The sequence below is a fragment of the Natator depressus genome, chromosome 10, assembly GCF_965152275.1.
Source record: "Natator depressus isolate rNatDep1 chromosome 10, rNatDep2.hap1, whole genome shotgun sequence".
In the NCBI taxonomy this organism is placed as follows: Eukaryota; Metazoa; Chordata; order Testudines; family Cheloniidae; genus Natator; species Natator depressus.
This window is the reverse complement of record NC_134243.1, coordinates 64,037,830-64,499,959: the sequence shown is the minus strand read 5'-3', so window position 1 is coordinate 64,499,959 and position 462,130 is coordinate 64,037,830. Positions and strand designations below refer to the sequence as shown.

Genomic DNA, 462,130 nt, shown 5'->3' with positions numbered 1-462,130 from the left:
TCACAATGCACAGAGAGAGGGGCATTCTCTCAGGTTGGACCCAAACCCACTATTAGAAATTATTTGACTCATTTTTCCATCTGCCCTCCCTGAAGTCTATTAAAGTCATTGAAAAAAATAACAAACTTTCACCTGAGTCAATTTTGTCTTTAAAAAAAGTTTGCTGAAGTGGGACCCTAATCCATCTAAGTTACTTTTTTGAAGCATGTAGGCAGTTGATATTGGGTCCACTATTGTCTGAGGAGATAGATCAGTCTGCTGGAAAAGGCCAAACCAATCTCTCCTAAGACCTCGTGTAGGGTAGAGAGTAGCAAAGGAGCTTGAAGAGAAGGAAAGGATGTTGTCTCCCACACACCACAGTTCTCAATCCTGGAGCTGACTCTCTACCCTCCTGGGACTAGGTATCCCCTCTGAATCCTTCCCACACCATCAAACATTGCTTACAGCACAAACAAGCCTCTGCCATCCCTGACTGTAATGCTGTTTGCCGGAATAGCTACCTTGTTATGTTTCTGTAACTTAACTTTTTTATAAGGATAGATTGTTGGCCTATCACTCAACCCCCAATCTGGAGGACCAGTGGACTGCCTTTCATCTGGTACCTACCCTTTGACCTGTTCAGTTCAGATGGCCCGACTGGTAGTTAAAACTCCTGCTGCAATAGTGCTTGGCGTCATTGGAACACCCAAGCCTTCCCATTGTGTCAAGGTGCAGTCTCCAGGGATGTATCCCATAGTCTGGAAGAACTCATTTCCCCAGCCTTGTGAGACTGTCTGCTTGAAGAAGCAGAAGAACATATTTTCCTCTATACCCCATGGTATCCCTAGTCATCAGAGACAGATGCGGGGGGAGGGGGGGAAGGGACCTCTTGCCCCTACTTGTTAAAAGGAATAGGAAAAATTCTTTCTCTTGGTTGCATTTTTGTGTTTGCGGTTAGTGGAGGAAGAGAATCACATCTCTGACATTGGAGACTTTTAAGAGCAGGTTAGACAAAGACCTGTCAGGGATGAGCTAAATAATACTTAGTCCTGCCTTGAGTGCAGGGGACTTGACTAGATGACCTCTCGAGGTCCCTTCCAGTGCTACAATTCTAGGAGTCTATGATTAAATCACCTCTTCCTCTCCCTTAAGGGTCTCTGGAATAGACTTCATGGAGAAGGATGTGTCAGTGAACTGGGGAATAATCTATTTCCCTACTCATGGTCAGATGTTGAAATTAACTTTCATGTAATCTCACTTGTCTTGTACGTGCTTTTAAGAACATTATCTTGCCATCATCCCAGTCAGAAAGCATATATTGTAGTTGTGTTTTATAGTAAGATACAGTACAAAAGCCAAATTATATAAATATTTTATCTAAATGGTGTTTTATGTTCCTCATGTAGCATGGAAAGTGTGGTGTTAATGTGGAATTAGAGAGGGGCCCAAATGGAACGCTTTCCAACCATAGGTAAGTTCTTATCCAGATCTGAATGTTGCAGTTCTGGTTCATTTCTGCAGGAAACTGTAGTTAGATTGTTGAGTACTGCTGTGTGAATGTCATGAATAATGGCCCTAGATAGCATGCTAAGCCAGATGGTATACCACATTAATGAAGCCTAGAAGAGACCTAGATGCCATAATGTTGCTCTGATACGTCAACATGTACAGTATACGTCAATATATATACTGGGGTCAGGATTTCCCCCACATCCTACAGCAGCATTCCTTAAGTGGATGATCAAGATTCCACTAACTGCACCACTATAACATATAATTATAATGGGTATGTAGAGAGCTGAAGAGTGTTGTGGTTTTTAAACAATATTGACTTTGGAAGGAATGAAAATATTTCAAGAAAGAGAGATCCTGTAGAGAATAAAATCTCAGAAATAATTGCATATATTAGATGAGATGATAAAAGTGTACAAGAGACTGATTATAATACCAATGTGTTAATTTCTTATTAAATACTTTTTGTTATTCTTGGAATTACCTGCATAGTAATTTTAAAGTTAAAATCCAACTGTTTATTAATGGTTCCACCAGGCTGTTACTAATTAAATTAGGCATTAATAACATAATACAAATAGCCTGATATAATTAAATATGCCTACTAATTACAATTTTTGAGATTATTCTGTCATTCAGTAATTCTCATTTTTTTAAAAATTGCTACTCAGTCCTGAGAGTGATGGGAGGGAAAGTAGGAGTAAACATTTTACATATAACAGGTCTAACGAAATGCCTGTAGAGAATTCTGCATTTCCATCTTGTGGGATGGTTCCAAATCAAATATCTGAATGACATTTTCTTTCCAACAAAGAATATTTCTCAGTATCCATCCATTCTTTTGGTATATTAAATCCTGTATTTTGTCATAATTAGGTAAGATATATTATTTTCATTCAAGGGAGACCAAAAGATGCACTGGATAAAATGCAGCGATGCGCTAATGAACAATCCTTGCCCTTCAGTCTCTCATAAATATAGTACAGTATTCGTACCTTTACAATCTGCTTGCTCACAGCCATCAGGAAGAATATGCCTCGTGTTCCCTTCCTTTATATGGCAGAGGTTTTGTTTTCTAATTCACTGCCTTAAATGTCATATGGTCTAGAATGGAGGTGCTAAACGTCAGCATGTCGGACATATTATTTCAGATAAATTATATTTATCAATCTGTTTTGGATTTGGGGCCTGCACTGCAATGCTATAGTCCTTATCGATATGAAATAAATACCCTAAAGGAGCTCTAAAACTCATAAAAACTCTAAAACTCTAAAACCTCATAACAGTAAAAAGAGTTAATCTTTACACCTTACTGCCTGCCTGAAAGACTGTAACTCTACAATTTTCAGCTTCTCAACATGTTTTCAAGAGTTTAAAACCTTTTACAACACCACAATCGGCATTTCCAACATAATCGCTCTACTGCCAACAAGATTTATTTTTGTATCCAGCAACTGCAGTGTAGTGACTGTATTCTTCATCCAAAGCTCCGTATTGGGAGTCAGACTCCCTTATTAGTCCATCTCCTGCTCAAGATGTCTAATAAAAGCACTGTTCTGTTTTTAACTTCCAGAGATTAAATGCTGGTCAATAATCTCTCCATAATAATAATCTCTTTTGCCAATCTCTAGTAACTGGTGCTAATCCCGTCTCAAAGTTCAGACACAAAGAAGATGGGGATATGTTATTTATCTGCCAGTAAGGGAGTCAAAGATAGTGAAGTATGTATGGCCTAATCCCATACAGATCATAATCTAAATTTCTTCTGGGGTTTTTGAAGTCTGGTTAAACTTCATGCTCTAGTGCTTCTGTTGTCCACATTTCAGAAGACATAAATAACGACCCAGATAAGTAACTTGGAGGAAATACATGCTTGTAAATTGCATTAACTCAAAAATGAAAGTCAAGTCCTGGCGCTGAGACTCGAGCTCTCAGTTAAAGTGCTGGGTCATGTTGTTTTGAATATTAGACTATATATTTAATTGATCAGGTTGTGTACATCTGTTATGGTATTTAATCAGATTCCAACTATTGGGGCTGTGTATGGACTTTCAGTAGAAAGTCACGGCCGTAGAATGTGACACATACTGACAAGGGGCTTATATATTTGTTACTGTTTTCATTCAGTGATAGGTTTCCTTATTTATTTATTATTTTCAATTTTAAAACAGCTTTTTTTACCCTAGCTGCTGTATGAAAACTTAAAATTGCATTCATAAAAAAAGACCTCAGTAACAAATGTCCCTTGCCACCCAAAGCAGCTAGGTAGGATTGATGAAAGGCCAGCAATGTTTCTGACTCCAGAAAGAGAAATACATCTACTGCACCTCAATCCACCACCAAAGCCATCAATCTCAAAATACTCACAAAGGAGGTGTTTTACTGCGTTCCCTGACCGAGTCTGGTCTCTGTCAGGCTAAGGTGAGGTAGTGACTTCTAGATGATTAAGAACCCTGTGGAACATGCTTTGCTAGAAGCCCCCTCTTTGTTTTCTTAATGCGACAGTGTGATGGTTAGGAAGAGCTTGCCACTGAATTCCAAGATGGCCTCCAAAAGCAGTAGCAAGAACTGGCTAATTAACAAATCTCAGTTTGAGAAACAGATTCTCAGTTAGCAGAATCTACCTCTCTTCCTTCGGATTTTACAATGCCACCCATCACCATAGGATCCAAGTGTCTTCTATGAAAAATCAATAGCAATAGCAAAGTGTCTAGTGGATTTAATGGAGTTTCTAGCACTTCTCCCTTTTGGGGATAAAAAGTTTGCCTGGGGTAGGAATTTGGGGTTTTATATATTTAAAAAAAAATTAAGTTCCTCTTTTTTCATCTCCTCAGGGGGTTTACTGGGTACCAGGGGGTGTCAGTGAATGTGAATGTCATTCTTGGGTGGAGAGGCTCTGTCAAAAAGGAAGGTTTTGCAGTTTTCTAAGGACCTCAGGGTGAGAGGCACCTCAGGAAGTGATGGTTCATAAACAACCCATCTGTCAGCTTACCAACCTTAGCAAAAAAAGCTGGGAGGCCACATTTAAGTCAGAGAGTGCAATACGCAGATAGTTGTATGGGACATTATTATTTATGCAGAAGGCCTGAGTTAATCACTAGTATTCTGTAAAACCAAACTACATTCTGCTGCTTGATACATCTATAATAAAATTACTATCCTATGAGCAGAGCACATAACAATGATTTGTGTTCTGCCCTTTGATCTGTTACATTGTTTGAATCTAGCAGTCTAAAAATTAGGCAGAGAAAGTTTTACGGCTTTCAGATTCATGTTGCTTAGTTTGTACTGTTTACAGCAATGCAATAATGTTTACTGTTTTATTAACGCAGTCACATAAAACATATACATTTAGATTAATGCAATATGGTACCTTAAATAATTGTGAAGAAAAAATTATACTTAGTATTTGTAAAGTGATACATGTAAAATACTAATAAAATGAGCCTTCCAATACCTCTCCATTTAACAGATGGGGAAGCTGAGATGTAGAAATTTTAGGGTCAACATTTTCTAAAGTATCCACTGATTTGATGTCTCAATTTATGATACCTTGGACCTGATTTTCAGAAGTGCTGGTTATCCAATTCCAGATTAAATCAATGGGAGCTGCAGGTGCCCATCAGCCCTCACTGATTGCTAACTTGTGTCTTGTTTCCAATCTTCCATTTTGGGAAAGTTGCTGAGGAAGGTTGTAGCATGCATATGGGGCAGAAACTCCAGTGGTGGCCTCCAGGCAACAGATGAGGATAAAATGTCCATGCTGATTCTTTTAGCTCTATGAGCAGCTTTGGTACCACTGACCATGAGGTGATTTTGACATGTGTGTGGTCCTTTGACAGGCTGTATAGACCCCCACACCGTGAAAACCAAGAGGAAGTTAATTGATGGACCAATTGTCCCTCCAGCTGCAACTAAGGGACCAATTAACAACAGATGGCATAAACAGCTGCCACTCAGACAGAGAAGGGCTGCTGCCAGAGGGGCTGAAAGTGGCCTTGGGGAAGTTCCAAGGTAGCTGGCTGTGAAGAAGATGCACCAGGAGACAGAACTCCAGAGCAGAAATAGTGGCGTCCACAGCTGGGTGAGAGATGTGTACAAGTGACGGGAAGGTAGGAGAAGCACAGGGAAACAGTGAAGGATTGTAAGGAGCAGTGCTTACCTGCCTAACATGGAGTCAATGGGCTGGAACCCAGAGGAGAGGATGGGCATGGCCTGGCTTCCCCTATTCCCCCAGCAAGAGGGGAAACACAAGCCTCAACACTAGAAGAGGCAGAGAGACTGATGAGCCGAAGGCCTGGCATAAAGGCCATTAGATGTTACCTTTTTCTGTTTTGACTTTTCTGTTATCTAGGGAAGGGGCTGAACTGAAAAGTGACCTGGCTGGAGGTCCAGCCCATGGAAACTGCAAACAGCTACAGCACTTGATGACAGACAACAGGGTGGTGAAGAACCCCTGCTACACCCTGACCTAGCAGGAGGGGATGCTCTGGTGGTGGGTTCACCTTGGGACAGGTCCCTAACAAGGATGGATTAAATAGCTATTCTCTTTCTATTGTGAGGCATCCAGAAGGCACTTCAGGGCAATTTTTAATCTCTCTCAAGGGTGCTGTTTTGTGGGTGTAGTGGGGTGGTTACCTGCTCCTGCCCTGTGGGGCTTAAAAGCCAGCCCTGGGCGAGAGCCAGGGCTGAGGGCAAGAAAGGCTAGGCTGAATGGGGAAATGGCCACAGCTGGGCCTATAAAGGGGCTGCTAGGCTGAAGCTTAGCCAGTCTCCCTCTGCGTTCAGAGAGGGAAGGGCGTGGCTGCAGGGACCTGAGGGAATACCTAGATTGGAGCAGAGCTGACGGGGAAAGGCCATGGGAGCCGGGGAGCTCCACCGTGGAAGCCCCCAGGCTGTGAGGCCTAGGAGGGCCTATTAGAGTTGCAAGGGGGCAGCCCACTGGTAGACAGAGGCAGCAGGTCTAAACCCCTTCGCCTGTGATGAGTGGCTGATACACTGCAGTCTGCCCTGGGAAGCGGGGCTAAGCGATGACTGGCAGTAGCCAAGACTGAGGCGAGGTGGAGGTAGTGGGTGGGGGTTTCCCGGGGAGGGGAGACCCTCAGGGATTGTTGGGGTTTACTGCCGGGGGCAGCACCCCAGTGGGAAGAGGCACCGGGTCCTGGGAGCGACTGGGGCTGGCAGTAAGGCGGATCACCAGACGGCAGAGGGCGCTCCAGAGGCTGACAAGCTAATTCCCAAGGACAACCAGCAGCCTAGCTCTATTACAGTGGGGTATTACAGGGCTTGTGGGGTATTGCAGGGTCCTCTTTCCCTGTTAAATGTGTATATATGAGACCTAGCTTGTTAAAGCTCAGTCACAGGAAGATACTGGTAATGCTGATAGATTGAGGGAAGCAACCAAAGAATGGGTGAAGAATGACCCCCTTGGTTGAAGGAGCGAAGCTGCCATTTGTGATACAGTTCCCAGTCTAGGCCTCTTGTTAGACTCTAAGCTGTTCTGGATGCCCAAATAAGAGATGTGACCAATACCCCTTTAGAAATACTCATAAAAACAGCCAAGACATGAGCATTTTAATATACATCTAAATGCACAAGTACTGCACAGGCAGATTAATCTTCACTTGCATTATTACATTTCAATACATTATTTGATACAACATGGAAAAGGAATGCATGACTTCATGACTGTTTTAGAAATGGACGTGTAAAGCACCCAGTTATTGCTTCTCTGTTCTTTAACAGAACTGTATCATCACCATAACCACAAGAGAGACAAACTGCTTGTAGCAATTTAGGATGTTCTGACATTATCATTGGCTATCGGGAGAGCAGACTCTGTACATTAATAACATCTAGAAAGGGTACCCTAACTGTGGAATAGTGTGTCCTTTAGCATCTGACTGCTGTCATGCTCAGACTCTAATTAAACTTAAATTTACTGGTTTATTTCCATTGTGTACATCAGATCAGATTCCAGAAATGTGATTGTATAGTTTTATGCAGGATGTGGTTACACTTGTAGTAATGTATTATTCATTTGTTCTTGGCAAAGTTTGAGAAGAATCTTTGACCAAATGTTATAAAAGAAAAAAAAATCTGAAGTTTTAGCCCATGGACCAAGATTTCCATTTCCACTATGAACCAGACCGGATTTTGCCATTTCTCTTCCATGAAGGGCTATGTTCCCATCTTCTGTAAAGGTCAATGCCTTCAAGAATTTTTTTTTTATATTTTAGAATCATGCTGTCCATGCACAGGCAGTAACCCTAATGCAGACATAATGTTGTCTAATGCAGCTGTTTCCCCATCATGTCAATATTCTGTTTTCTCCTGGTTGTTTAAAATATAGCCCCAGGCCCACTTCCACCCCCCTTACTGTAACCCCAGGTCTGATTGTGTCTTACAGTGTGACTCTCTGTTGAACAAAAGGAGACAGACAAAGCGAAACAACAGCTACAAGCCAACATCATGGTGGCAGAGCAGAGAGCTCACAAAACAATGTCTTTATTTTCCCAAGGAGTTAGGTCCTGGGGCAGAGGGACCATTACATGTAAGTACCTGCGGCTACTGCCCCCCTACTGGACTCACAGGGACAATGCTATGGGGCTGGCTGTTAGGTTAGTTATTGCAGGTTGCAGTCTCCAACTGTTGCAGGGAGGTTTGCAAATGTCAGGGCTATAGGCAGGCTGCTAGGAACCCCCTGTGTGTTTTACTGAGAGAGTCTTCATGTTGTCAGTGCCAAATTTAACATGCCTTCAGATCACATGGTGCCTATTTATAGACCACACAAATGTACTTGTGCCCACAGCCAGTGAGCTGCTGGTGTGAAGGTCGCTGACTGTTAACTTCCCTCCTGGCCTGTCCTTTGTATCTCATGGGGGGCAGAGCTCACTCCTAAGGACACCAATCTCAGGTTAGTCTTACCTTAGTCTTCCTCTTCTTTCTTCAACATGCCCCACTTGCCTTTCCAGGCTCGGTTATTATCCCTGTCAGTGTTATCACTGTCAACTTTTTTTCATGGTCGCGGGGGGAAGGTCTCACTCCTGCTGCTGCCCTTCTTCAAAGGCCAGGACTGCTGTGTCAGTGCGAATGAGATTTTAGATGTCTCCTTCAAACACACAGCAAAATCCTTCAGCCCAAGAGCAGGGTGTGTCTGTCTGTCTTTAAAACTTCTCCCTAAATGAAGGAATGTCCTTCCCAGTGAGTGAGATATGGCAAGGCTGTCCTACCTTTCAAAATCAGGGGTCACAGTACAATCTACTAGGGCATGAATATAAGGTTTCTACACACCGGGCCTGTGTCTGATCCAAGTTATGCTGGTGCAAATCAGCAGAACCATCACTGAAATGAGTGGTGCAAACCTGGAGTAAAGGAAATCACAATCAGGCCTTGTAAACTAATCCGAGATAGGCTTATAAATCTCCCGCAGATATTAAGGCGGCAACAGAAGAGTTGTGGGAGACCTTTCGGGAGGTTTTCCTGTAATATCCAGGAACTGGATGTTAATACCCAGGAACTGCAGATTTCAGCATTAGGCTGAAAATGTAAACATAAAATAGGTAACTAACTCTGCCGCATCAAGCAGCTTGGTGTTAAACAGATAAAGTTTGGAAAAGCTTTGCCCAAACTTCCAGAAGAATCAGGCTGTATTTCCTTCAGCCATATGAATCAGTGTTGTCTGGTTATCATGCTATTGTAGGGGAGGGTAAATTTCAAATCTATAGTTGAATTTGGCTGAACATTAATATTTTTCTTTTTGTCATGTAGAGCTGCGTGTAGGTAATATGTGGGTACCAAATGTGGTGCGTGCCAAATCTGAGTTTTTTGCAGATTCTCACGAGATCAGTAGTTCCCTATCCCTACAGGAGTGAAGCATGAAGAGGCCTGTCAGTGCAGGATTTGTCCCTTATCTATAAGTAGTTGAATTTTTTTTTTGTGGTGGTGGTTGTTGTTATTATTATTATTATTATTTTATTAACAATAATTATTTGTATCTGGAAAAGGAGAAATAGGTCTTTGTTCTGATTGTCTGAGGAACTTTATTTCCAGGATAAATAAGTAGGAAATAGAAATTCTGTTAGTTTGGTAGATGGATTTAGTCAGAGATTCAACATGGGTCAAGAGGTCTGATGTAAAGGGATGGGAGCCAGGAAACCCAGTTTTCTAATCCATGCTTTAGTACTGTCTCTCTTTGTGGCCTTATACAAGTATCTGAAAATCTCTGCCTCAGTGAGCCCACATGTGAAATGGACACAATGCTTACTGCAGGAGTGTTGTGAGAACTAACCAGTTAATGTTTTTCTTTATAGTGATTTGAAAATGTAGAGCTCTGTATAAGCCCTAAGCAGAAATGGGCCCAAGATATAAGATTGAGATGCCAATTTATATTGCCAGTGTGTTCAGCTCCAAGATTTTGGTCTGTAGATCTTGAAATAAGTAATGTATTATGCTGGTTTATGGAATCAGTGTTATAGCTGCTAATTGTAATGTATTTTTGCTTGTTTAGTGACCTCAGAAGAAGGATATTGTGAAAAATTAAGCTTTAATACATGATTTATGTATAATTTAACAAAAACCAAATTTTGGAACCATATATTTTGATGATGAACTACAGTTAGTCTATGACATGTATATAGCTCTCCACACAGTTAAGCCACCTTGGCAAAATCCATTTGCCTAATGATATTTCACATTGCCTGGTGTGTGTGTATGAACAAATGGTTCATCATAATGCAGTTATCATTTAAGGAGTTGCTAAGTTTTTAACTCTGAATTTTCAGGGTGGTGGGTGTGGGTTATGTGATTAATTAATCTTAACAATATAAATAATTTTTCATGTAACTGCATACAGAATGTGTTAGTGGTATGAGAAGTAGTAATTACTGTACAGTAACCACTTATTTCAATATTTTTTTCATTACTGAAAGCTGCTGGCCTGCATTATGGACTAATGTCCTGTACAATTTAATTTAATTTCAGCCTGACTGAACTCTGTAAACCACTGGAGAAATAGAAGTGTATAATGGAAACACATCCATATCCCAATCTTAGCAGCATTAAAGATCAGTGCTGAAAGACACAGGGCCCTTCACTTCCCGCACCCGGTTGAAGTGGAATGAAAAAGGTCCTGGGGGGGAATGTTTCCCTAACAAAGGGACTGAAATTCTTTAGAACCTAGCGCTGTGCATTGGGATGCATTAACTAGATTGCTTGCTGGTTGAGAATGAATGATTACTCTGGAGTTGGAGTGAGAAAGGTAAAGCTTGGTGCATTTACTCACATGTCAATCTAGTGTAGATGTCTAAAGTAAAGCCACTATTCAGATGGGGGAGCTGTGATGGAATGGTGTTCTTCCCTTTTTTTTCCCCATCCCCAGAGAATTCAGTGTTGCTAACTCTAGCAATTTTATCATAAGTTGCACAATATTTGTTCTTTTCCTTAAAGCCTCATTTCCAGGAGTCATGTAAATACATGAGTCTCCGCTTTTATTTAAAAAGAGGTTCTAACCCTCATAGCTGCAGAGAAAAACTTTAAAATGTGACATGCATGGACCCCCAAACCAGTAGGCAAATAAAAAGAACCCAAAATGTATTATTGTGGCAGGGGGAAATCTTGTGTGTGCGTGTTTTGTTTGTGGTTGGGTTTTTTTTAGGTAAATCTCATGATTTTGGGGGCTGACTCATGATTTTTGATTGCTTAGGGTTGGCCAGCAATGCTCTCTCATACCATCAATGAAGGAAAGCATCCTCCCCCTAATCTCTCATCCAGAGACCTGGGGTCAGGTTCAAGGGTGAGACTAGGATGTAGCATTTGGGACAGAGAATATTGAATGTTATGTTGTGGTGATTAGGAATTCTGGGATTGCAGGTATGTGCTCTGAGTTTCTAGCAACGTACCACCAACTGCACTTCCCATTTTGAACCTGACTCACTCTCCCGCTCTAAGTCTGCCCAGCACTGAATTCTAATGACTCCTACACATCTTACTGTTTGCAATAACTGTGTACCTGGGGTTTGTTTTCCTGTCTGACAGCTACCAAATGAAGTAAAACAAAGCCAAGATATTTGCTTTTAAACTGATTAAAATGGCCCAGATAAAAATGTCAGTGTAAGGCTGATGAACCTGTGTGAGTGTAATATATGACGTGTACCATTTGCAGCCATGATGTCAGTAGACTGGTATTTGGGGGTGGGGGAATGAGTTTTAAAGAGACAGCAGTGATCTATGGACTGTGCAGAAAGGACCCTTTGCCAGTTATGTTCTAACTTCTATTATTGAGATTTTATGTCCATGTAGTGCTATGTGGTGTGAGTATGGAACTCCATTGTTTCACTTCACTATTATGTCTCTCAGAAATTCAATCAGTAAGCAGTCCTTCATGAAAAGCAGAAACTTCTTCAGTATGAACAGGTTGTTCCTTTGCACATACCAGTCTGGTGGTGTAAGATTTTTTTTGAGTAGTCTGAGTAAACTGTGGTTGAAAATAAAGTAATTATGCTGGTCTGCGGAATTAAAAGTCAGGACAATCTAGTGCAAGCTTTTGCCCAATTTGTTTGTAATTTTGAATGTAGCTCAAGTCTGGCTGGTTCAGTGACCTGGCAGAGTGCCTAGGCAAGTCATCAGCTTTCAATTCCACAGGCATCACCTGATGTAAAGACCTTTGGCTCAGTCATTCTACAGTAATATTAAAGGAATATTGCTGAGTTTTTTCTTCTTGCCCCTAACATGGAGTGACCTTTTAAACATAAAATTATACAGATTTGAGGCGGGTTAATCAAGCAACTTGGTTTCAATAAGGCTTTTATATCTACAGGGCAACTGGACCAACATCAAGGGCACAGAGGAGCGTTCTGTCCCCTGGATTTGCTGGGATGGCTGGTCTAGTGCGATGCATCACCAGTTGCTCGGTGCCCTGGCTTCACAGTATAAATTCTAGGACACTGCAGCCAGCAACCGGACAACGTTCTCTTAGAACTTTCCAAATCTTATGGAATCAACAGGCAGCAAAAGGTACAATATGTATTTGATTTGACTGTATGTAGATGCTGTTGTCATAATGCTGTAGTTTTATTTTCAAATGGATCATATGTTGTGGAGGCTTATTTTCTGTTAGAGGTCATCTGGAGGTCAGTGTCAGGTATAACAAAAATCTCTACTCGCATTAAACTTTCAGAGTCAATGTCCACATACTCCACATGGTTAATTAGATAATTTAATTTCTTTGAGGTTTTTGTAAAAGCAATGATTTGCATTTGTAAAAATACACTATATTTCATTCACTCAGATGTTGAACTGGCCCTTAATTTGAAAAGCGGTTGTTCTATTTATTTTTTTTATTAATAGAAATATACAGGGTCAATCTCTGAACTCAACTACATTGACATACACCAGAACGAAAGGGAGAAGAATTTGATCTATTATGAGGCAGAAGTTAAGTTTAGGCGCAAGAGCGCACTGAGCTTTAGAACGTTTTAAAAAATTGTGGAAATTCATCCATCTACTGCCAATAGTTAAGGGCTGGAGAAGGAGCTATGTTTGAAGTGTCCCTCCCTATGCCTGTCTGATGCTTTAGGGTAGCTGCTATCTGGTGCAAGTTAGAGCAGCCTTCTAGTTATGTCTTGGAACCAGCCTAATGCATAGTCAGCCCAGGATTGGGAGTCCACACAGGTGCATAAAGCAATCTTTATGCCTCTCTCTCATGCATTGCACTTCATGCTCTTTGGTTGTAGCTAAGAACCTCGGCCAAAATTGTCTAAATCTCCCAATATGTTTTCTTTGTGAATCATTTGGATGGTACTGTGATATTCCAGTTATCTTTTCTTCAAGTACAACAGACAGTTGGGTTATACACTGAATTGTCAAGTATTTCTCAACTGCCAATCCACCGGTATGTATTTCCAAACAATGCTTTTTGTAATTAAGCTCTTCTTCAAGTTTACTTTACTTTGCTTATATTATCTTGTTAGGCAATTATTCTTTGGAACATCATAAAATAAATCTAAACTACTGTTCTTGTAAGGGAAAACTAAACAATATTTAATATGGCATTGTTGTCTTATGGTCATACTTACATAATTTCAATAAGTAAATTGAGAAAACACGAATGTATCCAAATCAAAAGAAACATGGAAAGCATGTAGTCCTGAGTGAGTGTTGCGACAGTATCTTGTATTCGGAATGCTCTGAGTATGCAGAAAACTAAATAAACCATAAATACTGAAAGACCTCATACTGAAGGAAGCATCTTAGCCCATTCATATGAAGAGTCCCACACAGGTCAACAGGACGATTCATATTCATAAAGATAAGCATATCTGTAGGTATTAGCAGGATCTTGGCCTCAGTTTGTGCAATGATCAGGACATTGGGGTCCTGATCAGGACCTCCCAGGAGCTACTGCAATAAAACTACGAATAAGAGTGACAGATGAAAGCTTTCTAAAATAGGTGAAACATGCTGCCGATTATGTTTACCGTTATACTTCTGTGTCCAGCCACCTAAGAGGTTAGATCTGAGTTGGAGAGACAGAGCTTTCCCTTGCTTACTCTGCGTGTATAGGAATGAGTAATATATATAAACTACTGTAGACTTTGTTTAATTTTTCCCCTTGAACATATACATCTCAAGTCTGCTCCTGCTCCCACTGAAGGCAGTGGCAAAACTCCCAAAGGATTTCAGTAGACATTCTGGTATTTAACTTGGTGGATTGTTGGATATCCAGGTTCAGCTAGAATGAAGTGATGCATAAACCACCCCTGCATTTGTTGTTGCCCTTCCCCTAACCTCTGTTTGTCTTTCTGTCCTCTTGACACTGAACTTCTCAGGGCAGGGATTATCCTTTCTTGGATGTCTGAAAAGCAGGTAGCACAGTGAAGGTGCTGCCACGAACAACTAGCAAAGAATAAATACTAATGGAGCTAAACCAAAAATTGCACTTCAGCATTTTACACATGAGAAAAAACTGACAGAGTCCCCATATTTACCTCTTTAGCTACACGTGTGATTCTTGACAACTCTTTCCAGGGCACAAGAAGCTATGGCAACAATTTCTTTCCAAGAAAAGTAATAAATAACATCCCAATCCATTGACTGCAATAGGGCTAGGATTTTACCCAATGTTTTTAAACATCCACCTGTCTATTACTACTACATCTTTATTGCAGCTGAAAGAATGTGAACAACCTTCCCCCCGTGTATGCTATTTGATTGCTTTTTGCAGTTCAGTCTAGGTAATGAAATTGCTCTGGGTACTTTTAAGTCATTTTCACTTACTTGATTGCATGCACTAGCTCAAGGATCTTGAGTTTGGATTCACAAACCCTAGAAAAGAATCTTTAAATAATGAGTCTGTTTTTTTAAATGGATTTTAAAGGAAATTATGAAAAATACTCCTTATTTCCAGTCAGCTTTGGAAAAAAAAATGTGTGTATGTGCTTTTACAAAACCCAAATGTTGGTCCTAAACTAAGTTGACAGGGTCACTTTAAAATATGTGACATAAGGATATGGTTTAAAATGTTGCTAATTACATCCAGACTGAGTGGGGCTGTGGAAAATTTAAATTTTCTGGAGAAGGGTTTGATTTGGATGGCCCAAATGCTAGTTGCAAAGAACTGTAACCCTGTTAAGCAGCTGAGAGAAGAATTTATATTGGAAAGAAAAGACTTTTATATGTATTTAGAATGAAGCCATGATCTAAATAACAAGTTCTGTAGGGAATAAAATAATAAAGCCTGTGTGACGTCGTTAGCAGAGAATGAATGGAAGTATGGAAGAAAATATCTACTCAAAAACAAATGTCCAAGCTTAACAGTGTGCATAGCAGATCAAATACAGATGGGGGAGAGAGCTTAGAGGAGGTTTAATGATGAAGGATTGGCAAGGGTGATTTTTCAGTGATTTACAGTTATCTGTCCTCTCCATCCTGAGAGAAGAATTTTCTGTACACCAAATACACCATAATAATAAGCTAAATACTCCCGTCACCCATATCCCTACCCTGCAGAAGGGAATGTAATCTGATAGCTAATCACACACAGATATTCTCATCCATGGTCTTATGAGATTGTAAACATGCTTTGGCCCAAGATGTATGGGTATACAAAGATATTTCTAGTGTGAAGATCTATTCTACTCCTCATCCCCATGGAACTGAAAGAAAAGATTACAACTTTCTTAATAGCCCCTAAGAAATATGTAACTATTAAGTGTGTAACTAATGCCCACAGTGTGCATCCTGGTTAATTACTGTAAAGGAGATTCTTAGCCAGGTGATTTTCTGCATACAAGTGGAGCTGTACTGAGAAAGTTAGGTTCCTGTAGAGAACCTTTATGCAGGAAAAGTAGCAAGTGAAAAATGAACCTGGTTACCCCATCAGTCCTAATGGAATACTGTGTGTATTTTATGAAATTACTGGGGAAGATTATGTAGCAGCCACAGTATGTGCTGTATCTGAGCAAGGGCTGTACAGTGTACGGTGAACAAATTCTCTTCTTTTGCCCCATTCTCAGTACTGGATATATTTTAACAATTCAAAAAAGTTAAAACTAATGAAGGATTTCAGGAATACTATTAAATAGCTCCATGAGCTGGGTATGTCTGCAGTTCTGCAGAGCAGATTAGATTGTGGCAGTTGCTTTTGCATTCATAAATCTCCAAAAGAAACTACCACTTCCAGGAAGACTTGGCGGATGTCTGATACAGGCTGTCTTCTTCTACTGCTGTGAAAGATGGCTGATTTACTGAACCAAACGCACTCCTTATAGGATTTCTATTTTTATCTCCCCAAAATTATCTTGTCATCTATTATAATCAGTGCACTATGTATGTTGCTGCTCTGATCTGAGTTTCCATATATGACGATATATGCAGCACAGCATAACATGTTAATGAAAAAGCATGCATGATGTGGCATAACACATTAGAATATACATGTTATCATAAAACGGCCATTTTAGCTTACTGTATTTCATATTACAGTTGGATACCTTGGTGTATATTATATTACATAGAGGCTTTAGGGCCTTGGTATGGGCTATTAGTTGTAGGTTCAGCACCTTGGAAGAATATTTCCATGGTATTTGTAGGAGGAAGTTTGCCCACCCTAACCTATGATTTCCCTACTGAAGCAATTGTTAGTCCTGTTAAATAGATTAGAGGTGGACCTATGTTTCTTCCCTAATTCTTTAGTCTGTGATAGGGTTGTTTGTTTCAGTGCATAAAGCTCTTATATAAATTCACATGACCAGTCGTGGCTAATGGTCAGAGTAGGAAGCAGGCCTGGCACTTAGGGCAGGAGTTGGTAGCCAGGAATTGAAGTCCAGTGTCAGAACCAGAGTCAGAGACCGGATGTCAGAGCCCAGGGTCACAGCTGAAGTCAGAGGTCAGGAATCAGAACCCAGGGTCAGAACGAGGTTACCAGGAGTGGGACAAGGCAGGAGTGGGGTGGAACAGGGAAGAAACAGAACTAGGACAAGTCTTGGGAACAAGCAGGCACAGGAGCTATCACATCCATGTAGGGTTGCCAGGCATCTGGTTTTTGACCAGAATGCCCGGTCGAAAAGAGACCCTGGCAGCTCTGGTCAGCACGACTGACCGGGCCATTAAAAGTCCAGTTGCAATGCAGGCATGTCACTGCTTCCGGGAACCGCCTGAGATGAGCACCGCCCGGACCCCACACCCCAAGTCCCTGACCCAGCCCTGAGCCCCCTCCTACACCCCAACCTCCTACCTCACCCCCTGCTCGCACCCCGCATCCCAAAACCCTGCCCCAGCCCTGAGCCCCCTCCTACACCCCAACCTCCTACCTCACCCCCTGCTGACACCCCCCATCCCAACACCCTGACCCAGCCCAGAGCTCCCTTCTGCGCCCCAAGCCCCTCATCCCTGCCCCCCCCCAGAGCCCTCACCCTCCTGCACCCCTGCCCTAGACCAGTGAAAATGAGCAAGTGAGCGAGGGTGCGGGAAAGCAAGTGATGAAGGGGGATGGAGTGAACAGGGGTGGGGCCTCAGAAGGGGCAGGGCAGGGGCGTGGTCTCATGGAAGGGGCGGGGCAGGGCAGGGCAAGGGTGTTCGGTTTTCTGCAAATAGGAAGTTAGCAAATAGTTTTCTGCAAATAGGAAGTTTCTATATCCATGAGCAAGTGCTTTGAGTGGCTGCTGGGCTTAAGAACCAGTCTGCTGACTCTTTCAGTCAATCAGGCAGTGTAGCCAATCAGGTAGCCTACTACAGGTCAGCTTTGCTCATTAGGCTTTGCTGCAGGCCCTGATTCCTGACACATTCAGTCTCTCCTCCCTAAAGCCTGGGATGTCTGCGTAAACTCTTCCAATTTCTGCCTACACACTTTTCCAGTACTAAGAGCTGCACATGCACGCAATGAAATTTTCATATACCAAGAATCTTTGTTCAAATGTATTTCATGTATAAATATTCTTTCACAGTAGTGGACTCCACCACCTATGTGTGGCAGGGGGAGTGCTGGAAAAGTATTCTTGCAGATACACGTGAGCCACTTTGGGTATGTACTAGTGAACTTGAGATGAAACTGAAAAATAACCCCAAAATCTAAAATCAAGTAATCTGAGTTGGACAGAAATCACTTTATTCTACTGCTAAATGATTGTTCCTTTTAGAAATATAGTATGCCACTATTTTAGTATAATACCACATTTCTGTAAGCTCATTCTCTGACCCACTGTCTCTACATATATGTCATCTTTCATGGAGGGCTCTCTGAGGCACAGTGCCTCCTGCAGTGGGGCAATTTATACACCACCCCAGCTCAAATTTGTGCCTAAGGGCACCATCTAACCTCACTGGGCGTACTCACTTGAGTCAGGTGAGCAGGATGGAGTCCTTAGATGATTATCTTCTGTGCCATATTGGTTTCCTATGTCATGCTAATTTAAACCATGCCTGTGTCGGATTTTTGGTTTAGCTGTAATGATTCTCTCCTCTTCGTACACTTACAAACACTTTCATTGTGTTCTTTATTTATATCGTCCCGTAATGACTTTTTGTGTGTGACTCAAATATGAAAGCTCTTTTTTTTTTTTAATTAAAAAGTAAAAGGGTATTTTCTGTTGCAGTTTCAGGGCCTGGTCCTGCAACATGTGCCACTGAGCAAAGCTACACACTGCTGTTTTCTTTTGTTTGGAGTTTTTTATAGTCATTCCCTGCTTGTGTACAGTTTTGCATTAATATCACACCTTTTAAGCAAAATATCATCTCAGCACTGAAGAGATTTGTTTAGAATGTTCTTACAAGAAATATCCTAGCCGCATGTGTCAGCTCTGTCTGGGTAACCTCACAAAGTGCTGTCTGCCACTGAACTGTCAGTGTACATTTAGGCAAACACATGTTTAAGTTTGTGCATCTACATTAGTTATTAATGTACAGCTTGCATGTTCCCAGTTAAATTGTGGGGTCACAAAGTTTCAGTGACTTGCATCATATTAACCCCATGTGAACCAACAGGCATGTATGATCTGCTTTGAGGAGTAAGGAAGAGTTCTAGGCTACAGAAACACAACTCATGTAAGACAGTGGAGGAATGGGGAAAGGATTTTACTCTAGTCTATTAGCTTAGGGCCAGAGTGTGGTTCCACTGATGTCATTGGGAATTTTGTCATTGTCTTCAGTGGGATCAAGGTTTGGCTCATAGTGCTCAGCCCTGCAAGGTGCTGGGCTTCCTGTGAAGTGATCAGTGCACTCAACTCCCAGTGGGACTTGGTGTTCAGGACTTTACAGGATTGAGCCATCAAGAATTAAATTCACCCCCGTGCATAGGACCAGCACCACGTCCATGCACCACTGAAATTCTGTCTTGAGGCTTTAAGTGGGACTTAAGTGATACATATTCCTTGTGTTGCTCCCCCACCCCACTGCCACACGGAGTGAATTTGAGCCTTAAAAGGTCCAGTCTAGCTCCATTGAAGTCAATGGAAAAACTCCAATTGACTTAGTGGCAATAGGATTGGGCACTATATAGATGATAGTTTAGGGCTGGATCCTGAAAACATTTATTTATTGAGCACTGTAACTAGAACTGTGAATGCTGGCTGGATCAGACCCTTAAAAATCTACAGTGATAGCTCTTAGACTGTTTCACAATATGTCCTTGCCTCTTTGTCAACAAGCACAGTTCTCTCACATATGAAGCCAGGAAAAACAAAACTTCCTCTCCTCATGCTGCTGTCTTATTTTTGGTTTTTCCACCTCATGTGTGAGTGGAGTTGAGGTTGTCACTTCATTTGTTGTGGTCAAGTCCACACCTTTTTCAGGGTAAACAGCATGAAAACTTGTGTAAGCAGTATCCCAGCCAAGGGTTTTATAAACCAAACTTTAATTTGTTATCCTTTTAGCATCCGTGAATGTGTTTGTGGAAAAATGCACTATAAAAAAGTTAACAGCAGAATGTTTCATCTGGTAGCATTCTGTGTCAGTTACAAAAAACACAGACCCAGTCCTGTCACCCTTCCTCACGCAACTACTCCTACTGAGTACTACTCGTGGGAGTAAAGGTGTACAGGATTGGGTCCTTCGGCTGGGATTTCTAAAGTGCCTAATGGAGTTGGGCACGCCAGTTCTATTGACTTCCATTGGGAGTTGGATGCTGAAATACCCTTTGTGCCGTTGAAACTCTTCCCCCTTACGCCACAAACAACAATCCAATGAACATGAATTGGGAAAAATAACAATTTTCCTTTATTTTTACTTAGGAATTCGCTACAAGGATCTAGTTGTGGGTATCCCCAAAGAAACATGCAAAAATGAGAAGCGAGTGGCACTCTCTCCTGCCGGTGTCCAGGCCTTAGTTCAACAAGGCTTTAATGTGCAAGTGGAACATGGAGCTGGCGAAGAAGCAAAGTTTTCTGATGAGCAATACAAAGAGGCTGGAGCAGAAATCAATGACTTGAAAACTGTATTTGGCTCAGATATTGTTTTAAAGGCAAGTTTAGCATCTGACATGAATCATATATATTTATTCCAATGACAGTATGCAAAAGTCAGGAGAGACTCTTGATTTTAAGAAAATCAGAATTTCAGCATGAAATCAAATCAGTAGAACAACTTATCTATGGCATTAAATCATATGATAAACATAATCGTATATGTGTCCAGTAATATAATTGGTACAGTATTTTGTATCAACAGCTTTTGCAGCAATAGCTGCTTCACACCTATTAGGCATGCATTGTATTTCTGTTTTTTGATGGGAGGGTTAAGTTTCCGATATTGCTCAATATATACTCCAGTTCACACCAGTTGTGGTATGATTGTTGGTATTCTGTTCCATCCCAGATAATGTAAATCACTTACTTGCTCAATGGGATGAAGGGCATTTGACAGAAATGCATTTAACCCATTTTTGTCTACTACCATTGATCTAAAGCCCTGGTTCTTCATCAGGACCTGCTACCTCTAGACCAATGTTTCTCTGCCTTTTTGATACCGGGGACTTCCTTGCTACCTTCCTAAACTGTGTCAGGGAGATCTCAGGGACTGGCACCGGTCCATGGACTGGTTGTTGAGAAACACTGCTCTAGAAAATAGGACTCCACAAGGGCACAGGGATCTGCGTTAGGAACATGGGAGCCGAAGACACAAGATTCCATGTGTTTTATTAATACTAAATTCAGTTTCCAAAAGTTTAATTTAAATCATCAGACTGAACTTCTTTTTAATTAAAAAAGTAAAATGTATGGTATGTTTTGTGTCTAAGGTCAGAGCCCCAGGTTTTAATGAAGTGCTGGGAGTGCACGAGGCTTCTTTGCTCAAGGAGAATGCAACACTTGTCAGCTTTATCTACCCTGCTCAGAACCCAGATCTCCTAGGCAAACTTGCTCAGCGCAAAGCCACAGTCTTGGCAATGGACCAAGTTCCTCGAGTCACTATTGCTCAAGGATATGATGCCTTAAGCTCGATGGCCAACATTGCAGGGTGAGGATATGGAATATGAATTTTATTCATGAATGTTATCTTTGAATTGAAGGCATCCGGTGTAGCCTTGTGTCTGTTTGTTCCTGTGAGCACCATTCTACACATGTGATTTTACATAACCCTGCTCTCTATTGCATGCCAGGGGAGATAGAGTAGTGCTGGCTACTCCATTGTCTGCTTCTCTGCTGGGCTATAGGAGCCCCAAAAGAACAGGACAGGGGCTTGGCTAGCTCTGTCTTATGGCGTCGCTATCCTCCACAGGCACCCAGGGCAGCCCAGAAGAGGAGAAAAGGAAGAGAAGCTGGCAACCAGTTACGGTTCTCTGATTCTCTGTCCCAGACCAATCATAGATTAGAGCAGCAAACCCCCAGGCTGCTGTAACTGGTGCCAGCTGAATATGGTCCTCAAGGGACCATGCACCAGCTAGGAGGAAGTGGAGCACAATGTGCTCCAGATACTCCCTTCCCATCCCTTGCATGCCCTTTCACCAGGGACTGTAGGGAGCAAGGTGCAAAGGGTATAGAATCTGCCCCAAAGTATTGATTATGGCCCCTTTATATTCTGGCACTCAGGCCAACAAGGTTGGACACTACTGATTTAGGGCCTTGAGGACTGCAGGTTGGACACCACTGGCTTTTAGAATGGTGTGTTTCCCTTGTTATGTAAATGCCAGTGCCTTAAAACTGGTGCTGTTTTCTTTCTCAGATCGACAATACATAAATTGTCTTAGAATGATACTTATTGCAGGTGGGCAAGAAAACTTATTTCAGTCAATCCACTGTAACACATATGGTTCTAAATACCATTAACTCTGTGATAAATGTGCTCTTATATTTGGCATAGGTTTAACATACTAGTTTTTATTATTTTTCCATGATTCTCTTTCACACAAATAAAGCTGAACCGCAAGCTCCTTTGCAAGGAAAGTGTATTGATAGGAACATGCAAACTCCACTTTCCTTAGTTTTTTATCTGCCACTTCAAATTATCTTTGAAGTTGCTGTGCTACTCTGAGGACTGACACTAGGGGCTGCATGAACTGGGCATTCCACATGAACATATCACCTTTACAAGGCTTTTAACCTCTGACAACCTGAGTCACAAGCATCTCACTGCTGGTCTTGGACCCTTCCCTCCTACATGGCATCATGCTGTGCTACTAGCCAAGCCATCAACACCAATTGCCATTCAGCAATAGACACATTTGGAATCAATTCAGATTTGGAACTGATTTCAAAGCCATTTAGATTCAGGTAAGGAACTCGTTTAAAAAAAAAAAAGCACAACAAACTAGTTTAAACATTGGACCAATTATTTACATACATAAGCTACATATTGAAATGGTTTAAAATCTGAACCAATTCATCTCAAACAGAATTGGTAAAGATATCAAACACATTTAAGTGCATCACTGAATGAGGAATTTTCCTCACCATTTGCTGGCTTCCTCACCACTGAAATTTAATTCAGAAGATATTTGATAAAGCTTTCTCACTGCCTATTAGCCATGACATCATTGCAGTCCCCTGTAAAAGTATTGAGTGAATATAGTCCTTTCATTTTAGTGTCTTCCGCAACTTTGAGTAGGGAAATATTATGCATTTGTTCTTCCCTCTTTGTGTCTCTAGGAGCTTTGAAAATGCTCTTCTGTTGGGAATAGAGCAAACTCTAAAGAGTCGTCATCGCTATGTCAGACATTTGGGCCCACTTAAACTCACACTTAGCTACCAATATGTCTGAATGGGTCATCCCATACCAAAAAGAGACAAAACAAAATAACTCTTTTTTTCTCTTCCCTTGGGTGAATATTCCTTCAAAACACTTCCAAGGACTCAGCTGTTCAAATACCTTGTTGATGAGTCAACAGTGAGCTAAACTTCAATGGGAAATTGTGCCAAACCTGTACCTGACCCGGGATAGAATTTTTCTTTTTAAATCCTAAAGAATTTTAAAGAACATTTAGTGCTAATGATGTGCCAAACTGACATCATTATTATTCTAGGGACAAGAAGAGAGTGACATCTTTGTGCCATTCCATTCCTTTCCTCTTTTCCTGTCAGTGCCAGCAATGTTGTTCTCTGTGACACTTGTTTATTTGTAAATGGATGGAGATCATGATTCAGGTTCCTTCATGTAGACCACAGACTAGCAATCGGGTGCTGATAATTTTTGCTAGTCTGGGTCAGACTAAAAGCAATGATTAAAAAGAGAGAGAGCCCATTTCTCGTTACCAGACCCCAGATCTGATTACTTTCCACCTATGACAGGTTTCAGAGTAACAGCCGTGTTAGTCTGTATTTGCAAAAAGAAAAGGAGTACCTGTGGCACCTTAGAGCCTAACCAATTTATTTGAGCATAAGCTTTCGTGAGCTACAGCTCACTTCATTGGATGAAAGCTTATGCTCAAATAAATTGGTTAGTCTCTAAGGTGCCACAAGTACTCCTTTTCTTTGTCCACCTATGGTGTTGGTTACAAAAAAGGTTGGTTTACCTCCACCCCAACCCTCTGTGCCCCAGTAGTGGAACAGGAAAATATACACTCCAGAGAACTAGTTGAGGATGCCTAACTGATGCATTTGCCAGGAACAGTGGCTTCAATGGAACATGATTTGCCAACCCCTATGTGGGGAAATGCATACTAATCCCTTTAAAATGGCATAGGAATGAGTTCCTGGCCCTCTTGAATCATCCTGCCTTGCACCAGAATTGCATCTAGAACTGATTTTATGTTTGTGAACACTGAGACAAACTGATAAAAGTGTCAGTTTTTGAATGAAAACAGAACAAGCTGTCAAGTTAATCAAACACAATTCAGACCCGAGTCATGCAGCCACGTAAGGTTTTTTGTCATGTCCAGCATGGTATGAGTTGGACACTTTTACTTACTCCCTGGACTTTCTGTCTTTTATTGTAACAGGAAATACTTTGTAATTATTCATTTCCAGGACTGGTTCATCCCACGTGCACTATTTTTCTCCTTATGCCGTCAGAGGGAAGTGCGGTTATATGAATCACGTCTCATGTATTCAGCTCCATTGCTGCTAAGGAGGAAAAAATTACAAGCAATGATAATGTCAGCACAGTCAATATTGTTTGTCTTTGCAGAGCCATAAACAACATCATGAGGATATTTTTTAAAAGGTCTTGCTGACAGCTCTGGTAAATTTAAGCAATCAGGGTACAAAGATGAATAGTATTTTCCTGTTACATACACTCTATCTCTGTCTTTTAGCCTGTAAAACTGTTTAATTAACCTAGTGTCAAATCCTCTGATTTCCCTCCAATAGACTAACACAGGGCTCAAAACATGTCTTCATTTTTATACAGGCTGCTCTTAAAATATTTGTATTTAACATTCATCCACCCCTTTATTTACCCTAAGCCCAAAATATATTTAGACTCACAAGAAGCACACAACCACAAAAAGGAAACAGAGAGCATTCCACACTGGAGGATCAATTTTTGCTCTAATACAGAAAGTATGCACAGAAAAAGTTATTCTTTGGGAAATTTCTAGAAAAGGCTGGGTTGTACGTGATGGTTCTTTTAGAACAGCTTGAGTTTAAACATTGAACAGTTTAATGGGACCAAACACAGTTCTCAATAGGTGTAAGTCAAAGCAGAATTTGGCTCATGGGTATCATACATTCATGCAGCATTTAGCAGGGACCATCTATTAGAATCCAGTGGGCATATCTCATATCATCAATTTTCCTGCCCTTGCTTACCTTGGGCATTAGCATGTCTCAGTCTCCCCGATCTTTCATGTCTATTTACTGGGTGAAAGCCTGACTCTATTCAAGTCAATGGGGCCAAGATTTCATCCATTCTGTTACTCAGTTCTCGAGATGCTCTCCTCCAGAATAACTCCTTTGCAGTATCACATGGTACGGACAATGGGCCATCTTCTGTGCCATCTTACACATCATTGGAGTCAAGAGGGTTACACTTAATGCACATTTGGATTGCTGACTTTGAGATGGTCACATGTATTCAGTAATCTTTTAGGCTAATTGGGTGTTTCCTCCAGTTCCATGCTTAGTTTTCTAATGTAACTTATTTATGCCTAATCACGGAGGTTTTCTTTAGGTTTTGCTGTTTGCTGTTGAATCTGTCACATAATCAGCCACTCCAAGAGCCTCCGTGAAACCATATGAACCTTTAAAAAGAAAAGGAGTACTTGTGACACCTTAGAGACTAACAAATTTATTTGAGCATAAGCTTTCATGAGCTACCGCTCACTTCATTGGATGCATGCAGTGGAAAATACAGTGGGGAGATTTTATATACAGAGAACATGAAACAATGGGTGTTACCATACATACTGTAATGAGAGTGATCAGGTAAGGTGAGCTATTACCAGCAGGAGAGAAAAAAAACCCAAAACCTTTTGTAGTGATAATCAAGGTGGGCCATTTCCAGCAGTTGACAAGACTGTCTGAGGAACAGCGGAGGGGGGGAAATAAACATGGGGAAATAGTTTTACTTTGTGTAATGACACATCCACTCCCAGTCTTTATTCAAGCCTAATGTAATGGTGTCCAGTCTGCAAATTAATTCCAATTCAGCAGTCTCTCCTTGGAGTCTGTTTTTGAAGTTTTTTTTTGTTGAAGAATTGCGACTTTTAGGTCTGTAATCGAGTGACCAGAGAGATTGAAGTGTTATCACTACAAAGGTTTTTTTTTCTCTCCTGCTGGTAATAGCTCACCTTACCTGATCACTCTCGTTACACTGTGTATGGTATCACCCATTGTGTCATGTTCTCTGTGTATATAAAATCTCCCCACTGTATTTTCCACTGCATGCATCCGATGAAGTGAGGCTTATGCTGAAATAAATTTGTTAGTCTCTAAGGTGCCACAAGTCCTCCTTTTCTTTTTGCGGATACAGACTAACACAGCTGCTACTCTGAAACCTGTCACATGACCCTTTATGTAGTTTGGCCTTTTTCATATTCACCCCCAAACACCAAAGAGTAGTAACTAGTCCAAAGTGGTCCGAAAATCTTTAGTTTACAAAAAGCCGTTTTTGAGTTACTGGAAAGCTGCATCACTTCTAAAACTGCCACCTGCTCTTTCTTTTGTCTCCCAATAGCCATTAAGAGAAACAGTTTCAAAGTTAAAGCAAAAATTCCATCGTAGACTGCTATTTGTAGGTTTCATTCTGAGGTGCATTCTCCCAGTTTCGTCATCTAAAGATTAAAGTGGGTCTGAGCCACAAACTTTTTGTATCTGAAACTGGATCCAAACTTCCTTAAATCTGGGCATATCTGGCTCCTAGGATTGAGGTCACACACTACAGGCCCAACCCTGTAAGATGCTGAAGGTTTTCTGAGAAGAACTGAGCTCCTTCTGTGAGAGCTGAGGGAGTTGGCGCCTCTTAGGAAGCATTCAGCATCATGCAAGCCCTGCTAGTGGTGGGATGAGTCTCCACATTTGAATCCTGATCTTCATCACAACTTTCCTGAAGCTAATAATGGGTATCCAGATCTGGGGAGTTGCTTTGGTGCCATCTTTGCTGAAAGTAATGGCTGATGTAGCAAAGATACACTAGGCACTTTCAGGCTGGTTAGTACTGCTAGGCAACAAAAATTTGAAGCCACGGACAGCATTTTAATGAATGTTTGCTGGGTCACCTCCTGTTCTCTGAAAAAAGAACAATTCATTTGAGAGGTTTTCTGAACAGCAGTTAATTAGGAAGGATACGTTATGAAGGAATGTTAAGGAAACCCATAACTATGGGTGCCGCACACACGCTTCCTTTGGAAAGGAAATGCGCTGTTTGCCTCATTTTCCATTTCATGCAGTGTTTAAATGATTGCCGATTAATTCGTTTAATGAGGGAACCCCTGTGCTGTGCATTCTAGATGTAACAATAGCCTGGCCGGCATTCCACCTGCAAGGTCGTACGCATGGAAGCCCCAGGCCCATTAAAGCACAGACACTACCGCTTCACTCAGAGGTGGTTTTTTTTTGTTTTGCTTTGTTTTTTCAAAAAAAAGTAAAAATATTGTAACCATAATAAGCATTTTATTTATGCCATGAGTCCACGCCCTTGGTACACATTCCTTTCCCAGCAATAGTCCTCCATCAGGCATTCACTTTAAAAGAGTGTTACAAACCACTGGTATAAATTGTTATGACATCTGCATGTATTTTTTCAGTTAGCAGATGTATTGGTTTAAGATGTTCAATAACTGTTGTTTGTTTTATGGGGTTTCTATTAATTATCTCATTGATTTGGTCTGTGTATTTGTCTGAAGGGTTTTGGCCCAGCTATCTGCGGTACCCAGGAAGGTACAGTACCTAATGATACCTTTGGCATAGTCAGGGCCGGCTCTAGGTTTTTTGCTGCCCGAAGCAAGCAAAAAAAAAAAAAAAGGGGGGGGGGTGCGATCCAAGTGCTGGAATGCCGCCCCTTGAAAAGTGCCGTCCGAAGCACGTGCTTGGTTTGCTGGTGCCTAGAGCCGGCCCTGGGCATAGTTATCCTCATGCTCTGTCTGCAGAGGCTTTACTGCATTGCCGCAATGTTTTTTTTGTTTTCATTTTCTAGGTACAAGGCTGTAATCCTGGCAGCTAATCATTTTGGTAGATTTTTTACTGGTCAGATAACAGCAGCTGGAAAGGTGCCTCCTGCAAAGGTATGGATTGTACAGATGAGATGTGTGGAGTAAAATTCTGTCCTGACTGACAGTATAGTCAGGGAGTACAGCTCCACTATATGACCTTTCTAGGAAATCTAGGATATAGCCGTTACAGTTCCATTTGTTGCAACCTTATTTGTACTAGGGCCAGATTGTACCTGTTCCTTACACAGGTGGGTGGGGCATAAGGAGCCTTCCCCCCATGTTCCCCCTTTCCCCGCCGCCCCAGAGACCAGGTATAATTGCAGTACCTGAGCTCTCCAGAGTGCAGAGACTGCGCTCCACTAGAACTTCCTACGGCACTAGCCTTCCCAAAGGTGGTTGGGTGGAACCGGGCACTTCCAGAGCTGGATGGCTGCCGTGTGGATTGTTCACAGCAATCCCATGTGGGGTTGGTGCACTGGGTCCACTTTTTCTGTGCGGGTAGGAGCTCTCAGAGCTCCTTCTGGAGAGCTGCAGCTCCACGCTGCCCCAAGCACAGGTCTATGCCTAATATGGCTGATAGCAGGCCAGATTCTGCTCTCCTCTACACAAATGCAATGCCTCTGAGGTGAAAGGGAGTTGTCTACACTGCACTTTCATTGGTAAAACTTTTGTCGGTCATGGGTGTGAAAAAAATACCCCCCGACCAACAAAAGTTTTACCGACGAAAAGCACCAGTGTGGACAGCACTTTGTTGGTGGGGGAAGCTCCTCATTGAGGGTGGTTTTATTTTGTCAGCAGGAGAGCTGTCTTCTGCTGACAAAGAGAGACTACACTGCGTACCTTACAGCGGCACTGTTGTAGTGACACAGCTATGTTGCTGTAATGTGCGCAGTGTAAATATAGCCTTAGAAGAGAACTTGGCCCCAGATCTGTTCTAACTTGGCTTTTCGAAGTATTTTGGCAAATGTTTGATCGGATGAAATCATTTAAGTGCCACAAATGCATTTAATCACATCATGCCTAGAGACAGATATTCATCAGAGGTTTGTGTGTGTGTGTGTGTTTGTTTGTTCGGTTGTTTGTTGAAAATAATCTTCCAACAGAATGTTACTCACCAAGGGACTGATACCCATTTCAGTGGGAGTTGAAGTTTACATTACATTCTGAGGTCAGAATTTTGTCTATAACATCCATCCGAGGAAAAGCCAGACTATAACAGAGCAAAGCATTTAAATAGCTGATTAAATCAGGCCTATTTTCTCCACCAATGTTCCAGAGTGAATGTTTGAAGTCCTGCTGGTGTAGGAAGATTAGCCCTATTCATGTTTTGTTTCACTTAAGGGTTTAAATAGCTAATCATTTTCTACCTGATCTTATTTTGTAAATATCACACCTTGTGCAGGTGGTTATTTAAGTACTTACATAGTTGTGATAAGGTTTGAAACTTCCTTGAAGTACTTACATTTAGTGGCATCAGATGCTCTTGTAACTTCACGTGCTTTTGAAGATAAGTGACATAATACACTCAGCATGGAGTGGGAGTAGGACACAGAATACACTTAGCTCACTCTCCATGTGTGTGTTCTCTCTAGATGTTGATAATTGGTGGTGGCGTGGCTGGGCTTGCTGCTGCAGGAGCTGCCAGAGCAATGGGAGCCGTCGTCAGAGGATTTGACACCAGGTAGGGTAAGAAAATATCAGCTTAGATTCTAAAATACTGTACTTAGGTTTGTATAAAACATCCTGGGCAAAATCCTGCTCTCAGTTACATCAGTGAAATTCCCGTTGAAACAAATGTCCCAAATTTATCTCTGGTGTAAGACCGTGACGTGAGCATGCACAGCAGCCAATGAACACATGCGGTATGGGTATACTGGTACACAAATTCCCGCCTTGCACATGTGCCCCAGGCTTACACATATTCAAGTTGGCTGCATTCAAGTCCAAGGTCTAGTTTTGATCAAAATCCCACTTGCAAGATAATACAAAATATTATCATTTAGGCATGGAAAAAGCCTAATAGTACAGCTGCATATGATATATAACTGATTTTTTTTCAGTTCACTGGTAGTTTATTAAGTTCTTGAAGTCTTGGTTCAATTAGAAAGTTTAGAAGAAGCTAAGATACCGCTTAGTAATTATGTCAAGCATCCTGAGAGAAGAACTAGAAACCCTGAATTCAGTGTGGCTCTGCTTTGGTGCAGAGCTTCGCACATGCAAAATTAGAGTCTATGTTGTGTTTCTTTGCTGTAAATTAATGTAACAGAGTTTGTGAACTGCTGTCATCTTGCAACTGGTAATGTAATCATGCAATGGCTGCCATGATGAAATAGCAAACTGCAATAATCCAATATCTGTTATCTCTGTACTTTGCATGCAGGCTGCCAGCACTGGAGCAATTTAAATCCCTTGGAGCAGAACCTCTCGAAGTGAATATTGCTGAAACTGGAGAAGGTGTTGGAGGCTATGCAAAAGAAATGTCCAAAGAATTTATTGAAGCAGAAATGGCATTATTTGCCAAACAGTGTAAAGAAGTGGATATTCTTATTAGTACTGCGCTTATACCAGGTAAGGTGTAGCTTTTTGATTATTGCAGACTTAAATATATGTTCCTATTAACGTTTCCGGATTAGTGATATGAATACAGTTAGACAATCAATAGCAATTATGGATGAATAAGGGCTTCAGGTTTGGGCTCCAGTTAATATTTATTTCATGGATTAGAACAGCTTCTTTTGAATAGTATGATTAGTATTTTATTATTTATTTCCAGTAGCACCCACAATATACTAGATGTTTTCCTTGCACATCTTCAGTTTCTGTGGAAGAATCTTACTGTATGCAATGATAACAGTTAGCAGATTTTTACTTTTATTTTTTAATTTGCAATAGGGAAAAAAGCCCCAATCCTAATCACTAAGGATATGGTAGAGTCAATGAAGGATGGATCGGTAATTGTGGATCTTGCATCTGAGGCTGGTGGCAATGTGGAAACGACTCATCCTGGAGAGCTTTATATTCACAGGGTCTGTAGAATAAAAGTCAATGCTTATTAGAAATGGTTGAAGTGTATATAAAATTGAAACAATATTACAATTGTCTGAAGAAACTAAAAAGTAATAACCATTCTAGTAACAAAGAGCTGGCCATGTTTCCTTGAAGCCATTGTATGTCTGTCATGAATACTTACTATTGTGTGGCAGGATAATAAAGCAGAGTCTTTCACTTCACAAGTAATGAAACCACAAATTGGAATACTGTCCAGACACCATTCCATCTTTGAAGATTTTATGCTTTGTGATTTTTATAAGCATGGTTACAGTGTTTTTAATAACCGTATTCATAAATGCCCTTAAATTCATCCCCAGAGCTTTACTAACAAAACGGTGGAGCTGTCCAAAGTCCAAGTATAGTAAAAGCAAAGGAAATTTGACTTAGAGGTTCATTTTATTTAATCACTTATAAAACTAACAATGGTCAATTTCACTATTTTAAATATTGAACCATCAATTTTAACATAGAAAATTGCCATTCTTAGATGAAGTTTGATTTCATCTGTACAATGTAGAACTGTAAGATAATATAAAGGTGTAATTATTTATCTGTTGCTAAAACATATATTTAATCTGAATTGTTACAAAGGACCAGACTAAGGCACTTTTCCATAACTATCTTCCCCTTCCCAGTATGGCCAGCCCCAAAACTACAAAATCATGGAGTTAGGCTCCAAAAATAATGCTGTGTAAAAATATTAAATATTGAGAGTTTTTTATTTGCCTCCTGGTGTTGGAACATCTAGGGTTCACGTTTTCAAGTTTCTCTGCAGCCATGAGACCAGCCTGCATCTTTACAAAGATATAAGGGCACCTGTGTGAAAAGATAAAAATGTAAAGTAGGGGCAGCTTTCTGCTCATTGTAACGAGAACCTGAAATAGGGAATGAAGATCCAGCAGGCAAACATGCAGAGCTGAGGGCTTTAGCCAATATCTTTCTGTTGATTAAAAGGAAGCTTTCCCTGGGAGCAGGATACCCCATAACTGCTTACTGTAGGGTTTCAGATAGCGGGGACTGTACGGACACTCTGAATGTTCCATGCAGTGTTACAGCTGTTTATTTAATTTTCCACCCTAACTAGTTCCAAAATCATTAACTCCAGCAGGAGCTTTAGAGTCCTGAACTACAACAACAAATATTTTTGAAGAAGATAACATTCCTGATGTGTAATTGTTCTCTGAACAGAGAGCAATGATAGACCACTATTCCCTGCCTACCTCCCATCAGAGATGAGGTCTCTCTGTAATCCTTTCTAATTTTTTCCAAACGTCAGAATTTTGTACTTTTATCTTTGCAAGGAACTGATGTTTGAAGCCACTAGGGGTCACTGTGGCTTCACTGCAGGGGAGGCACACAAAGCCCCCTGTAGGAGCCAATGGCTGTGCAAGCTGTTAGGATGGAATATACTAAATGAACAATTGAAATGGGGCATAGAGCCTTAATAGCATCATTAGAGCCCCCACAATATTCTAGACAGGGGCTAGTAGGCTGTGGCTGTGTTCTGAAAAGTCAGCTGCAAAGAGCAGTCCCATCTATGGTGTTTCAGTGTCGACTTGCACTGATATTGTCTGTGGTTGTCATACTTGAATATTATAACCTTTCCCTTACTCCTGAACGTATGTTGGAGCCAGCACCTGTGGCTACATATGGGATAAGTTGGCAGCTGCACAATCCAGATGGCTAATAATGGAATGTGTTATAATGAGGATAAAATAAAAGGAAAAAACCCCAAGAATTTATGGCACAGCATCCAAGATAGAGCATATGCAGTTGTTTTGAGACGATAGGGTTAGAATTATTTTATTTTCAATAGTCCACATACTTAAGCTTTAATACTGTGAGATGTTGGTAAGGAAACTTTATCCTCTTCTGTGTGTTTGCAAAGAATAGAAATGAAGGTATCTAAAACCATATCTTCCTTTTGGAACTAATTGGAGTCCAGTTAACCTGGGAAACATATTTTGCAATGTAATCTTTATCAGACAAACAAAAGGTGTTCTCAAACTTTAAAAAGCGCTTGACTTTTTATTCTCAAAATAAGCACCATATGGTTCCCCAACTGGCCTCCCAGCTTGTTCGGTTTCTGGCTTGCTGACAAAATTGCTGATTTTTTTTTTTTAATGTTCAGACATCAGAGTAAGCTATTAGTTTTAAAAGAAAACCCTTAACTTGTAAAACAAAGCGTTGGAAAGAAGTGTCTGCAGTAATATGCAAATTTGATTTACTAGCATTTGTAAAATATGCATCAGGTCTGTGGAGAACACCTGAAAAGTTTTCAAGATAATACATGAAAAGATTTGACATAAATTTATTTTTCTTTCTCATCAGGGTGTGGTTCACATTGGTTATACAGATTTGCCAAGTAGAATGGCAACTCAGGCCAGTAGCCTGTATTCCAACAACATCTTGAAATTATTAAAAGCTATTTCTCCTGACAAAGAATATTTTCATTTTGAGCCAAAAGATAATTTTGATTATGGGACTATTGATCATGTAATTAGAGGAACCATGGTAATGAAGGTGAGTTTTAAGCTCATTTTTAAATTGCTGAGAAATGGGAATAAAAATGTATTATGAAGGACATAAATGTTCCTGTTAGCCAATCCAGGAAATCATCTCAATGGCTAGCTCTTATAATATTCATAAAGGTGCAATGCAGGCAGTTTATATTTTAAATGTTGCCAGCACTAAGATAGTTAGGGGCAAAATATAGGTTAATAAAAGTCTCAGATGAAAGCTGTGCCATTGATTTGGGATTCATAATGAAGAATTCGAGACTGAGGATTGATCCATTAGCTCAGTGATTGTGGGAGATATGAATTCAAGTGTCAGATGGGGTTTCTTTCTCTGGGATCAATATGTGCTGCGAACGTGAGAGGATGTATTTAGCCAAGGAGTGAGATGGGTGGGTGGGAGTGTGAGCTATGCATGATTCTTGAAATAATGTTCGTTAGTGTTAACATTGGAAGGCTTTATTGACTGGAGGATGTTTCTGTGATGCAGTCACATCAGTGTGGGAGGAACAAGGGCACTGTTGCTTAAGACAATATTCTTCTGAAGCAGTAGTGTTCAAGCCTCAGTGTATGGGAAGGAAAATGGGATAGACTGCAACCCCTTACGACTGCCCCTCACCATCCTCCAGAGTCCCCGTCTTAGTAGCAGAAATCACCATCCTTTCTGCTGCCCCTGTCACTGTGGGAGAAGGGGCAAGGGAACCTGAACTGGCAAATAAATGACAATTAAGATCACCTCTGTGTTGACTGAAATTTTTCCAAACAGGAGAAATTTCTTTGGATAGACTGATTTTTTGCAGGGATGTTTATTTTGGATGGAATGTAGAGTAAGGAGTATTTCTGTTGGTAGGGTGAATTCACAGGGATCCATATCTGCCTTCAGGTATCATTAGACCAAAGCATAGTTATGCACAATAATTAAATATTGACAGGCTGAAATTAATCTTTGGCAGAGGAGTTGTTAGAGAGAAATGTAATAGACCTAAAAGATACCAGGCCAGATGCTATGCTGCAACTCACAGGGTGCTGGAGAGGCCAAAGGTGGCTTTTCACCACTGAACGCATCAATCAGTGCTAATTTGCAGCCCTAAAAGTTATTTAATTGAAACATAGATTAAAAAATTCTAATTTATTAAAACCAGGATCTTTACAATAAAGTTATCTGTGCTCTTTCATCAGTGTAATAAAAAATAAAGGCCAAATCCTGAGTCTTTACTCATCTCAGTAATCCCAGCGCCTTCCCTGAGCCAAATCCTCTGAGTATATGTCATAGGATCAGACCCTAATATAATGGAGGGCAAGATGCCACATGAATCCATCATAGTCATTGTCTTGTTCTGTCACAGGAAGGTAAGAATTTATTTCCAGCACCTTTACCAAGAACAATGCCTCCTTCTGTCCCTGCTAAACAAAAAACTGTGCAAGAACTAGAATCTGAGAGAAAAGCCTCCATCTCACCATTCAGAAAAACCATGACATCAGCTGGAGTTTACACAGCAGGTAAAAATGATTCACCAAGAAATATTTGGCTGCACAATCAATTTTGTTTGCATTTCCTTCAGCCTGCATGACATTTACACCTAAGTCTTGCTAAGTTGTATTTATTGAAAATCAAATAAAAACCAACTCCTGAACTGGAGCTATGCACAGTGTCTTAATATTGAGAAGTAGCGGAAACGGTAAAATGATCTGCTAACTTAAGTTACTTTCCATGTGAATGAGAGACTGGAAAGTGGTGGTAGAGTACAGGTTAGTTCTCTGATGTTCTGTGTTAAATCATTGCATACTTAGCATAACCAAGAAACTAGCCCTGCTAGTAACTGCATATATAATAAAGAGCCAATATGATATTGTGTAAGGGCCAGATCCAAAGCCCATTGATATTAATGACTCTAACTTCAAAGAGTTTGGGATCAGGCTTTTAATGCACTATCTATTCCCAAATGTCATTGCCAGTGCTTTGGTTATTATACTTCGAAAAATACTGTGTTAAAATGGAAAATAAACCAAATAACAAGGTTTTGATTTTAGCTAGTAATGTTTTCACTCATAAACAGCATTGCATTATTCTGTCTTTATTAAGTTTCTTTAAAAAGAACAAGGGTAGAATGAATATAAAAATAATCGTTAATGTAAGTGATGACAGGACATTTTAACACACCTTTGTGAGGGCTATTCACCTTCTGAAATCTTGTGCCAGATAAATGAGCAACAAAAGGAGTAGCCATTAGTCCAAAGAACGGGATTTTCTGGCAGTGGAGAAAATGGATTTTAAAGGGAGTGTGGGGTGGAGGAAGATCTAAGAACTTGCTTTCATTTAGCAAATCTTCCCTAATTCCATCCTTGTGTGGGACCCAAAAACCTCCCACATGGCCTCATCACGATGGTTTTGTCATCGCTGGGTAATAAGCTTGTAGATAAGTTCATTACTGAATACTGTCCTTGGAGTATAATCACTTTATTATCCCACTCTGGAGATCTGTTTTCTTTGATTAATGCTGCCAAATGCAAGTTTAAATACTTCAAAAAAGCCTTCTCAGGCTGGTTAGCACTTCAAAAATTGACACCTCCCCACTAAGAGCCAGATTCTGTCACCCTTGCTCACCGGTACTACTCTGCTCAGAGGGTGGTCCAATTGATTGTACTAGGACTGTGTAAGTAGTAAAGTGCTACAGAATGGGGCAGAAACTGGCCATTCGTAAATAAATATATATAATTTCAGCCATGTATCTGTCACAATGGTGCATTCTTTTCTTAGAGGAAAAACAATTTTTGAAATTTGAGTTTGTATGGCCAAGAAGACAAGTACTGTACTGAAGGAGATAATAGAGTTTCTACCAGTGGAATATTATTGAAATGTTTGTGTGGTCTGCCTGTTTCAATAATATACAGCTGCCACAATGTGGTCTGTTTTCCTACTAGAGCATTGAAGATTGTGAGACGTCATTGGAGAATCGATGCCATTTTTCATTTTGCTTTTATTGATTAACTATTCTGCTATGCTTTGCGCAAGCTAAGTATTTTGCATTTCAGAGATTTTTATTGTTGGCATCTCCAGCTCTGGATCCTAAGACTGGAACAGATAAATTGGTGAACTGAATTCTACACTATGCAACGTTTAGTTCTGGCAGAAACAAGGAATAAAAGTTAGGTATATAAAAGCATGTCTAGGAGCCTTCTCCTGCTCCCATTGATGTCAAAGCTTCATTGGAACAGGGTTGGGTTCTTGCTCTGTTTTTATTTTATGACTAATAAAAGAAAAATGCTTTTTTTATTCTTCTGAGCACGTGCTTTTCTTTTTAGGCTTGACAGGTGTTTTAGGATTGGGGCTTATTTCTCCTAATGCTGCTTTTACTCAAATGGTGACTACATTTGGTCTCGCTGGAATCGTTGGCTATCATACTGTCTGGGGTGTCACACCAGCCCTGCATTCACCCCTCATGTCAGTAACAAATGCAATTTCTGGTAAGTGCACTCCTTTCTTCTCTTGTGTGTTTTGTTATGAGAGATTTAGGGTCAAAGTCTCTGCTGGGACACTTATACAGATGGGGAAACTGAGACATAAAGGGGGTAAGTGATTTACCCAAGGCCAGAGAGTGGGTTACTGTTATAACTGGGATTAGAAGTCAGGAGTTCCTGCCTCTCAAATCCTTGCTCAGTGCTCTAGACAGTGCTGCCTTTAGTTTTTACTTCTATCCCCAGGGAAGTTCCCCACAGAGAACTCACTAGAATCACGCAGCCCAAGGGCTGAATGAGAAGCATCCCTTTTAAAGATAAAGCCAATATATTGGCTATTAAAGTTATATAACAGATACAAATATCTGTATGAGGAATGATAGGATGGGGAAGACTGTCACACACATCATGGCAATCACAAGAAATGGGTATGCCTAGCGTCACTGTACAAGGCACATTGTAGGCTCTATTCCTTTCCACATCCTTTGTCTGGTTTTGATCTGTGTAGGGGCCAGCTTGTACCTGGCTCTTTTATAGCTGGCGGGGGTGGGGGCGGGGGCAGAGGCAAGAATGCAAGGAGTCTGGCACAACTGTAATCCCTACACTTGGCGGGGAGGAAGTGTAGAGACTCTTCTCTTACAGGGTAGGTCTACACTGCATTCTCCTTACATCAAAGTGTAGAGTACCTATTGCACGCCACACACACACACCCCACAGCACAGTACAAATAACCATGTAGATGGTGAGGCACTGTTTAGGTGAGTAAAGACATGCCCGAGCCCTAGGGTATATACCCGACATGGCTCTCTATACACCCAAGCCATGACTGCATCTTCTACACTGTAGTTTTTAGCAGTGTAGTGACCTACTGCTGAAGCCTCTCCCTGCTACGGCAGGGAAAGACTCTGGCAGGGTGCTGAGAGGGGAGCATGCTGCCTCATCCAACCGGGACCCTCCTCCTGCATGCCTGGGAGCTCTGGGGAGGAAGGCACAATCCTTAGTTTCCATTGGCCACTCTCTGTTTCCCCCGAAATGGCCCTGTGGATTCAAGGCACAGTCTAGCTCCTTGAGGATAGAGAGATTGTGTATTCCTACATGCCTGCAAAGCACCTAGCACACACACTGCACTGTGTGAATCATAGAATCATAGAATATCAGGGTTGGAAGGGACCTCAGGAGGTCATCTAGTCCAACCTCCTTCTGAAAGCAGGACCGATCCCCGACTAAATCATCCCAGCCAGGGCTTTGTCATGCCTGACCTTAAAAACTTCTAGGGAAGGAGATTTCACCACCTCCCTAGGTAACGCATTCCAGTGTTTCACCACCCTCCTAGTGAAAAAGTTTTTCCTAATATACAACCTATATCTCTGCCACTGCAACTTGAGACCATTACTCCTTGTTCTGTCATCTGCTACCACTGAGAACAGTCTAGAGCCATCCTCTTTGGAACCCCCTTTCAGGTAGTTGAAAGCAGCTATCAAATCCCCCCTCATTCTTCTCTTCTGAAGACTAAACATCCCCAGTTCCCTCAGCCTCTCCTCATAAGTCATGTGTTCCAGTCCCCTAATCATTTTTGTTGCCCTCCGCTGGACTCTTTCCAATTTTTCCACATCCTTCTTGTAGTGTGGGGCCCAAAACTGGACACAGTACTCCAGATGAGGCCTCACCAATGTCGAATAGAGGGGAACGATCATGTCCCTCGATCTGCTGGCAATGCCCCTACTTATACATCCCAAAATGCCATTGGCCTTCTTGGCAACAAGGGCACACTGTTGACTCATATCCAACTTCTCGTCCACTGTAACCCCTAGGTCCTTTTCTGCAGAACTGCTGCCGAGCCATTCGGTCCCTAGTCTGTAGCGGTGCATGGGATTCTTCCATCCTAAGTGCAGGACTCTGCACTTGTCCTTGTTGAACCTCATCAGATTTCTTTTGGCCCAATCCTCCAATTTGTCTAGGTCCCTCTGTATCCTATCCCTACCCTCCAGTGTATCTACCACTCCTCCCAGTTTAGTGTCATCTGCAAACTTGCTGAGGGTGCAATCCACACCATCCTCCAGATCATTTATGAAGATATTGAACAAAACCGGCCCCAGGACCGACCCCTGGGGCACTCCACTTGATACCGGCTGCCAACTAGACATGGAGCCATTGATCACTACCCGTTGAGCCCGACAATCTAGCCAGCTTTCTATCCACCTTATAGTCAATTCATCCAGCCCATACTTCTTTAACTTGCTGGCAAGAATACTGTGGGAGACCGTGTCAAAAGCTTTGCTAAAGTCAAGGAACAACACGTCCACTGCTTTCCCTTCATCCACAGAGCCAGTTGTCTCGTCATAGAAGGCAATTAGATTAGTCAGGCATGACTTGCCCTTGGTGAATCCATGCTGACTGTTCCTGATCACTTTCCTCTCCCCTAAGTTCTTCAGAATTGATTCCTTGAGGACCTGCTCCATGATTTTTCCAGGGACTGAGGTCAGGCTGAGTGGCCTGTAGTTCCCAGGATCCCCCTTCTTCCCTTTTTTAAAGATGGGCACTACATTAGCCTTTTTCCAGTCGTCCAGGACTTCCCCCGATCGCCATGAGTTTTCAAAGATAATGGCCAATGGCTCTGCAACCAAATCCACCAGCTCCTTTAGCACTCTCGGATGCAACGCATCCAGCCCCATGGACTTGTGCTCGTCCAGCTTTTCTAAATAGTCCCGAACCACTTCTTTCTCCACAGAGGGCTGGTCACCTCCTCCCCATGCTGTGCTGCCCAGTGCAGTAGTCTGGGAGCTGAACTTGTTTGTGAAGACAGAGGCAAAAAAAGCATTGAGTACATTAGCTTTTTCCACATCCTCTGTCACGAGGTTGCCTCCCTCATTCAGTAAGGGGCCCACACTTTCCTTGACTTTCTTCTTGTTGTTAACATACCTGAAGAAACCCTTCTTGTTACTCTTAACATCTCTTGCTAGCTGCAACTCCAGGTGGGATTTGGCCTTCCTGATTACACTCCTTCATCCCCGAGCAATATTTTTATACTCATCCCTGGTCATTTGTCCAATCTTCCACTTCTTGTAAGCTTTTTTTTTGCATTTAAGAGCAGCAAGGATTTCACTGTTAAGCCAAGCTGGTCGCCTGCCATATTTACTATTCTTTCTACACATTGGGATGGTTTGTCCCTATAACCTCAATAAGGATTCTTTAAAATACAGCCAGCTCTCCTGGACTCCTTCCCCCTCATGTTATTCTCCCAGGGGATCTTGCCCATCAGTTCCCTGAGGGAGTCAAAGTCTGCTTTTCTGAAGTCCAGGGTCTGTATTCTGCTGCTCTCCTTTCTTCCTTGTGTTAGGATCCTGAACTCGACCATTTCATGGTCACTGCCTCCCAGGTTCCCATCCACTTTTGCTTCCCCTACTAATTCTTCCCGGTTTGTGAGCAGCAGGTCAAGAAGAGCTCTGCCCCTAGTTGGTTCCTCCAGCACTTGCACCAGGAAATTGTCCCCTACATTTTCCAAAAACTTCCTGGATTGCCTGTGCACCGCTGTATTGCTCTCCCAGCAGATATCAGGGTGATTGAAGTCTCCCATGAGAACCAGGGCCTGCGATCTAGTAACTTCTGCGAGTTGCCGGAAGAAAGCCTCATCCACCTCGTCCATATGATGAATAATAACATAGTAGTGATCTTACAAGTAGTGTGCTTCAGAGGTGGGCAAAAACTGAATTTCTTGGAACCTAGACCACAGCTAAGATTATCAAAATGTGTCTTCACTCAGCTTCCTGAAGAAGTGAGACGCAATACTATCTAAATGTGATGGATTTCATGTGGTAATAACCTCAGCGATGCTCTGCTGATACTATTTATTAATCATGTTTGTTAGGTTATTCCCTAAGGACCCACCAAGATTGGGGCCCCACTGTGCTGGGCACTGTTCAAACACAGAGTAGCAGACAGTCCCTGCCCCCAAGAGTCTACAATCTCAATAGACCAGACAGGCACTGTGTGGGGAAAGGGCTAGAACACACAAACAGAGTGAACGGCGTGATGGCAGCAAACATAATCATTTGGGGGGTGGTAGTTAGGAGGTGATAAGTTAAATGGAAAGAAAGCTGAGGGGAGAGAGGATGAGGGGAACAGGGCAGGGGAGAAGAGAGCAAGAGGCAGGTGTGGAGAGAAATTGAGGTGAAGAGACTGTGAGGGAGAACTGGGAGAAGGTGTGAGCAAACAGCCAACTAGCACCGGGCACAGAAAGTCCAGTCAAAACCATAGAAAGTTCTGTGGATTGCAGAAGGTCCCTGCTTTGGCTCCTTCTTCCCCTACTGGCTCCAGTGTCTCACTGTTTCCTTCCTTGCTGCAGCTGATCAATTATTTATTTATTCTTTGTATGTATTTTGTCATCAAGTATTGATTTATTCTGTTTTCTTTAGGTCTTACTGCTGTTGGAGGTTTGGTTTTAATGGGTGGATCTTACCTTCCTTCTAGCTTGCCTCAAACACTAGCCTTACTAGCTGCATTTGTTTCTTCTGTCAATATTGCAGGTGAGCAATGTTTTCTTCTATATCTTATGAATGAATACCTATGTATGCTGACTTTATAGGACATATATGTTTCTGTACATTGGTGCATGACATTTCTATGCTGTGTGAAATGCCATCCGCTAACCACTTGTGGAAAACTTGTGCAGATTCTGGATTGTAACCATAAGCTACGACAAACATACATTCAAAATCCTTCAGCAAATCCCACTAGACACTCCTGAATCTTGCATCTGTAGTGTAGAGGTCATTTTTCTGTTTGATGAAATTCTCTGGGCCATTAAAATGGCTTCTAAATTTGTACTTGCAAGTTTTCGCACACTAAAAACCTTCATTTACACTCAGAAACTTGATTGTGAGATATTTAGCCACCCCATGTGCATGCACACATGCTGTTTACATTTCTCAAAATGTGCATGCCCAACACTGCATGTGCAGATTTAGAATCTGGACTGAGTCCTTGTTGAATTAAATTATAATTTGTTGAAGCTGAACATTTTACAGGCCAGAGATTTTGTCTGTTGGCATTTTTGTATCTGAATTTTAATAGACAAGGAAATAGACAAACTGATAAATTGGATTCTACCGTAAGCAAAGCTGGAGGCCAGGAGAAGGTCCCTTTGAAAATTTGGCTCTAGTGGGTATTTTAATTTCCACAGATTTGTTGCACATAACCTTAAATAGATTAACTTGGTTTTCTAATAGTAAATGCCTGTGTGGAAGCTTATGTTAGGAGTAACAGTTTCTGTAGCAGAAATAAGTAGCTAACCTGTAAAGCGTCCGCTCTAAGAGAACACAGTAAAGGGTAAACACTATCACATTTTACTCATTTCCCTCCTCAACCCCAACACTGTAGATATTTCTAGTATTCAATGTGACTAAAGTTATGCACCTAAGACAATAATAAGGTACCTAAATAAGTGGCCTGATTTTCAGAGGTGATAAGCCTCTGGTGCTCCACTGAGGTCAAAAGGACCTCAGCATCTCTGAAAATCAGGTGAAAAGACGGGTACCTAATTATGGACATGGATGTCTAGCTTTTCAGGCACCCAGGTTTGGAAAGCTTCAGCCTACAAAGACATCTGTGCCAGCAGCCCAGCATGCACGAGCAACCTGATAACAACAAACCATTGTAGAAGCACGCCACAGTGGAGAGGGGAAATGGTTAAGAAAACAAGATTCCAAGGGCTCATTATAAACAATTGCAAGCCAAAACTCATTTTCAAATTTAACTGAAATACCTGTGTGCCAATTTAACTTGGATCAGATTCCATGTTGTAAAGAATTAGAGTTCTGTTTTCAGATGGAAAGCTATATTTTTTCTTCTAGAATGTTGCAGTTCCAGTGGGAAGCTAAAATATCAGCAAGGGAATAGCTATAAAGGCTTTCAATACTCTCTTAATCAAATATCAACCTAATACTTGAAATTGGAGAGTATGTACCATAGTGTATAGTGCTTATATGGCTCCCATGTCTGTAGTATTTGAGCACCTTACAATCTTGTTTTAATGCTTTTATCCTCTCAAAATCCCTATGAGGTTGGGACATGCTATTGTCTCCATTTTACAGATGGGGAACTGAGGCATGAAGAGGCTAAAGCCCAGACTTTTAAAGGTTTTTATGCATTGCTTCACTCAGTGTTTCAATGCTTAACTGATTAAAGGAGCCTAAATCTCATTTTCAAAGGTAATTTAGGTATGTAAGAACCACACAGATTGGAAGTGGGATTTTGGCTCCTCAGTGCCTAAATCCTATTGAAAATGATATTTAGGATCCTATATTTGTTAGGAGTTGCAATGCTGAGCCAATCCAGTCCAGGTTCAGGGGCATATGGTTGGGGGAAGGCTCCTTGCAGTTTCCCCCCTCACTTACACACCAACAGAAGGGCTGGCCACAATCTGACCCCTAATATTATATTAGCTGTATGGGACTTCTCCAGCCTCTCGATATCATTGTGCACAAATCAGTCCTGATTCATTGAAAATTATTTTTGACCTTTTCTGAAAAGTTGAAGAATGAATGAAGAATTCTGCTGACCTTTTAATTATGGCACTTTAGAGAGAGGAATGTTGTGGGGATAAAGTGCCCAAGGAGTGAATTCATAACACAGAGGATTACTTTCTCTAGGACACTGAATCAAATTCCATAGTTGTCTGTCTCTCTTTCTCTCTCTCTTGCTTTCTCTGTGTCAGATAGTTCTTCCTCCAGTGAATAAGGTTCGTTCCTACCTTGCCATGCTGTCTGTCCTCTGTGTAAAGAGCTTTCTCTGCCCAATAATTGCCTTTAAATGCCCTGTCCTCCTTCTGACCACTAAGAGGCAAATCTTGTACCAGCTGTACAGCCTGTGTAAGAGGGTTGGTCATTCATGCCAAAGCAGCAGGGGAAAGAATTTCCCTTCCCTGAAAGCCATGGGGCCAGGGCCATCCCACAACATTTTGCCACCTGAGGCAGGGAGCTCAAATGACGCCCCTGTGTCCCCTCGCTTGGGCCAAAACTTTGAAAGGTCTCAATTCTGTCTTCTTCCTGTTCTACTCCTCTCATGGTACTACTCTGCTACCTACCCCAATAGAGGAGAACTAACAACTTAAAATGCCTTGTTCAAAAATTTTAAGTAATACTTAACTTTCAAATGCCTGAACAGCAAATGTAACTTTTCTTGTCTGCATAATAAACCCTGGCATTTTTATCTGTTTGAATAATCAGAGTGGTGCTTTCCGTGCCTTCTTGGTTGCAAAGATTTGAACTGCTTCCTGAAGGTCCACAGTCTGGGCCAGCTCACGCTCTATTGAGATGGTTGCAAGGCCGACCAGCCTCTCCTGTGTCATTGTGGAGCGTAGATGTGTTTTTTATTAACTTCAGCTTGGAGAAGCTGCGTTCTCTACTGGCAACTGTTACAGGAAGTGTTAGAAGTATGCGCAGAATGACAAAAGCATTTGCAAAGAGCGTGTTCATCTTATTTGTGCACATATATTCCAGAACAGCCTTTGGAGTTGATCCTGCTGAAATGTATCTTGAAAGGGCTTGCAGTTCATCACCTAAATCACTTGCATCATGCATGTCATCATGTGTCAACACTGTCTCTAGTGTCCTGCATTGCTGGTGTAGGTCTTCTTCAGGTATAGTGAGGAGTTTTAGAATATCATACAACATCCCAAATATACTGCTGTGTTCCTTGAGCTGCATGAAATGTTCTTTAACTGACTGCATTGCACAATCTAGCACCTGGTTAAAGAATTCAACTTTGAATTGTTGTTTGGGGTCTCTTATGGGATTATCACATGCCTCATAATCAAAATGTCATCTTCTTCGGTGACTCTTGTATTCTTGAGTGGGTGGGAAAATAGCTTCAGTGTGAAGTTCCTCTGTCACGTCTGTGCACTCTTCAAAATGTTTTGAAATCCCTCATCTGACTGGTAAGACTGTAGGTATGACTTTGCTTTGTCCAGTTGTTCCATTGTTCCAGATATATCAAGGTCAACACCTTGGAGTCTCTTGCTTCCAACATTTTATTTCAAACAGTATGTCATGCCACAACACTAAGCCACACAGAAATTTGAAGTTATGTATGTTTCTGGTGATTCCATTTCCCTTTGCCACTGTTCTCCCACAAACAGTTCCTGTCATAGCATTCAAGTAGCAGCCATGTTAGTCTGTATGCGCAAAAAGGAGTACTTGTGGCACCTTAGAAAGTAACAAATTTATTTGAGCATAAGCTTTCGTGAGCTACAGCTCACTTCATCGGATGCATTCAGTGGAAAATACAGTGGGGAGATTTTATATATAGAGAGAACATGAAACAATGGGTGTTACCATACACACTGTAATGAGAGTGATCAGGTAAGGTGAGCTATTACCAGCAGGAGAGGAAAAAAAACCCAAAACCTTTTGTAGTGATAATCAAGGTGGGTCATTTCCAGCAGTTGACAAGAATGTGTGAGGAACAATGTGTGTGTGGGGGGGAAATAAGCATGGGGAAATAGTTTTACTTTGTGTAATGACCCATCCACTCCCAGTCTTTATTCAAGCCTAATGTAATGGTGTCCAGTTTGCAAATTAATTCCAATTCAGCAGTCTCTCCTTGGAGTCTGGTTTTGAAGTTTTGTTGTTGAAGAATTGCCACTTTTAGGTCTGTAATCAAATGACCAGAGAGGTTGAAGTGTTCTCTGACTGGTTTTTGAATGTTATAATTCTTGACGTCTGATTTGTGTCCATTTATTCTTTTACGTAGAGACTGTCCAGTTTGGCCAATGTACATGGCAGAGGGGCATTGCTGGCATATGATGGCATAGATCACATTGGTAGATGTGCAAGTGAACGAGCCTCTGATAGTGTGGCTGATGTGATTAGGCCCTATGATGGTGTCCCCTGAATAGATATGTGGACACAGTTGGCAACGGGCTTTGTTGCAAGGATAGGTTCCTGGGTTAGTTGTACGGTGTGTGGTTGCTGGTGAGTATTTGCCGTTGGGGGGCTGTCTGTAAGCAAGGACTGGCCTGTCTCCCAAGATCTGTGAGAATGATGGGTTATCCTTCAGGATAGGTTGTAGATCCTTGATGATGCGCTGAAGAGGTTTTAGTTGGGGGCTGAAGGTGATGGCTAGTGGTGTTCTGTTATTTTCTTTGTTGGGCCTGTCCTGTAGTAGGTGACTTCTGGGTACTCTTCTGGCTCTGTCAATCTGTTTCTTCACTTCAGCAGGTGGGTATTGTAGTTGTAAGAACGCTTGATAGAGATCTTGTAAGTGTTTGTGTCTGTCTGAGGGGTTGGAGCAAATGCGGTTGTATCATAGAACTTGGCTGTAGACAATGGATCGTGTGGTGTGGTCTGGAGGCATGTAGGTAGGAATAGCGGTCAGTAGGTTTCCAGAATAGGGTGATGTTTATGTAACCATCGCTTATTAGCACTGTAGTGTCCAGGAAGTGGATCCCTTGTGTGGACTGGTCTAGGCTGAGGTTGATGGTGGGATGGAAATTGTTGAAATCATGGTGGAATTCCTCAAGGGCTTCTTTTCCATGGGTCCAGATGATGAAGATGTCATCAATGTAGCACAAATAGAGTAGGGGCATTAGGGGACGAGAGCTGAGGAAGCTTTGTTCTAAGTCAGCCATAAAAATGTTGGCATACTGTGGGGCCATGCGGGTACCCATAGCAGTGCCGCTGATATGCATCCGATGAAGTGAGCTGTAGCTCACGAAAGCTCATGCTCAAATAAACTGGTTAGTCTCTAAGGTGCCACAAGTACTCCTTTTCTTTTTTCTTTTTGCTGATTTGAAGGTACACATTGTCCCCAAATGTGAAATAGTTGTGGGTGAGGACAAAGTCACAAAGTTCAGCGACCAGGTTTGCCGTGACTTTATCGGGGATACTGTTCCTGACGGCTTGTAGTCCATCTTTGTGTGGCTAGGATGGTGTTTTCAGGAAGATCACCGATGGATTGTAGTTTCCTCAGGAAGTCAGTTGTCTCGAAGATTGCTAGGAGTGCTGGTAGCGTAGGGCCTGAGGAGAGAGTCTACACAGCCAGACAATCCTGCTGTCAGGATGCCAATGCCTGAGATGATGGGGTGTCCAGGATTCCCAGGTTTATGGATCTTGGGTAGCAGATAGAATACCCCTGCTCGGGGTTCCAGGGGTGTGTCTATGCGGATTTGTTCATGTGCTTTTTCAGGGAGTTTCTTGAGCAGATGGTGTAGTTTTTTTTGGTAACCCTCAGTGGGATCAGAGGGTAACGGCTTGTAGAAAGTGGTGTTGGAGAGCTGCCTACCAGCCTCTTGTTCATATTCCGACCTATTCATGATGACGACCGCACCTCCTTTGTCAGCCTTTTTGATTATGATGTCAGAGTTGTTTCTGAGGCTGTGGATGGCATTGTATTCTGCACGGCTGAGGTTATGGGGCAAGTGATGCTGCTTTTCCACAATTTCAGCCCGTGCACGTCAGCAGAAGCACTCTATGTAGAAGTCCAATCTGTTGTTTTGACCTTCAGGAGGAGTCCACCCAGAATCCTTCTTTTTTGTAGTGTTGGTAGGAAGGTCTTTGTGGGTTAGTATGCTGTTCAGAGGTGTGTTGGAAATATTCCTTGAGTCGGAGACATCGAAAATAGGATTCTAGGTCCCCCACACTCTTCTCTGATCTACACTTTTCTTCAGGAATGTGCATGGTTACATCCATTTGAGATGGAGATTTGGATGCTGCAGTAGCTGCCAGGTCACCTGCACTCTGACTAACTGGAAGATCAGGCATCTCCTCACCACTCACATCCTCGCTGGGGCCGGAAGGCTCACCGTGAACATTTGTGTCTATGTATCTCAGGAGAGCTCCTTCCTGCTTAGATAGAAAAGCTTCCTTTCCTTTCTTTCTTTTTCTGAATGCTGCCCCAGAGTGGGGTTTTCTTCTTTCACTCATGACTGCTGTTCTGTGCCAGCAGTAGTGGCTCTCAACACTCAGTTGAAGGGGACAAATAAGCAGGCTGATAGCAGGGCCTGAGTGAGGGAAGATATCAGCGTCTTAAGGGCCTAACTGGCTCCTGCTACTTCAGTTGACTGCCTGTTCTCCTCAAGTGGGTTCATGGAAGCAGCAGGAAACAGGAAGCTCCCTGAGAAGTTGGTGTTAATCAGTCCAGGCTTCTGGGGGTGCTAGAGAGGTACATAAGAGGCTCCTCCTCCTCTCTCTCCCTGCAGCTCCTGCTGCTTTTGTTATTCCCTCTCCCCTTTTGTCCTGCCTGCCTGTTTCTTGCACCCTCCTTCCTCCAGCACAGCACTCCACCATCTCTGTGCATCTAGAGCAGAGAGAATACATATGCACCAGCAGCAGACACAATTTGCTACACTCTGGGTCCTTGTGGCACACCCCCCCACAGTCTGGCACCTGAGGTGGCCACCTCAGTTCACCTCATGGTAAGGCCAGCCCTGCATGGGGCAGCAGAAGAGCTGGTTCATGACTTCTGTTGCAGTCTTAAGATTGCAGTAGTCTCTGCTGCTTGTTTTATCTAACTCTGCAGGTCTGTGGAATAGCCAATAGATCCACATACTCCCAGACCCACCAGTCCCTTCCATGGACTACCCCTGCCAAAGTCTCCAAACTTCTACTACATTGTGGAGTTCAGCTTTGTAGTGTGCAGGGTGTGTAGGCCCCATGCAAGGCCTCCCAGAATCCTCTCCACTTCCCTTTGCCCTGTAGGATTACAGTAGTCCTGCTGCCTCCTATGTACCCTCAGAGGAAGGAGGGAGGTGCGATGATTTGGCCTTCAGAGCAGTAAGTTTAATGCTGAAAAATCTTATTAAAAAAACACAGCAGTTGGGTAACAGAACTGAATATGCTAGTTCTGCAAGGGACAGAAGAGAAGGCAGTTTGCTAACCACATTTGAGAAAAATTTGCAATCAAAATAGTTTGCAGAATGCAAACATAATACAGAGGTAACCCTCACCAACTGTAAAGGAGTGTTTTTTATTCATAGGAATGTACATGCAAGGATTCCTGTCTTCTTATTCTTACAGTTCAAATGTATATTTCCCAACAGGCGGTTTCTTAATTACACAACGAATGCTGGATATGTTCAAACGACCTACAGACCCACCAGAATATAATTATCTCTACCTCCTTCCTGGAGCAGTGTTTGTTGGAGGATATGGTGCCTCTCTTGCCAGTGGATATAACATTGAACAGGTCAGACAACATTCAGATTTATTTTGCTCAGTTACCAGGTTAGCAATCTAAGCAGCTAGGCTCAGTTGTGCTAGCAAAGCTAAATAAATGAAGGACCTGATTCTGCAAATACTTACTGCTGGCCTTAATAGTTACCAGTATATATAGTAAGGAACTATTCACAGTAATAGGTACTTGGCTCAGTATTTGCAGAATTGAGCCCCTAATTTTTAGTATTGGCCAAACTATTGAGTTACATGTGCAAATATTCTCCATCCCTTTTCACTGGATCATGGAATCTCTAGTTTCCTAGTAATCTGTCCATCACTAAGAGTGAGGAAAAAACAGTTTTATAGCGTTTCTGTATCCCACAGTCCTTATTTGAGCAAAACTCATTTCATTCAATAAAAGACTGCAGAATTTGGCTCTGCATTTCCATTCCATGATGGTCTGTTTGTCCTTTCATGGGTTTCTTAAGGAAGGTGAGATACAGTCAAGTTACTGTGTCACCTTACAGGGAAAAATTTTTGCATGTGTGAGTTTTAAAAAAAAAAAGTTTGTTGAAATACAGCATGGAATTTCTGAAGTAGATGGTGGTAGATGTAATATTGTTCAATACTGGCTTTTCTGAATCACTTTTAAATAGTCACAAAGATCACAGGCTGCACTTTACATCACTTCCCAGCATCCTAGCAACACAAAACATATCTACCCCCTCTATAACAAACCTCAGAATGTGCTCTTGTTGTGTAGAACAGAATCTTTAGATGTAGCTCTTTGCAAGAAGAAATTCTTCAATCAACTATCAACTGGATTGAGCAAAATTGGTGACTTAAAGAATATATGTACTTGCAGAGACCCCACAGAATCAGTTACTTGCCTTGGCATGACAGTAATGTTTCTGCATCGGTTGAGAGGTTCATCATGGTGTCCTGTCAATATTTGGAAGGCAGAGTTTCTGTAAACTCTTTGAACAAGTTCTTTTTGCTTTAGTAAGAAATCCTCCTGCTCTTACTATTTTTAAAAATGATTATTATTTATTATTTGTTGAGCACCTTGAGAGTGCATGGCAGTTTACAGGCGTAAAGGTATATAAGGTCCCTATCCCAAGGAGTTTACATTTTAAACTGGATAGACAATGCAGTTCTGCTTTTGCGGTTGAACTAAGCTTCTTAAAAGATTTACTATTTCAACAAACTTTCTTTTAAAACTCTCACACACACATTTTTTCCCAACATCTTTATTAATGACCTGAATGTAGGTATAGAGAGCATACTGATCAGGTTTGTAGATGACACAAAGCTGGGGGAGTTGCCAATACTTTGGAGGATAGAACTAAAATTCAGAGGGATCTTGATAAATTGGAGAACTGGGCTATAGACAACAAAATGAAACTCAACAAAGACAAATGTAAGGTGCTACATTTAGGGAGGAAAAACCAAATGCACAAATACAGAATGGGAGATAACTGGCTTGGCACTAGCACTGCTGAGACGTATTGGGAGTTGTGGTGGATCACAACGTCAACATGAGTCAGCAATTGGGTGCTGTTGCAAAAAAAAAAGCAAATGCAATTTTAGGTTGCATTAACAGAGGCATAGCATGCAAGTCACATGAGGTGGTGGTACCACTCTACTCAGCACTGGTTAGGCCTCAGCTGGAGTACTGTGTCCAATTTTGGTCACCAGTGTATAGAAAGGATGTAGAGAAACTGGAAAGGATCCAGAGGCGAGTGACAAAGATGAATCAAGGGGGTGGAATGCAAACCATATGAGCAAAGGCTGAAGTAATTGGGTATGTTCAGATTAAGGGGGGATATGATAGCGGTCTTCAAATATTTGAAAGGCTGCCATAAAAAAGATGGAGAAAAGTTGTTCTCTTTTGCCATAGAGGGCAGGACAAGAAGCAATGGGTTCAAACTACAGCATAATAGATTTAGATTGAACCTCAGGAAAAGCTTCCTAACTGTAATAACAGTAGGATAATGAAACAGAATGCCTGGGGAGGTTCTTGAAGCTCCTTCACTGGAGGTTTTCAAAAGGAGGCTGGATAACCAGCTGTCTTGGATGGTTTAAACACAACAAATCCTGCATCTTGACAGTGGGTTAGACTAGATGACCCTTGTGGTCCTGTCTAACGCTATGATTCTAATTCACTTCCAAATTCTTAGCTATTATTCTAAATACAGACACCAGAAGCTGAGTCGTCATTTCGTTTCTGAGATAGTCTAAGCAGCAAGCTATGGTTGCTGAAGACACTGAAAGAAAGTATTCTGTGAAGCAAATGGCCTGATAGTAATCAGAACCCCCAACAGAATTGAACTGGTCCTCTCCTACTAACCCTTAGGACTTCCCTCCACCCACAAAGGTGATCATCACCAAAAATCTGGAAAAAATGAGGTGTCAATTTTCATTAATTCTTTAAAGTACTTTAAATAAAACCGTTTCAGGAAAGGAAGCTGATAAGTATCCTGGAATTTATCAGAAGGTCAGTTAGCAGTCACTAGGCAAAGTAATAGAGCTTATTTCCCAAACAGCTGTATCAGGGATAGTTTTTCATTGGGACCCTGTTCTTTGAAGCTATACTAAACCACTAGTCTGGGATACCTGATACTTCAGTTAAAGGCATTAAACAATACAATTGGCTCCAGGAAATAATACACCAAAGAGTGGTGATAGTAAAAATGTAATATCTAATAAATACCTTGCTGAGCTACAGAGCAGAAGAAGAACTGGAAACAGTAGTGGAGGTTTATAGCTTATTTTCTAGATACAAATAAATCAATAGCTCAGTGTATCCTTCCTGAATCAATAGCTCAGTGTATCCTTCCTGAATGTGCAGCCCAAATTGACACCATTAAAATTATTTTAGTGCTAGTCCTTCTAGCCTGTTGCCTGGATCCTAATTATGATACAGTAACTCCTCGCTTAACGTTGTAGTTATGTTCCTGAAAAATGCGACTTTAAGCGAAACGATTTTAAGCAAATCCAATTTCCCCATAAGAATTAATGTAAATAGGGGGGTTAGATTCTAGGAAATTTTTTTTCACCAGACAAAAAACTATATTACACAGTAAAAGTTTTAAACAAACAATTTAATACTGTACACAGCAATGATGATTGTGAAGCTTGGTTGAGGTGGTGAATTCAGAGGGTGGAAGAGGGTGGGATATTTCCCAGGGAATGCCTTACTGCTAAATGATGAACTAGCGCTCGGCTGAGCCCTCAAGGGTTAACACATTGTTAATGTAGCCTCACACTCTATAAGGCAGCACGAATGGAGGGAGGGGAGACAGCATGGCAGACAGAGACAGAGACACACACCCTGTGTGGGAGAGAGAGAGAGAGATATGCATTGCCCCTTTAAGTACACTGACTCCACTCTAAGTACATTGCCTTTGGATCAGGAACTTGAGAGCAAGCTCTCTCCGTCCTGAGTCCTGTCCTGTCCTGTCCCCACCCTGCTCTAGATGGAGAAGGGGTAAGCAGAGGGCAGGACGGGGGGGAGGGGGACACCCTAACATTAGCCCCCCTCTTCTCCCTTGTGTCTCCCCCCCTGCACACACACACACACATCAAGCAGGAGGCTCCCAGGAGCAGCTCCAAGGCAGAAGGCAGGAGCAGCACATGGCAGTGGGGGGAGGGACACCTGAACTGTCGGCAATTGATAACCTGCTGGGCGGCTGCCCCAAAGGGAACTTAGGGGAGCCAGGAGCTGATAGGGGGGCTGCCAGTCCACCCTGGTTCCAAACCCTGCCCCCCCCCAGCTAGATGCAATGGGCTGCTTTTCCTGCAAGGAGTGGACAAAGCAGGCGGCTGCCAAAGACTTATAAGGGAACATTGCGCAACTTTAAACGAGCATGTTCCTTAATTGATCAGCAACTTAACAACGAAACAACATTAACCAGGATGACTTTAAGTGAGGAGTTACTGTATTATGTAGTCACATTTTTAGTAACAAAAAATAATCTCTGACAGGTGGTTGTCAGCCTCAGCTATTGATTTAGATGAATGGCAAACAAATCCATTTGCAATGCTTCAGCAGTTGTTTGGTGGAAAAGGTTTCTTTGAAACTAATCATTCCTGAATCCCAGAAAAGCATTTTGTGCAAAGCAAGCATTGTTTAGTCGATATATTTCCCCACTCTTCTTTGACATGCTTGCAAGCGCCCCTGTTGGCGAGGCTTACTAGGGTAAATGGCCTTTAGAAATATTTACTCTCAGCATTTTCTCCAGTTTCAGAGTAACAACCATGTTCGTCTGTATTCGCAAAAAGAAAAGGAGTATTTGTGGCACCTTAGAGACTAACCAATTTATTTGAGCATAAGCTTTCGTGAGCTACAGCTCATCCGATGAAGTGAGCTGTAGCTCACGAAAGCTTATGCTCAAATAAATTGTTTAGCATTTTCTCCCTGCCTCTTCCTCTCCCTTGTATAGATATCTGGGCACTATGCTGACAAATCAGAATGGCTTGCAGCAACTCTTAATAGTGCAGAAAGCAACCAACCACAGTATTGCATATAACCACCCTCCCATTTATGAGAATCTCATTTTTGATTGCTCTTTTGTTTCTCCCAACTTGGAAAGAGCATTTTGGATATGTGTCTTTTGTAGAGGATCTCAGTGTCGTCATTACTGGGCGAAGTGACCCCTCCTGGTCTCTCCAAGCACACCTTCTCTATGCCTCAGGCCATCGCCTGTCTCTTGGAGAGGAATCACACGATTGTCCCATCTCAGATTGGGCCCTGGGTTGCAGTCCCATGGTATTAACTGTGATTTACCTGAGCAGGTCTGACTTATGCCAGACCCTGCAATTCTGTTCCTGCCAGGACAATAATGGTGGTATTCAGTTATCAAGCAGCCTACTTAAAGCAAAGTATCATTTATTTAGAACAAAAGCATTTCAGGAAAAACATGTCTAAAAATAACAATGATAATAATAAAACAGACTGCACAGACTTTTCCTCCTAAGGCTTACCATTCCCTGGATCTGGGGAAGGTCCAATTTCTTTAGATTCCCTCCACAGTCTCTCTCTCTGTCATACTGTCTACTTAGCATGTGTCAAGCCTCCCCCTCCCGCCACCATCCCCTCTACCCCCCAAAGGCTTTTGACTGTTCGATCTTCATGTTCCAAGCCTGGCACAACAAGCTTGCATCTTCTTTGGAGACAGGATGCCTGGTCCTTGAACCTGATAATTTTGCCGTTGTCTTTCAAGTGTATGCATGGGTTTTCTTATCTGGGAAGCCATTGTGTTCCTTTCCTGCTGGTTCTTCCCACACCACAATATAACTTAGATCAACACTTTCTAACTAAATAGAGGAAAATCTTACAGCCATATACAGTAACTTGCCCTCACTGACCCAGTCACATACAATGTTCATAAAATTGTTACACTTCAGTATTAATAACACTGTTACATGTCAGCTCTACTTCTCCCACATTTAGCCCCTTTGAACAGTTCTTGAAAAGTACAGCAAGCAAAGGGTCTTGTGCTGGCCTTTCTGGACTTTTATGAGGGGGGTATGGAATGTCTTAGCTTCATTTGTTACTAGGTGATTAGAGAATGGTGGGTATGCAGCCTATATTCTTTTTGTCATTGTCACGTTGTTTTAGATTCATGATTTTCAATGGATTCAGTAACACAGGTGGGGGAAAGGTAACATGAGATTTCATGCTGTGAAATAAAATCACCATGTGCTTTTCAAACACGAGAAAGAACACCACATGTTATTTATAAATGCATCATCATGTAGGGATTTCAGAACATTTTGTGAATCAAAACACTTAAGAATCAAAGTAACAGAAAATCAATGGGAATGATCTCATAGCATTACAATCTTTAAAATGCAATTTAAATGACTGATTCGATAAAATGCGTTTCTTCCACACACAAAGAAACTGCTGATTAAAACCATTTAAAAACACACCCAATGTAAAAGAGATGGTAAATCTAGCAAAGATAATTGTACTAAATTACTTTAAGCTTGAACTAATGTGTTATTAGTTTGTTACTCTAGGGAGAGAATAGTAAGAACCCACACACATACACACTTGAAGATGAGTCACAATGGCAGGGCAATGAAGACTAATGCAAGAAAATACTAGTGCAATGGTTATGGAAATGACCAAAAATATGTACTCAAATATATGTCACTGGGGATTGAGGCTGTGTATTTGAGAAGTTTAGTCAGTGTCACTGCTGCAATGTTGGCAGAGTGGTGTGTCTGAGAAATACAGGAATAGAGAATGGGAAGGAGACAACTTAGGGAAGTTTCAGCACATGGGGCTGAATAAACTGGACTCTCCACTAATATGCAAAGAAGAAGTCTTTCATATCTTAAACCATAAACTCTTGGCATTGAAACTTCCCCTCCCCCTACTCTAGCTGGGGATCCTGGAGGTTTTCCAACACCCTAATCCTCTACCAGGAGAGATGACTGATGTGCAGCAATGCTGTGCACTATATATTAACTTTTGCATTGTTTTACAGATGATATATTTGGGCTCAGGTCTTTGCTGTGTTGGTGCACTGGCAGGATTGTCTAGTCAGAACACTTCTAGACTTGGTAATGCCCTAGGTATGATTGGGGTGGCTAGTGGTGTAGCAGCTACGGTAGGAGCACTGAACCCATCACCAGAAGTACTCGCTCAGATGTCTGCTGCCATGGCAATGGGTGGCACAATAGGTATGTACAACACATTGTACAATTCATGTAGCTTGACTTCATCCCACTAACCACATTCATTAATGGTTTATTAACCAATTAATAATTCTTTATTTATAATAGGATGAGAAAATACATTTGGAAAATGCATTAATGCCTAAAGGTGGCACTCTTGCCTAAGAGAACTTAAGATGGTGAAGCAGATATGTACAAAGCTTATAAATTGTTTTAAAATTTGGTCATATGGCTTAAGCTTAAAACATTTTATTTCTAGGAAGTATTTTACCTGAATATGCACTTGCTGGCAAGTTACAATCAAAGGAAATAGTGACCATAGCTCAAAATTGTGGCTGTTGTTATAGAGTTTATGATAACAGTATTTCCCAGAGGCTCCTTTCCCCATTTTCCAGAGCCTCATAGATGACCTTTCGTGGCCTTGCTTTGGAATCCTGAAAGTCTCACTACAGACAACCTTACAGTGAATGTTTTTCTGTTGAAATTTCCCTCCATGTAATGGAGAGCACAATCTGGAAAATTTAAAATCCTTCTATTCATTACTTATGCCTCTCCCAAATGTTTTTACTGCTAATAGTTTTGATGATGATGATGATAATAATAATATAATAATATAATTAATAGGGTGAGGGGAGAAGTTATTAGCAAGTAAGTTCCTGGATCACAATACTTTTGAACGATTGGTCTGTAGTCAGGATCTTTGGTCTGGCAGAGGATTTACTCATCTTCAGTGGTGGCCATTCATGTGTAGCCACATAGGGTCCTTATAACAGGGTATGCTGACGCTTTTGGCAGGGTAGAAATCCAGCCGTGCTCTGTTCCACATTTCAGCCCAGGAGGAACTTTGGGAGTTGTAATCTCCAAGGAACATGGGAGTTGGAGGCCTGACAGCAAGGAATGCTGGGAAACAGCTTTCCCAGTTTGTGACTGAGAATGCAGTGTGCTCTCCCAGTGCCTCCAGGAGCATTTTGCTTGCCTGCTCCCTGTGGAAAGAATATATCTGGGAGATATGACTGATGTGCCCACAGCACCCCCTCCCCAAGGAAGAGGTTGTAGCTTTAAAGCCCCAGTCTGGCTCTGATTCTTATACTCTGTTGTCTCAGAATGTTCTTGCAAATATACTTTTGGAGGAGATTTAAATTGGGTTATAATTTCCTACAACTATTATGTTTCTATTGTATTACACAAAAAGAAAAACAACATAAGAAAGAAAACAATACTCTGTTGCGTAACTGCCTGTTTATACTTCAAGAGAGGATGAAATACAATACAATTCTTTAATCTTGGATCTAAATCATTTCATTTTACAGGTCTCACAGTTGCGAAACGGATTGAAATCTCTGACCTTCCACAGCTTGTAGCTGCATTTCACAGTCTGGTTGGTTTGGCAGCAGTTCTTACATGTATTGCTGAGTATATGATTGAATATCCACACCTCGATGTTCACCCTTCTGCCAGTGTTCTCAAAACTGTGGCATATTTGGGCACCTACATTGGGGGTGTAACCTTCAGTGGTTCATTAGTGGCTTATGGAAAACTGCAAGGTACTTTATTCTTTGGTCTATGTCATGTTAAATAATTTAGGATGGGATTTCCAAAGGTTTCGATGGGAGTAAGGTGCTACTTCCAGTGGGAATTGGGTAGCTGACTTTTAGGTCCTTTTCAAAATCACTTCCTTTTACAACAGAGTTATTTTGACAAGTTTTGTGGGATTAGGTGGCCAAAAGATATTAGATTATTATTGGTGACAGCTTCCAACGAATCCTCTTGTAACTTTTCAGAGGGAGAATGAGTGCTTGTTTACACTCCCTCAGACAAAGGACTCAGGGCCTGAGGAGGACAAATAGGGGCCATAGAAAATGTGATAAGAGCCCCTGTAGACTATATCTGGACCCATTATTTTCTTAGTTCCAATATGGCAATGAAAAGCTACTCCAGTGTGAAGTGCGAGGATTATGTCCATAAAAATTAATCAGATTGCTCAGGAACTGAACACTTGTGAAAAATAGACAAACCATTTCATGGTGCATGGCATACTAAAGACAGACAAGATATACAAGTAAAAATACGAGTTTGGATAAAAGTGTTGATGTACAATTCAAGTCAAAAAAAAGGGTGCATCTGCAGTGGTAGCATGACCAGTCACTATTGAAATAATGACTTAAAGGCCAAATGCTGTGGGTCCTGTTCAGTCCAAAATTGTTTTCAAGGATAAATAGTCACTGAGGCTTCTTGTTCCAGACAAGTATTTGGTCCCCGTTAGCAGTGGCAGAGTGATCCTGCTACAGGGGAAGCTGCTCTGGTGCTGTGTGCTGCATCCCATTTCATATACTGATAGGAATGACCTCAAGGGAGTATGAAAAATCCTGATGTCATTGTTTGGGGAAGCAGTCTGATGGCAGGATCTCTCTTGGCTGACATTTAGGGACAAACAGGCTTCCTTGGCTCACAGCTGAAATGAGAAACTGTGTTGCCAGCCAGGGAGCTGAAGAGGCTTGGGTAAAACCAGGTATTGGTGCAAGTGAACTGCTCTCCCAGAAAACTGATAATTGAGAGGAACCCCCATCCTCAAAGACTGTTGACCAGGCAGACCCCTCAATGGCAGAGACAGGATAGCCAATAGGGCTGGAGGGTTGCCCAAAGGCTGTACACTAGTATGTGGGAAAAGACCAGCTCCTGGGAGCTGAGAGTTGAAGAGGAGCTGCTGGGAGGTAGGGAGCTCCAAACAACTGTTCCTCTGCCTTGTGTCTCCAATGGGCCAAATTTTCCTTCAGATAAATTGAGCCACTGTGGAACCAGCATCTTTGGGCTTCTGATTCTGTCCCTGCTCTTATACCTTCTTTGGGGTTCCTATACTTTAACATTAAAAATGTTTATATAATAAAATGGCTGAAGTGTTAACACCTTAGTGTTTCATTCCAGGTTTATTGAACTCAGCGCCGCTCCTTCTACCTGGTCGCCATTACTTGAATGGTGGGTTGCTGGCAGCGTCAGTGGGTGGTATGGGGCTGTTTATGCTGGACCCAAGCTACACTACCGGCATGGCCTGTCTTCTTGGTGTTTCAGGACTTTCCTCAATCATGGTAAGAACACAAGAAAGCACTCTCTGAATCCTTTCAATGCAAACAAAGGAAATATAAAGTTCTTGCATTTCACTGCAGCTCCTGCTGAATGCCAGAAAATCAGCTGAAAAATTTGGTGTAATTGCAAGGACTCCTCAAAGCACTATGCAAAATGTTTATGGTGCCCTATAGAAATTCCATAACAAATCACTGCAGGATCCCACAAACTATAGTGCAGGGATCCAAAACATTTTAGCTAAGAGCAGTTCAGTAAAACAAGCTATTGTTTGTCTAGTCAGATGTATATGTAATCCTATACTATAAACCACTGCTATAGATATGACCTGGTTTTGGAAAGAAGTTTTGGAAAGAGAGTAAGTGTCCAATCCTGTGAGATGCTGAGTGGGTTCAACTCCTATTGTGTAAATGAGAATTCTGAGTGCTCAGCTTCTCAGAGAATCAGACCCATTATGTATAACAGATAATCATGAAATAGCCAAGTTCTTGTACTCAGGTATTTGATGGTTTGTTTGTTCTGTTTTTTAATTAACATGTTAGTAATAATGTCATTCTTTAAAAGTGAGTTTCCTTTAGTTTTTCTTTCCATGGTGTATATTAAATTGCAGGGAGTCACACTTACTGCAGCTATCGGTGGTGCAGATATGCCTGTGGTCATCACTGTATTGAACAGCTATTCTGGATGGGCTTTGTGTGCAGAAGGATTCCTTCTTGATAACAACCTGATGACAATTGTTGGTGCCTTGATTGGGTCCTCTGGAGCGATTCTCTCTTACATCATGTGTGTGGTAAGATGGCAACATATGTACTTGGGCTAACATGCTGACTTTGGTGAAACAAGTCTGGAGCTTCTACTGTGGGAACTTTTTAAAAAGAGAAACTGTAGAAGACTGGATGGCCCAAGGGATCGATTGCCAGTTTAAATCCAGTCCAAACTGGTCATAAATAATCAAAAGTTATTGCGGGTCTGATGACTATTTGGTGGGCTTTTAGAATTAGGATGTGATGCAAAGAGCAATTGGTGATCTCACTCCAGTTCCTAGAGGTCTCAGAAACCACTACCACGACTGGCACTCGTATTGGCCTGGATACTAAATTACTCTTGCTGTTAGATGTGACCCTTCCAGGTCAGATTGGTGGGGTTGTAGTGTGGGGAAGCTTGCACTTCAGTTGCCTACACTGTACATATTCTCTGAATAAACAGTCTCTAGCATTGTCAATCCATCATCTAACCTTACTTTCAAAAATGGAATAAGAAGTAGCATGGTTTGCTTTGTCAGTCAGCATTTTGATAAGGACCAAAGAATCTGCAATGAAAAATTTCACCCAGTGACTGGTTTTGAGGAAACATGCTGTTTTATAATGAGCAAGAGGAGAGAAGTTCCTTAAACAAATCAATGCCTTTGTTTCCCTAGAGAAAAATGTTAGAGTGGCTTTGTGAAAAGAAAAATGGTTAGAACATGACTGAAAAACATGAGAATTTCTCAAAGGCACATCTGAAAACCTTTGTTCAAAATGTATGGGTTATATGCCAAGTGGGATACTGTAGCTTTCCAAATAGAATATTGAACTATTGAACCATTGCTGCATCGTCTTCAGAGTCTTGTTAAATTACACTTTAATGAGCTGAACAATAATGCAGCTTGCCTTTCCAATCAAACGACATGAGGATTCCCATCAAATGCACTGTTTATTTTGAGGTTCTCTGAATGTAATCAGAACTATTGCTTCTGACCAATGCACTCACTTCATGTCTTCCCATTCAGGCCATGAATAGGTCTTTGCCAAATGTGATTTTGGGTGGATTTGGTACATCTTCTACGGGTGGAGGGAAACCTATGGAAATTGTTGGAACACATACCGAAGTCGGAATTGACCAAGCCATTGAAATGATAAAGGAAGCTAACTCTGTCATCATTACCCCTGGTAAGAGTTCAGATATTTTCATACGCTTATTGAGAAATGCGCTTGTCAGGATAACTCAGTTACTGCACAACATTCTGCTTAGTTAGTTAAAGGAATGAGCAGAAATTATGACTGATAAAATATCTATGAAAGAATAAGGGAGTCTAGCTAGGAAAGTTAAAGATTCATGTGGGGATTTAAAATTCGATATTCTACACATTGAAAAAGCTTGCTAAACTAGAAGAACTAGAATGAAACAAGAAGATAGTGTAACCTACCTCTCATTGGTATTAAAAAGTCCCAAAGCTGATTGGTTATAAAGCACCAAATACATTACAAGAGCCGTTTAGGAAAAAAGATCCATCTCATCCTCAGGTCTGCATGGACAGAGGGCCTGATTTCACCAGTTTTACACCATTTTCATGACACTGAATTCTCATAGACTCATAGACTTTAAGGTCAGAAGGGACCATCATGATTATCAAGTCTGACCTCCAGCACACTGCAGAACACAGAATCTCACCCACCCACCCCTGAATTCAGTGGATTTACTTCTGATTTACCCTATTGGAAGTGAGATCAGAAGCAGCCCAACCTGTGATGGTTAGACCCTCAAGAATGAATGCCTCACTTTACAGAATAGTAGCTTCTATGGCAGGAGCAGATTTATCATGAACCAAACAGTGTGGTGGTATGGAGCCCCCAACAACCAGAGGGTGCCCAAAATGCAAGACAAATATCCGAGAACCTGCCCCCAAGTCCCGCCTGGCGGCGCAGCAGGGCTCATACAGGCAAGGATGCCTGCATGCCAGGGCCGGTGGCCCCACACCGCTCCCGAAAGCAGCCGGCTGCTGGCACATCTCTGCATGCCTCTGGCGGGGGGGGGGGGGGGGGTGGCAGCTCCATGCACTGCCCCCGCCCCGGGCAGTGCACAGAGACCTGCTGCCCCCCTCTCCCCAAGGGGTGCGCAGAGACATGCCAGCAGCAGGGCTAAGGCGGCTCCCTGCCCACTCTGCCTCTCTCCCTCCATGCCGCTTCGCTCCTGGAAGCGGCCAGCATGTCCCTGCAGCCCGGAGGGGCTAGAGGGTGTCTCTGCAGGCTGTCCATTCCCCAAGTGCCAACTCCACAGCTCCCATTGGCCAGGAACTGCATGGGCGGCACCTGCAGGCAGTGGCGCACGGAGACCCCCTGGTTCCCCCCACCCCGGCCTAGGAGCCTCTGCCGGAGGGGTGTGTGTGCTGGTCGCTTTGGGAGCCAGGCTCCCTGAGGTCTGCGCCAGTCCCCCTGCCCCGGCCCAGAGCCTGCACCCAGCACCGAAACTTCCTCCCAGAACCCACCCCCCGCCCTTCTCCTGCACCCCAATTCCCTGCCCCAATCAAGGTACCTCACTTTATTTTCATTTACTTCCCATTACTTATAGGAGGAAGATGACGAAAAAAAGAATGAAAAACGAGGGGAGGGGGGAGGAGATAAGAGAGAATGTTCTTTTTCTTGGCTGGGTCCCGAGGGGGGCCCCCCCGAAAATGAAGCAGTGCACAGGACCCCACTAACTCTAAATCCGCCACTGTCCTGTGGGCTCTGAAGGGAGTTCTGTCTGTCCTCCTCAGATGAAAAAATAGTGACATGGCAGAGTGCCTCAAAGGTAGAGAGAACTGGGGATACAAACCCCAAGTGTAAAAGCAGACTTGTCCTGAATTGGACTTTGCACTCTCTGGATGGTGCTATTATTATGGGACTAATATTGTGGGATTTTTAGTTACTTGTTACTTCAAGGATTTTACTTTTCCCCAAATACTTATAAAAGAAAAGTAATTTCTAGCTACTAAATTCCTTAAAATTAATAAGCCAGTTCCTGCAGACTTTACTCAGGGTAATCGCCCATTGAATTCAATGGGAGTTTCTGCTAAGAATGGCAACACCTGGCCCATTATGTGGCCAGATGTTAAATCATTTCAAATTTGCTGCAACAACAAAAACCAACCAAACAAAAAAAATAAGTTATACAAAGTTTTAGGCAATTTTTAACTCTGCCAGTGTAATGAACAATAAGTGGCAAACATGTCTTGATATCAGGATGCATTCTTCACTTATCTCATAGCTGCAGGACATCATGTCCAGTGGATTTAAATATGCCATATCAAATTCTTCTTTCATTGCAGTGAACTACAAAAAGTTAGTGTGTTTTATGAATGTGTATTAACAAAAAAAGGCCTCAGTCCCAAGTGTGTAGGGGAAAAAATCCTTGACTAAAATGGCTAATGTGAGTTGGGTTGCCTGCAGGGATTGAATGTTTGTTAGTGCGCCAACCCTCTATTTGGCAGCTCAGCTGGAATCTGAGTTTGGGTGTTGGGCTCAGTCCCTCGCTCTCAGGGCTGCAGAGGTTAGAAATGTTGCACACACCTAGCATTGCACGCAAGCAGCCCCTCTAACTGACCCAGGAGTACAGTTGGCTGGCTCCAGATGCAGCTGCAAGCAGCCCTTCTTAGCCAGATGGATGGCTCATCCTGATGAGGGGCCTCTGTAATGAGAAGGGATAAAGTTGAGGGGAAAGGAAGGGGACTGCCTGAGTGTCCCCCATCCAAATAGGTTGTTTTTAAGAAAAAAATAATTATTCAAAGAATAACAGTAAAGTGATTTTGTAAAATTGGCACTAGAGGTCCCATACATATTGTTTCTCAGGCTCCATATCAAAAATGCTCAGTTTACAAGTTAGAAAATATTTTTTGCCTGAATGACAATCCTGCAAACTCAGCTTGGAAAACCAAAAAGCCGTCTTTCCCACACATCCCCACCAGTAGTATGTCTGGCTGCACAAATGCAACTGTGGCTAATGCAGTTGCATAGACATAGCTGAGGGCTACACTTATATACATTTTAGCAGTATGAACTCTTTGAAAATACTTTCCATTTATAGCCACAATAAGGAAGGCCAGATCCTGCCATGTATTAGGGCACTTCTGCATTGCTCCCTTGGCACAAAGCTAACCTAAACCCAGATGATCTGGTACCTGAAGGATTTCCCCTGCATAGAGAGATGCTTAGGGGATGCAGACCTATTGCTGCAGGTCCTACATCTCTCCTCTACCTGTGACTGTAGCAAAGGGCATGGATGGGGCAAAGAGGTGTGGCTAGGACTTTCCTTCACCATGGCATTCTCCAGCTGCCACTATAGCTCCTTAGAACCCGCAAACCATGCAGGGAGACCAAGCTCGAGCAGATTGCCCCAGGACTGGGCAAGCACAAAGGGAACTTTAAGCCATCTTTTAAACACGTCCCCAAAAGCTGGACCGAAGCCCCCTTATCCAACTGTGCAGGACTGCAGGATAGATGCTGACCATGTTTGTCAATGTTACTGCACAGATACATTTGCTTTCTTATCCTCCAGGAATAAGTGACTTTTATTCAACTCATAAAATTTACTCCTGTAATTGCATTTGTACTGAAATGCCTCTTTCTCCTCCTTTATATTCACACAGAAATAGAATATGGTGGTAGAGTGAGTTAGCTGTAGCCAGGACTCTTAGTTTTTCAATATAATTTACAGTGAAACCTGCACTAAGTGCTACCATTGAATTAAACGACCATATGAAAGTATCCCTTTGCAGTTCAGTTTGACCTTTAACTCTGTGTCATATCCACCAGGCAAATGAGTTTTGTTGGCCCCGTGTGCAGTAACTGTGGTTTCTAATATTCATTAATGCTGAAGACATGCTGGTTAATGGAGTACTATGGGGTGCTTTTTGAGGGATGCTAAGCTTCCTTTGTAGAACACTGACATGTTTTTCATGGTTTAGGTTGGGGTCTTTGTGCAGCCAAGGCCCAGTATCCCATTGCTGACATGGTGAAAATGCTTAATGAACAAGGAAAGAAAGTCAGGTAAGTTGCATATAGTGGGCCAGATCCTCAGCTGGTATAAACTGATATAGCTCCATTGATTTCCAGGGAGCTCAGCTCTGATTTCAGTGGAGCTACGCTGATTTACACCAGCTGAGGATCTGGCTCACAATGTTGTCATTGAAATAGGCCAGGACAAATACTGTACTTACTGTACATCAAACATTAAAAGCAATGATAGAACTTCAATAGGAAATCTTTAATATGTTTAGTATGACGTGGTAATACACCATATACCATGCCATTCAATACTACAGGCTCAATTTTCAAACTTGAGTGCCTTGGTTAGGAGCTCCAATAAACACCTAAGTCCCCAAATAAGCTAACTGATATTTCTAAAAATGAGTTGCTCTCTGACATAGCAAATATGGGTGGGATTTTCAAAAACATGAAAGCAAATTAGAAACACAAATTCCCTGTGGGGGGAAAAAAAATCTCTGCCCACATTAATCAGGAAAACATCTGTGCTGGAAGTCTGCTAGCAGCAAACAGAGCATGAATATGATCTCAGCATTGACAGAGCTCAGGTCTGCCATAGCATTCAGTTGGGAAGTCCAGGCCTATGAATATTTGAGTAGCCTCTGGAATTCAGACGTTCATTTTCTTAATATTTGACAAGAATATTAGGTGTTTTAATTCTTGCATCAAATTCTTGGAAAAGTCTTTTTTTTTCCCCAGCAGTGGGGGTTTTTTTGTTTGTTTTTTTGTTTTTTGCAAGTGCATATTAAGAGTATGTATCAATAAGCCACCTCTGCATTAGAAAATGGACTGAATCCTTATCCACATATCTGTTCAAAGTGTTATTTCATTTGTCCTAGGCTCTAATCCCACTCTTGTGTGGCATATACACACACTGTATGTGACATACAGTCTTCACGAGTGATTTAGATTCTGGGGTATGGCTTAAGTGTTAAATGAAATCACCAAATAACATGCCATGACTACATAGTTAATTTTTAACCAGCAGGGTGCCCGATGTGAAAGGAGTTCTGTAAGTGTTTCAATTTTCCCTTTCTGGTAGTGATTACAAACATATACATTAATTGCTCTTTCCCAAGTAGCAGTTTCATGACCAGTATTTTATAGCTCGCTCTCTCTGCATCTGGTTCAGGTATATGAAGCACTGGAACTGGACTGCTTCCACATGTGTAGGATTGCTGACATTTATCAGTCAGCATTTATTAGTTCAGCATGACTTGGTTTCTTTGCTTTCTTGGTTTCCAGGTTTGGCATCCATCCTGTAGCAGGCCGTATGCCAGGACAACTGAATGTACTATTGGCAGAAGCCGGTGTACCTTATGATGTTGTATTAGAAATGGATGAGATAAATGAAGATTTCCCAGGTAAGGGATGAAAAATGATGTCTTAGATTCAAACCATTCTAAATATTTTAAATTTATTTTCTGCTTTTAGTTAGGCCAAATAACTATAATTTTATTGCCAGGCAGTATTTTGGTAGGTGGAAGGGTTGACAGTAATGCTTTTTAAAGACCAGAATCAAGACTAGATAAGACCAAAGGTTTGTCTGACTCATATAAAAGCCAAGCTATGTCTGACATTACTTAATGGATAATCATAATAGCCACTAGGGTTTTGCTGTAGAGTGAGCAAAATATATGACTTTTTAAATCAAATATGTGTCTGTATTGTGTCAGTGATAAGGGTATCAGGAAAGGCAACCATGTGATATTCTGAATACTGGACAAACAGATGTATGGTGGGAGTTTAAAGTTAGTTTCTCTGATCCCAGTTCAGTCAATGGGAGTTGTAGCAGTGACTTTTATGGGAGAAGAGTTATGGCAAAAATGAGTCCTTTTTGAAAATCCACCCTCATGTCAGGTGGGTGGAGCTCTGTGGAATTACAGGTTATCGGGTCCCCTCTCACTTTTTGCTCTTGTTGTTTGTGGTTTTATGAGGGTATTTGAGTAGTTTAATGTTTTGTTACTATTTGATACCGTAGTGATTATGAAAGATCATCACTCGGAGTGCCCTGGGAAGAGACTGCTTATATATAGGATCATTTGTATTATTTAATAGTGGTGTATTATTAATTTGTATCACTGCTACCGTTATTGTGAGTGGAGTATAAGTGAGCAGGCAGCTGCTCTGCAAGATTCAATTTCCTTGTAGGACACTCATGCTTCTCAAATATCTGGTAGAATCTTCCTTTGGATTCGCTGAAGTTTGGGGTGAGGAGGTGGAAATTACTGCCCCTTGCATATACCAGGCCCCCTAAATCCCAGGGGAGGGAATATTCACCAGGAGGGAGGGCTGCTGCCAGTTTTGGTACCACTTCCCTTCTTCGGGAAGGGGAGGGGACAGACAAAGCAGAAAAATGAAGCAATGAGGCACTGAAAGGTACAGAAAGTCCATAATTCATGGAGAGCTTGGTTTTCTAGACAGGGCATGTAGCCGAATGACACACATTGCTCAGATGGAAGAGCAGACTACCTCCGGGGGGCAGAAGCTTTGCACAAGTACTTTGGTGACCTGGCAGCTAAAGAGTGGATAATGTTTCAGAGACGAGGGATTTCAGACAAACTTGAAAAGATTTGGTCCAACTTTTTTGAGAGCTTTGATTAATTCCTAGTGGATGGAAACTGAAATGTCACTCTCCTTTCTCCTTCCTGCCCTCCTTCCTTCCTTTCCCTCCCTTTCCATGTTCTTTTTGCCTTTTTGTTTTTTGTTCTGCCCTATTTTGGCTGGGGCATGTGGGGAAGGATCAGTAAAATAAAGTGCCTATTCCCCATCACAGACAAGAAATGATGCCTCTGAAAAGAAAACTAAGGCATCCAGAAGTAGCAAGAGTGTTAGCGAGGCAAAAGTCCCTTAACTTAAGGTAGGAAAGTAAAAGGGAAGGGAGCTATAGTCTCTTTTGCGTGGCAGTGTAGTGTTTCTAGTTTAGACTGCATCTATCTTTCATGGTTTTCCAGGGCTACCTCCCTCCCACTTCTGTTACAGAATTAAAAGCCTCTGGCACATTAGGGTCAGATTGTGGCTGCTCTTGCTTAGGGTTGCCAGTTGTCCGGTTTTTGACCGGAACACCCGGTCGTAAAGGGACCCTGGCGGCGCTGGTCAGCACTGCTGACCAGGCCATTAAAAGTCCAGTCGGTGGCGCAGCAGGGCTAAGGCCTTGGCTCTGCACAGCTCCTGGAAGCAGTGGCACGTTCCCCCTCTGGCTCCTATGCATAGAGCAGCCAGAGGACTTCGTGCGCTGCCCCAAGCACCAGCTTTGTGGCTCCCAGGGGTGTCGCCTGCAAATGGCACAGCACACAGAACGGCCTGGCCGTGTTTCCGTGTAGGAGCTGGAGGGGGGACATGCCACTGCTTCTGGGAGCAGCTTGAGGTAAGCACTGCCCGGAACCCACCTGACCCCCTCCCATGACCCAACCCCCTGCCCCAACCCTGATCCCCCTCCTGCCCTCCAAACTCCTTGGTCCCAGCCCAAAGAACCCTCCTACACCCCAAATCCCTCATCCCCAGCCCCACCCCAGAGCCCAAACCACCAGCCGGAGCCCCCCCCTGCAGTCCAACCCCCTGCCCCCGCCCTGATCCCCCTCCTGCCCTCCAACCCCTCGGTCCTAGCCCAGAGCACCCTCCTGTACCCCAAAGCCCTCATCCCCAGCACCACCCCAGAGCCCACACCCCCAGCCGGAGCTCCCAACCCCCTTCCCCAGCTTGATCTCTCTCCCACCCTCTGAACTCCTCAGTCCCAGCCTGGAGCACCCTCCTACACCCCAAACCCCTCAGCCCCACCCCAGAGCCTTCACCCCCAGCCAGAGCCGTCAACCCCCCCCACTCCCCTGCACTCCAGCCCCCTTCCCCAGCCTGGAGTCCCCTCAGTCCCAGCCCAGAGCACCCTCCTGCATCCCAAATCCCTCATCCCCAGCCCCACCCCAGCGCCTGCACCCCCTCCCACGCCCCAACCCCCAAGCCAGCCTAGTGAAAATGAGCGTGTGAGGGTGGGGAGAGCGAGTGACAGAGGCAGGGAGGATGGAGTGAGCGGGGGTGGGGCCTCGGAGAAGGGGCAGGGCAGGGGGACGGGGCAAGGGTGTTCGGTTTTGTGCGAGTATAAAGTTGGCAATGCTAGCACGGATATGTAAAACAGGAAAGATGCAGGTAGCTCCTCCCCCTTGCATACGCATGTGACAGGCAGACTGAGTACAAATGCCCACTTGGCCTGATTGTAAGCGGCTTTAAAGCCCTGAGCACACAACATCAGCATCCCCCACAAGCATTCTACTTGCTTCATCAGCATTAGAGGGTAAGAGGAGATCCCACTGCCAGCTACTCAAAGTGGTTTTTGATGCTCTGACATCACCATCAGGTAACGTTTTATGACTGTGCAATTCATGGATCACAGCGTTGGACACACTGCTACCTCTGGGTGTGTTGAAAAGAAAGCGAACTGACGTCACTTCCATGAATTAGCAGCTTATCCCTGTCAAACTGCTGCTCCAGCAATGCTTCAAGGTAAAACAACTCCAGGCGGTTTAGAAAAAAGCTGTGACAGGAGGCAATAGTGAAGTTATGCATGGAGAGATGAAAGGAAGGGAAAGAATATTTTCAAAATTAGATCCTTACATTGTACAGAAGTGAATAAAGAGTTTGAGCTACAACTCCATCTTGGAATTCTGGTGGTCACATAAATCACTTGACATGCAACGGGAACACTCCCCTAATTTCAACCTCTCCATGCCCTGATAATAACAATAAAAAAAGCCTAGATGCAAAAAGAATAGGTGTCATAAAAATAATGGTAGTATCTGATAGTCTGTACCACAATTGATTGATCTTGAAATATGACAACTGCCATTGGTGCTGTAGTCAACAGCCCATGTGTACCAAGGTAATCTATGAGTATGACACTTGGGGACTATTTTATTGATGGTTTTGTACAACAGACATGCTGTCTCCCCACCGGCTATCAGTAAACTACACCACGGACAATCAGAGAGGTAGACATCTAAATCCTATTGACCGCGCCAGTCAACAATGGATTGTGGAAGCAATTTTAGCAGCACAAAATTAAAGGCTGTTTTTAAACATTTATTCAAATGCTGCTTTTAAATAATTATTTGAATCCCAATTATAGTCCAGTACAACTAGGGTTAATTACAGAGCAATTATTGCCTTCAGAATTATCCCTCCATTGATTAGCCCTCCATTGAACAAGCAATTGTAACTATAGAAGCAATAGAAAAGGAGTACTTGTGGCACCTTAGAGACTAACAAATTTATTTGAGCATAAGCTTCCGTGAGCTACAGGCTCACTTCATCGGATGCATTCAGTGGAAAATACAGTGGGGAGATTTATATACATAGAGAACATGAAACAATGGGTGTTACCATACACACTGTAACGAGAGTGATCACTTAAGGTGAGCTATTACCAGCAGGAGAGCCGGGGGGGGGGGAGGGGGGAGGAACCTTTTGTAGTGATAATCAAGGTGGGCCATTTCGAGCAGTTGACAAGAACGTCTGAGGAACGGCGGGGGGGGGAGGGAATAGTTTTACTTTGTGTAGTGACTCATCCACTCCCAGTCTCTATTCAAGCCTAAGTTAATTGTATCCAGTTTGCAAATTAATTCCAATTCAGCAGTCTCTCGTTGGAGTCTGGTTTTGAAGTTTTTTTGTTGAAGAATTGCAACTTTTAGGTCTGTAATTGAGTGACAAAAGAGATTGAAGTGTTCTCCATCTGGTTTTTGAATGTTATAATTCTTGACGTCTGATTTGTGTCCATTTATTCTTTTACGTAGAGACTGTCCAGTTTGACCAATGTACATGGCAGAGGGGCATTGCTGGCACATGATGGCATAGATCACATTGGTAGATGTGCAGGTGAACGAGCCTCTGATAGTGTGGCTGATGTGATTAGGCCCTATGATGGTGTCCCCTGAATAGATATGTGGACACAGTTGGCAACGGGCTTTGTTGCAAGGATAGGTTCCTGGGTTAGTGGTTCTGTTGTGTGGTGTGTGGTTGCTGGTGAGTATTTGCCTCAGGTTGGGGGGCTGTCTGTAGGCAAGGACTGGCCTGTCTCCCAAGATCTGTGAGAGTGATGGGTTGACCTTCAGGATAGGTTGTAGATCCTTGATGATGCGTTGGAGAGGTTTTAGTTGGGGGCTGAAGGTGATGGTTAGTGGCGTTTTGTTATTTTCTTTGTTGGGCCTGTCCTGTAGTAGGTGACTTCTGGGAACTCTTCTGGCTCTGTCAATCTGTTTCTTCACTTCCGCAGGTGGGTATTGTAGTTGTAAGAGTGCTTGATAGAGATCTTGTAGGTGTTTGTCTCTGTCTGAGGAGTTGGAGCAAATGCGGTTGTATCGCAGAGCTTGGCTGTAGACAATGGATCGTGTGGTGTGGTCTGGATGAAAGCAATGTGTCTCCTCAGTGGCTTTTGGTGAAAGTATGTTAAAGGCCCACTTAAGCAAAAGTCCATCTGGCTTCTATGTCACACAACCCCCAAAATCCACTTGTCACAAAAGCCAGATGAACTATTTTTCCCTGAATCAAGACTTTAGTAAATATATAACAGGGGAACTAAACGTCAGAAGGCCAAATTCTGAGCTCACTTACACAGGTACAAATTGAGAATAATTTATTTGCCATTAGTGCAGTTACCCTGGATTTGCACCATGTAACTGACCAGACTGGCCCAGAGCTTTTCAGAAATGATTTACTAATCAAGGGACCAGCTTTGCCATCTTAACTCAAATGGAATCAATTGGACTATTTGCAGTGTTAGGCCCTGATCCTACAATGGACTGTGTATCAGCAGAGGACTGCTCGCATGCAGAGATGTGGGCCTGATTACGATTCAGAATAGAGTTTTTGTAGAATTCAGCTTCAGGTGAATGATGTTGAAATAAAATATGCCATAATACAATGAAGATATTTCTTAGGGTCTACATGTGTACTCTATTTGGTGACCTCACACGAGCCTTGCAGAAGACTCTGTACATTAAGATTTAGGCATATTGTCTCTCATGGTATCTCGTAGGGTTGGAAGAGACCTCAGGAGGTCTGGTCTAGTCCAATCCCCTGCTCAAAGCAGGACCTACACCAATTAAAATCATCCCAGCCAGGGCTTTGTCAAACCGGGCCTTAAAAACCTCTAAGGACGGAGATTCCACCTCCTCCATAGGTAACCCATTCCAGTGCTTCACCACCTTCCTAGTGAAATAGTGTTTCCTAATATCCAACCTAGACCTCCCCTACTGGAACTTGAGACCATTGCTTCTTGTTCTGTCATCTGCCACCACTGAGAACAGCCTAGCTCCATCCTCTTTGGAACCCCCCCTTCAGGTAGTTGAAGGCTGCTATCAAATCCTCCCTCCCTTTTCTCTTCTTCAGACTAAATAAGCCCAGTTCCCTCAGCCTCTCCTCATAAGTCATGTGCCCCAGCACCCTAATCATTTTTGTTGCCCTCCGCTGGACTCTCCAATTTGTCCACATCCCTTCTGTAGTGGGGGGGGGACCAAAGCTGGATGCACCAGTGCCAAATAAAGGGGAATAATCACTTTCCACAATCTGCTGGCAATGCTCCTACTAATACAGCCCAATATGCCGTTGGCCTTCTTAGCAACAAAGGCACACTGCTGACTCATATCCAGCTTCTCATCCACTGTAATCCCCAGGTCCTTTTCTGCAGAACTGCTGCTTAGCTAATCGGTCCCCAGCCTGTAGCGGTGCATGGTTATAATAGTTTTCATTAGCCCATGTATCTGCCAAGATTCAGTTCTGGGTTTGACACAAATGGATGGGCCTAACTTATTTTCATTTAGAATAAACAGTGAACTATGAACATTTAATGAATGTTTGATTTGTGTGTTTTGGTGTCGCTGTGATAAAGGAAAGGCAGCTGCAACTTCCAAAACATTTGTAACATATTTCTATTCTGTCTCAGAAACGGACTTGGCTCTGGTCATTGGTGCAAATGACACAGTAAACTCTGCAGCACAGGAAGATCCCAATTCTATTATTGCTGGCATGCCTGTATTGGAGGTCTGGAAAGCTAAGCAGGTACTTAAAAACAATCAAAGTTGACTGGAGTCTGCACAGTATATGTTTATGGAATGTATCTCTGTTTCTCAGGAGACATGCCGACTTGCACTAAAGACAAAGAAAGATTGTTTGTTTTTAATACACATGCAAGGAGTATGCACATAGGTGCATCTGTCTAACAGTATGCGGCAGATACACAAGAAGGGACCCCAACTCTGCAGTCAATTTGGTATGGAATTCCCAGTCATTTCAACAGGAGGGTCCCCATGACAAGCAGTTATAGGGTTAAGCTTACAGTGAAATGCTTGATTCGACAAGTTATGCCCTGTCCTGCTCTCACTGATGCCAATGGGAGTTTTGTCATTGACTTTAAAAAGAGCAGGATTGGTTCCTGGATTATATAGCATTTAAAAGGCATTTCTTTTTAATGGATTTTGCTTTTAAAATTTAGAATGAGGCAAAGTACACTTTATTAGTGTTCCAAATCTTCTTACAAAGAGCTGTGTTTCACTGTACTCCCCAAAAGCTAAAAATCTATTGTTGAATAAATTACTCACAAAATAAGTTTTTATATTATTTGACCAGGCCTAGGTATAAGGGGCTGCAGAACTTTGACTCAGTGTATCAGAAGCTTGTGTACATTTGCAAACCCATAGCTTTTCTCTTTCAATTTTCCTCTCTCTGGTCTGCTGTATTCACATACAATGGTGTCGGGTATGTACTTTATATCTACAGTGTCTCTGTTCCCAGTGAACTGTGTGCAGTTTCAGCAAATTCTGTATGGGAGGGAATTTCGGATCGAAAGGTGAAATTCAGGGCAGGTAAAAATGGCAGCACATATCTGACAGATACATCCACAAAGGAAAAGAGCCAGTTTTGAAATTCTACTTTTAATTCATTGCCTTAAATATAACCAATTCTATCTATAAGACAGGTTAACTAACTCATTTTAATTCAAACCTCATGTTCTCAAAAGTGCTATGGTATTGAAAGCCATCAAACTTGTGCAAGTATAGACATTAGCATGAAACACAATCGAAGATGATATAAAAACTGTGTTATGGGGTGTATGGTGAAGATGACGATGGCACTAAATGACAGGCATACAGATGTTAGAATTAAAAGCAACCTCTTAAAACACAGAAACATGTAGACAAGTATATGGGGAAAATTGGGATCTCCATGTTATTCAGCACATGCCAAGCTTGTTTTGTTATGTTTCAGTTAGACAGTATTCCAGCATGTTGTGTTCTCATACAGTAAAGGTTTAGTTCCAGATCTCAGATTGGAATGTTAGAACATTTATGCAGGTAACATTAAGATGCAGTAAATAACTGCATGAAACAAGCAATTTTTAATTGTTGAAATATGCACCTAAAAAGCAAAATGTTAATAACATCTCTGGGTATGAAAGCATCATTTTGATAGGTTTAATGAGATAAATTATAGAAAATATATGTTTGACTTTACTCTGCATCTGTCACATACAGAGTAGTACACACTACATATCTGGCAACAGATTTTGGCCCTTACCCAGAAAATTAACAGTGTTTCAGGTATCACATTACATCATATCCAACATGGATTAATTGTTTAATGAAGTACTATTGCAGTCAAACTGGCTTGTGCTGTGATCATGTTAGATCTCATAAGCAAAGTTGGTCTGGTCAGTACTTGGATAAGATAACTCAAGGGGGCGAAACCCAGCTGCTGTGGAAAAGGAATTCAGTATAGCACTTTTCCCAGTCTCTTGAATCCAGTGCCTAGTGTCTGGGAGCACTGTCATGCTGGAGGTACTGCTTGAGATTTTGCACATCTGATTAGGGGATTTAGCTACCCTCTTCCAATTAATGTTAATGGGAATTTTATGGCTAAATCTTTTAGTCAGCTTTGTGAATCTCAATCAGTGTGCTTTGGCAGTTACATGAAACTGAGGCCCTAACCATTACAGTCATTAAAATACCCAATGGCAATTAGCATAAAGTAGGCAGATTAACATGTCTTGGTCAAGTGCTGATTTGGGTAGTTACATTTTGCCTACCTAATTTCCCCTTGTGCTTTCAGTTGTTTTGAATGCTCTTCATTTGCTTTTCTTAACCGTTCTTTAGTATTTCAGCGTACTACTAAGCAGCTACCGCCTTCCACCCACAGGTGGCTGCAGAGCTGGAGGAGGAGATCCTTGTTCAGTTTCTGTATCAGTTTACTTTTTTAAAACCACAATACAGTCTTTCAGGGTGGAAGGTGGCACACAAATGTGAGGTCTGAGAATAGTTAGATATGGACATGCAAAAGTCAATATAAAATGTATGCCAGTATTGCTGGTATGCAATTTTGATTGAGCCCATGCATTTAATACATGTCAAAATTTTATAATATAGTAACATGTTATTTTAAAAACTGTTACTTTAACTACATCCTCCATGAGCACATGCTGAAAGTTTTTATTTCATTTAATTCTTTCATGCTGCTATTTTTTTCCCCAGGTCATCGTCATGAAGCGTACACTGGGAGTTGGGTATGCTGCAGTTGACAATCCCATTTTTTACAAACCTAACACTTCAATGCTGCTTGGGGATGCAAAGAAAACATGTGATGCTTTACAAGGCAAGATTAGGGAAATGTATTATACTCATTAACACTGATATTCAGAATTGTAAAAGGGTACTAGATATAATTTATATATTTCAGTAAATAGTTTGGAGGCATATCCAGCACCTTATTTATATACAACCATTTCAAAAATAAAAGAGCATCCAAACATAACAAATTAGCTCTTAGACTGATTGGTGATTTATGTGCCTTAGTCCTTACAAATGTAAGTCCCTGTATTTAATAATAATAATAAAAACACTTTTGCGCTATTGGTGTTGCAGATTAATTATTTCTCTAATCTTGCAGCCTCATTTATAGCACTTTTATTTTCTCTCTGTCTTCTCTTTATGCTCAGTGAGATGGAGAAATTATTGCAGAAAAGTTTTGGTTTATCCTCCTACTAATGAATAGATCCTTGGTGCAAAACAATGCTTTGTAATAGAATAAATGTGAACCTCAGTATAGCACCAGGAAGATTAACATATTTGCTTTATTTTTTAAATGACATTATTGTGTAGAGGAAGTATTTACTGCTCCTTTACACATCCTGGTAAGAACCAGGATGAGTACTGGCATATAGCATCATAGGCTGAGATTCACTTCACACATACACAGCCAGAGTAATCTGCCATTGTTTGGGGCAAGGGTTCCTGGAGTTAGCGATGTAGCCTTCCATGCCTGCTACTCCAGTCTACAGTTCATCCATTGCTCTTTCGTGGGTCATTCCATTCCTGGATGTGCAGATCCTGAAGATTCTCACTTTGCCCGCTCTCACTGCCCTCTTCCATGCTGGGCTATTACAAAGACCACCTCAGTGATGTAAGGACGTGCTGAGATACCCTACCCAACTATTCTGCTGGCAGACTCCCCCCCCCTTACATGGATACCTAAATTAGTCAGAGGGACTTACGTCTTCTGAATCCGGGTGAACATCATCCATGCTCTCTTCATTCTACAAATGATTCCAGTCCTAACTGGAATGAAGGCAGGCCGGATGCCCAAGCTAATAGCAGCAGCAGCAGCACAAAGCGGGATTCATACTATTAACGTGGCAACCAAACTACAGATTTCTAGGCGAAGTGAATTAACAGCTGTCTATGCAGGTGAAATCATTGAGGTCAAGGCAAGCATGGGTGCATAATTATACCGCTGGACGTGCAGTGTGTATGGCAGTCAGATTTAGATGGGCTCCAAAATGTGCATAAGATGCATATTGATTTTCTTAGGAAATATCTATCAAACCTACATGCTGCCAGCTGCTATTCTGTAAAGTAAAAAAGCAGATGAACTGGAAATGTAGATCAGAAGCCTCTTGCCAGAGCTATTTATGTGACTATCCCAACACAAAAATGCTTTTCCTCATGTGCTTCTCTAAACTGGTGACAAATCCAGTTCTAAAACTGATTTAAGGTTTTAGTGCTAACTTTTAAAGCCTTATTTGTGCTGAGTATGGCTAGCTTGGAGAGCACCACTTTCTTCAATAGCCACCGTGGTGTGATCAGCAGGAGGCTATGACTGAACCCAGCATGAAGCTTTTGGTGGCTGGGCATTCTCGGTCACAGTCCTCTGACGGTGCAATTCCTTCTTAATCAAAGAGTACGGTGGGGACAGAGGCTCAGAGGATCCATAAAGTAGTAGGTACCTATTTTATAAGTGGGGAAAGTGAGGCACAGAGTCATATAGCATCAGGGATAGAGCTGGTACTAGAACCCAGATAAATTGGTGTGACACTTTCTGTTCTGGCCACTATGCTATGGGGCCTCTCTGGGCACTCCACAGTGACAGTGGCAAGCTGAAGTGTCAGTAAGAAAACTATAGTTGGGATAAGCTAATTATAGCGGGCTGGTAGCAACACTATTATTGAGTTTGAATCAGGGTTTCCATTTTAAAACAGTCTACACAATGCCTGTGCTTTCAGATCCAAATGCTGATTGTATTTTATGAACTGCTTGAATTTTCTATGGCAGTTTATGGTGAAAAAAAGGTTAGTTGCGAGTGGTTTTTTCTAAAGAAAGTACCATGTGACTAATTTTTCTTTAGATTCCTTTTTAAAATGCTCTAGAACAGTCTGAGATATGAAAATAAATGGATCATTCTTTGCAATGAGTAGCCTGGATGAACGGGTGCTAAAAATTGCAATCTACTTTATGTGAACAGTTACTGAAGTTTAAAACATGACTTCCTGAATGTCAATGATGATACAGTGTTATCAATCAAAGGCAACATTGTTACTAATGACAAAGGAGCATAGAAGTTACATTAAACAATGCAATGTCACTGAAGACAAACAATTATAATAAATAATAACAATAATTTAGGGGTTATGTCAACACATTGCCAGAGACTGTCACACACAGCCTTAATGGTGACCTCATCCTCTCTTGTAACAGCAGAACACCCCATCTCATGGTCACATAGGCCATTCAATGGAAAAGTTGTTATGCTTTAATATTGCTAAGATCACCATTAAGGTTCTTTGTAACAAAACAAGTCGAGTGAATTTGGGGCTGGTATTGCTTTTTGGTAGGTGCTGACATGGAAGTTAGTGCCTCAAAATATATATACAGCATTGTAGGTGATGTGAAGCTGGCAAGGAATGGTATTCTCTTTACTCCTTTGTTCTATGCTTTCAAAGCTCTGGGTGGGGTGTGTCTTGAGGTAACCTTGCCTTTCATTAAACAACAATTTTGTGTGTTAACATACTTAGTTTTGATACAAACTAATTATGATTAAGGCTATGAGTATGTCACAGATGTCCTAGAATCCATGATTTCCAGGGACCTCAGTTACATTGGGGCCCCACAGCAGCCCAGCCACCGGTGGCAGCGCGGGACCTCCCCCAGCCCTGCAGGTGTCAAGGGATCCCTGGCAGCTCCCCAGCTCCCACGGGGGAATCCCCTGGAACACCCCAGTCGCTGCCGGTGGGCGATCCCCCAGAGAACCCCATCTCCCACAGGTGGCAGGTGATGCCCCAGAGCTCCCCACCTGCTGGGAAATCCCCCGGAGCGCCCCAGCCCCTGCCAGCGGTGGAGGACCTCACAGATCCCAGCCCAGGTTGGGGTCCCTCCCAGCCACTGGGCAGGGGTGGGGGCCACAGGTCCTTGCTGCTGCATGCAGGGGGGCAGGGTGCTGGACCCTCCTCCCTCTCCCTTCCCCATTTTTTCAGGGCTGTTTTTTGTAAAAGTCAGGGACAGGTCATGGCTTCCGTGAATTTTTATTCATTGCCCGTGACCTGTCCCTGACTTTTACTAAAAATATCCATAACAAAATCGTAGCCTTAATTATGCTTTTAATGTGTTCAAACAAAAACCACAGAATAAGGTGTATTTTGGGAAGACGGTTTGATTAGAGCAACACACTACATTGCACTTGATACTGTAGGGGCATGTGAAACAGAGTACTAATAAGAGTTTATAATAAGGACTCAAAATGCTAAATAGGATCTGAAACAGGTGGTAGACAAAAGGTTTGGATCAGATAAGTATACAAATGTTTGGGGGAGGGGGCAAGAGTTTGCCTTCATCCCTCTCTTTTCAACCCCATAGGTCATCTCCCATCTGCTAACCATATCTTTTTTAAATGTATATATATTTTGTGTTCTTTAGCTATCACTAGTTCTTTCAGCAGCTGAAGAGAAATGAAAGAAAAAACGTGAGAAAACAGAAATCTGGAGCAAGAACCAAAGAGCTTGAAGAGAATATACTTTCCCTTAGAAGGGAACTGGAGATAAAGAAAGAAGGAGTCCTTGGAACTGTTAAAGCACAGATGGCAAAGGCCTGTGCTCAGTGGAACACACAAAAGCAAGAAGAAATCCTCTGACTACAGGAACAAAATGAGTGAGACTTCCGTGCATTTAGATGATTACAGAAATAAAATGGAGGTGCTTGCAACAGCCAAGGAAGATCTTGTGAATCAGAAAAATAAATTGCTGATTCAGAAAGAGGCACAACTAAATGAGAATTGGCTGCTCAGGAAACTAAGAGACTCTAAGAGGAAATTCACCAATCCGAGGAAGAGATTCTGATTGAACTTGAGAAGAAATCCATGACGAATTAGTCAAGAGCACAAATAATAAGCACACTTGGCAGTACAAATGGTTGAGTAGTGCGTTCAATTGAACTCCCAATACAAGGAAAAGCTGAAGGCTCCATTACAGAAGGTTTATAGGGGCACAATGCACACAATTCCAGAAAAAGCCAGGCAAGAATGGAGAGAGGTAATGATTCTGTAAATTAAAAATAGCTATGCCAATCATGAGAAGGGACTGCTCTGCTGTCAGTCATAAGACTGATAGTTACTTTGCTCATCCCCCAAGAAATAATTTATGGTGTTGAGGATCAGAAAAGTCTCTCTATTGACTTTCTTACTAATCTATTCCTAATTTTTTAGGAACAGACACAGAACTATAAAATGAATGAATGAAAAAAAGAGGACTACAGGTATAGCTTTGGTGACATTTTAAATATTTAAGCCAGACAAATTCAAATTAGAAATAAGCACACATTTTTAACAGAGTGTGATTAGCTATTGGAACAAACTGCCAAGGGAAGTGGTGGATTCTCCACCTCTTGATGCCTTGATATCAAGACTGGACACCTTTCTGGAAGAGTATCAGAGGGGTAGCTGTGTTAGTCTGGATCTGTAAAAGCGGCAAAAAAAACTAACAAAAAAAAAGCTATAAGGTGCCACAGGACTCTTTGCCACTTTCTGGAAGAGATACTTTAGCAGAGGGGTAATTGGGTGAAATTCTATGAACTGTGTTACCCAGGAGGTCATACTAGATGATCAAATGGTCCCTTCTAGCATTCAAATCTAAGAATAAAATGATGAATGCACATCTTCAACCTGAGACTGGTGACTCCTGTACTTCTCTTCAGGAAAAGGAATAGCCTTTCACAACTTTCTGCAGCCACACTCAGGAGTGGATCTAGTGCCCCCATTAACCAAACACGGAAAAGAAACCACTTTCCTCTCCACTTCTGGCAAACAAAACAAAACACCTTTTAAGGACACAGGCAAAAGCAGGATGCCAGCACTGCAGGAGATGAATGGACCAGACTGCAGGTAAGATGGCTCTTTCCACTTTTATCACCACAGTTGTACTTGCTACTCGTGACAGGCTCTCTATTCCCTTCAGGTACTAGAGGTGCTTCAACTTAACCTTTCCAAAGGCGGTCAGATATCCTTGTGTTCAGAAAACAGGGTTGCTCCTGCTTTTTCTCCTGTATCTTGAAACCTTTTAGCTTGCTGCTAGCTAGACCAAGTTTAAACCGGTCTTTTCCCCTCACTCCACATGCTGTCTCCTAGTACCTCCCTGACCTGATGTCTTAGGTGGATGGGAGGTTCTCTTTGGGTTCAGTCAGATGAGATAGGGGCCATTCCAGTTTTAAGAAATAGGTCCGGAATTAGCCCTTAACTAATTATCCCTTAGCCCCTGACCCTTATTTTAGTTAAGAGGGAGGTTAGTGCTGCTAACTCTACTTGAAAGGATTAAATACTTGCTGTCTTTCATTTCGCAATGCAAAGCTATTCTTTTGGCTAGAAGCTGGAAAATCTATTGGAGACCATGATACGTTTTCAGTGGGTTGAGGAGCCTCTTTTTTTGCCAGTCTCCAACTTAAATAATGGATTTAAATCTTTTTTGGAGGAAGCCAAGTTTCAGCCAGAACAGGTCTGAAACAGTGGTTACACTAACCTTCTGCCTGCCCCCCCACAAGGTTATCAGAGGAATGCCAATAGACCCTAAATAATGTGGACCCTAGATGTGTCCCATATTTGTAAGAGTGATTCTTTTGGTTTAATAATTAGTGTACCCCTCTAGCAAAGTTAATTTTGAAAAAAAAAAATCTGAACCCAACTTTCTGGAGTCAATGTTCCAGATTTTAAATATTGCCTGTACATTGATTTCATCTGAGAACTAAAATTAATTTACTTTTGGAATAGCTTCTTAACTCCCATTGTTAAAATAAAGTGAGGTACCCAGATTTACATTTGGAAAATGTTTTTAACCTTATGAAAGTACTTTTCCAAAAGTAACGAAGACCAGCTTATATAAGCTTTTATCTGACCTCTACCGTTTAAATAAAAAAAACATGTTTTCAGGGAAATGTCTTGGAAGAAAAAAAAAAAAAAGATTTTCTCCTTTGATTGATTCTTGTAAAACATTAGGTCACTGAGTTCACTTTTTGTATGGGTTTAAAATGGGTGAAAGTTTTTTCTTCTCAAACTATTATACACTGTTAAAGTGTTTCTTTGACTTTAAGGTAATCTTTGTTTTAGAAACACAAGTACGGATGAAAATGTCAAAAAGACCATCAAAATTCATACCAGAGGAAATAGCATTAATCATTGTGAAAAGCCAAATAACCTCTCTCAATAACAATAAAAACAAATGACTAAGAAATCTGTTGTTCTAATAGCTGACAGAGATGGCTGCTGGAGATTTTTCTTTCTGTAAGAGAAATACACACAAACTTGCTTTTCACTTTAGTAGCTGCACCATCACATTTGAAATGCTGTTTATCATTCTGAACCTGAATCTGTGCCTTTTATGAACAGTGTTATTTTAATTCATGCATACTAACTAACAATCTTTCTATTCCTAGGGCCAAATGGTCAGTCCTGACCTTCACTTTTGTGTATGTACACAGAGTGACTTCCATGTGCAAAAAAAATAAATAAATACCTGTTTCATGCCTACCTGAAGAAGTGAAATTGGGTGGACATGTAAAACTGGAGACTAGCTAGAAGCTGTCTGAAAAAGTGGCTCTTTAGTTTGTATTTCAATGCTCTGTTTATTGTGATTAATTCAATACCTTGGTACACTTCAGACAAAAGTAAAACAACAATTAATTGGTGTGATAGCCCCAAACAAAATTCTATACAAGTTTAAAAACAAAAATTCTTAATGCCTTTTTCACAGTGCTGTTTACTTGCCCTCGGATACTGAGGCTCCCCCCTTTGGAAGGGGAGAGAAGGACCAATGCAGATGGAAAATTGGCCAGGTTTACTGAGGAAAAAAAAGATACAGCTAAAATAAACTCACAGATTTCTGAAAAAGGTTAATTATTATGATTTCTCTTGTCTCTTTTGCAAGACTTGTGACTCCCTCACCAACATAGGAAAAAGACAGAAATATCTAGCCAGCTTAGGTCTGGTCTACACTTAAAAATTTTACCAGGATCTGCTCAGCATCACCCCACCTAAGTACCTTTATGAATCTAGGCCTATATTTTTATCTGTATAACTAAATCATTTTTCCAGCTTTAAAACTAACAAAGTTTATCATTTGTTTTCCATTCAGTCAACTAACTTGGGTCTTTTAATTTTTTTCCCCCGATGAAATATTGTCCTAATCATTTCAGTAAGCAATTGTAATATCAACAGCATAAAGTCAACCTGATTGGTTACAGCACATTCCTGCACAGTATAATCACCTAAACTACATTGTACGTTTTAGAAAGAGATTCCATGTTGACATATTCACTCCTCTTTAAAATCCTGAGATCTTACTATTTCCAGTCTGAGGTCTTAATCCTCCATTCCTTGCCTCCGACACATTGTGTTTTACCCAAGGTGTGTACTGCAGGGTCAGACTCACAAAGTAGGCCCTAACTGGCCAACCCTTAGGGACATGCATAATGTCATTGAAATAAGTAGTGATTAAAATTACGCATCAAGTGTGTGCACAACCAGATCCTGCTCTTGCATTTGGAGCAGCATTACAGACAACTCCAGACTGTAATACGCTGTGTTTTATTATTGAACTCAAATGTCATTCAGACAAAAAATTGTATTACTACACTTTATCATAATTAAAGAAAGACAAACATGGTGCTATTCACAGACAAATGGAGAGCTTGGCTTATTCTTTTCCTGCAGAATTCTTGGCGTTTTTTATCAACGTGTACATAAATGAAAAGAAAAAAAGCAGGTTGTCATATTGTCCTTTGGAGCTCTCTCTTAAAACCTCCTGATGATAATCCACAAGAAAATAATAAATGGCTTCAATTGTAGAAAGATATGTATCTGGCTTTCCTTTCTGGTGACGCCAAAAGCAAGTTTTCCTTGTTTTCAACTCAATTTGTAGTAACCCTGCCAAGAAAAAGGAGACAAATGTTAGGCAGGGTGGCTTAACAAACAGAGCTCCAGACTGGGAATTGAGAGACTTGGGTTCTGTTAACATCTTGGCCATTGGCCTGCTGGGTGACATTGGGTAAGTCACTTTGCCTCTCTGTGCCTCAGTTTCTCCATTTCTACAATGAGGGTAATGGTGAAAAGTGCTAGATAAAAGCTAGGTATTTATTATATATTTAGGCTTGGCAGAATTCAATTTTTTTATAATTTTGATGGATGATATTGGTTTGTTTTTAAGCATTCTTTCCATTTTTATCAATTAAAATTTTTACAGTTGCATAAAATTCTGGGTTTTAAATATTTTTTTTTTACATTTTTATTGATTTAAATTTTCACAATTACAGGAAATCATGTGTGGAGTCTGACAATTATTTACTCACAAGCAGACATTAAGATTCAAAAAGTTAAAACTTTAACAGTTAAACACAAATCATCAACCTCACACATGAAAATATACAGAGCAAATAGCCTTAAATCAAACTCCAGGTTCTCAAGCACCTTTTTTCTTACTCCGCTTATTTGGAAGTTTCAATTATTTTTAAGGATATGATTCAGTCATGGAGGTCCTGGATTCCATGACTTTCTGGAACCTCCATGACTTCTTCTGGAGCAGGGCTGGAGCAGCGGCCGCTGGAACAGCTGACCGGCGGCCAAACCTGAGCCCGCTGGCGCAATGGCAGGGGTTGGGTCAGCCCCCCGGGGCTGAAGCAGCAGTGATCAGCCCAGGCCACAGGAGCAGCAGCAGGACCAGGGCAGCTGCAAGCCCCAGCAGTGCTCTGTTTGTCCTCGCGTCCTAGGGTATTTTTAGTAAAAGTCAGGGACAGGTGAATTTTTGTTTATTGCCCAGGACCTGTCCCTGACTTTTACTGAAAATATCTATGACAGAATCTTAACCTTAATCATCATCATTGATGGACATTTTTCCCTAGGTTTGTGTGGGTACTGTGAAATCAACATTTACCAATAAAAATCGAATCCCGCCAATCTTATATGTAACATCACAAAGATACACACAATTGTCAGCTGTTGAGGGGTTTTGTTGTTGTTTTTGCTTTTTAATGTTGGCAATAATTCCCCCATCCTCACTGGGGTCAAAAAAGGTAAGTTTTATAAATATTTCTACTTGAGGCCCAGACCCTACAATTTGATCTTCATGATAGATCTTTTATCTACACAATACCATTGACTCAATGAGTCTCTATCTAGGCTTAAGGCCTGCCCACATAGATCAAGTTGCAGCAACACGACCTTAAGCCCCAATCCTGCAAAGACTCAAGACCAGACATAACTGTATGATGGGGCTAAGGGCCTTAGAGTGGAAGGTATAGTTCTGCAGGGATTTGATTTTGAGATGTCTGGAATGGCTATAACAGGTCACTTATGAAAGAAAATTGTTGAAGGCAGGGCATGCAAGGGCTTGGTGACAAATGTAAGTTTACTATCTGCTTTTTTCTTTTACTTTTTTTTATTTTATTGAAATTAATGTGTCTAGAGAAGGCGGAGTAGTGCTTAATATATATTCAATGCATCATCTATTTCTAAGCAGAACTCATTCAGTGGAACGGAAATCAGTGGAGTTTTGCTTAAAACCTAATGGCCTGATATGACCCATATTACATGAATATCTTACAATGTTCGTTATATTTAGAAAACTGAATAAAAGTAAATAAATGATGCTGATTTCAATCATGCAATGATTCAAAAGCCACTGAAGGCCCTGATGCTGCAACCTCCTCACTACTGAGCCCTAAATAATCTTATTGAAGTGCAATCCCATATTACCCTAAAATAACCCCATTGAAGTCATGTCAGCTACTCTGAAAATTCTTTAAAAATGCATACTAAGTCAATGGGATCAATTAGGTTAGCAAGCACTACAGTGTGTAATAAATGTTTGCAAAATCAGGCTCTGAACTATCTTCTTAAATGTTAACATTAAGTTGCAAAATCTGTATCTTGAGATAGTTCAACATCAGTAATTACAACATGGTCTGAGAATTGCTTGGAAATTACAGACAGAGAAGTTTGGTCCATCTCCAAATGGCCCTATTTCAGGAGCCCAAGCTGGCCTGGAGCCCAGCACTTACAATTTTGTACTTTTTATATAGCTTCAAACTACATTTAACTGTTTATGGTGCAATCACAAGGTGAGTCTAGCTATTTATTTCACAGCTAACAACATGTATATTAATAGAATTTTCTTTTCAAAGTACACTATGTCATAACAGGCATTAAACAGTATGTAAACTGGTAATGAAAAATGTGTCTAAACTGAGGATAATAAAAATGATACAGGCTAATCATTTCCTTTAATTTTTACACTAAAGGCAGTTTTCATGACACTAGTTTATCTCCTATATAAAGTTTCAATGACCTCTTTTAACAGAGGAGTACACAATAAACCAAAAGAATAAGGGTGAAATTCTGGCTCAACTGAAGTCAATAGCAAAACTCCCACTGACTTCAGTAGAATCAGGGTTTCACCTTACAAGTGGTGAACTAAAATGTAGGGAAGATTCCTCCAATACAAAGTTCCCATCGCTTAACATTTGGGGGCAGGGAAAGGGAAGTAAGATGTTAAACAACAGTCAGATCATGGACTCCAATGAGAATACAGGCACAGGATCAATTAATTTCAGCACAGAGTATTTAAGAGTTTCAGAACAAAAAATTTAGAAGAGGTTAAGTGTTACTGTTTACTGAGCATATTTCCATCATCTCTGTACTGTATCTATATAGCCAAAGGCAATATTTTGTTACAAACACTAGTTGTTCTTATGAGTGTAACTCAGACTATCCAGGAAGTCAACATTTTGACTTGTTTTCATGTTTAGTATCCACATATTTTGAGCTCAAATAATAAAATAAATGTTTGTGCCAATCTGGGATTTAGGCAGGATGGAAGTATAGACATTTAGAACACACACATATGGAGAACAAACAAATTTTGTCCATACAGAAGCTATTTTCTCTCACATGCACTTCATTTGGCTGACGGTCACCTTTCAGAGTTTAGTTCTTATGCTCCCATTCTTCTTCTATGTGCTTTTATCATCACCACAAGCAACCATACTTCTTCACAATTACATCCAGATCTGTGATGATAGATACGAAAACCTGCAAGCTCCCATTCTAATCTACTTTAATGACTGTATTGGGAATGAAGGCACATTTAGGCTTGAAAGAGGCCTGCTGTGAATTTTAAGAGTCTGTTCCAGGGGTCGGCAACCTTTGGTTCGCCATTCCCGGCCAATGGGAGCTGTGGGGGAGTGACGTGCCTGCAGTCGGTCAATGTAAACAAAATGTCTTGCGACCTACCAATGGATTACCCTGATGGGCGTGTGCCGAACGTTGCTGACCCCTGGTCTGTTCTAACCACATTTAACAGAATAAGCAAAAGTAGAACTGCGCATGTGTAAGAAATTGCAAAGTAATTATGTTTTTGACCCAAAAAAACCTCGCTAAAAAACTAGAAAATACAATTTTAAAGTAACACAAGTTGTAGTGTTGGGGAGGAGAGTTAACATGAAAATGAGAGACTAATATATAATGTATAAGAAAAGATAAATTATAAATAAGTTTGTGCAACAAAGGGAGGTGCTGGAGAGGACTGTGATGAAATCATGCTGATGAGCTTCTCAGTTACAAGTAACTGATCACCACCTGCTGAGTGTTGTGTCTTGATAAAGATTTGCGAGACCGCTGAGTATGTGAATCTTAATCCAACACACTGTAGTTTTATTTAACAACTAAAGCTTTACTCCCTGATTCTGCGAAGCACTTGAACATGCTTGACTCTAAGCACATGCTGAAGGGTTCTGCTGAATCCCCATGTTCGATATTATTGTGCAGGGGATTCAGAGCTCCACTAGTTTCAGCTCACTGGAATTTCCTTATAGTTCTTGAATTGGTTGCTATTGTTTGTCCCTTATGTGGAAGTGGAAAGGGGTTCAGCCCCCTTCTCTAAATCTGCAGATTCTCAACATCTCTGTGGATCTTGGGGAATTTAGCCCAAGAAAAGGGAAGCCACATATTGGTCCCTTACCTCTGTGTTGCTAGGGCTCTCCTACCAACTGTTGTCCCTTGAATCACCCTTGGTGTCCAAATCATAAAGAAAAAGGATTTGTACATTATTTATAGGTGGAGCCTACAGGAGTTTATGAAGTTGTTCCCCCATCTCCTGTTTTTTTTTGGGTGGGGAACAGGGGCAGGAAATCTTTGCAGACCTGCACCTTCCTCACAAAATGCCTTCAGAGCAGCGGAGACCTGCAGCCCATCAGGGTAATCCTCTGGCAGGCCACGGGACAGTGTTTACATTGACTGTCCGGGCATGGCCACCTGCAGCTCCCAGTGGCCACAGTTCGCCATTCCCGGCCAATGGGAGCTGTGGGAAGTGGCGGCCAGCACGTCCCTCAGCATGCGCGGCTTCCTGCAGCTCCCATTGGCCGGGAACGCGAACTGTGACCACTGGGAGCTGCAGGTGGCTGTGCCTGCGGACAGTCACTGTAAACACTGTCTCACAGCCCGCCAGCGGATTACCCTGATGGGCCGCGTGTGGCCTGCAGGTTGCCCACCGCTGCTCCAGAGGATGGGATAAAGGGGCAACATGCCACAGAGACAGTTCCTGCCACATTCCAGTAGCTTCCATGTACAGTTACAGGCTATCATTTACTTGCAGAAGTAGAAGGGAGCATAGATGCTTTAAAAATTGAAGCAGATGCATGGCATATATTTGCACAAGAGAATATGTAAACTAATAAAAGAGATTTGACTAAGCCTACAGAAAAATTACCTAAGCAATCTTCTATTTTAACAGCCATACTTACGCTGCATTACCTCTGGGAAAGTAATCATTAATACTGAATATAACAGTTTACTTTTTAGATCCAGTGATCATTGATTTCTAATGAAGTAATCTATCAATCCTAACCAAGCATTAGCAACTTTCAAATATTTCCTGTCTGTAATGCAATTGGGTTTGGTTTGGTTTTCTAAAGATATATTACACCACTTTCCAAATAAGATTTAGAAATACTTAATTATGTCCAAGTCTCCTAGGTTGTCTATTTCCAAGGCTAATTGATATCCCATATTGCTTTCACTTGTAAGTGCAATTAGCTAGATTTACTGAAATATATAAACGCAGGCTTACAAAACAGACTTTATTTTACATTTTCTTGGCACACTTCATTAATGGTTCTCTCCAGTATTTCTTTTAAGTTTATCTATTTGAACAAATACTGTAGTAACTTATTTTTTGGCAACAGAAGAATTATAGTGATTGTGTAACTCTGATGGGTGCAGTTGAGGTGCATACAGACCGATGTGAATGCCATCAATTTTCCTGTGAGAAAAATAATACAACCAACCCACAAAAGAATTTCTAACAAGTCCATAGTGTAAGAGGTAGGGGTGAAATTCATGTCTTTAAGGCAGTACACAAGCTCAGCTAGTCCTATTTGAGGTATAATAGGGGGAATTGAGGGAGACATGAGTGGCATGGACACAAAAGGAGTCTCTGCATCCTCTGCTAATAAAGGCATTTGGTTCCATGCTAGCTCTGCATAAAGTACAATTCAGGTTTTGGTCCTTTTAGTCATCTCTATGTAGCTACTAGATGAACTGGTAAGATGACATGGACTCACATGCCAACAATATGGGGATGATACACAGCTCTACTTATCCCTCACCATGTACAACTGTACCACCACCACAACCAAGATGGAAGAAGAGTTAGTTGAAACTGAACCTGAACAAAATGGAGGTTATCAAATCTGTCTGTCATTCTCTACATTAGCTTCCCACAGAATGTCAATTCAAATTCATGGTCTCCGCCCTTAATTTCAAGGTGCCATTCCAGAATGAAAACTGCGGTCAAACACTCATCAGACACCATGGAATTTTCTATCACAACAGCAAAGCTCATCTGTGTAGGAGACAAAGCTTTGTCAAGAACCACCCCAGACTATGGAAGGAACTTCCACAGGAACTAAGGACCAGAACAAATCTCACCACCTTCTGCTTCAAGTGCAAGGTGCACTTTTTTGACTTACTTTCTCTAATATAAACACATAGTGTGTACATATTAAAAAAACAAAAACACTAACCTACTCATAGGGAGAGGAGAAGAGAGAATGAACCACACGTAACACATATTAGTCACATTACTTAATGGACTACTGGAAGGCACTCAGGTACGTTGGTGACAAGGACTGCATAAGATTCTGACTAGACTAGAATTAGAAGGGTGGTGTGGAGTAGAGAATTTGGGATTATATAACCTGGGGAAGGGTCCACTGGGTCAACTCTTAAGTAGACGAAATCCCTACATTATTATTATTTGTATTACTATAGTGCCTAGGAGCTCTAGTCATGGACCAGGAGCCCATTATGGTGGTCACTGTACAAACAGAACAAGATTGTCTCTGCCCTAAGGGGCTTATGGTGTAAGTATAACACAAGACAACGGACACAGACAGATGGGGGAGTTCAAGTAAATAAAAACAAGAGTATTGGTCAGCAAGCTAGGCAGTGATCTCTGCCCACCAGCAGCCTAACAGTTTTTGAGCTGTTTGTCGGCATCACAGAAAAGGAGTTTTGAAGATGGAAACGAGGTAAGTGTGTGGACATTTACAAGGAGCTTCTCCCAAGCATGTAGGGCAGCATGGGAGAAAGTACAAAAGCGTTTATTTGAAAATGTAACAATTGGGTGATGGAGGCTGGCATCATGGGCTGACTGGAGGCACGCATCGACAGCTCACTGGCAAATGAGAGGTGATAGGTAGGTGGCGATTTACTGTGAAGTGCCTGGAAGCTAAATACAAGCATCTTATGTTTGATGCAATAGAGAATGGGGAGTCAGTGGAAGGATTCAAAGAGAGGGGTAACGTGGTCAAAATGATGGGCTAGGAAAGTGATCATTGCAGCAGCATTCCGAAATGATCTAAGTGTGGTAAGATTGCATTTGTCCAGGCCAGAGAAAAGAATGTTACAGTAATCAAGATGACGAGAGCTTGGAGGAGAATTTTAGCTGTGTGGATGGATAAGAATAGTCATATCTTAGAGATGTTATGCCAAAAGATTCTGTGAGATTTAAGTTTAGCCTGGATTTGAGGACCTAGAAAAAGGTGTAAGTCAAAGATGTGCATGAAGGTTATAGGCACGAGCAACAGATGGACTGGTGGTGACCACAATGATTAGATGATTAGAAGGCAGAAGCTACCATTCTGTCTCATAGGCTGAATTAGGTACAGGGATGGGCTGTGGTGCAGTCCGATGACTTGGCCCTGAAGGAGGGGGAGGATTTTCTCTCCTTAGTCACAAACAAGACACCCATATAAATCTCAAGTTTCTTAGCTGCATGTTGGTTTCCTGAATTTCATCCTTTGTGAATAGGATTATTAAGTGCCTTAAATCAGTTCACATTTACACCATGCGATAAAGCAATACATCACTGTAGTGTATATCAATTTATTTGATAACAGAATTTTTATGTTAAATATATTTAGTAATAGGATTTTTATTGGATAATAAATTATGCTCATATGTAGTATTTTTAATGAGCTAACTGGGCAGCAAAGCAGCATTCATCTTCCATGCAGGAAACCTCTGATGCCCACTCCATATGCTGGTAGAAATTAAGTTGAGAAATACATACTTGCTAATACACCTGCCAGCTAATACACAGAGTAGAGATGAAGGAAATGTGCCTTCCACCCTAAGGGCTTGCTCTCGCTCTCGTGAAGTCAGTTTTCAAACTGCCATTGATTTCAATGGGAGCAGGATTGAGCCCTACATAGCACAAGTATAAAACTGCCAAATTGTTGTTACGCATTTTAATTCTCTGTGGAATGCTTAAATATGTCATCCTTCTAATCAATATAACACAATGAAGGCTGTGCAGAACTACAAGAACATTGTGCTAATTCATAATAAAAGCAGCAATACTCGTATGATGTTTTCCACTGATGGCATTATTGATACTGTCAGGGAGAACTAGGTTCTGTGTAACACAACATGTTCAGATATTTGACAAAAGCGGGGGTGGGCGGGGGAACGACACCAAACAAAAAAACGGCCACACCTTTAGATTTCTCCATTTTAAGTCATATAATTGAACCCCTGATGTGAAGTATGTTCAGATCTACTTTCATGTATGTATTTCGACCCTGCTCATCACTATGGTATCCAATCAGGTCTTTTGCATTTAGGAAAGAAATACGTATATTTCATTTAGCCACTTTACTATAGCTGTAACATCCCATTTTATTTATTTACTTATTTACCTTGGAGTCGCTCATCAGTGATTATTTTGTTGGTTTGATTCCAAGTACTGTCAATAAATATTACTTTCTTCAGTACAGTGTCTTCACTCCTGCTGTTTGATTTGTATTCGCTTAGGTTTCTATCTTCTTTTGTTTCTATTTTTGCTTTCTTGAGAAATGGCTCTGCTGAAGAATCATCATCATTGCCACAACTAACATTTTTCTGAACATTTTTTTGCAGATGGAGAATAATATCTTTTACCGAAATTGAGTTAGGACCAGGAAAGATAAGTGCAATCTAAAATGAAAACAAATAGAGAGATCTGAGTGCCATTTTGATAGAAAATGTTAAAAGTTCTTGAAACTTTACCAGAAACTTTCTATTAAAAAAGAAAATATCTATTCTGTACAGTAATCCACACACACAAATAAAACCATTTAAATCCATACAAGATGAAAGTGAACTTCTCTTTGAAAATGTATTTCAAATGCCCCAAAGGGTAAGAAGAGAGACAGGGTAAAAGAAAAACTAAATTAAGGTAAGGGATTTGTTTAAATTAATTATTTGCAAGGGTTTCATTAAATATGTACAGGCTTGGCAGAATTAGCTTTTTAAACAGTAAATGTCAGTAAATATCAATTTCACCATACATATCCAAACAGACTAAAAATGTTTCCACCACCAATAACTGAAAATTTACAGATAGGCAAAGATAGAAAAACGCTGCTTGACAACTTACTACAGGCTGTCATTAAATAATTATTGTCTGATGTACCCATAGTTTCCTGCAACTGAAAATGTTAAAAAAAAACAAACAAAAAAAACCCAATAAAAACTGACAAATTGCTTAAAACCCAAAATTTCATGCAACGTGAAAACGTAAATCAATAAAAATAAAATGTTTAAAGATATCCAACAAAATTATATATATGTGTATATATATATATATATATATATATATAAATCAAAATCTGCCAAGCCTACATGTGTATTACTTCCATACATGTTAAACAAAGTTATCCTACCAGCCAATATTTTCTGTGCAAGGTACTATGCGGATGTTTACACTAATCTATTTCTCTATGCCAGGGTGCAATCTTATATTGTGAAGATGGCCAAATTCCACTTTTAATTATGGTCTATGGGCCAGAGTATAAATGTAGGACTACTTGTTAGCCTAAATTAATTCATAAATTTTAAGGCCAGAAGTGTCGATTAGATCATCTAGTCTGACCTCTAATCACAGCAGAACTCCCACTGATGTCAATGGTATGTCACACAAAACAACAGTATAATATGGCCTATATGCAATAATTAAACCTCCTTATTACATTCAGCATCTTAATGGGAATTTATGACCTCCTTTAGGATCAGCAGTATTTTCTTTTTTTTCCCCAGTCTTCCCTATCCTCCTTCCTCTGTTTCTCTCCCTCTTCCCTGTTCTTTGCTTGACATTTCCATCCCTGCAGCAAATACCAATTCCCACATCCATGAATCATTCACTCTTTCCTTCCCATTTGTTAATGCTGACATTACATATTTGTTAGGTTTCAGAATTCTCACTGCAGTGAAATTGAGGACCGGGTGCTCATTCTTCACAGTCATTATTTCAGGCTCTGTTCTGACTCAAGACGACAACATGTATCAATTACATTTGGTAGGTTTTCCCTGCACCAGGAAATACTAGAAAATTACTTTTTACAAAATAAAAGCTTAGATTCTGCAGAAGTTGAATATGCCAAGCAGGCCACATAACTCCATCAAGCAGGGCAATGCGGCCAGTAGGCTTGGTGTTTGACACTTCTGCTCTATGCAGTAAGTAAAATACTCGCTACAAAGCGCAATGAACCAAATCCTCTCTCTTCTCTGTGGGTGCAGAGGATCGTGGACACAACAGAATCAGTGCATTTAGGCTGCACATGGAGGCAAATTTCCATGAGCCCGGCAGGATGTCCATATCCCTATGCACTGCAGAGACGTGCTCTGGGTGGGGTGGAATGGATTCATGGAGGAATAGTGGCAGAGTAGTTGGATCTGCACTCCCCCTGCAAAGGGGGAGTGCAATATCAGCAAGAGTTGGGAGATGAAAGGCACATGAACACTTCCCCAGCGCACAGCCCTGTTACAGAATTTCTTACTTCATGTCTTTTTTCTTCATATTCCGGAATGCAAGGATATGTATAAATGGTAACATCTTCAGGTGCCAGGAGTTTAGCATGTACAGCAGTGCTTTTGCCATCAGTTTCATTTGGGTGTTTAATTATGTCAATCTTCAAAGGAAGCTACAACAAAAATGGCAGACATATAAACAAATTTGGACATATGTCTAGGAAATCCCCAGACAGAAACTTTTTAAAATATATAGTAAATTCATATAGTTTCCTAAAAATGTTTTGATTTAGATATATAAGAATATGGAAGTTCCTAATTTCAACAGAAGTTCCTTAAAAACTATACTGTTTAATTCAAAATAGGGGGGGAAAATCAGATTAAAATACACAGGAAATAGCACTCACTGCTTTTAATAATAAGCAATTTAGCTATTACATGTGCACACTTGACACTCTAATGTCGCTAAAGTGAAGGCTCTATTGATACTTTTGTTATCAATTTTAATTTTCAATTATTAATAATGGACAAAAGAAGTTATGTATTTAAATTTAGCAGCCTTATGCTCCCAATCCTGTCAACACCTATTTGTATTAGGTATTCAACCCATTGAAATTAATACAAAACTCTTTGATTTCAAGGTGAACAGAGTCAAGCACAATGGTTAAAATTTTCAAAAGCACCTAACTTGCACCTGACTTATGAGCCAAAGTCCAATTTTCAATAGGCTCGTGGCATTTAAGTGTGAAGTGACTTTTGTAAATGGGACCTTGGCACTTCTGAAAGCTTTATTCCCTATCTCAGCTGAAAAACAATATATTTTAAGAAAATAGTTAACTGACTTAGTTATACAACTATGAGCAGTTCTTTATTTTTTTTAAGTTCACATTTTGAGTCATATTCAGCTTTGGTTTAAATGGGTGCAGCTCCCTAGCATTTGTTTATACAAACCCCCACCCCCACGATAGAGTCAGATTCCTACACCAGAAGTGGCCATTGTGATTGTCTAGTCCAGGAGTGGCCAACCTAAGCCTGAGAAGGAGCCAGAATTTACCAATGTACATTGCCAAAGAGCCACAGTAATACATCAGCAGCCTCCTACCCACCGGCAGCCCTGCCGATCAGCGCCTCCCTTTCCCTCCCCGTACCTCCCGATCAGCTGTTTCGTGGTGTGCAGGAGGCTCTGGGGGGGAGGGGGAGGAGGAGCGAGGGCATGGCAGGCTCAGGGGAGGGGGCGGGAAGGGGTGGCAGGGTCAGGGGTTGAGCAGTGAACACCCCCCCAGCACAGTGGAAAGTTGGCACGTGTAGCTCCAGCCCTGGAGTTGGTGCCTATACAAGGAGCCGCATATTAACCTCTGAAGAGCCGCATGTGGTTCCAGAGCCAGAGGTTGGCCACCCCTGGTCCAGTCTGACCTCCTGTATACGACAAGCCATAGAACTTCCCCCAAAATAATTCCTAGAGTGTATTTTTTAGCAAACAATCTCATCTTGATTTCAAAATGCCTATGCCACTGGTACTTACAATTTGGAGAACTCTGGTGAGAATGGTTTAAAAAAAGAGTTTAAAGAATTAGTCCTAATCCCTCAATTTCATAACTTTACACATGAGGAGTCCCATTGACTTCAGTGGGACTCCTTGTATATGCAAAGTTGAGCATATGCATAAGTATTTGCAGAACTGAAACCTTAACTATCAATTTTCTTACATCTGGTTCCTTAAACCAGACAACTAACCCTACTTTATCATAATTTATTCATCTATCATTACCACTGTGTTAAAGAGGACCTAGAAAAAGAGAACGCTGGCAATGTATTCACACAGACCCCCCTCCCCCCAACACTAACAAATAATAGCCACAATAAATATGTTATGTTTCACTAACCTTCACAACTGGAATTTCTTTGCTAGGCACAGTTTCAACTGGAACATAACATGAATAACAATAAAACATCCTTGAACTACCACATCTTGGGCACTTTGATCTCCCACTCTTTTGGGCCTTTTCAAGAACTTCCCAGGATGCTAACTGTAAATTTTGAAGTGGATTATCTTGAAGTGATGAAGTAGTCTGTTGTTGTGAATTTTTCAAACATTCAAAATTTCTTTTTAATTTCTGATGGCTTTCTTGGTTCAAACACGTAGATGAATTTAAAGACATCTTTACTTTAAACAGACCATATGCTGTATCTGCTAAAGAAAAATACATTGTATCTGATGTACTATAAATAGACTAATTTCTAAAAAAGTAATCATCATATGGTCATCCTATTTAACTAACACATACTTGTTATTACTTATCACAGCAGAAATCGACTACATCAGATCAAATTAATCCTAAAGAGATTATATTAAAAAAAAAAAAACCCACCCCGTGAGGTTCCTATCAGGAGCCAGACTCCTCTATGCTAGGTGCTATACAAACATAGATTAAAAGATGGTCCTTGACTTAAAGAACGCAAGGACTCGGGCCTTGACCATGCAGACATGCACATGCATAGTTTTACTCAGATGAGTTGTCTCACTCACTTTACTCATGTGAGTAAAGTTACAAACATGCATATTTGTAAATTCAAGCTGTAAACTTTCCAATTTTGCAAACGCTTTGGCCCCAATCCTGCTAATGGACTTCAGTATGTGCTTAACTTTACTTACACGAGTAGTCCCATTAATTTCCAGTAGGAGTAAGCGTTTGCAAATATAAGTATACAGGTTTAGGTCCCAACCCTGCAATTTGTTGGGACACACCGCTTTGCCTACACAAAGCCCCACTGATATGCATAGGATTCTGAGAGGGCACAGTGATTTTCCGGCATGCAATAAGGTGCAGGTTCAGAGCCATTGACAAAAATAACGAGGAGTCCTTGTGGCACCTTAGAGACTAACAAATTTATTTGGGCATAAGCTTTTGTGGGCTAGAACCCACTTCGTCGGATGCATGGAGTGAAAATATAGGAGCAGGCATAAATACATGAAAGGATGAGGGGTTGCTTTACCAAGTGTGAGGTCAGCCTAACGAGTTAAATCAATTAACAGCAGGATACCAAGGGAGGAAAAATAACTTTTGAAGTGGTAAGAGAGTGGCCAATGTTAGGCCAAAATTTTCAAACTTCAGTGCCTAAAATTGAGCTCCTAAATTGAAAATCAGCCACTTGTTTACTTTAAATAACTTTAGTCATAGAAAGTCTCAACATTTTCACATTAGCTTCTGTAGATGTGTTGGGGTTTTTTTTGGTAGCTTAAAAAAAAAAAAAAGATGTATTTTTCTCTACAGCAGTGATAAAGATATTAATTAAAGCATTTTTTGGTTAAATTTAACAGTTCTGTTTTAAGTAGAGAAACAAAATATTAATGCAAGAACTGTAGACTGTTCATCCCAGATGTCAAAGCAACATAGAATACTGGGGCCCCTTACATCACATAAAAGGGCTGGCACAAAGGGGCCCTAAAAGCCCTGTATTCAACTGGGAGAATTCCCCCAGGGCAGGCACAGTCTAATACTACACCTGAGAACTCAGTGTAGGTGACAAGCCAGGAGTTGCACGACAGTGCTGTGACAGACAGACTTCCAGAACTATTTAAGTTACCCCAGGGGCTTCTCCAGCTCCTTGGAACAGCCCAAGAACAAGAGGCTGCAGAGTTCACTTACAGTCACCTAGTCTCTTCTCCTAACCCCCACTGTGCTTTCTCTGCTGTGTCTCCTAGTTTCTTATGTTATGGGCTACACTTATGATGTGATGCAACACAACAGATTTAAAAAAAAAAAAAAGCAAGACAACATGATGCAAAATGAACGAACAAAACTGTGTGACACTTCTCTCCAATGTAAATTTAGAATACACCCCAGGGAAAGAGTCACCATTTTCTGCTAAAATGAAACACTTATCAGATCACGAAAAACATATTTCCAAATTCTGAGGCTTTAAAGGAAATTCTCACCCCCTTTTTTACAGTCCAAGTTTGCTCTGAACTGAATCTTGAAAAGAATTAAGGGGCAGAGGTGCGCCGGGGAGGGCGGGAGAGAGAGAAAGGAGGAGAGGGGATGAAATTGCCCTGGTGACAGTTGTCAAGCCTGGACTAATGCCTCTAATCATACAGATTCTTCAAGGATTAAAAAGAGGCCAGGAGGCCCTCTGATTTGATATGCATGCCCAGCCTGCAAACTGATTCTCTTCAATATAATGCTTTATGGCAGTGTGGTGTTCGATTATGAAGCCCCAAAGCATTTTCATCATTGACGCTGACAGGAGAAATGCTGCTGTTAGTGGAAGAGGAAAACCTCTGTGGTCTCAAAATAATAGCTACACAAAAACTTAACTGAAAAACAAACGTAATATATTTTTGCAAGCACAACAGCAATACAGTTTTCACATCCTGTAAGACTGAGAGCTTGATTCAGACAACAAATCAGTCATAACGAATAATGATTCGATCTGCAGAGTAGCCTCCTCCCACAGCGGAGAAGTCTTGCTTATGCGGAGACAGACTACCTCATCTAGATGAATTTTAAGACATTTTAATACCTCTCACGAAGGAGAATTGCTCTGTAGGTTTCAGTGAAATACTGAAAACTATACTGGTCATTTTCAAAGTCACCCTCAATGAAGCTGTTCCAAAATGACAGCCCTGCTCACTAATTTCTGCCCTGGGGCCTGGGAATAGTGCACTGTTAGGACTCAATCCTGCAAAGTCGTGAGGCCCTCCTCAAAAATGCTGTGAATTCCCTCATCTTCCATTGAAACCAAAATGTACACGAACAGGCCCTTTAGAAGCAACAAACAACAAGGATCAGAGCACCATAAAAAGGCAATAGGAAACACAAATGAAATGTTAAAAAGGATTGAGGCCTTTGCTGTTTCGATTTAAACAGAAGGGTATGTAAATCAGGGGTACTGGAAAATAATAAAAATTCTCTTGCCGAACATTATTACAGGTTTCAGAGTAGCAGCTGTGTTAGTCTGTATCCGCAAAAAGAAAAGGAGTACTTGTGGCACCTTAGAGACTAACCAATTTATTTGAGCATAAGCTTTCCTGAGCTACAGCTCCGCTCACAAAAGCTTATGCTCAAATAAATTGGTTAGTCTCTAAGGTGCCACTAGTACTCCTGTTCTTTTTGCAGATACAGACTAACACGGCTGCTACTCTGAAACCTGTAATTGTGGCACCTTAGAGACTAACAAATTTATTTGAGCATAAGCTTTTGTGAGCGGAGCTGTAGCTCACGAAAGCTTATGCTCAAATAAATCTGTTAGTCTCTAAGGTACCACAGGTACTCCTTTTCTTTTTGCAAACATTATTAGACACCATAAACACATACACTTCCTATTCACTATCTTCTCCTACTACCATTTTTAACAGGATAAGAGAGCTATTGCAAACACTATTTTGGGAAGCAAGTCCGCTCCTTCACAGAAGCGGGACTGGCCTGAGAATCTGAGGCGCTTGCCTTCATGATCATCAGCAGAGACTCCATTGCTCCCAGGCCTGGACATGATGGTCCTAAAGGCGCCATTGCAGACACTGAAATGAGGGAGCAATGCACCGTACATCTGTATGGGCTGCTCTGTACCACAAGGGGCCCATCCAGTCATTGAAACAAGCACCTCCTCCTTGCCCATACTACTCTGAGGAAGGGCTCCTTGTGAACAAAATCCGGCAGCCCTCTCGTACCCATAAAAGCCTCCTCTACACACATCTAAATGGAGCAAACTCCCTCTCTTCACTACTCCCTTACAGTCCTCCCCGTGGACATCAAAACAGAGTGACACCCCCCTTCGCAATGGGGTAACTGCCCACACAGGGGACCGGAAAACATCACAATGGGGCATCATCTACCCACAGGGCCCTCCCCGCAAACCTCAGTGAGGGCCCTCCGCATGCCCTGGACAAACACCAGCCCGCCCCTTTAACCCCTGCTCGAGTGGCGGGGCCCGAGAATCAGGCACCCCCGGGCCAGGAGGCGCTGCAGGTGCCCAGGCACGGCCCCCACGGAGGGCAGACGTTTACCTGGAGGAATCCAGGCAGGCTGGCTTGCTTGACCCAGCCCCAGCCTCCCCCCGCGTGTCTGGATAATCACAGGAGAGAGACCCCGCCTCAGCCACTCGCTCAGTTCCAGCCCTAAAGAAACGCCGGCTGCTCCCAGTCCTACGGCGCTCGGCAGCGCTTCCAACTCTGGGCCCGGGTCCGAACTCCGCAACCGGAACCAAAGGGCCCAGCCTCGGCCTGCCGGCGTGCGGGACACCGGAAGAACACACACCCGAGGGAGCGCTTTTTTGGAGACGCCTGGTTGCTAGGGGGCCTTAGTAACGGTACACAGCGGCCAGAGCTGCTGCTGGTGCTGCAGCCGTTGCCGCCGTTCGCTGCTGGGGCTGGAGCAGGGGCAGGTACCGAGGGTGCGCGGCACCGTGCGGGGTTCCTGAGGGTAAGGGCAGGGAAAAGGAGAGGCCCCCTCCCTTAATCTTCTGCCTCTCTCTGCCCCACACGGACCGGGATTTGGGGTTTGATACAAGCCGTGGTTTGAATTGAAGGGGAGGGGCAGCTATCGCAGGAGTCGGGTTCGTCCCCTCCCCATTTCTGGGCATCCCGAGTAGGACAGTCGTGCACCCCTTCTCAGAAGTGGTCCTGGATCCACGCAAAGGAGGGTATACGGGGGTCTTGTTTTGTTCACAGAATGGGTTGTCTCCAAGGGGATATTTCCCCCATGGTGTGTCATGGTTAACGAGGAAGGAAAAGTTGTCGAAACAGGCACTCAAGAGTACTGATGTGAAGCCTGAAAATAGGAAAATAACCAAAAAATTTTAGGTTTTATTATAAAGATAGTGTAGTGCTGCTGAAAGCTTAGTGTGTTTCTGCGTTAGCCCCAAAATAACATATTAAACTGGTAAAATAAATATTTATCATATATACTTGTTTGGTGTCAGGGATAGGGATCGAGGATAAACAACAAGATAAACAACAAAAAGACATTTAAAAAAATGAATAAAATCCCTCAGATACATTTTACATTCCTACAATATAAGATTTGACCCAAGCCACATGAAAGTGCTATGTACATTTTAATTACCAGTAAACATTTTCTCCATCGTTGTTGTTCACCACCTTTTTTCACTATGTTCAGCAGTCTTTTTGCGGGTAGTGCAAGATTCAGTAGTAGTAACATTACAGTTTGCTGCATTCACTGTAAATCAGGAGCTGGCTGTTTATAAGAAAAAGAAAGCTCTGTTTAGCTTATATTTTGATAATCAGCACTAAAAGAAAAGGAAATTAAGATCTTGCTTCAGTCCCTCATTAACTGCAGTAAAACAAGATTCCTAAACCACCATGTTTCTCATTCATTATAATAACACTGAACAAATACTGCTGATCGAAAGGATTAGCAGGGTTATGGTGGAGAGGTTATGCTTATTTGCATAAATGGAAAGCATAATCTTTTATATTGCATAGTATTTAGAATAGAGAAAGACCACACTTCTGAGACCTGCTCAAATATAGTGCCTCACATTAATTTTGACAGGTTTCAGAGTAGCAGCTGTGTTAGTCTGTATCTGCAAAAAGAAAAGGAGTACTTGTGGCACCTTAGAGACTAACAAATTTATTTGAGCATAAGCTTTCGTGCATGCATCCGATGAAGTGAGGTGTAGCTCAGGAAAGCTTATGGTCAAATAAATTTGTTAGTCTCTAAGGTACCACAAGTACTCCTTTTCTTTTTGCACATTAATTTTGACACACTAGACAATATTTTGATTAAACTTATAGGAAATAGACATTCTGATCACCCACACACCTTCCAATATAGAGTTTATAAAGATATTAAAAAGGCCCATGGACCAAATTCTGCTCTCGTGATCCACAGTAATTCTGCTGAATTTTGCAGCAGTTGGTTGCAAAGTGTTGAACATTCAGCTGCCCGAAATCCATCTCATTTTGTCCCTCTTTACTTTTCAAAGCATCTTAAAACTTTAAAAAAAATGTTTAGAATGATAACTGTTGACCCTATATGTTCATCTTTTCTTACTATCCTTTACTTACCCTATTCTAAATTAATCTTGCCTTTTTATTTTTTTTATTTTAAGAGGATACTATTATGTTTTATTATGTTTTTGTTTATGTTTCATTCCGTTGACAAGGAGTGCACTGTAGATACAAGATTATTATTACTATTACCTTATACTATTGTATTATATTGAAGTGTGCTGATAAATAGAACCTGAGTTCTGTTTAAATGTGACTAGCTGCACTTTTTCACTGCTAAACAAAATGATTAGGAGATAACCTTGCCTATGTCACTAAGGTGTTGTGATGCTTAATGAATTAATAATTTTAAAATGCTGTGATAACTTTGAATAAAAGATACTATAGAAGATTTATTATTTGTTAGTGTACTTTAGTACGTTTAATAATGCTTCAGGCTTTTGCCATTCTTGTTGTACATTGGTCACTCATAATTGCAATTTGAACATACAGACTTATATCCAGAAGGTTTCAGTATTTCACATGAAATATGAAATGTACCTGATTTGTCATGACATTTACATTTTTTCACAAATTTCTACCAAATTTGGATTCCCTCAAGAAAAAAATGCTTCTTTTAGATTTGGAAACAAATTGTCCTCTGCAGTTTTGCATGACTGAGAGATTATGCTTTAAGATTTAGTAACATAAATAATGCCATATTACTAAAATGAATTCCAAATGATTTAATGAATATTTAGTCACTTATTGGTCTTTGTACTCAGACGATTACTATTCAGTATTCAGCAGTTGTGTCTTTAGATCAAAATGACTAGGCCTAAAAATGAATTTGGAATGCAGCGTATTTTCCTGAGTCAGTGAAACACAATAAAGGAGCAGTCTGTGGTATATTATTCATAGTGGTGTTGTAGACAATATTCTTTGGCAAAATGCTGACATTATAGACCGATATTATGCCAAATTTTGATCTCAGTTACAGTACACTGATGAAATCCCATTGACTTCAATGAGATCGCATGGATATAACTGAGAGCAATATTTAACCAGATCTTATTGTTGCTTTTGGCTTGACGTGTTTTCTTGTTGGCAATGTGTAATATACTGCAGAAAAAAAAAATAAGTTGCTACGTTTCACAGGAGTTCGATTATTTCACTGTCACTCTATGGCAGTCACAATAGGTTTGTAAAGTGATATACACTACAGTATCAAAGCTTCTTTTTTCAAGAACTAACTTTTCACATTTTGTGACACTGTAAATGGAAAAAGCTTTCGTTTATATGACCAGGACAGCAGCTTATTCTATAATAGTCCCACGATTCTTATTGCTAAAATGTTGTCACAACAGAGTTTACTAAATGGTACCATCTGCTATTTTATTCAAATAATATCTTCATGTGTTTGATATTAAGAAGCACTTTATTGGGAGTTGCCAGAGTTCAGCACTTCTTAAGTGGGAGACCAAAAGTACTTAAAAATGACCCTACTGGGTCAGACCAAAGGTCCGTCTAGCCCAGTATCCTGTCTTCTGACAGTGGCCAGTACCAGGTGTCCCAGAAGGAATGAACTGAATAGGTAATCATCAAGTGATCCATCCCCTGTGGCTCATTCCCAGCTTCTGGCAAACGGAGGCTAGGGACGCCATTCCAGCCCATCCTGGCTAATAGCCATTGATGGACCTATCCTCCATGAATTTATCTAGTCCTTTTTTGAACCCTGTTATGGTCTTGGCCTTCACAACATCCTCTGGCAAGGAGTTCCACAGTTTGCATTCTGCTTTGTGCAATGATTTGAAACATTAAAATATTGACATTGTAAGGAGATCTGTAGAACCTGGGACAGCTGATACTCCCACAGAGCCATTAAGAAGCCATGCAGTACCACAGCCAGGGAGCACTGTGGAAAGTACGGGCCACAGGAAGTACCGCCCAACAGACCCAGAGTGACAGTACTCTGCAGCCCTCTGATTGGCCAAGTCCCCTATTTCGTGGTTCTCAGCCAGGGGTATGCAGACCCCAGGGAGCATGCAGAGGTCTTACTCAGGGTACATCAACTCATCTTGATATTTGCCTATTTTTACTGCAGGCTACATAAAAAGCACTAGCAAAGTCAGTACAAACTAAAATTTCATACAGATGATGACTTGTTTATACTGTTCTATACACTGGAATGTAAGTACAATATATATATTCCAATTGATTTATTTTATAATTATATGGCAAAATTGAGAAATTAAAATTTTTTCGGTAATAGTGTACTGTGACACTTTTGTATTTTTATGTCTGATTTTATAAGCAAGTAGTTTTTTAAGTGAGGTGTAACTTGGGGGTGCACAAGGCAAATCAGACTCCTGAAAGGGGTACATTTGTCTGGAAAGATTGAGAGCCACTGCGCTATTTAACCCTAGAGGATGCCCAATGAAGTTGTCTGGGCAACCACATAGACTTTGGGCTTGCTGTGACTTTAGACCGCACATTGCCTCCTGGTCTTCAGCCTCTGATCCCAGCCTGACTCCAAGCTGAGTATGTCTGCTCTCTGATTTCAGCCTGACTCTTGCCTGGTAGTACTTCTGATCTCCAGTCTCTGACTCCAGCCTGATGCTGACCCTGATTCCTGCCTCCTAATTCCAGCCTGGTACTACCTCTGGTCTCTGACCCCGGCCTGACTTTGACCCTGACTCTTGCTTATTGAACCTGGCTCTAGCAATTGCTCATGGACTATTGTCCCTGACATGTGGATTCCAGCCCAGCTGTGACCAGTAGGCAAGACTGCCTATGTCCTGGTCCCTTGCAGTTTACCCAGACCCACTTCCAACCCTTTTGTGGGAGCTCCTTCACAGGGATATGGAAGGGTAGGTCTACCATCAGCCTCTGGACCCACTGGGATACCAGATCTTCAGGAGCAGGTCGCACGTTTCCAAATCAAGAACCATCTGCTGCAGTCGTAAGTGGTGCAGCTCCTAGCAGAAAATCAGAAACTCTGTGAGCAGCTTGCATGATCCCAGGAAGGGAATTCTGTGCTTCGGGCATGGGTTGGGCCACTGCCCTCTGAACAGGTCCCCACGGTACCACTACCCAAATATTTTGATGGGAACCACCAGAAGTTCTGGTGTTCCTGAACCAACTTTGTCTCCATTTCCTGCGCCTCCCTTGAATGTATCCCACAGACCAAGCCAGGGTGGGAAATAGTGATCAGTTTGCTTGCTGGAGAAGTGTTGGATAGGACCTCCCTGCTGCTGCAGTGAGACAGCCTAGTGTTAACAGATTGGAATGCCTTCCTGAAAGCATTTTCTGCAAATTTTGATGACCCTCACCATACTTCCTCAGTGGAAGCAGCACTACAAAGGCTCCACCAAGGTCCAGCTGCCTCATATGCTGCCTAGTTCCAGTGACTCACTGCTGGCACTGAGTGGAACAAGGCAGCCCAACTACACCATTTTCAGTGTGGACTTAGTGAGGAAGTAAAGGATGAGCTAGCCCACATTGAGACCCCGACCCACTTTGAAGCACTCATTGACCTCTCTCTCCACATTGACAACCAGCTGCATGAGCGAAAGGAGGAGAGGAGGGCACACTGAAACCCCAGGGCCCAGCTAGGAACTAATGCAGTTTGATGTGGGCCACTGACACTTGACCCTGAAAGAAAATGAATGGCAATGGCACAATAATCTATGTTTTTATTGCAGAGCATCAGGACCAGCACTTAATTTGTGCCAGGGCTTGCCAGGGCTGAGTCCTGGCACTTCTAGGCTTGGCAGTTCATTAGCCCCAGCACCTCTGGGCTTGCTACATCAGTTATGAATGTAAAAAATTGCTTGAGCCCCAGCACCTATTTGTTGAGCCCCAGCACCTCTTTCATTACAAATTAAGCATTAACCAGGACATGTCTTTGCCTTGAGCCTTGAACCAAAGATGGCTCAGGTGGGCATTATTCTTCTCTCTGTTTGATTTTGCCATCACTTATCTCCTGGGAACCAGGAATGGGAAAGCTGACACCTTATCCCGAAAGGGGGAGGAGGGCAAGGAACCTAACCAACAACCACCCTGTCTCTTAAAACCTCACAGCTTCCTTAGTGCCACAATATGCCGAGACCTCCTTGATCTAATCCATTCTGCTTTGTGGAGCAATCCGTTATTCCAGGAAATAACAGGACATCCTGATCAAATGAGGTCCAGAACCAAAATGCTATGTGCCACACAGGATGGCATCACCTACCTTCATGGGCGCATATATGTTCCAACAAGGTGCCCCTGTCTAGAAGTGCTCCATCTCTGCCATGACACCACTTTGGCCACCTTAAGTTGTTCCGCACAGCTTCTCCTTTGTTCTAGTGGCCTTCTTATGCAATCTGAAGTCCGGGATGACACTGACTCTTGTGACCAGAGGGTGTGCACCAAGACACCCTGTACTATGCCCCTTGATGTCCTAGTACCCCTGGAGATCCTGCCTAGAGCCTGGGCCTCAATCATCCTTGATAGCGGAACTCCTTGTCTCTGATGGCCACACCATGGTTTTGACTGTTGTAGACCAACTGACCAAAATCGTGTATTTCATCCCCTGTAATAGCCTGCCCTCTGCTGAAACACCTAAAAATGGTGTTTCAGCATGAGCTCCTAGTGGTTCATGTACTCTGTGTTCATGGACTTCCAGGCTGTATCACCTGTATCACCTCAGTCTCGGGTCCACAGTTTGTCTCACTTTTGTGGCATGAAGTGCTCCAGTTAATGGATGTTTGTGCTTTTACCTCCTCCACATACCACCCCAGATAGATGGGCAGATGGAGAGCATGAACCAAGTATCAGAGCAATACCTAAAGTGCTTTGTCAGCTACCATCAAGACAACTGATTCTCCCTCCTTCCTTATGCTAAGTTCTCATACAACATCACCAACCTCACCTCCATGGGGCAGAGTCCCTTCTTTGCCAATTAGGGTTTCCACCCTTGCTTCCAACCAGCCTTGCCAGAGGCCTCCCTGGACCCAGCAGCTGGTGACTGGATCCAGCAAATTCACCGTATCCAGGAGGAGCTTAAGGACCATCTCAAAGATGCAAAAAGGGACTACAAATGCTTTCTAGACCACCAGTTTCTTGAACTCTTCCAGATTTTTCAGTAAATCAATCCTGTCACCTTCAAATTACAGCTCCATTGATCTCTTAAGGTACATACCATTTCCTATGTATCCCACCTGAAGCCTTACAAAGAGTACTGCTTTCCCGATTGGTCCCAACAGCTGTCCCTGCCAGTCAAGGTCCATGAGCACGAGGAATATATAGGCCACTCTATCCTCAAGTCTAAACTGCAGAGGGGGAGACTGTGCTACCTAATTGATTGGGAGGGCAATGGGCCCAATGAATGCTCCTGGGAGCCCACTGCCTATGTCCATGCCCCTGACCTGGTAAAAAGGCTTCATCAAAACCAGCTGGATTAACCAGATCCAGCACTCACCCAGAGGAAGGGGGCCCTGAAGTGGAGGATGATGTAAGGATTCAGGGATCATTAGAACCTAGGTCTGCAGAGCCCGTCGACAGCTGATGCTCCTACAGTGCCACCAAGAGGCATGCAGAGCCACAGCCAGGGAGCACTGTGGGGAATAGGTGTAAGCATGCCAGCTTGGAGTGAAAGCAACAGGCAGTTCACCTGGCTGTGACTCTTAAAGCCATTGTGATTGGCTTGTGTGGGTTGTGATTGTGTGTGGGTATCAAAGAGATGTTAATTAGGCTGATAAACATAAGCCCATTCGCTTGTATTGATAAAAATCAAGAGTAGATGCTAAATGTGTTTGTCCGTGGTTATCTATATCCTGTTGAAAGTTTACCAATGTAGCCAAATTAGCTTGTAGATGCTAAATCCTTTTCATATCCTGTAATTCTATATTGCCTTTACATTATATATGCAAAAAGAAAAGGAGTACTTGTGGCACCTTAGAGACTAACCAATTTATCTGAGCATAAGCTTTCGTGAGCTACAGCTCACTTCATCGGCTGCATACTGTGGAAAGTGTAGAAGATCTTTTTATATACACACAAAGCATGAAAAAAATACCTCCTCCCACCCCACTCTCCTGCTGGTAATAGCTTATCTAAAGTGATCACTCTCCTTACAATGTGTATGATAATCAAGGTGGGCCATTTCCAGCACAAATCCAGGTTTTCTAACCCCCCCCCCCCACACACACACACAAACCCACTCTCCTGCTGGTAATAACTTATCTAAAGTGACCACTCTCCTTACAATTAGTATGATAATCAAGGTGGGCCATTTCCAGCACAAATCCAGGGTTTAACAAGAACGTCTGAGGGGGACGGGGGTAGGAAAAAACAAGGGGAAATAGGTTACCTTGCATAATGACTTAGCCACTCCCAGTCTCTATTCAAGCCTAAGTTAATTGTATCAAATTTGCAAATGAATTCCAATTCAACAGTTTCTCGCTGGAGTCTGGATTTGAAGTTTTTTTGTTGTAATATCACAACTTTCATGTCTGTAATCGCGTGACCAGAGAGATTGAAGTGTTCTCCGACTGGTTTATGAATGTTATAATTCTTGAATTATATAATATTATATAAATTATATATAATTATATATATATATATAATTATATAATAATGCTAGAATTCCTCAAGGGCTTCTTTTCCATGGGTCCAAGACCCATCTGGACCAACACTCTCACAAATCTTGGGAGACAGGCCAGTCCTTGCCTACAGACAGCCCCCCAACCTGAAGCAAATACTCACCAGCAACCACATACCACACAACAGAACCACTAACCCAGGAACCTATCCTTGCAACAAAGCCCGTTGCCAACTGTGCCCACATATCTATTCAGGGGACACCATCACAGGGCCTAATAACATCAGCCACACTATCAGAGGCTCGTTCACCTGCACATCCACCAATGTGATCTATGCCATCATGTGCCAGCAATGCCCCTCTGCCATGTACATTGGTCAAACTGGACAGTCTCTACGTAAAAGAATAAATGGACACAAATCAGATGTCAAGAATTATAACATTCATAAACCAGTCGGAGAACACTTCAATCTCTCTGGTCACGCGATTACAGACATGAAAGTTGTGATATTACAACAAAAAAACTTCAAATCCAGACTCCAGCGAGAAACTGTTGAATTGGAATTCATTTGCAAATTTGATACAATTAACTTAGGCTTGAATAGAGACTGGGAGTGGCTAAGTCATTATGCAAGGTAACCTATTTCCCCTTGTTTTTTCCTACCCCCGCCCCCCTCAGACGTTCTTGTTAAACCCTGGATTTGTGCTGGAAATGGCCCACCTTGATTATCATACACATTGTAAGGAGAGTGATCACTTTAGATAAGCTATTACCAGCAGGAGAGTAGGGTGGGAGGAGGTATTTTTTCATGCTTTGTGTGTATATAAAAAGATCTTCTACACTTTCCACAGTATGCATCCGATGAAGTGAGCTGTAGCTCACGAAAGCTTATGCTCAAATAAATTGGTTAGTCTCTAAGGTGCCACAAGTACTCCTTTTCTTTTTGCGAATACAGACTAACACGGCTGTTACTCTGAAACCTACATTATATATGCAACTATACTCAATTGTTAGTAGATGAAAAACCTGTATTTAGCTTTGAGATGAAGCTTACTAAAATAGCCTGTGTCAATAACATTACCATCTGAAGCTTGTTGAATCGCATTGAAAAAACACTTGTAAACCACCTTAGTAGTTTTGAATGGCTGCAGCAACTGAGTGGCCCATTAACGGAAGCATGGGTCATACTGAGGACCACAGGCTTTCTGTATTGCTGCATTCTTCATCAAAGGAAGATCCCATGTAGGGATGACGATGGTCAGCTTTCCAGCCTGTTTCAGCTATAAAAAGAGAAGCATTGGGCAAGATCCGGTAGCTCTGGTCTTTCTAGATGCTATTCAGGGTGCTATTCCAAATGCAAGATAGGACTCTATTCTGCGTAAACCCTGGCAAACTTACGAAAGGACTCTGACGCTAAAACAGACTTAGCAGATGTTACACCTATGCTGAACAACTGGACTCAATATATTCTGATCTACAGGCTCTGAAATCAATTGTAAAATATATGATTCACTTTAACCATATAATAGCTGTCTTCTTTTCATTTTTTATTAATAAAACTTCAGTTAGTTTACTAAATATTGACTGTAGCATGGTATTTTGGTGAGATCCTGAAGTGTTTATATTGACCTGGGGATAGTGGCTGGTCCTTTGGGATTGGAAGAACCCTGTGTGTGGTATTTTGATTTTAATAATCATTACATCATGAAAGTCCAGTTATCTGAGAAAGAAGCCAGGGGCTGGAATTATTGCTTACCAATGTGGTGATACTAGCTTTGTGAAATCTAATTATAGAATAAACCACCAGTTTTGGGAGGTGTCTGCCCTATTTCTTGCAGTCTGTCCCGAATCTGGCATTCTCAGTGGTGACCCATACCAGGCCCTTATTTTCAGTGACATAACTTTTCTAAAAGATTTCTCAGGCTAGTTTTCTGCCCAGACTTTTTTAAAATTATGATTGAGTTTTTAATTGCCCTAAACTCAGGAAATGTCAATGGGTTGATTTATATGGGACTACTTGCTAATCTGAAAACGTGATACTTCTCCTCACTTCTAAGCAAAAATTGAATTGTTAAGAACAATACAGATTATCATACTAATAGACTTTACTACTTTTACAAAGTATATTGCAGTGTATATATATTAATATACTAAAAAGTGTTGTTTATAAATATTTCACACTAGTCAAAATACATGAAAGACTACATTTTTGTGATGCTGTGTCCTTTCTTGTCTTCACACTTGTTCTCATGTTTATTAATTATCAAAATTTGGTAACACTCAATGGGTCTCTCTTTATTAGTGCTAACTAACGAGCATATACTGTATACATCATGGTGTTTGCTTTGTTTACTAAGAATAGTACCTTAAATTCCATCTTAATTTTATAAGGTATTTTTATAAGAGTAATTCATATTTGTATGTTGATAGAAAATGCAAGGGCCTCCTGGTACTTTTGAAGAATTCTTACAGTCTCAGAAATTGGTAAGTAGAAATGCTTATTATTTTAACTACTCGTGTGTGTGTTTGTGTGGTGGAGTAAACATGCAAGAACAAGGGCTTGAGGAAAAGCCATATGAATATAAATATTGAAAACCAAGTTTGAACGTGGGCAGTGAAAACTAAGTGCTTTGTAGAAATGGCAAACCTTCCAGAGAACAGCACTTCTGTTGTTAACCTGCATTTTTTTCATAGATAGGCCGTCGAGGAAGTTTTGTGCCTGCTGTAGCAGTAATTCCTGTTTTATTGTGGGGGGCATGCTTGAGAGAGCACTGACTCATGCCTTGTTTAAAATAGATGGCAAGGCCACAATTTTATTACCATAACAACAAGGCAAGGCTGTAAACCCGAAGACAAAAAGTTCTGGTAACTGTGAAAGGGGGAATGATCAGTTTTGCTTATTCTAGCCATTCTACCTTGTCTTGCATCGATAAGCTTATAGGGGAGATTTTCCTGATCTCCCTGTAAATTCTACAAACTGTATATCACCAAAACATTCCATATTAAGACTGATTACTAGTGATGCTTCAGCCAATCATCCATTCTTGTTTGGAGAGAGAGAACACTGCAATGGACCGATATCTATTCGTTACAGGGGATGATTAGTTTGATATCTGGGTGAAACCTTGTATGGGTTGAGTTAAAACCGCATTTGAGATTGACAGGTGTGAATTCACCCTTCAGTTAACATAACTGTAAGGATAGGCCCCCAGCGAAGAGAAAATAAGTATGTGAACCCACCCAGGAGCTTTTGTTGAGTATTATTTTGGGGTGGGGTGGTGGGAGACACAAACCAGGGAAAGACTGAGGGAGAGGCAGCCTGAAGGAGATAATGAAAGCACAGTGGTTGACCTTGGAAGAAAACTGGGGCAAGGTTTTTGGGTTGGGGTGTAGCGTGAAAAGAGTGCTCTTTGTACTGTGAGCAAAGAAAGCTGTTTCCTGCTATTTGATTGCTTCTGCATTCAGAGACACAGAACTTCATACATTCTTTGTAAATATACAAAACTGCATGAAAGAAATACCTGACTATCACCCCCTTCTCCTCCTAACTGCGACAACATACTGGACCCCACATTTTTGGCTAACCGCTCAGGTCAAAAGGAGCAACACTATTAACAGATTAGAACAGGGATCGGCAACCATTGGCACGCGGCCCATCAGGGAACTCTGCTGGCAGGCTGGGCCGGTTTGTTTACCTGCTGCATCCACGGGTTCGGCCGATCACAGCTCCAACTGGCTGCGGTTCACCATTCCAGGCCAATGGGGCCTGTGGGAATTGGTGTGGGCTGAGGGAACGGCGAACCACAGCCAGTTGGAGCTGCGATCGGCTGATCCTGTGGACGCTGCAGGTAATCAAACCGTCCCGGTCCGCCAGCAGAGTTCCCTGTTGGGCCGCGTGCCAAAGATTGCCGATCTCTGGATTAGAACATGTCCACTGTTTACTGTGGGGTTGAACACTGTCCAATCCTGGTATAGTCGTCATCAATTTATTATGATTGTACACTTTAGCATTTAATCCCTGTTCCAGCATAGTACTTAATCCCATGGGTAATTTTAAATACTTCAATGGGATTAAATACTTGCCTTAAATTAAGCACTAGTTTGAAATGCTTTTCTGGATTGAGGACCTTAATCCGTGCTTCTGCTTCCAAGGGCATGCACCACAGATGGAAGACATTACTGTACTTTCAGAGAACATAAATTACAAAGGACTTTATTTGTGTCCTTAGAACCATGATAACTCTTCCATGCATGATGTCTCCTTTTCAAACTAAAAAGTCCTAGTCTTGTTAATTAGTCCTTGTATAAAGCCCTTCTCCCAACGTGAATTTGTTCTGCCCTTCTCTGGCCCATTCCTATTTTTTGCTGACTGATGTAACCAAATGTGAGTGCACTATTCAACATAAGAAGAAATTAGAGTCCTTTAAACAATGATGTCAAAATCAGAGGTCATTAAAATGAATAGGAAAAGTGTGTTTGTACTGGAACTGTAATGCATTTTAAAAATGTAAATGTCACATATGATTGATTCTTAATTTTATTTTAACATTTTTGATTATGCTTATGAGTAATTATTTTTAACATGTAATTATTGCAGGATGATTGGCCAAGATTTCCCTTTCTAGATGAAGATCGTCCTTTGGTGGACAAATTAAGAAATAACTATTCATTTGATGCTATTTCTAAGTTTCTGTATGAAAATGCTCCAGTACAAATCAGCCTTGTCTCAGATTTGGAGAAGAGAATAAATGAGTGCACAACTGAATTGAAGGAACACGCTGAAAAAATATTTTCTTTTCAACAAAGACCAACAGAGGAAGATGACCATCGTGTTTCACTAGAGCAAAGTAATGGGCAATTATTTTAGTTATTACTACTGGGAATGATGGTTGAAAGGTGAATGAAGTAATTTAATTCATTTCCCAACGTTTAAATTCTGGCATAGCCCTTGTGATTATGTTTCAGTTTTTGGAAATAGATGTGAGAGTATGCTGTCTAGTATGGGGGAGGCGGGGGAGGAAGGCAGTATGTATATATAGACAGAGAATTGGATAAACATCCAGTGAAATAAAGTAGAATGAAACTTGAACAGTAGAAAATGATCATGCAGTGTTCAATAGGGCTAGATTGTATCTTCATGTATAGCCTTGAGTAAGGGATGGTGCATAAGGTGTAGCCTCAGGAGTAGTTCTGGGAAACATATGCATAAGATGTATCACTGTAGGAGTAGTCCAGGGAGTCCCTGTGCCTCAAAGAGGCATAATTCCTTTCTTGTTCCCTATACTTACCACAAATTACAATAACCCTACACTAGTTCAGCTACATTGCCTGATGCACTGGGAATGTGGAGCCAAGGCTCTGCCAATTACCTGTTTTCCCGGTCCACCTGCTTTCGGGGGAAGGGAATAAATGGATACTTACAATTCACCTACACAAAATATATATGCATTCCTTTGGTGCAATCAGTGAGGCTCAGATAAGTGAACACAAAAAATACCCTCTGGTTGAAAGTGTTGTCTTTAGTCACCACAGTTGATTAGAACCTGAACTTTACATCTCATCTTAAAGACACTTCCAGCAATGCATTGTCAGTCCATGCTGGGCCTCTGGTTCAATAGTGGGTTAGAAAGGGGAGGGCCACTTCTTGAATCATCAGCACCGTGTCATGTAGCACATTGGTTTTCCTTAGAAGTAGCTTAGCTGATGTACCTTGAATTGCTATGGCTGCAGGGATATCATTATTGCAACTAAATAATTGTGTTTGAATATTTAACTAGATAAACTGATATTGACTTCAGCAGAGATATGCCAGTAAACATCAGCTGAGAATCTTGTCCAGTATTTATCTTTTATATTTACTATTTTATGAAATTTTGTACCTTGAAAATATTAGTAAACTGATTTCAGTATTATTTTCTGCATTATGTATATATTGGAATTTCCTGGGAGATGTGGTCCTGATATTGTAGATACAGTAGGATTGTCAATTGATTTATTAATTTATCTGTGAGCTGAAATCTAATTATTTCTGCTTGGCTTCTTCACTGCAATGACAAAATACTCAATTCCATGTTCATAGAAAAATGTTATTTTATTATTTTTCTGATGAACACTCTTTGAATATTAGTTATAGTATTTCCTAAGATATATCCACACAATTATATATAAATTCATCCTGATTTTTCAAAGTCTGGGAATGCTCATTGTATCCTGTTGGGCTACCTGATATACAATATATTATCATTTTCTTCAAATATTTTGATTTATGAATTTCAGGACTTCAAGCACCCTAACTTTTGAAAAAAGTTTTGTTTTGTTTTCCCATGATACAATTGTTTCATTCATGACTTCTTGCTTAATAAATCCTGAATTGGTTTGTTTGCTAAAATTTATTTTAAATTAGGCATTGCAATGACATTATGAGGTGCTAACAACAATAAAACTATGGAAAAACTGTTGAAAGAAAGCTTGCCACTTACTTAAAAGTGACTGAGTGGAGCCAGCCACTGAATCCCTAAAATTAGTCCCAAATCAGCAGAGTACTTGAACATGTACTTAACTGCTGTGTTCTGTTAAGTCAGAGACTGTTAGGGGGCTTATTCCTTCACCCACTTACTTCCCTGGTCCTTCTCGCATGAACAGAGAGCAACAATACCTGAAGTCCAAAGGTGCAAACAATTTGATGTTTATTGGGGTGAACTTCCAGCAAGCATGATTTCAGTTTCCTTCCTTAGTTTCCCCCTTCCCAGCTCTGACACCACAGAGCCTTACACCTGTGTCCCTGTTCCCATTCCGGCCCTTAGCCAAACTGATTCCAATTTCCCCACCCGCATTCCCTGCTCCCATTCCTCCCCCTCACTTCCTGATTGACTGCAGACTATATAGTAAAACTTGAGTTTTGCTTTGCTATACCTTAACCAATCATTTTCCTGAAATTTAACTAACCAGTCCTAACATATTGTAACATGATTATGTAACCAATTATATCCCACCACCTTAATTAGTTTACACCCAGCAAAATTAATTATACAGCAGACAGGAACAATCACAGAACCAGACAGAGATTGTACAGACAAACAATAGCAAAGTGGGAACTATAATGACAAAACAATACAGAAGTGAGGATTTCACATCCCAGCTATTGATAAGTGAGTTCTTGCCAGACAGGATGCTATCAAACTAAGTTTTCTTTTACATTTTCTAGGCACTTCCCTTTCTCTGGAGGTGATACGCATTATCAGGACAGGATTGTATTCCTAACAGCCCAATAGGACCTTATTTCAATGTGACTAGGTTGGGATGTGACCGTCGCTTCCCAGCTTATGGCTGCCTCTGTTGCTTAGCCAAAGGCCTTAGCCTAAGAACAGGGCCTCAGACTGTCACAGTAAGAGAAGGACCTTACACCAGCAGACAGTGATTTGATTCTTTCTTTTATACCTCTATAACTAGCCAAGTGATAAGAATACACCTAAATTCTTAGAGTATAGGCCTTTACAGATAGGCCTGAATATCTATATCCTAACGGAGACATTGTTTGTTTGACCCAAAAGTAACACGTAGGTAGTTACAAATTATATCAAAGCAGATAGTCAACACTTCCTAAGCTGCAGCTAATGATACTTTTTGGAAGTGGTATTTTTTCTGAATAATATGTGGTAGTTGAGTTTTGTGCCCTGCAAAATGGCAAGAAAAGTACAAAGTATGAAGTAAAGGTTTACATGGTGGAAATTCAGAAAAAGTTCATGGATGACAATTGATGACAAGGCATTAAACACTAATGCTTCATGCTTCTCTCCCCCCCCCAACCCCACAAGGATAATCTTCTGGTTAAGTATGGGGCTGGGCACTTAGGGTTTATCTACACGGTAGGGTAGTGTGTTCTATCAGGTTGTGATTTCTAAAGCTCACTAAAGTTTTGCACATTAAGTGGTCGATGTAGACCCTGTTAGTATGCTTTAAAAGAGCACTAGGAACCTTTAGTGTGCACCTGCAGGGTCTACATGGACTAATTAATGTACAGCATGTTAGTGTGCTTTAGAAATCAAAGTCCCACAGAGTGTATTACCCCACCATGTAGACAAGCCCTTAATCACTCTGTGGTTCAGTCCTCTATTTGTAAAATTGGATTAATTCCTTGTGTTGGTATTGTGAGTCAAAAAACATTAATTGTAAAGAATTCATAAATACACAGAATTCCACAGCTGTGCAAACTCCCCTGAATGTCAGAAACTTAAAAGAAAGGTACCACTCCCTTTAAGTTCTCGGGGTGGACTCTCCTCTTTATTCCATCTGATAAAGAACAAATAGGTGCAAAATAAATGCAATTGGATAATGTGTTTTTTAAATTTGTAAAGTGAATATGCTGGAGGTGTTAGACATGGGCAATGACTCTTAACAGCAGTTTGCTCACAGTGTATTAAAGTGTTCATTTTGTTCAGTTAAAATGTAACCCTTAACTTCCAGTTGCAAATGCATGTGTCCAGTGTCAATTTAGAATAAAAAGGAACAAGCTTAGGCCCTCATCCTGTAAAAACTTGTGCATGAGCTTAACTTTGTATGAGTAAAGTACTGTATATACAAACGTCTTTGCAAGAATGAGACTTCAGCCTGTCACGTCCTCCACAAATGTAGTTCTTAAACAGAAGATGAGATATACATAAAGGAAATGTGAGTCTTATTGAGCCTACTATTCATCTCAAAGATGAGTCAGTAGGACTACATACTGAATAAAGTTAAGCACATAAGTATTTCCATGTTTGGAGCCTTAGTTTGGTCAAGATTTTGAATTTGTCCTGAAGCTGAAAAAACAGAGGTGACTATTTTGTTGCTAAATCTTACTCTTTTTTTTTTTTAAAGCCACTGATACTCAACGTATTGCTTCAGAAGAAATTTCGATTCAAACAGGCAAGATGAGGAAAACAAAGGTATACTATTTATTTTACTTTTTTTTTTTTTCATTCTGTTACAGGTTTAGACAGTGAAAACCAAATTTTCAAAGGGGCCTCTATCTTGTATCTTAGACTGAGACTGTGGCCCACCCTGTATAATCACACAGATAAACCTACTCAAAAATATGATCGTTCTTTATATTGTCACACAGTATTCTGTAATGTAGATAAGACCTAAAGCCTTTGAGTGTCACAGGCCATGTTTTTCAATTTGAAGTCATACTTGGGCTATTTTAAGTTCTGACTTGTAATATGTCATCAGCTGAAAGTGTTTTCCTTCATCTGAGAATACAAGATGTTTAATTCATGGTACGAAGTGCATTTAACATTAGTTTTGAATGTTTGTTTAAAACATTTTTCAGATTGATAAATATATCCCTGAGGAATCAAGCAGAAAAAATGTAAAGGTAAGTTTGCTAAGCATATAAAATAGATTACAGTATTATATCAAACCAATATATTGTGTCAATAGTGTGTAAATTAGTGGCAATTTAGGGAAAGAAAAGAATACAGAATTAGGCCCCAAATATATATATTAAAGATTCAATATCATTTTTATTAGTGATATACATTTAGATATACAGCATAATGGAAAATCCAAATATGGTGTGAGTGTGTTGATTTAATTTGATTTAATTGACATGTCATGTATGAATACTTGGAGCCTAATTTTTGGATCTTTCTAAGGTGTGCTTAATGAAGAACTTATGGGGGAAGCAAAAGTGGGTGTGTGTCAGTTTTATATTCTCCTGATTCCTGGGGCTGCTTATAGGCAGTGGGTAGCTAACGATAGAGGGGACTCAGTCTCCCCAAAATTGATCTCTGCCAGAAGGAGCTCCTTCACTACTGGTATGATGGAGGGCTTACTCGGGTGCTAACTACGTGAGCCATAGCCCACCTAGGCCCACTTATGGATATGCCCCTGCTGAGCCTCCCTGCCCCAAGAATATTTTCTCCAGCCACCTATGAGTCTGCTTCTGCTCCTGCCATAAGTTAAAGGAGCCTTTAACCAAATCTGACTGGTAAGAGCACACGAGGCACCACTGGGACAGTCAGGGAGTCTGACTGCTCCATTTGAAGCATCAATGTGATTACTTACATAAATAAAGTTAGTGATAGGTGTCAGTGTTGTGAAACTAAGCACTAAAATATTAACTGAGCAAATTTAATGGAGATAGTATGAAATAAGAACAGATCTAAACTTCTGTGACAACACAATAATGTATTTATAACTGAGCTAATTAAGTTAAGAAAAATATTACTGATACATGTAAAAATAGCAAATCAGGTTCTCTGTTCTTCTGAGACTTGTCTAAAGTTAAGGGCCAAAACCTGCTCACCGGAGTTGCATGAGTAATTTTATTGACATCACTAGATCAGAGCCCACTTAGCTCACAAAAATGGTATTCAGAGTAGCAGCCCTGTTAGTCTGTATTCGCAAAAAGAAAAGAGTACTTGTGGCACCTTAGAGACTAACCAATTTATTTGAGCATAAGCTTTCGTGAGCTACAGCTCACTTCATCGGATGCATAAAGTGGAAAGTACAGTGAGGAGATTTTATATATACACACAAACCATGAAAAAATATACATTGTAAGGAGAGTGATCACTTAAGATGAGCTATTACCAGCAGGAGAGTGGGGTGGGGGGGAGAGAAAACCTTTTGAAGTGATAATCAAGGTGGGCCATTTCCAACAGTTAACAAGAACGTCTGAGGAACAGTCGGGGCGGGGGGGGGAGGAATAAACAAGGGGAAATAGGTTTCAGAGTAACAGCCGTGTTAGTCTGTATTCGCAAAAAGAAAAGGAGTACTTGTGGCACCTTAGAGACTAACCAATTTATTTGAGCATGAGCTTTCGTGAGCTACAGCTCACTTCATCGGATGGGGAAATAGTTTCACTTAGTATAATGACTCAACCACTCCCAGTCTCTATTCAAGCCTAAGTTAATTGTATCCAATTTGCAAATTAATTCCAATTCAGCAGTCTCGTTGGAGTCTGTTTTCAAAGTTTTTTTTGTTGAAGGATACTCACTTTGAGATCAGAAATCGAGTGACCAGAGAGATTGAAGTGTTCTCTGACTGGTTTATGAATGTTATAATTCTTGACATCTGATTTATGTCCATTTATTCTTTTACATAGAGACTGTCCAGTTTGCCCAATGTACATGGCAGAGGGGCATTGCTGGCACATGATGGCATAGATCACATTGGTAGATGTGCAGGTGAACGATCCTCTGATAGTGTGGCTGATGTGATTAGGCCCTATGATGGTGTCCCCTGAATAGATATGTGGACACAGTTGGCAATGGGCTTTGTTGCAAGGATAGGTTCCTGGGTTAGTGGTTCTGTTGTGTGGTGTGTGGTTGCTGGTGAGTATTTGCTTCAAGTTAGGGGGCTGTCTGTAGGCAAGGACTGGCCTGTCTCCCAAGATTTGTGAGAGTGATGGGTCGTCCTTCAGGATAGGTTGTAGATCCTTGATGATTCATTGGAGAGGTTTTAGTTGGGGGCTGAAGGTGACGGCTAGTGGCATTCGGTTATTTTCTTTGTTGGGCCTGTCCTGTAGTAGGTGACTTCTGGGTACTCTTCTCGCTCTGTCCCCACGTTTGGGGACAATGTATACCTTCAAATCAGCGGCACTGCTATGGGTACCCGCATGGCCCCACAGTATGCCAACATTTTTATGGCTGACTTAGAACAACGCTTCCTCAGCTCTCGTCCCCTAATGCCCCTACTCTACTTGCGCTATATTGATGACATCTTCTTCATCTGGACCCATGGAAAAGAAGCCCTTGAGGAATTCCACCATGATTTCAACAATTTCCATCCCACCATCAACCTCAGCCTGGACCAGTCCGCACAAGAGATCCATTTCCTGGACACTACGGCGCTAATAAGCGATGGTCACATAAACACCACCCTATACCGGAAACCTACTGACCGCTATTCCTACCTACATGCCTCCAGCTTTCACCCAGACCACACCACACGATCCATTGTCTACAGCCAAGCTCTACGATACAACCGCATTTGCTCCAACCCGTCAGACAGAGACAAACACCTACAAGATCTCTATCAAGTATTCTTACAACTACAGTACCCACCTGCGGAAGTGAAGAAACAGATTGACAGAGCCAGAAGAGTACCCAGAAGTCACCTACTACAGGACAGGCCCAACAAAGAAAATAACCGAATGCCACTAGCCGTCACCTTCAGCCCCCAACTAAAACCTCTCCAACGCATCATCAAGGATCTACAACCTATCCTGATCTACAGTCTGTCTGCATAGAGTGGTAAATCTGCATAGAGCTTTGAACACATAAAGTGCTATGTAAATTCTAAGCATTCTTCTTATTTTTATTTTGCTTTCTGTACTCTGAAATACAAACTGACCCACTTCCTAGCGTGAAATAAAAAACATACAGAAAGTTCAAATTATATGAGGGTGATGTCAGGGAGAAGGAGAATTGTTTTCTTAGCTATGTCCATAGCCTCTGCTGGGACACTATCTATTATGCACTTGCCATACAATTAACAGAATGACTCTGCAGTGACTAGCTTCAACAAGGAAATGAAGGCAGGGTCTGGGAAATGGCAAAATATGATCTCAAACTGAACTACTGACTTAAATAAAAAAAACAAAGCAAAACACCTTGACAGGGTTTTACTCTATATCTTGTGGGGGAAGTAATTTTTGAGACAGAACCATAGGGATGCAAAACATTTACTAATGATCAGGCAGCAATTTCTTGCTGTACCTTGACTGATTGATACCTGGACCTCTCACTGAATCTAGACAATCAGAGAAAGCAATCAGTAAAGAAAATACTACTGAAAGAATGGGATTCCCAACAATGGAACATTTCCATTGTGGGGTAAGTGCCTTCAAATTCAGTTTAGAAAAAATATATGGTGGATACATTTGAAGTGATATGTTCTCAGCAAAAAAAGAAAAACTACCAGGAGACCCTTAAGGTAATAATCAGTAATTAAACATTTTTTTTCCTTTTAGAATTATAGATACCCAGGTTTCAAGTTAAAACAGCTTACAGAATTACCAAGACACTTGGAAGCAGCAAAACTTTGGGACTTGGTTATAAAAGCTCACAATTTCAAAGTATGTAACTTTACTCCAGTTTGCTAAATAGAAACTGCTAACATAAAATAACACCAAATCTTTATGGTTTATATCTTAAATAAGTGTATATTTTAAAATGGTCATATTCAATTTTTTCTTTAGGTTTTTTTTAATTCATGAAAGATGCCAGATTGAGAAATCTAGACAGTGAAGTCCATTATTTATACACACAACCGGCTCAACTCAGAGAGCAGCGATGAACGTTTTCCCTCAAAACTTTTTCTTGTGTCTCAAACCTGATCTATTCTTATATTGGAGGGAAAATACATTAAAATAACATTAGAGTTGCAAAGTCAAGGACTCAGAAGTTAGGAAGCCTCAGATCTTCAAAGGGATTTAGGCACCTAACTCCCATTAAAATTAATAGGAGTTAGGAATCTTAATACCTTTAGGGATGTGGGCCAAAATGCCAGAATTAGGGTTGCCTATATAACCTTAATTCAGCCTCCTTCTGTATATGCATTATAGTATAGTCTTTAATTACATGATTACATGGTATTTTTGCACAGGATCCATGTCTCATTCAGTGCACAGGATGGACAGTGCTCAGGGAATGAATCAGGCCTGTGTAGGGCATGAGGCTATTGTCTACAGGACTCCTGCTGTGAGGATCCATGGACCTGGAACCCAGGTCTGCAGGCTGCTGGGTGGCTGCCTTGTCCACACAGCCAAACTACAAGTCTGGCGAAGCAGGGAACAGCAGCCTATGAGCCTATGGGCTCAAGCTCCACTGGAGGTCTCATCCATGGAGGTCCTGACTGGCAGAGCCTACTGTGTTCTCTAATTGCCTTAGGGAAAACATCTGGAGGCTGTCTGTGCAACTCAGTGGATTTCCAGCTTGCTGCTGCAAACAGACCCTGCTACACACTCTTGATCCATTGCCTCACTGCTGGTTCCTGGCCCTAGTCCTGCTCCTGATGCCAAGCCTTGCTTTTGGTTCCTGGTCCCCTGCTCTGCTCCTAACTCCTCACCTTGTCTTGGTTCCTGCTCCATTAGTGTCATCTTGCCCTGCCTCTGTTCTACTAACTGTACTTTGGCTGACTCACTTGTCTCTAACATGGTGCAACTCATTGACCTCGATTCCAACCTGATCCTATGGTGTGACACTTGACTGCTGCTTCTGGCCTTGAACCCTCTTGGCTGAACTCAGACCAGGTCCCTTATAACCATGGCCCTGGCCTCAACCCCAGCCCTGTAAGTGGGGTCCTGATAATTGCCAAGCTCAAGTGAGAGGGAAGTGAGAATGATCGGACTGGGAAACACCACTCAAACTACAGAGAGTGATTGGATTATCAGAGTGATTCTGTTAGAAGCTGATGAGTTGTAATTCAAGTTCCTGCATCCCATTGCATTACTAGCGCTGCAGCATGCAACTTTTAACACGTACATACCAAAATTCCCTTATATGCTATCGAGCTCAAATTTAAAGCACCACTTGATTTGAGCTAGAGGTTTGTGTTTATATACAGGAATCAGGTTAGGAAAAAACTTGAGGTACACCTCGAATGAACAGTTAAGTGAAGACAAGCCCTTTGTTTCTCCAAAAGATTGTGCACATGGATTCTGCTCTTGGTACGTATGCACCCTATTTGTACAAAATGGGATTCTTTTGGGCAGTAGTGCCCAATAGGGCTGTGCCTGCTAGATGTTCTTGCACCTCCCACTCAAGAACATAAAAGGTGGAGTGGTCCCTGCTGTCCCTCAGTTCCTTCTTACCTCCTGTGGCAGCAAGAAGGAACCCCTCCAGTGTCCACTTGCTTCTCTGTGCTAGTGTTAGTTATTACAGTTAGTTAGTTAGTTCTTAGTGAATAGTTTTAGTTAGTCTTTTTGCCAGTTGGCACCAAAACCAGGTATTTTTTGTGTGAGATATTTAATTTATCGGCTAGACTTCTCCCCTCCATCCATTAGAGGAGCACTAACAATATGGAAGAAACAAAATTCCCAATGTTCAAAATCTGCCCTTCATGTGAAGCTTCAATGCCGCTTACCAGTAGACTCTCCCGCTGCCTCTTTTGTTTAGAAGAGGATAAACAAACATAGAGAATTGGTAGACAAGGTCCCAAGGGAAAGAAATCTAAGAGAAAAAGAAGTTCAGGACAGGTGGCAGTTTCTCAAAGGGACAACATTAAAGCCGTATTAGCAAAGTATCCCAAAGTAGAGTAAAGATAGGAAGAAACAAATATAGCTTTATCAGGAGCTCTCTAATTCCCTGAAAATCAAAAAGGGATCATACAAAGAGTGAAAACAAGGACAAATTGCTAAGGATAAGTACAAAAGAAGAGCACAGGCATGTAGGGACAAAATCAGAGAGGCATAAAATGAGTTACAACTAGCACGGGACATAAACGGCAATAAAACGGTTCTATAAATACATTAGAAGTAAGATGAAGGAAAGTGTAAATCTTAACAGGGAAGGAGCAGTACTAACAGATGACACAAAGAAGGTGCAAGTGTTTACGAATACCTACACCATCTCTGACAGATGTTTGTCTAGCGTGTTCTTAAAAACTTCCAATGACAAGAACTATACAACCTCCCTTGATAATCTTTTCCAGTCTTAACTATCTTTATAGTTTGGTTTTTTTCCTATTATCTAATCTAAATCATCCCTAGACTGTAATGGGAGCTGCAGAGCTATAACCTTTTATAACCCTTTGAAGACTTATCCCAAATAAGTGTTTTGGTCAACTATCATACTCTGAATAGCTGGTAATAACTTTTACAAAAGGAAATATACTGCTATATATGTTGAGGGACTGAACATTACTTCTAAAGTTTAATTTTTTTTTTAAAAAGTTACTTAATGAATGCATGTTTGGCACACAGTGCTGTCAGAAAGCCTGCTATATAGACCAAAAAATGACTTGGACAGTTCAAAAACCATAATTTTAGTTCCACCCCCAATTCCAAAAAGTCTGTTTTTTGTCATACTGACACTACTTTACCTTCAGGAAATGACAGGAAATTAATAGCTGCCATAATAAATAAACCTGACACCATCAAAATGCATGAATTCCAGAAAAATTCAGTACATAAATTACATAATATTTACAATCCCTCAGTTATTATCAGGTAGTAACAGATTTAACAACTACTTCAAAAATTTAACGTTAGAAATACAATTTGTGTAATGTAATAATTTTTAATAACAGCCTCATTTGAAAAAAAAATTAGAAGACTGCAATTGCACTCCACATAAGAGTGTTGAAAAAATACCGTTATGTGAGTTTTAATGTCTTTTTATGGCATTAATTGTAATATTTTGGGGCTAGTTTCAGTGGTGTTGGAACAGTTTTTATAGTGGGGGTGCTGAAAGCCATTGAACAAAACTGTAAGCCTTGTATGTGGTAGAAACCACTTCAATCCAGAGGGTGCTGCCGCATCCCCAGCACCCTAGTTCCAGCACCATTGGTTAATGTGTACCTTGCCCTGTAGAGCTACCCATCAGGACAGTTCTAAAACCTCACTAGTACTTCTGCACAGGGACCATGCACAGTTCATAATTTATACCTGTTACCTGATGCAGAGGGGAATAAATGGAACTTATATATGAATCTTCTTTATTGATTTGGCTAACTGTACTCTTATACTCTGAGGTATTGTTTTTAAATTGCCATTGTGCTGAACTCATTTTTAGGATTCAAATGCAAAGAACACTACCTAAGGCCTCACTAATTTTGTGTATCTCAGTTTCTGAGTGCCAAATTTGAGACATTTAGGACCTGAGTTTCAGATATGCTGAATATCTGTATCTCCAGTCAAAGCAAATGCAAGCTGCAAATGCTTGGCATTTAAGAATATGAGGCTTTCATTGTATCCACTTGAGTACCCCATGTTGTACTCAATAGTGGATAATTTTGAAAGAAAATGCTTCTCTTCAACTTAAAGCTAAGCATTTTCCTTTTGAGGTTTTTTTCACGTGTTTGCTGAATCTAAGAAATTTTTCTATTATCTGCTGGATTTTGTTATGAAGTGCACCACTTGCGCTCTTTAACTTTTTGCATTTGCACAGTCTGAATAGATAAATTAAACAAAAAGTTTGTTTCAACAGGGAGAAGTTTTTAAAGTTTGGCGAAAGTTGTTTCTCTCAGAAGCATCTATTGCTGTTTTACAGGATTGTTTTTGGTGGTGGTTTCTTCAAAAGTTTAAGGTATAAACATATAACAAAAGTTATTCTTACATCTCTTCTAATCAAATGTACAAAATAAAGATTTCTTGTTTTACAAAGTCATGATCCATAGATTGGATAGATTCAACAGGAGCAGATGTAGGTCCAGAATGAAACATCTAACTTTAACCTGATCTCAGAGGACATACGTTTTACTTGTGAAGAGCCATTTAAGATAGAAGATTTAGATCACTGAATACTAAAATAAAACTTTAAGCCAGAATTGACTGTTTACTTTAGCTTTGCTTACTTTGTTTAATGATGCTAAGATTTATGCAAGATTTTGTTTTGAAATAATTAAATATAAGAACATAAAGCAAAAATATCACTACTTTTGTTACCTGACACTATCAATATGCACATAACTGAGGAGCCAAGGGAAAATATTCATACAGTACATGACTGTGTTTGTGAGCTACCTTGACTCAGTACAGCTCTTCAGCCCAACATTTAAGGTGGTGCTTAATAGGGATGGATTAAACACATGCTTCAAATTAAGCATGTGTTTTAGTGCTGTGCCAAATCAAGAGCTTTCGCAATACATTAAGAAAACTGTTAATTTAAGGGTGGAAAGAAAACAGCAAAATGTAAAAATACTTTGGGAATATGGATTACAGTATTGTTCCTCATATCAGATTACCTGCTACAAGAAATTACTAGGACCACAGTTCAACAGGGTATTTAAGCAGAGGTCTAACTTTAAACATGTAAGTCATTACATTATCTGTAGTGGAATTGCTCACATGCATAAGTACCCTGCTGAGTCAGGACCTAAATTCTGACCATCATCATGTTAATTCATAACTGTTTCTGATTTTATGTTGATTTTTCCTTTTAAGCCTAATCAAGAAGATCAAGATTACTTGTTTGACAGAATTGCAGAAAGTTTCATGGCACTTTTCCTATGTGTCCCCAGGAATACTAAAGATGCTTTTTTTCAGGTAATGGTATGGTAACATATGAGTTGCAATGATTAGTTATATGAGTTTGGCAAGTTTGTAAGACTCTTTTTCTTCCCTCTTGTACATGGTGTGGAAAAATGCATTAATTTCATGGAAATTGGTATATCAGAGGGAAAAGGCATACAGAGACAAGCTCCCCCACTCATATAGCCACAAACATTCCCTTGCTTAACCAATACGTGTTTTGGGAGAGCTGTATAGGGGCTTCCTGGCTGAACAAAGGAAATAGAAGTTAGGGAGCAGCAGCTGCCCAGGGAAAATTTTCAAAAGCACCAGAGGCCAAAAGGTCAGACTTTTAAAGGGATTTAGGCACCAAAACAGGTAAATAGGTGCCTAAATCCACTATGTAGGCACCACTGACATTTTCCAAGCCACTGCTCATGTGCCACCTAATCCCTTTAGCTACCTAGGTACCTTGAGCACCTAAGTTTCTGCTGGTAAGCATTTACAGAGCAGTCTAAGGGTATGTCTTCACTACCCGCTGGATTGGCGGGCAGCGATCGAGCCAGTGGGGATCGATTTATCATGTCTAGTCTAGATGCAATAAATCGATCCTGAGCGCTCTCCCATTGACTCCTGTACTCCAGCGCCACGAGAGACGCAGGCCGAGTTGCCGGGGGAGCGGCAACAGTTGACTTACGGTAGTGGAGACACCACAGTAAGTCGATCTAAGTACGTCGACTTCAGCTACGTTATTCACGTAGCTGAAGTTGCATAACTTGGATCGATGCCCCCACCAGTGTAGACCAGGGCTAAGTGCTGCTGCCAGCCAACAGCTAACAAGTTGCTCAGAGCAGTAGCTGAAGCCGAAGCCCTGAAGGAAAGACAATGCCTACTTCACCTTCAGGGCCTTATCCTGTAGGTATGCTCTAAGCACACCTGTTACCTGCCAGACTCTGCAGCGGGAAGTCTGGATGCAGGCTACTGATAGATGCGGGGGGCGGGGGGGGCAGTGTATGTTTGTGCAGGGGACACAACACAGCACCTGCGCAAAAAACATTCAGGGAACAGGGACATATAGAGCCAGCATGAGAGGGGTATCTAAATGAGCAGGAGAGAGATACAGAGCATTTTGGCAAGTAGGGCATGAGTTATCTAAGCAGCTGACCTGGCGTAGATGGCTAACTACAGGAGAGGGTTTTCATGTCTGAGATTCTGAGCAGAGAGACACACCTCTCTCTGGCCTGTCTGCCAGGCTCATAAGATCAGGTGCTTAGATGCCTAAACCCTGCCTTCTCCCTGCCCTTTCCTCTTCATTTCACTATTGGTTTCTGAAAATCCCTTTCTTAGGTGCCTAACTCTCCCTATGTGTTGTATGAGGAGCCTGGGTTCCAAACTCAGTGCTGTGAATACCACTGGGTGGCAGGGCTCCTAGGAGTTAGGCTCAGAGTTGCAACACCTAAGTCCCCTTTGTGAATCTAGCCTTGAAGCACTTTTGAAAATGTTACCTTATGTAGCATACTCGTACTGAAAAGCACAATACAAATTTCTACTAAATCACATGTAAGTTAATGCTGAGGACATAATTATCAGCTTCTTGAACTAAAAGTCATCTACTGGACCTTACAAGAGGGGTTGCACCATTCCTTAGGATTAGTGGGGCAATTAAAATTAAACTGTCAATTATCTAATATTAGTTAAGCATTTTGAGATCCTCAGATGACACACTATATACTCATATTCTCCTCCTCACATAGGAGCTATGTGGATTATTTCATTAATTTATCTGAGGTTCTCAGATACTGTGTTGATGAGCACCAAAGAACATCCAATAAACTAGGACTTACTCTTGATTTTCCTGCCAGTAGTTCTGACTCTGAGAGGCTGTGGCATTTGGAACTCCTCCAGTGTGGGGCTGCATTTAAGCTATTACTGGGCTATTTTGTCACCATTCACTCTGTATATTTTACAAACAATTTACTCTGGCTAGACTTTTCCTGTTGGTGTCTCTATTTGTGAGCCCTGTAGCCACAAAGTGGTACAATCAACCAAGAGAAAATAGTCATTAGGTCTAAAAATGCCATGTGCAAGTCTATGAGGTGGTGTTCTGGGTGGGGTCCTGTTGCCACCCACTCACATGGAGGAATTAGAAGTAGAGATAGTTACATGTATATTTGTATGGTGTAAGTGTTCAGTATGCAACATATATTATGACATTGCTTGGACCAGAATCCAGATATGTGCTAGCATTTAAAATTCAGACTGATATGTTGCACCAGCTGTGTTTTTATTTAGCCTGCATATGCCTGATATGAAATTTAAAATAAACTCATAGATTTAAATTGTTAAAATGAAATGTTTGCATCGTATTTTCTTATGAAAATGTTATCTGAATAGACTTTTTTTAGCTTTATAAAAAATGCTGACATGGTGCAAAAGTTAGTATGCATATATCTGAACCTATATATTCTAGGTAGAGAAAACAGAGCAGTGTGTGTATGGGTGAGAGAGAAAGAGAAGTGACAACTTCTAATGTTTGAACAATATGTGGGCAATCTGAAATTAATACCTGGCTCAAACAATAGGTGACCAATGAAATGTGATCCTAAAATAAACATGGCAAAGTTTTCCAAAATGCTAACTTTTCATTACATATAGTGATTACTTAAACCTTAAGCAATGTTTTTTATTCCCAATTCACTCTTCCATGCTTCATTTGAGCCCATAATGACTCATTTAGAGATTATAAATGTAGTCTTTTGGAATCAGCATTTTACAATTCTTGTTCTAGCTGCCAACCTTGACTTGTAACCGTTTTCAGCAAGGTATTGACCATTATACCTGCTATTATATTTGACACAGATGTTTAATATTTCATACAAATAATAAAGACAAACTATTTTTAATGCATTAGTTCAATCATTACTGCATTTTGCTTTAATTTTTTTTTGTAAACAGAATGAAAACTATAATAAAATTAGTACTAAAGCTCTTTTTGTAACCTTATAATTATTATATTCAGTTTTAATTCTTATTTTGGCAGGTGTATCCTGATTGTTTGTCACAAGTCATCTATGTTGCTTTCTGTAAAGCATTTCCAGAATCCAGTAAATCTTTTGATGATACATTTAAAGATGGACTAGTGGATTTAATTTTTCAGTGGGTATCAGGTACTGTTAGTTAATTTAAATATATTTTTGAAATGTATTATATTAGGATATCCAGATTTCAGTATATCTTACCCTCATTCAGAAATTATTACTTTTACCCCCACTAGTGGTATTTACTACTAATAATAATCCATTGCTAGAAAAACTATTGTCAAAGATGCTCTTCTGAGTCTGGAGCATTAATATCTCAAAATTCCAGCTCTTTGTTAGAGAATGGAAAGCAATTGGTAGTAGACTGGAAAACAAATGGAGATAATTTGAGCTGATTGTTCATCATCATCTCTGTGGAACAAATGTTCTTATTTAAGGAAACAATAAACCTAGACCTGACTGAGGATAAATTTAAGTCAATTATTTTGTAGCTGCATCTAACTCAGTACCTTTCCACTTGCACCTTAGCTAATTGGATTTGTGTATGCTTGTCTAGAACCTTTAGCTTTATTCATTAATGAAATTGTAAATTCATTTATTATTAATTTTAAAAGTTAATGTGACTTAATGTTTAATGGTACTTTAAAATGCCTCAGCATTATAGAATTTGAGGTTTTGTGAATGGATATTAACTTTAGAAATTAAATTTTCTTGCATAATGCCAACACTTAACACATTTAACTTAACTCATCTGACTTTACGAGCCACCATCAAATCTGTACACTCTGCCTCATTGCAGAGGTCCTGGGAGCTGTTATACATGTATATTTTGTATACCTGTAAAAATATTTAACTTTTTTGCAGAATTAGTCAGCAATTGTATAATGATCCTCAGGCATATGTATCAATGTCTTCTTATGGGTGAGCTGCTGTCTGTGCAATGCACCACTAGGATTGCCAACTTTCTACTCACACAAAACCGAACACCCTTGCCCCGCCCCTGCCCCACCCCTCCTCCAAGGCCCCGTGCATGCCCCACCCCTTCTCTGAGGCCCTGTCCCTGCTCACTCCATCCCCCCCACTTTGTCTCTTGCTCTCCCCACCCTCGCTCGCTCATTTTCACTGGGCTGGCTCAGGGGGCTGGGTTGCGGGAGCGGGTGAGGGCTCTGGCTGCAGGTGCGGGCTCTGGGGTGGGGCCAGAAATGAGTTCAGAGTGCAGGAGGGGGCTCCAGGATGAGGCAGTGGGTTGGGATGCAAGAGGGGGTGAGGGCTCTGGTTGGGGATGTGGGCTATGTGGTGGGGCCAGGGAGGAGGGGCTTGGGGTGGAGGAGGGGGATCCGGGCTAGGGGTGTGGACCCAAGGTGTTCGGAGTATGGGAGGAGGCTCCAGGCTGAAGCAGGGGTTTGGGGTGTGGGAGGAGGTATGGGCTCTGGGCATGGGGGTGCAGGTTCCGGGGTGGGGCCACAAATGAGGGGTTCCGGAGGAGGGGGTTGGGGTGCAGGGGAGTGAGGCCTCTGGCTGAGGGTGTGGGCTCTGATGTGGGGTTGGGGATGAGAGATTTGGGGTGCAGGGGGGTGCTCCAGGCTGGGACCAAGGGGTTCAGAGGACAGAAGGGGGATCCGGGCAGGGGGTTGGGGTGCGAGGGGGTGAGGGCTCTGGCTGGGAGTGCAAACTCTGGGGTGGGGGTGGAAACGAGGGGTTTGTTGTGCAGGAGGGTGCTCCGGGCTGGGACTGAGGGATTCAGAGGGCGGGAGGGGAATCAGGGCTGGGGCAGGGGATTGGGGTGCGGCGGGAGAAGGAGTGAGGGCTCTGGCTGAGGGTGCGGGCTCGGGGGTAGAGAACCTTTTTTCTTTCATGGGCAGTTGACCCACTGAAAAAAAATCAATCGCAGGCCACTCACCCACCTGGAAGGGGAGGACACAGAGGCTCAAGGCTTTCCCCTGCAGTGGGGCAAGCTGGCGCTTGTGGCTCCAGCCCTACGGTGGGGTGGGGAGACACGGAGGCTTGGGGCTTCCCCCCACAGCTGGACAAGCCAGCGCAGTGGCTCCTGTCTCGTGGGGGGCGGGAGGTGGCACGGAGGCTCGGGGCTTCCCCCGTCAGAAGGATGAGCCGGTGCAGTGGCTCCAGCCCACACGGAGGCACCAAGAGGGCTTCCCCTCCACAACTGGGCGAGTTGGTGCTCGTGGCTCCTGTCCCACAGGGGGACCTCAGGCCAGATTAAATAAATCACGGGGCTGGATCCGGCCCGCGTGCCCTAGGTTCTCCATCCCTGCCCTACACATAGGAGCTGGAGGGGGGACATGCTGGCTGCTTCCGGAGAGCCGCGCCAAGCAGAGGCTGGCAGGGAGCCTGACAGCTGTGCCACGCTGTGCTGCACTGCGCTGCCAATTGGACAGTCAACAGCCTGATCAGCAGTGCTGACTGGAGCCACTAGGATCCCTTTTTGACTGGCTGTTCCGGTTGAAAACCAGACACCTGGTCACCCTATGTACCATGCTGACTCTTTCTCTATGATCCTGTGTGCAGGGAATATTCAGGAAGAATCTGTGGTAAGCGCAGCAATGCAGCAAGAATGCAAAATCTTCAGGCCATGATTGAAAGAGAAAGTGTTATGTGATTACTGGAAAAGAAAGTAGGCAGAGACCGACAACATGAATTATCTCTGTTGGAGGGAGCACTAGAACATCTTCCCCATGAATTAATCTTAAATGTCCTGTGAAAATACTTGGAACTGGAAAGCCTGTGGTGAATCAGTTTATTCCCTTTTCCAGGAGCAATTTTTTTCAATTTCTATAAAGATTATTACAGGGACCAAGCTGTGTCTGTTCTGATAGACCTTCTTTGGCAGCAGAATTTGATTTGAATTTTTTATTATTAATGTCTGCATGGTCTGTACCAAGGTATATTAATAATCTATAGATTTTATTTGCTTTTAATCAACATCCAGACATAGATGAACACAATACATTGAGGAAGAGAGATTTTTTTAAAGGAAATTATGCTTTACCAATCTATTAGAATTCTTTGAGGGTGTGAAAAAGCATGTAGACAAGCGTGAGCCAGTTGATATAGTGTTGTTGGACTTTCAGAAAGTCTTTGACAAGCTCCTTCACCAAAGGCTCTTAAGCAAAATAAGCAGTCATGGGATAAGAGGGAAGGTCCTTCCATGGATTAGTAACTGATTAAAATATAGGAAATGAAGGGTAGGAATGAATGGTCAGGTTTCACAATGGAGAAGGCTAAATAGTGGGGTCCCCCAAGGATCATTCTGAGACCTGTGCTGTTCAACATATCCGTAAATGATTTGGAAAAGCGCGTAAACAGTGCAGGGACAGTGACAAAGTTTGCAGGTGAAGATAATTAAGTCCAAAGCTGACTGTGAAGAGCTACAAAGGGATCTCATAAAACTGAGTGACTGGGCAACAAAATAGAGATGAAATTCAATGTTGATAAGTGCAAAGTAATGCACATTGGAAAAAATAATCCCAACTATACATACAAAATGATGTTAGCTAAATTAGCTGTTACCACTCAAGAAAAGTCTTGGAGTCATTGTGGATAGTTCTCTGAAAATATCTAGTCAATGTGCTGTGGCAGTCAAAAAATCTAGCAGAATGTTAGGAACCGTTAGGAAAGAGATAGATAATAAAACAGAAAATATCATAATGCCTCTATATAAACCTGTGTATATGAGTACTGTGTGCAGTTCTAGTCACCGCATCTCAAAAAAAGATATATTAGAATTGGAATAGGTATAGAGGGGAGCAACAAATATTAGGGATATAGAGCAGCTTCCATACGAGGAGAGGTTAAAAAGACTGGGACTGTTCAGTTTGGAAAAGAGATGACTAAGCGAGGATATGATAGAGGTCTGTAAAACCATGAATGGTGTGGAGAAAATGGATAGTGAAGTGTTATTTACCCCTTTACCTAACACAAGAACCTAGGGTCACCCAGTGAAATCAATAGGCAACAGGTTTAAAACAAATATTGAAAAGTACTGCTTCACACAACCTGTGGAACTCATTGTCATGGGATGATGTGAAGGCCAAAAGTAAAACTGGGTTCAAAAAAGAATTAGATAAGTTCATGGAGGATAGGTCCACAAATGGCTATTAGCCAGAATGGGCAGGGACACAATCCCATGCTCTGGGTGTCCCTAAATTCTGACTCCCAGAAGCTGGGACTGGAAGACAGTCAGAAATCTGTCTGTGGTAGGGTAGGGTACCCCCTTTGGGTTACATGGGGAGCGCACATGCTTGAATCCAATTACTCTATCCCCAACCTGGAGAGTTCGGTGGGGCATCTTTTTAACCTTCTAGCTGGGGACTCTTGACTGTCAAGTCCCTTCTCTATGTCCCTGGTGATGCCACCAAACATCCCACAGTCAGCAAAACAGGTTTGTAAGCAGCTCCCTCCAGGATATGGGACTCTGGGAGTATCAGAGCTCACTGGGCTCCAGTGCAAGCCTCTGTTCTTTTCCCCTTCAACTCAGGGGTTCTGCACCCTCCTTCTGCAAGGGCAGGGGCTCAGTAGGCTGTCAATCCTCTCTCCAGGGCTGGAGAAGCCGAACAGTTTGTTCTTTTCCCAGGGTTGCCCCCATCTGAGTTGAGTTCCCTCTCTTTTATCTCCTCCTCCAGTGTGGCAAGATTTGCAGCAGCAGCGTGACAGGGCCAGTCTAGCCCAAAGGAGCTCCTTACCCCTTCCATGCTGTCTGGGGTTTATATACACTGTCACATAGGGACTGGATCGTCCATAATTGCCATGTTCTGTTCATTCCTTCCGAAGCATTTGCATTGGCCACTGTGGGAAGACAGGATACTGGGAGAATACTAGATAGTGATAGACAGAATACTAGACAGACCATTGGTCTGACCCACTACGGCCATTCTTAAGTTTTTAGACTGAATTTCAGCTGAACTGTTGATTATATATCAGATGCAGACTACTTTAGAGCTTCTTTGTTTACATTTTGGCCAATGTGGGCTTCAATGACCTGTGGATTGGCACTGTGTGATAACCATTGCACTGCAGATAAACAGTAGAGATATATTTTTATATACCTGTAAAATGCCAAAAATGTTTTTCTCTATATTTCCCCCGTCTATTGAAAAGCATTGCTTTTCAGGCAAAAATTACTTTGATCTTACTAGGAGACAAAGGGGAAATTATTCAGAGAAAAAAATGCATTACAAATCTCATTTTAGGAGGCCTATGCACACCAAGGTCAAGGTCCACCACTCTTCTCTGCATATGCTGTTTTACCATGGCAGGACTCCTCAGCAGTCAGAATAATGTGCTGTGGATTATATTTTTATTGCTTCTCTGGGTAAGAACAAAGTTAATTCCCAGTGAGAGCTTGTTGCTCACAGCAACATACATGTTAACCTGCTGAGGGATAAATGTGCACCATAACTCCCAAATGGGTCTTGCACTGTGAGGAGCTAGTTAAACCCAAGAATCTAGCCTGTAATATGTATCTACTGTAGATAGACAGTGGGCAGAGTTATCAAGAATTCAGTCAGACCAAAGACCAAAAGATAAATAGAAGACCACTGCTGTAGCTTGGATTCCATATATCTCTGGAAGTACTGAAATGTTTGGGTTAGAGGCAATAGAATATTCTACTGGAAAGGAAATAGAAAGCCACCAAATAAAACAAATTATACACCCCTGCCAGGATAACTTGAAGCCTTAACAAAATCTTTCATTGTAAATGTTTTGTAATGTCAAATTACCAGAATGGAAACAACTACAAAATAAAGATATTTCTCCTCTCATGAAATATATATTAAGATATCCATACACAAAATCAAGTGGAAAAGGAAGTTAACAAAAATAGTAAACTAAGATAATGAAATGAAAATAAAATATTGAATAGTAAAATGGGCATTCAAGGTCCAAACCTGGATAGAAAGAAATACTGTTTTAAAAATAACAACACTACTCAAGCAAGCAAAAGTCTAGCATTAGCCACAACAAACTTTGTTTCAATTAGCCATGTGTCACCAATACATGAACTTTAAAGAAGTTGTGAATTTCAAAACTCTTGAAGAAAAACTGACACCACTATTCCTAATTCCACTGCAGATGGTAAAATGCATGAGCATTGGTTGTGCAGTTAGAGCAGCAACTGCTAAAGACCAGAATACTTTGGCAAAAGCCTCTAAACATCTTTCATGAAACAGTAATTAAGAAAATAATATTGTTATTCTAAATGCTAACATAAATTAAGAATCTCTGTTAATTGTATAAAAATAAATAATAATCTGCACAAAATCAAACCGTGAGCCTTATCTTGCAAACACTCATGCCTGTGCTTAACTTTAAGAATGTGAGTATTCCAATGGGAGTTAGTGGGACTGATTACTATTTTAAAGTTAAGCACAGGCATAAGTGTTTGCAGATTAGGGACCTGAAAGGAATCAAAAGTCTTAACTTCATTTGAAAGGATAACGTTTGGTATAGGATAGCTTTCAAAATTAACACCAAATACGTCTGTCTTTTTCTAAAGTTAACTTATGCTTTTCAGGTCTAAAGCCACAGAAATTTGCTTGGAAGAAATGGAATCTAGATTGCCTGAGGAAGCCCACAGTAAATAGTAGCAAGAAAGATACTATTACCAAGGCACCAGTTAAGGAGTCTGGCAAATCCAAAGCAGTCATTGAAGCCTGTGAGTATTTTTTAAATGCACAGAATGGATTGCAGCATGAATCGCTGAATGGAACGTACAGTACTTTGCAAAGTCTAATATAATTGTCAACAGAAATCATTATTCACACCTCCATTTTTTTGTGTAAAGGGTATCCAAATGAAAAAAATTATAATAATTTGGAACGTTTGGATTGACTCATACATATCTTGCTGTTTTGCTGATATTTGCATTTAGAGAAATCTGTAAAGAAAAAAATGAACGTGAATGTCAAATACTTAAAATAGCTGCTGCTATGAGGGCCCCACATGGCCATTCATCTATTGTGCAGAGATCCCTTTCTCTACTTCATCCAGTGGTACATGAGTCTTCCTCTCACTCCTTCCTGCTGCCTGGCTCCTATTTCCATTATTCCCCCTACTGTTACCATTCCTCCTCCTTGCTCCTGGTGGGTCAGCTCTTTCACCGCTCCATCCTTTGATAGCTGTATGTCTTTCTTTTGATCCTTCCCACTGCTTAGCATCCTACCTCAAGCCCATTCTCTTGATGCCAGCATACCCCCTTGTTCCATTTCATTTTCTGGATCAAGTGCCTCCAATGTGCGGTGTCCAACCTCTGATGGTGGAAGGTCTAAGTGGTGGCCCCCAGTCTTGACAACTTATATTTCATTAGAAAATGAAAATGTATTTCCTGAGGTGCATCCTATGATCATTAAACTGAAGAGTTTCAATCAACCCCATCTCTGTGAGGAAAAAGTAGGAAGAACTGCTTTCCCATCTGCCTCCCATCAACTCCTCTGCAGTCTCAGCAGAAGCTCTCCTGTGAACTGAAAGTGCTCTAAACAGCAGTAATCTCCTCTGTATTTCAGCTGCTCAGCAGCATCCCCAATGGGGACCTGCTACACTGCAGGGAAGAAATGATAGAATGGCTGTGACTGTTCCATATCTACTTTGCTGTTGGGCTGTCAGAGCCCCAGTACAGGAACTTGATTGGCTCTGTTTCAGTCTAAGGGAGACCTTTTCCTAGCCAAACACCAAGAGCAGGAGAGGGGGAAAAGTTGAGAACCAACAACCTGTTCCATGTCCTTGATTCTCTGCTCCAGCCCTAGCCCCAGTGAAAGTTATGGCATCAGGGAGGCTGCTCTAACTTGTACTTGTTAGTTGTGGACCAGAAAGGATGGGCCAAGGGAGCAGAGCAGGGCAGATAATCTGTCCTAAATATTGATTGTGCGCCTTTGATCTTTTTGAAATAATATGTTTGGATCTCAAACTGAAAAGTCTGGACACCACAGCTCTATATCATCACCTGCCTATAGTGTTGAGTGAGCACTTCATTCTGCATTGACTCTGCTGCGTCAGCTTCTACAGTATGCCTCACAATCAGCTCTAGAAGATATAGGAGTAGAATGATCACAAAGTGTGTTTTATGACCAGGGCACCTGGCTTTGTACTAACGTGCAACGATTCCCACATAGCTTGCCCATAGCGAAAGCACAGGAGAACCACTCTAGTATGACTACATTTATTGAGTGTGCTAACTGGTTCTGAATAGGGGCTGCAGGATTGGGGCCCTGCACAAAAGGCATTTTACTTTTTATGGAGCTTTCTTTTATTTACAGAATTATTTTTGCTTGTGTGAGCTGACCATGCATATCTACTGCATAATAAGGCTGGGCGTCTCTCAGTCTTCAGTTGTTGACTTGTAGCCTTCCTTACTCTTCTTCCTTGTTTTAATTTCTATATTTCCTGTCAAATCCAATAAGTAAAGAACAAACCACAATTGCGTTAAGGAATGCTGAAATTAGCACTGTCATCAGGCTTACTGTATAATTCCCTTCCTACCACTCAGGTTCCAGTCTCAAAAGGAGGTTCTTGCTTTCAGAATTCTTTATTTGTATGTTGCTCAGTCTGCAATAACACGGTTTAAAAATGGAAGTTTATCTAAAATACTGAAGGGACACTGTCAGGAGAACCTTTAGCTTTTGAAAAATGATAAGCTTTTACAAAACCTGAAACTAACAAAAACATTTGCATGAATTTTGCAAATTCTCGTGTTTTTGTTTTTAAAGAATCAGATTTCCCTTGGAGTCCTGGAACCCCATCATTGCAGCATTGTGCTGGTACAAGAGAACAAGAATATTAAACTAAGTAGAAAGTAAATATATGTGCAGCAGGTTATGTAAAACACTCCCTGTTCTGGACATGACCCTCTTCCCCTTACTAGAGCTGTGCTATCTATCCACAGTAGTTCCTAAAGTCACTGGGGCTAGAGTAACCATGTGTTTGGCCCCAAAAGAGGAAGGCAATGATTTGATTTGTGTGGTGTGTAATGTACATGGTTCTCTCTTATCCTCATTCACTAAATGTGGGCGGGTATTACTATTATAAGTCATACTTTTAAACCTCCCATCCCACCATTTACCATGTTCTTTTAAGGATTGCAAGAAAGATGAAGTCCAATGAACTGTTCTCATTTATGGCAATTGAGAGGCTGGTTATATAGACAACGACATGATGCCTAAAGAGGAATCATGTTAGTGTGGTTTGTCACTCCTCAGAAGAAAGTATTCCCTAGTTTCATTGGTACACAGAGGCCATAATAACAATAATCCTTAGCTCTTATGTCGTGTTTTTCCTCTGTAGGTCTCATAGTGCTTTAGAAAAGGTTCGTAATGTTATCTCAATTTTGCAGATGAGGAACTGAGGTTCTGAGATGTGAAGTGATTTACCTAAGCACAGCAGGTCAGCTGCAGAGCCAGGAATAAAATCCATGTCTCCTGACTCCCAATCTGGCATCCTATCTACTGGACCATGCTGACTCAGCAGCCAATAGCCACATAGCCATTTTATTCCCTTATAACTGGTGTTGTCTAATATAAAATTAAATTGATGTTACGCTGGCTGTCTATAAGGTCCATATTTTGAGTCCCTACACACTGTTCCCATAAAAAGGGAGACTGGGAGCATTTAACTTTTATTACCGAAAATATTCCTAACCTGAATAATAATTTATAATACTAAAATGGCTATGAAAAACAGACTAGTAATGGAGATTTTTTTTTTAACAAGATTGATATATTGAAACATGTTTGGGGTTTTTTTGTCAGGGAGAGCGGGCTTGTATTGTTGTTTAGAGTAGAGCTTAATACATAAAGGTGTCTAGTGGGATTTTCAAAAGTGCCTAATCAGGTTAGGCATCTAACATCCATTGAAATTATTGCAAGTTATGCGTATAACCTGCTTACATGCTAATAAAAATCCCCCTGGGCACCTATTTGCATCTTTAGGCACCTTAAACCTTTGAAGATCTGTCCCTCAATCAGTTTCAGTGAGAGTTTCGAGTGCTCAATGCTGCTCAAGAGGCACTCAGTACTTTTGCAGGATCAGACACTGGACCATCATTACTGGAAGAACTGTTCTAAGAATGAAAGTAAAAATACTAAGACTCCATAGGTAAAGAAAGATTCAGATAGCAAAATGTCTTTCCTCAGGTACAGGTCAAAAAGAACTGTAATCTTCAAGTATGAAGTATGTTAATCTCTGTTTTAAAGTCCTGTTCTTGTTGGGTCCCCACTAAAGGAAAATGTTTTATTTCCTTTTCTCATTGTGAAATGATTTCTTCTTTCTTCAGTTCTCTGTTCAGCTGATGGCATTAAAACCCAGCCTTTACAAGTGTAGAGCTTCTTAAAAACTTAAGTAAAAGGTTTTTTTTTAATGAAAGAAATGGTTAGTAGTGAGTTAAAATCTGCCTTACAAACAAAATTGAAGAAAATCTCCCTTTTTAGGTCTGGAATGTAAGCAGTTATACAATTTCAGTATCTGGAATGCCTCAGGATTTACAAGCAAGCTTGCTTCAGCGAGTGCATTATTAGATTATTTACAAGACTAAGATTTTTAATGCTTGATTATTTTTTGTACTATTGAATTTTTGTGTAATTTTTAAAAATATTAGAAAGTATAGAGATATAATATAAAATAATTTGGATTTACACTCTGCTTTTTCAAAGCATTGTGAGGAGTTTTAGCTGTGTGAATCATTAAAGTTAACAGAAGTCTCATATTTAAAACCTCATGTAATTCCTTTAAAAAATTACTTTTTGGAATTTCTGTTTTAAAGTGCAGGTCTACTCTAAAAATGAATATGTAAAATTAGCAGAGTAGGGTTCCATGTTTGTTGCCATTAAATACTCCAAATCAAATTTGCTCCATTTTCAAGTGAAAAGATAGTTTTGCTAACTGTCACCTCTGAAAACTCAATCTGGAATGGAAAAAACAGGCTGAATTTTTTCCTTTTCATGAAATATTGTAAGTAAATAAAGAAAGAATGACGGAATTCCTGAGTTCTGACCTCAGCTTTGACTGTGACTGCATCTGTTGCTTTAGGAGAATCACCTATCTTCTCTGTCTCAGTTCCTCCAGCTGTAAAATGGAGATAATTATGGGAATAATTATGGGATAATACTTTCCTAAATACTTCATCGGGGTGTTGTGAAAATAAATTAACTTATTATTTGTAAAGTGTTTTGACAATTAAAAGTACTGTGTAAGTGCTATTCTTATGTAAGTGTAGTGTAGTGACATTTGCTTTCTGTGTCAGTATTAACTTGCTGCATTTATACAAGCTTAGGACCTGAACCAACAAAGAATTTACTTTTAAGCACATGAGTAGTTCTGTTGACTTCAAAGTTCCATTGACTTCAATGGTGCTAACTGCATGCTTGAAGTGGCCTGCTAGACTGGGACTTTTGAGAACAGACCGATTATGTGTTCACCCAGACACCAGATTATCCATAAAAGTGCATTGGTTTAAAAAGAACAGTATACTTTTATAAATGTGGTTTCTTACTTGTTGAATAATGATTAACCATGTGGCAATCTGAGTGGCTGGTATAATTTCTGGGATAATATTTTTAAAGGCTGCAATGTAGAACTAAAAGTGAAAACAAATTATATATTTTATATTTTAAAGCCATGGAAATTGGACAATTTTGCCACTGTTAACTTTATGCTACATTATACATGTATTTTACATTAGTAGACATTTAATAGTGTAAAACATATTACAAATACAGCAGAAGATACATTTGTATTTATCCCATGCAAGGAAGACATATTTTCAAAAAATCAGACTTGAACAAATTCAGAGAACTGGTATGTAGGGTCCCAGGGGAAGAAAATCTAAGGAAAAAGTAGTTCAGGAGAGCTGGCAGTTTCTCAAGGATGCAGTATTAAAGGCACAGCAGGAAACTATCTCAGGGTAAAGAGCAGTAAAACGCCAATACTGCTGCATTGGGAGCTCTTTAATGACCTAAAAATCAAAAAGGAATCCTACAAAAAGTGAAAACATGGACAAACTGCTAAGGATAAGTATAAAAGAATAGTGCAGGCATCGTAGGGATAAAATCAGAAAGGGTAAGGAACAAAATGAGTTACACCTAAGCAAGAGACATAAAAGGCAACAAAAAGAGATTCTGTAAACTCATTAGGAGCAAGAGAAAGTCAAAGGAAAGTGTAGATCCACTACTTAGCGGGGAAGGAGAGCTAACAATGGATGACACCAAGAAAGCTGAGGGGTTGAATGCCTATTTTAGTTCAGTTTTCACTAAAAAGGTTAATTGTAACCAGATGTGTAACACAATTAATATTAACAACAAAGTGGAAGGAACACAAGCCAGAATAGGGAAAGAACAGGTTAAAAATATTTAAATAAGTTAGATGTCTTCAACTGGGTAGGTCCTGACAAAATTCACCCTTCAGTGAATCTTAAGGATCTAGATGTAGCAATCTCTGAACAATTAGTGATTATCTTCAAGAACCCATGGAGGACAGGTGAGGCCTCAGAGTACAGGAGAAGGACTAACACAGTACATGTCTTTAAAAGGGGGAACAAAGAAGATCCCAGGGAATAAAAGACCAGTCAGCCTAACTTCAATATCTGGAAAGATATTGGAACAAATTAACACTTAATCAGTGTGTATTGTTGCCTGATATTTAGATTATGTATTAATTATATTGATTACTTAAGAATCCCCCAGTTATCACTTTGAGGGTTGACAGGTTCTTGTCCCTAGATCAGGCCCAGTATTATTTAAATTATTATATAGTTGGAAACCCCGATGTGCACAGTTGCAACACTCACACTATAGGAACTCTTTTATATTTACAAATATAGTTTATTAATACATTAAGTACAGTCACAAACACCCCAACTTAGCTAGAGCTTACTACAGAATGTCCATCTGCACATCCATATACTCACACCATCCCTTGTAGAACAACCTGAAATGTTAGCCATTGTCTTCCCCATCACCATCACATCAAAGCAGAATATAATGCAAAGCAGTGCATATAATAAAGGCAAGCTAGCTCACTGGGCTACCGGATGCATCTAGAGGATCATAGGATGATAAATAACAGCCAACATGTCCAGAACAAATCATGCCAAAAGAAGCTAATTTCCTTTTTTTATTACTGACCTAGTGGTTAGTGGGGAAACAGTAGATGTGATTTGTCTTGATTTTAGTAAGCAAACTAGGGAAATATAATCTAGATGAAATTATAATAAATTGGGTGCACTATTGGTTGAAAAACCGTACTCAAAGAGTAATTTCAATGGTTCACTGTCAAACTGGGGGTATGTATCTAGTGGGGACCTGCTGAGATCTGTCCTGGGTTTGATACTATTCAACATTTTCATTATTGACTTGGTTAATGGAGTGGAGAATATGCTTATAAAATTTGTGGATGACATCACACTGGAAGGGGTTGAAAGCATTTTGAAGGGCAGGATTGGAATTCACAATGACCTTGACAAATTGAAGAATTGGTCTGAAATCAACAAGATGAAATTCAATATAGACAATTGCAAAATACTACACTTGGGAAGGAAAAATCAAATGCACAATTACAAAATGGGGTATAACTGCCAAGGCAGTACTACTGGGAGTTACAGTGGATCACAAATTGAATGAGAGTCAACAGTGTGATGCAATTGCGAAAAAGGCAAATTTAATTCTGAGATATATTAACAACATGCTCATACTTTCAGTGCCTGGTGAGATGACAGTATTGACACCAGTTAGTTCCCATTTTTTGCTCCGGTTTTCTCTATTTAAGACCAGTCTTGGTCAAACTTTGCCATCCCTTCACCTGCCTTACCTATAGAGTTCCTGCTGCCAGTAGAAGTGCAGTGCAGGCTGGAACAATTGTCTTGGAATTAGTTGTGCACCAGGTAGTAGTTCTAGAAGGTGTTTGTGTAATAACAAGTAGCTAGCCATATTTAGTTGCGTGTTGGTAGTCAGCTTGGGTTCTTAGTGCAGTTCAGCAGTAAAGCACTAAACTACAGATAGGTACATTTACTAGAACTGCACTTAATTTATATTGAAAAGGTGCCAGAAGTGGGAGTGGAAGAATAGATGACAAGGGAAGAAGCTGGATTGACAGAAGGGTTTGCACCCCAATTGTATACAATACAATTGTATACTGGGATTGATGTGAGGATTGTCGTCAAAAATATTTGAAAAAGAGTAAATTGAAAATATTTTAATACCAAAAGAAATCTGACAGCTATTCCTTCTTCTTTTCCTTTGTCTTTCTATCCTTACATTTTTAGGTCTTCTTACCTTTGGTTTGGTCAGTTTAGGCTAATTACCTCTGCCACTTTCTAAGATCCAAACTCATTTTTCAGGTTTGAGACTGACAAGAGGTATATTTTCTTGTGGGATGGATTTTAAGGATCTGATCCTTAGGTACTTACATAATATAGAATGGAAGTTAGGAGACGGTGTAAAGTTCCCAATTATGCTGCCCTGATCTATGTGCTTCACTGTGCATGCTTTCCACTGTGCACTGGGTTAGAGCAACCTAAGGACTGCTCTAAGTTACACTGGCCTGTAAAGGCCATAAGGAGCTGAAGGCCAAACCCAGGAGAAAGACATAACAGTGATTTCCCAGTCATGGCCCCTTTTCAGTAACCACACTGCTCTTCTCTGCTAAGTTGACAGCAAGGAGAACAGTGCGGAATATAAGGCCTTGCGCTGGCTCTGTGCTGCTACAGGATCACCCTTGCAATTGGGGTGATCCTCCCTGAACCACTTACTCAGCTTTTGCATCCAAAGTATGACAGCAGGGCAGCACAAAGTGACCACAGCCCACCTGAGGATCTGATCCTTTATTATCCCTCTTATTCCTCCATTTCTGTTTTATTGTTCTTTTCCTCTTCCATTTTATCAATCTTCTATTTTTTCTGGTTGTATCTGTTAACCCTTGTCTCTTTATTTTGTTTATTTCTTCTCTACTCTCCATAATCTCTGCCCTCCCCCCCCCCTTTACTGTTGTTTTCTTCTTCCACCTGTGTAGACTCTTTCCTTCCCTTTGTACCTGGGCTATCTCTCTCCCTTTCTCCCCCATAACAATGGTGTATTTCCCTTCCCTTTTCTTTGCACAAACTATCACTTTTTTTACCCATTATCTCTGGCTTATATCCTATCTGTGATTCCCTGTTGTCACTCCCATATATGACTCCTTTCAGACAGTTTCTATTCTGCTGAGCTCTTTTGAAGCACTAAAACATCTTCAATGACCATAGCTCCACCTAGGGAGGCAACACAGCACTTCTGTCTACTGCATCCTCATATGCTGTTGAATGGGTTCTGCATCAGAGGGTCTGGCAGAGTAATTTGGATGATAGGTACAAATGTCACCTCATAAATTTTGGCATCCTGGTAACCCAGCACAGACTTTTTTTTAACCTCACCAAGTTTCCATACATCATGTATGTGCACCACTACAGAGAACAAAGCACTTAGCATGTGTTTATCACTGACCCTTGATTAACGGTTGGTTCCAAAAGTCTATTTTATACTGTAGAACAAAAATATTAACTTAGATGACTTATTCTGTAAATTAGTTTTGAATAGTCTGATTTTTTCTTTAGTAGATGGTTTGATAGTTTTGGCTCTTATTGCTAAAGTACAAATGAATTTGAAATAATGTGTTTTATAAAGTACTTGAACTTGGACAGAATTGAGAACTTCATGGGATGCTCTCTACACATTAATGTCAGGAAAATGTTAGAAATAGTACATAAATATATATCATAGCCCTTGGAACACATCCAATTCTATTCTTATAGTGGAAAAGACAGGAAAGATTTTAAAATACATGAGCACTAATATTACAGAAAATTATTTAAAGTAAGTTGATTTCAAACAACAGAGGACTGGATCTCTCCACACAGTAAACTTTGTGGGACAGAGTTAAGGGAAAATAAACTCTGCAAGGATCACCTTGAGCAGTTTGTCTTTAATCATTCCATCTGGGGGGATGAGTTTTGTGTGCATCTCAGAGAAGTCTGTAGACCAGTGGTTCTCAACCTGCGGCCCATGGGCCACTTGTGACCCAATCAGCACAGAGCTGCAGCCCATGTGACATCCTCAGGGCCATAAAGGTAGTATTGGATGTAGTCCACATATGCAGCCCACAATGGTAAAGAGGTTGAGAACCACTGCTGTAGACCCAAATCCCAAGGGATCTACAGAAACCCATATAGCTCTGCACTGGCTCTGTAGCCCTGGTAACTCTCCCCCCGCCCCACCCCCCCATGCATGCACTCGTGTAGCATGGCAACCTAAAGAGCCATGATACCAGAGAAACACATTGGCCTCGGTTGTCCCTCAGAACTGCCCTTAAAGGTGGATCCCACAGACAGGGATTCACATGAGAATTAATGCAGCCCAGACTGTATTAACTTTCCCAGGTAATCTCTGTAGAACTGGTGAGGGGACAGTGTGCATCTACCAGGCTCCACCTACGCCTAACACTAGTCCAATCACAAGGCAGGGGGAAAGATATCCGTGAAGATCTTGGGGACACAATCTGGTCCAGAATAGTTAATTATTAGTCAGTGATTTAAAATCTTTTTAAAATGTAACTGCAATTATAGTGTTAATTTTAAAATCTAATTTTATTTGATTGGAAAAGCAAATCTAATAACTGAGAATTTACAATCTGTCTCTTCCAAAAGTATGAGTATGAAATTACTTATGGGTCCATATGTTTAAAAGAGCTCATCTCCTATTTAGGCACCTAAATGGCATGGCCAGATTTTCAAAAGTTCATGTATCCAGTGGTTCTGATTGAGAACAGTGGCTGTGAGTACGGAGTCACACGCTGCTTCATTCTACAGCAACCCCACATGCCGAATTCCCTTAAAATCAAACAGGTAGGCTAGTCCATATAGAAAAATGACGTTTCACCTCTCCATGCTAATAATATTTATCATTTTATAGTACTTTTTCTGTTCAGACGTTTAACAAACATTGGGCTAGGTAGTTTCCCCACACAGATAAAGGTGATGATCCGTGTGTGAATGATCCTCTGTGCATGGATCAAAGGGAGTATGATCTGGCCTGTTAATTACATTGCAATTTTAAATGTTTTTGTTTTATCTTGATCATCTTTCCTTATAAGCTGGCAGTCTTCTTTGCAACATGAACATAGATACTCAGCCTCTTCTGATCCTTGATCATATACAGACAGTTCAAGGTGTCACAATGTCAGCCCAATAGGCAAGGCAAATATCAAAATTGCAAATAAAAATTATCAACAATGTTTAAGAAACATTTGATCTTACTGCTCTCTGTTTGAATTACCTAATCATAAAATCTTTAGAAAAGCCAACTCTGATTCTGGATTTAATTTTAAGCATGTTGGCGTATGGATGCATTTTAAATCCAGCTTCAATAGAGTAGCTAAACACAAACAATGTTAGTGGGGTTTCATTTTTTGCTTTCAAAACGTGAACTAACCTAGGCCAGTTCTATTTTAGAAACTTTTGCCAGTACGGTAATGTTGGTTAAGGATGTGATTTTTTTTTTTTAAAACATTTCTATACTGGCAAAAGCCCTACTGTAGATGCACCTCAAGAGTCTGTAGTGGAAAATTGAGCTTTTAACTCCATTGGAAACTGCTTTGAATCTATCCGAGGTTAATAGTGATTGTCTAACAGCTGCTTTTTAGTGTAATTATTTGGTGATCTCTGTCCATTTCCTATAGCAAACAAGTACTCATATAATATTAAATGGAAAATTTGTTGCCAGTCTGAAGAGCGAGGGCAAGAATTAAAGTAGAGACGCTGAACTATTCATGTGGCAATAGTTATTGAACTATTTACATCTGTGGATAGAGGATTTAAATCTCTAGTGTCATGAGGTTTCATTGTTATTGGCTAGACTTTCTGGACCATTACCCCAGCTGGTGTAAATTGGTGTAGCTCCATAGAACTCAGTGCTGATTTATACCAACCGAGGAAGTAGCCCAATATCTATCAGAGCTACAACTTTTCTATATCTGCTGTAACTCTGGGAATGCTATTAAACTTAATTGGCAGGAGTATGTGGCAAAAGATTTTTTTACATTTTTGGGTTGTTCCCTGTGAGACTTCATTTGTAAGAATTGCTGCAGGCTGTCATTTTTGTCTGCCATCCAGTGCATGTTGGCAAGAGTCTTGTGTACTAGACTGTGTGTCTGGTCATAGAAAAAAAACAATGCAGCTCAGCCAGACCATTTTGTTATTCCTTTGGAATTAAAAGCATATGAAACAGATGCAGCTTAATAAGTTTTTTTTTTTATAAATAACATCAACTTAAATAACTTAGAACAATAAAGTTCAAATATAACTTAAAATAAAGTTTAATGCTGTAACAACAGAAAAAGCATGAATAACGGTGGAAAAACAATATTAAAAGCCATATGCCCTAACAGGAATTATACAAAAGATAGGTTATGTTACATAAAAAACCTTAAGATGTCTGAATTTTTACTTCGTCGTTATATAAAATGTTATTTTGTGGAAAGTGAGATGAAGTACATTTTTATTTATTCCCTATTCCTATTATTTTACATACACTATTTTGAAACATCTTTTAGAGCAGCATTAGGTATTTGTTCTTGTTAATACATTTGACATTTTGTAGTGGTGCAACCTTAATTTTCCAAACAAGCTTTTTTAATCTCAATATGACAGTAACAAATTTATAAGATTTAAGGTTTTTTTCTGATCCTAGTTTATGTATAGTTTATCAGTTTCTCTGGGAACTATTTAAAATACTGCTCAATCTCCACATTTAGTATTGACTTGATAATCTGACAAATCATTCCAGCAGCCTTAAAGTCTGACATATTTTTACATTACATTATCATCTGCTTTATTATTATTATAGCAGCCATGTTTAATAAGCAGATAGGTTTTTAAATAAAATATCATCAGATAATCAAGTCATGAATTGCTCTTAAGGGTAAATTAATTTAAGAAACTACCCAGTTACTATAACTAACATAATGATTGTACAACTCTTTACAATTTTTTACAACTTTTAGTTACTAAATCTGATTTTGTGTATATTTTCAAATCTTTTTAATGAAGTCTCTTTAAAATAAACATAAATGCGCAAGTCCAGCTTGTTCAGTTTTTCAGTAGTATTCCAGCCTCTCTTGATTACTTGTTCAGTCTCTTTAAAAATAATCTTCCTGCTGGAACTAGTTCTCTGTAGATCATATATGATTAGGATATTGCCAAAGGAAGAAAGTGGGATGCTTTGTGTTCTTTCTTTGTTTTTTTACCTTTCATAGGGACACCTTTGTGGTTTAATGTCACAAACATCTCTTTCCCTTTGTTTGTCCAGTTTGCTGAAGCATAAGTATTGTAATGGTTTTCTTCAATCAGTTCTCGGAAGTTGCAGTCCTCGTTGCATACTTTCTGTTAAGAGTGAATGATAGCATAGCATTAAATTAGCACTTTTGTTCTTTAAATACATAATCGGGTTGGGGAAGCTGGAGGAAGAACATATACCATATAATAAATATCATTTGTTATTAAAATACTCAATAAATTACTTAGGTCTCTTAAGTCTTAACTAACATATTTTATGTTTTAGCTTTGAATATCCTCCCTTAGCAGCTGAAATATTTAACAAGAGGAAGATTTTTACTAAAACAAGATTAGGGATTTAATCCTTAGCTTTTATAACCAGGCATAAGAATCCACCATTGCCATTGGATAAAGATGCAATACATTTCCACTTACTAGGAGTAATTTACACAAACTGCACAGATGTTATGTAAAAATCAGCAGAAAATGTACAAAAGTGTATATTTCCATAGTGTAAGTTCTTTGCAGTATTATCAGTACCTTTCCATAGAGTTTTCCAGACTTGTTCATTGCTAGAAAGTATTCACTTTCCACACCTTTAATTGCCACTACTCCAACTGCCACTGTTCTTATTTCCAGAATACCTGCAAAGAAACACATTGAGGTCTGTAAACTTTTCATTTGCTTCTACAGTCGAACCAAAGAGGACTGTTTGTCTTTATGATTCTACAATACTTCTGGTTTTATTTAAAATCCTAAACTGGTGAGAGTGGTTATTAAAATAAAAAGTTAATGTCGTTACACATATGGAGTGCAGACTAGATCATGGTTTTCTCTTTAAAACATCTCCTGTATATGTATACTCACACCCACTCACAACTAACTCTGCATGTCAGTTTCTAGTGCTATGTTTCCCACTCACCATATTATTCTAAACTGTACTTGCATTTTTTAAGAATCAGACTGTTTTCTTAAAATTTCTCTGGTTCAGGTTTCCAGTTGAAAGAAATATACATGGTTTAGCCAAGATTCACAGAATTTTTAAAGATCACATTTAAAAGATTTGTGAGAATTTTACCGGTGTCACCTCCTTGAAGACGCATAAACCTTAGAACTTGCAGATGATGGAAAACAGACCACAGTGTCTTAAGGAAGATAAAGTACCTGCTTGACCTTTACAGGCTTTGAAAACTGACAGGAACTGTAAAGATATCTGCATTTGAAGACAAATAATCAAAAGCTACTATCAAAACTTTGTTATTCAAATATCTTTAACCCAGAAAATTTGGAGTTGTCTTAATTTTGTGTTGACTGATAGATGCTATTAACAAATATCCATAGTTACTAGTGTAACACAAAATACTCTTTGTTGATCAAAAATATGGGATTCAGAGTACACTATGTAGTTTTCAAATTTAAGCATTTTAATAGTTTAAAGAATATAGTACTTTTGAGTTTGGGCCACACCTTTTCTGATATGAGGCCATCCTCAGAACAGCTGCTACCTAACTTCCTCTTGTGACTTTCTTTCTACAGAGGGGTCTTTCTAGCTCAGCCAGTTCCATTCAGAATTCAGTACCTAACCAAAGTGTGCTGGGCAAGAGAGAGAGAAGATTAAGGGTATAACCTTATGTCTTTGACAGGCAGCATTTTACCCAAGTTAACCACCTCTTTCCCAAAGATCATTCTTGATTGATGGTACAGCAACCTCATTCCTATCCACTTATGTATAAGGACTGTGCACTGGCAGTATTATCTATCATCACTACAGTAATTCAGGAGTGTTAATGTCACATTGTGCTCACCATAGTGTGAGTTTTTCACCTGAAGGATGCAGACCTCCCTCCCAAGCCAGACTTCCATTTAATTTTATCTTTGTTTACAAATTTATGCTCATTTTTTGTGAAGTGGGGGGGGGGGAATGTGTGGGCTGTGGTTGTGGTTTTTGATTTGTTAGTTTTTTATAATCTGGTGTCATTCTGCTGCTTTATCTCCCTGTTATATGCCCTTTTCTACATTCTCTTGCCCTTCTACTCTTTACTCTTCCCTTTTGCTTCTTTAGTCTGTTGCCTCCTACCCACTCTGCTTCCATGCCATCCCCAGCCTGTATACTTTCTTCCTTTTGTTTTTCCTACCACCAGATCTAATGTCTCTTCCCTTTACACTGTGCTCCTCTGTTCTTTTATCTGTTCTCTGATACTTCTCTACTCCATTGTAGAATCTACCAAACTTCAAGTAAAATTTTCAGGTTTTTAACAAGTTTCACTCTGCGTGCAAGCATTGCAAAAAGGATTTGAGCCAAACAACTTCAAAGTGAAGCTCACCAAAAATTGTATTAACTTTCACTTTAAAGTTCATGGTTTTGAAACTCCAGTGGAGTATTCAAAGCAGATGATTGGCCTGCATCTAGCCATCAAATATATGTTTGACATTTCTTATCTGTGTGGAAAGAAAATGAGTTAAGGATTTATAATAACTTCGCAGAACAGAGTAGACATGCCTGAGTAAACTGCTATTGATGGCTAAGATAGTGTACCTGTTGAAAAGTGGAGAGGTGGGTGGGGACCTTGGATACCTGAATGGGACTTGCATTCAGGTATCCAAGGTCAGAATTTGGCATTACTGGTTTGGTTCCTGAATTATGTAAAGTTATTGGGGATGCTGAGCCATTTTATACAGCCTACCTTGCCAGAATTGAAGGACTTTGTTGAATAAAACCCTAGCTTTTATAATTATACCCTATAAATGTGTAAAAAGGTAGTGTCAGTTGCAGATTAGTTATATTAATAAATTATGTGGTTTTGCTTCTTATTTCCTGAAAATCCTCTTTTAGTAAATAAAATTCAATACATTTACTTTGCTTGAGGAAAAAGAGATAAATTAGGGTTCTTATTTTAAAAATATATTAAGCAGTCTTTGGCTTATTATTACATGGCTCTCATAGTTTATATAATAAATAATTAGGATCCTATCTCAGAAATCTTTTACCCCCTGATCCACAGAGACTGTGGAATGCCAGGGACATTGTTAAGTCTTTGAATGTTACTTTTTTGAAGATGTTCTGCTCCTGTGCAGTGGTGTCCTAGACTGTAGACTTTACCTGCACTATCTACTCTTACATCACAAGGTGTTGGGAAGAATAAAGTATCTTTATCGCCAGTAGAAGACTGTGATAAGTGATTTCCCCAAAACCACAGAGGGAGTTAGTGTAAGAGTAGGACTGGATCTCAGGAGTTCCTGATTCTCAGTCCCATGCTCAGAACATGCCTCTCTCTCAAGATTAACTCACATATAATGTAACAGAGTGCTCTCTCTTTAAGAGCCAAGAGGGCAAGGAGTAGTCAGCCCTGTTCTGGATGGAAGTCCAGCAGGTGGGTGCTGGTAATCAGCTGACCCAGCTGGACAGCATCTAGTGATTGGGTATGATTCCAGGCTGCATGATATACATGAAGGCCGAAGGTGCATGAAGGAGCCTGCAACCAAAAGAGAGCTGAGAGTACACTCTCCTGTGACTGGAACAGAAGTCTGTAAGAGGACAAGCAGGCCCTATCTATGGCTACAGGAGACTAGAGGCCCCCCACAATCTCAGCTGAGAAGAGGACTATAGCTTTTGTTGTTGTTTCATGTTTCCTTTTGCTAGATATTGCCTGTTGAAAGAGTACGTCTACATGTAACTGGGAGTGTGCGTCCCAGCTTGAGTAGACAGACATGTTAGTCAACCTAGCATACTAAAAGCAGCAGAGTAGCCAGGAGTAGCACAGGCAGGGGCTTGTACTATCTGCCCGTGTACATAGCCAGGGTGGCCAAGCAGGTTTGTATTCGGCTGGCTAGCCCAAGCTGCTGCCTGTGCTACCCCTGGTTACGCTGCTACCTTTAGCCCACTAGATTTAACAGAGCTAGCATTTGTCTGTCTACCTGAGCTGGGAAGCTCTCTCCCAGCTGCAGTGTAGAGGTACCCTTAGTCAAACAATGCATGATACTACATACCAATCATCTGATGGATGCAGTGCTTAATTTGTGCCAGGGCTGAGCCCTGACATCTCTAGGCTTGGCAGTTCATAGCTCTGGGCTTGCTGCATCAATTATGAATGTAAAAAAATTGCTTGAGCCATGGCACCACTTTCATTACAAATTAAGCACTGGATGGATGACGGTGTGTGTATGTGTGTGTCATTGGTGTTACAGGAATTACATAATGAGCAAATACTCAACTGTGAGTTGCAGTAGACCGAGTGCTTAATCCAGAGTAATATATCCACAGAAAACTGAACTAGTCAGCAGAAAAACTGGCAAACTCCCCCAATCCTTCTATTTCCCCCTCAAACAAACACACACTCTTGCAGTGAGCAAAAATCAGATGTCACAAAAAATCTACTGCCAACTAGGAAAAAGAAAATCATACTGCATTGTTATATTATCAGATCTCTCTCTATCAGGGGAGAACAGTCATGGGTGTGTCATGTAAAGAATAATTAGGATAACCCAGAAAAAACTTTACAGACATTTTACCATTAGGATTTCAATTGCCCTCACCACACATTAAATAACCAACCTTTCTTTGGTTTGACAAAGAAGGTGAGTTGCCCCCTTTTAATTGCAAGGGTGACTTTTCCACCTGCTCACAGGAAAGGGGTCATTGCCCTTTTAAAGCCCTCCCCTGCCTCCAAGATTACCTGTTCCACATAAAAAGTAGAGAGAAGTCAGCCAGACCAGGTCAGCAGACATCTTGTCCTCTCTCCCACAGGTGAGCAGATGGGGTCCAGACCTCTTTTACCTGGAGCAAGTGAGCAGCACTCAGCCTCCCACTCATGTAAGTAGTTAAAATACAGGTTTTCTCATGATCTGTTGCAGTCATTACCCTAGATACTTCTTTCTCAAGGGGGCTGGGAAGAAATTTTTCTCTCACCATCAGATTGGGGTAGGTAAGATGTGGGTTTGGTTATTTTGTTTTGGGTTTTTTTGGGGTGGGGAAAGGGTGGCCTTCCCTACTGCAGGTTAGGGGCCTATTAGGTTAGGAAAGGGGCATTAGGCTATACTGTTGCAATTCATTACGTAAGCTTGTGGCAAATGTCCTATGCATGTATTCTGCAGGGAATGGACATGGTGATCAGATAAAATGGACTAGTAAAGGATTTAAAGGAGGTATTCTTTAAAGAATCAGAGAAAGGGGGGTTGGGGCTTCTACAACTGGTATGGAGAGGAGTCAACCCCCACCACTCCTTTATAGCCCCCGTTACCCCATACAAGGGGAGAGCAGCGGGTTGGCTAGGATCAGGATATGAGTAAGGGGGAAGGCTGATGGCAGCCCCAAAAGTATTTGGTAAGAATTATGGAATTACCTGCACTGTAAAATTTTATCTGATGGTTAGTCCCTGATATTTAAGAGTAGAGTTGTGGTCTAATTAAAGCACATCCAGTGTCTCCTGTCCTCCTATCGTAGCTGGACACTGCCTGGATGGTTCGATGTGGCTCATTAGGGTGTGAAACTGTGGTGGCCTCAAATGTTTTTGGATGCTTTAAGGTCCTGGACAGTAGCTCAAAAGACACAGTATAGCTCTGTAAAAACTAAAACCATCCTTTGAAAATCAAGAAGGGTCGCAGTGCTATACCACATAAAATAAGCTGCTCATTATTTTCTTGAAGTCAAACAATTTAAAAATAATCTAAGATATTTTTCTCTTTTTCAACAAATAGTACCTTAAAGCCTCCAGTCAGGAAATCATCCCTGTTCAGAAAAGTGCTTAATAATGTGCTTAGTCCCACTGAAGTCAATAACCCCATATCAGTGTTTTCTTACATAGGGACGGATTTAAGCATGTTCTTACGTGCTTTCCTGATTAGGAGCCCAAAAACGTAAGGATTAGTTCTGCATACAGTAACTACTGGATAAGATTTACAAAAGTGCTCAGCATTGGCCTAACTATGCTCCCATTGAAATGAATGTGAGGTTACCATTGACTTTAGTTGGAGCAGAGTCAGTCCCGTGCAGAACATTTTAAAAAAGCATATTTTTTTTTCTCATAAGCAGAGTCACTTTGTAGTACTCTACTTAGAACAAAGTATATGAGCAATAGTAACAGTTTGCAGGTTTGAGTCCAGAATTCTTACGTTAGGAAAGAACTTACAACTTTAGTCTTTCCCCCCACAGGCCATTACTTGAATTTCAAGTGATACTGATTCCACAATAGTGGAAGTAGATTTCAATCCAATGGTTGATTTTACCATCTAACATTTTTGTATTATTTAAATTCAGTTTTTTAGTTCAATTTAAAATTTCTGAGCAAGGTTCAGGGTAATGATTTTTTTTATGAATCTTTGATAAAAACATGTTTTGCTTTTCGTATCTTACAGGCATTTATAAATGTTTCACCAGTTACATACTGGCAAGAAATATATGCATGAAAAGAGTCTAATGGCATCTATTATTATGTCATTAGATACTCTTAATAGGTGTATATTTCTATGACATTGTTTCAACTATTTTATATATAATGTATTGATAATGATGTAAATACAATGTGCACATACTTTGCATAATATGCCCATGTGTTATGTTTATATATACCACATCCACATAACCAAAAACAAATATGCATGCACTGTATTCTTGTATGTTAATAGAACACTGATATGCCACTATATATTAATGTGGACTTAAAAATAGTATAATATATGGTGGACTTAAAAATTTAAAATATTTTTAAATAATTCAGTATATTAGGTTACAAATTTTAACAGAGTTTTCAAAATGTAATTAAAACCCCCAAAACTTTTATAAAAAGTTTAAGCTTGGTCAGTTTTGTCACTGATTCAGCATGAATGTTTTTAATTTAACAATGAGGTTAATATGTCTCCCTGCATATGGCAATGATTTTAATACCTTGACAAAAATCACAAGCATAGCAAAACGTTTTCACATGCAAGTAACTATTAGGATCATAAATTTAGCATCTGTCAAATTATTCCAGCCATGGTGTAGTGGAGTTTTAATATTAATCTGAAATCTGCAGTATATGCAGTAACTACATTAGCTGCATGGATGCACATGTGTGTATTATATATTTTCACATGCTGAGAACATCTTCATTTCACCTTCCATGCTTAGTCTCCATCCAAAGGTGAACATTTTTGCTAATTTTAAGTAAAAGCCCTTCCACAGTTTTTCTGTTATGTCCATGTACAAGAAAACAAACACCTTTCTCTCTCTAAAATGTTGCCATATTTCTTTTCAACATTGATAGCTCAAAAACGGCAGAATTTGAAATTTGACGTGGAAACACTCCTCATTGAAGAGTAGCATATATCCATGACTAAGTTAAAACAAGACTGGTTGAAAAATGAACAGAATTGTGAATGTTTGAAAATGTCATATTCAGCATTTGAAGAACAGATATTTAGTCACGGTGAAATTCTGATAACGAGCATATACCCTGAGTGTCAGCCATATGCGAGTGGCCCTGGAGGAGCAGACTCCTTGTCTGTCTCTGGGTATCTGGACTGCAACTTCAGCGTGGCCAATAAAGCAAGATTTGGGCTGGAGTAGTAACGTGGCCACAGATCCTCCCTGATATATGTGTATATGGCAGTGGAATTATGTAGTAGATGGGCCAACTGGACAATGGCTTGTACCGAGCAGGTCTTTCCTCTTGCCTTCTGTCATAAATCTAAGAATCTGCAGTTAGAGATACAGTGGCCCTTTTTGAATTCTTTGAAAGATGTTCATGCTTCAGTTGTTTTTTATTAGTGGGGCCGGGCAGAAAACAAGAAATCTGTTTAGCAGAAAAATACAAAATTTTGTTTCTGTCTGATACAAACAAAACCAAGAATTATAAATGTTTCATGAAAAAATGAGAGAGAGCGCCCCAGAATAGCCAAGTGGTGAGGGCACTCACCTGGAATGTAGAGACCCAGATTAAAGTCGTTGCTCCAAACGAGACAGAACAGGGATTTGAATCTGGGTCTCCCACATCTAACACGAGGGCCTTATCCACTGGGCTGTTGGCTATTTCTGCAGTGCAGTTGTCTGTCTGTCTCTCTCTCTCTCTCTCTCTCTCATTTTTTCCATCCTCGACCTGAGAAGCCTTTCCTGATAAAAGTGTTGTTGAGACCAATACTTCTCTGCAAAAAGTTTAGGTTTCAACAAATTGTCATGTTCTATTTAAAAAAAAAATGTTTTGGTGAAATATTCCTGACCAACTCTAGTTATTAGTAATTCACTTATGACTGGTGTTATGCTACTACATGCTTTCCTAAGGAAACCAGGAGACATCAGTCAACCAGTTTTCTGAGTGGAATATTTTTTATCCTGTTTCTCTTATTTCATTTTCCCCTACCCCTTTCTCTTTCCTTTTTCTTTCTTCAATAAGGATGATAATATGGAACATATGCATGAAGGCAGTATGGCTGATGGAAATGAGTATCTAGAAATGCAAATTACCACATCTGAAGTGGAAGAAAACCTTTAAAGAGCTTAATGCACTCAAATCATGGGGACCAGATAACTTCTGTCCCAGATACTGAAAGACTAGCACAAGAGATTGCTAGTCTGGTAGCAAGTATTTTTAATAAAACTATCTGTTTGGGGGTACTACAATGTGACTGGAGAATAATTAACATGATACCTATATTTAACAAAGGCAGAAAAAGTGATCTGAACAATTACAGACCTGTTAGTCTGACTTCAGAAGTAGGCTTGGCTTTAGAACAAATTGTGAAGGAAAGACTAAAATTAAATTCATGGAGGTGAATGGTAAAGGAGATGTGACACAACATGGGTTTACTAAAGGTAGAACCCAGTTTCCATCTTTGAGAAAATAACTGAATTTTTTATATAAGTGAAGTGCAGTAGATCTAATTTACTTGGACATCAGCAAAGCATTTGATATGGTGCCACATGGGAAATTATTTGTTAAATTAGGAAAGCTGGGGATCAGTACAAGAACTGTAAGATGGATAAGGAACTGGCTAAAGGGGAGAAGACAGTGAGTTGTGCTGAAAGGCGAATTATTGGACTGGAGGGAGGCTACTAGTGGAGTTCCTCAAGGATCAGTCTTGGGAACAATCTTATTAAATATTTTTATTAATGAAAAGTTTGCTGATAATGCAAAGTTGGGAAGCATCATCAGTACAGAGGAGGTCCAGAATATTATACAGGAAGAGCTAGATGGCCTTGCAGATGGGAGTGAAAGAAATGAGATGCAATTCGGTAGTACAAAGTGCAAGGTTAAGCACTTAGGGTCTAATAATAAGAATTTCTGCTACAAGCTAGGGGCTTACCAGTTGGAAGTGGCAGAGGAGGAGAGAGACTTGTGTGTGTGGGTCGATCATAGGATGACTATGACATAGTATGCAGCCATGAAAAAGGCAAATGTGATCCTAGGGTGTATCAGGCAAGGAATTTCTAACAGAGGTAGTGAAGTATTAATGCCATTGTACAAGGCACTTGTAAGACCTCATTTGCAATACTATGTTCAACCCTGGTCACCCATTTTCAAGAAGGATGATTTTAAACTGGAAAAGATGCAGAAAAGAACTAGTAGAAAGACCTTCCATCCCTTGATCAATCTTATGAGGGGAGACTGGATGAGCTTAGCTTGTTTAGTCTATCAAAAAGAAGGCTGAGAGGGGATATGATTGCTCTCTATAAATACAATAGGAGGGGAGGTAAATACCATAGGGGTGAAGTGCTATTTAAGCTAAACAACAATGTTGGTGCAAGAACAAATGGATATAAATTGGCCGTGAACAAATTCAGGGTGGAAATTAGAAGACAGTTTCTAACCATCAGTGGGGTGAAGTTCTGGAACTGCCTCCCCAATAGGAGTTCTGGGAACAAACAACGTAATTAGTTTTAAGAGTAAACTGGACAGATTTGTTACTGCAACTGTATGACAGGGTTGGTTTTGATGGTAAGGGGCAGAGCTCAACAGTTCTGGGGCTTACTTCCAGTTTAAGTTTTATGTTTTCTAAAAGATCATTCTTCAGGGTTTCAGCTGGCCACCTGCAGGTGTCGGGAAAGGATTCCCCGCTCTGGTGTCTTCGGGTTTTTTTTTTTTAAAATCTCTTTCCTCTGAAGCATCAGGGATAGCCACAGCTGGAGATGAGGCATTAGACAAGGAGGCCAGCTTCTAAGGTGACACTGAGCATTCTCTCTCTCAGGTGTTTGGACAGCTGATTCTTGCTCATATGCTCAGGGTCTAACTGATCACCATATGTGGAGGCGGGAAGGAATTTCCACTGAGTTCAGATTGGAAGTAACTTTGTTGAGTTTTTGCCTTTTTCTACAGTGTGTGGGTGTTGGATACTTGCCAGGATTATGTGGGTATATCTCATTTAATCATTTCCCTGCCATTGTGAGGGCCTTGGGCACCGGTGTGTCTTGGTCTCTCCTATTCTCGTCTGTGGTACATGATAGTCTAATCTCCTGTGGGCTGTAATACTTTGGTCTAAAATTGGTTGTTGGGTGTAGTGTGTGGGTGGTAGGTGGTGCTGGTGGCCTGTGATATACAGGAGATGATCTGGTTGACCTTTTGACCTCAAACTCTTTCTGAAATTTAGAAAACTACATTCATGTTTTGACTGGATTGGGCAAGGCCATTGATTGCATTCCTTCCTAGTGCCATAAAAGCCTCAATTTTCTGAACTATGGGCACTTGGGAGGGCACAGGCCTTTTGCTCCTGAGGGGTTTGTATGATTAAGGTCAACGACAAAACAGCAATATTATGTCATGAAGGGAGACAGTATGAAGAAACATCAAACAACCTTGCTTAAGCAAACTCCTCACTGATACTGAAGAATATTCACGGTATCCATTCTAGTGTATGTTTGATGACTAGTTTACCTTAGGAAGCTGAGAAGAGTCTCTGTTCATTTCAGGGTCCCTCTGCACAAAAAAGTAGCAAATGTGAGCTGCTTTCTATCTGGGCTTTTAATCTCAAATGTGAACTCCTATTGGCTGGTTTGCTTGAAGGAAGAGGATCAATACAAGCAGACAATGCGGGGGAAAAGGGTCAGTAGTGGCAACTCAACATACAAAAGTTTGTAGATTGTTTTAAACATTAAGAGTGAAATTCTGGCCCCACTGAAGTAAACAGCAAAACTATCATTGACTTCATTAGGACCAGAATTTAACTTTGAGTTGTGGAAACAAGCAGTGCTTGCTCAGTAGGGTATGCAGGACATTAATAGAATGAACTGAGTTCTCTGCTTTAAAATCATAGGAAACTTTGAAATTACCAGTCTGGCTCAGACCTGAAATCAGTTTTGTGTGGTATCTCGACTTTTACAGTAGCCAGTACCGGATGCTTCAGAGGAACGTGCACAAAACTACACAGGAGGCAGATGTGGAAAAATCCGTCCACAAGTCTTTTTCATACCTAATAGTTAAACCAGTCTCTAAGGCTTGAAGCATAGGGTTTTATATCCCTTCCAAAAAATGTTCTAAGCATTAACTGTTAGTACTGTGAATCTTCTTGTCATGTAGATAAATGTCTTATACCGCTTTGAATAATCTTGTTAAATTCTTGGCTTCAACAACATCCTGTGGCAATGAGTTCTACAGTTTAATTATGCACTGTGTGAAAATTTATTTCTTTTTATCCGTTTTGAATTTGCTGCCTTTTGATTTAATGAGAAGACTCCTTGTATTATGAAACAACTCTTTTCCATATCATACTTTTACTTTGTCTGCTCTTACTTGTCTTTTTTCAAAGGTAAATAATCCCAGTCCTTTCCATCTCTCTTCATATGAAATGATGAGAATCCACCAAGAGAGGAAGAGAAAGAGGAAGGTTTTACACTTGTTTCTATCTGGAAACAGCAACTGGTTGTTCAGTTTGAGTAGAACAGTATTTAATTCATTATTTTAGTGGCATTATCTTAGTGTCTTCAATTTGTTATATAATCATACTGAAATTGCTGAAGAAGGGAGCAATTGTGACTATTCTTCAAATAAACAGGTGTGTCATCTGTTTGAGAATGGAAATCAAAACTTTGTCTTTGGATTGCTTCATCCAAAGGAACCATGTAAATGCTGAATTGCCTTAGAAGACACCAGAGGAGACTGGGAAGGGAGTAGAATTAAAGCTAGCAAGAGGAAGAAATTGCAAATGGACAAACAAATAAAATTGAAAACAAGAAAGTGTAATTTGCATAAAATGAACATAAAATTCCAAACAATTCCCCCTGGTTGCACAGTCAGTGTTCCACATATAGCTTGATATGTTCTGCAGTACAGGAGTTGAGATGTTCTATCAATGTAAGGAATAGATCATTTACACGCTTAACTAATGCTGACTGTTATCTTTTCTCAGGAAGGCAGCATGATAATTGTTGGCTGCAGCCCATTCAACCACTTTAGCAAGGACAAATTAAACCTCTGACAATGAATGGAAAGTACATCAGGATGCACTGCCTTAAGTTCAAAACATTTGGGTTTCAGTGGGACTGGAACTATGCCAGTACTAGGAAACAAATAGCTTGCATAATAAATGGGATGAGCTTATGGGCATACTGATTTAGAACATCAATGGGCCAAGACTCAAGAGTACACATTTACATTCTTGACTTATTCCCTGATCTTGCTCTGTAGGACAGTATTACAATCTGAAAACCTAGGTCAGAGCATGGCTTTGCCCATAAATGTTCTCAGAACAATACTGATCCATTTCAGAATAATCCAAACATTGAGATCCAGTAGTTCTTAGTGTAGAATCTACATTAAATAAATTAAAAATAATCTAATCTATTATGGCTATCCTTGATCAATGTGCACTCTTAACCTACATGGGTGGTAAGCAAAAGGCAACCACAGTCATATGTGTTGCCATGTGTATGAGGCCAACAGCCAGAGCCAAAGTAGAAAGTAGAAAACAATGAACAAATGAGCCACTGCGTTCAAGACGTGGAAAAAAATATTTACCATGAATTAGCAAAAAAACCTTAAGGAGTCAACAAGGTTAAAACAACTCTGCAAGACCAAAATGCCTACAAACCACAAAACAGATGCTGGCATTACTGTAAAGTGCAGCTGTTCCATGTGCAGAGCATCGGTTTGTGTAGTGAATGTGTTTTTTGCAGCTTGGATTCTCATATACAACTTCCCACCACAAATATGGGAGGCACAAGTGCACCTACCCATAACATTCAATTGAAGCAACTCTGTGAAAGAAGCTTTTGGCCTTACTATCTCTGATATAAACAACCAGAAAAGTCGATAGGAACTCCTTATGTCTCACCTTCACTAGACATCAGCTCAATATACTCCTCTATTTAAGAGAAGTGTTTCTTTGGCCTTTGGCCTACCATGTAGGAAACATTTTTCGACGCCACCACAAGTTAAGTTTGCGCATGAATAAAAATAAGTACATGTAATTCACTCTGCCTCATACTGAGTAGTTAGTCTCTGTGCTTGCATCCTTACACACAAATGGCCAGGATAAAAAAGAACAGTCCCCAGGTGGAATATATAAATGTATGAGGAGACGTACCAAATTGTAGTCTCCAACATGATGATGAGGTGTTTAGCAACCAGTATTATTACCATTACCTGTTTTACAATAGCACCAGCAGAGATCAGTGCTCCATTGTGTTGAGAATTGCACAGACACAGGATGAAAAAAGGGCATGCAAAAAATAAGCAGAATGATTAGAGTAGTGGATGATAAAGGATAGGTTGGTTCCTTTTTGTTGTGTGCTTCTGAGGGTATGGGTGGGAGTTTTTTTGTTTTTTTTAATGTTTTACAGATTGGGGATAAAGGGGGGAATGCATGAAGGGATGACTTAATAGGCTTAAGGAAGCAGGAAAGACAAAGGAATAGGAAGAGTGAAACTGAAGGGGCAGAGATGAGGATAGGGAAAGAGCAGAATGGGGAAGGAAGAAGGCAGCTGAGGGACTGTGAAGGATGCGGTGGAGGCAGTCAAAACAAGCAGTCAATCAGCAAACAGAAAATGTCCAAAACCTTAAGTGAAGGCAGCAGAATGTGAGGATGTCTCCTATGTCCTGGGAGCTATGAAGAGGTGCTTGGTTACCTGCTCCTGTTGGCGTAGCCTCTAATTTCTAGGACTGGCTCTGCCCCTGTTTTCCCTTCCCAAAGCTCATGTGGAAGAGGGACTTGCATGTGACCTAATGCCTCTGGAAGAACCCCTAAAATCCCAATGACGTTTGAGCCCAAAGGAAGTAGGGGTTAGAACATGTTTCCTCCTTATTCCTGCTAGAAGGCAGAGATTACTTCTTGTCAGTAAAAGGTGCTCTTATTAGTTTTTCTGTGCTCCATATTCTGCTCATCATTTTTTTTATCTTGGACTTACACATTCTGGCACATTTTCCTGCATTGTGCAGGATCAGTTCTTTTATTTCTCTGATCAGCTTAGCAGCCAAGATGCTGAGAACATGACTCTTTCCTGACACTTTTCTACTTTTGGAGGATGAGAATGTGACACCAACCGTTCCTTGCTGTTTCTAAGAACTGCCAGCTCAACCATCAGAGCAGCCTAATTTTTGGCATCCAACCAGACCTAACCTACTTTGAAACACCTTTCCCACTAGCTTTCCTTCTGACATCTCCTTAGCTCCAAGAAGCCTATGTGACCAATAGTCTTTTATTGGCCACCAGTGTATGCAAAGTGGGTGTCCTCTGACAAGAATGCCCAGGGAGCAATGGGAAAAGATTCTTAAGTGTAGATTTTTCACTGTGGAAGCCCTATGCATATGGCTCCATTACCAAACACTCCAACATCATCTGGTGTTTTTGCAAATAGCTCTCTCCTCCTAATGTCGCTATGGATGCTGCCTTCCCACTAAAGAATGAAAGCCCCACTCACAAGTACCATTGTTTCTATAGCCTTTACCGCAGGAGGGTTTTGGCATCAGAAACATTTTTCAGCAGAGCAGCTATCATGGATTTTTTCCTCACTTATTCCTCTAGATTGGCATATGTACATGTTACGAGAAGACATTTTCAGGTAAAGAATGAAACCTGTATCACAATGGCTTTGAACCTGCTTGCTCCCCTTTTAAAACTGCCTTCAAATGCTGGAAAGAAAAGGAAAGAAATAGAGGAGGTATAGTTCCTCAGGAAAGGTGGACAAAGACAAAATTCACCATTGGATCTATTTCTTATGCATTGTAAGCACTTTCCCTTTAAAATTTATGTTGTTTTTAACACCTCTAAAGCGTATTTAAAAAAAACGAAATGTTTCATAACGGCAGAATTTTCTTCCATTTCTACATATGAAAACATCTTTGTTTTTTTTAACCTTCTGCACATGATATATCACATTTGATCCGTATATCAAAATCCCCAATTATGAAAGCAGCAAGTATGCTGATTTTTATGAAGACAGAAACTGGCATTGTAGAGAACTTGTACATAAAACATCTAGTGAGCACCGCCCTTAAGTAAGTTGTGTTGGATGTCAAATTGGTAAAGATGGGACAGGAAAGACTTGGATGGCGAATAAGTGAAATAAAAATGAAACTGTTTTTAACTGCAGTTAATTTGTGTTTCTAATTAATTAATTTGGAAATGCATGTTTACGAGTTCAAATGACCTTTAAGATCAAGGCCAAGAAAAAAACCTTTTTTTGTTAACATGACCGAGTTTAAATGTAGTTTATGCTATTTGCTCTTTTATTCTGAAGATCTAATAAGTTAATGTTTGTGCTTTTTAAAGCATTAATAGCAATCAAGAAAGTACAAATTAAAAGGTTCAATTGTATATACTTTTGGAAATGTTTCACATAGACTTTATTGACGTTAACTTGTGCATGTTTGGATTATGTGAGACAGAACAATAAATACATTCATTAACTGGCTAATTAAATGTGAAGAGTCTTTCTAGAAGACTATATCAGTATTTATATGCTGAAAATAGTTGCATACTTTAATGCAACTGATTTGTAGATCAGTTTTAAGAAGCACCACCTTCTTTGAAACAACTGTATATAGATATAATATTTTGAGTATCATTTTAGTGGTTTATTTTTTATTTATTGTATGCATCTTTAAAGTCCATTTTTAAGTAGAGCAATTTGTGAGATTGTCTTTTTCAAACAGAATGGAGTGGAATATAAATTAACATAAATAAAAAGCATTCATCTAAAAGATGTTCCAGATAGAACTCTTTCCCTTTCTTGTTATTGAATTAAATTCAATTTTATCATATTACTGTTCAGAGTTTAGAATTTTAATTTATATTCTGAACTGGCTTCAGCAAAGGTTTGTACCAGCAGGTACCATACAGAGCTAACGTTAGTGAACTCTGTAATTTCACACAGAGATTTAAAAAAATCAACATTTTACACAAAGAAAAATAAATTACTTGTACTTACCTGGAATATACTGTACATACATTTTAAATAAATTTCTAATTGCTTCTATTTTTCTTACACTTCCTAAGCAGTATTCAAATGGCAACAGAAAACAACTGACACATCAGACGTATTCCAGCTGATCCTCATATCCACTATTTCTTTTCTTCTCTAAATATAACCCTTCACCTTTGCTTCTTCCTTTGATTCAATGGCACTGGAGTCTGGATTTCATGACACGACAGACAAATGAAAAATGTACTATCATTTATTGTAGGAGCTAGTGCAAAGGGACAAAAAAGATTAGAATCTGAATTTGTCTAGCTTCAGTTTCCCACCATTAGATGTTGTTATGCCATTGCCTTTTTAGATTAAAGAGTTTTTGCTATCAGAATTTCTCTTCCAGTTTAGGTACCATGATTAAGTTACCTCTTAATCTGCTCTTTAATAAACTGAATAGAATGAGCTACTTAAATCTCTCCCTATAAGGATGAATTTTCACACCTTGAATCATTGGTGTTGCTATTTTCTGAACTCTTCCAATTTTTCAACATCCTTTTAAAAGTGTGGACACCAGAACTGGACAAAGTATTCCAGTAATGGTCTCACTAAGAAGTAACACCACCTTCCTGCCTCTATTCAATATTTCCCAACCATCATAGTCTCAATCTTGGTCACAGTATTGTACTGGGAGCTGATGTTCAGTTACTTATCCCCCACGACTCCAAGTCTTCTTTGGAGTACTGCTTTCAGTCTCCCATCCATGAAGTGTGCCCTATATTCTTTTTGACTAGATGTGGGACCTTGAATTTGTCCGTAGTAAAACACATGTTGTTCAAGGGAGCCCAGCCACAAGCAATCCAAATTGCTCTGTAAAAATGACTTCCCTAATCGTTAAAGAGACAAGGTGGGTGGGGTAATCTTTTATTCGGCCAACTTGTGCTGATGAGAGAGAAGTTTTTGAGCTTACACAGAGCTCTTTCTCAGGTGTACCTCACCCACCTTCTCTCTCTAATATTCTGGGACCAACATGGCTACAACAACACTTCCTTAATCATTAATTACCACTCCATCAACTTTTGTGTCACTTGCAAACTTTCCCAGCAATGATTTCCTATTTTTTCCCAGATCATTGATAAAGATATTGAATATCATTGCACCAAGAACTCTTTTCTACAGGACACCATTAGAAACATCCTCAATGGATGATGATTATGATGGTTTACAGTTACTTCTTGAGATCTATCTGTTAACCAATTCTTAATTTATTTAGTATGTGTGTTTGTATAGCACTATTTTTTAAATCAGATTATGTAGTACCAAGTCAAATGGTTTATAAAAGTCCAAATAAATGTTAATATAGTTACCTACTTTTATCAGCCAAACTTGTACTCTCAGGAAAAAATCAAATTTGTTTGACAAGATATATTTTCCATAAAACCCTATTGATTAGCGTTAATTATGCTACTGTCCTTAAATTCTTTACTGATTGCATCACATGTCAGCCTTTCTGTGGTTTTATCAGGATCAATTGGGTAAGCAACCTAAGAGGCTAATTGACCTATATTGATAGTTTCGTTATCATGAGTGTTTTGTCAGGGATTTCTGTGTGCAGATGTTACTTTAGTATGGAAATTCAGTTGAGAGCATTTGGCAGATTTGCTGTTCTTGTGGTAAATTGAGAAATAGCTTTGTTAAGAATACATATTAAGAAAGAGGCATTGTGTTGCGGTGAGGATTATTCACTCCATAATACTGCTCCACAAAAGTAAAAAATTAAAACAAGTTTATGCAAGGCCCTCTTGGTTAAAGTAAACCAATTACATGCATTTTAATAATGTTTGCTTACCTAATTAATTCCAAGTTAAATTTCTACATGGTTGGGGAACTGGCAGTCTCCAAAAATCAACAGAGGTGCTTTTGCTGACATTCTCCAGATATTCTGTTTTGGGGATTGGAGGCAGTACGTTTTCAGACAAATGTCCTCAAATTGTGGAACTCACTTTCTCTGATGCTTTACTAGAGCCCATATTTACTACTATTCAGAGTATAATGCAAGACATCTCTTTGGCTAAGCATATGATAGACTATGGAAGATCATAGGTATAGTTATGATTGACTGAGGCAGTATGGGGAGGGGAACTATGGTGTCTTTTATGGTCAGTTTAAATGTATGAGATGCTCCATTTGATCCAAGAAATGCATTGGGCACAAACAATGGCAGTGGGGTATAAAAATATCAGTTAATAAACAAAAGTGCACCAAAGTAGGAAGTTATTCAGTTTAAAATTTCCTTATTTGACATTTTATCTATGGATTTCTCCACTTCTGCTTGGGTTGTAATACTTACACAGTTTAATTACAATTTCTAGATGGACCAAGTTAATGACCAAGTGTTGTGTTGGTATGCAACAATTGATTGATAAAATGGTTGTGAAATTTGAGCCACTCGAGGCTAATAAGAAAGAAACTACTTACTAGCTAGCTACTTTGGAAATGATACGAAGAAGATAAGGATGAGATTAAAACTGAATTTACGAAGAAAATCAAGATTAAAATTGAGAACTGAGTTGGTTGAAAATAAGATAATGTGAAACTGAGTATATTAATGAGAATCCAGGGACAAAATTAGTTAGATCCATTGATCTGGAAAGTTCTGGAAGATGCTTATCTGAGATACTGACCTTTTGGAACTTAATTATGGTTATTACTGCCCTATAAATACCTAAGACAGACAGCTTTAAGGCTGCAGTTTGTTTTAGCTGTCCCACCAAGAGTGAAGCTCCGTAGGAATGTCTCTAGGAATGATTTGAAACTGATCCAGCAAGCTGCTGAGCCTCTCTGATTGTTGCTGAAAACTGCTCCACTCCAGTCAATTGGAGTGAAAGATTCTTGGTACTTTTCAGGAGGCACTCAGACTCTTGCAGGATCAGGTCCTTGAAAAGTGTTTTTTGTGATCAAAATAAGATTATAAAGGCTGCCATTAATTTAATGACTCCAACATTAAACTGTATCCCCTTTACTTCCTTGATGACTTGCCCCCACAAGTATCATGTAATGCATCATGCCAAGAGGCTTTTCATACAGAACTGCTTTATTCAATTGCTAACATACATCTTTCCAATTCCATGAATTCAATTCTAGCTTCTCTTTGTCAAACTTAAAATGACAAGACCTCTTTCAGAGAGCCAGTTGCTGAGCTTATTATGGACAACACATCTATATTAGCCAAAAGATGATGATAGTTTGGAGAAATTAAATGTTGACTAAGATAACTTGAACTCAAATATCTACTCCTTTTTCCAGTTGGCTAAGGACAGTTTTTGCTGGCCAGATCTATGCAGAACGTTTTTTCAAAGACTGAGACAGAAGAACTTTGCATCTAGTTTCTCCTGTTCCTGATGTCATAATAATCTGCATGTGCTTTCAGAGTCACATATGCTTACCTTCGTGACAAAAGTAAAGTTTTAATATTTTTTACACCGGTTAGCCTTGTAGTTCCTACACAGCTATGAAAGAGTGAGATAGATTCCATTCTTTTATTCTGCATCATCAATCGACGCATTTAAAGTTCTATTCTATTACACCTCTACAGCACCATGTCATAGCTAAGTTGCACAGGTATCATCAAGGGTAGAATTTGGCCTCTTGGGTACACATTATTAGGGGTGATGCAGGAGAAGAAAAGAGTCTGGTCTGAGTTTCCAGGTTGGTATTTAGAAAAAGCAAACTTTTTTTCACTCAGAATCTTAGTACATTCATTTGGAAATCACTGAGAGACAAACAGAATCCTGCAATGCCATTTTTACTATTGCTATTCAGAGTAATTTTAGGAAGTGTCTACACATAGGCCAGTACTCACATAAAGCTTAATTCTCCCTCCTTTCAGAATTAAGGAGTGGGGATTTCAGTGAGACTGCTCTCATCAGTAAAGCTTTGACGAATGTGTCCCTTTCTTGGTGAAGGAGGAATGCTTTAGAGAAAATACTCCATCTTCCTATGTAACCATTTTGGCTTCCATGTGCACTGAAGATTTGTTAAATATGGTATGTGAGGCAGTCTTGTAAAATAAAAGATAATTTTAAGGAAGTATTTTGGACACGGACCCATTGTGTATTAACATGACCTTTATATTTTATTAGTTTTGATTACTATATCTAATTTGCAGTTTTGCTTTGTGGCATATTGCTTGACTTTGAGTTAATATTAAGTTTAGTGCATAGCCACAGATACTATATGAGTGCTTTCTCAAATTCCTAACCTATGTATTATTCTACCCACTTTCTACTTAGGAAAACTGAGGCACACAGTGGCTAAGCAACTTCCCCGAAGTCACAGAGTGAATCATTGGTATAGTTACCAATTGATCCAGGAAGTTCTGACTCCCAGTCCCCTGCTCTATCCACTAGACAAAATTTCTTGAAGACGTAGGTCGTTTGGAGCGCTGACACTTCCAGCCTCAATCTTTTTGGTACTTAATTTGTTAACTAAACACCACATGTGTGACACTTCTCATTTAACTACACTGAAAAACCATGGTACTATTCCAGTTCAGAGAACTGTTTTGTGAATAACAGTATATGGTATCAGCCACTTTAAGAAAAATGTGCCTCTCCTGAGCATTTCAGTAAATTAGTAAATTTCTAATTAAACTCATTAGGAATTCTTTACTTTCACTGGTCTCCATTGTACACTTCATACAAATATTTTCTTGGTCAAACTCTTTTATAGTACTTAGTCATTTTTCTTTTTGCTGGAAACTACATTTCACTCCAATAAAACATTGTCCCTAAAGCTAAACATATGGTAATAATAAGGAATAATATTGTTATTCAGGATTAATGTTCTTCCATAAATCCCATGTTTTATGCTGATTATGACATAGGATTGGATGTGATGGTGCTCTTTTGCTTTAATTATGATAATAACATAACTAGCATTAAAATAGAATAAGAGGAAGACAGAATTCAGAACCACATTTACGGAAGTAATTGTTACCAAACAATAAGCAAATTTTAACAGTTTATAGCCAAGCCTTGTACAACAAATATCATCTCTGAGTCTCAAGTCAAGGATATCCCTAATCTTCATCTTCTTCAATAATATTCATAGTCACAAGGAATCATTTATTTTTGATTTATTCCAAAAGTAAGTTCACAGACCCAAGGAAAGAAAAGGCTATATCCCTAAATTCTAGCTTTTGATATACTGGAAACAAAATGACTGCCTGAATGCTTTCATCCATGAAGGTTTACGTTAGAAGAACAAGTCTCCCCTTGGGTGTGTCTTAAGGTTTAGATTTGAGGAAAAAATTCTTTAGAGTTGATTTTTTTTCTATTACTTTTAGGGGAGTCTTTTTGCTTTACTCCTCTTTGGTCCTTCCATAAAATTACACACCCCTTTTTCTCTAGCAGAGACCTGCTTCACTTTGGCTGCTCTTTCCAATTTTCCTTGCTCTTTTAATATATTTATACATTTTTCTGAATACCAAATACTATAAAAAGCCTTGAACATGCACTCTGTTGTGTAGGTTTCAGAGTAGCAGCCGTGTTGGTCTGTATTCGCAAAAAGAAAAGGAGTACTAGTGGCAACTTAGAAACTAACCAATTTATTTGAGCATAAACTTTCATGAGCTACAGCTCACTTCATCAGATGCGTTCAGTGGAAAATACAGTGAGGAGATTTATATACACACAGAGCATGAAAAAATGGGTGTTATCATACACACTGTAAGGAGAGTGATCACTTAAGATGAGCTATTACCAGCAGGAGAGCTGGGGGGGGGGAGGAAGAAAACCTTTTGTAGTGATAATCAAGGTGGGCCATTTCCAGCAGTTAACAGGAACGTCTGAGGAACAGTGGGGGGTGGGGGTGGGGGAATAAACATGGGGAAATAGTTTTACTTTTTGTAATGACCCATCCACTCCCAGTCTCTATTCATGCCTAAGTTAATTGTATCCAGTTTGCAAATTAATTCCAATTCAGCAGTCTCTAGTTGGAGGGATAGGTTCCTGGGTTAGTGGTTCTGTTGTGAGGTGTGTGGTTGCTGGTGAGTATTCGCTTCAGGTTGGGGGGCTGTATGTAGGCAACGACTGGCCTGTTTCCCAAGATTTGTGAGAGTGATGGTTCGTCCTTCAGGATAGGTTGTAGATCCTTGAGGATGCGTTGGAGAGGTTTTAGTTGGGGGCTGAAGGTGATGGCTAGTGGTGTTCTGTTATTTTCTTTGTTGGGCCTGTCCTGTAGTAGGTGACTTCTGGGAACTCTTCTGGCTGTGTCAATTTGTTTCCTCACTTCAGCAGGTGGGTATTGTAGTTGTAAGAATGCTTGATAGAGATCTTGTAGGTGTTTGTCTCTGTCTGAGGGGTTGGAGCAAATGCGGTTGTATCGTAGAGCTTGGCTGTAGACAATGGATCGTGTGGTGTGGTCTGGGTGAAAGCTGGAGGATGTAGGTAGGAATAGCGGTCAGTAGGTTTCCGGTATAGGGTGGTGTTTATGTGACCATCGCTTATGAGCACCGTAGTGTCCAGGAAGTGGATCTCTTGTGTGGACTGGTCCAGGCTGAGGTTGATGGTGGGATGGAAATTGTTGAAATCATGGTGGAATTCCTCAAGGGCTTCTTTTCCATGGGTCCAGATGATGAAGATGTCATCAGTGTAGCGCAAGTAGAGTAGGGGTGTTAGGGGATGAGAGCTGAGGAAGCGTTGTTCTAAGTCAGCCATAAAAATGTTGGCATACTGTAGGGCCATGCGGGTACTCATAGCAGTGCCGCTGATTTGAAGGTATACATTGTCCCCAAATGTGAAATAGTTATGGGGGAGGACAAAGTCACAAAGTTCAGCCACCAGGTTTGCCGTGACATTATTGGGGATACTGTTCCTGACGACTTGTAGTCCATCTTTGTGTGGAATGTTGGTGTAGAGGGCTTCTACATCCATAGTGGCCAGGATGATGTTTTCAGGAAGATCACCGATGGATTGTAGTTTCCTCAGGAAGTCAGTGGTGTCTCAAAGATAGCTGGAGGTGCTGGTAGCATAGGGCCTGAGGAGGGAGTCTACATAGCCAGACAATCCTGCTGTCAGGGTGCCAGTGCTTGAGATGATGGGTACACAACTCATACCATATGTTACATTTTTGGTGAACCTCTTCTGTAAATCATTCTTTTCAGAAAGTTCCATGCAACAAGTCCTTTCAATCAGTACCTTCTGATGGTAGGTACCTTGCTTTTTTTCCAGTGCAACCTGGTCCATCTTCTAAACAGGGATAAGAAAGCACATACAGTCTTCTATCTGTTGCACCTGCAGGTCATTGATTATTCAAACTTGTGATGTGTTCATGTTCCAAACCTTCAGATGCTTCATCACCCAGGCTCACAAATTTTGGATTTCCCTGCAATATCACACTCATTTTCCCCTTGGACTGAGGCTGTGAATTCCATAGATTCCATGTTTACTTTAAAGGAACCTTTATAAATAGTCTCTTCTACTTGATAGTCTTGGTAACTGAAAAGGAAGAATTCTCCAGAGTGATTTTTTTTTTTTCCGGTGAACAGCATCTTTTGATGCCATGAGTGGCAGGAATTTGTGTGCATTGAAGAGACGGGGGAAGAAACCCAGACTGCCTTTCAGATTAATTTTTCTCAAGTCCCATGCTGATGAGTAAGGGATACATTTATACTGTTCCAGTATTATCTTGTGAATTCTGGCATATGTAAGCTGATTTCTGATTCTAAAATCAGAGCCTCTATTTCCTTAGCCAGTTTGAAACAATTTGCTTATCCAGAGAAGATCAAGACATTTTGCTCAAAACCCAGTTCCCCTCCTCATTAATTCTATATCATGTTCACTGAAGTTCTTCAAAACCTTGTACAGAACATCAAACCTCCTAACTATAAGAGTATGTTGTTCTTTAATGCATAGAGAATTTTTTGATCCTGTGAATAGGTCTTTACTTGATATTTTATTTACTTAGTTTTCTAAGTAAGCATTCAGAGTTTTCACTAGTAAGATTTGCCTTGCAGCTAAATCTAATATGTACATTTGGATGATCACTCTTTTTACAAACCCTAGAGTTGAATAGTTTTGTCAAATTTCTTCTTCATATCTATTCCCAGTTAAAGGCTTCTAAGGATCTAAAGGAGGGATGGCCAACCTGTGGCTCCGGAGCTGCATGTGGCTCTTCAGAGGTTAATATGCGGCTCCTTGAATAGGCGCTGACTCCAGGGCTGGAGCTACAGATGCTAACTTTCCAATGTGCCAGGGGGTGCTCACTGCTCAACCCCAGGCTCTGCCACAGGCCCTGCCCCCACTCCATCCCTTTCCCCGAGCCTGCCATGCTTTCACGCCTCCCCCCTCCCTTCCAGAGCCTCATGCACATGTGAAACAGCTGATTGCGGGAGGCACTGAGTGGTGGGTCTGCCAGCGGTGGGAGGCGCTGGAGGGCGGGAGCTGATGGGGGCGGGGGGGCTGCTGACATATTACTGTGGCTCTTTGGCAATGTACATTGGTAAATTCTGGCTCCTTCTCAGACTGATCTAAAGTTCCTTAGCATCAGAGGCTAATCTTAAGAAAATCACTTATTCTTTCATTCAAGTTTATTCATGAATGTACATAGTCTTTGTAAACGGTGTTCCTCTTATGTAACACCACTAATGAGATTCAAGCCATAATTTAAAATATGCTAAATGATGACTTTATCATGGAAATTTGATTTTTACTAAAATCCCTGTTTTTCATTTCTTTACCAATGCTTATTTCTCCTTACCCACTCTTCACTCATGTAGGCCATTAATTGGATTTCAACAAATCTTTTAAAGTTTTGTGGAGAGACCAAGAAACTTTTGCAGTTCTATCAGTGTCCGTCAAAGTAGAACGTGAAAGGAATAATTTCTTAGAATTCCACTTATGATACTCATTTCTGGGGTCTGAATGCTTGCTTGAGTAGAAAAATGAAATATTTTTAGTTTTTATTATTTATTATTAGTATTGTCGCTAGAAGTCCCAGTCAGGGACCCTTGTACTAAGCTTTTGTGCATCAACATAGAAAGACAGCCCCTGTCCTGAGAGCTTACAGCTGAATGCCTTTGGGGTCTGTTTTCACAAGATGCTAAAGGCAAACATAGTCAGGTGGCACTGGGTGGTCAGTCCATTCTTTTTAATTCAGATTACTTCCTGGGATACACATTTATATAAATCTGTCCTTCACACCTTACAAATATACACATGCCTCATCTTGTTGCATGGTTACATCTTTTCAGTTTCAAAGAATGTTGCATGGTTACATCTTTTCAGTTTCAAAGAATACAAACCTTTTAGTCTGTGTTGCCTTTTTCTTCCAATGGGCATCCTGCATAATGGCCAGCTATTTCTGTTGACCAAGTACAAGTGGTGACCCAGATGACAGCTCTGTCCCATTACTTTGGGGGCAGCTTTCTCTCAGTATGACTAAGCACTAGAAGATTGAGAGCAGGCAACTGAATGCTCTGACCATTCAGAGGGACACATGCATGTTCCATTGCTATGCAGCCAAAGGCTGATGTCCTGCAGCTGGTTGAGAGGACGTATAACTATAAACTGGAACTCTGGACAGCTGAGGATGGTGTAATGTTTTTTTAATTTGTTGTTGCTGCCTCACATGTTTGCAGACCAAGCCATTCTCTTTCCCACCAGCATTCCGTTGTGTGCAATTTGACTGCAAGAGAAGTTTAAAAAAAAAAAAAAAAGGCAGCAAAATACAATCTAACTATAGAAAAACTGCATATAAACGCAGGCTGCAAACTGATCTCACCATAATAAAACTAGGTACATCAGTTTAATGATGGGGAGCCTAATTGTGGTAGAGTTTTGGTACTTAGTTATATGAACTATCTAACATTTACAGAGAATTCCACTGGGTGACAGAGCCAGCTCTCCCCCTAAAATCTCCTTTAACACAAAGGGCTTTAAATACACTATCTCCTTCCCTGACAATCACCATCACTTTATTTGGTGTTTTCTTCGAGGCAAGGCCTGGTGACCTGGTATCTTCCTCCAGCATCTTTGGTGGATAAACTCCCCTTTAGAGTCTGATTGTGGGTCACCAAGGAGATCTACTATACCCCTCAAATCGTGACTGGGAGTGGAATAAGAAATAGTATTCCTCACATTATAGCACAGAACCACAAATTCCTGCTGCTGTATGCAGTTTTTTCCTGACTGGCTCAAAGACCGCACACAAACTATAACCATCCTTTCTGATAAAATGAGTCACAATGCCTTCTGTTAACTCTCCTGGCCACATGGGTTTCAGGAAACCAGACCTCGGACTGCAACTATTTACTGATAACAATCAAACAATTCAGATTAAAATTAGATTAAGTAACATGAAAATTTTCCTCAACATCTTCGGTAAGTCCCATGGCAAGAAAATTGTGAAATTTAGCCAGGATATTTCATAAAGCTGATCCAACATCACAACTTTTTTTGTAAACTTGAAGAAAAAGGTAGTTTTTGACACACTACTTCTCCTAGGTCTAGTCTTTCATTATGATTTGTATAGCATTATTGCCAACACCAGATGGTGAAAAATCATGAATCAGACCCTAAGAAATCATGTGATTGGCTGCAAAATCATGATACTTTTTAAATCATGTTTGGGGCTTATTTGCTTTCTGTTTTTTGAACTGTTAGGGTTAGTTTTCATAATTTTCTCTGAAATTATGATAGCTCGAAACTTACTTTTTTAATGCAGCTGAGTCATGTAATCACCTGACACAAGAATCAGGGTTTTAAGAAAAACACCAAGAATTGGCAACAAATTATGTATACAATGAGAAGTAGTTAAATGAGAGTTTTAGGGTGTGACCGGGGTCCTAGTGGGGAGCCAGCTGTGGTCGCACAATTAGGGTAAACTGCAAAGAATGGGGCAGACTGTCCCCATAAACCTGGTGGATATTCCAATACTTAGATTTACCAAGCCAGCATAAAACAGCTTCTTTATTTCCTTACTGGTTATTCAGAAGTCCAGACAACACAGTTTCCCCCCTTAAAGTGATCCAGCCTCAGGCGTCCATCCAGGTCCTCACATCAAATATGATGAAAATTTTTGTAAATCTTGTTTCATCATATAAAAGAAAAGGATCTACCAATCCCAAAGGATCGGACACATTACCTCCCAGGTTATTGAATATTCCAGTTCTTACCCAAATACATGCTACAGCCAATTCTTATTAACTAAACTAAAATTTTGTAAAAACAAAAGAGAAAGAGTATGGTTAAAAGATCAATATACATACAGATATGAGTTCAATTCTTAAGATTCAGATTCATAGCAGAGATGGTGAGCTTTGTAGTTGCAAAGAATTCTTTTAGAAATAGTTCATAGGTTATAGTCCAATGTCCAAATATTATATTCAGGGCATACCAGCATAACTGGGACTTCAGTCTTGCAACTCAAACTTCCCCTGATGAAGTCTAAGCAGATATGAGATGACAGAATCAGGACCCAGGGATCTTTTATACAATTTCATGTCCTCTTTGACAAGTTGGGAGTTCCTCTGGGAACAAAAGGTAGTTTAGGATGACTTTGAAGGAGGTACATCACCGGTACTTAGCTATAGAAATTACAGGGCAATTTGCTTGTTCCTCTACCATTCACAGTACATTTCAAAGAGAGATGAATACCGAGAGATCCTGTGTTTACAATCCATTTAAATGCTAGGATTTTTTTTTTATCTCTGAACTATCAGAATACAGCATAGACAGGGACTGTTGATTACATTGTCAACCCTACTCATACATATGTAAATACACAAAAACACAAACACTATCTCCCCACTTGTCTTTTAAGTGTTGTTTATTCTGCAGGATGTTTAACCCTTTCTAGCCATGTGTCACATAGGGATGGGTGAATATCCCCACTATTTGGATGATTTTGTATTCAGGGGCCCTAGTATTTGGGAAGTATTTGTAGGCCCAAAATAATCTGCCCCTCCTTGATCCTGGGGAACAATGACTGGCCCACATTGTCCCTGGAGCTTTTTTTCATGGAACTGGCAAAGCAGGCCTGCTTTGCGGTTTTGACTAATTTTTGGAAACCAGGTGGGTGAAGTAATATTACCTCATCCCCCTTCTCTCACTAATATCCTGGGACAAACACAGCTACAACAACACTGCAAACAACAATGGAAATAATTTTCAAAGAAGCAGGCATCTTGCCTAGCTTATCCATTCTGCAGTGTGGAAACCAGACAAACAAACACTTCCAGCTAAATTTTCTGCTGGCATAATTGCCATGTTTCACACAGTTCCCTCAAACAGTTGTTTTTGTTTTAAAAAATATAGTGTGTATGTAATATTGTGTGTGTGTTTATATTTATAAATTAGAAAGGTTAGTGTCTGATTATCTGCATTCTGTTCTTAAGAATTTCAAGTTCAGGCATATTTTATACAAAATGTAATTGCCTATACATTTATAGGCTCTTCTGGCTGGCTGCAGAGACCAAAAGTCATGAGTAATGTGAAAATGCTATGTTGCAGAGCAGAAGACACACCCCAAGGGAGAAGGGGACAAAGATGGCTCTAAACCATAAGCTGTTCTCATTTATACTGTGTCCCCCCTTCCCCACATGGGCTGCCTGTGGGTTGGTCTGCAGCTTGCCGTAGCTGCGAATCACCATAGCATACACTATGGAGACTCGTCCCACCCCTGACACACCTTCTCAGGCTCCTGACAGCTGACACAACATGTGCTATGGCTGGTGAGGCCTGGACAGGGGAAATTCTCCCTAGGCTGCCTGAATGGCTTTTTCGCCCCTTTGTACCAGTGCTGCAATGCACAGGGGCCATAGCCAGAATCTCCTCTAGTATGTTTTTAGTAGATTTTTATCCTAGTAGTATTATAAATTGTTGGCAAACATTACAAAGAATAATTGTTCTCTCTAACTGTTAATTAAAGTGTTCATAAAATGAGTCCAAAGAGGAACAAAGTGACATTCCCATAGCTGGATATTGTAAACCCCATGTTAAATACAAAGTAGAGCACTTTCTTATCAGTGAAGTTGTTTTCCCAGATATAGCTAGCAAGTGAGTTCTTTTAAAAAATAAAACAAAAAGAATAAAAAGCCAATAAACTGGAGACATAAGAGCATAGCTGGCTACGGTATTAGTTAGGAATTTAAACTTACTCTCTAGAGCCTTTGGCACAGGAACAAAAGGAAGATTTCAGATCATTTCAAGGTTGGGATAGTAAAATCCTCATCTGAACAGGTTAGGATGTCTCAGAAGATACAATTTCATTCATAAACACGACATTACATGCTGCAATATTTCTTGAGTCTCAGTAGTCAGTGTAAAATGTAAAGCAAGCACTACTTAGTTTATAACACATTTTTAGCTAGATTTCCAAACTGAAATCTGTGATTTGCCCTGGGAACAGCTGAAGCAAGAGATCTCAACACATTAATTGCAGAGTGTATGAAAACACAAACAGGCAGTACATAATTCCTTGCAATGTACAAAATCCAAGTGGCTTCTTAAAAAGTAATGCTACCCAGATCAACACCACCACCCAAGAGTGGGTGGTGACAGAAAACATCTGGCTCATTCTTTGCCTTTTGAGACACTCATTGAACATATATTTATATAATCTGATTCAGTCACTCAGATTGTTCTGGTTCTACTGATGACAAATAATTCAGATTTTGGCATAACCTGAATTAGAACAGAATATTGAATCACTGACTAACAGAAATAAGAGTAGAAAAAGACCTAGCAGATCATCTAGTCTATTTCCTATTAAATCATGATGTTGTCTACAATAATTTACTTGTGTTGTCCAGTCTACTGTTCAAAATGTCCTTAGTTCCCTCTAGGGTGACCAGATGTTCCATTTTTATGGGGGCAGTCCCAATATTTGGGGCTTTTTCTTATATAAGCACCTATTAGCCCCCACCTCCTGTCCTATTTTTTTTACATTTGCTACCTGGCAACACTAGTCCCCTTCATCAACTATCAAAACTGTCCAAAGGTTTTTCCTGATAGTCAGTCTAATAGTTCCTTGTCTTAACTTCATCTCATTACTTCTAGTTACACATTTTACCAGCCTAAAAATCCCTTTTCTAGGATTAAATCCTGGCCCCAATGAAGTCAATGGGAGTTTTGCAGTCTGCAAATCATATTTAGTAGTTTTTATTTATAGAACAAATTCTCCTCCTTGCTCCAAAGCACAATCTCTCTTCATGTGCAGTTTTTTCTAGCATCATTTTACAGTCCATAAATAATAGTAGTTACATTTCTACGTTGATTATATTAATATATGATGTATGATACAGACCAAATAAGGAACATATCTAACCATGACACACACGATACAATGCTAAGTCTATTGACTTGGTGGCAGGGGTGAAAGTAACTTAAAGGACATACTGGTACATCGGAGTCCTGAGCAGGGACAGGGCCTCAAATGGAAGTGGCGGGGCCTCAACCGGAAGAGGCGGGGCCTGCGGAGCCCCAGGCCCTTTCAATTGCTGGAGGAGCCCCATGGGCTCCCAGCTGCCGCCATTACCCTGGGGCTCAGGCAGCAGGGCTCGGGTGGCGATTCCCTTTAAATTACCACTGGAGCCCCGCTGCCGGAGCTGTCGGTGATTTAAAGGGCCCTGGGCTCCACTGCAGTAGTGGCTGCTGGAGCCCTGGGTCCTTTAAATCGCCACCCGAGTCCCGCTGCCGGAGCCCCCAGGGTAGCAGCGGCGGCTGGGGTCTCTGGTGGTGATTTAAAGGGCCCAGAGCTTCCAGCTGCCACTACTGCAGCGGAGCCCTGGGCCCTTTAAATCACTGACGGAGCCCTGGGGGCTCCCGGCTGCCGCCACTACCCTGGGACTCAGGGCTCTGGCGGAGATTTAAAGGGCCTGGGGCTCTGCTGCAGTAGTGGCAGCTGGGAGCTCCAGGCCCTTTAAGTCACCACTGGAGCCCCGTCGCTGCTACCCCAGGGCTCCGGCAGCAGGGCTCGCGTGGCGATTTAAAGGACCTGGGGCTCCAGCCACTGCCGGGAGCTCCAGGCCCTTTAAATCGCTGCCTGGGGAAGCCGGTCCAGTCCGGTGCACCAGCTCTTCCCTCTGCTTGGTGAATATAGTTCAGATAAATTCATTCCATACTATTTCTGCAGAACATGTGCCTCATTTATTGTGAAGGTTGGATGGTGTATAGTAAATGAGACATATACATTCATTGAACATAAAAGACAAAAGGAAATATAGCTTTTCAGCTTTATTCACTGTGCACCATCCAGATTTTTAATCAAATAATCATGGACATATCCGTATATCACAGTTCAAGTAGTTCCACAAAATATATGATGACTTTAGATGATTTGGGCGTCTAGGAGTAAGTAAAAAGAAAAGGAGTACTTGTGGCACCTTAGAGACTAACCAATTTATTTGCGCATGAGCTTTCGTGAGCTACAACTCACTTCATCGGATGCATACTGTGGAAACTGCAGAAGACATTATATACACAGAGACCATGAAACAATACCTCTTCCCACCCCACTCTCCTGCTGGTAATAGCTTATCTAAAGTGATCATCAAGTTGGGCCATTTCCAGCACAAATCCAGGTTTTCTCACCCCCCCCCACCCCCATACACACACAAACTCACTCTCCTGCTGGTAATAGCCCATCCAAAGTGACCACTCTCTTTACAATGTGTATGATAATCAAGGAGGGCCATTTCCAGCACAAATCCAGGTTTTCTAACCCCCCCCCCCACACACACACACAAACTCACTCTCCTGCTGGCAATAGCTCATCCAAACTGACCACTCTCCTTACAATGTGTATGATAATCAAGGTGACCTTGATTATCATATACATTGTAAGGAGAGTGGTCAGTTTGGATGAGCTATTGCCAGCAGGAGAGTGAGTTTGTGTGTGTATGGGGGTGGGGGGGGAAGAAAACCTGGATTTGTGCTGTAAATGGCCCAACTTGATGATCACTTTAGATAAGCTATTACCAGCAGGAGAGTGGGGTGGGAAGAGGTATTGTTTCATGGTCTCTGTGTATATAATGTCTTCTGCAGTTTCCACAGTATGCATCCGATGAAGTGAGCTGTAGCTCACGAAAGCTCATGCACAAATAAATTGGTTAGTCTCTAAGGTGCCACAAGTACTCCTTTTCTTTTTGCGAATACAGACTAACACGGTTGTTACTCTGAAACCTAGGAGTAAGTAGTTTTTCTAGAGGTATCATAGTCTTTAGCTGTGCTTTGGCTGTACAGTTTCACAGCGGAACTGGACAAAACAGCATCAGCAACAAATGAGAGAGAGAATTTCAGTCAGTCCTAAGTTACAGAAAGGGGCTATCAGACCTCAGGTATCATAGTAACCATAGCCAACTTTCTTCTATTTTATTTTATTTTGCTTTATTTGATTGATTTTTTACACTTGTGTTTTTGTCTAATCATATTTTCCAGAGTCAAAATCAAATCTGCTTCTTCACTGATGGTTTCAAATGTTATAAGGGAAATTAAATCAACTGTTACCCTTATGAGTCCCATGCTACAAACAGTTATACACTTTACTCATCTGAATAGTCCCATTGAAGTCACTGAGAATACTCTTGTTAGTAAATTTACACACGTGTTTTCAGGATTAGGAGCTTAGAAATTCCATAAACCACCAAATTCTGTAATTTAGATGTATTTGTAAAGAGCACTAAACTCAGGCATGCGGCTTAAAATTTTTACTGTAGTTCTATGACTTCTTATTTTTGTTGACAATGATTTGTTTCCCAAAAGTGTATTATCACAGTACTATAGATGTTGGGCCTCAAGCACTGATTCCAATAGGAAGTAAGGCTGCTCATCACCTCACAGGAAGCACTTAACATCTTGCAGGATCTTGGCTTTTAAAAGTAATAATACAAATGCATTCCCCAAAGAGCATTTTCAAGTACTCCTTTATTTGTACTTTAAAAGTGAGTATAGTCTTTCACTTTTCAGTGAAAGATATTATAAAATATTCCCTTATTCTCTGACATTTCTGAAACCATGAAAACTTTCAGTCAGTCAACTGAAGGGATTTTTTTGGAGGGCTCAGGGAGAAGAGATACATCAGTGGGAGGGAGCTTTGGGTGTGCAAGAAATGTAGGTTTGATCCCTTGTGTTGTTTGATTACCCTCGGGCTCCTGGCCTTTAGATTGAAAATAAGACATTAAAGAGCTGGTTTGGGGGCACCTACACTTTCCTCCCGCTGTTTTAATTTCTTCAGTAATCACCAAAAAAGTTCTTTCTAGTTTATGATTTGTTTTACATATTTATGTACAGGTATTTGGACACATAGGACAGAATTTTGTGGGGCTGTTTTTACCTGGGCTGAACAGGTGATCTTTTGCTTCCAGCCATGTTTAGTAGATGACCACCTTTTGGGATAGGTCTCAGTTCCTTTAAGAGATTACTTAAATGTCACGGTAAACACCTTGAATCCAATTGCTCCCCTTCTCTCTCACAAAGGGAGTTAATAGGATGCTACTAACTCCATTTGAAACCAAAGTTACTCGCATCCTATAGGTAGAGAGAAGGGTGCCAGAATTATAGGCTGTACCTTTTACTGATGTGATCACAACTTGGGCTTGTCTTCACTACCGGGGAGATCAATGCTGCTGCAGTCAATACTGCAATCGATGGCAGAGCGCCCTCCGGTTTACTCCAGTACTCCAGCTCCGCGAGAAGAGTAAGGTAAGTTGACCGGAGAGTGTCTCCCATCGACACAGCACAGTGAAGACACCAGGGTAAATCGACCTAAGCTACGTCGACTCCAGCTACGTTATTCACGTAGCTGGAGTAGTGTAACTTAGGTTGACTTACCCTGATAATGAAGTCAATCTTGAAAATCTGTTAGGGTGAATTTTGAGAAAACAGCAGCAATTAGTCATAGTAAAAATGTCAAAAGTCATGGAATAATTGTAAAGATATAGAAAAGTTATGCTTTTGTTTTATATTAATCAAATTACTTATGTGAACTCAGGACCTTTAAAGTTACATTAAGTTCAGCTATTAAGTGTTTATTTGCTTGAGTACTCAGTCACCTTTCTTTGTTTCTTTCTTTGTTTCTTTCTTTCTAATCCCCTCATAAACCCACATACTTCCTGACTGTTTCATTAGCAAAGAGTGAAGATTGCAATGCACTCACCTGGTATAAATCAGCAAAGGTGTATTTATTTCAATGACACTATTATGATTCACTCCAGCTGGGGATCTGGCCCAGAATGTATGTATGTGTATGGGGGAGACAAGGGGAAAGGCAGCTCTGACGCATGCTCGTCCACTGGTATTGCAACAACTGCTCATAGCTAAAATAATGTATGGCAAGCCAAAAGGAGGGAGAAGTTAGGAAGCAGCTGCTCTTTGTAGAATGCTCCCATTGAAAAGTGGCATAACATTTTTTATTAAATTACACATGAATTAATTACTGAGCACATAAGCATCAACTTCAGCAGATCTGATGACACATGTTTCCAGCTGTCTGGAGCTTTCCTGGCTTCCCCTGATGCCTCAGAATTTCTTGCCACTACTGATTTCACTGCCATAGAGCTGGAACATAGTGAGGCTGCCATTGTATGGTGCCATCACTAACAGATGCATCAGCCCCCCTGACTACCAAGTGTGAAGCAGATTGTCAGAGCTGCACTCTGTCTCTGCAGCTTCCCGCCAGTACTCTGCACATTTACCCTGTCCTTCAAGCAGTGTTGTTGGAGCAGAGTATATCTTGAAAATATATTTCCCTTAGAAACATATTTAATATAAATGTTTCTTTAGCCCATCTACCAGTCCTCACAAGGGGGATTGCATTCTCTCTTGTCTCTACTGGTGAGGGGGCAGATGAAATGGGACTGAGAAGTAGTATCTATTCAACACTTTGAGATCTTCAGATAAGATACTAGCTTCTGATATTCCTTTGCTCACAGCGGTGTTGTAAGGAAAATCTCATTGTATGTGAAGTGCTCAGATACTATTCACAGATTTTAAGGCTAGAATTATATCATCTAGACTGAGCTTGTGTATAACACAGGCCAGAAAACTCACTCAGTTATCTTTGTACTGAGCCCAGCAATTTACGGTATGTTTCACTAAAGCCTATCTTCCAAAAAGGCATCCTGTCTTGTTCTGGAGACATCAAGAGATGGAAAATCCACCACTCCCAATGGTAGTTTGCTCCAGTGTGTCACCCTCACTGTTAAAAAATTGTCTCTTATTCCTCATTTGAATTTGTCTGGTTTTAACTTCCAGACCATGGTTCTTGTGCTTTTCTCCACTAGGTTAAAGAGCCCTTTCATATGTGCTATTTTCTCCCTGTGAAGGTACTTATTCACTGTAATCAAGATGATTATGAACACTGATGGAAAATCTATAAAATCAATGGATGGGAGCCTTTGTGTGAGTAAGGACTGCAGAATATGGCTTTAGAGGTTGAGTTTAAAACAAAATAGTAATATCTTATGTCTTCTGTTTCCCTATCACTTTCCCTTTTCAGTTCCCTTGGTTGTTCAGCAGCAATATCTAGGAGTGAGGGTAAAGTGTCAGTGCTTTTGCTGACCAGTGCACTAGTCTAGTGCTGTCACCCCGGAGGAGTGGTATAGCAGTTTGTTCAACTTTTTGCCTATACCTTGATGATTAGCTAACCAGTTTGCATAAAATCTTAACCAGCCTAAACCTTCTCCCAAAATTCTAAACTAAATCCTAAAGCATCATATTTTTTTTTAAAATGTAAATCTCTCTATTAAAATGCTTTCCTTGTTTTGACTGGAATTGGAAATACAGAAATACCATGAGAACCATCAGGAGAAACCAGGACGTGCTAGAAATCTCGCAAGAAAATCCCACAATATTTCCAGACCAATTTCCAGACAAGGGAAGTAGAGTGAATATGAATAAATTTCAATTAAGAATTCAGAGTGTTTGTTATGTAACCAGACTCAATCTCAGAGCCTTTTTTGATTTACCCCAATCCCTATCAGACACATTGCATGCTCATATATTCCTTCATTTGCACACAACCACAGTCTTTCACGCACAGACATTTCCTTACTCACAAATTCACTGGCCCAAATTCAACCTTGGTGTAAGCATGCCTACCTCCATTGAAGTGAATAAATCTCCACCTGCTTACATCAAGGTTAACATTAGCTCATTTGCTCTAACCTACATGTTACGTAACTCACAAACACATTCTTTGCATTCTTTGAGAGAGAATGCTTGGAAAAGACCATCACTCAAAAAAGACTGTGAAATTAAATCTTGTTCACGAGATCTGACCCGAATCTGCCATTTTCTCAAATTGAAGCAAAATAACAGCACCTTTACATTCCTTTGAAAATGTCAGCCTTAACTGATATTGTGTGGAATTTTCAAAAGTCAATTAGGACCAGATTTGTAAAGGTATTTAAACACCTAAAAATGCAGATTTTGAAAATCCCACTAGGCCCCAATGAGTGTCTATTTGCATCTTTAGGCACCTAAATACCTTTAAAATCTGGTGCTAGGGAATTAGGAGCACAAATCAAAGGTGTATCAAGCATTTTTCAAGAAAACTCACCATTAAGACAATTAAAATAAATCAAAATCATTAATAAAATCAATATGCCATAATACAGCCCTCTTAAATAAAGTGATTTGAAATTTACTTTAAAAGAGATTATTTCCATCTCTCCACAGACTAAGGAGGGCTCTAGTACTACACATAGTACAGACTAAGGAGGGCATTCCGTAGCCTTGAGGCTGCAGAAACAAAGATGTGGAAAATACCTGTGTTAGTCCTATCAACTATTAGCTCTAACAGTTCATTATCTTGGACCTCATAGCTCACATGTAATATATCTGAATACTATGACTATATACTATAAAGTATCCGCAACTAATCTGTTAAGGGATTTAAACTTAATCTATGGCCACACTGGCAGCCATATCATCAGGTAGGCGGAATCCCATGTGCCCATCCTTGACAATAAATGAGCCACTTTTTTAGTAATTTACAGTATAGTGCATTGATATAGTCACAAAGGCATCAAACTCTGTCACATCAGCTGTTGAGACAGAAGACTGGATTCTGCTTATATTCTTAAAAATGGTAAAAACCCTCCTATGACAACAGATAACACTGAATAGTGTACTAAGTACTATACAGCTTCAGATTGGGGAGCTTTGGGAATGCCCCTCTCCTCTCATTTCCTCCATGTCACAACTGGCACAATTCTTGTCTTGCCTTTAGCATCTATTGATGTCATGAGGTTTTAATGATCTCCACAAACTGGAGATCACTGTATAATCATGTATCATTGTATAATGTATAAGCAAACAAGTGTGTGCTGTGGTAGGGAGGCGGGGGGAGAGGTTGTACAGCCTTAATCCCACAGTGTTTTTGGATATATTCTGGTATTCACATGAGTTGCAAATGTTTCATTGCAGAAACACTTTTACGTAAATATAGTTGGATTTCTGCCTACTGAAACGATAGTTCATAACGTCAACAATCTGTAAGTCAAAAATTTTGGGGAACATATTTTATATGTAACCTCTAACATTTGTGTGTAATTTTACATGGCTGTATTTTTTATATACAGAAATTCAGACTTGTACACACAACCTGTATTTGCATCTGAAGTAAATGTTTTATTATTGCTATTATTGGTATTACAGTAGCACTGAAGAGTTTCAGTTAAAGATTTTTGGAATTAAGCCTACAAAAGGTACATACAGTACAACCTCAGAGTTACAAATACCTCGGGTATGGAGGTTGGTTGTAACTCTGAAATGTTCATAACACTGAACAAAATGTTACGGTTGTTCTTTTAAAAGTTTACAACTGAACATTGACTTAGTACAGCTTTGAAACTTTACCATGCAGAAGAAAAATGCTGCTTCCCCCCCCCCTTTTTTTTTTAGTAGTTTATGTTTCGTATAAGACAGTACTGTACTATATTTGCTTTTGGGGGGGGCGGGGTCTCTGCTGCTATCTGATTGAATACTTCTGGTTCCAAATGAGGTGTGTGGTTGACTGGTCAGTTCATAACTTTCGTGTTTGTAACTCTGAAGTTCTACTGTATATTGGTTATATTTTAGTGTGTTGGACTTTAAGTACCAAATCCTGGTCCAACTGAAATCACTTCACTTTAAGTGGGATTAGGATTTGGCCCATAAAGGGAAAATCCTCTTCCAAGTGCTCAGATCTGGGAAGTGAGAAGGTGATTATTTTCCCAAGGGCATAAGATAATACTGGAGATGCTCTGTAGAGGCATTAGTATGCCCTTTTTTTAGAGTGAATGGCGTGGTAGTAGGCCTGGAGAATATTCATATCGTAAACCCTCCAACCCAATCCATGTTCTTCTCTTGTCCTGCCCCCACTCACTCACTGCACACTGGATGCTTAGCCCCTCCATACCAGACCCTGAGTCCCATTTCTGTTTTTCACAGAGGGCCCTCACATCCCTCGAGGAGGTCTGTGATGCACTTCAGTGGGGCCAGGATTTCACCCTTTGAGTATATTACTCTCTTTAGACATGAGTGAGCTTCTCCTAACATGAGTCTTTCAATTCCTGAGCCATCTTTTCCTTGATGAAGATGAGTTCTCAGGATTAGAGAACTTTTCCACTAGTCAGTAACTTAACCCCTCCTCAGCTGTGCAATATATCATTATTTTAAAAAATAAAACCACTTAGAGTATTACAACTATAATGAGCCTGTGTAGCTGTATCAGGAGGCCATTTTTAATATGAGGATTTAGTATCAAAATTTTGAATATTATACTGAAATAAGAGAGGATGCTGTACTTCTGGAACAATTACATCTTTGTACAACTAATAAAAATTCTTTATAGTTGTCCAAATATGATGAATGCTAAGAGTTTAGCATTTTTATATATGGAATCTACTTCTTCTTCTACATATGTCAGAGAAATAAATACAGTTATGGACTCTCTCTGTGGGTGTACAATTCAGATTTATTTTGTTTAACATCAAGAATAGTCATGAGGTAAAAATGTTTTCTTCTGGGAAACAGGTCAAAGTAAACCTGACTGCATATTGCATACGGTACATATCAAATAGTCTATCCTAAATAGAGTATTCCTCAACATTGCACTCAGATAAGAAGGTAATGGGTGTCTTAAAAATACTTGGTGCAGAAGATCAGATAGATACGGTCAATATAAATAGGTATATGTTAACACAAGAGAGGTTATATTTAATGGGCTAATTGTGAATATAGTAAATTATATATTCCCATAAACTATTGATGACTCATATTTGATTAGCGCTAAAGGAACAATGGGGGAGTTAGTAAGTCAACAATAACTACAGAAATTAAATAATATATCAACATCTGATATTTTGTTTAGCTGATATGGAGATTTATATTTAAAAAGTACTTTAACAATTAACAACTTTAAGTATTGTAGTACTGTGATGTATCATGTCATCCTCAACTCAAGGGGAAAAAACCCACAGCACTGGAGCCATTTTTTAAAAAAAGAGCTATTTATGTTCATTGTTTATTTCTTGGATTTGGTTCATGTAGTGTTCTCTGGAATGCTGACATGACTGTACTGTTTGCTTTCTTTCATTCTTTTCATATTCTGTTTGACATTATTTCATAAAATTAACATTTTTAAGAGACATTACTTATTTACACATCTGGGCCAAACTCTGTTTCCATTTGTACTCATTGGAGTTTGGTATTAGCATTTGAGGGCAGAGGATCAAGCCTTCTTTTGAGAGTTGAATCAGGCACTGTGGGCAGGTAGAGCCCTGCAGGCCATCCTTAAAGGGTTTAGGACTATATTTTAAATTATTACCACTAATCATCATCATCTTTAGTAGCCTTCCCCCCAGACACACACATAAATATCTTTTAACTTTATCTAAAATCAAACTGAAATTGATTTAAAATGTATTTAATTCTTTTCTGAATTTCTCTAATATTTCAGGTAAATGTTGAAACCATGTGTTGATTATCCTCAAATCCTAACTTAAAATCTTGGGAGAAAACCCGGTAAATAGTAAAACTATTACTTTTATTTAGCTAGTCTGTAAACTCTTAGATTAGCGTATTAAAAATTTAAAATATACCCACACTCTTTGGTATGTTACACAAACATTTGTCTGAAGACTGAACATAAAAGCATTTATCTAGTCACTTACTCTAAATGGATGTAATGTTGCATAAGTAAATTTACATGACTAAAATTCTGAGAATAAAGGAGTTACAAATTACTTTGTATCCACTATAAATCCTATTGGAATTAGATTGCTATTTAACACATGGATTAGAAGAATACATACTAAGAAAACTGCACAAACAACCCTTATTGTTACATAGTAGCTATTTACAGATTTTCCTTCTACAATCATTGTACTGTAACTGGAGTTTCCACTGCTCGACGTTCATTATAATTCACAGATGCCCGCTACTTAGTATTGTAATAATGAAGCTTTTCCGTGTATCATTTGTTAAGAATTTTCGTGTTAGACAAGGTCACCCATTGTGTATTAAATGCACTTGCTGTAGTATCAGATTCATATTTTTAAATGCAGAGTGACAACTTTTGGCCTACTAAAGTCAAACAAACTATCACTGGTATTGTTTCATGCTTCTAACAGTATGCTTTTGAGAATTATTAAATTGAAGTCTTTACATGCAGTGATTTAGATTCTCTGGCTCCTTTGTGCCACTCCAACAGCACAAAGGGACTAGAAACTGTCCAGGTGTCCCCAGCAGTTTGAGGTGAACTGCAGCAGGCATGCAGCTGGCATAGCTGACTCCTACATTACCCTCTCTGAAACCACTAGCACAGAGGGCATATCAAGGTGTTGTCAGCTATCCGCAGTTGGCAGATGGCCTTTTGAGGATGAAAGCAAGGCAGGATAAATAAATCTATGCTGGGTCTGGAGCCAGCATAGAATCAGCCGCATGATCGGGAGCTGTAGCTTGCATCCCCACTTTGCCCAGCTGAGGAGAAGCTGGGCTCAGCTGAGAATATGGGCCTGTAACTGCATTGTGAAAATAACAGACTAAAATATTAAATATTTGGATAACCATATGAATGTTGTATTAAACTTCAGAATGAGATCACTAATGCATCATTTCACAATTCATGACCTCAAGCTCTTCAGGTTTCAGAGTAACAGCCGTGTTAGTCTGTATTCGCAAAAAGAAAAGGAGGACTTGTGGCACCTTAGAGACTTAGAGACTTAGTCTCTAAGGTGCCACAAGTCCTCCTTTTCTTCAAGCTCTTCAGTAATTACAGTGTCCAATTATGTGAAGGTAACAGTTCTGTATGTTGTCCTATATCTTTTGTATTGCGGAGGACACTCCTCCAAGGCTCAAAGTTCATGTAGTTGTTTGGGGAAATTATGCTTTTCCTGTGTAATTTGTGCAAAAAGGGTAATTGTAAATTCCTCTGATATGTGGATAGGGTTACCCCTAAATTGAAAGGGGATATAGTTAGTGAAAGTGAGCCAATAATATAAATTCATGAATAAAAAAATTGTTTTTGTTGTTGAAATATCAGGCATACAGTTTAATCTAGCCCCTAGGAAAATCTGTTTTGTGTAACTATGGAGACAATATGATCACTGGCCAGAGACCTGAGTTCTATTGCTTTATCGTGTTGCAGACTGTGTAACCTTGGCCAACTCACTTAGGCACTTTAAAAAATATTATCTTAAGTGATTTAGGAGCATAAGTTTCATTGACTTGCAGTTAGGCTTGGATAGTAAATCACATCTGAATATGGGTTTATGCTCCTAAGTAACTTAGATGCTTTTGAAAATGTACCCCTTAATACCTCCATACCTCAAAATTCTCAAAATTTAAAAAAAATAAAAAGGGGGTGGGGAAATGAGAGGTGGGAATGATACTTCTTCATATTTGTAAAATGCTTGGAGATCTAATCCTGAAATGTTCTATTCATGTTTATTAAAATTTTGCCAACGTTAGGGGGTCATATTGTCCCAGTGATAAAGTGTTTTTGAACAATTTCTCCAATGTGTCAGGAGAAGATATGCCTTCCTTCACAAAGTTATTTTCTACTTTAATTTTCTAGCCAATGGGACTACTCATGTGCTTGAAGTTAAAACACATACTTAAGTGCTTTGGCTGGATCAGGTCCAGACTGTTCACAGGTGATTACTAGATCAAGCCTTTCCCCCCACATATATCATAAGACATCTGGATAATTCTAGGATTGGGGCATGTAGTACCAATGTTACCTTTTTTGTTTAAACCAGCATCCTAGCCATTATGTACATTTCGTGTTTTCCCCCCTGTTCCTTTAGAATCTGGATAGAAGTGTAATTTCAGAAACTGTCACATTAAGTAGTTCATACTATACCCCCAAAATATAACAGAACAATACAATAGATTTATTCAAATTAAAGACAAAACAATAATTCAGTGCAAAATTTGTTAATTTACATAGTTCCCTTAATTCCTAGAAAAGTGTGGTAATTGTCAAATCTTTTTGCATTTGCCATTATACTCTCTAAACTGATGGCTACAACCGATATATTTCTCAAGTCACATAGAGAAGCAGCCAGAAAAATGAAGGCATGTCAGCTTGAGTCAAATATTTTCAATCAAGTAGTCTGTGCATCAGTATATTAATTTGGACATTCAAGTGTCTACACTTTAATTCCAAAATGTAATTGCTATGTTGATATGTTTACTAGATAGATGAATTGACACTTTGGAATAGTGTTCTTGCAATCATATATTTTGACATAAGTCTTAAGAAATAAATTTGATTGTTTTCCCTTTCTCAAATGCCTAGATATAGTACTTCATATTTTGACATATGAAGACGAGAAAAGTGTGGGTATATTGTGTGACAGGAATAAGAACAAACCTGCTAACTTTCAGATTTTGTGAGGCTTTTTATGACTTTCTGACATACTGGTTAAGAAACTCTTCTTGCTCGTTTTTCTGTTCTCTCTTTGGATCTAATGCCATTTATGGAAAGGAGGGGAATGACTGGCTCATTGCCTAAAACAGAGTAGGCAGGTTTATACACAGAAATTTTGTCATTATATTTGTGGCTTTCCCAAGAAATTTAATATTGAATATAAATATATTATTATTAGTTAGTAAATGTCAGCAAGATGTATCAAATACAATACAAACCTGTACTGATTGATCACAATTTACTGAAGTAAACAAAATGTCTCGAAGCCAAATTTTGTGAAGACAGATGGAGATGCTTTGTGGAATAGAAGTTGGAAAGTTATTATTTACTTGGAAAAATAATGCAAAGAGCCAATCATCCATTACAAATCATTGAGAACAGAGTCAAATTTTATCCACAGCTTTTTGCTTTTAATTCTCAAGGTGTCCTCTAGATCATTTAAATTGCTTAGTGCAATTTTAGGAATATACTAATGCTGTAAGTGCAGCAGCCATTATATGGCATGCTCGGCAATAGCTTGGATATATTAGACATTACAACCTGTTTTGGGGGGGAGGTTTGGGGGGGTTATTTGGGGGATCCTTAATTTCTATTAGGACTACTATTAGAAAAATGTAAAAGGCTTCATGTAAAAGGGTGGCCTGCCCCTTTAAGGGCCAGAAGGCCTTGGGTTAGTCAGCCCTGTTGAACTGTTCAGTTAGTTGTACCCTGCTACACCTATGCAGAGTGTGGGACTTAAAAGGAGGAAGAGGAACCAGGTAGGACGTTCTAGGGACATGCTACTAGAGTCCCCTGGAGGCTTGGGGAAAGAGCTGGCATGTGTGTGTTCTGTAGCTAGCACAGAGGTGGGAGTTAAGCCAAAGAGGAGAAAAAGCCCTAAGGATTAACAAGTTAGGGGGAAGCTAGCCTCCAGAGGAGCAAGTTGTGGCAGATTAGATCTTAGATTGTAAGAACAAAAAGAAAAGGAGGACTTGTGGCACCTTAGAGACTAATCAATTTATTTGAGCATAAGCTTTCATGAGCTACAGCTCACTTCATCGGATGCATACTGTGGAAAGTACAGAAGATCTTTTTATACACACAAAGCATGAAAAAATACCTCCCCCCACCCCACTCTCCTGCTGGTAATAGCTTATCTAAAGAGACCACTCTCCTTACAATGTGTATGATAATCAAGGTGGGCCATTTCCAGCACAAATCCAGGGTTTAACAAGAACGTCTGGGGGGGGGGGGTAGGAAAAAACAAGGGGAAATAGGTTACCTTGCATAATGACTTAGCCTGAAACCAGTCTGTAAGAAGAGTGGGAAAAGGACTCTGTAGAGCCTGAGTAGTAGTGAACTGTCTGAAAAGGGCTACTTGAAACTTTAGAGACAGCCTGGGTGGGGCAGAATGCCCTGGCTGGGGAGGAGAGCAGACAGGCTATCTCCAATATGAGGTGAGAAGACAGGCCTGATCTAGGAACTGGTTAAGCACTAAGACCTGCTGGAGGCCCTTGGTAAGAGAACAGACCTGATCTGGATGTTTGGGTTGATTGCAACACAGGTGCTGCCAGACAGACAGGGAGACAGGCTATTGCTGCTGGGAGTCTGCTTATAAAGAAGGGGACTGAAGCCAAGCTCCTTGGAGGCTGTAAGTTCTTTTATTTTGATGCTTTTGTCCTTTTTGAACCCAGAAGGAGTTGAATATCTTAAAGTGGCTTGGCTTAAGACTGTTGTGGGGAAACTGATGAAGCACTGCAATGTTGGGCCTTGCTGCAAAGGGACACTCGAAGAGGGTGAGTCTTGTAACACTTTGTCTTGGTGGAGGATGGCTTTTGTAATTTGCTAGTTTAGGAGTGGCTCTATGAAGTTGCACAAAACTTGGTTGTTTGATTTTATTTATTTTTTTTTTTTTTGGTAGCTAATCGTAAAATACCTAGGTGCATGGGACCCATTTACTTGTCATAGATACACTTGATCTGTTGCCAAAGGTTGTTTCAGTGGTCAGTAAAGTAAGCATTAGGAGGGCTCCAAAGAGGTGAAATTCATTTCAGCTATGAAGTCCAAGCAATCACAGATGCATGGTCCTTCCTCATTATCACACTCCCCACCAAACTATTAGGCCACTGTGAAGACCCGACCTGCAGCCCTGGTGGCTGAAGCTGCATTTCTGAAATGCTATTCTCTAGCACTGGTGGCACCGCCTACATGTGAAGCCTAAATGTTGTGGAGGGTCTTGCATTTGACTTTCTCACCAGACTGAATTTTGCCTTTGCTCATAAGGTGGACCTTAGAAGCGAACCACTCTGCTATAAAACATAGCCAGTGGATAATATATAGTAACAAACATTATTTGCCAAACTACACACAGCTGCTGCCTCTAAATCAACCTAAGCCCCACCAATAAACCATAGAGATTCAACCACTCAAAAATGGCCTGGAGTGAGTTTTCTCTATATGACAGGTTTCAGAGTAGCAGCCGTGTTAGGGTATGTCTACACTATGAAATTAGGTCGAATTTATAGAAGTCAGTTTTTTAGAAATCGGTTTTATATAGTCAAGTGTGTGTGTCCCCACAGAAAATGCTCTAAGTGCATTAACTCGGCGGAGTGCTTCCACAGTACCGAGGCAAGCGTGGACTTCCGGAGTGTTGCACTGTGGGTAGCTATCCCACAGTTCCCGCAATCTCCGGAAATGAGATTCAAAAGTTCGCGGTTCTTTTCCTGTCTACCTGGCCAGTGCATCTGAGTTGAGAGCGCTGTCCAGAGCGGTCACAATAGAGCACTCTGGGATAGCTCCCGGAGGCCAATACCATCGAATTGTGTCCACAGTACTCCAAATTCGACCCGGCAAGGCCGATTTAAGCGCTAATCCACTTGTCAGGGGTGGAGTAAGGAAATCGATTTTAAGAGCCCTTTAAGTCAAAAAAAAAAAAAAAAAAGGGCTTCATCGTGTGGACAGGTGCAGGTTTACATCGATTTAACGCTGCTAAATTTGACCTAAAGTCCTAGTGTAGACCAGAGCTTAGTCTGTATTCGCAAAAAGAAAAGGAGTACTTGTGGCACCTTAGAGACTAACAAATTTATCTGCGCATAAGCTTTTGTGAGCTACAGCTCGCTTCATCCGATGAATGCATCCGATGAAGTGAGCTGTAGCTCACTGAAGCTTATGCTCAAATAAATTTGTTAGTCTCTAAGGTGCCACAAGTACTCCTTTTCTTTTTTCTCTATATATCGTCTAGTGTGCTGTGTGTCAATTGCTGGGTTGTTCTGTGAATAGTGCAAGCAACTGTGACGGGAGGAAGCAAGTGTGGGGTTGGAGTAACTTGGCTAGCAGAAGTGACAAGTCAGTACTGTCAGTATCATGTTCACTCTGTGGGGTTCAGTTTTCGCTTTCACCCTCCTTCAGAGCTCCTGTCAGAGGGTGCGGCTTTTGTTTCCACCAGGTCTTTATGGCAGAAGCTGCAGTAGGGAGGAACTGAATTAATGCCTCCCTTTGGCTATCCTGCCCTCCTCTGAAGCCAGTATCGCCTTTTTTTTTTTTTCTTTTTTTCTTAATTTTTTTTTTTTGGCCCGCCATCTTATCACCCTGTGGATCAGCTAAAAAGCCTGTGTATTGGCTTATTCTGTCGGATGCCAATGTAAAACAGAGAAATATTTAACCTAATATGTCAGATATTACCTCTGAGTTTGTCAACCATGCGAAGGAAAGACACACAATCTCATAAGTATTATACCAGTTTTAAAGATTATTGTAACACAATACTTAGGGATACATTTTCAAAGATAGTGCTGATTCTTCCACACAACTGATATGCACATAAAGTTCCACATTTGCCCATTCATCATTTATAACTGTGAACACAAGGAGGCAATTTAGGGCTCAATGATCCTATTTTTCCCATGAGCAGCTGTAGGCTTTACAAGCACTAGAGATGCATATGTAAATTTGGCAGGTGCAACATTTGAAAATTTGTTCCTAGGATTTCAACCCTAGATAACAAATTGCATAGATAACAGATTCCCAGTAATCAGTGGTAATACTATTGATTTACACACAGACAGGACTGTACACAGCCACTTAAATATTTAAATGTCAAATTTTAAAAATTGGAATCAATTCACTATTCTAAAATTGCTAGATTACTAGTGCAAACTCAATTCCCATTAGTTGTAGTTTTTGAGAACATTGCCTTATAATTTATAAATGTGTCTTGCATGCAGTTCCAATGTATCAAGAATACAAAGACAGACAAAGTTTGATCAGCTTCTTTTCAAAGTTTACAGCACCTCCCTGTGTCTATTAACACATTTTAAAGCAAGCTAGACGTGGAAGAAATGGAAGTAAAGTGAGGCATATTTATTACAAATTCTTCTATGAAAAAATATTTAAAAGCTCATGTAGCAACGTAGGGGATTTTTTGTTATCCAAAAATTTAACTAGTCTGTTTACCCAAATGTACTGAGTTTGGATTAAACTGATGATGGTAGGATAGTTGGTGATTGTTGCTGCCTCTGAAGCAGATATTTTTTTGGTTACAAGCGTTATGAAAGTGGGCACAATCCTTGTTTACACTTATGGTTACACATTGAGTTATTAACACCCTGACTCTGATTTCCTTTGGATGATATTCTGCTTTAAAAAAAAAAATCATATACACTTCTACCCTGATTTAACGCGGTCCTCAGGAGCCAAAAAACCTTACCGTGTTATAGGTGAAACTGCATTATATTGGGGGTAGAGGGATTAGAGTGTACAAAGAAATAATGTGCTTTGAAATTTTACTAGGAAAGATATATTTTTATTTCTTTTAGGATAAAAATGTTTGTAAACTTGCAAACTAAATCATTTTTGTTAGTAGGGGCAGAGGGTCTCGGGTGGGGGTGCAGGAGGGAGGCAGGAGCTGAGGGAAGCGGCAGCAAAACCACCCAGCCTGGCAGAACACGCAGCACCCACTGGCCGGGCTGTGGGAGGGAGGCAGGAGCTGAGCGAAGCGGCGGAGGCAGTGGTGGCAAAACTGCCGAGCTCAGCGGAGTGCGCAGCACCCCCTGGCCAGGGCATGGGAGGCACGGCGCCAGGGCCAGGGCTGCAGCACGGACCTGCTCTCTGGCTGTAGGCCCCCGGGCTGGGGCATGAACTTCTAGCCATGAGCCACCCCCCAGGTCACTGCAGCTTGGCCGAGTCCCGCCATGCTGCCCCTGCACATCTGAATCGACCCCTGTTCCCCTTCCCCTCCATGGCCCCAGCCTGGCACCCTTAACACGCCACTCAGAGCAGCGTGTGGGAGCCAGACACGCTGATGTGCTGATCCGCTGGAGGGCACAGCCCCACCTCCCAGGGCGCTGCTTTACCGCATTATATCTGAATTCACGTTATGTCAGACCACGTTATATCGGGGTAGAGGTGTAGCATGTATTTCGTTAAACTAAATGTCTGGATCATGTTGTCATGCCAGCCTATTGTTTTAGCCTTAAGTGTCAAATTCCCAATATAAGATTATGCCTACTTAACCATCCCCATATTCTCTGAGAATCATAGCAGAGCTACTAAATCCAGTTAAAAATTGCTTATGCTTACAAACATTAAATTAAGCTTAGAAGGTCAAGTGAAAACCCAGATGCTTTCCTGCTTCCCATTCCCAAAGCAAATGCTAGTTACAACAAATTAAATCCAATCCTATAACCTTACCTACATTGGTAAAAATGGGAGCCATATTTCACTGCCAGTGGTAGCACCCTTGGAAGCTGTCGTGTAGACAGAACTCAATCATTTTACCTGTCTTTTGGCTAGCCCTATTTAGCCTACATGAGCACAGTTTATACTACAGTTGCTGCTATTTCTACCACAGGTGGACTGCACCAGTGGGTACTAGCATTGAATTACAGCTCCCATTATAGCCAGTTGAAATGCAAGCTATGGTTACACAGACACAAAATCATAATTTATAGAAATATCCACAAGAAAAAGTGAGAAGCTGAGATACTGTGTCAAATGTCTGTATTATAATGCTGATCTGTAAACTAAATATAACATACTGAAAATTGTATTAGCAAATACTTGCTAATACCATGTTATTCTCTACTATAATTTAATGACAATAATTTAAAATATTATTTCCCAGGATAAAAAGGTCCAGCTCTTCAGATGGGGTAAATTGGCAAAGCTCCCTTGACATTAATGAGGCTAGGCAAACATACACTAGCTGAGCAGTTAGATGGTTATGTTTAGAATACCTGAGTGTTCTGTTGATAAGTCCTATGAATATTAGGTTAATTTAGTAAGCAGTACATGGGAGTTATGTGAACAAATGCCGTTATAAATTCAACTTCACCTTGTCCTTTGTTTCACAAGCAAAATGCATAACATGTCAATAAGGCATATTGATTGCATCAGTATTTTTATTGCCTCTGTGTATTATGCATGCAGTTGTCAGCCACATCTGTGAAAATCCATTTCCAGCTTTTCAACATCAATTGTTACACAAAACTTTTACCATGCATACAAATGATGTAATGTGTTATGAAACTTGTAGTCTGACAATACAGCAGTTATAATTGTTAACCTCTATTGTGCTCTTGCCGTATGAAACTCAAAAAGAAAAGGAGTACTTGTGGCACCTTAGAGACTAACCAGTTTATTTGAGCATAAGCTTTCGTGAGCTACTCCTTTTCTTTTTGTGAATACAGACTAACACGGCTGTTACTCTGAAACCTGTCATGAAACTCAAAGTTTCACTGTTAACATTTGTTTAATTTTTTTCTAACTTGCTGTACCCTAGTCAGTTCATGTAAAAATGAACAATAAAGTCAATGGTTAATATTGGACAACTGAAGTTCAGCTCCCAAATATAGTCCTAGATGGTCAATTATGCAAGAAAGCAATGTGCCATCCTAGGAAAGTAATGTTCTTGACTTGCCCAAATTAATTCTGCAGTGATGAGTAAAATGTCCCACAGTATATTATTATGTGATACATCTTGAAGCATGGAGCAGTATGAGTACATACTTACAGATGTCTGGGATATTACAGAACTCCAAGGTTTTAAAAAAAAAAAAATCACACAGTCCAATTTACTGAGTACTCAAAGACCCTACAAATCTAAAAATGTTACTTTCAACAATTCAAACAACACAGCTAGTTTGAAGTGGCAAACAAGAAGATCCCATGCCTTTCAACAAAGACTATATCAGGAATCAAACTGACTACCAAAGTACTGTAATTTCTGTATAGCAATTGGAAAAATACTTACTGCATTGAGATACCAATTGAAACTGTACACTCCTCTGTCCAGACAGTAAATTAGGTTTCATTAAGCTATTTCCAGCTCCTGATTCGACATTTTAGTAAAAGGTATTTACTACATATAACACTTATTAGAACATACTACTTTTATTATCTGCTTTTATAGGGCTTTTCATCCATAATGTCAAAGCTCTTTAAACCCCATTTTACAGATGGCGAAACAGAAATAAAATGACTTGCCCAAGGTCACTGAATAAGTAAGTTGCAAAAACTGGAATAGATGTTAGGCCTTCTGAGACCCAATCCAGTGCCACAAGATCACATGTCCTCACAAAATGGAGAAATGTCAGTTAATTCCATGTATTTTCCTAGAAAAGGTGAGCCCAGTGCGGTAATGTGAGATGTTGAACCAAGATAATTAAACAGATTGTAAACACTGACAAATATGGCTAGGTTGAGAAGGAGACAAAGTAATTTATCCTTTTAAAAAACCATGTAAAAATAAATATTTTTTTTATCCACATTAGCAATAATAAAATTTAATTCAAAGATGCTTCCACTTTCCACTTCCTTATGCAAGGAAGTACTTTACCCATTGATTTAAAGGAGAAACAACAATTTGTACATTTTTAGAAACACTTCAAGTTAAATTTTTAATTTTTTATAGGTAGACTGGTTCTGGAGTTGTTCAATAAGAGAGATTGTATCTGCTCCACTTGGGAGAGTTTACAATCTCCTCCACTTTCAGGGATGTTTTGAGGTGAGACAGAATATGATGGAGGGCCAAACTCTTAACCTCTTACTCAAAATAGTGAGAGTTTGGCTCAATATGACTTCTTATGTGACTAAGCATTTGCCAGTGAGAACAGGTAGTTCAAAATCTGATCTAGATTAAGGATAAAATTACCTGGCAATCATGGTGTTTTCTGGTTGTTGTTTCCTTAGATACAGTCATTCTATTCTTATACTTCGGATTATAATCTATGCCTTTTGTATACTAAATTTAGGATATGTCTACAGGTCAGCAGGAGATATTACAAGATGGTTCAGCCTTGTGTATCTTTTGTATCAGATTTGCTGGAACCATTTAAACCTGAGTTTCCATTCTTGGCATCGCCTACCACATCCAGTTCATATCATTTTATTCTATTGTCTGGCTGTACCGAAAGAAGGACAGGAGACATTTGACATGGGTTTAATCAGGCCTCAACTTTATTATTAGATGTCTGGGAATCAATCCTGAAGCACTTACACGAGAGGAAAGTGATCAGGAACAGTCAGCATGGATTCACCGAGGGAAGGTCATGCCTGACTAATCTAATCACCTTCTATGATGAAACTACTGGTTCTGTGGATGAAGGGAAAGCAGCGGATGTATTGTTTCTTGACTTTAGCAAAGCTTTTGGCACGGTCTCCCACAGTATTCTTGTCAGCAAGTTAAAGAAGTATGGGCTGGATGAATGCACTATAAGGTGGATAGAAAGTTGGCTAGATTGTCGGGCTCAACGGGTAGTGATCAATGGCTCCATGTTTAGTTGGCAGCCGGTATCAAGTGGAGTGCCCCAAGGGTCGGTCCTGGGGCCGGTTTTGTTCAATATCTTCATAAATGATCTGGAGGATGGTGTGGATTGCACTCTCAGCAAATTTGCGGATGATACTAAACTAGGAGGAGTGGTAGATACAGTGGCAGATAGGGATAGGATACAGAGGGACCTAGACAAATTGGAGGATTGGGCCAAAAGAAATCTGATGGGGTTCAACAAGGATAAGTGCAGCGTCCTGCACTTAGGACGGAAGAATCCAATGCACCGCTACAGACTAGGGACCGAATGGCTAGGCAGCAGTTCTGCGGAAAAGGACCTAGGGGTGACAGTGGACGAGAAGCTGGATATGAGTCAACAGTGTGCCCTTGTTGCCAAGAAGGCCAATGGCATTTTGGGATGTATAAGTAGGGGCATAGCCAGCAAATCGAGGGATGTGATCGTTCCCCTCTATTCGACATTGGTGAGACCTCATCTGGAGTACTGTGTCCAGTTTTGGGCCCCACACTACAAGAAGGATGTGGGAAAAATTGGAGAGAGTCCTGCGAAGGGCAACAAAAATGATTAGGGGTCTGGAACACATGACTTATGAGGAGAGGCTGAAGGAACTGGGATTGTTTAGTCTGCAGAAGAGAAGAATGAAGGGGGGATTTGATAGCTGCTTTCTACTACCTGAGAGGTGGTTCCAAAGAGGATGGTTCTAGACTATTCTCAGTGGTAGAAGATGACAGGACAAGGAGTAATGGTCTCAAGTTGCAGTGGGGGAGGTTTAGGTTGGATATTAGGAAAAACTTTTTCACTAGGAGGGTGGTGAAACACTGGAATGGGTTACCTAGGGAGGTGGTAGAATCTCCTTCCTTAGAAGTTTTTAAGGTCAGGCTTGACAAAGCCCTGGCTGGGATGATTTAATTGGGGATTGGTCCTGCTTTGAGCAGGGGGCTGGACTAGATGACCTCCTGAGGTCCCTTCCAACCCTGATATTCTATGACTACCCAGCAGATAAAAGTATACAGTGGAGGTAACCCCATGTTTGTTCTGTAATTACATGGGGGCTTTTTACCAGCTCCCCCTCTTTTTTTCCATCCAGGTCCCTCCAGCAAATTCATTGCTGAAACCTTACCGTCCACCAACCCTCATAGGAAGGTTAACGTGGGCTATAAAAATGGGGGGGTTGGCTCTTTACCATACCAATCATAGGACTCCTCAAACACCCTCCCATTCATTCCTTTAGTGAATATGTCTTTTTAAATCCTTTTCCAAGCCATTTATTTGGTCACGGTACACTTTTTCCTGTGGAGAACCTGCACTGGACCTCTGCCTTACACTTAAATAATGAGTTGCAACATATAGCCTACCGCCCTTCATGCCATGCATGAGTAGAGCCCTTCCTGAGCCTGCTATCAGGAAGACAAAACAAAAACCCAACTGTACCCAAGCCAGTATGATGGTAAGGGAAAAATTCCTTCCCAGCCCCCCTAAAAAAGGGGCAGCTAGTGTAATGCCCACAGCAAGTCTTGACCAAACCTGGTATTTTACCATCTAAAGGGGAGGGAGGTTGGGTCCTGCTTCAGCCTGCTCTGTGTAAACGTGAGGCTTCCAGTGCAGAGCTGCCCCTTTTAAAGCCTGCATTCCTAGGGGATGAGTCAGTGACCATGCTGACCCTTTTCAGCAGTTTTCATCTCCTCCCCCCAGCCATAAAGCACTGTTCCCTGCATTCAGCCAGCCAGCCAAACACCACACCACTGCTTAAAGGTGCAGGGCAGTTGTGTTAACAATGAAATCATGTTGGTTTTTTATGTGTGTGGGTATACAGTATGTAGCAGTTTGGTCCACTTCTAGATTAAATTTGTTAATTTTCAATGTGGCAGGGTTTAGAGTTGGGCTAGGCTACGAGTTGGACTAGGTTACGTTTCAGGTTGTATATGGGCTAGAATTTAGGTTTGATTAATGATGCTGAATCTTGTGTAATGTTCTTATAAGATTTTGTCCAAAACAGTAGAAGTCTCACAAGGCCAAGTTTTTGTGTGACATTTCTGCCATTTTGTGCTAAGATCTCATTAAGACCTCATTTCCTGTAGGAATTTTGTCCTCATCCAAAACAGAATGGGGGTGGTGGAGAAGGTACTTCCTGGTTTGAGAGGTGGCTTGATACTGGAAATTCACATTTAAAAACTCTCTCACTTTTTTAAAACAGTTATGATTCAAGATTCTGGGGAGGCTTTTGAAATAGTTAAGAAGCCATTTGTCCTTACAATGAAACTTCAAGACTAACAGAGCATGTAAATTCCTAGAGCATCATCCAGTCCTAATTGTAAATCCTTTTAGACTGATTCAAAATAAGCTCTGTTTTTGACTTCCATTTTGCACAAAAACTAATAAATCTGCAAGACTTCCATAATTAGAACTGAAATGATGGGACGATCAAGCAGTAATAAGGGGAAGCTAAATTTATTTCAAAAGGTAGCAATTGATCGCTAAGAGAGCTATCCCTCACCTCTCTGCTCCACTTGCTTGGTCTCATTCTATTACTGAGACAGGAATACCTCCTCAGTCTGGATTTCATGTGCCAGTTTGTCTCTGAAATTAACTGAGAAAAATGTTTGACTGTTTACTAGGAGAAGCAAGGTACAGTAAATAGGTGTTGAAAGCAAAACTGAAATTAAATATTCTGAAGGGCTGAGACTTCTGCCTCACATCTGTCTCTTGATGATTATTTTAGTGCTCTAGTGAGAGGCTCTTGGCTCTTACTCTGCACTTCAACTTTGAGCCTGAAGAGTGGGGTTATTTCTGTCAGATGCGGAATGATTTCCTTTGCCTAGTGGTGGGATATACTATCTTATATGATTGACCAAATTTACTCTGTAGTTTTCAGCTGTATGGCCAAGAGATGGGTCTCTGCCAGGAGATATAGAGATGTTTGATACAGAAGGTCTTGTTACACGGGGGCAAAAAAAAACCTAATGATTCACAATATTTCAATAGCTAATCATTTTTAAAGATTTATTTGAAGTTCTCCTTACTGAGTGTGTGTGTGCAATAAACATTCTTCTTATGCCTAAGGGGGTCATCATTGATCTGGCCCAGAATTCAGCAATTTGCTTTGCTAGCACAGAAGACATGAAGATTAGGTTAGATTTGGGGGGGAGGGGTGCTATTTTTTTGGACTCAACCACGCTGACTAAATTGTTGCAATAAGTATTTGTAACAAATTACCTTTGAATTATGAGAAATGAATTAGATTAATATTAAGGATTTGCTTCAATACGTTATCATGTAACAACAAGCAACTAATACAATTGTACATCAGAGTCTGCTTGATGAATGTGTTCTGTCTTCTATGTTTGCTATGATTTTCATAGGGCCACATTATTCTGACTGCATTCTGTATGTTAGGAGAAGTTTGATGTGCAAATAATTGCAAATAATGTACGTATTAGATTTGACCCTGTTCTTGTATTACTTATTGACTCCTCACAATCATTGATTTGTATTCTTGGTACCTCAGATCCATAATCTTGATTAATATGAGAACCATCATGTATTTCGTCCTTCTCAAGTTGCCTATGCAACATGATGGTGTTATGTCATCTTTGAAAGATTTCTAGTTGTGAGGAAGCTTTGCCTATTGTCCATGTTGTACAATATATGGTGTATGGATAAAGTGGTGATTTCTGTCTGCAAGACTCAATCTGGCATCTTTCATTAACACTTACAATACATTAACACTTAAATATTTACAATGAGATTTCCCTACTTGAATCTGAGTTTATTGCATGCTTCTGATAGTGAACCAGCAGATAGACGGGTGTTGGGTTCCTCTTCTACATCTGTGGCTTTATGACAGGATCGAGCTTAGATTCTCTCCTACATTCAGGATACAGGAAACCACAGTGTTTTTACATCAGCATTTCCATTTCTTATGGGAGAAAGTTGGGGTTTCCTCTTTCAAATGTAGAGAATCCTCTAAATATCTTTGCATTGTTCTAAGATTATACAGTGGGGCTGGCATAGAATATGAAGACATTTCTCAGAGCAGCAACTGAATCCCTGACAGCCACAGAAGCTGGTTGACTCTGATGTGACTCTTTTGGGGTATCATCCATGCAGAGAAAATGAATGGTCTGGTTTACCACTTCCAGCACTGAGCATTGCAAACTAGTGAGTCACCTAACAGAGATGAGTGAAGTTTACACATGCAGATTTGTCCATTTCAGTAATAGATATAATTTTACAGACAAGTTAGATAAAAATAAGAGCTGTTTGAGTTTACTGCTGTGAAAACAACATTTGTCTGGGGGAAAGAAAATTAGTCCAATCTTTTTCTTATCTGAACACAGACTGGAAATGTGTTTAGTATATGGCCACAAACACATCTTCAGAAAGATTTCTTTCATGTTCATTTGCACTGAGGGTATGTTCTCCCCCCCCCCCTTCCCCAAACTGTAGGCATCTGAATTAAATCAAGAGGAAATAAAGTGAGTGAGTTCTGATTTATATTTTGATTTGATAATACACACACAGGAGGTCCTCTGAAAATACTAGCCTGTTATCATTGCTAAATTGATTTCTCCCATGCCCTCTATATGTGTATTGTTTTTTCTATTCTGCTTATCCAACAAAAGCACTAAAATAGTTATTTCCTAGTATGTGCAGTAGATGAAGTATAGCAAGCAGGTTAAATTTAATATGCTGGGAGACCTCCCGCCTTTCTCTACCTTACATGTGGCAGAGACACCTCCTTATCTCATACCTGATTTAGTAGATAAAGTATTGAGGATTTTGTGTTGCAAAAAAACCTGAACTTTGAGTCAAATATGCTACATTTTACTAAAAACCTAGATAGTAGTAATTAAATCCTAAAATAAACACTTATTAAAATCATTAATATGTAGCAAAAACATGGAGTCACAGATTAAGAGCCTTTACTTGAATTTGAAATAATGTTAAATTACAAACCAACACATTGGTTAAAGAGCATAGTATAATAAAAAGCAAATTTGCATAATTATTTGGGAACATGTGGTGATATAAACTCATCTAGAGAGACAGTATACAAGTAATAAACAGATAAAATATGATTGTAGTATGCATTAGTGTTGCAAAAAAAATCAGACTGTTTTTATGTAGGAACATTTAGGATGAAATCCTGGCCTGATTGAAGTTAGGGGGCCAGGATTTCCCTTGTAGATATAGTCCTGCGGTCTTTACTCTGGCAATGTCCCACTGGAAGTCAATGAGAGGTTGCCTGAGTAAGAACCAACTAAAAAAATTGCTGGATTTGGCCCATAGCCAGTAAACTGATGTTTTACATTTTCCAAGCCATATGGTTATGTATGATGTAATAGATTGTAGGGAAAAAAGGAGACTAATATAAAAACAAATTTTAAAAGAAACAGTAAAATTTGCAAAGAAAACCCTTTGAGTTATGTAAGATGGCCAATGCTAGTTATAATCATGAAGTAAATATGATGCAGCACAGTACTTGAAAAGAATAAGAATTTGTTTGGGGGGGGGAGTAAATTTTCAACTGAAAAATAACTACTCATATTACCATCTCTCACACTTTGATTTTTCTTTTTTTTTGCTGTTATAATGCTCCCTAATTTATATGGCAAATAATAGAATAACATTTAAAACCATCACAGGACAGAGATTTGTTGTTTAATAAACACTGTTCACTAGAACAATATACACCTCTGACACTTTAAAGCAATAATAATTTTGTACTTATTCTCATTTTAAGTGCTACAGTGTATAATTCTCTGTATTTCTCTTCTGTCTTAAAGAAATTATGCACCAATATTCTTGAAGTAGATGTAGTATTTGCCTAAATTTACAATACCACACACAAATTGTAAAATTGGTAAAATCAGCGCATGCAAACATAATATCTTAAAATAGTGGTATATGAAAATCATTTTAAATATTGATATAGATGGATCAGGATTATTATCCAACTCCCCTTAGTTCATGCTAAAAGTATATTTAGTATAATTTTACATGATCTTTTTGGAAGTGAGAGAGTAGAGTATTTTTTCATTATCCAAGTAATAATGAGCTGTAGAAGCAATATTAGATTTTATTCTAGCCTGGCAAATTGTCCAAATGGTTTTGCAAAGCAATTTTCATAATTCTTTCCATTGTCTTTTCTAATATTGAAATATATTTTAATTGTTCAGTCACACATACTGAGCTTGTAGGTAGTTTGTGTCCTACATAAATGTGGTTTAATGTTTCATAAGTACTTTATGAGCATAGAGTTTGCAGTTACATATTTTCAGATGTACAACCTTAATTCACTTGTTAAAATAGGCTCTCTGTTTGCTAATAGTTACCAGCTGTAACTAATACATTAGATCTACAACATACTGGTAACGTATTATTTAAAGTGACGCATTTCAAAATCAATACCAAATGTCCTGCTGTATGATTGATTGGAAAACATGTCTGATAGAATGGTTACTGCGCTATACAAAATTATTGTGAAAGCATCATAAATGAAGGGATAAAAAGCCAACAATTCATAAATTTTAAAATCTTTCAGTACAAATTTCAAAAGCAGAGACATTACTTACTATAGTTGTTGTTTGCTTCTCGTGTCCCTTTTATTTTGCCTCGTTTATCAATCCTCATATACCATTGAGTTCGACAGAAAAGTCTTCTCACTCTTACATCCCCCCCTTCCATATAATCATAACTTCTGGTATGTCGCTCAGGGCTGGAACAGTTCACATTTGTAGCCATTTGCTCTGGAGTCATGTCATTGCAAGCTAAAGATATAGTGCCCACTAGAAAGATAATGTAAAAATATGATCTGTAGAGCAAAGTCGGCAGGATCCATGTCAGTATCCATTTGTGCATTATAGTGCGGTGTTCTGGGTGTTCATGAACAACATAATGAAAATTAAAACTCAAGTAGATCGTTGCTCCTAGGTCATTGACCTGCCTTCTGTCTTTACAGCGAGTTGTAGATTGATTTAATTGAGATTGCTTCCTCTTCCAGAATTCTGATCCTTATTCCTTAATAGTTACTGATGTTGAAACAGGATATCTCCTTAAATATCTTTTCAGTCAGGATATCCTTTAAAGAAACCGGTTATAATAACCTTGGCTGTCATGACCTTCTGTACTACTTGAATTTGCTGCTTGCACTGAAAGTAAAAGATCTATGAGAAAAGTGTCATGGATAAATTTTATGGTCAATTGTTACATGTGTGCAACTATAATATATGCTGCATGAGTACTGTAGCATAGCAAAATATATTCTAGCTTTATACAGTGACTTAAAAAAACATACACAAGCACACATACAAGATATATCTTACAACAAGCTCTTGACAGCAGCACACATTTGAACTGTGTACAATTCCTTGTGTAGCTCAGTAATAAGTCTTTCAAATAAGCTATTGATTTAGCTGAGCTACAAAACTCAGCCGCAGTAAAATGCTATTGCATCTCTTACATTTGGTTACTTTGTGCCTATACCTTTATAGTTAGCCACATTCTTCCTAAAGGGCTGCCTGCACTTCTCTAGTTTGAATATCAGGACAGACCCAGATATTCGTGGGACTGTATTTTTATACATACAGTTACTTGTAGATTTATTTTTTTTTAAAGAAAATGTCAAGAAGCTTACTTCTAACATACATCAATCAAGAAAAGAGAAAAAGTCATTAGTGGCTAGAACGCCCAGAGCATTCTTTTAAAGGACCGATAACTTACTTGTTCCTGTTGATAACAGCTGGATACACAAGTATTCCATTTCTGTTGTCTGCCTTTTGCAACATGAGACGCTCTACTGTAGCTACAAACTTTCTCAGCTCAGAAAGACTTCAGCAGAATTATAATTGTTTCCATAAATCAACACACAAGAGCGGTGGTGTGTGTATGCGCTTGTGCGTGCGCGTGCGTGTGTGTGTTGAGCCTGTTGTTCAGTCCTTTTCGATAAATACCTTTGCTGACCTCACTTGGAAGCAATTAGAATTTAACCAGTCAGCTGTCAGTTGAATGTATGCACAAAAATAAAAGAAGACTTATGTTGTGTAGTGTCCAATGGTCATCAGAGGGAGCTATAAACGTAGTTTATGCTTTAAATCTCCAAGTATGTACCTACTTTCCAGAAACAGATTTCTGTGATCACTGAATAAGATTACTTTTCATGTCAGTTAAAGCATTTCTGTTCTTTGATTTAGTTCAGTATTCCCTTTTCCTTAGGAACAAAAACACACACCTCATTTCTCCTTCAAATCTTTTACACAGATTGATGGGTACATACTTTGCTTACTATCCTTCCTTTAGATATCTGAAATACCCAGGTGCATTACTCAGTGTGGGTGGTAGGCATGGTGCCTATTATGGACTGTGTGTCATGCTTTTGTTTTGTAGACTAGTAAATGAGGAACAATTGCATACAAAATCCAGAGGGTTCTTATTTAAATGGCTGTTATGGACAAACACGAGGTATGTTCTAAACATTGCTGTTCAGTCTAGACCTTTTTCAGCATCCCAAGAAAAATATAATAAGGAATGATATTCCACATTTTCCCCAATGAATACTTCCTAGAAATTGCAGCATGAGAATTAAAAGTTTCAGTAGTACAGATGTTATCCATATTAGCACACTGTTAGATGGATGATCTGTTGGCTTAAGTTTTGGGGAGGCAAATATAACAGCTACGTATTATCATGCTGTTTCTACATATTTATTTCCAACTTTTGTCATCAGTCTATTGCCCAAACTCTGGTCCATATCATCCTTAAAATCTTGTTGTGATTTTGGTGAAATCCAGCTATTATAAAAACATATTGAAACTCTGGATTTCACTGAGTACAGCAGTGCCTTTTTATCTTATTTAATATGAATTCTATTCTTATCTTACAGAGATGTCTCTGTAAGATTTTAGCAAACAGGAATGGGGAAATCTTGTAATGCACTGTCGTAAAGAGAAAATTACTTGTATCTGTAGGTCTCTGAAAATAGTATTGTAATTGTAAGATAGTCATGCTTACCCTAATCCAAAACCTTTCCCAGGAGAGGTGGAGAATAATTTAGTGTATTGGAATTCTTTAACTTGATTTGAAAAGAACGGTTGAGCTAGTTAATAGCCATTAGGAACATTAAGGATACATGTGTGCCACCTAGTGGTGAGGAGGGTTTAATGATTCAGGACTTAGATTGGAGTGTTCCAGTGTTTATCACTCACAGGTGTGTGTCACCAGGGGACCCTATTTCATCCCACCTACTCTCCCATCCTCCCCACCTACACACAAACTCAGAGGATCTGAGTAACTTCCCTTCTCAAAGTTCAGATACTTCAACTTCTCCTTTCAGAGCTCCCTTGGAGCACTCCCCATTTACTACTCTCTCTGTGTTCACTTGAAGTCAATGAGAGTTACTCAAATCCTGCGGAGGGAGAGTAGGACCCCAGGAATTCTATTTTATTATCATTGTTACCTGAAAGAACAATGATTTACGTACAAATACTGCCATAGTCATGAAGGAAAATTAGATATTTTCTCATTCTTTTAAGAGATTATTTTCGTAATTGTTACAAGTATGCATTTTTAACATGAGGAGGCAAAGGATACCCATGTAGGAACATCAGATCTGCACCAGAGACTCCAGCAAAGAAGGGACAGCAAGAGAGAGGACCAAACATGAAACGGAGTGACAAATTGACTCCCTATAGTTTTGAACAATTATTTAATAATCATGCAGCAACTTCATTTATGGATTATACATAACTGCTTATTTTGGTGCATTGAGGGAGGAAGTAAAAAAGGTACAAAATACCTTCAGTTACCCAAGATTTCTGACTAGTTCATCCCTACTAATGTGTGAAACCCATTCAGAATCATGGTGGGTTTGAAATTCTCTTTTACACCCACAGTCCAGATTCAGGAAAGGTCCCTGAAGCTTAGATGATCATACTTCCAATTCACCCTACCATACACTGTCCCCAAATGGCCAACCTCATGTTTTGATGCCTTCAAGAGAGACCCAGTGGCATGCACCTGTCCTGGTTTACAGTACCCGGAACATAATGCCTCCACTAGACACTTTAAGAAGTGGCTTTTCGTACATTTCACCTTTCAAAAGGCCTGGCTAGTGCCATCCCCAGCATGTGGGGATTAAATTTTTTTGTCCTAGTTGCAGTAATAGTGTTCTAATAAGTTCCTTCCAAATGGCTCATTTGCTATCTGAAAATTTGGCGGGGGGAAAAAGGGGCAGGGAAGCTGCTCCTTTATTATGTGTTGATTGTTCTAATTTCTATAGTCTCTATTGTAGTGGCAACTAGGCACCTCCTACAGTGAATAAATATAGTAAATACATTTTCAAAAGTAAGAGTAGGAACATCATAAAATCAGTCAACAAAGCACTCAATAAAATGGGGCCAGGTCTTCAGCTAGTGTACGCTGACATACTTCCATTGAAGTCAATGGAGCTGTGCTGATTTACACCTGCTAAGGATATGGCCCATTGGCCTTGTGATGTGCCACGATAATCTCTAATCTTGGGCCCTGAGAAGTTACAAAGAAGAGTGAATTCCAAAGATGGAGCCCTCAGATGAGGGAGCCCTGCTATCCGTGGTGGAGCTTTCTAATTTAGGGACCAAAAGCAAGAGCCACTCAGCCATCTTTACTGCCATGCTAGGGTGAAAAGTTCAGATAACTTCCTGAATAACCATTCTAGTCTTTTAAAATCTCCATTGACATCTGAAGTTGCAATCCAGAAGTGAAAGGAAACCAATACAGAGACTTCAGCACAGGTAGCATTTGTCATGCCAGCTTGCCCTAGGAAGGGGGCAAGTTCTGCTTGATATGGAATGTCTAGGTAGATTGCAAGAATAGCCCTATACTATAGCACATTGCAGTGGTGAACCCTGGAAAATGATGCAAATAGTGCCTCCTCCAAGTCCTTTAGAAGTTTCCCCTTGCCAATAAGCCTTATCCAGGCTAATGTGTAACCAGTTTGTCTACCTCCAGATCCCCTTCTCTATCAGACAGTGGAAGTCTGAATTCAGTGAAAAGAAGATGTAGAGCTGAGTTCTACTGGCAATTTTGATGAAATCTCAGTCCAAAGCATCTCACAATCTGCCCTGTCGGTTTAATATTAAACAGGAGCATTACAAAATCCTGTAGGACTCCATGTGAGGGCTGTTGGAGAAAATGAACAATACTGTCTGGGAAATCTTATAAACGAAGAATGAATCCACTGCTTTCTGAACTCCCCCAAGATTCACTGGGTAAGTCAACAATACCTATGGGTTAATAATATCAAAAGCTCCCGACAAATCTGATAAATCACCATGTCCACTGATCCCTTGTCCATTGCTAAAAAGAACTCACCAGCCATTTATACCAATACAGTGTCCATCCATTCCTAAATCTGAACTCAGACTGATACAATGAAAAAATATGTGGCATTCAAGTAATCAGGGATAAAATCTTATCTGTGTTTTACTTCTCAGAGTAGAATGCATGTGGAATTTTTAAAAAATGTTATGTCTTTGCTGGACAAAAACAACTTGCCGCATTTAAAACCTGCTTTTTTGCTTTTGGGGATTTTTAATTTATTTGTGCTTTCTCTGGCATTTAGTTTTATATTAAACCCATAACACACCTGAGGTTTCATTTCCAGAAAGCTGTAGATACTCATGCTCCAGCCACAAGCTTTCTGCGTGTATCTCTCTCAGCTCCGTAAAATAAATCATTTGATACAGCAGTGTGTTATGAAGATTTATAGTTACAATAATTAAAAAGCAATTTAAATAAGGCACCAGCTGTAAGTGTAACCAGTGAACAAGTTATTTTAATATGGCTGGTGCCCACATCCTCCTCCTTTCCTCCTCGCTTTGCCCGCAAATAACAACCTTTCAAAATGAAGCTGCAGCTTTAAATAAATACATTATAAATATACAATGAAATTTTAGCCCTTACCAAAAAGCAAGCCCAACTGTATGTTGTCTAATGAAAGGACACCATTTTAACCTGCTTGAGCAAATCAGGCCTTCCTTCACAAATCTGAATTTCCTGGAAAAATGCAACCCACTTTCGGTACAAGCCATGTATTAACCAATGCCTCCCCAAAACTGGCCTGCTCTATTTTCATGACTATGCCCACTGCAACCTTTATAACGAGTGGGTATTTGTCTAGCTAGTTGGAAGAAAAGGGGTGTTGCCGCTTTAAGGGCTTCCCTGCAGCAGGTGGGGAGAAGGGGAAAAGTTTAGTGATGTGCAGAAAACAGTTAAGGCCATGTCAGGACAAGGTCACCGCAATACCTTTCCTGCTGACTGGCAATGGGGGAGGTATTTATATCCCATATAGCCACAGAGAGGGCCTCTTTACCAGGATTGAGCTGGGCTGGCAGTCGGATATAACCAGTGCCTCCCCCAAATAGGCCTACTCTATTTTCATGAAAGAACGTCTTATTGCACTGGCTAGCACTTCCACCTTATCAAGGAAATATGCCCAGAACTTTGCAAATCTGATCTCGAGCAAGGTTTTACATGGTGCATATTTTTCCTAAAACTGCACAAATTTTATGATCCTTTCTCTGACAGGCTTTTATTTGAAGAAATACATTGGCACATTGTGATAACTTGACAGCACTAAAAGTTACAGAAAGAGAAAAATATTGCTTGTATGTACTCAACGTTTTTTTAAAACCACCCCCATAATACTTCTGTAAGCCTTCTCCCCTTACAGCAACCTAGATGCCAATTCCTTTAGTGTGAGTAGGTGGGAAGTTGCAACAATGAAAATTTTAGAAATCAAAGGCAACTGTTATGTTTGCCAGTTATGAAGGTTGAATAAAGGTCTCTGTATCAAACAGTAGACACCCAAATAGTAGTAGCTGCCAAATAGACCTTTTCCATCTTCTGCTAGCTAGGAGAATACACCTTCTTCTTTCAGATGCACAGTTAGCCATAATGACCCATACCTTCTTCATCTCCAGGATGGACTCCTACAATATGTTCCATGTGGTTTGACTATGAAGGCAATATAGACATTTCCATGGATCCAATGCGCAGTGGCCTGCCTACTAGGAAACATTAACTAGTGAGAGCACAACAAATTGGTTCTCTGCACTCTGCTGGCTTCCTATCCTGTTTCTGATCAGCTTCAGGATTGCTGTTGCAAATCTTCAGAGTCTGCAATGGGATGGAACCTGTCTACTTTGGAGATCAGCACAGTTTCTGTGGCAACAGCTGAAATTCGTTAGGATTCTGTGGCTGATGGAAACCAGGGTAAAATTCTAAGGGTGCAGAAACTGGGCATTCTCAGTATTAAGCCCTCAGCTGCATAACTCCCTATTATCACAAATCAGGATTTAAGATGCAATGAAAAATCTGCTATTTGCTCTTTATCCTTTCCTCGATAATGACAGCTACAGAACATCCGGCAGCATCTCTTGAGATAAAGCATAAGGAACCCTCTATAAACAATAGAGAGATGGAGAACACGCCACTTCTGCATGGAATTGTTCCTATTTTAATTTTCAGCCTAGATGGTATGGAGTTGAGTGGATTAAAAATACATAGACATAAGGGATGGCTCCTTCCAGCCTTACCCTGCCTGATTGTTGAGAGAAGTTGTTTCCTTTTGGTAGCTTGCATCGGTTGTTGAAATTGCAAATTTTTATAGGTGTGGGAATGTTGGGTACAATTTTGTACTGAAAAAATTTTACTATAAATTTTTCATCATAAATATTTTGCAAAGCTAAACTCAAAAGCCTCCGCCATCTCTATTTGTTGGCTGCTGTAAACATCCAGATTTTGGTCATATGGGATGGATTTAAGCTTTCAGGAAAACTGGAAATGGGTACACTACTAGTAGATATCTGAATCCTTAATAGCAAATAATTTATCTTGTGTGTATTCTGTTTTTATGTTTATAAGTTATCTGCAGTAATTTGTTTTTCTTCAGTTTATTTGGGGGAGATTAAGGACCTTGGAGGAAATATCTTAATTCATCCCAAAATAGGCTTCTGAGGGAGACACATGCAGACTTAGTTGGACAGGAGGCAGGGTCACCAAGAAGCTGACTTTTTTTGAAGGACAGACTGACATGAAAGAGTGGAATCCTAGGGATTAGTATTTTTGGAGATGGATGGTTTCCTCCTCTGAGTAAAGCCTGCATAGTACCGAGGGTTACAAAAGCTCTCCATTGCTATTAGTAACGTCATTACCAGTACTGGCAATACTCATTGGAGAGTCCATTCCCTTGTGACAGTAGGCACACTGAGTAGGACTATCAAAAATTTAAGACTATAGCAGCCATGTATTGTAGCATAAGGCTTTTGGAGAAGGCGGAGAGACTAGAAGGCTGAAAGTAATATTCTATAGTCCACAGAAGACAACAAATTAGTCTCATTTATATAGCAGCTGGTTTATTTCCACCAGGTTTGGGAAGCATACAGAGTTTACCTGACCAGACTTCTATATTCCAATTTTACTTTGAACACAGCACTTAGAAAAGCTGTAACTCATACCACTTTTCATGAACTTATGTAGCTTTTTATTTCATTTTTTGTTTTTGATGTGTAACATACCTTAATTTTTAAGTTAGAAAACATCTTTTAGTAACACAGATGTTTTGTGTAAGACTTCATTGCAAACATTTCCTAGAGCTTTGTTGAAATATTTCTTTATTTAAAGAACAAAAAAGTATTTCCAATAACTTTGTTTGTGATGATTAAAATATAGTTTTAGCCAGTAATAATAAATATGAAAAGAAGCTCTTCAAGAGAAACCTGTTTATCTCTGAATAGAGTTAAGCAAAGATTTAAATGCCACCTATAATCAACAGCATATGCAAATAGGATTGTATCATTTGTGATTTTTATATGTCCAAACAAACTAGCCCAGTAACCGTCTGTGAGGATCCATATACTGAGTACTGAATTTCATGACGATTCCTGCAATTTATTTACCAGTCAAGCATTAAATAGGTATTGGAAGTCTTTTAACACAGAAAAAATACTTCTTTACTAAAGTTTTTAAAGCAAGAATAAAGACCTGTTGCCATGTTAATAAAGTGCCCATCATTAGCCTGTCTGTCTGCTAGACTTTTACATAAGAACATAAGAATGGCCATACTGGGTCAGACCAAAGGTCCATCTAGCCCAGTATCCTGTCTACCGACAGTGACCAATGCCAGGTACCCCAGAGGAAGTGAACCTAACAGGTAATGATCAAGTGATCTCTCTCCTGCCATCAGTCTCCACCCTCTGACAAACAGAGGCTAGGGACACCATTCCTTACCCATCCTGGCTAATAGCCATTAATGGGCTTAACCTCCATGAATTTATCTAGTTCTCTTTTAAACCCTGTTATAGTCCTAGCCTTCAAAACCTCCTCAGGTAAGGCGTTCCACAGGTTGACTGTGCGCTGAGTGAAGAAGAACTTCCTTTTATTTGTTTTGAACCTGCTGCCCATTAATTTCGTTTGGTGGCCCCTAGTTCTTATATTATGGGAACAAGTAAATAACTTATTCACTTTCTCCACACCACTCATAATTTTATATACCTCTATCATATTCCCCCTTAGTCTCCATTTTTCCAAGCTGAAAAGTCCTAGCCTCTTTAATCTCTCCTCATATGGGACTCGTTCCAAACCCCTAATCATTTTAGTTACCCTTTTCTAATGCCAGTATATCTTTTTTTGAGATGAGGGGACCACATCTGTACACAGTATTCAAGATGTGGGCGTACCATGGATTTATATAAGGGCAATAAGATATTCTCCGTCTTATTCTCTATCCCTTTTTTAATGATTCCTAACATCCCGTTTGCTTTTTTGACTGCCGCTGCACACTGCGTGGACGTCTTCAGAGAACTATCCACGATGACTCCGAGATCTTTCTCCTGATTAGTTGTAGCTAAATTAGCCCCCATCATATTGTATGTATAGTTGGGGTTATTTTTTCCAATGTGCATTACTTTACATTTATCCACATTAAATTTTATTTGCCATTTTGTTGCCCAATCACTTAGTTTTGTGAGACCTTTTTGAAGTTCTTCACAGTCTGCTTTGGTCTTAACTATCCTGAGCAGTTTAGTATCATCTGCAAACTTTGCCACTTCACTGTTTACCCCTTTTTCCAGATGATTTATAAATAAGTTGAATAGAATTTTGTCTTAGGACTGACCCTTGGGGAACACCACTAGTTACCCCTCTACATTCTGAAAATTTACCATTTATTCCTACCCTTTGTTCCCTTTCTTTTACCCAGTTCTCAGTCCATGAAAGGATCTTCCTTCTTATCCCATGACAACTTAATCTTAGACAACTATTTTGTGTTCCTTCTAATTGGGACCTGTCTGAATTCTTCAGAGAGCAGACACCGTAGCCTGCTTTTTGCTGGATTAAGACTGTTGCTTTGAAGATCAATTTCAGTGATGATCTACTATACGAGTAAGTGAACAGAGTTCGTTTGAAATTGCAAAATTATCTTCCTATTTAAATAATTTCTTATATCCCTAATTAAAACCTGGGTCAGAATGAAGAGTTTCACAATGCAAATTATATTGTATCCTCTTTAATTTACAGCTTGACTATATTAAAGGTTAAATTATCTGTAGACCTCTAGTAACTATCAGTTGGTATCTAGTCAGATAAAATATAGGCATTTTGCCATACTGAATGCCTATTATCCAGTTCCCTTAGAAATGTTGTTTGTGACAGAAGAATGCTATTAAGGCACATCGTCAGTTTCACAAGTTAACACGTGCCTAAAAACAAATTAAGGAAAAAATTATTCTAAAGTAAACTTGGGGTTTTTTTTTTTTTAAATGACAACCCTAACATGAAATATTTTGCTACTCTATATATAATGGCAAGAGAATCTCCAGCATCTTAAGGTACACTGGCCTATATACAAACTCACCAGGCACCTGCATTGACCTCTTTGAATCTAATAAATGGAGTCTCTTTTTGTCACCTCCATCATTTGACTACGGCAACAAAACCTTTGCAAGGGTGTTGTGGAGTTGTGTGTCAAGGAGAGACAATAAATTGAATGTTTTTACCAATTGCGTTGCTGCCAGCAGCACCTCCCTATGATATTATTACCGCCGATGGGCAACTTGAATCTGTATCTTTTTCCCAGCTCCTGCTGGTACATGGAATAACTTCTCTCTTCAAGTACTAGCATCCGCTTTCCTTCAGATTCTTCCTCAAACCCATTTTCTTTCCCCTACTAACCTCTTCTCCTGTGTTATCCACAACTTTTTCTTGCCCTACCTCAGTATTATGGCTGGTGCTGGTAGCACTGTCTACTGTTAAGGTTGCCTGACACTTCCCATTATAAGACCCTGTTTACAGTTGATTATAACTTTGCAAAACTGTAACCATTGGGTTGAAATTGTCATTGCTGGATGTCTGCCTCAAGATGATTTTTTATTTTTAAACTTCAGCCAACATGGTTCAGGTGTTTCTTAGAACAAGGCTAGTGAAAAATATGTTGGTTTTTCTCAATGTTAAATTCTGGTGTTCTTTTCTTTGAAAAGCTCTAGTGCATGCATGCATTTGAGCAGATATTGAAATTTGGATGGGTGGTAGACCTTTGTGTCCTGACTTTTGAGTGCTTGATGTTTCAACCTTAATAATGTTCTTTTAACATAGTTTTTGTATGTAATAATATATATTATATAAAATCAGAACGTACAAACTGTGGCCCATATTTCAACAGCACTATTTCAGTTTACACCAGCTGAGGATCTGGCTTTCTGTCTCTAATATAGAGATATTTGGGTGCAGGTATTGTGTTTTATTTGTTTTTATTATTATTATTATTATTATTATTATTTATTTTATTTCTACAAGTTACCGATTTAAATTGGTTCAAATCGATTTCCCTCAATTCCATATAACTTTGCCACGGAAATTCTCAGCCATTCTTTCTCCATTCACTGGCATATATCCACAAAAAATATCAACATTTTTGTTAACTGCGATATATATACAATATGCACTGACAGTCATATGTAGGAAATTGTAAAAAAGACATGACTCAACTATGTAAATATTTTGGTTTTCATTTTCTAAATAGGTTGCCCTTGTGTTTAGTTAATTATAGACTTACATACCAGATAGTCACGCTGCTGATGAGCGGAGAACTTAGTACTAAAGATGGCTGTAAAAGAAAATACTTGTAATTCTCTTTGTACTAACAAAACTCTAACACTACGTTGTATGCTTTTAAAAGGGTCAATTATATCAATATGTGATATAATATTAAGGCATGTTTACCTGTTCAATTTAAGTGGTGAAATCCTGGCTACAGAGGGACGAGGATTTCATCCAAGATTTAACACTGATACCTTTTTTTTTTTTTTTTTTAAGACCTGTTGTTCACAGTTGTCACAAATCTTCTAATTTAGCTAGACTTTCTTGTCAGTGGTTTGCTGTTATCAATGCAGGCTTGGCATGAAAGCAGATGGGATTAATGAGCACAAACAAGTGAAAGATAACATAAAGTGATACTGGAGATGATAGAAATACTTGGGATTTACTCCTACATATTTTATATTTGACTTTAGGAAGTAGCTGCATAAAGACCTTTCCTAACCTTCTTCAGCTAACTGTATGGCATCCAGTTACATACTCATAAAACGATACAAAGTGGGGGGGGGGGGGCAAATACCCAGCTCCACTGCTAGGCAATTTTCATGGAATAAGAAAATATGTAAATAGGTTCAGAACAGGAGCAATACTTTTTCAACAGTAATACCTTTCACTTGCATTACTTGTAACATCAGCACTAGGAGACAAGGATACTAGTTAGTTGCCAAGGTATGGCATATCAAAAGTACTACCCATTTAGATGATAAATAAGCATCAGTGAAAGTGAGGGATGTACCAAAAATTAAGTGGGAAACTGCAATTGATGTTGCAGTTATGTAGCCATTTCCTATAACTTTGTTTTTATAAATAAATTTGGTAAATTTTGATAAATTACAGTAATGAAGAGAGCACTTCATTACAATGTGAAAAGGAGGAAAAGTTTGATCTCTAAACAGAAGTTGTTCTACACAAATTACTAGGCTTTCTATTATTGTTGGTTATTCCTGATGTGGCTATACCTGATTTGATAGGAGTTTCATTTAAAAATTAAATTAATTAAGATATCTATTTACTTTAGATGATCTGAGTATTGTAATTGGGCTTAAAATAAAAAAGATGGAATGCTTGGACAGTTAAATAACTTAGTAGGAAAAATTATAAAAACTCGAACAAGTAATGTAGGAAAATGCTGTGGCAAAAACAAAAGACATAGAAATGGATAGAGAATTCAATTAGTAACATTTGAAAGTTAATCTTTTCAGCTTTAGCTGATTTTTAAAAAGTCACTCCCCCCCCCAAAAAAACAACTGGTAAATATTGGTTTACAGTGGATCCCCAATTTTCTTCACTACTTCTAATTCCCATGTGGTAGGCATCAGTTTTGCATTGCTTTCCACTAATTTCATGTAGACTTTTAAGGCCAGAAGAAATTATTAGGCAATCTAGTGAGGTATTAGGGAAGGATGCAGAGTGGCAGAGAATTTACTATGTAGTTTCAAAATATCCAGGTCTGAGCTTTAGGCTAAATAGGTAAAAATATTCCAGGGGCAAATACATCAAGAATTTGATGAAATAGATGAAAACTATAATCCCAGAGTGCCTTTTGCATTTAGACCAGCTGTGGCAGATTTTCATTTTACCACAGTTGAACTGCTTTAGTTGAAATAATTGGGTTTAAGCAGGGTGAGGTATTTATTAATTCACACTGATTGGAACCTTTCAGATGCACATCAGACAGAAAATTTTCAGTTAGTTTCTATCACAGCCAAACAGCACCCCGCCCATCTCTGTTTGTGATACACACTATTGCTGCCAAGATTTATACCTGGATTTCATCTGTCCATACACAGCTGCACTGCCATGAGATTTTAAAAAAACCATATTGCTTATGTGTCAGAAGGGGACTCCTTCCCATATGGCATCAGAAGAGAATTAATTTTGTCAGAAACAGACTTTAATTTTTTCTTAAATAGACCACGTTTGGGCTGGTCTACTTCCTGACCTGCTCTACTATTGAAACGGTCACATTAGTAAAATAGAACACTTCTATGCTTTTTTAAAACAGCTATTCCAAACCAATAGTTTTTCAAGTTGACTGTTAAAATGGAGTATTCATTCTGACTGAAATCTGTTCCACCCACATGGAATCCAAATATTTGAGCTCTATGCAGGTTGAGTGCAAAGCGGTGGGATGTGAAATCCACATCCCCAACCCAGGGCCAGGGGGCAAGGATGCTGTGCATCCCCCTGCTACTATTATTCCAGGCTATGAGTTTAAGGAGAGTGGGGCACCTTACTATGGGCTGGAAAAGTGGTAGCAGCCCTTCCGCACCAGCTATGGATGATATTGGATCTGTGTAAAGATGGATTTGAGGCCCCCACTGTTCCACCCCTATTGTGGTTTCCTCTGTTGGACTATATGGTAGCAGGATGGAAATCATTTCTCCAGTGAGTAAGACACCCCTATAGTCCTAGCTGCCAGCAGCCCCTATCAGTGCAGCCCTTATGGTGCAGGGACGTAAATGGTGCAGAAGGCCTGGCATTAGTCCTTCACACACTGGATGAATTTCCACACAGAATATATCTCCACACCCTTTTAAAAACATTTAAGTAAAACACACTTGTTTAAAACTGTTGAGTATCACAGAGACTGTTTTATGCTGTGACTTCTCTTTGCATGACCACAGATAATTGCATAAAAAGTGAAATTTAAGTTACACTTCTTGTCTGTCATCTAGACTGCAAACTAAAAGTAACATTCCTGGTTGGAAGTTATATTGGTGAAGGTCCTCAAACTTCCATGAATGTGAGCATCACTGGACTGGACAGCGAGAAAAAGGATGTATAGGATACCTAGCCTTCTCTTATATCTGCTGGTTATTCTGGTGGTTTTGGCTTTCCCTCCCTTCATAACCAGGAATCTTTTAAAGAGATCTGCAGGGGTCCCTTTGTTTCTTTTATAATAGCTGTGTTGGAGATAGTGAGTCCTTTGGGATTTGTTTTATGTGAGTGAAGCTAATGAAACAGTTAGATAATGGTCCACAGATTAAAAAAAAGATAACAGCTGGCAGAAAGATTAGAAGCAGGAAAGTTGTGATTGTCAGGGACTGTTGAGATTAGCAGTCTGACCCATAAGTCACTTACTCTTTGGACATCTCTTTGATTAACTGTTGCCTATCCAGCCAAACATTTACATGGATTGGATCATATAACCCAGATTTAAACGTTGTATGGTATGGTGATAGCACACCAGGCTGACCTATTCAGTAAACGTGTGTGTACAAATATGTTTTTTTGTTCAGACAAATGGTTGTTCTTCTTGAGAATCTCTATATTCGCACTTGAACAAGAGTATCTGTGTGCAATGGAAGTATTCATCAGACACTGTTCATCTTTTATTCAGTATTTGATAGTTACTAACCTACTATTTTAAAAGTTTGTTTACTTAGGGAGCAGAAATAATACTGAGATTTTAGTGGCCACGAACCATTAGTAACTAACAAGCATATTAAACAGTTCAGAAACAACCAGTAGGCTGACACTTGGTCTTCCAAGCTACTTAGTATACACTTATATCCATAGAAATCAGGGCTGATTTACAAATGACTCATAAAATATCTCAAGTAATCAAATAATTTATTAATAATTTAACCAGCTCGTGTGCTATAGATACTGTGCTGAAATGCAATACACTGATGTGCAGAACGTGGCATGTTACTGGCATGATACCCCCAGCCAGATTTTTTTTTTTTAAATGGACACAGTTGACTGACAAACCACAGAATAAAATAATTAAACTTTTCAGGGAAGTTAATGAAATGTTATTTAACAATGTTGACAGGCAGTTTTTTCCTACTTAACCACATTTTTAGTAAAATTCCCTTTTTAAAAATCATGACTTTTTGTTTTTTGTTTTATGGCATTGTTAGCAGTGAACAATGTTGGCTGGCTCTAGACAGTCTCTGCTATGAGTAGCTGGTTTCTGGGCTCTAAAATGATTTTGGTTGAAAAGCTGATTGAGCTTAACATGTATTTTTCTTAATATTGTACTGCTTATACATTTTTCTGCTCATGAGTTTGCCAGTCTATAAATGGGTTCCTCATTGCCCCAAAGCCCTTTGTATCCTTCTCTCCTTTTAACCCAGCAGTCTACCTTGTCCCCAGTCTTTTGCTACCTCTCAGATAATAGTTAGCAGATGGAACAAGAGTCAGCTTTCCAAGACCTAAAGTTCCTCCAGGAAGGTTTGGAAGAGGAGGGAGCTCTTAGAACCTTTACAACATTTAGAGCCATCACAAGGGTTTCTCCAATGGTTTATGGGAGTGGAGAACCTATCAGTAATACACAGTCTGATAGATCCTGTGTAGAGATTAAATGTAGTTTTCCACAGACTCTGCTTAACTACTTTTGGCTTCAGTATCCCTGTATTGTATAACAATCAATATGGCCGTCTTGGTAGCCATTATTTCAGCCATAATGACAGGATATCCTTTAGAATGGCCTCTAGTATCACTACTGTAGAAAAAAATACTGGGTGATCATGTAATTAAACACTGTCCTAAAATGTACGCACAAGGCAGCTGAATTAAGGTTAAATGGACAATCTTAATTCTCAAAAAGAAAAGGAGTACTTGTGCCACCTTAGACTAACAAATTTATTTAAGCATAAGCTTTTGTGAGCTACAGCTCACTTCATCGGATGCATTCAGTGGAAAATACAGTGGCCACACCAACATTCCACAAAAAGATGGACTACAAGCTGTCAGGAACAGTATCCCCGATAATGTCACGGCAAACCTGGTGGCTGAATTTTGTGACTTTGTCCTCCCCCATAACTATTTCACATTTGGGGACAATGTATACCTTCAAATCAGCGGCACTGCTGTGGGTACCCGCATGGCCCCACAGTATGCCAACATTTTTATGGCTGACTTAGAACAACACTTCCTCAGCTCTTGTCCCCTAACGCCCCTACTCTACTTGCGCTACACTGATGACATCTTCATCATCTGGACCCATGGAAAAGAAGCCCTTGAGGAATTCCACCATGATTTCAACAATTTCCATCCCACCATCAACCTCAGCCTGGACCAGTCCACACAACAGATCCACTTCCTGGACACTACGGTGCTAATAAGCAATGGTCACATAAACACCACCCTGTACCGGAAACCTACTGACCGCTATTCTACCTACATGCCTCCAGCTTTCACCCAGACCACACCACACGATCCATTGTCTACAGCCAAGCTCTATGATACAACCGCATTTGCTCCAGCCCCTCAGACACGGACAAACACCTGCAAGATCTCTATCAAGCACTCTTACAACTACAATACCCATCTGCTGAAGTGAAGAAACAGATTGACAGAGCCAGAAGAGTACCCAGAAGTCACCTGTTATTTTCTTTGTTGGGCCTGTCCTGTAGTAGAACACCACTAGCCATCACCTTCAGCCCCCAACTAAAACCTCTCCAACGCATCCTCAAGGATCTACAATCTATCCTGAAGGACGACCCATCACTCTCACAGATCTTGGGAGACAGGCCAGTCCTTGCTTACAGACAGCCCCCCAGCCTGAAGCAAATACTCACCAGCAACCACACACCACACAACAGAACCACTAACCCAGGAACCTGTCCTTGCAACAAAGCCCGTTGCCAACTGTGCCCACATATCTATTCAGGGGACACCATCATAGGGCCTAATCACATCAGCCACACTATCAGAGGCTCGTTCACCTGCACATCTACCAATGTGATATATGCCATCATGTGCCAGCAATGCCCCTCTGCCATGTACATTGGTCAAACTGGACAGTCTCTACCTAAAAGAATAAATGGACACAAATCAGACATCAAGAATTATAACATTCAAAAACCAGTCAGAACACTTCAATCTCTCTGGTCACTCGATTACAGACCTAAAAGTGGCAATTCTTCAACAACAAAACTTCAGAACCAGACTCCAAGGAGAGACTGCTGAATTGGAATTAATTTGCAAATTGGATACAATTAACTTAAGCTTGAATAGAGACTGGGAGTGGATGGGTCATTACACAAAGTAAAACTATTTATTTTATGTTTATTCCCCCTGTTCCCTCCCTGTTCCTCAGACGTTCTTGTCAACTGCTGGAAATGACCCACCTTGATTATCACTACAAAAGGTCCCCTCCTCCCCCCCACCCCCGCTCTCCTGCTGGTAATAGCTCACCTTAAGTGATCACTCTTGTTACAGTGTGTATGGTAACACCCACTGTTTCATGTTCTCTATGTATATAAATCTCCCCACTGTATTTTCCACTGAATGTATCCGATGAAGTGAGCTGTAGCTCACAAAAGCTTATGCTTAAATAAATTGGTTAGTCTCTAAGGTGCCACAAGTACTCCTTTTCTTTTTGCGAATACAGACTAACACGGCTGCTACTCTGAAGCCAATCTTAATTCTGGCATTTCTTGACTTTGACTTGCTTTACTTTGCAACTCTAATGTTCTTTTTAATGTAGCTTTTGTGTGTAATTGATTGTATAGCAAAGTGTTCAACTTATGCAATTTGGAGTGTGAGGTAGGAGGGAGGTGAAGACTCTGTACTAAGTCTTGGGTGAAGTCCTATCCTAGAAAACACTTGAGATAATCTCGTCCATTCCAGAAAAAATATGTTGCTTGGCAGAAATATTTTTGATGCCTCAGACCTCTTTTGGCAAGAAATATTTAGCAATATACAGAGAGGGGTTGACTGCATCAGTGGCAGGGAAATTTCCCCACCCACCCTTTAGTTCAGTGGTAGAATTTTAACAAGGAGCTTCTGGGATCCCTCTCTCCCCAGCATCTCCCTGGAAACAATTGTTTTTTACATTAGCATCTAGGACTCAGTTTTATTTAAAAAAAAAAAATAGGCTCCTGGTGTGCAAATAATGGAATTGTGATGTAGTGCCAATATTTTAGGATGGGCTCCCACAAATATTCTTCTGCCCTCCCCCAGCTTGTGATAAATTCTGAGTACGACGGATCCATTTCCATAGAGTAGAAAAGGGAAGGGACCAGTGAGTGTATTAATTTGTTCTCATTTAAAACAAATGTTCTCATAAACATAACCAAGAAGGGAGGTAACACCACTTGGCAAACAAATGCATACTAAGATGCACTTGCTGGAAGTGTTTAGCCTTTGTTTCTGAAACTTAGGCTGAGTATATTGAGAACTTAGCACAAGTGTTCAACTTGAAAATAGGGTAACAGGAATGATTCATAACAGGGGAGCAGGAGTTGCCTCCCACAAGAGAATTTTTTGAAAATACCTGATATTTTGGCACAATCTTGCAAGAAGCAAAGCACTGTTCCTCAGAAGTATTTTTATAAGTGCCAGGGATAAGTCTTCTCATAATGTTAGCTATATATAGTGTGTTGTTTCAGGTCAAATTACAGAGCCCTGACGGGGTCGCTTATTGTTTGCCTGGTGGAACAGCCTCTGGCATGGGCCATAGGGCTGGCCTGCCCTAACCAGGCCTGCAACAATAGCCACTAGAACCTGTGCTGATCAGGAGAATTGATCTGGGCTTTGCTCCCTGCCTACTGTAGTATCCGAGCAAGTAGAGAAAAGATCAGCGCCTCCAACTGAGTCTGCCATATGCCACTGGGCTGAATCTCCCCCACCCGTCATCCTCAACAGGAAGGAGAGAAGGAAGGCCCTCACTTGGACTGTAGGTGTGGAGGAAAAGAATGCCAGGCATCAGTTAGCCTGTGCACAGGTCTGGGATAGGGAAAACAACAGTGGTGCAAATAGTCTATGGCATGGGGGACAATGACTTCATGGTTTCAAAGGCCCCTGTGTCTTTTGGATTGGGAATGCCTGGCCTCTCTGAGGACAGGGGAGGAAAAAGTGGCTTGGCTTATCCCACAGTCCAAGTGCCATTAACCCTCTCTATTATAATCTACAAGATTTCAGGCTTCTAATTAGAGCATTTTCCTACTAAATAGACTTGGCCAGAGGGTAGGACTCCCTCTCAGTTTCTCTTTTGATCTTTTATTAATGAGCTACAGTCAGGTAATTTTGCTGAAGCTTTAACATAATGTTTATAAGTCTTCAGACTGAGATGGTACTCTGTTAAAACATTCAAATCTGGGTCTTAAGTATGGGCTCGTTCCTTTCACCAACTTTCTCTCAATAGGCCTAAAAGGTGTTGTTTTGTTTTTTTATGAAAGTGGTACTGAAAACTCTGACTTTTTTTCTTATGGTGCTGTCTAGATGCACAATTTTAACTTAATGTTGCTTTGCCACATAATAAAAAATGTGTCTGAAAATCTAGGTGGTCCCAGGATCCCTAGCTATTTATGGGGGAAAGGAGATCTGTTGTGAGGAAAAATTTCCACCCCCTGCTCCACCCTCCCAAAAGATTCTCTCTTGCTCAGTCTCTTTTTCTCCAGTTTTGAAAAACACCCTCAGGGCATCCTTTTTATTTGAATTGATTTTCTAGTTGTTTATCTTTTTCAATCTGGTCATGAAAGGCACATCTGGTTCCTATTTTAATCAGTAATCCTGTGGGAGCAACATCATATTAGAGAGAGCTAACAATGCTAAAATAATAATCCATAATGATGCAACTTCTGGTAATATAAAACTGTTTTATCCTCTGTTTGTATAAGTGTGTTAATGATGTAGGCCAACTGATTTCTTTATAGATAAAACTCACTAAGATCTTAATAGCAGAGATACTTGGATATTAGCTGATGTCCGTATAAGTGAACTCTTCAGACAGTCAGAAATTCCTGCATTTTTATAGTGTGTGTGAGCATTTTAGTTCTTATGGAAAGTGCCAGTCTGATAGTCTGGAGAATGAAGACCTCTCTTTACAGGCAGAACAGGTACAGCAAGCCACCACCAGTGCAAACTTCCCAGTCATAATGCCTTATTCTTTACCTAGTGGGTCCCATGTCTAGAGGTGAGATGGTAATTCAGTCCACAAATGGATTCAATGTTAGGCATATTTAGTGAGACTGCCCAAAAGAGTGCCAATTAGTGATGGTTTTGTTATGAGGCTACCTGTTCTGAGATGCTAGAATGAAACCAGCTGATTTCACATTGGCTGCCAAACAACCATCAGGTGGATACTGCTCATTTGCTACCTATGCAGGCCGTCTTTGAACCAGTAACATTAGAGAGATGCTTTATATCCCATTATCAATCCCCTGAATAATACAGAAATATCTGCTTTTAGAAATTAAGTAACAACCAAGTATGCGCTGATATTTTCACATAATATGAGGAAGCTACAGCATCTGTTCAGCAGAAAAGCAGATGCTGGATAAATATATATCTTTAGGTTCAATTGCAAGTGTGGACCTACATGTAAATCATGCTCATATCTGCCTCATTGTGCATTGCTACTACTTTAAAATATACCGACTTCCAGGCTCTCTCCACCCTGGGATCCCCCAATATTCCAATGCTGTCTGAAGAAGCTCCTTCTATTCCTAGGAACTTTGAGAGTTGGGAAGAATTTAATTGAAGAGTTTATATAGAAGGATTGCATTACAGAGTACTGGTCTAAACCTCTAGTTCAGCCTTCAAAATATTTTAGTGCTGACACGTTAAAATATGCCTGCTTCTGTTTTGACTAGTTCAGCAAAGCCTGTCACTGAAGCATCATGTGCATATATTAAATGACATGTCAAATACTATAACTATACTACAGAATCAGGAAAGATTTTTATTGATAGTCTTAGTGTTATAAATTAAACAATTATTCTGAAGACTAAACTTGAGAAATTCCAGGTCCACAGCATCCATTTTCTCAATACTTTCTCCTCAAACCCATTTTCAGGAAAAGCAAGTGCCTACGTAGCATCAGATGGGAAGCTTTTTTCAAATTCCATATTAAAGCAGGAATGGTTTACTTTAGAGCACTCTAAGTACAAGTAACTTTAATGGAGGTCTCCTTAGGTTTGCATGCTTAGTAGGGAGGTTGTGGGGAGGAACAGAGAGAGGCTGCTCAATAGGTGAGTTCTATAATTTTTGAAGTTGTATACTTAATTCATATTATCAGTGGAAAACCAATGTGATTGGAGATAGGAAAATAAGGAACAAATGCATAGTGTCTATTTAGTATTTACACACTATCCTAATTTTATTTTGGGGAGGCAAAAGAGGGCATTCTGAACCTCTCTCTTTAATGCCTACAGTCATAAAAAGAATGCATGAAATATAATAAGATTCAACAAATCTCCTAATAAAATGATGCAAATTAGAGAGGAGCCAAACGTTTGAAAATGCTGTATCCAAATTTCTGCCTTTGAGGACTGGAGTTATAGCTGGGAAAATATGCTGTATTTCAGAGAAATCCAGTGGCAGTTGATATTAAATCTAAAATACTGTATTCCTTACTGCTTGAAGTATTTTTAAACAGGAGTGAAATCTAAAGTTCCACTTTAGATATATTTTTGAGTCAAAAATATTTTGGCATGTACTGGGGGGAAAAAAGGTGAGGAAACTCCTCCGCTGCCCCCCGTCTCTGGCATCTTTAGATTTCCCTTCTAGCCGATTCAAAGCTGCTGGTCCTGGGACAGGAGTCCAACCTGGGATGTTTTTCCTATCATAGGTGGTATGTGGTGGTTAACTTTTCAGCTGCTATAATTATACCCAGAATACAAACCTAATTGCCTTTGACGTTTAGTTTATCATTCTATCCTTGTGGCCTATTTTTAAGTATTCTTCTGGCACTTTCATAGTATGTTACATTTTTACTTCCACAGTAGCTGTGGTAGATCGTGATCATTGGTTTCAAGATACTTAGTCAATGAGTAATAAAAGAAACTGAATAGCATGAAAATCTATGTATTCAAGATCTTTGCTATATTCTCAAAAAAAAAAAAAGTTTCTATGATCTACTGGTTGAAAAATATCCTTAATATTTCCCTGAAGATTTTATAGCCCTAGTCCAGTCTTATCAAGAGCAGAAGTTATTTTGAAGAAATAGTAATATTTTACTGTCTTAATCAATTTATATGCAATAGGACTTTTCATCTTATGATCACAAAGGGGAAATCGAGCCACTGAATTTAAGTGATTTGTCCAGTGTGTCACTGTGAGACAATAGCAGATTTGGGCACAGAACTAGAACAAATTTCCTCTCAGATCACATATTTTAATAAACCTTATATTTATGTAGATTATACATCGAGCTTTATGATAAAGACTTGTATTGCAGTATGTTTCTCCCTTGTCCCTGCTCTTTATCCAAGGATTTATTACACACTTATGCTATTGTGATATATTTATGGTGTTAAATATTTATTGCATATAAATTGATAGTGCTATATTATTCCCTAGTGTAGAATGAAGACTCAATAATTGACTAGAAATAACACAGCTTTTCTGGCATTTGACAGATATTTTTCAATGGCCAAATCCATTGCTCAGCTAGCTGGAACTCAAGCACATACCTTCTCTAAACACTACTGCTTGGATTCCGGCACCAGAACAGATGTTCTCTGGCCAGGCCTTGTTACAAAATGCCTTTTTCTAACAGAGATCATTAGCTTCATCATTCTATTTGAAATATAACTGTGCTCTAGACTTCCAATGTGTGTGGAAGGTGGTTCAATTTCAGCTTTGCTGGAGAAACTGTTGGCTCCCAAAAATGGTTTTTGTGAGTGTGGAGAGGCAATTTGGAGCTTTTACTGAATAACAGAGTAAATAAGATCCATGGTGGATGGAAGAGATCTTTGGCATGAGTTTACCATCTCCAAGCACTTTGTCATGGGAAGCACTTGCGGAGCCAGACTAATATGGTCTGGCTAAGTGTTTCTGAATATATCAAAAGGATACAATTGCTGTAGATCGCTTCTGCTAAATAGAGTCTAGTATAATCAGATTATACCACTTCATGCTGAAGAAACATACTTATACATAAATTCTTTTTTACAGTAATGATTCCTTTTAAAATTAGGTCCCAGGACAAGAGTAAATTAGTTAAAGAATTTTGCAAAAATAAAAGTAGGAATTTGTTGCTGTTATCTTTACACTGTGAAGAGAAAAATTAAGAAATTTTATTAAACTCTTGACAAAAGTGAAATGTGAATGTTGCCATCCTTTATAAAGTATGATTCCCCATTCATTTACAAATTAATGGCACAATATGGCTATTAGATTTTATTTCACTTATGTCAAACAAAATACTGATATTCAACTCATTATTACAATTAAGGTGATATTCGCTCATATTGTACCATCAGTTTTTAAGCAGAAGTCTCAACCTACTACTTCTGTTAAAAATCCAGTGATGCTATATGACCCATTGTATGTATTATACACTGCTATAAAATAAGAATAGTAAGAACAGCTCTTGATGCACAAAATGAAAACAGCTAAATTAACTGCTTTATCAAAGCTGTACACTCTGTATAATCAGATGCCCTTTCCAAATCAATAGGGAATTTATAGATCTGAACTTCTCATACAGTAAGATGCTATCAGCAATCAATCCTTTTAATTTACTATGGTTGTAGGTCGGACAAATTTTTGAATTAGGAAATGATTGCAGAGTGCATTTTTGAAATCATGAAGTATGCTTATTTTCATAGTCATGCTATCCACTGTCATCCAAGTAAACATGAGGCTACTTTGACTTTAAATATTTATAAAAATTATTCTAAAATATATTGCAGAATATTAGACAACTTTTAGCAAGAATATTATTTTTGCTGAAGGTCACACACTAATGAAAATGTAAAGGCATTTGTTTCATTCCCATATTATACCCTGTTGTTTTTATCAACAGGTTAAACAATAGAATTGGTGCAAGTTCAGTCAGATTCCTTGACAGGATAAAATATTCAGAAGCTTCCTTTGGAGATGTCATTGTCACCTGCAGTGGAAGGAACACTGATGCAGGGCACACGTTTGCATTTTTATTTATAAACAAAAATAAAATTTTAAATTAAAAACTTGGGGTTATTTTCAAATTGCATGAAAATATCTAATATGCACACAAATCTGGTAGCCCTTAAGTTTCCCGCCACAACATTCACTGCATAACTGCACTTGAAGAAACTTCCTGCTACTACTAAGGTATGTTTGTGTGCACACTAACTTGTCTATTTTATTAGGAGGGAGATTTCTACCTGCTTGGAGGACAGCAATAACTAGACTATTTGGTAGCATGGTGCTTTACTGGTAAAGAGCAGATTCTAGTAATGTTTTCTTGCTGCCATTATATGAATTTTCTATTAGATTGTTTTGTGAATTCAGGCTGTTGATCCTATGTTTTGATGACTCAGTTAGTGGACTAGTACTCTAGATTATGAGCAAACTTCAAAGGATTGAATTCTCACTTGAATCCTTCATTTTAGCCATGAATTTTATATTTAGTAAGAGTCAGCTCTCTATACTTTTAAGGTAATTAAAAACAACACAATTTTGCAAATTTGGGCCTTACAACAAGTCATAAACAAGCTATATTCTACATCCTGATCTATGAGAAAGCAGAGGCAAGGTTTTATCCCCTTTAAATATTGAAATAAATGTTAAATGCAAATCTCTCTGAAACATGATTTAGAGCAGTGGTTCCCAGACTGGGGTTTGTGAACCCCTGGGGGTTCGTGAAATGTTACAGGGGGTTCTCGGGGGGGGGGGGGGGGGAATTCCCTAATGGCGGACAGAGCTGTCCCTAGGGATCCCAGGCAGCATGGGGCCAGCAGCCTGGAGCCTTGGGGACTTCCAAGAGCTAAGCAGATCAAAGCAAGCATATCTATCACACTGAGGAGATTTAAACTTCAAGACTCCTTATAAGAAATGGAAAGGGAGGTGGATATTTTTTGCTGTTTTTAAAGTTAACTAGCCAGCTAGTATTGTTTTTAAAATTATTATGAAGAACGAGTTTAAGCTTTGTTTGTTTGCCTGGACTGCTCAAGACCTGAATGCTTGTGTAGGAGGAACTCTTTGAGTTGGCTTCTTAAATACTTCCATGCTATTTCACATCTGATACTCCTTGATGAAACATAGGAGCCTTGTCTTATAACAGGCTTATTCAAAGTGATACAAGCTACGAAAGTGAAATCTTGGAAGAGTGTTGCCGTTTTCATAATGTAATAAAAATACTGTAATGATAAATATTAATAAATAGTGTGTAATAAGCATATCATAAAACAAATTTTATATTTCCAAGATCACTACTTTTATAATTTATACTCGGGTAAAGGAGAAAATCCCTGGAAATATACATTTTTAGGAGGGGGTTCGTGAGACTTGACATTTTAGTGAAAGGGGTTCACAGGTTGTTAAAGTTTGGGAACCACTGACTTAGAGTATTACTGGTATTCCCTTTTCCATGGATGGCACTGGGTAAGGAACTGATATTGCATATTTAGCTTCTGTTAATATTTTTTTCCCCAATGAAAGTACAAGTCCAAACAAAGAGGAAATGATATGGGTGAGTCTCTGCATCTTCCAGTTACCATCTATCTTAGTATCCAAAAGTTTAAAGGAGTTGCCTGAGAAGAGGCTATCTTTGTAGATAAGAAGAAACAAGCTCTCCCACGCACACAGTGGGACACTGAAATGGTAACAGTATTGTGATCCTCTGATTTTTGACAGAATTGCATGTCAGGTAGTGCAATATCTGCAGACTTTTTGAAGGAGCAACTGAAAACAATGTAGTGAAGGGTAGGGGGAGGAAGAGTTACATATTCCTGCAAAAGCTAGCAACATTTCCTGTCACTTTTCAAGTAGAGCTGAGCAAATTGGGGTGTGTGTGGCCAAGCTAATTTTTTTCACTTTGCCTTGCCAAAATGAAAGCCAAAACAATTTCGTTTAGGTTGACTTGAAACAAAACAGTTCATTTTTAAATGAAATGTCAAAATGATTCATTTTTTACTTTTTTTTTTTTTTGACATTTTTTATGGTCACCCTAAAGAAATCCCTCCCTCCTTCACATACCACAAACTACAATGCATTATTTAGCTTCCTCCAACAATAAGAAAAGTCTCTCTTGTAACCCATGGTCTGTTCTACAGAAATGGAGACACATGAGTTGGAGTCAGTAAAGAAAACTGTGCTAGATGTGCAGGAAAGAGACTGAGTCAGGAATCGCACTAAAAGTCTTATAACACAAGTACTGTACAGCTTTTTCTTGAAGGCAGTGAAGCAGAACCATTGCCTACAAGTATAGTCAATAAGTGTATTGTACCACTAAAACCCATTCCAAGCAGACTTTACACCCCCGGGTGCTCTGCTCCCTGGGATACAACAGCAGGCATCAGCATATCCCAGGTCTGAATCAAGCCTAAGAACTAGAGTGTTTATGGGATTTTTAATCGTATGTGGAGCTGCTTACCCCATGTCACCAGTTTAAGGTCAACCCAAGGCAGCAGTGATCAAAAGTAGTTACCATGTGGTGGTTTTTTAATGGCTGTAATGAATTGCTGGCCTTAGTCCATTTTCTGGTAGCTATATGTCGTGGTTACAAAACTACAGTCACAGTTACCAGCCTCTTGGTGATCTTAGCAGAGAGGCCAAGAACTGAATGGGCACAAAGATTATACCACCTCCTCTCCTGTGGAGTTGCCACTGTCCCATGCCACCTCTTTGAATGAAGTACTTTAGTCAGTGACATTTTTCACAAGAAATAAATTAACTTTAAATTTTAAAAAGATTAACTTTTGAAAATCTATTAATATACCGGGTAAAATAACTTTATCATTTTATTAAGGTTTTCAGTCTCACATTTGGTGCTATGCATTTTCATTTATAAAATAAATTTTATAAAAAGTAAAGGATTGAATAAACTATAGAGAATAAATTTTTATTCTTAAAGAACATCCTCCAATATGAGAAGCTGTATGATATGCTATAATTGCTTTCAGTCTTGGCTTTTCCACTGATAGCATTGCGTTGTTGAGAAGAACAATAAACTAAACATTTATGAGAAATCGAGGAGAGCAATTAATACTATATGTAATTAATTTCATGAGAAAAGCAGGGCCCCTCTTTTTTATAATACACTCACAAGGGGCCCATCAACATAAAATCTTAAAGGAACTTTATTCTTCTTTTTTAATCCAAGTTCCTTTCTGCATACTGGTCCCATTGTGTTAGACATCTGGTAAAGGCATTTGCTAGTGCTAATATTTTATAATTTATAACATGGCCAGACTGGAGACTAGGAGGAAGAAATCCTCTTCTCTCTATGGTGGGCTATTCCTGCTGCTACAGAGCTAGTGAAGTTTTTATTCATCACAGCCATAGATAGATGATAAGCTGTATTGGATATACTAGCATTTCCAAGATGGTAAGAGCTTTGCCAGTTAATTTCCTCACCTGGATTTTCAAATGACATGTTTTTATTCATGTTGGAAATGCACAAAAAATATGCTTTATTTAAAAAATAGCTAACATAAGTTTCCAGCTTGGGGTCCGATCCTGCAAACACATCAGCATGTATATAACTTTACTCAGTCCTACTGACTTCAGTTGGAGTACTCACATGTAAAATTTACACATTGACTTAAAAATTTGAGGTCTGCACCATAAGAAAGTAATGAGGATGCTTGTAGTTTTCCATCTTAGTTTCGACTGTAAAGTCCACGTTTTTAACAAAATGCTCTATTGTTAGGAGAGAAGATGTTTCTTTATACATATACTATGTACTCAGATTGCGATACAGCATAATAAAAACAAACAAATTAAGATATAGTAATTATAAATATGAACATACAAGCAGATAAAAGCAAAGGTGTTCCAATAAAAGAATGGATGCAAGGGAAAGGTAATTCTTATAAACACCTTGAGAGGGGGAAACTGATTTAGGTATTTACATGAGGAGAGAGTCATAAAATGGATGTCAAAAAGAAACAAGTTCCACAGCTGTGCCCAACTGCCTGCTGATTGAAGACAATACTGGTACCACTAAAAATGGATAGTGTGCTATGCCAAGTGTAATGAGTCTCAAGGTAATATAACCAGGTCTTCAAAACAGCAGCAAACTAGGGTGCTTGATCACACAAGGTTTTGAGCTCTCCTAAAAAGTGTGTAGTTTACTCATTTCGCACTAAAATCAATGGGAATTGAAGGTGCTCAGGAATTCCAAGGAGCACTTAGTGCCTTGTAGGTCCCTAGAAAAGGATGCAGAGCAAGATGTAGAGCATGGTTTATGTATTCTGCTTCATCCCACTCAGTCCTCACTGTATCATCTGCTCCTTAAAGTTATGGTTTAATTCCTCTAAGCATCAGTTTTATTGTTTTGGAGAGTAGAAAAACTTGGCTGGAGTATAATATTTAGAGTCCATTTTTTTGCTTACTCTTTAGAAAACTTACAAGCACATGAGCAATAAAAATGTATACAAGTTTCTTACCATTTCAACCATGAACTCCTCATTATCTGTTGGCTGTCCATTCAAAATTAACAGAAACCACAACCTTAGCTCCCTTCCCTTTCTAGAACCCCCACAAGCCTGGGAGAATAGATGTAGTGCCATGGAGATTTGGGTTTTGTTGAACTGAAATGGAAGCAAGTTAGATGTTTAAAGATCAATTTCTGCTCTTAGAAACAGCTATTTAAATCTAGAGTAGCTCTAGATTTAAATTACAGTAACCGCGAGCAGAATTTCCCTAACTAGTTATTTGCATGTGCATCTGAATGCACAAATTGTATACACGCGTTTTTCAACCCTCACCCATAAAAATCTGACCCACAGGATTTAAAAATGAGTCAGCTGTTTTCTACCAATACAGTTGCTATTGTCAGTTAAATACTGAATGACTACAAGACTCAAATTAAGCATTGGAGAAAAAGAGGGGGAATATCAGCTAACAGGTTTATTTAGGTTTCAGAGTAGCAGCCATGTTAGTCTGTATCTGCAAAAAGAACAGGAGTACTTGTGGCACCTTAAAGACTAACAAATTTATTAGAGCATAAGCTTTCGTGGGCTACAGCCCACTTCATCAGATGCATAGAATGGAACATATGTAGTAAGAAGATATATATACACAGAGAAGATGGAAGTTGCCATACAAACTGTAAGAGGCTAATTTAAAATCAAAATCAGCTAATAGACTAATTTAGGGCTCCTTATCACTAACAAATTTGTCTTGGGTTTGTTAAACTCTTTAGCCAGCCGACATAAAGAATATAGTAAAAGAATCATTACGTTATAGATATAAGCTAGAATATTTGTAATTCCAATTTCTGATCTAGAGTTACTCCAGAAAACATACTCTACTCTTCTTTATGTAACCATACCTATACCATGCAGAAGTTACCTTTCCATTCTTCTGCCTTTTTGTCACTGGAAAAGTTAGCAGACTTGATTAGCCGTCCAAAAGTTAGGCCTTTTCCATGAACTTTCTCCAAAATTTACTGCTGTAGATCTTCTAAATATTCTGGTATTAACTTCCTAACTGAAGTCACAAAGCAGTATTGTATCTTCTGATATGTAAATCCTGTTCTATAGGCCTTTATAGGAAAGATATATATATAATCTTTTTGTCAATCCTCCATGTGATCTATCTGAAAACATATGCCCCCTGACTGGAATTTCTTATTTGCATACTTACTATCTCCACATGATTGTACTCATTTTGTTTCTTCTTGTAAAAAGAAAAATATTGCCAGCATGGAAAAATTGTGAAATTTTTGTTGTACTTAATTTTTAAAATTCACTATTACAAATAAAGCCACACTTTCAATGTTTCTTTTTATATGACTTTTTGGTTGGTTGTGAGTATTTCTTGACATGTTGTAAGTTTAACCCAAAATAACTTACTGTATACTAAATCCCTGATTTAAAACCAGGAAAGCAAGAAACTGCTGAGTAAAGTTTAAAACAATGCACTTAATCTATATCCTTCATTTTACAGCAAATAGAGGGTTTGAACTTCCATGTCCTCAACTCTCATTGAAATGGGAGTTGCACATGAAGCAGGCTTGCAGGCTGAAGCCCACAGAGTAGTACGTACACGAGACTACCCAGTGACAGGAGTTGCATGAAATATTTATCCCCTGGAGTAGATTGAGATGTGTTTTCACATCTAGCACTGAATTTTCTTGCTTTGGATGACACCTCTGCTTTCGAGGAGACATTAAACAGATCCTTACAATTTTTGGTTATTAAAAAGTGACATGAAATTTCTCAGATGAGGGATGTTAACTCTAATGATTCTGGTCAAATTCCTACTCAGGTATATACAGTAGGGCCTACATTTGCCATACGCTTTTATTTGGATAGTCTTCACTTCTGTTTCAAACCATTATGGAGCATTACTGTGCACTCTGAAACCCCTGCTGCTCTGTTCATACATTCATTTAAGCGGTGAGTAATGTATTCCCTATCCTATCCTTTACTTTTATGGGGTTGGTGATATTTAATAGTTGTAAAGCATATGAAATGTGTGTGCTATGCAGCCATTATAGTTCTGATTGTAGTGCTGTATGTACCAGATAACATGAAGTGAGTGGAACAGTTGACTGGAAGTCAGAATTGTGGGTTCTAGTCCCAGTTTTATATTTTTATTTAAAATGTCTTCTCAAGTCTACATTCTGGCCCACACTATGAAGAGGGAAGGAAAACTGGCAGACCTCTGGCAGGAGGCTGCAGTATTAGAAATGTGCTGCTTCTGTGGCACCAATCCCTTTGGATCCTGCAGGCACTCTTCCATCAGGATACAGATCTGCGGCTGAGGAGGTAGGCTGAAGGGAAGGCGTATGGGACATACCACACTGTGCATCCTCTCTATGTGCACACACACCCTCTAACCCCACAAGGATTACACTCAAAAGTTAATCCACAGAATATAAACTTTGGATGACTCAATTTTTCTCAAAATTTCTCAGTGTGTGAGAACAAAGCTGGGTCCATCTCTGCCTAGGTTTCCATATGATTTAGAAGAGATGCCAATGTATACCTAACTATGCCCTTTTTAACCTGATTACACAGTAACCCTTTGCTCATGTCTCTTTCTCTAGATATCTAGACAGCTTTATATGACTATTTTTCTAAGTTGGTTTTTTGTAGATGTGAAATATTTTCATCAAATTCCTCTGAAAATTTATTGTAGCAAATGTGATATTGTTTCCAGCTGTTTCTATCCAAAACTGATATTAAACACTGGAAGATAAGAGACAACCAGATCATTTTCTCTATCAGTCTGAAACTAACTCATGGGAATTAATAACGTTCAGAATGCATGTCAGATTGCAGTTGGAAAAACTAGAGTCAGAGATCTCAACCAGCAGCAGATGTGAAAACCGAACACTGATCCAATTATTACCTAGCGCTACAAAAACTGGAAAAATATTCTGGAGGCCAACAGAGACAGTCATTCTTTCTGGGTGGCCTGTTCGTCTTGTCTCTGACTGAGCTCCATTTCAGAGCGTCATCCAGGAGGAGGGTCTTTGGGTCACACAGACCCATTAAAAATTCAGCTACCCAGGGATGATACCATTCTGTCTCAATACACATTTAGGCTTGGTCTTCCTGTCCATGTTGACATAAAATATAAAAAATGCATAGAAGGGGACAACCAGATTCATTAACATTCTCTTTAGTGACACATCCTAAGGGGATAACACACAGCTGTTTCAGCACATTTCTATATCACTGCTTTGCTTTCATGTGGACTGATGGTTCTGGTGTTGTGAAATTATAACAATGAAAGAAAAGGAAACCCTATCCCCATCATTCACTCACCAGAAGCAATTGATCCAAAGCAATAGATGCTAACCACAGACTTTAAGTAATGCTTCAAATTATCATTAGCGATATTACTTGTGGGATGAAAGTATTTCAATCAAGGCAAACAGCTGTAAGCTACTTACACGTCTGCAGAAGTAATGAGCGCATTTTACTCTTACCCATGTCAGCTGTAAATTATGCTGCATATGTTTTCAGTGGGTTTTGAGGGCATCATATGATGCAGAGAGTTTTTTTTTTTTTGGTATGTCCACACCCACTTTTCCTAAACCGACACCAATCTTAACAGTTTGTTCAACATATTGGACAGCATCTCACCAGTGATGATTCTTTTGAAGGCACAGACTGCTGCCATGACTGAAAACCCATAAAGCATGCTTTTTAAAGATCTGCCAGACAATTCTCATAGCATTATATGGCTGTAAAAGCAACAGAATGCTTTAATTACTAGGAGGAAGGGAGGGAGGGAGAAGGGAACTACTGCTGAAATTGAAATAATTCTTTACTTAAAAAAAAAAAAATCTCCTCCAGAAGAAAATCTCTTTAACCACAGTGCATACTCCTATGTTAAACTTGGGTGGAGGACTACAAATAAGTGCAAACAAAAGATTTACTTATAATAAAAGTTATACAAGTTATAGAAAAGTTATAGTGCATGCTCAGGCAATAACACTCAGCAGGTCTTCCATGTCACTACGTAGGATCAGTTTTCTTGACTTGCATTCAGAACTGGCAAATCTTGTATTTATAGTTTAACCTCAGTAGCTCCGCTGCCTCAAAATCTGCTACCACGCTCCTTATCTCAGCATGCAAACAGCAATCTGAAGCTCTTGTCCTCAGGGGGCTGATCCAATATTTATCCTTTCATTTGGGAAGTGGAATGGACAAGATAGGTCGTATGAGGCTGAAAATAAATATTTGAATGCAGTGATGTGGTACCCTTCCTCCAGGTGGTTGACAAAACGTTGTGGGACTCTGGCCACCTCTTTATTGGTTCTACCGTGATCCTTACATTTGAGTGTCTAACAGGACTTTGTGGAAGGTTTTTTTGTTTGTTTGCTTTGTAGCAGAATTCCTTTTCAAAGCTCATTGTGAACTTTTAGTTCGGAGTGACTTTTATCAGTATATTACTTCTTTGGACAATGAAACTAGCCTTTAAGAAACAAATGATCTGTCATTAAAAATTTTTTAAAAAGCACCATCATAGGGAATAGATCCTTCTCTGAATAGGAATGGCAGCGGCAGCTGTGGAAACAATACAGCCAATGTAGCGGAAGAACAGAACACCTCTAGCCGTCACCTTCAGCCCCCAACTAAAACCCCTCCAACGCATTATTAAGGATCTACAACCTATCCTGAAGGATGACCCAACACTCTCACAAATCTTGGGAGACAGGCCAGTCCTTGCCTACAGACAGCCCCCCAACCTGAAGCAAATACTCACCAGCAACCACATACCACACAACAGAACCACTAACCCAGGAACCTATCCTTGCAACAAAGCCCATTGCCAACTGTGTCCACATATCTATTCAGGGGACACCATCACAGGGCCTAATAACATCAGCCACGCTGTCAGAGGCTCGTTCACCTGCACATCCACCAATGTGATCTATGCCATCATGTGCCAGCAATGCCCCTCTGCCATGTACATTGGTCAAACTGGACAGTCTCTATGTAAAAGAATAAATGGACACAAATCAGATGTCAAGAATTATAACATTCATAAACCAGTCGGAGAACACTTCAATCTCTCTGTAATCGCGTGACCAGACATGAAAGTTGCGATATTACAACAGAAAAACTTCAAAACCAGACTCCAGCGAGAAACTGTTGAATTGGAATTCATTTGCAAATTGGATACTATTAACTTAGGTTACCTTGCATAATGATTTAGCCACTCCCAGTCTCTATTCAAGCCTATTTCCCCTTGTTTTTTCCTACCCCCCCCCCCCCGACGTTCTTGTTAAACCCTGGATTTGTGCTGGAAATGGCCCACCTTGATTATCATACACATTGTAAGGAGAGTGATCACTTTAGATAAGCTATTACCAGCAGGAGAGTGGGATGGGGGGAGAGAAAACCTTTTGTAGTGGTAATCACCCATTTTTTCATGGTTTGTGTGTATAAAAAGATCTTCTGTACTTTCCACAGTATGCATCCAATGAAGTGAGCTGTAGCTCACGAAAGCTTATGCTCAAATAAATTGGTTAGTCTCTAAGGTACCACAAGTACTCCTTTTCAGGTTACAGTTTGACAGTTCCCTTCAGCAAGGACATTGTGAGTTCTACTATTCAACTGATACTGAAATTCATAAAGAAGTGCGTTGATTCTATGCAAATCCCACAGGGAGGTGTTTGCTTCACCGTAAGATGACGTCTCTATTTACGAAATTGATGTAGTGCATGTATCTGCAATTTATTCTTTAACTTTCCTAGACAAAATTATGAATGTTACAATCAATTAGATGCAAAATTAGCATTCTGAGTAAAGGAAGGGTGCAGCAGGGGAGATGTATATGTGAGCCCTGGAAAACAGATATGGACTTGAGTTGCTCTGCTCTTCTGGTCCATTTCTTTGGCTTTTTCTGCCTTTTTTTGCCCCTCAGCAGGGCGGTTGGGACTAAGAAGTTAAGTTGCCAGGTACTGAAAATGGCCTAGAATGAATCTCAGGTGTCACTTAGGATTGAACTCAAATGTGAGATGCTTTTGAGCTGCAACTGCTGTAAGAACTATCTCATTCTGGAGGAGGGCTTCTTTGAAAGACACATGAGATTTATTGCAAGATTTTGCGTCTGCTGTATATTTGATGACTTTTCCCCCAGTCACTAAAAGGGACAATGGGCAAAACAGCTGATCTCCAACCATCTTGCACTAGATACTGTGAATATGTTTAACTCATTGCTCAAGAAAAAAACACAGTGCAAAATAAAATGGATGGCCGAAACAAAACTAGTATTAGGAATCTGAGAATCACTGTGAGAACCTGAGAATATTTAATCCAGAAAGCTGGAAGTGGTTCTTGTGCAATAGTCTGGGGATATTGAATTGGCAGGAAGAATGAAGATTGATTTGTGCCAGGAGACATCTAGGGGGAAAAAAAACCATCTGGTCCCCAAGTTTGTTATTGTACATGAATCCTTACCAGTGCAGAATGAGACATTATGTGTTGTAAGAGGGACTTTGAAGGCTGCTAATGCTGTAATTGGGAACTGTCCAGATTCCTTTTTGTTTTTCACAAAGTAGCAAAGCAGACGTAGGCCTTGGGATTTAAATCCATTCATTCTTTTGGCTTCCACAGCTTAGTGGTCCCCTATTTATTTTTACGTGCTATAGACATGTTCAGTGTATCTTTTAAAGGTCTTCCATCCACAGATGACATGGGATATGGTTATCCTTGAGATCACAGCCCTCCGTTATCTATTGCCACAATGAAATTAGCAGAGACACTTGCACTGGATGGGCCTTTATTATAACTGAGAGGGAGCTGGTACAGATCCTAGACTTCTGAACTCCAAACTCCTGCCCTTGTTTAGCCAGAGCCTAGGCTTAACATTATGGGCATGCTGCAAAGGCCATCTATTTTCTCAAGCTGTTGAGAAGGGGAGTCGGCTGGGGGCTGCAGTGGGTTATATTCATGAACTATCCTCTTTTATTTATAGAATTCTGGGGAGATTTAATTTTATGGGATAGGCAGCTAGAATTTCAGATTAACACCTACAGGCTTTTATACGTTCAAAGAAATAAGCACATATGTTCTTCATGCTTTCTCTTTAATCTTTCGATAACCTCTTCCATGCCTGCAGTACCACGTTAACGACAGAGATTCTCAAAAATGGATGACTTCTGACCACTCCTCCTCTGTCCATTCTTGAATTTCCAGCCACTTTTCTGATATCTCCTCTTGGATGTGTAGCCACCAACTTGCATTTAACCTCTTCAGTACTGAATTTACCTTTCCTCCTAACCCTAACTCTCTTGTGCCACCAGTTTTTATTTCCATTGACATCTAAGCTACCAAGCAGGTGGTCATGGTGAACTCTGTCTTCTGTGGGGTAACAAGTCTGTTGCTGCTTTCTTTTTGATGTGTATCTCATTCTGAAATGTGACTAGTTAGAAATCAAACCTTCCTACTTAACACATCTGTTTTCTTTTTGTGTTCAGAGTCAGATCTATTTATTTTAATGACCAAAAATTTTTTTACTAACGCCAAGCTTTTGGAATGCAAACAGCTCTGGGGGAGCAAATTGGATGATTTGGTGGCCAATGCATAATCAGCAGAGTTTTTTTTTATTATCCAAATTCCATTAGCAGGACCCTGCATGACTCCATAGTTTGCAAATGATGTATTTACATGTATGGAAGGCAATAGGGTAGGAAAGGTGTAACTCAGAGTCTAAACTGAAGACATTGGTGGTTGTACAGGGTACACTGAGACAAGCATATAAAATCTTTATTACTGGTCATAACATAAGAGCTAGAAAAATACATCTTGACTTTCAAGTCCTTGGTTGAGTTTGCTGGGCTGGCTTTGGAAGTAAGTCATTTGTTTTTCAAAACCCACAGGAAGCAGATGTATTTATGCAAAAAGGGAGGTTAAAGGGCTCCAAAGCTGCTTAGAATTTTTTTGAAAATTTTGTTTAGGAAATGGGCTGATATTTATTATTTTATTTTTAGATTCTTATTTGGGGGCTAATACTTTACTCTTACTCATGTTGCCTGTACCTTCTCAGGTATTTCCTCTATAGGATTTCTACTGTTATTACAGTGCAAATTACTACAATCTGCTTTTCTAATATTTTCTAAACTGAGAGCCTACTTTTTCTAGCTATCTTATCTATCTACTTCTGCATTTTGAGAGTTATGCATCTTGTTTAGTTGATCTGATAGGTTTGTAATGCATTGATATTGAATCCACCATGGCAAAATTTAATTTTCTCTTTTCCTGTAGAAGATCATCTTAAATAATTCACTATTTTGCTCTTTCCTGTTTGCATATCATAGGGCAGTGGGTCATTGTGCCTACTGTACCCTTTGTGGTTGATTATTTTACCACATTGTGCAGTTGACACAATGAAGCTGTACAACTATGAAGTTGTACAGTATTTTTCTTTTAAAGGATGTAAGTGGCTTTTGCCACTCTAAACAGTTTTAGGATATTATTCCTCGATGAATTCTCAACATTCCATTTTAACTCTCTAGTAAAATGCCATATTTGACTTCTCTTACTTATGTCACTCAGTTGTTCACTATTCTCCTCTCCACCATTTAACCATACAGTCTATTGCTTTCTTGTGATGGAACAAACTTCCCGCAAGAGCACTATGATTATTTTAACTGCATTAAATATATGCTTTAATGGTCTTTGTGTCACTTGGCATCTGGCTGTACAATGTGAATTGTATCTGCTAGGGTGGTCTGGTCAATATATATGTACCTTGTATTAACTTTAATTTTCAAATCTGTATTTAGTCAGGATAGACAAGGAACCCCTCGAGTGAAGTATTCATTAATATGCAAAAAGAAACTCCTCCAAAAGGGATGTTTGGTCAGATTCACAATGGGGGGTGAGGGTAGGGAATCTTTGAAAAGCATCAAAATGTTAAAGAAAACCTTATGGTGTGGTTTCTAATTAGCTTTTATGTGAAAACTTTGTGTATCCAATTTAATGGACTTGCCTCTTAAGTTCAAAGGGTTTTCTTTCTTTTAAAAATGATTGAAGGTACTTTGGAAGTAACAGAGATGCAATCAAGCAGGAAGAAGTTAAAGATTGTATATCTGCAGAAAAGAATTAAACTAATTAAATTAAACCAAGTTGTAACTTTGAAATAAAATTGTACCTGTATATTGATGTCTGGACCAAAATGTTTTACATGCAGTAAACTTGTGTATGTAAACTTAACACCTACATTCTCAAGAGACACACAAACTCTTGCAAAAACATCTTAGTCTTATCACCATTTACACATTCCAGTTCAACATCACCAGGGTCAGCAATGTTGGGACCCCTGGTTTAGAAGGGCTGTTGGTGTGTCAAGCAACATGTCATTAACTCTTCACAGAGCAGGTCCAGGTGACTTAGGGGTGAAATCCTGGCTTCATTGAAGTCAATGACAAAACTCCCACTGACTTCAATAGGGCTAGGATTTCATCAGTTATGCTTAAGGTGTTTTAAGGGTTCAATCCTACAGTCCTTATCCAAGCAAAGCACTAGTTGACTTCAGTGGGAATTTTGCTTGTGTAAGGTTTTTATTATCCAGACCTTATGAGGAAGACAAACAGAGGTGGAAAAAGTTTGGAATAATTGTAGTAATCCTATAAAACTGCTAATGGCAGCATTAAGGCTTAATACATTTCAGGTAATTCAAAATTAACATGACAAGATTCAGAATTCCTTTAAACCCAGATAATAGATACTGTACTCTTCACTATTGTGATAAGAATGTTAAGTACATATAAGATTGTATCAGTAAATGTAATTACATGGCAGAACAAAAACTCTTATATGCGTTTCTGATAAATAGGCTTGGAAGGATTAATTTGTATCTGTACATGTCACTAAATGTCAATTTCACCATACATGCACAAACTGAAAAATATTTTGCATTGATGATAGTCTACATTTACAGATAGGCAAAGTAAGAAAATGCTTCTTGAGAAATTATTAGAGTTTGATTTAAGGATATTTACTTTGAATATTTTGACACATCTGATTCCTCCCTTTCTCCCCACCTTCCCTCAACTTTCTGATACTATAAATTAAAAATGTGGGATAATGCAACAAAATCAAATAGTTACTGTGATAATCTCCACACATTATCTGCATTAAATGCAGCAAATGTTTATAGTGGTTTATGTCTTTGTTTGTTTTATCATAACAAATTTTGCATCAAAGAATCCATATAATATATTTGAAAAGTTGTAACTTACTACTGTATGTCTCTGTTGCTTTTCTTCTTCTTCGTTTTTCCACTTCACTCCACTTCTATCATCCTTGTTAGGAAATGAGTCCTGTTGAAGAGGAAAGTGCTAAGTCCTCAGGAATAAGAGTAATCAAATAAGAGAGCCTGCAAGACCCTTCTTTGCAGAACGACTTGTTGTAAAACTACAGTTCTACACTGACAAGTGACTGTAAAGATGGCATCGTGGGGGTGTCTATAATTATTATCTCTTAATGACTTCCAGATCAACTTTCCTCAGTTTGCAAGTAAACTTTTTCTAACTGCTTCCCCTGAAAACTCAACTTGATCTAAAAATCAAGCTGTGCTAATGCTACTGCTGCTTCAGGAGCCAGCAATAAAAAGTTCTGTGGGCTAAATTCTGTCCTCAGTTGCATCTGTCAACCCCTTTGTCATCAAATGATCTGCAATAAGAATTTAATTAACAATTCTGCTGATAAACATGTCAGAATTAGGCTTTGTCTATACATGGAATTATTCCTGATTATTCCTGATTAACACCATGTGTAGACATTTTTTCTATTCTGGAATAAGAGTGCCTTGTTCCTGTTTAATAGGGCTCCCTGACTACTGGGGCAGCTCGCTCCAAAAGCTGGAGGAGTCAGGCAGCCCAATGAGCCAGCTGGCCCAGGAGTCTGGAAGCCCTGGGGTCTCTGGCCCTGGGTCAGTCCACATGGCAGGATTGACTATGAGCTGTGAACCCTGAAAACCTGTCCCAGGATTTCGGGAGCCAGGAGTCTGGATACCCTGTGAGTCCCGGCTCAAGTGAGCTCTCAGGGCTTCCAGGCTCCCTGCCACAGAGCCAGGAGTCTAAACCTTAAGAGCTCGATCTAGAGACAGGGCTTCCAGCACTGCCTAGCAACGAGGTCCCCAGCTTAAGAGTTGGGCAGCTCTGGGAATCAGCTGGCCTGGTAGTCTGTAAGCCCTGGGGATCCTGGCCATTGGGCAGACCCCAGAGCCACAGTCCCTAGGAACTCTGGGGTCTCAATTCCTAGGCAGTTCTACAGGCGGGCTGCTAAGGAGCTGGGCAGGCAGGTTTCCACTGTGTGCTTGATGGGAAAATTTTGAAACCTGCCTGACAGGTTCCTTTGGAAGATTAGTCAAAAAAAAAATTGCTTTCAGAGAATCTGCTTTTTCCTTCAGAAAATTTCTGACCCAGCTCAACTGCTCATCTTGTGGCTGAATTCATTCTTCGTCACTATATAGCAGCCAGTAGAATAACAATCAAACTAACACTTGTACATGCAATATTCATAAAATAATATAGGCATATTCCATGTCCTTTGCACACATGGCATCTGGAAAAGAAGAAAAAGGGAAAGCGCAAGAGCCACTTTTTAGAAAGGAATAGTAGTTAGGTGGTACAGCAGTGTCTGGACTATTTTTTAAATGGTTGCTATAGAGCTGTAGCTCTTTTGCTGTGGAAGTTAATGGGCCAGGAAGAAGCATGATGGGCTTCTACACTAAAGGAGTAAGCTGTAACCTGTGTTTGATTTTGGCTGTGTCTGTCAACATTCCTAAAATAGAGAAAAGAGTGACAAGACAGCTAAGGGGTTAGAGGGTCTAGATTTAAAACCCTTTTTATATTAGTTTAATTTTGTATAGCTGATTATTATTTATTATTTGTATTATTGTAGTGCCTAAGAGCCCTAGTCACGGACCAGGACAGCTAGGCACTGTACAAAGACAGAACAAAAAAACCAGTCGCTGTCCCAAAGAGCTTACCAGCTAAGTATAAGACAAGAGACGACAAATGGATACAGACAGATGGCAGAGTACAAGGAAACAACAAGGCAATATTAGTCAGCGTGATAGGCTGTGATCTCAGCACACCAGTGGCCTAACAATTATCAAGATTTCTGTGGATATCATGGAAAATGAGAGTTTTGAGTAGAATTTTGAAGGGGGATAATGCATCAGTTTTGCAAATGTTTATGGAGGAGCTGCTCCCAAACATAAGGGGACAGCATGGGAAAAAGCATGAAAGTCCTTTTGAAATTTTAGCAATTGGTTAATGGAAGCTGGCATCATGGGTCAATCAGAGGCAGGAGATGACATCTTATTAGTGAATGAGAGGTGATAGGCAGAGTGGGAATAAATTGTAAAGGGCCTTGAAGTAGCTTATGTTTGATGTCATAGAAGGGAAGCCAATAGAGAGATGAAAAGAGGGGGATGACATGGTCAAAGTGATGGGCTAGGAAGAGATCTTTGCAGCAGCATTCTGAATGGATATGAGCTGGCCACTATTGTGTTGGTCAAGGCCAGAGGAAAGGATGTTGCTGTAAGTGAGATGATGAGAGCCTGGATGAGAGTTTTTTAGCTACGCGGATGAATAGGAAAGGCCATATCTTACAGATGTTCTGTAAAAGACTCTGTAGATTTTAAACGTAGCCTGGATGTGAGGACCTAGAGAGAGGTCTGACTCAGACCTGAGTGTTAGGAAGCATGATGAGATTGTCCACAGTGATCAAGAAAGGAGGTACAGGGGAAGGCTGAGGGAGGGGATGTAACAGCTATGTTTTTCTCATGGCAAGCTTGAAATGATGACTAGACATTCATGAGGGGACAGGCCATGTTTTTAGTTTGGAAAGAAGGGGACAGGTCTGGAGGAGAGAGGGAGATCTGTGAGTTGTTAGTATAGACATAGTTGGATTTGAGTTTACGGATGAGATTACGCAGAGATAAGTAGTAGAGGGAAAAGAGAAGTGGACCAAGAACTGAGCTCCACAGAAAGCTGGAGGGGGATGAGGAGGATGATCTGAAGGAACAATTAGAAAGGTAGGAAGAGAAACCAGGAGAGGACAGTCACAGAAGCCAAGGGAGGACAAGATTTCAAGAAGAGGAGTATAGATTATGGTGTTGAAGGTAGCTGCCACATCAAGAAAAATGAGAATGGAGTACTGGTTCTAAGCTTTGGTTAGGAAGAGGTCATTAGAGATTTTGGGCAATAGCAGTTTCAGTGGAGTTCAAGGTATTGAAGCCGAATTCGAGAGGGTCTAAGATGAAATGGAGGAGATGAACTCCAGACAGCAATTGTAACTGCATGTTCAATGAGTTTAAGGGTGAGATGGGTATAGCTGTTATGATGGGAGTGACTAAATATGTTTATATTGTGAGGGGAAAGAATCAGAGGCGAGTAAGAGGTTAAGGTCAAGGGAGGGGCTGAGACTGAGTAAATGGGATGGGACAAGTGGAAGAGAAGAGCAGACAAGAAACATCTACATCTGTGATATGGGAGGAGGAGGGGAGATTTCATGATGTATTTTGTTAAGTCACTTGGAAGAAATTGGCAAGATTCTCTGCAGAGAGAGACATGGGGAACAGGAGGGTTTGAGGAGGGAGTCAAAGGTGTTTTTGTCTTTTTTTTTTTTTTTTTTAATTGTATTTCAGTAAAAGTAAAACTAATTGCCCTCCTGATGTCTCTTGTTTCTTATCTTTGTTTCTTATCTTGAATTAATTTCCTCATACTTAAGTATCTATCTGTTCCTCAGTTTTAATGTCTATCTCTCTTCTGCTGTATTCTTTTCCTATACAGTTTTCTTCTCCCTTCTATTTAGTAAATCTGTCTTTTTAATCTGTTTGATTTTCTTCTCTCCATTTTTCCCTCTTCCTCTTCGGTATGCCTGCTGTTCTGGCCTTTTTCTCTATTCATCCTCCCCTTTCTTCCACCACTTCCTTTAATACAACTTTATCCTTTCTCAAACGTCTGGCTGCTTTTTCCTTTTTTATTTCTTCCTACCTTCATTGCATTAGCCCATATTTGCTAATGTAAACAATCTAATGTAGCCTGCTAAAATCCAAGAACCTCCAGTAGATTTTGGATGAATGTTAGAGGATTTTTAATCCATAAATGTTGAAATGATGTAATCTTTGAATTTACCTCTTTGTTCAAGAATTATAAGGTTCAATAAGGGCTGTATCCTGAGAAGTGCTGAAGAGATGAAAATCCTATCATCCATTAAACAAAATGCTGTCTAGATATTTGGGGCTTATGTAACTGGGCATATATACATATGTATCCTTTCTAAACCAATGTAATCATTCATTTTAAAAAGAGGCACCAGTTATCATAATTAGTCAAAATAACAAAAAATTAAGATAAGAAACTTAAACAAATATGCTCATTATTTACAGCTGGTCCAATCTTTTATGACCAGCGTAATTGTAGGACGTTACTATTTTAGCGGAAACATAAATGTGCAACAGCAAATACTCTTTCAAGTTGAGTTAGAAAATGGTAGATCTATTTTCAAGAGTGCGTGTTGTAAAAGCCATGGAATAGCTGTCTTTTCAGGCAAAGCTTTTTGTTCAGAGACTTTTGCCTTCAAGCATTTAATCTCAAAGAGGTTATCTCATGTTAACTTTCATTCAATTTCTATAACAGCATTTTTTTTTCTGCAGTCCATCTGTTTTGTGAGCTCAGTTGCTGTCAAGTACAGAGAGACTTTTTCCCAAATATAGTTCTTCATATTGCGGTTGTTCTAATTGAGGACATTTTCTCTCATTGCAGATTGTTTTGTATTTCTTTAAGGCAAATGAGGCATTCTAGTGGTTAGTTGTAATTTGTTTTCTTCAGTGGATTTCCTGTAATGCACAAATGTAAAGTTTTATTCACCCTTGGTCCAAGACTTTTGTTTTCCTCGCCTGTGCGCATCTGTGTTTGCCTTTACCACAGGTCATAAAGTATATTTACCCAGCTGAGATGAAGCTGATTCTCAGTGGATGCCTGACAAAAGCTAATTTACTATTCTTTAACTTAATTTGGTTTTACCATCATGTTCAGGACCACAAGGTCACAATGCATTTATATTTTTTCTTCTAGAGCAACCTTGATTATACTGTAGTTCAAATTTATCAGGTTTAAGACTGATCAAAAACTTCAGTGAATCATTCTGACAATTCCATTTAGTCCTCTATTTTCAGATGCTCTTCATGTTTTACTGCAACAAAGAAATTACTTCAGCTGACAAAAATACCCTTATGAAATGTGAGTTTTACGCACACAGTGTGTCTGTGCACATGCATATTGTCAGTGTAACATACCTCTGCAGTGCCAGGTGCAATGCCTACATAGGTCCATCTGCTCACTTCCTGCTCCAAAGTACTCAAAGCTGAATACATTCATACCAAAACTGTGCTGCTCCACATTTTTCTTCTTCAGCTAATTCTTTGGGCTGGAAGAGGTGTGAAGAAGGCAGGAGATGGGATCTCAAAGACTTGGGATATTTACTATCTACCGCTCCAACCCATGGAATGCTAGGACCAGTAGTTATGCTCCTGTTTAATTTCTATGGGCCATAATCATCCCCTATGTGAAAAAAAATCTCTAAGGAGTCTGAACAGTTGGAAGGCTAAGTTACAGATTTAGTTGCTGCAAAAGTCTGTGAAATAGGTAGAGCTAAGGATCTGTGTTCCAATAATGGCAGTAGTGTTAGTGCTTTTAATAAATATGGTCTGATTTGCCAGGGTACCTATTGTGTACTCTCAATAATATAGATTAATATTTCAAGATGCAGAAAATGGATTAAACATCCTTGGTGGTACAACCTTTCACCAAGTAATATTTCATCTGCGGTGACATTTCTTTGCACCGCATTTTGTCAAGAACATTTTGTCTGGAATGTATATACCACAGAAGTTTAAATGGGATTTTGACTTGGGAATCTTACATCCAGGGTCTGATGTGTATCCTACTGGAATTAAACATCACCCACAAATCCTATGACACAGATGTGATGTCCCACAACACTATCTCTGTATGCAATAAAAAGTCTATAACAACAGGTCAAGATGCCGTGGACCCAACAGACTATATGTTGGAGATGGTGACACAACGTTTTTTCAAGAAAGGAGGTGGCATAGTTTAAAGTAGTTGCTTCTTGGTAAGAAGCAAATATGAAAAAGTATTAAAGTGTGATTTGTATTTGTATGTTAGCAGTGAGATTTCAAGTAGGCCTTGATTTTGAAGATCTAACTGAAGATACAAAAAAGATGTGTATTTCATCAGCTGAAGAAATGAAGAAAGACCGTAAATATAAAATGGACATGCCAAAAGAGTCAGAAACCATAAAAGAGGTTTGCTTTATACTAATTATGAAGTTATACACAATATGTAGTTTGTATTTCCATTCATTGCTTTTCTGAAAAACATTTCCCTTTTTACTCTTCCTTCTTCCTTTTCTCACAGAGGATTTAGGTCATGATGATCTACCCTCTTTCCCTCTGGAATCCGTTCCTGTAGCCAAGTCCACCTCCCTGTGCCAAAACTAAGCAAACAAGCTTGATGCATGGGGTCTTGCGGTGGTCAGAGTTGGGGAACACCACTCACATTAAATGGGGGAATTTTCCAGTTGGTCTACTTTGTGGTTCTACTACAATACCCACCAACACACTCCCTCAGAGGATGCCCTCTCTCACCTCCCAGTGCAATATATATAATTCTAATGAACTTTGCTCCATCTTGTACACTGCACAATCCCACTGCTTCTACTTTCTTTGGGGCCTTTCACCCAAATGAAGAGATTCAGGTCAGGATTTGCCCCCTAGGACCTTAATGTAATGGTATTATATTTACCCTGTGCCTTATGTAACTTTAGGCTTCTGACACTGGGGAATAAGTTCTTAGTTAAGACATTCGCCTGAATCAATTACGTCATTGCAAATACACAAATAAAGAGTAATAGGGATGTTAGAACTTTAGGGAGATGTTTCATAAGTGATCAAAATAAAGGTGTATAAAATGCCTCTGGTCAAAATTTTTTACATCAAATTAGACACCTAACCCCATATTTAGAAACCTAAATGATTGGGCTGATTTTCAGGAGTGCTGAGCATCCACAATCCCAACTGAAGTCAGTGGAAGAGCAGCAGTTCTGAAATTCAGTCCATTTGATCAGATGGCTACAAGTCCCTTTAGATGCCTAACTTTAGGTACCCAAGTTCGAATATGTTGGCTGCTATTGTTTTTATTATTGTAATACACATTTCTAAGGCCTCAATCAGCATAGCATCTAGGAATTTGCAATACAGGCATTTAATAGTAGGTACCAATGAGAAAGCAGTTCTTGACCTCTTCCCCCTCACTAATAAAGTTGGATAGATGAAGAATACCTGTGGGGGGTTGGTCCTGAGTATTCAGGCAAGGTCATTCCAAACTCTGTTATTAGAACACTGCCTGCAGAAAGATGAATCCTGCATCATACCCTGAAAGTATGGTAATTCAGATTCAACCTGATCTTTGGGGGGAGTAGTGAATTCCATAACTGAGTGCCTCCCCTTGAAAATATCCTACCTACTGACACTGCAGGTTTGAACCTTGGGTGCCTCAGTTGTAACATCCCTGTCAATTGCAGCTGTTGCAGTAGGGAATGGAGTAAGGAGTGTTTTTTCAGATAATCAGGCTTTCATTAATTCAGCACTGTAAGGAAGAGAACAAGTATTTTGAAGTGAACCATAGTTTCTGGGAAGACTTAGAGTACCAAAGTAGAGTGCATTGTAATAGTCCATTTCTGAAGATGACAAATGCATGGATCACCAAGGCAATGTCAGAATCCAAGAGGTACAAGCATAATTTCCTGGCCAGCCAAATATTGAAAATACTCTATTCAATTTGTCCTCTGTTAGATGGGTAAGGAGTTGAATTAATAAATAAATGCACAGAGCTATCAGGAGTAATTCCATTCAGGTCAGTGGACTTATACCAGTTTAAAACTAGTGTAAGCAACATCTGAATCAGAATGTCATATTTTCCTGTGATATATATGTAAAATAAGAATAACTCAAGGAGATACTCATTTAAAAAACAGAGGCAGTTATAGACTAAAACAATGTTTTTTAAAACATTAAATAACAGTCTATTTAACAGGTGGTTAAAGTATGAAATATCAATAGCCACTGAATATATCATATGGTATTATTTAAACTCAATTTTACTGGGCCAAATCCCAAAATATGTGAGAGAAAATTACTTTTCCCATTTGCTCACCCTGTCTAAGCTGCACATTCTTATCCGATCCCGCTTGCAAGATATTTCAGAGAAAAACCTAATCTCTTCCAGGGTGGTATTCAAGCGGCCAGCTTCCATTCCATTATCAACTCTGTCTGCTTTAGAGTAGGACCAGCCCAGACTGAACTGCTACAGGTCACTATCAGCAGCCACATTTGTAGCCATTTGAAGCATCAAGCAACATGAGCTGGACATGACAGACAAGCCTAAGAGGTTGTGGGTAACCCCACATTTTTCAGGCAACACTGCTTTGCCAGAAGCCGCCTCCCTCCTCCTTGCCACAAAGGAGCTTGTTGGCCTGCATTTCTGTCTCTGGTAAACAAAATGCTGTAACTCCTAGCACGACCAGTCTGGAGCAAGTTAATTTTGTTTTTTAAGTTTTCAGTTTCATCTCAGAACATTTTTAATTAATACCGTAATGATGAAAATCATAATAAATTCAAGCTCCTTTTTCATGAAACACCCCCCCCCATCCTTTTTTGCTATTTATACCTAAAGTAGAAATTTTTAAACATAAGCTTAGATTTTATTGGGTGAAATGCTGGCAGCATGGACCAAATACCCTGGGGGTACATCAAAATGTCATCAAGCACAGCTGATACAATTGAAATTACCAAAAAAGTAGAGGCTGTCATGCTCTGATCTAGTTCTGTGTGGATGGGGCAAGGGCACTTCTTACTACTCTCTCTGCAGGAAAAAGATGCTTGTGAAAAATCAGTTTACCTATGAAACACCTCCCTGCATATTGTTTCATAAATATACACACTGCATAAACATAGACCTAGGACCAGATTAAACTGGTTAAATCTAGAACAACTTCAGTGAAATAGAAATATGCTAGATTTGTGTTGGCATAACAGATCAGAATCTGGCCCTTACACTACAGTCAAATCACTTACATAAAATATGGTTCTGAGTGTCAACAATATATAACCAACCTTTTGTCTAGGTAACAAATATGTTCCCTCTCTGTCACAAGACAACTTCAAGTAAAGCAGTAAATAAAACAACAGAAGTTACTTACCATCCATAAAAGGACTCATATGAAGGTATAGGTGATGCATGAGAACGCTATTTTTAGGATTAAATGTGATTTTACACTCTGAATGTCAGTCTCTTAATCCTGACTTCAGTTTTATTTCCATATGCTCTCAATATTCCTGAAAATAATTTGTCTTTCTGACTGGCTCTTGCATATCTGTATCTTCCGGTCACCCTGGGAAGCAGTATAGGAGTGGCACTTTTCCAGCCTCTGCAGTGGCCAAATCCCTTAATGAAGCAAGAACATAAATGGAACATACATTGCTGATGCACATCAACTCTTTCCAGGAATGAGTCTAGATCATAGCAAAAATTAATTTATTTTCTCTGGATTTAGACACACAATTTTAATTAAAAAACAAAACAAAAAAACACCTTGACTTTTCACCAGTGTAATCTCTTGAATTAATTTTCCTATCTACAGATGCATTTTTTAAAAAAAACACATGCTTTAAAAATTGAAACTTGAAAAATAATGTTGCTATTGACACAGAATTTCAGTGGAAGAATGGAGGAAAGGAAAAACATGAACATATTACAATTGTAACAAGTAATATTTCAGTCCCTGTCATGTCTTGGAAAATAACTACTGTATTTTCCTACTCAGTATTATGCCAGATTTGTAATCTTTTGCATAGCTTTATATTTGGCCTACAAAATCAAAGGGACACTTTCAACATACGTTTGGCACAAAATTAAATAAATTTCCCACAATTAAAAAATATCCCAGTGAGAACAGATGTTTTAAAAGAAATAGACATCTCTGCAGTGTCTGAAACCATTACATTGCAGCGCTGAGAACCTAAAAGTGAAAGTGATTATAAATAAAAGCAAAACTAGCTTCATTCTCCAAGCTGAGAAAAATACTGAAAAAAGAAAGGAGATAAATCATATCAAGTAAATTGGATTTTAATGTTTTTTCACTTTTAATTATGGTATTATTAGTAATGTGGTTTAAAAAAAGTGTGTTTACATATAGGGTCAAATCCTTAGCTTGTGTAATTCATCATAGTGCCAGGGAAGTCATGCTGAATTGTACCAGCTGTGGATCTGGCCTCAAATTCCAGGAAAATTTTTTTCTTTAATTCCTTTCAGATCGTTTAAATTATAGCATCTTCTTAAAAATAAAATCAGACAAAAGTGCAATTTTTACCTAGTATTGTTACAAGTTACACCTAATATTAATCTATCAAAACAATTTAAAGTTGTGTTCATGTCAGTCATTTCCTTTTGCAGTCATGTCCCAATACCCAGGTTTATTCCACTTCCATCTAATCTTTTTATTCATCCCTCTTCCTCTCCATTTATAAAGTTCCTACTCACCTTAGTACATGAGTATCTCAGCTCTACATTAGCATTAACAATAGGCAGATTGTGATCTCCCATAATAAGGATGAATATTGTGCAATATAGTTTGAAATGAAGTTCAGTAATCACTTGCACCACAAGATATTTATATTGGTTTAAATTTAATATTCCTAATATATTGCATTGATATAAAATATAATTAAAATGAGCTGGACTTTACTGGCAGCTGTTCTTCATGTGTCTCAGGGGAAATTTCCCCTCAAAGGACTTGATCTTGCTGTGATTGAAGTCTATGGGAGTTCTACTATTTTAAGTAAAGACATGACAGTCTCCTATAATACTGACAAGAAACACAAGTGCATTCCCATGTTTCAGCACAGATAACCACCCCCAGTCTTCTATAGAAATAATAGTATCTGGTTATCCTGGGTTCACAATACGTAGCATATTAACTTTTTTATAATTCAGAATTTTTATAATTGTGGGTTTTTTCATTTCTCATCAGGGATATTTGGTAATATGTATATCCAAAATTCCATTTTGCTATATTATTATATTTGCAAGAAAATTAGTCTTATAATAATATGCTTAGCTGACCTTTATCCACTCTGTACAGTCCTGTTATATTGGCTCAGGTCCTGACTTCCAGCGTGTACTCTTCAGAATCGGTGGTCGAAGTCCTCTGGTCTCACATTATCTTAAGATGCATGAAATCACTGATGGTGTCTCAAGCTCTTTGACTTACAAGATGAATCGTACTGAAATTTGCAAGCTACCATATCCTTTTCTGCTGTAATCTGAGCTGTGTTTTTTATAAACCATTCTTCTACGCCTTTAACTAAAATGGTTTAATTTAGCCAAAGGGAAAAAAAAGTGAATGCATTTCTAAAGTCTACCCATGCATTTTGTTTTCTTTTTCCATTATGTTCAAGATAGTTGGACAGTTTTTTCTTCGCTAGACTAAAACAGACCACAGTAATGCAGAATATCTCCTCAAGCGGTTAGAGCAAAACAGAAAAACTTAGCAGATGTACAGCATAAAGATGGAATGCGATTGGTCCCTGATCCTGTTATCCTTAACATAACATTAAAATGTCTATATGAAACTTCTCCATAACTTTATCAAACATTTTGTCTTTTAAATCCATATATCAGAGATAAGTCTGAACCAGAAACATAAATTCAAAACTTCCCAAATATTAGGGAAATTCCAGCTTCACAGCTCAACCTATTTCTGTTTTCATCCTGAACCAGTACCCTGGATCCAAACACCCCTAAATAAGTTCAGATTCAGATCTGAACCTGGATATGAACTCTGTGATCTGGACACATCTCTGGTATGGGCCTGCCTAAACCTTGGGAGATTTTATCTGTTGTGTTGTGGTGGCTACAGTAATATACCTACCACCTGTGTTTACATTTTAAACCAATGGGTTTGGGAACTGAGGAGTTATTAATTAATTTTGTTCTTTACTTGTATAATTGTTTCCAGCTTGTCTGTTTTTGGTAGATTTAATGATTCCCTATAAAGATTAATACTTGAGTTCCCTCAGGCATTTTCTGATGTGAATTTTCATAGTTGGGATCTCCAGTGTACCAAAATGTTTCCACATGATAGATGGGAGGGGGGGGAAAACTGTTCTGCAACTGTTTGGCAGTTTATTTCATTTTTGGTAGGGGTTTAAATATCAATCTTTATTTTAGTTATGCCGGATCAGGATTCTTAGTATTAGAGATGGTGCTTTATAATTATTTACATAGTAGTTAATACAGTTTAACTGAAGCCATAGTTCATTTACACAGTACATTAATGTCAGTAGATATTGTGGGCCTGATTCTTCTCTCTCTCCAGCTGTACTCCAATATAATTCCAATTACTTCAGTGTGTTAGGGGCCAGATTCTGACCTTAGTTACATCAGTTTAAATTCAGAGTAACTCCACTGAGTATGGCAAATTCTGCAGTGACGTGTGGTACACTGGAAGATTCATTTATGTCCTTTTCCATTTTATAACTTACTATTTTTAACATTCTTTGAGGTTTCTCTTATTTTCTTGAAATATGCAAGACACAAGTTAGCAATCTTGTTACTAAGCTGACTAATGGGATAAGTTCAGTCTTTCTGTGAAACCTGGTTATGGGAGGCTAGGCTAAAAATATTGCTAAGTTGTTCTTCAGATTGTGAGCCGAGGTCCCCAAAATAAGTTATCTGCCTTGTGTATGGGTGTGCTGAGAGCAGAAGCTTCCTGCTGTTCTCTCCCCTTGAATGCACCTACGCTGGGCAGCCATCATTTGTCCCTTTATATATAAAGATTAAACAGGCAAATTAACCCATAGGTAGTTCATACATTAGCTTTTGTAACAACTTTCAGTGTAATACACAATGTGCATGATCTTGATTTTCAAAAATGTTCAGATTTTCTCTCTGAAAAGTATGAATTGTGAATTCATGAATCACAGGTTTTATTACAGTCTCACTTTCTAAATGCTGGAAACACTAAATAGCCCACATCCAAGTCATCCCTAAAAAACAAGATGTTGATGTTTTGTTCATAGCTTAAAACCATCTATTCATTTCACAGCCAAAACAGAACAAGATGGATGATCTTTCATGCTTTAAATAATGAGCAGGAGGCAGCTCATGAAGGCATGTTACGAAAAATCTTTAAAAAAAAAAAAAAAAAACAACCTAAAACATGGACAAATATCTACATTTTAGTGTACCACTCAGATCCTGACACAGCACAGAACATCATAAAATAACTCAAGTGCACAATTTTGACCACAGACTTAGAGCATCTTTGGAGAAGAATGGTTACTACCTTTGTCATTAATGGCACATGTTATAAAGTCATAATTTACAAGAAAAAGAAACTCCTTATCTCCAGCAAATATTCGTAGGAACTAAAGACAAGCTCTACTGAACATACAAAGCAAATAAGAGGAAATGCCGTAAAATCAGAGTTCAAAATATCATCCTTCTCACTAAATACTTCCTAGACATAGAAATGTGGAGTACAAAAGTCCATTCTGGAAACACACAAACTATGAAAACTAGTCCAGTAGTTGGCACTTTCAAAGACAAATAAAAACAGCAGGCAACAACTGGTGTACTAATTTCATTTAGGAAATACTTTTTCCTCCATCAGTGTAGGTGGTTTTGTATCTCATTAGTGGAGCTAAAGCAAACCATTGAGTTTCAAACTTTGTAAAAAACCAACCCCCTTAGGCTTGCTTGGCAGAGTTCACAAACTCACTGCCACTTTGTTAATGATGGAATAAAAAAGAACTATAAAATGTACTTAGCTACCATCAAGCTTCATCACTCAAATTGCTACAAGAAGTTAATGTTGCTTTCACAAGCTCCTTCTGCCATCAACTACAGTGGCTCTAAATGTGACTTTCTTGCTGTATATGGGCAGCCGAAGGAGGAAGACCAGAAAGAGGGTCCAGAAAGAATAAACTGAGGTGAGACTGCTATTTTAATGACAGGTTTCAGAGTAACAGCCGTGTTAGTCTGTATTCGTAAAAAGAAAAAAGAAAAGGAGTACTTGTGGCACCTTAGAGACTAACCAGTTTATTTGAGCATGAGCTTTCGTGAGCTACAGCTCACTTCGTCGGATGCATAGCATATCGTGGAAACTGCAGAAGACATTATATACACACAGAGACCATGAAACAAAACTTCCTCCCACCCCACTCTCCTGCTGGTAACAGCTTATCTAAAGTGATTATCAAGTAGAGCCATTTCCAGCACAAATCCAGGTTTTCTCACCCTTCCCCCCCCCCACACACACACACACACATACAATTACCAGCAGGAGAGTGAGTTTGTGTGTGTGTGTGGGGGGGGGGAATTTACTATACAATAGCTTATCTTTTGCAAACTTGTATAAGGAATTTGGGTGACAGAAGAACAAAATCTTGTGGAATCTTCCGTATCAGAGCACATAGGGGCAGATAAGCAATTATTTAAAACTATTTTGTCATCTCTTTGAAGAAAAGTAGGGTGGGATCCACAAAGGGATTTAGGCATTGTGACACTGAGTGCTGTGGTGCCTAGAAAATCACAGGAACAACACTGCAATCCACAAAGCCTGAGTTAGGGACCTGGGATCCCTATATAATTAATAGGGAGAGATAGATGTCTTAGAATGTGAGCCACAAAACCAGCATGGGAGGTCGGGAGCCGCCACAGTTACTCAAAGGGACATACTGACTAGAGGACTGTGTGCTAAGCGCTGCCCCTCTCACAGAGACAGGCACCTAAGTCTGGGTTGCAGGGAAGCACCCATATCACTTGTGATCCAGCAACTTGGGGAAGATACGTATTCAGCTGCCTAAGTCACAGGTCAGTCTGAAACAAAACATCCAGCCTCTGTTATAACCTTCAGCCTAGTTGATAGGGTACTCCCCAGGATGTGGGAGCCCCCTTGGTTCACGCCCCCCCTCTTCCTGATGAGGAGAAGGGACTTGATTAGGGATCTGCCAGGGCTCAGGTAAGTGTCCTAACCACTATGAAATACTTTAATGTGGCATGTCCTCAATTTCTCCTATTGAAGTTGTGCCACTTTAATTTACATAATTTAATAATGACGTCTTAATTGGGCCAGTGAAAGAGATTGAATGCCTCTATAGTCTAGTGATTAGGGCACTCACATGAGAGGTAGCAGATCCCTGTTCAAATCCTTTCTTCCCCTCAGGAGGAAGAGGGACTCCCACATCACAGGTGAGTACCCTATCCACTAGGCTAACAGTAGTAAGGGGGAGTTTGGCGTGAACTTGCCTGAGGGGCCTGATCTGGTAGGTGGCCTCTCAGCATACCTACCAGATCAGGCACCTGCACACAGCTTATGTGGCCAAACGGCTATCTTTCCCAGTTTGTGAATCGCTCAGGACCTTACACAGAAGACAGGTGCCCAGATACCTGGAGTAAAGCTGCAGAGCGCATACTCCAGAGGCAAAAATGTCAGTGCTGAGTGAGTTTAGGCCCCTACAGGGTTAGGAAGCAATTAAACGGCAGTTTAGTAGTGCCTAAAAATGTGACTTAGATGCCTACCAAAGGGACGTAGGTGCCTAATTACCTTTGTGGATTGCGCCTGTAGTCACTCCATCTACCACAGTTAGAGTCCACAGTTGTATGAATAGTACCCCGTGGTCAAAGGTCAAGAAGATAGCTGACAGACCTAAAAGAGTGAGCCTGGATACCGAGATTATCAACCAGCAAGATCAATGAAGTTTCCATGCTACATCCAGTCCAAAAAACAAATTGACTGGAATCGAGGAAATCTGAACACTCTGAATATTGAAACAGGGCAATAACTGAACAGTTTGTCAGCATCAAGAGTTTTTTCTTTATTTATTTGGAGCAAGGTTGTAGTAACTGCTTCTTTCAAAGAAGCTGGCATCTTGCTTCCCTGCTGGGAAGTACTGAAAGTCAGCTTCAACAGTGGCCCATCACCTCCCCATTAGCCTTTTCTGAGTTACAGATCTTCAGGTGCATCTGTTTACCTCCACCAAGAAACAAAGCCCTCCCCAGGACATTAGTCCACAACCTTTCACTCTGTCAGATGGGCTTGTGAGAAGAAGGACCTAAAGAAAAAGGTTTTGAAAACTCATCTGTTCTGCTGTTGACATAGTTGATTTCCTCCATAAAGAATTATACAGGAATTTAGTTGAAAATACCCTCAAGGTTCAGGCTTTTGCCATAAAACATTTTAAAAGCAATGTAATAGTATTTTTTTTGGTCTTCAGTCCCCCCACCCCCCCAATTAAGTTCCTTGAGGTCATAGTTAATATCTGGCTTAGATCAAGTATATGGCTCTACTATGTAACCTTAACTTTAATTTTAAGGAAGTTCTGTAAATCCTTACTAGAGTCCCTTGGTTCAGATACATTTTATTTCCTATTTTTTAGTGTGGTTGTTAACTCAGCTATGGAAGTAAGGGAGTTGAGGTTAGGTTCTGTAGAATTTCAAAAAGACTGGTAGCCTGTACAGTTCCTATTTCTTCTCAAAAATGGCTGTCTAAATTCCTCTTCAAGAATGGGTTTTCCACACCCAGTTCTGTCTAAATTCTTCAGAGAGAAGCCATCATATAACTTGCATATAAGGAACACTAGACTGTGATCATTTTGCATTTTTTATTCATATATTTGTTTGAAGCTTTTTTAAAAAAAAAATCAGATTCCATAAACACATCTTAATATTCTACAGGAAGGGGAAAACACAGGTTAGAAGAAAGGAAGATAATGAAAGATTCTAATCACACACATTCAATTAGGGGAAAGGAAAAGAGTTCTCCAACAATTAATCAGTACAATTTAATTCAATCTGTAATTGATATTTGAGCAATGAAAAAAATCACAAAAAAATTAAAGCAGCATGACCAACAAAATTAAAGATGTCTGTCATCCAAGACCAAAAACAGAAGTTAATGAGTTAAAGAACATATCTAAAAAGATCACTTAGGGCACCAGGAAGTAGCTGTACAGTGAAAACAAATTAAATTCACTAGATTAATCAGGCAAAGAGAAAGTCTTTAATAATAGCTTCAGTGGAAACTGCACTACAACTTGTGTTCAAATCTGCTTCAGGATCCCTTGAATAACTAATTTGAAGTCAAGAAACCATTTGTTTTGATCATTGTCAAAGAGAAGATTTTTAATTCCCATCCAAAATCACACCCAACTTGGCTGGAAAGAAGACAGCTGCTTGGGCACCAATGTGTTCCAGCTGTAAGTAACTTTTGTGTTGAATTATTTGTGTCTGATGTGCCAAGATCATCATCCGACAGAAGGTACATTTTCTTTTTTATTTCTTCAATATTAATATATATGGTCTCCCAGGTATTAATTCTCCTGGCCAAGATCAATTCTTCATGAATATTGAGAAAGTTAAATAATCTGATTGATTTAAATTGGGGGTGCAGTAGAAAGATTTTTTTGCCTGTTATCTGAGATTCTTTCCAATTTAAAATCTAGTAAATAAACCCAATAAGCGTTTGACGCATCTCATTTCTTGCTTCTACATCAACCACCAATCCTTAAATACCAAGTCATCTCAAGGTTTTACTTTTAATTTCCATAACATTTTAATGATTAAGGAGAACACTTTATTGATAAATGAACCTGAAAGGTGATTAATACTTTCAGTCTCACTTGATAATATTTTTACTCTCATTTTGCACATTTTTCTTGGTAGGAATCTTGCACTGCGAGGTACTGAGTGCCAGGGACTGAATAGGAAATCCTGGCTACAGTGAAGTCAATGGCAAAACTCCCACTGACATCAAGGAGGCCAGGATTTCACCCCAAGTGAGAGAATGTTCATCTGCTGATTTTACTGCTTAAAACATTGGAGCAGACCTCAGGAATCTTTCCAAGGACTTGGACTGAAGCTTTCTTTTTTCCTTCTATCTTGGCATTTTCCTGTACTTAAGAGCCACTGAAGTAAAACCAAGGAACAAATCTCTGCAGAAGCAGCAAGTCTAACAAAAACTATCAATCAGTTTAGAGTGAAACAGCAATTCAGACCATTAGGGCCAGATTCATGCTGAGTAATACAGTCCCACTGAAATAAATGAGACTGGGAAGGTGTTGGGTAGTATTCAGTGTGAATAGGGGTGGCAGAATCTGTCCCTTTGTAATAAGGAGCTCATCGTGGGGGGTACTGATGTCAGTGGCAGGATCAAGCCCTACAACAGGTTCTCAAACTGGGGGTCACGACCCCTCAAGGGGTCGCAAGGTTATTATGTAGGTGTTGCTAGTACGCCTCCCAGCAAGCTAGCAAGTCTGCTGTGAAAAGTGCTATTAACAAACGTACAAATATCACTTTAAAATAGTGTTAAATTAAAAACACATTTTAAAATAGTTATACGGGGGGGGCGGGGGGGTCGCACTCAGAGGCTTGCTGTGCAAAAGGGGTTTGAGAACCACTGCCCTACAACATGGAGGAGATCAATGCTTCCACCAGCTTCCTGGCAGTTGTCATCTTACTGCAGTGAACCAGGTTGATTGACAGAGGTGAAGTCCAAGGATAAACTGAAGGCTATGAAGATTTCCTTGCATTCTTATGAACAGACCCTCTCCATCAGTGTAATTTCATTTTTTTCCTTTGTTAAGTAACAGTTTAAAATCCACACAGAAATCCAAAGGAAGGTCAATCAGACTATCCTCTAGAAGTGCAGGCTTCATGGAACATGAAGATCATTACCTGAAAATTGTTCTTTGACATGAGACCAGAAATAGAGGGCACATATTAAGGGATTAGATCCAGGGTAGGGATAATCTTTTGTCTTTGTGTTATTGGTAATGGAATGGCAAAAGGAGAATAGCTAAAACAAAAGAGCTGAGAATACAGGGTTGTGACAGGATGACTGGCTGCCTCTGTCTGCCTGACAACCACAAGCACACAGAATATCCATCAGTCTGGTTTAGTGTAATTATGTCACAGAGCCCAATTTCCAATTAAAATATCACCTTTCCTTTGGCATAGTTTTTTATATTGCGCCATCCTACCATTAACCAGTCCTGTAACTGTCATGAAATAAACTTTTATTATGTAATTGAACATTCCACATGCTTAGTTTACAGTGTGAATAATGCTGAACCATAACAGTCTGCTTTTGTGGGTTCTTATTTCTCAGTAGGAATCCTTTCTACAGTTCATTTCACTTAGTTGTCTGATGATGCATACATTTCATATATGTAAACTGATAATTCAGTACTAGTCATAACAGTTACAGTTTGATTATTGTAATTTTTTTTATAACAACACCGATCTGAACTGAATGTTGTTTTGGGGGGTAACTTTGTTTGATTTTTGTCCTTCTGTAAATTTGATTGGGATATAGCATACCAACTAACTTCCCAAAATTGTCTGAAAATAGAAGTCTTTTCACTTGACTGGAATGGTAGCACACCAGTTGCTCCAACTTATCAAGAAGTTATTAAAGAGACACGAAGGCTCAGAAGGGAATTCCGGGAGGATTATACTGTGTAAGTTTAAAGCAGTTTTTAAAATACATGTGGGCATTAGAGTGATACCAGTCTGGATACTATCCCTTTCTTCAGATGGTATGTAAATAATTACTGTCTATTGGATTGACATATACACTACATGTCAAAAATACAGATTTGATTACCTCCTCCCCGCATTGAAGTAAATGGCAAAACTCCCCTTGATTCCAAAGTGGAACGAGAGCAGGTCCCACATGCAAAAGATATGAAACCAGTGACTACCATGCTGGAGAAGTGCTTGTCAATAGGATTAAGGTAATACAGAGTATTAATATGGCACCAGGCAATGCTGCTGCAGTTAAAAGTCTGGCAGTATCTTTACTATAAATTCTTTTTGGAAAGATTTTGATCTCTATTGCACAGTAGGATTAAACTCACTATGCAGCCATTGACTGTTACATTCATAGCCATTATATTAAGATAAAAACCATCCATCGTATTGCACCAATAACTACAACGCACACTACTAGGATGCATTACCACTGCTCAAGTTCTCAGTTATTTTTTAAAAAACAAACTACTTTAAATATGTACATTGAGTTCTTTTAGCTAAAAAAGTGCAGAAAATATTTTGCACCTTGAGTCAGAAAAAAAGCTAATTTAAGGAAACACGATTCTAGAAAGACTTCCTTGTTTTAAACATGGTCGCTGCACATACAGGAGTCTGAGCTGTGCCAGAAACTCAATCCACACTGAGGTTTTCTTCATGCTTTCTGGGTAGTAGCTGCTTTACTAGATGTTTGCATAGCACTTCGGGGATGTTTAGTTTTACTATTATTGTTATGCAGAGATTTCTTCACAGGTAAGACAACAGGATGGGCCTCAAACATGTATAACTTTCCCCTTCTTTGTGGTCCCTCTCCTCACCACCCATATTTCAATAATTAACAGAGCTCAATGCTTTCTTATAATCATAAAAGCCCAACTCATTGTCAATTTTTATTTCTAACCCTTAATGTTCGCATAGTTTGTTTCTGCTATGTTTCTTTGATCGCTGAAGAAGTTTTAAAATACCAACCATAAAGTTTCATCAACTTCTCTTTTAAATAACAAATAAAACTTAAAATATGAGAAAAGGGAATTTTTAAGTGACTGCATAAAATGCTTGAGTACATTTCTTATGTGTGCAATTTGAGTATTTTGGAATTCTCATTGAAAGCAGTTAAATAATTTTATGTACTCAATTTTGGTTTTGCAGATTTCAGAATAAGTGTAGAGAAGATATTTCAGAAATAGAAAAGCGGAGAAAAGAAATTAACCAGAAGTTTAGAAGGTTTGCTTTAACCATTTTACAACAATTTAGGGGTTTCCCTAAGAAGTAATTGGTTTAATCTGCAACAAGGGAAATTTAGGTTAGATATTAGGAAAACCTTTCAATGAGGGTAGTTAAGCTCTTCAATTGACTTCCAAGAGAGGTTGTGGAATCCCCATCATTGGAGGTTTATAAGAACAGGTTGGACTATCAGTAAGTCTGTTAACAGATATCTTTATGGATGAAGTAATCATAGAATCATAGACCTGTAGGGCTGGAAGGGACCTTGTGAAGTCCTCAAGTCCAGCCCCCATGCACTGAGGCGGGACCAAGTAAACGTAGACCGTCCCTGACAGGTGTTTGTCCAACTATGAAACTTATCGCAGCTTGATGCACCATAAAAAAAAAAAAAAAAAACTTACTTCCACATATTTGGGGACATTCAGAAACTACAAATAATGTCATGCCCAACTTTAACAAAAATATTGCTGATGCAAAAAAATCGTTTATTCTGTTTCTAGACTAACAGAGAGCGCCTGCAAGAATCCCTCTGAACTAAGGCTGAACGCAGATATGTTAACGCATGAACTGGTATGTAATTATAATAATGCACTAATAAGAACAGTCTCTCCCGTCTCCTTCCAAATTTCAAAAATATGATCCAGATTTTCGGATGACTTGGGCATACATAATGATTAGAAAGTGATTAGAAAAGCAGGCCTTTGAATGGTACAGCGCATAATATGCTATGGTGGCTGTTATGTACTTATAAAAGGAAAATAAATAATAACTGATTTCCTCCAAAGGTTTCTGGCAACATGGTAATAAATGAGATAAGAGAAGTAATTTGGAAACTAAATGCCAAATTATTCTTTCTTAGAGATCTCTGAATTTATCTTGCCATTTCTGGAAGATCCCTACCTGCCATGTTTGTGGGTCTGGCTGAAAATCTGTACATTTGCTACACACTAATAGCATATAACCCATATGTAAGCTCATATGAGCAGTCATAGAAGAGGCCTATTTTAAGCTAAGAACCTTTCTGAGGAATTCTGCTTCTCTCCCTACTTTTATCCACATCCCTCATTGCCCTCCTACCAACCAGATCCCTCTAACTCATCTCCCCACAATCTCATTGTTCTGTTCCTCTTCTCCAGATGCCTTGACTTAAACCTTTGTCTTTCTTCCTCTGAGAACGATCAGCTTATTTCCCTGCTCCCCAGTGTTCTGTTTGTTTCTGACACCCCAAAAGCAGAAGTCCCTACCTTTAATGTTACCCTTACATGTTCCCAGTGAGACTCCTGAGAAGGTCTGGAAGTATGTGTTGGCCTCTTTGTTCAAATCTGGCACCCCACCTTCACTGGGTCAGAAGCATCCCAGAACTCACTCCTCACCTGGGATAGTCTGGGTAATGCATACTGCATCTCTTCTGAGAGATGTGTATTTGAATGCAGATCTCCGTAGTCAAACTTGTCTAGATCTAGAGATATACACAAGGACAAATCTTGCTAGGTCCTTCAAGGCTGCATGGGTCCCAACACCAGAAAACCTCCAAGGTTCCACTACACAGGGCAGGGAGCAAGAATGTTGCATACTATGGAGCAGAATTTCCTAGAGGCTCCTTCCTCGCCACTATAAGGCATGGGTAGACTAGGCTGGAGCCACTAACCATTTCTCTGGCGGGGAGAAGGAGCATGATTACAGATGCTACATTATTAATTATTACTCTTGCAGCCCTGAGGCTGCCAACAGTATCTGCAAGACCTGCTCTAGCCCCACAGCCCCTTCTCCCAGGGAGGCGAACCCTCCACCAAGCCCATTTACTTTGGTTTGGCATTGGTGAGAGGATCTTTTCCTCAATGAGCAGTCAAAGAACAAAAGAAATTTAAGTTCTATCCATAGTCAATAGGCAACTTTCAATTATTTGTAGCTTTTTCATTTGTGAGCCAAATTTCTGCAAACACATAGAAAGATTAACAATAATTTGTTTTTGAGTTGTCTGAGCACCATAAAGTCTGCCTGGCTATTTGGTAGTTTAAGGGAAATATCTTTTTCATGATACACAACTCAAAAATAGTTGAACATATTTTGTTAAAATCCAAAATGTCATTGTTGAGCTAAGACCAAGCAAGAGAAACTTTAGCCTAGAAGGAAAATTTTTGAGAAAAAGTTACGGAGTGGAAGAGAGGAGTCAGACTTGAGTAGCTCTTTCAGCCTTCATGATAGCTATGATATCACTCACTCTGGCCAAGAAACCAGGAAGCCTGTCACTCAGCTTCCTCAGGATTTGGAAAGAGTTGGCAGTTGTCTCAAATGTTGTAAAAATACTGTGCTAACTGCGTTCTAAACAGTAGCAACAAGCTCAGACTACTTAACACAATGGGGCCCCAATCCCTGACTGAGGTCTACAGGCGCTACTCTAATATTACACTGCAAAAATAGCATATATTTTCCTCCATTGAGAATCCTACAAAAGTTTCAATGTTCAGCAAAACATTTGCAATTCCCTTAACAGTTCAGTTTGCTTCTTTGTTTTCCACAGGAATTTGCAACACGGGACAAGAAACCATCCAGCAGTGGAAGAAGTGAGTAAACCCCCACATTAAAGCAGGGGTTGAGTATTACCTCATTTGGGTTTATAAAGTGAAATAACTCTCTATTCAATTGCACTTTCTTTTTTTAAAACTGATATAAAGGTAAGAAAGAAAAAGACTTCCTTAAGAAAAGTATTCCTCTTTATTTGAATTGTCTGCTTTGTTCCATTTTTCAAATGAATACATTTTAGTAAATCAACCTTTACACTGTATAATCCAGAGAGAAATAAGTATTTAGGCTGCTTGTCGCTGGAAGGATATTTTTAGTATGGAAAATGCATTATAAAGCCTAAGAAACCTCTTCTAATTGTTTCTTCAGAAATGTATCTTGATAATAGCAACTGCTCATAATACAAAACAGAAAAGGGATTAATTTACTGTGGCATAGGAAGTCCTGCCAGTTCCCAAATGCCCAACATAGTTTCTTTGAAACTTTTACATTCTTTAGGCCTCAAGAAAAACCAAAGCTCCACCTCCAGGTTTGGTAGCAAACAGACTATTCTTCTCCAAATCTAACCTTTGGTCATTGCTTTTGTAATAAGCTTCTTTCACATTTGTGAGGAAGGTACTCAGCTTGTCAGAAGGCACCATTGACACAGTGCAGCCACCCCATCCTGCTCCAGTCAAGCGTGACCCGATGGCCCCAAACTGCCTACAATAATAACAATAATAAAAAATTGAGTGCAATATATCAAAGGAGATCATTTATCATACATAAACTGCCTACAGAGCACAGTGAATATGGGACGCATTTATTTCTAGTTTTCAAAACTAGAACACACTAGGCACACTTGGTCTTATGAGACATTTGAACTCTATTTGCATTGAATGTTTTGGACAACTTAAATTTTGCAATGTAGTTATTTCCATCAAGTGCAAAAATAAGCCTCTCTCAGAATGTTTAAAGACTTTGAAATAGCTGAGGTGAAGAAAGTAGCAATAGTCTTAACACCAGACGTTAAGACAGGAGGACATGACAAAAATAAAGGAGAGTTCATGCACTAATTGCCATGGGTCTGTTCATATGAGACATTTTCAAATTTGGCAGTGTCGGCACACTATACATTTCTGCTTTTTCAGTATAAACATAATATGTTCTGAAGATTCAGGGACTTCTGCAGGACTAGTCCCAGTGCTAGTAAGGGAAAAGTACTGCAAAACTCAAAAAAAAGTCAGACTAAGAGTCCCATCGCTCCGCCATCTGGTCTGCCTTAAAAACAAAAATTAAGGCCTGGTCTACACTTGGGGGGGTAGGGGGGGTTTGGATCTAAGTTACACAACTTCAGCTATGTGAATAACGTAGCTGAAGTTGACGTACTTCACTGCGGTGAGTCGACTGCTGACGCTCCCCCATCGACTCCGCCTGCTTCTCGCCCTGGTGGAGTACTGGAGTTGAAGGGAGAGCGCTTGGGGGTCCATTTATTGCATCTAGACTAGATGCGATAAATCGATCCCCACTGGATCGATCGCTGCCCACCAATCCAGCGGGTAGTATAGACATACCCTAAGAGCCGGTAGCTGACCTTGGTTACACTGGTTTAGAATCCTAGAATAGGGTTGGAAGAGACCTCAGGAGGTCATCTAGTCCAACCCCCTGCTCAAACCAGGACCAACACCAACTAAATCATCCCAGCCAGGGCTTTGTCAAGCTGGGCCTTAAAAACCTCTAAAGATGGAGATTCCACTACCTCCCTAGGTAACCCATTCCAGTGCTTCACCACCCTCCTAGTGAAACAGTGTTTCCTAATATCCAACCTAGACCTCCTGCACTGCAACTTGAGACCATTGCACCTTGTTCTGTCACCTGCCACCACTGAGGACAGCCTAGCTCTGTCCTCTTTGGAACCCCCCTTCAGGTAGTTGAAAGCTGTTTGATTTGAGTGGATTTACAACAGTGCAGCTGAGATCAGAATTTGGTCCTAAGTGTGCACCTTCTGTCTTTCATGTGACAAAATACCACACTAGTTTGTATTAACACACTAGTAATGGTTGTTTTCTATTATTCCATTTGTTGTTTTCAAGTTCTTCATACCAATGTAGAAAGACCTTCATTATTTTATTACAATTTATTTCTAAATGTTTTTAAAGAGAAAAATTCCCACATAGGGAATGCATGTCTGCATTGCCTGGCTCCAGCCAAATCCAGAAGGAGCAGGACAACACTATGAGAAGGTTTCCTCTGACTGAGTCAAAAATGCCACAAAAACAGGATGAACTAGAAAACTCACCAGAGAATCCATTGTCATGAGGTTTCCAACCCACTGTCTAGATCAAATAATTTTGATATGTTTCTAATATCTACACACTGGGAGATTCTCTTCATTGACAACCACAGGCTAGGGCTGATGAAACTGGGCATGATGTTAACGATATAATAGTGAATGAGGACTAATTTTGAATAATTTGGGATACCGTCTCATGTGTATTACTTATGTTAAACCAGTGCTTTTCAACCTTTTTTCATTTGCGGACCCCTAAAAAAGTCAAATGAAGGCGTGGACCCCTTTGGAAATTTTAGACTGCTAATGGTCTGCGGACCACAGGTTGAAAACCACTGTGTTAAATTAATGTTTCAAGGTGCTAGGATCGTACTTGCTTAGGCCCTGATTGATAGGTGCCGACTCTATGGGTGCTCTGGGGCTGGAGCACCCAAGGGGAAAAATTAGTGGGTGCTCTGCACACACCGGTGACCAAGCTCCCCTCACCCCCTGCCCCTCCTCCTCCTCCTCCCCTGAGTGCGCCGCATCCTCACTCTTCCGCCTGCCTCCCAGCGCTTCCCACCCAGCCGCTCCCAAATGCTCCTGGAAGAAGGGGGAGGAGCAGGAATGTGGCACGCTCTGGGGAGGAAGTGGGGAAGAGGCGGAGCCAGGGCAGGGATTTGGGGAAGGAGTTGGAATAGGGGCAGGGAGGGGGTGGAGTTGGGGCAGGGACTTTGGGGAAGGGGTTGGATTGGGGGTGGTCGAGCACCCACGGGAAAGAGGGGAAGTCGGCACCTATGCCCTGATTGAGGAAGGCAGCTACATGTGATTCACTAGACATGCTTAAATGAAATTAATGCTTAAGTGCTTTCCTGAATATGTGTGCTTTTCTGAATCCATGACCTGCTCTGTGTGTGTGTGTTAAATTGAGAGGCACTATCCTACATATTGACTTAATTATCTGTTCATTCTTGATTTCTAATCTTTATTTTATTTCTTTGCAATTTCATAATTCTTTTTGTATGCTGCTCTTTTTCTCAGCTGTTTTTATTCTCTGATCCACAGAAGCAACCTCTTAAATCAAGCAGGATCCAATCCATCTTCCTGTGAAATCAATGGAAAGATTCCCCTTGCCTTCATAGGGTTCAATCCAGTTCTCTAAAGCAACTAAATCAACTGCTCAAATTCACTTGGGATGCAACCTAGTTTTTAAGTGTTGTACTGCAGATACAGTGTTGGCTTTGTATTGTGGAATGCCATTTAAATATCTTCAGATTTATTCTGAGTCATTTAATTTAATAATTCTCTGTGGTCATATCCTATGATTTGCTGTTATACTTAGTCATTTTAAAAATGTAATAAAAGATCATTTAAAAAGAAACTAGTTGTGTGTCAGAGCTGAAGCTACTGTGCTTCAAGATAATGTGGCCAACATTTTCAAACTTGGATGCTAAGATTAGGAACCTCACTAAATCTCTAGGTACCTCACAAATGGCTCAGTGTTTAGAGGTGCTGAGCACCAGTTGCTCCCACAGATGTCACTGGAAATTGTTGCTGCTCAGCACCTCTGAAATTCAGGCTACTTATTTAGGTGCCTAAAGATGGATTTAGGCACTTAATGTTAGGCACCCAAGTTTGAAAACTTAGTCCCATATATGTGCTACATAACAGAATGTATATGAGGACCTGCAAGAACTAACTGTTTATTCAAACTGAAGTTTAAAATCAGGAAATTAAGGTGAGCAAAAAACGCTCTGTTGGTCAGCGTATTGGACGTATTCCCATTCAGAACTGTCCACAGCTGTGTGTGTGCAAAGATGGAAACAATCAGCAAAGATGTGGTCTGGAGTATGGACGTGCCAGTCAAGACACAGCAGCCATTAGATTTTTCCAATCACATTGAAATCAATGCAGATTTGACTAACCGCAAATGCTGTGAGATACAGAAGAACAGAATACTATTGTCAAACCCCAAATGTTCAAAAATCATGAGATTGACTTAAAAATCATGAGTCTAAAAATATATTTTTCTTTTTAACTGTCTTCTGGTTTTTGAGACTAGGGTGCACTTGAGTCACGTGTTCACACTTTGCTCAGTAACCATGAGAGCAACAAACTTTTCTTTAAAACGAAAGCTGAGATTCTCACATAATTTCATGATTCCAGGAGCTGTGGATTTAAGAAAAATCACTAATTATGATGAGACTTGTAATAAAATTGCAAAAGTTAGTAACACTGACACAGTAGATCTGCATGAGAAACAGCAATGTATGTTCATCTGTAAAAATTTGTATCCTCTTGTAAATAAGACCTCTCTAGCTGTCAGAGGCAAGGCTGATAACAGCTAATTTAATAGCACACATACCACCAAGAAATGGAGAATAGGGGGTAGCAAGAAAATTATCCACAGTGGTTTAGGGACTTGAGGTTTTCAAAAGCTCCAAAGGGATTTAAGAGCCCTAGTCCAATTGACTTCCAATGGGACTTGTGCCCCTAAATCTCTTTAGTGCTTTTGAAAAATCTCTCCCTTTTTTATTTGCTCCTTCTGCTTTAAACTACTAACAGGAAAAACAGTCATTACCAAATGTGAGACAGACAGGTTACAGAAAGTACAAGTCTACTCTCTCTCTGCAAAAATAGTTGACCAACTAGTGGCTAAACTTTTCAATGCTCCAAACCATAGTCAGTAGGGATCTCTTTCTTTCTTGGCAGGGAGTATATATTAAAACAAAGATCTAGGCAAAACAGAAAACATCTGGATATGCAGATTATTCTCTACAGTTTAAACCTTGTGAGGAGGCAATGCTATGGAATGTATTTTTGGAAAGGTTTTTTAAGTTACATGGCAGCTGTATAGCACTGTCAGTAAAGACAACATAATTTATGCAGTTGCTGACCCATGATCTTAAATATGTTAGCCAAAATTTTCAAGAGTGACTAGAGATTTTTTGGTGTCTCTGTTTTTGAGTAACCAATTTAAGACCGCTTAAAGGGACCTTATAGAGGACAAATGCTCAGCATTTTCTGAAAATTTGGCCCCTTCAAGATGTATTAAGTTTGGCACCTAAAAACTGTGGCACCCAAAAATCACTGGTCAGTTTTGGAAAATCTTGGCCATAAAATAAAAGTTTGTGTCGATCAACTTGCATAATCAACTGTAGGTAACAATGTAGCTGCAAAACTCTTTATCATCCTTAAGAAATGTTAAATCCAGAAAAAATTGAAATACATTAATGTTGCTTATGGATGGAGTGAATGGTGAACAAATAAGTTTGGTCACATACAATGGACGTAGTTCCAAAAATAATTTTATACTCTGACTGAAGTCTGGTTCAGCGTTCAGTTATTCTTGTTACACTCTGCATGTTTTCTTCTGTTGGTCATTTAGAAAGAAATCTGATGGAACTTGGGTAGTCACCACATTACATTTTGGTCCATCTAATTAAAATGTTCCCAATAATTTTAGTTTAATACAATCCTAACTACATGTATGCATTTAAGCTTCTCTCTCTTTTTGGATTCTATGCTACAGAACATTTTTTCTTGCATAGCGGCGTCCATCTAGTTGTGACTAACTAAAAATGACAGACCTTTATTTTTTCTACTTGTCTTCTTCAAACTGCATGTCTGCTCATGCCTTGCATAGGGCCAAAACTCTACAGCCAGCGATCTTTCATTGGCTCTACTTAGTCAGCCCCATAGTCCATTCAAAACATATTCAATATATAACCACTCTCCTGCTGCCTAGTATATCAGTTGCATTGGACAAAATGTACTTTTAGCATCAACAAATGCGAGTCTATGATGTTCCATTGTGATTTCAAGGCAACATTAGATCAAAGAATGCATTAACAGTCCTGAAGCTCTAGCGGTCATCAGCAGTGAAATGGTTAAGGAATATGCAAGGAGAAATAAAATCTAAAAGTAGCAACTGAGAAGACATTAAGAAATCTGATCATGAACTCTAAAACCTAAAAAAGTAGTAGCCAACTTCATTTACTGTGAGATTTTTTTTGATGAAGTAGAGTCCATCATGAAGCCATGAAGTGCAGCTTTCATCTGACAAGCATTACTCAGATGTCAGCAGGGAAACATTTGACTATATAATGTCTCTTTAGGAGATTAATTTGGTGATAAGAGACAAGAATATTTCTTTCATTTTAAAACTACACTAGCTAATGATGTCATGTTTTCTCATCTATTCAAACCATATTCTCAAAGAGGCGTTCTTGGTTTATTGCTGTCAAAACTTACAGGCAGATGTCCACCAGCTGATCCAGTTCAGGGCAGCTGCATTCATACATGTCCCTGCAGCTGATATGACTCTGGTTCATTAATTCTCCCAGCAGCTGGAGTGCACTGGCAGGTGCCTCACTGCATATCTTCTTAAATTCCAGCACTCTGCCAGCTTCGCTGTACACGTGCTTAGCACGCTGGTACAATTTAAAGGTCGTAACTAAAATAAAGTGAAAATATTCCATGTTACAATTATTCATTAACAGGTACCTAATTGAAAAGGAAAAAAATAGAAATTTACAAGATTTAATTTATATTAAACTGCTTCTGGGTCAAAAGATTTTTTTTTTGCTATAATCAACACTTTTTAAAAGCTCTGTTTTAATACTGTTTGGGGATTTCAAACCAAAGTGTTTATTATAGTTTTGATGATTTTATGTATGTTCTACAAAGAATATCCAAAAACAATTACAAGGTGTATGAAGTGATAGACAACTCTTCAGGCAAACAGTTTGCAAGGTGCTTTAGCATCACGTTATGAAGATTAAGAGTTGATCTGACCCTTTGAGTCCATAAGATTTTTTTTTTTTTTAAATAAGAAAGGGAAATCTTGCTCAAAGAACATTTTTGCCAAACATTTTTAAACCAGCTCTAATATAAACAGTGATCCTCCCACTCCCTTCACAGAAGCTGAGGTTAGGCCACCAGAGTCCCCAGGCCCTGACCCTGTAGTCAATGCGAGGTTTGAAGAAGCTCCGTTGCCTGACCCCTCTGCTGTTAAAAGCAGTGTATGGTTGAGATACACCTCACAGAAAGGCAGCCTACCTTATTTCTCCCTTTGGTCCAAAGAATTGTTGCTAGTCATACCTCTGGGGCACCGTGGGGGTATGTCAAACCATTGATGGGGCAGCCAACCCCTTCAGAGACAAAAAGGGCACCACATACACTCCCTAGAAACCAGATGGGAGGTGGGACTGGGAGGCCCAGGTCTCAAGTTCACACTCAAAAGGTTTAGGGGTAACCAGGGGCATGTGAGAGTTCTGCCCCATAGGCTCCAAAGAGAAATTATACAGGATGGTTGTCAAACAATTCCATATGATGTATGCTGGCTTGCTAGCAGAATGCTTACAGTTGAAAGAGCTCAAATGTGAACTTATGAAAGGTCATGTTAGAAATGGCATCCACTCAGTGGGTTCCCTTAGAAGGCTGGTCAAGCACTCTAGTTACATCCACTACTTTAGGGGCAGATATGGCAATTTTGGGGGGAGACCTTATTGAATTAGGTTTAAGTATCTTTGAGGTCCACTGTATTAAATGAATGGTTTATGTATTACTGTTGGCTGGGATTGTATGTAACCTCTCGAGGCAGGAGAGGTGGCAGTTGTGAGATCTGGGGGTTCAATGGACTATACTGAACAATGTGTCAGACAAGAACAGACCTTTGGAATAAAAGTGTTAAGTGGTTTTCCTGGGGAATATCTAGGAACAGGTAAATATAAATTCCCTAATTCCGGTTATGCAAAAACCCTGCCTTTTGAAGCTATGCCCTGAGGAGAAGGTCTGTGTATGCCAATTACCTATTACCAAAGGCCAAGATCAAAGGCCCAAACTGTATAAAGAAATGGCTGCTGGGTTCTGGTTCTGCATGAGAGATGGTTATGAACTTGTAACCACAGGAAAAACTCAGTTGTGGGTTTTGAAGGACTGACACTTAATAGAGCCCGAGGTTGGAGTTGGGGTGACCGCTCATAAGTCTTAAAGCTTGCACATAGGTGCTTGTATTGTTCTTAATAGGTCTTCTCTGTAATGCTTTCACCTTAAGAATAAATGTGCTTGCTTAGAAAAAGTAATGTGGTAACTTATAACTGCTGGCCATTACGCTGTTCATTGCTTCTGGAGAGAAAGCTAAGCACAGATGCTGGCCTGTTAGGCAGTCTGGCTTGCGGGGAACATCAGAGTGTAGGCAGGGAACTGTACAGCCTGGGGGGAAAAAAAACCCTTCAGGAGGTAGAGAGATGTGGGTTTCTACCCGAGAGAGGTGATGGCTGAAGAGCCAGCAACCTAGAGTGGGTGCCCTTGGTAGACCATGCAAGGGGAGTACAAGTGCATTTGCCCTGAACTGTGACAGAGGGGGCATGCACAAATCAGCCTGTGGCAGAACTGGGACCATTATCTCCTCCTTGATTGCCCAGGTAAATTAAAATCTCTGCAGTTAGCAGAAGGTTTATTGGTAGATAGCGTTTGTATTCAAATACTGACATTTTAAAATAAAGTTATGTTTCCATTAGCCCTTAGTGTAGGTTCCTATCAGGACAGGTTTCAGAGTAGCAGCCGTGTTAGTCTGTATCCGCAAAAAGAACAGGAGTACTTGTGGCACCTTAGAGACTAACAAATTTATTTGAGCATAAGCTTTCATGGGCTACAGCCCACTTCATCGGATGCATAGACTGGAACATATAGTAAGAAGATATATCACAGTGAATCCAGAGAAGTGCTCAGGCTCCAAACATTGTCCCTCATGTAGGAGATAGGCATTCTATTTAAAGACTCTCACCAGTGTGGTCTTTAGTCTCAGTGCAAGAAAGCAGTGGGAGGAGACTTTGAGAGCTTACTCTTAGAGGAGGCTGTATCCACTTGGCCTTCTGTATTGGAGAGTCTCAAATTGTCAGATTCATCTCCAAAGGAAAGAAGAAATCTTTCCAGTTGGTAGTCCACTCATTGTACTGTGAGTTATGAACGCTCTTAGCTGCCTCTCTGGAAAAAAACCCTCTTTTTCAGGCACTCAGACTGCCTAAGGAAGAAGTCTCATAAAAGCACTAAATATCTAAGTGCACAGAGTCAATCTCCTTATTGTATAGGAAACGATCTAGATGTATCGCGGCACTGTCAAGGCCTCTTGGATCATGAAGGCTCAACATATCTAGCTCCTCTTTTTAAGGCATTCAGATCCACTGGTGGATGTTGAATCTGTCTCTTTTTGGCATGGGAGGAATGTTCAAAGCCAGGGTCTTCATCAGTTCCATCAGGGAACTCAATCTGGAGGCCAACTCGAAGTCATAGTTAGAATGAAGAAAGGTCTCTCAAGTGGGTTCTTGGATCCAGGTGATCTGCAGATTCACCACTAATAAAGTAGAACACCCTGACGCGTGCTTCCAGATCTGAGGCTGTGAGGGTGAATCAAGTCTCCAGCCAGTGCTTTCCCGGTGGCCAAAATCAGGCACAGCGTAGTGGTGTCCCACACTGTGTCCAGTACCATGTCCTGTCACTACCTGTAGCATCACCAATATCTAGTTCCCTTTATTTAGAATAAAAAATTAGCTAGTGTAAATTAGGACTTCAATGGAGCTACAGAAATTTACAGCTGCTGAGGATGTAGTACTGAGCCAGATTATAGCAAATGGGCTCAAATTATGTGATAGGTAGAACAATTTTTTTCCATTGGCGAGAATATTTCTTTACTATGTAACTCAACTACTAATTAATAAAGATGAATTGCACATGGCTGCCTTCTGAATACAACCTGTTTTTAGACTAGATTTTAAAAAATGGAAAGACCAGAATGTCCCTTGGAAGCTCAATCTCATTGGAAATGTCACTGAGAAATGGTGGTTTGTTTCCTCTGAATGCACTGGATAAATCAGAAATAGAGCTGTGCTTTACCATATAGTTCCATCTTTTTATTGCTTCTGTAGCTGTTTGCAATATGTGTTGCAGAATAGTTCCTCAGTGCTCAGGGATTGCCAGGGAAAGGCTGCTGGGCACAGAAACCAGAGCATTCTTTGAGATTTCTCTTTAAATATTATTTTTCTTATGAAGCTATTGTTTTACAGCAAGGAGATTTCTAAATGTGCATTCGTTTAGGGCATATCTGAAGTTGCGTGAGAGATTGTCATAGCTCACACACTCTTGTAAATCACCATTGAACAGTAGTAACCCAAAAAATGAACTGAAAACATGTCTGGTTTCAATTTTAAGGTAAAAGTCTTGCCAAAGGCTGTATTTGATTCAGAGACCACCCTTTGGTAAAGCAATGCTTTACTGACCAGATTACCTTAAAACACTTTGTGGTTGTGTTATGCTCATCATGTTATGTACTGGCAACTAGAATGGATCTTCTAACTGCTGGCTGCTAGCCAAAAACTCTGTCCTTGACAGCATTCTCTCATGTCATGAAGACTCTACAAACTTGACATTTGGGTTGACTATAATCTAATATGTTATCCTTTCAAGCAATTATTACATTCAAAATGACAGAAACTGGTTTTGTGTTCTTGTTGTTTCAGACTCCCTTGCAGATATGACTCTTTGCCAACTGAATATCAGTTAAGAAATGATATTATGAAATGCAAGGTTTCTGTTTTTTATAGTATAGAGCTGTAAATCTAAACTTGGGGAAAACCACAAGTGTCATAGATATGACAGAGCATAGCGGCATTCCAATCCAAAAAAAATTAACCACGTGCTTAACGAAATCTTTTTATAGTGTTTGCCTCCCCGTACCCCCCAGTCTGATGTTCTGTATAAGTAAAATAAGCTTTAGGCTGCCAGCCATCTCTGTATTCGACAGGCACTGCTCGGATTCGGAAACTAAGGATATACATAAATCCAGACATATGCTGCTAGTAATGGAGAAAGCTCTTCCACGTTAGGGTTATCTAAATACTCTCTGCCATGCAATCAAAAATATCAACAGTAAAACTGATATTTCTAACAACTGGATCTATGTCTGAATGGGAGGCCACTGACCTAGCAAGAACAGCAGCCACCACTACACAAATAGGAAAAGATCTGAATTCAGTCTTTGGATAAGAGCCATATGGCCAAGGAAGCTTAGATGTGTGCAGGAGAGGACTATCCCAAAATAATTTACTATGTTAAAAAGAATATTGGCAGGTGGACTCATATTTTACAAAGAGAACAGAATGATCACTGGAGCCTCAACCTACCGTGGTGTGACAAAGTTCCTCCTCTACCTTGGTGGGTCTTGCGCTTATTGGCGGATTTGCTCGCCTTGGAGCTTCACGGCAGCCCTCAGCTTGGCCGTTTTTCTGAACCCACAGTCCAGGTCAACTCCTCCTGTGTCTGACCAGGAGTTGGGAGGTTTGGAGGGAACCCGAGCCCGCCCTCTACTCCGGGTTCCAGCCCAGGGCCCTGTGGAACGTCTGTCTAGAGTGCCTCCTGGAAATGCTGTGCGACAGCTACAACTCCCTGGGTTACTTCCGCATGGCCTCCTCCCAACACCTTCTTTATCCTCACCATAGACTCTTCCTCCTGGTGTCTGGTAATGCTTGTACTCCTCAGTCCTCCAACAGTATGCGTTCTCACTCTCTGCTCCTGGCGCCTCTTGCTCCCAGCTCCTTACACACGCACCACAAACTTAAGTGAGCTTCTTTTTAAACCCAGGTGCCTTGATCAGCCTGCCTTAATGGATTCTAGCAGCTTCTTGATTGGCTGTAGGTGTTCTAATCAGCCTGTCTTAATTGTCTCCAGAAGGTTCCTGATTGTTCTGAAACCTTCCCTGTTACCTTACCCAGGGAAAGGGGACCTACTTAGCCTGCTCTCCTGCTGCTGCCGCCCTCTGGCCTGGGCTTTCCTTGCTTTTGCCCCTGCTTTCGGCTTCCCCCCAGACCGGGCCAGACGCTCTCCCCGCTTTCTTTTCTTTGTGTTTTTTTTTTTTCTTTCTCCGCTGTTGCTAGAGTGCTGGCTGGCTGCCGGCCGGCTGTTAGCTCCCCCCCCCCGCCCGCCCGCCCGCCCGCCCATTAGCTCCGCCCGAGGACGCTGCTGCCGCTCCAGCTGACCGCCCCCCCCCAGAGAGGGGGGACCTGCCAGCCCGCTTCCCCGGAGGGGGGGGAGTGGAAGGACCCAGCCCCCAGAGCCAGCCGCTTGCTGGTTGTCTGCAGACCTGTCTCCGGCTGAGAGAATTTCTTATCATCCGCTCCGGCATCCCTGGAATGCGAAAAAGAAAGCCCGGAACAGACAGAGAAACAGCCATCTACTGGAGGAACACTGCCCGGGGAATCTACAAATTGCCGTGGAGGGGGCCTAAGACTGAGTAACTTTCGAACTGTGCTCTCGTGTGGGGGGAGGCCTTGACTGTGTCGTGACTGTGTTTGTAGGGACAGAGGGGGTGTGGCACGGAGCTGCCCCCCGATCCATCTGTGTCCTCCCAACCCACACACTACTATCCTCATCACTGCCCCCTCCATCGTCATTGCTGGCTGTTTAACAACTGCCTATGGACTTAGCTGCTCGCCCTGATTCCACTGTGTGGGCCAGAAGCACCAGCTAACCAAACAGGACTCTCTGGACAAGCGTACGGTGGTTCATGTGCCACCCCCCCCCCCCCGAACTGCCCATCCCACAGCCTGTCCCTTTTTATCTGACCCCAACTCCTGTTAACCACCTGCCACCACCCCCGCTGGGGCATCAGCAATGGAGGGCACCGGGGTGACCTCTGCCGCTGCCATGCCCACTGCCTCCCCAGACTCTAGGGGAGCCCCCCCAGCCAGCGGGAAAGGCCAGGGCAAGAAGAAGGGGAAGGGCCCTGCTAAAACCACCAGGCCCTCCGTGGCAGGGGCCACCCCCACTGCTGCGGCCCTGCCACCGACCATGGCGTCCCTCCCCGCTGCCCCCTCCACCGGCTCTGCGGCTGTCCCTCCTTCACCCCCCAGGATGTATGCCCAGGCGGCGGCAGCGCCCCCACCTGCCACCTCATCATCTCTCCCGCCCACCACCTCCGCCACCATCAACAGCAGCCGGGGCCCCTTCCCCACCATGACAAGGAAGCACGGTGTCCAATGCCACCTGGTGCCCACCTCGCCCCACATGGAGACCTACGTGCGGGTGTTGGCGAGGGTGGTGGGGCCCTCGGCCATTGTGGCGGCCTCCAAAATGTATGGGAAGGTCTTCTTCTTAGCATCGGAGGCTGCTGCCCAGGAGGTGGTGGAGAGGGGCCTGGGGGTGGGGGGGGTGTTTGTCCCCCTAGAGCCACTGGAGGACCTGGGCGTCCACCTGGTCCTGACCTCTGTCCCTCCTTTTCTTCCCAATGCTGCCCTGTTACCCGCCCTTTCCACCCTGGGGAAACCTGTTTTTGTCGTCATCAGCCCTCTCCCGTTGGGCTGCAAGTCACATCTTTTCCTTCCGCCGGCAAGCACAGCTTCTACTGCCGTCGGTGGCGCATGACAAAGAGGCGCTCGAGGGGTCCTTCCTAGTCCCCCACCAGGGGGCCCATTACCGGGTGTATTTCTCCATGGGGGAAGACCGGTGCTACCTCTGCCGGGCATCAGGGCATGTCCAGAGGGACTGCCCCTTAGCCCGGCAAGGAGGGGCACCTGGGATCCCCAAGACCCGGCCCCGTCATTGCCAACGCCCCTGGCCGCCCGATACCCGAACCTGCCCCGCCCCCCCCGCCCCCTTCGGACCACCACTTGTCCCGCTCAGGTCCAAGGGGCACCTCCCCTACAACGCCCAGATGAGCGGGAGAGCCCCGCCCTCGCTGCTGACAATCTGGCGGGGCCTATGGAGGAGGGTGTGGCAGAGATACCAACAAGCATGGGAGAGAGCCTGCCCCAGGGAGAATCCTCCCTCCCTTATGCCACCCCACTGCCCCCCCCCACTCCAAGTCCCTGAGCCATCGCCTTTACCCCCGCTACGACCCCTGCTCACCAGCCCCCGGATGATGCCATGGAGGGCTGGGCCCTAGTCCAGGGGAAGCGAGGCAAGCGAAAGGCTTGAGGTCCGCCTCATCTACGCGAGGCGGAGGCCCCCCGGAAGACCAGGAAGGGGGGCACTGATGCCAAACCTTCCGCTTTGCCCACAAGTGCATCCCATCCACCGGTGTCAGCCGGGAAAGACGTGATAGCACCAGAAGGTAGTGTCTCCCCTCCACAGGAGGCCCTCCCCTCCGAGACCCTCGAGGAAGCCCCTTCTGTCCTGACACTACCCGAAGCCTCCGTGAACCCCGCGGCAATCGTCGTGGCGGGTGCCAGCGGGGCGACGGAAAGTGTCCTCTCCTCCATGTTCGAGGAGATCGAGGCCCTAGATCTGACCCCGGTCGCCCAGGGGGAGGACGACCTTTTGCCAGCAAACCTCGATTTGGGCGACCTCATTCCACCCCTCTTCTCCCCATGCTCCCTCCCCCTCACTGCTGCTTCTGCTCCCACCTCCGAGGAGCCCCAGACTCCTCCATCGACCCGGCCGCTGATGGCACCCTGCTGACGACCACCGAGCCTGCTCAGGTTACAGCCTGCGCCATGCGGGCGGGACACGAGCCGCCGGGGCACCCCCTGTTGGTGCGGAGCAATCAATTTTCTTCCCGGGCGGCGGCCCAACAGAAGATAATCCACCTCCTGATGCTGTGGCTGCTAAATCCACCATAGAGCCCGCACCCAGTATCACTGAGAGCTCCCTCCCCACCCCGTTAACCCTCGAGCCTGATCGGGAGGCGCCACCATCCAGCTGATTGCCTCCCGAAACCTAGAACCTCACCCCTGCCCCTGCCCCTGCCCAGTCTACCTCCTGCGATGTTATTGCTGCCCCCGGGGCTGTCTCCTTCCCTTTTCCAACCGATGACCCCCAGGGAGCGGCCTTTGCGTTCTCCTGCCCCGACCCATTAGGGGCTGTTATTTTCCCTCCACCGCCCCCTATCGCCCCAGGATTTGAGGCAGGCCTAGAAGCTCCAGCCCACCAGGCACCCCTTCGGGGGTCCGGACCCTGCTTGCCCGTTTTAGTGGGCCACGGGGCTGCACCAAGGGCCCAGGTGGGGAACAACTGGGAAACCGTAACCCCCGCCCCCCCATGAGCTGCGAGGAGAGCTGCGAAAGTTTTTAGAGGATGTCCATGGCTCCCGCAACAAGGTACAGCTTGCTCTCCAGCGATAGGGGGATTTTTTTTTCCAAATCCTCCGGGCCACAAGGGCCCTCATGGGGGAAGGTAAAGGGACGGGGAAGCAGGATGCCGCAGCCTACTGGCGGGTCCACGTCTTCCGTGACCAATTACTCACCTACAGGATGAGTCAAGGACTGTTGCGCGGCCCGCTGGGGGATGCGAGCATCCCTGCCAGTGAGGATCCCCCCCCCGGCCCTCCCCCTGACACCTCTCACCATCTCAACGTTGAAGACCCGGGGCTGTAGGATGGCTCTCCGCAGGTCCCAGGTGCTCTCCTTCCTTCGGGAGGGAGGGTACTCTGTGATTTTCCTGCAGGAGACCCATACGGATCCGACCGCCGAAGATAGTTGGCAGCTGGACTGGGGGGACAGGGTCTACTTTAGTCACTCCACGATTCGGCAGGCTGGAGTGGCGACCCTGTTCTCCCCTGCCCTACGGCCCGAGGTGCTAGGGGTCGCCGAGGCCATGGAGGGTCGCCTGCTGCATCTTCGGGTCCGTATAGAGGGGCTCGTGGTTAACCTCATTAACGTCTATACCCCGATATCGGGCCCAGAGCAGCTGCAATTCTATCAGCAGGCGTCCGCCTTCCTCGGCGCCTTAGATTCTCACGAGTGCCTGGTCCTGGGAGGGGATTTTAATACCACCCTCGAGGAGCGAGACCGCTTGGGGACCGAGTGGTGCCCAGCCGCCACGGACACCCTCCGGGAGATAGTTGAACATCACTCCCTAGTGGACATCTGCATGACCACCACCCGGATGACACTTCCACGTTCACCTTTGTCCGGGTGGAAGCCCATCGGTCGAGCCACTCCTGGTTGGACCGCATTTATTTATCACGCTTCCATCTCTCACGAGCCCACTCCTCCAGCATTCGGCTGGTCCCATTTTCTGACCATCACCTAGCCACTGTGACAGCCTCCCTCTGTGCGGAGAGGCCAGAGCCGGCCTACTGGCATTTTAACAACAGCCTGTTGGAGGATGAGGGCTTCGTGACGTCCTTCCGGGAATTCTGGCTGGCCTGGCGAGGGCAGCAGAGTGCCTTTCCCTCGGCGCGGTGATGGTGGGACTTGAGGAAGGTGCGCGCCCGGCTTTTCTGCCGCAACTACACCTGGGGCACCAGCCGATGGAGAAATGCGGCGATACAGCAGTTGGAACGGGAGGTCTTAGAGCTGGAGAGGCAGCCAGCCCTGAAGACCCGCTCCTCTGCGGAGCGTGCCGGGAGAAGCGGGAGGAGCTCCGGGCCCTCGAGGACCATCGGGCCTGGGGCGCCTTTGTTCGATCCTGCATCCGCCTCCTTCGGGAGATGGATCGCGGTTCCTGCTTCTTCTATGCCCTGGAGAAAACGAGGGGGGGGCCAAGAAACACCTCACCTGCCTCCTGGCAGAAGACGGCACCCCACTCACAGAACCGGCGGAGATGTGCGGGAGGGCCCGAGCCTTCTACACAAGTCTTTTCTCCCTGGATCCGACCAACCCTAGCGCTTGCAGAGTGCTTTGGGAGGAGCTCCCTACGGTCAGCGCAAGCGACCAAGACCGGCTAGAGTTGCCTCTCACTCTGGCAGAGTTCTCGGAAGCCCTCTGTCGTATGCCCACTAATAAGTCTCCAGGCATGGACGGGCTGACCGTGGAGTTCTACCGCGTGTTTTGGGACGTCCTCGGCCCAGACCTAGTCACCGTCTGGTCCGAGTCTCTGCAGAGCGGGGTCCTCCCTCTTTCGTGCAGGCGAGCTGTGCTCGCCTTACTGCCGAAGAAGGGGGACCTCCGCGATTTGCGAAATTGGCGTCCCGTCTCGCTCCTCAGCACGGACTACAAAATCGTAGCGAAAGCAATCTCGCTGCGGCTAGGGTCTGTGCTGGCGGACGTGATCCACCCAGACCAGACCTACACCGTCCCGGACCACAGTATCTTTGATAACCTATTTATGGTTTGGGACCTTTTGGAACTCGGGCATAGAGACGGTCTGTCGTTCACCCTCCTATCCCTAGATCAGGAGAAGGCGTTCGATAGGGTGGACCATGGGTACCTCCTGAGCACTCTACAGGCATTTGGCTTTGGACCCCAGTTTGTGGGTTTTCTCCGGGTGCTATATGCCTGCGCAGAGTGTCTGGTTAAGCTCAACTGGACCCTGACCGAACCGGTCAGCTTTGGGTGAGGAGTACGGCAGGGGTGCCCCTTCTCGGGCCAGCTGTATGCTCTGGCGATCGAGCCCTTCCTCTGTCTCCTCCGCAGGAGGTTGACAGGGTTGGTGCTGCGGGAGCCGGAGCTGCAGCTGCTCCTGTAGGCGTATGCTGATGACGTGCTCCTCGTGATCCAGGACCCTGGCGACTTGGCGCAGGTGGAGGCTTGCTAGGCCATCTATTTGGCAGCCTCCTCCGCCCGGGTCAACTGGGTCAAGAGCTCTGGCTTGGCGGTAGGAGACTGGCAGCAGGCGAGCTCCTCCCATCAGACCATCCGGTGGAGCACGGGTCCGCTGCTCTACCTCAGCGTTTACCTTTCTGCCACGCATCCCTCACTGCCGGAAAACTGAGAAAATATAGAGGGCGGGGTGATAGAGCGGCTCCGGAAATGGACGGGACTACTCCGATGTCTCTCCCTCTGAGGGAGAGCGCTGGTGCTTAATCAACTAGTCCTGTCCATGCTCTGGTACCAGCTCAACACCCTGGTCCCGGGTTTCCTGACCAACCTCCGACATCGATTCTGGGGTTCTTTTGGTCAGGAACGCACTGGGCCCCTGTAGGGGTTCTTCATCTATCCCTGAAGGAAGGATGACAGGGCCTGAAGTGTCTACACACTCAGGTCCATGTCTTCCGCCTCCAGGCCCTACAGAGGCTCCTCTATGGTGCAGGCAGTTCGGCATGGAGCACACTGGCACACGCCATCCTGCACCGCATCTGAGGGCTCCGATATGACCGGCAGCTCTTTTATCTCCATCCGGGAGGTCTTCCGCGAGACCTCTCGGGGCTGCCGGTCTTCTACCAGGACCTCCTCCGGACTTGGAAACTGTTTTTAAACGACCAGGTCGTTTCGTGGTTGCTACAGCAGCTCACGAAAGCTTATGCTCAAATAAATTGGTTAGTCTCTAAGGTGCCACAAGTACTCCTTTTCTTTTTGCAAATACAGACTAAGACGGCTGCTACTCTGAAACCACTGATTTCAATGGAACTATTAGCAGAGAAAGATACTACTGAATGTGTGTTACCAAATCTGGCCTTTAATTTATACAAGAAAATGTTGCCACGTGGTGTTATATTTCATCTGGGGCAGATTATAATTCCCCATCCTCTCACAGACAACAGTGAGCAGTTACACACACAAGGCATCCCAGTCACTCTAATGGGCCTACTCCTGTGAGTAACTACTAGGGTTGTCGATTAACCACAGTTAATTCATGCGATTAACTCAAAAAAAAAAAAATGAACTGCACTTAAGTGCACTGTTAAACAATAGAATACCAATTGACATTAAATATTTTGGATGTTTTTATACATTTTCAAATATATTATTACAACACAGAATACAAAGCGTACAGTGCTTACTTTATATTCTTATTACAAATATTTGCAATGTAAAAATGAAGAACAAAATAAATAGTATATTTCAATTCACCTCATACAAGTACTGTAGTGCAATCTTCATTGTGAAAGTTTAACTTACAAATGTAGATTTTTTTTTTTTTTGGTACATAACTGCACTCAAAAACAAAACAAAGTCCACTCAGTCCTATGTCTTGTTCAGCCAGTTGCTAAGACAAACAAGTTTGTTTACATTTACAGGAGATACTGCTGACTGCTTCTGTGCTTGTCACTTGCAAGTGAGAACAGGCGTTCACATGGCACTTTTATAGCTGGCACTGCAAGGTATTTACGTGCCAGATATGCTAAACATTCATATGTCCCTTCATGCTTTGGCCACCATTCCAGAGGACATGCTTCCATGCTGATGATGCTCGTTAAAAAATAATGCGTTAATTTAAATTTATGACTGAACTCCTTGGGGGAGAATTGTATGTCTCCTGTTCTGTTTTACCATTCTGCCATATATTTCATGTTACAGCAGTCTCGGATGATGACCCAGCATGTTCGTTTTAAGAACGCTTTCACAGCAGATTTGACAAAACTCAAAGAAGGTACCAATGTGAGATTTCTAAGGATAAATACAGCACTCAACCCAAGGTTTAAGAATCAGAAGTGCCGTCCAAAAATCTGAGAGGGAGGAGGTGTGGAGAATGCTTTCAGAAGTCTTAAAAGAGCAACACTCCAATGCAGAAACTACAGAACCCGAACCACCAAAAAAGAAAAATCAATCTTCCGCTGGTGGCATCTGACTCAGATGATGAAAATGAACATGCGTTGGTCAACTCTGCTTTGGATCGTTATCGAGCAGAACCCATCATCCACATGTAAGCATGTCCTCTAGAATGGTGGTTGAAGCATGAATGGACATATGAATCTTTAGTGCATCTGGCACGTAAATATCTTGTGAGGCCAGCTACAAAAGTGCCATGCAAATGCCTGTTCTCACTTTCAGGTGACACTGTAAATAATATGTGGGCAGCATTATCTCCTGCAAATTGTAACCCAGCTTGTTTGTCTGAGCAATTGACTGAAGTAGGACTGAGTGGACTTGTAGGTTCTAAAGTTTTATATTTTATTTTTGAATGCAGTTACTTTTTGTACATAATTCTACATTTGTAAGTTCAACTTTCATGATAAAGAGATTGCGCTACAGCACTTGTATTAGGTGAATTGAAAAATACTATTTCTTTTGTTTTTTTACCAATGCACATATTTGTAATGAAAATAAATGTAAAGTGAGCACTGTACACTTTGTATTCTGTGTTGTAACTGAAATCAATATATTTGAAAATGTAGAAAACATCCAAAAATATTTAAATAAATGGTATTCTATTACTGTTTAAAAGTACAATTAATCCTGATTACTTTTTTTAATCGCTTGACAGCCCCTAGTAACTACTCACAATCTGGTCCTCTGAAAACAGAGCAGTTGCATTTTAAAGATTATGGAACCTACTGGTTTAATGATTTTTTTTTTTACCACAGAAATGCCTGCCCTCTAAAAGTGCTTTTTGTTGCTAAAGTAGACCAACCACTCCATTATTACTCTATCTTACTCTTCCTTAGAAGCTACGGGTGCACTCTGCTACCCCACTCTGCTGGCGCATGCTCCTTGTGACAAAACTCAGGCTAGAGCCTGATAAAGAGAGCATATGTGGCAGTATGTTTAAAAGTCCACTTCCAAATATGCCTTTCTGTGCCGGAAAAAAAAAAAAAAAAAAAAGTTACAGTGAGTTCCTGCACTGAGCTCACCACTCTTTTGGACTACTTTGCAGTGTGAGGGAAAGACTATACAACCCCACTCATTCAAATTGCATTGTGGTTTGAGGCTTATTTTTTCAGTAGCAATATTTTTCCTGAATTTAATGTTAGTTTTCTGAGTGGGGGTTAACTAGCCAAACCCACAGACTAAACGGATGGTTTTAGCTCCCATGGTGATTCTGTTCCCAGGTTTAAATGTCAAAATTAGATTACTGTTTTATATGTAAAAAGGAAAAACTGGTTTAAGACTATCCCATTTAAAAGAGAAAAACATTTTATGGCAAAAAAGACATTATTTTATAGAAGACTATTCTGCTGTGGTGGGATTTATAAATACACAACCTTCCCACCACCACTGCAGCCTAAATATTTTATGAAGCAATCAAATCCAAGCTGAAACTATAGTGAACTGCATTTTAGAAAGTGAATAATTAATAATAAATACTATTTGTTCTAGAGAGGGTCCCAAGGCACAAAGTGTAGATCAGATCCAACCTTCTCCTAACTTCAGGGGTTTCAGCCCCAGGATTCTGATTTTGCCCAAAAGGGCTGTGAAGGGTGAGGAGAGTCAAAGGTGGCTGAAAGCAATTGCTATACCCCTCTAATCTTAAGGGAAGTGGGGTGATGTGGTGCAGACACCCAGAGATTCCCCACTGGGGGAGGAATCCTCAGTTACCTGGTCAAGATGGCTTTTCAGGGTCTTTGTGGTGCCAAATAAACAGAGCAAAGAGACTGGAGCAGAAGCGAGGATCTGGCTCAACAGCTATCTACAAAGTTTGCATATGTAGCTTAGTTGTATTATGATCCCTGGTTTTGGTTTGGTCCCACCTTGGATTTGCCCACTAGTTAAGGAAAGTGTGCTGCAGGTCTCAAAAAATTCAGCTTCTAACAGGTTTATGTATATCATTGCAAATTCAACTGCAACTATCCTATTTAACAAGACCGTTTAATGGTGCAGAGAGGGGTCATGCAATTGGTTAAGAAGCCTCACTAAAAAGACAAGGAGAGGTCAAATTGGAAAGAATGGGAATTTTTAATATGAATAGAAGGGAAAGAAAGAGTGAAATGTGTGCGATAATAGACAGTACTGTAAAGTGAAAAGTGTGTTTGCATTATTCCTTTCTGATTGGCTAAAAGCAAATAGCCCAGCTGAAATCTGCAGTGTCCCTCTTCTGTACTGTTATCCCTGGCTTCATCCAGTGTGATGAAGATGTGGGGGGTGAAGCTTTGAGTCACAAATCCAACGTTTCATTTCCCCTCTCCTAACCCATAAGCAACTGGGGGGAAGAGTTCTGAGACTAATTAATATCTGTAAAACACTTTCAGGTTCTTACACAGGATGCAATATAAGCACAGATCATTACTAATGAACAGCACTAGTCTTTGAGAGATGGCAGAAGTAGAAACTGCCACAAATCTACGTTCAGCTATAAAGGAAAAACCAGAATCCAGCAAATAATTTAACTAAATTCTCGCCAACATTTTTGCTTTCGTTTGCTGTGTTTTTCACAGTATCATAATGACAAAGCCTGGGTTGTTTATCCGTATTTTCTTCTCTCATAGCAAGAAACCAGGCTCTGTCATTAGGATACAGTGTAAAATACAGCAAACAAAAGCAAAAATATTTTTTCTGAAGAGGCTGTAGCTTTCCAAAACCAACATAAAGTGTAATTTGTTTGGTGTATAACAAACAGTTGATTTGATTTCTTCGCTCTGTGTCTGTCTTATTTCTCTTTGTATCTAATTTTACAGGAATCTGTTTAGTTTTATCTTGTACAAATGCAAGCAGACTTCTGCACAACCCATTTTAATTGGCTTTATCAAACAAGATCATGGTCACGCAAATTTTAAGAGATTTTGTTCAGCGAACATCTGCAAACACTAGACAGAGCTATAGTATAACATTTCATTGGACTTTCTTCTATTGCTTTTATGTCAAAAATTTTCATCCAGACGGTTTTGTTTTTTAAGTCAAAATAACAATCTGTATAAACAATTCAACTCTACTGAGCCTTAAAAGTTAGCTTTTAAAACCAGAGATATGCACTACAGTCATATCTGAGAGTGACTGTTCTTATACTGTTTCATATGGGGGGGGGGAGGGGGAAATGGGGGAGGGGATAGTATAGGAAACTGAGAACCCCAATGGCTTCCCATGAAAATGGAAGTGTGTGGGGTAGGAAAGGGAAGAATGAATATCTAAGAGCACATAGTTCATGTAATATATGTGTTATAGATATACACACTTCAATATATTTTACATATAATGCACACAGGTATTGTATAACCTGCTATACAGAAGTAGGGCCAGATCCTGGTCTCCGATTCCATAGTGGCATCTCTCCAGTATTGCAAAGGGGTAGACAGCTGTCCTAACTGGGTAGCTTAGCATTCTCCTTAAGTCAGGAGAATCCTGGGATGGCATAAAACTGGCAAAGCTAGCTCTGCTCCACCTCTGTGTATGTGGGGTGTTCCAGGGCCAGCCAGGGTAATAAGGAGGTCTGGGCGGGCACTGTGGCCCCCCGCATGGGAGAACAATGCTGGGGACGAGTGGAGAAAAGGAAGAAGTGTGTGAGCTGGTGGCAGGAAGAGAAGGGTTGAAATAGTCACAGGAGAGTGTTTCAGGCAGGCTTGGCTCTTGGCCCCCCAGGATTGTGTGCGTTCAGTGACAGGCACATTACATTCTGTGCCTTTTTCTCACATATTCTAAGAAGGCATCACCTACAATTTACCAGAACGTACCCAAAGCTCCCTAGCCACAGCGGGACAACTCTGACCCCTAGAGACATCAAGCAGGTGACACAGAAATATTTCTACCCAGCTTTATGCATTTCAGACTTCCCATGCTAGAACAGTTCTGGGTCCCCTGGTGTCACTGCAGAGGAGCAAAGACGTGGCATCAAAGATGTGTCATCATTGCGCTCTCTCGTGTTTGCAATGGCCCCAGACACAGACACAGCTTACTGAAAAAAGAATATCCGGGAGAACAGGTTTTGGGAAGGATTGGTAAGGACGCAATTAAGCTCTGGAGGCGGCAGCGGGACTGCAGCCACACTATGGAAATGACGTAGCTTAGGTTTCTTTAAATGTATAAACCCAAGATTCTACTCAGTCGCACTGGTGTAAAGAGCTCAGAAACCTGGCTCCTAGAGCTCAGAAAGCCACCGCAGATAGACTGGGATCATTTTTTCTAGCTTTTGTTCTTAAACCAGTTTTTAGTAATTCCATATTTACATTCAAGAAAATTGTTTGATTTCAACATACATAGAGTCCACATTACAGAAATGGTCCCTTTGGGTCTGCACCCATAACTATATGGTCTAATAACAAGTAGAAATACACGGGAGAGAGGGTAAGCAAATATATTGCATTACATTGATTTCTTCCATCAATAGTTCCCTAAAGCAGGGGGCAAAAAACAAATGCCCTCTTTCAAAAAAGAGGATTTAGACCACATGCTACCCAAGGCAAGTTTCCTGAAGCATGTACAAGTTTTCATGGGTTTTGATTATATTTTGTTTCACTTTGAAATCAGAAATGTTGGCCCCATCTATATAAGGGCTTGTATCCCTGCTGGGGTAATCTGCTCTACGGGGTGTGATTTCTAAACCGCACGAATGGGTTGCGCATTACCTGGTCAGTGTAGATCCTGCCGGTGCGCTTTAATGTAGTGCTATTTGAAACAGAACTCCGCTAAAGTGCGCTAGGGAACCTTAAGAGTATGTCTATGCTGCAGCTAGGAACGAGCCTCCCAGGCCCAGGAGGTAGACTCAGGCAAGCAGGGTTCAAGCTAGCATGCTAAAAATAGCAGTATGGACCTTGCAGCTCAGGCTGGAGTTTGGGCTCTCAAGCCCACCTGACCTCCTACCCTTGAGCCCAAGCTTCAGGCTGAGTTGCAATGGCCACACTGCTATTTTTTGTGTATGCGGACAAATTAATTTGCAACACACTAGCGTGCTTTAGAAATCATCCCCCCCCCCCCCCCATAGAGCATATTACCCCACCGTGTAGAGAAGCTCTTGATCTTTAATGTGAGTTAAGGAATGGTGTTTAAAATTGGTTTCAACAAGACTCCAGTGAAGTGACTGCTAATATGGTTTGGTTTTGTTAGAGCTATGCATTTAAAAAGTTGTGTAATGTAGATACTTCCTAAGCCATGATTCTAAGATGGCTTGGCTCTGTCCACAACAGCCACTCAAAGTGTTTTACAAACTGGTTTTACTGGAACTATGTTTAAATTCATTTCTCTATTTCAGTATAAAGATGGGAACAAATGGGGCTTATATCATAATATCAGTTCTTTCACCCTAGAAAACCTCCCACAGGGTCCTGCTGAACTCTTTTAGCAAGATTTCCATGTCCTTTATTTATTAGCACATAGACATTTTACATAATACAAGCTTTTTAAAATGAAAAACACCATCTGATGTAGACTCACCATCTTGCGTGTTTTGACTGAGAATCTGAATGCGGAGCTCCTCAAGGCTAATTCCCAGGCATGTACAAATTTCCTCTACGCTGTAAGGCTCCGGGTGAAATACCTCCTCAACAATGGTCAGCATTTCCTTCAGGCTAACTCCTAGCTTGGCCTGCACATCTTGGAGCTTCAGCATTTTTTTCCATTCTAGGCCTTTTGACTTTGAGAGAAGCTACAATGTGAAAAACAGACAATACCACCCTGTAGTTTGAAATTGACAAGAAATATTTCATAAAGCAAACAGATCTTAAAACTGATTCCCCCCCAGCAAAAGCCATCTATCCTTACACAGCAACTAGCTGTAGCCAGGTGGCTACCCCGCTCCTAAAATAGAAGGGGTTAAAAGCAGCCCTGGAGAGGGCTGTGGCTGGCTGATTGGGGAAGCAGCTGCAGCTGGGCCACACCCCAATCAGACCCCTGCTGGCCTGTATAAAAAGGCTGTGAGCCAGTGACCTAAGGAGTTTCTCTCCAGGCTAGGAGAGGGCAGGGTATGGCTGCCTGCCTGGGCATGGGGGGTGCGCAGTGCTGGGGAAGGAGTAGGCTGAGCGGGGGTGCTTCAAGCTGACATCTCCCCAGGCTGTAGGGCCTGGTCCAAAGACCCATAGAGGTACTGGAAGGCCGCAGGTCTGAACCCCCTTGCCTATGATGAGTGGCCTTTACACTGCAACCCACCCCAGGGAGCGGGGGCTTGGTGATGACTGGCAGTAGCCCAGACTGAGGCAAGGTGGGGATAGTGGGTTGGGGGTTCCCCAGGAAGGGGAGACCCAGAGGCAGAGTGTGGAGGTACTGTCAGGGGGCAGAACCCCAGAGAAAGGGGCACTGGGGTCTGTGAGGGACATGGGGGGGGGGCAGAGCTGTGCCAATCACTGGCCTGCAGGGGATACTCCAGGCTGGAAAAGAGCTAATTCCGAATGACCAGCAGGAGGCGCCACAACGGTGAGTCCAGCTCTTTTACACTAGCCAATATGTTTATACACCAATGTAGTTCCAGAACAGGAAGATTTCTGTAAATCACAGCACAGAAAAATTAAGCATTTCTTTTCTTAAAAAACTTATTGACATTGCATATGTCCAGTCAAATCAATGATCCCTCCTTTTCTACATAGACTACCTCCTCCAACTATTATTCACTTGATAAAGGTAATTTCAGGCATTTGTTTGTACACATTCCCCAGCACAGTAGCACTGGAAAATCCCAGAAAGACTTACTATGTTATTTGTCTTTGATCTAATATTGACAGCTCAGCCTGACTGGTGTTATTTAATGAATCCAAGTATCTGAGGCTGTTATAATCCTAACTTTCTTAGAAGAGCCTTGGAGAAATGAATGGCATGGTAAGGTTGGTGCTGGACCCTTAAATGCAAGCTTGCTAGTGTATCATATTTTTTTTATAATTACAACATTCTATTAACATTCATTTTAAAAGGGAGCCTCAGTCCTACCTGAACAATGCAGATTTTTCTTGAGGCATTTAAACAGGAGTTTGTCATATTTAAACTGAGAGTGTGTTCTGCTCTCAAGTGTGCTGATTGAGTGGGGCCAGGATGTTCCCCATCATGGTCTCTTTCTTTTCAATAAATATTGGTTTTAAGTTTGTTTGAAACCATTAAGGTCTCAATTCAGCAAATCCTCTCTTTTCAGCAAAACACTTCAGTGGGGCTAACTGTCAGGTTTGCGGGACTTAAGCACATGCTGAAAGGTAAGTATTTGCATTGTGTAACTGAGGCCTCTAAGAGAGCTGTGACTTTTCCAAGAACTGGTGGATACTCTTTCCTCATACAGATTTGTTATAGCAGGATACTGCTGGTTTGCACCATGACTGAGCTGCTGCCCCGCTACTTGCTGCAGCTTCTCACTGTCCTGCTTCTCCTCAAGCATTATTGTACACGGGCCTTTTCAGTTTTTGCTTTATTGCAGTCTACAAAAATTAACTACTTTTGGTGCCCTCTACTACCTTTCCAAAGTTGATGTGGCGCATACTAGAGCAGGAAAACAGACCACATGAAATCCTAACCACATGACTCTGAAGCCATTTAAAATACAGACATGTACGTTCACAGACACAGAAAGGAGTGGCCCTGTCTAGTAGCTAAAGCAGGGGCCTGAGACTAAGGCAATGGCCTGGCTCTGGCACTGTTTTTGAGATGCTGGAGAAGTCACCTTTGGCCTGGTTTCAAAGATGCTGAGCACCCAGAGCTCCACAACATTAATCTGCCTGTATCTCAGTTTCCTTACCTATAAAATGGGGGTGTTATGGGACATACAAAGTCTGCACTTAACAGGAAGGGGTTAAGGAGCACTGCTAGACTCAGGCAGCCCCACCCCATCACACCTGTAAAGTATGGTGGACTTGGAGGAGGAGCTTCAAAAGGCAGAAGCCCAGCTCACAGGGAGGTAAACAGACCTCTCATCTCAGCTCCCAGAGAGAAGCAAAGCAGTGAGCCTAGCTTTCCTATGAGCATGGAGCAGTAGTACAGTTGGTTGGAGGGTCCTTGTGGACAGGGGGTTGTGTACTGCTCTTTATTTCCTTTAGTTTTGTTTTCTTTCCTTTGTCATGTTGGGAGCTGGTCCCAGGGCAGTCCCTGCTGAGCATGTGAGCCCTTTGAGGAGAAGGTGGTCTGATGTAGGAGGTATCTTAGGAGAGAAGGAAGAGGCCTGACAAGGCAAAACCCAGGGTAGAGAGAAGGACTGGGCTGTCTTACTGAGGAGGCTAACATGAGGAGACCCCAAGCAGAAAGGCTGGAAGGACTAGTGGCCTGACCCTGGCCTGATGATTTGATGTGAAGTTGTGGGACTGCAGAGTTAGCCTCTGGTTTACTGGCCACAATGGATGAGGCTAAACGTGATCCAGCTGGAAGTCCAAATCACAAGATGAATGGCTGGTCAGCAGAGAAACAGAAAAATCCAACAATGCTACATTCAGCCAGAAGGCAGGGTGCCAGCCGGTGAGTCACTGTTGCAGTGGGTAATGTTTTCTTCACATAACTTTTTTTATTTTAATCTTTCATATCTTGAGTAGTTGTCTGTAAAAGTGATCTGAGATCTTCAGCTTAATGGTACTGAAGGAATGTAAAGAATTATTATATTACACTAATGAACAGCATCTTGTAGCCCTCATTACTTGAAATTAAACAGGTGTAATCACTTAAAAAAACCAACATGATGCTTTCTATTATCTGAATAAATAATGCACTATATTTTATGCCACTGGCACATTACCACATCCTTCCCAATTCCTTGAAGAGAGAGGCTGCATTTGAAATGAGCTTGCTATTTAGATACTCTACAGACTAAACATACTGAAAAGAAACTGATCACTGCAAAACATTAGCAGCTGGTATTTTTGTGATCATTCTAAACTTAGGACAACACAGTTTCTGAACTTTTTTAAAAGAAAAAATCCCACCCCATTAACTCTAAATACAATGAACACCAGACCCAAAAAAGAAATAGGGGAAAATCCATCTATTGAATTTACAAGAATACTGACCCCACAGGTTGGTGTTTCCTGACAGTTACTGATCAGATGGACTAAGGACGTGAGGCATCCTCAAGCTACTTCTTAACTGCCAGGATACACCCTCTTCTTCTGGCCCTTATTGCTCAATACTACAGTCTCACTGGAACACTATAAATGTATGGCCATCTGTTGTATCTGATGATGACATCACAACATCTTGGTGGTGGGTTTTTTTTTCCCCTGTAGCTGTATGATCCAATCTGTAAGGAGCGAGGTCACAAACACATGTCCTACAGAAATGTGTAGGCACCCACTGAAGACTTGGCATGACGCTTGGCCCTTTTTTCAATCACTTTTTCACATCTGTTTTTTCTCAAACTGTTTACAACATTTATTGATAGTTGCTCTACATTCGGGTCTGTCCTTGGCTCTGTCTTCAAAGTGATCAATATTTATGCTGTATGAGTTGAGATTCTGCTTAAGGGTCTGAAGTGTCTTCAGTGGCTGCTTTTCCTGCTCTTTCCAAGTTTCATTTATCACTACCCACTCCAATAACATGACCTATCTATTTCTAAGATTACACTATAAGTAACTGTGAAAAAGTATATCCCAGGCAATGATGGGACAAATATAAACAATGATTCATAGTGAATATTGGTATACTTAGCCTTACATCATAATAATACTACCCTAGTACTTTGCAGTCCTATAGTAACATCTGAGGGTCTTTCAGTACTTCACAAACATTAACTGATTAAACTTTACAGCACCCATTCAGGTAGGTAGATAAGTAGGCATTATTAATCCCATTTTATAGATAGAGTAACCTGAAGTATAGTACAAAGGAGTAGAGACCTACATTTTTGCTAACATTGGGTATCCAAAGTTTATTCTCCAACAAAACTCCTGCCCAGAATAAGGAAACAAAACAGTCACCCACAAAGCATGGTTCCCAAGCATAGCAGCTGCTGAGCCCAGTGCAGGGAAGTGAGGGAGATCCCAGGCATCACCACTAAGCCCTGCAAAGTCATCCCTGCTGCAGTTGCTGGCCCCACCAAGTCTGCACCACATTCACCCCCTGTCTTCCAGTCTGGCCCACGCAGGTGCAATGTCATTCCCCATCCCTGAACTTCCTGTAGCCAAAGAGCATGCCCAGGAGCACCTGATGAAGTTCCAGGGATGCTTCAGAGGAAGGAGCAAGCAATATTGCTCTGCCCCTACCAATGGTACACAATGGTCATACAGCTGCGAGGTTATTGTTCAGAGGTGTTTAGCAACCATTGACTTCAGTTGGAGTTGTGATTATGCTCAGCTTCTCTGAAAGTCAGGCCCTAGCTGTCCCAAACAGGGCACTCGTTACTGGATTACTAGGTTAACACTAGAAGTCTGAAAATCTCTCCCATTTTTCAGGAATGTTTGAAACAGAAATTCAGTATCTGGCAATTTGGTTATTTTTTTTTATGATAAAGTCAACCGTTCAATTAAACATGGTTCTGTCGTCTTCTATTTGTTGGAGGTAGGTGTTTGACCTCCATTGTACGCAAAAGAATGAGTCAAATGATGCCCTGGCCAAACATAACCTATTGCAGGGCACCATGAGAATGTATTAAATAGGCTCTGGGCTGAAGACTATGGTAGACAATTTTGCTCCTCTGGCACAACTGAACTCCTACAATAATGATAAAGATCATGTGTGCAGGAGATAAAACTTTCTCGTGGGCTGGCCCAAAACTTTGTGGAATGAACTCCCACAGAAATTAAGCACCATCACAAACCTCACCCACCATATGCTCTAAATACAAGATGCATTTCTTTGGCCTTGCCTTCTCTAACCAACATAGCTCTATGGAGGGGTTTACATGCACACACGTAGATATTTATTTCTATTTTATATAAAATCCAAGCCAAAACACTCTACCACACACACCTTTCCCTTTGGAGAGAGGATGAGTTAACAAACGTGACAGATTTTCGTCATGTTGCTTAATGTACTCCTGGAAAGCATCCAGGGACTACGGTGGTGAGCACAGTATAAAAATCTGAATAGAAAGGAAATGAATGAATGCTGGAGAAAGGAAAGACAGCATGTACAGAGTGGTAATCAAGGATTCATTATATCCTCTGCCAACCAAAGCAATTAGGAATATGTTATGCTGGTATTTCTGCCCATGTGTAAATGTCTGCAAGGGGAAGAGTAAGGAAAATGAGATGAGAGCTACAGGAATGAAGGACAAATACTACCATCAAGACATCCATCAATAAGAATGACCTAAAAAACTGTGTTGAGGCCTAAGATGCTGTTTCATACATCTGTTAGCTTATTAGTTCTGCTGTGTTAATAGTACCCAGAAGACAACCCTCCCTCCCCTCATCTGCCCACCTTCACCCCTCTATGACCTGTTCCTAAAGAAAACAGGTTTTTTCTGTCTCAACAAATTTTTTATTGTGCATGCAACTATCCATCTTGGCAACATGTGCTTAAAAGTGGGCAGATGTAAATTGTTAGTTTCCTTAAAACTGCACAGCTGTGAAACGTACTTTTTCAGGGATTGTGTCATCTCTAACAGGTGGTGTAACATCCATCTTTCCCTCCCTCCCTCCCTCTGCAGTTTACAACACAGAGCAACTAATCAAAGTAATTTTAAAAGCTGGTGCAGTTCACCTACCCTGCTTTATGAAACAACCCTTAAGAAGGTCTTACAAATGGTCTGTTTAAAATAGGGTATATGAAGATTCCTGGACTCTTATTTGCATTAGCTGCCAAAAGAAATGAGGACTACCCAAGTTAGTTGAGTTGTTGTTTACCCCAAGTACAAGGTTTGTCATTCCTGCCAGGAGCCATTCACAGAGAGGTCCTAACCCTGGTTGCACTGAAGTCCATGAGAATCAATTGCAACAGAAATTGGCCATGACCACTGGCATTATCATGTATCTCTTAAATACACACACACACACACACACACACACACAAAACATGGTATTTTCCAACTACAACCTTAGTATGCTTTCCACTATTGACCCGTACAGGACGCTTAAAAAGTTTCAGTGAGCATTAGATTCTCTTTTGAAAAGTTATGCCAAAAGCCATAATATGGTATATGTTCACTCAGGTTCAGTGGGCTCCTTTCCTCTTACAGCTTGCAGAGGGATGAGTATGAGGTTTTATATCCCTTCCAAAACTCTTTTTTTCAGCATTAACTGTTACAACTCTGGCTATCCTATGAATGTCCCATCCCCTCTTTAAATCTCGCTTAGTTGCTGGCCTCACAACATTCAGTGGCAATGAGTTCCACAACGTAATTATGTAAACTCTCAGCTGAATTCTCTGATCCAAATTTTACTCACTTATAACATGTAAACTGGGAGTACGTCCTTTGAATCAGCTGGGCTACTCCCCACTTATGCCAGTGTAACTGAGAAAAGAATAGTCCCTTTTATTTCTATAACCAATTGAATCCAAATTTCAAATCTGAATGTTCCCAAACACTGGGGTTTTTCAATCCTGATCCAAATTTGAACTTTCCCAAGGCTTGGAGTGCTTCAGATTCAACCTATTTTAGAGATTGGTTCAACCTGTGAATTGGCATCCCAGTCCATATCCAACTCTGCAGTTTTGGTTCAGGCCCATCTCTAAACTCAATATAAGTATCTGTTTCTAATCAACACTTCCAATAGCATTTGAATGTTTCTACATTATATCCTTGGCTATTACTTTCTGCTTATCCCAGTAAATACACATCTATTCGTGTACACACATAACTACCATTTGAATACACTTGTTTTTCTCCACTGGCTTTTCATTATCAGGGTTTAATTAGAAGCCCTCTACTTGCATTAACTGAAAATATTTTTGCTGAAAAGGAATTAATTTGTTCTCTCCATCCATGCCTAATAACCAATAAACTCAATAGTGCTAAACCACAGACCCTACAACAAACAATAAGGGTCTGATCCCAGACACTTCACACTTCCATTGAACTCCGTGGGAGTTTGCCTTGCAACAGGGTAGAGGGGTCTGGCCCTGAGAAGATAAAAATGTCAGTTAAAGCAGCACCTGACCTGGTGTTAAAGTAAAGCTGTGACTGGTCAGGGGTGGAGGAAAGCACATAGTTGGATGAAGGTTTCATTAGAGTTTGACAAAAGCCATACAGTACCTTTGTAGCCAGACGACACTCCATCACCCTAATATTGTAATGAGAAGTTGCTGCTTTATTCATTTCGACACAACTGTTAGCAATAACAAAAGCTGCTCCACTTGGAAGTCTCACATCAGTTGCCCTCAGAGGACTGAACTCTATCAGCTTGGCCTATTAAAAGAAAAATGAATGGTCAGTTTAAATTTACTAGCAACCAGCAACGGAGTTAGCTCAATAAATCACATGCATTTACCTTTTGCAAATTTTTTTTCCTCTCAAGAACCCACAGCTGGTTAATCAAGGAAATTGACATGAAACAGTGAGAAAAGCTATTTAGCCCCAATGGTCAAGTTACAAGAAAACCTGAAGCCTCTTCCTGGGAGCTGGAATTTATGGCTTCTCCATTAAATGTCCTTGTGTTTTCAGAGTTTCACAGAACCTATTTGTAGGCAACACTTTTCAAAATAACTTTCTTTTAAGAAGAAGATACCAGATGGCATTTGGGGAAACTGAAATCCAGCTGGGGTGGGAGTGGCAACGAGGGCATAGTGAGAACTGAACCCTAAATATGAGAGTTGGACCTAAACAAAGCCTTATGCCTGAACACCCCACCCCCACCTTTCCAGGGTGTTCTAAGTCTCGATGCAGGTCTAGCCCCAATAACTACAGAGTAGATATTTAATCAGTGGGCTACATTTCAATAAAACATCCAGACTGTTCTACTGGAGGGAGCCTGCAATGCCAATCAAATGGCTAGAAAAAAATGAGCAGCCAGCTCTTTTTGATATAGCACATTCAGGCTCCAGTCCTACAGTGTGTGGTGTGGGAGAAAGCTTTTGTACCTGCAGGGACCCCATCAGAATCCGCAATCTGCCCATGCATTGTAGGATCAGGGTGATATTGTGCAAAATGACTCTCCTAAAAACTAGACAGTTTCACATGCTTCTGTAGACTGAGCTCACTGAGCACACCAGCTTCTTGCCTCCCTCCATTACAGCCCACAAGGTCCCCCTGTGCCACCCTCTCATCCCCCGCTAGTTCAGGGACTTCCTGCAACACTCCACATCCCTCCTACCGGGGCACTGTGTGTACCCCATTCCCCTCTGCTCCCATACCAGGGTCCCCCAGTCTCCCCCTCCATGCCTAGTGTTCTGTGTGCACCCCAATTCATCCTCCCACCATGCCAGGGGATCTGTGTTCCCTTGTGACTGTTTCTGTTTTAGCCTACCAGTGTTTCAAAATCCCTTTCTTACAGGATACAGGTGCTACTGCTTCCAGACTAGGGGTGGAGGGCACTAATGACGTAAAGACCCCATGACTAGGTATCAGGGAGAGGGTGTCACAGCCCAACTGTCACTCAGTAGGGTTCTGCCCACTGATGCCTAGAACAGTCCGTGAAATTTTGGAACTGATTGGCTATGGGTTGAAAAGTTATTGCCTTACAGATAGACAAACAGAGAAATGCCAGCGAGTAGGGTGTAGGGCCTTGCTTCACTCAGCCAATTATTGCCTCACTTTCTCCGGCAACAGAACTGGAATAAAATATTTCCCTGCCTCATAGACTTGTAGTGAGGTATAACATGGGTACAGCATTTTGTGCCCTTTGGGTGAACTGGGCTATAAATCCCAGTAACTAAATCCTTCAGGCTGTGATGTCATGAAGAGATGAAATGCACACCTAGATCTTACACTTCACTGGGGTAGGTTGTATATTGCATACCTTGCCAGGGATCCACTTAGAGCAGACTGCAGCTCTATAGAGCAGGGACCTGTTACTGGTTTTGGTGCTCTTCATTTCCTGCATGGTTCCATGAACAGCTACAGTGCTAAACAAACAACATGTGGCCACATGCCAATCTGCTTCCAAGCCATGTATCCACGCCATCATTGTATTAACCCAGTGGGGTTATGGATAGGGTGACCAGACAGCAAATGTGAAAAATCGGGACAGGGGCTGGGAGGGTCATAGCCTATATAAGAAAAAGACCCCAAAATTGGGACTGTCCCTATAAAACTGGGACATCTGGTCACCCTAGTTATGGATTATTTTGCAAATATCAAGGGAGAGACTTGCTTCCCTTTAAAAGTCCTCTCACTCTGCGTACGTACCCATTACTGTGCTCACCACTTTGAGTAAGAAACCCTTACCGCTTTTGAGCCATATAAAACATTTCCACTTAGACAAAGCCAAGGTGACTGTATGTCAAGAAAATTTGTAACTTCTTTCAGCACTGGTGCAGCTGCACAGGTGCTACCAAAAGTAGAAGCTGTTGTGTAGATTGGATGGAGACCCAGAAAAGTGGCAATGTTTGGGCGTTCAGAATGCACTCATCGTGGACTTGAGAATATTCAATGTATTCAAGGGATGAGCACATTTTCCATATAAGTGGCAAATACAAGAAAACGCTATGATATGGAGCTAAACCCCTATTACACATGTTGTGGAGAGATGAAGTCACAAGTAAAATGATAAGCATTTTAAACAGATGGCCAATGGACAGGTTTCTCATGAATGGCTGCACTCATTTCAATAAACATATTTTTGCGAGTTTTAGGTTTGACCGCCCAAAGCCACACACACCTTTTTAGATAATAGGCAGATCCCACTGTAAATGGTATTTTGCAGCACTTGTGAATCGCTCAGCAGGTCATGTATAGCAGTGCCCATTCATCGGTTTCTCACGTTTGATTCAGGTGTTGAAGGTATCTTTCTTAAACACTGGCATTTTATGAAATTAAAGTCTGAACATTTTTTATAATTCCCCATTGTAGCTATGAGCTAATCTGACAGCTTTACTAGAATGGGCCCATCACTAGAAGTTCCAATAAAGAATTCTTGTGATAACTATCATAGGGAATACCAGCCATTTAGACTTCATAATGTAGGAATTACACCACTGAACCTGGAGTATCAGCTGACCAACATGGAGTCTATTACTCCTTTTTTTCATATCTCTTCCTCTCCCATATAGCCTTTCTATTCTCTTTTCATCTCACTCTCATCTTCTTAGTCCTACAAGCCTCTCGTGTTCTGAATAGTGGTACTTCTTATACAATGAGGCTCATATATACTCACATCTTCATTTGTGCATAATCCGTGACTGTTTTGCCCAGCTTATCTGTTTCCTGTATCTTTAATATTTACAGTTGTAATGTGTTGTTAGTTTACACTAAAAGAGCTACCTACGTACAGTTCCTTCTTCTGCTAGGAATGATATGGACTGGTCCATGCCTCCTCCCTCCGTGCCAATGTACCGTTCGGTCTTGGTGCAAATTTCTGCAAGTTCCACCTAAGGAAACGTTGGAAGTAAAGCTTGAGTCAAGATAAAGGATGCATCACATACACTGACCGACTGAGGAGGACAGTGAGATACCTCTGAGATCACCCGTCCCCACACATTCCTTATCAATAGACTGTGTTTTGGATGCCATGCAAGTCTGACCCAGTCTCACTGTAAGATGGTATCATCATATAGTCTTTCTCCTTTTGCTCTAAACCATGCCACAATCTCTCTGACTCCACTGTAGAGGATGGCACTGGACATTTATCAGAGTCTCCATTCTAGCACCAGTCCTCCTTCCATTTCCTCCCCCATCCCATTTCCACACCTCTGTCTGAAATTGTGCTGCAATACTGACGGAATACAAAGTATGCTCCCTGGTAACTTACGCAATCCAGATAATTCACCTTACTATTTGTAATGTGTCGGTTTCATAACTAGAAGTTACCGATTGAAGCTGAACTCATGAGATTTATTACTTTTGCATTTTCAAGAACACTCACAGAGTTTTCCCTAATTAGGGACCTGATCCTCCAGTGCTCCCGTGGGCAAAATTCCCAATAACATCGATGGGACTTTAGCCTTAGTAAAGAATGCATGATCAGGTCCCCACAATAAATCATCCAGGGTCTGGCTCTGACATTCTTACACTGAGACTGCCTTATCTGGCAAGTAGCATCACTGCCCGTCTCAGAGGCACAGTTCCTTCTAGGCGCTGCCCTATGCACAGGGCAGCTGGCAATGCCACAGTCTGGTCCTTCAAAATGTATGATGATCTCATTTTACAAACCAAAAACGAACAAACAGTTAAAGGGCCACATTCTGCCCTTTGATGTGTGTGTGGCTCCCACTGAAGTCAATGGGAGCACTATGTGTGCATCCAATCCCAGATATCGGCCCAGTGTGTAGTAGTTCCATGACTGTTCAGGAGCCTGTTAATGTCCTCAGCTGTAACGTTCTTTAAGTAAGTAAGTAAATAAATAACTATGGGACTCCGGCCTTCCCAGTGCCAGTCTGTCAGTGGCTCCTCTCCATTCCCTAGGGAACGTGCTGTCTAGTCTGCGTTCCACTCTCTGACATAAAGAAAAGGAGGACTTGTGGCACCTTAGAGACTAACCAATTTATTTGAGCATAAGCTTTCGTGAGCTACAGCTCACTTCATCGGATGCATGCAGTGGAAAATACAGCGGGGAGATTTTACATACACAGAGAACATGAAACAATGGGTGTTACATTACACACTGTAACCAGAGTGATGAGGTAAGGTGAGCTATTACCAGCAGGAAAGCAGGCGGGAACCTCTTGTAGTGATAATCAAGGTGGACCATTTCCAGCAGTTGACAGGAACGGGGTGGGGGGGATACATAGGGAAATAGTTTTACTTTGTGTAATGACCCATCCACTCCCAGTCTTTATTCAAGCCTAAGTTAATTGTATCCAGTTTGCAAAGTAATTCCAATTCAGCAGTCCCTCGTTGGAGTCTGTTTTTGAAGTTTTTTTGGTTGAAGAATTGCCACTTTTAGGTCTGTCAGAGAACACTTCAATCTCTCTGGTCACTCGATTACAGACCTAAAAGTGGCAATTCTTCAACAAAAAAACTTCAAAAACAGACTCCAACGAGGGAGGCTGAACTGGAATTAATTTGCAAACTGGATACAATTAACTTAGGCTTGAATAAAGACTGGGAGTGGATGTGTCATTACACAACGTAAAACTATTTCCCCATGTTTATCCCCTCCCTCCACTGTTCCTCACACGTTCTTGTCAACTGCTAGAAATAGCCCACCTTGATTATCACTACAAAAGGTTCCTCCTCTCTCCCCCGCCCCCGCTCTCCTGCCCGTAATAGCTCACCTTACCTGATCACTCTTTTTTCAGTGTGTATGGTAACACCCATTGTTTCATGTTCTCTGTGTATATAAAATCTCCCCACTGTATTTTCCACTGCATGCATCCGATGAAGTGGGCTGTAGCCCACGAAAGCTTATGCTCTAATAAATGTATTAGTCTCTACGGTGCCACAAGTACTCCTGTTCTTTTTGCGGATACAGGCTAACATGGCTGCTACTCTGAAACTCTCTGACATGACACCCTAATCTACAATTTCTGTAACCTGTAAACACCGGAGTGTTTGTGTGAGGCTTCATCAATGTCTTAGCATGTTTTGACACCTGCAGGTGAAATGGTGCTTTAGAAGGGGAGAGTTTTCATGTTATCACTGCTGTAAAAGATACTTCACAGCAAAGACATTAATCCAGCCCCTGAGGCGCCTTGGGGAATGCTCTAAGAACATTTTATAACCAGGGGTAAAGGGGAAAGCTTTCATGGCCTTGCGCATCACATGCCCGTACCAACTCATTCCATCAAGCACAGGGTAGTCAGCATCATACTTGCAACAGGGAAGAAAGGAAAAGAAAAAAGATTGTAGCAAAGCAGCAGCATGATCTTCAAACCAGGAGCAAAGTCAGATTCAGATCCCCCAGCAGGGACCTGAAAGAAGATAATCACCAGAGTGGGGACATTAACCAGCTGTACCACACAACTGTAAAAGGTAGCAGATAAAGGCAGTAAATCACCATACGTTGAGGGAGGTATGTGTGCCTGCCTGCTCATTCACTCAATTTACATAAAGCCACTGGAAACAGACAAAGCTGTAAAGTGCGTGCTCAGAGCTATGCAATCAGACTGAGTGGCTTGCAAAAGCACTAAAGGTTGATTTACTTGGCCCACAGTGCTACTTATGTAAAACGCTCAATAAACTTAAGGTTGATAAGCAGTTCTCAAAAAACCATTACCAAACTACTCTAAAACTGAGCAGATAGGAGCCCTTTGAGGCAAACATCAAGGAGAGTTCAGATTGTCCTCAGAGCACCATATTGGTGCCACAGTGTAAACAGACCCACTTACACCAATCTAAAGACAAAGGGGTCTGCTTTCCCATGGATGCCCAGGATCTTATGGGGTAATTGATCACTAATGGGAATCAGACAGCTAAATCCCCTGCGCAGCAAATAGCAAACGGCCAGGCCACAAGCAAAATTTAACCTGGTGTCCCTTCATATATTTGAAAGATGAATAACAAATAGGGATTGTGCCTCCTTTGCTTCTTGAGGAAGTATTAAAAAAAGGCCACACAAACAGAAGTGTCCCTCGCTGCTTGGGGGGTTGGTTTTTTTTTTTTTTTTTTTTTAATTTTAAATGTATCAGGAATGTCAGGCCTTAACCGAAGTCCATGTTCTCCCACTCCCCACAAAAAATTAGAAATAATTTGTGAATGAAACCTTACCATGTAACAGTCCACCCAACATTAATGATGCCCTTTTTTCTCTTAAAATAACCAATGAAGTATTTGCATAGTAAAAAAGACACACACACACAGACCCCCAGCAGACACATACATGCACGCACGCACGCACGCACACAATGCAGCTTGTAGGTGCTCACTCTTCTCTGCAGCTGGAACGGTGTATATTCTCAAACATCCATGTGCTCCCCATCACCAGGGTGAGCCACACAGCTATACTGCTCCCTCCCTCCTCCTCTCCCAAGGCAGCAATACCTCCTCGCTTGTTTTTGCAGCTACTTGTAAGGAATACTGGACTGGGGTCCAAGCAATGCATCAGCTGGGCAGGAGTGGAAATCTCTCCACAGTTTAGATGCACACAACTGTCCCATTTGAAAATCTGATGTCTGTGTAAGATCAAGATTTTGTGCCTGAAATATCCAGGTACAGATTTGCGCACACATGTTTCTAATAATGTAGCCTAAAATGCAGCTCTTGAGGTACTTGTGCTGTATATTTTGCTCTCAGGCATGGCAGGCAGAGAAATGACTGTGTTTCATTTGCAGATTTTGGGAGGAAGCATAGCAAAACGCAGACTAGGCAATTCTCCCTTTGCTTTGTCTGGATACAAGTCATATCGCCTTCTGCACAGATCCTCTACCACTCAACTTTGTGAGCCTTGTTTACACTTTTAAAAAACGGGGGGGGGGGGGCTTGCAGCTGTGGGATGTTAACAATTAGCACACTGCCATCCCAGTCCCTTCGTATGTTCCAGTGATCCATGCCTTGCTAAGCACTGGTTCTTGCTTTGCTCCAGCCTGCCAGTTGTCCAGCTGCGTGTGCTGGGCATACAGCACTGCTGGAGCCTTGAGCAACTTTTTTTTTCTTTTTTAAACTCAGCCAGGAATGGCAGGACCACCAAGGAGGACCTGGCAGGGGTTGAAGAACCCTCTCCAAAAGACAGCCTAGGGCAACCCTGAACGACTTGGTTTCTAATTTAAACAGGCTCATACCTACCCAGACTGGCCTTCTACTTGTAGTAGCAGAGGGATGGGACTAGAGCGGGTGAAGTAGTCACTTGTGCAAAAAAGCAGTTTTTACTCATTATGGAAGCAACCGGCCAAACATTTGCTTTTCGGTAAAACAAAATTCAGGGAAGTGTGACTGGAATCCTGGAAGCTGAAACAGAGATAGGGAGACACAGAGATCCATGGCGTGCAGAGATTTTATATTTAGAAAAGAGGGATGGTCTTGTGACTCAAACAGTGAGCTGAGAGCCCAGGTCTCCAGCTCTATATTTGACTTCTTCTGTGATCCAGAGTGAGAACCCTACCTCATGTGTCAGAATGCATTACTGTTTGCAAAGTGCTTTGAGATCCTCAGATGGGAGATGCTATAGAAATGCAAACTATTATTATTAAAAACAGGCAAGCTGGGGAAAATTAGGATCTCGGACATAAGAGGGCTTCTAAAAACAACAGTTCTGCAGGGGGGAAAAAAGCCAGATGTGTGACGCACAGAAAATCTCCTTGCATGCATGAGGTCACAGTGCCATTTAGGTTTAGCCAGCCACTCCTGGCATCCTAGGTAGAAGCTGAGGGCCTAGACAGCCACCTAGTTTGCCTACAGCTTGAGCAGTCGCTGGCCCTTCCATTTCTCTCCTATGGGTTCACCACTTCTGAGCCAAACCACAATACATGAATGGTTCCCACACATTCAAGACCCACAACTGTTAGCACAGTTCCCATCCCCCAAATTAAGTATCTGATCAATGAAGATGTCGTGTATGACAAAATGCCAAAGAACTTTACAAACATTAACTAATCAATTCTCACAGTACCCCTGTAAGGCAGGAATTATTCCTAATTTACAGACAGGTAAACTGAGGCAAAGATGTTTGTGACTTGTCACATAAATCAGCCCCAGAAGTGGAATTAGAACTTTCAGGTTTGTGATTCCCTTCCACCACTGTGCTCCTTCTCAGCAGTGCTGTCTCAACTAGCTGTTTCTGGGGCAGGTTTAAAGCTTTTCAGAGGTGATGGTAATATACGTAACACAAAAAGACATAAAAAAATACTAACATCAATGCACAAAAGGACCAGGAAAACTGCTTTAAAATCCTAGAAGCAATAGTGGCTTCATGTAACATGTGAATTTGAACTTTCCATGCCTAATTCTTTTGAAATCCACACGTTCTAAAAACCCTCTGATTTCTCCAGTACTGGCCACAAAAAAGAGAAGAATTCCAGCCACGCTACCCCACTCAGATGTGGGTGAGTGTGGTAATGTAGCTAGAATGTGAAATAATATTGCTAACACAACACACGAGTCCTAAGAGGGACACACAACCCCATTTGCATGCTATCTGGTGTAGTAAATAAGCAAAGTGGGTCATTTAACGGAACAGTAAAAATGACCAAACAACTTCAAAAATTGTTTTCTGGATCTCAGCCTTCCAAAAAAACAGGAGAAAAATGTTCCTGAGCCCTGTGAATAGCTAAGTGGTTACTGGTTAGTGAAGACCTGGGTCAGAATCCATTTTTTCTAGACGACCCTAGAAGTAATTTCACTGCATCTTCTATCATTTTTATTTCACATGACCTACATCAGTTATGTGATAATCTGCATAGGTTCATGATAACTCCCCCACAAGCACAGCTCAAAACAATCATGTGACCTATTGCATTCCAGAATGCACTGGGCAGAATATACAGCCCAATGCAATGCTGTGCTATATATTGGCTGTTTAATGATCAAATGGCTATTACTGTAATCATTTAGGACCAAATCCTGCAGTCCTTACTCAGGTGACAGCTGGGGAGTCAGAAGCCCTGGCTGGACCATGGAAGGGGAATATAAGAGCAACTGCCCTGAACTGTAATATTGTGAGCAATGGATCTGCCAACATTCAGCTCCACTGGCCAAAACTTCCATGCATGTACTATAGCCCTCCAGTACTGCAGCTGTAGTAGTGACTGAAGTAATGCCCCATATCATGAGAGAGGAGAGACATATTTGGAGGACTGGAGCTTAAGTTTGTTTTTTATTTTGTCCGTGGTTATCCCTTACGTCTTTAGGTACCTTCATGTCCTCTGATCCTGACCCCAGAGCAGGCCTAGATGAGCTCCTTGGATTCCTTTCTTCCTCTTATTCCTCCCCACATCTCCTCGCCTACCTGCCACCTCCATGAATTGCTGGCACCTCTCCTCCTCCTGCCCCCAGAGACTGAGCATGTCATTCTCAGGAAACGACTAAACTCCACCACCAATCTGGTAAGCAGGTGCCTCAAATATCATAGCTTTCCAACTCCTGCTTCAAAGACCAATGCAATCAGGGTGTTAGTATCTCTTGGCACGTTCACATGCCAGATTGGCAGTGCTTGACTTGGGGGATGTTTAGCATCAAGGAGTTATACAAGATACTGTGTTTAGCATTTTGTTTTGTTTATGCAATAAAAAGAAAATATAACTACATTTTGTCAGAATGTGCCTAATTAAAACAGAGCAAAACAACATTATCAAGAACAGAATCACAGCACACAAAATTCATTGTTACTTAATGTTGCACAGGAGAAGTTTTATCATTTAGAAACATGCAAGAAGTAATAAACTTTTTCAGCAAGCTGCTGTTTTTCAAGCACTTTAAAACTAAAAGTCTCTTTTTTCAGATACCAGTAGTTGGCGAATTTGGAAAAAGCTAAAGCGGGGCACGCACATCTACCCACCTCTTAGATTATTCTGTTTCTTTCCCCCTCCTCATCCTAAATTCTGATCAGTATTTATCCATCACCAGGAGGCAATGCTTACTCATTTGTAGGCCGGATAACTTGTTCACATGTGCAGACCAGGACCAGCCTTTGATCTGAAGGAGAGTTTCAAAAAATACCTCTGTTTTTTGTTTGAAACAGTTTAAAGTTCTTCCTGATAAGAAGTAAGTCAAATCTTGGGTTACAAAGAAAGAAATTTCTACCACTTAAAAACTGTTTCATCTTTAAGCCACAGTATTTCCTATCCAATATAGACAGCACAAAGAAGTCTACCCTAAGAAATCAGATCAATGGAGACACAGTTTAGACTAACAAAGTTGTGGGGGGAGGGGAGGTTCATTGAAGTATTTGCTGCTGTTTTTAGGTAGAAAGATTTTTTTTTTTTTCTAAATTCCTCACAAGGGCCGGTCAATTTTCCACCTAAACTGTTTGTTTTTATGGAAAACTTGGGTTTTGACTAAATGAAATGTTTTCACTAAAAGTGTCTGCTTTCTGAAGAAAGTCTCAAATTGTTGTTGAAAAGCTCAACACCCAAAAAGTTTTTGGTTTTCAGCTAAAAATCTTTGGTTTTCATTTTTTTTCAGTGAAAAGTTGAAATTTTCCACAGAGGTGGGAGGGGGACAACTTTTCTCACAAGTTCCAATAACAGAATCATAGATTAGGGTTGGAAGAGACCATCCTTAGGAGGTCATCTAGTCCAACCCCCCGCTCAACGCAGGACCAACCCCAACTAAATCATCCCAGCCAGCGCTTTGTCAGGACAGGCTTTAAAAACCCCATGTAGGATGGAATCTAAGGATGGAAATTCCACCACCTCCCTCGGTAACCCATTCCCAGTGGCGGATTTAGAGTTAGTGGGGCCCTGTGCACAGCTTCATTTTTTGGGGGCCCTCTTGGGACCCAGCCAAAAAAAATAACATTCTCTCTTATCTTCCCCCCCCCACCCCGTTTTTCATTCTTTTTTTTCTTCATCCTCCTCCTATATTATAAATAATAGGAAGTAAATGAAAATAAAGTGAGGTACCTTGATTGGGGCAGGGGTTGGGATGCAGGAGGGAGTGTGGGGATCAGGCTCTGGGAGGAAGTTTGGGTGTGGTGTGCGGGCTCTGGGCTGGGACAGTGGGTTGGGGTGCAGGAGGAGTCAGGGGGCAGTGTTTACCGTGGGCAGCACAGCTCCCAAAGTGACCGTCATACCCCTCTGGCAGCAGCTCCGAGGTGGGGGAGGCCAGGGGAGTCTCTGAGCGCTGCTGTCTGCAGGCACTGCCACCACAGCTCCCATTGGCCACAGTTCCTGGCCAATGGGAGCTGTGAAGTCGGCGCTCAGGGTGGGGGCAACGCGCAGAGACAACGCCCCCCTCCCCGCCCCCCAGGGGCTGCAGGGACATGCCAGCCACTTCCGGGAGTGGCACGGCATGGAGTGAGGGAGACAGCGTGGGAAGGGAGCCGCCTTAGCCCTGCTGCTGGCACATCTCTGCTTGCCCCTTTGGAGGAGGGGGGCAGATGCCTCCCCCCACCAGGGGTACACAGAGATGTGCCAGCAGCCAGCCGCTTCTGGGAACGGCATGGGGCCACCGGCCATGGAATGCAGGCAGCCTGCCTACCTAAGCCATGCTGCGCTACTGGCTGGGACTCAGGGGAAGGTTGTCAGATGAGATTTGTCCTGCATTTTGGGGGCCTCCCTGTCATTGGGGTCCCCATGCCACCACACTGTTTGTTTCATGGTAAATCTGCCTGTGCCCATTCCAGTGCTTCCCCACCCTTCTAGTGAAATAGTTTTTCCTAATATCCAACCTAGACCTCCCCCACTGCAACTTGAGACCATTGCTCCTTGTTCTGTCATCTGCCACCACTGAGAACAGCCCAGCTCCATCCTCTTTAGAACCCCACTGCAGCTGAAGGCTGCTATCAAATCCCCCCTCACTCTTCTCTTCTGCAGACTAAATAAGCCCAGTTCCCTCTGCCTCTCCTTGTAAGTCACATACACCAGCCCCCTAATCATTTTCGTTGCCCTCTGCTGGACTTTCTCCAATTTGTCCACATCCTTTCTGCAGTGGAGGGCCCAAAACTGGACACAATACTTCAGATGTGGCCTCACCAGTGCCGAATAGAGGGTAATAATCACTTCCCTCGATCTGCTGGCAATGCTCCTAATAATGCAGCCCAATATGGCTGTTATGGTCATCTTCCTAGCCTCTCACTCTGACTACATCACCCCTCCTCTTTCACTGCATCAAACACAGACACAACCCAACTCTGTAAGTTTTGTTTCCTCTTTGTTTTTCATACACTCACCTTTTTAAGGTATGACATTTTGTTACACTGTTTCCAACTAGAGCCTATTTCATTGGGAGTTTACTAATCACTAATTTAATTTCTTTAATCTCCGTTGGGTCCGTGTGGTGGTGATGACAATAGACAATGAATTATAATGGAAACAGAAGATCATCCACTTTATATGACTTTGCCCCACAAATATACAGACAACTGCTAAGGAAGTGTGAGAGTGAGAAGTCCAGATAAGGAAGATTGAACTGTAATAACCTCTGTTTAAGCAGGTGGACTAAGGGCCAACCACTCTGATTTTCATCCTGGGCATGGGTTGGGACAAGGTGTAAACTGGGACAGAAGGTGGCCCTTTGCATCGAAACAGGCTATACTGTCGTTTTTAATATATTACATACCAGTGACCAATCTCTTTCAATCTCACATAAACCTTTAAAGAATTAAACTCACGTAAGTTTAAACCCTTTAAAAGAGTGGGATAATTAGTGGGTGGGAGACAGGCAAATATTTGTTAGTAAAACAAATTTAGTGTTGCTTGGTTTTGTTTTGGAAAAGCACACATTTTATTACCACAAAACTTGATATATACAAATCTAGAACGACTACAAACAAAATGAATTGACTTTATCTATACAATGATGGTATAAATTTACATTCACTTGAGTTATTTTATGTAAGACATCTTGGGCAAGGTTAGTACATCAGGTTTTGTGAATAAAAGAAAGCAAGAAAAATGACACTGTAACAATTAAGCTCGAAAACAAAAATTCAGTTTCCTTTCTGCTTGAAAGGTAATTACTTGTGAGGGGAACCCCTATTATCAACAGCCATGTAATAGTGTGCTACAGCCTTTAAACATTTTCACTGTCAGTGCTCGAAGAGAGCTCTTTTCATCATAGAACTTCTGGGAAATGAAGGTATCTATGTGTATGCATGAGCAAAAAATCATAGAATCAGGAGATGCAAAAATCCTATTAGTCCACCTAGTCTATCCCTCAGCCAATGCAGGAATGTTTTCTAATTTACATTTACCAATGTGTTGTCCAGTTTCATTTTATATGTCGCAACCAATGTGGCTTTCAGCACTTGCTTGCACGATAAAGTGTGGAAGATTTAGCGCCTGAGGAAAAACACACTACAGATTTTTCATTTCTTCAATGGGGTTTGGATCAGGTCTTCAGCTCATAGTATTGAAAACTATAAAGCTACAGATATAGATGACTATTTCATATGTATTGCAGCATATAAAAGCAGCATGACATGATCATTATTCTACATCACTAAAGACATAGTTTAAGCCAACATAAATGTTCATAGTCTTTCAATCTCAGACGTTTAATATATGATCCAATAGCATCTGGGGAGAAAAGGCCTGATATTAAAATATATTTTGTGGATAAAATAACCTAATACTTAGAGACTAATGAAGGTTACCATCTGCCTTTGGTCTGCATGCTAAATTCCAATTACCTGAATTTCACATATGTTTTGCAAGGTAATGATACTTATTTCCATCAGAAGCAGGAAAATATTTGTCAGATATTATCTGGATGTCATCATAACCACAGTAATTTTAACTTGATGTCATCTCTCCTTTAACATACTTAAATGGTGTATTTCCAGTCTGGTTCATGAGAGATTGTGGCCTTTGATTACCACACAAGCCGCTCAAGTGCTCTGCTTCCACTTGATTTGAATAAACACAGTCAAACCTAACAACTTGTTAATAGCTCTGGAATTTTTTTTTCTATGGTGAGGAGGAGGCCTGGAAGCTTTGATAGTGCTTTGTAACAACAACATCTTAAAATATAAAGTCTACATGTGTATTTATAGATAAGCAACTTTGTTTTCCAGCACCAAGCTCAATCACCTTAATTTGACAGATACTTTTAAAATAGAAAGGAAATGGAAAAACTCTCTGTAGTAATGTGATAAAATAATCTAAATTATAACCATTGCACGCATCAGTCTACAAATTCAAGTCACTTTATAGACTTTCATCCTCACAAAAACTCCGGTAAGGTAGTTGACTGTCACCCTATTTTACAGGTAGGGAAATTGAGGCTAGATGGGAGGTGGCTACAGGCACAATTCTAAGACCCTTCCTCACTGCACAGCAGTTTCAGAATCAGGGTGGGATCTTCAAAAGACATTGGTGTTGGCCTAACTCTTCTCCCATTGAAGGCAATGGAATTTCTACCCTTGGCTTCGGTGGAAGCAGAAAAGGCTAATGCTGAATGCTTTTGAAAATTCCACAGCTAAATTCTCAGGGTGAAAATCATCCGGGTGCGAATGGTCAGCACGAAGTCCCGAACACACTAAAGCCCAGCTTTAGCGTCGGCACTGGGGACCTACGGTTGTATACGTACACTGCAGAAACGTTTCGATTTTGTTTACACTGGTTTGTGTACTAGTCCTGTGGGCAACATACTGATGTTTATTTTTGTGTGGTCTAAAGCCTCCAAAGTTTTTGCACTCCATTAAATATGACAGGATGAGCTGTGCAGGAGAAGACGGAGATCCTCGGAGTGCATGTGCCCAGAAGCCTTCACCTAGCTGTTCTATTTCTCTAGATGTGATTGGCTTTGTAAACTTGGGATATTGATTGTTTCCTTGTTTCTCTGTCTAATTTGAATTCCTTGGGCAGTTTGGGACCAAAGAGTCAAAGCTATTCTATCGCTTTATGTATCCTGAGGCCTGAACAGCTGGAAATTTTCCACATGCTCAGCCTGTGTGCTTTTCTCTTTTACAAAACAAAACAAAACAAAAACAAAAAACAGACTATTATGTGATTTACAGTGCACAGTGTAAACCAACCACAAAACTTAATTTGGTTTCTCTATCCTTCATTTCATATTTCTCTTTCCCCTTTATTAAGGGCACTGGCATGAAACAGAACCTTTGCTTTTTAATGATTCATCCACTCCTGCTGCTTACCACATAAGACTTTCTGTGAAATTACAATTAATCACTGTGAAAATTATCCTAAGGTGTCATACCCAAAATTCTGATTGGTCTCCATATCTGAAATAAATCCTTAGCAAATGCTAGCAGTGCCATCTTAAAAACCCAGTGTTTTCTCTTCTGAAAGGAATTATAATCCTGGTCCAATGGAAGTCAATGGAATGAGTCCCATTGCTTTCAGCATGTTCTGGATCAGGCCCTGGGTCGTGCAGAGGCTTACTGTGTATAACTTAGCTGAGAAAATGACAGAAAACATTGCTTTTCTGTCTAAAGTTTCCAGAATTAGTTCACAAAGATCCTGATCCTACAGCCCTTACTCAAACAGGGTGAAATTGACCTTGTTCAGAAGACGACCTCAAGGCCTATGAATGACTTAAATCCCAAGTAAACGCTAGACTTAAGCTTGTTTAAGCCTTCGGTGGCTTTCTGTACAGGGGTGTGTTTATCCCACATGTAAGTCCTGCTGAAGTCATATTGATGGATCAAAATGGATTTAGACGAGTGGATGGTACTTTCTCTTCTGTGTACAACAGACTATTTTAAGTGTGGTTCTACGCTGAAAAGTGACTCTTAAAACAGCATCCTGCAATTCTGTTTTTACTGTCTCTCAATGATAGCCATAAGCATGGAACACAGTCTCCTTCCCCCCATCCAGATGGCATTGTCAGGTAGACACGTTTCAGACTAAAGCCACATTTAAAGCCATGTGTCCTCTGAATTTCCCTTTTTATTAAAACATCATTTACTTATGTGAAACACTGGATCCAAGACTAAAATAATGCACTTAAAATAAACACAAACACAACACTTTGTGCTACCTGTGCTATTCACTTGAGCTGCAAAAATGAAGTTCTAATGTGCAAAGCTTATGTCCCTATTTATCTTTTCCCAGTGTGCTGCATTGCAAAAGGGGAGAACACTGGCCTTCACAAACCGACTCCCATCTTTCCATCATTATTTCTAATGGCCTAGATTTTCAAAAGTGACTCGTGATTTAAAGTGCTTCCGTTTTTGGGTGCCTAACTTGAGACAGCAAAAAGGGGCCTGGTTTTCAGAAAGTGTGGCGCACTCACCCAAAAATCACTAGTGACTTTTTTTAAACATTGAATTTAAAATATAAAACCACCCATTCTCAATGTTGATCTACACAAAGCAAAATATTAAGACCTTAGCTGTATATAAAACTAGATTAACATTTTCATTTAAACTGAAATAATGATCCCTAATTCAATATTCTAAGGATTTATTCAATTAGAAGAGTATTGAACCAAAAAGCTAGAAGATATAAACCAATGTAAAAACAACATATCCTTGTGCCAAGATAAACACATTGAGTTAATTCACAAGTCAAAACTGCTACATTATAAATTTTGATTTGAAGATCCCTTTCATAGTTATAGTATACCAACCTCTTGACTAATAACACTCAAAATTAATGCAGTTAGTGATTGATTCAAAGCCCACTGCAATAAATAGAAAAACTCACTGACTTCAATAGGGCTTTGGATCAGTTCCTTAGTCAGCACATGGACCCAAGCTCATATAAGAATTTGGCAGCAGGCCCTTTTTGTGTAACTTCCCTGCCTCAATAACTGAAACAGAAACACAACAAAAACCTGAAGCTAAGTCCTAAGGTCCGGATCCTCAAAAGTATTTAGGCATCTAACTCACCACAGCACTATGGTTCAAAGGCGCAGTCATAAACTCTATGGCCTCCATCCTGCAATAGAGTTGCCAACTTTCTAATCACACAAAACCGAACACCCCTGCCCTGCCCCCTTCTCTGAGGCCCTGCCTCCACTTGCTCCATCCCCCTCCCTCTGTTGCTTGCTCTCCCCCACCCTCACTCACTTTCACCAGGCTGGGGCAGGGGGTTGGGGTGTGGGAGGGGGGTGAGGGTGCCGTCTGGAGGTGTGGGCTCTGGGGTGGGGCTGGGAATGAGGGGTTTGAGGTGCAGGAGGGGGCTCCAGGCTGGGGGTTGGGGTGCAGGAAGCAGCCGCCAATTCCCTGCGGCCCCTAGGCACATGGGCGGCCAGGGAAGCTCCGTGTGCTGCCCTTGTGCCCGCAGGCGCCACCCCCACAGCTCCCATTGGTCGCAGTTCCCAGCCAATGGTAGCTGCAGAGCCAGCACCTGGGGTGGGGGCAGTGCACAGAGCCTCCCTAGCCGCCCATGCACCTAGGGACCACAAGGACCTGGGGGCCGCTTCCAGGAGCAGCGCGGAGCTAGGGCAGGTATGGAGCCTGGCTTAGCCCCAGGCTCCTACTGTGCTGCCAACTTTTAACAGTCCAGTGGGCAGTGCCGACCGGAGCCACCAGGATCCCTTTTCGACCAGGCATTCCAGTCGAAAACTGGACACCTGGCAACCCCACCTGCAATGGGACTCCACATGGGAGCAGGGGCTGCACAAGTGGATCACATCACAGGATCAGGCCCAAAATGATCTGGTTTGATTTCCAATTGGTATAAAATCAGCCACGGAGCAACTAATTCCACATTATTAGACAGCATACTTGCCTAAAATGACAAAGTTTCACTTTCAGAAAATGTATGTAAGTATGTTTAACAATATACCAGGAAGTACACCAGAGGTGAAAGTAAGCCGGTACACCCCAGTATGGTGCACCGTTAAGAGCCGGTGCGCCATACCGGGACCAGCTTTCCCAGACAGCAATTCAAAGCCCTGGGGTAGTGGCGGCGGGGCTCCAGCGGGGATTTAAAGGGCCCCAGAGCTCCAGCCGTTGCTACCGCCCCGGCCCTTTAAATCCCCGCTGGAGCCCTGCTGCCGAAGCCCTAGAGTAGCAGCGGCAGAGCTCCAGAGGGGATTTAAAGGGCCGGGGTGGTAGCGGCTGCCAGAGCCCCAAGCCCTTTAAATCTCCGCCTGAACCCTGCTGCAAAGCTCTGGAGTAGCAGCGGCGGACCTCTGGCAGGGATTTAAAGGGCCGGGGCTCTGGCAGCCGCTACCACAGTAAAGACCCAGGCCCTTTAAAGCTCTGCCAGAGCCCAGAGCCCTGGGGTAGCGGCAGCAGCTGGGAGCCCCCAGGGCTCCTCAGTGATTTAAAGGGCCCGGGGCTCCGCTGCGATTACGGCAGCTGGAGCCCTGGGCCCTTTAAATTGCCCCCGAGCCTCTGCAGCTGGTAGCTCGGGGGTGATTTAAAGGGCCCCGGGCTCCCAGCTGCCACTCCTGCAACTGGAGCCCCGGGCCCTTTAAATCAAGATTTAAAGGTCCCGCCTCTTCCGGTTAAGGCCACGCCCCTTCCGGTTAAGGCCACGCCCCCTGCTCAGGACTCCGGCATCCTCTAACTTACTTTCCCCGGTAAGTCCTCTAACTTACTTTCACCCCTGAAATACACACAGTCCACAGTACAAATGCAAACCCCCTGCAAAGTGCCATTCTGTTTCTGTATCCCATTTTTTATTCTTCTCTTGCCTCATTTTTTACAAAGTACGCTTGCAAGAAATACGATCTTTGCTTAAATATCTACATCGTACATGGACCAAATTTTTGAAAGTAGTTTCATAAATTTACACCCAACTATTGCAGCATGAAAATAATTGAACATCCATCCATCTGATTTGTGTGAACAAGTGCAGGTTTAATTTATTCAGCTTTATAAATCCAATCCTGAAGCCTTTTGAAATTCAAGGCTGACACATCTTGTTTTATTGGTAATTTATTTGCGCATAATCCAGGTCAAATCATTGGGAATTATTCTATTAACGTCATGGCATTGGATTAGGCCCCCAATTAGTAAATATAAATGTATTACATTAGGCCTGCTCCCACTGAAATCAATGGGAGCTTTGCCAAAGCTGAGTAGATTTGGGCCTCTTACCTACGGCTCCATCAAATGACCGTAATTGCTCTTTCTAAGAACGTATTTAAATGTCATTCAACTTCAGCCACGCGATGTTTCCCTTGTACGTTCAATACGCTATATATGTTGTTGCCTTAGTTTACACAGGAGGTAAACATGTACTTAGCCATCCTGCTCTAAGCAATGGAAAAAATGTAGAGGTGGCCTAACAAACCTCAGCACAGCAAGCGTTCTCATCTGCAGCACACCACCAGGGTCAATTCACTCAAATAAATCTCATTATTTAAATGCACTAGTCTACCGTGCTCACAAATTTTACCAGAAAACATGACGCTAGGACAATTAAAAACCTCATTCTGCTTCCACTGTTGACAAGACTTTTTTCATGCTGAAAAGCTGTGTTTATGAGGGTCTCTTTTCCTAATATTAACATAAAAATAATTTTAAAATCAAATGATACTACTGAGCATTAGCAGTCTTCATGTTTTGCCAGTGTAGGGTTGCACTGGAATCTTGCTATAGAAGAGAGGAACTCTTTTGAACCGTTTAATTTTAAATTTGCCATCTTACAAGTTGAATATTAGTGTACTGCAACAGGTTAACATTACACATCTGGCTGAATTGACTTGAACTGGTATTTTGCCTAAACTATTATGCGGATGTTTTTGGGGTTTTTTAATAATTCTAGGCAAACTAAAGCACTGCCCTTTTTCAGACTTTTACACACAATAATTAGTGACAACATTTTTTTTCTGAGCTGACTTGTAGCCTCTATAAAAAAAGCTATTTTTAAAAGCCAGCACTGAAACACAGATAAAACTGCACAGCACTTTCATTTTGTACTCTTGTTCTTTTCTTTATCTTACAGATGTAAAGCCTCATGTTAAGGGAGAATATCATAGGATCACTTTAATTTCCAGTTACTTTTACTTTCAGTCCACTATTTAAAACTCTCATTACCAGGAAAGAGAAAACTATAACTCAAAGTGTCTTCATAAAAATAGTTTTTGCATCAAGAAAACAGATAACTGTTCCATTCAGCAAAAGGTCAAAATTCCAGAATTTTGGCCACAGAACTCCTACCATTCAGCCAAATCTTATTCTGAAGCCAAAAGTTTCTGTGCATTGCTTTTGCAAAGCATGTGTTTAAGGCTTAGCAACACCCATCAAAAGGGAAAGAAAAATCAACCCTCTCTTATAACCTTATCATGACAGTCCACGTTGATGACAAGACATTGTAACATATATAAATTACCTTCAGTTGTCATTTCTGTTATATCAAATGCCTTGGGGAAGGGGGCGGTATGATAACTTGCACTGATGTATTTTGTATAAGAGTTATTGATTACTTCAGGATCTTTAATTATGTTAATAATATCTTCTTTGGGGGATTTTTCCTCCAAAAAAATTTATATACATAAATAAATATAGAGACCCCAGAAAGTTCTGGTCTGAGAAGTGTCAAGGTTCTGGAAAGCACCTATCTCTGTCCAGCTGCGAAATCCCCTGGCATGGGGAAGCTCCCAGCTGATGCACAGCTGGTATTGCTGGCCCCTGCAACACCCACCACTTGGTCCAAGTGCAGGGTGCACGTTAGGGCTGGCAGGGGAGGGGCACAGCATATTTTATACTGAGCTGATAAATGGTTCCTTGGGACTCAGACGCTTAGAGTGCTCTACTTTACACTAGGGCTCAGAGTGCCCCAGATCCCTGAATGCCCCTGTCTCTCTGCTATGCCAAATGTAAGCTTGGTGCAGCAGAGAATCTGGGCCAAGCTGGGTATAAAGCTTTCTGTGCTAGGTGCAAAAACTTGCCTTTGGCACCAAACTTCTTGTTTTCTACCATGCTATAAAGTCTGCAGAACCTCTGAAGTTGTGCTAGAGGAGAGCATTGCTGCCACAGACCTCATCAGTGCTATCACCCATCATCATACTCAACACAACCAGACATTTTGCACCTGGCTGACCTTCTTCAGAACAGGTCTGGCATGATCAAGAACTATACTCCAAGACCATGTGTGAGTTTATGTGCACATCCAGCCAAAGGTACATTCTGTAACTTATTTTTTCTTAAGAGAACTGTACGGTATTACTTAGCATACAGCAAGTCTGTTCTTGGTGTTCAAGTTACCAATTTCTACTAACTAATACATTTCAGGCTTTCTGATCCCTGTCAATTTTCTGGATCATTGCAGATAATCACTTCCTCTGTTATGGAATGTGAATACACTTATTACAATGACTAGGCAACAGGCACAAGTGTACACTATATCTATTCTTTTCTCTTCCTGATGTTTGAATTTAAGATTCTAGATTCTACCAGACATTTCCACCAGACTCAACTTTATTGCTCCATGTGGTACCTTCAAGCGCCATAACGACTGCAGAGGTGTTTTGACACATGAACAAAAGTCTACTACCAGTTTTAGTGGTAACAATTCACTTACGCTGGGTTTGTTTTTGAGGAACAATATCTGTTTAAAAAGGCTTTAATTCTGGATGTGGACTGTAAATGGGTTCATTTCAAAACACAGTGGGGAGAGTGGGATGGAAGATTTCTACTCCTATTTTGCCTTGACTATAACCCATTAAGAAGCTTCTCCACAGGCTTTCAACAGATGCTTTGCTACTAGAGCCACAGCAAGTCATTCAGGGAGGGAGTATAAGGGTCAGAGGGTGTGGTCCACATGCTTTAGAACATATATGCTCAATCCTGGCTTGCAGAGATTACATCTGGTCCAGGGATGGCCATGTGAGAGACTTGAGCTGGCCAAAATACAGGCTTACAATAATGCTCTTTCTGCAGCTTTAATGTATGCCTGTTTCCTTGCCAAACTTAAAGCCTGCCAAAATTTGGCCAAACATGTTTCCTCAATTGTGCAATATTTTCAGTTTATATCCAACAGTTCTTTGTAAAAACAATTGCATTGTGTCTTAAAAATTTATGGATGTTAACAATATTTAAAGTTGTATTTTACAGTTAATACTCTTGGGTTTTACAGTAAATTACCTTTGAAAGGGTCTTTCCATTAGCTGTAAGTGTCACAAGTCCAGCACAGCATACCAACGCACTGGAACTAGACAGACCAGAACTTGGTGGGATGGTTCCATCTAACAGACAATTCATTCCAGTTGAGCTATTAAGACCAAAATGTTCCTAACAATGAAAAAATAAACAATCTGAGTATCAAGTACAGACCGCCTTAGACTTTCAATTATCCCATGTTTAGGAAGAGATTTCTGTTGCTGAGTTGTTGAACTACTGATGTGCTGTTTGGTGTCACCATAAAGAGTGAGGGGGTTTGTGACATTTTCATGTCTGGTCCTTAAAAACCAAGATTAAAATTCAGAAGAGAAGTGCATGAATATAAGATTTTAAGACCATTTCAAATTTTGGTTATATCTTGATACCCCTCTTCACTTAAAAATATTATTTTAAACCTGATATTGTGCATGCTCAGTCTAAGGACAGCAGAGAATTTCTGAGGTCTCTCAGACAAGTTGTTGCTGAATTATGGTGCTTAAAACATTTTTTTTTTCTATTCTTGAAACTGCTCTACAGCTCAACTACCAAGAATATTTCTGAATTGAAAGAGAAAATAGCCTATTATAGTCTCCACTAAATTAGAAAAGGCACTAAAGCACAGAACTATTGATTTCCATTGCTACTGCAACCTCTAGATACTCTTCTGTTGTGACTCATGCCCTGTGATGTCACATTAGTTCCCAAATTCAGGGTCTCCTAATATAAGATACTGCCAGAGCCAGCATTCTGCATTTGTAATCCAAAATACACTGGAAATTTGTAGAGATCCTTGTAAAACTGAAGTTTGAGACATTTTAGCCATGTGGTAGTTTTACATGCAGCCCGCGAGTAAGAATGCAAACTCCCTGAATCAAACAGACATCAAATATAGAATCGGAGAAATGTAGAGCCGGCAGGGATCTTGGAAAGTCATCAAATCCAGCCCCCTGCGCTGTGGCAGGACCAAGTAAACCTACACTATCCCTGACAGGTCTTTATCCAACCTGTTTTGAAAAACTTCAAATGATGGGGATTCCATGACCTCCCTTGAAAGTCTGTTCCAGAGATTAACTAGCCTTCCAAACAGTAAGTTTTTTTCCCAATATCTAACCCAAATGCCCCTTGTGGCAGATTAAGCCCATTACTTCTTGTTATACCTTCAGTGGATACAGAGAACAATTGATCCCTGTCCTCTTTATAATAGCCCTTAACACCTTTGAAGACTGTTATGAGGCCACTCCCTCCCCCTCCCCCTCTGCCTTCTTTTCTCAAGACTAAACATTCCCGGTGTTTTAACCTTTCCTTATAGGTCAACTTTTCTAAACCTTTGATTACTTTTGTTGCTCTCTTCTGGACTCCCTCCAATTTGCCCACTTCTTTCCTATAGCAAGGTACCCAGAACTGGACACAGAACTCCAGAGGAGGCCTCTGAGTAGGGCAGGACAGTCACCTTCCATGTCTTACACCCCAGTAACACTCTGGTTAGTACACCCCAGAATGATATTAGCCTTTTTTGCAGTTGCATCACATTGCTGACTCGTATTCAGTTTGTGATCCACTATAACCTCAGCGGTACTACCATCTAGCCAGCTATTCCTCATATTGTAATTTTGCATTTGATTTTTCTTTCTAAGTGCAATACTTTGCACTCACCTCTATTGAATTTAATCTGGTTGAACTCAGACCAATTATCCAATTTGTCAAGGTCATTTTGAATTCTAATCCTGTCCGCCAAAGTGCTTGCAACCCCTCCCAGATTGGTGTTATCTGCAAATTTTATAAGCATACTTTCAACTCCATTATCCAAGTTAATAATGAAAAGATAGAATAGTGCCGGATCCAGGACTGACCCCTTCAGGACCCCACAAGATATGTCCTCCCCGTTTGACAGAGAACCATTAATAACTACTCTTTGAGTACAGTCTTTGAACCAGTTTTGCACCCATCTCATAGCTATTTCTTCTAGACCACATTTCCCTAGTTTGCTTATGAGAATATAATGCAGGACTGTGTCAAAAGCCTTACTAAAATCAAGATATATCACATCTACTGCTTCCCCCTATCCACTAGGCCAAAGGTGGGCAAACTTTTTGGCCCGAGGGCCACATCAGGAAATAGAAATTGTATGGTGGGCCATGAATGCTCACTAAATTGGGGCTGGGGTGGAGGAGGGGGTGAGGCCTCTGGTTGGGGGTGCGGGTTCCGGGGTGAGGCTGGGGATGAGGAGTTTTGGGTATAGGAGGATGCTCTGGGCTGGAACCGAGGGCTTTGGAGGGCAGGAGGGGGATCGGGGCTGGGGCAGGAGTGTGGGAAGGGGTGTAGGTTCTGGCTGGGGGGGTGGGCTCTGGGGTGGGACTGGGGATAAGAGGTTTGGGGTGCAGGAGGGTGCTCCGGGCTGGGATCGACGAGTTTGGAAAGCGGGAGGAGGATCAGGGCTGGGGCAGAGGTTTGGGGCATGGGGAGAGGCTCAGGGGTGCAGGCTCCGAGCAGCACTTACCTCAAGCAGCTCCCAGAAGCAGTGGCATATCCCTTCTCAGGCTTCTACGTGGAGGCGCAGCCAGGCGGCTCTGTACGCTGCCCCATCCGCAGGCACCGCCGCTGCAGCTCCCATTGGAGCACTGGAGGGAGCCATTGGAGCACGTAGAAGCCAGAGCGGGGCCTTGTGGCAGCTTCCGGGAGCCACGTGGAGTGGCCCCCGACCCCGCCGGAGCGTGGGAGCAGGGCCAAGCAGCATGTTCTGGCCCCCAATCCAGCTGGAGCACCAGAGCGGGGCCGAGTTGCGTGCTGCGGTCCCTGACCCCGCTCCCTAGCGGGAACTGCGAGCCAACTTAAAATGGTTCGCAGGCTGCATCCGGCCCACGGGCCGTAGTTTGCCCACCCCATGCACTAGGCAAGTAACCCTGTCTAAGAAAAATTAGATTGGTTTGACATGATTTGTTCTTGACAAAACCATGCTGGTTATTCCTTATAACCCTACTGTCTTCCAGATGCTTACAAATTCATTGTTTAATAATTTGTTCTAGTATCTTTCCAGGTATTGAAGTTAGGCTGCTGACTTGAATACATCTAATTTATCTAAATATTCTTTAATCTATTCTTTCCTTGTTTTGGCTTGCATTCTTACCACTTGTGGTTAATATTAATTGTGTTTGTATATAGTTGTATTAGCAGCTTGGAAAAAAATAGATGGATATTATAACCTTGGTTCTGCTACATATACAGTATAATGAAGTCACTTGGTAGAAAGCCTATGCATTAATTATATGTATACAGTAAAGAACAGTAGGTAGTTGATATGAGAAATATTTGTACAAGTAAGAGAGGACCTTTTCTAACTCTAAAGTTACGAGTTTATGTGAGGCCACTCTGCTTTTGATGACTGCTATCATACTATTTATATTTAAAGCAAAGGGATAACTTTAGAGATTTTACTGTGGCTCAAAATGTGATTGTGTGTGCGTGCGTGCACACACACAAGATTAATATCATATATAATTTTCATTCACGGATCCCAAAACACTATCTGTAGATTGTATTCTGTTCTTACATTTTTAAACATTTTAGTTCTCTTCTTTCACAACAATTTTTATATCATCTCTAGCCCACTTTGGTTCACAATAAACACCATATTGTACCAACCAAAATATCACGCACATAAATTGTATAAATACATACACATCATTGTGCCAATGCAGATTTACGTAACCATCACAATCACCTGAGAAATGCCAACATTTCTCAGAAAGAAGCTCCCCTCTTTTCTTACAAAAAAAAATCTATTCCTGTTCCTGAAATAAAGCGAACTGCAGGCAATAAGGGCAGAGTTCATGCAGCACATAAGAAAGATCTTGTTGAATGTGTCTCTTCGTTGCTACAAATTATCTAAAAATTCCCTTTCCAGAAATACAAACAAATTATTAATTGAAATGCTATTGCTGCCAATGCTCGTTCATGCAGAACATCAGACAAGCCTGTTTAAAAAACTACTTGAGTAATATATTTAACCAGAAACTCATCCACAGGGTTGTCTTCAATGTGAATCAGAATTGCAAACTTATCACGCAATGTTTAAATAAAAAACTTACTCCAGTTTCAGAAATGAAAATGGACTTTGCCAAGTTCTGCAATAGTTCTATCCCAAAAGGATAACATGTTCAACTTCATATAAACAGATTATCCCCTTGGACGCTCTTAGTACTTGCATTTGAATGTTTCTTAAGAGTCTGTAGCATTTATGCTTATTTTCTGCCAGCGTTAGTATACAAACCTGCTTTGCATATTAACCATCAAGCTTAAAAAATTATTTTTAAGATCTAACTCTCAAAAGCACACCCCAAAATATGTAGGGACACTTAGGTCATGTTTCTCTAAGCCATTTTACTGTAAAGAAAATTAGCATAAAATTGCAAAGTAAATACAAATTAAATGAATGTTTTACTTGTGGGGCAATTCAGAGATTGAAAATATTCACATCACTGCAAATAGGAGTCACTAATTGGGGCTTGAAACATATAGGGCAGTGACAGGAATTTTAGATCATAAAGAGAACAGTTTGTTACTATGATTGCATAGTATAACATGTTTTAAAGGTGCTGAATGAACTATGGAACTGAACATTCACCATTCTGTCAAAGTTTCAGACAGAAGTAGATGTACTAAAATTCCTTTTTTTTCTCAGCCTAATAAAGAAAGAGCTGTTGTTTCATTCTGAATCAAGTATGATTTTTAAAGGCATAGTTAAGCTAAGAGGCTGGTACGTTCAAAAGCACCTAAGTGACTTTAGCTTATGCTCAAATAAATTTGTTAGTCTCTAAGGTGCCACAAGTACTCCTTTTCTTTTAGCTCTTAAGTGAGTTATGAGCTTTTGAAAATCCCACCCCAAAGACATGCATTGAAAAGCCTGTATAGCTAATAATTTGAAGCAGATTATTGCAACTGAAACTGTTTTTAAAAACTACTTTCTTTTGCTTGCTTTATCCAGTTTGTTATTGGATGGGGGTGGGGGTTGCATTTCCTTGTGCCTAGCATGTGCAATAGGACCAGTCAGTTTCACTATTTGGTTCTCATGCACTGGGGAGAGGAGTTCTGTGTGTCTTTCCAGTACTCCTAGGAATTATTTACATTTTAAAATAGTCTTCACTTGGGGGACAGGGAGGAGGGAACAAATTATTATTTTAGGTTCCATATTTCCAGACCTACAGCCCCCTTTTAAAAATAAACCTTAAGCATGTGGTTCTGTTCAGCAACGTGTCTAACTTTGACTATTTCAGTTTACATTTTTCTATTTTAATGAGTCTGATCATGATCCCACTAAATTAATACACTGTTCTGTATAATAATGTATATAATAAATCTAATGTAGGTTTTGTATCCTGCAAATATTTTCATACAAGCAAAACAAAAGTATTTTACAAATTTTTTAACATAAATATAAAAAGTACTTTAGTTAACAGGATACAAAAGACAGCTACAAATTAAGTTGTATGAGTAAAAAATGCCCTATTAAATAACATATTTTATAAATAAGTGTAATAGGACATTATATAACATACACCCACATTATATTTTAATCTTAAAAGGTAGCCCATGTAATACATATGTGTTAAATGAATTTGGTTTACCTGAATTCCTTTCAACCCACATAGGAAGTAGTTGTGCCACACAGGTTTGGTTTTGTTAATGTGAATGTTATTCACACTAGTACTGAAATCCCTGAAAAAACAGATATAACACGAAGTCTATAAACATGTCAGTAAGTTTAGTTCCATGGCTTACTGCTGCCATCTGCTGATGAAACAGCAACATTTAAACTTTGTCCTGGACATTTTTTTTTTTACACAATACATATTACATTCTTTTCCTCTGGCTCTTCTTCCACCTTATTCACCGACTGTACAAAAAAGCTGTTTAATGGAAACATTGCTAATACATCAAATTTGACCCAGAAACTGGGCTCTGTAAAAACAAATTATGAAACTGAACACCAACAACATTTTCGTGCCTTTTTAAAACATTCCAATGGAAGCAGCCATTTAAACAAAACAAATTACCTGCGAAGTTTGCATCTCAAATATTGCAAGGTTGTGTTATAACCAGAAAAGGAAACTGACGAGTGTATTTTCTGGCAATGCTGAGAAAAATGAAATAAAGGGTTTGGTTTGGTTTTTAAAAAACAGCTACCACACTCTAAATATTAAAACACAAATCCAATTTTTCTCTTTCTTTTTAGTATTGTAAGTTATCAGTGACAGAGTAGGTGTGAACATTTGTATTTTTAAATATATAATTTGTAACAAAAAAGCATCCTTTTGAGGATACCTATGTGTAGGGTGACCAGACGTCCCATTTTTAAAGGGACAGTCCATATTTAAGCCCGCCTGCAGGTGTCCCGACTTTTTCTTAAAAATGGACAAATTGTGCCGTATTTTCTGTTTCCCCCACATCAGTACTGGTGGGTCCTGTTGCTAGCCGGATCCCTGCTCGACAGCCCACCAGCGGTGAATGGGGGAATCCAGTGGCCAACGATGGGGGCAGGTGTGCATATACTTAAGTGTTTTCCTAAATCAGAGCCTCGGAGAAGCAAAAGCCTTAAAACAAATAATTATCATCCCTCCAAATGTGCTTAATAAATAAAAATACATTTTAAAACTTTCTCTACACTCATAAACCTTAGTCAGGATTTCTTCTCCATTACTTTTGAGATAATCCACTGATGTGAGTGGCAGCTCACCAAGGCAGAACTGAATTTACTGCTTTGGACACCCCAAACCGCTTAATATTTACATACTAAAATTCCACTAGCAGCCTCTATTGCTGACATATTTTGTACATCAAATGTAAACCTGTTCTATGCAGAGGAGGTAAGATGTCATCCAGGATAACTCTCAGAATTTTTTTACTGTTCCTCCTTCACTTTAAAATGATAGAAGTCTTAAATCTGAATACAAGAAACTATTTGTGCACTAAATATTGTAGCTAAATGACTTTTACCCTGGTTTTGAAATGAGCCCATGTTATCCCCATTCCGTGCAGAGGGCACATGCATTATTCAGAAGTGTAGGGAGCCAGGGTGGCTCCCCTCCGAACCAGAGGGTAAGGAGCCACCTTCTGGGCCTGAGTGGGCGGGGCCAGGCCAAGCTTCCACCAATCCCCGGAAGGGGAAGGGTGGGACAGGAAGTACAAAGGGCGGGGCCCTCTGCCCAGTGAGGAGAGCACCAGAGAGGGAGACAGACATAGGCTGCCGGCTGCTCCCTCGCAATCCTGCTGCTGACCCAGGCGAACCCCTGGGCAAGGAGGATCCTTACCGGGGGGGAGGGCCTGTGGCAACCAGGGCTGCCGGCCGCTGAATACCCGGAGGAACCAGGGCTGCCCACAGCAGATTATCCGGAGGAACCGGGGCTGCCCGCAGTGGGTTATCCGGAGGAGATGGAGCTGCCCGCAGCAGATTACCCGGAGGAGATGGAGATTCAAGAGCTGCCCGCAGCGGAATACCCGGAGGAGATGGAGGGACCGGAGCGACCCGCCTGAGAGAGACCGGGTAGGAAGTAGCCCAGGGGCCCAACTACACCGTGGGGTGGGTGAGTTTGGTCAGCGGGTGCGGATTGCCCCGCTGACCCAGCGGCGGGACCTTCGCCTCCCGCCACTGCCAGGGCCCTGGGCTGGAACGCAGTGGAGTTGGGTGGGCCTGCGTTCCCCTACCCCGGCGCTCCCCCGCCTGAGGGGCGCGCTATTGACTCTTGCCGGCGCTCCCCCGCCTGAGGGGCGCGCTATTGACTCTTGCCGGCGCTCCCTGCCCGAGGGGCGCGCTACTGACTCCGGCCGGCGCTCCCCCGCCTGAGGGGCGCGCTACTGACTCCGGCCGGCGCTCCCCCGCCTGAGGGGCGCGCTACTGACTCCGGCCGGCGCTCCCCCGCCTGAGGGGCGCGCTACTGACTCCGGCCGGCGCTCCCCCGCCTGAGGGGCGCGCTACTGACTCTGGCCGGCGCTCCCCCGCCTGAGGGGCGCGCTACTGACTCTGGCCGGCGCACCTCCCCGCTAATTCCCCAACGCCCGGGAGGTGGGGCCGAGGCCTGCTACAAAGACCATTGCTCTCCATCGCCCCTAGGGGCTCGGAGGACCGACCGACACCCGTCACAAGAAGGAAGTGTGAATTACTTATAAATATGAGTCAGATTTATATCACATAATTGGGCCCAACTGATGCTGTCTGTGCAACAGAGGCCCAACACAGAAAGGGCAAAGGTATTCAGAAGGTCAGGAAAAGCGAATGTTGATTTTTCAAACATTAGGGGCTAGACTGGGGCTTTCAAGCGACAATCTACACTGCAGTGGCATCTCTAGAGGAGCTGTGCAGCAGCAGGAGTCTCCAGAGGCATTTTGGTTGACTCAGCAAACATTTTCCAGATGCTAGAAGGGAGCAGGTACTCTGTCATCCTTTCATAGGCTACGAACGGTGTGCTTCCTAAACTGGCCTGGTCCTGGTCTCCACAGTTTTGCACCGGTATTACTATATCCATTAGAGGTCTGATTTGTCGGTTTGTTTGTTTTTTTTAACCAAAATAGTTATGTCAATACAACTCCTAGTGGGATCTCAGTAAAACCAATATAAAGGAGCTGTGCCTTATACTGGCCCAGTTCATTCTCCTTCCCATAGAGGAACACCATTATTGGTATAAAGCATCAGACGGGTAGCCGTGTTAGTCTGGATCTGTAAAAGCGGCAAAGAGTCCTGTGGCACCTTACAGACTAACAGACGTATTGGAGCATGAGCTTTCGTGGGTGAATACCCACTTCGTCGGATGCATGTAGTGGAAATTTCCAGAGGCAGGTATAAATATGCACGCAAGAATCAGGCTAGGGATAAAGAGGTTAGTTCAATCAGGGAGGATGAGGCCCTCTTCTAGCAGTTGAGGTGTGAACACCAAGGGCGGAGAAACTGCTTTTGTAGTTGGCGAGCCATTGACAGTCTTTGTTTAATCCTGAGCCGATGGTGTCAAATTTGCAAATGAACTGAAGCTCAGCAGTTTCTCTTTGAAGTCTGGTCCTGAAGTTGTTTTGCTGCAGGATGGCGACCTTTAAATCTGCTATTGTGTGTCCAGGGAGGTTGAAGTGTTCTCCTACAGGTTTTTGTATATTGCCATTCCTAATATCTGATTTGTGTCCATTTGTCCTTTTACGTAGGGACTGTCCAGTGTGGCTTATGTACATAGCAGAGGGGCATTGCTGGCACATGAGGGCGTAGATTACATTGGTGGACGTGCAGGTGAATGAACCGGTGATGGTGTGGCTGATCTGGTTAGGTCCTGTGATGGTGTCGTTGGTGTAGATATGTGGGCAGAGTTGGCATCGAGGTTTGTTGCATGGATTGGTTCCTGAGTTAGTTACTATGGGGCGGTGTGTAGTTTCTGGTGAGAATATGCTTCACGTTGGCGGGTTGTCTGTGGGCAATGACTGGCCTGCCTCCCAAGGCCTGTGAAAGTGGGGGATCATTGTCCAGGATGGGTTGTAGATCACTGATGATGTGTTGGAGAGGTTTTAGCTGAGGACTGTATGTGATGGCCAGTGGAGTTCTGTTGGTTTCTTTCTTGGGCTTGTCTTGCAGCAGGAGGCTTCTGGGTACACGTCTGGCTCTGTTGATCTGTTTCCTTATTTCCTTGTGTGGGTATTGTAGTTTTGAGAATGCATGGTGAAGATCTTGTAGGTGTTGGTCTCTGTCTGAGGGGTTGGAGCAAATGCAGTTGTACCTCAGCGCTTGGCTGTAAACAATGAATCGTGTGGTTTGTCCGGGATGGAAGCTGGAGGCATGAAGGCAGGCATAGTGGTCGGTGGGTTTTCGGTATAGGGTGGTGTTAACGTGACCGTCACTTATTTGCGCCATGGTGTCTAGGAAGTGGACCTCCCGTGTAGATTGGTCCAGGCTGAAGTTGATGGTGGGGTGGAAGCTTTTGAAATCGTGGTGGAATTCTTCCAGGGTTTCCTTCCCATGGGTCCAGATGATGAAGATGTCATCAGTGTAACGTAGGTAGAGAACGGGCGTGAGTGGATGAGAGCTGAGGAAGCACTGGTCCAGGTCAGCCATAAAAATGCTGGCATATTGTGGGGGCCATGCGGGTGCCCATAGCGGTGCCACTGGTCTGGAGGTACATGTTGTCACCAAATTTGAAATAATTGTGCGTGAGGATAAAGTTACAGAGCTCAGCAACCAGTTGTGCTGTGGCATCATTAGGGATACTGTTCCTGACAGCTTGTGTTCCATCTGGGTGTGGGATGTTTGTGTAGAGAGCCTCTACATCCATGGTGGCTAGGATGGTGTTTTCTGGAAGATCACCAATGCATTGTAGTTTTCTCAGGAAATCAGTGGTGTCACGGAGATAGCTGGGAGTGCTAGTCGCGTAGGGTCTGAGTAGAGAGTCCACATATCCGGACAGTCCTTCAGTGAGAGCGCCAATGCCCAAGATGATGGGGCATCCAGGGTTCCCGGGTTTGTGGATCTTGGGTAGTAGATAGAATAACCCCGGTCGGGGCGCTAAGGGTATGTTGATTTGTTCCTGTGTTAGTGTAGGGAGTATCCTGAGTAGAGGGTGCAGTTTCTTAGTATATTCCTCAGTGGGATTTGAGGAAAGTGGCCTGTAGAATTTGGTTTTGGAGAGTTGTCTGGAAGCCTCCTTTTGGTAATCAGACCTGTTCATGATGACAACAGCACCTCCTTTATCAGCCTCTTTGATTATAATGTCAGGGTTGTTTCTGAGGCTGTGGATGGCATTGAGTTCTGCAAGACTTAGGTTATGAGGCAAGCAGCGTTATTTTTTCCACAATTTCTGCCTGTGCACATCAGCAGAAGCCATTTCGACCCTCAGGAGGAGTCCATGTGGAGTTCTTCTTCTTGTGTTGTTGGTGGGAGGGTATCTGTGTATCAGTGCGCTGTTCAGTGTTATCTTGAAAGTATTCTTTGAGTCGGAGACGGCGAAAGTAGGCTTCCAGATCACCACAGAATTGTATCATGTTTGTGGGGGTGGCGGGGCAGAAGGAGAGTCCCCGAGATAGGACAAACACAAATCAGATATTAGGAATGGCAATATACAAAAACCTGTAGGAGAACACTTCAACCTCCCTGGACACACAATAGCAGATTTAAAGGTCGCCATCCTGCAGCAAAAAAACTTCAGGACCAGACTTCAGAGAGAAACTGCTGAGCTTCAGTTCATTGGCAAATTTGACACCATCGGCTCAGGATTAAACAAAGACTGTCAATGGCTCGCCAACTACAAAAGCAGTTTCTCCGCCCTTGGTGTTCACACCTCAACTGCTAGAAGAGGGCCTCATCCTCCCTGATTGAACTAACCTCTTTATCCCTAGCCTGATTCTTGCGTGCATATTTATACCTGCCTCTGGAAATTTCCACTACATGCATCCGACGAAGTGGGTATTCACCCACGAAAGCTCATGCTCCAATACGTCTGTTAGTCTGTAAGGTGCCACAGGACTCTTTGCCGCTATTATTGGTATAAAACACCTTTATATTGATATAACAACAAAGGGGAGTTTGTACCACTTTAACTAGACCCGTACAATTAAAGCAGCACAACTTCTCTGTGTAGATCAGCCCTTCGTCTCCTGACTGGCGTCAAATGGTGGCAGAAACTCTGCTCCCTCTTTGAAGAGTCTACTCCCAGCAGTGGCACCAGACTTTCAGAGTCCTTGCTAGCATTGTACTTGGTCACTGCATTTCTAGTCTGGAACGTATGGCCTAGTTCTAACCAAGGTTACAGTTTCAGCTCTCATGCTTATTATTCACTAACTTTATTTTTTCATTTGTGTCCTCAAGTCCAACATGAATTGAATTCAATCTTTACAGCATTTTGGAGAGGTTAACATTAAAAGGAACAACATAGCTTGCTAAATGATGCACAGTCTGCTATGATTTCAACTATACACAACAGTACCATTTAAAGGGACCTTGTGAAGAAGGCAATATTAAAATATTTGTAGACAGTTAACACCAAGATGGGGAGGGTGGTTAGTTTGGGTGATACAAGGGGTTTATGCAGAAGCAATGAGATGAGATTAAGACAGAGAAAATTCAGGCTGGATATCAGGAAAATATTCCAGTTTGAGATCTATCAGACTGTGGAATAGTCTCCTAGAGGAAGAGGTGAAAGCCCCGTCGCTTATGACTTTTGAATACAACAAAATAGCTAAGCTATTTGAACAACAGAAGAGAAAATATTTATCTGGAGTGATGAGAAACATGCCATTGCTAGGTTCATTTAAATTTGTTTTCTGGATAATCCCCCCAAAAAACAGGGGTGACAATCAGTGTGTGTAAATTGTTGTTGTCTGTGATAGGAAGTAGGTTTGAAGTCCATTTATCTCCAAAATAAACATCTCTCAGATTTTCTTTGTACCTTTTATTCTTTTATATGACAAAGCAAAACAGTAAAAAGTATGTGGTTACATTTCCTGGCCGTTGGGATAAAGGAAAATTATGACTTCTTGGAGTGCACAATGCTAATTTTTGAAACCTCCTCAAACAGGAACTGCAAGAGAAGTTGGCTTTTTATTTGCTACGTGTCACAGGCATAAGTCCTTGCCAAGCCTGATACAATATAGTTTAAATAAAAAGGGGGGGGAACCTATTTGTAAAATGAACAGTGATGCTAAAAAAAAATTTTGAAGTTTTAAAGCTACTCTGGAAATTACATCAATACTGAAATAATTTCTTAGGACTCTTTTTTGAGCAATTTGATTCTTGTTTTAGCTGCAGTGGTTTTTGCATTTCTGTAGCTTACCAGTTATAGAGCTAAACTCTTATTTAGAGGATATTCAGTCTGAGCCTGATCCTGAAAGTTACTGAGGATCTCTGGGAAGTTGATCAGCTTCCTCAACACTCACTGAAATCTATGGTACTTTGCAGGAACAGAGCCACTATTCCTTTCTCTATTCTCTTGCTACTGGCTTTGGTCATAGCTAGGGAAATTGAAGAACATCTGGTTCACATAAACAGTGCATTAGAATACTGTCCCCCGCATAATGATTCAGGTGCAGGTAGGACCCTCTGCAGTCAAGGAGGAGGAAGTAGAATTTCCCCCTCATTGCTAAAGCGAAGCTTATGCATTATATTTGCAGGTCACCTTTAAAACTCAAACTGAAGGAAGCACAGTATACTGGAAAGTGATGTCCATGTATATAAATAGAATGTCTGACAATGTCTACACAGCATTTTGAGCAAGAGTGAGCCTCCCTGAAGAGGGTTGACAAACTTGAGAGGCTCCCTCCTGTTTGCTCCAAAATGCAGCCCGAGCTGCAGTCCGAGCCACAAGTTCAAAACACTGTCTATACGGCTATTTTTAGAGCACTAGCATGAGCCCTGCTTGACCATGTCTGTTGACACCGGTAGAGTAGCTCACTCCCGCTTGCTCCAAAATGCTGTGTAGACATACTCAATGTGGACAAAAGCACTACAATGACATCACTCAGTAGGTTTGTCATGGCACACCCAAATCAGCCAGCTTATGGACACATACCTCTGCCCTTGCCACATGCACAGCTAAGGCACTTGACTCATTCACACACTGTTCAATATATTTGACCTGTCACTAGCAATTTTTCTGTTTAGGACACAGATTGTTCAAATCATTCTTTATCCCTCTTTAATCAATGATAACACTGTCAAAGAATGCTTGGGGAAATTAACCTTTGCTGCAAGGTTAGACTCCAGAATTCATATATCTGTACATAAAGTACAGAGGAGCTTGCTCGTGCAGTGAGAAATGTCGATGTGGTTGAGGGTTTGGGATTTTTTTTTCTTAAATGCTATTTAAATCTTGTTTCTTCTGGACAATTTGGCTCTCATCAGCTTGTCTACTGAAGCTTCAGACTGTTATCTGAAGTTTAGGAACCCTTTACTAATAACTCTTTGATTTCTTGAATACAAGGCTTTCCTACTGTGCCATGAGATGGATACCCAGCTGACGGCTATTATCCTGTAGTATTTCCCCAATCCCTTTGAAGTTTGGTCAAGATAGTCTCTATCCTCATATTCTTTACTATGGTGGCATTAGACTAGTGAAACCTCAAAAGGTTGCACAGGTTTTGAATAGTCCTTTGGTCCAACTGATATCAAAGGGCACCTTGTCAGCAGAGAAGCTTTTACGATCTGAAAAGGTAACTCTTTGCAACTTGTTCTGTTATCACTTTACTAAAAGTTTAAATGAACTCTCCAGGGTGAAACAGGTTTGAAACATTGTGAAATGTTTCAGCAGTCTGTAAAATCAAGGTTGAGCTAAGAAAGGGTAACTCTATGGAGACTTGTGGTTATCCCTCATTAGCAAAGGGCACATGCTTTTCATTCAGCATATGCATAAACCCTAGATCTGTGACAGATTGGTAAAAAAAGACGCAGCAGCTCAAAGGCAATTGTTGATAGTATAATGCTCAAAAGTGTTGAAAGATACGTTCCTTTTTGCTTTTAACCAGGAGGGCTACAGTGAAGCAGAGATGCTGTCTGCAGAAAGCTCTCCTAAGCCAAAACCATATGAGTTCAAATGGAAGCCAAAACAGCTACAAAAATATATTGATTGTCCATGCTATTTTAATTCAAGAACTATAATTCTAGGTTTAGTTTCAATTGTACTTGTTTTAATAGGGCGCTATTTAGGTTCTTATTTGCTGTGCCAAGCCCTGGCTCAAAGACCAGTCTAGTCAAAGTGCTTAAATTTTCTGTCACTGCTTCACTGAGCACCTATCAAAACAGCTCTTCCCCTGCAAATATAACATGGCCCTAGAAGTCATGTAGCATCTGAATTTAAGGAGAGTGATACTTGACTTAGACAACAGGCCTATTTTAATTCTGGAATCCCTCCCTCTCAACAGTCAAACCTGCAATGAAAAGGTTTCTGAATTTTGTTTGGCCAAAGCGGCCTTCTGAGAGAAGTGCTGTGCTAGGGGAAACCTGAACAGAGAGGTGGAGGAGAGAAGTAGTAAACCTCACCCTCTTAGACAGTGTATATATAGCATAAGTAGAACCAGTGACGTTCCATCTGATTAGATTTTGTACTGCTGAGAAAACTGTTATAGTATTTACAGAAATTCACTTACACCAGGGGTGGGCAAACTTTTTGGCCCGAGGGCCACACTGGGGTTGCAAAACGGTATGGAGGACCGAGTAGGGAAGGCTGTGCCTCCCCAAACAGCCTGGCCCCCGCCCCCTATCTGCCCCCTGGCTGCCCCCCTCAGAACTCCTGGGTGGGGCCCCAGGACCCCCAGCCCCTAACTGCCCCCCGGGGCCCCATCCCCTATCCAAACCCCCCTGCTCCTTGTCCCCCGAGTGCCCCCTCCCGGGATCCCCTGCCCCAAACCACCCCCCTGGGACCCCACACCCTATCCAACACCCCCTGCTCCTTGTCCCCTGACTGCCCCCTCCCGGGACCCCCGTCCCTAACAGCACCCCTGGAACCCCACACCCTATTCACCCCCCCCACTCCCTGTCTTCTGACCGCCCCCCCGAACCTCCATCCCATCTAACCGTCCCCCATCCCCTGACTGCCCCCCAGGACCTCCTGCCCCCCACTCCTCCTGCCCCCTTACCATGCCATTCAGAGCGGCAGGACAGGCTTATTGGAAAGCCTGGGAAGTGGGCAGGTGCAAGCCGCGCTGCCTGCACGGTGGCATGGCTGCAGGGAAGGGGGGGACAGTGGGGGAGGGGCAGGGGGCGAGCCTCCCCAGCCGGGAGCTCAGCGGCCTGGCAGGATGGTCCTGCGGGCCATAGTTTGCCCACCCCTGACATACACCTTTGCTATACCATTGTACACAATTAATCTCTAAATATATCATCACATGCTGTGCGCTGGCAGATTTCACAAGCTAAACAGGGTCAGGTTGGGCCAGTGTCTGTGAGGGTATGTCTACGCTACCCGCCGCATCGGCGGGCAGCAATCGATCCAACCGGGATCGATTTATTGCGTCTAGTCTAGATGCAATAAATCGACCCCCGAGGACTCTCCCGTTGATTGCTGTACTCCACCGCCATGAGAAGCACAGGCGGAGTCGACGGGAGCAGCAGCAGTCGACTCACCGCGGTGAAGACACCACGGTACGTCAATCTAAGTATGTCGACTTCAGCTACGTTCTTCATGTAGCTGAAGTTGCGTAATCTTAGATCGATTCCCCCCCCACCCAATGTAGACCAGGGCTAAGGGAACACTTCAAGCAACACCTGGTTTCTAAAGGAAGTACTGTTGGTGCTTCAGTAGGTGGCACTCTGCCCTTGGAGGATTTGTCTGCATACAGATGTTGCACTTCTGAAGACACTTACATTGGTTTAAACTTGGCTTTTACAAGTTTATCTTGTAACTGTGGTGCAATTAGATGATGAGTGCATTATAAATTAGTATAAGAAATAAATAAATTAATACTTACAAGTACAAAGGGTTTGTATTGGCTAGTTGGACAACTTGAGTTTTTACAGGTTCAACAGCTATAAGTATGTCTTGCTCTATAGCCATAGGGAGCACAGCATATCCACAGTAGTCTATATGTTCTCCTAGAAAACAACAAAATAATAACAGAAAATTAACAGCATTTTGGAATAATCCTTGTTTAAGAACACTTTACTAGATGCCAAAAAGACCACAATTGAGGAAGGCCAAATGGGTTAAAAAAATGACCTAGATTACAAGGAAAGTGAAGGCACCTATAAAAAACAATAATGAAACCTATAACTAATACAAGTTGATAGTCATGAATATAAACCAGAAGCTAAGAATTGTAGATAAGAGATAAGGGAAGCAAAGGGACACACAGAGAAATCTGGGGCTAGCAGAGGATAATAAGGAGTTTTTAAGTATATTGGTAACAAAAAGAATCCTGACAATAGTATTGGTCCATTACTAGATGGAAATGGTAGAATTATTAATAATAATGCAGAAAAGCCAGAAGTGTTCAATAAATATTTCTGTTCTGTATTTGGCAAAATAACAGATAATGTAGTATTCTCATAGGATGATAACATTCTTTCCATTCCACTAGTATCTCAGGAGGATGTTAAACAGCAGCTACTAAAGTTAGACATTTTAAAATCATTAAATCCAGATCACTTGCATCCAAGAATTGTAAAAGAGCTGGCTTAGGAGCTCGCTGAACCATTAATGTTGATTTTCAATAAGTCTTGGAACACTAGGGAAGTTCCAGAAGACTGGAAGAAAAGAAAGCTAATGTTGTGCCAATATTATAGGCATATCAGTCTGACATTGATCCTGGGCAAGATAATGGAGCGGCTGATACAGGACTCAATTAATAAAGAATTAAAGGAGGGTAATATAATTAATGCCAGTCAACATAGGTTTATGGAAAATAGATCCTGTCAAACTAAATTGAGATTACAAGTTTGTTTGATAAAGACAATATAATAGACTTTTGTAAGATGTTTTACTTGTACTACCTGACATTTTGATGGAAAAAAAGTAGAATGACATAAAATTAACATGGCACCATTAAATCTGGCTAATTGGTAGATCACAGAATTTAATTGTCTACGGCGAATCATTGTCAAGTGGGTGTATTGCTAGTGGGGCCTTCAGCAATCTGTTCTTGGCCCTTTGCCATTTAACATTTTTATCGGTGATCTGGAAGAAAACATAAAATCATCACTGATAAAGTTCGCAAATGATACAAAAATTGGGGGAGTGGTAAATAATGAAAAGGACAGGTCACTAATACAGAGTGATCTGAATTGCTTGGTAAACTTGGCACAAGCAAACAATATGTGTTTTAATTCAGCAAAACATAAATGTGTACATCTAGAAACAAAGAATGTAGACCATCCATATAGGATGGGGGAAGCAGTAACTCTGAAAAAGATTTGAGGGTCATGGTGGATAATCTTTTGAACTTGCGCTCCCAGTGCAAAGCTGTGGCCAAAAGGGGTAATGCGATCTTGGGATGCATAAACAGGGGACTCTCAAGTCAGAGTAGAGAGGTTATTTTACCTCTGGCACTGGTGCAACTGCTGCTGAAATATTGTGTCCAGCTCTGATGTCCACAGTTCAAGTAGGATGTTCATAAATTGGAAAGGGTTCAGAGAACAGCCACGAGAACGATTAGAAAACCAGCCTTATAATGATAGACTCAAGGTGCTCGGTCTATTTAGCTGAACAAAGAGAAGGTTAAGGGGTGACTTGATTTACATGGGGAACAAATATTTAATACTGGGCTCTTCAATCTAGAAGAGAGAAAGGTATAACATGCTCCAATGGCTGAAGTTGAAGCTAGACACATTCGGAATGGAAATTAGGTGAACATTTTTAACAGTGAGAGTAATTAACCACTGGAACAATTTACCAAGGGTCATGGTGAATTCTCTATCACAGGCAATATTGAACTCAAGATTGGATTTTTTTTAAAAGATATATTTAAGGAATTATTTTGGGGAAGTTCTAGGGCTTGTATAATACAGAAGTTCAGACTAGATGATCACAAAGGCCCCTTCGGGCTTTGGAATCTATGAATCAGCAGCAGAAGAAGAAACATCCTTGATTCTAATGGCTAGTGTAGGAGTGCAGAATTGCTTCATGTCCTAGACAATTTCTGCCAGTCATTTCAGAATATACACTTTACAGCTCTTATTGTTAAAATCCCAACTGATAGACTGTTCTGCACATCTTAAATTTCATACTAAGGCACCAAAGCTTTACATTTCTATAATGATTTTTTGTAACCTTCATTTCTTTTTAAACCTTTATGTTCTTTAACAAAATTACAAGGTGATAGATGGACTGTTATCTGGCAGTTAGAGCAGGAAGACTATTTGTGCTTGATATGTAACTGGTAAAATTAGCAAGACAAGCAAGTTAAATTATTTCCATTTCACCTATGGTTAGCATACCGCAAACATAAATGCAATACATAATTTCCCTTCCCGCGACAACTTCTGCTCATCTGAATGATTCATCACCCACTGCATAAGGCTTATGCAGGAATTCATTTTTCATACCATAGCTGGACTTTTTCCAGGAAAATACTAATATTTAAATCATCATTAATACAATTGTTCATAACATACAAAATAACATTCAATAAAGAAAATGGACATAGCAAGTACCTTCTCTGTTAGGAATAATTTTCAGGCAACATCTGTTCTCCACTCTAATTATCTTACATGACAGATGTTCAAAGTAAAAATTTAAATTGACTGCATAACAGGCTAATTAATGTTTTTAATGTGTATGTGATGGGTTTACAAACCCCACACTGGGCCCAAAGGGGTTAAAGGACAATACTGGCCCCAGGTAGCCCTGTCCCTCCAGACCTGCAAAGCATGCTCCAGCTGGAGAGGAAGCTTAAAAAGGAGCAACACAACTCAGTCAGTGAGAGGTTGGGGAGGAAGACAGACCTAACCTGAAGGCTCCTGGACAAGGGTGCTGAAAAAGCCTCCCTATGGGGAGTAGGATGGCATGCGGAGTCCAGTCGGGGCTGAAGGTTTAGTTGTCTTTTCTTTTTCTTTTGTTATGTTATACTGGCACCTTGGAGGAGAGACAGATGGTAAGAAGTGACCCAGAAAGGATAACTCTGAGGGCACGCCATGGTGCTGAACACTGTTGAATCTCATAGGGCTCTGGGTGGGAGCCAGTGGAATGGAAAGGCCCAAGGTCCCCTACCCTGTTGCAGGTAAGGTATAAGCCACATTCCACTCTCATTCCCCCCTCTGATAATAAGAGGGCAAGGACATTGCAACCTGAGGGGAAGCTAAACCCATCCTCAGGTGAGGAACTGGACAGAAAGGCCTTCGTATTGAGAGGCAATACTGGGTGCACTACCCGCTAGACCACCTGACCCTCTGAGAGCTCTATTGCACTGTATTTGCCATATCTGTAGCAAAAACCCTTTCACTGAGAAAGTTGCCTGACTGGCTGGGTCATATTCTAATTACACAGAGAACTGAACTCTAGAAAGGGCATGATCATAAAATAAAAATGGGTGTCTCCAGAACGAAGCCACATTTTAAAAAACCAGGTATGAAATAACCATATTTACTCTCCAGACCAACTTACTATTCTAATCTCTATGGGCTCAACTGTGTGGAATTTCTATAGAATGAGGGAGGGAAAACTATGGCAGAACATTTCCAGCTCTCATCAAAATGTAGTACTCTGTGCCAGGATGCATTACTATGTTTGAAGATTTGAATTGTAGTAGTGAGAAAAGATGTGGGTCGATTTCATGATACCATCTTACAAACTTCAACTGCATCCTAGATTTGCCTGAGACTGAGCTGCAGAAACCATGGTAGGGATGTGAGCCCTAAACCTAACCAGGAAAGAGATTTTTAGGCACTGATTCAGAAAAGCATTTATGTCCTTAAGTCCTTACCTATTCAAGATGGCACTTAAAATATAAAATTACGCCTGTCCTGAATAAAGATGCTGTCCTGAATTGTGACCTTAATGTGAACTACAGGTTGTAATAATATGCAGTTAAAAGCTAATGAAGTAATATTTTCTCCTTCCCATTTATGACTTAATGTCAAGCACAGGCACCCCTTGACCAAAAATAAAAAGATCACAAACATTTAGGTAGTATGTTTAGAACTTGCCATAAATTTAAAGAAAATAATATTCTCCTTTTACCTATTAAGTTGACTCGCCCTGGTGCACGAGCATAAAACTTGGGAGCCGATCCAAATTTAGAAATAAACATCTTCTTCAGTTTCAGCAATCTGAAAGGCAGGTTGGAATCCTTTAGAAGGAATACATTGGAAAATGCAGGAAATCCATGCACCCCTGGGGCCCTGAAGAAGCCAGAGCCCATGAAATTGGCTATTCATGATCACACTACCCTCCTTCTGCTAGCACTGCGCATCCCTAACAACTCAAGTTGTCAAAGGGAGCAACGGGCTATGTAAGCAACTACACTGACCTAAGTACTACGCCTCTCATGGAGGTGGAGTAGTTATTAGGTCGGCGTAGCAGGTGAGTTAAGCTCCCCTCCCCACCACCGCCCCACCTCACCTCCGCCTCCTCCCCTGAGCACACCACGTCCCCACTTCTCCTACTACCTCCCAGCGCTTGCTGCCGCAAAACAGCTGTTTTGCAGCGTAACAAGCTCCGGGAGGGACAGGGGAGGAGCGGGAACGTGATGTGCTCAGGGAAGGAAGCAGGGCCAGGGCAGGGATCTGGGGAAGGGGTTGGAATAGGGGCAGGGAGGGGTGGAGTTGGGGCAGGGATTGGAATGGGGGTGGGGCATGAATGGGCGGGGCAGAGGTAGAGTGGGGGCAGGGCAGGGCCAGGGGTAGCCAGCCGAAGTCAGCGCCTATGGTTGGTGAAATCTAATTATGGAACACACAACCAGTCTGGAATCTCTGACCTGCTTCTTGACAGTCTGCCCTGGCACTCACGGTCATGAACCACTCCAGACAGTGTGATAATTCCTACATTTTCAAAAGCAACTAGTGCATCAATGTTTGGACACTCAACTTAAAAATCCCTAAAGGGGAGGTGATTTTCAGAATCTAGGTGCTCTGCCCTTCTGAAAATCAGGGCACTTTAATGTGTCTTAAATTTGTCAAAAACTGAAATATCCAGAATCAGTAGCAAGTTTTGAAAGTTTAGGCGTTGGTCTCCCAGCAATTTTTAGAAAGAAGTTATTGTGGCATAGAGAAGATCAGACATTAGGAAAATTATAGAAAGAAAGGGGAGAAAGGAAAGTTACTATTTCACAGAAATATTGGATTAAATAATACTTTGCAATTTTATGGCACCTTCCATCTGAGCATTTCCAAGTATTTTACAAATTTTTAATTAAATCTCCCCACACTTATGTGAGGTAAGTATATTTATTCCCATTTTACAGGTGAGAAAACTGAGCCAAAGAGATGTTAAGCAGCTTGCCCATGGTCACCAAACAAATGCGTGGCAGAGGCAGGAACAGAACCCTGGAGTCCTGACTCTCAGCCTTCTGCTCTAAACACCACACAACAATCCCCTTGACAAACTTTAATTTCATGTTGCGCTAAACCACAGTCAAATCAGCTGTTTTTCCAAACTTGCATATGCTACCATAAGAGTGGAGCCCATAGAGATACCACTGCTATGGATATGTGGTTTTTAGTTGGGGATAGGGCTGGAGTCAAAGTGACAAAAATCAAAATGATAAAACCAATTTCTGAATTTATACAATTATTTACAAATACATGCATGCAAAAAACTATAAATACCATGTCTTAAGCATCAGCCTAAATTTCCCCCATGACTTATACAGCCAATACCTTCTGTACAGTGGTTCAGCAACTGTCCCAAATGGTTTTCTCAAATTTTCCTCTGGTTTTACCTAATAGCATGAAAGTTTCATTGGAAATAAAGATTTGAAAAATCACTGTTTAATAAGACTATGAAGAATGCTATCTCCCTTCCTGTGTTTGTAAACAAGTGATTCCCTGAGTATCACACCAAGGACAGTGAGTGGGCGGCTGGAGGATCAGAAGGGGCTAAGTCATCATCCTAGTGCAGCACGAGAAGCTGTAATTACAGACATGATAGTGAGTCACATCAAAACAGCACTGAAGCAATATTGGTTACAAATCAGCCCGTTAACTTTCTTTAAAGGCAGCAGCAAATTAAAAAGATGAAGTGCAAGAAGTCAAGTAAGGAGAAAGGAGAAACAATCTTTAAAAATAATGTCATGAAACAGCTATTATACTGCTTCAAAAACCTGTCTGTTTCTGAGGAAATGGGTGGCTCCCAAGCACCTAGCCAATTCAATGTATTTTGTTGCCAGTTTCCTAAGAACAAATGCTGTAGCATGCCCTAGAAGGATTTCTACCATTAGCCCTAGACTGGAGCTTCAAATGTAGTCAATGCAAAGAGTGAGCAGGAGTAGCAATGAAAAAAAGATATGACACTTCACATTAGATTAACTTTAATTTGTATCCCTTTGTAAACTTCGTACCATTGTCTTGAACCATATTCTAAATATTTTAGCGAATCAAGAATTCTCTAGTCATAAAGCTGTACAGGAGACCACCATCTGTTGTGAATTATTTATTAGACCTTTCTGCACTTTAATCCACTTTGACTGCTTACAAATGAAAACATAGGAATTGCCTTGCTAGATTAGACCTGGGGTCAACCTAATCCAGTATTCTGTCTTTAAAGTGAACAGTATCTGATACTTTGGAGGGATATGCAAGAAACCTCCTGGTAGACAGTGTGTCCAGAGGGAAAGATTCTTCCTGTCCCTCTTCATTTGGTGGTTGGCTTATGCCTTGAAGAAAAATATTATCCTATTATATCTCTAAATGTTCTCATTTTCGCATGTCTATTTCTTAATTTCTTTGCACTTTTCTCTAGTCTTGACTAGCCTATCTTCCTGTTGTCATCTGAAAATTTTGCTATCTCATTCCACAACCCCTTTTTTGGATCACAATCATGAAAATGCCTCTTGCAAATATGCTTCTATCCACAGGGAAATTTGCTGGCAGAATGCTAGAAATTATGTTAATGTGAGATGCTTGTATTTCCTTGTGTGTCTGTATCCAGAATGTGTCTTCGGCTTAGAGCTATTTTTATAGTGGTGCTGGTGTCTAAGGCTATGTCTACACTGCGTATCTTACAATGGCCCAGCTGTGCTGCTACAGCCACACCATTGTAAGGTACACAGTGTAGATGCTCTTTGTCTCCAGTAGAGAGCTCTCCCAGCGACAAAATAAAACCACCCCCAATGAGGGGTGGTAGCTTCGTCGCCGGGAGAGCATCTCCCACTGACGAAGCACTGTCCCCACCAGCGCTTTTCATCGTTAAAACTTTTGTCACTCGGGGGGGGGGGTCACACCTGTGAGTGACAAAAGTTTTAACGAAGAAAGTGCAGTGTAGACATAACCTAAGAATAAACAGAGGTAACTGGGATTGATTTATACTGACTAATTTATTCTCAGAGGCCTGGTCTAGACTAGAAAATTAAGTCAGTTTATCTACATCAGTCAAGGATATGAAAAATCCAGCCCCCCAGCACCATAGTTAAGCCTATCTAAGTCCCTATGTAGACAGTGCTAGGTCAACCCAAGAATTCTTCCACCTCTCGGTGAGGTGGATTACCTATGCCAATGGGAGATTCCCTCCCGCCGGCATAGGTGATGTCTACTTTGAAACACTACAGCACTGCAGCTGTGCTGCAGTAGCATTGGAAGAGTAGACATACCCCAAGATGAAAAGGAGTACTTGTGGCACCTTAGAGACTAACCAATTTATTTGAGCATGAGCTTTCGTGAGCTACAGCTCACTTCATCGGATGCAGTGAGCTGTAGCTCACGAAAGCTCATGCTCAAATAAATTGGTTAGTCTCTAAGGTGCCACAAGTACTCCTTTTCTTTTTGCGAATACAGACTAACACGGCTGTTACTCTGATACCCCAAGATGTGTTTTGTAAGCAAGAATAGTCTCATCTATTTGTAAACTTTGGCCAAAATGTTGAAACATAGGTGCTTCCATTTAGATATCTAAATCAGATCTGATTTTTCAGAGTTGCTGAACAACACAACTCCCATTTGCTTCAGCTTTGCACAGGCAAATTTCAAAACGATGTGAATTAAAATTAAGTGAAATGCAGTGTAATCTGACAGGAGGAGGAACAATTTAGAACACACCTCTTCTCTGAATGCTAACATAAAATCAGAGGTTTATGGGACTTCCCCTGCATTCTTCTGCTGCACAATGAGATTTAACTTTCGTGATAACACTTCCAAACATAGCAGGCCTTAGACACAGGGGTATGGAGAGAGGTGGTCCCTCTTTCGTTAGGGAATATTGGAAAAGTGATGTGGGGTAACTTTGCACTGCCTTTTGGGTTGGCTTTACAATGTTCGGAATTCCTAGGGATGACAGGGTTGGAGCTTGGAGCGGGGAAGGAGAGAAAGATCAAGGACTGGGTTGCCATCCCACTGCCATAGCAGAAGAGGGAACGGGAAAACCTGAACTAGTTATGAGGTTCCTCCCCCTCTTTTCTCCCATCTGGAAGGGGGAAGAGGGATCTGGACTGATACCTCTGCCAGAGTCTCCCAAAGAGATGATGGATTGCACAAAGTCCCCCTTTCCATCAGCAGTTTGAGGGTGCCTGGTCACACTAATGGTGACTTTCCTCCCACTCTGGGGGAAAAGCTGGTTAGGTCGATCAGAGTCAGGATAGCTCCCGGAAGTGGCTCCTTGTGCTCACCGGCAGCGGTGCTGGAACAGTGTTTACATTGGGGGGGCTGAGAGCCATTGAACCAAACTGTAAACCCTGGATATGATGGAAACCCCTTCAAGCCAAGGGGTGCAGCAAGCCCTGCACCCTAGTTCCAGCACCTATACGTGGAGAGGCCGGCCACCCTTCTGGGGACAAATGAAAGGGTCCAGGACCGTGCAGCTGGCGCCCTTCAGCGGCACTCGCCGTCACTGCGGAACAGAGGAGAGCCCGAACACAACCTGCACCGGGGGACGGCTGCCGCGCCCTCAGCACCGGCCGCTGCCCGGCAAAGCTCGAGGGAGACGCAGCCGCTTTGCAGCCCGTGTCCAGCGTCCGCAGCCGCTAGCGCCGGGGCCGCTCCAGCTCGCAGGCCGGGCCCCTGCTCTCCGAACGGGCCCGGCTCCAGGCCACACACCCACCCACCTGGGCTGCTCCGCCAGCTGGACTGGGAGGGTGGCGGGGGCGTCCGAGGCCATCCTCGGCCTCGCGGGGCTGTGCGGGGCGGCAGAGAGGCAGCGGCGGGTTGCCTGCCGCCGGGACCGTAGGCGCCTATCACGGGACAAGGCAATGTCTCCCTTCCTTCCGGGCGGCGGGGGAGCCCTGCCTCCTCCCCGCCCAGGTCCGGGTGCTCGGGGCAGGGCTTGTGCCAAGCTGCCGGACAAGCCACCGCCCAGACATCCAGCAGGGCTCGGACAAGCGGCTCCGCCCCCGCTGTGTGTCTGGCTTTGGGCCCTGGCTCCTGCCCGCGCCAGGACGTTGTTTGACGTTGATGTGACAATAGGAGCGGAGGAGGGGTTTCTTTTTTTAAATGTCTGCACCAATGATGTGTAAGATCTCCGTGAAAGACAAAGCAAATCAATTCCCAAGGAGAGGGTCTGTCTCCCAGCGAGCCAGGACTGGCAGCCCAGTGCCTTAAAAACATAAAATGTAATTGCAGAAAAGGGCAACGTGACTCAATGTCTCCTCTGAACAAGGGCCACGAACAAGGTCGGTCCCAGATCTCTCCCCCACAACAAACCCATACAGTGAAAACACAAAATAAACATTAACAGAGGAAGCAAAACGCCTTATCCTGAAGGCGTTGCTTTTTTTATTCTGATGGTTTGTGTTACTTGTGGGTGTTTCTATGGTGTGCTGGATTCTCTCCCCCCCCGCCTTCCTATGGCACCCTATTATGCATCAGAATAGGGACTCCGGTTATTTGGAGTAACTGATTTGGTCAGCTACATCTCCCAGCAGGCTGATGGCTATTATTATTTGTTATTTTATCCTGCTATTTCAATCCATACAGTCCAAAAGGTACCTATCCTATAAGGCTATAAGTTCCCTAACATAGATAGTATTGTATACTGTCATTCAAATTTCAAGTGTGGACTAGCCCCTCTGGTGAGTAACAACAATCCCCTCTTCACATCAGTCATCCATAAACCTATCAAATCCTCATTCCACCCCTTTTCTAACTGTGCAGGAGGAAAGAGGGCCTTTCAGTTTGCTCAGAAGGTTTACAAACCTGGGCTCTGGCAGACCCACAGGATAAGTGAATTCCAATGTTGCACTTCTGCTTCTTCTCGTGTCCTTGTCACAAACTAGATGTTTTTCCAGAACCGTGCACAAGCAATGGCTCTTTCCATCACTGCAGCAAGATCCTCCTTTGTACAGGTCACCCCAAAGAGTCGGCAAACGAGCAAGTGCTTCATATTTTGCACCTCACCATATTCGCATATCCGTGTCATTAGAGTAGCCCCATTTGATCATATTAGTAGTTGATTGGCCAGTTTGCGTGCACAGGCGGTTCAGGCATCACCACATTGACCAGTCTGTATTCTCCCCTCTGGGAAGGACCTCCTGGGGTTCCAGATCTATTTCAGTGGATCCAACTCGCATAGTCTTTCATTCCATAACCTCAACTGTGCCTTACAGCTGTTGTATCCAAAGGCACAACACTGGTTTTAAAACTCTTTCACGATTTAAGGTGTTTGATTACTCCTGTTTGACCATATAACAGACGCCTTGGATCTTCCATCTGTCACAATCTTTCCCTTTGGCTTGCTACTGTCCTCCTGATACCAGGTGACGTAGTGCCAGCTGGTAAGCAGAGGCTATCCTTTGGTGTTGGCTTTAGACATCCTGTTATTCCACAACAACTGTAGTTTAGAACAGGGTCTAATTTCTTAGCATGGATGGATCGTTCCCACACTGGGCATGCATACTCTGCTATGGAATAGCACAAAGCGATAGCAGTTGTTCACAAGGTAGCTGGATTGTCTCCCACTTTGAGGTGACCAACTTTCGGCGGATGTTGTTACGGGCACTAACTTTTCCTTTCATCTTCTTTACATGTGCTTTGAAGGAAAGTGTCAGGTCCAATGTCATCTCCAGGTAGACAGGGTTCAGGTGATTAGCCAGTGGGATTCCATCCTGGGTGATATTTAGTTTCCGCTTGGCTTCTCGATGGCGTAGGTGAAAGGCCATCACCTGTGTCCTGGTTGGGTTAGCGCGAAGCTGCTTATTATAATAAGTTGGGAGGTTGCTCAGTGCACATCATTCTATTCTTGACAGTGGTAAAGTCCATCTTCTGTGACATGATGCATAGACCATGGCAAAAATAAAGCTCCTTGTATTGCTCTGTATGGGCTGGTCACTGGTCAGGACTGGTGCTAACACACTGCCCTGTGGGAGGCCATTTCATCGTCATCTCCAGTGGCTCCATTTCTTGCACAGTTCTACGTAAAAAAGACTTTGGCAAGCAAGGTTTGGTGGTTGACTGTATCGTATGCCACTGATAGGTCTACGAACACAGTGCCTGTTGTCATCCCTCTCTCAAATCCATCTTCTATATGCTGGTTAATATTTAATATTTGGTCAGTGCAGGACTTCATGATCTAAATCCAGCTTGTTCAGATATTAGATGCTGTTCAATATGAGGTGAGAGGAGACTGAGAATGAGGTGTTGGTAAAAGTTTATAGAGGTGGCATAGACAGAGCCCTGCGCAGATACAAAATTTGTATCTGCATCCAATCCGCGATCCTCAAAAATGGTCTGTGGATATCCGCAAATGCAGATATCCATGGATTTGCAGGGCTCTAGGCATAAAAGTGATATTGGCCAGAAGTTTTTTGGGTCAGAGGCATCCTTCCCCAGCTTCAATGGAGCTATTACATGGGCTTGTCACCATAATTTAGGTATTCTAATTCATGGACAATTGTTAAAAAGGCGTAATACCCATAACTTGGTTGCAGAACCAAAATGCTTAATCTGCTCCATGCATATGTCTTTGAGTCCAACTGCTTTGTCATTCTTCAAGTGACTTATTCTGGCACTCAGTTCATCTATTGTGTATGGTGTGCTGAAATGATCTTCTTCCAGATCAGTTTGCTGTATAATTAATATTTAGGCTGCTTGTTCAGAGCTTTCCCATTGAGCAGAAGCTGGTGTGCCACCAGGTTGGCTGTGATGCTGTGGTGTTGCTCTACTTTCTTCGGATCATTATTCAACTTGTGAATGGTCAACCGTGCTTCCTGCTAGTGTTCCTTCAATCAATTCTTTCCATTTCTGTTGCCTTTCTTCTTGAAGCTTGTTAGCTAGGGCTGTCCCTGCTGTGATAGTGTTTTCCGAGAAAGGATCTCTTTGGAACATTTGTTGGTATTTTTTATATCTGGCAGTTAGCAGAGGAGTAAACCCTGGTATGTGTTCAGTTCTACATCCTCAGTGTATATACCTCTTGGAGCAGGGGTGGGCAAACTATGGCCCGCGGGCCACATCCGGCCCACCAGCTGATTTAATCTGGCCCTGGAGCTCCTGGAAGCAGCGGCATGTCCCCCCTCCAGCTCCTATGTGTAGGGGCTGCCAGGGGCTCTGCACTCTGTCCCCAACCCAAGCACCCCAAGCTCCCATTGGGCAAGAACTGCTGCTAATGGAAGCTGCAGGGGCGGCACCTGTGTACAGGGCAGTGTGCAGAGCCCCCTGGCCGCACCTCCGCGTAGGAGACGGAGCGGGGACATGCCGCTGCTTCTGGGAGCTGCTTGAGGTAAGCGCCTCCCAGAGCCTGCACCCCTGAGCCCCTCCCACACCCCAATCCCCTGCCCCAGCCCAGAGCCCCCTCCCACCCTCCGAATCCCTCAATCCCAGCCTGGAGCACCATCCTGCACCTCAAACCCCTCATACCCAGCCCCACACCAGAGCCTGCATCCCCAGCTGGAGCCCTCACCCCCCGCCCTCCCATGCCCCAATACCCTGCCCCAGTCTGGAGCCCCCTCCCACACTCCAAACCCCTCAGTCCCAGCCTGAAGCACCCTCCTACACCCCAAATCCCTCATACCCAGCCCCACCCCAGGGACCACACCTCCAGCTGGAGCCCTCACTCCCACCCTGTGCCCCAGTCCCCTGCCCCAGCCTGGAGCACCCTCCTACACTCCAACCCCCTCATCCCCAGCCCCACCCCAGGGACCACATCTCCAGCCGGAGCCCTCACCCCCCCCCCACACCCCCCCCAATCCTTGCCCCAGCCCCAGCCCCCTCCCGTACCCTGAACTCCTCCTTTCTGGTCCCACCCCAGAGCACTGCACCCCCAGCGAGAGCCCTCACCACCTCCTGCACCCCAACCCCAATTTCGTGAGCATTCATGGCCTGCCATACAATTTCCATACCCAGATGTGGCCCTCGGGCCAAAAAGTTTGCTCATCACTGTCTTGGAGGTATTGCGCAGTGCACTCATGAAGAGGTTGCAATTCTCCAGGATTGGATTTATGAGAGTCAGTTTTTTGTCAAAGACAATCTTGCATTATCAGTTGTTGCAATATTGCATAAGAAGAACCACACTCTCAAGTAGCTTGGTCCCAAATCATGTAAGGCTTTATAGGTCAAGATAAACATATTGAATTCAACCTAGAAGGAGACAGTGCAGCTTACAGAGCACTGGTTTTATGAGCTCTCATTATGATCTTAATAAGTGGATAGTCACATTCTGCACTGACTTCAGTGGTTTAAGCTGTAGGCTCAAGCAAAGTGCATTACAGTAATCTAGTCTAAACAGACAAAAGACATGGATAAGTGTAACAAGATCAACATCCAAATGAAAAGATCTCACTCTTTATATCATGTGCAGATGGAAAAAAGTTCACTTAGCCTCAACTGCAGCTTAGGCCTTAACCAGCCAAGAAGGACATGTACAATGAAAAGGTGGTGGCCTGAAGAGCTGCCAGAAACTTAAGAGCCTAAGTAAGTGGCTGTTTCTGAAAGTCCAACAGACAAAACCCTACATTTGTCTTCATAAGAGTTCTTTGTATTCTTGCATGCAGATAGCTATGTCCAAATCAGATTTTATCTGTGAAGTAACAGAAATGTTGTTGCTTAATATTGCACAAAACATAAAACTAAAGACAACCCTGCCTGCTGGGAAAGAGCAGGAAGTAGCCAGTAGATCATATGTACCAAACCAAATCCGTGGCCATCTGAGAATTACATGGTTGCAGAAGGAGAGAATTCAAAGCCACCTTCTCCAAGTGGACTCAGCTCTCTAGCACTTGAGCAAAAGTATAACTAGAAATATCAGGACCTATGAATACCATTGTGCAGTTCTGAGTTTGTCAGATAGAGGTCAGTAATATACATACACCAGTCAGCACATTATAATACTATTAACCTTTCATTTCTAGGCATCCATGCCTGAAGGCATGGGCACATTATCAAGAATGAGCTAAACCATAAATCAAAATAAACCGGAAACATCCCAGATTAAATTCCGGAGCAGGAACAGATTCTTAAAACACCCCACAAGCAACTCAAAACCAAGGACCACATACCAACTGAAAGAACATAAATAATTATCAATTATGCCACAAGTCCTTTTGTATAAGCTAAGGGAGAAAAAATTTCAGAACAATAGGCCCTGGACATAGGAGATTTGGAACACATGGAAGTATGACTACAGATCTGTTGGTCAAGAGGTATAAATTATATAAAGAAGAGCATATGTAAAAGGGAATGGGGTTATTATAATGAAATACACAGTACAGGCATATCAAGCAATTTCCCTTCTTCTCACTATTATGTATTAGTGTGGTATTTGTCTTTTATTTTAAAGGACAGCCTTTGTGTGCTTTCTAGTGTTCCTCACCTCATACTAAGTCAATATATTATCCTGTATTTCAGCAATAATCATTCAAAAGATCATACACTTTACACTGTGATACAGATGTGTGATTTAGTGCTTTGTTTGACTTTGACTACAACTTGTCAAATAAATTTTGAGGTCTGTTCCCTCCTCTTGAGCCACACAAAGAGGAAATAGACTCTAGTTGGCAAGGTTGCTGGTATTGCTTGGTGGCTATGTGGAAGCAGTTGCTGTTTTCAAACCACCTGTCCTGTTGGGAGCTGGAGGTGCTGCCTGGATCTACCACTCCAGGAAACATCTAGCACACTCTTGCCATTATAACAAATAACAATAATAAAGGATGATAGGTTAGCTTTTAGAATATAGTGTGGAGGGGGCAGAAAAGGCACGAGCAGGAAGTCTGCTTCCTTGTGTTAGTAAAATAAATCATTATGGGGAAGGAGGGCAGTTGCAGCAGAGGCCTAGAGAGTGTGACTGGAAGAAGAAGGAAAATAAGAGATTCTCCAAGAGATATCCAGGAGAAAGGAGCGGAATAATACATATGTTTTTGTGTGTGGTTCTAGCTGAATTTTCAAATGGAGGGGATGAAGGAGTGAAAAACTAAGAGTGAAAAACATCAAAAGATAGACCAAAACCATAACGAGATTTATTTGACATAAACCTAATTTTATACCAATGCCATGAATTTCCTCCCATACGTTTAAATCTGATATTAGCATTGACATTCTTGTGCCCTCTATCCAAGATGAGTCTGCCTATCAGTGGTGTTATACATATATTGCCTGGGAAGTGCCTTGGGAAGGGTCCTTCAAAAGTGGATGGAAGGCATTGTATAAAGGAAATACATATTAGCTTGAGTGGTTAATATATTTTGTGAAAACTTGCTTTTTTGAGCTTGCACCCAGAGAATGCTTAGATGGTACATAAATCCCCCAAACAAACCAGCATGGTGAATAAGTTCATTTTTGAGGGCCCAATATTCTTGACCTTTAGAAGGTTTAAGAGTTATAGATTTTTTAAATTTTTACTGAAATATTCTTTGCTTAGATTAAGTGTAAAGAACTCAGAGCCTAGGAAGGGTACTAAAACGGATTTCAAGAAGGCAGACTTTAGCAAACTCAGAGAGTTGGTAGGTAAAATCCCGTGGGAAGCAAGTCTAAGGGGAAAAACAATTGAAGACAGTTGGCAGTTTTTCAAAGAGGCATTATTAAGGGCACAAGAGCAAACTATCCCACTGCATAGGAAAGATAGGAAGTATGGCAAGAGATCACTGTGGCTTAACCAAGAGATAGTCAATTATCTAAACCTCAAAAAAGAGTCCTACAAAAAGTGGAAACTCGGTCAAATGACAAAGGATGAATATAAACAAATAACACAAGTATGTAGGGACAAAATTAGAAAAGCCAAGGCACAAAACGAGATCAAACTAGCTAGAGACATAAAAGGAAACAAGAAAATATTCTACAAATACATTAGAAGCAAGAGGAAGACCAAGGACAGAGTAGGCCCGTTACTCAATGCGGGGGGAAAGACAATAACAGAAAATGTGGAAATGGCAGAGATGCTTAATGACTTCGTTTCAATTTTCACCAAGAAGTTTGGTGGCGAGTGGAAGTCTAACATAGTGAATCCCAGCAAAAATGAGGTAGGATCAGCATCTAAAATAAGGAAAGAACAAGTCAAAAATTACTTAGGGAAGGTCTACACTACAGCAGGAATTGACGCTCTGAGATCAATCCACTGGCAGTTGATTTAGCGGGTCTAGTGGTTGAAAACTTGTTCCTAGAGAGTAGTTATCAGTGTTTCACAGTCCTGCTGGAAGGGCATAATGAGTGGGGTCCTGGAGGGTTCTGGGTTCAATATCTTCATCAGTGATTTAGATAATGGCAGAGTGAGTACACTTATAAAGTTTGCGGACGATACCAAGCTGGGAGGGGTTGCAAGTGCTTTAGAGCAGCAGTTCTCAAAGCCAGTCCGCCGCTTGTTCAGAGAAAGCCCCCAGCTGGCTGGGCCGGTTTGTTTATCTGCTGCATCCGCAGGTTCGGCCGATCACGGCTCCTACTGGCCGCGGTTTGCCGCTCCAGGCCAATGGGGGCTGCGGGAAGGGCAGCCAGCACATCCCTCAGCCCACGCCGCTTCCTGCAGCCCCCATTGGCCTGGAGTGGTGAACCGCAGCCAGTGGGAGCTGCGATAGGTCGAACCTGCGGATGCAGCAGGTAAACAACCGGCCCGGCCCGCCAGGAGCTTTCCCTGAACAAGCGGTGGACCAGCTTTGAGAACCACTGCTTTAGAGGATAGGATTACAATTCAAAATGATCTGGACAAACAGGAGAAATGGTCTGAAGTAAATAGGATGAAATTCAATAAGGACAAATGCAAAGTACTCCATTTAGGAAGGAACAATCAGTTGCACACATACAAAATGGGAAATGACTGCCTAGGAAGGAGTATTGCGGAAAGGGATCTGGGGGTCATAATCGATCACACGCTAAATATGAGTCAACAGTGTAACGCTGTGCAAAAAAAGCAAACATCAATCTGGGATGTATTAGCAGGAGTATTGTAAGCAAGCCAGTAGAAGTAATTCTTCTGCTCTACTCCGCGCTGATTAGGCCTCAACTGGAGTATTGTGTCCAGCTCTGAGTGCCACATTTCAGGAACGATGTGGACAAATTGGTGAAAGTCCAGTGAAGAGTCTAGAAAACATGACCTATGAGGGAAGATTGAAAAAAAATTGAGTTTGTTTAGTCTGGAGAAGAGAAGACTGAGAGGGGACATAACAGTTTCCAAGTATGTAAAAGGTTCTTACAAGAAGAAGGGAGAAGGATTGTTTTTCTTAACCTCTGAGGATAGGACAAGAAGCAATGGTCTTAAATTGCAGCAAGGGCGGTTTAGGTTGGACATTAGGAAAAACTTCCTAACTGTCAGGGTGGTTAAGCACTGGAATAAATTGCCTAGGGAGGTTGTGGAATCTCCATCATTGGGGATTTTTAAGAACAGGTTGGACAAACAGCTGTTAGGGATGGTCTAGATCAGGGATCGGCAACCTTTGGCATGGGACCTGTCAGGGAAAGCCCCTGGTGAGCCGGGCTGGTATGTTTACCAGCCGTGTCCACAGGTTTGGCCGATCGCAGCTCCCACTGGTCTGCGGCGGGGGCCGAGAGATGTGCTGGCCGCCACTTCCCGCAGCCCCCATTGGCCTGGGACAGCGAACTGCGGCCAGTGGAAGCTGCGATCGTCCGAACCTGCGGACGCGGCAGGTAAACATATCGGCCCGGCCCGCCAGGGGCTTTCCCTGGTAGGCTGCGTGGCAAAGATTGCCGATCCCTGGTCTAGATAATACTTAGTCCTGCCTTGAGTGCAGCAGACTGGACTAGATGACCTCTCGAGGTCCCTTCCTATTCTATACTTCTATGCTTCTAAAAGAAGCAAACAAAATAAAAGAACAGGAATTAGCCTCTTACTATTGATTAATCAATTAATATACATAAGGCATTTTGCATTATTATTATTTTCAGAGATTTTGAACAGGGCAGTAGTTTGAATCCCCAGTCTGGGGTAGTTGATTTGCCTCATCAGTGTATAGCAGGTAGTTTAGAGCATGTGAACTCTGGGTCTCATTCTGCTCTCATCCCAATGTAAATTAGGAGCAACTTGAGTGAAATCAATGACATCAATGTAGAACTAGTACAGCTGACCCCAGAATAAGTTTCTCTGCGTTTCACAGTCTTACATTCATGCACATTTGGCACAGCGCTGTTGCAATGAAGAAACAGTGCTCCCCAGAGGGGCCCCAATGATGTGCTCCAGTGACACAATGGGTGGAGAAGTCCTGTCTTTACAGGAAGTCCGGTGGCATCTTAAAGACTAACAGATTTATTTGGGCATAAGCGTTCGTGGGTAGAAAACCCACTTCTTCAGACCATGCATTTGAAGAAGTGGGGTTTTTTTACCCACGAAAGCTTATGCCCAAATAAATCTGTTAGTCTTTAAGGTGCCACCGGACCCCCCCTTGCTTGTATGGATACAGACGAACACGGCTATCCCAATACTTGTCTTTACGGGCTCCACTTATGTACATGGGAGGAGGCAGCCCTCTTCCTAAGGGTCCTCCTGATTGCAGTGGGGGAAGAGAGCTGCCTCTATGGGCCCTACCGAGCTACGGTAGAAGCGAGGCTGCCCTTAAGGGCTAGTACCCCACTGCTTTACAGTTTACAGTGTGTGCGGGGGGGGGGGGGAATAGTGTTGCCCCATGGGCCCTGTTGAGTTTTAGAGGGGAAGCAACGCTGTCCCTGCGGGCCCTAGGGATTTTCGGCGCCGGGTTTGAGGGGAGCGGGGCCAAGAAGACCAGGCCCTGCCCGGCTGCTAAGGGCCCGGCAGCCGCTCTAGTGACTGAAGCGCGGTGCACCCGCTATTCCGCTCCGGGTCTCCACGGGCGGGGCTAATGGGGGAGAACGAAATTTCGGTTCCTAGCAGAGCGGAGTCATATTGGGCAGAAGCCGCGGAGGCTTGTGGGAGAAGGGGGCTGGCTCCGGTCTCTCGTCCCTCCCCCTGTCCCCTTCCTTCCCCTCCCCCCCGCCCGTCCTCCGGCCAAGATGTCTGACATGGAGGATGATTTCATGTGCGATGATGAAGAGGACTATGATCTGGTGAGGTCTGGGGGGGGGGGGGCGAGCGGGAGCTGGGTGGCGGGGCGATGGGGTTCTTTGGCGCGGGGGCCCCTCTCTGTGCATGTCTCTGCCTCAGCCCCTCTGAGACGCTGCCTTCTCAGGGAGCAGTGACAGGACGAGTTTGGCTCCCCATTCCCTCTGGGGGCCAGGGGAGACAGAAAATGGCTTGGGGGGTGGGCTGCCGCTGATTTTGGATTAGGCCTCACCAGTGTTTATGCTTCCTGCCCCCCTGAGAAAGAGGCCACTTGAGCCCTAGGAACTTAATTAGGCCCCAGAATTGCCCCTTCAGGCCCAACAAGTCTGGGCCCCTGTTCAGTTCAGCCAGGGGGTCAGGGTTAGGGGGGTTGTAATTCTCTCACAGTAGCCTAGCAAATTGGCTCACGCGAAGTAAAGGGATACGTTAACTCTGGGTTGGGGGGAGGTTTGTAATCATGTTCTAGGATCCTACTAAGGCGCGGGGGGGAATAGCAGGAGAAGCTGGGAGACAGATCTGCCTGCTACACATATCACTTCAGCTGCAATATACCATTAATGTATTTATTTTTAACTTCCTTGCTCTCGAGGTAGAATTGGGATTTGCTTTTGTCATTTGTGTGGTTTTGGTGGCAGTGTTTGTTTTGGTTCTGTTTTGTCCTTATGTTCTCAGATGGACAATAACATTTTTATTGAAAAATAGAAATGGATTTGTCTGAGGGAATTTGTGTTTAGTAGGGTTATCTGGCTTCATAGTGATATTTTTGAAATTGTTAAAAGCAAATGTGAGGAATAAAAACATTTCTAAGAGGGGAGACTCAGTTGTATTGAGAAATAATGTTTGGACAAAAAATACATTCGCTGAGTTGTCTAATCAGTCTTAATTCAATGTTTTCTGTGGCTTTGCTTTTTTAAATTCTCGGTAGAATGATAACACTGAGCTTCTTTTTTTTTTTTTACAGAGTTGAGTATTCTGTATGCCAAAGGTTTTTCTGGGATGTGTATTTCACTTAGTGTAAACTAGAACTGCATTTCATATACTGTTTAATTTTATTAATAAACCCCTAAAATCTCATTTTTGAGAAGAATTTCTATGTAATAAGTCTTGTAGTATTCCTTAGTATTTAGAGCAAGTTCTTAAAATTTAACAGTTTTCCGTGTGATCTGGGATATGTGCATGCTTTTTCTAAATTTTAGATGTCAATTTCTCCAGTCCAGTCTTATGCATGTATTTTTAATTGAGATAGAGTGGTTGACATGTACACATTGACTTTCTAGCCGTTCACTTACCTCCTAAATATGAACACAGATTATTTTAGAGATGTGTTTTTAAATGAAATTGAGTTTAATTATGTACATTATAAAATGGAAATTGTTCTTATCAGAATATTCAAAAAGATACTGTGGGTCAGTTTGTTTCTTCATCAGTTGGCAGCCATTTTTCACAAACATGTTTATCAGAACAGATTCTAATTTCAAATATTTTGTCCATATTACAGAATAAAATACCAAATCATTCTGTATGTATGTCAAAAGATATACAAGTGTTTTTTTTGAGAGGTTTAAAAAAATTGGAAAGTCATATTGAAGTGCAATGTCCCAAATGTAGGCCTGGTATAAGTCAGTGCAACTCCATTGGCTGCAGTTGAATTTTACCTTATGTTAAGTCTGAATTTTATGCTTTATTGGCTGCCAATGTGCTAGGAGAAATAACTGCTGTTTCTTGCTTCCGTATGCTTCCTGGTTAGTCACAGGAAGAAGTTCTCTGAATTCTTATTCCCATGGCTGATTACAAATATTCACAAAATTTACTTTCAAAAGAACATTTTCAACATCAGTCACTGAACACCCCTTCTCAGACCTTTCCTTTAAAACAAGGCTTGGAAGGATTCAGTTTTTATTGATAAATGTTGATGTTGCCATGCGCGCACAAACTGACAAAATATTCCTGTCAATAATAATTGAAATTTACAGATAGGCAAAATAAGAAAAATGCTGCTTGAGAACTTATTAGAGTAAAAATCCAGTGATTTGAACTTCTGTATTAGGCTTGTTATAAATGGACTAATGAATGAATAGTAAAAACAGGTATGATTTGTTGATTTAAGGATATTTACTTTATGCATTTTGACATGATGTTGACAATGTTTTAACAGTTTAGAGGTTTACTTTTTTGAATCTGTGTCTACTGTCATTAAATGTCTAACGTCCCCCATAAATTTTCACAAAATTATAAGGGAAATTGAGTCAATAAAAATCTTTTTAAAAGCTTAAAAATGAACATTGATATTATTTATCAAAATTATGAAATTCTGCCAAGACTACTTAAAACACACTGAAACTAGATATTGTTTTAACTGTTGGGTGTGTTTGTGTTAGTACAAGTTCTCTTTTTTAGAATATAATGCATCACAGGACACATTAGTATTGAATTAGAGTGAAAAGGTTTTTAGATGCAATTTTGGCTTATGGGTGGAAGGACAGAGTTTTAATCAAGTATCAACGTTATTCCAGTTAAATTAATTTCTTGCATGTGTGGGCTGATCAGCATGGATGGGGTCATGGAATGCAAGAACAATGTTTTCAAATGTGTTCTAGTTTTGCTAGCTACTGTATAGATGTAGGCTATGTTAGAAATTAGTTAAATGTACTTTCTCTAAACCTGGGACTTGGTTCTCCCAGCATGTTGGTGTAAAACAGGACTGTTGAAATTAAACTGTTGTAAGAGGAGGATGAGACCAATGGTTCCCAAGCTCAAATTCAAGACTAGTATAGAAGGAGGTCTTGAAGAGTGGAAGTAGGACAAGAGGTTCAGACAAAAAAAGCACTAGAAGTAAAAGGGCAACTCTGAACTATGGAGAGTATTTTGGAAGGTTAAAAAGGGAGAGAGACTCAACAGCAGTCAGCCTGAGGGCTAAAACACTGTAGCTCTTCAGTGAAGATACTACTATGCTGACAGGAGAGCTTCTTCCATTGGTGTAGTTAATCCACCTCTGTGAGAGGTGGTAGTTGTTTTGGTGGGAGAAGCCCTCCTGTCGGCATAGTGCTGTCTACAGCAGGGGTTAGGTCAGTGTAACTGTGTTGCTCAGGGCTGTGGATATTCATACCCCTGAGCAATGTAGTTATACTGATGTAAGTTTATAGTGTAGACCTGGCCTGAGTTAGTGGCAAAATCGGTGTTTACTAGGCCAAAGAAGTAAAGTGAAGTGAGTGTAACTTGTTTGAGGTGCCAACAGTTTTAACAGACTTTGTAAAAAAAATAGAACAGTTACACCCTCCTTAACAGATTTTGATCTACCAGGTATATAGAGTTGGGGAATCATGTCTTATCTCTGATAGTATCCAAATGGTGTGCACTTTCCTAGAACTGGAATATGTATATTCCAAAGTCTCTGCTTCTTCCAAGTTTCCCATCTTGAGTTTTTTATCAAGCTGGTAATATCACTGTGGTAATTATTGTGATAAACAGATATGGGGTTACCATTTTGTAATATTATAAAATCATAGTTTGCTATTTCTGCTTAGTTTTTCATAGTCTTAATGGTAAAACTTTCTGTATATAAATGTTTTATGACATTCACAGATATAACTACATCTGTTTGGAAGTGCTAGCTTTGATTATAACATGTATTATTCCATTTTATGACTTAGTAAATAAGGCTATAGTTACTTGTCACTATGGAAAGCATTATATCTTAAGTCCTCTCAAAGTCTGCCTTGTTTGTTTGAAATTAATCAGTGGTCTCAGTCCAGTTCCTAGTAAAGAGTTGCCCATGTTGGGGGGCAGGTAGAATCACAACTACCCTCCTTTTTGGGAGTTGGTTTAGAATAGACATGGAGTCTGAATTTTATCCTTGTCTGGGAGTGATCTTTCCATGCACTGTGATGTTGCCATGTGGTAAAACTTGTATTGGCAGTACTTACAACACATCTGTGGGGGCTTGTTTGGTTTTGTTATAAATAGAGAACGGTATAGGCAGATGATATTATCTGTAACCCTAAATTCACTTTTAAAAATTGGGAGGCTGGGAGCCAAATCTGTTAGCTGTGCAATTAGACTATATTGCATTAAAGATTTATTTTGTATGATACATTTTTTTATTTGAATGTTGGAGAGAGACAAAAATACTAAAGAAAAGGGAGAGTTTATCAGGAAACAGATTCAGTACTCCATATTTATCTGCCTTTTTCCTGGAGTATTCCAGGTATCCAACAAGACCTAGAACCCTGTTTCTGACACTCAGTTTCACAGCAGCAGCTTGTTCCTGAATAGAGACATATAGTATCTAATTGGTATGTTCTGCCAGAAATCCACCCATGAAGCCCAGGAGGTTGGTAATAGATTTCAGATGCTTTTATGAAAGTGATCTTAGCGTGTGTGTTAAAAATGATTAATTTGTTAGTATGCTTCACAGCGGGACACAGGTGCCTTCTGCTGTCTAAGATAGAGGTTTTCAGATGCTGTTGAAATATCTAGGACTTCATGGTTATTCATGTAAGGGAACCTAATGGATTAAAAACGTTTTGTTCTTTTTATTTATTGTTGTCTAGGCCTTAAAATATTGGTCTTGGAATCAGACGTTTGTTTGAGGAGTAGCGTTCTGAATTAAATTCTCATTCACTCCTTACGATACACTATCATTGTACTTGCGTCAGATTGTATCAAATAACTCTAACTACACGGTGTGTCAAGTGCTCTTCATACCCAATGCAGTTTTGTGCTGTATGCATCTTATCATATGCAGGACTTCCCTGGATTTTGCAAAAACGTTCATTTTCAGAGAGAAATTCTCTCTCTCTCTCTCTCTCTCGTACTGTTATCAGAAATCTGTTTCGTGTTCTCAATTCACTGATTGAACCCTTTTACCGCTGATCTAGTAAGGCAGTCTTTCTTGCCATGTATGTGTTTAAACTGTGTCTTGAAATGAAACTTATTTTTCATTAAACCTAATGGAAACATTAAAACTTTTGAGTTTTGGGCAAAATGTTTAAAGGAAGGACTGCCACCCTCCCCCCAAAAGAAAGGGGAAACAAAAATATGATATTGTTAAAAGTGAGGCTATACTAACCCTTGCAATGAAATAATTTAGAACTTTTAAAACAAATTCATGGGGATTTTTTTTTTTAAAGAAAACCATCTTAAAATCTAATCTTTCAAAAACTGAGTTTTAAAGTAGCTTCGCGTGTGTGTGTGTGTGTGTGTGTGTGTATATATATATATATATATATATAAAACTCATACTACTGAGTCTCCCTGCTAATTGTGATGATAAAACAAAAACAATTTTCAGTGTTTTGTGTAGTGAAACAAGATGCTGTAAATGCACAAAATTGACAAATTGATTTTTTCTCCATTTCCACATATAATAAACCTAGTTATTAAAATATTAATTTCTATGTAATACTTAAATGTATATATATTTTTAAGTTGACAGTGTCCCTTTTGATTTTGTTATACTACATTGCACTGCTATAGGCTGTTATGATCCTGGCTAATTTCACTTATATGATGTGATTCAGCTTTATAACAGCCTTCGTGTAGACTTGGATTTTAAGATGACTAAGGGTTAGCAAATGGTCTTTAGAGTTACACTCTATTTAACTTTGCTTCAGTCTTGACTCTGACTGCCCATTGGGAATAGACTTGCTCATACTGGGTGAGTCAGTGCTGTTCATCTGTAAATGTCTTAGAAATCTTTTAAAATAAGCTCTGGATCTGCATTCTGTTGTCTCGTATTTTACTTCCCAGGTGAAGGAGAGGATTGGTATTGAGGTGATGGGGAAGAAATTCCACTTGGAAAGGATTATTTACAATCAGTATATATGTAGCAATCAGCTAATACACCTACAGTCTACTTAACCCATTTTCCTTTCCTGTTCAGCCCATACTATAAAATTACCCAGACTTATAGGATAGCGCTAAAGAAAACATTGTGTCCTGCAATATGAAAGTGCATAAATGTTAAGGATAGGTATATTAAGAAATAAAGTTTCTTCATTTTCTTGCTGCATTTTGCAAGTGTGTCACACATTTCGTTTCCAAGGACCAGGCTTAGTTCAGGAGTACCTAATGTGGTTCAATGTGAATTCAAACACTGGAGTAGTACACTTCTCCTCCTGCAAGGATTCCAGTGGCCTGTTCAGACAACATACAGCCTTATGCCTCAGAGCAAAGTCCTGTAGAGGTTCTCTATATGCTGGTGTACATCTGGAATTTCAAGGAAGGACCAATGAGACTGACAATACACAGATCTGCCAGCTTTTTACACCCATCTGGGGAAGCCACAAGTCCACATGGTCAAGGGTTGGCCCAGGTATGAGAGAGGTGTCCCCTGGCCTTAGGGGGATTCCTTTTCCACAGGCTGTGCGCTGTGGCCAAGATTTGGAGATAAGCAGTCACATTCTTTTTGTTTCAGGCTGTCTTTATATAGATTCAGAAAGGCAGTTTCATAGGTGTGAATCAGTGCTGTGCTGTCTTTGTAAACATAAGAGCTATATTTTGTTTGAAAATGAATGCTTTAATTCTACTGACACTGATGGGTAAATGTCCCAGTAGCCGGGGAAAGTTGCCTACTTTGCATTGGCAAGTGGTTGAATGGATTTGTCTCTTTTTATAGAAAACAATTGACATTTTAAATGTCCCAGTCTTTAGTCTTCATTATTGCCATGATTTTAAACATGTGTGTTTCATTTTAAAAAAACCAAAACCCTACATTAAAAGTAGTTGTAAAGTCATGCACTCCTAAATTAGAAAGTGCCAGAATTAAGATGACTCTTGTGACCTTAATTTGGCCCCCTTGTGCATATGCACTATAATAGTTTTAATTACATGATCACATACTATTATTTTCAAAGAAAACTGCCTCATTCAGGGGACAGGCTGGACAGTCCTCACTGAATGGGTATCCAAGATTTTATTTTATCCTCCTTCGTTATGTCTTATTTACTGTACACCCTGCTCAGAATACAGAGTTATTAATTTCCACATGGGCTTTTTATGGCACTCATTACTATAGTATCTTAATGCTTTGTGAACTTTAAGGGATTTATCTTCACAACATCCCGGTGAGGTAAAATGGTGGTATCCCTCTTTTACAGATGAGAAATTAAGGCATTGAGAAATTGTTTGACTTTGGGTACCCAATTTGAGTGCCCGTCAGCTGGAGTTCATCTACCAGTCAGGGCTAGGGTCTGATTTATTTTCTCAGAGTATTTACATTTTATACCATTTTATACGTTCAGAATAGAACTCCCCTCAACTTCATTAGCAGTTGTGATTGGTGAGCACTTGTACAAATCAGGCCCCAGGTCCCTCATATTGGGCACTCAGAAAATGAGGAATACAGAGTTAGTGGCCACCTGTGAAAAGCTGTTTTAAGTGATCTGCCTAGCATCGCATGCTAACTCTGGCACAGTCTGGGATAGAATCCATTTCCCCAAGATGGCATTGAACTGTCCTAAACAGGAGACAATCCTACCTCTCCCCCCCCCCCCACCCACCCAACAATCCCCTGCCACTTTCAATATAAAACCTTGATTCATTTCTTGAACACTATCAGTCCTATGCATTGACTGACCCAGGGATCTTCTGGAGAAAATAGTATGTGATCCTGTGATTGAAGACTATCTAAATGCATACACTTAAAGGGTCTGGATTAAGGCTGCATACACAGTTTTAATTCTGGTATTTCTTAATTTGTGAGTGCTAGACTTTGTGAAATTAACTTTCTTTTAATGTAGTGGGTTTTGTATGTGACTTCCTAAATTAAAAAGAAAAACAAATGTAATGATATGGAACCATATTGACCTTCATATGGACACCAGCATGATTAAAACCTTTGGATCTATACCATGGCATAGACCCCTGCCATTTGAGCTGACAAAAGGTGTGTGTGTGTGTGTGCGCGCGCCCATGTGCACAGTCATTGGAGATTTTTGCCTTAACGGTATCTGTAGGGTCGGCTGCACTCATGCGCTGGTGTCTTAGACACTGCTGACCTTACCCCCTCAGTTCCTTCTTACTGCCTGTGATGGTTGGTCAGAGTGCCTGGTCTTGCATTGCAAGAATGACAGGTTTCAGAGTAACAGCCGTGTTAGTCTGTATTCGTAAAAAGAAAAGGAGTACTTGTGGCACCTTAGAGACTAACCAGTTTATTTGAGCATGAGCTTTCGTGAGCTACAGCTCACTTCATCGGATGCATAGCATATCGTGGAAACTGCAGAAGACATTATATACACACAGAGACCATGAAACAAAACTTCCTCCCACCCCACTGTCCTGCTGCTAACAGCTTATCTAAAGTGATCATCAAGGAAGGCCATTTCCAGCACAAATCCAGGTATTCTCACCCTCCCCCCCCCCCCCCCCCCGCCCCCACAGACACACATACAAACTCACTCTCCTGCTGGTAATAGCCCATCCCTCTTTGAAACCTCTCTTTATAATGCGCATGATAATCAAGGTGGGTCATTTCCAGCACTAATCCAGGTTTTCTCACCCCCTCCCCCCACACACACACCCCTCCAAAAACCACACACACAAACTCACTCTCCTGCTGGCAATAGCTCATCTTACAATGTGCACAGCAATAATCCAAGTTTAACCAGAACGTCTTGGGGGGGGGGGGGGTTTGTAGGAAAAAAACAAGGGGAGATAGGCTACCTTGCATAATGACTTAGCCACTCCCAGTCTCTATTCAAGCCCAAATTAATAGTATCCAATTTGCAAATGAATTCCAATTCAGCAGTTTCTCGCTGGAGTCTGGATTTGAAGTTTTTTTGCTTTAAGATAGCGACCCTCATGTCTGTAATCGCGTGACCAGAGAGACTGAAGTGTTCTCCGACTGGTTTATGAATGTTATAATTCTTAACATCTGATTTGTGTCCATTTATTCTTTTACGTAGAGACTGTCCAGTTTGACCAATGTACATGGCAGAGGGGCATTGCTGGCACATGATGGCATATATCACATTGGTGGATGTGCAGGTGAACGAGCCTCTGATAGTGTGGCTGATGTTGTTAGGCCCTGTGATGGTGTTCCCTGAATAGATATGTGGGCACAGTTGGCAACGGGCTTTGTTGCAAGGATAGGTTCCTGGGTTAGTGGTTCTGTTGTGTGGTTTGTGGTTGTTGGTGAGTATTCGCTTCAGGTTGGGGGGCTGTCTGTAGGCAAGGACTGGCCTTTCTCCCAAGATTTGTGAGAGTGTTGGGTCATCCTTCAGGATAGGTTGTAGATCCTTAATAATGCGTTGGAGGGGTTTTAGTTGGGGGCTGAAGGTGACGGCTAGTGGCGTTCTGTTATTTTCTTTGTTAGGCCTGTCCTGTAGTAGGTGACTTCTGGGAACTCTTCTGGCTCTATCAATCTGTTTCTTCACTTCCGCAGGTGGGTATTGTAGTTGTAAGAATGCTTGATAGAGATCTTGTAGGTGTTTGTCTCTGTCTGAGGGGTTGGAGCAAATGCGGTTGTATCGCAGAGCTTGGCTGTAGACGATGGATCGTGTGGTGTGGTCAGGGTGAAAGCTGGAGGCATGTAGGTAGGAATAGCGGTCAGTAGGTTTCCGGTATAGGGTGGTGTTGATGTGACCATCGTTTATTAGCACTGTAGTGTCCAGGAAGTGGATCTCATGTGTGGACTGGACCAGGCTGAGGTTGATGGTGGGATGGAAATTGTTGAAATCATGGTGGAATTCCTCAAGGGCTTCTTTTCCATGGGTCCAGATGATGAAGATGTCATCAATATAGCGCAAGTAAAGTAGGGGCGTTAGGGGACGAGAGCTGAGGAAGCGTTGTTCTAAATCAGCCATAAAAATGTTGGCATACTGTGGGGCCATGCGGGTACCCATAGCAGTGCCGCTGATCTGAAGGTATACATTGTCCCCAAATGTAAAATAGTTATGGGTAAGGACAAAGTCACAAAGTTCAGCCACCAGGTTAGCCGTGACATTATCGGGGATAGTGTTCTTGATGGCTTGTAGTCCATCTTTGTGTGGAATGTTGGTGTAGAGGGCTTCTACATCCATAGTGGCCAGGATGGTGTTATCAGGAAGATCACCAATGGATTGTAGTTTCCTCAGGAAGTCAGTGGTGTCTCGAAGGTAGCTGGGAGTGCTGGTAGCGTAGGGCCTGAGGAGTGAGTCTACATAGCCGGACAATCCTGCTGTCAGGGTGCCAATGCCTGAGATGATGGGGCGGAACTTCAAATCCAGACTCCAGCGAGAAACTGCTGAATTGGAATTCATTTGCAAATTGGATACTATTAATTTGGGCTTGAATAGAGACTGGGAGTGGCTAAGTCATTATGCAAGGTAGCCTATCTCTCCTTGTTTTTTTCCTACAAACCCCCCCCCCCCCCCCAAGACGTTCTGGTTAAACTTGGATTATTGCTGTGCACATTGTAAGATGAGCTATTGCCAGCAGGAGAGTGAGTTTGTGTGTGTGGTTTTTGGAGGGGGGGGTGTTTTTGTGGGGGGGGTGGGGTGGTGAGAAAACCTGGATTAGTGCTGGAAATGACCCACCTTGATTATCATGCGCATTATAAAGAGAGGTTTCAAAGAGGGATGGGCTATTACCAGCAGGAGAGTGAGTTTGTATGTGTGTCTGTGTGTGTGTGGGGGGGGGGGGGGGGGAAGAGTGAGAAAACCTTGATTTGTGCTGGAAATGGCCTTCCTTGATGATCACTTTAGATAAGCTGTTAGCAGCAGGACAGTGGGGTGGGAGGAAGTTTTGTTTCATGGTCTCTGTGTGTATATAATGTCTTCTGCAGTTTCCACGATATGCTATGCATCCGATGAAGTGAGCTGTAGCTCACGAAAGCTCATGCTCAAATAAACTGGTTAGTCTCTAAGGTGCCACAAGTACTCCTTTTCTTTTTTCTCATTGCAAGAATGTTAGCGGTTCTTTACAGCCCATTGTCTATCTTCTTTGTATATAGTTTGTAGGTACTTTAGTTAGCCATTAAGTTAAGTGTTAGGTTAGTTTTCAGAGTAGCAGCCCCGTTAGTCTGTATTCGCAAAAAGAAAAGGAGTACTTGTGGCACCTTAGAGACTAACAAATTTATTTGAGCATAAGCTTTTGTGAGCTACAGCTCACTTCATCGGATGCGTTCAGACACGAAAGCTTATGCTCAAATAAATTTGTTAGTCTCTAGGGTGCCACAAGTACTCCTTTTCTGTTAGGTTAGTGTGGTAGTTAGAGTCCCGGCTGGGACTTCACCCTGGAGTGGGGCATGCCCCGTTCTCCCAGCTTCAAACCATGCTCGTCATGCAGCAGGCCGATGCCTATTAGTGACCTCCACGACAGCTGTGTGAAGTGCTTGGGGGAGTCCCATAGAAAGGTCAAGTGCAGCATCTAGAAAAAATTTCACCCTAGAACCCAGAAGGAGCGGGATATCCATTTGAGTGCCTTCCTGATAGAGGCTGTGCTTCTTCCTGTGTTGGAGCCCTCCTGCTCGGACCCCACGCCGAACACCTCGCCATCAGTGCGGAGCATGCCGCTGTCACTGGGCTCTGCCCGGCACCATTCCTCTTCACTGGTGCCTAAGAAGTGGCACAAGAAGAAGAAGCCCCCCGGCACCAGGGGGGAAAGGGGCTTCAGGCAAAGGACCTATGTCAGGCCATGTGCCCGCCTCAGGGCTTCATGGGGGTACTGCTGTGGTCAGACCCTCCCAGCCCGGTCAGGGATCCACCTCTGACCCTGGGGAGCGGCAGGGGACCCTGGCTTCTCCCAGGATCCTCATTGTCCAAAGCGGCTCCAGCGGCTAAGGAACAAGCAAGCCGATCGGCACCTCAGTCTCTGCGCCAGGCCCCAGACTCGCTAAGACCTCAACACCTAAGGGCAAGTCGGTCATGGGACCACCCCATAAGACAGTGGAGCACCCTCGGTTCCTGGACTGCAGGTGTAGAGCCCCATCTCTGGGCCTAGGACCCCGGCACCGTACCCTCGGTCTCTGATCAGAAGGCCCAGGTCTCCAATGCCACGCAGTCTCCCTATGAGGAATGGGACATCAGAGTCAAGGCACCAGTCCCCGTACCCCCGGTACCAGCAAGCTTTCCGCCAAACATCGCTGCAGCGTAGGTCACCTTCGTCTAGATGGTCTTCCAGACATCAGTCCCCACTGGGGCGGGATCGCTCCCCATCACGGCACCGGTCTCCACCTCCTTGGTACCACTCGTCAGGCAGGCACCGATCCTTGCCCTCATATCACCGATTGCTCCCCAGGGTCAGTCAGCAGACTCAGACCTCAACGGCCCCAACCTGGTCGCCAGAAGGGCAACAGTCTGAGTCGGACTGGGAACTCAGCCCCTCGCCAAGGAGAAGTGACTTGCTGCCGACCTGCGAGTCCAATGTGGCATCTGCAGTAGTGGCGTGGCAGCAGGGACAGTGGCCTGCTCAATGGCCATACTGAAACCCATTGGGCGTGCTCGTAATGCTGGTCCCATATTCCCACCAGTCTTCCCTGACCGCCTCTGGCACTGCCAGCACCGGAGTCGGAACATGGCACCAAATCCAACATGGGGACAATGCAGCAGGCTCCAACACCTACGGAGCCGTCCCCGGAGAAGGAAGGGGACAGCTTCCCTGTCAGTGTAGTTGTCGTCGTCTCCGGATGAAGTGGTGGCGGGTACCTCCCAAACGGTCAGTGCTCCCCAATGACTTCAAGGGGCACCAGGCCCTCCTTAAAAGGGCGGCTACCAATTTGAACTTAAAAATTGAGGAGTCTGCGGAGGAGTCCGATGACCTCTTTAATGTTGTTATATCCTCCTCCACCCCAGCCCGGGTCGCGCTGTCCGTCCATCCATCCAGGGGTCCTTAAGGTTGCTAAATCGCTGTAGCAGACCCTCTCTTCCATTCCACCTACTTCTAAGAAGGCAGAAAAGAAGTTTTACGTCCCTGAAAAAGGGTTCAAATATTTGACGCTGCTGGAGAGCGTGTGTACATTGGTCGTGTCTGCTGTTAATGAAAGGGACAGGCAGTGCCAAGTCAGTGGCACGTCGAAAAACAAAGATTTCAAGAGACTGGATTTGTTTGGCAGAAAAGTTAATTCAGCGACCAGCCTGCAATATCGGGTGTCTAACCACCAGCCCCTGTTAGACAGGTACAATTTTAATCTGTAGGACTCCCTTAGCAAATTCAAGGAGGCCCTCCCAGAGAACCAAGCCCAGGAGTTTGCCGCTTTGGTGGACAAAGGCATAGCGGTGGTAAGAGGGGCCCTCCAGATGGCCTGAGACGCTACAGACTCAGTGGCCAGGGTGGTCGCCTCAGTAGTGACCATGAAGAGCAGCTCTCAGCTGCAGTCCTCTGGGTTATCCTAGAAGATGCAGACCACCATTCAGGACCTCCCGTTTGACGTGGTGGGGATCTTCTCTGAGCTCAAGGACTCAAGGCTCCACAGCCTTAAAGACTCCCGTGCCACCCTCCACTTCATAGAATCATAGAATCATAGATATCAGGGTTGGAAGGGACCTCAGGAGGTCATCTAGTCCAACCCCCTGCTCAAAGCAGGACCAATCCCCAATTTTTGGCCCAGATCCCTAAATGGCCCCCTCAAGGATTGAACTCACAACCCTGGCTTTAGCAGGCCAATGCTCAAACCACTGAGCTATTTGGGCTTCATACCCCTCAACAGGGCAGGAAGCCGTTCCATCCTCTGCCTCCCCAGTCTAGGTCCTGGGGGACTACCCGGCTGAGCACCTACATGAAAGGATAGAGACAAGGGGTCTAAGCAATGACACCCATCGTCTTCCCGTTTGTCTGGCCCTTCCAGGACCCAGGGAGGCCAGAAGCAGACATTTTGAGGGTCCACTCAAGGACGGTGCCCCAGTCACTTCCCAGGATCCACCCGCTCACTCTTTCCTCGACCACCTGTGCCCCTTCCGGTTGGCGTGGTCTCGGCTGACTTTGGACCGCTTGGTGCTTGAAGTAATATCTACAGGTTACATCCTGCATCAGTGTTTGAGGGAGTTCGTTTCGTGGCTCCATCCACATCGGTGACCCTCGTCTCCGATGCCTCGGACCTGGAGTGGGTGATCTCAGTATGCAAGGCCATAGGTCGAGTCTCCATTGCTCCCTACACATCGTGAGGGAGCCCAGAGTGGTTCACTTGGCCTGCGAAGCCTTCCTACCTCACATAGAAAGAATGGTGGCCCAGGTCCTGACGAACAATATAGCAGCTATGTTCTATATCAACAACCTTTCGTAACTGTTGTTCTTCGAGATGTGTTGCTCATGTCCATTCCATTATCCGCCTTCCTTACTCCTCTGTCAGAGTTGAAAGGCAAGAAGGAACTGAGAGGGCATAGGGTCAGTGGCGCCTAATATACCATAGCATGAGTGTGACGCTCAAGGGGGCGCCACAGTCGACTCTATGGCCACTGCCAAGGCAAAAACCTCCAGTGACTGTGCATATGGGTACGCGCACACACCTAGAATGCAGTGGACATGAGCAACACATCTCGAAGAACAACAGTTACGAAAGGTAGGTAACCGTTTTTTCTTCTTTGAGTGCTTGCTCATGTCGATTCCATTCTAGGTGACTTGCAAGCAGTATCCTTGGAAGTAGGCTCGGAGTTCACTGTCTAGGCAGGGGTAGTCTGTTTTTTGTCAAGGTCCAAATTTATTGATCAAAGGTATAGTCAAGGTCCAGCCTCCAGAGAAGAAGAAAATAATAATAATAATAAAAAAATACCCCAACAGTAATGATAATAAGTAATGAAAAGATTTCTGGATCCATTTGGGTTTCTGGGTCTCATGCCCCACCAACTTTTGAGACAGCTGGACGTTCTACTACACACCATAACCCAACGCTTGCCAGTACAACCAAAATTAACAAATTATGATGATTGTGCTTAATTGATCAGCACTGAAATTGTTAATGTTGGCATTTAAATTGAGATTAGTTATTTGCACGTCTGAGCTTTTGTTTCCGGTTGTCTAAAAACTCAGGCAGATATTCTGGCCTCAGTTAACATTAGCGTCACATTTTTAAGGTTTTCTTCACAGTTACAAGGGCTGAAGACTTTATTTTAAAATTAAATTTTAATTTATCTAGCAGTTACTGAAATTTAAAAAAAAAACACAATTATGTGACCATTTATGTGTCTGCATAATCTCACTAGACATGGGTATGATGAGATGCTTATTGATTGGAATTATTTCACATACAAGCCATAGGTGAGTCTTATGGGTTCTTACTCCCTTCTCATAGATGACAACAGGAGACGTGGAGAGCATTCTGTTCAAAGGTGTCTTGCAGAGGATATAGCTAGGTTAATTCACATTGCAATATTTTGAATTCACCTCTGGGCATAAAATTGTATGTCTCTATTTGCACCAAAAAACCCCCCACAACCTTTTAGATGAGGGAAAAGTTCCTTCTCATCTCCTTCTTCAAGTAAAGCTTGTTTGTGTGGGAGACAGACCTTTCTCTGCGGGCAGAGTGAGACTATGGAATTAACTCTCCCAAGAGCTAAGGACCATCACAGCCCTTACCATTTTCTGCTCCATAGGTAAGGCACATTTCTTTGATCTTGCCTTCTCTATCGTAAACACAACAACAGGTTTATTTATATTAAAAATAATAATTTAAAAACACTACCAAAACAAGATATTTCTCCTTCTGGGAGCAAGCAACGCTTGTCAAGTTGCTTAATGCACTGTTGGAAGTTGCTCAGATATTATAGTGATGAGTGCTGTATAAAAACCTAGATAGAATAGAAAATATGTACTGATGTCAGAAAAGGAGTTTGTTCAGTATATGTAATCGGTTACTTGATCTTTCCCCTCCTTATCAATAATAGATTTTTTTAATTTGCCATATTATTTCTATATGAATTGCAAATCGTAGATCTGGATGCCTCAGGAACAGGTAAGGGGACACTGAGCCTTTCTGTTGTGGGTTGCTTATTAAAATCCAACCCAGGTCTGTAAGGACTAGAAATTATGCTGGTCTACATCTAGTAAAATGAAGCATCTTGGATTAAACTGGTCAGTGTGTTTACATCACAAAATTCACTGTCACAGTTGATACCTAAGACCAACATGTCCCCACTCCTAGTGGTGTTTGTTCCCTGTATGTTGCAGTTGAGGAACACACTACACGCTAGCCTGTCATTTGCTACTCATGCTGTACTTGTTCTGTGGATATATTTATTCAGATTTTTAACAATAACAAAAGGGATTGGCTGTCCAGAGCTTTAGGCACCCCAATGTTAGTTACAAAAATAAAATTCAGCAGCAGGTTACTGCCAACAGAACTTATCTCCCTTTAAAACACAAACATCCTCCCCCAATTGACTTCCCTTATGTAATCCTCAGCCGCAGCCCATTCAGATGGATGCATCCTGCAATGTGCCATGAAGGTCAGCAGACCAGGACTACTACAGACTGAGGGAGGTGGAGCTTGTTCTGGCGCAGAGGGCCTCTCACAGGGAATGCTCTGCCATGGGGTTCTTCTCTTTTACATTGAGAGGGATCTAGGTCAAGTGCCTCCACTGTGGCTGTGTGGCATGAGGAGAGAGGCGGTTCCTCAAGCAGGAGCGTCCAGCCATTTAGGGCTTTCTGGATAGACAGCAACACCTTATATTTGATCTAGAAATAGAGCAGTTCATTTTCCAGTGCTGTCAAACTAGTAGTACTCAGAAAGCAATAAAATTCACTGACTGAGAAGAAAAACACACCTAGCTGTGGTAACATAGAACACTTCCCTGTGATCCATTTCAATGGCTCCATTAGGAGAAAAAATGATTTTTAATTAGAAATGAACTGAAATGTAAGAAGATTTAGGATTTATTTGGTGCTATATATAAACATTTAAAAACAGTTGGGCTGCGTTTTGGTAATTTACCTATGGCTGCTTTCCTTATTTAAAAACTTAATTGTAAGTGTTCTGAAGTCTGGTTTTTTTTTGTTTGTTTGGTTGGTTTTTTTTTTTAAAGGCATACATTGAAAGAGTTTGAATTTCTAGGAAAGAGAGAGCTGAATATAGACATTAAGCTTCTGTCTTTTGCCTGTTTTTTTTTTTTTTCCTTGTTTCCCTCCCCTTTCTTTTGAAGGACTTCATTAACACTGATAACATGGTAGCGAACAAAATAATTAACATGGGGGAAGGGAATTAAGGCAGTTACAGTGAGGGATGAGAAGTCCAACATTTTGCAAATAAAAAAAAAATGGATTAAAAAAAGTATTGTTCATCTCACTGCAATGTACTGGTGAATGTCATTAGGGTTTAAATAGTCAGTGTCAAGCAGTTTATCCTCAGCATTTAACTTCTGTGTTAGGAGAGGTTGGATTCCAATTTTAAAATAAATTAAATGTTTGCATAATATTTTTAAATCAGTTTTTTGTTTGATTTTGTCACAAACGTGCTAGTGCATAAGAAGCTGAAGGTAAAACTGATTAGCATATTGTCATCAGTAAAAACTGAATAGCATGTAAAAAGTAAGCAAATAGAAAATTCTGTGTCTGCCAGTGCACATTATGGGTGATTCCTTAGATTAAATTGTTCGGTGTCCAGACTCCTTCACTTCCTCCTTTCTGCGACTCTTGCACATTCCCAATTATTTCCTGTTTCTCAGCAAAGAAACAGCTGGGATCATCATCATGATTAATGTTTTCCTCCATGTGTTAGTGTGAATTTTCATGGTGTAGAAAGGATGTGAATGTTCCCTTTGCAAAAATCTCTTGTATCTTCCATTGCTGAATCATTCTACTCTCTACTTGGACCGCAACTCCTGCAGTATCTTGTGCATGGACAATAAGAATCTTATAGCATCTTTTAGAAGAATTGCAGTTTGCCTTGGCCAGAGTTTCTAACCACGTCCTCTCCCTTCTCCCCATCCCTCCACAAAGGTGGCTGAATTCTAGTGATGCTCTAGTGAGATTGTTTTTATGTTTCAGTGTATTGAGCGATCTAAGTTTGGTGGAAGTGTATTGATTTACCATGATATATCAGTTTTCAGTGACAACATTTTGTTTTTCCTTTTTTTCCTAAATTGTAGGAATACTCTGAAGATAGTAACTCTGAGCCAAATGTGGATCTGGAAAATCAGTACTACAATTCCAAAGCATTAAAGGAGGATGATCCCAAAGCAGCATTGAGCAGTTTTCAGAAGGTTTTTAGTTTTTAAGTTATCCCTTTTATTTATGTTAATGCTATAACCCACAATTACATTTGATCTACTATGAAATTGTTTACTTGGATTCAAGTTATTGGTGTATTTGATATTGAAGATGCATTAATAATTCTCACTGATATTACTACATGAGGTTGTTTCCAGGAATTTTGAGAGAAACTTTTCGTAGTAGTGTAACTTATTAGTGCAGATGGTAATAAGCTTTCATCAGACTTCTTGGCTCCCAGACTGTTTACACACTTATAAATACCATACCGAGAAAATATATTGTTCATTGTTTAGTGGCAAAACTGATTTTTTAAAAAATTTTTGCAAAACTATTAATCCTTGCAAAACTGTTAATTTTAAATTTTTTTATTCAGTTAGCTTGTTTGTCAGCTGTAGAGACCATATCCAACTGTCTTTTTTCTTAATTGAATCACCATTTTCTTTACTCTTACATAATGCATTACTATTGGTTACAATCCTGAGTAAAAGGCTTCAGGTTGTGAATGCCAACTGACAGAATACCTGTAGAAGAGTTGTCATTCACATGAATTATAAATTTTCAGTATATGCATACTGTCACCAGAAAGTGGTGTGTTTAAAGATGATCAGTAAAAGAAAAAACATTAGGCCTGTTGGGCTTCTTTATGGTGTATAAAGAAACCCTCTGAAGAGATTTGTTTTGTTGGTGGCTTTTTTTTAATTGGTGGTGGGAAAATACTCCTTTTCTGTCACACTAAATCTTCATCTCTGGTCTAACGTGGAAGACTCTAAGATGACTGAAGAACTAATGAAATGATTACATCACAAAGTCAGAGTGAAATGTTGTGCAATTGAGAGAGGAAGGGATTTTTAGTCAGATTTTTTTAAAAGCTCTACTTTCTTGTGTTTTTGTTTAACTTCAGTGACTAACATTTTTGAGTAATGAAGTCTTCGATAAAAATCCATCACCCTGCTCCATCAGTTAAGGTGTGTGAATTAACAACAGCCTGAGATCCCTGGCAAGTCCCCTAACATAATCAGGGATTATCAGAATTGATGTTCCTTTCTAAGGTAGAAAACAAGCAGGAAAAAACTTTCAAGCCTCTTTTTATACCTTCATTAATTTTTTAAAAAGACACTAGCTCTTTTTTTTAATCCCTTGCATGTCAGCTTTATAAACATTGGAATTTTGATGAATTATTTTTCTATTTCAGGTTTTGGAGCTTGAAGGTGAAAAAGGAGAATGGGGATTCAAAGCATTGAAACAGATGATTAAAATAAACTTCAAATTGGTAGGAGTTGCAGCTATCATTTTAGGAAATGCTAAATTGCATTAATATTGTATTGATTCACAGTTTTTAAATTGTTGTCCTTTCCTTATTTTTTATCTCCAAAATCACGTTTGAAAGAAAGCTAAAACAAAAAAAATAATTCTCTAATAATCTCCACATAAGAAGTCATTATAGTTGCCACAGGGAATTTATATGGTCATGATTAACATTAACCTCATTATTAACAAGTTTTGAAAGTTAGACCCACTTTTCCCTGTGCACCCATCCCAAGCTACTGGGATAGATTGCTTGTGTGTAAATACAGCTATTATGTATATTGACTCCTTTTTAAATAACATTGATGAGCTTGCTTTAAATTGACCAAACTCAGATTTTTCTAGAAAGCTGTGTGTGACGGTATCTCAGGTTACAACCTGGAATTGGGATACCACGGTGCCCTCTTAATTCTCCAGGCTGGGCTGTGTCTCACAATGCTTTGCTTGTGACAAGCAGCAAACCCTCCTGGTGCTGTTATCATTCAGTACAACAGCATGTGGAGCCCCACACCCAGCTAGACTGCATGAATGCTCCCAGAGCCGCTCCCAAATCACACACAGAAAGGCACCAGCAAATCTCCTGAGCCTTCCACCCTGGGAATATACCGTCTTGCTCTGGTCAGACGCCTGACTATTGTAAGTTTATTATCTAGTCCACCCCTTCCTCAGTGCGGAGAGGACGCACTAGCCTTTGTAAATTGAGCTCAGATTTCCCAAGCACTTCAACCAAAACACACTGTTTAGGTAAAATATAAAACAGATTTATTAACTGCAGAAAGAGAGATTTTAAATGATTATCAGTGGTAGGCACAAAAGGTCAGAGATAGTTACCAAAGAAAATAAAAGGTAAGCACACTTGTCTAAATCTCAAACCTTATTAAACTAAGCAGTATTTGGGTCAAGCAGTTTTTCTTACCCCTCTGGATGTTGCAGCTATGTTACAGTTCTTAATACACAGGCTTTCCCTTTAAACAGGGACCGGTCTTTGTATGCCCAGCATTCTTGTTGCTTCCAGGATAGGTGGGGGAGGAGAAAGGTAAAAGCATGATGCCACTGTCCCCTATTTTATATCCTCAGTCCATGTGCCTAGAAAACACTAACCCAGACATGTCCTGGTGGGTTTTGCTGAGTGACAGCGTTGAGCAATCCCCCATTGTGTGATGCTTCTGCAGCCCTCTTGCAGCATTGTAAATCCCTTATCCCTGCTGATTAATAGTCATTTAACACCCTCCTGTTAGTGGATCTCCTCCTTTTGTTGTCACTGGAAAACTAGGAGTGGGCAACTCCCAAACTCACAACTAGGGCTATAGATAAATTGCAGTTAACTCATTTAACTCATGCGATTAACTCAAAAAAATTAATTGCAGTTAATGACAGTTTTAATCGCACTGTTAAACAGTGGAATACCAGTTAAAATTTATTAAATATTTTTGGATGTTTTCTACATTGATTTCAGTTACAACACAGAATACAAAGTGTACAGTGCTCACCTTATATTATTACAAATATTTGCACTGTAAAAATGACAAAAAAATAGTATTTTTCAATTCACCTCATACAAGTATTGTAGTGCAACTTCTTTATCGTGAAAGTGCAACTTACAAATGTAGATTTTTTTGTTTGTTACATAACTGCATTCAAAAACAAAACAATGTAAAACTTTAGAGCCGACAAGTCCACTCAGTCCTACTTCTTCTTCAGCCAGTCGTTAAGACAAACAAGTTTGTTTACATTTACAGGAGATGATAATGCCTGCTTCTTATTTACAATGTCACCTGAAAGTGAGAACAGGCGTTCATTCGCATGGCATTTTTGTAGCCAGCGTTGCAAGGTGTTTACATGCCAGATATGTGAAAAATTCATATACCGCTTCATGCTTCGGCCGCCATTCCAGAGGACTTGCTTCCATGCTGATGATGGTCATTAAAAAAATAATGCATTAATTAAATTTGTGATTGAACTTCTTGGGGGAGAATTGTATGTCTCCTGCTCTGTTTTACCCGCATTCTGCCATATATTTCATGTTATAGGTCTCGGATGGTGACCCAGCACATGTTGTTCATTTTAAGAACATTTTCACTGCAGATTTGACAAAATGCAGAGAAGATACTAATGTGAGATTTCTAAAGATTGCTACAGCACTCAACCCAAGGTTTAAGAATCAGAAGTGCCTTCCAAAATCTGAGAGGGATGAGGCGTGGAGCATGCTTTCAGAAGTCTTAAAAGGGCAACACTCCAATGCGGAAACTACCAGAATCTGAACCACCAAAAAAGAAAACCAACCTTCTGCTGGTGGCATCTGACTCGGATGATGAAAATGAACATATGTCAATCCGCACTACTTTGGATTGTTATCAAGCAGAACCAGTCGTCAGCATGGATGCGTGTCCTCTGGCATGGTGGTTGAAGCATGAAGGGACATATGTATCTTTAGTTCGTCTGGCACGTAAATATCTTGCGACACCAGGTACAATAGTGCCATGAGAACTCCTGTTTTCACTTTCAGATTACATTGTAAACAAGAAGTGGGCAGCATTATCTCCTGCAAATCTAAACAAACTTGTTTGTCTGAGTGACTGGCTGAACAAGAAGTAGGACTGAATGGACTTTGCTTTATTTTTGAATGCAGTTATATTTTTGTACATAATTCTACATGTGTAAGTTCATCTTTCATCATAACAAGATTGCACTACAGTACTTGTATTAGGTAAATTGAAAAATACTGTTTGTCATTTTTACAGTGCAAATATTTGTAATAAAAATAAATATAAAGTGAGCACTGTAGACTTTATATTCTGTGTTGTAATTGAAATCAATATATTTGAAAATGCAGAAAACACCCACAAATATTTAAATAAATGGTATTCTGTTATTGTTTAACAGTGCGATTAATCGTGATTAATTTTTTAAATCGCTTGACAGCTCTACTCACAACATATTTCAATAATAGCAATCCCTCAAAATCTCACAACTTCATACACGCTACCAGTATACATATTTTGACAGAACAGTTGGGTTCAGCATATCATGACCTTTCATATGATATCTTACATGGCATGCTTTGTATGAAATATAATTATATGAGAGGGGTGGATATGGGGTTTCCAGGATGATGCTTTGAGGTAGAGTGCCACCTTGCAGTTTTGAAAATTTGTTTAAAGAAAAAAAATGGGCTGATGACATTTTACATATCAAGCTCAGCAAACAGAGAATTTTTAGAGTGTCTTATAAAGTTCAGTTTTTTATATGAATTACAGGTAGCTAACGTGAAATATCTGTGACGGAATCCCCCCAGGTTGCAGCCTGGGACTGTGGGACCGCTGTGCCCCTTAACTCTTTCCAGCCTGGGCTATCTCTGATAATGCCTTGCTAGTGACCAGCAGCAAGCCCCTCCAGGTGCTGTGATCACTCAGCACAACAGCATGTGGAGCCCCACACACCCAGCTAGATTGCATGAATGCTTCCAGAGCCACTCATGACGCACACAGAGAAAGGCACCAGAGCCAAATCCTCCCAGCACTGTACCTCAGGAATATACAGTTTTGCACTGTTCAAGATGGGCAGTGCAGATTTATTAATTGGTTCACCACTTCAGCAATGGAAAGTGGTTGTACACCAACCTTTGCAACACCTGAGATTTGCCACACACTTCATACAAACTCACTGGTAAAGATAAACAGTTAAACAAATTTATTGACTATAAAAGATAGATTTTAAGTGATAGGCAAAAAGTCAGAGTTCATTACCAAAAGAAATAAAATATAATTACGCAGTCTAAACACTCAACCCTATTAGACAGGGCAACAACTAGATTAAGCAGTTTTTCTCACCCCACTGGATATTGCATTCCTTAGGATACAGATTTCACCCTTGAAATCTGGGCCAGTCTCCTCTATTGGGAGTCCTGTCGTCTTCTCAGTGTCTTAGTTGCTTGCAGCATAGGTGGGGACAGGAGAAGGGCCCAGTATGTGTCCTGTCTGTTTTATACCCTCAGTCCATGTGCTTGGAAAACACAAGTCCAGGCATGTCTGGGGGCACTGTTGAGTCTCCAAGCAAGGTTGAGCAATTCCCCTAGTGTGGCCTCATGTAGGTGAGTCATTGCAACGTAGCTCCCTTGCTGGATGATGGGTTGATACCCCACCTGGGTGTTGCCTCTGGGGAGCTAATGTCTGGCTGATTCCCCAACTTACAGCAAGTTTTAGTGACCGCCATACAACACAATTCTCATAACTTCATATGCATTAATGATATACATATATGGATAGAGAAATTACTTTCAGCAGGTCATAATCTTTCCCCAATACCTTACAAAGCATGCTTTATGTAAGATCACGATTATATAAAAACGAGGAATATGGGGGTTCCAGGACGCTCTCCCAAGGTATAGAATGTCACAACATCATTCACTATAATGTGTTGGTAGGAAATATGTTTTCTCACCAAATAATGTGGCCATGCTAATTGTCAAATAGACTTCTCTATTTAAACTTCTGTTCTGTGAAGATCCACTTAACTCACTTTTGACTGTACCACTCGTGAGTATTATGGTGATCCTAAATAGGTGACAGAAAAATTAGAGCAATCACAGAAGTGCAATCATAGACATGCATCACTGCATAGTCTCTCTACTGTAATGTTTTTGGGTTTTCTGTGCATATTTATACTTGTTAATATCTAATGGCAATGTTCAGTAAACAGTTTTTCATGATTATGAATTATATATGTTTTTCCTCACAGACTAACTTTCCTGAAATGATGAACAGATATAAACAGCTATTGACCTACATACGGAGTGCAGTTACAAGGAATTACTCTGAAAAATCCATCAATTCTATTCTTGATTATATCTCCACTTCCAAACAGGTTAGATTACCATTCCTTTAATGTTGATGGTCCTCCTCCACCTATCCATTTTTTGCCTTTTGGAAACCTGATTCTTGGTATAATTGGAGAACAGTTGTAATATTACATTTGTTACAGTATGATAAATATTGTTCCCTACAATTTATTGATCATATGTTAAAAAATAACATGTCTTTAACGTTAATGTTCTCTACACAAGATTAAAGCAGGGTAGAAACTACTTTAGTATCTCTTACCTGGGATTTCTATACAGCTAAATGTCACAAATGACATGTTTTTCAGCAAAGTGGCTACCACCATCAATAGGTTCTCAAATGTAATTTGTAGTTAAAATAGCTCTCTGTACTCATTAATTTTGCACTCAGATACGGTAAGAAATGTGCCTACCTTTCTGACTAGTAAAGTAAGCAGATTAGGTACATGGGACCAGATTCATGGCCAAGCTCTGCTCTCTTTGTGCTACTGGAGCAGCATAAAGAAAGAAGAAAGCTCCCCTGAGCTCCTAGCTGGGGATGTCCAGCATGTGGAGAATCACCAGCACACAGAGTTGACTTCTATGCCTTCCTCCCCTCTTGCAACACATGGGGAGGGACAGATGAAGTGGTTGGAGTGTGATATACTCTGGCAGTTCCTTAGGACCATACCATAGTTGGCAGTTTAGAGTATCTGTTCTAAGTTGTGCCAGGAGCTAGGACTGGAGAGAATCCGGGACTCATACCTGCAACCTGAAAGCCACTGGGCCCCTATCCCAACTGCACCCAGCAGATAATCTGGACGTTAAGTGCACAGAAAGTTTCTCTCTCAACTTTCTAGATTATCTGATTTTAAAGAAAAATGCTATTGAACGCTCTGCAGTTTTGGGTTTTACAGTTTTGTTTCCATACAGGAACATCTTCTGGTCTGCTCTGAGCAGAACAGTCATAAATTTTTTTTATTCTTATTTCATGCAGTATTTGGATAAGAGGGAGGAAATATCTTTTATTGACCCCTTCCCCTCCTATCCTTTTACCCTTGTTGGTCTCTCTTTTTCAGTTTCCAGTAACAGTAATGCTAGGTTTTTATTAGTATTTTTCTTAGATAATTACATAACAATGATTGTATTATCTGCTTTAAGATGGATAAGTAGCTTTGGTTCTTCACTAATATAGTAAAAAAATTGCAGTTTTTAAAACCTTGTGCAATTTATTTTGAATTAAAAGTTTACATCTGGGTGCTTCTAAATGCTTTTCAGTTCCAAACTTCAGTGAAATCTTCTATTTTATGGTAATGTTGATTATTTATTATGCTTAAGTTTTGTCATTTTAGTTGCAATTTCTCCTATTTATAAGTAATCATTCAATAAGATGCAGATTTCTGTATCTTATTTGTGTTGAAGTTCAAACATGCACTTTTAGTTTGTTCAAACTGACTATATTAACAGGTACAAATTTGCTGTTTACAATTATAGAATTCTGATTTTTTATGCCAGATGGATTTGCTTCAGGAATTTTATGAAACAACACTTGAAGCTCTGAAAGATGCTAAGAATGATAGATTGTGGTTTAAGACAAACACAAAGGTAAAATATATAAATAATATTTAGTTTTAATTTTTGCTTGCTATAACTTTCTTAAATTACAAGGCTTAATTTTATAAATTCCAAAATCCTAATTGTCCTAACGGCTTTAATTCTTTAATTACAGCTTGGCAAATTATATTTAGAACGAGAAGAATATGGAAAATTACAGAAGATTTTGCGTCAGTTGCATCAGTCATGCCAGGTACAGTACAGTAGATATTTAAAAAAAATACTTTACTACCCCAAAACTACTTGTAAAATCATTCACTGTAACTTTGTATTTAGCACTAATTTCACATCCAGTTTTCAGGCCATGAGAATGGCATATCATTGGGATTTGTAAATAGAAATTAAATCTAATGCTTGTTTTCCTTCCTTATCTGTTTGGTAACTTGAAATAAAAATCATGGAATAGTTATTTGCTGGTAAAAAGATGAATTTTTATAACCATCAGACAGTAACTGCATTATCGTTGCATTTCACTTAGGTTCGGGAATGAGAAGCATTTGTGAATTATTATTCCTTCTAATGTATTATTAAAATGAATACAAACTATTCGGCAGAAAAAAACTATATTTAAATCAATAGAGAAGCAAAAATTCTAAATTAAGCTTAACCGTAGGTGAAAGCTATGGCCTTTATTTCATTATGGAAAAAATATATTTAGCCAGTTGCATTGGCCAAATCAGCCTCCGGCTTTGCGTATCCTCTCCATCTTTATGCTGAACAAAGATGATGTACACCTGGGAATCTGGCCTATTATTAGCAATAGTATGGTCATGAATACATCACTGCTCTATTGCAGTGGTTACGTGGCTTTAACTTGTGTATACTGAAAGAAATTCATAAGATATGAAATGTACAGAAGGTCAACTCTTGAAGTCCTTACTCAAGCAAAACTCATAGTAAAGTCAGTATTTTTACCCAAGTGAAAAACTTCAGAACTTGGTCCATGCTAGCTTTCTTGAACATTATGTTTGAATTTCACTGGTTGTATTAAAAATATGGTATTTGGAAACTTCCTTATTTTTGGCAAGAGATTTCTGAAAATATTTAGTAACACACTTTTATATAACTAGAGTGGTGACCTCAGCATTATTTCAAGATTCACAGTATTCATTATTACTCTTTCCTAGACTGATGATGGAGAAGATGATTTAAAAAAGGGCACCCAGCTATTGGAAATCTATGCATTGGAAATTCAAATGTATACAGCACAGAAAAATAACAAAAAACTTAAAGCACTATATGAACAGTCATTGCACATCAAGTCTGCCATTCCTCATCCACTGATCATGGGGGTCATCAGAGGCAAGTTTTTTTTATATTACTACTTTAAAATTCCTTTGTTCAGACCAGTGTCACTTAAATTTAAAAATATCTTATTTTTTATGTTGTTTCAACTGAAAATACATTACAGAAAACATTCCATATGTCTGATCTCATTGAATTGCACTGGCAACTACAAAAGCATTAGGATTCACTAGAAGTACCTATTTACTGGCCAGTAAAGGTTGACTGATTTGTAATGAGAGCATGTACCATCTCTGAAAGCACCTTTCACCAGGATATGGCTATCACTTGTCTCCTCTGCTGACAGGAAACCTGCCAGTTAGAGCAGTAAAAGGAAAATAATATTTCTCATTTGACTTTCTAAATAGTTTTTCTAAAAATACGTCGGACAGCTCCCATAAATAGATAATGTTGCTGTGCATTCTCTTTGAAGTTTGTCATTGGAATAAATTCCAACTGAGTAAATGTATTAATTTGCAACCTTTTAACAAAAAGCTTGCAAAGGTATACTTCCCTTTATAGTTACTGTGTGATCTTAGGAGTGGTTATTTTTAATAATACTTGAATTGGAAAGCCAAAAAAGAAGCAGCCGCCTTATATTGATGTGCTAATGCTTTTTCTCAGCAGTTTTAATGAATTTTAAAAATAACCCTGAAAATATATTCAGGAATCAGTTTAGACGTAGCATGGTACATTTAGTAGGATCGTTCTGATAAATGGCTGCAAGCACACAGCTTCTCCTTTCATTATTGTTTTCTTTTCAGAATGTGGAGGCAAAATGCACTTAAGGGAAGGAGAATTTGAAAAGGCACACACTGACTTTTTTGAAGCATTCAAGAATTATGATGAATCAGGGAGTCCTAGAAGAACCACTTGCTTAAAATATTTGGTCCTAGCAAACATGCTGATGAAGTCCGGAATAAATCCATTTGACTCTCAGGAGGTATACTTATAAATGTGCACGAGTCGGCTTAGCTGCTGCTTTTCCAGTTTAGTAGGGAAATTGGCATAAATACCTTTTTTTTTTTTTTTTTCCAACCTAAATGTACTTATTATGGTTTCTGTTCTGTGTAGGCTAAACCATACAAAAATGATCCAGAGATTCTAGCAATGACAAATTTAGTAAGGTAAGAATTTTTATTTTTTCCTGAAGGGCAAAGCTACACTTGCTCCTAACCATGAAACAGATATTTTGGGTTTTTGGTTTTGTTGAAAATAATACAAACAGACTTTTTCATAGGTATCATACCAGCATTTTGGTTTTGGATTTTCAATGTTTCTGTTGTTCAGAAGTTTTCTATTTAGTGTGATCTATATCAGTAATACTCAGACTGCAGCACATGAGCTGCAAGTGGCTCTTTAATGTGTTTCCTGCGGTGCTTTGCAGCACATGATATTAAAATGGGGTGTGATTTTAATCAGGATGCTTTCACTATGTTAACTAATTACTGTTGATAAAATAATAATACTTAGTCATTTTGGTCTGAGAGTTTGTGTGTATGTGTATTTGTATGCATGTATAATATATATATATATATATATATAAACTAAATATTTCCCTTGACATACTGTTTAAATATGAATATATAGTACTATAGTAAATGAAACAATGAATTCACACTACTGTGGCTCTGTTGGGTAATGTTGATTGCTAATTTGGCTCCTGAACCACTGAGGTCTGAGTATCACTGATCTACACAAAATTCTCTACAGTACCAGTTTAAAAAGACCCCACTAAGAACATATACTACTTTGTTTTACAACTAAAACAATAGATCATGCTGAATTCCTATCTAGTTTATTAATGTTGTTGTTTTTCCCTAAAGGCAAGTGTCTTCCAAATATCCTAATTCTGAATCATGAGATTTTATTGCAAGACTAGGGAACTGACTAAAAAGATGTTCTTTGTGGTTTGAACATCTGAGAGATCATTCGTTTTGCAGGTTTTATGGCTAAATAGCTTCCAACTATCAGCTTATTTACTGTGATTTATGTAGTGAAATTTTGATTGAACCTTGTATTCAGAAGCAAGAATTTTATTTATAATTGATATAATTATATTTAATTGTATATTTTGTATATAAAAGCTGCAAATTTAGTTCTTTTCTTTCCATGAGCTGATCCTTCTCTCTTATAGTTCACCATAATATTAAAAAAAACATTCACAGGTGGTTTTTTTTTTTTTCCTTTAGGAAATAACATGAGTGCTCTTTTTTTGTAGAAGTTCAATATGTTGCATGATAGTAGCAGCCCAGACTCTCTATTCCAGTAATATATTTAATAATCCTGGAATAGAGGGTATTTAAAGAAATTTACAACTGCCTTTGTCACTGGTGTTTCAAGGCATTCAAAGTTTCCAGAATGGCCAGTGCTGACTGTACAAATTCAAATTTGGTCATTTAGAATCTGATTTTTCAGAGTTGCTGACCACCTGCAAATCCAGTGGCAGCTGGGAATGCCCAGGACTTCTGAAAATCAGGCCCGTTAAGCTTTCCTTGAAGGCTGATATGGTATGTTATGTTAGTAGGATGATTTGGAGGCATTGATGTGCAATATTTTCACACATCAAGGCATTTGTGCCAAAGGAGTTTTCAGGCAGGGTTTTTCGGAATAGAGCTTTCAAGTCTCAAATCCTGCAAGCATGTGCATCCCTAAGCATATGAAGATCCAAAGTGCTACATGGATTTTTACAGAGAATGTGGTCAGCAACGTGTAGGCCCTAGGTATCAAGACCATCAGCTTACGTAGATTGTATTGAGGCAGTTTTTCCATGCTTTGCTGTGAAACCAATTAGTTCCTGTCCACTGTAAGCAGATTCTGTCTTGACAAATAAGAAGCAATCTGTGTTCGGTTCTCTTTTGCAGTCAAAAGATGGGGAATTCCTTTGTCCAAGTTTTGAAATAAATAGTTAACACTGTGGGCCAAACATTGTTCAGATACAACTACTGTTTGCTATCATTTGCTCAAAAACAACAACACTCCTGAAACCAAAGAGGCATATGCATTATTGACCTAATGATGAATAAAGGATTTGGCAATCGGTGGAGGGATTACTTCAGAGAATTTCAATTCCATATACGTCCTTTCTGCTTTAGCTTCATGCTTTCATGTAAATGTGAGACAGAAGGAACTCCCATGTGGTTTTAGCAAGCCTGCTTTCATTCATACTACCTAATTTATATTCTGTATCTTTAGATCTGAGTGTATTTGTCTCTCAAAAATATGAAAGCAAGTAAAAAATATAACACAAATTAAGCTGCAGCAGATAATCAGTTTTGTTAAAGTTACAATGCTATTCTTAATTTCTACTATAATTAGAAACTAAATTTGCATTTAGATTTTCTAGGGGGAACTTACACATTTTGTCCATTGTAAAACAACTTTGCTTGTGGGGTACTCTTTTTGAAACTTTATACGTAATTTAAATGCCATTTAATTATTAGATGTTTCATATCATGTTTATCAACTACTACAAACATTTGCTTCTGCATTGTTTATCGTCTCCTCAGGGTTGATCCACAGTGAAGTCTTAATGCTGAGGTTATGGCATCATAATTATTTTGTCATAGACTTTGATGTGTATAAGCACAAAGATGACTTCACTGTAGGGTCAGTCAGAAAGAATATCTACATTATGAAGAAGAAAGTCATTACTAAAATACACACATTCACAAACACAATTAACAGCAATTGAATGCATATATTGGACAATACATTGCTGATGGCACTTAAACACAGGAGGTTCCAATAAGGTGCATCAGGACACATCCATATTAACATAACAAAACAATTGAGTAACTTTGAGTGACTATATTTTTAGTGTTTTTAATAGGCTAACTTTTTAAAATACAAATCGTTCAAAACCAATTTATAGTTGCAAAAGGGCAGAACATTCATATTAAACTTCTGTGAACACTAACAAAACGTAGTAGAAGAAATGAAGGAGCTACAGTGTTATCCTAAGACGCATGTTTTCAACACCCTTTTATCTTAAGCATCCTCAATTTCTAACTGTCAGAAAGATTGTGACTGTAATTCTTTGCTACCAATATTTAATATACTTTTTAGCATGTGGAAACTGGAAATCTTATCCTGATCTGAAACTTTTTTTACTTGACAAAACTGTAATTCACTCTCCTTTATTGTTGAAGTGCCTATCAGAATAATGACATCACTGAATTTGAGAAGATTCTGAAAACAAATCACAGCAACATCATGGACGATCCCTTCATAAGGGAACACATTGAAGGTATGGTTACAGGAGGTTGTTGTCACAGTTTAGGGCAACTGCACCTGTATTTCCCCTGAGTGGGCACTAGCTTCAGGCTTCCAGCTCCCTAGTTTTTGCCTTTCTGGATGGAGACCCGTGTCTCTCTCCCTGCAGACCAGAGTATTTCTAGGCTGCATGGTTCCCTGCCTTCACTACGTTCTTCCCAGCACGGGCAAGTTGCCCAAAGGCACGTGCTTGCTTTCTCTCAGAAATGGTTAACAGGTGTAATTGCTACAGTACTACACAGTTCTTTGTGTGCAAGCCTATTTTTTTATTCACATAAAAAGCAATACAGAGAAAACATATTAAAAACAATAAAGAACCTACACCCATACTAATAAGCTTACCAGATGTTACTCTAACATGGATTCTGGCAGGAATGTCCTTCTCCCCCCACCTAACAGGATTCAGCTTGTGGTTACAATTCATTATAGCCTCGACTCTGAACTAGCACACTCATAACATGTTTAGTCCACCCTTTATACAGTTCAGGGGTCTTTGACCTGGAGTTTCTAGGAGCACGTTGACCATGGGCTTTCCTCCCTTGAGGATAGCTTGAAAAGGGAGGATTCAAAGAGAGTCATTTGCATCCGCTTCACAGGTATTGGTCCAAAAAGTCCTTTGAAATTCCTAATACCATCCAGAGATTGCATTAGTCAGTCTCTCCTGTAGAAGATAGATACACTCAGTTCCACAGGAATAAAAACAAATGTATTTTTAATACAATGGACTCCAAAGACGTTAAACTTTAATTCAGAGTTTAGCTTCGTTCAGTAAACATCACTCAGGGTATTGTCAGTCTGTCCCAGTTGTAATCCTGTTTTTTCTCTGATTTGTTAAGATATATTTCTTCTGCACTGGGAGAATAATAAAAAATAAATGTTCCTTATGAGTTGTTGTTGCTGTGAACAATACAGTTAGTATTTAAAAACTCTATCCTTGGAAGTCAGTGTTAATGAGATGCTTTGTTATATAACGGTGAAAATTACCGAAACAATAGTTGCTTTAGGTAAAAGGAGCACATTTGCAACCAGATTTATGAATAAAAACAGCAGCAAACCTAGAGCCTCATCTATTTGAAGTAATGGAAAAATTACAGCTGACTTCAGTCAGCTTTGGATGAGGCCCCTACTGAGGAAGAACATGTGTGGTTAACAGCTCATGAGGGCAATCTGAATATGACTAAAACTGTTATTCGTAAAAGATACCTAATTGCATGGAGGTCATTGGGTCAGATCCTATGATGCAGCCAAACTATGCAGAGTGTGATGGTGTCTTAAAACTCAGTCTTTGTGCTCCCGAGTAGTGCTCTGTGCAGGTCATCCATCCTTTCCCCTATGTTGTATTTTGAGGGCATAGTATAGGGATCCATCAGCCACCCCGCCTTTTTCTCAAGGCATAGGCCATTTTCATTGCTACACCAGAAGCAGGGAGAGTATGTGGGGTTAGAACCTCTATTAGCTCTTTATCACTGAAGGATCATCCTTAGACAGAGGTGATCCTTCCTGGACCAATTACTATGGCTTTTTAGCCAAATGTGATTAATAATGCAGTGAAATGTGCCTACACTGCATTGGAGGATCTGGCCCATTATGGCATTAATTGTCACTAATTAAAATAAAAAGTATTGTTGTATATTCCTATATAGTGTTAAGTTTGGGTTTTCACCCAATTCATGTGAGAGATTTGATAAGCGTACAAACAGCAGTAAAACAGTCAGCTGGCCGAGTGAAGGAAAACAGAACAGGCTTAAAAAATATTAGTGAATAGCAAACTTCTTTTTGTGAACTTTCATACATTTTTATTAACAGCTCATGCATGCATATTTTTAATTTATTAAACTTGCAGTTTATCTAGTGAGAAAGTGAAAAACATTCTTAGCTGCTGCACAGACTCTTCACATTGCAACTCTGCCACAACTCCTTGTCTTGTTAGGCTATTGAACTCTGATTCTGCAAACAGACTACAGTGGGGTTACTTCTGTGCTTAAAATCAAGCATATGCGTATTTGCGGGGTTAGTGCCTTAAACTTTTCACATTTTGGTGAAGTAGTAAGCTGAGATGGTAAAGATACTGTGCAATATTGTGTACCATTTATCCAGTTTCTTAGAATAACTTTAAAATAGTTACAAACTATTTTGAAAACTGTATTTTCAAGCTTAAATAAGTTTTAACATTATCCAGTACTCCTGCTAATATCCAGGCTGAGCTACATATTGTGAAACAACCAGTGAAGAAAGATGGCTTATTTTTACAATGTGGGAGTACTTATTACCATATAGGATCATAGCAGTCAAGAGATTGGAAAAAACCCACTAGATATAAATATGGAACTATACTGCACACTTGCTCATTTGAATATGTAACCATTGTTCTTACAATAGTTACTTATTTGTTTTTCTTCTCTTACAGAGCTTTTGCGAAACATCAGAACACAAGTGCTTATAAAATTAATTAAGCCTTATACAAGAATACATATTCCTTTTATTTCTAAGGTACTTATCAGAGGAGATTTGTATTTGCTTAAATTAACGACAATTATAAATCAGCATAGCTGTCAAACAAATACAGCACTTTCCTAAATGGAACATCTGAAAATGTAGCATGGCCCCCAAAATGCAGTTAATAGAATGCTGACAGTTTTGCAGTGTGTAACTGTAAATTTACATGTAATCTGAATGATTCTTATTAATGCTATAGTAAATGTTTAAGATGTTTAGCTGCCAATTTTGCAGCATAGAAATGCACTTGCTTTTGTAAAAAAACTTGAAAGTGCATAATTCCTCTTAGGCAACTATAATAAATATGAACTAGCATGCACAAATTCTGATAAAATTTCAGCTGTTTTAAACCCTTCTTGTCTAGCAGATATCATTAAAAGTCAGTGATGTCAGAGTTGTAAGTCTGACAAGAGATGGAATAACAAATTCATAAATTAAAAAGCCAGAAGGGAATATTATGATTATCTAGTCTGACCTCCTGCATAACAAAATTGAAGTGAATTTCCATCTATTGTGAGGGGGAAATGTACTTTTATGACCTTTCTTAATGTTTGATTAGATTGATGGCATGGTAAAATGTATGAGGTACTAAGGAAGAGTTAAGCATAGGTTTTATAATATAAGCACAAAATCTAAGGCTGATAAAATTGTCTTTTCAATAATTACTTACTGTAATCTGTGTACATTTTTTTTAAAGATGCCATTCATCAAATTTGCAGCACAAGATAGGCCAGGAGCTCCGCTGCTACTTACATATTTGGCCTTCTGAAGCACTGCTAGTGAACACATGCAGAGTTTTTCTTTTCCCCCGGGGGTGCTCCACCACCACTCTGCCCTGAGGCCCTGCCCTCACCCTGCCTCTTCCCGCCCCTGCTCTGCCTCCTTTTCTAGGCCCCACCCCTGCTCCCCCCCCTCCCCCAGATCCCTGCCTGCTCACTGCTCTCTGCCCTCCCCAAGCCTCTCCCCCAGCTGCTGGTCAGCTGTTTGGCGCACCTATTTTTTTTTTTTTTCTGCGGGTGCTCTAGCCCCGGAGCACCCATGGAGTCGGCGCCTATGAATGCATGCCCATTCCATTCCAACTGTTAGACCAGGGGTGGCCAGACAATTAAAGTGCAGCTCACAGAGCCCTCCCCACATCCCATTCTCTGCCTATCAGACTGGGGGGGGAGGAGCACAGAGTTTCTACCTTGCATTGGTGTGGTGGGGCTAGGGGCTTCTGCCAGAGGCAACTGGTTCCTGCTGAAAATGGGGGGGTACAATTTAAAGGTTCGTTCCTCCCCAACTTGAGTCATGCCTCAGGCACGCCCCCCTTACCCTCGGCAGCCCCACCCTGCAGCTCCCAGGTGTTAGCTCTGCATGGAGAGGCAGCAGCAAAAGCAGTGGCTGTCCCTGCAGCTCCCAGCTGTTTGCCGCTGCCCCTCCCCCCAGCTGCAGCTCCCAGCTTGCCGTCTCCAGCAGCTGCCGCGCAGGGAGGGGGCCCAGTGGCACCATGTGACAGAGCAGGGCCAGCAAACCCTAGCAGAAATCTGGGGGGGCACATGACACCCTCTTCCCCCCAAGTGTTGCCTTGGCTTCTGCCCAGTGGAGGGTCTCAGGGTTTTAGCCCCGTAGAGTGCACCTGCCAGGGCTCGGGGCTTTAGCTCCATGGGGTGCACCTGCCAAGGCTCGGGGTGTCAGCAGGAGTGGCGATGAAGCCCTGAGCCGCAGCAGGTGCGCCCCAGCTCTCCAACTTCTGAAGATTGCCATATGAGGCACAGAGGGTGAGTAAGTTTGGCCACCCCTGTATTACACCTCATATAATTGTCTGATCAGTTCCTTTATGACTGCAATCAGTGAACGAGTTCTCTGCGGGAGCTGCTCACTGAAATTTAGGGGTGGCATCTTGAGCTCTTCCGAGATGCTGCTGATCTTGTTGACAGTGTATATCTTGGTTGTTCTTTTCCTATTCTCTCCGATTATTATTGACTTGGTACTATATACTGACATTAAGAAACTGAGCTCAGTACTTACATGTGAAAATTAAAATTAAAAAATGTTGGTTGCGAAATAGTACAATGGCAACATAACAAGAGTTTTCTGTCCTTAGGAATTAAACATAGATGTAGCTGACGTGGAGAGCTTGCTTGTGCAGTGCATATTGGATAAGTATGTACTTTCCTCCTATTTCTGATTATTGAATGTCTTAAAACTGTAGTGTAGAAAAAACAGCAAATCGTGTGTGTATGTTTCCCCTGAAAATGCCATTTGATTCTACAATTATATAAGATAATGTGTAAGCTACGTCCTTTGGAGCTGCTTGGGTTAGTAACATGAGTCACATTAGAAGATGTGAATTCAGAAGATCTTTAAGTAGTTTGAATGGTATGATTTTACATTACTTTTGCATTTTATAATAGCATATGATTGAATCACTATGCCAAATTATCTAAGTTATATATTAACTAGTGTTTAAATCTATAAATATGTAAAGGCTGAGATTTTAAAAGCCTTTTATTTTAAGGGAATGGTGTCTAAACCTCCTAGCTAATTTGCAAGTCTCAGCCATAGTTTATAAAACTGGATAATTTTTTTGTATTGATTTATTTTTTAGTTAAAAAGAAGTTTTTCCCTGTTTTCTGAATTTAAAAAAAATATATTTTTCTTTAATTCCTATATTTGAGAAACCTTATTGGAAGCAGTGAATTCACTGTAAAACAAAGATCAGGTGTTCTCTAAAATGCTGTTTATATCAGGTGGCCTTAAATTCCTACAAGCACCTCTGAGCCATGTGCACTGTATGCACGTTGGTCCTAGTGTCTCTATCCGTAAGTGTTTGGCAGGGGAAGTGAGTCTGCAGTTTAACCTCTTATCATAATTTCCCACCGGGCACTACATTGTGCAGATGTTAAATTCCTAGGCCAGTCAAGCTCTCAAATAAATCCTAATGTCTTTGTTTTGCATTAGTTGAGTCTGTGTTTTGAGCGAATTACTGTTGTTTCAGATTTTTAATGTGGATTACAGATGTATCTAATTAGGGTTTTTTGTGTCTTTCTAGCACTATTCATGGCCGAATTGATCAAGTCAACCAGCTCCTTGAACTGGATCATCAGAAGAGGGGTGGTGCACGGTATACGGCATTAGATAAATGGACCAACCAACTAAATTCTCTCAACCAGGCTGTAGTCAGCAAGCTGGCTTAACAGAAAACAAGCTTTTACAAAATGTACTTAAGGCAACAGTGCGGTGATGTAAACCTTAAAAGAACTGGGAATGGCAAAACTACTGTCGGTTGATGTGCCCTGAAATTATTGGAGTTATGGCAGAAGTGCTTTTTTGATCAGCTGGTTTGTGTTTTGCTGCTGCATTTATCCCAAGAAAAACAGCTTTAATCTCCAGAAGAAAACCAAAATGCCACGGGATTTATGCTGTATTGACATCTCGCCCTAAACATACAACATGATAGTAATTTGTCAAGGGCAACTAATGACCAGAGAGAAGATTTTTGTCATGATTTTAAATACACTGACACGTTACTGTTGGTTAAATTTAAACATGTTTTACCTGCAGAAATTCTCTCACAGAAATAACCTGCAATAACTTGAAATGCATACCCTTTTGAACACTTCCTTTTCTCATGTATAAATTGAAATGTTTGCTGCATTTTTCAAAATGTCAGTTCTCCAAAAATGTGTCCGTATATTTCTGTACCTGCAGCGTAGTAAAGGTTTAGAGGAAACCCCGTAATTATAGTGGCATACTGTCACTTAGGTTTCAAGCAGCAAAATAAACAGTGCAGTTCAGAAATTGTACAGTTTGTTTCTTGATGTGTTTTCATTACATTTTGTTCTTTTAGAAAAGTAGGTAAGTGAATATTCCTCACCTCAGATACTGAGAACATTTTGGAGATTAAATCTTAACCTTGGTGCATGCTTTTGGTTTATTTCTTACCATATTTATGTACAAATATTATAGAGATTTAAGAACTGATATCTAGCAGTCTTGCTGATTTTTAAGGCTTTATTTTGAGAGGTACAGGGATCTTGCAATGCCAGTGGTAGTCAATGGTGGTAGGGGGTCTGCACTTCTGAGTATCAGGTCTTCATTTTGATCTCGGTATTTCAAATAAATGTTTGGTAGGAAATGGCTTTGGGGAAATTCAGACCACCATAGCTGACTTTAAGTTTGTGCCTTGTTAAACTAGATTTATGTTCTGACTTGGTTCTGAATTTAACTGTAATACGTTACGTAAGTAGAATATGAAAATTTGGGAGTGATACTAAGATTTCTGCTGTATGGGTATAGAATAGGGCTTTGTGCAGTGATAGGGGAGATGGAGTCCATCCCCTCCCTCTGACTGGTTGCAGTGCTGTCCCTTTATAGCCACTGTTCAAGCCCTGATAAAGCAAACTTCTCCCCTCCAGGAGTTCTAGGCCACTGGATCCATTTAACTATGGATCTGTAGTGTCCTCCAATGAGTCCACTGCATCAGCTCTCTCTGTGACAGCCTGTTTAGTGCCAGAACAGAATCCCTCCAGCAGCCCACATCCAGGGGATGTGGAAGCCTTCCTGTGCTGCCACTTTGTCCACACTTGCACTCGCTCCATTCAAGACAGATGCATGGTTTAAATGGTACAAAGGGCAATGCCAGGTACGCTCCTCACAGGATGAATATATTCTTAAAGCAATAAACACCTGAAGACATTTAAGAATAAAAGTGAAACCATTTAAACTCTCTTCAAACACAAACAAGAGTAACAAATAGCAAATGCTGTGTCACTTTCTGTGAGAGGAGAGGCAGGGGAGTGAGATACCAGCTAGTAAATCAAATGTTGTAGGACAGTTTGTGAATGACAGAGTTGAAAGAAAAAGATCTGGAACTGTAGTATCTAAAATTTAACTTCACAGACTTGAGTAACAAGGCTTCTTGCTGAACTGCTGGAGGTTTTAAAGGCCATAGGAAAAGGTTTATTTTTATGTGTGTAATATAGTATTTTATCATATATCATATATTTTGGAATGCAATTCTCTAGCCAGAGTCTTATTGAAACAATAAGCTAATGCTGAGTATTACATTGAGATTGTCAAATTTAGGTAAACTGAAGGAAGGTCAGTAAATCCCTAGTCTGGCGAGTAAGAAATTGAAGGTGCATTCTTATATGTTCTTTTCTCTCTATTGATATAAATACCGTTTGTTACCTATGGAAAATGTATTAAGCAAAGCACCTCTATTATCTAGAGATTGAAAAGCTAATTGTGCTCTTCAACATAACAAAAAATTAAATGGCTGTTACAGTTGCCTGGTTTTTAGAAGATTGTAAAAGACTTTAGAAGATTGATAAAAATAGTACTCTGTGCCTAAACTGAGCAGATAGAGCATTCAGACAGGAGACTGCAAAGGATTAGGGAAAGAATGATTTGCTGTATTCTCCCTCATGCCTATCACGTAAGCACTGCTGCACCAAGTCAAATAATTATCTAAAGTAAATGAGACATAAGTATAGATTTCATAAAGAAATTCTAATCGTACTCAATATACCAAGAAGTTTTCCAAATCACTTTAAATAAATCACAGCTGTGCCTTTTTACTTAACTTTTTGTCATTTGAAATCCTGTAGTTGGTGTTTCAGATTACATCTTGTCTGTTCAAATGAAATTTTTTCCCCATTAAAAATTACACAAATCAATTAAATGGCTTATCATTTATAGTAAAGCCAAAACACACATTTGAGTTCAAATGGTTGGGTTTGTATGTGAGCTGCTAGCAAATTAAGACTTAATTTAAAACCATTAAATTTTGCAGATAGCTAGTCTCACAGGTTAGGTAGGTACTTACATGGCCTTTATCACCATATTGTTTGAGCACCTCACAATTGTTAATGGATTTTACTTTCACAACATCCCTGCAAGATAGGACCGTATTACCCCCATTTTACAGGTGGAGAACTGAGAGACGGGATAAATTAAAGAGTTGCTCAAGATGACATAGCAAGCATATGGCTGCGCCCAGCAATTGTGTCCCAGTCCAGTGCCCTGTCCACTTGACCACCCTTCTCAGTCATTTCAATACAATTTATTTAAAACCATTTGAAAGATTAGTTACATAGCATGCAAAGAACAACTCTTGTTCTGGTGTCCAGTGTGATTTGTATTAAATGCAAGGAAAAGTATATGAAACAAAACTCAATTCTTGTAAATAACGGGGCTGAATCTTAACATGCAAGTTTCCTTATAGATAGAATTTTCTTTTTAACCAATAGACACTTTAATCTACTCAGTCTAAACTGGGTATTCGGAGATACAGTTAAATGTGAATATAAATTGGAGCTGGGCAGAGTCCTTTTTCACGTTCTTTGAAAAATGTCTTCAGATAACACTAGCAGATGCATTGTTCTTATTACACACCATGTTTCTGAATAATACTATGGTATGTGAAGTGTTTTTTACATTTTAAAAAAATCCCATGAAAAATCAATTATTGGAACTACTCAGAGTAGGAAGCGCTGCCAGGTAGTAGGTGTTTGTAGGTTGGAGGCTGCATTTAGCAAAATCAAATTAATTTTTATACTTCACAGCAAATTTATACATGTGCATCCAGCTAATAAATAAACCACTCAGCAAGCCTGGGCTCCATATCTACAGATCCAGTGTCTTCCATATGGATAGTCATTCCTTCTTTAGGGGTCACCTTCCCATAGCAGTGTGGGTGCTGAGCCCTTCTGTCATAGGCTCTCTCCCCTGCCATTTACCCTACAATTGTTCCCCAATCTGTGGGAGGGAACAATTGAGCCCTCCTCAGAAAGAGAGAGGAGGCATTAACTGGAGGCCAACACTGCTTAAAGAGTGGCTTTTCCTAACCCACAGAGCCTTCCCGAACCTAGGTATGTCTGTTGGGGGGGCCTTTAGTAATTCTCAGGAAGGAAGGCAGAATGCAGAAAAAACCTGCTTCCACAGTACCCTTTGTGCTCCCTTCCCAGTGATGTTCACTTTACCTACCTTTATTAATGAAACCGGAGTTGAGGATTGGGCTCCAAATTAGTGCATTTTTGTGTAGAATCAAAATCCAGCTGTATTATAATACACTATGCTGCATCTCCTTGAGATAAGGATATCATTCTCTTTATCTAATTTAGTCATCTATATGGTGCCCATCAGCACAGGTTTTTGTTTTTAGCCGGATATAACAGCGTTTAAGAGTGGAGGTTCAGCAAGAAGAAAGGTGAGCATTTTAAGCAAAATCAAAAAGAAACTAAGGCTGAATCTCCCTGTTGGTGCATTTCAGTGTAGTGAAAGATGCCTGAAACTCAGTCTATTATCAAAACTGTATAGCTCTTTCAACTACCTGGAAATGTTACTTCACTGTAAAATGCTAGAATCCTATTTTAAAATTATATTTTTCAGATTTACTTTTCTTTTGCTGACATAGTTTACACAAGCTACAATCCCACCATTTGTGTGAAGTGACAGTAACGTGACATCTGTCTGGAATTTACCCCGAAATATTCTTTCTCGCTCAAAGCTAGAGCAATTGTTTGACATTTCAGGAGTAGTACGTTAAGTTACTCTATGTAAATAAACTCAAACTGTAATTTACATAGTTGGATTGGTTTTTGTTTTTTTGTTTTTGTTTTTTGGAAGGTCAGTAACTTTAGCTCTTTATTTTTTTGTGGGCGAGCCGAATCTGTTTTCAAGCTCGCCTGTCACCCTCCTGGCACTGGCAGTGTTTTAAGTAGGGCTTCACTTGCTGCCTTGCAGATGTGGCAATACATTTTAACAAACTTTTAAAAACTAAGTTAAATTGACACCAGTGTGGTTGAAGTGTTGCTGGAGGCCAGACCTAGCCATTGTTGTTTCCAAAGTGGCATTTTGGGTATTTTTCTCTTGCCATGTTACAGAAGAAAGATGCAGCACCTCACAATTGTTTGTACCTGAAATGTCAGATTTTAAAACTGGTGATTTATTTTTTTAATTGGACAATTAGGACAGTATTTTCAAAAACAGCCACTGAATTTGCACCCACAATTATTCACATATCTAGAATGAATACCTGGATTTCTTTTTTTTCCTGACATGGATCCTTTAATATGACTGTAATCCTATTTGGTCCCACCTATACAAGTAAAAACCAAACTGTTGTAACCAAGAGCCCTTGCATAGATGTAATAGCTGTGGGGTGGGGATCTAACATAGCTTGTGTGAATAGCTTTGCGTCTTTTCCTCCTTTTCAGTGAAAATAGAGATTTAAAAAATTTTTTGAAATATTTTAAGTTTCTTTCCCTCCACCCCTACAATATCTCAGGTCATCCAGTGTGACCCTCTGCATTCTGTATATTGTTTAGATATATAGATCCAGCTTTTTAAAAATACTGCCCAATTTAGATCTGAAGACTTCTTATTGTTGGTTACTATGAATAATGGCCCTTTTAAGCGTGACCTTTATGTTGGTATGTGTTTTGGGAACACAAGAAGAATTTTACAATGAACAGTTATTTTTATCATAATGATTCATTATTTAAAAAAGTCCAGCAAATATCTTAAGAAAATGTCCTAACACATAGTCGGTGGTCAGTATTATTTTGGGTGGGATTCTTAATTAACTAAGTTGCATTCCACACTATAGTTCTGGTGTCCATTTCAAAGAAGGCAATTGTTTCAGAATTGTTCTCAGTGGCATTCTTCACTGGGTTTTCTGCCAGTCAGGCAAGTTCTCCCACATTACTGGAGAGATGTGAAATGGCTAAGTTTGAAATAAGTCAACTTAACTTGGCAGAAATAAGCAAAAGAAATACAATAATGGGGAGGAATATAAACTTTGTTTTGTAAAGATGTGTAGATATACACTGAGTTAGGCTGACTTTGGGGGAAATGAAATACATTACAGGTTATCTCTGTTTTTATCTTATACCCATCTGTCTGTTAATGACTAAAGAAACTTGTTCAACTGCATCAGCTGGATACTGTTAATATAACCTGCATAACAATACCATAGTCATTAAAAGAACAAACTTCATTGCATGGAAACATCCATTCACATCTGGATCATAATCTTCATTAAATTGGCTAAATCCATTTTTCTGTCTCCCTTTTGTAAAAGAACCTAAAAAGCTATTGTAAAAACAGTGCCCTTTTCAGGCCACAAACACTTGGGTTAGCTCTACTGAAGACCCTTACTATTCTGGTGTCCCTACTGCACATTCCATTGAAAAACATTGTGGTGGGGAAGATGACCAAGGAAACACCTTTGCAGAGTCTTTCATTAATCTCATTGGTGTTGGGAGGGGAGTCACAAAGGCTGCAGGTGCTGGGTGGAGAGGGTTTTTGTGAGGAAGGGGAGGGCCAACCCCTCCACTGCTCATTTGTTGTAAAATCCTGGCTCCAGTGAAGTCAATGGGGTTATGATTTCACTCTGCTCTGTTTTCCCCAATCCCTATAGGAGCTACAGTCTTGTTGGCTACCAACTCAGACAAGATTTAAGGCATGGAGCCTATGAAAATGCTGCATTAATTTAGGCATGGTTATCTCAGATATTTGCTGCTCCTAAAGTCCAGCGGATTAATGATTGTATACAGCAATCACGTTAATAACATTATTAGTACTAATTATTACAACACACCTAAGAGGTTCACTTCAGGGCCTCATTGTGCTAGGTGCTGTAATGACATGTAATAGAGACAGTCCCAATCCCTTAAAGAGCTCAAAATCTTGATTAACCATCAGATTCAAAGGGTGAAGGGAGGATGAGGCAACAGTACTGCAGGCATGTTTTCATGTAGACTACCTGTGCATGTAAGCAAGCCAGCTACTGAGATGTTATCAACTGGCAGTTCTAGAGACATCTATGCAGAAGTGAGTCTTAGGTCTGTGTGATTTTGCTGATTCTTATGCCCGTGTGAAGTCTACTGAACTTATTTATTGTCTGCATAGTTGTAAAAGCCTACCCCTGGATAACCAATTTGCAAGATAAGATCTTAATGTACAATGTGATAGTCCATATGCAAAATGCCATACATTGTGTATTCCTTTTTAAAGGTAAAATGTTGGATATAGATATGATAATATGCTGTTTTATGCATGGAAAGATGGAGTGCATCTGTTCGGGGAGTCCAATCTACAAAACACTTGTCTAAAACAGTAAAATAGATTGGTATGTAGCAGGTGCAATTTAAATGAAGAATAAAAGAGCTAAAATAATAGTTGTATCTGGAAAGCTTTAGCAAAATAGCTTTGTGAAAATGTTGTTGTTAGTTTAATATTAACCTAATGTTGAAATTATGATGGAGGCTTGCTGTTTGTTCATTAAATATACCACTCATTTCTCACATGCAGTTCTCAGATTCAGATCTGCCTGGTTTTTATTAGTAAATGTAAAAATACTTTTGATTGGGAGTACTTGAGGATCCAGTAAAGCTTAACGCACCTTTTTTCTCTATGGTAGGTAATTGATCTCTTTATCACTCAGAATTATTTTTTTCCATTAGCATGCCTTAGCTGGGAGTGTTGACATTTTGCTACAAGTTTAAGTGGTAATTAACCAAACTATACTTTTTTTTTCTAGCCTAATTTCTTTGCTACAAAAATATAAGGTGAATCAAATGTTCATATTAAACAGATTCTTGAAAGTGAACTTTTATAGCTCCATCTCATAGTCACACTCAGCAAATTATCAACTGTTAGCTCCTACTGCTGCAAAGACTGATGCACATGCTTAACTTTATGCCCTGTGAGTAGGCCCATGTTGATTTCATCTACACTACCTGTACCATTTTTAGCACTTGGTCAGGGAAATCTCTTACTAGCAATCATTGTCTGCAATGGGTCGAGATGCTAGAGTCAACTGGGCTCAGCAATCAGGTGGCTTGGTGGAAGGCACTGTTGATATCTTGCATTAGACCAAAAGAGCTCAAGTTTGTGGGTCTTCAGGCACAATGCAAGACCTATCACTTTTCAATAGGATTTAGCCTTATGATTGCTTGGGTGACTGTAGTGGGAGGAGTCCAGTGCTCTGTAGTTCCATGGAATGTCTTAGTATTAGCAAAAAGAAAAGGAGTACTTGTGGCACCTTAGAGACTAACCAATTTATTCGAGTATAAGCTTTTGTGAGCTACAGCTCACTTCATCAGAGGCATACTGTGGAAAGTGTAGAAGATCTTTTTATACACACAAAGCATGAAAAAATACCTCCCCCCACCCCACTCTCCTGCTGGTAATAGCTTGTCTAAAGTGATCACTCTCCTTACAATAAGAAAAGGAGGACTTGTGGCACCTTAGAGACTAAGTCTCTAAGGTGCCACAAGTCCTCCTTTTCTTTTTGCAAATACAGACTAACACGGCTGTTACTCTGAAACCTCTCCTTACTATGTGTATGATAATCAAGGTGGGCCATTTCCAGCACAAATCCAGAGTTTTAACAAGAACGTCTGGGGGGGGAGGGAGGGGGTAGGAAAAAACAAGGGGAAATAGGTTACCTTGCATAATGACTTAGCCACTCCCAGTCCCTATTCAAGCCTAAGTTAATTGTATCCAATTTGCAAATGAATTCCAATTCAACAGTTTCTTGCTGGAGTCTGGATTTGAAGTTTTTTTGTTGTAATATCGCAACTTTCATGTCTTAGTATTGTCAACACTATATAAGAAAGCTGCTGTAGTCACTTGTACAGAATTGTTAGCTTTCTTTGCCAAATCTGCCTGCTTACAATACAGTGCAAAACTTTTTACTTTAGCATGTTTTCTTAAACTCTTTTACAAATACCTAAGTTAGGGACAGGAGAAGAGGATTTTAAGGGCAAAGGAAATACAAGGCATCTGACTGTGGTTTTGCTTTTTCTTCACACATGTAGCCTGGGGGAGGGGGAGAGTGCAGCTGGGGATGGATAAACTATCCATCTGCAGCTGCACATAAATCTTTAACAGCTGCATGTTGCACCTTTCTCTGTTACTGGATGAAATCTGACGAAAAATGTAGCATCTGCAAAGGGTTGGCTGTCCTTAAGAGTGAGATTTACAGCTCCGAAGAGTGAGATTCAAGGCCAAACAGTGAGACTTTCCAGGTTGCATTTTAGGTCATTGCTTAAGACCAAGATTCTCATCTTTGTTCCTCAGGGACATCCCATAGTCCAGGTTTTTAATCCAACCAGCATTTAATAGTTTATTTTAAAATGTACGCTGCTTAATATTGCATATGAAACCTCTTACATATCCTAATCCCTACTAAAAACTAGGGCACGTGAGAATTCTATATGCAATTCAAACTAGTGGATTTTAATAAAAACAATTATTTGCTAGTTGGAACAAAAACCTGGATGGTTGGAGATCCTCGAGGACCTGAGTGGTTGTTCCCCTGGTTGAGGCCTACAGTTAGTGGACAGGACAAGAGAAATTATAAAAAGTTTATTTTTGTATAAACTTAACAAAAAAGAAAACTTTCATCAAAATAACAATGTTTGTTTTTCAGATCACCTTGTCATAGTGATCATCCATTTGAAAAATACAATACACATTTGGTTTGTATATTATTGCTCATATTACATTTACAGCAAACTAAAATAAACAGATTCCAAAACAAATAAATGTGCAAAATATATTAATTAAAATGAAATAATTAAAATAAACCAAACAATATATTGTGAATGTAAAAATAAAGTAATTAAAGTAATTTAAAGCTAACCAACAATAGATAAAGGATTCAGATTCCACATTTATTTTAAAATATCATTTGGTTTCATATTTTATTCATATGCTTGGTTATATTGCCAAGTGGACGCTTTGCTGTTTTTTATAACTTCTTTTGGTGGCTCAAACTTGAAACATAGCTCAGGATTTGCTAGCTTCAATTAGATAATAGAGGGCAGGATCCCATCTTGTCCAAGGTATGGTCTGAATGTACGGTTGCCAGGTGTCTGGTTTTCGACCAGAACGCCTGGTCAAAAGGGGACCCTGGTGGCTCCAGTCAGCACTGCTGACTAGGCCATTAAAAGTCCGGTCGGTGGCGCAGTGGGGCTAAGGCAGGCTCTCTTTGGCTCCTGGAAGCAGCAGCATGTCCCCCCTCCGGCTCCTAGGTGTAGGGGCAACCCGGGGGCTCTCTGTTTTGCCCCTGCCCCAAGCACCAGCTCTGCAGCTCCCATTGGCCAGAAACTGCAGCCAATGGGAGCTGCGGGGGCAGCGCCTGTGGACAGGGCAGTGCACAAAGCTGTCCAGCCACGCCTCTATGCACGAGTTGGGGGGGTGGAATGTGCCGCTGCTTCTGGGAGCTGCTTGAGGTAAGTACAGCCCAGAGCCAGCACCCCTAACCCCCTCTTGTGCCCCAACCCCTTGCCCCAGCCCTGATCCCCCTCCCGCCCTCCAAACCCTGAACCCCTCATCCCCAGCCCCACCCCAGAGCCTGCATCCTCAGCCAGAGCCCTCACCCCCCATACCCCAACCCTGATCCCTCTGAACCCTTCAGTCCCTGCCCAGAGCATCCTCTTGCACCCCAAATCCCTCATTCCCAGCCCCACCCCTGAGTCTACACCCCCAGCTGGAGCCCTCAACATCCCCCCTGCCCCGTGCCCCAACCCTCTGCCTCAACCCGGAGCCTGCTCCCACACTCTGAAACCCCCCAGCCCAGAGCCCCCTCCTGCACCCCAAGCCCCTCATCCCAGAACCCACACCCCCTTTTGCATCTCAACCCACTGTCTCAGCCCAGAGCCCCATCCCATACCCTGTACTCCTCATTTCTGGCCTCACCCCAAAGCCCTCACCTCCTCCCACACCCCAACCCCAAGAGAGCCTGGTGAAAATGAGCGAGTGAGGGTAGGGAAAGTAAACAATTGGTGGGGGGGCTCAGAAGGGGCAGGGCAGGTTGTGAGGGCAAGGGTGTTTGGTTTTGTGCGAGTAGTAAGTTGGCAACCCTATCTGAATGGTGTCTTATTCTTCTGAACAAGACTGAACTCTCTCTCTCTCTCTCTTCTCCTCCATTTGAATAGAGTAAAACTAAGCCAAGCCTGGCAACCCTGTCAGTCATTCATGTTTGTGTGTCTAGTACATGACTTAAAACAGGAATAAAATCCAAAAATGACCTTGCAGCCAAGGTTCTTGCTTTATTTTTAAATTACCTGTCACCCTAGATTGACTCAGGACTTGCCTCTCTACCAATTTTTGTGTAGATAGGCAATGCTTTAAAGAGAGAGTGCTCAATAATTAAAAGTAGGTCTGTGGAGAGAAAAAAAGTGCACCAAAGACCAAATTCAAAGTTTTCCTACTAAAAATGTATGAAGATAAATGAGCAAAGCCTATATACAAAATTCAAAGGCCACAAAAACTAACACAACTTTCACAGTGATGGACCACCCCACCCTTTTTTTTTAAGGACAATAGAATTTGCCTAATTTTAAGACCGTTTTAGAATGCAACCCTAACTATGCAGTTGTAACAATAGACCTTCACAATAACCTAGGTAGTAATAGTTGAAGGAAAGCAAAAACACACACACACATATAACTTCAATGATTGTGGCTGAATGCTCGGCCCTTTAGAAAAAAGTTAAACCTTGTTTAGGAGCCAAAGCATGAATGTAGGAACCTATTTTTGAAATTCTTGGCCTCTGTATGTGTTGTGGTAAGACCTGAGAAATCTCCAGGTTTGTACATGAAAGTAGCAAAAATAGGAAGCCATACCAAAATGTCAGTTTTCCGCTCCATTAACTAGTGATTACTGTACTGACATTGACTAATGAAAATCAAGCTTGGCTTCTATCACTATTACACTCAACCCTTAACACCACAAAGTTTATGCAGCTCCGGTAGCCTTTTTTATGTGCGTCCAAATTAAGAGTTTGTGTCTCAAATGTGACCTAAAGCAATTTCCTGTGAATAAGCAGACAGTTGGCCGCAATATACATTCAGCCTTCATTCTCTTGCCTGACAATTTGTAACAGTGCAGATTTGTTTCCTTTCTTTATGTGGAGATCTGTATACATAAACCCCCAGTCCATTTCAAATAGGTCATTGGAGTACTGCCATAATACTTTTAATCACTTTCTAAGCAGTAAACTAGAGATGTAAACTTTTATCCTGAATGCCAGTCCCCTGAGCTATTTGGTACCTTATACCACAAAGCCTTTGAACAATACAGATAGCAGTGACCCATTATAATCTGAATCAGACAATTTTAAACACTGAACCTGTGAGAAATGAGGCAAACCCACTCAACTAATGTCACAAAGAATTAGAATGGCAGGAAAAGTACATGGAAATATTGAAATAGGCTATATTACAAACCGTCAACATTATATGAAAATCTCCAAGTGCTGCTGGATGTAACCAAGGCAAATACATATTTGTAATAGCTGCTGCAACCCTTGTATGTCCCCTTCATGGAAGTTTAACTTTTTGGGTCTGCATAGCAACAATTCCACAGTCCAGTCTCTTGGACTTTCCTAGCCCTAACTACACTCTGCCTGCATGTGGAGTTTTCCTTTGCAGCTTTCCCAGCCACACAGCAGAACTGTAGTGGGCAGATTTAGGTATATCTCCTGGGTTATGCCATGTATTTCTATAATCTTTTTCACACTCCTCCATTATATGCATTGTATGTTTAGGTTCTTAATAAGAAAGCCAAGTGGCTACTAAAAAGCTATTGGTCACAATTTCACACTGCCATTGTTCTTAAATCCTTGCACCATCCCTTTTCTCAGGGGTGCCAGTCTGCTTTGCAAAAAGAAAAGGAGTACTTGTGGCACCTTAGAGACTAACCAATTTATTTGAGCATAAGCTTTCGTGAGCTACAGCTTACTTCATCGGAGCTGTAGCTCACGAAAGCTTATGCTCAAATAAATTGGTTAGTCTCTAAGGTGCCACAAGTCCTCCTTTTCTTTTTGCGAATACAGACTAACATGGCTGCTACTCTGAAGTCTGCTTTGCGTATGCCTCCATTGGAATTGCTGTAGAGACAACTTCCCACAACAGAAGCTGCTGGAGAAGAGTGTGTGCTATAGATAGGATGATCGCTTTGCAGACCTGCTGGTGGTAAAATGTGTCACTACACCCAGTATTACTGAGTTAATTAGATAAAATGGAAAATTAAAAAGTCAGCATAATGTAACCCACTGATTGTAGTTAGCTCATATAAGCTTATGAATGTGATACAGCCACAGCTGTCAAATTCAGCCTGTTAGCTCAAGTGGTAAAGGCTTGTACTGTCAGTGCTGAAGCACCCTAAGTATTCAAGCCCTATTGTTAAGGCAATCAGGAACTGTTACAATAAGATTTGTATGTCTAGCTTACTTCTTCATGTGACTTGAGCTACAGTATCAGTTCCCACTTACTAGGTTTTTTGTTTCGTTTTTTTGGGGTTTTTTCAGGGGGAGCCCATGATATACAAGGTAAGCTGCCCTTCTTTGGGCCTGTACCTCTATTAACACCATTCATTTAAGGAAATTATAAACTTGGCCCCACTCCTGCAAACAAAAAATTAAACCTCTGCTTAAGTGTTTGCAAGATCAGGGGTTTGATGCCTTCATGTTACAGGGAATAACCACAGAAACAACTTAGATTCAGTCACCAGTTAGAATAGGTGAGTGCTTCAATGAGTTAAACAATCCTCAGAGCCCCCGACACATGGGTAAGTAGCGTACAGAGCTGACACGTGAGCCAAGGGGTCCTGGCGCCCAGTCCTGCGCTCTAACCACTAGGCCCCTTGGCCTCAAGCAGGCGCCGGCCAGCAAAGCCACTTAGCCAACGCGTTCTGCACGGCTTGGGTCCGCCCAGCTTCCGTCCCACATGATGCCGCCCGCTGGCTGCCGCCCATCAGTAGCGCAGCCGGGAGCCGGTTTTCGTGTCCGTCGTCGCGGCTCCGGCATATGCAGGAGCGGCTCAACGAGTCGGGCGGGGAAGGGACAGCCACGGAGGAAGCGGCTCTGACACACCCTGGCCCCAGTGCTGCCTCTGCGCTCGCCCACTATCCCGTTCGGCCGCCCCGGGGAGCAGGCTGCGGCGGCGGCCTGGTGTTTACCCCCGTTCTCAACAGGTAGCCGCGTCTGACGGCAAGTGAGGGGTTGTGGCTTCCGGGGATGTTAACACGCATGCGCAGAGCGTGGGCGCATGCTCAGTAACAGCAAAGGAGCTGATCCTGACACTCCGCCGCCTCTCCCCAGCCCAGCTGGAGGAGCCATGGACAAAGACGACAAGGTAAAGGAGGGGCTGGGCCCGGGGCGGCGAGCACGCGCGCTGTAAACAATGAGAGAGGTTGGAGGGGGGCTGAAGGGGTGTGCGCGAGCCGAGGGGTGCCGGGGCCGAGGAGCTCGCGAGTGGCAGAGGGGGACGAAGAGGGGGCGGGGGGTATCGGGGATTTGCGGCAGCCGGGAGACAGAGCTGTAAATCGGAGGCGGGGGAGGGGGCAGTGGAGCTGCTCAGCTGAGGGGGTTGGTGGGCACCGGCTGTAGCCCTGGGGCCTGCACTCCAAGCAGCTGGGTTCCTGGGCGGCTCAGGAGAAGATCTGTAACAGGGGTGTGTTTGTGTATATGGGCATTGGGGAGGGCGGGTGTAAAAGCTATTTTCTCTCCCTCCCCCCCTTAAACAATCTCAAACTGGGCTTTAGTCTTGAAAAGTTATCCAGAAAACTAGAGCGAGCCGAGGCGGGGAATGTCCTTTATTGGACCAGCTGCTGTTGACGGAAGAGAAAACTCGATCTTTTCATGTTTGTTTGGGGGTACGTTTCACTCCTAAACAGGGATCCTGGAGTGGGGATGACAACACACGCCTAACCCCCGTCCCCCCAGCCATCTTTCCCTCTGTTGGGCTGGAGAGGGTCTTGTGAAGTGTGTGGGGGGGCGTTAAAATAGCAGCTGAAATACAGTAGGTCTGACCTCCTTCCTTTTTACCCACTTCCTGTATTAACTTGAAGTTTATGCAAGTCGATGTTGTTGTTTGTCATTTTCATAATTTTGTATCTAAGATGTTGTGATACGCCTTTCTGCTCTTTTACCTGGCGTGTTTCAAGTTGCTGGGACAATTGGAATAAATGAGGTTTCATTTGACGTATGCAAAATCAGCAGGAGAGACTTTTAAAAACATCGTCAAAACGAATAATGTGTCATTTCCCTAGTGTATGAAACGTAGATTTGTTAAAATCATTGTTTGTTAATGGGGTAGATGTAAGTTTCTGACATTCAGGGCACAATCTAGCCCTGCCTGTCCTTAGTTTGTAGCAGATAAAAGGTTTAGATAGCACCTGGAACAATTTTAGTCCTTCCTCCTCCCCCCCCTCATGTGTTTAACTGGAGGGCCACCAAATAATCAATTTACATTTTCAGGGTCTTTTCAAGTTGTTGTGGACATGAATGAAGGAGCCTTTAAAATCTCACTCAATCACAATTATTTAAAGTTTTATTGATGTGAACACAGTAAAATCCTTCATCACAAGAAGATGATGATTTAAAAAATCCAAAATTAAAGAGTTCCTCTATGCGAAACTTAATAAGATCTCTTTTCAGAGTAACAGCCATGTTAGTCTGTATTCACAAAAAGAAAAGGAGTACTTGTGGCACCTTAGAGACTAACAAATTTATTTGAGCATAAGCTTTCGTGAGCTACAGCTCACTTCATTGGATGCAAGATCGGATGCATCCGATGAAGTGAGCTGTAGCTCACGAAAGCTTGTGCTCAAATAAATTTGTAAGTCTCTAAGGTGCCACAAGTACTCCTTTTCTTTTTGCTAATAAGATCTCTATTATTACTAAGCTGCTCTTCAAGGAAATGTGTGTTGAAAGTCCCTAATTGCAGGAATTCAAATATAGTCCAGTTATGACTTTCAGTTTTGAAAAATCTTCAGAAATTCTGGGGTTATCCTCTCAATTGACTTAATTCTAAACTTCAGTAATACAGTAGACATTGAACAAAGGGTTATTTTTGTAAGAATAATTGTTGCATTTTGTGTATAGATTTTAAGGATGAGTTAGTAAACAATGTCTATCTTCACTAGCAGGCTGTGTGTTATGATGAGTAATAACTTCAAGCAATCAGATAGTTATGGAGAAAGGATGAAAAGATGACTCCGTGTACAGAAATAGAACAACTTTTCTTTTTTTTGACTAAAATTAAATTAGTCTATTCTGCCAAATTGGGAACTTTTTTCTATGCTTCTTGTTAATTATTTCATATATGTCGTTTGTTCACTTTTATTAGTATTGTGGTACTATTGTGAAGTTTGTTGCTAGAACTCTTAATCACAGATGACTTCACACACCCTAAACATTTTTTCCTGGCTCATGAGAGGGCTAAAAATCACTATGGTTATTCACCCCATTAAGTAGTGAAGCTCTCAGTAATGGTTATACCCTTTTTATGTAGCCCCTTTCATATCAGAAGAAGCACAACTGAGAGCTTTGGGGCAGGAACTGTCTTTTTTTTGTCCTGTTTGTACAGTGCTTAGAACAATGGGATCCTGGTCCATGACTATGGTATAGTATGCTAGCGTGAATAATTGTGAGGTAACTTTCTGAAATACTGTAACTGTCTTGCTTCACATGCTTTCTGATTAGCCAGTAGTAACCTGCATAGGAATACTCTGAACTAAGGTTCAAACTCAGTAAGTTTAATAAAAACATTAAAATGTGCTTTTATCAGTGTAAAATAGTTTTGTTTTTTATCACAGTTGTAAGGTGCTGGTGCGGGTCTTGGAAATTCTTTGATTTGCGCACCTTTCTCCTTAGTGGCACTGGACAACTGACAAATAGTGTAAAAGCCTACAGTCATGAGATGAAAGTGGTTAGGTAAATAATCTTTTGGGGGAGGGAGAAAGTAGCATTACAGTTTATTTGGGACTAACTAGAATAAAATCAACTTCTCATCTCATAGGAACAGTTAATGTGATTTAGAGTATCACTATGTCAGAAGAAGAAAAGGAGTACTTGTGGCACCTTAGAGACTAACAAATTTATTTGAGCATAAGCTTTCGAATTTTATTTCAGAAGAGTGAATGTTGTTGCATGTTATATGTATAATATATGAGGGGTGAAAAGGGATTGTCAGTGTTAACATAATTCATCTCTTTGGACAAAAACCTGTCTTGAAGAAAGAAGAGAGCCATCACACATCTTGTATTATTTTTTTGTCTACGCTAACAAAACAATTTAAAGTGACAAAGTGTCATCTGTGGATTCCCCTTAGCTCCCCTCTAGCTAGGTTTGTATCACTGTAATATCTGAGCCCCTCTCTACTGTGGTTAAATAGTTTGGGTTATTAATATAAAGAGAGACATGTTACAGAAATTTGTTCTAAACCCCTTATTCTACCCTGGGGTTTGTTGCGATTTCTGTAATGGGTGTTGGAATGGTTTGGTTCTGTCAGTGCCAGAAGTTAATGTGTTCAAGTGCAGTTAAATGGCATGTTTGGATGGCGTCTGTTGTCAACCATGGGTTATTTTCCTACTGTAGGCAAGGTCACACAAAGTTGTTTGCAGGTTTTCTGTGCAAGGGAGTGGTGGTAGGAAACGAGAAGAGAAACAACTTGTGGTTTTTTTTAAATAAGGTGATACTATTTTCAAATTCAAAAATTAGGATGTGTTTATTTGCTTAGGACTATGCTTAAGGCCTTGGACTCTATCAGCACAATTAGGAAATCAAGTGGAATTGCAAAACATCAATCACGGACATGTCCTAAGTTATGGTATTTGTTACTTAAAAACAGCCTATTTGTCGTGTGCTTGAACAAAGTGCAAGGAAAGTAGTGCCAACAGATACACCTCTATCCCGATATAATGCAGTCCTCGGGAGCCAAAAAATCTTATCGTCTTATAGGTGAGACCGCGTTATATCAGGGTAGGGAGAGGAACTGCTCGCTGCCCCAGCTCACCTCTGCTCCACCTCCTCCCCTGTGCATGCTGCTGCCGCTCCGCTTCTCCCTTCGCCCCCCACCCCCCTTCCAGGCTGGCTGCACCAGTCAGCTGTTTGGCGCGGGAAGCCTGGAAGGAAGGGGGCGGGAGGAGCGGCGGTGGCGCACTCAGGGGAGGAGGTGGAGTGGAGGTGAACTGGGGCAGGGAGCGGTTCCTCTTCGTCCCGCTCATGGGAGCAGGCGGAGCGGAGGTGAGCTGGGGGTGGGGGAGGCACAGCAAGTGGGGGTGTGTGCAGAGGAACTGCTTGCGATAACATGAATTCGGATATAACAAGGTAAAGCAGCCCTGCTCCCCGGAGCGCTGCTTTACTGCGTTATATCCGAATTAATGTTATATCGGACCACATTATATTGGGGTAGAGGTGTAGTTGGGGTTTTATTATGGTGCTGAGTGCTTATTACCCAAGTAATTTGGATGTAGGTGTGCTGTTTTTGTTTTGTCCAATTTCTCCAGTTGTATTTCTCTCTTTTGAGGATATGAACATTGGGAGATTTGTCTATTATAGTGGAAAAAGAAGAGTTAGGCTAAACTCCAAGTTACACACACTCTCTCTTCTTAAACTTTGAAGTCACTTAAGGATAATACAAAGCTGTCCTTGCCAGAAGGATGTTTTGTGTAAGGATTCTTATTTTCATATGACTGAACTATAACCAGAACAAGGTCTTCAGTGTGTTTAAAAAAGAGTCAGAATTGTTTTGCAACGATAGATATGCATGTCCATAAGTCTTCTAGTGGCTATTAGACAGATTTATTGTTGACCAATGGGAAAAGTTCCACTCATGTCATGCTTTGTACTAATGCCTTCCTGCAAAAATCTCAAAGCACTTTTTATAAATATTAAAGTTTACAATATGCATGTGAGGGGTGTGTATGTGCATATATGTATGTATGCTTATTTTACTGGTGAGTAGACATGAGGCACATAGAAGTTGTGATTTCCCCAAGGTCACTCTCCAAGTCAATGAAAGCTTGGAAAAGAAACCAGTCCTGATTTCCCATTCCTTCCTCTAACTGCGATGTTACATTACCTTTCCTAATGTATAAGTCCCTTTGCTTTCAGTTTTTTGTTTCGTTTTGTTTTTTTAAATTTTCTCAGGAATTTTTCAGTGTTGTTTACAGAAATTGAAAATTAAGTGAAAATCAGTGTAAAAAATTAATTTCACAATTTTCTGAGTAATACCAGAGTTAATGCTGAGAGATGGGAGGACAGAAAAAAGCAACAAATAGAGAAAGGTAAGAGTACTAAAAGATAAAGTAGTTTAATGTTGCGGTTTATTAAGGAACCGTACATTAACAGAATGTACATAGATACGCGCACGCACACACGCACGTTCATGTGCATCTGTCTTCCTCTACATTGCCTTACTTTAACAGACAGCCTCTTCTTTGTGCTCTTAGAATAACATTATTAACATCAACACATCTACTTAATGTAATGTATTGAATTTTTCTTAACATAATCAGTATTTTCATGTACCTGAATGGCCCAAAATTTTGGTAAAAATCAATTAAAAAACCAAATTATAGCTTTTTTTTAAACCTGGGAATTTTTCACTAAATACTGAAAACAAAGGGCCTTATCAGTGTATGAATCTGAGTGTCTTGGGTAATTACATTTTCTTTTTCTCTGTGTTGATCTTTGGAAGACCCACACAACTGAGGAGAAATTGACTGGGCTACACTTAGTATAAAATAATCACACTTGAAAAACACAAATGTGTTCCTCTGATCTTTCGATTATGGTAATCTAAGTATTCAGATTTTTTGTTTTGTTCATGTATGGATCCTAACTAAAATGTGAATTTTAAATTGAGTGTCCCTTTAAAATAATCCTCCTGCAATATAGTATGATTCTTATTTTCAAGAGACAAGTTGGGTGAGGTAATATCTGTTGTTAGACCAAATTCTGTTGGTGAGAGAGACAAGCTTTCAAGCCCCACAGACCTCTTCTTCAGGTCTGGAGAAGGAATCGGAGTATCTGAGAAGTTGGTCCAATAAAAGACATTACCTCACCTACTGTGTGTGTGTCTCAAAGAAATATGTAGCATCTCAGCCTTAATGCTATCTTGCCATTATTGCATATATAACTGGCTTTCATCATAAACGAGGTGGGGATTATCATGTCAACTAAAGAAAATCTTTCCAACCAAAGCATACCAACTGCAAAATCATGACAGATTAAGATTAGATTTTCACCTGTTCTAAAATACTCAGTGAATGGGTAGCAAATTAAACTTTCAACTTTGTGTAAAGCTTGTGCTGTGATAAAACAGGCAGTCTTGAACTCATACCTGAATATGAATTTCAAATATATTTTTGTTCTGCAGCCATAAACCATTACTCTCTACTGTATTTTCTTTGGACCTAGTACCTTTAAGGATGTATGATGGTGGAAGATCTGTAGGGGGAAAAATAAGTTCACACAACATAAGTGTTTGAATGGAGACCAGTGTACCTGAGCATGATAGTATTATCTTGGAAATACAATTTTAAATCTGTCAGAGTATAATTACATTTCAGACAGTATTACAAGGGCTGTTTCTGTTGTTATGCAGTTAGGCTGCATATTTACTGTTCCTTGAATACATGCCACTTGGAAGTCAAATAATTATAGTAACACTGGTTTCTATGTTTGCAAAGTTGGTCTTAAAATAGATGAAGTGTGTGACTTGTCTGCATATTTAAGTTATTATGGAAGATTTGAAACACAAGATTCAGGAGCAAAATTGGAAAAACTGCTTCAAAAATTATAGAATCTATGTTTTTGCCCTACTATGTTTTGCAACTAGACTTCTTGTTTCCAGGCTTTAAATAGTAAAACAATCAGCTTTATTCTGTTTTTCTGAAATGTAGCCTATGCATCTGTTTTCTCACATTGTAGGTGGTGAAAAAATATCTGAGTCCTAACATAGCTTTCCTAGATAGAAGACAAGAGATCCTATTTTAATGGGTAATATTGAATGCCATTACGTTACAATGAACAAAAACTTTTCTAAGATTAAACATACAGTGCTATAACTATAGGACAAAGTTTACCAGTCTGGTCCTGCTAGTGTCATCTTCTGTCTTTGCAGCTGTTGATGACTACAGTAGCTCTTATATAGAAAACAAAGGGTCACTTCAGTATATATGTCATCTTGGTAGAGTTGTAATTGTTGGACTGAAATATATAATGAGCGACTGCATAACGTTTTGTAAGTTAAAACTGAACATCAATATGAAGGGCAAAACTCTCTTCCCTATAAAATTGACATGTATTACAGTATTGACAACCTCAAAGGTTTAAAAATCCTCAGCTAGAACCCCCCAAAATCATGACATTTTGTTAGAGAAAGGAGATTGTGCGTTTGGTCTTCCTTTTGACAAAAATTGGGGAAGAGGTAAATAATGAAGACAGATTGCTGATTCAGAGCAATCTGGATCACTTGGTAAAATGGGCCAAAGCATACCATATGTGTTTTAATATGGGTAAATATATACATCTAGGAACAAAGAACGTAGGCCCTACTTACAAGGTGGAGGACTCTATTCTGGGAAGCAATGACTCTGAAAAAGATAAAAGGGATTATGGTGGATAATCAGCTGAACATGAACTCACAGTGTGATTCGATCCTGAGATGCATAAACAGCAGAATCTTCAGTAGGAGTAGAGAGGTTATTTTACTTCTGTATTTGGCACTGTTATGACTACTGCTGAAATACTGTGTCCTGTTCTGGTGCCCCCTATTCAAGAAGGATATTGATAAATTGGGGGCCGGGTGTCAGAGAAGAGCTATGAGAATGATTAAAGGATTAGAAAACATGATAGACTCAAAGAGCTAATAAGAATATAACAGTAGGGATTTATTATCGACCACCTGACCAGGACAGTGATAGTGACGATGAAATGCGAAGGGAGATTAGAGAGGCTATCAAAATTAAAAACTCAATAATAGTGGGGGATTTCAGTTATCCCCATATTGACTGGGTACATGTCCCCTCAGGATGGAATGCAGAGACAAAATTTCTCGATACTTTAAATGACTGCTTCTTGGAGCAGCTGGTAGAGGAACCCACAAGGAGAGAGGCAACTCTCGATCTAGTCCTGAGTGGAGTGCAGGATCTGGTCCAAGAAGTAACTATAACAGGACCGCTTGGAAATAGTGACCATAATATAACACCATTTAACATTCCTGTGGAGGGAAGAACACCTCAACAGCCCAACACTGTGGCATTTAATTTCAGAAAGGGGAACTATGCAAAAATGAGGAGGTTAGTTAAACAGAAATTAAAAGGTACAGTGACTAGAGTGAAATCCCTGCAAGCTGCATGGACACTTTTCAAAGACACCATAATAAAGGCACTAGATCATTACCTGTTAGGTTCACTTCCTCTGGGGCACCTGGCATTGGCCACTGTTGGCACACAGGATACTGGGCTGGATGGACCTTTGGTCTGACCCAGTATGGCCATTCTTATGCTCATCTTGATAACTCTTAATCATCTCTTTTTTTATTACAGTCTATAAGTATCTACAAGAGGAACAAATATTTAGTGATGGTCTCTTCAGTCTAGCAGAAAATGGTACAACATGATCCAGTGACTGGAAGTTGAAACTAGACAAGTTCAGAGTGGAAATAAGGCATAATTTTTTGACAGTGAGGTTAATTAACCATTGGAACAATTTACCAAGTGTTGTGGTGGATTATCCATCATTGACCATTTTTAAATAAAAAATGCATGCTTTTCTAAAAGATATGTCTTAGGAATTATTTGCAGGGATTTCTGTGGCCTGTATTATACACAAAGTCAGACTAGATGATCACAGTGGTCCCTTCTGGCCTTGTAATCTATGAACTCAGAGTAATTGTACAGATGCCTTAACAGGTGAAGATAATCTCAATGAATTGGAGACAGACTACAGAATGCAGAGCCCCTCTTTACAGGAAATCCTAAACTCCTGCCTTAGTCAATGATGGGTCTCATCAGCTATTTTTGATTGTTACATTTGACCTTAAAGACTATGCCATGATCAAATACATCATGAAAAGTGGTGGAGTTTGGGGAAGGAAGGGTAAAGAGAAGTCATTTTTATGACAGAGTTCTACAGTGACCTGACATCAAGTAATGATCTCTGTATTTCCACACATATTCCCTAAAACCCTGTTGGGAACACAGTCTCAGCCTGATAAGACATTGGACTTCAGACACCTCACAGTTGTACAGATGAGATAGGCAGTGACCAACGGTCCTAAAAAATATGATCTTCTCCATGCTTGAAAAGCATTCGTGGAAGTGCATTGCATTACTGAAGCTTACTCATTCCAGAATTCCTACCTAGGATACTTCCACAAAATACTTTGTTCTTTCTCCTGTCTCACTTTGTTGGCCATTAGGTTGATCAGAATGGCACCTGGCTGTTTAAAAACAGAGAAAGGTGGTGCAAATTCATGAGGGCAATCTTAACATTATGACACTAGTGATATGAAGTATTTCCCCATCTGGACGACAAATAACTGGAAAGCCTATTTATGGTCCTGGTCAGTGCTCATGTGTTGCATAGTATCTGGGCCAAAACTGTCTCGTATTGCTAGGAAGAAATAGAACTGGAATAACCATTTGGAAGTTCTTCGGCCATTCATGAACAATGCCGTATTTGTATATCTAAATGGCTTGGCCTGACTTTATAGAAATGGGTTAGCTGTATATGAGCGGAAATTGCTATGGCCAAGAGAGCTACTGTTTGTTCATGAGCACTTCTCCCATTTTTGTTTTTGGGTAAATCCTGAGTTGGAGCTATTATGGTGCAAATACTTGGTAATTAATTAGGTCCTTTTGGACTATCATAAAAACTAAGAATTAATTCAGAATAGAAGGATTTGTGTGAATCTCTGTCTGAGGTACTTATAACTCTCTTTAATTTGTTATCCGAGCACAATTTTTAATGGATTTACCCTAACCACACCCCTGTGAGGCAGGGAAGTGTTATCAATTTTATAGATGGGGAACTGAGCCACTGGGCGACTAATTGGCATTCCCAATGTCACACAGGAAGTCTCAAGTTGGGAGGAAATTTAACTTGGGTCTCCCAAGTCCCATGTGAGTGACCTAACTACTGTACCATTTTTCCTCTGCATGAAGCTTTGTGAGTTGTAGTGAAGTTGCTCAAGATGGTTCTCGTTCATTATTTAGTTGCCGAAAGTGCAGCTGATTAGCACAAAGGTACTTGCTCTACTGTGATGCAGACTTTGGTGGATCACATGTTGTAGATTTTATATATTAATGTGCTATAAGTGGGCAAAGTTCATAATGTAATACTCATTTTTGAGAACTATTAGTAGTTACTGGATGATAGGTCGTCTGGTCATGTTTTGAAACACTACCACATGGTTTTCCATTTCCAGTTGGCTTCCTTTTTTGTAGTTGAAGTAGTCACAGTTGTATCCTCCTCCTGCATTTCCTGCTAAAACTTCAAGAGCTACCATCGTACTATCACCTTAGCATAAACTTCTAATGTTTACCTATCTTTACAGCAGATTAGGTCTTCTTGGATGATGCATTAGTTCTTTTTCAGTGCATAACTCTATTGCAAAGGGATTGAAGAGAGGGAAGTTTTTCCAAAAATGCAGTTTGGTAGATGCAACACTTCACTTTATTGTTGCTTCCATTATTTAACTTTTTTCCTTAGTTTTTAAGTACTCTTAATATCGCTTTCATTTCTAAACTAGTAAACTTCATCTATACTGCTTGTCTGATTGGTTTATTCTTTTGCTTTTCGGATTGTCTTTGGTAAATATTGCATTTAATATATACAATAACAAAGATGTGAAAACTTAATCCTTGCAACTGTCCCACAGCAAGTGGTCACTTGGTCCTAGTCACATTTCATTTGGAAATCTCTGTAGAAGATGTGGAATGCAGGGGACAGAGCACTGCTTATTACTCATGATGCACTACGTTGCAGGGTTGCCAGCTACTGGAAGAGTGGAAATTAAGACCAATTAAATTCCTTTGGTTGGCGTCACTGGCGTTCTTGTCTGCATTGGGGATAAAGCAGGCTTCGAAATCCACATTCCACAAACAACCAAATTTGAGTCTAGCCCCTGAATATAACTAGAGTATAGGCGTCAGTCTCACTTCAGCAGCCTCTGACAGTGTATTAAGTATGGGTGCAAAGTGATCTTTTTTTCAACTCAAAGTGAAATCATTACAGCCCATCTATTTTTGGCTCAGTGTAAAAGGGGCCAAATTGTTTAGCAAACCTTTTAGATTAGTCATTTTGGGGCTCTTGTCTTTCAAAATGATTTTGAAAAGACGGTCTGACAAAATTCATTTTTATTTATGTGGTAACTTTGATCTAATCTTCATGGCAAAATTTTTTAATGTTCTTGAAACACAAAAATTGCAGATGGAATAAAGACAAGGAGTACTTGTGGCACCTTAGAGACTAACAAATTTATTTGAGCATAAGCTTTCGTGAGCTACAGCTCACTTCATCGGATGCACCTGCTGCAGGCACAACCCTCTGCATCTCCCATTAGCTGGGGGAGAGGGACAGAGAGACCATCACTAGTCGCTGGGCAGTGTCAGCCATGGAGGCAGCATCATTAGTTGCCAGGGAGAGTCAGCCGTGGAATGAATATAAACAAGTCAAAATACAGAACACAACTATCTGATGCACATCTTGCTACAATCCTGAAGGTTTCAACTGCTCAGTCACTGAGGCCAAACATCAACAAACTGACAGAACTGAAGCGTTGCCAGGTGTCTGGCAAACACTAAAAACTCTCTGGCAGGCGAAGAATTGTCTAAAGTTATATGACAGTTTTATTATTTCTAAGAAATTCAAAATAAAAAATATAAACATTTGCTTTCTGAACACCATCTTCAGTGCCGTTATTGGCCCTCTGGGAGGATTTGAGAACTGGCACTGACCCTAAGGTAGATTGAGTTTGAGACCCTTGAACTACCTGAAGTGGGGTTCCAAAGAGGGTGGAGCTAGGCAGTTCTCAGTGGTGGCAGATGACAGAACAAGAAGCAATGGTCTCAAGTTGCAGTGAGGGAGGTCTAGGTTGGATATTAGGAAACACTATTTCACTAGGAGGGTGGTGAAGCACTGGAATGAGTTACCTAGGGAGGTTTTTAAGGCCCAGCTTAACAAACCCCTGGCTGGGATGATTTAGTTGGTATTGGTCCTACTTTGAGCAGCAGGTTGGACGAGATGACCTCCTCAGGTCTCTTCCAATCCTAATATTCTGTGATGCTTTCAGTTAAGATGCAATTATTATGAAAGCCTACACAACTGTGCCCCACTTACATCTCTAACCTAGTGTCTTCGTACACTCCATCCTACCCTCTCTCCTGACTGTTGCCTCCGCTGCAAGCTTCCAATTCCAGTCCTTTAAAATTAATTGATTTTTATCTGGAGCTTTGAAAATGTGAAGGCCAGCATAAATGCCGCATGTTCCATGCCAGCTCCTATGCTTGCTGCATCCTCCCAATCAACATTTGTCAGTTGTTTTCCAGCTCATTCAAATCACTCCAAAAATCCACCTGTACCAACAGGCTGATTGATTTCCTGATTGGTGCTTGTGTTAATTGCAATGCATCCCTGTGAATTTTAAGATTGTAAGCTCTTGAGGAGAATGCCCTTATTTAGTGGACATGATGGATGTTTGAGTTATAATCCTGACGAGTAAAGAGAGAAATGGAAAAGAGGATGAAGGTGATTCCTTTTGGTTTGTGATATTACACTTGAGAGGATGTTGCATTCCCACCAACCAACCATGATCTTTCCATAGGGCATCAACGGAGGAGGAAGAGGAGTGCTGTTTCCCTGTGTTTACTTGTTACTGGTTGAATGGTTTCCTTAAAAGAGTATAAGGGGAGTCATGATGAGACTAGGTTTTCTCATAAAGACCATACTTTTTACATATTTACATCATATTACTTTTTACATCATATTTACAACTAGTAAACGTGTCTGAACTTGTTATTTGAGCTACCTTTTCTTACACTGGTCTTCCAGTTTATTTTGGACTTCTAAATGCCGTCTTAGGCACCAGATTGTTTAAACAGCCTTAGGACTGCTAGTACTTTTTAAATGCATTTTCCCAGTGTAAATAGCTTGGTCATTACTTAAGACTTTAAATGGGCAGCTCCTTATATGATTTAAAAATCTTAAATGTGTCAAATGTCCTAAGTAAAGAGAATCTGTTAATGATTTGCAGGATAACTGCTACCAGTCGTTAACTTGTTGTTTAACCACTGACTCTATTAATATTTTTTTCCTTTCTTAAGAATGTTAAACTGTCAGCTGAAGTAGAACCATTTATTCCGCAGAAGAAGGGTCCTGATACACTTATGATATCTATGGCTCTCCCTAATGACAGTGGAGGTGTTAATGGAGTGGAACCAACTCCTATTCCCAGCTACCTGATTACTTGCTACCCATTTGTACAGGAAAACCAGGCCAACAGGTAATTTGTGGTTGTGATCCTATGTGGAAAGTAGCACTGACTTTTAAATAAGAATTTGAATTTCCCTTCCGTCAAAGATGTGCCTGAAATCAAGAAAGTGTCTGTCTATATAAACACTGATTTCATAGAATTATTGGTAAGCCTGAGAACTTCCTCGCTGCATTTAGTTACTCTTCTGTCCCCTCCTGGGTGAGGATAGAATTTCTGTGACCCTGGATAATGTTCTCCCCATTTTTCTCCTTTAATCCCCTCCATTCTTAGATTCCTTGTTTGTTCTTTCTTGCCTTGGTCAGAGGACTGACCACAGATCCTTCTTGAAACCATCTGCTCCACTCTTAAACCTTCCAGAGCCAGTCAAACGAGTCTCTGAATTGTACCCTGCCACCTCTAAAACAAGGTACTAAGAGAAAGGGTCTAACTTGGATCCCTGAATGGTAGAACAGTATGCTGTTAGCAGTCTGAGGCCTTCCCATAACTAACTTTATTTGCACAGTGCATGTGCAAGACTGCATGATGCATTAAACTGAGCATGGGAAGGGATTAGAAACTGGAAGCCCCTTGTTCTAGTCCCAGCTCTGCCATTCGCTAGTTCTTTAGCCATGAAGACCTTTATCCTCTCCATATTTGTGTTCCTATGTAGGATGGGAGTAATGCTTTCCTACTTCATAGGAATGTTACAAGGCTTAGTCAGTGTCTATATGGCACCTTAAAATGCTACAGTGTATAAATTACTAAAAATACTTAACAGTAGGGGCTTTTTTTAATCCCACTCTTGCTATTATGGCAGCGGGACCCATGAGATACCAGTCCCGCAGCAGGGCTCAACACCACTGTCCCTCCTAGGAACTGGCTTGTGCAGATTTGCACAATTGTCATGAATTTTTACCCTTATCTTCCCCTCCTCTTTCTAATGCATATCTACAGCCTTCCCTACACAATGATCTCCCTAGTCCTAGGGAGAGGAGGGGAATTGGGCTCAGAGTTCCTGTGGGGCTATTTTGGTTGTACTCGGCAGTAGAGTTTGGGATGGGAGACCATTGCACTGCACTTGCACTTGCACTTGCACTCAGTGCTTCAAGGAGCAGAGAACTTACTTGAGTAGTAGGTGTCTGTCTTCATGTGCGCTCTCAAAGGCTGCATTAGGGAACCTAAGAGCCTGGGATAAAATGTGAGCTGATGGCTTGTTTTCCCATGTCTATCAGAACATTATTTGTCCTGGATAAGTAGGTGAACGTAAGACTAAACTATTGCTACCATATCTATCTGTAAATTTATCTGGTGTGTCTCCAAGTATTTAATCCATTTTCATTTTCTGATGTGTTGAAATAATTTGAACTACAGTATAAACAAACTATAAATATATATCAATGCCTCTAATTTGAAAGTTTGTTATAAACAGCTTTCTGTGTTGTGGTGAAAATTTTTTCTTGACAATTATTTTGTCATAAGATATTAGTTTCTTCCGGCCTATTTTTTTTATTGCTTACTATAATGTTGACATTCTTTTGCTTCATAAAAATTTAAATCTTTAGGTTGAACAGTTTTGTTTACCACTGTATCTTGCGTATTTTGTACAGAGTCCTTGAATGCAGTTGGAATTACATTATTTCAGTCATGCTCTCAAAATATATATTGCACACTAGGAATTTTTAACAGTTAAGCATTTGAGTTAAGCTATTAAAAGCTAAGAGTTCATGAAACAGTTTGCACTAATTTCTTTTTCAGAATAAAGTACTAAGTTACTAGTAAACTCACACCAATTATATATAACTATTCAGCAATTTTATTCTTTCTCTTTTGGTTTTACAGACAATTTCCATTATATAATAATGACATCAGATGGCAGCAGCCAAACCCAAGCCCCACAGGACCATACCTTGCATATCCTATTATATCTGCTCAACCACCAGTCTCTACAGAGTATACGTATTACCAGTTTATGCCAGCACCATGTGCACAAGTCATGGGTTTCTATCATCCTTTTCCTGCACCCTACTCTGCACCCTTCCAGACAGCAAGTACAGTTACAACAGAATGCGCTGATCGCCCAAACCAGCCAGGCCAAGTCTTTCCATTATCCAGACAGCGAAGCAAAAGCAGTAACAGGGGACCAGCTGCCCAAAAGGTAAGCGTGTTATTTTTGAGCCCTAATTAACAGAGCAAATAATAGAATCATGTGAAAACATCTTGGCACAAAAAATGAACTGCTTTTTCATCCTATATATTTTTGTTCAACAGCATAGGACAAATATGTATAATAATTTTCTCTACCCTTGGTTTCTTCTGAAGCAGTGTAACTTTATATAAAGTATAACAGTGATGCTTTAATTTTACACAATTAGTATTTCAAAGGACTTAACAAGATCATCCTATTGTGACTGTTGTACTGTAAGAAACTAGATATACTATCTGAGGGGTGATGCTGTTGGCTTTAGGGAGCTGGGAGACAGGTTGTTTGAGGGTCGTATACGGCCAACAGCTGCTTCATTGGATGTTGTTGACTACCACGGAGGATTTTTTTTCTCTCTGGCTCTTGAATATTGCATAAGTAATTTTAAAACAGTAGGTTGGTGGTTTTCAAACTTTTTTTCATTTGCGGACCCCTAAAAAGTTTCAAATGGAGGTGTGGACCCCTTGGGAAATCTTAGACATTGTCTGCAGACCACAGATTGAAAACCACTGTAGTAGGTGATTTGTCATGCCACATGCACTAGGCTGCTTACATCCAACAGCATTTCTGAGGGCTTTATTGGAACACGTTTTAGGTACATATATGTCCTAAGAAGCACTGGTTATATTGAAGTAGAAGAAGTCCATTAATATGTTGTACTTAGCTAAAAGACGCTCTGTTTGTGTAGTCATTTTGCTTTTGTAGAAATACATTAATTATATTAAACTGCAACAAAACTCTCCTCTCTTGCTCCCCAGTAGTTGTCTAGCATTAGCTGCTTAGGTAATAGTCTCCAAAACTTGTTGGCTTACGGTATATTATAGTATTTGTAGTTCCTTAAACTAAGCTGCATGGAAGATATTGAAAACTTCTTCAAACTGATAGATGCTAGAATGTGATCCAAAATAGTATCAACCTTGTGAACTACTGGAGAACATTACTCATAATCTCTTGTTTCAAACAGGTAATTTCTATAAAGAATCTGTTAGAACTTCATAAAAATTGTAATAGCACTAACCAAACAATTTTTAACTGTCATATTTAAGTAATATGTCTCATGTATATATTTGATCTTTTAAAACAGCAACTACAGTTACAGACGCACACAAAAAGCAAAAGGGCTCCAGTGAAAAGTGTAGCTATCCAAAAAGAGACCAGTGCATCAGGTCCTGAGAACAGATCAAAAATTGTGCTGTTGGTGGATGCATCTCAGCAAACAGGTAAGATGTTGTTTTTTTTTGTGTCTAACGAACTGGAACTGCAGCTGTAAGTTAAGGAGGGTTGGACCTACAAGATGTCTAATGGAGAACTTCAAGAACCAAAGAAGTGCTGTAGAAAACATGCGGTTGACTCATTAGTTGGCATTCTTTGCTCTCAGAACTTAATCAGTGCCACATCATAGGAATGTTGCTGGAGACATATGACTACTCCTAATTATTAAAGGCTCCTTAACCCGCTTTGGGAAAGAAATGATGGATTGCACCACTAGTGGCCTGACTAACTTTGAGTTGGAATCTTATCTTCCTACCTAATTTCTCTAGTAACTTTAAATTGTATGGTATGGTTTGCTTCCTGTCCTGAACTGCAGTTGTATTGTCTTTGAGCTGCTGTCACATTTCATCCCCAAAATGACTGCCATCAGTGGCAGTTGTGATCCCAGTAGAACAAATTATGATTATCTGAAGGCGTCAGAGGTAAGAGAGAGTACCCAAAACCTTTAGATGATCAAGGGCGCTGGCTCTGCAGACTTTGAAGTCCCCACTCGTGGAATCTCAATTTACAGAATGACAGGTGGTTTCTCTAGGACTAAGTTCTCCTGAGTTGAGTCGATATGGAGACTCCAGCTAGCAGTATTTATTAGCTGAAGCCTATGGTGTTAACACTTGGAGTTGAAAAGACACTCTCAGGACTTGTTTACAAACATCTTTTTCTCACACTCTTTAGAAAAACTTCCTGAAGCTTGAAACTGCAGTTCTTGTTTTTTATGAACAGAAAATTTCCCCTTATTTCTCACCTGCTCACTCAAACTTCTCCACTGTGTGCATTTAATTTGTTGTAAAGCTGCTAATGAATGGTAGGCTGCAGACACTGATTTTACTTTTAGTTTAAGGTAAGAGTCATGGTTATAGAAATATTGGTAAATTTTTGGGTGGGGGTTGGGGAAAACCCTTGTAAACAATGAAATGGACTTTCCAAGTAGCTAGAAAGGTAGATGGTGTGAGGGTGGGACTTGTGGCAGGACTGATAACTGGGCTCCTGATATATTTTTGGTGGAGGCTGATTGTCAGAAAGTTTTTGAAATCTTGAATCTATAAACATTCTATAGCATGTAGTGAGTCAGTAGGGCTCAGTTATATGACTTAACCAGATAAAAACCTCAGTATTGAAGGTTTAACGCCACTTGCTGCAGAGAAATAGTTCTAAACAAGAACTATTAATTGCATGACAGTAAGCTTAAACTTTGATAAGATTTGGGAGGCATGTGTTAAAACTGGAGCCTGTCGTTTTATGTAATACTTCATATAGTCTTCCTTTCCATGGTTGTTTTGAAGGGAAACAGTTAACATCAAGTTCAAAAAATTACCTACCTTTAAAAACATTTCTTTTGCAAAAGTCTTAATATCTGGCTGCCTGGGGCCTACATGAAATGAATGGTAATCTGTGTGCTTTCTAATGGTTATCACACTTCCATGCTAATTAGAACTCTTGTTGGCAATTGCAGCAGGTACCCCCACTGGACTAATATTAATTGTCTTCGCTCTATCTGTTCTTTGGCAAACTTCTAGTGGCATCAGTCTGGAACTTTTCAGGAGTAATAAAATTCACTGGGCTGGGAGAAGGATAAATCTCTTCCAAGAGTGGTCTGCAAAACTACTTTTTTTGTTGTTTTTTTGAGACTAGATATAAGAGCAGTTCTAAAAACCACACAGTGCATTGGATTTGATACAGTAAAAAAAATTATTGCAAGGCTTTCTTCATAAATTCAGCTTTATGTATCTTCTGGAATGTTTTTCTTCACTGTGGTTGCCTGTTCCATGTCTGCATTTAAAGCAATAATTGCAAGAATCCTGCTGTATGAATATTTAGAGACCCAGCATGCAACTTAATGAGAATTTTGGCTTGACAACCTACATGCTGTTACCTAATTCCCTTGTTTTGAAGACTCTTGTTGGCAACAAAACCTGTTTGTTGGCAAATCCCATTGCCAAAAATAGGTTGCATCTTGATCAAGGGGTCGGTTAGTACAACACAAGTAGATGTGGTAATAGTCTGAAAACTGGATCTTGCTGCTTGCTTCATCCAGCACTGTCAGTACATTTCTCTTTTTACTAGTTTGAAAGTACCTGGTGCTAAGACTTCTTTTCAGTAGCTTTTGTGTTTTCATCAAAAATCTTAATGTATCATTAGTAATATTTTCAGCTTTCTAACAGCTGCCACACAATAGTTACACTTCCTTTGTCTTACAGATTTTCCTTCAGAGATAGCGAATAAGTCACTTTCTGAGAGCTCTAGTACAGTGCTATGGAAATCAAAAGGCAGGCGAAGACGTGCATCCCATCCTGCTGCAGAGTCCTCCAGTGAACAAGGGGCCAGTGAAGCCGATATTGACAGCGATAGTGGTTACTGCAGTCCTAAACATAGCAACAATCAGGCTGCTGCTGCTATGACTTCAAAAAATACAGATTCTGGTGCAGTGAATGTAGGTGAACATTTGTGAAGTGCCAAGGCAGCTGTTTGATGCTACGATAATAAAAATATTTGCTAAAATGTTCTTTCTTCCTTTTCAGATTGTAGAACCATCAATAAATGCAGGTATAGCTTTTTTTTTAACTTGCAAAGAAAATCTTGAAGCTGTCACATTTGCTGTGTCATATTATATCTTTATTTACATGTTGCTAGGAATATTCCTGTGTCTTCCTAAATCAGTTAGCATAGCCATTACCCCATGTTCCTTCAAATCTCTTCTCAAGACCCATCTGTACTATCACACCCATGGTCAATTGCTCAATGATAATGAATAGGCAGGTAGCTTGGTAATGATTCATTAATTGCACTTGTCTGTATCTAAAGAGGAAAAAAAAATTGAGGCTTTCAGATTATATTCTCAGCTAAGAATACATGCAACCTTGTGTTTCACACTTGCTTCCTGTTTCCTTCCCCGCTGTGTTCTACCTTACTTGTTGTATTTCGTTGCTATTTAGAACACAAGCTGCTTGGGTCAATGACTTGTATGTTTTACAGGACAGAACAAGGAGGTTCTCATCCTGATCAGGAGTTTTAAACCCTACTGTAATAATAATAAAAAATAACTGTAGAGGAATTGTACTAAATTCAGCCCTGAAAACAGTGGGCAGAAAAGTCAATTGGACTGGCTCACTGTCCATAATATGCAACTATTCTAATGAGCCCACTATTACATTAGATATTACCAAGATAATCAAACTTCACTATTGGCAGTTGAGTGCCTATGATTGCCTTCTGTTCTCAAAAGCAGTTTTTTTACCAAATTCTAGAAATCATAAGTATGGAACTGAATTTTTGGCAGAGAAGAAACTGTTGCAAGATTCGCATCACAATATTGGTGTGATCTTTTACTTTTAAGTGACAAATGTTCGGTGGTGTATACAATCAAAGTAATACAACTTATTGACTTTTCTTTCATACATTTTATTTTGAAATTTCTATTTCTTTCAGCTGCCATAAGTTGGACTAATGTAAATTCCCAGGCAACTCAGAAAAAACCTTGGATAGAACACCCTCAGACATTTGCCAGAGGTGGAAGACCAGCTGAACAAAGAAATAGTTCACAGGTACCTTTAATGTTTTAAAATTAAAACACATTCATTTCCTGTAAATTGCGTCTCTCAAATTATTAAGAAGTAACATACAGTAAGCAATGCATTAAAATGGAAGTGGAAAGCAAACTTTATATCATTTAATCACTCTATGCATTCTATTTATTGCCTTCATACTTTGACTGCAAGTACACATTTGGTAATATTCTGCCTATAATCTCGAGTTAAGGAGGGTCTGTTTATTCTGGACATGTCAGTAGTATGTGAAATGGAGAGATGTCTGGAAAGTGTACAATTTAATAATAGAATAATCCAACGATTTTCAGGTACTATATGGACAATTTAACAGATGCTTTAAACAAGTGGAAAATGCTTCAATTTTAGTCTTTGAAAATTGATCAAAATATTTGGGATTTTTTAAAATTGCTAAATTTGTTATGGCATTTATATTCTCTGTTCTCATTCTTGTTAATTTATTTGCAGCCATCATGATATATTGGTGCCTTTTTATATTGTCAGCATTCCCATTACATTTTCTTTATGCTGCTCTGGTATCTAAGTAGATGGTTTTAAATCAGAAATTGTTTTATGCTAAAATTTGTGCAAGGTCTTGACGTAGGATGAAATTCTTATAAAACTTTACTTGGGAATGCTAATAGATATGTATTGGATAGGATTTTTTTGTGGGAACTATATAAAAAGAGAGTGCCCTTTTTAACCTTGGCCGTCTTGCAATTTTTATTTTTTTATTTTTTTTTAAATCTGAAACAAGCTGCTGTCTGTGCTAAGGCAGCAGTCTTGCATCAGGATCCAACAGCACAGACCTTCATTTGTGGCCTAAAATGGCCACTCATTTACATTTAGACTGTAGGTATTGGAAGCGAAGTACGTGTACACAAGAAGATACTTAGTCTTGTTTGGTGCACACTGGTGGGTTCACTATTTTCTCTCGTTAGTCAGCCAAGGTGTGTGTCCTACGTATTGCTAACACAACATTAATATGTATTAAGCACATGGCATAAATATTGTACGTATGAAGGTTGGGCTGTTATGCCAGCTCAACTATATTTTCCCCCCACAATGCTGTTCACTGGTATATCCCACAATACCTTAGAACAGACAATTCAGCATTTAGCATAAGTGGACAGGAAAACCATCAAAGACCAAATACATTGATACTCTGTGCTGGTACAAGCTGGGGCGTACCTTTACAGACCAGTTCCTGGAATGCTAGTTAGTATCGAAAACAAAGATCAGAAAGGTACAAAACAACAAGTTAAGGAACTGGTACGCTGGTGGGTTAAATCTTGTGTGACCTATGAAGTGCTTTCTAACTTGTAAGCAACCATTCTGTAAATACAAGCGGTCTTCGGGTGTATCTTTGAAGTACACCTTATGCAGAACATGTGAGATAAGATAAGAGATAAATGTGAGATAAGAATTGCTTCCCAGAACAAGGACATGTACAGTATGTCTCCTTTTTTTGTATTGTACTGTTTTTTGTCTTTTGATCAGGGGTGGGCAAACTTTTTGGCCCGAGGGCCACAGTGTGGTTGCAGAACTGTGTAGGGGGCCGGGTAGGGAAGGCTGTGCCTCCCCAAACAGCCTGGCCACTGCCCCCATCCGACCCCTCCCACTTCCTGCCCCCTGACTGCTCCCGACCCATCCAACCCCCCCTGCTCCTTGTCCCTAACCGCCCCCTGGGACCCCACCTCCTATCCAACCCCCCCTGCTCCCAGTCCCCTGACTGCCCTGACCCCTATCCACATCCCTGCCCCCTGACAGGCTCCCCCGGGACCCCACAGCTATTCAACCCCCAGCCCGTTCCCTGACCGCCCCCCAGAACCTCTGCCCTATCCAACCGCTCCCTGTGCCCTGACTGCTCCCCGGAACCCTCCGCCCCTTATCCAATCCCTGGCCCCCTTACCATGCCGCTCAGAGCAGTATGCCTGACAGCTGCGCGGCCCAGCTGGAGCCAGACACAGTGCCGCGCTGCTCGGCAGGAGCATGCAACCCCGCTGCCCAGAGCACTGCCCGTGCAGCGGTGTGGCTGCAGGGGAGGGGGAACATCCAGGGAGGGGCTGGGGGCTAGCCTTCCCGGCCGGGAGCTCAAGGGCCAGGCAGGATGATCCTGCGGGCCGGATTTGGCCCGTGGGCCGTAGTTTACCCACCTCTGCTTTAGATAATACATTTGACTCGGTTTGGTTATTTGGGCTCTTGAACATTTTCCTAACGAATCAAAAGTGTAATCAATCAATTAGCTATACAGTTAATCAATACCTTTAATCTTTGTGTATGTGAAAATTGGGACTATAGAAGTTGACTGCCCCATAATCTTCTAGGAATACAACAGTTCTCAATTGTTATAATCTATTCTGGCAATTTGAGTCAGCTCCAGTGTTTCTGGACACAATTTTGCATGGACTGGTGCTTTTGGATATCCTGGGGGAGAAGGAAGAGAACTGGTTTTCTTTTAATCCCACAGACATTTCACATCACTTTTATTTAATCCCACAGACTAAGTGCCAAATTAAGCTCAGGGAGCTATAAAATACACTTCACTTTGCCAGCCAAGCTCATTGCAACTGAAGGAGGAGTTGCTCTTGGAACAGCTTCTGCCCTTTGTTCCACCAAGAGGGCAGATTTAATTCATACCCAGGTCCTTTGGCAGTGAGAGCTCAGTCAGAGAACGGTCATGTATTTGGAATCTATGGCATGCTCCCTTTTTAGCCAGCCCCTCCCATGCCTGGCACTGTGCTGAACTTCAGCCTTATAAATGGAGTTTAAGGAGTTTTTATGCCATTGCAACCCCAAGGGATGTCTGTGCACATTCATGCCCTTGTAAGCTTCCTGTGAATATCGCCCTTTCTGCACATAGAGTGGCTTGTGGGATTGGCTTGCAGGGAAGGTGGGGAGGGTCCAATAAAACAGGTTTTGAGAGGTTTTTTTGGTCTGTTTGGTCCAACCACAGTCAGTTAAGAGAAGATTCTGAGGATCCTAATCCTTTAATTCAGAGAAATCACCAAGTGACCTCCTTTTAGTTCCCTCCGAAAGGGCCCTGTTAGCAAACGCTTCCTCCAGTTTGGAGATCAGGTGAGGAGCTGTTTTTGAGATGGCTGTGATGCTCTTAATTTTAAAAAATGTGTATTGTACACGTTCAACATGCCATTATCACACTTAGTTCCTGGAAGAAAATGCTTTCTCATCGCTGCGCCTTAAACCTTCACCAATTTAAGAATAAAACTCTGAAGTCAGCAGCGGATTTGCATCTTCAGTGCCAAAGTTCACAGCGTTACCACTCTCCTTTTACTAGCTCATCAGGAACAATGTTTAGCATTGCGTTTATTTAGATGTTACATCACAGTGACTCTTTCAACTAAGTTTGTAACTGCATCAGTTCAGTCAGCAGTTTTAATATTCCTATGTCAACTATTCAGTGGTAGAATCAGCCTTAGCATTTTGCAGAGGCAAGGAAAACAGCATTATCATCTGATAATACCTCTATGCCCAGCCGGAGCAGCTGTATTGGAGGGCACACGTCAGGAAAAATACGTTCAGTTGGAGCGTTTTGTTTCTATATTCAAACCTATTTTAACAAAGAAAAGGTCTACAAAACGAGTGAAAGCTGATATTCTTCCTTACAGTTCTTGGCCTCCAATATCAGAGGAGCCCACAGAAGACCACAACTGTGGTCTTTTAGATAAGGCCTGTCCTGTTCACTGGTATTCAAAAGGAGTGGAAGCTCAGATTATTTCATTCTCTCATCACCTATTCTGTAATACTCAAGGTGAATATGAAGAGTTTAAGGCAGAACTTTAAATGTCTTTGCTTCTGTTACCTTGTGTAACTAATTGCATATATATATGAGAAGCATATAATGGATTAATTATATCTCCTTGGAAATCCAAATATAGAATTTGAAAAAGTTTTTAGTTCATTCCATAAAAGTTATAAAAAATGTACATTGCAAATATATACTATGTATGTAGGTGTTGCTGCAATTCATTCATTTGTAATCTTTATGTACTCATGTTAAAAGTTCAGCTGATGAATACTTTTAAAGGGATGCTGTCTAGTCATAGAACAATAAGTTTCCACGAGCGCTTATAAAAAAAAAAAAATGTAGTGGTTTTCGTTCTTAAACTTTATCCTGTTATTTGCGAAAAGATCAGTCAATTTCACTTTCTTTCAGGCATTAGTGTAATATTTCAGAGAAGGATGAAATGCAAAATATAAACAATCAGCCTTAGTGATAAAAAATAAAATTAGAATTTTAATATTCCAAAGAATTTTTAATCTATTGTCCCACCTGTAGTACATGCTTAGAATTATAAACTGTGCCTTCCAATCAAATATGTTCATTTTAAAAAATACACACACCCCATAGGTAATGTAGCTTATTTTGTAAAAATCAGTTTTAACTTGAGTTGTCTTTTTTTCTTTTAGTAGCTAGCATGAATGCATTACAGCTCTATACCACTTTTAATTCTAAAACACTAAGAACTCTTCTCTTGTTTTGTAAGTCTGGTTTCAGATGCAGGGGGCAAAGCACATCTTCCGAAAGAAGGCAAAAGCTGCAGAAGCTACACGAGAAGCCTTTAACCACAAGCCAATCAAGCAGAGCAGAACAAAGTCCCGAACCCTTGTACTTTGAGGTATTTTTTTGTGTTCATATCACTGTTAGGATTTCAGTAGGACAAGACCTAATAAAACATGTTGAACTGATGATAGTTGCCTCGTGACATCTCTTCTTGCTGAAAACTAATTCTAAAGTTCCACAGCGTGATAAAATACACTGATTTCTCACAATGCTATATGTGTTGCCTCTGTAGTTTAGGTGTACTATGCGGACTTTCTGATTTTATATTAAACTCAGTTAAATTTTAAAACTGGTATAATAGATTTCCAGTTTACTTTTTGCTTCAATTTTTATAGAATGTGAAAGTTAACTAAATTTAGTGCTTTTCTCTAATATTGCAGGGATTTCTTTAACATAATACACTACTCAAAATGTGTACAGTATTTTAAAAGCTGTTGCCAATATACAGTTAACATAAGAACTTAATGTACAGATGGATACTTTATCTCACAAATTAGTGCAGTTTGATTAATATTTTTACCATTGGATACAAGTACTGGATACTTCCCTTCCAGCCTTGGCCATTCAAGTTAATGCCCTTGGTCTTTTGGTGTGTGGTGGGTTTTTACCCAAATTGTAGGCCAGTGTGACTTTTAATCCTCAATCCTTCATTTAGGATGAAGATGAATTTCCAGAGTTAAATAGTCACAGTGGAAGTGGCAAAGGTGGTAACATTCAGCAAAAATTTTCACCAAAAGTAGTAAGTAAAGACTTTTTTATTCTTGATATTTATTTTTAAGGTGAAGATAATTTCTGATTAGTGTTACCTGAATTTGCATTCCCCGTTTCCATGAATCTGTCTGGTCTATTACAGTATTTACAAGGTCACAGTGCTTTTTGAAAAAGCATATACAACACAAATTACTATAGACTTTGTTATGGAAATACTTTTCCAATGGTCTTTTAACTAAAATAACAATGTCAGGGAAAACCATATTGTCAAGAAGCCAAGTCTTGGATTTCTCCCCACCCCATTGCTACTTTATAAACATGGAGGAACCATGTGTGTATAGAATACCTATTTATTTAAAAAATGAATTGGTGGGAGAAAAAAAATCATTGGTAGGTTTATTTAAAAAACAAAAGTTAATATTGTTAAGTGGAAGTACTGAAGCAAAAAAATCATGAAAGAAATGAAGCTGGTGGGTTTTTTACAGTTTTTTATAGTTAACTTTTAAAAATCATTCATTTAGAAAATAATTTAAAGTGCACATTCTGAAGTACCATCAATGTTCAAGGATGGGGCTTTTCCTCTGGTGCATAGTCAGCTTTCTCTGTTTGGTTCAAAAGATGCAAATTTGCATCAGTTTGGTGCAAAAAAAAAAAAAAAAATAGGGGTGGTGGTGGGGAATCCATAAAGATGTTACTTTAAAACTTATATAGCTATTTGTTTGTGTAGGGCCCGAGCAAACAGTAAATTTTGAGTTTAGTTACATGATGAATTCAGCAAAAACTGTTAATCTAAAGAACCTGCTGTTGAATTTAAGAGGGTGGTTCTTCTATTATTGTTCCAATATTATTTTTATATTGACTTCTTTAGAGGTGTATGTCAATACTCACTGACCTCATAAACCCAGACAATACTTACCTTGTAAGTTATCAATTTTTGGCCATCTCAGCTTCCAGTTTATATATGTTATATACACTGAATGTTTTAATGGAACTCTCTCCACTGTAGTCATGAACTAAAAATTTAATAGTTCAGTTTAACCGATGTCATTCTGAAGAGAAAATGAAGTCAGCAGTTAATAAATAAACAAACCATATTTGCCTCTGAAACGATTCCGAAGCAGAAATTTGCATGAGAACCCTCAGTATTGATCTCTGATTACTGATTCATTTGCTGTTTTCTGCAAAATCATGTATCTAGAATTGTTTATATGGTCATTAGTTATTGGTAGAAAGTCAAATCCTGAGAATCTGGGAATTTGCTAAATAACTCATGTTGGGGGGGGAAATCCCTGAAGTAGTAATTAGGATGGAAAACACAGAAATAATAGAACTGGAAGGGACCTCGAGAGGTCATCTAGGCCAGTCCCCTTCACTTGTGGCAGGACTAAGTATTATCTAGACCATTCCTGACAGATGTTTGTCTAACCTGTTCTTAAAAATCTCCAATGATGGAGATTCCACAATCTCCCTAGGCAATTTATTCCAGTGCTTAACCACCCTGACAGGAAGTTTTTCCTAATGTCCAACCTAAACCTCCCTTGTTGCAATTTAAGCCCATTGCTTCTTGTCCTATCCTCAGAGGTTAAGAAAAACCATCCTTCTCCCTCCTCCTTGTAACAACCTTTTATGTACTTGAAAACTGTTACCGTGTCCCCTCTCATTCTTCTCTTTTCCAGACTAAACAAACCAAATTTTTTCAATCTTCCCTCATAGGTCATGTTTTTCTTGACCTTTAATCATTTTTGTCACTCTTCTCTGGACTCTCTCCAATTTGTCCACATCCTTCCTGAAATGTGGCGCCCAGAACTTGATACACTACGCCAGTTGAGGCCTAATCAGCGCAGACTAGAGCGGAAGAATTACTTCTCCTGTCTTGCTTACAACACTCCTGCTAATACATCCCAGAATGATGTTCGCTTTTTTTGCAACAGCGTTATACTATTGACTCTCATTTAGCTTGTGGCCCACTATGACCCACAGATCCCTTTCTGCAGTACTGCTTCCTAGGCAGTCATTTCCCATTTTGTATGTGTGCAACTGATTAGTCCTTCCTAAATGGAGTACTTTGCATTTGTCCTTATTGAATTTCATCTTATTTACTTCAGACCATTTCTCCAGTTTGTCCAGATCATTTTGAATTTTAATCCTGTCCTCCAAAGCACTTGCAACACCTCCCAGCTTGGTATCATCCGCAAACTTTATAAGTGTACTCTCTATGCCATTATCTAAATCATTGATGAAGTTACTGAACTGATCCCTGCAGGACCCCACTTGTTGTGCCTTTCCAGCATGACTGTGAACCACTGATAACTACTCTCTGGGAATGGTTTTCCAACGAGTTTTACACCCACCTTATAGTAGCTCCATCTACGTTGAATTTCCCTAGTTTGTTTACAACATGTAATATGTCTCTTTCACTATAAAGATTAAGTACTCCACAAAACTAATTTAGCTGTATCCTCATGCATACTGTGACTTGTTGTGTCACAGCTATGTTACTTGTTTGATAGGTAGTATATCTGCTAAATAGACTAGTTCTCTACCTTTGCATAATTCTTTTGCTACTGTCTCAGATAAGTAGTTCCTTTTCTATTGTAACAGCTTGTAATTATGTTTATTCTCTTTCTTCTGCAACCTTAGCTGGATAATTTACCTGAAAATTCTCCAATCAATATAGTCCAAACTCCAATTCCTATTACAACCTCTGTACCCAAACGTGCAAAAAGTCAAAAGAAGAAAGCTTTGGCAGCAGCACTTGCCACAGCTCAAGAATATTCAGAAATAAGTATGGAGCAGAAGAAACTCCAGGTCTGTTACATTTTCAAGTAGTAATTGCTAGGGGAGGAATAACCATCATCCAATAGCATTCCTTCATACACTATTATAACAATAATGTCTGTTTAAAATAGATGCTGTCTTCTACTGATCATTGGTAAATAGACATAAAGGTGAACTATGTCTTATGTTCATGTTACAGGAGGCTTTATCAAAAGCAGCTGGGAAGAAGAGTAAAACTCCTGTGCAGCTAGACTTAGGGGATATGTTAGCAGCACTTGAGAAACAGCAACAAGCAATGAAAGCCCGTCAGCTCACCAATACCAGGCCCCTCTCGTACACAGGTAATTCCATCTAACTTTAGTCTTCCATAGCTTCTCTTTTGAGAACAAAAGATGAAAATCTGATCATTCAAAATCTAGCGCTTACCTCATGCGGCTCCTGAAAGTGGCCAACACACCCCTCTGGCAGTGGCTTCTAGGTGGGGGGGTTCAGGGGGTCTCCACGCACCGCTGCCCACAGGCACGGCCCCCATAGCTTCCATTGGCCGCAGTTCCCAGCCAGTGGGAGCTGTGGAGTCGGGGCTCAAGGCGGGGCCGCTGCGCGGAAACCCCCTCCCCAGGGGCCACAGGAATGTGCTGGCCACTTCCTGGAGCAGTACGGAGCAAGGGTGAGCAGGAAGCCTGCCTTAACCCCGTTGCGCTGCCACGGGGGCCCCTGGACCCTTTTAAATCACCGAGGCCCCTGGGCAGTTGCCCTCTTTGCCTGAACACTTATTAAAGTGCTATTGTATAACGTACTGTGAATCACACTATGAATCGCCTCTGGGAAATAAATGAACAAAATGCACTTTTTGTATTCCCTAATTTGCAAGGAGTGTTCCACTCATAAATACTGACCAGCAAGGTTGTATCTAACAAAGTGCCAGAAAGAACTTTGATTGTAGGCTTCATTTTAAAATGCATTTCTTTTTGCCTGTTGCTATATAGAAAAATCTTATTTCTTCCAAATAATGTCAGTTAAATTCTACCTTCCTTCTTAATCTGTTATATTATTATAACTAACAGAAGTATTTACAGATTACATATTCGTGTCTAGGAAAATGATACTTACATGTCATTTGAGACAAACTCCATCTTACTCTTAAACGTTCTGTGATGTCTAGCCCTCTTTTTCTCCTGGAATGAGTAGTCCGTTTCCTAAAACATGAGGCTAAATTAAAGAAATATGTAAATGTGAAAACATCAACATTTGGTGATGTAACTTTCCTGTCATAAACTTCCCCTTCCCCTGCAAAAGGAAGGACAATCTACTTTGTGAGAATTCATTAGTGGAAATTTTGAAAGTGTGTGGGCTTTCTTTCAGTAGTGTCTTTTAGTGAAACTATCTTTTTTGTCTATATTTAGTTGGTGGTGCTGCACCTTTTCATACCAAAGAATCTACCAACAGAAAGTCATTAACTAAAGGACAGCCATCTGTGGGTTGTCTTAATCCTTTGGACTCTACTGCTCCAAAAGTAAAAAGAGGAAAAGAGAGAGAAATTTCCAAACTAAAACGCCCTACCGCACTTAAAAAGGTAAACCATGCAACTGTTTTGGGACTGTCTTGATCCAAGTTTCAAGATTAAGAGATAACAATGACAAATAATTCTCTTAATAATGTTTTAGTTGTGGTCTAGTGGGATTGGGAATCGTGAACTCCTGAAGTGTGATGCCCTGATCTTTAGGACAGTTGGGGACCAATTTGCTCCTAAAGGAATAGTTCTCTAGCAGCTCTTGCTGATTTCTGGAGTACAGCATGCTTCTGACATACCCCTAGAACAGACCCAGCACTGGGTTGTGTATCTGGTGGAGGGTGGGAGAGGAAAGAGAAGCAAGTGATGTATAGATGGCTACTGACTATCCAGGAAATGCAACAAGGCTGAGAATCTAGCCCATATTTTTCATTATTCATTACAGTATTGGCATATGTCATTGATGCTTTGATATTTTATCATTAGCTTTTATCTTTGATACAGTAAATAGCCATGTAGTCTCAGCACCTTGTATTGTGGTGCTTTTTTATGCTTTTCAAAAAAATTTCCAGAAGAAGCTATAAAATTCTGTTGCAATTTTATTGCATTCTTGCATCAGGTGTGTTTACAAGAGTGGGGGTGGGTAGTGGTGACAAAGATGAACGCTCTTTACAAAATAGAAGTTTGAAAGAGTGTTTGGAAAGTATTTTAAACAAAAACTATGAAAAAAACCCTTCCTGCAGCACTACTACTCTAAAAATACTCTGGTATTGTGTTTATGCCTTATTGCAACCACTAAAATGAAGAGTGCCACTTCTCATCCATCAAACAGATTTAAAATGTGTTTACATTTACTAACAGGAACAAAAAGACTCTAAAACTTGATGAATTTTTCCTATTTCTGTGTGAGGGAAGCTTTTCACCTCGTAGCAATCTGTAATACTTACAGGTTTCTAATTGATTGAAAACGAGTACCTTGTTCCTAGATTATTTTAAAAGAGAGAGAAGAAAAGAAAGGACGCTTATCTGCAGATCACAGTCTTCTGGGATCTGATGAACAGAAAGAGGTTCATGTAAGTTTGACTGATGACCAGTCTCAGGAGTTAGCCTCTCAAGAAGGTAAGAGTCTTCTCTTGTTTTAGGATTTTTAAAAATGATTGTTTTAAATTGAAGTGTCTATACATTTTTAACATGTAACAAAGTCCGTTACCATTAGCTTGTTATATATTGTGTGATCAGCTATTTCCCTTATGAAAGAATGGAAATTAGATGAAAAAGACCTATTTGAGGCCATTTTGTCCATCCCTCAACTATTCAAGATTCTCATGTGCTTTGTCTGTTATACCAATAAAATAAAAAGAAAAGGAGTGCTTGTGGCACCTTAGAGACTAACCAATTTATTTGAGCATAAGCTTTCATGGGCTACAGCCCACTTCATCGGATGCATAAAAGTGGAAAAATGCAGTGAGGATGTTTTTATACACATAGATCATGAAAAAATGGGTGTTTATCACTTCAAAAGGTTTTCTCTCCCCCCACCCCACTCTTCTGCTGTTAATAACTTATCTAAAGTGATCACTCTCCTTACAATGTGTATGATAATCAAGGTGAGCCTTGATTTGTGCTGGAAATGGCCCACCTTGATTATCATACACATTGTAAGGAGAGTGATCACTTTAGATAAGCTATTGCCAGCAGGAGAGTGGGGTGGGGGGAGAGAAAACCTTTTGAAGTGATAAACACCCATTTTTTCATGATCTTGTGTATAAAAACATCCTCACTGCATTTTCCACTTTTATGCATCCGATGAAGTGGGCTGTAGCCCATGAAAGCTTATGCTCAAATAAATTGGTTAGTCTCTAAGGTGCCACAAGTACTCCTTTTCTATTTCCTTAAGTACCCTCACACCTTCTTGTCAACTGTCTAAATGGGCCATCTTGATTATCACTACAAAAGTTTTTTTTCTCCTGCTGATAATAGCTCATCTTAACTAATTAGCCTCCCACAGTTTGTATGGTAACTTCCAATTTGTGTGTGCCGGGCGCAGGGTGGTGCTTCCCTCCTCGGGCTCCCCGGGGGAAGGCGGGCCGGGTGACCCTCTCCAGAGGAGGGTCCGGCCGCCTCCTTTCCTCTCCCCTCTCTGAGACTGTGTGTGTTGTGTGTGTGTCTTAGTATATGTTCCATTCTATGCATCCGATGAAGTGGGCTGTAGCCCATGAAAGCTTATGCTCAAATAAATTGGTTAGTCTCTAAGGTGCCACAAGTACTCCTTTTCTTTTTGCGAATACAGACTAACACGGCTGCTACTCTGAAACCTGTCAATAAAATAAAAACCAGCAGGATCTTATTAAAGGGGATAAGACAAGATGTCACATTTATTGTGAATACAGAAAGAATTTGTAGTAGGCAGTCAGTTATAGCTATAACATTTCATTCAGTTTCACATTCATTCACACGTTCATTCATACACACACACTCAGGTTCTGCAGCGGCTGTATAGTTACCAGTCCTGAATATAGCTTGAGTTCGTGGCTTGGTTTCATAGCTTGTGGTGGCTAACTGGCCAGGCAAGCCGGGCACAAGGAAGAGCTGGGTCTCTGTCGGGCATGCATCGATGCCCTTCCATGTTGGCAGCAGAATGTTACCCTTCAAAGTCTTCCGTCTCGCCCATCCTTTTTGTAGGCTTTAGTTTGAATCCAAAGTTTATAGGTCTTGCTGTGTCACGCTGTCTCTGGGTCCGCTGTGATTGATTAATCACCTGTCAATTGCAGACATGACTTTCAGCCTAGGACCTGGCTTTGATGTTTCTTCAATTGTACTTTTGTTCTTTTCTTTTGAGAGTGGACTCCTCTTACTTTGTCAGTGGCTCATGAAAGCTTATGCTCAAATAAATTGGTTAGTCTCTAAGGTGCCACAAGTACTCCTTTTCTTTTTGCGAATACAGACTAACACGGCTGCTACTCTGAAATTTGTCAGGGCTGTTGTCTGCATTTTCAGCCGTTGGGCGTTTACGCTTTATTTCATCAGGACAGGCTGGGCTGGAGGTTGATTCCGTCATCCATCCATACCTCGTTCACATATCTAAACCAAACTAATAAGATTACAGCAGGGTTTTGCAAAAATGAAGGTTGCAGCAAGCTTTTACAAAATGAAGTGAGCATTTTAAAATGGCGTTTCGGACAAGTTAAAATGGAGTTTGAGTTACAATATAGACCAGTATAATGAATGGCAAACAGTGAGCAGAAGTTACAATGTTGAAACAGTGTAAGTTTCAGCGATTTAAGCAGTAATTGGATTGAAAGTGAAACTCAATTAGCCAGTTATTGGGGTAACTGATTTTATGAATAATGTTTTTTTCATTCATAAAACTTTGCTCATGAAGTTATATTAAGAAAGTGAATTAAAAACAATTTCATTGATCAGTTCTACATGTCCAGTCTAGCTTTTTCAAATAAATCAGTCTTCCACTTTCCATTTTGAGACACTTTCTCTGTAATAGACATTAGTTTGGAAGCTTTTCTGATATTTGGCCATAACCTAAACTTACTCAGTGTCACCCATTTACTCCTAAAAGGAAAAGGAGTACTTGTGGCACCTTAGAGACTAACAAATTTATTTGAGCAAGTACTCCTTTTCTTTTTGTGAATACAGACTAACACAGCTGCTACTCTGAAACCACTGACTCCTAGTTTACCTTGAATTTCTGCTGTGTGAGAAATTGGAGTCAGTTCTTCTTAGATATTTGGAGTTTTGTAAATGGTTAAAACCACCCTTTTAGCCAAACTTTTAATCTTTATTTACAAATTGGTTCCAACAAATACTTAAATTTCTTGTTAGTTTTATAATTCTTACAGTCCTAGGTAATTGAGTATTGTAGTCTACTAGTTTATTTTTTGTTAAATAATTCTGACTTTGCTATCAAATTCCTAGGGAGTTAAAATATAAATGTCAAGGGCCAGAATGTCAGCTGATGTAAATTCGCATAGTATTATTCATTTCAGTGACCACAGATTTGCTATACCAGTTTATACAAACTGAGAATCTGATGCCAAATGTATATTAGTAATATGTTGTGCTTTTTCTGAGCATTAGTCGGTAGTTAAAAGCACCTGACACAGTTTTCATAAGGCATGAACTTGGGATAGAAGAACTTGAAAAAAATGCAGCGGTCCAGTTAACATGTTTACCTGGACTAGTTGTGCCCATCACATTTGAGCTGGAAATCGTGTTAGAACAGGCTTTCTCATGACACTTCTGGTCCTCCTGCTTTTGGTAGGGCCAAAAAAAGCATGAAAACCCAGACTTTTCAAATCACATTCTAGTGCTCCCTCTTCTGTCTAGAATCAGCAAGTACAGAGGCTTATGCAATATGGGGGGAAATGCAAGTTTAGTGCCAAGTCATTTGAACTCCTGCAAACTATTTGAACTTTTGCTAAGGCTATGGTTAATTCTTGAACTGCAAAGGAACATCCAAAGCTGTCAGCCACTACCTCTTTGGTATTTACTACCCACATTGTGATATCGTGGTAATTGTAATGAGTGATACTCTAAAGATTGCTAGGACAGCAAGTAGGTAATGACTCTCTGGAGATCATGGTAAAGTAAAGCAGCAAAAAGACAGCATAATTTAAATGTCACACAAGTTTAATTTTTGGAAGAAGTTATTCTTTTCAGGTAGTTCCTGTTTCACCCATATTTTCAAATACCTTTAATAAAAAAAAAAAAGCTCAAATGTAATAATTAATTATATTTGAATATGCATTCAAAGTGGTTTACCTGACAGATATTAGGTGCCTGAAATTTCTAATATATGTAAAAATCAGAGAGAGGGACATATGAGTGGCAGATGAGTTCCTTTTGTTAAACTGTACTGCTTTTATATATAAATGCATTTCATACTTAAGACGTTTCAAAGCTTTTTTTCATTTATTTCAGAACCGGGGCTAAGTATGCCTAGTGATACTTCACTCTCTCCAGCAAGTCAGAACTCTCCATATTGTATGACTCCAGTGTCACAAGGCTCACCTGCCAGTTCAGGGATAGGTAGTCCAATGGCATCTTCAACAATCACTAAAATTCACAGCAAGAGATTCAGAGAGTAAGAGCTTTGAATTACTCAACTTGAATTCTAAAAGTGTATTCTAGTCAAATGTATTTTCTAACTGTATTTGAATTTAGTGGACTCTTGTAAGTTGTTGGTGAACGTAAGTAAGCACTACTCGCTGGCACTTTGCACCCTCTGTTTCTTTCTTGCTTGTCATGGGGCAGGTTATAATATTCCTGAGGGATTTCCTTCAGCTAAGATGCTGCTTTTAAGAAGTGGAGTGGGCAGAAAAGTAATTTCAAATGAAGGGCAACTTTGAGTTTTGGGGAGCTGGAAACTCTGTTACAATCCACCCCTACTACAGTGGAATTACCACTAACCAGTGCTCGAAAGCATCCCTTATTGATTATCAGATTTGATCAAGGAATAGTGAATTGTAAAATATAAGTGTGTATGAGCTATCCTCTTTTAATATGTGGGCTCTGGGTGGGTGGGTTGTATACTGACAATGTATTTCACTGTGGTTTCATTTTAAACTCTTTCAGAATATCCTTACATTGTTTTAGGTGTACAGTTCTTTAACTTCTAAATAAATGTATTTAGTATACTTGGAACAAGTAACAAAAAATTTCTTTCTGCCAAAAATCATTTAAAGGCACACAGCAATGAGAGACGCTGCTGAATTTGCTATATGCTAAAATGTGGTGGTTTCTGAATTGACAGGTATTGTAATCAAGTTCTAAGTAAAGAAATAGACGAGTGTGTGACTTTGCTATTGCAAGAGCTTGTCAGCTTCCAGGAACGCATTTACCAAAAGGATCCCATGAGAGCTAAAGCAAGGAGAAGGCTTGTTATGGGTTTGCGTGAGGTTACTAAGCACATGAAGTTAAACAAGATAAAATGTGTGATCATTTCTCCTAACTGTGAAAAAATCCAGTCAAAAGGTACATGTGCTTTAATAAGAAATATTTTAGTGTATAAATACTATGTGTATATTGCATTTTCCCCAACACTACCCATGATGCTAACCTTGTTAATCCATGATGTTGACTCCTCAGTCATTTTAAGCATCTTCCATGCTGTCCCATAAGCATGACAGGTCATCTTTCAATTCCATTGTAAAGCTGCCACACTCTGCTTTGGGCCCATTTCTTTAACTACAGGAAGCAATGGGGCAGGAATTGTGCCTTCCTGTATGTGGGACTGGGGACTGTGCCTAGTATATTTCAGACACTACGGGAATGCAAATGATAACTTCCTGAGATATGTAAGAGAAGGAAAAGATCTATTAAGATACAAAGAATCCAGTTTCATAAAGTTTCTGCTTTAGTACTCCTGGTGTATAATACAGCACCATTAGAGGGTTCAGAGCATTGTTAAGTGTACAGATTAACTGATCATATTCAGTAAATAACTGCTTGTTTTATTCAAGTACAATCAAGTCTAACTTACTGCATGTACACTGCATTCAAAGCCTTACTGTTTTCAGGCAGTACATGGCTTAATCTAAATATCTGGTGGCTAACTATGTGTACTAAAGTTTTAGCTGATAGCCACTGACACAAACTGTGGAATACTGGATTGGACTAAAGTGCACTAGTAAAGATAACTGTTCTAAGCTTTAGCTTAGTGTTATTTTTTTATCCTAAGGTGGATTGGATGAAGCTCTGTATAATGTAATAGCCATGGCACGAGAGCAAGAGATTCCTTTTGTCTTTGCACTTGGACGTAAAGCTCTTGGTCGTTGTGTGAACAAACTAGTTCCTGTTAGTGTGGTGGGAATCTTCAACTATTCAGGTGCTGAGGTAAGCAATTCATTTCTGAATAGATAGCTGAAATAGTTAATGCCGTTTCAATTTTTTTCTCATGTAATACATGTTTACAAACTTTGTTCACTGCCCTTGGGCTCACAAGCTAGCATGCATGTATACATACATACAGTGAAACCCCGCTATAACGTGATAATTGGGGTCCAAAAATTTCGATCGCGATAAATGCGGGGTCACTTTATAGCGGGGTTACAAAAATTTACCATTTCAAGCCAGTCACAACGGTTGTCACAGCATGTTTTAAACATAAAAGTAGTAATTTAATTACCTGTACATGAAAGAAACATGTGAAATCGACTACACTAATCATTGCGCACAGTGCAAAGTCAATCTGGTTGTATGACTCCATAATTTTAAATGTCATCACTTCTTAAAAAAGCTATCTAGTGTGGTCTGCTTATTTGCCGCAGACTGTTGCATTCTAGCAAAGTCAAGAATGCTTCTGAGTTGGAGGATTTTGACGCTGTCCATGTCTTGAGTTTCCAGCCACCTCAAACTGGCTTCTAGGTGCTTTACTGGCTCGGACACTTTTGATGGGAGAGTTGAGGTGCCATCTTTGTCATTAGCGCCACTGGTTTTGGGCTCTGGTGGTGCAGCTTCATTCTTCCCGCTGACATTTGCAACAATTTCGTCATCTGAGATGTGTTCATATAGGGGGCAGATGTCATCTGCTTAAAACCAGTTGAGGATCTCATGATGACTGTGCTCATATTCCCTGAGTGCTTCTTCGGCTAAATGTAAGTCGTCTTCAGTGAATCTTGTAAATTCAGGCTTGTCGTTGTTACCATCATCGTGTGTAGATGACCAAGACCCTTTTATCCAGTATCGTTCAATGCAATGTGCAGAGAGAGCATCCCAGGCTTTCCCACCAAGGTGACAGACTTCTTTCAAGTTGAGTGATGCCAGTGATGTGTCGACGGAGAAGTTGTTATCCGCTACCATCTGCTTGATCATTTTGCAACGATAGTTTTGCTTAAATACCGATATGATGCCTTGGTCTAGTGGCTGGATTTCTGATGTAGTTTTCTTTGGGAGATAAGAGCCTTTAATCTTGCTGTCATCACTGACAAGATTTTCTGCTGGGGGGTGGGCAGGGCAATTATCCAGCAGGAAGAGAGCTTTTTGCTCCTGCTTGAGTTTTTGCAAAGGAGCCCGAACAGCTGGCATGAAAGTTTTATGGAACCAGTCTTAAAATATGGAGCTTTTCATCCATGCATTCTTGCTGTTGGTGTATTCAAAGGGAAGATTAACATGATGAAAATATCTGGGAGACCTCGCTTTTCTGATCATCAGAGGTCTGACTTTGTGGCTGCCAGACTTGTTGACGCAAAACAAGAGTGACTCAGTCCTTCTTCTGCTTAAAGCCTTCTCGTTTGTGACTATCAGTCCTGGGTGCGATCGGATAACATTTTAAAGCATAAACCAGTCTCGTTGCAGTTGTAAACTTGATTGGCTGTGTAGCAACCTTCCTCCGGCAACTTTTTAAGCTCAATTGGGTAGGAATCGGCAGCCTCTTTATCAGCTGAGAGGATTTCCCCAAACACAAGAACTTGGGTTATAGTGTGCCTTTTCTTGAATCTGTCTAGCCAGCCGTTACTTGCCTTACATTTGGATTCATTTGCATTGATAAGGCAATCAAATTTCTCTGCTTAAGCTTTCAGAATAGGGCCAGAAATGGGAACTCCTTCTGAGTGAACCTGGACAAACCATTGGTACAAGGCTGAATCTAGGCTTTTGTCCTTAGCAAACTTGACCTTTTTACGGTGTAAACCAGTTTCCTCTTCAAGCATGCAGGGTAGGCTACGGAGCTTTTCTTCTTCTTCTTTCCACCCTCACAGAGTGGACTCGTGAATTCCTATGTCTCTAGCAAGCTGTGTTTGTTGTTTGCCCTTCTTTAGTTGATCCAGGGCGTACAATTTCTCTTGGGCAGAAAATGACTTGCGTTTGTGAACTGGCATATCCATAACGGAAGAATGCAGTTTATTTATAAATATCGTAAAAAAAAGTATGCTGGCAAAACATGAACAGTATTACGGCCTTAAAGGGGAGCCAACTTATGATTGCGTTATATCCGAACTCACGTTATCACGGGGCACGTTATTGCGAGGTTTTATTGTATGTACAGAGTGCTGACTGGCATTGGATGTCAATTTTATCTTGGCCTATTTATTGTAAAGTTGCTTATCTCTTTAAATTTGACATGCTGCTCTGTCAATTCTGTGATGTCAGATTTGTCACATCTAAATCCTCTTCTTCCTCTCTATTTTTGGAACATGCTGGCAGACATCTTTTGAAGTGCCAGCTGAAATGACCTGGAATGTCTAGGACTGTAAGGCATGCCAGCATCTTGAAGTAAGGCAACAGTTGGCCTGTTAAAAAGATTGGGAGGTCTTTGAAGGAGGTCTTGGGAGGCCTCAAAGGAGCACTGGTACCAAGGGCATCTACCAGCTACCTAAAATCCTCATATTTTCATCAAAGCTGTATGCTTCTGCTTCATTGGGTCTGCACACCTTGGGAGGGTTCTGGGTTGCCATCATATTAGATGTGACCTGTGCATGTATCATATCATCCTGGCCTGTGATCAGAGGCGATGCGGTGTGGCTGAGATGGCATGCGGGGTCATATGTCCATCCGTTTTCCCCCGTACCCTCCCCCCCCTCCCCGATTTAACTGCTTGGCTTGTACTGAGCATGCTCACATGGAGCAAGCATGCTGAGTAACATCTGCTGAAGCTGCTGCCCTCGCTCTGCCCTTATTTATGCCCCTGCATTATCGGCAGGTATGGATCATTTCTGCCTGTGATATAACCACTCCAACCCTGTAGGTACAGCTCATCTACTGCCTGCACTAAAACTAGGATGATAAGCTTTTCCTCCATCTGTTGGGAAAAACAGTGAGGGGAAAAAAGCCATTTTTTGAAAATGAAACAGAACAAAAACTGTATCTCATGTTGTAAACACATTTATTCTTTAAAAACTAAAAAGGGCACTCATTGTCCAAAATGAAAAGCTTGCAGTTCTAAGGGAAATATAATCAAATCCTCCATTCGAACTAATTAGGCCTACCATTCTTTCTTTCTTTCTTTTGTCTGCTCTCAGATATGATACAATTTCCACAACCCACAGATTTTTTTTTTGTCCAGCTTCATGCCTATGAAGTTTCAACCAAAGCAGTTTGAGTGTGCCAAAAACACACTCAGTTGATAACTAAGTTGCCTGGAGTGGCATGTGAGAGTTTTCTAAAAATTGACAAGTCTGAATATCTGTTCTAACATCTGTGACTTTACTTACTTGGTGGATGCAACAAACTGACAAACAAAGAGATTTGGGGTATAAATAGAAAAGGAGTACTTGTGGCACCTTAGAGACTAACCAATTTTTTTGAGCATAAGCTTTCGTGAGCTACAGCTCACTTCATCAGATGCTGTAGCTCACGAAAGCTTATGCTCAAATAAATTGGTTAGTCTCTAAGGTGCCACAAGTACTCCTTTTCTTTTTGCGAATACAGACTAACACGGCTGTTACTCTGAAACCTGGGGTATAAATGTGATTGTTCCATTTTAAAGCTAGATGATGATGGGGGGGAAAAACTCAGGATTAATTATAGAATCATAAGACTGGAAGGGACCTCAAGAGGTCATCTAGTCCAGTTTCCTGTGCTCATGGCAGGACTAAGTATTATCTAGATCATCCCTGACAGGTGTTTGTCTAACCTGCTTTTAAAAATTTCCAATGATGGAGATTTCACAACCTCCCTAGGCAATTTATTCCAGTGCTTAACCACCCTGACAGTTAGGAAGTTTTTCCTAATGTCCAACCTAAACCTCCCTTGCTGCAATATAAGCCCATTGCTTCTTGTGCTATCCTCAGAGGTTAAGAAAAACCATCCTTCTCCCTCCTCCTTGTAACAACCTTTTATGTACTTGAAAACTATTACCATATCCCCTCTGTCTTCTCTTCTCCAGACTAAACAAATCCAGTTCTTTGAATCTTCCCTCATAGGTCATGTTTTCTAGACCTTTAATCATTTTGTTGCTCTTCTCTGGACTTCCTCCAATTTGTCCTGAAATGTGGCGCCCAGAACTAGACACAATACTCCAGTTGAGGCCTAATCAGTGCAGTGGAATAGAGTGGAAGAATTACTTCTCGTGCTAATACATCCCATTTTGAATTTTAATCCTATCTTCCAAATCACTTGCAACCCCTCCCAGCTTGGTAATTGTCCACAAACTTTATAAGTGTACTCTCTATACCATTATCTAAATCACTGATGAAGATATTGAATAGAACGGGACCCAGAACTGATCCCTGCGGGATCCCATTTGTAATGCCCTTCCAGCATGACTGTGAATCAATGAAAAGGAGTACTTGTGGCACCTTAGAGGCTAACAAACTTATTTGAGCATAAGCTTTCATGAGCTACAGCTCACTTCAAATCAGATGCATTCAGTGGAAAATACAGCGGGGAGATTTATATACATAGAGAACATGAAACAATGGGTGTTACCACACACACTGTAACGAGAGTGATCACTTAAGGTGAGCTATTAAGCAGGAGAGTGTGTGTGTGTGGGGGGGGTTAGTCTCTAAGGTGCCACAAGTACTCCTTTTCTTTTTGCAAATACAGACAAACACAGCTGCTACTCTGAAACCTGTGAATCAATGATAACTACTCTCTGGGAACGGTTATCCCACCAGTTTTGCCCCACCTTATAGCAGCTCCATCTAGAAGTTGAATTAGCATAATTTTTGTTAGCCTGAATTGGTTGTTAGCTTGAATTGGTTATGTTATCTATCAGGGTCATGGGTTGAGCTCAGAACAAGGAGACTTGGTAATGGAAATGTCTCACCTCCTTTGAATAACTTTTTAGTTTTGTCCTGGGTTTCTGGGTCTATATATTAAATAAATTAGGTCAGATGTCTGAGTCTGTGACAGAGTTTTTCATCTTGCAGTCTGACCATATCATTCTGACATTTCCTTTCCTTTTGTAACCTTTAATGTACCTCTCTGGTAGTCCCTTGTTATATAGACCATTGGCTACTATCTGATCAAAAGTCCTCCTCACCCTCATTCTTAGTGTAAGTTTCACCATACTTAAAGTAGTTGGATGCAAATGTAGAGAGAGAGTCTTCCTATGAGTTCCAGTAAGTGGTGTTGGAAAGTCTGGGTATATGTATCCTTTTTCAGTCAACCAACCCATAAGGTGGCGGATGGTTACAGAAGAATTTTAAACTTCCACAAAGCGTGTTAGGACTATATTAGGTGTTGCTACTTTCTAAATAAGGCTTACATAGTGCACTGAACACCCATGTACTTCAAAGGCAGTCATCCTGAAGCTTTCCCATCATTTCATTTTATTTTCATTTTCTGAGCAAACAGAAAAGCCTATATACATTCTTGGATGGCATCTTCAGCAATTTGGGCACAGTATTCGAACGTTCTCTTTTCAGATGTAGGAACACAATCTTCCCTGTATGAACCCTAGCATCCATTTTTGGGTCATTAGGTTTTAGTGATTACCAAATCACCTATTTACAGTAATGATCAGCAGCTTTCACATTTACAACAGTTGGAATGAGAAACAGACACCTACTAAATTTAGCACCTGGTAGACTGAAAAATAAGAAGAGTTGTTCCTACTCCTTGTAGAGCTATATGTAATCAGATACCCTCCTCCTCCTTCCTGCCATCTGCCAGAACTTTCTAGGAAGCCAGTCTCCTCTAACAGGTCCTGGTGCTGGAACTGGGGGTGCTGCTGCTTGAAGTGGTTTCCATCATGTACAGGGTTTACAGTTTGGTTCAATGGCTCTCCGCACCCCTACTATAAAAATCATTTCTGCACCCCTGCCAGTGACAGATTTCTAGACTACTTTCCTTCCTTACCCCCATAATCCTACTGGCTGTGTATTCTTTGGGTAGAATGGAGGGTGTGGCATGGGGAAATGGAACAGGCTTTTCATATCCCCGATTAAAACTATAGGATTACTGATAGCTCTTGATGCCTGAGGCCTGGAATTTTTGACAGACACCTCATCAATTGCACCATGAATGCTGGCATCAAGGAGTTGAAGATGCTGAGGTGACAGCACTTTGTCCTCACAGTAATAGAAATGGTGGCACTTATTGGTGTTAACCTGTCTGTCTTCTGATTTTGACTAAAGTATTTCTTAGTTTGTTGTTGACATTACACGTACCTGTTAATGTTATGTGTAACACGACCAATTTGTGTTGAGCATGTTTGTTTAATTGTACATTGTTACTCTTTGAAATTGAGAATGTAATTATTTCTGCCTAACTGAACTTGTTTCAGGTATTGTAGCATGTACTGTAACTTAAACCACTTAACAATTAAGCTGTTAACAATATTTTTCTCAAGATGTAAAGTTTTTAATAAAACAAATATTGATGGGGTGGAAACAAAATTACCAGTAATGAGTGTGCTAAAACAGCTAGCCACAGACAGTATTGAATTTTAGATCATGTTGCATCCTTTACCTGCTAAGGAAGGAAGTGTCCATTAAATACTTAAATTGTCATTCATCTTTTGTTCTAACGTATATTTGGAAAGAGATTCAATATCCAGTGTGGGTCAGTAATGGAAAACTTCATTAAATATTCATTTTACTGGCTCCAAATGTTTATGGTGGTTTCTTTGGTGCAAAAGTAAGACTGTTATTCTAATCAGAGGTTTCCTTGAACATGTGATTCCATTTTTTGCTAAGCCTGGGTTGTAAGATGTTGTGACATCCCACTGAAAAAGGTAATAGGCTTTATATGGGAGATAATCCATATCTAAATGTGCCATAATATAATAGGCTCAAACCTATTAATCATTGCACAAAATAAAACCTGATTAGATCTGTGCCATTGGGAAGCAAAGACTAGCAGTGAGACCAAAGAGGCTTAAGATGACCAAAATTAGTAACTAGTAGGGTTTTGTTTTGTTTTTTAAAAGGAAAATTCTGCAAGACTGAGTTTTATCATTTGGGATTTTAGGCTGAGTGAACGCTTCCTGTGAGTCTGCAAACAATGCAGGATGGCTGTGTTCTTTCCCTCCTACCCATGCTTCATCAGAAATACCCCCAGCAAAAACTTGAGCTGTGTAAATGCAGAGGCATCCTTAAAATGAAACGTAGAGCATGACTGATTGCCCAAAATAAAGGGCACACTCTTTTTGACTAGACAGGCTTTAGGGTTGCATGCACAGGACCTGTTGTTAAAAGGGAAAATGTGTCAAGTGAAAATGTTCATGAAGAAACTAACAAATATGAAAATGTCTTCCTATTTAGAGCCTTTTTAATAAGTTGGTCTCGCTGACTGAGGAGGCCAGAAAGGCTTACAGAGATATGGTTGCATCAATGGAGCAGGAACAGGCAGAAGAGGCCTTAAAGAATGTTAAGAAGGCACCCCATCACATGGGTCATTCTCGTAATCCCTCTGCGGCAAGCGCTATTTCATTCTGTAGTGTTATTTCAGAGCCCATATCTGAAGTGAATGAGAGAGAATATGGTAAGTATTAAAAATGTATATTTATATTACATAACATAAAGTGGAAATAGCTATAAATATTAAACTATAGGTAGAAAAAAATTCTCCCAGTACTTCCCAGTCTAGAATATATTCTACACTTCAGAGAAGGTGATCCAAAATTGGTTAGGCTCTTGGGGTGAGACAGTAGTCTTCTGGGGAAGTTCTTCTAGAACTGACCACATAAAAATAATGGCATTTGCCTTAATTCTCAGATGTGTTCCAAATACTTTGTTGATGCAAAGCAACCCTAAAGCCAACCACAGGAGGATCACTTCAGTTGCAGAAGGATTCTCCATGGTATTGAGCTGGTATATGAAGGCCAGCGGTGAGGTCTGAACAGGGAGTTGTGTGTGTATAGGGCAGAATGAAGGGAGATGACGGGGGAAGTGAAGAGATGAGAGGTAGACGGGAGCTAAATTATTTAGGTCTTTGAAGACTGGAGCAGTTAGCTTAAATTTGATGTTGATGTTGAAGTTGAAGGGAAGCCAGTGAAGGGTTTTGAAGAGTTGTCATGGTCTGAGCAACCTACAAGATTGATTGATTTATGCATCAGGTCTTAAGCACACACAGTTTAACAGCTGGGATAGTACTAGTTAAGAATGAAATACTTGTCTAACCTAGGCCAAGTTGTTAATAGAATTGCTGATTTTTTTTTTTTCCTGAGCACCCCCTTTACTCAAAATAATGCCTTGATTACTTGGAGAGTGTGGGTTTTTTTTAATTTTATGATCTACCTTTGAGGTTGCTTTTTTTAACTTCTTGTTCAGAATTCAACAGTTATTAACAAACATAAGCAGGATGATGATTAATACTATTTTGGCAAATTACCATGGGATTCTGGCACTGACAGTAAAGCCGCGCTGCATGGTCTCCCCGCACACCCTCTGCCGTGCCATTTCCGCCTGAGTGTAGTGCTGAGGCAAGCGCATCAACACCTTTTTGATTTCAGAACAAAATGTGTTTGAGAATCTCTTTAAGCATGAAACACTTTACTTCACAGCTTTTTCTGCTCTTGATTTTTTTCAAACTGTTGTTCACTGTGATCATGTTTGGACAAGTATAGTGTTACATGCACATGTCTCCCTTTTATGCTTTTTACTTGAACAGGATCTTAGGATTTTGTTTTAATTGTGTAAATGTTTTAACTCTCGAAGCTGTCAGTTTTCTGATGAGCTTGTGGTGTCTTGATTTGCAGAAACAAACTGGAGAAACATGGTGGAAACATCTGATGGGTTAGAAACCTCTGAAAATGAGAGAGTGTCCTCATTTAAGACCACTGCACCAGAAAAATCTAGTAGTGTTCAGATTGAAAAAGCCACTGTTAATAAACAGCCGCTTACAGCTACAACTGGAACTACCTCAACTGCAAGTCATGGAAAATCCTTGCCAAGTGACAAAGAGGAGGTGAAGCCAGATGACAATCTGGAGTGGGCCTCACAGCAGAGTACAGAGACAGGATCTTTGGATGGCAGCTGTCGTGATCTTTTAAATTCCTCTATGACCAGTACCACCAGTACTCTTGTACCAGGAATGCTTGAAGAAGAGGAGGAGGATGACGACGAAGATGATGAGGATTACACCCATGAACCTATATCAGTAGAGGTTCAACTTAACAGCAGAATTGAATCTTGGGTCTCAGAGACCCAAAGAACTATGGAAACCCTTCAACTTGGGAAGACCCTTAGTGGTGCAGAGGGAGACAATGCAGAACAAAGTGAAGAGGAAGAGAGAGAAACTCCTGAGCAGGTAGATCCAGTAATTGATAGTGAGGAATGGACAACTGACAAGCATGCAAATAATGCCCAACATAAACCCACGATCAGCAATTCTCTGAATAAAGAACACACAGATTCCAATTACATGTTGTAAAAATAAGTACAAACTCAGGAACTCTTTAAAATTATAATTAACTGTTGTAAGGGTTGCAGCCATTACTTTGTGTGCTTCATCTCAACATTTTGCACTGTTTAACATTTAATGTATGTATTTAATTCACAACAAATATTTGTAGCTGTCTATTGTTAATTGTTTCATTAAAACCTATAGTTTAGCTTTTAATCAGTATCTGTGTATTTCCCAGAATTGAAACCATCTATGTAAAAATTTCAATTAATAATAGATCTTCACTTGAGCTGCTTTTGTAAACGGAGAAACTATTTATAAATGACCAATTGTAAGCAAAAGTCTTCTTAAATTTGACTGTTTATCTTTTTTTCAACACATGAGCTGATCTACGTTTTAAGACTTGCAACAGTTACCAACATTTTGCATTGCTGTTACCCCAATCATTTTAACCTGATTGGCCATAATTTTCTAATTATACCAGGAAATAATAAAAAAAAAAAAAAAAAATTGGCTTCTCTGTAGAGAGAAGTCCGAAAAATCCAAAAACATTTTTCTTGCAGTCAAAAGGAAGAGGAGATTGAGAAATGTGTGCATGATTCTTATGCTAGGACAGATGCAGCTTTTTAGTTGGGTTGGTGAGGGTATATTGCAAAAGCTGCTGACTGTAATGAGAGTTACAATATGCTAGAATAACTTTAACCCAAAACTACAATAGCAAAATAATTGTAGTTAATGTATGTTTGCTTTTTTCCAATGAAATACTTAAAAAAAAAAAAAAAATCACTATTTGCAGAGTCACAGTAAGGGAACCATGACCACCATCCATGTTGTTCTTCGTAATTGACTGCTTCCTTATTTTTTCACTTACCTCAGGAATGCTGATATGCATAATTTTATTTACATTAAATAAAACAGGCAAAAGTGATCTGAGTATTTAACAGTAAGTGTGACTGATATAATAGCTAAGTGTATTGTTGTGTTCTCTTGCATGCTTTGATTCTGGCCACTTTTAAATTGAGTTCAGGATCAATTTCAGGATTAATTCTCATTGAGAATGTGAACTCTTGTTCCTCAGTTGTAGCAGCCTAGTAGTTGACTTCTAGAGTAGTAAAGTAGTTGTTCTGGGAAGGCAGGAAAGTGCCTTGGAGTTCTGAGAGGTGTCAGTGGTTCAAAAAAAAAAGCCAGAAATGAATAAGCTGCCATAGAATTATCTACGTTTGTTCCTAGTATTGAAATTAAATCCATTATCTGGAGATGAAATTATTTCAGATTGGGGATGGAGTATATGTCTAATCCTTGCACACCAAGAGTCTGAATTTTCTAAATTTTGTCCAGTACTGGCAATAAATGTACTGAAGCCATCAGCACCGAGGACTTGACTATAAGAGTAGCCAAAGAACCATTTTCGTGAATAACAATTTTTCGTGACAAACATAGATTTGTTTTAATTCTACATCATTATTCTAGACCACTCCCATTTAAAAGGTAACTTTCAGTAACACAAAATAAATGGACATTTTAGTTGCACACTTAGTTTACTTAACAACTTGGGACCAGCACTTTTTTAGTATTTGTAATACTGATATTTCATGTTGCACTGGGAAAATCAGACTCCAGATTTAGGACATATCTAGTCCTGTCTTTCAACTGGTAATAAGCATTGTGGAAACAAAGAGTTTGAGTATTATGTAAATAACACTTTGGTATCTGTAGACATAGCAAATGCTATGCAGGACATTGTTGAAGAAAGCAGCTGGCTGTCCTGTCATGTTCTTAGTTCCATTATATAATCTTCCTAGGTATTAGCAACAGACAGTTGATAGGAATACAAAGAGTAAAGAATGATGCCTCCTAAATATTAACCCCAGTTGTCTGTACTGCAGATTTTATTGTGCGTACATTCTGAAAGGTTTATTCATTTAGGAAATGATAGGGGTTTGAACTGCTGACAGAGGATCAGTGTTTGCCCTTGGATGTGTAAGCACAGCTTCCGTCAACAACTAAGATCATGTGCACACGAAGGGTAGAATTTGACCTAGATTTTCCAAAAATGGAAAGTGGAATTACAAACTATAATCTGTACATTTCCTTTTCCTTATTCCATGCCAGTGAGTCAAATAACTCTTGATCTTGAGGTAGTAGCATTACAAAGGTTTCTTTTGTGTCTTTTCTGACCTTGGACAGTCATTTTAATATTTGACATTTATATCAAACAGGAAATTTAGTTATAATCTTCAACCCACTGTTGAATTGTAATTTTGCTACAGATTTCATAAGTATATTATGAGTTCATTAAAGATGATACAGCTCATCTAGTACCTCTTTGTCAGCAAACAAGGAGAATCTTTGGAAATGTGAATGATCACCTCTAGAGAGGCAAACCAAAATGGACTAAAGGAAACCATCCATTTAGAACGTTTCCTTTTGATAAGATGAGAATGAGATATAATTGCGAATGGAATGACTGTGCGTCTGGGAAGAGGTCCATTTGCATCTAAAATTAGGGAAGTTCCTTGCAATGTGCAGCACTTAAGAGGTATAATCTTGATCTTGTGGTAATCTTGTTTCTATCGGCAACAGAAATAAAAAAGCATAACCTTTCCGATAGGTTATTTTGTAGTGCCATGATTAATTTTTTAAGATAGCTGGATTTCTATTTCACTATAAAAAGTATACAATTTAATATACAGGTTGTTATACTCCAAAAAACAGATGTTTCTGGAGTTATATGAATATAGATATGTGTTTTTGTGAAGATTATTCAGAAAACAAATATCCATTTTTTTTCTTTCAAAGACTATTGGATTATATAGATTTCATGCATCTGGCAAAACATGAAAAATAATGTGTGGTAGGGCATCTTTACAATGAATTGATAGAGATGACTATGCATAGAAATTATTTTATATAACACTTCTAGGATTTGTGTAAAAATAAATTTAGGGGAAAAAAATCTGGAGAACGTAGTCCTTCATCAGACCAAATAATAATTATTTTTTTTGTCTGAATAAGGAGGAAGGCCCTGGTCCTGCAAATACTTACTTACATACTTGACTTTGGGAACATGAGTAGTTCCACTGATATCAGTGCACCGATTGGTATGCTTAATTTAAACACCTGTGAAAGTGTTTGCAGGATTGGAACCAAACAATGACTGCAGGATTTGTCCCGTATTTTTAAAATTAAAAAACAGAAAATGTTCTTCAATAATGCACTTGTATGATTTCTTAACATAAAGGTGGGCGATGTCTAATGCTTATGTGGGTGAGGATTTTTACATGATTCAGTCCAGTTCTTTAACATGAAGTTTAAATTTTAATAACATTACTTTAAATATGAATGCAAAAAAGTTTTATTGTTTGAAAAGCTGCTGTTTGCTAAAACTGTCATTAAGTATTCTATGTGAAGTTGTGCCAACTAATCAAAATATCCAGTTGATTTTAATGTTGATCATATTTTAATCATTAAAATTCAGTGTGAAGATTTGTTTACAAAAACAAAAACCAGCAGAAGGAAGCCATAGATGCAGCCTATGTGGGGTTTTTTAGCCGTCCCTTCCACACGCAATGAAATGTAAGAATGTCTAACGTGAAATTTATACTGAGTGATAACACTGAAATTAGCAACACAGTTGGCACAGCCCACCTTCTAAATGTTCATCAATGGTTCATATATTTTTAATAGATTCTAATAAGATAAACTGTTAATCTTTAATGTCTTAACATTTGTAGCAACACTTAGGTTAAACAGTAGAAAATTATTATAAAATAAAAGATGAAGGGTTCTGTTTTCCTTTTTCCTGTATGAAGGATAATTGTTCTATCTACCATACTTTTTTGGAGTAATAGCTTTTTTTGCACTATGTAAATACCAGTGGGGATTCTTCCATAACTAATAAAAGTGATTGTAGAAATATCTCTCTTACTACAGTGATATATTCATTTACCAGTTGCAATGTCCTTATTTCATGTCTGTTCCAAAACTTCCCCAGCACCATATGCTGCCTAGTACTTCTGATTAACTATGAAGATTTGTTGCTGCTTTTCCTGGCAGGTACCAGTATTTTTTCTGTAGCTTGTCCACCAGGTGGTAGTATGCATGGTATCTCTACAGTTTGCCTCCTTGGAAGTAAACAATATACTAGCTAGACATTGTTCCCAAGTGCAGAGTTCATTACTGGGACAGTCACTTGGTTGATTCTCTTTGGTTT

At 40.7% G+C, this 462,130-nt stretch overlaps 7 protein-coding genes and 1 long non-coding RNA gene across 16 annotated transcripts; 5 read left to right on the top strand and 3 right to left on the bottom strand.

Moving 5' to 3' along the window:
- The first annotated feature begins 8,278 nt into the window (after positions 1 to 8,278).
- Positions 8,279 to 75,558, top strand: LOC141994543 (NAD(P) transhydrogenase, mitochondrial-like). Its single transcript, XM_074964781.1, has 22 exons — positions 8,279 to 8,407; positions 12,308 to 12,504; positions 20,214 to 20,443; positions 21,218 to 21,435; positions 27,988 to 28,075; positions 29,596 to 29,684; positions 30,384 to 30,571; positions 30,896 to 31,029; positions 33,386 to 33,577; positions 34,917 to 35,070; positions 36,874 to 37,035; positions 41,439 to 41,549; positions 49,061 to 49,206; positions 55,676 to 55,871; positions 57,176 to 57,409; positions 58,788 to 58,948; positions 59,554 to 59,733; positions 60,712 to 60,871; positions 64,645 to 64,726; positions 65,969 to 66,087; positions 72,651 to 72,766; positions 75,232 to 75,558. Exons 2-22 carry the CDS (start codon positions 12,366 to 12,368, stop codon positions 75,382 to 75,384), a joined length of 3,252 nt encoding a protein of 1,083 aa, XP_074820882.1. The 5' UTR covers positions 8,279 to 8,407; positions 12,308 to 12,365; the 3' UTR covers positions 75,385 to 75,558.
- Positions 75,559 to 82,132: 6,574 nt separating this feature from the next.
- On the bottom strand, positions 82,133 to 99,988 carry DTWD1 (DTW motif tRNA-uridine aminocarboxypropyltransferase 1). Its single transcript, XM_074964780.1, has 5 exons — positions 99,855 to 99,988; positions 95,734 to 96,041; positions 93,880 to 94,023; positions 91,762 to 92,038; positions 82,133 to 83,434 (listed from the first exon to the last, which is right to left on the bottom strand). Exons 2-5 carry the CDS (start codon positions 96,007 to 96,009, stop codon positions 83,205 to 83,207), a joined length of 927 nt encoding a protein of 308 aa, XP_074820881.1. The 5' UTR covers positions 96,010 to 96,041; positions 99,855 to 99,988; the 3' UTR covers positions 82,133 to 83,204.
- Positions 99,989 to 100,138: 150 nt separating this feature from the next.
- Positions 100,139 to 274,173, top strand: FAM227B (family with sequence similarity 227 member B). 4 transcript variants are annotated; one of them, XM_074966382.1, is made up of 19 exons: positions 100,139 to 100,269; positions 110,816 to 110,869; positions 112,983 to 113,232; positions 117,242 to 117,309; positions 117,696 to 117,740; positions 121,344 to 121,448; positions 125,521 to 125,619; positions 126,477 to 126,578; positions 129,583 to 129,709; positions 136,113 to 136,253; positions 153,625 to 153,690; positions 193,652 to 193,738; positions 252,508 to 252,647; positions 257,543 to 257,704; positions 265,846 to 265,922; positions 267,142 to 267,216; positions 267,717 to 267,786; positions 269,738 to 269,780; positions 273,053 to 274,173. In XM_074966382.1, the coding sequence occupies exons 2-19, from the start codon at positions 110,819 to 110,821 to the stop codon at positions 273,064 to 273,066; spliced, it is 1,722 nt and encodes a 573-aa protein (XP_074822483.1). In that variant the 5' UTR covers positions 100,139 to 100,269; positions 110,816 to 110,818; the 3' UTR covers positions 273,067 to 274,173. The 4 variants fall into 4 exon arrangements, with proteins under 4 accessions (XP_074822483.1, XP_074822486.1, XP_074822484.1 ...); XM_074966385.1 differs by lacking the exon at positions 193,652 to 193,738 and having other exon boundaries at positions 273,053 to 274,172; XM_074966383.1 differs by lacking the exon at positions 267,142 to 267,216 and having other exon boundaries at positions 273,053 to 274,172.
- On the bottom strand, positions 148,627 to 208,779 carry FGF7 (fibroblast growth factor 7). 2 transcript variants are annotated; one of them, XM_074966389.1, is made up of 4 exons: positions 208,593 to 208,779; positions 207,446 to 208,021; positions 149,421 to 149,524; positions 148,627 to 148,988 (listed from the first exon to the last, which is right to left on the bottom strand). In XM_074966389.1, exons 2-4 carry the CDS (start codon positions 207,729 to 207,731, stop codon positions 148,794 to 148,796), a joined length of 585 nt encoding a protein of 194 aa, XP_074822490.1. In that variant the 5' UTR covers positions 207,732 to 208,021; positions 208,593 to 208,779; the 3' UTR covers positions 148,627 to 148,793. The 2 variants fall into 2 exon arrangements, with proteins under 2 accessions (XP_074822490.1, XP_074822491.1); XM_074966390.1 differs by having other exon boundaries at positions 207,446 to 207,658.
- Positions 269,932 to 350,884, bottom strand: GALK2 (galactokinase 2). Of its 2 annotated transcripts, XM_074966387.1 has the most exons (10): positions 350,568 to 350,884; positions 345,557 to 345,645; positions 341,352 to 341,475; positions 330,557 to 330,647; positions 324,921 to 325,067; positions 305,710 to 305,808; positions 302,537 to 302,689; positions 294,883 to 295,093; positions 276,242 to 276,443; positions 269,932 to 270,441 (listed from the first exon to the last, which is right to left on the bottom strand). In XM_074966387.1, exons 1-10 carry the CDS (start codon positions 350,618 to 350,620, stop codon positions 270,234 to 270,236), a joined length of 1,377 nt encoding a protein of 458 aa, XP_074822488.1. In that variant the 5' UTR covers positions 350,621 to 350,884; the 3' UTR covers positions 269,932 to 270,233. The 2 variants fall into 2 exon arrangements, with proteins under 2 accessions (XP_074822488.1, XP_074822489.1); XM_074966388.1 differs by lacking the exons at positions 341,352 to 341,475; positions 345,557 to 345,645; positions 350,568 to 350,884 and adding an exon at positions 332,110 to 332,114.
- LOC141995288 (uncharacterized) lies at positions 297,138 to 323,851 on the top strand. The gene is made up of 3 exons (XR_012641289.1): positions 297,138 to 297,867; positions 312,160 to 312,354; positions 323,766 to 323,851. It is a non-coding gene; the product is annotated as an uncharacterized LOC141995288 (long non-coding RNA).
- Positions 350,885 to 360,830: 9,946 nt separating the features above from the next.
- Positions 360,831 to 398,588, top strand: COPS2 (COP9 signalosome subunit 2). Of its 2 annotated transcripts, none has more exons than XM_074966380.1 (13): positions 360,831 to 360,906; positions 378,895 to 379,008; positions 380,211 to 380,288; positions 385,061 to 385,186; positions 386,634 to 386,744; positions 386,869 to 386,946; positions 387,881 to 388,055; positions 388,802 to 388,980; positions 389,112 to 389,164; positions 392,189 to 392,286; positions 394,720 to 394,802; positions 396,895 to 396,953; positions 397,843 to 398,588. In XM_074966380.1, the coding sequence occupies exons 1-13, from the start codon at positions 360,853 to 360,855 to the stop codon at positions 397,985 to 397,987; spliced, it is 1,353 nt and encodes a 450-aa protein (XP_074822481.1). In that variant the 5' UTR covers positions 360,831 to 360,852; the 3' UTR covers positions 397,988 to 398,588. The 2 variants fall into 2 exon arrangements, with proteins under 2 accessions (XP_074822481.1, XP_074822482.1); XM_074966381.1 differs by having other exon boundaries at positions 386,655 to 386,744; positions 397,843 to 398,587.
- A 12,983-nt stretch (positions 398,589 to 411,571) lies between these two features.
- SECISBP2L (SECIS binding protein 2 like) lies at positions 411,572 to 461,815 on the top strand. Of its 3 annotated transcripts, none has more exons than XM_074966377.1 (18): positions 411,572 to 411,946; positions 424,929 to 425,107; positions 426,917 to 427,232; positions 428,362 to 428,497; positions 430,745 to 430,977; positions 431,066 to 431,090; positions 431,973 to 432,088; positions 436,597 to 436,728; positions 437,329 to 437,412; positions 440,025 to 440,192; positions 440,362 to 440,503; positions 441,566 to 441,735; positions 442,659 to 442,791; positions 446,608 to 446,770; positions 447,440 to 447,660; positions 448,367 to 448,521; positions 455,835 to 456,054; positions 457,271 to 461,815. In XM_074966377.1, exons 1-18 carry the CDS (start codon positions 411,860 to 411,862, stop codon positions 457,942 to 457,944), a joined length of 3,354 nt encoding a protein of 1,117 aa, XP_074822478.1. In that variant the 5' UTR covers positions 411,572 to 411,859; the 3' UTR covers positions 457,945 to 461,815. The 3 variants fall into 3 exon arrangements, with proteins under 3 accessions (XP_074822478.1, XP_074822479.1, XP_074822480.1); XM_074966378.1 differs by lacking the exon at positions 411,572 to 411,946 and adding an exon at positions 415,776 to 415,839; XM_074966379.1 differs by lacking the exon at positions 411,572 to 411,946 and adding an exon at positions 416,863 to 416,882.
- The last annotated feature ends 315 nt before the right edge of the window (positions 461,816 to 462,130 follow it).

Coding starts and splice junctions, on each gene's coding strand:
- COPS2 (XM_074966380.1), top strand. CDS start 360,853: ATGTCTGACATGGAGGATGATTTCATGTGCGATGATGAAGAGGACTAT. Junction 385,187..386,633: donor ATATCTCCACTTCCAAACAG/GTTAGATTACCA, acceptor TTACAATTATAG/AATTCTGATTTTTTATGCCA. Junction 389,165..392,188: donor GCAATGACAAATTTAGTAAG/GTAAGAATTTTT, acceptor TTATTGTTGAAG/TGCCTATCAGAATAATGACA.
- SECISBP2L (XM_074966377.1), top strand. CDS start 411,860: ATGCTCAGTAACAGCAAAGGAGCTGATCCTGACACTCCGCCGCCTCTC. Junction 442,792..446,607: donor GGAGTTAGCCTCTCAAGAAG/GTAAGAGTCTTC, acceptor CATTTATTTCAG/AACCGGGGCTAAGTATGCCT. Junction 446,771..447,439: donor CACAGCAAGAGATTCAGAGA/GTAAGAGCTTTG, acceptor CTGAATTGACAG/GTATTGTAATCAAGTTCTAA.
- FGF7 (XM_074966389.1), bottom strand. CDS start 207,731: ATGCACAAATGGATACTGACATGGATCCTGCCGACTTTGCTCTACAGA. Junction 149,525..207,445: donor AGAAGCAAACAACAACTATA/GTAAGTAATGTC, acceptor GTTTCTTTGCAG/GTATTCTGGAAATAAGAACA. Junction 148,989..149,420: donor CTGGAAAACTCTATGGAAAG/GTACTGATAATA, acceptor CACTCTTAACAG/AAAGTATGCAACGAGGACTG.
- DTWD1 (XM_074964780.1), bottom strand. CDS start 96,009: ATGTCTTTAAATTCATCTACGTGTTTGAACCAAGAAAGCCATCAGAAA. Junction 94,024..95,733: donor AAGAAATTCCAGTTGTGAAG/GTTAGTGAAACA, acceptor TTTTTGTTGTAG/CTTCCTTTGAAGATTGACAT. Junction 92,039..93,879: donor ATGAAGAAAAAAGACATGAA/GTAAGAAATTCT, acceptor TTTTCATTTTAG/ATTGCACTTATCTTTCCTGG.
- GALK2 (XM_074966387.1), bottom strand. CDS start 350,620: ATGGCCTCGGACGCCCCCGCCACCCTCCCAGTCCAGCTGGCGGAGCAG. Junction 325,068..330,556: donor GTGGGTTGAAAGGAATTCAG/GTAAACCAAATT, acceptor TTTCATTGTTAG/GAACATTTTGGTCTTAATAG. Junction 302,690..305,709: donor TCCTAGCAGAAGAAGGAACT/GTACGTAGGTAG, acceptor TTCTTTTAATAG/GCCAAGCTGATAGAGTTCAG.
- FAM227B (XM_074966382.1), top strand. CDS start 110,819: ATGCAAGGGCCTCCTGGTACTTTTGAAGAATTCTTACAGTCTCAGAAA. Junction 117,310..117,695: donor GCAAGATGAGGAAAACAAAG/GTATACTATTTA, acceptor AACATTTTTCAG/ATTGATAAATATATCCCTGA. Junction 129,710..136,112: donor AATTTTTCAGTGGGTATCAG/GTACTGTTAGTT, acceptor TATGCTTTTCAG/GTCTAAAGCCACAGAAATTT.
- LOC141994543 (XM_074964781.1), top strand. CDS start 12,366: ATGGCTGGTCTAGTGCGATGCATCACCAGTTGCTCGGTGCCCTGGCTT. Junction 20,444..21,217: donor GCTCAGATATTGTTTTAAAG/GCAAGTTTAGCA, acceptor TTTGTGTCTAAG/GTCAGAGCCCCAGGTTTTAA. Junction 64,727..65,968: donor GAACAAGGAAAGAAAGTCAG/GTAAGTTGCATA, acceptor CTTGGTTTCCAG/GTTTGGCATCCATCCTGTAG.